Here is a 576,716-nt window from a genome sequence, read left to right as displayed (position 1 = left end):
AGATGAGAAAGTGACTTCTCTCTTAGTGGAAGATGCGGTTGAGAGTGTGAAGCTAAGAGGGGCGAAGCTGGAACTGAAAGCAGCAGGGCAAGTGGGATGGCTTTTCCTGTCTGCGCTCCGTACGGTATACAGGAAAACATTAACACAAGATGCAGAGATAAGAAAACTGCGGGATGAGGTTGCAGCCTTGCAGGAAAGGCAGTTACTTATGAAAGAAACTATAGAAAGTGCAGTGACTAGGGGTGATCAAATGGAGGCAAGGTGCACCGCATTAGCAGTACGAGTAGCAAAACAGAAGAGTAGGCCAAAGGCTAAAATACCCTCAGCTGTGCAAGTGAGGGCATTGGTACGCAAAGAAAACTGGGATCCTTATACTTGGGATGGAACAGTCTCGGATAATGATGATGACTGGAATTGGGAGGATGAGGTGGAAGTACGTGTAGCAGAACTAGGTGGAGTTGAAAGTGGAAAAGGATGTGTAGGTGAAATTGAAGGTGAAAGGGGAAGTGTAATGGAGGTTCGCCCACTCGTGCAGAATAAATCAAAGGGAGTGAATGGTGGGCAAATACAGAATTCACGTTTGGTAAGAGATTATACACAGATTGAATTGTTAGAGATAACTTGTATGTTTAGGCAAATGCCTGCAGAGCCCTTGTTTAAATGGTTGGTGAGATTGTGGGACACTGGAGCAGATGGTACATATTTGTCACCAACCGAACTTTTGAAAATGGGATCAGTAACTACACATGCTATGTTAGGGCAATGGTTACAAGGTGCACAGGGGCACCAAGCTTTCTCTCTAATGGGTTGGTTGATGGGAGGAGTGAAGCAATTGTACCCAACTGCTATAGATGTGGAGGAGGGATGGGGTCCTTGGCATGCGATTTCAGAGGCAAATAAACAACTGCGAGAAATGGGGATGCGGAATGCAGTGTACTCCCAACAGTTTTTAGGACCTGATGTTGAACCCGTGACAGCAGGGATCAGGGCATGGTTAATCAGAAATGCCCCTCCGCATATGAAAGGTGCCTTGTTGGCCCTTCTAGGACCCGCTCAGGGAAGACCAGTGGGGGATGTGGTATTATTAATGGCACAATTAGAAGGGCTTGATAGACAAAAATCAGCAAGAGCAGTGGGGCAGGACAATAAGTATAAGGGAGGAGAATCTACAATAAAAGTGACCAGACGACAAATGTGGATAGATTTGTTGAATGCTGGGGTGAAGAAAGATGAGATACATGGAAAGCCTACCCCTTATCTGCTTAATAAATGGAAAGCATTGCAGCGTAGACAGAAAGAGAAAGAGGCATTTGATGAGAACAGCCCTCAGCACCACCCATGGAAGAGTCTGAGAAGGAAAAAACAGAATCAGGGAAAAATAGGAAGGTGCCTGTCTCAACTCTATATCACGACTTGTCCAGCGATGGCTGGGAAATCCCAGACCCCTTATTATGAAGGTCAGGCCAAACACCGGGGGTCAGAGCAGTGCAAGAGGTAAGCCCCGGGGACAGGCGGCCATATGTACCTCTCATCATTTATTGGCACAAAGGAACACAACATGTTATGGCACTGCTCGATACAGGTGCGGAAGTAACTTTGATAAATGTAAACCCTAAGAGGCTGCCAGGGAAGGGTGTGATCATTAATGGTTACGGGGTGCAGAGACAGAGGCCAAACCTGTTAAGCTCAAATTGTCAATCGTAAAGGACCCCCATTCACAGCAGAAGTTTTAATAGCTGAAGTACCAGAATACATTATTGGTATGGATTTGTTACTAGGCAAAACTATTGATACGCAATGGGGAACATTTACTTTTGGTGTGAGAAGCGTACACATAAAGAAATCTAGGACAGTTCTGGTTGGGCATGCAAAGTGGAGTCCATTACATCTGCCTCCTCCAAAGGAGCCGGTGTGCATTAAACAGTACCGCATACCCTGAGGTCATAAAGAGATTTCAGAAACCATACAGGGGTTGCTAGATGCAGGTGTGTTAAGGCCGGCTGTGAGCCCATTTAACTCTCCTATATGGCCCGTGAAGAAACCAGATGATACCTATCGAATGACGGTTGACTATCGACAACTGAATAAAGTGGCTCCACCCTTGGCAGCCACCGTCCCAGACATCATCACACTGGTGGAACAGTTGAGTAAAGATGTGGGGGAATGGCATGCCGTGATTGATCTAGCAAACGCCTTCTTTTCAATTGATATTGATGAGGCCAGTCAAGACCAATTTGCAATAAGCTGGCAGGACAGACAATTCACATTCAGGAAGTTGCCCCAGGGTTACGTGCATAGCTCCACATTGTGTCATGGGCTAATAGCCGGAGATTAAGCCAACTTCTCGGCTGGAAACACCCGACTTGCACATTACATTGATGACATTATGATCACTGGGGACACTAAAGAGCAAGTCTCAGACACGCTGGAAAGATTAATTGAATAATTACAGCAGAGGGGATGGGCTATTAACCCAAAAAAGGTCCAAGGCCCGGCAAGAAGAGGTGAAATTCCTGGGCGCTATTTGGTCAGGACCAGTAAAAAGAATACCACAGAAAGTGATTGATACGGTACAGCAGCTAAAGATTTCTTCAACTAAGGCAGAAGCACAACGATTTATTGGTTTGATGGGATTCTGGAGACAACATATCCCTCACTTAGTATTAATATTGAGACCATTATATCAAGTTACACGAAAAAAGCACCCTTTCCAATGGGGACCTGAACAGCAAGAGGCTTTTGAGGGAGCAAAAGATGCATTACAGAATTATTTTGCGTTAGCTCCCATCACAGAAGGAGACCCGTTTGAGCTGGAAATGATAGTACAGGATAATGTAGTGATGTGGAGTTTATGGCAGAGGCAAAGAAAAAAGAGAGTGCCACAAGGATGTTGGTCAAAGAGATTAACTCCATCCATGAGCAATTATACCCCGTTAGAAAAAGAACTAGCAGGAGCGTATTGGGCGTTAGTAGAAACAGAGCGCATAACTGGTGACCGGCCAGTTACCTTAAGAACACGGGTCCCCTTACTAGGCTGGATAAGAGAAGGAGGGGTTGGCACTAAAGTAGGCAGGGCACAGGAGTCTACCATCGTAAAGTGGAAATGGTATCTGCAGCAGAGGGCAAAACCGGGGCCAGCAGGAGTATCGGAGTTACAAGAAGATATGCTGGGGGCAGTGGACTTACAAGCAATGGTCCCCTCGCCAGAGCCATCTGAGATGGAGCCCTCGCCATTTAAAACAGCCCCACCTTTTGAACAGCTCACAGAAGAACAGCAAAATGCATGGTTCACAGATGGTACCGCCTGGTACCATCAAGGAAAAAGACAATGGCAAACAGTTGCATTCCAGCCTGCTACAGAAACGCTGTCCCTGCAAGGAGGAAAAAATGGATCAAGTCAGCTTGCAGAACTGCAGGGGGTAGCAGCAGTGATCGAACAGGCCCCCATCGGAGAGAAAAAATTTGTGTACACTGTCAGCTGGGCCACCTACCAAGGACTAGTAAGCTTGGCCCCGACTTGGCGCAAGGATGGATGGAAAACCAAAGGCACCCCCATTTGGGGAGGCGAGCAGCTATGGGAAGAGATGTGGGAGAAAGGGCAAAAATGTCAAATCTATGTGGGACATGTAGATGCCCATTGCCCATCAGACACCTCACTTGCATCTCTATTTAACAACACCGCAGATCAGATGGCCAAAACACGAACAGTGATCATCAATGAGGAGGCTGAAGCTGCTCTAGCAAACTGGGCCCCTGCAACATCTGAACATCTAGGAGAGAATGGCACTTATGCATGGGCACAGCAACGACAGATTCCAGTTACTAGAGAACAGGTCCAACAAGCCGTAAAAGAGTGCCCCACATGCAACCAGATAAGACAAATGCCCCTGCAAAAGAAGCCTATCGGCCATATCAGAAGAGGAACCGCAGCTGCTACAGTGTGGCAATTGGACTATATCGGGCCGCTACCAAAGGAAGGAGGAAAAAGCTACGTATTGACCATGGTGGACACCTACTCTGGCCTTATGTTGGGTATGCCCTGTAAGTCTGCAGACCAAAAGTCCACTTTGCGAGGGCTAAACTACCTGATAAAACATTATGGGGTACCTGATGAAATCCAAACAGATAGGGGCACACACTTTTCAGGGAAAATAGTGCAGGATTGGGCGCAGGAACAGGGAATTCGGTGGATTTTACACCTTAGTTATTATCCACAAGCTGCAGGCATGATTGAGAGATATAACGGATTGTTGAAAGAACAGCTAAAAAAGTTATCAGCACATCAGACTCTAAAAGGATGGAGTAGTAATTTAGACAAAGCCTTGTTCGAATTGAACAATAGACCAGTTGGGCAGCAGACTCCTTTAATTCGGATGACAGGGCATGATAAAGAAATCACCCACACAATTATTGTCTGCAAAACAGACCCTCGAGCTCGATTACCTTTACAGGCTACTTCTGGCAGTACAGGACTGGACCTGTTTGCTCCAGAGAATGGAGAAATACCCGTAGGACAGGTGAAGACTGTTCCCCTAGGAATAGGAGTGAGAGTACCACCAGGAACATATGGTAGAATTGTCCCTCGATCCAGCCTAGCCATCAAGGGAGTGTCAGTGCTAGGGGGAGTCATAGACCCAGATTTTAGAGGGGAGGTTAAAGTAGTATTACTGAACCAAGGAGATGCTACTGTATCGTATCAAACACATGACAGACTTGCCCAATTGATTTGTGAACAAGCGTATACCCCCCACATTGAAGAAAGATCTGCCCCCCTGATAACACTCAGAGAGGTGAAGGAGGATTTGGAAGCACAGGAAGAAGAGTATGGGTGCATCATCTAGGGAAAAAGGCAGAGGCAGGAGAGATATTGAGTCAAGGGTTGGGGAGTACGTATATTGTACTTTTAAAGAATTCTAATGTACCTGTATTTGTACCTGCAGTGAGACTTGCCCCACGGTCGTAAATGATGACATCTGCATCGATGACTTGGTTCCTGTTTGCGGTCATGATTATAACCGGAAGAGGTGTTTGGGTCCGACCGAATGTAGCAGAGAATGTCATCACAGACCGTCATGTCACTTGTGCACCTCAAGCCGCTAATGTAACTGATGACCAGGGAAATGTTTCACTTTGCAACGTGAAGGTACCTGGAGGCAAGTGGATGGCTGCCAAAGCTGTAACCTGGAAGGTAACTGGACAGCAAATCCGACATGCCAACGGACTGAACGAGTTGCAGGGAATGCCCGCAACAGTACAGGCTTTGAATTATATGCTAAACATGATATGTAAATATTGTGATACCATTGTACCTTTTACACCAGTACAGACATATCCGTGTAGATCTTATGATTGTTCTAACAAACAAGATATTTTACCAGGACATATGGTGGTTGTTACAAAGACTAATAGAACTAAAGGAGTTCGATACTCCAAACCGCCAGCCTTTATGTTTTATGTAGCCGAAAGACGCATGGTCAGCAATTTAGGCAACGTTTCCATAGTTCGATATAGAATAGGATGTAAGCAAGCTTTGCATGAAAGCATAATTAACCATATTGTGTTACAGATAACTATTGCCAAGGGGAATGTTTCTAAGTATGATCCATTATGCACCTCATGGACACTACAGTTATGGCCCTTGCCGAAGTTACGCATCAGAAGAGATCTAGGATCCATGATAGCCGGGGCCACCGGAATTGGGGCAGGGGCCCTGAACGCTTTTGATATTGAAGCCATCAGGAATAAGCTATCTTCTACAGGATATAGTATAGGGGAGGCCATAAAAGTAATTTCACAATGGGGGCCCACCCACAAGAAGTATGGAAGATTCTGCGTGGGTTGTATCTTGATTGACAATGGCATAATTTCACTTATGAACAATTTGGAAAAAGCTTTCAAAGCACACAAACAGTGTCCAAAGGAATTCAGTGCATACTATGGCAAAGCATTGTTAATCAACAGTATGTAGACTTCAAAGCGGAATGGGGACAGCTTCAAGGTGAATATTGGAGACAACAATTGCATTTGCCTGAGGAAATATGGGTAAAGCCCATACAATTTTATTGTGAGGGAGAGATGTGTTATGCTCATTTTGATATAGCTAGAAGTCATCTTCCTCCTGAAATATGGTGCCCCTTTATATTGCTCCCTGTAGTAATAGGTGAAGAATGGTGGATACCTCACACTGACAAAAAATAGATTGATCAAACAAATCACACCGTAGATCCCACTAGATGTGCAGATTGGTCTAAGAGGTGGGTATGTACCCACACTGGACGGGTGCTAGATCCATGCCTTCACCCAATACCAGGAGAATGTGAATGGTTACCTTATCCTATTAATGGCACAGACTTATATCAGATAGGAACAGAGAGTATATGTTACGTTACTAATCATCCCTTACTTATTAACGGATTTGTACAAACCACCGGAGAGCAGGTAATGTGTATGTGCAATATTACCAGCATTATTGACATAAGTACTCACATCCTATACCGACCGACTAAGTTCACCACAACCACATTACAGACGCAAATGCAAGCACAGTTAGAATGGAACATCCCGCTTGTTGTGAAGCTACCTAGACTAGAGGCAATCAGGCGCTACGCACAAATCACATTTGCTAAATTCGACATGGCAGCTAAATATACCAAGGATACCGCCATACAGATGACCATAGACGCCAAACAGCTTATGCACACTGCTTCACGCATCAAGCAAGTAACTGAGCACCATTGGTATGACATCTTCTTAGGTTGGGCACCAGGAGCTAAGAAGACGCTAAATATAGTGTTACATCCGCAAATCTGGTTATTGATTGTCTGTGTCACGCTAATAATTATACTATGTAGACTATATGTACGCACAAACCAGCTTTATACTAAAATGCAGGCGCTTAGAATAATGCTAACAAGTACTCGTAGCAATCTAGCTAGCGAAGTGTTACAATAAATAATTCTTGTTTCGCAATCATCGCGCTCATCTAAGGGGTGGAGTGATCAGTATGGGGAAAGGTGCGGAAGACATTGTGACGCGAAGGATTAATTAGCTTGAACAGTGTAGATGAGCGTGATGCCTGCTTAAGCCAGAGCAACGTGGAAGAAATTCACGATGTTCACTTTCAAGCTTGTTTTCTTTTGACATTCCGTAGATAAACTTATTCGCAGCTGCATGTGTGAGAAACAGGCTGTGAAGGAGATTCAGTCTCAACCTTGAGAACGAGACCACAGTAAAAGATGGAATGAAAACAATGGCCAGGAAATGGCAAGGCAGCCAAGAGGCATGTACTGATAAATTAGCTAGAAAATACTGGAAGGGGATAGAATCCAAGCTTCAGGTTACTTAAACACTGAAAGGTGGGTGAGGGAATTGAAGCTCGCAGATGGAGTTGTGAAACTGTCATCTTCAGACCCAGAGCTGCCTCCCTGTTGTGCTGTTCCAAGACTGTGACGGTCGACGGGGAGAGAGGTCCAAGCGGGCAGTAGAGGGCTTCCCAGCATTTCGTGGACTAAGTTAAGTTCCACCCAGGGATGAAAGGCTTTTGTTTCTCTACTCTATTATTATGATTGATTATTATACTTGCACTGTGTTTATAATCTGAAAAATTCAGCTCGTTTATAGTTTCTTTTCTTACTGAACATCGTAGTGTGAGTCTACTACAGTAATTGAAATATGCATTTTAGTGTGCAGTAAATCAAAGCTTATCTGAAGTATTCAACTCGTTTATATTCTGCTCCCTGAACATCATAGTGTATCACATTTTGGTATACAGTTATTCCAAGTTTATATCTGTCAATGAACTCTTTGCTCAGATGTTTACATAGATGCTCTTTGTAGTGTACTTATATATAAATAGATGCTTTTTTTATTGCTATTCTTATTCTGTCAATGAACTCTTTGCTCATACGTATTTATAGTTGCTCTTTGTAGTGTACTTATATATGAATAGATGCTTTTCATTGCTATTCTTATTCCGCTATTGTTGATGTGCTAAATGCCTGCATTTACCTGAAATTCTAGTAAAGCTAAATTGTATTCATAATTGGCGTTTGGCCCTTCGTTGAGCATCCTTATTGACTTATACCGAACAGGTGTCAACCAGCCACCTGGATAAGACAAATTGGTAATCCCAATAATAACCTCTAGGAAGGGCAGGGTTATTTGATCCTCATACATTAGTAGACACAATTTAGGTCAAGCAATGCAAAGGGTTCCTTGAGCCCCACTACAAAGTGCCCAAATCGTTGTCTACCCTCCGAAAGATAGATGCCAGAGCCCAAAAAGGAGTGTTTAGAAGCACATTCAGAAATATAACTAAAGAGATCATCTTAAACACATTTGCATCTATTCAGAAAAGACAGAGGGAGAGTTCTCTAAAGATGGACATCATCTCTGAACTTATCTCTAAGAATATTTATAGTCTGTCCTATCCCAATACCCATGTACCTTAAAACCTTACATTTTTCCTAAAGGTTATATTTAGCATTTGCTAATAGAGGTGGAACTTTGATTGGGAATAATACCATTTATCCCAATTGAGATGAAATCTGCCATAGCGGCCAAAACTCCTTGTTTTCAAAGGTACATAATTAACAGGGGTGACATGACTGACAAGCATCAATCGGTTTTCATATCTTAGGAAAGAAAGCAATAGTCGTGTGTTTCATACCTCTTGACAGGCATCCTTTAGACTTTGCATGTTCATTTAGCTCCTGTAGCTTTTGGCTCAACACATTCCTTCTGCCACAGTAATTTTTTCCAATCTATCCTTTGATTGATGATCATTCCGCCCATGGATTTGTCTGGACCACTTTCTGGGTTCACTGTGTTTGCTGTTCTCTGCTGTATGGGTGCCAGTCCACAGCACTCCTTGTGCTGCTCACTTGTAACCCATTCCCAGGTAGCGGATAGTTCAGCGAAAAAGTAGTAGATTTCCCTCCTGCCACAATGGTCAATTTCACTGGGAAAAGTAACATTTACTTGTAGTTCAAGGAGTTTCTTCACTGCAACAAAGGAAGATACTTCTGTTGTACTGTCAGAGTATAATGGGGCAAGATCAACACGTGTGCACCATATGGACACCATATATACGAAATGGGCCGGCTTGCCTAGCTCACTGAAGCATCAACTCTAGATCCCTGTATTTCATCAGCTTTGTGATTATTGGTCGAGTGAAGGCATAAGGCAGATGAAGGAGACGGGTGCCCAGTGAGAGGTTTGTTAGCAAAAATGAAGACCATTGACACCACCATTTTACAAAGCTAGACTACCAGGAAGATGTCACCATTTGGCTCTTCTGTCTTTTCACGGAGTCCCACGAGAGGCTGTTTTTAAGTCAAAAAATGGGAATAGTTTTTCTACTTCATCTTTATTAAAATAAGTCATTCCCGTAGATAACTAAAGTCCTTTCTCATCGTCTATCCATAATTTTCACATTTGTGGTGATGCTGTTTCATGTATACACCATCTTTTCATTAACTCAAATCTCAGCCCTCATGTTAAGAATATCTGAGCAGCGTAGGCTCATGCCACACAAATAAAGTTTAAAGTCTCAGTCTACCCCAACAGCCCCGGTTTCATGAGGACAAATGTAGTCCTATCCACCATGCAACTCTCAGGACAAAAAATATTTTTTACTATTCACCTCAGTCCCTACTCAAGCATTTTATAACGATTTAGACAAGGTGTTGTCCTCTATTTTCTCTTACCACCAAACCTCTCATATAATTTGATGGTTTTAACATCCTCAATGTACGCAAGATCACATTTTTCTCTTAACATTCCTCTTTATAATTGAAAATGTCTTTCATGGAAAGGTACTCTCATCATGTTGAATCAGACTTGGAGGAGCAAAACATGCAGCAATGGGTATTTGTCAAAATAAATAGATTTGTGATGAGCGCTTACAGCCAGGAAGGAAAAGCATGGGAGGTCATGCAGAGGTTGACCATATTTATGTCCAAGTGTGAGGAGGTGGGACTAGGGCCCGTATTTATACTTTTTTAGCGCTGCATTGCTTTTGCATAAAAAAATGACGCAAATGCGGACTAAAAAAGTATAAATATGGGCCTAGGTGTCTTTACCTATGTCAATGAGTGTTAGAGATATGCTCTAATCATGGCACATTTAAGGCATTAGAGCGGAATTGCTTCTTGCTACCAGGATTAGGTTGGGATCACATAATACTGCCTACCAGTATTGGTTACAAATGACACTTTTTAGGTCTGGCTTGACAGCACAGCTGTCACCAGACATACCGTGATCAACCAAAAAATCAGGAGTACTACAGACAGGGTCTTTCACTCTGCCCACATGTTGGTAGCCAGGAGTAGATGTTTTGATTGGGCCGCAGTTGTGTGCGTCCACAGAAAAAAGTGCTTCCCCTCCACATGGCAAAACGTCATGCTACATGTATTGATACATAGCGCTGTCCTTTCTAGCCTACTGCGGCTCCACTTGTGCAAAGGTGCTTAATCCCAGAGGCCCACGTCCTGAGTGAGCACTTACGTTTTCCTTTCCACATTTGGGTGTGCATTTGTGCCACTCTGTATGCCTTCGCTCTTTAATCCATAATTTCCAGGGACTATCAGGATGCCCCCCTATTTTCCTAGTCCTGATGAGACACTAGTATCTTAGCCAGAGAGTCGAAAGGTCGTTGACAAAGCCTATTAAAAACAAACAAGGATGTTTTCTCACTGCAATATGGAACCTCTAGAGAAACGTTTGAGTTGCTATAACTCATACATTAGCCTTCTTTTAATTTTGATTGTTGTATCTGTTTGTCTTTGGGCATTGGGGACACATTGCACTGTAATGTATTTGTAATTGTGACCTCTCAAGTATATTGTTTAATACTTGCACATATAAACAGCTATTAATCTTAAGTAAGGTGGTATTGGTGTTGTGTGATTTAATTTACATGCTATAAAGCACGTAGGCTATTTAGTCCTTTTTATCCAAACATTATCATGCCGAATGATACCATTGAGTACCATTGTTGCCTTAAGACTTCTTATTGTGAAAAGCATGTGTTAAAGCCACTAGGGGCCTGATTCACAAAGGTAAACTTACATGTCAGGGCTGAGCACTCCACACATAAAAAGAAAGGACAGTCCTCTGTCCTAGAAGGGCAAAACACAGATTCTCATAGAGCAAATCTTCTATGTCCATGGTTTGTCACCTGGGATAACCAACACCAAAACCCTACTAAGGTAATCTGTGAGATTCAATGCAACATACTACCTACCTGTAGGTTTAGAGCAATAACAAACCATACTTAAATGACTACTGACTTTAATATATGCTTTTTATAATAAATACATCAGGCCTAGTGACTTTATCATAACATTTCATAATCAACAGATCAGGCCTACAGCCATGCCAGTATTTAAAGCAGTGCAATTTCAAAGTAGATCTATGTGTGCGAAGACTCAGCAGTCGGGGCAGAGAACTCTGCACATTTGGTGTAGGTGACCCACAAGGGGACAGAAGATATTAGGCACTCTTAGAAATATTATTTTGCTTTGCCAACTCTGATTCTGATTACATTTGGACTTTAATGACTGTATGCCTGATAGTTGTTATGTGGAAATCGTATGCTCAGTAGAGTAGTCTTGAGTTAGTTATGGTGACAAGCCAATTATAAGGCTATAGCTTTATTATTTTTATGAAAGGTTACGATAAAGGCAGTAGACCTGGCATACTGATTGTGAAAAGCATATATTAAAGTCAATAGGCATCTAAGGGGGGATTGTTATAACTCTGAATTAAAGCCTACAGATAGGTTTTGTGCTACATGGGATCTCACAGATTACCTTAGTAGGCAATGGCTTAGGTGTTGGTTACCCCCATTGACAAGCCATGGGTAAAGAAGATTTTCACTGTAAGAATCCTTGATAAGCCCTTTTAGAAGGGATAGTATTTTGCTTTGCCAGTTAATTTGGTATACATTTGCAAATGTATGCCTGTGCGCCTGATGGTTGCCTTGTGGGAAAGTTTATGCTCAGTACAGTAGGTCTGAGTTGCGTTGGCTATGGTGACAAGCCAATGATAACAGCTGTAGGCATGGATGGTGTGCAGGGAAATGTTATGCCAGATACAATATGTCTGGTCTGTTTATTTTGAAAGGTTTTTACAAAGGCAGTAGGCCGGATTTATATGTGATTATGTGCAAATCATTTAATCTCCCCATGCCTAAAAAACAAAAATCAATAAAAAAAAATCTGACTGTGTAACGCAATCTGGTGCTCATGTAAAGCACTCCTATATCATTGGGCCAAGTTCACGCTATATAAAACTGCAACAAAAAAAAAACTTAAGAAGGATGTGGTAAAGTCAATAGGCCTCTCTACCAGTGGATCGTTATCACATTGTGTTACAGGGTGTAGAAAGGTAATAGGTGCCACGTAATCTCATAGATCACCAAAATAGGCAAGGGCTTTGGTTTCGGTCATCTACACTGACAAACCATGGGAGTAAAATTTCACGGTGATAATTCTTGTTATGCCCTACTGAGTGGGGTTGTATATTTTTATCAACTGTAATGTTGTACATATTTGTAATTTTATAAATGCATGCTTGATAGTTGCTAGTTTTGTGTACTTAAGTGGCCTATATTATATATATCTTATGTTATGTTATGATATGTTATCTTATGGTATGACGGTTTGTATGGCACACTAATCACCCATGAGTGTACACAGGCACTAGCGCAGGTGTGTAGGCATGTAGTCCCAGTACAGTTATTCGAAGAGCCATGTCTTCAGCCTCTTGTAGAACCCAAGAAGTGAGGAGGAGCTTCTGATGTGTTGAGGGAGGTCATTCCATGTTTTGGTTGAGATGTAGGAGAATGAGTGACCTCCTGCTCTGCTTGTATGAATGCCGTGGATTTGTGTGAGCGAGTGTGAGGGAGAGCAGAGGTGTATAGTAGGCTGGGGAAAGGGTATGAGGCTGTTCAGGTATGCTGGTCCAGTGTTGTGTAAGGCTTTGTACATGTGTGTGAGAAGTTTGAATTGGCTGCACTGGTGAATGGGGAGCCAGTGAAGCTCCTTGAGGTGCAGTGCTATGTGGGTGTGGCATGGGAGATTGAGTACCAGTCTTGCACCAGCGATCTGGATGGTCTGAAGTCTGTTTGTTGCTTGGTGATTCCTGAATAGTTTGTGATACTGTAGTCGAGCCTGCCCATGATGAGTGCCTCCATGATGGTCCATCTGGTGCTTTGTGTTAGCCACTTAAGATCTTTCGTATCATGGGTAGATTGTGGAAGCATGAGGTGCTCAATGCCCTAACTTGTGCTATCATGTTGAGCTTGTTGTCTATGATGATCCCCAGGCTTCCTGCTTGGTTGGTGGGTGCTGGTCCTAGCTCCGCTGTCCACCAGGTGGAATCCCAAGGGAAGGTCTTATTTCTGAAGAGCAGTACTTCAGTCTTATCTGAATTTAGCTTCAAGCAGTTGGTTCTCATCCACTCTGCTACCATGGTCATGGATTTGGTGAAGTTGGTTCTGGTGTTGGTTATCTTGTTCATCGGGGAGAGGATGAGTTGGGTGTCATTGACTTAGGAGATGATGGTGATTTCTTGGGATTGGATGATGTTAGTGAGCCACTGTTTCTCCTCAGTCCAGCATGGTCCAAATGTCATTGGTGGCCACAATTAGTGCAATTGCAGTGCTGTAGTTCTTTCTGAATCCTGACTGTGTGTTGTCAAAGCAGTGGTGGATAGAGATGGGTTGAGAATTGTTCGCTGACAGCCTTCTCAATAACTTTGGCTGGGTAGGGGAGCAAGGAGATAGATCAGATAGCTCAGTTGGTTCAGCTCAGCTTATGGTTTCTTGAGGAAGGCGTTGACTTTTGCATGTTTCCAGTCATCTGGGAACACGGCAGATGTAATGGAGGTGTTGATGATGTGGGTGAGGGCGGTGCTGATTAGTGGTCTTCCCAGGTTGTAGACATGATGGGGGCATCAATCTTTTGGGGCCTCTGTGTGGATAGTCTGCATGATTGTCGCTTTGTCGTTTCTGTTGAGGTTTGTTCATTCGGTCAGTGGCTGTCTCGGTTGGTGATAGGTAGGTTGGTGATGAGTATGCTAGGGTCAGGTTGGTGTGTGAAGTTGCTGTAGATATTTGCAATATTGGTTTTCTAGAAGTGTGATAGGTCGTCACAGAGTTCTTTGGAGAGGATAATGTTGCAGATAGAGGCTGAGGGTGTGGTGAAGTTCTTGACAATGAAGAAGATCTCCTTGCAGCCATTGGAGCTTCCTTCCATGTGATGAGCTAGAGCTCTTTTTCTTGATGGCTGCTAGTGGGATCATCTGAGTGCAGCCTTGACGGTGATTCTATCTGTTATTTTGTGGAAAGTCATCTGTGTACCAGCTGGCCTGCTTGTTCGATCTTCTTTGTGTGTTAGGTTTAAATGGGTGCAATGGCATCCTCACAGTTCTTAATCCAGTTGTTAAAGTTCATGATGTTCTTGTTGAGGTTGACTGTGAGGTTGGGTTGATCCTTGCTGAGAGTGCTGGGCAAATCTTCTTCTGGGATTTTTCCCCAGCTGCGGCTTGTTAGGTGGGTGAAGTTGAGTGCATTGATCTGTGGTGTGTTGATTTGAAAGTTGATGATTGAGTGGCTGATCCGTGTGAACGGCAAGTGGAGTTGTATTTGATGCTTTGGCTGGTGGTGAAGATGGGGTCCAGTGTGTGTCCTGTGGTGTGAGTTGGGCATGAGACGAGCTGGGTAAGTCCGATGTTGCCCAAGCTTTTGAGGAGTGCCGTGGAACAGGGGTCAGTTCTCCCTTCTAGGTGGAAGTTGTGGTTACTGAGGAGTATTTAGGCTCTGGAATAGATGTTAAGTAGGGTGATGAAGTCGGTGATGAGGTTGGTGAAGGTGGCTTGTGGTCTGGGTGGCCGGTAGGTGAGGGTTCCATTCCATCAGAGTGAAGTTTTAGGAGATTTGCAGCTTAAAGTGCAGATGTCCCATGAATGGGGTGGCGATCTCCATGGATTTTGAACGTTTGAATGGATTTGTTGTAGTTGATTGTGAGTCCTCCTTCTGGCTTGTGGTGCGGTGCCGTAGTAAGATTTTTTAGCCTACTGGGATTGCAGTGGTGATGTTGAGTGCCGATGTGGAGCTGAGTCAGGTTTCACTGAGGAAGAGGACTGGTGCATTGCTGTTCAGCAGGTCACAGATTTCAGTCATGTTTTTGCTGAGTGACTGTGTGTTGAGTAGTATGCATTTGAGTGAGTAGTGTTGTGTGAATTTGCTGTGGCATGTGGTGTTGAGTGGGGGTGTTGATGGCATTCCTGATGCTTGCGTGGGGTGTGTCAGAGGGTAGCTGCAGGAGAACAGGCAATGGGTGCAGGTGAAAGCTTTTACCATAGTGTGTGGCACAGCAGCAGCAGGAGAAGAGGCATCCCAGGTTGAGAGATTGAAGGAGCACTGCAGAGTTCATTTGATGGATTCCTTGTAGATGATTGCGAGTCTTCCTCCATGCTTGTGGGTGCGGTCCTGTTGTGCTATCTGGTAGCCTACTGGGATTGCAGCGACGATGTCGTGTGCCAATGAGGAGCTGAGCAAGGTTTTAACGAGGAAGAAGAGGACCGGAGCATTGCTGTTCAGCAGGTCCCAGATTTCCGTTGCGTGTTTGCTGAGCAACCGTGTGGTGAGTAGCATGCATTTGAGTTAGTGTTGTTGAGTGAATTTTCTGTGGCATGTGGTGTTGAGTGGGGGCATTGATGGTGTTCCTGGTGTTTGCGTGGGGTGTCACCAAGCTGAACAAAAGTGTAAACAATTCTCACATGGCATTATGAGGCGCTCATTCAAGGAGCAGTGAATATTAACTTAGTGGCCTCTGCCACTCATTTATTATTGACTATTGTAAAGGCTTTATAATACTATGTTGCTGTCCCAGTGCCCATCTATGACAACCACATGTTTAATTTTAGTTGGGGGCTGTGATTGGAGCCCCAGGGCCTCTGTGGCCCCAGTCGGCTCCCCTTGCGGGAGCTTACCCTTTTATTAAATTTTTGGTGGGTGCCCACCTGTGGAAACCACAATGCAGGGGTCGTTGGGGGCCATGGGGAGCCCCAGGGTCCTCACAGCCCAGCTGGCTCCTCTGTCAGCACCATACAGGGTGCTGGCTGGAGCCAGCACTTTCTATTTGCTCCTGCCCGGGCAGGAGCAGCATTTTGTGTGTTACTGCTCCCACCAGGCAGGAGCAAAGTTGAGTTCCCTGCCCAGGATAGTGCGGGCAGAGTGTGACCACACTCTTTCGTGCAGGGAACAACAGTGTCTGGGGTGGGCATCCTGAGACACTACAGTATCCGTCCCCGAGGCTGATACCGGCACGGGTGGGGAGCGCACAGCCCCTTCCTCTTTTAAAACTAATTTGGTCCCAGGCAATGGGGTCCCTACGACCCAAAGAGTGTCTCAGGGAGGAGGGCTGCATGCCCTATTCCTGTTTATTTGCTATTCATCCCTGGAAGATGGATTCCCTGAGGCTTCACTGAGGCACATGCAGAGGAAGTCTACATGCCACCTTCCCGTTATTACTTTGGCTGCATTGGATGATGTCCCTGGAGCCTCGTAAAGGCTCAGAAAGGGAGGCCGTTTGCCCTCCTCACCTTTTATTGATATGTTGGACCCCATGAGAAAGGTTTTCTGGACACATAATTGAGGGTCAACATATACTATTATGTGGGGGGTTGTATACATGGGACCCCCTTCCCAAATGATAGTGTACAATGACGTCTGGTCTCTGGCCCACCCAGAGGGTCATATGTATTTTTTTTAAAATGGCATCTGCCATTTTGTTTTGTTTTTTGCCCTGTGAATCCTATGGAGTATCGCAAGATCATGGAAATAAAATAAATAATTTTGGCCCTCTAGGACTTCCCCTCCAAGGGTTAGGAGCAGGGGATCCCTACTGTGCCTATATATATATATATATATATATATATATATACACACACCCAAATATACATATATATATATATATATATATCTATATATATATATATATATATATATATATATTTCATACACAAGTCCCGGAATACAGGAGCTCCATGCAGCGGTCCTGGATGGGCTCCGAGAGGCCCTAATAAATCCTCCAACACTCCCTTCAAATATCAGGAGAACCAGGACACCTCCAAAATGAAAAATATTTCTTGAATTAATTTATTCCAGCATAAACATCCAACGCGTTTCGGCAACCGCCTTACTCATGGATAGATTTCTGCTAAAGTGCTCACCTTAAAAAAACAAATTAATCACAAACATAAATGACAGACAATTCTTAAATACAACAACCATAAAACACATAGCGCGGCGGCCATCTTAGAGTGTCCAAAAGAGTAAATTCACACAGTAGTTTGTACCCCACTCATACATACGGTTAATCCAGTTTGTTCTAATATTAATTTCACATTCTATCATACAATTCATCATGGTGTCATTACCCAACATATAAAATCTAATTGAAAGAGAAATACAATATTATAAAATTGGTTAATCCCAACATTGAGGTATACAAAATATAAATATTTTCAAAATTTAAAATTTCAAATTTTAAAATTTCCATATATTTCTTATAAACCTTAAATAGTCTCAAATATTATAAATATATTATCTATTAGTACCCAAAATTGGAATTGCTACCAATTAAATCCTATAACGCCCAAGTGGGCATACATAAATTAGGATAACACTGTATTTCTTATAAACCTTCAATATTTTGAATGTATTGAATGTATTTGTACCCATGTTAAAATTATTAACATTGAGACTCATACCACCCAAATGGGCATATATACTTCCAAAATAATTTCCTTAGAAAATATCTTGCTGTTCTAGATGTTATACAGCAGATCTAATTCATGTACTGGACCTTTTCAACCCACATAATTAAAGGTACACATTCTTCTACTGTGGTAATTAATAAAAAAACCAATAAATAGTCACTTAAACCAATTTTACAAAAAATATTTTACAAAGAAATGTTTTCTCATACATGTCACCATCACTCAAAGTGCTATTCTATAAAAAAAGGTCTGCCTTGCCCCTTCACCTCATGTTAAAGAATATATACAAAATATCTACCCTAGATGGATACTCAACTCTTCACTTGAATTCAGCCCGATAGGTTCCAGTGTCTCAAAGTCTATTATATATCTGGACTCTAAAATGCGCAGCAGCTTCTCTCTATCTCCACCCCTTTTGCTGATCTTAACTTGGTCAATAACTACAAACTTTAACAGATTCTCATTGCCAAGGTGTTGGTTATAGAAATGCCTAGCTACTGGATAATTCTTATCCACACACACATATATATATATATATATATATATATATATATATATATATATATATATATAAATATATATATATATATATATATACACACACACATATATTCAAGGACAGGGGACTAAGCAGGAGTGAGATGGCCCAGGTGAAAATAGTAATCTAGGCCAATCAGAATGCTCTATTATTTGAAGTTGAGCTTGCAGGAGACTCCCTCGAACCCAACCATCGAGATATACAAATATTTGTTTAACCTTAATTTCTTGAAAACCACAGAGCGGATCCACACCAAATCACAAAAAGTATGTTTTCTGGACCAATATTGTGCTTCCCGACAAATTTGGTGTAATTCCATCCAGCATTATTTGCTATATCACATTCCAAAAAATCAATGAAAAATGCATGGGGAAATTTGGTTTAGGGACCCCCTTTTTTTTCTCGGTCCCCGCTTCACGGATCACCTGGAAACTTTCCAGGAAGAAGATGAAGTGAAATAACTTTCTTTGGAAAGATAGGCCTCTGCTGCTTGTTTAGTTATTATTGCTAGCATATGGGTGCTGTATTTAGATGGAAGTTTGTTTTCTTTTTTTTCTATTTTGTATTATTTTAATTTATCTTACATATGTTGTTGAGGTTGTGTGTTTTATTGTGGTTGCCTCACAGGGTGAATATAGGTACGAGTCAGTGGATGGATGAACGGATATGAAAGGATGCTTGAGTGAGAGAGAACATGTATGATAACTTATTGAGTATGTAAACCCATCAATGACGCAAAAGTTAATTTCATTCATAAGCCTGGACAATTACCAAATTGCCTATGCTTGTTATTCTTGGACTTGCTTGTACTGGCATTAAAATTATGTCATTGATGACAACCTTGTCTTAAAGGCCCAGCACAGTGCAAAGTGACCCTGAATATGTCTATTACTGATCAGAATGGCTTGCCACAGCTTTTGAAGTTTCGTGGAATTTTTTTTACCTTCTTGGTGATCAGTTCTCTTCTTATTTTCTCTGGAGGGCTACGTTTTGCTATTTGGTCCTCATTTCCAGTCCATCTTCCATTTGGTTACACAAACAGTTTAGGCAGATGACACTCAAATCTATTTTCAAGTCTTGTCTGCCACTGATTTCTTAAACACATGGTTTTCTGTCTCTCTGTCTCCCTTCAAGTCTTGGTAAGCTACTTTGTTTTCTGATTAAATCCTGACAGACCAAGACATTTGTCTTTTCCTGATCTTCTTCACTGGGACAGCCATATTTAGGCTGTTTCGTTCGGCCATCTGCACTTGGGTTATTTTCAGTTACTTAACTTTTAATGTTCAAGTTTCATTTGTCACTGATACCTGTTTTTCAGTTATATAATCGCAAACTAATTCTGCCTCTTGTACCTTGTCCATTTTTATGCCTTCTCTATTGGCTTCTGTTTCTTATAATTTTCAGTTTGTTCTGTTTTGTCTTCGAATCTTTATATTCGCCGACTTTTTCTTAACTATCTGTCACGTTTATCCCCTTTACTCACTTGTCCGTTATATATGAATTGCCAATCTCACAGGAATAGCCTCATCACTGGTACTCTGGGTGTGAAATGTTAATTCTCCACCCACAGAGTTAACAAACCTGTGTGTCCTGTCAACTCCAAGTTTTCCGAGTTGAACCCTGAAAATTCCCTAAGGAATATGCAATTACTGGGGGGTCAGTAATTTCTGCTAACCTTCCCTGGTGTTGGGGTCCACATGGGTCATGTGGTCCACATGACCACATGGCTCCATTTCACTGGTACACCAACTTTCCACTGCTGGGCTTTGCTTTTACATATCATTGGTATCAGGAATGTTTGTCCCATTTGGCTTAATTTAGACAACCTATGACTACAATTTCCAGACTGCATTAACATGTAAGAGCAAAGTCCAGGAAAATCCAGGAGCGGCAAAGTGGTGCCCTGGTGACATGGAGCTATCTGGTCACCCTATTCATATTGCCCCTGTGTTCTATCAGACATTTCAGGTGCTTTTAGCTGGGTGAAACACAACAGATCCACAGTGTTTCTGTGGATCCCATTATTTCAAGGGGGTAAAGCAACTGCCTTTATTGGCCTCAGCAGAACTATCAGAGCAGGGCCACTCATAATGAGGGTCCCGGTCTTGTAGACAGTCCTCATTCTCTTTGTGTTTTGTCTAGATGTTATTCTTTTCAAGTGTTACATTTAGTACCATTCACTTTTCCTGGTTTTCTCTTTGAGAATCTTTATTCACTAGGGCTTGTCAGAATTCACTCTATTATAGTTTTCATTGATTGAAATTTTGCGATCTAGGCTCTTAGCATTTTGGATCTATTTGCTATACAAATCCAATATTTATTCAGACCTGCAAAATGGCTGAGAAGGATGAACTGGCCTCATCTTAACAAACAAAATGGTGACATTGGTTAAGGTTTAAATTTGGCAGATCACAATATAATGGCAGATCGCTCCATGCCATCACAGCACTGCTTTTCTAACCCTAAGCTTTCCTTTCACAAATCATTACTTTCATGTCCTTAGTGGAATTTGTTCAACTGAAATGAACATGGACTACAACTCCCAAAATGCAATTTTTCTGTATATATCGGAACAGGTCTGATCACTATTTCAGGAGCTGTATTAACAAACACATTATGTTATTCTCTCTGCCTAGTCTGTTTGCATTTGTTTTATACAGCGCTTCATACTCCTGATGAAGTGTGTTTTAGTGCCTGATTTAGATATCGGCGGACGGGTTACTCTATCACAACAGTGATGGATATCCCGTTCTCTGAAATGTAAATCCCATAGGACATAATGGGATTTATATTTCGGCAGACGGGCTACCTGTCACCGTTATGATGGAGTAACCTGTCCGCCAATATCTAAATCAGACCTTTAGTCTTGAGTATGTGTACATGCCAACAGTATAAAAGAGAAAAGTTGGAGATTTTAAAAATATAATGGGGGAATATATTTCTTCTATTGATTTTTATTGAAGCAGATGCAATTTCAGATTTCAGGCAGAAGACAACTGGTGGTCGAAGTGCATTAAAAAAAAAAGTATAGGAACTCTGATGCTGCATGCAGTGTGGGTGGGGTCAGTGAGTGTGGGGTGGGGTCAAAGGTGTGGCTAAAAAAACAAAATATTCTGTTTTTTTTTCTTTTACCGTCAGATAGCTACATATAAAATAATGCACAGCATAAATGAAAAATAAATAAAAAAGTTGTTGCTCAGTGGGAAATGCACTATAATACATTAAGAAACCTCCCTTAGTTAAAGCACTGCACAGGTCTCTATGTAACCAGAAAGCCACCAAATTAAATCCTGGTTAGTGGAGTGGAGAGTAGTGATTTGTGTATTTTGAGTGCCACGAGGTCACAGCCTGTAACAGGAAGCACTGCGAACATGTTAGTCATTATTTTAAGCTTGCATGACGCACAGTATAAGATAGACTGCTACAAAATTCGCTAAAAGGTTTAAGATAAAATAGTGCTTCCGAAACATTGATTTTAGTAATACCCAGACTGTACGTAAAGCAACTATTTATTACATTACTGTCCCTTCAACACCTCCAGGGGTAGTAAGAGCTATATAAATACAATTACAATTAAAAGCACTTCACAGCTCACTTGTTAACTCTTCACTACCACTGAAAAAGAATAAATCTTCGTCATCACAGAGCTTCCAGGGATTTGATCAATTGAAGTCAGGACTGGCTTCCAAGCATCCCTTACATTTGCAGTACCCTGTTGGTTTGGAGATTAATTCAAAACGCACATTTGCATTTCTTTCAGGTAAGCAGGCATCCTGGCAGGAAGGCTTGTTAAGCTGTCTGCCTGGCTTCAGTTTCACAGCACAGGAGACTCCGTGAATGATGTCATCTAAAGCATTTAAACTACCCGAATTAACTGTCCCGGGACTATTGTCTTTTTGCAAAAAGGGAAGGGTTTTTCATTAATCAAAAAAGTATGGGCACACAGTGCCCTCCCCCCATCCTGCACACTTCGACCTCTGGAAACAATCAAAATAAAGTAATTTTTGGCTTCAGAAATCGGGAGGGATTCGCACGCCTGAATTGGGTCTATTTGCAAGATTGAGTATGTTTTCTAATACTTTTTTATGCTCAGAGAAATTTCAACAAGCGATGCTTAACATAGCAACCGTCTGCACAGCATATTGTCGGTCTTGACAAGTACAGGCGATGACAAATGCCTGCGGACATGACGGACGAGGATACATTCACTTTAGAATAGAAAAAGTCTAGCAACCCTTACAGTCTAATATATATGTAAACTTTCGCGGCTGCAAGCATACCCTCTTGGAGCCCCGCCGCAGGGCGGAAGGCGGGGCCAAAGACGCAAATGTTCGACCTCGAGGAGGCTCGCGAGCTCGCTGGAGTCAGCACCCACGCCGCCTCCGCAGCGACGCCAGCAGCTGACTGCCAGACTGATGCAACCACCTTGCACAACCTGTTCCGTCAGGGGGACGAAGACAAAAGTGAGAAACAGGCAGAAATACCAAGAAACGAGAAGGAAACAGAAGAGCGAGCGAGCCGGGGCGCAGGCAGGAAATGGGGAGATAGGCCCTCAAACACAGAAAAAGAAAACACAAAGACAGAGATGAAAGGAGATACGGAATTCAAAAGGAAGGGGTCAGGGTTAGATACGTTAAACTAATACAATACTGTGAAGAGTATGAAAAGAATTTAGGAAAAATAAAAAATAGAGATTACTCGCTCTTATTTCAGTTGGCTAATAAATCTACTGCAGAGACACAGCGCATGCATATGAGATCTCTATTGAGCCTACTGTCACCAACAGTGTGGAAAAAGATAAGTAAACATGAGAGTTTGTCAGCATTTTGTAAACCCATTTAAATGTCTGCAATCTGTGCTTTAAAATCGCCCAAACTATCGGTTACGCTCATGTGTGGTCTCTACATTGTATAAGAAGCTTCCTGTCGATAAAAGGTCAAGAAAGTGGTTACAGAACAATTTGTTCTCTTTAGTCTGTCCTCTGACGCTGCCATCACATGCACTGGCCCCAGAGGTGCCCGAGGCCGGTTATACGAACCACACAATGGCCCATATTTATACTTTTTTACGCAAAACTGCATTAGTGCAGTTTTGAGTGAAAAAGTATAGCGCCGGCTAGCACCTTTCCAAGATGCCTACTGGGCGCCATATTTATGGAATGGCGCTAGCTGGCGCTAATGCCCTGTTAGCGTCCTTGTAAAGGACACTAACAGGGTGGGGGGGGGCGTAGGGGAAACCGGAGCCTGTGCACCGAATGATGCTGCTACACTGTTTAGAGGCAAAAAAATGTCTCTAAGCAGTGTAGCACCATTTTCTGGCGCACAACCCCCATGGACATGGCTCCTGCCTTAGTAAAGACTGGAGCCATGCCTACCACCCCAATGGCCATGCCTAGGGGACATATGAGCAAAAGAACGAGTGATTAAACCCATATCTGTGACTGGGGGTGAGTATTTGAAAAGTTTCAACACTCTGTCCATCATCCTTTTGTATTGCTAAAGTTGCCCTAAGTGGGAAGGGTATGCCCAGACATTGGACCCTTGCTCACTGTGCCACTGGATTCAAGCTAGCCTGGCTGATAAAGAGTGATACCCTGAAACCGGTTTTAGGAAGATTGTTTCCTGTTCATGGAGAACCTGGCCTAGCAGTTTGGGCTGGACTGTTCCCATGGGGAAAAAGGTCAAGACTGATTTGCATATGGCTGGGTCCAAAGTGGGCAAAACAACAATGGATAAAACCCAGATCTGTGACTGGGGTGAGTGTTTGAAAAGTTTCAACATTCAGTCCATCATTCTTTTGTATTGCTGGAGTACTATCAACCCCAGGGATACCACTCCAGCATACACATAATGAGGGTGAAAAAGTATGATGCAGCTCCTACCAGAATACAGACAGTTTAAAAAAGTAAACAGATCAGTGATAATTGCAACTATAACACACAAAAAGTATGAAAGAAAATGGAGAATACAGGCAGCCATAGAAAGAAACAGCTCAGGAAAAAAGAGAAATCATCCACAGCTGCTGCCAGAGCTTTTGGATACAGAAAACTGCGAGTAGCAAAAGTTCACAAAAAATGGGTAGACAGCCTGTGAGACACTGGTATAGCTAGCTAGAATAAGCAAGGCATAAAGCACATTCACTGAGCTTGCTCAACTCCCACATCAAGGTGTCTGCAGACAGAGGCAAGTCAGGAGGCCTTTGTGAAGTGGACTTGGGCTTCCAATAGGGTTACTGTACACTGGCCTAATTCAACCTGAGATATGTGGTATGAACAAATCAACACACACATTTGTAAATTAGTTAAAAGGGAGTTTCCGAAAGCTGAGACAGAAGAATTTATGAAAATGTGGCATTTCCAACAGCAAAGGCTGTAAAAATAACTAGAAAAAGGATATCACATGGGCTCCTTACTAGTGGCACTTGGACATCAATAGTCTACAATAAACAGATGATGGCAATAAAAAATGTCCTGGCTAGTGTAACAGAAAGTTTCAATTTTATTAAGGACACAGGGATGAATATTATGCTGTAACTCTCTTCACTTTATTTTTCTAGTACTCATCATTGAAACATATAAAATTTTCATTCCCAAGAACAATCAGGAAAAATCACAAACAAAGTCAAAACCAATCACAATAAAGTCCTCAGTCTACTGTCATGTCCCCTCTTTCTTTGTGCAACAGTCTCCCAGCCATATCTCCAGTTTACTCTTGATTGGATGATTCATTCCCTGAAAGAAAAATCCTCAACTACTAACAAAGTACTGCTGAAACGTACTTAAAGATATCACAATCCTATGTGACAAACATAGCATAGGAAGTCTTTTACAACTAGAAAAAAATACATATGACAACTGATTTTAAAAATCATTGCAGCATAATTACCTACCTGAAACAAAATAACAGTCCACCTGCTGATCTAATCATAACAGTTATCATCAGATTATCGGGTGGGATAATCCTCAATTCTGTGTTCTTATTAGAATTGAAACTTTCTGTTATGATATTTGGACATTTTTCATCCTATGTCAGGATCAGAAGTGAGGATTATGCTGTTCAAACCTTACTGACTACTTGTGTCACCACATCAGAGACTGGTTTGATGCAAAACTATCTAAAGGTTGAATCTGAAGGCCAGTCTGCTGCATTAAGGATAGCCTCTGTTAGGCATGGCACTCTTGTGGTGGTTTCCCCACCAAGACCTCCTGGTTTTGCAGACTTTGTTTTTGGTGGTTTTAGGATTCTGAACACTTTACCATTGCTAACCAGTGCTAACATGCTTGTGCTCTTTCCCTAAAACATGGTAACATTAGCTTATACCCCAAATAGCATATTTAATTTACTCATAAGTCCCTAGTAAAGGGCACTACATCTGCCTAGGGCCTGTAAATTAAATGCTACTAGCAGGCCTGCAGCACTGATTGTGCCACCCACTTAGGGAGCCCTTTAAACCTGTTGCAGGCCTGGCACTGGAGAGCCTGTGTGGGCAGTTTTAAGGATTAAATCATTTTATTGAGTTTTATAATGATGTAAAACAGCACCACCAACAACCAGTAAGAGATAGAGAAACCTGAAAAATAGGATAAACACAACTGCACCTATAGCTGGCCATTACAGTATAACCGTCTCATCAACACCCCCTATGGGCAAACCCTTTACATCTCTATGCAGTGGGCCTTGTTGCAGTTAAACTTGTGTCCAAGCTAGTCAGGCGCAGGATGCATAAATAACGTGAGCACGCCAGTTCCCTAAATTTGTCAGAGAGATAGGAAACACAGGGACCCCATGTTTTATCAAAAGTGGCCAGGGATCCAGTAGCCATAGCTGTCAGTTTCTCCATTCCCAGTATATCCCATAATTTGTGTAGCCAGTCTGTGTGAGTGGGGATCACCTTGGTACCCCAGCGTGCTAAAATAAGTTGTTTAGCTGCTCCAAAGGTCAATGTGATGGCTCTGCCTTTCGGGACTTAGAGGGGGTATGTCTGTGGGTTTAGAATCCCTTTTAGTATGTAAATAGGAAAGTGTGGTATTGTGGTGTCATAGACCTCATTAATAATGTTTAAAATGTTGTCCCCGAAAGAGGTTATTCGGGGGAAATGCCACAAAAGATGTGTTAGTGCACCCAGCTGTCCACACTGTCACCAACACCGATTCGTGTTGCCTCTCCGCCATCCGGTGACCCGTGCCGGTGTGAAGTACCAGTAGTGTGCTATTTTCAAAAATAATTCTTTAGTGTTCATATTGCGGGCTGCCACTCACCCATGGTGTAACACATCTCGGCATTCCCTATCTGTAAACGCCCACATTCGGCTTCCCATCTGTGCCTTGCGGGCTTCTGTGGCAAAGTCGGTGGTGTAATCAAAAAGCCAGAAATGTCAGATATAAGCCTCTTATCATTTGTGCGTGTTAGTAACCACTTCTCAAAGGAAAGGAGGGGCCTGCTCATGTGCAGTCTAATCACTGGAGAAAACACCAAGTGTTCGAGTGCCAGGTATTGCCAATAGACTGTTCGCGGGAGATCATAAGCCGACCGTAGTTGGGTAAATTCCATAATGCTATGGGCATCAAAAAGATCTCCAATTCTCTTACAATTGGAGTCCTGCCAGGTCTTGAATGAGGGCCCAACAAAAGCTGTGGGAAGTCAGGATTGCCGATAATCGGCGTTTGTGGTGATATGGGAATGGACAGGCTTTTACGTGTTTGTACCCTATCCCACGCGTCCACTGTGGATCACAGGACAGGGGATATATATAGACTCCCAGGGCGATGTGCCTGAGGGAGCCAGGGGATTTTTCAAGTATGTTGCCCTGGCACTGCCTGGTCAATAAAGCACCAGTGTTTTTCAGTGCGTTCCTGGGACCATTCCACTAGGTAGCACAGCCTGGCAATAACTAACCAAATGAGGGACTCCCAGTCCTCCCTCGGACTGCAGGAGGTAAGCCTGTGCAATTCTTGCCTTTTTCCCAGCCCAGATGAACTCCCAGATCAGCCTCTGTCTAGTGTCAAGTACCCCGGCCGGGGGTTGTAGTGGTAAGGTTTGCATAATGAACAACACTTTGGGTAGGAGCGTCATCTTTATGGCCGCCACTCAGCCCAGCCAAGAGAGCCCATAGCCCTTCCACTTGGCCAGGGTTCCACGTGCTTCACTCAGCAGGGAAGTGTAGTTACCTTGAGCTGTAGTGGCTGGGGTGGTGCAAATCTATAAGCCTTGATATTGCACTGCTTGCTTGGCCCATGTAAAGGGCAGGGCGGGCTTCAGTGCTTCCACGTCTGCCTCTGGTACTGTTAAATTGAGAATAGAACATTTAGACAAATGAACCCAGCCACATTTCCAAAGGCGCTCAGTTCTTCCAACACTACTAAGAGTGATACGCTTGGTTGCGACAGGTAGAGCAAAACATCATCTGCATATAGTGCTTTTTTGTGGTCTCAGCCTCCCATCGTGATGCCACTAATATTCTGATTTAGACGTATGAGCGCCGCAAATGATTCCATATAGAGGGCAAACAGTAAGGGCGACAGTGGGCAGCCCTGCCTGGTCCCCCTGGCAATAGGCAAGGCGGCTGATAGGCCACTATCAAGACTCACTCTGGCCTGAGGGAAAGTTTAGTTGCACTGCACCCATTTGCCAAATCTTGAGCCCAGACCATAGCGGGGTAGGACTGCAAACAGAAAGTCCCAAAGGCCTTCTCTGCATCGATAGACAGTAATAATGATGGTATGTGGACCCATTGTATCTTATCTAAAAGGTGACAAAGCCTTTTGGTGTTGTCGGCACAGGTTCTCTCCGGAATAAACCTGGTTTTGTCTGGATCTATCAACCCTTGCATTTTGGGGCCCAGCCTGTGTGCCAGGACACTAATGAAAAGTTTCTCATCCACATTCAGTAGCGTAATAGGCCAATAGGATGAGCAGATGGCTGCGTCCCATCTGGACTTTGGGATAACCATGATCGTTCCCAGTTGCATCGAGGGGGTAAGTGTTCCCATAGTCACAAAGCTATTAAAGAGCCGTGCCAACACGGGTGCTAGGAGGTCCCCAAACATTTTATAAAATTCTACTCGAAACCCATCATGCCCTGGAGCCTTTCCTGAAGAGAGGCGTTGTATAGCTAGTAGAACTTCAGTAGGGGTGATATCTTTATCCAGTGCCATAGCTGTCGATTGTGGGATTTGGGTAAGAGCATTGAATCCAAGTAACCCTTGATTGCTTCAGCATCCAGTCCCTCCCGTGTGTAGAGGAAGGCATAAAACTGCTCATATTCCTGCAAGATCAACCCATCATTATTAGCGGCAGCGCCATTCTGGGTCTGAATCACGTTCACCCGACATTGCATCGTCTGTGGATGTAGCCGATGGGCCAAAAGTCGTCCTGCATTATTTCCCCCACATAATACATTTGTTTGTTACGCATCAATGCATATTCCTCTATGTCCATGTCTAAGGCCTTCAGTTGTTTACACGTCACCCCAAGATGGCATCTTGCATCAATGGCATCTGTTCCCTGATGCCTCTCTTCGAATTCTTTTATCCTGGCTTCCAATTGCTGGCGCTTCTCCTTCCAAAGGGCATTAGAGCGTGCAGCAATGGCTATGAATTGGCTCCTCACCACTGCCTTCAGGGCTTCCCAGATCCCAACCACTGAGGTCTCCGGTATATCATTAAGGGCCAAATAGGATCTAATTGTGTCCCTTATTTCTGTGTATACCTTGACATAGGTGAGAAGTTTAGTGTTAAGTCGCCATAACCTAAGCCCCTGCTTCGGGCCGGTATTGTGAACTGCAGTGTAATCGGAGCATGATCAGAAACAGCCGCTACTCTATTCTTTGTCTGAGTAATCATTTGCAGGAGACCGGGGGGAGGGCCAGGAAGAGGTCCAGCCTTGCATTTGTCTGATGTGCAGCTGAGAAAAATGTATATTCTCTAAGTGTCGGGTTGTGAGCATGCCATACATCTGTTAACCCTCCCTTCTGCAGCCAATGTCGAAAACCTGTGGAATATGCTTCCATCTGCCCATATCCGTATGCTGATGAGTCCACAAGGGTATCAGGGACCACATTAAAGTCACCCCCTATAAGAATGTCTGTGTCCTTTGTAGTGAGCACCTCCCCAATGGCCTCTCTAAGAAACCCCTCCTGATGTTCATAAGGGCCATAAATACAGGCCACTGTTTAGACCCATGTATATCTATATGCAAGGAGGTGAGCCTTCCTTTCAGCTCTGCCTGGGCACCCAGCACATTCCCTGGGAAATGTGTAGCTAGTAAAATTGCCACCCCATCCGCTTCCCCAGCCTTGAAGAGTGGAACTGTCTATCGAACCAGCAAACCAGCGTGATCTCAACCGCTTCCAGTCAGTTGGCAGCAAGTGCGTTTCATGTATCAGACAAATGTTGCATTAAGCGAAAGTAGAGCTCGCCTCTTCACTGGAGTATTAAGGCCTCTCACAGTAAGACTGATTACTTTAATAGACATGCATGCGGGAAAATATAGCACAGGGCTGCCCTTGGGTCCCTAGCCTGCATCTAGTTAAGTATCAGCGGTGTTCATACTGGGATCAAAAAGTAAGGTGTGGCGAAATAGTCAATTTAACAACAAATAGTACAAACAGATAAAAACTGAATCAGTTCCCGCCGGGGAACTACACAAAGTCTGTTGGGGGGGTACATCCTACTGTACCAGGTCGTTCTCTGTCTTGCCGTCTTCCATGAAGCTCCGCCATCATTCTCGTCTCTTCTCCTACTCCACGTCACTATCAGCAGCTTATCTCCATCTAGGAATCCCATTCGGGATATTACCTTGTGTGGGGTCTAAGGGGGGAAGGGGAGCAGCCTTCCTCATAACCTTCAGCCCCCCCACGCTTGTCTGTTTTGCCACGCATTAAGGATCTGCTTCTGTCTCAGAGACACTCTTTGTGCTGTAACCTGCACAGCAGGTCATCCCTCTCCTTCTTGCTCTCCTTTCCGGATGGTTTATGGGTTCTTCCTTTGCGCTGTCGAGTTGTACGCCCACGACCTCCAGCGTCTGCACGTGGGGTCCGGACGGGATCGCCAGAAGGAGGGTGGCCCTGCCCCACATTCATGTCTGGGAGAGATTCCTCCGGAGTTCGGATAATGCATGTTTTATTTTGCCAGACAAATTGTAGCCGGAAGGGGTGATCCCATTTGTCACAAATTCCTTTCTCTTGGAGCATGGCAGTGATAGGTCACATGGCCAGAGGGCACTGCAGTGGTAGGGATGAAAGATCTTATTACAAATGTATGTTTTGTGGCCCTCAAAGTCTATAGCGTTCAGGTCACGGACCACTGCCAAGATTTGTTCTTTCTGTTTGTAGTAGCGAAGGCACATACGTATGTCCTGTGCCTGGCCTGGATTCTGGGACGGGCGACCTGTTCTGTGTGTGCGGTCCAATATTATCTCTTGATCTTTAAGTGTTGGTGCAATCTGCCAGAATAGGCGTATCACAAAGTCCTCCAATGACCCTGGCCTCGCCTTTGTTGGTACTCCCCTATACGTATGTTGGAGCGCCATGACCTATTCTCTAAGTCTTCCAGTCTGTATTGCAGTTCATGGTTGGTATCTTGGAGGGTAAGAATTTCTTGTCTGTGGTGGTCCTATTCTTCCGCTTGGGCGTTTCACCGTGTCCCCTCGCTGTTCCAGTTCCGCGACTTCCCTCTTAAGTTCCTTAGCCTTGGTGGCGATCTCCTGCCTAAGGCTAGTAAGGTCTTCTAGTAGCCCCCCAAACATGTGCTCCAGGAATGATTTTGTTATCGGGGTGGTATTTTCCTCCACCTGTTCGCCACTGCTTGACCCTCTGCCATCTGTTGCAGCTCCCTGCGGGTGTTCCTGTTTCTTTGCTGGGGTTTCGTGAAGAGCTCCTTTAGATTGCCCTCTTTCTTGCTCTGCCTCTGTGCCGCCATATCTCTCCTGTGAGGGGCAGCAGATCCTGTGCAGCTCCTACCAAGTACTCCACCAAAGATTCCCACTTGCTCTGTCAGCTCACAGATTTGCAGCCATTATCACAGACCACCCTGCGTTGTATTCAGGGTATTCACCCCCTCCTGCCCCTGCAGATTCTGATTGCCCAGCCCGCCAGGTGTGCACCCCCGGCGCATTCCCAGTCCCTCCAGGAATCGTGAAGTCACCAGTACTGCGCGACCTCACCGGTGTCTAGGCGCCCTCCTCGGGGGCTCACTCACCCCTCTTTCAGCCACCCCCCCCAGACAGGGATGACCTCTGGTCATAGGCCTGCTGCTCTTCGTCACCCCAGATGTTGTTTCTCTGCACAGTGTTCAGTCTGATCCCACCAGGTCTGGGCCGTGTTCTCTGTGATGGAGGGCGTCACGCTTCTCACAGTGAACCGATGCACAGTCCCCCGGTAGTCTCAGACTCAAGGCCCCTTCTAGGCCCTCTGTTTATAGTTCTCGCCCCCCCCTTGTGCCAGTGGAGGTGAGTGGGGGTGCACGGCAGCCCCCGCGCTATGCCACTCGAGCCCTCCTTTGCCAACCTCAAACGGGCCTACTGTGTCCTTCACCAGTGGCTCACCAGGCCGCCATTTCGTCTTGGGGCCGCTGATCGTCCGGTCTGCCGCACAGCCCACCTCCCGCTTCTCCGGCCCTCAGGGGGGTGCTTCCCTGCCCCTGGGATCCCGGAAGGAGCTTTGCTGGGACGGGTGGTGTTCCACGCGGTTCCAGCAGCTCCCGGCCTGCACCTGAGGGCGGAGCTCCGCAGCAGCACTCCTATCCCACCGCAATCTTGGCTCCGCCTGTGTGTGCAGTTTTAAACTGCCATGTTGACTTGACAAGGTAAACCTTTTGCCAGGCCCAAGCCTTCCTTTTTAATACATATAAAGTAGGCCCTATACAGCCTCAAAGGCAGAATGCAGTGTATTTAAAAAGTTGGACATGTACTTTTAAGTCTTACATGTCTTAGTAGTGAAAAACTCTTAAATTTGATTTTAACTGCTGCAAGGTCTATCTCCTCCATAGGGTAACAGTGGGAGTACCTAAATAAATTTTATAAGTGTAATTCACAATCTGGAAGAGATAGACTTTTTGAGTTTTGTGTCTCTAGAATCACAAATTAAAATCACAACTTATTGTGAAGTCGGATTTTGAATTGCAATTCTGATAATGCCAGTTGGTGCCATCTGCCTGGCTCTGATCACATGTTTTGGGTGGGGGACAGCTGGGCTTTGTGTATTCCCCCTAGACAGCCACACACAAAGGGAGCATAGGTGTGACTTGATGGGCAATCTGTGTCCTGATGGGCCATCCTGGGCAGGATGTGAGGGAGGAGCTGGACACAGCCTCACTTACATCTGAGTAGGATGTGCCTGGTTCACACACAAAGGACTGCATACCCCCCTGTAGTGAGTCTGGAGCCTGGGCAGGAAAGGGGGAGGACATCTGTCCACTTTAAAGGCATCTCTTTGAAGTCTCCCCACTTCAAAAGCACCACAGGGTATAAAAACTGGACCTCAGTCACTACCAACTCAGTACACTTCTGGACTTGTAGATACTCTGCCATGAAGAAGGACTGCTGTGTTGCTGTAGGCCTGCCACTCTGCTGGACTGCTGTTTTACTGGACTAAGGCTTTGCTGTGCTGACCTGTACCTGCTGCCCTCTTGCGTGGGAAAGAAAAGGAATGGACCTGCCTCTCTTCATCCCAGAACCCAGGCTGACCTCCTGATCTGAAATTTCAAGGACAGAAAAGACTTCCAACCACCGTGCTCCTGCACCTGAACTCTGCTCACTGTTGGTCAGCCATGCCAAGTGGTGCCACTCCAGTCCTAGACCCTTTGAAGTGGGCCTAAGGTTCTTCCTCCAGTGGGAACGAAGCATCCTCTGCTGTGGGAGCAGAACCAACACAACTGCACTTAGACGTGGAGAAAATTGGCGATTCACCTCTACTGTGTGGGTCGGAATCAGCGCAACCAGAACTGCATCGCCGCTGTACCTCACGTCTCAAAACCATTACATCGCCATCAGAACTGACACTGCGGCATTTTTCTCGGCACAGGATCCTAACATCCCTGTTGACAGTAGCCTCAACAACAATGACACTGCTCATCGCAGCACCTACGCTCATTGGAACTGACATTTTGCCTCAACTGCCCAGAGCATCCTCAACATCAATGCATTGGGAACGCATTGGGAACACACACTGCAGCCTTGCGCACCTCGGAAGCGGCCCACTGCCGCTGTTGCATGGAGAAAAGCGATGCATCCCCACTACTGGGTGGTTAGGAACTGACACATCGCTCTGCAACCATGATTCAAGGTACCTCAGTTCAGCTGGCCCAACTGGGACCCTGTTGCTGGCCCGCTGTCTATCGCAGTCAGCCTGAACTTTTGACTTTGTCCTGGTCCGGCACCACCAGATATCTCCGATTGGCGCTTCTTGCTTCTAAGCGCTATTTTACAGTTTAATCTTTAAAAAATCATAACTAAAGTTCTGCTTATTGAATTTTTGATGTTTTTGGTTCTGTTTTTATTATAATAAGTTAGATTTTTCTAACCTGGTTTGGGATCCTTTTTGTGTGGTTTTCACTGCTTTGCTGTTTGAAGTGTTGCACAACTACTTTACACAGTGCCTCTAGGTTAAGCCTGACTGCTCTGTACCAAGCTACCGCGAGGTTGAGCACAAGTTAATTTGGGGTTTGCTTATGCCTTACCCTGACTAAGAGTGTGGTTGCTGCTTGACCAACCAACAACTCAATTTCCAACATCCTTCAACTGTGCACCCAGTGTGAATGCCTTGGACGCCATGGCACCCCTTCCTGAATATACACCAATTATTTTTGTACCTATTCATTTATTCCAGCCTCCCATATCACCCAACAGACCCACTTGGCGATTGTGGGTGAAGACACCAGCTTATGGGGTTTACGAATGGTAATGAGTAGCTGCCTTTAGCCCAGCAAATTAATTTGCTCTGTCATTTTCTCATATGCTTTGACACATCTGACTACACACAAATTCGTTCCATCCTAAAACAAGGTGTGGGAAGCTGGCTCTGTATATACTATATCAAAATGAGATATAGGCGGTCATTCTGACCGCGGCGGGCGGTGGTCGCCGCCCGCCATGCGGTCACCGCCGAATGACCGCACCGCGGTCAACAGACCGCGGCGGACATTCTGGCTTTCCCGCTGGGCCGGCGGGCGACCGCCAAAAGGCCACCCGCCGGACCAGCGGGAAAGACCCAGCAACGATGAAGCCGGCTCCGAATGGAGCCGGCGGAGTTGCTGGGGTGCGACGGGTGCAGTGGCACTCGTCGCGATTTTCAGTGTCTGCAAAGCAGACACTGAAAATCATTATGGGGCCCTGTTAGGGGGCCCCTGCACTGCCCATGCCAGTGGCATGGGCAGTGCAGGGTCCCCCAGGGGCCCCATGACACCCGTTCCCGCCATCCTGTTCCTGGCGGTAAAAACCGCCAGGAACGGGATGGCGGGAAGGGGGTCGGAATCCCCATGGAGGCGCTGCAAGCAGCGCCGCCATGCAGGATTCCCTGGGCCAGGGGAAAACCGGCGGGAAACCGCTGGTTCCCCTTTTCTGACCGCGGCGGTGAATGGCCCAGGAAGCACTGCCAGCCTGTTGGCGGTGCTTCCGCGGTCCCCGGCCCTGGCGGTCATGGACAGCCAGGGTCGGAATGACCCCCATAGTGTGCACAGGGTTCCCAGAGGCTTAACAGAGGCCTAACAGAGGCTAAAGTAGATAATACTAATGCTCTCTTTTGTGGTAGTGTGGTCAAGCAGTTAGGCTTATCAGAGGGTAGTGCAAAGCATTTGCTGAACAGAAGTAGCACACACTTAATGACTTAACTCCAGTCCAATGGTTTTTATACATCAAAATTATATTTTCTTAATTTACTTTTAGAACCAAAAGATTCAAGTTGCAGGTAATGACTTTAATAGATTCGTATTTCACACAGGAATCGACAGTACTTTGCTTGAAATAGGTAAGTAATACAGTTTTTGAATTATTGGCAATAACCTGTTTTAAAAATGGACACAGTGCAATTTTCTGAAACAGTTCCTGGGGGAAGAAATATTAGATCGTTTTACAGGTAAGTACAACACTTACAGTTTCACTCTCTAGGTTTTAGGAAGTCCACTGGTTGGGGTTCAAGTTAACCCCAAAAACTCATCACCAGCAACACGGGGCCGGCTGGGTGCAGAGGTCAAAGATGAGCAAAGTTAACGTGGGCTCCTATGGAGACAGGGGGTACTTGGAATCAGGTCTGCCTGCAGGTAAGTACCCACGACTCGGAGGACAGACCATGGGGGATTGAAGGAGCACTGGAGGGCCCACAAGTAGGTACCAAACACACACCCTCAGCGGCACAGGGGCGGCTGGGTGCAGGGTGCAAACAGGACGTCAGGTTTCCAATGCTGGTCTACGAGGAGATCCCAGGGGTCACTCAGAGGCTGCAGATGAGGTCCGGGGGTTGGCATCTCGGGCACATAACCGGTCGGACAGGGAGGAGGGCCACCTGATGAACGTAGCTGCACCGGTGTCGATTTCTTCAAGGCCTGGGGGCTGCGGGTGCAGCGTGTCTTTAGGCATCGGATATCTTTGTCCAGAGCTTCGCGGTCAGGGGGGTCCTCGGGATGCCCTCTGCAGGTGTCGTCGTGGAGGGGTGGAGAGGTCAACCCAGGGTGGGCACTTGCTCGCAATCACCTGGGGACCCTCTCTTGCTGGGTGGGCCACCTGGACCCAGGCCATGGGCATCGGGTGCAGAGGAGTCAAGACGCACGCATCCAGAGTGAGTGGGAGTCCTTGGTTGTTGTTTTTTCTTAAGCAGAGGTCGCTGGTCCCGCTGGACGTGTCGCTGGTCTTTTGCAGGTTCTTTGAAGCAAGAGGCAGGCCAGTAGGGCTTGGGCCAAAGCAGTTGTTGTCTTCTTTCTTCTCTGCTGTGGGTTTCAGCTAAGCAGACCTTCTTCTTCTTATAGGTCACCAGGAATCTGGTGAGCTGGGTTCAGGGAGGCCCTTAAATCCTAGATTATGGGGTGTTTTAGGGGTCAGAGGTCAGTAGCCACTGGCTACTTTCCCTGAGGATGGCTACACTCTCCTTGTGCCCACTTCCTTTGGGGTGGGGGGCACATTCCTATCCCTATTGGTCCCTGTCCTCCAAACCAAGATGGAGGATTCTACAGGGAGGGGATCATCTCAGCTCTGGACACCTTAGGGAGGGTCCTGGCTGGGGTGGTCACTCCTCCCTGTTTTCCCTACTTTTTCCACTGGACTTGCCACCCAAACTGGGAATTTGTCTGGGGGGCAGGCATCTCCAGTAGCTGGAGTGCCCTGGGGCACTGTAATCCGAGGCCTGAGCCTTTGAGGCTCACTGCCAGGTGTTACAGTTCCTATATGAGAGAGGTGTGAAGCACCTACACCCAGGACAGGCTTTGTTTCTGACCACAGAGTGTACAAAAGCACTCACCCCTTGGGGTCAGAAACTTGTCTAAAAGTGGCAGGCTGTCACAGCCCAGTCAATCCTGCACTAGCAGTTTAGCTAACATACAGGGGGCATCTCTAAGATGCCCTCTGTGTGCATTTTCCAATAAATCCCACACTGGCATCAGTGTGGGTTTATAGTACTGAGAAGTTTGATACCAACCGTCCCAGTATTCAGTGATGCCATTATGGAGCTGTGGAGTTCTTTTTTCTTTTTTTTTAGTATATTTATTTATTGATTTTCACATATTTAGTTTCAGATAATACAATGCAGTAAAATGTTTTGTTGTTTCAGATTGTTGAAGTGTAAGTATGATCTTAATATATAGAAAAAAAAACAGAACAATAGCTGCTCATTTTGCCGTCGATTCCTTCACATCTAGTAGTTAAATTATTGCATATATCAACATATGTGTTATAAATTGTCAATTCCGCCAACTGTGTCAGCGACTTGCAGATTAATCGTTAACGCACATATGAGAAGTAAAGAAAAGGTGAAAAACAGGGAAAGAAAAAAGATTTACAAAGTTAACAACATTAACAATCACCATGCGAACATTTAGTTTTGCAGTTATCGTGAAGTGTCATGGGTACAGTGAGGGCCAGGACGTGTTGTGTGAAACGAGTGCTGAGGGTCAGGCTTAAGTGCACTTTCGTACTAGTGTCTTATCATGTGTTTGGGTTTGTAGTGACTGTGTGTATTTGTCGTTGGTGACCGTCTGGTTCATGGTGGATGCAGGTCGTTTTTAGCTTCCACCTTTAGTATTAATGACTCCCAGTACTCCGTTCCTGAGTTCACAATGCCCTGTGTTCGGAGCCATCTTAAGTGATGGGCTTCTGCTTTAGACCATACCAGAAGGTCCCTCAACCATTGCGATAAGGATGGAGGGGCTTGGGATTTCCATGCTATGGCTATCCTGCGTTTGAATAGTACCAGTGCTAAGTCTATGAATCTGTGGAGATGTTTGTCCCGTTTTGTTTTGGGTCTAATATTTAACAGGCAAGAAGACTGTGTCTCAGGTAGGGTATAGTCCGTTTTTTCCGTGATTGTTGCAATAATTATGTGCCAGACACTACGTAGGGTTGGGCAATCCGATACCATGTGATAAAATCGCGCTGGGGATGTAGCACATCTCGGGCAGGCTGGTACATGTGTGGGATACATACAGTGGAGCCTTTTTGGGTCTATGTATGCTTGGTGTATGTAGTTGAATTTAGTAAATCTGAATCTGGCATTACGGGAGACCTCCTTTACTGAGCGCAATGCTGAGTTCCACTCTGGTGTAGTCAGTGGTTGTGACAACGCGGTGTTCCATTTTTCATGTATTGTTTGTAGTGGGGCAATGATGGGTGCACGAAGTGCTGTGTATATAGTGGTAACGATGCGTTTAGTTGTCGTTGCCGATAAAATAGCATGTAAGGCGTGAGATGTTGGTGGTTCGATATTCCCCGGACCCCATATGTGACGCATACCTTGTATTAAAGTGTAATAGGTGATGAATTGCCCTGGAGCAATATCATATTCAGTTATCATATTTTGGAAAGATTTAAGTACACCGTCCAAGAAGAGGTGTTCTGTTCGTGTAATGCCCCTGTCTGCCCACAGTACTCTTGTTTGGGCTGGCATAGTCTGTGGTACACCAGGTATATACCATAGTGCTATCGCCAGGGAGTATGGTGGGGGTGAACGTTTGGGGTGTACGTATCGATGCCATGAAGCGTGTGCCGCTTTCATTAGTGGATTCAGTTTATGACCTCCCTTCTTAGTGTTGGTCAACCAAGTGTACAGTGCTGTATTGCCCAGTTGGGCTAGTACCTCGTGTGTTTCAGGGTGGAGCGGAGAGGACAAACATGTGGTTGCCCATTGTAGCTGTGCTGCTGCGTAATAGGATTCAAAGTGAGGGGCCCCAAGGCCTCCTTCGTGGAGCAGTCTCTAGACTACAGAAAGTGCCACTCTACGACGTTTTTCTCCCTATATTAAATCCAGTAATAGACTGTTCAACACTCTGAAGAAGGCCCGTGGTACTGCAATAGGCAGAGCTGAGAAATAATACAGCAACCGAGGTAGAATTAACATCTTAGATACCGCTACTCTGCCCATTGGGGATAAAGGTAGTGATTGCCAGAAAGTGAGAGATGTATGAGAGGATGTCAGTGCTCTAGTTAAGTTGCCATCCATGAGGTTGTTGGACGAGTGGTAGATATGTATTCCTAGGTTTTTGAAAGTGTCATATTGCCACTGCAGTTTTGTGTTATTTGCAAGAAGGCGTCTAGCGGGAGGATATAGTACTAGTGGAAACACGCATGATTTAGGCCAATTGACCTGAAGTCCTGATGTTGTCCCAAAAAGTGAGAGTAGGTGCTCCAGTTCAGGGAGCGTGGAGTGCACATCTCTGATATATATAAGGGCATCATCCGCATACAGGGACACCACATGGAATCTTTGAGAGTCCCATATTCCCCAGGCTTCAGCCTTGGTGCGTAGGTAACATGCTAGAGGTTCCATGGCCAAAGCAAATAGCAACGGAGATAATGGGCAGCCCTGATGTGTCCCTCGTTGTATGTTGAAGCAGTTCGATATTACCCTGCTTGTCTTCACTCTAGCTAATGGATCACCGTATAGTGTCTTAACCCAGCGCACTAGGCACGGCTCAAATCCCATTTTACCCAGGCAAGCAAATAAGAAGTCCCAACCTAATGTGTCAAAGGCCTTCTCTATATCCAAAGAGACCGCTACATAGTGAATGTCCTCCGCTGATGTGTTGTGTATTAAGTGTATAAGGCGTCTGATATTAATGTGTGTGGTGCGGCCTGGTATAAAACCTGATTGATCCTGGTGTACTAAGGAGTTCATTACAGGTAGCAGGCGGTTAGCAAGTATCTTACCTAATATTTTGCAATCTAGGTTGAGTAATGATAAGGGACGGTAGGATCTTACATCAGACGGATCACGCCCAGATTTGGGGAGCACTACAATAAGAGCCTCCCGCATTGAGAGCAATAGGGAGCCCTGTTGGAATGCCTCTTGATAGACCTCTAATAGTCGTGGAAAGAGGGTAGTGGGGTATGTAGCATAGTATTCGATGGGCAAGCCATCAGTGCCTGGAGTCTTGCCGTGCGCAATCTGTATGACCGCAGTTGCAATTTCGTCTAGTTGTATGGGTTCCTCTATAATATTGCGCTGTGTGTCTGATAATTTAGGAAGGGGCACCTCATCTAGGAAGCTGCATGCTCTCTCTGCGTTTAAATCCGCCGGCCGTTCATAGAGCCGTTGGTAGTAAGTGTGGAAAGCATCGTTTATTGCGAGCTGTGACGTGGCCATATGTCCATCTGGCAACAGGATGGACATTGCTGGTGTTTTATGGTTCACTTCTCGGAGGAGCCAAGCAAGCACCTTACCCGAACGATATCCCTGAGCATGTTGTAAGGCCATGCGTGTGCGGTAGTCATAATGGCTTAGAGTGGATTCTGCTTCGTGCCTACTTCGTCTAAGTTGGCGTAGTTGTGTAGAGGATCCGGAGGGTTCCGTGGCGTGAATTTCTTCTTGGTGCAGTTCACATTCAATCTTTATGAGATCACGTGTTAGTTGCTGTCGTATTCCCCAAGTTGTGGCCATACAATGACCCCGGATAACCACTTTATGTGACTCCCATTCTATTGCGCGGGAAGAGGCGGTGTTAGCGTTTGTTAGGAAATATTGTTGTATAGTGTCTAACAATGACTCGCGAAACGGAGGGTCTAATAAGGCCTCCGTTTGTAAATGCCAAGTGGGTATAGCGGGTCGTGGAGTGCCCCAATACAAAAGTGCTGTTAGTGAGTTGTGATCGGAGTGTGTTTTAGCCAGATATTCTGTGTGATTCAGAAGGGGGCTGTTGCTGGTGGTAATGAATAGTATATCTATCCTGGTGTGAAGGTCATGTACCGAGGAGTAATATGAATATTCACGTTCTTGTGGGTGACTCGAACGCCACACATCAACCAACCTCATGTGTGTGCTCCAGGTTCGAAGATGACGGGCGTTACGTAGACCGGGGGCAGCCGATATTGGGGGATGAGATCGATCTAGTTGAGGATCCATAATGCAGTTAAAATCTCTGCCCCAGATCGTCGGGGCAAGTGGATCATGGAATAAGGCAGGTGTGAGAGAATCTAGGAAGGGGATCTGGTTAGCGTTTGGGGCATAGACAGCTGCTAGGTTAATTGGTGTGCCATCTAGCTTACCCTCCAATATCACATATCTACCTTCCTTGTCTAGGATGTGAGGGCAAAGGGAATACCAGGAGCCAACCATATCAGAACGCCTTTGGCAAATGCTGACGTAACAGTGCCATATATTTGACCTCACCAGCGAGACCTTACCTTCGTTAATTCTACTTTCGTGAGATGCGTTTCCTGGAGCATTGCAATGTGTACACCATATCGCTTAAGATATGAGTGTATTTTATAACGTTTGGTGTATGTTGCCATGCCTCTCACATTCCAGGTCAAGATTCTTTATTGTGTGGGTTGGGTCGGTCGTTGTGTATGAGACATCATTCATAAAATTTTACGGAAGGTATTGCTGACAGTATATCACAGTTGCATCCTATGTTTTCAAGAATTTGATTCTGCATGGGTAGCTGAGGTGTCTTGGCCCTATGTTTCGAGCTACGGTGATTTTCAAGACTGCATGTCAATGAGCATGGGGAAACATGTAAAAAACCAGTAAGAAAAAACCCCAACGGCAAAAACATTCCCTCCCGGGCCGCAGCTATATAGTGTGCTGCCCAATATGTACTAACTATTAACAAGTAACAAGTTTCTCTGTAACTCTGTGAACAACGCATCCAGAGGTACATTGTGATGGGGTAGTGATAGTTTTCGGTGAGAGTATGCCCCGCTGCGGGGCCCTGAGCGATTAATGTGGTAAAGGAGGAGGGATCAGTTCAGAAAATATTCGCAGAGATGATCAAGATTTCTATGAGGAGGTATATAAGGAGTGGTGAAGTACAACGTTCAAATGACCTGTGTTGATTGTTAGATAATATCGTCTGCTGTGCGAGGCGTAATATGGGGGGTTATATTGCGGCCAGTCTCTGAGGCCTCGGAACCAGATTCCGATCCCGATGTTTGTAAGTGCTCCGGGCGAAGAGTATTAAAGGGGTTCTTGCAGCAAAGCGTGGCTGCCGCTACTGCACTATCGCGTTCGGCAGCCGCCTGTTCCCGATTGGGGCGGGAGTTAGCTGGTTTTCTGCAACGGCGTCTCGGTTTCGGGGTGATCCATATAGCTGCTTCTTTTGCTTCCTCAGTTGCCACCACCAGGCCCTTGGCATGGAGCCTAGTCCATACATCTTCGGGTGTTTGATAGATGTGTGTTGTTTCTTGGTCTATGATCTTGAGTTTTGCTGGGTAAAGAAGGGCATATTTAATCTGTAAGGCGCGAGGCGTTGTTTAACTGCCATGAATGACCCCCTTTTCCGTTGCACCTCCATTGTGTAATCCGGATATGCCGCTATTGTTGTGTTTTCGAAGTGCCAAGGACCCTTGGTGCTGAACAACTGTAGGATCAAGTCTCGATCGCAAAAATTCAGGAGGCGAGCTATGAGTGGGCGTGGAGGGGCACCTGCCTTTGGTGGTCGGCCCGGAACTCGGTGGGCCCTCTCAATGGAGAACAGAGGTGGAATATCGTGGATCTGAGCCATTTTTCCAAAAACGGTTCTGCATTAGGTAGTTCAGAGCGCTCCGGAAATCCAATAAAACGGATGTTCTTCCGTCTAGAGCGGCCTTCCGCATCTTCGGCTCTGCGGTGGAGGGCATTGAGTTCCTCTTGCATGGATCTCTATCGCATTTGTATAGATTGAAAGGTTGGTGGTACAGTCTGTGTGATTTCCTCCGCCTGGGTAACCCGCTCTGTTAGTTTACGATAATCTGCTCTCAGCAGGTTCACTTCTATTGAGACTGTGTCAATCTTGTTTTCCAGCGAGGTTTTGGTATCCAGTATTGCATGCAGGATTTTTTCAAACTTTGCAGAGTGACTTTGCAGTGTGTTTTCCAGTTGGCGGAACTGTTCAGTTTGAGATAGTGGTTCTGAGGAAGTTTTATCATATGTAGCCCCAGTGTCACTTATCGCCTTGTTGGGTCGCGGTTTCACCATGGTAGCAGTGAGAAGGGGGTGTATATCTGCCAGCTGTAACCGTGATTATTGGACCGCTGCGAATGATATTCTCTTTGCGGCACTGATAAATTTGTGGAGTTCTGAGTAGTAGTTTCGCAATTATACTCTGTAGAATATATTTTAATGAACACACAGCGATTCACTTGCAGGAGGGTGTCTAAGCGCTGAGTGCCGGGAGTCCCAGGCTGTAAGTGATGGCAGAGAGAGTTGTCAATGCGTTTTATAGGCAGGCCATAAAACTCCAATCATAGTACACATGAGGTAGTCCTGAGGTTACTTGCACTTTTCGCACAATGGTATTGCTGCCCGTTTTGTGGGTTACAATGTTCCTGGGCAGCAGTCCGGTCAGGTTCCCCTTACCAAGCACCGGGGTACAGTAGGCCTTCACTCGGCCTTGGGATGCACCGTCGGTGAGATAGCAAAAGGAGGTGTGAGCAACCCCTCTTTTTCGTGGTCTTATAAAGCGGGTTGCTCCGCTGTATGCGCGTATTCTTTGCTGCCGCCGCATTAATATGGTAAAGGAGGAGAGATCTACTTCGCAGTAGTAGTTTCGCAATTATACTCGGTAGAATATATTTCAGTGAACACACAGCGATTCACTTGCAGGAGGGTGTCTAAGTGCTAAGTGCCTGGAGTCCCAGGCTGTAAGTGATGGCAGAGAGAGTTGTCAATGCGTTTTATAGGCAGGCCATAAAGCTCCAATCATAGTACACATGAGGTAGTCCTGAGGTTACTTGCAGTTTTCGCACAATGGTATTGCTGCCCGTTTTGTGGGTTACAATGTTCCTGGCCAGCAGTCCGGTCAGGTTCCCCTTACCAAGCACCGGGGTACAGTAGGCCTTCACTCGGCCTTGGGATGCACCGTCGGTGAGATAGCAAAAGGAGGTGTGAGCAACCCCTCTTCTTCGCGGTCTTATAAAGCGGGTTGCTCCGCTGTATGCGCGTCTTCTTCGCTGCTGCCGCAGTGCACCTACCGCCACATCACCGAGCAATCTTGGAAGAGGTGTGCACTTTCTCCAGCGGCTCGCGGCAGCGAGCGCCTCCGACTCGTGCCTCTTCAGCGGGGCGCGCGCACACCGGTGCGCCCTCGATCCGCTCCCGTCCGACAACCCTGGCGAGGCAGGCGACCACAGCATCGCCGGGATCCCGCCCGCTGATCCGGAACACGGAGGCCGGCAGCTCCACCAGTCAGGTCGCCATTTTGTGGCTACCGGTCACGGACGGCGTGCGGAGGCTAGCGCGTCGTAGCCCACTCTCACTGACCGCATCCGTTTACACTGCTGCATTCGGGCACTGCCACAGGGGCTCGCTGCATGTAGAAAGCTCCTTTAAAGTTGGTTTTTGCAGGATGTTGTGCGGGCCCCGCGCAGAGCTCGTTTAGTAGCGTCCTATGCGGCCGCCATCTTGGCCACGCCCCCTGGAGCTGTGGAGTTCTTAATGACAAACTCTCAGACCATATACTCAGTATGGCTACGCTGCACTTACAATGTCTAAGAATGGACTTAGATACTGTAGGGCAGGGGTCTTCAAACTGAGGGGTGAGCCTCCTAGGGAGGCCTCAAGTGATCCCAGGGAGGTGCTCCAGGCTCTGGCCAAAAGAAAGATTATGCAGATAATAGTGCTTTCTTTTAAGCAGAAAAATGTTTATTACATTTGTAAAAAGGTAACAGAACTTAACTGTAATGTTTAAATAAGGCCAGACGTATTTAAACATTGCCAACTTAATAGAACGGTTATGAAAAATTATGAGGGGGGCCCGATGATTTATTTTTTCCCCCTGGCGGGACGTGGCATCAACAAGTTTGAATACCACTGCTGTAGGGGCATATTGCTTGTGCAGCTATGCCCTCATCTGTAGTGTAGTACACCCTGCCTTAGGGCTGTAAGGCCTGCTAGAGGGGTGACTTACCTATGCCATTGGAAGTGGTTTGTGGGCATGATACCCTGAGAGGGGGGTCATGTCGACTTTGTCTTTTTCTCCCCAGGAGCACACAGAAGCTGCAAGGCAGTGTACATGTGCTTGGTGGGAGGTCCCCTAGGGTGGCACAATACATGCTGCAGCCCTTAGGGATCTCCCCTGGCCACAGGTCCCTTAGTACCATGGGTACCTTTTACAAGGGACTTAACTGTGGGCCACGGTTGTGTCAATTGTGGAAACAAAGGTACAGTTTTAGGGAAAGACCACTGGGGCAGGGGCCTAGTTAGCAGGGTCCCAGCCCACTTTCAATCAGAGTTCGTATCAACACTAGGCAACAATGGCACTTTCCAACACAAGGTAACAACACAATCTTGGATTTACATTGCTTTCTTTCAGATATGTGAAAGCTTACCCCATCAGGAAGAAAATACTGTACCTCATATGTCTAGAGTTCTGACGTATGAAACACGCCAGCAGGAAACCAAACATAGAAGCATAGCTAATTTCTAATTCAGTCTGTGCCTGGAAAAGTATTTGCTGCTCTGCTATGACAGAAAAAGGATCCATCATATCCCACAGGGAAGAGTATATTGGTTCCGATGGGGGTGAAAGACAGATACCCCTCAACAACTTTCTAACAAGTGAATGTTCCACTATTGGGTGGCCCTCAATGGGAGTGTGTCCAGCCAAATGGCTGACCTGAACATGTTTACTGGTCTGTATAGCATGCTCTCACAAGCCGAAACAGCCAGGAAATTCAGGACATAGGCAACATCAGCCCGGAAGGGATCCAAATCCCTTTGCAGGCACCGACCCATGAATTTAGACCAGGATGATTTCTATCGCTTGATGAAACTATCAGCACATTCTCTGGAGAGCAAAGTTTAGCTAGTCATAAACGTTCTTGGACTTCTATTGTTTCCTGTAATCCGCCACACCAAAGGAGATCCAGAAACAGGGGTCCCCCAGGGAGACCACCTGAGGCTTCTCAATGGTTTGCAAATGAGCCCTCCGCACATACTCTGGAGAGCGGGGTTTCAGCTAGTCATAAACGTTCTCGGACTTCTATTATTTCCTGTAATCCGCCACATCAAAGGAGATCTAGAAACAGGGGTCCCCCAGGGAGACCACCTGAGGCTTCTCAATGGTTCGCAAATGAGCCATCAGCACATACTCTGGAGAGCAAGGTTTCAGCTAGTCAAAAAAAAATACTGAGACTTCTATTATTCCCTGTAATCTGCCACACCATGACAAGTAACATACTCTCCATGATCAGTCTGTGAGGCTTCTACAATGAATCGTAAAGGAGATCTGGGAACAGGGATACACGGATTGTAGAATCCCAAGAAAATCCATTAGAACTGGACACCAAACCTGAGATTTCAATAATGGATTCACCACCATCAAGTCTGCCTGCTGCCTCCGTACTTGAACGGAGAGACGTATTACATGGAGAATGGGGAAAACTGGTATCCTGTTTCCTTGGTTCAATCCTGAAGGAAACCACCTGTTGTCACCACTTGCCGGCCCGGCTTCCGACTGAAGTACCTGCTTTACAGGTGATCCAGACTTGATGTAAACAGATCTGTCATGAATGGGAACCGTTTGTGTGAAATTGGCTTAAACACTCTCTGATCCAATTTCCATAACCTTGAGTCCTACATGTGTTGTGAGTGCAAATTCTCCACCTCTGTGGATTTCCCTGGAAGATATTCTGCAGACATGGAAATCTGATTCTTGAGGCAGTAGTAACAGAAGTACTTGGGCAGATGTGTAGGAAGTTGGCTCTGTATGCACTATTTCAAAGTAATAAGTAGCATGCACAGAGTCCTAGGGTTCCCCTTAGAGGTAAGATAGTGGCAAAAAGAGATAATTCTAATGCTCTATTTTGTGGTAGTGTGGTGGAGCAGTAGGCTTATCAGAGGGTAGTGTTAAGCATTTGTTGTACACACACAGGCAATAAATGAGGGACACACACTCAGAGACAATTCCAGGCCAATAGGTTTTTGTATAGAAAAATATATTTTCTTAGTTTATTTTAAGAACCACAGGTTCAAGATTTACAAACAATACTTTAAATGAAAGGTACTTCACTTAGGAACTTTAGGAACTTTGAATTAGCAAAATAGCATACACAGTTATCACACAAATGGCATATAGCTATGTTAAAACTAGACACAGTGCAATTTTCAACAGTTCCTGGGGGAGGTAAGTGTTTGTTAGTTTTGCAGGTAAGTAAACCACCTAAGGGGTTCAAAGTTGGGTCCAAGGTAGCCCACCGTTGGGGGTTCAGGGCAACCCCAAAGCTACCACACCAGCAGCTCAAGGCCAGTCAGGTGCAGAGGTCAAAGTGGTGCCCAAAACGCATAGGCTTCGATGGAGAAGGGGGTGCCCCGGTTCCAGTCTGCCAGCAGGTAAGTATCCGTGTCTTCGGAGGGCAGACCAGGGGGGTTTTGTAGGGCACAGGGGGGGACACAAGTCAGCACAAAAAGTACCCCCTCAGCGGCACGGGGGTGGCCGGGTGCAGTGTGCAAACAAGCGTCGGGTTCGCAATAGGTTTCAATGGGAGACCAAGAGGTCTCTTCAGCGATGCAGGCAGGCAAGGGGGGGGCTCCTCGGGATAGCCACAACCTGGGCAAGGGAGAGGGCCACCTGGGGGTCGCTCCTGCACTGGAGGTCGGATCCTTCAGGTCCTGGGGGCTGCGGATGCAGAGTCTTTACCAGGTGTCGGGTCTTTGAAGCAGGCAGTCGCGGTCAGGGGGAGCCTCGGGATTCCCTCTGCAGGCGTCGCTGTGGAGGCTCAGGGGGGTCAACTCTGGCTACTCACAGTCTCGTAGTCGCCGGGGAGTCCTCCCTGTGGTGTTTGTTCTCCACAAGTTGAGCCGGGGGCGTCGGATGCAGAGTGCAAAGTCTCACGCTTCCGGCAGGAAACATGTATTGTTTCAAAGTTGCTTCTTTGTTGCAAAGTTGCAGTCTTTGTGGAACAGAGCCGCTGTCCTCAGGAGTTCTTGGTCCTTCTAGATGGAGGGCAGTCCTCTGAGGCTTCAGAGGTCGCTGGTCCCTGTGGAACGCGTCGCTGGAGCAGTGTCTTTAGAAGTGGGGAGACAGGCCGGTAGAGCTGGGGCCAAAGCAGTTGGTGTCTCTGTCTTCTCTGCAGGTTTTTCAGCTCAGCAGTCCTTCTTCGTCTTAGGTTGCAGGAATCTATCTTGCTGTGTTCTGGGGGCCACTAAATACTCGATTTAGCGGTGTGTTTAGGTCTGGGGGGTTAGTAGCCAATGGCTACTAGCCCTGAGGGTGGCTACACCCTCTTTGTGCCTCCTCCCTGAGGGGAGAGGGGCACATTCCTATCCCTATTGGGGGAATCCTCCATCTGAAAGATGAAGGATTTCTAAAAGTCAGAGTCACCTCAGCTCAGGACACCTTAGGGGCTGTCCTGACTGGCCAGTGACTCCTCCTTGTTTTTCTCATTATCTCCTCCGGCCTTGCCACCAAAAGTAGGGCCGGAGGGGGCGGGCAACTCCACTAGCTGGAGTGCCCTGGGGCGCTGTAACACAGGAGGTCTTACAGTGCCTGCAGGGGGAGGTGAGAAGCACCTCCACCCAGTACAGGCTTTGTTACTAGCCACAGAGTGACAGAAGGCACTCTCCCCATGTGGCCAGCAACATGTCTGGTGTGTGGCAGGCTGCTAAAACTAGTCAGCCCACACTGATAGTCGGGTAAGGTTTCAGGGGGCACCTCTAGGGTGCCCTCTGGGGTGTATGTTACAATAAAATGTACACTGGCATCAGTGTGCATTTATTGTGCTGAGAAGTTTGATACCAAACTTCACAGTTTTCAGTGTAGCCATTATGGTGCTGTGGAGTTCGTGCGTGACAGACTCCCAGACCATATACTCTTATGGCTACCCTGCACTTACAATGTCTAAGGTTTTGCTTAGACACGGTAGGGGCATAGTGCTCATGCACTTATGCCCTCACCTATGGTATAGTGCACCCTGCCTTAGGGCTGTAAGGCCTGCTAGAGAGGTGACTGATCTATACCTATAGGCAGTGTGAGGTTGGCATGGCACCCTGAAGGGAGTGCCATGTCGACTTAGTCTTTTTATCCTCACTAGCACACACAAGCTGGCAAGCAGTGTGTCTGTGCTGAGTGAGGGGTCCCCAGGGTGGCATAAGACATGCTGCAGCCCTTAGAGACCTTCCCTGGTACCAGGGCCCTTGGTACCAGAGGTACCAGTTACAAGGGACTTACCTGGATGCCAGGGTGTGCCAATTGTGGAAACAAAAGTACAGGTTAGGGAAAGAACACTGGTGCTGGGGCCTGGTTAGCAGGCCTCAGCACACTTTCAAATCATAACTTGGCATCAGCAAAGGCAAAAAGTCAGGGGGTAACCATGCCAAGGAGGCATTTCCTTACACTTGAGTCCTACATGTGTTGTGAGTGCAAATCCTCCACCTCGGTGGATTTCCCTGGAAGATATTCTGCAGACATGGAAATCTGATTCTTGAGGCAGTAGTAACAGAAGTACTTGGGCAGATGCTAGAGAACCCAGGACTTTGTCTCTACTAAGTGACTGATATAAGGAACTGTTGCAATGTTGTTCATCTTCAGAAGAACACAACATAATATCTTGTCTTTGGTCCAACACTGCACCGTGAAAGACCGTATACGCAGTTCCAAGCAATAGATATGGAAGTCTAGCTCTTGAGATGGCCGCTGTCCTTCTGTCGAGAACTCTCCACATCTGTCTCCTCCGCCGCTTCTTCTGGTGTCCAATTCTATGAGAGAAAACTACCAGCATAACTCTGCCTTAGCCTTGTCTGAAATAGGTACCTTCTTGAAGTACCTTAGACCCTTCCAAAGATGGAAGGTTTTAAGGCATTGCAGGGTCCGGTACTGGAGCGAACCTGAGAAGATGGCCTGTATAAATGATGAAAGGAGGCCCACCAGACGTGCGATCAGGCACAAAGACATGTTGGGCTTGATGAGTGTCTTGAGTAATTTGTGCTTGGTGTTGGTCATCTTTTGAGATGAGAGGTTTAAGGTTGCTGTATGAAATCTATCACAAACCCTAGAAACTTGATTCTCTGTACTAGAGACAGGATGATTTCCTTTTCATTGCTAACAAAATCCATGCTCTCTAGAAGGTCCATCCATCATCTGGAGCTGTTCTCATGGTTTCCTCAGACACGATTCCATTAATAGAATATCTTCCAGGGACACAATCAAGTGTATGCCCCTGGATCTGAGATGTTACATTCTGGCTGCGGGACCTTGGTGAAGTAAATGTCATAAATTTGAATGTCCGTAGGCCCCACCTGACCTTCAGGAATTTGCGATAGACCAGATAGATGGGAATCATGAGGTATGCATCTTTTACATCGAGACAGTCCAGCCAGTCATTGGGTCTCAGAATATCCGTTAAGAGGTATAGCCCCTCCAGTTTGAAGTGGCAGAACTCCAGCAACCATCAGCACTCCTGAAGACTGATAACAGGGCGCTGGCCCTATTCCTTCTTTTCCACAAGAAACACATTGCTTAGGAAGCCCCAGGGATGGGTCACTGTGGAAGCAATGGCACCCATGGCAAACAGGTCCACTGTATCCCCCTTGACCAAGGAAGCATTTTGCTTTGATATTATGGAAGGTGTTAGACCTGACAACCTTAGCGTGGTCATCCCCCAACTTTTTGCCTGCCTCCCTCCCTCCATTTTTCTGACTCTGTTTTTGCTAGTTTTAGGACTCTGTGCACTTTACCACTGCTGACCACTGATTAAGTGCATGTGCTCTCTCCCCTAAACATGGTAACATTGACTCCTACCCAATTAGCATATTTAATTTACTTGTAAGTACCTCCTAACGTGCACAAGAGGTGTCCAGGGCCTGTAAATTAAATGCTCGTATTGGGCCTCCAGGACTAATTGTGCCACCCACATAAGTAGCCCCTTAACCATGTCTCAGGCCTGTCATTGCAATGCCTGTGTGTGCAGTTTCACTGACACTTTGACTTGGCATTTAAAACGACTTGCCAAGCCTTAAATTCCCCTTTTTCTACATATAAACCACCCCTAAGGTAGGTCTTAGGTAATCCATAGGGCAGGGTGCTATGCAAGTAAAAGGCAGGACATGTACTTATATGTTTTACATGTCCTGGTAGTGAAAAACACATACATTTGTTTTCCACTACTGTGAGGCCTAATCCTCTTACAGGCCAACATTAGAACTGCCCTTGTGTACTTTTAAGTGGTAAATTCTGATCTTAAAGGGGGTAACCAGAATGGTAATAGATCATCCTGCTTACTCATGAACTTGGATTTAATATTACTATTTTAGAAATGCCACTTTTAGAAAGTTGGCATTTCTCTGCACTTACTGACATCTGTGCCTTACAGCCTGCCTCCAATCCACGTCAGGTCTGTGCTGGTTGACATCTCCCTGTGTGCATTCCACCCAGGCAACCATAAGCACTGGACACTCAGTCACATGTGCATTAATCTGCATACTGAATGGGTCTCTTTGGGCAAGAAGTGTGGAGGGGCTCTCTTTTACACTTCAAAGGTCAGTGGCCTGCCCTCACACAAAGGACTGATAATCTCCCACAGGGATCCTAGCAGACAGAACTGGGCTGAAAGGGGAACTTGTGCATTTCAAAACCACTCTTTGAAGTTTCCCCCACTTCAAAGGCATTGTTGGGTGTATATATACTGGGTCTCTGATCCCACCAAATCAGACACTTCTGGACCTACAACTGAACTCTGTCTAAGGGACTGCCTGGCTGCCCAAAAGACTCATCTGGACTGCTTGGATTGAGCATGCCTCCTGTTCTGAAGTCTCAGGGCCACAAAGACGTCACCAAAGAGAAGAAAATCCCAGTGCGTTGGAAAAATGACGCAATGCCTGCAGAAATCGATGCAGCGCCTGCCTCGCAGCTGAACAATCACCACATTGCCTACTGGATTGATACAGAACCCTCTCCTTCTCACCAGCATGCTAAGGATTTTCAACACATCGTCCCTAGGTGTCAAAATATACCCGCATCACTGTGAGGATTCAAAGCTGCGCTCCTGGAAATCGATGCATCACCTTTCAGCGTGGAAAGAAAGAACGCATTGTCTGTGCCGTGCCTGAAAATCCGAAGCAGCACCTTATTTTTCAACGCATCTCCTCCTCTGCGGCCCGTGCATCTTTATTTTTGATGCGTCCCAAGTACTGTAAAGTGATATCTTGGCTTGTGCATACTGGATTTTTGATGTTTTGATCTTATTTTATTTAGATAAATATTATTATAAATATTATATATTTTCCTAAACTGGTGTGGAGTACTTTTTGTAGTGTTTTCACTGTGTTACTGTATGTGTTATTACACAAATACTTTACACATTGCCTTTTAAGTTAAGCCTATCTATTCTGTGCCAAGCTACCAGAGGGTGAGCACAGGATAATTTGGATTGTGTTGTGACTTACCCTGCCTAGGATTGTGGTCCCTACTTGGACAATGGTGTATACCTCTGCCAACTAACCCAATTTATAACAGTGGGGTTGGGGCTGAAGGACCATAGAACTCAATGTAAAAAAACTTGTACCTGCTGTAGGACAAGGTTACTGCCTTCCAGCTGTGGAGAAGAATTGCCAACCTTCCTCCTGCTCATTACTGAGAAAGAGGAAGAACGCTCACCATTAATAATTCCTTGGTTCTTGCTGCCCCTGAAACTGCAGCTGGATCCTTAGTGGCATGGGACGCCTCTGGTGGGGTAGAAAACACCAAAACTGGTTTGGTCCTGTCATGGTCCAAATCTGTATCCTTAAAGTCTGGCAAGGGCTTTGTAATGGAAGCAACAAGTCGAGCAACCCTACCTCGACCAGCCTGAGAAAACCTTTGGGGTGAATATCCGCCTCATAGAAGCCTGCACCTTGTCTAATGAGGGGAAGCCCAACACAAAATTGGTTCGTGCCTTGGTAAAAGGATCCCCAATTACACCCCTTTAGGCGAACACATAATTAGCAAGGAAAGTAGCCATCCTGCTGTCGATTTATGTCTAAGTACCACCTTAGTGTCCAGGGACAGAAGGGAGAATTCTGCCCCAAGAGAGTTCAGATCTCTTTATCCAAGGGTTTCCTCGGCCGGTTTGGCACATATTTCGATACCTTTTTACCAGGGGCCCATTCCAAGGAAAAGGGTGGATAATATCTTCTGGGTATGGCATATCTGACCCAGGGATAGTAGAATTTGCATTGTGGCGTTTCGCCAATGTTAAAGTAGGGCTATCAGGGGTCTTTCATGCCTGAAGTGGCTGTCAGAATCCCTTTGTGTATCATCCCTGTTGAGGGGTTCCCAGGGGCATTGGTCAAACCCCTCAGGGCAAGAGGTACTTGTAATATGGGTCTGTCCCGGTACTAGGAGCAGATTTGCACTACTCCCCTGGGAGAGAGGTATGGACAGGAAGACCATGTTTAGCCTGTAAAAAGTGTTGATGTTCAGCCCTGGTTGGTAACTTCTTTTCTCCCCCACCTTTGGGGGGGTGCAGAAGCGCGTTGGGTGACCTTAGAGGGATTGGGCAGGTCTTCCCTCCATGCAAGGGGTTCAAATCACTTATGTGCCATCTCTATAAGTTTCTTCTTTAGGATGGCTATTGTGTCGGACACTGGTTTATGAATTGAAGCATCTGCCTCGCAAAAGCCTTCATCAAAAGGGGTGTAGGAGGTATTCTCCTCTAAGTAAATATTGACCTCTGTATCACAACGGGGTTTTAGAACTGAGAGGGGACCTAGTGACTGTTTTCTGTAGTCCTGATGGGCACAAGCTGTAGGGTCTACTGCCCTGGACACCAAATGCCCTACTCTGTGAAAGGACAAATAGAATTGCCTGGGTCAGTGTACCTGCATAATGCAAATCAATTGGTACCCGAGGGGCGTTCAGACATTAGGCGATGGTCTTTTAATTAGGTTAATTAGTTCAGATACTCAGAGGTCGACCTCGTTGCTCTGTCTCAACAGGAAAAGGTGTTGGAGATGAAGGTTGTGCTGAATGCGGGATAAAGAGTCTGACACGGAGAGTGCTTGATAGAGCGCAGGCCCCCTCTTGCAACCATTGAACCGGCCCGCATCACCAGCAATGTACAACTGAAACGCGACCGTGTGAGGACTGCGAAGAGCATTCAAGCACCACAGCATACAGGGAAGAAAGTGTGGTTAGCTGTAAAGCGTCAACCACAAAATATCACAAGAAAACAGATAATTCCCAGGAACAATCCTCAGTGAGAGAGCCCTGGGTCAGGGAGCACTTAGCTGGGGCTGCTGAAGCAGCGAAGAAAGAGGAGGTATGACAGTAGAAAGAGGACAGTCTTCATTGTGAGTAGTTATGACTTTGATATGTGTGTTTTCCCAAATGTTCATGGTAAAGAGAGTTTATTTTGTTTTAATGATGGGTGCTGGAAAAATAAAGTCAAGAGAGTTCAGTATAATCCTAGTCTCCGGTCCTGACATAGAGTACACAGATGACACCCTAGAATTAAATCATGCCCTGATGACACTTGGTTGAAGACTTACATTGTGCCCAAAAACTATCTCCATCTCAACCTAACTGTTGCCAAATTTCTCCTTATTGCTAATGTAGGAATCCAAGACTAATAGTTTTATTCAGACTTTGGTGGAAAGGAACTCCATCAACAATGTGGTGGATATTTGTCCGCCATATTACAAGTGCCCTTGACTATAATGCACTTGTAACACAATAGACCAGATATTTGCAATGTTTGTGCCACAGTAGAAGAAGTGTAAGAAAGGACCCCCAGGTATTTTTGTCCTATTGTATAAGTCTATATGTGTTCTGCTGATAAGTCTGGCTAGTTTATAAGTGTATTTGTAACTTATTGGGTCGGGCCCATTAACTGACACAACAGTAATGCTAAAAGATGACTGCAGAACACCACGATTACACAGATGTATGATTATTATATTAGGTTAAAGGACTAATTTATAGATCAATAAAGGTTGACAAGCTCAGAATGAATTTACATAATAGGTACGTGTGAGAAGGTAGCCTCTTTCTAGCCTTGTTACCCCCACTTTTGGCCTGTTTGTGAGTGTATGTCAGGGTGTTTGTCACTGTTTTCACTGTCTCACTGGGATCCTGATAGCCAGGCCTCAGTGCTCATAGTGAAAACACTATGGCCCTCATTCTGACCCTGGCGGTCTTTGACCGCCAGGGCGGAGGACCGCGGGAGCACCGCCGACAAGCCGGCGGTGCTTCATTGGGGATTCCGACCGCGGCGGTAAAGCCGCGGTCGGACCGGCACCACTGGCGGGGTCCCGCCAGTGTACCGCGGCCCCATTGAATCCTCCGCGGCGGCGCAGCTTGCTGCACCGCCGCGGGGATTCTGACCCCCCCTACCGCCATCCAGATCCCGGCGGTCGGACCGCCGAGATCCGGATGGCGGTAGGGGGGGTCGCGGGGCCCCTGGGGGCCCCTGCAGTGCCCATGCCACTGGCATGGGCATTGCAGGGGCCCCCGTAAGAGGGCCCCTACATGTATTTCACTGTCTGCTGCGCAGACAGTGAAATACGCGACGGGTGCAACTGCACCCGTCGCACAGCTTCCACTCCGCCGGCTCGATTCCGAGCCGGCTTCATTGTGGAAGCCTCTTTCCCGCTGGGCTGGCTGGCGGTCTGAACGAGACCGCCCGCCAGCCCAGCGGGAAAGTCAGAATTACCGCCGCGGTCTTTCGACCGCGGAACGGTAACCTGACGGCGGGACTTTGGCGGGCGGCCTCCGCCGCCCGCCAAGGTCAGAATGAGGGCCTATGTTTTCAGTATGTTTGTTATGTGTCACTGGGATCCTGCTGGTCAGGACCCCAGTGCTCATAGGTTTGTGGCCTATATGTATGTGTCACTGGGACCCTGTCACCCAGGGCCCCAGTGCTCATAGGTGTGCATGTATATGTTCCCTGTGTGGTGCCTAACTGTCTCACTGAGGCTCTGCTAACCAGAACCTCAGTGGTTATGCTCTCTCATTACTTTTAAATTGTCACTAACAGGCTAGTGACCAATTTTACCAATTCACATTGGCTTACTGGAACACCCTTATAATTCCCTAGTATATGGTACTGAGGTACCCAGGGTATTGGGGTTCCAGGAGATCCCTATGGGCTGCAGCATTTCTTTTGCCACCCATAGGGAGCTCTGACAATTCTTACACAGGCCTGCCACTGCAGCCTGAGTGAAATAACGTCCACGTTATTTCACAGCCATTTTACACTGCACTTAAGTAACTTATAAGTCACCTATATGTCTAACCTTTACCTGGTAAAGGTTAGGTGCAAAGTTACTTAGTGTGAGGGCACCCTGGCACTAGCCAAGGTGCCCCCACATTGTTCAGAGCCAATTCACTGAACTTTGTGAGTGCGGGGACACCATTACACGCGTGCACTACATATAGGTCACTACCTATATGTAGCTTCACCATGGTAACTCCGAATATGGCCATGTAACATGTCTATGATCATGGAATTGCCCCCTCTATGCCATCCTGGCATTGTTGGTACAATTCCATGATCCCAGTGGTCTGTAGCACAGACCCTGGTACTGCCAGACTGCCCTTCCTGGGGTTTCACTGCAGCTGCTGCTGCTGCCAACCCCTCAGACAGGCAGCTGCCCTCCTGGGGTCCAGCCAGGCCTGGCCCAGGATGGCAGAACAAAGAACTTCCTCTGAGAGAGGGTGTGACACCCTCTCCCTTTGGAAAATGGTGTGAAGGCAGGGGAGGAGTAGCCTCCCCCAGCCTCTGGAAATGCTTTGTTGGGCACAAATGTGCCCAATTCTGCATAAGCCAGTCTACACCGGTTCAGGGACCCCTTAGCCCCTGCTCTGGCGCGAAACTGGACAAAGGAAAGGGGAGTGACCACTCCCCTGACCTGCACCTCCCCTGGGAGGTGTCCAGAGCTCCTCCAGTGTGCTCCAGACCTCTGCCATCTTGGAAACAGAGGTGCTGCTGGCACACTGGACTGCTCTGAGTGGCCAGTGCCACCAGGTGACGTCAGAGACTCCTGCTGATAGGCTCCTTCAGGTGTTAGTAGCCTTTCCTCTCTCCTAGGTAGCCAAACCCTCTTTTCTGGCTATTTAGGGTCTCTGTCTCTGGGGAAACTTTAGATAACGAATGCATGAGCTCAGCCGAGTTCCTCTGCATCTCCCTCTTCACCTTCTGATAAGGAATCGACCGCTGACCGCGCTGGAAGCCTGCAAACCTGCAACATAGTAGCAAAGACGACTACTGCAACTCTGTAACGCTGATCCTGCCGCCTTCTCGACTGTTTTCCTGCTTGTGCATGCTGTGGGGGTAGTCTGCCTCCTCTCTGCACCAGAAGCTCCGAAGAAATCTCCCGTGGGTCGACGGAATCGTCCCCCTGCAACCGCAGGCACCAAAAAGCTGCATTACCGGTCCCTTGGGTCTCCTCTCAGCACGACGAGCGAGGTCCCTCGAATCCAGCGACACCGTCCAAGTGACCCCCACAGTCCAGTGACTCTTCAGCCCAAGTTTGGTGGAGGTAAGTCCTTGCCTCACCTCGCTGGGCTGCATTGCTGGGAACCGCGACTTTGCAAGCTACTCCGGCCCCTGTGCACTTCCGGCGGAAATCCTTCGTGCACAGCCAAGCCTGGGTCCACGGCACTCTAACCTGCATTGCACGACTTTCTAAGTTGGTCTCCGGCGACGTGGGACTCCTTTGTGCAACTTCGGCGAGCACTGTTTCACGCATCCTCGTAGTGCCTGTTTCTGGCACTTCTCCGGGTGCTACCTGCTTCAGTGAGGGCTCTTTGTCTTGCTCGACGTCCCCTCTCTCTGCAGGTCCAATTTGCGACCTCCTGGTCCCTCCTGGGCCCCAGCAGCGTCCAAAAACGCCAAACGCACGATTTGCGTGTAGCAAGGCTTGTTGGCGTCCATCCGGCGGGAAAACACTTCTGCACGACTCTCCAAGGCGTGGGGGATCCATCCTCCAAAGGGGAAGTCTCTAGCCCTTGTCGTTCCTGCAGTATTCACAGTTCTTCAGCCTAGTAAGAGCTTCTTTGCACCAACCACTGGCATTTCTTGGGCATCTGCCCATCTCCGAGTTGCTTGTGACTTTTGGACTTGGTCCCCTTGTTCCACAGGTACCCTCAGTCAGGAATCCATCGTTGTTGCATTGCTGATTTGTGTTTTCCTTGCATTTTCCCTCTAACACGACTATTTTGTCCTTAGGGGAACTTTGGTGCACTTTGCACTCACATTTCAGGGTCTTGGGGAGGGTTATTTTTCTAACTCTCACTATTTTCTAATAGTCCAAGCGACCCTCTACAAGGTCACATAGGTTTGGGGTCCATTCGTGGTTCGCATTCCACTTCTGGAGTATATGGTTTGTGTTGCCCCTATCCCTATGTTTCCCCATTGCATCCTATTGTAACTATACATTGTTTGCACTGTTTTCTAAGACTATACTGCATATTTTTGCTATTGTGTATATATATCTTGTGTATATTTCCTATCCTCTCACTGAGGGTACCCTCTAAGATACTTTGGCATATTGTCATAAAAATAAAGTACCTTTATTTTTAGTATAACTGGGTATTGTGTTTTCTTATGATATTGTGCATATGACACTAAGTGGTACTGTAGTAGCTTCACACGTCTCCTAGTTCAGCCTAAGCTGCTCTGCTAAGCTACCATTATCTATCAGCCTAAGCTGCTAGACACCCTATACACTAATAAGGGATAACTGGGCCTGGTGCAAGGTGCAAGTACCCCTTGGTACTCACTACAAGCCAGTCCAGCCTCCTACATTGGTTGTGCAGTGGTGGGATAAGTGCTTGAGACTACTTACCACTCTTGTCATTGTACTTTTCATAAGAGAAAAATATACAAAACAAGGTCAGTGTATATACACATAGCCAAAAAGTTTTGCATTTCCTCTTTTCACTCTTTTCTAAGTGCTGAAAAGTACTTCTAAACTTTCAAAAAGTTCTTAAAAGTTTTAAAAGTTTTTTCTGTCTTTCCAAAAAGTTCTGAAAACTTTTTTTTCTCTTTTTCTATCACTTTAACTCTCTCAAAAAAATGTCTGGCACAGGAAAAAATGTTGAACTGTCCAAACTTGCATATGATCACCTTAGCTGGAAAGGAGCAAGGAGTCTCTGCATAGAGAGAGGTTTGAGTGTAGGGAAGAATCCTTCTTTAGAACTGTTAATTCATATGCTTAGAGTACAGGATAAGGCCATAAGTGCCCAATCTGTAGAAAAAGTAGCTAATGGTTCTCAATCTGATCCAGGGACTCCCCCAGGAAAAGGTTCAGGAAAGAAACTTCTCAGCCTGCCCATTACTAGACAGTCTAGCATAGTTGGTACAGAGGTTGAATCACACCATACTAATGGTGTGCTCTCACATTATACTGGTAGCCAAGCTGTTAGGGTGCCCTCTGTAAGGGACAGGTCTCCTTCTGTTCATTCCCATCATACCTCTGTATCTAGAAATGTCCCTCCCACCCACCCTAATGACAGATTGTTAGAAAGGGAGCTCAATAGATTGAGAGTGGAACAAACCAGACTGAAGCTCAAGAAGCAACAGCTGGATTTGGATAGACAGTCTTTAGAATTAGAGAAGGAAAGACAGAAGTTGGGTTTAGATACCCATGGTGGCAGCAGCAGTATTCCCCATAGTCATCCTGCAAAAGAGCATGATTCCAGGAATCTGCACAAGATAGTTCCCCCTTATAAGGAGGGGGATGACATTAACAAGTGGTTTGCTGCACTTGAGAGGGCCTGTGTTGTACAGGATGTCCCTCAAAGGCAGTGGGCTGCTATCCTATGGCTATCATTTAGTGGAAAAGGTAGGGATAGGCTCCTTACTGTGAAAGAAAATGATGCCAATAATTTTACAGTTCTTAAGAATGCACTCCTGGATGGTTATGGCTTAACCACTGAACAGTACAGGATAAAGTTCAGAGAGACCAAAAAGGAGTCTTCACAAGACTGGGTTGATTTCATTGACCATTCAGTGAAGGCCTTGGAGGGGTGGTTACATGGCAGTAAAGTTACTGATTATGAAAGCCTGTATAACACAATCCTGAGAGAGCATATACTTAATAATTGTGTGTCTGATTTGTTGCACCAGTCCCTGGTAGACTCTGATCTGACCTCTCCCCAAGAATTGGGAAAGAAGGCAGACAAATGGGTCAGAACAAGGGTGAACAGAAAAGTTCATACAGGGGGTGACAAAGATGGCAATAAAAAGAAAGATGGTGAAAAATCTCAAGATAAGCATGGGGATAAGGGTAAAACCAAAGATCCCACTTCAAATCTTAAACACTCTTCAGAGGGTGGGGATAAAACAAATTCTTCCTCTTCTTCCCAACCTGCACACATTAAAAAGCCTTGGTGCTTTGTGTGTAAAAACAGAGGCCATAGGCCAGGGGATAAGTCCTGTCCAGGTAAACCCCCTGAGCCTACCACCACTAATACATCAAGCTCTAGTGCCCCTAGCAGTAGTGGTACTAGTGGTGGGACTGCTGGCAACAGTCAAGCAAAGGGTGTAGTTGGGTTCACTTATGGGTCCATAGTGGAAACTGATGTAATCAGTCCCAAGACAGTTTCTGTCACACCTAGTGGCATTGGCCTTGCCACACTGGCTGCTTGTCCCCTTACAATGGATAAGTACAGGCAGACAGTTTCAATAAATGGGGTTGAGGCCTTGGCCTACAGGGACACAGGTGCCAGTTTCACTTTGGTGACTGAAAACCTAGTGCACCCTGATCAACACATCATTGGACAACAGTATAAGATTATTGATGTCCATAACTCCACTAAGTTTCTTCCCTTAGCTATAATTCAGTTTAGTTGGGGTGGAGTTACTGGCCCTAAGCAGGTGGTGGTATCACCTAGCTTACCTGTAGACTGTCTCTTAGGTAATGACCTAGAGGCCTCAGGTTGGGCTGATGTAGAGTTGTATGCCCATGCAGCCATGCTGGGCATCCCTGAGGAATTGTTCCCTCTCATTTCAAGTGAAATGAAAAAGCAAAGGAGAGAAGGCCTGAAAACTCAGGATCCCTCTCCATCAACAGGTAAAAAGGGTATCACAGTATCCCCTAACCACCCTACCATTCAGGATACTATTCCTGTGGTGGGAGAAACCTCTCCTGGGGTGGCACCTGTTCCAAGGGAATCATCAGTTAGCAAAACTGTACTCCCTGAGGTGGAAGTACCTCTCTGTGGGATAACTAACATTGGTGAGAAAAAGAACACCATTTTAGTTAACATGGAGCATCCCTCCAACCCTCCCAGAGAAACTTTAGTGCAGAAACTCTGCACTGCCTCACAACATTTAGGACAGCATCCCTGCCCTAGTGTGGAGCTGATAGGACAGCATCCCTGCCCTGCTCCAACCCAAGAGAAACAGCATCCCTGTTCTCTCTTCCAGCCATATGGACAAAGTTTTTGCCCAGCTATGGCTTTTCTGAGACAGCATCCCTGTCTGGCATTTCCATCACTACAAATAGGTTCAGTGGACAATTCCCACTGCTCTAAACTAAAACTTACTGATAGAAACTCTGAAAATACATCTTCACATTGTTGCTTAGCTAAAAAACTTCAAACAGGGTGGTTTACATCCCCACAGGGAAGTAACCATATAGTGGATGATAAAGGGAGTAACCAGTCTATTGCAGAGCTACTCTCTACTTATCACCACTTAGACAATAAAGTCTCAACTGGCCAAGGTTAGCCTTATTGTCCTTCGTTTGGGGGGGGGTTGTGTGAGAAGGTAGCCTCTTTCTAGCCTTGTTACCCCCACTTTTGGCCTGTTTGTGAGTGTATGTCAGGGTGTTTGTCACTGTTTTCACTGTCTCACTGGGATCCTGATAGCCAGGCCTCAGTGCTCATAGTGAAAACACTATGTTTTCAGTATGTTTGTTATGTGTCACTGGGATCCTGCTGGTCAGGACCCCAGTGCTCATAGGTTTGTGGCCTATATGTATGTGTCACTGGGACCCTGTCACCCAGGGCCCCAGTGCTCATAGGTGTGCATGTATATGTTCCCTGTGTGGTGCCTAACTGTCTCACTGAGGCTCTGCTAACCAGAACCTCAGTGGTTATGCTCTCTCATTACTTTTAAATTGTCACTAACAGGCTAGTGACCAATTTTACCAATTCACATTGGCTTACTGGAACACCCTTATAATTCCCTACTATATGGTACTGAGGTACCCAGGGTATTGGGGTTCCAGGAGATCCCTATGGGCTGCAGCATTTCTTTTGCCACCCATAGGGAGCTCTGACAATTCTTACACAGGCCTGCCACTGTAGCCTGAGTGAAATAACGTCCACGTTATTTCACAGCCATTTTACACTGCACTTAAGTAACTTATAAGTCACCTATATGTCTAACCTTTACCTGGTAAAGGTTAGGTGCAAAGTTACTTAGTGTGAGGGCACCCTGGCACTAGCCAAGGTGCCCCCACATTGTTCAGAGCCAATTCACTGAACTTTGTGAGTGCGGGGACACCATTACACGCGTGCACTACATATAGGTCACTACCTATATGTAGCTTCACCATGGTAACTCCGAATATGGCCATGTAACATGTCTATGATCATGGAATTGCCCCCTCTATGCCATCCTGGCATTGTTGGTACAATTCCATGATCCCAGTGGTCTGTAGCACAGACCCTGGTACTGCCAGACTGCCCTTCCTGGGGTTTCACTGCAGCTGCTGCCAACCCCTCAGACAGGCAGCTGCCCTCCTGGGGTCCAGCCAGGCCTGGCCCAGGATGGCAGAACAAAGAACTTCCTCTGAGAGAGGGTGTGACACCCTCTCCCTTTGGAAAATGGTGTGAAGGCAGGGGAGGAGTAGCCTCCCCCAGCCTCTGGAAATGCTTTGTTGGGCACAGATGTGCCCAATTCTGCATAAGCCAGTCTACACCGGTTCAGGGACCCCTTAGCCCCTGCTCTGGCGCGAAACTGGACAAAGGAAAGGGGAGTGACCACTCCCCTGACCTGCACCTCCCCTGGGAGGTGTCCAGAGCTCCTCCAGTGTGCTCCAGACCTCTGCCATCTTGGAAACAGAGGTGCTGCTGGCACACTGGACTGCTCTGAGTGGCCAGTGCCACCAGGTGACGTCAGAGACTCCTGCTGATAGGCTCCTTCAGGTGTTAGTAGCCTTTCCTCTCTCCTAGGTAGCCAAACCCTCTTTTCTGGCTATTTAGGGTCTCTGTCTCTGGGGAAACTTTAGATAACGAATGCATGAGCTCAGCCGAGTTCCTCTGCATGTCCCTCTTCACCTTCTGATAAGGAATCGACCGCTGACCGCGCTGGAAGCCTGCAAACCTGCAACATAGTAGCAAAGACGACTACTGCAACTCTGTAACGCTGATCCTGCCGCCTTCTCGACTGTTTTCCTGCTTGTGCATGCTGTGGGGGTAGTCTGCCTCCTCTCTGCACCAGAAGCTCCGAAGAAATCTCCCGTGGGTCGACGGAATCGTCCCCCTGCAACCACAGGCACCAAAAAGCTGCATTACCGGTCCCTTGGGTCTCCTCTCAGCACGACGAGCGAGGTCCCTCGAATCCAGCGACACCGTCCAAGTGACCCCCACAGTCCAGTGACTCTTCAGCCCAAGTTTGGTGGAGGTAAGTCCTTGCCTCACCTCGCTGGGCTGCATTGCTGGGAACCGCGACTTTGCAAGCTACTCCGGCCCCTGTGCACTTCCGGCGGAAATCCTTCGTGCACAGCCAAGCCTGGGTCCACGGCACTCTAACCTGCATTGCACGACTTTCTAAGTTGGTCTCCGGCGACGTGGGACTCCTTTGTGCAACTTCGGCGAGCACCGTTTCACGCATCCTCGTAGTGCCTGTTTCTGGCACTTCTCCGGGTGCTACCTGCTTCAGTGAGGGCTCTTTGTCTTGCTCGACGTCCCCTCTCTCTGCAGGTCCAATTTGCGACCTCCTGGTCCCTCCTGGGCCCCAGCAGCGTCCAAAAACGCCAAACGCACGATTTGCGTGTAGCAAGGCTTGTTGGCGTCCATCCGGCGGGAAAACACTTCTGCACAACTCTCCAAGGCGTGGGGGATCCATCCTCCAAAGGGGAAGTCTCTAGCCCTTGTCGTTCCTGCAGTATTCACAGTTCTTCAGCCTAGTAAGAGCTTCTTTGCACCAACCGCTGGCATTTCTTGGGCATCTGCCCATCTCCGAGTTGCTTGTGACTTTTGGACTTGGTCCCCTTGTTCCACAGGTACCCTCAGTCAGGAATCCATCGTTGTTGCATTGCTGATTTGTGTTTTCCTTGCATTTTCCCTCTAACACGACTATTTTGTCCTTAGGGGAACTTTGGTGCACTTTGCACTCACTTTTCAGGGTCTTGGGGAGGGTTATTTTTCTAACTCTCACTATTTTCTAATAGTCCCAGCGACCCTCTACAAGGTCACATAGGTTTGGGGTCCATTCGTGGTTCGCATTCCACTTCTGGAGTATATGGTTTGTGTTGCCCCTATCCCTATGTTTCCCCATTGCATCCTATTGTAACTATACATTGTTTGCACTGTTTTCTAAGACTATACTGCATATTTTTGCTATTGTGTATATATATCTTGTGTATATTTCCTATCCTCTCACTGAGGGTACCCTCTAAGATACTTTGGCATATTGTCATAAAAATAAAGTACCTTTATTTTTAGTATAACTGGGTATTGTGTTTTCTTATGATATTGTGCATATGATACTAAGTGGTACTGTAGTAGCTTCACACGTCTCCTAGTTCAGCCTAAGCTGCTCTGCTAAGCTACCATTATCTATCAGCCTAAGCTGCTAGACACCCTATACACTAATAAGGGATAACTGGGCCTGGTGCAAGGTGCAAGTACCCCTTGGTACTCACTACAAGCCAGTCCAGCCTCCTACAGTACGTATTATGCGTTCTTTTGTTAGTCCAGTGTCCTGTTCACAATCAGGTACTTTAATGGAGTACTGCAGAGTTCGCAGCTAACACGTCTTCTTGCCCCTGTTGGAGTGCAGGCCTGGGGTTTTTCAAAACTATCCAGATGATATGTACAGGTGTGACTCATCTAGGTTGATCAGAATGTTGGATTATGATGGTAGAACCCATGATGTGACTGTCTAGTGAGGTTCCTCTGGCCAGCCAAAAATTGAATTAGGGAGTATTAATGTTTCTCTTATGGGACCTAACATGATGATGCAGTTGGCAGGGCTGGAGCAGGCGTCCGGTCTTGTGCTCATCCGCAGCTCCAGATAAGAAGGAGTTGGTCTGGGGTCTGTCAGTGGTGCAGTCTGGATTGGACGGAGTACACTGTCTGCCCAACTCTACATAGGCCCAAAATCTAAAGTTGGCAGGAAAAATAGTTCCTGGAGAATGTTACTCGCCAACATCAAATATCCGGGCTTCCATACGGGTTGCAACTTCAATTTAAAAACCTTACATCGCAAAGAAAAACCTGTCACCAACTTCCAATGCTCCAAAAGGTAAACCCCTGCAACCCAAAAACCTATTTCAGAACAGCCATATAAAAATTAACCCTTTCACTCCTCAACAGAAGCATCTTTATGCTTGCCGATATTCCTAAACCACAACTGCACCCTTGAAGGACATCCTCAATGCCACTGTCCTCCTCATAAAATGCTACCTGAAGTTCAACCAGATAACTCCCACTGGCTCTCTTTGTTGGGCCACATCCTCTTCAAAACCAGCTGTATCATCAACACGGAACTCATTCAAGGCTTTCCAGAGGACCTGATGGCCTAGATCAAGACTTCAGGATTTATTTGGGTTACTCTCATCAGCAGAGTGGGATTCAGGAAATACAGACAAGAGAAAACAAAATGCCAAGATTTTTCCTGCGATGTCCTGGACTGCTGGAGCACCACTCCTAGTAGTTTGTCTTCCTACATTTACTTTCTTTGACTGAAATTAGAGGATTTTTATAAATTGAACTGTGTAGCAATCGTGTTGTGCATAGCATCCGAAACGAAAGGATTCAGGCTTTTTTTTATCTAACACAACATTGAAAAAGCTATAGGTGAACTGTACAAACATTTCCAAATATACTTCGGTAGTTATGAAAGCATGTTTTTGTAAATCTGTGTGGTGGAAAAAAAGACTTTTATGGGATGAAAACAAATAAGAACACTTTACTTGGTGATGTGCAAATGTTAAATATTTTTGTTGAAACACAATTTAGAAACATTGTTTATGCGCTATATAGTTTTATCAGTAAAACTGAATGTTAGTTGGAAAGTTGTGGCCATTTCAATGGAAAACGTGCTATCTGTAAAGGACAGTGCGCTACAACATCATGCTTTTGTAATATATTTATTAAAAGTGAGTTTTTAATGAACTTAGAGATAATCCTGCCCCTGCCCTGACGACAATGCTATTAGTGAACTAAGAGGTAAGCCAGGGGACATATGTACGTATCTTATATATGGGCTTGATTCTTATACATGGAGCAAACGTTTAGTCTAGTAAATTAAAAAGTTGTTTTCGGACAGCAGAAATGGTGATCTTGCATATTTGAAGTTGCTCTCATATGTGATAATGAAGAAAAAGGGAGCTCCATTAAACAAAATATTTGCCTAGAATCACACACTTTGAGACCAATTTACAGGTCAAGTACATTACTGTTAGGTCAAGTAGATTATTTTTGTTACTAGACCTACAGGTCTAGTAACAGTTTTATGATTTTTCGAGGCCTGCTACATACATACATACATGAAAAAAATGTAAAAAATGGTAACAATATTCATTAATATCAGCCTACCATTCAGAGTAAAACCCCATTATTATTACAGTCAGGTGCATTTCATTAAAGTTTAAGTGCTGACTAAACAAGGGTCTGACATGTTTGAAAGCCTCCTTGTTGGTTTTCGGTGGTTGGGACAACAACGTTAGCTCGGTCACAAGTTAATTTGTTCAACTGCAAACAGGAATTTATCATTTCACTCTGTCTTGTGCCACAAACAGGAAAAAATATTCAAAAGATATAAAGCCACCGTTGCTGTCTGAGGGAAGATACACTGTGCCTGTGTGACCTGATGGAAGCCTTGCACAAACAAACTTGAAGCATGTGAAAATCTTCACACATGGAAATGTACGTCTGGACAGCAGATGTTGGAGTTGAAGTTACCAGTACTTCAGCTTTTCAGTTATTTTTTTGCTGTCCAGGTGCTTTTGTCAAACCGCAGGTTAAGCAAGAATGCAGTGGTGACATTCTTGGCTGTCTCTTTAGAACTGAAGGTTTGCATGGAAAAGTCAAAGGCTGTTCTTAGGTGGTCTGGCTGGCAGTTGGGGGATGAAGGCAAGCAGCATTGAAGGTGTGAAGCTTCATTCCCTAGTTCAGTATAGTCAGGCCATAGGCTGGGCAGATGGGAGGTCTCTTGAGACCTTATCAGGATCTTACTAAATCATTTTTACATACCAAGAGGAGAGGCATAGCATTCCAGAGGATACATCCTTGTAACTGGTGAGGTATCCCAAAGCCTCTAAGCCTAGAGCTGCAGATGGCCAGAAAGTTCACAGAGGCAAATTTCAGGTGGCCAGGGCCAATGGTGGAAGGGTTTGTGTGATATGCAAAGTGTCTTGGATTACAATCTCTCTTTGATAATATAACTTCTGGGTGAAAGTACAGACAGAATGACGTGGCTGTTGAGCTTTATGCCAAGTGTGAGATGAGTAGCATGGATCCAGAGCATGCTTGGGACCTTCTTGGGAAGTTCAATACACAAGCTTTGGCAATGTGTTAGAAATGGGGTCTCTAGTTGGCAGTAGTTTGCACTCTGTCCAAGTAAGGACCCTCACTCTAGTCAGGGTAAGGGAGTCACACAGCTAAGATGACCTCTCCTCACCCCCTTGGTGCTTGTCTCAAGCAGCCAGGCTTATCTCAAAGGCAATGTGTAAAGTATTTGTACATACATGTACAGTAACACAGTGAAAACACCACAGAAGTACTACATACCAGATTTGAAAAATAGCCAATATTTATCTGAGTAAAACAAGACCAAATCAACAAAAATTCAACATACACAAGCAGATATATGAATTTTCAAAGATTAAATCATAGTATAGCACTAAGAAACACAATAGCTCCGTCTTGACGTAGTTGCTTCCAACAGTCAGGCTCCACCCGCAATGGAGAACGGCTGGCCATGGAGTCATATAGACCATGGTTACAGTACCTTGGAAAACAATGAAGAAACATAGATGTTGTGCAGAGTTGAGGAGAAGCGACACTGAAGCCAGTGCAGCGTTGGTTCCTTACTGCCTCCGGGGAGGTGAGGCATTGGTTCCTCACTGCTAGGCAGGTGGAGGTGAGGCGTCAGTTCCTTACGGTTGCAGGGGAGGTGATGCGGCAGTGGCAGTGAGATGTCGGTAGCGTACAACAAGGTGGGGTAAATGAATCTAGCAGGTCAGGATGCATCGACTTCACGGTATTGCGATCACACCATGGGGCCACAGGTGCTGTGGTGTAGACGGAGTCAGATGCTACATACGCCGGTGACAGATCTCTGGACTCACGCTGTGGCAGGACTTCAGAGGCGCTGCAGCAGAATCGGGCCTGCAGTTGTAGATCACGGTCGTTGCACTCAGTGAGGACATTGGCTCAGGTGCAGGCAGTGACACAGGGTCAGAGAGTGGCGCCGTTTCCGAAGATGTTCTGGAAGTCGATGCACTAGTTTTTTCCTTGTTACACCAGAACTCACTCCCAAGGGCCCAGGAACTGGATTGGGCACCCCTTAGCAAGTCAGGACTCTCAGCAAGAGAGCTCAGGCTCTGACAGGTGAAGTCTTTGATGTCCCTGAGGCTTCTTAACAGGATGGAAGCTCAGTCCAAGCCCTTGGAGAACCTTTGGAAGCAGGATGTAGAAAGCCAAGTCCAGTCCTTTCACTCCCAGAACAGAAGCAGCAGGTCAGCACAACAAAGCAACAGGCAGAGTGACAGTCCCTCCTACAGCATCCAGCTCTTCTTCCTGGTAGAATTTCCTCAGTCCAGAAGAATTCTAACTACTTGCTGTCACAGGACCAGTACTTATATCCATTTCTGTCATTGAAGTAGGCAAACTTCAAAGCTAAGTCTTTGTAATGCACAAGACCCTACCTTTCTCTGCCTCAGACACACTGCAGGTGGTTGGAGAATGCTTTGTGTGAGAATAGGCACAGCCCTATTTAGGTGCAAGTGTCGGCTCCTCTCAGCACTCTTGCTCAGGAAGACCCATCAGCCTGGTGATGGGCCATCAGGGAATGCAGGGCACACCTCAGCCCCCTTTGTGTGACTGTCTAGAGTGAACGTAGAAACAATTCAACTGTCATAATGACCCAGACATGTATTCAGCCGACAGGCAGAGGCACAGAATGGTGAAGCAAGAAAAGGCATACTTTCTAAAAGTGGCATTCTCAAACTCACAGTTCATAAACCAACTTCACCAAAATATGTATTTTTAAATTGTGAGTTCAGAGACCCCAAAATCCAAATGTCCATCTGCTCCCAATGGGAAATTACACTTTAAAGATATTTCAGGGCAATCCCCATGTTATCCTGTGGGGGAGATAGGCCTTGCAATATTGAAAACTGAATTTAGCAGTATTTCACTATCAGGACATGCAAAACACACCATTACATGTCCTGCCTTTTAAATACCATGTACTCTGCCCATGGGGCTACCTTAGGGGTAACTTACAGGGAGCAAAACGGAAGGTGTGGGCCTGGCAAATGGGTGCTCATGTGAGGTCGAAATGGCAGTTTGAAACCTCACACACAGGTACTGCAATGGCAGGCCTGAGACATGTTTGCAGGGCTACTGATGTGGGTGGCACAATCAGTGCTACAGGTCCACTAGTGGCATTTGATTTACAGGCCCTGGGAACACCACGTACACTGTACTAGGGATTTACTAGTAAATCAAAAATGCCATTCAGAGAAACCAATCACCAATACATTTTAGACAGAGAGCATATGTACTTAAGTACTGGTCAGCAGTGGTAGAGTGCTCAGAGTCCTAAAGCCAACAAAAACAGGTCAGAAAAAATAGGAGGAAGAAGGCAAAAAGTTTGTGGATAACCCGGGAAAAAAGGCAAGGTCCAACACAAACCCCTTCCAGTCTAAAGGCTGGGTATACCAATCAATACCTTGATGGACCTCCCTGCTTAGGGCAATAGAATATGGACCTTGTCCCGCAACAACAGGAGCGTGTTCCAGTTCTACGCTTTTCTGAACTCAGGTGGATCCCTCTGTCCATAATCTCAGGGCCCACTAAACTGACCCATGGAGAATCCTTTTTCTCACCTGCAGACCCCATCTGTCCAGCACGTAACCTTACTTTGCTCACAGATGTATCCCAGTAGGCAGGCAGTACCACCATGACCAACGTAGTGCCATTACACCCTCGGGGTGTGACTCCTGTGCCCAACCCAAAGGCAACTCTGTCAACAAGGACAGCAACCCACAGTGGCCACTGTCAGCGGTCAGTGATGAGATCCAGGGCTCTCTAACCTCTGTGGGTTTCTCAGAGTGGGTGGCAGTAGCCACAGGTGACTGGCACCCTTTGTCCACTCTCCCTCCCACCAGTTCAGGGTGGCATCCTGAGACTGGTCCTCCAGCCCAGGGTCTGTGCCCTTAGGCTTAGCATGTGCCTGACAAGCCAGGACGTCTGGGGGGAGTACAACCCCTGCAAGGGAAACACATTCCTTTTGTGTTGTGTGAGAGTCTGCCTGGTGTAGGCCTCCTGCCCCCTGTCCATCTGACAGAGCATCAAGCCCTCCCAAGGCAAAAGTGCCGTCACCAGGGTCATTCCTGGGGTGCACTGACCTCAGAGCTGGCAAACCCTGACCCACTGGTCCTCCCTCTGGGGACTGTCTCCCCTTCTCACCCCTCAATGTGGACTTCACCCCCTTTCAGGAGTGGTGCTGCCAGACACAAAAACTGACGGGACGCTTACAACAGCCACCCCCCCCCCCCCCAAGTTCTCCTGACACTATGGGACTCCCATCAGTGGATGGTCTCCTCGTATGGATTAGGCCCCCCTGCCTGTGCCCCCCTCTGAGAGCAATCCAAGCACTGGGGCTGGAGATAGGGCACCCGTGGCCTCTGCCCACTCTACCCCTTCTCCTACTCTTGGAAAGGACTTGGGACCCATCTCCCCCCTACTACACTGGGACCTGTCTGGGGTACTGCAGCTCTTACCCTCACTCTGATGGGAAACCCTGGGCCACTCCCCTTAGGATTACTCCCCAATGCCTCTTCAGACTCTCTGACACTGAGGTCTGCCTCCAATGCAGGTTCCCTGGGGTTAGAGAACTCATACTCCACCAAGTGTTGGCATAGCTCCAGAAAATCGTGACGGAACATATTCTTTCCAACAATCAAATTGTACAGCCCCTCCTGTTTGTTCACCATACTACCCCTTAGCCAACCATCCAGTGCCTTGACCCTGTACCTTAATCATCCCCATCTGGTTAGACAGTGTCTGGCTGTCCCTGAAGCTCATCCTTCCCTCCTCTGGGGTGATTCCATAATCCCATGCTAGGGCCTCTTCCATGAGGGTACACCCCTCCCTGCCACTCCCTTCTAGAGCCAGTACACTGACCCTCCCACCACCAGGAATATGACTCCCTGTGCCAGTTCCCCAAACTCCCTCAGGGACTGTGCACACCTCCAGAGCTACCTCATATGCCTGGGCCCACTGGTATATGTCACCCCCCACTTTGGAAAACAAGTCTCTGGGTATGTGGATCTTTTCTTCAGTACTGGACATGGTGCTTTCGCTGCCACCATCTGAGCTGAACTCAGCCCTCCTGGCTTTCAAATCCAGCTCCTTTAGACTGAGGTCAGGAGCTGAAAGAACTTTCTTCTTATCAAGGGCCTGACAAATTTCCTTCAAAGCTTTTTCTCTCTCATGCTTCAACCTGAGCTTTACAAGCTCCAACTCGAGCTTCCTGGCTTTCCACCTATTCTCCAGCTCCTCTGGAGACAGGCCTGAAGAGGAAACACTGCTGCTAGCTTGGAAGGAGCTCTTCCACCATTCAGGCTGCTTCCAGCCAGCCCAGGTGCAGACTTTGTTCTTTCTCTTCCACAACATCATTCCCATCCTCTGTGTGCTCACCAGCCTCCATGGCTGCTAACCATGCCCTCAGCACTTTTTGTAGCTTCTCCTTTCCAGTGAGGCCTTTAACAAAACACTTGACCTTCCGGAAGAATGTTTTGAGCTGAGGCACCGTATAGGCTTCCAACCTCTCCTGCTCAAACACCAGATCTGCAGCTACAACTGATGGCTCACCAGACTGAGACATTATTGTGGCCAAAACTCAAGAGCTGCAAGAACAGAAAGAGAAAAACAGTATGCTGGTATGTAATGGTCTGCTATATGGACGTAGTGTACACCAATCACTATATGCAAGGTACAAATACAAGTCCTATCCTCACCGCTAATCACCAGTATTAGAAATTGGGTCTCTAGTTGGCAGTGGTTGGCACCCTGTCCAAGTAGGGACACTCACTCTAGTCAGGCTCTGGGAGTCAAACAGCTAAGACAGCCCCTGCTCCCCCATTGGAAGCTTGGCTCAAGCAGTCAGGCTTATCTCAGAGGAAATGTGTAAAGTATTTGTACACACACACACACAGTAACACAGTGAAACCACCACAAAAGTACTCCACGCCAGTTTAGAAAAAATAGCCAATATTTATCTGAATAAAACAACACCAAAACGACAAAAATCCAACATAAAAAACCAAAGATAAGATTTTTTTTTAAAGTACTTCTTAGTTTAGCACACTTTAGCACTGTTTAGCAGTGGTGAAGTGCCCAGAGTCCTAACGCCAACAGAAACAAGGTCTGAAAAAATAGGAGGAAGAAGGCAAAAAGTTTGTGGAAAGCCCAGTAAAAAGGACCAGGTCCAACACAATGGCTCAAGCAGGTAGTCAATAGGGATAAGGCCAGGCCAATAATTAGAGGAGAATTAATCATGTAGCAACTGCAGGTGGTATAAATCTCTGTTATTATATTTATTGAGGGATGGAGGACAAGTTATTGTAAATCAGGACATTGATGTGGCATATGTCCAGACCTGGAGCTGGGTTTAAGCCCAAGGTATCTGTTCAGGTGAATGGGAGAGGTGAGGGGTTCCCCAGAGCCACTGGGTTGACTGTCTTTCTTCAGGATAGACTCAACACCCTCCAGAACTGGTCACTCAAATCACCAATTGGATGACACTGGTAAGAGAAAAAGTCTTCTCCATAGCTCAGAATTGTGTGCTCTCCTGTCCTGAATTAACCTTAACAAGTCCTTGGATACTTTTGATTTTTGGACTCAGTGCACACGACAATCATGCATATATGCTGAGTGCCTGCATGGAAATTGTTTGAAACCCAATAAGCAGTTCTGTGATCTGGAAGAGCACACTATATTAATTCCTGCTTTTCTACTGTCAGCTCACCATTCTGTAGTAGACTGGTGGTGGTAACTCATTATATTGTCATTATAGGTATTTTCAGCTATTGCCTGGGCAGGGAAGGTTGTCTGAAGACTCCTCCTGCCTAGAACTACCTGTCAGTCCCCTGCAGGGTATCTTGTGCTATCTGAGTGGAGCATGGATGCCACACATTGGTTTACCCTAGGTGTGTAGCAAGGTGAGCAGGTGTGCTGTATCTCACTGTTGCAGCTCAGGAAATTATGATGGGTCCTCTGAGTATAGATGATGCATAGGACAAAGGTTAAAGGGAGCCTGCTAGACAACAATGAATTTTTTTTTTGCTCCTCTAAAGTATTCTAGTGGTCACTTGAAATGGACCAGAGTCTAGAGTGTGGAGGACAGCAGACGGATGGCCACTTTGAGGTATAGAGAGGGCCCGTTCCCTCTTTCTTCTCCATACTTACCCAAAGGTGTTACCCTCAACAGACTGAGGTAACTGAGTGAGAAAGCCTCTTCCTCTTATTATTTTTTCCTTTTCTCTGAGAATGAGGTTCCAGTTCCACCCCTTCTTCCTCCTAACACTAAAGGGAAAAGCCTGTGGCTCGACTCTTCTGAGCAGAATACAAATAAAGGCAAGAACCACCTGAAACCAGTCCTAAGACTGGGACTTTGGACTCCACAAAGTGAATCTACAAACTGAGCATAAATATTGGGCAAAAACCCTAAGTCAGTGTTCAATGTTTTCTTCTAATGCCAAAGGTTCCACATAGGTGGGGCATGTGAAACACTTCTGAGCTCCAGGGTTGTGGTTGCTGGCTGCTAACTCTCTGGCCAGGTTCTGTAGGAGGAGCCTGGAAACTCTCTTGCTACAGAGAGCTTCCTCTTAACCACTTTGAGGCCGTGCTTAATTTGTAAATAAAAAGGTGCCGGTGCCCAAAGCCCTCCTCTTAAACACGCAGCTGCTGCAATTAAGTGTGTGAACACGGAATACTGAGGCGGCGTAATCCTGAAGCCATTTCGGGCCCTTTCAATGCATTTAAAGCCACTCCCTGCCCATTCTGCTCACTCTTGCAGCTTTCTACTTTCTCCCTTTGTGACGCTTTTTCGTTTTTCCCTTCCTCCGTCTTTTCCACATGTGTCTTCTGCCTCAAGCATTTGCTGCGAACAAAAGAATAAGCCCCGGCCCTAAAAAATAAGTGCCGGTGCTCAGCACCAGAAACAACAAGCAAAAATTAAGCACTGGTTTGAGGGAGAGACCTCAATGACTACTGAGAGGTGTGCTGTAGGAACTCCTGCAAGAAGGAAAGGCTGTTTAGAAGTGGGGGACTGTGAGGAGTTGTGCAGGAAGAATTAATATTGGCACACTGTAGCCAATGGAAGGGTCTATTCTGCCAACCTGTCTGGTAAGGCTTTGGATCCTGGTCCCTCTGCAGTGTGCCCCAGAGAGAGCTAAGTTGCTCACAGGTCCTGTACTTGAATTGCTCTCTTAGGTTCCTCCAAAACTGGTCAATTGACCGTTGTAGAAGCGAACTTAGGCCCACATTTATACTTTTTTAGCGCCGCATTTGCGTCATTTTTTTTACGCAAAAGCGGCGCAAATTTACAAAATACAAGTGCATTTTGTAAGTTTGCGCCGCTTTTGCGTCAAAAAGCGGCGCAAATGCGGCGCTAAAAAAAGTATAAATACGGTCCTTAAATTGCAAATGTGACTCCAAAAGTAGACTTCAAGACAAAGCACCTGTGATGGCTTGGTAGTAAGAGAACATGTCGCAATGTTTAGTATCTTTTACCACAAGAAGAAGAAGTGCCTATGATGGCTTGGTCCTAATAAGAATCGCACTACATTTAGCACATTCAAATCAACGTTCTCTGCTGCAACCTCTGGATGGGCTTGTTACTTGCTTGGGTGGTGGGGTGGGTTTCACCTCTGTACCTGTGGAAGATACAACAGAGAATATATCAAACCCTTGAGCCAGATTGGATGCAGCCTCGGTTTACTTCTGCTCAAACTACTCCTCCTCCGACTCAGAGCTGCGGGTTTGCACCCAACTACATCAATGGAATGGAATGAGAAAGTAGGGCTGGGACAGGCTGAAGTTCTGCCGCTCCCCCGAAGAACTTGTGTGAGCATTGCCCAGTCCCTGCCACACTGCATTGTGGGAGACACTTGCACAACAAACATAAAAGTATTGTGCAAGCAAGGTTGTGTGGGCCACAATGGCACTAACAGACCACCTGCAGCTATTCTAGATATTCTAGAGATGACCATACCTCGCCACCTTTTGTGTAGCGTATTATGCCCTAAGGTAGCAAAAGGAAATTGTATCTCACAAGCTTTGAAGGCCAACTGAATGCTTTCTTGGCATGACCTTGCTGTGCCACACACACGTACCTGGTAGCACTTGTAATTGCATTTATATAGTGCTTACTACTACTGACAAGGCTTGAAGAGCTTTGTGGCGATTAGCACATTTCTCTGGGACCCAGAGTCAGAGGTAGTTTGGTAGTTAATTATTCGTATTTAGCTTCTTCTTCACTGCAGGTTAATTGGGTTATATTTGAGATCTCTAAACCGCAAACATTTACACCAGTTTTGTGACAGAGGTAGACTGATGGAGGTAAAAATAATAGCAGTAACGTGAGACATTAGGGTGGCGTGCCCATGTTAGCTGAATGAGGAGTAGGCTGACAGGCATTTGAAAAGAGCTACGAGAATGCACGGAATTGTCAAAGGCTTTTATTGAGTCAGCGAGTGACACAGAATGAGATTTGGGCCAGAAGAATTGGAGTGCTCGCCGATGGATGGTGGCAATCAGGATGGGTGTGGTAGGGATCGGGGTTATTTTTTATAGATGTATCCACATGTACACACATTTACACACAAACAGATACACACACACACACACACACACACACACGTATACATATCTCATTTACATATGCTGGTAAACATATATAGGTAATGCAGTACGGTAATATACATACATGTGACATTTCCAGACACATGCAATGTTTGTACGCCCGAACACAGATACATTTCTGTAAAGGGAGTTGTGTGTGCTCTTTCCATGAAATTGGTTCAGTGTAGGTCCCCATAGAAACTGTGTTTTTTAAAATCATTTTTGTTCTCTGCATTTCATGGATAGCATCTGGTCGTTAGTCATGCTTCAAGTACTTGGGCCCATATTTTTACTTTTTTAACGTCGCATTTGCTCCGCTTTTTGACGCAAAACGGCGCAAACTTGCAAAATACAATTGTATTTTGCAAGTTTGCGCCGTTTCTGCGTCAAAAAATGACGCAAATGCGGCGATAAAAAAGTATAAATATGGGCCTTGTTCTTTTCAAATAAAAGCACTGGTTGAACAAATATTTAGTATCTGTTCTTATCTGCCTGATGGAGTTATGAGCCTCTATCCCACACCACACCCCTGAGTGTCACGTGCTAAAGAAAAGTACTTAGTGCTTCGCTTTGGGTCCAACCATGAGATAAGACACAGGGCATCAGTGGCCAAAGGCTCGCACTGGTGTAATTTGACCCTAGCTACACCTGACTGATTATCCCTGAAGGTGTAAAAAAAAAGGTCCCACAGTTAGTGTTGACAACTGATACTGGTCAGCTCCTCCTGAACTCGCGACTACAGCCTTTCAGAACATTGCTTTTTCACAGCGGGTGCACTTCTGCAGGCATCGTTTTCAAGACCTACTCTACAAGTTTGACCGAATTGACTAGTGATAATCCAGATCACACAGTTTCCTTTCAAGTCAAACTGAGGTGGCCGCAGGGAGCTTTGCTGTGGAGGACTCCTCACCCTAGACTTCACTCTCCATGGGCCGAAGGCCTGTTGCTTTACTCTCCGGTGGGGGGTGCCTTCAATAGCACTGGCAAATACCGGGACATGCAGGTTTTATTGCAGAAAGCACAGCTATCAGCATGTTATTCCCCACTGCAGTAGGAGAACATGTTATAAATGCTATTACTTTGTAGAACCCAAGGCATCAGTATGTAAAAGATCAAATAAATAGCACATATTCGCCGAGGCATTCTTAATCAAAACCTAAATGTCTTTCCTGTTCTAAAAGAGGCTTAGAAATTGAATGGAATTAAACAAAACATATACCAATAATAGCTGGACAGACTGGGCGCAATCAAACAATTATAAAGTATGAAAAAAGTTGCTTTAAAAAAATAATGTAAAAAATTTATCATCTGGATGATCAAAAATATTTGTCCATCTGCGACAAAACTTTCAGACATAGGGGGTCGTTATCACCCTGGCGGGGAGTTTTGATGTAGCGGTATGAACGCCAACAGGCTGGCGGTACATACCGCCACATTATGAGATTGGCGGGTTGGCTGCAGCCAACCCATCACTTCTTCACTCATACCGCCATAACAGTATGAGCAGCCGGGCCGGAGATGTGTATCTCCAGCCCAGCATCCGGCATAGTACCTCTGGCAACATTATGAGCCTGCCTACTGCCATTGTTTTTGTGGCGTTAGCAACGCTATGAAACCATGGTGGTAGGCCCTACCAGTGACAGGGAATTCCTTCCTGTCACGGTAGGCGGCTCCCCAAACCCCCAACACTCACCTGACACGCTCCACCCCCCCATCCAAACACCCCCACCCCCTCCGATCCTCACAGACACACAACCCACCCCATCTGATCCTCACACCGCCCCACCTCCCATACACACACACACCTGCAGACACGTACCACGCATACACCCAATCACTCACACTGGCACACACGCATGCATACACACACGGGCATACAAGCATTCATACATGCATACATCCAGACATGCTCACACGCATTCTTACAACGATCACACTGCCATGCAGACACACACTCACTTCACCATTCTTATACGCATTCACTCACACGCATACAACCACGAAAACAGCACAACACACACAGACGCATTCACACACTCACTAACACATTCATGCATACAATCAGACACACACACACAACACCCCCCACCCTCTCACTCCCCCTTCCCTGTAGGAAGCCTGACTTACCTTCAGCGAGGAGGTCTTCCGGTAGGGAAGAGGTGCTGCTACCGCAAGCAGCACCCGCCAGCATAACACCGCCAGGCCGTATGAATTGTCATAATACGGCTGGCGGTGTTCTACTAGCATGGCGGTGCTGGTGGTAGCAGTGCCAGGTTAGCACCGTCCGCCAGTATGATCACTGCCGGATTTCCACCCTTCTTGTGGCGGAAGTCCGGCAGTGCTCATAGTATGGCGGACGGATGGTAGCCGCGGTAGCGATATTTTGGCTGTCGTCACCCGGTGGTAGGTGGCTTTTACCACCAATGACAAAATGAGGGCCATAGTGTCACCAAATTAAACACATAGGTATAAATAAACGTCACAAATCTACAGAAAGTTGCACTAAATGTTTTCTGTATTAGCCCTCACTGGCAGATTTCCATGCTCGGTGAAAATGGGGCTATACCCAAAGTATAGCCTTACTCCTAAATCTAGATTAAACAGGCTACTCACTCCTCACCAGGTGTTGGGCAGTTCAGTCAGGCACGTAGCTTAGTCAGTGAGATTTGGAGGTATGTGTATCTCAAATATTCCAGCTAAAAAATCAGTTGGCTGCAAGGTGGAGGGGGTGAGAAGACCAAGGTTTGGAATGGACTTTTTCCACGAGGAACATGGTCAGTACTGGTTTGCATTGTGTGGGCTTCTGTCTAGGGTAGCTAGTGAGCAAAAACGAGGGGGTACCCTGAGCGATTGCCACTGGTTAACCTATTTGCAAGCATTCATCCCATCACCTTTAGGGTGTCTGACTGCCGTAAGTATGCTTGGAAACCTGAGGCTGGAACAGCAGCTGAAGCCTACTTTTGAATGTCAAAAAGTAGTACATTTGTTCTAATTGAAGAAGCAGTTCTGTGGGTGGAGATTTACTATTTTTTGGTAAACCGGTCACCATATACTTTAAGTTTCTCCTTCAAAAAATGAACAAGTTAAAAGCTCTTAGTGAAATGAGAATAATGAGAAAACCCAACACAGACACAACAAACCCCACTCAGGGTCCCAGCTACCAAGCCAAGAATATATTTGAGGGGTGTCACACCCCAAACACCGCCCCTGAAGTTATGCCCTTCCTGTCCCACCAGGACCTGCTTGTTCTCCCGGGAACACATGACTACAGTCATGAACAATACAACAGCCTGGAAGTCCTGCCCTTCTTTTAAATGCAGTTTCATTGCAGGCACTTTTCTTTGTGCTGCTTTGCATGACATTGATGCAACTTTCCAGTGCAAAATAAGTTTTGGGCTTCAAGGTAATTCCATAAAACATTTTGTGCTGGTTTGTGTCACCTTTATGATTAAAACCCAGAGCAAAATATTTGTAAATCTGTACCTAAGAGTCATGCATGAGTCCGGACATGAACATGTTTGACATGTATATCATGCAACCAACTTTATATTGTAATCCAGTCTCTTCAAAATTCTAAGTGTATTTTTTGTAACATGTGGAATAGTTTAACTTTAATACATCCAATTATACCAGTACGTAGACAGACATTTATTAAAAGCAATAGTTTTTAAACATGGACTTAGAAACATTAATTGTTCTCCCCCCAACAATGCCATTAGTGCACTAAGAGACAAAACAGTAGTCATGTAAAACCTAAATGTGTCCTCGATTTTTATTATAGAGAAACATTGCAGTCTATTAAATCAAACATAAAAGATGCTCGTACAGCGCACATCCAGAAATCAAGGATTTAAAAGTGCTCTCATATGTGATAATAAAGAAGAAGTAGACTCTATGAACACACATTTTTGCCTAGAATCACACAGTTTGGACAAGCAAGGAACCCGGCATTGATTCCAGGTCACCTGGATTCACAATTTGAAATTCAGTCACTAGATGTATTTCTCTTTTACATCAAGGTAACTGTTTTGTCTTTTATTTTTGGTGCATGATGAAAAATACGGCCTAAACATAGCAGACCAGACTCAGATCCAACTACCAAGCCAAGAATGCATTTATTTGCGAGGTGTCAAACCCCTAACAATCCACGTGAAGGCATGCCACTGATTTCAGCCAAGGCTGGTAAGCGACTGCAGAGTTATGGGCATATCTGCCTGCACCCTTATTTGAGGAACTTCAGGCCTTCCTATAAACATCTGCAAAGCACCTAATAACGAGGACCTCGTTTTTGATGGCCATGGTGAATGCAACTAACATTGGAGTTCCTGTTGAAGTGAGTGACAGCCATTGTGACTTCTGCCATCTTAGAATGTGTCCGTACAGGATGCTGACATTCCCTCAACCTCCATAGACACCCAAGTTGTTTTTCTCTGTCATACATTTATCCACTGACACATATATCCAAATTTGGCACAGTGACAGGGTGTGATGTCCTGACCAGCACTGGCTATCCCTCTTCACAAGAGCTGCGATGATTCAGCATAGTCTGCCCAAGAACATGAGTCTGAACAAAATACCATTTCAGATGTGTGGACCATTTTGTGATTGGTTTCTCTATAGCTTTTCTTTGTGGAAGTCTGGGAAGATGCTGTTTGAATCACCTGCACAGTCTCTTAAACTATGAAGATGGCTGCCCTTGCGATTGGGCAATAGTTTTGTCTCCAGTGTCCACAGCTATGGAGATACATTGCCAACTCTGTGATATTACTGTAGTTGCCTTTTGACCACTGAATATGCTCTCTACCTGCAGCGTGGAAGGGATTAATCATCAGCTGAAAGACCTGTTTCGCTAAGACAGGATTGTTGCCACCTAAATTAGGCACTAAACCTGTGACTGCACTCGTCTATGGAGATCACAATGTCATCTGTGATCGGACATTGCAGCGCTGACTCGCTGAGGCGATCCCTAAATGTTCTGAACCTATTCTCAGCTAATAACTAATTAACCTGCAGTATGATGCAAATCCAAACGTTGTCCTTTATTTCTTCCACTTATAAGGGAAATTACATCTGGGGCAAACACAACTTGCCTATACAGAGACCTAGACATATTTCAGTATTGTATCTCTTAGCAAGCTGAAGTGGGTGGAGGAGCGTGGTGCCCCCAAAAAAGTAGTTCTATGTAATGATCTAAGTGTTAATGGTGTATTTTAAACAAAAAACACTGGTTATGCCGTACCATGGTAAAATCAAGTTAATCGTATGTTTTGGAGCACTACCCCATCTACTGCTAATGATGGATCCCATTGATGATGATATAAAGCAGGGGTCGCCAACCTTTTGTGTAATAAGAGCTTCTTATATTCAATGAAAATCATCCAGAGCTGCTAATATTATTATTGTCGTAATAGCGGCCCCAAGAGATATGATTATGTTAGTGGCCACCCTATGCCACATTGCCAGCAGCGATCACCTCAGTGCATCTGGCAGGATTGCTAGCAGAAATGTAAAAAGGCCTTACCCCTTTGCAATGCTTCCATTTTCTTACGATAATGGCATTACTCCTAGTCCTACTCCCTCGCCTTCCTTTTAACCAATGAGGCCTCCCGCCTCCCCTCTAGACCCTCCCTTCCCCTTTCAAAAACCCCCCCCACCCTTATCCCCTCCTGTACAAAAACCAAGCCCAAGCTGCAACTCGGACAGTCCGTACCGGGAGGGTGGGAGGGAACGGAAAAGGAAGGCGAGGGAGTAGGACTAGGAGTAATGCCATTATCGTAAGAAAATGGAAGCATTACCTCCCGTCCCTCTCTCGCCTTCCTTTTAACCAATGAGACATAGCAAGAAAACACACAGGAGACGGACATCGAGTTGCAAGACCTTTATTTAATATCCTGCACCAAGAACATCCCAAACATTATCTCATAGAGGATAAGACCCGGTGACCTAACACCGACTCCAAACTACCCAAGTCCGACAGCCTATAATGACGCACAAACGTCGAAGGAGAAGCCCAAGTGGCGGCCCTGCAAATTTCCACCACGGAAGTCCCCTGAAGCTCCGCCACCGTAGCCGCCATGCCTCTGGTAGATCTCCCCTGAATCCCTTGAGGAGGAACCACCTCTTTCAAGGAATAGGCCAACAGAATTAAAGATCGAACCCACCGACTCAAGGAAGCCGTGGAAGGTTTCTCACCTTTGCGAGCCGGACCAAAATTAACAAACAGTGAATCCCCTTTACGAAAAGGAGCCACCACCCGCAGATACTCCAACAAAACCCTGCGCACATCCAACGAATGCAAACGGACCTCCTCCCTTGAGGAGGGATTCGGACAAAATGAAGGAAGGATGACCTCCTGCCGGGAATGGAACGAAGAATTGACTTTTGGAATAAAGGAAGGTACCGGAACCAGAACCACCCGATCGTGAAAAATCTAACAAAAAGGAAAGGAACAAGCCAATGCCCCCAATTCCCCCAACCGACGAGCCGAAGTAATGGCTACCAAAAAGAATGTCTTCAAAGATAGATGGCGCAAATCACAGTCCCCCAAAGGTTCAAAAGGGGGCTCCGTCAATACATCCAAAACCAAGGACAGATCCCATGAAGGAAAAGAACGTACCGGGCGAGGAAATAAATTAACAAGCCCTTGAAAAAATCTCGGCATCAAGCGCCCTTCATCCTGAAGATTACGCCATGGTCCTCTGAATGCCTGAATAGCCGCCCACTGCACCCGAAGAGATGCCACTGACAACCCTAAATGAGCACCGTCCTGCAGGAACTGCATCACCTCAAAGATAGAAGCGCAGGTAGGATTTAACTCACGACTTAAGCACCATGACGAAAACACCTTCCACTGTCTACCATAAGAAAGCAAAGTGGAACGTCTCCTCGAAGCCAGCAATGTAGAACTCAAAGCTACCGGCACCCCCAGACCTGTCAATCCCCGTCGTTCAACTTCCAGGCCGTCAAGTGTAACCTTCTCAATGACCCCAATGGGAGGCAGGGAAACTCCAGGGGAGACGGACAAAGAGGCAGAGGCCACATCCTCCCGTCCGCCATCAGCCTCAACAAGGGGAACCAATTCGCCCTCGGCCAAAGTGGCGCAATTAGGACAACCCTGGACCCCAGATCCCTCACACGTAACAGAAACGCCCTGAGTAGTTGAAAAGGAGGGAACGCATACAAAAGGCCCTGCGGCCAAGGACATGACATCCCGTCCACCTCCCATGCTTGGGGACAACGAAACCGGGAGCAGAAGCGATCCACTTTCGCATTCCCTACTGACGCAAACACATCCAGCACTGGAAGACCCCAAAGCCGAACCAGATGCTGAAACAGAGACTTCCGGAGAGAGAAAAGTTGAGAGGAAGGAATCACTCTGCTCAGCAGATCCGCCCGAACATTCACCACCCCCCGAATGTACGTAGCCCTGAGAGAAGGAACCCACTCCTGAGCCCACACAAAAATCTCCTTGACTAGATTGAACAGAGCCCTTGACCTGGTCCCTCCTTGCCGATTGACATAAGCCTTGGCCATTAAGTTGTCTGTGCGAACCAGAACCGCCGAACCCCTCAGGGAATCCTGAAAATGGACCAGAGCCAGGAATACTGCCCGCAATTCGCGCCAATTCGACGACCGACTCGCCTCCCGAGGGGACCAAAACCCCTGAATCTGAGCCGACCCCATCCATGCCCCCCAACCGGAGAGGCTGGCATCCGTCGTCACCACCACGGGTCTCAGAGGCGATAAAGAAACCCCTATCCTCAGGTGGTCTGCATCCAACCACCATTGCAACTCTCTGTGAATCAATCCGGACCCTGGAACCCTGTCCTTCAGAGAACCGGACCCTGGTGTCCACCTTCTCAAGAACCATGTCATCAAGCACAGGAGATGGAAACGTGCCCAAGGAACCAGAAATATCACCGACGCCAAATGACCCTGCAGACGCAACCATAGAAGAGCTCGGGGAGCAGACCGCAACAATACCTTCTTTACCAAAGCCTGTAGGACACCCAACCGTTTTTCTGACACAGTCACCAACCCAAGAAGAGTCTGAAACCGAGCTCCCAGAAAAACCAGATCCTGGGACGGCACTAAGTCTGACTTCTCCCAATTGACTAAAAACCCGTGGTTTTGCAGGACCCCCAGAACATGGACCACCTGCTTCTGCAAAAGGTCTCGTGATTGGGCATGAATCAAAATGTCGTCTAGATAAGGATGCAGAAATACCCCTTCTGAATGAAGCAAAGCCACTAGAGGAGCCAGCACCTTTGTGAAAATTCGAGGAGAAGATTTTAGACCGAAAGGCAGAACGCAAAACTGATAATGGTCCTGACCCACAGCAAACCTCAGGAACTTTTGAGAGGATCTTGCCACCGGTACGTGTAGGTAAGCATCCTGCAGATCCAGTGACACCAGAAAGCCCCCGTGTCTGACAAATGGAAAAATAGTCTGAATGGACAGCATGCGGAAATGCACTGTCCTGATCCAGGTATTCACCTCCTTTAGATTGAGCACCGGCCGAAATCCCCCGGAAACTTTCTGCACAAGAAACAAGATTGAATAAGTGCCCTGACCCCGTTCGTCTAGCGGAACGTGGGAAATGGCCCCCTTGACCAGTAAGTCCCGCACTCCGTCCAATAATGCTCTTCTCCGTGACCCCTCTGAAGGCAGAGGTGTGGAACGTACCCCTGAATCTGGAGGAACCACCACAAAATCTATGACATAACCATTGGCCACAATGTCTAGTACCCAATGATCGTTTACACTGTCCTTCCAAGCTGAAAGAAAGTGAATCAGTCTTCCCCCAACCGGCCCTCTGCCAGGCCCACAGTGATTGTCAGGATCCCTTCTTGAAACCACCCCGGGTCGCAGGAGCAGACTTCTTAGGTGAAAAACAAATAATCACTGACTTGAACCCCAAAAAACTACCCTCTATATAGGCACCTGGTCCTCCCCCCAATCAGGGCTCCACCAATCCCTAAAGAGGTCACCTATTTCATCAGATACATAAAAACCACGGGCCGAACGCCCGTCCTACCTGAGAGCATCTCAGAATTGAAGTCCCTCGGTTCCCCGCGGCTCCACGGCGCTGAAACCCGGAAATCAACGTCCCACCCACAGAGGGCCGGCTGACCCCGTCAGCCGGCCTCCATGACACGCCTCTCGAGCAACCATGCTGCTCGTTCAAGACGCGACCCAGCCGAAGCACTCCTCGCGGAGCTCCGCGTCCCGAGGAGTGCCACCATCGACGACCTCCAGGCCCCGCCGTGCAGGTAAGAAAGGGAAAGAAAACCGTCTAGCGTGGGCTAGACAAAAGAACAGGAGGGGATAAGGGTGGGGGGGGGGTTTTGAAAGGGGAAGGGAGGGTCTAGAGGGGAGGCGGGAGGCCTCATTGGTTAAAAGGAAGGCGAGGGAGGGACGGGAGGTAATGTCTTTACATAGTTAATACATAATAGCCACAGTGCAATGCCGGCGGCACCAAAGCAATTATAATAATAGTAGCAAGTCTCAACAATGTCACATCATTTATCATTCAAGTATCAGCATTAAAAACTGTTTTGGAAATTCAACCATGTTTGTTCAAACATCAGTTTAAAAGTTGTGAAAATACACATTTCTTTTTTCTTAAATACACACATTCTGATTTTGGTGTAGATTTATGAATTAAAGTAAGCAAAAACTTCTACTGTAGTAGGCTGGGCTGCACACCGGAGAGCTACTTTAAGGTAGCTGGAGAGATACCAGTAGCTCACGAGCTACTCATAGGTGAAGCCTGATACAGAGGCATTGGTATGGAGGAAATTACTGGGAGTTCGCAAGTCAGTGCCAAAATATTTGCTGAGGTTGGAACTAGATCCAAAGCCGTGCCTGGGTAGAGCAGTGACAAGGCACTAGCTTGGGTCTCATTGCTAAACTAGTGCTGGCCCCAATACGCTTCACGCACTTCTGTTTACGCGCACTACTGTTTACAGGATAGATAAATCAGCTCAAAATGTTTAAAGCTTGCTTGTGAGCTTAGAGTCTAACCTTCTTTCTGTAGATGGGTTTCTTTCTGTCATCTTGGCTGAAGATGGAACTGTTCCTCTGGATGTTATCTATACTCCACTGAAAGCTAACATTAGCCAGATTTGCGGGCAGCTGATGCCATAACCTCCGCTAATAAATCATAATATGCCAAGTAAGATGATGTCTGTATGAACGGAGGGTCGCCTCGATACTTAGGTCGTGATGGGAATCAAGAAATTAGAATGTTTTTTATGCAATTCAGAGTTGGGCCGTTAATCCTTTCTGAATTACCGGATGATGGATCTCACTATACAGAGCTCTTAAAATGTACAGATTTTGCAACCAGGGGTGGTAAACACAGTACATATGGCATTCTGCGATGTACAGCATTCCAGTTTTTTAGACAGAAGATTGCTGCACCTTATTTGGACTAAGGAAAGTGGAGATCAGAACAAGAACCTACAAGTGTGTTAATGAATACAACTTACTCAGCTCGTGTTTATTTTTTAACGTTTTTTCTTTAAAATGAAACGTCAAATGTTTAAACGGGAAAATTTCATTGTGTAAAATGTATATATTGATACATTGCTTTGGTTTTATTAAAAGTGTATATGTTGTAATAAATATGCATAAACATATATTTTAAGGTCATTAGGTAAAACTATCTAATGACCTTGATTCTTTTTTAAATGTACAGCAATTGCAATATGATGATGTAAAATGCTGAAAGTCATTTCATCTTTTTGCATCAACAGCCTACAATAGAATTAAACAAGAAAACCAACCTTCCCAGCTGAGCGCAAACAATTTACATCAATACACACCAAAAAAAGTAAATGTTTCATTGTATATTCAGAAAAACGCAGAATCTTTGTTCAAGAAAAACATATTTCCAATAACAATAAGAAAAAATATCAAAAGTCTACCTTCAGCTGTATTTCAAAGTGAATGGAGAAAAATGCAAAACATTTTTCTCGTCTCTGTTTTACTCTCGTGTCAACTAAACATATTTTATTCAAACGAGCACAATGTACCTGTCAAAATGTCAAAAGTAAAAAAAAACAAATGTCAAACCTTTCATATATGTGTTCTGATCCCTTTCCTACTGTAAACACGAATGTGTGGCTCGTCGTGCTACTCGCACACAGAACTCATTCACTTATATATTCTTCCAATAAAACAGAGAAACTGAGGCACAGACACGCAAATTGATTTGTACAAGATCACACAATTTGGTCTTACGCGGAAGCCCGATTTTCAAAACAGGTCAGCAGATTTAAGAGCCCCTAGCGCCTCCTTGTGCCACACTAGCGTAATTTCTTTTACGCTAATGTGGCCCAGCGAAGCCAAATTGCTGCGCAAAATTTACAAAGTGGTGCAACGCATGCATTCCCCTGGTAGGGGGGATGAAAAAACAACGTAAAGAAATCTAAGAGAATTCTTTGAGTCATTTTTTTTGTACTTTTAATGCCTGCACAGAGCAGGAGTTAAAAGGAGGCTCTCATTGTTTTCAATGCGCCTCTGGGTGCTTTACAAGATTAGCGTCGACATTTTTGATGCTAATCCTGCAAAGCGCTGAGCTAGCGTCAAAAATTCTGACGCTAGTTTCCTAACTACCGCCAAGGTGCGCCGTTTATTAAGTACGGCGCACACATGATGGCGTTAGAGGGGCGCTAAGGACTAAAAGAAAAGTGGCGCTGGACTAGGTACAGCGCCACTTTTCATAAATATTCCCCTAAATTAGTTAACTCTTCTCTCCCCACCTCCTCACAATAATTCATGTGCTGAAGATAAATGGATTAAAAAACTATCCGCGGAAATCATTTTTCAGAGCTAAGTGAGCTGGTTGGCTCTCTCACTCCTACCACAATGATTGTTTGTAACTTTTTTTAATATATCCTAATTTTTGGTGTACTAATATCTCTTACTGGGCCACACGAACATCCATTTAAAACACATACACATCCTTGGTGAAGTACATAAATAATATTTCTAGGGCAGTACAGGAAATAACACCAAGATATTTAAATTGGTTCTTAAGCTCCCCCTACACTAATGTGCCCAACAAGGCCAAAATTGTCACGCCAGATTTAAAAAGTGGCGTAATGCATGCATTGCGCCACTTTGTAACTCTTTATGACACGTTATGCCTGCGCCAGGCATAATGTATGCAAGGGAGGTGTTTCCCTTTTAGGGGGGCCGAAAAAATGGCGCAAGGAAATCTGAAAGATTTCTATGCACCATTTTTGTCAGCATTTTTAAAGCCTGCTTAGAGCAGGCATTGAAAGGGGGCACACCATTATTTATAATGGGCCCCTATGCACTGTTCAGGGTTAGCTTCAACATTATGGCACTAACCCTGAAAAGTACATTAACAGCATCATAAATTCTGACGCTATTGCCCCCTACCCTGCGCCATGGTTCACCGTATTTTTAATACGATGCACACACGGTGGCGGTAGAGGGGCGTTAAGGGGCGCAAGAAAAGTAGTGCTGCACTGGGTGCAGAGCCACATTTCTTAAATCTGCCCCTCTGTTAGGTGTCCCATAGTTGCCTGATAAAATACGCTCAGTGACATGGATTGGTCTAGACACAGATCCCGTGGCATAGAGTGCCATGGAAACACAAGCTGCATATCACTGATGGGGCCCAACAAGGATGCACCATATGCTAGGGGGTACTTGTGTTCCTGTTCAGAGAGAACGCAACTTTTCAAATCGGCTGGGCTGATCCACTGGGGTGGGCCCGCAGTGTGTTTGCGTAAGGTGTGTTCTCAGACCAACACGTTTGATGAGCTCACTTTTCATTAAGTCGCTTCCATTGACGTCACTGAGGTCAAAGGTTGCGCCTTACAACTCAGCTCCCCCGCTCCCTCCGCCTCAGAGTCACAGTGCATAAAAGCCATCACAGCGCAGCGCTATACTTGTGGAGGGAAGCATTGTCCCTGTCAGATTCTCCACAGCTGTCTCTGCGGTGTCCCGGACGTGGACCTCTTACGCTGCATCCTCTTCACAGACACATCCAGCACAGCAGGTGGATTATCCAGTCAGGGCCTCACTCACACTGATGCAGCACGTCCTGTCACAGCTGACAGTGGCCCTTTACCCACCAAGAAGACTTGTTTTTTCTAAGCCGAGGGAAGGCAACTACCCCCTGTGCTAAAAGTACCTATCTGCCAGCCCAGGGTCGGTGCCGCGCTTTGTTTGCCACTTGTCTTGAAAAAAAATGTTCATGCTTTTCAAGCTTCCCCCGTCCTCAAACACTCTACAGGCTCTCCCGGGGAAGGGGTAAGAAGCAAATATATGTCAAGAATTACAAACAACTTTGTTCCCAAGGTGGTGCTTCAGACCCAAACACATCTACCCACCTTGAGCCGTCCGGGTCAAGCCACTATAGCTACTTGACTTTATGTGATTCACTTAAACCATGCATTAGCAAAGTGTCCGGATAAAGGGAGGGTGGCTTTGGGCCAAAGTAATCCACACACCAGCCCGACAGAACCCTTGCCACACTATAGGAGGACTGACACTCAGAAGACAGAGAGCAGAGGTCTTGGGATTGGCCACATAAGCCTTATAGGAAGGCCTCTGATGTAACAGCCAGAAGGGCACGGCTCTGAATCCCAGGCAGAGAAGCTTATGACATCAGGAAAGTATTATGACATCACTGGTGAAGCAGTGGTGCTGAGAGACCAGTGGAGCACAAGGGCTGCTGTAACATCCCAGCCACAGCCATGAAGCTCAAAATGACAGCATGAAACAGAGGAGAATAAAGATGATAATGTATTGTAGTCTCCCCGGAGGTGAGGGTTCTCCTTACAGGTAGTTCTGTTCTCCTGAATGCTAACGTTCTTCCAGGAATGAACGACACTTTCGAAGAAGTCGAACAAGCAGACACAGCCGAATGCCAGGCTTCGACCAGGCCACAAAGAACACCAAAGAGAGCACGTACACAAACAAGAGCCACCTCTTCCAGGAGAACAAGGAGAAAGAGAAGAGTCAACAGAGAAGGTAGGCAGAAGAGGGTCTCATCTGGACACTCCAGTAAGGGTGGAGCAGGCACTGCTGAGCAGGGACAGCAGGAGCCTGAGGAGGTGTGCCCGCTGCCTAGTCCTCCTGCCACGGAGCTCTCAGTAGGGCAGGAAACAAGGCCCGGAGAACCGCAGACTGCCCAAGTGACCTCAAGTCAGAGCAAGAGGGAGACAACTGCTGACAGCCCTGACACCTTTCACAACATGTCCAACACATGGAAAAAGAACTCCCAACCCAACGATTCCAGAGAAGCCCCACGAGAAAGATCAAGGAGTCCGCTGCGGGACTACGAATACAATGAGACCCAAGAAAGCCCTCGTACCTTTGATGGCAGGCCATCCACTAGAGACAGGCGAGTACCACCCCGATATGTGGATAGAGAGAATGAAACTGAATGCGATGAGGAAGAACAACATTATGACCAAACAACTAGGTACAATCAACAGCAGCAGGGACAAGAGGTTCAAAAGCTTAACAGAGGAAGTATGGGCGCACCTCAAAGCAATAGATTGAACACTTCAGACGAGGATAGCCTCAATAAAGGTACCTCCACGCTGCTGGATCTAATTCTAGACTTGGCAAAAAAACCTGAACTAGTCTACAAGGCCTTGGAAGGCCTGTCTGCTTACTCTGAAAAAGACAAGAAACACTCTCCTAGAAGAATTGATTACCAGTATGATACAGACCCACACACTCACCGGACTAAGAAAGTCCATCACACTCGGGCCCATACTGATCGGCTGAGCAGTGCTGGTCAGAGCGCAGGTAGCACGTTTCAGAGGTCTCCACCACCACTGTCTGTTCTTAGAAACTGGTCTAAGAAGATAACGCAATGCTGCAAGGAGTTGGAAGACATAATACAGTCCTTTTGTTCTGAGGAAAGGACTAGTGAAAGACGCAGTGGCCTTGACACAAAGCAGGGCACAGAGCTCGTGGCAGCTTTCCAGGACCCCCAGAGTTTCTTCAACTCTAGCCTTCAAACAGGTACACTGGATGCCTTGTTATACGGGTTCAGAGACCTGAGCAAACACTGCAAAGACCTTGAGGAGGGCCTGGAAATGCTCTATCATGCAGAAGTAAAATCACAAAATCGATATTCAGCTGCAAACCCAAAGGATGCCAGAGCACAACCCCTCCACCGTAAAAAGGAACAGAAAGGTTATATGCAAGACAGTAGGACTTGCAGTGAAGAAGATGTTAGAGGTTATCACAGCAGATCCCCCCGACCGCAGCAGTCACCGAAGTCAGTAAGACCATCCCCAGATATGGAAGAGATGTGTGTAGAAACGCTCTATGAGAAGAATGATCCAAATGAAGAAAGTATGTGCGAACAGGAACAGGACAGCCCACTGGGAGCCACACCAATGAGAGAAGAGAGGGGCGCACAACCTTTTATCAGTGCTGGATTAGGTGGAGCGGTGGGCCAGCAAAAACAGGAATCCCAAAATGTCATGGGCGTATGCCCAAAGGAATGCTATGAAGTAGAGATCACAAAGGCCTCAACCGATTTTTCAGCAAGAGGCACACACAGGGGCAAGAGAGTTGAGCGGAGACAGGAAGGGAGATTTGTTAATAGTGACCAGGGGGGTGCCTATTGCAAAGAAAAAAGACAAGCCACACCACTCAGAATGAGGAATCTACCCCAAGATCTAGAGGAAGCAGAAAAGGAACAAACAAAGGAAGCTTATTCCATGAACACAGGCACTGAACAAACTACTGAGAGTAAACAGCAGGGGGGCACTAGAGTCAAGTGCATCCCCAAAGTGAGTAAATGCAAAACTTTTACCACTCAGGGAGTAACAGGCAGCCGCCAACAAAAAGCACTGGTACCAAAAGAACACAGAGTTGTTTGCACCATACCCCCAAACCGTGAATTGGAAGATCCAAAGGAGCAGAAGCTGGATATCAATAGCACAGTAAAGGACACAGAAAAAGAAACAGTAAAAGACCAGCAAATTACAGTGGTGGAAAACAAACCACAGTTACTTTCTACGCCTGGAAATGGGGCAGCCGACAACACCCAACCAACACCTTCCTCTCCTCCGGAAGCCACACAAGGCGTGCCTGAAATCCCTTCAGAAAACAAAGAGAACATCTAATAGGCATTGTAAATAATAGTTCTTGAGTGATGACTTGAGGGTATGGTCAACAAAGTGAGACATCTAGAAGATGGGGCTTTCCTACCATCAGGAAACGACAAGACTGGAAAGAACACCAGAGTCCTTTAGAAGAACAGCTATTACCAGTGACAAAAACTTGTTGTCAAGTCTTCTGAATAGGTGAATTAATGAGGCCTAGCACTAACATCTGAAAGAATAAAGAGCATGAGAGCAGCTGAGGGTGTCTGTACTGCAATTCAATCACATTCATATAGAAGGTAATTTTGAACAACGGTACTGATGAGCTCCTGTGCCACAAAAGATTACTTGAGGGCTTACTGGTTGGGTGCAATGAGCAGTATGACGTATGTATCCCTGGGCCTTGATGGGGAATGTGAGTATACGCTCCTCGGTCTAAATGGGTAATGTGTCTGATGTAGCCTTGCCATATCAAGCATGCCACTGGACCTCACTGGCCAACACTCATTGTGTACCCTTGGTCCTCCGTGGCCACAATGAGTGTATATCCCTGGCACAATCCCTATCACTGATTCACAGATGGGAATCTGACTTCTGTATCACGGCTGACAAAAATATAATGTGATAACAAACCATGGGTCATATTTGACAATCCTATCAGTACACCAGTATGAAAATAAGGAATGTAACAGTTGAATCCTTAGGTCACTAAAATCAGCCTGAGAAGTGGACCCAGGAGTCATAATGAAGAACCTGAAAGACTGACCTCTGGGTCTCAGTGCAGAATATGCTAGATCCTTCCATGGGTCGCAGTGTGAATTGTATTGCCCTGTGGAACAATGAAAGCACTCAAATTTAGCACTAAGTAAAGGTTTATTCCGAGAGCACACACTGTGGTCGCCATGTGGTTGCACCGCAAACCTGCAACTGATACAGACGCATTTTGGTTAATAACCTGACAAGATAGGAGGTTTCTAAAAAACAACATGCACATGCCCACGTATCACCTAATCCAGTCCAACACAGCTTCCTCTTCTTTTTTGACCTCTCCCTACTATTAACATTAAGGAAGAAGTAACTGTGAACAAGGAGAAGTAACTGTGAACACGGGTAAAAAAAATACAACAACAAATGCTCTGAGCTAAAACAAATTAAAATATATTAGGGCAGTTCACACCTATACATAATCTTCAGTTTTTTTTGGGACTCCGTTTCCTCCTCAATGATTTTATTGATACCTCTTCATCCTAGACCATAATCCCATTCCCTTTATTCAGCACTGCATATTATATAGTTCTTGACCAATTAATTTTCAGAATCTCTCACATACCTGTTGAGTTTTGTTGAGCTTCTTGGTCAGAATTTTCACCTAGTTCTGCATTGACTTGAAAGAGGCAGATATAAGGAAAGTGAGAACGAAATTCAAGTCCCACTGTGTCATCAGGAGCTTTTGTGAAAACATATGTTGCCATTTTATTAAAGTCAAAGGCAAACAACTGCCTCCGCTCAATCACAACACGCCCAGGTGCAGGCCCATGTGCAAAAATCGCTGCCCAGCGGCCGCAACAGATGAACCTCCTGAGACAACAAACTTATCAGAGGACAGATGCTCAGGCCCAGAAATTCTGGGTACCATACGCTTCTTACCCAATCCAAAGCCATTAGGATGACTTTGGCCCGTTGTTCCTGATCTCCTTCAGAACTCTGGGCAGCAGACGTTGTGACAGGAAGCGTACAGGATTCTCGTGCTCCACTGCATGCAGATTGTGTCTGCAAGAAAGAGCCTTCTTAGAAACTTGCAAAAGTGTTGACACTACATTTTCTGCAGTGGTGAAGAGGTCGAGTCAGGGCTCTCCCCAGTGCTGGAAGACACACTTGCCACCTCCAGGTGGAACCATTTTCCTTGATTAGATAGGTGTCAGTGGCTGAACATGTCAACTCTTGTGTTTAAGGGCCTTCCAGGTGGTGTGCAACCATGGAAACCCCCTGATGGTTCAGCTAATTCAAGAGATGCAGAGCATCCTAACAAGAGACCCATGACTATGGTGTTTTCCATGTGAATCTTAACAAGCCTGCCCTCCATGGTCAGCAGGAAGGCCTTCATCACTACCTGAATCTCCTGCAGCTCCAGCAGATTTATGTGGAGGCGGAACTCTGCTGGAGACCAGATAGCCTCCCCAATGCAGTGGTGATGTATCCATCACCACCCCCAATTCTTGGTGGGATTGGAAAAGGAATCTGCTGCTGGCCCAACTTTGGTTGAACAGTCAAAACTACAGAGCTTTTGCGGTCTCCCCCAACACCTGGATAAAATCACAGAGACTCTTCTGGTGCTGAACACATTGAGACTCCAGATTCCACTGCTGAGCCCACATATGCCGTTTGGCATGATTAGCAACCAGGATGCAGGAGGCATGCAGGCCTAGATGCCTTAGAGCAATCCTCACTGAGATCCAGGACATAGGCTGAAATACTGGAATCATAGCCCAAGTGTCTGGGACTAGATGGTATCCAGTAAAGGCCTAAAGTGCACCGTATTCAGGATAGCTTAGATTAGAGGAAGCCTCTGCAAAGGAGTCAGGTGTGACTTCAGCAGCTTGATTAAGAATCTTAACGATGTCAAGCGTTTCGCCGTTGTCTGGCGGTGGTCTGCGACAGACTTTGGTGAACCCTCCTTCAACAGTCAGTCGTGGCGATAAAGGTCTGGTACCCCCAAACTCTGAAGGTAGACAGTGACTACTGCCATAACTGAGGTCATTGGTGAGCCTGAATGGGGAGCGAGACAGATAAATAGTGCTTGCGCCACACTTTGAACCTCAATTAGTGCCTATGGGCATGCAGAACAGGCCCGTAGGCCTCCTGAATATCCAACGCCACCATTCAGTCTGAGATCCAAAGCAGAAATAATTTGTGTCAATGTGAGCATCTTGAATTCTTCTTTGAACAGGAAGACTTAGAGAGGGCGAAGATTTAACATAAGCCTCTGTCCTTCTTCGGTACTAGGAAGTAGCCGGAAGTAGCAGGAATAACATCCAGCCCCTACTTCTGAGGCCAGCACCCTGTATAAAGCTCCTTTGGCCAAAACAGCCTGCACCTCCTGAAGCAAAATGGACAGATGATCCTCCAAGAGCTGCTCTGATGCAGATGGCAGGTGCAGTGGGTCGAAAAGAAAATGTGGGGTGTAGCGCCTTTGGACAATTTGGAGGACCCACCCGTTGGCTGTAATGCTCTGCCAGAGGGGTGAGGGATTGAGACGTGCACTGGCTCTGATGGCTTGGTCACTGTCTGTTGGGTCATTGAAAAGGTTCAGAGGCCTGTTGTGCATGTGGCTGGGCCTGACACTGTCAATATGCCAAGCTCCTGGCATATCCCCGAAAAGGGCGAAACTGTTGGGAGGATTGCTGGACTGGTACTGAAAGTCCCAAAGAGCATGCTGTGGCTCAAGTCTCTTTGAAACACTCCAGCACTGAGTCAGTTTTCTTGTAAAACAGGTGGGTGCCATCGAAGGGCATATACATTGAGGCTACCTAGACGTCCCAAGAAGCTTGTGAATCTCATCCATTCGTGTGCCAGAGCACCTCAATTGTCCCAATAGTGCTTCACAGACAGTGCATAGTGCCCAAGTCTGAGAGGATGACAAACTTGGTTGCATCCCCACTTTTCTGAATGGTTTGGGCCAATGAAGCCCATAAGTCTTTCTGGACTGCTCATAAGATCTCACTAACCATGGCCCAAAGCGTGTGGATGTAGCATCCAAGAAGGCAGCTGCCACTGATTTGCCAAACGTTTCCATGTGTTTGGATTGCCTGTCTGGCACAGATGGAGTCATCAGAAAGACGTTCGGGGGGACTGCTGGTGGATGCCTGCACCACCAAACAGTCAGGGGTTGGATGCTAAGTTAAAAAGTCAGGGTCACCGGAGTTGGTCTTTGAAAACATGTGCTCTGTTGAGTGACTAGGGGGGCCCAACCATGGATTTGCACAACTGCCAATAGCATTTCCGTGAGGGCCTTTTTGAAGGGCAGAAGAGGTTCGGTCTGTAACTGGCCAGGCTATAGGACTTCAGTGGAAACATTTGTTCTTACCTCCATAGTGAGGAGGAGCTCAAGGACCTCAGCAGTCCTTCCAATCACAGTGGCAAAGATGTACTTTCCTCCATAGCTGGTCTGGGCGGGTGGACACCAAGCCAGTATCTAGTGAGGTATCTAACCCACTGGCATCCTGTACATCCATGTACCAACTGTCATCAGCATAAGGGGGGGCACACTCTTCTCCATCCCCTCCATTGTCTCTCTTTACAGCTTGCTCTGGTTGGAGTCTGAGCAAAAAAGCTGGTGTAGGTGTATGGTCTGTGCAGGGCTGCAGAGGAATTCTGTCTGAGAGATTTAGTATTGGCTCCCCTATATCGGGATCTGGGCACATATTTGGTTGAGGTCAATAGGATTTTAGCTTGGAATCAGAGACTGCGATGGGTTGTGGCAGCTCTCTCAGTATGGATGGTTTCGGTGCCAGCACTGATGTCCGCAAGACATGTACAGAGTTCTGCATTGAATACAAAGTTAGCCATTGCAGACCTCAAAGCATTCTCAAGTGGCGGCACAGATGGCACTGCAGACCCCTGCAGACCCTTGGGCCCAAAGGCACGTCAGAGGATGTCAGAAACATCCCAAGGATGCACCACATGGCCTCTCAAAAGGCTTTGACCTGTTGCCTCATCACTGACAGACCCAGAAACTCGGGGTGCATCGCGACCAAAGACGCAATCAGCTTCTCAGTGAAACGATAGCCAAGACATGGATGATCGATGATGTCCTTGCACCTTCTCTGGAGAACGAGAGTTGTAAGAAGGGGCTGAGACCAGCTTGGACTTCCTATATTTCTTCTTAAGTCATCTGAAGATTTCAACCACAGAGATAATCTGCTGTGGGCATGATTTTGGGGGCAGAAGTGGGCCCCTACTCTTGACTTCGCCCTGGAGCAGGACCTGCATGGAGTCCTGCAGAGTTTTGCTACATGAAGCCTTGCTTCGCATTCATGAATGGCCTTTGGATTTATCTGAGTGCAGGCATTGCAGGCCTTGGAGTCATGTGCCAAACCCAATCAGCAGACACACATCTTGTGGGGGTATGTCACAGACATCTCTTTGCAGCAGTCGCTACAAGGCTTAAACCCTGCAGTCTTATGAGGTGACATGCTTCCTTGCACACTGGGAAATCTTGTGAAGGAAAATTATCACTTCAGCAGAGCTCTGGGTCTGAAGCCAAAGAAAGAACAGCATTGACGCCAGTGCACAAGGGTGGTGCTCATATGCAGAACTGTTCCTTCCGGAGTGGAAAGGCATCAGTGTGGAATAGCACAGCACCACCTACTAGCAGGCAGAGAAATGCGTCTTAAGTTTTCAGATCCAGTCTGGCATCTGGGATATTCACATGGGGAGGAAGCTGCAGTCAGAACCATTCATCAAAGATATATTTATTAGGTGCTATCCCTTCAGATGTAATATTATTATCTAAATATTCACATTCTCACCCATGGAATCCTCATTTGTCCAACAGGAGGTTTATTACCCTATCCACGATGGAGTCAAAAACACTGAGCCAAAATCTGTGTTCTTTATTAGTTTTTGCAAATACCAGGCTTTTATCCTGAAAGGTCACTACCACCTACATCTTCCCAAACAATGGGCCCATCAAATTTTGAAAAACAGAGGTCGCAGGAACCTAGACAAGGGCATATTTAAATATCTGAAGGCCCCGTCAGACGTGAAAAATGTTATTATGCTGCTTTCAGGAGAGTAGATGACAATCAACTATTGGTCAATAGTTTAAGGACCTTAAGTCCACACGCAAATGCAACAAGCTTGTGTTCTTACGAACCAAAACTATAGTGTAAATCCATTCAGACATCTCTAGTTTCTTAATGTCATTGTCCTTGCACATCTTTTGAAGTAACTCTGATAGTTCCTTTCTATCAGACATGGCTGACAGAAAGCCTATGCCTGGCTGGAGTGGCTTGCTGCTTAAAATCTATGTGATACAAATACTTGCATCCTCATAACTCCTTTAAAAAAATCCCTTTATATTATTCTACACCTGAATCAGATACACTCGCGCCATAAAGGAGACAGGCAGAACTCAGTTCAATTCTAATTCCCAATTTTCCTTGATGATGTCCACCCAGGCATTGCTGACCATGCTTCACTAAATATACTTTACCAAGTACTTGTCTGTCCTGAAAACACACCAGTGGTTAATTTGTGAAAAAAAAGTGCCGGTGCCCAAAGCCCTCCTCTTTAAAACGCAACATGCATTTAAATGTGTGAGCACGGAATACTGAGGCAGCGTAGTCGTAAAAATATCTTGGGCTTCTTTATTCCATTTACAGCCACTCCCTGCCCCTTCAGCTCAATCTTGCAGCTTTCTGCTTTCTCCTTTTGTGATGCTTTTCCGTCGTTTTCTTCCTCCACCTTTCCCATATGTGTCTTTTGCTTGCAGTAAATGCCTGATGCAGAAAACTAAGTGCCGGCCCTAAAACATAAGTGCCGGTGCCCCGCCCCGGAAACCGCTGGCTCAAATTAAGCAGTGAATATAACAGACACACAAACTCCTAATATCTGTATTACTCTTCCTCCAAATGCGAACACTTTTACACCACTAGGTTCAAGAATGTTGCTTTTCCAATGATTGAAAAAAATGATTAGAACCGACAATGAACAGCAAACCCAAATCTACCAAAACCTCAAAACTATTCCATCAATTGCGATTTTTCAAATAGGAGGAACAAATGGTTCTGACTCAAAATTACAGCCTCTTCACTCAATTACTTCTGACACGTTTTCTGAACGTTTCTTCAAAACACTCACCAACTGACAGCACAGAATTCTTATACTCGTGTTTAACTGGTTCCCCTTCCTGAACCATGTTGAAGTATTTGCCATTACTAAAACACACATTTGGAAAATTATCTATTTAGATCAATTTAAAACATTCTATCCCCATAGCTAGATATTTGGAAAAGGTATTGGCAAAGGCAAAAGGTCTCGCCTATGCAAGAGCTATTGGCGTTGCCAGTGTTTAGCCATGTTGTACACCAGCATGGCTGCTGTTCAGTGTGGCTAAAAGTTAGTGGCAAAGGCAAGAGGGGCGTGGAGTGTTGTAGAGTAGAATGGCGAAGATGTATTAAACTTTTGTAGAGGGAAATGGCGAAGAGTGGAGTAGAATGTTGGAGAGTGGATTGGCAGAGAATGTCGGGGCACAGTGTGGAGTCATGTATTTAGATCAATTTAAAACATTCTATCCCCATAGCTAGATATTTGGAAAAGGTGTTGGCAAAGGCAAAAGTTCTCGCCTATGCAAGTGCTATTGGCTTTGCCAGTGTGTTTAGCCATGTTGTACACCAGCATGGCTGCTGTTCAGTGTGGCTAAAAGTTAGTGGCAAAGGAAAGAGTGGCGTGGAGTGTTGTAAAGTAGAATGGCGCAGATGGATTAAACTTTTGTAGAGGGGAATGGCGAGGAGTGGAGTAGAATGTTGGAGAGTGGATTGGCAGAGAATGTCGGGACACAGTGTGGAGTCATGTAGAGTGGCACACGCTAAAGTGGCCTAGAGTGGAGTGGACAGTGTAGAGTGTATTGTTGCAGAGTGTTGGAGAGTATAGTAGCGTAGAGTTCAGTGGCATTGAGTACAGTGGCACTGAATTCAGAGGCATACAATGCAGCATTGTAGAATGCAGTGGATGACAATGTGGATGAGTAAATGGGTAGTTGACCAAAGGCAGTGGGTGAGTAGGTGAATGGAAATACATGGGTAGTGAGGCTCACTCACAAGGTGCAATTCCGTCTTGTATTTGTGCCACACCGCTGCTTTCAGTCACCAGCCACCACTGGTTAGGTAATTCAGAGGGCAGTGGTGCAGAGTACAGTTGAGTGGTATAGAGTGCAGTGGCAAAGAGTGGTGCACAGTTGAGTACCATAGAGTAGTGCAGAGTACAGTATATTGCAGCAGAGTGCAGTGGCGTAGAGTGAAGTAGTGTAGAGTAGAGTAGTGCAGAGTGGACTAGTGTAGAATGCCAGAGAGTTCAGTTGCAGAGAGTGCAGTGTTGCAGAATAGACTGTCAGAATGCAGCAGTGTAGAGTGGAGTTGAGTGATATAGAGAGCAGTGGTGTAGGTTACAGTGATGCAAAGTTGAGTGCAGTGGTGTAGAGCGCAGTGGCATAGAGTGCAGCTGTGTAGTGGGTACTGGTGTAGAGCGCAGTGGTTAAGAGTAGAGTGGCATAGAGTGGAGTGGCACAGAGTGGACTAAAGTGGCGTAGAGTGCAGTGGAAAAGAGTAGATTGTTTCAGAGTAGAATGAAGTGGAATAGAGTAGAGTGGTGCAGGATAGAGTACAGTTGCACAGAGTGGTATAGAGTGTAATGGCATAAAGTGGTGTAGAGTGCAGTGGCATAGAGTGCAGTAATGCAAAGTAGATGAGCGTGGCATACAGTGGATTGACGAAAAGTGCAGGGGCATACAGTTGAGTGTTACAGAGTAAAGTGCAGTGGCGTAGAGTCTATTGGCATAGAGTGCAGTGTTGCAGAGTGGCATAGAGTACAGAGGCGTAAAGTGGAGCTGTGCAGAGAAGCTTGGTGTAGCATAGACTGGAGTAGTGTAGAGTGCAGTGACAAAGAGCATAATGGTGTAGAATACACGCAGTTTGAAGTGGCATTGAGTGGTGTAAAGTTGAGTGGAGCAGAGTAAATTGCATTGGTGTGGAGTGGTACAGGGTACAGTGGAGTGGCGTAGTATGGAGTATTCATGGTTTGGTAGCATACTGCCATTAGAGACAACACTTTTTCAGTTGAAATGACCATTACATTTGCACAGACATACAGTTTTACTAATAAAACTATACAGTGCACAGACAGAAATGTTTGGAAATTGCATTGCCTAGTGTAATGATTTGTTTTGATTATATTAAAGTATTTGTTTCCAACACACTTCAAAAATAACAAACATGTGCTTAATTTGTTTTCCTAATTCTGATATATTCTGAAACACTTACACAGTTCAAATGTTGTTGTGTGCTAGAAAGACAACTCTTTTCTACCAGTATCTAGCAAGCTTGTCACATAAATACTCTCACTTTGAAGTCAGAGAAAGAAAAGTAAACAAGTGCCCTTAGAAGACAGCGCCTAACATTTGACCTTGGTCTTTGCATGCACAGCAAATGTAACGAGATACAAACGAGATTTACAGGTCAGTTTACAAAACGGGAGCACTCGGAAGGATACTGTGAATAAGGTTCAGTCAAGGGAAGGTATGAACTCAAGCTTGGCAGCCTAAAACAAATAAAGCCAGCAAATGGAAATCAAGAAAATGTTAGATACAAATGACAAAGCCAATGGCAAGCAATGGGCAGAATGTATTCCTAGCTCAGGTTTCTGAAAGTCCCCAAGATGTTGCTAGCAAACCAGACAAATGCACTGTCTGGTAGGCTGTGATCTAAAACGACCAGTGGTTCCAGGAACCACACGTATTAAATGCAAGTTTGCTTTCTGATACTGAAAACCTTTTAGCATTTCAACAGGCACAGCAGCTACTGTCATTACTGACCTTTTCCCTCATTTACGGTTTTGAAGGACTTAATAGATCATTTCACACTGTTTGCTTTGTCTGTCGTTTCAGGTGGCATGGGTTTCCATGTTCACAGTAGCTGCTTGTGAATGTTTGTATTCGAACATCCATCATTTGAGCTCTGATATGCTCTTTTCTTTAAATACCTTATTGGTTTTAAGTTTCACAGAAGCAAATTAAAACTGAGTGACCCATAGCATTGTGATACCATTCAGTAATACATATTTATTGCATACAGTGGCATTCCCCATTTCATGACTTTCAGGCAAGGGAGTCATCAGGCTGTAGTGTGTCACTTACCAGTCATATCCATGGTATGTTGCCATTTGGTAGGAGAGGCTGGGCATGATGCATGTATGTGTTTTCGTGTTTTCGTGTTTTTCCATGTGTCAGGTCATTGACTAAACAGTGTGCTGTGGGCTTTCCCTTACTTTCATACACTATTATTATCACACATACACTCACAGAAAGAAGGAACATTCATTCACACCATCACTACTATTTACAATCACAAACACACAAAGAATGAAAATTCTCAAACCTACATACGCTAAATAAAATAAGCAAATTGTCCGTATGCTGGTAATGACTAAGCACGATGGTGATGAGATGGATAAAATTCCTGCCATAGCCATTTGAAAGTTTGGTGCCGCTGTGAATGAAGTATGAGGAATTTCAAATTTTGATGCCCTTGCCCTATTTCTTTAGATCCAGAGTGGCGGTATGGGGTTGCATACATGCCAACATTTTAGAAGAAGAAAGTGGGAGATTAAAAAAAACTAATGAGGAGAATGTACTTCACCTATTGACATCTTTTGAAGCAGAGGCAATTTCAGGCAGGAGACAACCAATATAAAGCCATTTTATGCTTCAGTCTCCTGCCTGAATTGGGTCTGTAGGCATGTATGGGGTTGAGTCCAGCTTTGCTTTCTTATGCTTGCATTCAGTCTCTACTTCAAGCCACCTGAAGATCTCAAGCAGAAAATGGAGCAGTTGTGGGACGCCCCCCATAATCGTGGCCAGGACTAGGCCTGCATCTTGAATTAGGACCTGTGTGAAGCCCTGTCTTCATATGTTAGGTAATGTACAACTTTACCTTTCCGGTCCCAAATTGTCTTTGAATGCTTTAGAGTGCATTATCACAGAACTTTAAGTCGTAGTTGTAGCCCAGGCACCAAAGCCACACTACGTGCAGGTCTGTGACTGACATCTGCTTCATTTAGTTGCATCACAGCTTAAATCCTCTTGTTTTCGGTAGGGACATCATTCCTTAGTACACTGTCTAAGGGTTGTGTGGAGCTATTTGAAAACTGACAAATATTGGAGTGGAGCTCAGCATCCACACTGGAAATTATAGAAAGAGAGGCACTGATGTCAATTCGCAAGTTGGCACTTATATGCACATCTGCACTTCCCCTTCGGGGGACATATTGAGTCAGTACAGAGTCACACAAGGGTGCACTGCTGGAAAATTGTCCAGCTCCAGTCTGCAACCCGGGGAAATTCTAAGATGAGGAATCTGTGATAACAAGTAGGACTCATAAAATGACATAGGCCCTCATTATGACCTTGATCAGACCGCCGGGCGGCCGCCAATGCGGCCACACCCCCGCCGCGGCCAATTGGAGATCCCCACTGGGCCGCAACACAGGAGCCGGCTCCAAATGGAGCCGGCGATGTTGCGGCCGTGCGACGGGTGCAATTGCACCCGTCTTGCTTTTCACTGTCTGCTCACACACCCACTCAAACTCCCATACAGCCACTCACACACCCACTCACAAACCCACAAAACCACTTGCACACCTACTCAAAGAAACACACAGCCACTCATACACCCACTCCCACTCCAACTCCCACTCACACCTGCACACCCACACATCCACTCATACTCCCACTCATACACACCTACAGTCACTCACACACCAACTCACAGGCCCACAACACCACTCACATACACACTCACAGGCCCACACAGCCACTCACACAGACACTCACACATCCGTTCATACATTCACACACACACACCCACACAACCACTCACACACCCATACAACCACTCATGCACCCACTCCAGACCCACAGTGTGGGGTTGGCCACATGCGGGGGGTGTTGGCCGCAGTGCCTGGCCTGTGGCCACCAAACCCTGCTGATAAACCCTCACCACACACAGCCCATGAGCGTGCACAGCGTGGGTTTAGCTGCATGCAGGGGACTGGCCATGTGCAGCGGCCGTTGGAATAACGTGTGATAGTTAAATATTACTTTACATTACAAAAACCCTAGAAATTCACTGACAAAAAACAAAGGATACAGGGACATTTTAGATAGAAAATAGAATTTTAAAAAACCTTAGAAATTCACTAAAAAGCCAAAGGTTCACTAAAAAGCCAAAGGTTTCAGGGACGTTATAGTTAGGTTCAGATTTTACACACACAAAACCATAGAAATTCACCAGTTATAGTTATACTTATCTCAAGCAACTACTGTAACTCGTGCCCCACCATGCACTGCTAATTACCCCTCATATTACATCAGTCATGACGTCTTCTATGACATAATTAATAATATCACTGCAACATTTGCAATAAAATTACTGATGAGAAAACTGGGCATGACAAGGATGCAAGTAATAGTTACCTTAGGGCATGAATGATAGTTTCTCGAGAAAAGTATAACTATAACAGCTGAATTTCTATGCTTTTGTAGTATAGCCCAGGTATTACTGTCAAGCAAGTGGGCTTGGGTGACTCCCATCTGTTCTATGCAGACTCAAGTCCGATTGCTTATCAAACATCTGTTAGATCCCAGTAAGCCTGAAAATGAAAGGCCCATCTCGCAGTTACCATATTTTTCCAAGGTCACAGAAAATATGTTAATCAGCAGCTCTCTAGTTTTATCGAGTCTAGCAATTTACCCCACAGCATCCAGTCAGGCTTCTGCCCTCCCTATAGTACCAAGTCTGCACTATTACTTGCACCAGAATCCATTCCTCAAATCTAGGACATGGGAGACACTGCTGCACTGTTAATGTTAGATCTTAGAGCGGTTTTTGACACTGTATCCCACAACCTCTTCATCAAGTGTTTGTGGAGTTGCAGTGTTGGTTATAAAGCCCTCAATAGGTTGCATCCTTGCTGCATGATCACACCATTCAGGTGTTTCAAAAACCCTTCCAGATCTTCCCATTGGAGCAGGAAGTGCTGCAGGGCTCATCTTTGAGCCCAATGCTATTTTATCTATATATGCACCCCCTGCCAGAGGTTATTGAGCGTCACAGTTTTAACATCATTACGTACGCAGATGATACTCAGCTCATTATCAACCTGTCACAAAACTCTGTCAACGTGGCTACGGCATTGAGATCTGGTCTTGTGGAGTCTGCCAAGTGCATGAATTCCAACTAACTGTCTTAAGTTGAACGCAGGAAAAATTGATGTTTTTATCCTGGGCAAACAACTGTCCATCTTGGCCCAAGCACAACCCTGGGCTTGTGCTTGGGCCTTTACCCAAGCACAAGCCCAGGGTTAAAAACCTGGGCATTTGATTTGATGAATAGCTCAATTTTGATTGTCAAATCACAGCTCTGGCAGAGAAATGCTTTGGGGTCCTAAAGTCCCTTAATATTTTTTTGTTTCCTGCCAGAGTCTGCAAAGAAAACAGTATTTCAGCCACTGGTTATGTCCAGACTGGACTACTGTAATGTCTTTTACCTGGGAGTGTCTAAAACCCGGCTGAAAGGACTGTGCGAGTGCAGAACGCTGTTCCATCTCTTTGGCTGGATCTCCCCAAACAGGCCTCTATGGAGCCTGCACTCATCAAGCTGCACTGGTTGCCCCTGAAACAAAGAGTTTCCTTTAAAGCCTTGTGCATTTGCTACAAGCCTTTTACAAATAATGGTCCTTGCTACCTACGCTCTTTCATCAAACCTTATCTCCCAGCCATGAATCTCAGATCTTCCGGGGCACTGCTGACCAGCATTCCCAAAGTCAATACAGTGCTTCCTGGGGGTGCCTTATTTGGTTACCTAGCACCAAAATTGAGGAACTCCCTGCCCTACCAGGCTATTTAGCTTGGGCTGGGTTTACAATACATTGGAAGTCCTCTGGACCTTCAGGAGCTGGACTTCAGCGCTGAGACACTTAGTTGAAGTAGCCATGCGCTCTATACGTTGCAGTATTATTATCATTATTATTATTAATATTATTGTGTGTGTAAAATCCCAACCTAACTATAACGTCCCTGTAACCTCTGTTTTTTTAATTGACTCTATATATATATATATATACATATATATATATATATATATATATATATATATATATATATATAAATATATATATATATAAATATACATATATATATATATATATATATATATTCACTTAAAAAATCTAAGGTTATACGGATTGTATTGTTAGGCTTACATTTTAAACATACAAAACCACAGAAATTTATCAGCTATAGTTCGTGCTCTAGGGGAACTATATCTCGTGGCCCAGCCATGCACAGTTTTTTATCAAAAGTTTTACTGCAAATATTACATTGATACTATCAATGATGTTGTGAAAGATGGCATGAGTGCCATAATTTGTGGGGTAATTAGTAGTGTATGGCGAGGGTGCGAGATATAGTTACCCCCACTCAAAAAACAGTGTAGCTCCAGTGGATGGTGGTCTCCGGGACGTGGGGAGCACAGGCCCCCCTGCATTAATCACCCATGTGCCTCCCCCACATATTTAATATTAGCCCTGGGGAGGTGGTGGTCCCCAGGGCAGCGGGGGGCATGCGCCCCGCATATAACTCATAAGCCCTGGCTGTCCCCGGGGCGGCGGGAGGGGGCCAGGAGCGCCCCCCACTTTATTACACAAAAGCCCCTGGGACTTGGCCCATCGGGGGCATTATAGTAACGATGTGGGGGAGCCCATGCTTCATTTTTTAAACACTTTACAGTGGCTCTGTGGATCCACCGTGACTCCGTCCGTAAAATAGCCCTGAGGCGTCCCTTTGAGACCTCACCATCAGAGCTAAGGGGTCAGGGTGTTTGTAACTTGATCCCTTTTCTTTATTTTTTACTTTTTTTAATGACTTGGCTTCAGCTGAGTCCTAAGATGACTGACAACACTTCAACGACTTCTGTTGTTGAAGTGTTATCAGCCAATCAGATCTCTGCATGAGATTGGGAAGGGTCACAAGTCCTTCGCGTCCCTAAATGTACAAATTTGGATTTTCTTTAATTTCTCTAAAGCTACTGAACAGAATTACACTAAAACAAACAAATACCCTTTCAGGACCAGGTCCTACCTTCCTGTCAAATATGGTGTAATTCCATCCAGTAGTTTTTGTGCTATCGCTATGAAAAATGAGTGGGAAAATGTGTTTTGGGACGCCCCCTTTGTCTCAAAACCCATTAAACCCCCCACCCCACCATGGACGGATCGCCCAGAAACATTCCAGGCATCAGCTGACAGGACTGGCACATTTTTTTGGAAAGTTTTGTGAAGATTCGTCAAGCGTCCGCCAAAGAACATAGGCAAGTAACAAAATGCTTTTTATAATGAAACTAGGTCCTAACTATAACTACCCAGTGGCAACGGCTATGTATTGTGTTATCTACCACAAAAAGCGTTTACTGAAGGTAAGTAGCTTGTTCTTTTGAATAGCACATGTACCTGCAGATTCCACACCTTTTGAGTAGATTCACTAACCTGGAAGCATGGTGTACTAGATCAAGCAATCCTGGAGAACTGAGTGGGTGAAGAGGCCATCCCTTCTCACTTCGTAATCTAAACACTAGTGCTTCATAAAAGTGTGACGTGATGACCAAGTTGCTAACTTGCAAATATCTGCTTGAGGAACTTCCCTTGACAAGGCAGAATTTGAAAATTTGACTCAGGAAAAATGAGCTGGAATACCTTCAGGCAGGTCCTTGCTTGTCATGAAGTAGTATATCTTGATGCACATGGTGATCCACCTGGACAACCTCCTTCTGAGAACAGCCTTTCCTTTCATTTTTCCAATACACCCTACACGTAGCTGGTCATCCATCTTGAAGTTGTGAGCTCTGTCTATGTATAAGTTGATGGCTCCTTCTGGGACAAGGCAATAAAGTTGTTCTCTCTCTGTAGTAGGGTGAGGACAAGGATAGAAGGTGGGAAGACCCAAGTGGAAGGGAGTAACAGCTTTAGGCAGGAAGGTAGCCCTGGTTTATAAGGCAAGTTTATCAGGGTTATAAAGTAGTGAATGGCGGCTTCACATTCAAAACCAGTAGTTCTCTGACTTGAAAGCTAATAAATTCAGGATTTGTAAGGTGGGGCAAATCTCCTGTTAGGGTGTCAAGGCGCTCAATTTTAGGCACAGGCGATTAAGTGATTTGCCCGGAATCACAGGATGATGAGCCAGTGCCTGAACCTGATTCCCCTGCTCCAAAGACTGCAACTCAGGCAGGTATGCTACATCATCTCTCAAGCTGACATGATAGCAATTAGAAAAACAAGCATTTGCAATGCAGTTGGTCTCACATTTGCTCAACTTAGAGCTATTAGCGTTGTAAAGTCCTAACCGGACTTTTATTGCCACATAAAATGAAAATTAAAAGTAATACAGGTTTATATACGCGAACCGATTTAAAGTGCCATACCCATGAGCGTGAGGGAGCACACACAATGAAACAGAAGTTCTCTTGCAGCAAAACATATTGGAAAATGTGCAGTGAGATCGCACTGCAAAGGAAATAAAAATAAAAAGTAGTCCAGAAATCATGCTGAAAATATGGAGCCTCGTAGGTTTTCAGTAGTTAGCCGGTGCGCTCGAGGAGGGCTAAACACCAGAAAAGGCATGACGTATGCATGCCTTTCACAAATAAAATCAAGCGATTTTTAACCCCTTCGCTGCCACGCCTTTTCCCCCTCAGGTGCCAGGCCTTTTTTTGGCTATTTGGTGCAGTTCGCGCTTAGGCCCTCATAACGTTTTGTCCACATAAGCTACCCACGCCAGATTTGCGTCCTTTTTTTTCAACATCCTAGGGATTCCAGAGGTACCCAGAGTTTGTGGGTTCCCCTGAAGGAGACTAAGAAATTAGCCAAAATACAGCGAAATGTACATTTTTTAAAAAAAAAATGGGAAAAAAGGGCTGCAGAAGAAGGCTTGTGTTTTTTCCCTGAAAATGGCATCAACAAAGGGTTTGTGGTGCTAAAATTACCATCTTCCCAGCTTTCAGGACAGGGAGACTTGAATCAGAAAACCACATTTTTCAACACAATTTTGGCATGTTACTGGGACATACCCCATTTTTACTATTTCTTGTGCTTTTAGCCTACTTCCAGTTAGTGACAGAAATGGCTATGAAATCAATGCTGGATCCTAGACAGCTAAACATTTCTGAAAAGTAGCCAAAATTCTGAATTTACCCAGGGGTCATTTGTGTAGATCCTACAAGCTTTTCCTACAGAAAATAACAGCTGAAATAAAACAATATTGAAATTGAGGTGAACAAAACAGCCATTTAGCTCTACGTTTTACTTTGTAACTTTTTCCTGTGATGTCAGATTTTTTAAAGCAATATACCGTTACGGCTGCTGGACTCTTCTGGTTGCAGGGATATATAGGGTTTGTAGGTTCATCAAGAACCCTAGGTATCCAGAGCCAGTAAATGAGCTGCACCTTGCAATGGGTTTTCATTGTTTACCGGGTATACAGCAATTCATTTGGTGAAATGCCCCAAAACACAACGTGGACACATCACAGTTTCCCAAAGAAAACAGACCTGTTTTTTGCTAAGTGTCTAGCTGTGGATTTTGGCCTCTAGCTCACCTGGCACCTAGGGAAACCTACCAAGTCTGTGCATTTTTTAAAACAAGACACCTATGGGAATCAGAGATGGGGTGACATGTGGGGCTCGCACCAGGTTCTGTTACCCAGAATCCTTTGCAAACCTCAAAATTTGGCAAAAAAACTATTTTTCCTCACCTGTCGATGAAGTTCTGGAATTTGAGAGGAGCCACAAATTTCTGTCCACCCAGCGTTCCTCCAAGTCCCCCGATAAAAATGGTACCTCATTTGTGTGGGTAGGCCTAGTGCCCGTGAAAGGAAATGACCCAAAACACTATGTGGACACAGCAAAATTATCAAGTTCAAAACTACCTGTTTTTGCAGGGGGGTCGCAACTACCAAACCAAACATTTCTGATAACTAGACACCCGAGGGAACCCAGTGTTTTCTTACCCAGAATCCTCAGCAAATCTCAAATTTAGCTAAAAAAACACATTTTCCCCACATTTCCATGTGGGATCACCGCACCGGTACAAATTTCCTACCACCCACTGTTCCCCTCAGTCTCCCTGTAAAAATTATACCTCACTTGTGTAGGTGGGCCAAGTGCCTGTGACGGGGAGGAGACAAAAACATGTACAAATTGAGGGGGACCTAAATTTTTAAAGAAAAGGCAGTTTGAAAAAAAACATTTTTAGGCTGAGAAGTGGGGCAGAATTTTTAGCGGTATAGATGCAACAATGCTGGGTGGTAGGAATTTTGTGGATTCCTGCAGATTCTGGAAGGTTCCATCACAAAAATGTGGGGAAAATGTGTGATTTCCAGCAAAGTTGGAGGTTTGCAGGACATTGTAGGTAAGAAAACGGTGCGGGTGCATGTGAAGCACACCACCCTGGACCCACCCAGATGTTTAGTTTTCAGATGTGTCTAGGTCTTGTGGAGTTTTCTACATTTTAGCGTCCCAAAGTCCAAAAAGTGCAGCCCTCACCATTTGAAGTGGGATGAATCTGAGAGTTAGACAAGCTCTCATGGCCCAAATGCAAAACCAAAATCCAAAATAATCAAATGACCTCTTTCTTGACGTGGGATAAGATGTTTTAGTGTGCAGGGGAGAGCTGAAAGACTGTTATCCCCTTCAGTTGGGGTGGGGGCATAACCATGCCCATACTGGTTGGTAGCCACCACCCCACAATTTTTTTTTTTTTTTTAATTCCCTGACATGTAGTAGGCTTTCTGCACCTCCGGGGGAGTGGAAAGGGGGTAATTAGCCCATCTGCCCACCGGTGGGCAGAAGAACTTTGGCCACATTTATTTGGGTTGGGGGTATGGCCATACCCCACCCTCTTTTTTTGAAAAATAATCTTCCCTGGTGGGCTTTCTGCCCCCCTCGGGGGCAGATGGGCCTTCCACAAATAGGCCGATCTGCCCGCAAGGGGGGCAGATATGGCCAACAGTAATGTGCCCCCCTGGGGAGCGACCCTTGCCCAAGGGGCTGCCCCCCCCCAAAGAAAACACACACATACACACATGCCAATCCCTTATTGCCTAAGTGGTTTCTGCCCCCTTTGGGGGCAGATCGGTCTAATAAAAATAGGCCGTTCTGCCCCAAAGGGGGACAGAGAAGGCCTAAAGATAATATTGCCCCCAGGGGAGCACCCTTGCCTAAGGGGTCGCTCCCCACATATAAAAAAATAAAATTAAAAAAGATCCCTGGTGCCTAGAGGTTTCTACCCCCCCCCACACTCCCCCAGAGGAGCGACTCTTGCCTAAGGGATCTCTCCTCTCACGTGAAACTGACCCAAAAAATCCCTGGTGTCTAGTGGTTCCTGTCCCCCTTGGGGGCAGATTGGCCTAATAAAAATAGGCCGATCTGCCACTAAGGGGGGCAGAAATGGCCTAAAGATAATTTTGCCCCAGGGGGGCGATCCTTGCCTAAGGGGTCGCTCCTCACATATAAAAAACAAACAAAAAAATCCCTGGTAGCTGGAGGTTTCTGCCCCCCCACCTCTCTCTGTGGGCAGATCAGCCTAATTATAATAGGCCGATCTGCCCTCAAGGGGGGCAGAAATGGCCTAAAATAAATTTGCCCCCCCAGGCGAGCGACCCCTGCCTAAGGGGTCGCTCCCCTCACGTGAAACTGACAAAAAAATGAAGATCCCTGGTGTCTAGTGGCTTCAGTCCGCCTTGGGGGCAGATGGGCCTAATAACAATAGGCCAATCTGCCCCCAAGAGGGGCAGAAATGGCCTAAAATAAATTTGCCCCCAAGGGGACCAACCCTTGCCTAAGGTGTCCTCCCCTTGCGTGAAATTGACGCAAAAAATAAAAATCCCTGGTGTCTAGTGGTTTCTGCCCCAGTTGCGGGCAGACTGTCCTAATAAAAATAGGCCGTTCTGCTCCCATGGGGGGCAGAAATGGCCTAAAGATAATTTTGCCCCCAGGGGAGCAACCCTTGCCTAAGGGGGTCACTCCCCAAATATTAAAAAAAAAAAAAAGATCCCTGGTGCCTAGAGGTTTCTGCCCTCCCCGGGGGTATGGGAGAAAATGCATACAGGAGGGGAGAAGAACACTTGAGGTGATATGCTTTTCCCAGTGCTCCCTAAGCCGGATACTGGAGGGCACAGAATTTCGGGCAGTGAGCGTTCTCATGAGTGGCAAACATTTCTCCATGAGGAATTCCCTACAATTGGAAGATGTCCGAAAGAACCTTGGGTGAAGGCTGCACTCGTGGTTGGCAAGAAAGTTATGGGAGCTGGTGTAAGACCAATGTGGGGGGGGGGACCACTTGGAAAAGCATTGCATAGGGGGACTTCAAGGTGAGTATGGTAGGTCCCCTTGTAGTATCGAGGTTGCAAGGGACAGGGGACCCCTAGAACACAGCTGAATCTTTGGTGCAGTTCACAGGGCTGCTGGGTGCAGAGCGAATCGGTGAGCTAGGGGCTGCGCAAAGGTGCCCTTGGAAGCAGAAGGTAGGACGCTTGAGGGTCGCTTGCAGGTCAGAGGGGGGACTCTCCTGGGAGGGCCTAGTGTTTTCTACAGTCCTTCAACTGGGGCTTCTCCTTGGTTCTTTTTCAGTCCGGAGTGGACTGTTCTTCTGGTTGTCTGACGTTGAGTGACCGGTATCTGTGCTATTGCAAGGTTCGGCCATTGGAGGTCATAGTGCCACCAAACGTGGCACACTAGTAGGTTTCGTCCTTGCGGTCCATCAGGAAAAATTTGGTCTGGCTGCAGCACATGGTTCCTTGGTCTTAGCCAGTCACTGAACTGGACTTCACTGGTTCTTTGGTCTTTGTTGCAGAAGAGTGATGCCTTCAATTTGGAGGGAGATCTTTGGTGATTTTCAGAAGTGTGGAGGTGCTCTTGGGGTTTGTAGAGTCCGTCTGATGTCTGAGCAACCCCTCAGTGGTGATTGTCAAGTCCTGGGTGAAGCAGGCAGGATTTGGTGACTTCAGTTTTTGAGCCTTGGGTCTTTTTTGTTGCTGGTCTTCTTTTGTCCTTGGAATCTGAATCTCTGGTCTAACGGGTGCCCGCTAAATACTGCATTTAGTTCAGGGGAGTACCTAGTAATGACCAATGGGTCATCTACCTTAGGGTGTCTACACCCACTAAGTGACAACTTCCTGTGGGCAGAGGTCACGTCCCTACACCTGATTGGCTATTTTCCTTCAATGTGAGATGGTGGAAAATCAAATGGAAGGGTCACTTCACAGGCAACACCTAATGGGTGGTGCAAGCTGGGGCTGACCACTCCACATGTCCCTTGTGTGTTTTCCCGCCATTGCTCCTGCCAAAAGTGGGGGCTTGCAATGGGGGCGGCCATCTGCCTCTAGCAGCAGGCTAGAGGAGTCGAGTTTCAAGGGTGGTAGCCCTTTGAAGCTCACTAGCAGGGCAGTGCACGTTCCAGGGGGAGGAGGTGTAACACTTCCACCCAAGAAGGGCTTTGTTCCTGGACCCAGAGAGCAGAGGCTCTCACCAAGGGGTTCCATAATCTTGTCTGGTGGTGGCAGGCTGGTTGTGACCAGCCTGCAACCATGCTAGGGTTAGTTGGATTTGCAGGATCACCTCTAAGATGGCCTCTTGGTACATTTTGCAACATATCCAATAGTGGTACCAGTTTGGAATTATCATTCCGAGTTGCTTGATACTGAACAACCCAGGGTTCAGAGTGGCTATCATGTAGCTGGGAAACTCGTACTGACCAGTGTCCAGCACATGTAATTAAAATGGCTGCTCTTTTCACTTTCTATGTCCCAGGTTTGGCAAGGGCACAGTAGGGGCCTATGGCTCATGCATCTATCCCCAGGTCAGGGCACACAGGCTGTGTGCCATTTCAGGTTTGCATTTTGGGACTGCACCCAGACACTCAGACTGCAATGACAGTGCTGGGTGCACTTGGATGCATGGTCCCTTAGGGTGGCACAATCGGTGCTGCTGCCCTCAGGGGCCTAATCTTAGTACCCCATGCCCTGGGTACCTAGGTGCCATTTACTAGGGACTTGTAGTGGCAGATAAAAGTGTTGCCTATTGTATTGTTACCTCTGCAATTTTAAGGAAAAAACACTGGCACTGGGGACCTGGTTTGCAGGATCCCAGTGCACTCCAGTCCAAGTTATACCCAGAAACCAGGTAAAAAGGTTGGGGGTGCTACTGCAAGAGGGTGCCAGTTTCCCTCAGGCAGGAACAATTTTAGGGGAGGACCATTTAAGTAGGCTGGATGTTCTGTGAGAATCTAGTTCCAGAACCAAGCATGGTGTCAAAGGGATACAGACATGCCAGTAACTCTGGTCACTGATTTACCTGTGTTCAGGCCTGACTGGATGAACTGCTTGGCAGCAGCTTGCCCGTCTGCAATCAGTTCTGAAAAATGTCCTCTAAAATTGTCCGAGAGGGTAGGGGTAACTGCTTGTCAGAGTCTAACAAAGCATGCAAAGCAAGTGGCATTGACAGATTTTAAAGCTGTGCTGCCAGTTGGGAATATTTTCTTGGCGGAGTGCTCCATTTTCTTAGACTCCCTATCCACGGGGTGGATGTTAATGATCCTGTGCTCAGCTTCCTTCTACAGGAGTCCTGAACCACCAAACGTTTAGGAGATGGGTGGGCAAAAAAGAAGGTAGGATCGCCTGGTGCTGGTTACACCTTCTAGCGATAGAGCTAGAAACCTCTGTGGAAATAGTTGGTTTTCCCCAAGTCACCAAAATTGACTCAGTGAGGGCCTCATTAAATGGGAGAAAGGAGTCCAAAGCATGAATAGAGAAACAGAGGACCTCCATCAGAATGGTAGACTTAACTTCTGTAGATGGTGGTTGTAAGTCTAACATCTTCATCTTTCCTGACCACCTCATGGTAGGAGGTTACATCTGGGGGAGACATGCCTGTAGGTAAAATGGGCTCCCACTCTGATAAAGTATCGAGGCCACTTGCATCTATCAGACCTTCAAGATGTAGATCTAGACTTGGCTGGTCACCCTCATTACTCCCAAATCTTCTATCTTCACCAACACCTACTGCAAACACCCTAACACAACAACACTCATTCACCCGCCTCTCATCCATTGCACAATTTAGAGTCTTAAAACATGACCCATATGTTCCACCATCACCCCAACACTTTTCACCAGAAACACAAAGAAAATAAACAACATGCCACTCCTCACAACTTCGCATCGCCATGCCTCTTACACTACAAGGCTACCCTACAAAAAACACAGCTCACCAACTTACTCTCATCCGCCATCTCCACCACCTACACAGGCAGACCCAACAAAAACTCATCCAAATCTGCTGGATGAGGATTATGATACAAACAAACGACATTCAGCTATCCTCAAACAGTTTCAACACTAATAATACACTTGCTACAACTTCACAGAGGACTACTGACACCATCACCAAAACACAGTAGTTTAGACTGCCAACTAAAAAATGCTCAATCACTCTCTAAAAACAAGCATCACATCTGCGACCTACTCACTGACACATAACCTGACTTACTTTTCATAACTGAATCATGGTTTGGAGATGGCATGGTTCCAGTGTTGCATGAAGCCATTCCTCCAGGCTGTCAAACGATCACACAAAATTGCATTGGCAAAAGAGGAGGTGAACTAGCTATTATATATTTAAGTAACCAATAAATCTCACCAAGCGGACGACATTTCCATACATGTTTGTGAGGCCCTCATGACCAGATGCAACTCTACGCCAACTTCCTCCATTATCTTTCTCCTCCTTTATAGATCTTTGCAGACCACCACATAGCAATCTAACATCCCCAGACACGTTTTTAGACACAGTTTCAAACCTTATGACACTTTGTTACACTATACACCAATTTATGCATTCTTGGTTGCCTAAACATATGGTTTGATAAGCCCGATATGCCACAACCAAAAACTAAAATCACTGGAAACACTAAACCAACATCAGATTGTCCACAAACCCACACACAACACTGGACACAATTTATATATCATCTTTGCGAATCTAGAACTAGTCGCCTTTCAAAGGATTACTTCAGTCACAAGGTCACACCACTATCTGGTAGCTTTCCAACTCAAAACACCACAAATCAACCTATCAGCATCCACCTATCAACCGTGGAACAAAATCAATTTTTAACTTTTAGTAACACAACTAACTTCCAAAACAGGTCTAGACACAATAAATTCAGTTCAAAAACTTCAAAAAGCATTTACTATCCTAATACCACTAAGAACAACAAACCAGGACAAAGGAAAACAAGCATCTTGGAGGAATGCAGAACTAAAAAATATAAAACAACACATTGCAAAGCTGCAATGCACTTGGTTCAAAACAAATAGCAACCAATAGCAACAAACTTCACCTACACAAACTTAACAGAATATACGAGTCAGGACTCAAAAAAGCAAAAAAGGTACTATTCAGACAGAATTCAAAATGGTAAATGTGTAAATAAATAATGTTATAAAATTCTTACTGAATTTCATAAACCTAAGTGCACAGAAGGAGCTCAGCCCATGATTCAAGATTTTACTAACAAATGGGCAAATCATTACAGAACCAAAGCAGACATGTCGGACTCCTATTTAAAACAGAGGAAAACCACCAGCACTAACCTATTCCAACAATCCCCTCCAAGAGTAGCCTAGCTCAGCCTCTGCATTCCTTCAAACAACTATCACAAAGTGAATTTTTGGACGTGCCCAAATCAAGCAGGCCAGTCAGCTGTCCTTGTGACCCTTGTCCACTACTAATCTTCAGGAACATTCTTTTAACTACCTCTGCTGCCACACTAGTAAGAAACATTATCAATAATTCTTTAACTACAGTATTCTTTCCAAAAGACTTAAAAAGGGCATACATATGCCTATTGTTAAAAAAAACAAACCTGGGCCCGCATGACCCAAACAACTACAGACCCATTACAAATGGACCTTTTCCTGGGCACATTGATAGAAAGAGCAGCATTCGCTCAAATGTCACAATTCGTTGAAGATAACTCCATATTTTCTGACTTCTAAACAGGATTCCATCTATGAGGAGGCACAGAATCTGCCCTCATCGGGGATCACCTTAAAAACACTGTAGACCAGAACAGATTCACTGCACTACTTCTCTTGGACGTTTCAGCTGCCTTAGACATAGTTTAGTATGAAGCCGGCACAGAAGGGACTGCTCTCGACTAGATCACATTCTACCTTCTCAACAGGACAAACGTCATCCTCACTCCCCCATCTCATCCAAACCATACTTCCCAAAAGCAGTGGTCCCTCAAGTCTCTATCACCCCACCCCTTATTTTCAACATCTGCATAAAGTCATTACCAGCAATCATAAATGAATTACAGCTCACATGCTATAACTATGCAGATAATCCACAAATGCTTCTTAAACTGGAAAGCCCCAAAGACATTGGAAACTCAAATATTTTCAGTTGCATCAGAGCTGTTGATTAGTGGGTGACATGGAGCCACCTCAAATTGAATGCTTCCAAAACTGAAATAGTCACATGTGGTGATTGGAAACATTATGACCCACTCTGCACCTAGCCTTACGATATGGGGCAATCTCCTAATTTGTCTAAAAAAGTAAGAAACCTTGGAATTACCATAGGCTCCAAATTACCAATGAATGCCCAAGAGGACAAGTTAGCAAGATCAAGCTTCATTACTATGAAAACTTTGCAACGCATCTTCGCCCACCTAGAATCTCCACACAAGATCAAAGCTACTCTCTCTCTTGTACTGTCTAAACTTGATTATGCCAATGGCATCTACCACAGATCATCTTTATCTGCTGTGAAAAAATGACAACAAATTCAGAACTCTGCTGCCAGATTACTCCTACATGTAAACCATATGCCCACATATTCCCTGCCTTGAGGGCTCTACATTGGTTACCAGTTGACAGAAGATCCACCTTCAAACTGCTTTGTATCACCCATAAAGCAATACATGGAAAAGGACCACTTTTTATCAGGAATAAAATCACAAAATACATAGAACAAAGGAACCTCCGCACAAGACTGGCAACTCAACTCAAAACCCCAACAAACAAGAAAAAAACATGAGCGGTACACTTTTCTCTGCTCAAGCAGCCAAACTATGGAATTCATTAACTTCAAACATAAGAACCATGGATAACTATCTTATCTTCAGAAGACTACTCAAGTTATGACTCTTTCCTACATGACCAACACACTCAACCACAAATGTACGGCCTTTGCTGTGCATGTTTATATGTGTAATTTGATTGTATGTATGTATTTAGATATGTGCAGTTCTTTCTACAAATATAGATACTACTTCTTGTTTAAAAAAAGAAGTAGATCATCTAATGGTATCAAGGGTTTTTATATTTGTACACAGTACAAAGCATGCAAATTTAGCTATAATGTGAAGAAGTATTTTTCGCCCCAGACAAGCACATTGACAAATTTCTAAACTCCAACTCAGATTTTTGTGTCTATGGCCCTCACTATGACATTGGCATTAAATCCTGCTTACTACCACGCTGACGGCTGCCAAATTACCACTCCAGTGACATATTATGACACACACACACCAATCCGACAAAATGCAGCCACATACACAAGTCCGCCAGCCCAAAGGTCAGTGCAGAAGTGGTGGTCCCAAAACCCATACCGTTACGCCAACAAAACAACGTCCACCACATTATGACACACAAATCACCACGGTGGACATTCAACAGCGGTAAACCTTTGGCGGTTCATACCGCCACGCTCAGAATGGACACCCACATACAAAACAACACCACATTGGCCAATACTAAAGACACACACCTGACTCTCATACACACACCACACGAACACACCCACACCACTATAAAACAAACACCCACTTTACCCACAACCCCTTACAAACAACAATTGCCGCCAGGAGACTGAGAAGAAGAGCATAGAGACAGCTAGAAACACACCACTTACACCCATACACCCCTCACGCACGTCACATCACACACCCCACCACATTGCCCAACACACCCTTACCAACACACATCACACAACCCCCATGGCACCACAAAGGCACCCCCTTTTCACTGAGGAGGAGTTAAGGGTCATGGTGGAAGAAATTGTCAGGGTGGAGCCACAGCTGTTTGGAGCACAGGTACAGCAGATTTCCATTGCAAGGAAGATGGAGCTATTGCGGAGAATCGTGGACAGGGTCAACGCCGTGGGACAGCACCCAAGAACAAGGGACGACATCAGGAAGAGGTGGAACAATCTACTGGGGAAGGTACGTTCCATAGCAGCAAGACACCAGCTCGCCATACAGAGGACTGGCAGTGAACCCCCACCTCCTCCCCCACAGCTCACAGCATTGGAGGAGCAGATACTGGCAATACTGCATCCTGAGGGACTCGCTGGAGTTTCTGGAGGACTGGACACTGGTAAGTCAATATTTACTACCTATCACCCCCCCAATACCTTCATGCCATCCCACACCCACAGCCTCACTTCCATCACTGCACTACACCCCACACACTGCACCCACACATCTCACTAATCCCAATGCCAAGCTCTGCATGACATAGCAATGCATGGACACCCCTCCCAGCCCTGCATGGACAACCATCCCTAAAGCATGCACAGCATAAGGAAACTAACAATACCACAATACATCACCATACACCAGCAAAAGCTGGCAGGGTAACACCAACCATAGAGGGGAAGCTACGGAAGTACAAATGTCATACACTTGAAGCATAATACTTCATTTACATCCCCACAGGTACCCCAGCCAATGTCAGTGGAGAGGAGGTACCACCACTATCCAGTCCTCCAACAGAAGAGACCCCCAGCGATGACAGTAACTCTGGACTTCAGGATCTGGAGGACCTACCTGGCTCATCAGGGACCACTGGACAATCGGTCACCCAAGCCCACTCGCAGACCACCACAGAGTCTCCCCCATCAGGAACCAACACCACAGCACCCACCCAGCGTACCCACACCTCTGTCCCCAGGACACGTCAATCAGCAGTTTACCCACCTGTACAGGGACCCCAGGCCACACCTCGCCCACAAGACAATCAGGGACCTGGGGTCAGTGGCAGTGGGCACACCGTTCAGGGGACAGAGGCATAGGCCAACAAGGACACTGGGAGGACTGCTGTGCGACAGGGGGAGGACAGGACCAGGGAACCGACTCTCCAGGATCTCACTCTCCAAGATCCGGGGAGCATACCAACACTCCCAGGACATGATGAGCCAGATCCTTGACAACGTGCAGGAGAACAGGCGGCTGCAGGAGGGACAGTATCAGGGGATCAGGGAGGACTTGCAGGCCATTAACAGCACCCTGATCTTTGTAGTAGGGGTGCTAGCAGACATGGCAAACATCATGAGGGAGGCAACAGCACCCCTACTACTGCTGTGGACCCCTACCACTAGCCAGTCCATCGGCCAGCCCTCCATTTCCACTGCCGCTAGTGGGCAGGAGGCCCCGCCACAGGACCCACAGGCCACCAACATCCCTCCCCCGCATTTGTTCCCTGCGACCCAGACAGAAGCCAGAGACAATTTCCAAGACCACCACCAGGAAATGTGACTCTCCTGATTGTCCCCCTGGTGTCCCACTCTGTCACCTTGTCCACCTTGAACTGCCATTGCTCCCCTTCCAGACTGGACCAATACCCTGGACTTTCCTCCATCATAACCCCATTCCATTGGACCTTCCCCTCCATATTTTAGTACCACAACAAACACCCTTGGACAAACTTTGACTACTAGTGTTTCATGTATTGCAAATTTGTATTGATTGAAACAGCTACTTCAATTGCAAATGAACTGTACATAGTCAGAGCATAGAATGAATGACCTGTTGCTGGCTGTTGTGATCACATCAGGACATTGTTGTCATATCACCAACATCTGTAAAATGACAATCCATAGGTAACAGTAAGTAGGGGAAACAAGTGGGTAATGACAGCATGTCAGTGCCACACAGAATACAACAATAGTCATAGAAATGTGAAGTTGCACTCTCTCACCAGTGTGTCATTGGAAGTACTGACGAATTACTAAGGTTGTGTTGTCCACATTCCACATTCTCATCCTTTGCCTCCTCTTCCTCACTGTCCTCAGGGTCCACTGCTGCCACAGGGGCATCTCCAGTCTCCTCCTCCAGCAGAAAAGGTACATGGTGTCTGAGGGCTAGGTTGTACAACATGCAGCATGCCACTACTATCTGGCAGACCTTCTCCGTTGAGTAGCACAGGGATCCACCTGTCAGATGAAGGCACTCGAACATGGCCTTCAGGAAGTCGAAGGTTCTCTCAATTATCCTTCTGGTTTGCCCATGTGCCTCTTTATAACGTTCTTCTGCCATTGTCCTAGCATTCCTCACAGGACTCAGCAGCCACAATAGGTTTGGGTAACCAGAGTCATCTGCAAATATTGAGGGGCAACAGTTAGCCATACACTATCCTATTTGGTCAACAGCAGAGACATACACCAACATACAGTGGGGGGGGGACCAAGGCTCACCTATAAGCTACTCCCTGTGCCTCTGTAGTTGGGCCATCACATTTGGGATGATGCTATTCCTCAGGACAAAGGCATCATGCACTGACCCAGGATACTTAGTATTGACGTGGGAGATGTACTGGTCCACCAGGCACACCATCAGTACATTCATGGAGTGGAAACTCTTACGATTCCTGTCCACCTGTTCATTTTGCCAGGGGAGGAGGGGGGACAAACGCAATATGTATACCATCAATCACCACAATTATATTGGGGATATGTCCCATTGCATAATACCCGGTCTTCACAGTGGCCAAATCATCCACCTGGGGGAAAGCAATGTAGCTGCACATGTGTTTTATCTGGGCGGACAAGACTCTTGCCAGCACTATTGAGAACACTGGTTGTGACATTCCTGCTGCCAAGCCCACTGTCACTTGGAAAGAACTAGTTGCAAGGAAATGGACCACTGATACAACTTGCACAAGAGGGGGGATCCCAGTGGGATGACGGATAGCTGATATCAGGCCAGGCTCCAACTGGGCACACAGCTCTGTGACTGTTGCCCTGTCCAGTCTATAGGTGAGTATTATGTGCCTGTCCTCCAGTGTAGCTAAGTCCACCAGGGGTCGGTACACGGGGTTATGTCGCCATCTCCTATTCATCTGCAGCTGTAGGTATGTAAGGGACACAAGAGTGAGTAGCCTGTCTCAATTCGAACAACTATACCACAACAGCAATCCACACCATGCAATCATGTTTTGGGACAGTGCTTTTTATCCTGTGACGCAGCAATTATGGATAGACCTGTCCCCCCCCTGAAATGGCGACTGCCTGTCCTGTGTGGACGGACAGGTGGAAGTGAGGTAATTCCACCAACATTGTACGCCGTGGCGTTAGGCGGTCATGAACCTCTGTGCAATTCTTCATCGGATAATATTGGGCCCAATGGGGAACAGTGGCCAATGGGGATGTACGTCGGCGGTGATGGTATACACCGCTGCGGACGTGACTGCCATTTTATTTCTCAATCATCACTTGTTTCCTGACCTTCCACAGGAGAAGACCTACACTGTATGTGCTGCTGTGACCTGTGTCTGGAACCTACCATGGCCCGTGTGACCGGAGAAAGGGCCCCAGCCTTCAATTCTGAGGAGTTGGAGCGAGTGGTGGATGAGGTCCTACTCCTGTACAGACTGCTGTATGGCCCTCCAAACCAACAGGTGAGTACACTGTGGGCACGATGCATGTGGCGTGAATGCATGGAGTTGTGTGTGAAGGCATTGTGTAAGGGTGGGTGGGGTTTTCTTCTGTTGGCGGTGTACATGTTGTGAGCTGGCCTATGTGTTTTGCAATGTTGATGAGATTGGGTATGGTGGGCCATGTGTGTGACAGGCTGGACTGTTAATTTAATGGAGTTCTCCTGTATGTATTACCTCTGCAGGTCAGCGCCCATCAAAAGAAGGGATTATGGTGTGCCATCGCCAAGGAGGTGCAGACCCTGGGGGTCTATGGCAGGAGGAGCAACCACTGTAACAAATGGTGGGAGGGCCTGAAATGCTGGGTACAGAAGACCACGGAGGCCCAGCTGGGGATGGCCTCCCAACGAGGAAGGGGTGTCCGTCGGATCCTGACCCCCGATAGCCTGCATACTGATGGTGGCCTACCCTGAGCTGGATGGGCGCTTGAGAGCATCATAGCAGCCACAAGGGGGTGAGTACAGTGGGTATAGTTACAACTTAGGACTGGTGGGGTGGTATCCGGGTGGTGATTGTGTGTTAGTGGGTGCCCCTAAGGCCAGGCCAGACATAGCAGCTTAGGTCCTCTGAAGGGTAAGGGCTGCATGGAAAATACAGGTAACCTAGCTTGTTAGTATTCACTTCTAGGAGGGGCTGCGTGGGTCCCAGGTGTGCTCCTCCTCATGCCTTGGTGACTAGCCATATCACTGGTAGTGCATTGCATAGTGGGTAGGCCTGTTCCCTGTGTGTGAGGGTGCTGTGTACGCCAATGGTGGTGTTGGTGCAGTCATTGACCCAGTGTATCCTTTGTCTCTCTCGCCCCCTTTCTTGTTTTGTCATCCTTTCCTTATGTGCATTAGCATCATCTGGCGGAGGAGCAGAGGCACCGGCGACAGAGGGAGCTGCATCCCACAGGACCCTGGAGACAGAGTCCACCAACGCCGAGGGAACCAGTGGGATGGAGGGCAAGGGGAGCACAATGGCAGAGACTGGAGGGGACAACACAGACTCAGATACCTCCTCCGATGGGAGCTCCCTGGTGGTGGCGGACACCTCTGTGACCACCCCAGCTGCAGGTACAGCCACCACCACCGTACTAGCACCACCCTCCCAATAGCCCCTCAAGGAGTTGCCCGTGCCCGCTCACCCATGAGGGTGGGCATCTCCTTCGTCCCAGGCACCTCAGGCCCTGCCCCAGTGAGTCCTGCTGCCCTGAGTGAAGAGGCTATTGACCTCCTGAGATCCATCTCTGTAGGGTAGTCAACCATTGTGAATGCCATCCTGGGACTGGCACCCCTGATGCAGCAATACAATGCATTCCTGGATGGCATTCATGGTGGTTTGGCGGCCCAACAGAGATCGATTCAGGCTCTGGCCTCCTCTCTGATGGCAGCCATTGTCCCTGTGTCAACCGTCCCCCCACCAACTCCCACCTCCCAGTCCCATTCTCCTCAACCCCAACCCATCCCAAGCACACAAACAGACGAACATCCACATACGGCAACACCCAAGAGTGGCACAGGCAAACACAAGCACCGCACTTCATCCCACAGGCACTCACACAAACATCATACTGTTGCAGACACAACAACATCCACAGCCTCCACTGTCTCCCCCTCCTCCTCCTCCACCTCCCTCTCAATTACGTCCACACTCACACCTGCATGCACTACATCAACATCCACTACCAGCATCACCACACCAAGCAGAACACACACCTCACTGGCAGATACCTCCACAACATCAATATATACACGTCCCCTGTGTCCTCTCCCACTGTGTCTGTCCCCCACTCCTAAAGGACACAAATACAAGCACTCAGACACCCAACAGTCATCAACCTTACATCAGCATACAGCCCATGCACCTGCACCCAAATCTAGCAGACATACACCTCCGACAACCACTCCCTCATCCGCGACTCCCATTACTCCTCCCTCTTCCCCCCCAATGTCCCTAAAAGGCTTTTCCTTGCCCAACTTGGCCTCTTCCCTACCCCTCCCCCCGTCCTGCACGTATGGGCCTGGTACCAAGGACACATCCCAGCACCTCAGCCAAACAGTCCACGGGGACAGTGGTAGCATCACCTACTCATGGTGGTAAGGATACAAGACCTATGACACTGAAGGGGAAGGAGCCAGCACCACCAGGGATGAAAGGGAAGAGTCCTGCACCAGCTGTGAGGAAGGAGAAATGCCTGCACCAGCTGTGAAGAAGGGGAAGGAGCCTGCACCACCAGGCAGAGAGGGGAAGAGCCCATCCACCCCTGCCAGGAAGGGTAAGGGTTCCCCGACCCATGAACAGGAGGAGAATAGGCACTCTATGCCAGCGGAAGCTGTCAGGCTAACACCGCCACCACCATCAGCTGTCACTGGGCCCCCACCGCCAGCTGTGGATGTGCAGCCATCAATGAGTGCAGGGGCTGCCCAGGAGCCTCCCACAACCACCACCCCAATGCAGCCATTACTGAGTGCAGGGGCTGCCCAGGAGCCTCCCCCAACCACCACCACCATGCAGCCATCACTGTCGGCGAACGCCATGTAGGCCACCCTCCAGGGGCTACTGTGCGGGTTGCCCCCTCCAGAACCAGTGGGCAAGTCACATCACTCGAGAGACTGTGGCCTTGCACTCCCCAGGACAAAGCAATGGGCATGTTTCCCCCTCCAGAACCAGTGGGCAAGTCACCTACTCCAGAGACTGTGGCCTTGCACTACCCTGGACAAAGCAATGGGCATGTTGCCTCCTCCAGAACCAGTGAGCAAGACACCCACTCGAGAGACTGTGGCCTTGCACTCCCTAGGACAAAGCAATGGGCATGTTGCCCCCTCCAGAACCAGTAGGCGAGACACCCACTCAAGAGACTGTGGCCTTGCACTCCCCAGGACAAAGCAATGGGCATGTTGCCCCCTCCAGAACCAGTGGGCAAGACACCCACTCGAGAGACTGTGGCCTTGCATTCCCCAAGACAAAGCGATGGGAATGTTACCCTCTCCAGAATCAGTGGGCTTGTTCCCGCATCCGGCTGAGGTGCCCCCCAGCCCTGTGTGGTGCCTGCCTATTTGCAAACTGATGACCCCGCAGTATTCTATCCGGATGTGCTCAAGATTCGAGTTGGGCCTTAGACAGTGCCCTGTGGCCATGTGGGCCCTTTGAACTTTGGACTGGGCAGTGTCCTTTTTTTGTACATGTGTACATATCTGTTTCATTGCCAAATCGAATAAATAATTTTGATGTTGATCTGATTACAATCACTTTAGTCAATTCCTGTTGTTCTTGCATTATTCTGACGTTTTTCGGAGATAAATTGTTTTTCTTGTGCAGCTGATTGTGTGTATGGTGTGTGTGTGTCGGAGTGTGTTTTGCGTGTGTGTGTCAATCTCGTTTTCCTCCCTCCCTCACTTGTGTGCTAGGTGGCTGTAATCACCATCGTCGGCGTTGGTGTTCCATGTTGAGCATAACGTAGAAGATCATCAGGAAAACTTGCAGTTTGGGTTCCATGGCGGCGTGGTTCTTCCCTGTGAATCCAATAGTGAGTCCTTTCACTTCTGAGCTCTGTTTCCACCAGGGTTTTGTTGGCATTGGTACCACCCCGGAATAGGTGGCGGTTAGCTGTGTCAAAATATGGAGGGCGGTACTTTGTCTTCCGCCTGGCTGTTGGTGGCTACTGCCGTGGTGGCTGTTGTTTCCGCCCTGTCGGATGGTGTGGTACATTGGCTGTTTATGGGAAATATCACCGCCATGCTCATAATTTGGCGGTAAGTACCACCAGCCTGTTGACAGTATTACTGCCACTTTATCACCCACCGACAGGGTCGTAATGAGGGCCTATGTCTTAGTTTGCCCATGTGAGAAGATGTATGTGGGCAGCACTTTTTATCCTGTCAAGAAATGAGTGCTCAAGCATATGCTGGCTAATAAATATCTTGACAGGCAATAGCCTGTGACTTGTCATTTTGCCACTTTCTGTGGTGGCAATAATACCTTGTTAAGTTTTTATGCCCTGGACAGAGTGCCTGTTTCCCCGAGGGGTGGTGTAGGAAAGTACCATCTTGCCTGGCATTGTACCCCCATTATTTACTTATATGTATGTTTGTTTTTGCCTGTGTCACTGGGATCCTGCTAGCCAGGGCCCCAGTGCTCATAAGTGGTGCCCTGTATGTGTTCCCTGTGTGGCGCCTAACTGTATCACTGAGGCTCTGCTAACCAGAACCTCAGTGTTTATGCTCTCTCTGCTTTTAAAATTGTCACTGCAGGCTAGTGACTAATTTTACCAATTCTTATTGGCACACTGGAACACCCTTATAATCCCCTAGTATATGGTACCTAGGTACCAAGGGTATTGGGGATCCAGGAGATCCCTATGGGTTGCAAAATTTGTTTTTGCCACCCATAGGGAGCTTAGACAATTCTTACACACGACTGCCACTGCAGCCTGAGTGAAATAACGTCCACATTATTTCACAGCCGTTTTACACTACACTTAAGTAACTTATAAGTCACCAATATGTCTAACCCTCACTTAGTGAAGGTTAGGTGCAAAGTTACTAAGTGGGAGGGCACCCTGGTACTAGCCAAGGTGCCCCCACATTGTTCAGGGCAATTTCCCCAGACTTTCTGAGTGCGGGGACACCATTACACGCATGAACTACATGTAGGTCAATACCTATGTGTAGCTTCACAATGGTAACTCTGAACATGGCCATGTAACGTGTCTAAGATCATGGAACTGTCCCCCCAATACCAATCTGGTATTGGAGTGCCAATCCCATGCATTCCCAGGGCTCCAGTATGGACCCCGGGTACTGACAAACAAGCTCTCTGGGGTTTTCTCTGCAGCTACTGCTGCTGCCCCTGGGGCCTGGGCAGCCCTGTCCCAGGAAGGCAGAACAAACGATTGGAAATAAGTGTTAAGGGCCTGAGAGGAGTAGCCTCTCCTGGCCTCTGTAAATATTTTGAAGGGCATAGATGGTGCCCTCCTTGCTTATACCAGTCTACACCGGTTCAGGGATCCCCCAGCCCCTGCTCTGGCGTAAAACAGGACAAAGGAAAGGGGAGTGACCACTCCCCTGTACATCACCACCCCAGGGGTGGTGCCTAGAGCTCCTCAAGTGTGTCCCAGACCTTTGTGATCTTGAATGCATAGGTGTGAGGGCACAATGGAGACCTCTGAGTGGCCAGTGCCAGCAGGTGACGTCAGAGACCCCTCCTGATAGGCTCTTACCTGGTTAGGTAGCCAATCCTCCTTTGAGGGCTATTTAGGGTCTCTCCTGTGGGTTTCTCTTCAGATAACGAATGCAAGAGCTCACCAGAGTTTCTCTGCACTTCTTTCTTCGACTTCTGCCAAGGATCAACCGCTAACTGCTCCAGGACGCCTGCAAAACCGCAACAAAGTAGCAAGAAGACTACCAGCAACATTGTAGCGCCTAATCCTGACGCCTTTCTCGACTGTTTCCTGGTGGTGCATGCTCTGAGTGCTGTCTGCCACCCTGCACTGGAAGCCAAGAAGAAATCTCCCCTGGGTCGACGGAATCTTCCCCTGCTAACGCAGGCACCAAACTTCTGCATCACCGGTCCTCTGGGTCCCCTCTCATCTTGACGAGCATGGTCCCTGGAACACAGGAGCTGGATCCAAGTGACCCCCGACAGTCCAGTGGTCCTTCTGTCCAAATTTGGTGGAGGTAAGTCCTTGCCTCCCCACGCCAGACAGTAATCCTGTGTACTGCGTGATCTGCAGCTGCTAGGGCTTCTGTGCACTTTTGCAAGACTTCCTTCGAGCACTCAGTCCTGAATTGCCCAACTCGCTGAGTTGACCTCCGACTTCGTGGGACCCTCTTTTGTTGTGCTGAGGTGACCGCAGTGCTCAGATTTCTTGAACGCCTGTTCAAGTGCTTCTGCGGTGCTGCCTGCTTCTGCGTGGGCTCTCTCTATTGCTGAGTGCCCCCTCTGTCTCCTCCTCCAAGGGGCGACCTCCTGGTCCTTCCTGGGCCCTGGAAGCACCCAAAACCTTCAACCGCAACTCTTGCAGCTAGCAAGGCTTGTTTGTGGTATTTCTGCATGGAAACAACTGTGCATGCTCCAGCACGCAGTGGGACATCTTCTGACCAAAGGCGACGTTCCTGGCAACTTCTGTTGTTGCAGAATCTTCAGCTTTTTCCACCCGAAGGCAGCCCTTTTGCACCTTCATCGGGGGTTTAGTGGGCTCCTGCCCCCCCTGGACACTTGTGTGACTCTTGGACTCAGTCCCCTTCCTTTGCAGGTCCTCAGGTCCAGGAATCCGTCTTCAGTGCTTTGCAGTCAGTTGTTGTCTTTGCAGAATCCCCTATCTCGACTTTACTGTCTTTCTGGGGTAGTATGGTAACTTTACTCTTACTTTTCAGGGTCTTGGGGTGGGGTATCTTGGACACCCTTAGTGTTTTCTTACACTCCCAGGGACCCACTACACACTACACTAGGCCTGGGGTCCATTCGTGGTTCGCATTCCACTTTCGGAGTATATGGTTTGTGTTGCCCCTAGGCCTATTGTCTCCTATTGCATTCTATTGTGTTCTACATTGTTTGCACTAATTTTCTAAGTGTTTTACTTACCTGATTTTGGTTTGTGTGTATATTTTGTGTATTTTACTTAACTCCTAAGGGAGTATATCCTCTGAGATACTTTTGGCATATTGTCACTAAAATAAAGTCCCTTTATTTTTAGTAACTCTGAGTATTGTGTTTTCTTGTGATATAGTGCTATATGATATAAGTGGTATAGTAGGAGCTTAGCATGTCTCCTAGTTCAGCCTAAGCTGCTCTGCTATAGCTACCTCTATCAGCCTAAGCTGCTAGAACACTACTAATCTACTAATAAGGGATAACTGGACCTGGCACAAGGTGTAAGTACCACAAGGTACCCGCTATAAGCCAGGCCAGCCGCCTACAAGTGGCAATGACCTATTAAATTTGAGAAGATTGGAGTTTAAGTACATTTTCAAACTCAGTCCTAAGAATCTGTATGCTCTTAACACAGAGGAGGAACTACCAGTGTTTTTGGGAGACTGAACTGGTTAAGGTTGGAGGTTGTTGAAACTTCACTAGCAATGTTCTGAGTTTCTGGGGATTTTTTCCTTTTCATTTCTTCTTTTTATTTACCCGTTTCCCCTTTTATAGGGGTCTGTGCTTGGCTGTCTCACTAACATCTATAATGTCCCCCTCTGTGAGGAAGCAAATATATCTTTGTTATTTTGTTATGGTAAAGGCATTTACCATGGTGATATCATACCTGTTGTCTGCTTCATTGCCATGGTTTTTAACTGGTTTTAATTAATTTTCTTTCCTATTTTATGTATTTACACAGAGTGTGGGGCAACAAGGTAATTCTGTGACCCAGTTGGATGTATTCTACTTGTGTGTGGTTTTGGGGCCGAGTCCCCCCTTCTTGTCCCCTTTTGCGTTGATGAGTACTGATGAGATAAGAAAGTTTTCTGTTATTTTGAACAATAGTGTTTGTATTGTGAGAACTGTTGGGATAATTCATGTTCTTCTGATTATTTTTGTACATCCGATTTGTATTAGTTTATTCATAACAGTGAAATGTACTTCGTGCAATGCTATAATTTGTTTCGGCAGGCATTTACCTGGCACGTAGGCCTACTTGGACTTGACTGTGTTTGGGTGCAAGCTGTAGGCAATACACTACACAATGTTGTATTTGCCAAGGCATCGCTTCGCCCTGGAGCTTAATGAGGTGATTGTATTGCATGTGGATTTATTCAATTAATTTGTTACAAGAGTGCTGTGTTGCCCTTCTCACTACAATATTCTTATTTGACATTTGTGTTTTGTTTTATTTTTATTAAATTATTACGTTAATCCAATGTGATATTGTATAGCTACTGTTTGGTCACATCACCTTCATTACATTCTAAGATGACTGCCACGTTTGCATCATGACTCCTGTGGATATGAGCCCGATCCCTTTTCTAAGTTCAGAAGGATGTCTATTTCTATTTGTTTTTTTCTGTATTTCCCAAACCTGTGATCAATGCGTGTTCCACGCTGAAACAAGTTGGGTTTGTCCTAGTGTATGCACACTGGAATAAAGCATTATGCTTAGCATGTATATTGGTCACTGCATAGTTTTCATATAAGTTATCTGATTAGATGCTGATGGGTCGCTGTTTATTTTATCTATCACAATATGTAAATATGATCATAACAATTGTATCTATAAGTGCTTCACAAAAATAAAATAAATATATATACAAAATACACAAATAAAATAGCTTTTATATACAGCAACACCTGAAAGTCAGCATTTCTAACTATCTAGCCATAGGAACTTTATGCAATACAATTGAATAACCCTTTATTATTTCCCTTATGAATGTATACCCCTTACCCTGATGGATGAAAACCAGATCTGTGACTGGGGGTGAATGCTTGATTTGTTCTGCATTCCGTCCGTCATCTGTTGTTTTTGCATTTGTTGCCCCAAGTGGGAAGGGAATGCCCAGACGTGTGTCCTGTGCTTCCTATACACCAGATTCAAGCTAGCCTGCCTGATGAAGGGTAATACCCTGAAACCGGTCCCAGGATGCTTGTTTTTGGTTGAGGGAGGACCTGGTCTGGCAGTTCGGGCTGGACTGTTCCCATGGGGAAAAGGATCAAGACGGATTTGCATATGGCTGGGCCCAAACCGGAATGGCATGGCAAGCAAAAAAACTGATGGATTAAACTCAGATCTGTGACTGGGTGTGAATGTTTGATTTGTTCTGCATTCCATGCATCATCTGTTGTTTTTGCATTTGTCGCCCCAAGTGGGAAGGGTATGCCCAGACTTGGGTCCCATGCTTGCTATGCCAACAGATTCAGGCTAGCTTGGCTGATACCCTGAAAACGGTCCCAGGATGCTTGTTTCTGGTCCAGGGAAGACCTGGCTTGGTAGTTCGGGCTGGACTGTTCCCATGGGGAACAGGGTCAAGACTGATTTGCATATGGCTGGGTCCAAAATGGAACGCATGGCAAACAAAAAGACTGATTGATTAAACCCAGATCTGTGACTGGGGGTGAATGTTGGATTTGTTCTGCATTCCCTGCATCATCTGTTGTTTTTGCAATTGTTGCTCCAAGTGGGAAGGGTATGCCCAGACGTGGGTCCCGTGCTTGCTATGCCACCAGACTCAAGCTAGTTTGGCTGATGAAGGATGATACCCGGAAACTGGTCCCAGAATGCTTGTTTCAGGTCCAGGGAAGACCTGGCCTGGCAGTTCGGGCTGGACTGTTCCCATGGGGAGCAGGGTCATGACTGATTGCACTAGCATAGAGTAGAGTGGTGCAGAGTTGAAAAGAGATGCATATAGTCAAGTTGCATAGAGTGTCGCACCAGACGCCAGCACTGGCCCTGATGGTAGGTCATTGTTGTTTTGGTGAAACATGCTCACCTGTTTCATCGTTGACAACACACGCATCAACCAAATAGTATAAAGACTAAGGGCCTGATTACAACATTGGCGGAGAGGGTTAATCTGTCCCAAATTTGACGGATATCCCGCCTGCTGTGTTACGAATTCCATCGGATATAATAGACTCCTAATACCGAGGGCGGGATATCCGTCACATTTGGGACGGAGTAACTCGCTCCGCCAAAGTTGTAATCAGGCCCTATGTTTTCACATAGGCAGGATGTTTAAGCTGCAGTGTAAATAATATAGTGGCTTTCCAGGCTCCTGTTTGTAGTTTTCAGGAAAGCAGTGATCTGTGTTGTTTAGGTTTTATTGTGCGGTGCTACTGTACGTATTGCACATACTGAGGCTATTGCTGTAGTTGTGTAGGCTACACCTTTTGGCTTGCCAACGCATATTATTATTAAAAGGGTTTGGCACTTGGACCCATTGACTGTAAATAGAAAGATCATTGGACAATCACTAGAGGGTGCCATTAACCAAAAGCCAACAATGCTTTGATAGAAGAACCTTGATATGAACATTTTTTAGCACCATAACAGAGCGTGTGCACTTCTTCCCTGAAGGCCTGTTTTAGGGGTTATGTTCCAGCCTCATAAGCTAGAGCAAAGGAGGGGCACAAGCCGGCTCCATGTGGATAGTAATCTGCATTCCTATAAACCTCTCACTTTGAAGTCATGGAAAGAAAAGTAAACACCAAGCTCTCTCAGAAGACGGAGCATGACATTTGACCTTTGTGTTTGAATACACAGCAAATGTGACAATATAAGAAAAGGATTTAAAGGCTTGTTTACTGAAAGTGAGATCTAAACAAGGTTTGGGCAAGGAAAGAAATGAACTCAAGCTAGACAGCCTAAAACAAATAGAGTGCCCATATAGAAAGCAAGGAATCATGTGTTACAATCCACAGAGCCAATGGTAAGCAGTGGGTATAATGTATTCAAAGGGAAGCTTTCTGAATTTCTCCAAGATGTCTTCAGCAAACCAGTGCTGTCTGCTAGGCTTCAACCTAAAAAAAAAACATAATAGGAATTAGAATTATGAGGGTGGGATACCTATCAATAAATAACTTTATGCATGCTTCCCTATCCACAAGATAAAAAACAGGTGAGTTTGTTTCTCAGACCTCTACGTCATGCTAGGCAACATGTTTCAGCACCTTGACCCAAAATGCCACTTTCTTTAGGGCTGGTTTTGGACACCACATAAATGAAAGAATGTTATGATCCACCATGCCTGCAGCTTAGAATAAGAACTGTCTTTCTACCCTAACAATTAACATATTAATTCACTCTAAATGAGTACTGTATTATAGTGGTTCTTGCAACCGCACAAACTCAGTTATGATCATCCTGGTTATTGATGTCACAGGGTTAAAAAAGTTCTGAATGACTAGGCAGAAAGAGAACAAATTTAAGTGCTATCAAGTCTATAGTTGACTTACTCATCTGTACACTGAACAATAAACGTATTGCTTACTAAATCCACTTAAATTGTGCTATAAGTGTGTGTATATATGTATATTACCTAGTGGCAGTCACGCGAGGAGGATGGCCGTAAAAATATATTAACGTAGGGCCCTGGGAAATGGGGTCCCTGGGGCCAAATTCCGTTAGGGGACGGGGGCCATGTGGCCTTGTCACCACCAAAAAAAAGTTTAGAAGACCGGGTCCCAGAGATGGGGCCCCAAGGGCCAAAATCAACCGGAGGGCAATGCAGACCTGCAACCAACTCCTGCTGCTCACGGCCAGAGGCTGTTCTCAGCGTGAGGTTGGGTGGTTAGGGGGGTGGCTGCACTGACTGGCTGCAGGCCAGGCCCTACGGCCAATCCCACTGAGCACGGTTGGGTTGTTATAGGGGGTTGGCTGCAGACCCTGCGTCCAACCACCAGCACGCATGGCCAAAGGTCATGCGCGACACTGGTTGGATTAATGTATAGTAATAAAAATTACTTTACGTTAAACATACCATAGAAATTCACTGAAACACCCAAAGGTTACAGGGACGTTATAGATAGGAAACAGATTTAAAAAAAACATAGAAATTCACTTAAAAAAACAAAGGTTACAGGGACATTATAGTTAGGCTGACATTGTAATGTGTAAAACCATAGAAAATCACCTGTTATAGTTAGTGATATTTCAACTAACTATGGGCCAGATCTACAAAGCCCTTTTGAATTTCTTAACGGTCCGAATTGGTATTTTGGGCCATTAGGAAATGCAAGACGGTCGTTTCTTATGTACAAAGGCTTTAAAAAATCACAAATTGCATTTTCTACACTGTAGAAATTGCAATTTGTGATTTCCAGAATAGGAAATTGCAAATAGGGATTTCCTATTTGTGATTCCTATTCTGAAGTACAAACCATTTCCTAAATGTCACTTGGGCATTTAGGAGATACAATTGCCACTGACTTGAAATCGGTGGTAACCAGGTGCAATTTTAAAAAAGCACCCAAAGGTGCTTTTTTTATTGCAATAGAGCACACACATGTCCCTTAGGCATATGTGTACTCTACCAGTGCACCCCTATTTTTGGGGTGCACCAAGGGGGGTCTTTTGCATTTCTTAAATATCGATTTTGTGATAAATCTAACACACCCACAAACACACACACACACACACACATATATATATATATATATATATATAGTAATGATAATTGGGTGTTAGGAATTTTGCCCGGATCTTCAGTCTCAGATCACTGGTGCCCCCACACAACCGTGTGTACATCAATGTATATAAATCATTGTCTAATCTGAGTGTAGGAAAGTACCATCTTGCCTGGCATGTTACCCCCATTTTTCACTGTATATATGTTGTTTTAGTTGTATGTGTCACTGGGACCCTGGTAACCCAGGGCCCCAGTGCTCATAAGTGTGCCTGAATGTGTTACCTGTGTAGTGACTAACTGTCTCACTGAGGCTCTGCTAACCAGAACCTCAGTGGTTATGCTCTCTCATTTCTTTACAAATTGTCACTGACAGGCTAGTGACCATTTTTACCAATTTACATTGGCTTACTGGAACACCCTTATAATTCCCTAGTATATGGTACTGAGGTACCCAGGGTATTGGGGTTCCAGGAGATCCCTATGGGCTGCAGCATTTCTTTAGCCACCCATAGGGAGCTCTGACAATTCTTACACAGGCCTGCCACTGCAGCCTGAGTGAAATAACGTCCACCTTATTTCACAGCCATTTTACACGCACTTAAGTAACTTATAAGTCACCTATATGTCTAACCTTTACCTGGTAAAGGTTAGGTGCAAAGTTACTTAGTGTGAGGGCACCCTGGCACTAGCCAAGGTGCCCCCACATTGTTCAGAGCCAATTCCCTGAACTTTGTGAGTGCGGGGACACCATTACACGCGTGCACTACATATAGGTCACTACCTATATGTAGCTTCACAATGGTAACTCCGAATATGGCCATGTAACATGTCTATGATCATGGAATTGCCCCCTCTATGCCATCCTGGCATAGTTGGCACAATCCCATGATCCCAGTGGTCTGTAGCACAGACCCTGGTACTGCCAAACTGCCCTTCCTGGGGTTTCACTGCAGCTGCTGCTGCTGCCAACCCCTCAGACAGGCAGCTGCCCTCCTGGGGTCCAGCCAGGCCTGGCCCAGGATGGCAGAACAAAGAACTTCCTCTGAGAGAGGGTGTGACACCCTCTCCCTTTGGAAAATTGTGTGAAGGCAGGGGAGGAGTAGCCTCCCCCAGCCTCTGGAAATGCTTTGTTGGGCACAGAGGTGCCCAATTCTGCATAAGCCAGTCTACACCGGTTCAGGGGACCCCTTAGCCCTGCTCTGGCGCGAAACTGGACAAAGGAAAGGGGAGTGACCACTCCCCTGACCTGCACCTCCCCTGGGAGGTGTCCAGAGCTCCTCCAGTGTGCTCCAGACCTCTGCCATCTTGGAAACAGAGGTGCTGCTGGCACACTGGACTGCTCTGAGTGGCCAGTGCCACCAGGTGACGTCAGAGACTCCTTGTGATAGGCTCCTTCAGGTGTTGCTAGCCTATCCTCTCTCCTAGGTAGCCAAACCCTCTTTTCTGGCTATTTAGGGTCTCTGTCTCTGGGGAAACTTTAGATAACGAATGCAAGAGCTCATCCGAGTTCCTCTGCATCTCTCTCTTCACCTTCTGATAAGGAATTGACTGCTGACCGCGCTGGAAGCCTGCAAACCTGCAACATAGTAGCAAAGACGACTACTGCAACTCTGTAACGCTGATCCTGCCGCCTTCTCGACTGTTTTCCTGCTTGTGCATGCTGTGGGGGTAGTCTGCCTCCTCTCTGCACCAGAAGCTCCGAAGAAATCTCCCGTGGGTCGACGGAATCTTCCCCCTGCAACCGCAGGCACCAAAAAGCTGCATTACCGGTCCCTTGGGTCTCCTCTCAGCACTACGAGCGAGGTCCCTCGAATCCAGCAACTCTGTCCAAGTGACCCCCACAGTCCAGTGACTCTTCAGTCCAAGTTTGGTGGAGGTAAGTCCTTGCCTCACCTCGCTGGGCTGCATTGCTGGGAACCGCGACTTTGCAGCTACTCCGGCCCCTGTGCACTTCCGGCGGAAATCCTTTGTGCACAGCCAAGCCTGGGTCCACGGCACTCTAACCTGCATTGCACGACTTTCTAAGTTGGTCTCCGGCGACGTGGGACTCCTTTGTGCAACTTCAGCGAGCACCGTTTCACGCATCCTCGTAGTGCCTGTTTCTGGCACTTCTCTGGGTGCTATCTGCTTCAGTGAGGGCTCTTTGTCTTGCTCGACGTCCCCTCTCTCTTCAGGTCCAATTTGCGACCTCCTGGTCCCTCGTGGGCCCCAGCAGCATCCAAAAACGCCAAACGCACGATTTGCAACTAGCAAGGCTTGTTGGCGTCCTTTCAGTGGGAAAGCACTTCTGCACGACTCTCCAAGGCGAGAGGGATCCGTCCACCAAAGGGGAAGTCTCTAGCCCTTTTCGTTCCTGCAGAAACCTCAGCTTCTTCTGTCCAGTAGAAGCTTCTTTGCACCCGCAGCTGGCATTTCCTGGGCATCTGCCCATCTCCGACTTGCTTGTGACTTTTGGACTTGGTCCCCTTGTTCCAAAGGTACCCTAGATTGGAAATCGACAGTTGTTGCATTGCTGGTTTGTGTCTTTCCTGCATTATTCCTCTAACACGACTTCTTTGTCCTTAGGGGAACTTTAGTGCACTTTGCACTCACTTTTCAGGGTCTTGGGGAGGGTTATTTTTCTAACTCTCACTATTTTCTAATAGTCCCAGCGACCCTCTACAAGGTCACATAGGTTTGGGGTCCATTCGTGGTTCGCATTCCACTTTTGGAGTATATGGTTTGTGTTGCCCCTATCCCTATGTTTCCCCATTGCATCCTATTGTAACTATACATTGTTTGCACTGTTTTCTAAAACTATACTGCATATTTTTGCTATTGTGTATATATATCTTGTGCACTTCTCCAATATTTTTCTACATAATCATTTATTGTCCACACGATGTTATCACAGCCACAGACAACACATGTTTTGCAACAGCGTCGCTTCTTCAGGGCTCACAACTTCTGCATAATCTTAATATTATTCACCCAGTACAATCCATTATTCCTTACAATTCTCGAGAATGATATATTTTTCTTCACTCTCATTCTTAGCATAACCGTCTAGCACCATCAGCAGTGATCACCGCTTGATAAGGGAATTGATAATATGAGAAAAAGTGGTTAATGTCTACGGAACCATATCCTACCTGGGCCAGATCAGCAATGGGACTAGCCAGGGTATCCCACCCGCGCACAGGGTTGTTACACCTAGGTGGTAGCACATACACGCGGACAAATACTACCCGCCCCCTAAATTCCATGCAGCCACCAAAGTGCAAACTCACCCTTACGTTTAGGAGGGGTTGCAGCCAAACTTTCACAGGGGACTGACATTTATTGATTCAAAGAAGTGACCGCTGTCTTGGAAGCCTTTAGAGGGTTAAACCAGACATAGAAGAGCTCTTTGCAGGTAATAAGCTTGCAGGGGGATTCACAGTGAGATATGCTTTAGAACGCCTCTGCTTCAACACTAATCTCCAGGCTCATACTGACTTATTCAAGCAAATTACAAGTAGAGTTCCCAGTATGCCGACTATTCATACACACTCACCTTGCATGCTGACAACCAGGTCCAACCAGGTAGTCTCTAGATCCCACAGTGTTGCCTAAGGATCGCTGAATACCACCCCACTTAGGCGGTGTTCCTGCAACGCTAGGGTACCACCAGGGTAGTCAGGGCATTCCCTCTCCTAAAACAGGCACTTCCATGATCTGGCACAGCATTACAACCCTACACAACCTAATTCTCACTCACTATTCATACCATACAACATCCTTCTACAGAATGTCCTCCCAATAGCACAACATATCTTTCGTACAAGACAATCCTGAAAGCACTAAAATGAAGTTCAAAACACCCTACACACTATGGCTCTTGAGCAATGCATGTAAAGTCCATGTTTCTAGGGCTCATGAACTGTGATAGGTAACATAATAATCCCAATGACCACAGGGGATGCTACACCATATCAGGGAGGAAAGCATTACACTGCCGTTCTATAATTACAATGTCAGGAATGGAGACGGGAGGGATCAGCATATCATGGCAAATCAGTGCTTAATTTGTAAATAAAAATGTGCTGGTGCCCAAATCCCTCCTCTGAAACTTGCGGCCGCTGCATTTAATGTGCGAGCACGCAATACTGAGGCAGCGTAATCCTGAAGCCATCTCGGGCCTCTTCAATCCATTTAAAGCCACTCCCTGCCCCTTCGGCTCACTCCTGCAGCTTTCTGCTTTCTACCTTTGTGACGCTTTTTCGTTATTCTCTTCCTCGTTTTTCCCATATGTGTCTTTTGCTCGCAGCAAATGCTGTAGGCAGAAGAATAAGCTTCGGGCTTCAAAAATAAATGCCGGTGCTCAGCACCGGAAACAACAATCACAAGCACAAATTAAGTACTGTGGCAAATACAGTTCATAGCAAATGATGGGATCACGTCTGGAAGTCTAGCACACACTAGGAATACTGTAGAAATCACACTTTCGGCCACTGTTCCTTCTGTATACTCGTAGATCTTTGTTCAGTTGTCAGTTCCGGCCCAGCTACTAAAAGCACACCGGGCTGAGGAGCCTCGCAGGCTTGCTGCTGGTGAACCGATGGCAAGCCCGTCTGCGCCCATCCGCGTCCAGCCGGGGCCATAAACTCTGCCGTGTTCCCACCATGCAGCAAGTCTACACTGCACGTCATAGAGCCGCATAAAGCACCCGCCATTTGCAAAGAATGTAATCTTAATGTGGGGGCTTTTAAACTACACCATACGGACGCTAGACCAGCAAAAAACATGCATGATAGTCACAAGTTGTGTATGTATCTACTCAACTATAGCTATTAATCTTCTTAGAAGATAAGAACCTGAGGCTCTGTTTCTCACAGAGACCTGGCTTAGAGAGGATCCTATCTCAGACACAGTGATGTCCCTCTCTCAGGGCTACTCTCTCGCAAGGAGTGATAGAGAGGACAGAAGAGGCGGGGTGTAGCCATCATTTTAAAAGAAGAGCTGGAGGAGAGTTTCTCACTCATTGATATCCTGGCCAGAGAGGGCCTGCACATCTCAACTGAGCTCTCCACCACTTCTACCTTCTCAGGTATACTGATGTATTGGCCCCTGGGGCAGCCTCTCAATTTATTCAAGCACTGCCCGACATAGTCGCGGAATGTAGTCTCCAGAAAGCCAATTTGACACTGATAGGGGACCTAAACCTACACTTCGAGGATGACAGCTGTGACATTGCTAAAGTTCTAGCTCAAGATCTGGCCGCTATACAATTAACTCAACTAGTTAAGCGACTAGTCTCGAGCAGTGCCCGCTTCATGCTGGTACATTATAATTTCCTACACAGAACTTATTTGACCCCTAGAAAGCTGCTTCGCATGACACCACTGGCTTCCTACATTAGGTCAGGTACTGCAGGGCAGTGGGGCATACTGGACTCAAGTGGTGGTCGAATTAGTACAGGTTACATACCTAAAAATAGAGCACATGCCCCACTGATGTCTGCTGGGCAGCGTCAAAAGGCCAACTGATTGCAAAATATAATATAAATTTGTGCGGTTAGCATTGATGCTGGCCAGACGTAGGGTGGCAATTACATGGATGGGTCAGCGGGCCCCTGAGACTGAGCAATGGCACAGGGATATTGCGGAATGGTCACTAGCAGAGGAGGTTCATATAAGGCTCAGCAGGAGGGATGACAAAGTAGACAAGGAACTCATTATCTGGCGAGATCTATGTGACAGATTTTTAGACCCTGCGGCCACCACCGCAACAGAATAGTGACAGCTCAGATGACAATGTGGATGCAGACATGGACCCCGTGGAGACTGCAGCCCCCCTCCCCCTCCATTTCTAGAGAACAGAACATGCAATGTGTGTGGGATGTACCATGTGTCACCAATCATGCTCTTACAATAACTGCTGTGTTGTGTTTGATAACATTGAAAAATAAAAGTGTTAAAAAAAACTAGTTAAACTACCAACCCACTGACTAGGTCACCTACTCGACCCTATCTTTACTAACATCACAAACATGACCACAGATGATCTCACTTCCAGGACCACGACCAAAACTTCCCTCACTCCTAGACTTAGACAGTGTTGGTCAAAACTCGATGCTGTAGGGTGGGGAAGCTCCCTTGCCGATTCTGCCCCTACTATGGATGGGGATACCTGGGAAAGGTGCACCACATTTGAGAGATTTTGCAGTAGTCTGCTTGCTACATCTGGATACTTGGTGGAGACAGCACAACAAGGTCCAGTGCAAGTAAATCTGTGATTGGTGTTGTCATGCGGGACACATGGTCTAGGACTGCAGAAACAAGATTCTTGAGCAGTGGCTGCTTCACTTGGAACATGGAACATCACTTTCCGACCCCACTATTTCAGGCATGCCTACACTAACATGGACATGGGCTTGCTTCCTTTGTGTGGTGGTTAGGCAGAGACACCGCATGATTCGTGTCCACCCCCTTTGTAGGTCTCTCAGAAGTTCATGAGATGTATTAACTCTGGTTTATGCCTTTCCATTAATGGCATCCTCTTGCATAAGAGCATGTCAACCTCAAGCAAGGAGCGGTGCGGCCTTCCGGCAGTGGGCACACACTACCAGGATGCAGTTTTTTTTCATCCAATGATCCCACAATGTCTCCAGGAATGTGCATCGCATACCTTCGAGCACATCTGGATAGAGCTAAGAAGGTTTCACATGATGAAGTAAACAAGGAAGGACTTCCAAATCTTTGTGGTACCTCAATACCGCTGTCATATCATCTTATATAAATATTAGGCCACAAATATAATTGACAAAAATATTGCCCTATTGGAGTTAATTTGGACCCAGTGGGGCAATAGTTTCAGTAAACAATATTACGTACACTATAATAATAATGTCAGATACCATTTTTGTACACAATATTGTGGCGTACAAACTTGAGAAAATTAACAGTCAATTCTGGTTCTGGTTAGCCTACAGTAGGTGATTTTCCAGAAAGAAAACATAATAACGCCAGTGCCTTCCCTTAGTTTTCAATGACGAGAAAGAACCACCGGCCCGCTATCTAAAGCATTGTGATAGGCCATTACTGGGCTACCAGACATACGTTACATCCACTTTAGAGAGATCTAGGTCAAGAGGAGTAGTCCCACTAAGACCATCTGGAATAGCTTTAAGCTATTTCATACAGACAGTCTCACTCATATACGTACATTCATGGATAGGGACATCTTTAATTTCCTTGGCCATCCATGCCCTTGGAACTGAGCCAAGGAACTGAGCAAAAGAACCCTTCATAATATCATGAGAGGGTTGTGGTGCCTTCCCTGCTGTGGTGCTCCACATCGGATGTTTTCCTCCCCCGCACCTTTCAGCAGTTGAGTTCAAACTCGTTTGCCATGGTCTTGACCAGAGACAAGTAAGTGCAAACCTAGATATCTGCTGATCCCAGTGGGTTAGTTCCTGTCTAGAACAAATACACCCTCAAGCCCGAGGTACCCTACCTGCTCACAGGCTGCCTACTTCAACGCAGTGGTCTAGGCATACTGCCCGCAAGCTGCATTCCTCTTGCATTCTTCCCGCTCCATGTAGTCACCAAGGTTCCATTCCTCCTCTATTTAGGGTAGTAGGGTTATATCACGATCCAGGAATCTATGCCACATTTGTTCCAGAAACACCGGTGACCATAGCGCTGTAGACCCTGAAAGTCCCTGGAGCCTCAACCAGGCCCGGCCTCCTTTCAGAGGTGAGCGTCTCCTCACTGTAACACGCCCTTTGGTATGCTCCTCACTTTCCCAGCTCCAGCAGCACTTCCCCGACCCGAAATAATACCTGTACCCAAGCTTCAGGCAGGTACCTCTCTCACCTTGCCAATGCCACTCCTTATAAATATTTGCAGTTAGGCCCACACAGGCAGTGTCTAAAATTCTCTCTCTATTGCAAGTGGATTCTCAATTGTTAGCCACCCACTGAAAGAGCTTCCATAATGCTCATTTTCACGTGCGCCTGTGGGTGAAAATCGGTTAATTCATGTCAGTTGTTCGGGAGCTTTCTCTGTTGAGTTTGGACTAGAGTTAGAGACTGCTTCTATATCACTTGATTTTATCCCTGACAAGGAGGGGGCAGATGCATAAAGTCAAAGAAGCATGCATTGGTTTAAAATATCAGGATGCCTCTCACTATTAAACATAGGGAAGAATATGATGGAACAATAGTCACTAGATTTTATTTTAGCTTGGTTTCCTATCCTACAAATCTCCTTAGTGGACTTTATTATTTGATGTTTTGTTTCAGATTGTTTACTCTGTTTTTCTCCAATAAGCCTAACTATAGCATCAGTATTTTCAGGATTTTCATCTGTTGTCAGGGTTACAATTGAAAATTAGTTACTCTGGCGTTTTGCAACCGTCGACAATAAGCCATTTAAAAGTTCTTGTTTTTGTAATGTAGTTCTAAAGTTGATTGAGGGCGCAGAATGCCATTGTTGTAGATTTGGATTCTGTTTGACTGCTCCATTCAACCATGGGGGGCTTATTAGTGGGACTGTATCCCAAAAGTTGTCTGCTAATTGGAGTATTTTTTTTGAGGGCCATAAATTACACTAGATCCTTATATCAACAGATGATTGGCCGCTTTGTTATATTTGGTTTTTAATTGCCTTTGTTGACTCCATAATGCTGCTGTGAGATTTTGATGCATGTTTTTGCTATGATTCAGTGTTTTTGCGCACACTAATATGCTGTAGAATAGCAGTTTCATGTGAAGTACTCAATTTAGTGAGGGGGAAGATTGTATTTCTGAGATTTCCTTTTTTGTTGACTGCTTCTATTCCACATGGTGGATATTTTCTCTGGTGCAGTTCTTATTGTTCTTGACAAGAGAAATGATACCTGCTCCTTGGTCACATCTAAAAGTGTCCTGGAGGTTATTTTTTTACCGATGTCCAGACTTAATCACCGCTGGTGCAATTTTGGTCGGCTTATACGTTCTACTAGGAGTGGACAAACTTAAAGCTACATTGGCCTGCAATGCTTGATAGTGCGACTAGATATTAGTCAACGGAGAGACTGGGGTTTATTCTCTGGAAGTTTCATGTCGACAGATCTCTGCCCTATGTTCGTGAGCAGAGGAGGATACTTCTGGATCCTTTGTGCTACTTTTCTGTTTCAGGGGTTTATTCCGCGAGGTTCCCAACTGTCCAAAAGCATGCTCCATCATACCCTTTTCAGTATTTTACCAGGAACTTACTGTAGAGTGCAGGGCAATCGGTAGAGTCCCTAGCTTATCAATGATCTCACCACAAAAGCATTGGTTGGAGCACCTCAGTTGGGTGAATTCATATTTATTACAGGGTATCGAAGGAAATAGTGCTTTGATATACTCCTGTATTTGTAGGGCAACCTTGGGTAAAATTTCAATTTGACTGTCATTTTTTGTGATTGCAGATTGAGGGCATCAACTGTGATATTCAACAGTGCTTCCATGGAGTTAACAGTTTCTGCCAAAGGATCAGACTTGGTTCCATAGTCGAATATTGTTCCACTTGAGCCTTGAGATGATTTTAATCATGATGTCTCTATGAATCCAACAACTGAGCCAATCAGAAAGCATACTTGGTGATCTACGGATATATCCAGAGTCAACTGTTGTCGCTGCTTTTGAGTTTGTTTTACATTCATCAACTTCATTTTGTTTTAGTATCTGTAAGTAATCTAAGACCCTAGATGATCTTGGTGGAGACTTATTACTGTTAATTGGATTTTCTGTAGATTTGAACTTTAGTTGATAAACAAAATTATCCATACAATTTGCATCACAGTTTCCCCTATGACTGTTTCTTGGTTCCTTTAAGTCAGCAATCAGGCCTGTAGACTGATATGCAGTCACATATGTGTTCGGGGTTTGAATGGGATTGTTAGAAGTGTACTTGTCACTTAGAGGCCTCTGAACTTATTACCATTCAATATCCCCGAAATAGGGTGTACACTTCATTGCTTTATGGTCTACAGCTGTAGCTTCAATTAAAGTTGTGTCTGAAGGTTCAGTAAAATTGGTGTTATGCTCCAAGACTACTGACAAATCTGAACCTTGATCTGAAGCCTAGACTTGAGTCCATATTAGTATCTTTTTCAAGGTGGAGTTTTGCTTCATTATGATTTCCATGGAGTGTGGCCCATCTGATTTGGGTGTAATGGCAAGGTAGCACTCTCCATCCAGAGACGTAATTTCCATTTTCTGAAGTGCCTTGATGGTATTCGGTTATTAGCTTTTTTTGACAACTGAATCAGTATCTGCTGGCATCCTGCTGCCCAGTATATGCTGAGGAGACCTATGATAGGAAGTTGATAGGATTTCCTATACATCATTTAGGGACAGATTCCACTTTTCCGTTCCAGATTCTGGAAGCTGCTACTTGATAGCTCTAATGAAGAAATAAAGGAATCTCTGACAAGATGAAAAATATATATTCTGAGGGACAGTTGAACACTAGAAGTTTGGAGGTCCCTCTTCAGTGGTCTAGAAGTTTCTCGCCTCTGTGACCAGAAGAGTCAATCGGCGTTTCATAAGGACCTAATTATGCCGTCCTACCAATTTAGGGAAGTGCCTAAGTAGATGGTTACACCACACTATATTTAAACCAATATAGGTGAGTAATCCCAATCACATTCACTCAAATGCATCAAAATGTGTTGATCTGTTGGGAAAGTAAACAGCAAAGCAGATATATGTATATTAAAATTTATGTCAGTATTTTCAAGCGGACTGGCCTTTTGCCTATTGCCAGATGTTTGAACATATACATTTCACCACCAAGGAGACATGCGCATGAAAGTGTTGTTAGTAATCCATGCCATCCACTGTAGAAATATAGTAAAACAATGTGAACTACCAGTTTGGATCAAAATTAACATAGCAATTTCCAAAACCACCTTCTTACCTCCTTCAGCAAGTAATTATGGCCGCTTGGAATTCGGAATACCACAGCGCCTGTGGCAGCTTTACCTAGTGTGCATGAAACAAGGGATTACAATCAGAGAGGAGTGAAAATAGTGCAAATGCCCAGATTCTAGTACTCAGGTCTATTAAGAGTCATGGCAAGGTAGCATTTTACAAAAATGTGTAAGTAAATACATAACGTTTGTTTTTCTCCCACACTCTCCATATGTACAGTTGCCTTCAGCTGGGGCCATAGGTTGGGGCAGGGCTGTTAATTACTGGTTTTGAAAGGCTCTACTGTCAGTAATGTAGTGCCATTTGGCTCTATGTATCACTGATACACAAAATTATGTTAACTTTTCAGAACGTGGTCCTCCCTCGCACTACTACCCCTAGCTCCCTCCAACCATCCAAATACTCCTACCTACATGCTCCAAGCAACCGTGTCATCTTTATTAGATGGTGAGGACTGACTCACAATGACCAATATCACCGGTTAAGACGCATCCTGTTCACGCCACTCAGGGGGAGAAGGACATGCATAAGGATACTCTATGGCTCATGGCGGACAGTTCCTTCAGCCGTGACTTCTAGGAGGCTATCACTGCACTTCAGAAGACAACACTCAAACAATAGCGTGGGAGGGAATCACCTTACTCAGGAGAAATGACCACTAATGGTGTTACCTGCTGGTGTTGTGTAGCCATTTTAGCTATAGTTGTATGGATGTTATTTTAGCAAACTAGGCCTGCCACTGTGCACTTTACCCTAGATATGTTTTTATTCAGCTTTGTTATATTATTTTAACATTAGACACATTTGCAGTCTTGTTTTATTTTCTCTATCTAGCTGTTTTTCGCCTAGGTCAGCACTATGCTTTTAAACAAGACATTTATTTCACTCTGTGCTTTTCTCAAGGCTGCAGTAAGATAGATTTCCAGTACAAGTGGTACGCTTTGTCTCCAATGTTCACAGAAACATACACACTATTACATGGGGATCCTTTCTTGGAACATCAGCTGTTTTATTATAAAAACACTACTTTGACCCATGTACATTAAAGGGAGATTCCACCCAGATGCCCACGACTGTATGCTGATTGCTGAGTGCTTTGCTGCAGCTGCTTATGTAGACTAGAGGCCTCTGGCTCAGGTATGAGGGATGATGTCTTCCCAGGGGAAACCTGAATTGCAGAATTAGAGCTTAACATGCTGTGCTCTAACATAGCTTATGTAGGAACTATCCTTATAGTGACAATATGGTAGTGTTATCTTTGAGTTTTACTCTCCTTGTCACAATTTCAATCTTGTTGTGCTTCATCATAACATAACATATGTATTTGTAAAGGGCACATAACCCGTAGGCATCTAGGCGCTGAATAACAGATGTTTATTGTTACAAAACTCAATGGTACTCATCGTCCTAGTTATTACAATACATGCCTTATTATCTAAGATGCAGTTACTTCAATAAAACCTTATTGAACTATACACTGCCTCTGGTTGTCCTTGCATATGTGGGACTAATGTAACTGAGAGAAACGGATGAGATCTGAGTGACCACGAGTCCCCTGAGGAGTCATTTATGTCATGCGCCCGGTTGCCCCAACCATCCCTGCTCTTGGGTGGAGATGAGGCGCTGCTAGTTAGCCGGAACAAACCCGGATTAGACCGACAGGTGTCACATGGTGCGGGATTAGACTTTGTCCCCTGCAGTACAGGTGATTCTGCCGCCCAAATTCAGTAGTCTCATTAAAACAATGAGAACCTACGTGACCCTGGAGGAAATTACACTATTTAATGGGGAGAATCAGTCTTCACCTTCTGGAGGGTGTCACATCACTAAGGAGAGGTAACCACTCAAGCTTACACCTGCTGGGATAGTATACGATTATGCATAGGACCTGTCCTCTTAAAAGAATAGCACTACTTAAAGGCACAACCACCCAGGCATCACCTGTAGGAGCATCTGACCTCAGTCAGTGGTGATAACACACATTATTTAGGGCTGACCACCTCCTCAGCACTTATACAGCTATAATCGACATGCCGCTTCACAGCACAATATCTGCATATATCCTTGAGACACTCACATCACAAAGTCATCTCTGGCTGATCCCAACATACCAGCCACCAAGACGTCACTAATTAGGGGGAAAAAAAGAATAAAAAAAAACAGGAATCATGTCTTCTTCATCCATACACCCAGGACCTGGAACAACATGTCCATCAACATCAGAAGTGCCTTGCTCAATTTCCAATTGAAGACTGAACTACAGCTCACCTCAGAAAACTCCCTTACCCTTCCTGACGATGTTAAGACTCTTCCATTCTACTGTAGGCAGCCAGACCGGTACAGCGCTCCATTAAACGTGGCGAGGATCAAGTTATACAAATACCAGCTGTAAGAAATTGTGTTATTAGTTATGAAGAATGTGAGTCCTTCACAAGTAATTGGTCCACTATTATCTCCTTTCTGGGAAACAAGTACCCCATTGTATCACTTGACTTTCTCAGGGCAGCGAATCAGAGCTGTCCAAGTCCTACTCAGGGAAGGTGGTTTTGGCTAGTAATCTCCATTCTCATAAATGGCATGCAACAACGAAACTTAAGAAATCATTGTCCAGGCAATGCGTTTTCTTTTAAAAAGGAAAAGTAGGAGGCATGGTCAAGGCGGCGGTGGGGTAAGATGCACCCGCTGGCTCTCCATCATATTGAGAAGTGGAGATGCCCATTTACCCACTATGCCAGCTAGCAGGCAGGACCGGTGGGGTGCCTCAATCAGCCTGGTGGGACGTTTGGTGGTGCAGAGTGGGGTGGCCCGAATTAGCTGACTGTGCAGCGCAAGAGCACCCAGACGACAAGGTGGTGGCGCCCAGGGCAAAATTCAGGAGAGAGGATGCCAAAAACCACTGCCTAAGGTGGAGTGAGGGTGGCCGCAGGCACAGCTGCCATGTGTGACATTTTCATAATTTCAGTGGAATCATGAGTGAAATTTCAACGACTATGAGTGACACTTTCTTGCAGGCAAAGTCAAGCAATTAAGAAGAGGGAACTATATAAATATTGTACTATAACGAGAATACTATACCTCCTGATGTACACGATTGCTGCCTTGTGGCCTTTAATAAACACTACTTGGAGCTTACCTAGCAAAGTGAGAAACTGGAATAAGAAGGTTTTACTGCACTTCAGGGCTTGCGTGGCGATCTCATTGTTGTAATGCGTAGGGTGACCAGATTGCCAGAAAGAAAAACTTGGACAGCCATTGACGTAGAAATAGGACAATGGGGGTCATTATGACCCTGGCGGAAGGCGGAGAAGCGGCGGTAAGACCACCAACAGGCTGGCGGTCTTTTTTTTTTAATTATGACCATGGCGGTGTCATCCGCCGGTTCTCCGTTCCGCCCTCCAGGCTGGAGACCAGGGTCTTCAGTTCGGCGGCCTTCAATATACCGCCGGCGGTATTTGGGCCCGGCTGACCGCCATGCGGTTTGAAACAGCCATGAAATCCATGGCGGTAAGCACTATCAGTGCCAGGGAATCCCTTCCCTGGCACTGATAGGGGTCTCCCCCAACCCCCACCCCCACACTGACTCCCTCCCCTACACCCCCCGCCACTCCTGCCACCCCCCAAAGGTGGCAGGACCCCCCTCCCCACCCCGACCCGAAACATCACAGCACTCATGCACACACGACACGCACGCAGGCACCACCAACACACATACATGCCAACATCCACACACACAGTCAGACACGCACACCCACATTCAAACATACACGCACACAACCATACAGACATACCTACAGACATACACGCACTCATTCCCATATTCACAACACCCCTGCAAGCATACAGGCACTCACACATCCCCAATACATACACACACGCACACCCCCATGCACGCACACAACACACAACAACCCCCCACCCCCTTCCCCTCACTGACGATTGACTTACCTGGTCCGACGGTCCTCCGGGAGGGGACGGGAGCCATGGGGGCTGCTCCACCGACACCACACCGTCAACAGAACACCGCCACGCCGAATCACAGGATGTGATTCGCTGGGCGGTGTACTGTTGGCGTGGCGGTGGAGGTAGAGCAACCTCCACTTCCCCGCCCCCTGCCCGTATGGCTGTTGGCAGCTCTCCGTCCGAAAAAGGCCGGAGAGCTGCCAACGGTCATAATACGCCGAGCGGCAAACCGCCACCACTGGCAGTCTTCCGCACGGCGGTCCCTCGGCGGTCTTGGCAAAAGACCGCTGAGGTCAAAATAACCCCCTAAATGTTGACTCTGCACTGACCAGTGCCAACTTTTAGTCCTATTCCTATGTCAATGGTTATATATATATATATATATATATATATATATTCAAACCTCTGAAAAAAACACCGAAGCCTGATTCACCAAAAAAACACTGCTTTTATTTCAAGTGGCAGCATTTCATTTCTTTTTCCTGACGTGTTTCGGCTGTTCTAATCAGCCTTGATCACAGGTGAGCCTTATTAGTATGCAAATATTCTTAATTCAGCATGTGACTTCCATAGATATACAAGTCCCATAATGCATCTTATTTTAAACTTTTGATTCCTGTATTATTGCTCAATAGCGTTTCTTCTTTCAGTCACTTTTAGATGCATAATTGAGTACTTGACATTTCAATCGTCTGGTGCAGAATATAATACACTTCTTTCTCATAATATTTGCTCATTTGCCACCACAGTCATAATATTTCTTAAAGCCTCGGTATGGCTGAATCATCGACAGGAGACAAGTTCCCTTGCCGTCTCCCTTGCTCACCTCCGTGCCTCCAAATATCTGGTTCAATCCATTTCATGGCATCAGGCGAGCGGGTCATGCTCCCAAAATAAATCCATCCTTTCATTCTCCATCCACTGGGAGCCCCCAACCCTGCAGGGCGGCCTCAGTTTACGGGGGACAGAGCATCCCGCATATAATCAAACCTCCGAAAAAAACACCGAAGCCTGATTCACCAAAAAACCACTGCTTTTATTTCAAGTGGCAGCATTTCATTTCTTTTTCCTGACGCGTTTCGGCTGTTCTAGTCAGCCTTGATCACAGGTGAGCCTTATTAGTATGCAAATATTCTTAATTCAGCACGTGACTTCCATAGATATACAAGTCCCATAATGCATCTTATTTTAAACTTTTGATTCCTGTATTATTGCTCAATAGCATTTCTTCTTTCAGTCACTTTTAGATGCATAATTGAGTACTTGACATTTCAATCGTCTGGTGCAGAATATAATACACTTCTTTCTCATAATATTTGCTCATTTGCCACCACAGTCATATTATTTCTTAAAGCCTCGGTATGGCTGAATCATCGACAGGAGACAAGTTCCCTTGCCGTCTCCCTTGCTCACCTCCGTGCCTCCAAATATCTGGTTCAATCCATTTTATGGCATACAGGCGAGCGGGTTATGCTCCCAAAATAAATCCATCCTTTCATTCTCCATCCACTGGGAGCCCCTAACCCTGCAGGGCGGCCTCAGTTAACGGGGACAGAGCATCCCGTATATAATCAAACCTCCCAGTGGATGGAGAATGAAAGGATGTATATATATATATATATATATATATATATATATATATATATATATATATATATATATTGCACTTTGTATAATTTGTGGGAACTTTATAAACATTTCATACATCTGCATCTTATGTAATTAGGATAAATTCTAAGAGTCCAGCATGGTTATCCACTATTTATATTTTCTTATAATTAGTTAGAAATTCCCATTTCTGTGATAGTTAGAAAATGTAATCAGAAGGTAAAATGCGCTTGGGAAATTGTACATTTGTACTTATTAAGATTTTAGAAACTGTTGGTACTTTTGAGTTTCCTATTAAGTTTATAGAAAGTAGAAATGTAGAAATTATTGAATGCAGATAGAATTCGAGTGTGATTGGGTACTTTAACAGAATAGAGTATGGGAAACAGGAAACTCAGATTTTAAATCAGCTAATATGGTTGCCCTTTAAAATGAAAACATGTAAAACTAGTCGGAGAGTTTGGTGAATAGAGTGAGAATAGTAAGTTACAGTACTAGCAATACCTTGTAATATACTTTGTTGCATAATGAATTTAAAGTACTTTACTTCTCAAATTTAGACAATTTATAATAAGAATTACACATGAATATTATAAATCACCAAATCTTATCGTCACTCAAGAGAGACTGGTGGGCATCCACACAGAAAAATGGTTAGTGGTCTAGTAAACATTACATTTTAATTGGTACAGGGGTATGTTACTCGAGTTAAATACACTCTGGTAATGTGCAACTCTGTGGCCAGTAGAAGGCTTCAGGTCGAAACATGTAACCATTTGTCTTGAATAGCGCCTAGCACTTTATACTTTAGGCAATGAAATAAATGGAATCTTCATACTTCCGATTTGGTGGCACCGTCGTCATTTTTGCGAGTTGACCCAGGACCCAGGGAAGACTGGAAGGCAATCGTGGAATGACATTAAAGAATATATATATATATATATATATATATATATATATATATATATACACACAAACTTATGGAACACACTACAGCATCGCCAAGGAAGTCTTTAATATTCACGCTACAGAAACACACACCTCTGTAGCATGAAAATTAAAGACCTCCTCGACCATTGTAGGAAAGTACCATCTTGCCTGGCATGTTACCCCCATTTTCACTGTATGTATGTTTGTTTTTGCCCATATGTCACTGGGATCCTGCTAGGCAGGACCCCATTGCTCATAATGTATGCCCTGTATGTGTTCCCTGTGTGGTGCCTAACTGTATCACTGAGGCTCTGCTAACCGGAACCTCAGTGTTTATGCTCTCTCTGCTTTCTAAAATTGTCACTGCAGGCTAGTGACTAATTTTACCAATTCTCATTGGCACACTGGAACACCCATATAATTCCCTTGTATATGATACCTAGGTACCCAGGGTATTGGGGTTCCAGGAGATCCATATGGGCTGCAGCATTTCTTTTGCCACCCATAGGGAGCTCAGACAATTCTTACAGGGGTCTGCCACTGCAGCCTGAGTGAAATAACATCCACGTTATTTCAAAGCCATTTTTCACTGCACATAAGTAACTTATAAGTAACCTATATGTCTAACCCTCACTTGGTGAAGGTTAGGTGCCAAGATACTTAGTGTGTGGGCACCCTGGCACTAGCCAAGGTGCCCCCACATCGTTCGGGGCCAATTCCCTGAACTTTGTGAGTGCGGGGACACCATTACACGTGTGCACTACACATAGGTCATTACCTATGTGTAGCGTCACAATGGTAACTCCAAACATGGCCATGTAACATGTCTAAGATCATGGAATTGTCACCCCAATACCATTCTGGTATTGGGGGGCAATTCCATGATCCCCCGGGTCTCTAACACAGAGCCCGGGTACTGCCAAACTGCCTTTACAGGGTTTCCACTGCAGCTGCTGCCAACCCCTCAGACAGGTTTCTGCCCCCCTGGGGTCTGGGAAGCCCAGGCCCAGGAAGACAGAACACCCTCTCCCTTTGGAAATAGGTGTGAAGGGCTGGGGAGGAGTAGCCTTCCCCAGCCTCTGGAAATGCTCTGATGGGCACAGATGGTGCCCATCTCTGCATAAGCCAGTCTATACCGGTTAAGGGATCCCCCAGCCCTGCTCTGGAGCGAAACTGGACAAAGGAAAGGGGAGTGACCACTCCCCTGACCAGTACCTCCCAGGGGAGGTGCCCAGAGCTCCCCCATTGTGTACCAGACCTCTGCCATCTTGGATTCAGAGGTGTTGGGGCACAATGGACTGCTCTGAGTGGCCAGTGCCAGCAGGTGACATCAGAGACCCCTCCTGATAGGTGCTTACCTCTTTCAGTAGCCAAGCCTCCTTTCTTAGTAGCCAACCTCATTTTCTGGCTATTTAGGGACTCTCCTCTAGGCTATTCCTCAGATAACGAATGCAAGAGCTCACCAGAGTTCCTCTGCACTTCCCTCTTCGACTTCTGCCAAGGATCGACCGCTGACTGCTCCAGGACGCCAGCAACATTGTAGCGTCTCATCCTGTCGGCTTTCTCAACTGTTTCCTGGTGGTGCATGCTCTGAGGCCTGTCTGCCTTCACCCTGCACTGGAAGCCAAGAAGAAATCTCCTGTGGGTCGATGGAATCTTCCCCCTGCAAACGCAGGCACCAAACATCTGCATCACCGGTCCTCTCGGTCCCTTCTCATCCTGACGAGCGTGATCCCTGGAACACAGGAGCTGGGTCCAAGTGGCTCCCACAGCCCATTGGCCCTTCTGTCCAAATTTGGTGGAGGTAAGTCCTCGCCTCCCTACGCCAGACAGCAAACCTCTGTACTGCGTGATTTGCAGCTGCGTCGGCTTCTGTGCACTTCTCCAAGGATTCCTTTGTGCACAGCCTAGCCTGATTCCCAGCACTCCGTCCTGCATTGCCCAACTCACTGAGTTGGACTCCGACGTCGTGGGACCTTCCTTTTGTGACTCTGAGTTCACAGATCTTCTAAGTGCCTGTCCTGGTACTTCTGCTGCTGCTGCCTGCTTCTGCGGGGGCTCTCTGAGTTGCTGAGCACCCCCTCTGTCTCCTACTCCAAGGGGCGACATCCTGGTCCTTCCTGGGCCCCAGCAGCACCCAAAAACCTCAACCCCAACTCTTGCAGCTAGCAAGGTTTGTTTGCAGTGTTTCTGCCTGGAAACACTTCTGCAACCTCCAGCACGCCGTGGGACATCTTCCATCCAAAGGAGAAGTTCCTAGCCCTTTTCGTTGTTGCAGAATCTTTGGCTTCTTCCACCCAGAGGCAGCCCTTTTGCACCTTCATCCGGGGTTTAGTGGGCACCTGCCCCGCCTGGACACTTTCAAGACTCTTGGACTTGGTCACTTTCCTTTACAGGTCCTCAGGTCCAGGAATCTGTCTTCAGTGTTTTGCTGGTACTTGTGGTTCTTGCAGAATCCCCTATCACGACTATTGTGTCTTTCTGGGGTAGTAGGGTAACTTTACTCCTACTTTTCAGGGTCTTGGGGTGGGGTATTTTGGACACCCTTACTGTTTTCTCACAGTCCCAGCGACCCTCTACAACCTCCCATAGGTCTGGGGTCCATTCGTGGTTCGCATTCCACTTTTGGAGTATATGGTTTGTGTTGCCCCTGGACCTATGTCTACCTATTGCATCCTATTGTGATTCGACATTGTTTGCACTACTTTTCTTACTGTTACTTACCTGTTTTGGGTTTGTGTACATATAACTTGTGTATATTACTTACCTCCTAAGTGAGGGTATTCTCTGAGATACTTTTGGCATATTGTCACTAAAATAAAGTACCTTTATTTTTAGTAACTCTGAGTATTGTGTTTTCTTATGATATTGTGCTATATGAGATAAGTGGTATAGTAGGAGCTTTGCATGTCTCCTAGTTCAGCCTAAGCTGCTTTGCCATAGCTACATTCTATCAGCCTAAGCTGCTAGAAATACCTCTATTCTACTAATAAGGGATAACTGGACCTGGCACAGGGTGTAAGTACCACAAGGTACCCACTTATAAGCCAGACCAGCCTCCTATAACCATGATGCCATGTGTTGCAAGGAGGGCTTTGTGAATTTGGCCCCAGGTGATGGGCTCTGAAGGGATTCATTTATTACCCCCAATAAATCCTGCTGTGCTTCCTAAATTAAGTCAGGCAGCACAGCAGGAGAGTCTTTGAAGAAATATCTGTTGTTAGTGCCATGAGAGGGCCGGTTTGAACGTGAGCTTTCAGAGCACAGTGCTAAATGTGTGTGCTCACCCAACCATCTCTCAAAAACTGGACATTTATCTGTTTTTGTGTTCAAGTTTCAGGGCACCGGGACAGTCATCAAAAACCCGGGACTGTCTGCGCATTTCTGGGACGTCTGGCCACCCTAGTAATGCAGGAAAATGACCGGAAATGCATTATTTTAACACAAGATGTGTGAGACTTGGCAGGGATGCGTGAGTGCGCTGTGGCCCTGGAGCACCCAAGAGGGCCAGCACCAACGCCTGGAACAGATATGGGCGGCCCTGGAGTGACAGACATCACAACATGTCCCAACAGAACGACAGGGGGCTGGAGCGGGGAATGTCAGGAAGAGAAGAGGCCTGGCTCGGCCCGGACCAGTTGCTGAGCGGGGCAGGCTCCGGCACCGTAGACGTAGAATGTGAGGACATCAAAAAGAGCAAGGCCACATCTGCAAGTTCAGCAACAGGGAGGCAAAAGAGCCAGGCCGTGGCAGAAGGCTGCAGAGGCCTGGTGACACCTTACTGACACCAGAGCAAACAGAGAGGGAGATCAGAACCCCCACCCCCTGGCCCCAGCGGTGACCTTGGACCGAATCGGTGAGAGGGGCAAGCGTAGAGGTCTTGACCCAACTGAAGGCCCAGCATGGAGGCAGGGCTTGAGGTGGCTGAGAACAGGGGGCATACACCGGCCCAGGGACCAGAAAGTATGGAGGCCTCAAGGCAATAAACAAATTGGCTAAGTGCAGGTGAGGCAATATTAGGGCCAAGGCATGATGAGAAGCTATGCAAGCCCCACGGCACATGGGCATATGAATGTCAGGACCGGAGGCTTCGGATTATGCTTTTCTTTCTTTACTGCCGTAAAACACAGCAGCAAATCACAATGCAATAAAACTTTAAACTACATATCCCAAGAGACCCAGCCCTTAACCGTCCAATCACAAGGCATCACTGCCATATATATTCCTGAACCAACAATGTCCTTCCTCTTTCTCTGCTGCTGCAAGCCGAGATAAGTACTACGTCATTTGTGTAATTCTATTAACCGCGTAACGAGCCGTGTTTCACAGCTTATTAAAATTAGTGTTAATAATATGTTATCAGCATTGATACGCTGTTATTTTGTTTATTCAGCTTATTAGCTGAAACGCATCAGTGGAGTGGGAGTGGGCCGGGAGAGCATCTTCTCCTTTGAGGACATAGTTTCTATTTTGTCGCTCTCACATGCGATCGGCTAAACACGCGTTCGTGTTCACAGGCTCATTTTAGGTCCCCAGAACGCCAGACGAGGCGCAAAAACATTAGAGGCCGGCCTAGGGTTTATGCAGGTGCTCCCTCCACATCCAATATTGCAATTTGATAATTTTAAGGTGGTTTGGACTTCCTATCACCCCTGAATTTATACTACCTGCTTGGGGGTACCCCCCCCGAGCCCCTTCCTCTCCTCAATAAACAACATATCATGGCATACTACGCCGATTAGGAGGATCTTCAGATGGATCTGCATGAGAATCAAGATGAATACCAAACGGAAGGGCGTCTGGCGGAAGCACTGAGTTATCACATGCAGGATTCCGTGAATTGGGTATTTATCAAGGCTTTTAAGTCTTTTACTCAATCTTTGGTGAGATTTGGCAATCAAGAGCTTATTGGAAGCTCCAGTCAGAATGTTTCTCAATTACCATTTCAAGAATCAGAATCGCATTTGAGACTCTCGGCCAGGGGGTCCTCTTCTACTAATATACTGGCATAGATGGCTTCCTCAGTACTCAGGGGCCATGAGTATCAAGGTGTTGAACTCGAAGTCCCTCAGGGATTAAGGGGGTTATTCTAACTTTGGAGGAGGTGTTCATCCGTCCCAAAAGTGACGGAAAAGTGGCGGATTTACCACCAGCCGTATTACGAGTCCATTATATCCTATGGAACTCGTAATACGGCTGGTGGTATATCCGTCACTTTACCGTCACTTTTGGGACGGATTAACACTCCTCCAAAGTTAGAATAACCCCCTAAATCTGTTCCTGGCTCAGGTGAGACTTCTTTTGACACCTCCATTCATCCCACAGATTCTGACAAATCAGATGATGAGCCTCGCAAAAAATAACGCAAATCGCTCCTTTCCTCTACAGAGGTCCCAGAAACTGTGGGCGCAATTAACTTTTTGAGTCAGAAAATATCATTCATCCTAGTTCCACTGAGTGGGTTCCTTGTGCAGAAGTAGCCTTTTATCAAAAATAGGTCAAAGAGAAAAAAATAAAAAATAAAAATCTGTATGTGGCACGTAATGGTCTGTGATATGGTAGTAGTGTACACCAATCACTGTGGGTCAAGTGCAAATGCAAGTCCTATCCTCACCGCTGACAACCAATGTTAGAAATGGAGCTTCTAGCTGGCAGCCAGTTTGCACCCTGTCCAAGTAGGGGCCCTCACTCTAGTCAGGATAAGGGAGATACCTGCATGAGCAGTCAGGCTTATCTCAAAAGCAATGTGTAAAGCATTTGCACATAACACACAGTAACACAGTGAAAACACTACAAAAGGACACCACACCAGTTTTAGAAAAATAGGCAATATTTATCTACTTAAAACAAGACCAAATATGATAAAAATCCAACATATAGTAATAAAAATATGCATTCTGCAAGATTTACTTAAAAATACAGTTCCTTGAAGTCAATAGCTCCACCTGGGGCTATCATGGCGTCGTGATCAACAAAACCAACAGTTCAGGCTGGCTGCAGCGTCGCGGGCCAGCTACAGTGTCCGGAACACCCGCAAACAGTACCTTGGATTTGTAGGGCATCGTGATCCTCGCAATGAGTTCCGGAGAGCGGCATCGCTGACGACGCAGTGTCAGTTCCAGAGTTGGTGCAGGAGTCGTCGGGCCCTTGAAGTCACACGCGTTGCAGATCAACTCCATGCTGATAAAGTCAGGAGCGCTGGCATGGATGGCTTCAGGGCTGCGGTGCGAAGTGGGACGATGCGACGTGCGGTGCCCACAGGTCACAGTGCAGGCAGCGGATCCGTGACTGCATCCAGCAGCGTCAGTAAGACCACAGCTGCGGTGTGAAGAGGGGCGGTGCAAGGTGCGTTATCCACATGTCACAGTGCAGGCAGCAGCATCGTCGTTGTGGAAGCGATGACATCCGTAGGCCCAAGCCAGCGGTGCGGGACAGGACGGTGCTTCATGTCCCTCAGAAGCAGTGTCCACAGGCAACGGTGCAGGCAGGGATGCCTGGTAATGACACTGGAGTAGATGGTGCTGGCGTCGGTGGAACGGGGCTGCAGTGCAGGATGGGATGGTGCTTCGTGCTCCTCACGAGCGGTGTCCACAGGCCACAGTGCAGGCAGCGGCGCTGGCGTCAGCAGGAGCGTCGTCGTAGGGAATGCCCAGGCTGCGGTGTGAGCAGGCGATGCCGGAGTGCAGGGCCCACAGGTCGCGGTGCAAGAAACGGCTCAGTGAAGTCGTCTGATGACGGTGTCGATGAGACCAGGGTTGCAGTGCGAAGCAGGGCAATGTGACTCTGTGCGGTGTTGGCAGGTCACGGTGCGGCCAGCAGCTTTGTTGGTGGCAACGCAGTGGTTTCTCCTCTTGAACAGCACAAAACACACAGTTCTTAGTGCTGCAGGTCGAGGACACTGAAGTCTTTGGTGTCCCTGAGACTTTCAACAGGAGGCAAGCTCTACTCCAAGCCCTTGGAGAACTTTCTCAAGAAGGACACACAGCAAAGTTCACCCTTTGCACTCTTTTCAGGCAGAAGCAGCAACTGCAGGCCAGTCCAGCAAAGCAACACAGCAAAGAGACAGTACTCCTCCTTCAGCTCTTCTCCTGGGCAGAGGTTTCTCTTGATTCCAGAAAGGTTCTAAAAGTCTGGGGGTTTGGGTATTCTTCTTATACCCCTTTCTGCCTTTGAAGTTGGCAAACTTCAAAGCAAAGTCTCAAGTGTTTGCTAGATCCTTTCTTGTCCAGGTCAGGCCCCAGACAGACACCAGGGGGTCGGAGACTGCATTGTGTGAGGGCAGGCACAGTCTTTTCAGGTGTGAACGACCACTCCTCCCTCCCCTCTAGCTCAGATGGCTCATCAAGATATGCAGGCTACAACCCGCCCCCTTTTGTGTCACTGTCTAGAGAGGTGAAAAACAGCCCAACTGTCAAACTGACCCAGACAGACAATCCACAAACAGGCAGAGTCACAGAATGGTTTAAGTAAGAAAATGCCTACTTTCTAAAAGTGGCATCTTCAATTAACAATTTAAAAAACAACTCCACAAAAAAAAAAAAAAATTAATTGTGAGTTTAGAGACCCTAAACTCCATATTTTTATCTGATCTCAAAGGGAATCTGCACTTTAAGGTATTTAAGGCATCCCCCATGTTAACCTATGAGAGAGATAGGCCTTGCACAGTGAAAACTGAATTTGGCAGTATTTCACTGCTAGGACATATAAAACACACTAGTATATGTCCTACCTTAAACATATTCTGCACCCTGCCCCTGGGACTACCTAGGGCCTACCTTAGGGGTGTGTGACATGTAGTAAAAGGGAAGGTTTAGGCCTGGCAAGTGGGTACACTTGCCAAGTCGAATTGGCAGTTTAAAACTGCACACACAAACACTGCAGTGGCAGGTCTAAGCCATGGTTACAGGGCTACTAAAGTAGGGGGCACAACCAGTGCTGCAGGCCCACTAGTAGCATTTGATTAACAGGCCTGGGGCACCTCTAGTGCACTTTACTAGGGACTTACCAGTAAATCAAATATGCCAATTATGGATAAACCAATCAACAGTACAATTTCAATAGGGAGCACTTACACTTTAGCACTGATTAGCAGTGGTAAAGTGCGCAGAGACAATAAACCAGCTAAAACAGAGTCCAGTACACCATAAAACCAGAAGGTCAGAAGGCAAAAAGACAGGCCAGGTCTTTTTGCCTGAAAGCTGCCAGGTCTAACAAAGAGAAATTGCGCAAGAGCTTTGAACGCAATGTTCATACTACCCTGTGTCCACGACAGTCTCTTCTTGCTAAAGTGGCAGACATACCAGAATTGGACTCGAACATGGCAACTTTTCTGAGAAGATTCACTAAAGATCCTAAAAAAGGTCTTGACAACGCTTGATGGGTGTCAGTTATTAGACCTATCCGCCCCTGACAAAAATACTGGAACTTGCTGTTCACGTGAAAGAGAATAATTCACACTTAGCTCCTGAAGACATCCTCGAAAGGGCTCAACCGGCTATTTGTATGCTTGGAAATGCCAATTGTGCCATGTCTGCTGAGCGGTGTGAATCCTTCCTCATGCAGATTGATCCCAAATTGGCTGAGCTAGCATCTAAAGAGCCTGGTTCCTTGGCTAATGGCCTTTTATTTGGAGATAAGTTTGTTAAAGAACTTGGAAAGTATGTAGCCACCTTTTCAGCCTTACACAAGGCCCAGACATCAATTAAAAAAGTATTCAACAACACCCTTTTTCTCAGGGCCGGGCGTTATAGAGATCGAATGCCAGGCCAAGGCTTCCAGCAGACCCCTAGAGGTGCTTACAGAGCCAGAAGTTCTTCCCAAAACTTCTATCCACAAGACACAGAGGGAGACGAAGCAGGTCCTGCAGAGGACGCTATTGAGGAGGATCCAATGCAGCAGATGCCGATTTGACAGGTAAATTTGATTCCCGATTCCAAAGTCTCATTGGGGTTAAGGATTCAGTTATTTGTGGACAATTGGGCACTCATTACACAAGACCCTTGGGTACTGCAGACAGTTCAGGTTTTTCATCTAGAGTTTTATACCTTTCCGAAGCAGTCCCTTCCTCCAAACCTACGAGAACAAATTCATAACCGACTAAATCGAAGCTCTGGTTCGAAAAGGGGCTATAGTAGAGCCCATCCCTCGTCCCTAGGGTTTTATCAGTACAGTGTTCCTGGTACAGAAAAAAGGTGGAGGTTCTCGCCTTGTATTGAATCTAAAAACTTTCAATTCTTGGATAGTTTACCGCCATTTCAAGATGGAGGGAGTCCATTTACTCTGAGATCTGCTGCAAGAGAAAGATTGGATGAGACATCTTGTTGGAGGCTGGCCCTCTATGCAGTGTGCAAAACCAAGCACACTATGCAGAGGGTTCAGGCAACCACACATTGGTTTCCAGAGGTAAAAATGAATCCACCTAATGCTCCAATTTTTAAGGTCGTCAGCTAGGCTAATCAAGGAGATGTGCTAAGTATTTGCTGTACTCACAAATCCAATCATGCACCATACACACTCAATGAATAACTAAAGACCAGAATTTATAAAAATACTTCAGACTTTTATATACATTTTAAGACTAAGATCTTTAGAATACGTTATGTGCTTTTCGTGCTATGACTTTTTAAAGTTTTGGCAAAGTTAGTCTTTTCTGTGCGTAATTACGCACCATTGGAATCAATAGGCAGTCACTTTTAACAATGCATTAAAAATCGCACAGTCTCTTCTTTTGCAGGATGGTCACAGTAGTCAGGGGACACCTCGTTCCAGCTGGAGAGCCTCGGGCGAATCCCGGTTCGGGCAGGAGCAGTATTGGAACGTCTCTTGGCACAGGGTCACCTGGATGGGCCACTTGGAAAAGGAGGTGGTGTGCAGATTTAAAGTTGGTGCCTGGGGGTCAAGATTTAGGCTATTGGTTCAGATCAGATGCCAAAAAGCAGAAGTGATCATGGTGTCTCCCTGTTGGACTGCCCAACCTTGGTTCCCGGAAGCGACAATGTTGTTATGCGACCTTCTGGCTCCTGGCCATTCCTTCCCGAATCTACTAATGGACCGAATGGGTCGACCACATCCCATGATGGTACAGGGCCTTCTGTCTCTCATGGTATGGAGACTTTCAGGAGATATTGGCAAGTGCCTGAGTTTCAGAGGAAGTAATGTTCTTCCTCACACATCCTGGGCTCCCTCTATCCACCAACTATATGAATCAGCCTGGCGACGCTGGGTGGCTTGGTGCTGTGAACGAGATGTGGCTTCTTTGGAGAATAGAATTCAAGTAACTGGGAATTTTTTATCAGAGTTAGCCAGTCATGGTTTAGCTTACAGGACGGTGAATAATTATAGACCGGCCATCTCAGCAGGTCATCCTCATATTGATGGTAAACCAGTTGGTCAACACCCAATTGTATGTAGACTCTTACAGGGTATTAGTTTAATTCATCCTCCTCAGCCTAAATTTCCAGCGTTGTGGGACGTTATTGTGGTTTTGACATTTCTGAGAAATTGGCCGGCTAATGAAGATCTTTCCCGTAAACGATTATCGACAAAATTAACCACTTTATTATGTTTGATATCCTGCAGATGGTTATCAGATGTAAAGGTGCTGGATATTGCAGGTAGACTATTTATACCTCATGGAGTGTCTTTTACTATTTCTAAACGTACAAAAACTTCATCACTTTGCATTTCTTATTCTGCGTTTCCTCACAACCATAAAGTGTGTGTAGTTAAATGCTTAAATGCATACAAAGAGAGTATTTGTGAGTTTAGATGAGATTCGGCAGTTCAATAACTTATTTCTTTACAGAAACCTTTAAGCAGGGTCTCCTCTGCAACTCTTGCCCATTGGGTTAAATGGTTATTAACAGAAGCTGGTATAGATACCAGTCTTTTTGGTGGCCATTCTGTTCAAGGAGCTATGGCATCCAAGACCTTTTCAGTGAGTACTCACATGGAAGATATTATGGCCGCGGCAAATTGGTCTTCTGACTCTACTTTTAAAGAATTCTATCATAAGCCAATTGTGGATGTTGCAACAAGGGTAGTAGAACAACTTTAAACTAGTATCATTCGAAGCCTCCAGTCCTGACACAGAATAAAAAAAAATCTAGCTATTACGTCAAGAATTTTAGATTCTATTAAGGATACGGCGGCGAGGATTATCCCACCCAGGGTTATTCATATGTATTTCATAATTGGTTGTCTATGTTATTACATCAATACGTATGTTTTCAATTTAATTCCCACCCTTTTGATTTCTGATGGTGGTTTTCTTGGTATTATTCCAATTTTGTTCTCTATTCCTTAGGCAATGACAGCAAAGCTGCCAAAACACTATGCTCTGGAAACATTAAAAGTGAGGTTTGGTTCTATTCCCGGGGACATGGTTGGTCTACTGGAGGCTATTGAGGTTCCAGACTGTTGGACTTCGTTATCGTCAGCTCGGTTTATTTGCAAAGAAAGAGGAAGAACATTGTTGGTTCAAGAATATATATGGCAGTGACGCCTTGTGATTGGACAGTTAAGGCCAGGGGCTCTTGGCCTATGTAGTTTAAAATTTTATCGTATTGTGATTGGCTGCTGTGTTTTGTGTCAGTAAAGAAAGAGAAGCATAATCCTCCCCTCCGTGACCTTAATATAATCTAAAATTCTTGACGCGATAGCTAGATGATTTTTTTATTGAGGTGCAGATCGAGGGCCTGCGTGAAATAGTCCCCACCCGATACTTCACAGTAAGGAGGCTGACCACAGAGTCGACTCCAGTATGCCTCCTGCCTGCAGCAAAGGAGGTAAGCAAGGCTGGGGCAACGGGGAAAGGAAGGAAAGACCCACCATTTGAGACATACTCACCAAATCTCATAGTACAAAACAGGATGGAACCCCTCAAATGGCACCCTCATCCCAGGACTCCACATAGCCCACTGGAGGGACAAAACGATGCTAAAGAAGAGGAGATAGAATTCTTGAAACAGGAACTGCTCATCCTCTAAGAACATACAGAGGTCCTCTAAGCGCATGTGGAGGATGGAGCAAACTGCTCCCAGAGGCAAAACATTTGGATCAATGGGGCCCCTCAATAGGCAAAAGGAGACAACAATAAAGATATTATTCAAGCAGATACTATCTAGCCTGCAGGATGATAATGTTATCTCTGACTCTACCCACTGTGTACCTCTCAGCAACAGATGGGTGGTTCGGACCAATCAGATTTTACTATGCTTCTATTTTTCGCAAAAAGACGCTACCTGTAGGAAAGTACCATCTTGCCTGGCATGTTACCCCCATTTTCACTGTATGCATGTTTGTTTTTGCCCATGTGTCACTGGGATCCTGCAAGGCAGGACCCCAGTGCTCATAATGTATGCCCTGTATGTGTTCCCTGTGTGGTGCCTAACTGTATCACTGAGGCTCTGCTAACCAGAACCTGTGTTTATGCTCTCTCTGCTTTTCACAATTGTCACTGCAGGCTAGTGACTATCTTCACCAATTCTCATTGGCACATTGGAACACCCTTATAATTCCCTTGTATATGGTACGTAGGTACCCAGGGTATTGGGGTTCCAGGAGATTTCTTTTGCCATCCATAGGGAGCTCAGACAATTCTTACACAGGACTGCCAATGCAGCCTGAGCAAAATAACGTCCACGTTATTTCACAGCCATTTTTCACTGCACATAAGAAACTTATAAGTCACCTATATGTCTAACCCTCACTTGGTGAAGGTTAATTGCCAAGTTACTTAGTGTGTGGGCACCCTGGCACTAGCCAAGGTGCCCCCACATTGTTCAGGGCAAATTCCCCGGACTTTGTGAGTGCGGGGACACCATTACACGTGTGCACTACACATAGGTCACTACCTATGTGTAGCGTCACAATGGTAACTCCGAACACGGCCATGTCACATGTCTAGGATCATGGAATTGTCACCCCAATACCATCCTGGTATTGGGGGGACAATTCCATGCATCCCCAGGTCTCTAGCACAGAACCCGGGTACTGCCAAACTGCCTTTCTGGGGTCTCCACTGCAGCTTCTGCTGCTGTCAACCCCTCAGACAGGTTTCTGGGGTCTGGACAGCCCAGTCCCAGGAAGGCAGAACAAAGGATTTCCTCTGAGAGAGGGTGTTACACCCTCTCCCTTTGGAAATAGGTGTGAAGGGCTGGGGAGGAGTAGCCTCCCCCAGCCTCTGGAAATGCTTTGATGGGCACAGATGGTGCCCATCTCTGCATAAGCCAGTCTACACCAGTTCAGGGATCCCCCAGCCCTGCTCTGGGGCAAAACTGGACAAAGGAAAGGAGAGTGACCACTCCCCTGACCAGTACCTCCCAGTGGAGGTGCCCAGAGATCCTCCAGTCTGTCCCAGATCTCTGCCATCTTCGATTCAGAGGTGTTGGGGCACAATGGACTGCTCTGAGTGGCCAGTGCCAGCAGGTGATGTCAGAGACCCCTCCTGATAGGTGCTTACCTCTTTCAGTAGCCACGCCTCCTTTCTTAGTAGCCAAACCTCCTTTTCTGGCTATTTAGGATCTCTCCTCTAGGCTATTCCTCATATAATGAATGCAAGAGCTCACCAGAGTTCCTCTGCACTTCCCTATTCGACTTCTGCCAAGGATCGACCGCTGACTGCTCCAGGACGCCTGCAAAACCGCAACAAAGTAGCAAGATGACTACTAGCAACATTGTAGAGCCTCATCCTGCCGGCTTTCTCGACTGATTCCTAGTGGTGCATGCTCTGAGGGCTGTCTGCCTTCACCCTGCACTGGAAGCCAAGAAGAAATCTCCCGTTGGTCGACGGAATCTTCCCCCTGCCAACGCAGGCACCAAACTTCTGCATCACTGGTCCTCTGGGTCCCCTCTCATCCTGACAAGCATGGTCCCTGGAACACAGGAGCTGCGTCCAAGTGTCTCCCACAGTCCAGTGGCCCTTCTGTCCAAGTTTGGTGGAGGTAAGTCCTTGCCTCCCCACACCAGACAGCAAACCTGTGTACTGCGTTATTTGCAGCTGCTCCGGCTTCTGTGCACTTCTCCAAGGATTGCTATGTGCACAGCCTAGCCTGGGTCCCCAGCACTCCGTCCTGCATTGCCCAACTCGCTGAGTTGGACTCTGACATCGTGGGACCTTCCTTTGTGACTCTGAGTCAACCACTGTCCTCAGATCTTCTAAGTGCCTGTCCTGGTACTTCTGCGGGTGCTTCCTGCTTCTGTGGGGGCTCTCTGAGTTGCTGAGCGCCGCCTCTGTCTCCTCCAAGGGGCGACATCCTGGTCCTTCCTGGTCCCCAGCACCACCCAAAATCCTTGACCACGACTCTTGCAGCTAGCAAGGCTTGTTTGAGGTATTTCTGCATGGAAACAATTCTGCAACCTCCAGCACGCCGTGGGACATCTTCCATCCAAAGGAGAAGTTCCTAGCCCTTTTCATTGTTGCAGAATCTTTGGCTTCTTCCACCCGGAGGTAGCACTTTTGCACCTTCATCCGGGGTTTAGTGGGCTCCCGCCCCCCCCTGGACACTTTGGTGACTCTTGGACTTGGTCCCCTTCCTTTACAGGTCCTCAGGTCCAGGAATCCATCTTTAGTGTTTTGCTGGTGCTTGTGGTTCTTGCAGAATCCCCTATCACAACTATTCTGTCTTTCTGGGGTAGTAGGGTAACTTTACTTCTGCTTTTCAGGGTCTTGGGGTGGGATATTTTGAACACCCTTACTGTTTTCTTACAGTCCCAGCGACTCTGTACAACTTCCCATAGGTCTGGGGTCCATTTGTGATTCGCATTCCACTTTTGGAGTATATGGTTTGTGTTGCCCCCAGACCTATGTCTACCTATTGCATCCTATTGTGACTCTACATTGTTTGCACTACTTTTTTTACTGTTACTTACCTGTTTTGGGTTTGTGTACATATAATTTGTGTATATTACTTACCTCCTAAGTGAGGGTATCCTCTGAGATACTTTTGCCATATTGTCACTAAAATAAAGTACCTTTATTTTTAGTAACTCTGAGTATTGTGTTTTCTTATGTTATTGTGCTATATGAGATAAGTGGTATAGTAGGAGCTTTGCATGTCTCCTAGTTCAGCATAAGCTGCTTTGCCATAGCTACATTCTAACAGGCTAAGCTGCTAGTAACACCTCTATTCTACTCATAAGGGATAACTGGACCTGGCACAAGGTGTAAGTACCACAAGGTACCCACTATAAGCCAGGCCAGCCTGCTACATTGGTGGTGCAGCGGTGCGATAAGTACTTGTAACTGCTTTACCACTTTGTCATTTGGTGCCTTTCATAAGAAAATCTTATACCAAATAGTTCAGTATATGTACATTAACCCAAAACAGTTTACTTTTCTATTCTAAAACTTACTACTAAGTTTCTGAAAAGTTCTGAAAACTTTTAAAAGTTTTCTAAAAGTTTGAAAAAGTTTTTTTTCTGTACTTTCGAAAGCTCTAAAACTTTTTCTCTCTCTGTCTTAAACCTTTTTCTATCATGTCTACAGTAGAGGCTACTTCCAAGGTTGTTCAGGCAACTTATGAAAGTTTAAACTACAAGAGTTTGAGGGGTCTCTGCCTGGATAGAGGTTTAAGCGTCCAACAAAAGAGTTTCTCTTTAACCTGCTCTTACAGGATGACCAGAACCAGTCTGGCCCATCTCAGGAGAGGGTAGAAAAAGGGGAGGCTTCCCAGTCAGACTCAGAGGAGTTCCCTGAAGGTGCTGGGGAGGGTTCTTACAAAGTCCTGCCCACTAGCAAGCCAACTAGTGACACTGGTAGTGTTAGAGGGTCACACATTAGTAGGGCATCTTTCACTCCTAGAGGCCAGGTTACTAGGGTCCAGCCAGTTAGGGACAGGTCTCTCTCTGCCAATTCCCAAATCTCCTGTGTCCAAACATTCCCAAGCCTCCCACCCTGAGGATAACTTAATGGAAAGGGAACTCAGAAACCCGAGGATGGAAGAGACTAGACGGAAGCTTAAACAGCAACAGCTGGCCTTAGACAGGGAATCCCTAGACATAGAGAGGGAAAGACAGAGATTGGGGTTAGTTCAAATGGTGGCAGCAGCAGTATTTCTGATTGCAATCCTGTTAGAGAGCAAGATTCCAGGAATCTGCATAAGATAGTCCCCCCTTACAAGGAGGGGGATGACATTAACAAGTGGTTTGCTGCACTTGAGAGGGCCTGTATGGTACATTTGGTCCCTCAAAGGCAGTGGGCTGCTATCTTGTGGCTATCTTTCACTGGAAAGGGTAGGGATAGGCTCCTTACTGTCAGAGAAAGTGATGCCAATAACTACAAAGTTTTGAAGGATGCACTCTTGGATAGATTTGGCTTAACCACTGAACAATACAGGATTAAGTTCAGAGACACCAGAAAAGAGTCCTCTCAAGACTGGACAGATTTTGTTAACTGTTCAGTAAAGGCCTTGGAGGGTTGGTTACATGGCAGTAAAGTTTCTGACTATGAAAGCCTGTATAATCTTATCCTGAGAGAGCACATTCTTAACAATTGTGTGTCTGATTTGTTACACCAGTACCTGGTAGACTCTGATCTGACCTCTCCCCAAGAACTGGGAAAGAAGGCAGACAAATGGGTCAGAACAAGGGTGAACAGAAAAGTTCATACAGGGTGTGACAAGGATGGCAAGAAGAAGGATGGGAAGTCTTCTAACAAGGGTGGGGAAACATTCTGAGTCTTCATCAGGCCCACAAAAATCCTTTGGGGGTGGTGGGTCCAAAATCCAAATCCTCTTCAAACAATCAGAAAAAGCCTTGGTGTTATTTATGTAAAGTAAAGGGCCATTGGGCAAGTGATTCCACTTGTCCAAAGAAAAACACCAAACCTCCCACCACCCCAACCCCAACTACAACCTCTAGTGCCCCTAGTAATAGCAGTGGTGGTGGGAAGTCTACTACTAATAGCCAATCCAAGGATGTAGCTGGGCTCACTATTGGCAGTGTAGTTGGGGTTGGTCTTGTTAGGGAGACCACAGAGGCTGTTTTAGTCTCTGATGGTGGCATTGACTTTGCCACCTTGGTTGCTTGTCCCCTTAATATGGGTAAGTACAAGCAATTACCCCTAATCAATGGTGTTGAGGTTGAGGCCTTCAGGGACACAGGAGCCAGTTTAACTATGGTGATAGAAAAACTGGTCCACCCTGATCAACACCTACTTGGTCAGCAGTACCAAGTGACTGATGCTCATAACAACAAGAAAGTTGTGGTAGCCACTGAATTACCTGTAGATTGCTTACTGGGCAATGATTTGGAAACATCAGCTTGGGCAGAAGTGGAGTTGGAGGCTCATGCAGCAATGCTGGGCATTCCTGGGCATATTTTTGCTTTGACAAGGGCTCAGGCCAAGAAGCAAAAAGGACAGGGAAACTTGGATCCTGGAACAATGGACCAAGTGCACACAAAAACTTGGGGTAGAAAGGATAAATCCCTGCCCACTATCCCTCCCTCTACAGAAGATTCCCCTTTTGAGGAAGAGGAATCCTCTCCCTGTGCAGAACCTACACCAGAGGAGCTGGCAGCAGACACTGCTGAGCTTTTGGGTGCAGGGGGGTCTGCCAGGGAAGAGCTGAGTGTGGCACAGCAAACCTGCCCCACATTAGAGGGTGTCAAACAGCAGAATGGGGATGTCAGTGATAGCCATAGGGTGTACTGGGAAGATAACCTCTTGTACACAGAGTCAAGGGACCCTAAACCTGGAGCTTACAGGAGATTGGTCATTCCCTTGCAGTACAGAGAGTTTCTTCTTACCCTGGCACATGACATTCCTTTGGCTAGGCATTTGCACCAGACGAAAACTTGGGAAAGACTTGTCCCCTTGTTTCACTGGCCTCATATGTCAGAGGACACAAAAGAGTTTTGTCACTCTTGTGTGACCTGCCAAGCCAGTGGCAAGACTGGTGGCACTCCAAAGGCCCCTCTAATTCCACTTACAGTGGTTGGGGTGCCCTTTGAAAGGGTAGGGGTTGACATAGTTGGCCCCCTTGACCCTCCAATAGCTCGGGGTAATAGATTTATCTTGGTGGTAGTGGACCATGCCACAAGATACCCTGAAGCCATCCCCTTAAGGACCACTACAGCTCCTCTAGTGGCAAAGTCCCTCCTGGGTATCTTTTCCAGAGTGGGTTTTCCTAAGGAAGTGGTGTCAGACAGAGGTAGTAACTTCATGTCTGCATACCTAAAAGCAGTGTGGAAGGAGTGTGGTGTAACCTACAAGTTCACCACCCCTTACCACCCACACACAAATGGTCTGGTTGAGAGGTTTAATAAAACTGTCAAAGGTATGATAATGGGACTCCCTGAAAAACTCAGAAGGAGATGGGATGTCCTGTTACCTTGCCTCCTTTTTGCTTATTGGGAGGTACCCCAAAAAGGAGTGGGCTTCAGCCCCTTTGAACTCCTCTTTGGGCACCCTGTAAGAGGTCCACTTGCTCTTGTGAAGGAGGGTTGGGAACAACCGTTAAAAGCTCCTAAACAGGACATAGTAGACTATGTACTTGGCCTAAGATCCAGAATAGCTGAGTATATGAAAAACGCCAGTAAAAACCTTCAGGCCAGCCAGGAGCTGCAAAACAAATGGCATGACCAGAAGGCTGTCCTGACTCAGTACCACCGAGGGCAGAAGGTGTGGGTATTGGAGTCTATGGCCCCAAGAGCACTCCAGGACAAATGGAGTGGACCCCATCTAATTGTTGAAAAGAAGGGTGAGGTTACCTATTTGGTAGATCTAGGCACTGCCAGGAGTCCCCTTAGGGTGATTCATGTCAACCGCCTAAAATCCTACTATGACAGGGCTGATCTTACCCTGCTCATGGCAACAGATGAGGGACAGGAAGAAGAGAGTGACCCTCTCCCTGATCTCTTCTCCACCACTGAAGCTGATGGCTTAGTGGAGGGAGTAGTCTTAGCAGATTGTCTTACTGCAGAACAGAAAGACAACTGTATCAATCTCCTAAGTCAGTTTTCAGACCTCTTTTCACTTATACCAGGTACAACTTCCTGGTGTGAACATACAATTGATACTGGAGACAGCCTGCCTGTCAAAAGTAAGATTTATAGGCAGCCTGACCATGTCAGGGACTGCATTAAACAAGAGGTGCAGAAAATGTTGGACTTAGGGGTGATTGAGCCATCTGAAAGCCCCTGGGCGAGCCCAGTTGTGCTTGTACCAAAACCTCACACCAAAGATGAAAAGAGAGGGATGAGGTTCTGTGTAGATTATAGAGGGCTCAATCAAGTAACCAAGACAGATGCTCACCCTATACCCAGGGCAGATGAGCTTATAGATACACTGGCTTCTGCCAAGTATCTAAGCACTTTTGATCTAACTGCAGGGTATTGGCAGATTAGGTTATCAGAAGATGCTAAACCCAAGACTGCATTTTCCACCATTCGGAGGGCACTACCAATTCACAGTAATGACCTTTGGTTTGAAAACTGCACCTGCCACTTTTCAGAGGTTGGTGAACACAGTCCTGCAAGGGTTGGAAGCTTTCAGTGCAGCATATCTAGATGATCTTGCTGTCTTTAGCACAACCTGGGATGATCACCTAGTCCACCTATGGAAAGTTTTGGAGGCCCTGCAAAAGGCAGGCCTCACTATCAAGGCCTCAAAGTGCCAGATTGGGCAGGGGAAAGTGGTTTATCTGGGCCACCTGGTAGGTGGAGAACAGATTGCACCAAACTATCATGGATTGGGTGCTCCGCACAACTCAAACCCAGGTGAGAGCCTTTTTAGGACTCACAGGGTACTATAGGAGATTCATCAAGAATTATGGCTCCATTGCAGCCCCTCTTAATGATCTCACTAGCAAGAAGATGCCTAAGAAGGTACTGTGGACAGCTAGCTGTAAAAAAAGCTTTTGAGGAGCTAAAACAGGCCATTTGCTCTGCACCTGTCCTAAAAAGCCCTTGTTACTCCAAGAAATTTGTTGTACAAACTGATGCATCTGAATTAGGGGTTGGGGCAGTACTATCACAACTGAATTCTGAGGGCCAGGATCAACCAGTTGCTTTTATCAGCAGAAGGTTGACCTCTAGAGAAAAGCGTTGGTCTGCCATAGAGAGGGAGGCCTTTGCTGTGGTCTGGGCATTGAAAAAGTTGATACCATACCTGTTTGGTATTCACTTTATTGTTCAGACAGACCACAAACCTCTACTTTGGCTAAAACAAATGAAAGGTAAAAACCCTAAATTTTTTAGGTGATCCATATCCCTACCGGGAATGGACTATACAGTGGGACATAGACCTGGGAGTACCCATTCCAATGCAGATGGACTCTCCAGATATTTCCACTTAGACGATGAAGACTCATCTGGGCAAGGTTAGCCTTATTGTCCTTCATTTGGGGGGGGGGGTTGTGTAGGAAAGTACCATCTTGCCTGGCATGTTACTCCCATTTTCACTGTATGTATGCATCACCGGTCCACCGGAAACAGAGTTCCATGTGCTCCAGCTCTCAAGCAACAAGAAAAATGTCAAGATAACTAGTGTGATTAATGTTCCTGATAGAGAGAGAGAGAGATCAGAGTTTTGGCCAGTGGCAGTTTTGACTTGCCATAAATTAGCGCAGAGTGCTAATATGCCTGTTGCAAAGAACAGATCTGTATTTTATGTGAATAGCTGAGTGGATTAATAAAGATGGCCTTTACCAGCGTTTTAAAACAAATGAGATGTATGTGAAAGAGAGGCTATGGAGAGATGAGGGTCTTTTTTGCAGGACGATAATGAGGGAATCCAAGGACGAGGTCGTGAGGGGGGCGCCAAAATAAATTGTCGCACAGGGTGCCAACAGTGCTAAAGCCGGCTCTGATTAAGGGCATGGCGTCAGCACTAAGCCTCTATGTGGGAGATTACACCTTCACATTACCCTCGGCATATGGCTCGAAAGCAGGTCAAAAATGCTTCCTGCAATAAACCTGTGCACACCTCATGCAGATGCCAGAAATGGAGATAATTATAGTGGGAGACTTCAATTTGGTGATGCAGAACACACTCAACAGATCTCCTCAGAGGGACCAACAGGTGGGCGAATGGTCTTCGGTGGGTCATGGATCCCCAAGGTAAGTGGGGCTGACTGACATATGGTAACATCTCCATTCTGAGCAGCGCAACTACACTGATTTCTCTGCGGTCCAAGATCTACACCAGGCTGGACCACCTCCTGGGGACAGCCACAGTGCTGCCAACCGAGGCTGAGACAATGTCTGACCATGCTCCTGCTTGGGCTATTATGTGTATTCCATTACTGCAAACTAATAAAATAAGCAGACCGTTTTACAGGCCATCCTACACTTTATACAGGTGAACGACTGGGAGAAGGTGGATTTCTTCACTGTCAGGCAGGCATTCAAAGCCACTGTACTTTAGCATGTTTGCCACCTCCAACAACAAGGACCAGGCCATTAAGCAAAGGCAGTTGGAAGAACAAGTCCGCAGGCTGGGAGCGGAGGGGACACAGACAAAAGGCAATACCTAGGGCATGACAACACTAAAGGCGATACGAGTACCACTAAAAGCACTGGACACAGATAGAGCACAATATACCCCGTTTCACATTTGTGATATTACAAAGGTGGGACTAAAGCAGGCCGAATTTTGGCCTGCAAACTAGGAGCATGAGTTGCGCGCAGCTACATAACTTCTATTCGCTCTGACTCAGGGACTATACACACCTCAACACTCATCATCGAACAAGCATTGGCCACGTTTATAACACCTCTCTCTACACGATAGAGAAGCCTAGGGATACAGTGATAGAGGCATTCCTAGATCTTATCCTTCTGCCGCAGTTTCGGTCTCCCAATCTGGTGCACTGGGGAAACTCATAGAGATCTCCTGGGCCTGATGGTTTTTAAGCAGTGTTTTACAAAACATTTTGCAGCAAGTTGGCATCGGTCAGAACTCCTTTCAGAGGGCCACTGGGCACGCTGGGGCTACTAGGCCCAATTGTGGTGGCTAAGGCATTTTACTCCTGGTATCCTAGGGCCTGACTTACTAAGGATCCCGACCAACTGGGCCAAGTACTCCTTCTGCACTTGACTCTTAGTGGTATGGTGGTCGAGCAGTCAAGGCTCCCTCTGGGGTCATATAGATAGAGGGCAGTGAGCATGACTCATAACTTAAAGTGCAAACAGTACGAGCAATAAACTAATGTCCAGTCCAATACTCATTTTTATAGAAAAAATGAAGTATTCTTTTTCTAACTCTACACATGCAAATATATATACAACATTCAAAAGCAACAAGTCAGTCCCCCTTAAAGTCAGGGCTTTAGTAGTTATCTGCCAAAACCCTGTCCCTCCCGCTGTGTAACAAGTTTGAGGTAATTCCCCATTCACTGGTGGCCACATTCAGGGAATGCAAACTATTAGGCAATACTCAAGAGTTCTCCCTTTGACTCTTAAGAAACTAGTCAAAAGTGTCTAAGGTGTCAGATCACCATTAGCAGCAAGTCCCCTGGGCCCCCAAATGCCTGGTTCCTGTCTTACCCACTCTAGTGGTATAGCTGTTTTCAGCAGTGCAGCAAGTGCCCTCTCCTTGGGTGCTAGTGAGTTGGGATCCTGTATGCTGAAGTAGGGCTGCTAATGAGGCATCCAAGAGCACCCAGAGGCGAAGTCTGTCTCTGTCGAGCAGCGCTGGTGGTCTGTTACAGTACTCAGAGCTGCTCTAGCTCGGCAGACACAAAAGGTAAGTTGCTCTTCCCCCGTGCAGAGGGGGAAGCTGGTGAGATCCTCCGACTCCGGACTGGAACTCCAATGAGGTTTCACCATCCTCAGCAGTGTCTTGGTGAACTTCAGGGTCTTTGTCATATGCAGACTACGGCATGCTGGTTCGACCTGCTGATCACAGCAGTTGTCCTCCGGTCCAGGTGACAACCAGAAACTTAGGCCATGGTGATACTGACACCCCCTCCTGGCAGACGGGGTTGCTGCGGTAATCACGATCCAGGTGCAGGCTCTCCTGATCACACTCACTACGGCAGCCCCGCCTGACATACAGGGTTGCCGATTTCAGCAGTTACAAGTCCCACGTTCCTGGCAGAAAACCAATTCCCTGTTGACACCCTCTGTCATATAGGAGCACCGAAGTGCAGCAGTGCAGCCTAATTCTTTCCACCTAGCGCCTCTGATACTGCTCCGAACAGGACAGCCCTCTTCTGGCATACGGGGGTCTCGGAGCCAATACTGCTCATGGGTAATGGCCTGATCAGTGCACAGCATCACATCTCGCTCGGAGAATCCTTGCACAGGGTTCCCCAATAGGCTTCGATCCTTCCAACGCTCCCCTCTCCCTCATAAGGCACATTGGTCTTGGTAAGCAAGCAGAGGATAATGCTCCAGGCTCCAGGGCAGGTGACCAGGCATTGCACCACTTTGTAAATATGGTTCTGGGCAATGGCCTCCTTAACGCCACATTAGCGTAAAATAATGACACTAGTGTGGCAGAAGTAGGCTCAAGGGCCTTGTAAATCTGGGCCCAAATGTCCAGCACTAATATCTCCATGCATTGTACAGTTGCATGTACACATGCATTCAGCACTCACACTCATTCTGCACTCAGTGTTCAGTACTGAAGCTCTCTTATTTATCCAGGGTGTGCTTATTTTAACACACACACACACACCACCAACATACGTACTGCCATTATGCACGCTGCGTAACACTTTATTGTTCATGTATTGTAGCTCATGTAAGTAAACATACACCCAGCACATGCTATCCTTGTGCATGCACTGCACAGCACTACATATTTCATGTCATGTTTTCCTCATAGGCACACATACACTCAGCACATGCACCACTCTCACATGTACTACACAGTACCCATCTATCTCTGAACTGTACCCTTTCCAGACACACATACAACCACGGCCTATAGACAGCACACCACAATTACCTGATGTAAGTCAAGGGCCAGCTAAGCACACCGCAGCGGAAGTTTTAAAAAAGTGAGTGAGCCAGTAGGCCTCACTCCAGTGACACTGGGTAAAAAGTTCTTGTTCACTACAGCTGATCACTACACGGTATGCTGCCACCACCAAGCTTGTGCTGCTTAACTCCTGGTGAAGATAGTAGCCTTCTACCAACCACTATGAGGGTAGTGCTGAGGGTGCCCATGCCAGTCCAAGACAGCAGTCCTTGAGACAGGCCTCTGTCATGGATCCGGGTTTACCTTTTGACAAAAAAAATCAAAACTAGGGATCCAGACAACAGTACAGTTGGGCATTCGGGCCAGGGGTACATGTCTTTACCATGCAAAGGACTTTTCTGTCCCAACAGCTCCGGTCCTTCCAAAGGTATTCAACACAACTGGGATCAAGGGGAAAGCAGCTATCACAACGCAGGACACAGTTAGCAGTCCCTTGCCAAATAATCTAATATCTCTGCTCAACATAGATGCCATGCTATTGTCTGGGATACTGACACAGCACTTGTGGGGGAATACACAATACCTAGTGCACCTAGACCAATGAAGTTTTATCCCAGGCCGCATATTTGTGGACAATACCAAGAGGATCTTATACGTCTTTGACAAGGGGTGTGTGCGCACATGGGGGTGGTTCTTCTATCAGTAGAAGTCAAAACACCTTTGATAGGGTCCACTAGACATTTCTTAAAGCAGTCCTGAGTAGAATGGGCTGGATGACAAATTTATCTCCAGACTTCTCAGCGGATGCCAAAACTCCTGAGCCTGTCTGAACGTAAATGTCTCACTCATCCCACCAATACAGAAACAGAGGGGAACAAGGCAGGGTTGCCCTTTAGCTCCACTACTGTTTGCATTATATATTGAACTAATGGCTACAGCTGCATGGCAGAACAAAGAGATAGTGGGGGTAACCATGGGACACACACGTTAAGCTTATATGCAGATGATGTACTGCTGACACTGTTGAACCTCTTTACCTGCAAACCTGTTGAACCTCTTTACCTGCAATGCTCCTGGAACTGTGCAGCTTCGGGGAAGTTTATGAATTCAAAGTAAACCCACAGAAAACACAATTGCTAGGCATTGCCCTCCAAGTTGATGTCAGAAAGCAGCTGCAGTCTCGGCTCCCACTTTCCTGGCCCACGCATAGAGTACCTTACCTGGGACTATACATTACCCCCTACTGCAGGTGCCACCATGAAAGATAATTATGCCAGACTCATTTAACAGCTCAAGCTTGACTTTAAAGCTTGGCACAGCGCAGGCCTATTGTAGCTGGACTGAACTGCTGTGTTCAAGATGGCTTCCTTGCCATGATTGTTGTATCTGGCTCAATCTATGGAGCCCCCTCCTCCCCCGAAGGGCACACTGTACCAAATGCAGCAGCTTTTTAACAATTTTATCTGGGCCGGGAAGTGCCTGAGAATTGCACCCAAATATGAATACCAACCAATCGGAGATGATGAGATAGGCGTCCCTCAAATCACAAATTAGTACTGTGCTTTCCGAGTACGACAGAACGGCACAGCAGATACCAAGAAACACTGGCTTTTCACAGACCAGACTGTTGCAGGAAGCCTCAGTGGGTCCTGAAAAGACACTGCCCATGGGGCCTGAAATCCTCCCCGATTATGTGCACAACTGTAGCAGCCCGGGACCAGGGGACTGGTGAAGAGAGCATTGGTCTTGGTGCCCTCACCGCTCACGCCCATATTTGGTAACCCTGAGTTCACCCCAGACCTTGCGAGAGGCAGGCCACAAAATAATAGGGCACCTATGTGACTCAGGAGGGATCACATCTTTTGAAAAACTGAATCCCAGAAGGGGAACAATCCCACTATTGGCAGATCCGATATTGGATCTCCAACTCTGAGATCAGACAGACAGTTAGGCACCCACTATTGCCACTGGAAAGATGGGTCCTGACAAAATCAGGGGACAGGGCATACCCTTTTGGAACTCTACAGTTTCCTTATACATGAGATGACGTTGGGGAAAGCAGCAGGACATCTGTGATGGTAAATGGAATTGGGCAGATTTCTAAGGGACCGGGAATGGAAAGCCATTTTTCACCGCATTAAAACAACAGCACACAGCGCATCTCTTAAGGAGACACTTATTAAAATAGCGCTGCATTGGTGCTACACCCATTAATAGGTACACGCCTGGAATGCTAATAAAGTTTGTAGAACACGTGGGCAGTCGGGATCATTATTACATTTGCTTTGGTACTGCCCCAAGCTTCCTAAATACTGGGATGAGATACTGAACCATATAAATAGTATATTCAATATGAAAATCTTGCAATACCCTGCTTACATAATCCTTGGGGGTGGGTGACAGCCTTACTTAACTTCTACACTCAGCCAAGGGCAAGTTGATCACACTACTACTGGGTGCAGTCAAACAGGAAATACTGAGTACTTGGGCGAATAACACATACCCCAGACCAGCTGCAATCGCTATAAAAGATCTGGGAGCTGTTAGGCATGGAGAAAATTTCAATGGTGATCTAGCAAAGAGGAGATGCGTTTGCAGAACAATGATGACCCTGCTTAGACATTCTCACTTCTGAGTTCTGAGCGCTTACTTGCACCTGCTATCTCATGGTCCTCAGATTGACCCCAGTGAAGGGAAAAGGGACTTAATGGTGGTCAAGATGGAGACAATACCTAGTAATGAGAGAGAAGAAAGCCATATGCCGCCCAAATGCAACAAGTGGGTCAGGGGTGCTGAGTGGGATTGGGAAGGAATGGAGGGGTGAGGCAGTTTTGGTCTCCTATGTTGAGTCTCTATTGGTACGCATGCAGCGAAGTTCTTCTGTGGAGCCTATCCTTGCCCGCCATCCTCAGGGATGTAGAAGAGATATGTTGTACTCTTTTCATCTTTAAAAACCCAATTAGATAAAATTGACTCTAAAAAGGAAAATTACATTTACTACACACACAATCTACTAAATGCTGTGCCACACAAGTATAAATATATATATCAGGTATATGGAAAATACCTGTAGAGACACCTCTAATGTAGGCCAATTGGCCTTGTCAGAGTGTTACCACCTTATTAAATCAATTAGCACACGTTAGGATTCCCCTTTAAATCTAATGGAATGAATACCATATTAAATGCATCCACTGTTACCATAAGCCTTACAATGTTCATTAAAAAGCATTATCAATAACATACTTTATATAGAGCATTTAAAAAAGAATCACCAACATGTGTCTTTCTTTAACATACCTCAGACCACATAATATGAGCAACCACAGATGGTCCCTGTACTCTAGAGCCAAAGAATAAAAGTTTAGCTCTGTAAATGCTTATAATGAACAGTTTGGGGTCATATTCTGAAGGACCCCAAACCCTTAGAGCAAATTTATCAAACATTTATTGGGGGGCTGCTGCACCTCCTGCAGCTCCCCACAATACCTTGAAGAAACGGTGGGGTCCCAGTCTATTTTGAGGCATCACAAGCACAAGAAAAACATATAAATAAGCCTGTGCAGGATATTATGGGGCTCTCCTTGCTGGATTTTATGCACTTGAAACTAGAGGCTCTCTCCAATCATCAGTTTGCTTTGTGACTGCATGCTGCCTTCTTTTGAAGTTTTTCCTCTGGGTACCCCGGTCCCACCTGGGGCACCCAACAACTCAAGGGTTTCTTGAGAGCCCACCAGGGAAATTCAAGGCCCCTGCATCCTCACCAGCTCCCGGGACCTAGCAGAAGCCAGCATCTACTGTGTGCTGTTCCCACCCATGTTGTTACCAGAGCAAGATAGTATTCCTATGCTGTGTAGAATGCAAGTGGTAGGTTTTCGTGCAGGGTGCGTCCAGCCTCCCCAGAAATGTAGGGTGGGTAAGCAGGCCATCCTTCTCCTTTGTGGGTCTGGGGATGGGGTCTTGGGGCTTTCTGCGCTGCAGCTGACCCTGCAGGGCATCTCCTTGCATCAGGATCCAGGAGATGTGGTCCCCCGTGGCTAAAGTTTGGCTCTGAAAGGGGGCCCCATGCACACCCCCAGCCCAGGATAAATACATAAAGATGCACTCACCACTGGACCTTGGCTCACACTGGGGACATTTATAGAAATTGATGTAGTGCACATCGCATTCCATTTCTTTGTCTTTTGAGGGGTCAAAGGGCAAATTTTTCAAGGTGCATAAATCGGAGAGTGATTGTCTGATTTCATTGTTCTGTAACTTATATTGCTCAGATTTTGTTGTTCTGCAATTTATTTAGCCCCTCATGGCAAGTTATACCACCAAGAGCATTTTCAACAGGACCCCTGCCTTCTATAGAGGTACACTTTGCTGAGAGATGGACTAACTGGCTCACTGGCCTCAGTGCCATATTTATCTTCCTGTGATAAAATCAAGCACGGGGGACGGGGGCATTAAATAATGGCTCTAAGCTTTCTTAGCGCCATTCTTTAACGCCTGGGTCAGGGGTTAGGGTGCCTGTGGGCCTTTTTCTATGGTCCGAGACCATGGAAAGAGCCCACAGGTGCCCTTCCGTAGCACCATGGACACCTCCACCCACACCAGAGGGACAACAGATGAAGGGGGACCCCATCCCAGTTAAGTTTAGGTGAGTAGAGGTAAGTATTTTAATTTTTGTAGTGCCATAGGGGGGCCTAACTTGGGCCACCCTATATGGCACTGGGCCCAATGGCCATGCCCAGGGGACATACGTCCCCTGGGCATGGCCATTGGGGTGCTGGGCATGATTCCTGTCTTAACTAAGGCAGGAATCATGTCCATGGGGTTTTAAAATCAGAAAATGACACTAGTCTGGTTAGAGGGATTATTTATGCCTCTGTCCATACTAAGTCATCCTTTGACACTAAACCCCCTGTTCCCCCTACACCTCCCCCACCCGGCTAGCGTCCTTTCTTATGACGCTAGCTGGGCCTTACCGTTGGCTACCATCATACCATAAATATGACGCCCGGCCAGCGTCTTGGGATGGCGCTCACCGGTGAAATACTTTTTGACCCTAACTGCATTAGCGCAGTTTAGCGTCAAAAAGTATAAATCAGGGCCGAAGCAACTACATAGGCTAATATGGTGTAAGCCAACCCTTGCCCTGGGTCATGCAACTCTGCACCAACCACACTCCTCCTGGCAAGGATTCAGTGCCTTGGCACTGAAACCTGTCTCACAGGGTCACTAGCTGCTCTGCCTCTGGAGAATATACAACCCAGTGCCCTCACTCATCTGGTAAACCACATCCTAAAAATGCAGATCCAGGACCCTTGCAGGATTCCAGATCTCATCTAAAGCACTTACACAAAAGATGCCACCACAATCTTGCAGGGTGACTGTCTCCCCTACGGAACCAACAGCCCACTACAGACAGAGTGCTGGGGCGTGGCCAAGATGGCGGTGTGAACAGACGCGTTCGTCTGAGCTCAGCTGCCCGGGTCCCAGTAAAAGCTCTGTGGCCCTGTCGAGGGTGAGGCGGGCCGCCCTCCGAGGAGAACGGCGGCAGAGTTGGGCCTTGCGGCCTAGACCGTGCTTGCGGTCGGCGGACGCGGCGAGTGGCGGTTGAGCCGCGTGGGGCGGCTGGGTGCGTGGCGGCCGGACGGCACCCTGAAGCAACGCGGAGGCTGCCTGGGCCCGAGTCGGAGCAGCGGAGAGTGCTGAACCTCGCGACGGAGGTCCCGAAGCAGAGCAGGTGTGCGGCGGGTCACTGTGGTCCGCGGCGGCCATTTCTTTGCTGGGCCATTGCGGGCTGGGGGTCCTGAGCGCGACACAGCGCACCACTGCATATTTGCGCCCCTGCTCCAGGTTGGTGGAGCTTGGACAGGCGCTAGGGGGTCGAGCCACCCATTGGCGGTGCGGTCGGCCCGCGGTGGCCCAGCCCGAGTTCAGAAGGAGCTTGGGACCTGCAACTGGCCTATGAACTTTGGGCAGTGGTAGATACAGAAACTGGTGGCCAGAGCCTGAAGGGCATAAAGTGAAGGAAATGGCAACTCGACCCACAGCGGTCAGTACGAAGAGGCTCTAGACGCGACGGGCCTCAGAAAGGCACTCGGGGCTATGACGTCCTCCAAGCCAAAACGAGATCAGTCGGTGAGAGAAATGTTGACCAGATCCCACTTGGTACAAGGCAAGTCGGCTGAGGGCCCGGTGGTGGGGCGGTCTCCTGAGGTACGTAGGAAGATGGAGGAGGACCGGGAGGCCCGGGTCATGAAGGGTTTCCTTACCTCATTGTTTGACTCGCTGCGGAGTGACCTGCAGGAACTTCGTAGAGACATTTTCCAAGAGGTGAAAGAGCTACGAGTTGAGGTCACGTCTCTGGGCGAGTGGGTGGCCCAGGTTGAGGATGGCGAGATCTCACGTGGCGAGGAGTTAGCGGGCATGCAACAAGAGGTCATACGCCTACGTGACCAGCAGGAACTCCTCCAGTCTGCGTTTGAAGACTTGGAAAACAGGTCACAACGGCATAACATTCGCATCATGGGTGTGCCACTCGGAGCAGAGAAGGAGGACTCAGTGGTAGCGCTGTTTGACTCTGTGCTTGGCCTGGAGGGTGCCCGGAAGATTACGCTAGATAGGGTCCATCGTGCGGGCCGCAGCGGTGGACCCGGAGAGCGTCCGCCTGATATCCTGGCTTGTGTTCATAATTATGGGCTTAAAGAAAGCATCTTGCAGAAGGCCCGTAATCTTCCACAGATTCAGTTTCGAGGGCACACGCTCCAATTATTTCAAGACCTCTCGCTGCAGACTCTGCAGAGGCGACGTGAATTTAAGCCCATCACGGAGCACCTGTGGGCGCACTCAGTGTCTTACTCTTGGGGGCACCCTTTCTGCCTCATCTTTCGTTGGGAAGAACAGCTCCGCCAGGTGAAATCAGTGCCGGAAGCGAGAAAGATTCTTTGTTTCAAGGGAGACACCCAGGAAGAGGGCACATCAATGGTCATGGCTGATGGGGATCGACCGCAATGGCAGTGTAAGGAGAGGAAGAGGAAACAGCAGCGACCTACAACATCGGAGCAGGCCCAGGAGCGGCAATCTGTACTTAGTAGCATGGCCGCTGGAACACATGCTTAATGGATGGGGGGCTGGGATGGTGGCTCGGAGGTGGTCCGCAACAATTCAGGTCATGTGACTGTAGCGACGGGACATGGGCGGCGGAGTCGTTGGATGCTATACGACGAACTTGAGTGATTGTGCTGCCCCTGTTGAGACTTTGCCTCTTAGGAGATGAGTGATAGAGGACTTTATGATTATGAGCACCTGTTGTGCGTTATGGTTGTAAGTTGGTGTGCTTCCCCTGGAACTTGTATACAGGTTGTCTTGGCTGCTGGGCCCCCTGGTTTGGAGCGGCCTAGGGGCTGGTCTGGGCACGTGCTCCCCCGGCGGATCTTCCCCATGAGTGATTTTGATACTGGGTCATATGTCTCTTAAGTGTCTAAGCTTGAATGTCCGTGGTCTTAACAGTCCAGCTAAGAGATTAGCGATCCTGTAGACGCTTGAGCGCTCTGGTCGTCACATTTGCCTCTTACAGGAAATGCATCTACTGGCTAGGGACACATATCATATGCGCTCAAAGTGGTTTCCTAGACAGTTTTGGTCCTCGTCCTCCACAAAACATGCTGGGGTGGCGATATTGCTCTCAAAGACCTTCTCAGGGGAGGTGATAGCAAAGATACATGAGGTACAGGGCAGACTACTGGCCCATAGACTACAGGTGGGGGCTTTCTGCTTTACCATTGCTTCTTTGTATGCCCCCAATGCGCAGCAAGAATCCTTCCTGAAACAGGCGATTGCCCCAGTGCTTGCGACACCCGATAGTGCTGTTTTAGTGGGAGGTGATTTTAATTTGGTAATGGACAATGAGTTGGACAGATCTGGGCACCGCTTTGGGCAGACAGGTGCGTTGACGACGGCAGGGCGACAGTGGTTGGCCGAGTGTGGACTGGAGGATGTTTGGAGGAGAATACATCCTTCGCTTAGGGACTACTCCTTTTATTCGGCGGCTACCAAGACGTACGCACGGATTGACTTCTTTCTGGCCTCACGAGAATTCGCTTCTTGAGTTTGAGAGTCCACCATAGAGCCCAGGGCACTTACAGATCATGCGCCTATCACGGTGGAGGTTGGGGTGGATGTGGGTCGAGTGGGCAATTCGAGCTGGCGTTTAAGGGACGCGATCTTGCAGAATAGAGAAACGGAGGAGTCGCTGCGGCGTGTGATTACGGATTATCTTAGCCACAATGATGATGAGACAACCAGTTTAGAGACTCTGTGGGAGGGTCTGAAGGCAGTGGTGCGGGGGGAGGTAATGTCGCTTTCAGCAAGAGATAATAGGGCAAGGAGGGAGAAGAGGGCAGTGCTAGAACAAAAGGTGGCAGCATTGGAGCGATCCCATAAGTCCACGGGCGCACCGAGAATTTGGCGGGAACTGGAGAAAATGAGGCAGCAGTTGAGGCGGTTGGACTGGGACAGGGCGGAGTATGCGATAGCTCGGCTTAAGCATAAATATTACATTGGGAGTAAAAAGTGTGGCAGGCTTTTGGCGCATCGGTTGAGAGCAAAGCGCGTGGCAGCAGCGATAAAAATGGTTCGCTCACCTTCGGGGAGGGAGGCCCACACAGATGATCATATTGCGGAAGCGTTCGCCGAATATTATCGAGTGTTGTATACAGTTGATGCTCAGAGTGATGCGAATCCAGCCGCATTCCTTGCGGGGATAGCAATTACTCCGCTTGGTGAGAGGGAAGCGTCTTCCTTGGATCAGCCTATCAGAGTGAAGGAGGTTATCTCGGCAATATCAAGGCTAAAGGTGGGGAAGTCTCTCAGCCCTGATGGCTTTACGGGGCTCTTTTATAAGACTTTCTGCGCGGAGCTTGCACCGCTTTTGGCGCACCTTTTTAACTCCTTTCAGGAGTTGGAGGCTCTTTTGGCCAGTATGTCCGAAGGTACCATTGCGGTGATACAAAAGCAAGGGAAATACCCCGAGGAGTGTGCTTCGTACAGACCAATCTCGCTTTTGAACATAGATGTTAAGCTCTTTACTGGAATACTGGCCCACCGCCTTAATCCCTATATGCCAGGTCTTATAGATCCGGACCAGGCGGGCTTTATACCCCATCGTCAGTGTAGTGATAATATGAAGCGACTGCTACATTTGATAGATAAAACTAACAGATCTCGTAGGGAGACGCTGCTCCTCTCTATTGACGTGGAGAAGGCGTTTGATAGGGTCCATTGGCCTTACTTATTCCGGGTCTTGGAGTGTTATGGATTGGGCCCAGGCTTCAGGAGGTGGGTTCAGTGCATTTATCGCTCGCCTAGGGCTGCGGTCCGGGTTAATGGTACAATCTCTTTACCGTTCCCGATTGGACGGGGGACTCGGCAGCCACCTTCCACTTAACTCAGCTGAGTCACCACTCCCATGTGCTGAGTCCATACCTGGCAAACCAGGACTTTCTAGGGGCCTCTGGACCGCACCCTAAGGCTGGTACACCTAAAGTGCACTTGGCAGAAGCCTGCTAAGGCACAGTGTCTGCAGACTGTTCTTCTAACAGCTCAGAGCAACAACCCCTAACACAAGTGTCTAGTATCAACCCAGACTGATGCTCAGGGTCTTCTCCCTCTGGAAAGGCACTGTCCGACCTTGTGGCTGAGCCACTGCAGGTGTACCGCCTCCTACACCGCCTTATTCTCGTGGGCATTCACTCAAAACTGGTAAACCTAAAGTCCTTAGCAGACTGCCCTTCTCACAGCTCAGAGTGATAGTCCTAGACAAAAGTGTCTAGCACCAACACAGACTGATGCACATCGTTCCTTTTCTCTGGACTGGGCACCACTAACCACCTGGTTGGGCCACTGCGGGTACGCTCGCCTTCTGCACAGTCACCCTAAGGACCTCACCCACCAGCCAAACAAATTGTTGCAAAAACAAAACTTCAAGGGTTCTCTGAGGTGTAACTCAAGGCTGGTACACCTAATGGTCACCAGGCAGACGTCTGCTAAGGCAGAGGGTCTGCAGTGTGTCCTTCAGACAGCTCAAAGCGACAATCCCTAACAGTCATGCTTCCCTACCTCCAGAATGATGCTAAGGGTCCTCACATTCAGGAGCAGGCACCACATAGCCACATGGAACTCAACCACCACCTGCTCATCCTCTCTTATGGAGTCTCGGCCACCTATCCTGGGGTCTGACCACACAGGACCTATGTGATTGGGCACCAGGCTGGGCATCACCACAGCCATCACCTCAGACTATAGCAAAACAGTCTCTAGGATGACATCCTTCACTGTACTCGGACAGTCGCCTACCTTACTGTGACATCTCAGGGTTCACCACTAACCCATCTAGGGAGTCCACCACCCTCCTCATATCTCCTCAGGGTTAGCCACTAGACCACAAGTGGAAACTAGGGCACGCACTCCCCATCCTATGTTTTCTCATGGGCTGCCATTACATCTCCCACCTGGGGAACCCTCCATTTACTAGGCCACCCACCACTATTGGCCACCCGTGGACAGCTCCCTCTCCACAACAGATAACCAATAGGGACTGTGGGAGCCATGACTTTCTTGGGTCCCCTTACTGGGGGAAATTTTCTCAGGGTCCATCCCACCCTTCGGGGGAACCTCTATAGGTGCAACTAATTTCTGGGTACTCTCCCACCCAACACCTCCAATCATTTTTGGCTTGCGCCAATGAAGGGAAGAATTTCTGCAAAAAGAATTACTCAACGTGGGCTCCTTCGTGGAAATATGCATTGCCCATGACAAGCACAAGAATTTCCTGGAGGCCCTCCTCTCGTACAACCCAAGAAGCAGTGCCCACGCCTTCATTTCGGTCCATGGTGTGGGTACATGTTGCAGTCCCTAAACCTATAGAGAAGCACCCTCCTCACACAGGCCTAGTGTGTGTAGTTTTGGGGTTCAAAGGACACTATGACCTGGAACACTTTAATGGAAACACTATGTGAAAGCACACCCTGACATCACATCATTTCAAAATGTAAACCAGTCATAATAAACACAGTTAATACATGAACCATCAATGTCTTCACATGACATTCATGTGTGCGGGGGCTTTAAGTTCCCACAACTTGAATTCACACAACTAAACCTTTTAGAGTCTTGTGCTCTGATATTTGCGTATCAAAGCATAGGTGGTGTGTGGCAAAACTGAACTTATCAAATGGTATTGATGCGTAACAGGACTGAATACCATTGATCTCAGCGCTGAATACCAATGTAAAAAATTGGGTTATTAGATGCAAAGGATGTGAGTCCTTTACAAGTAACAGGTCCACAATTATCTTCCTGCTGGGAACCAAGGGCCACATGTACGAAATATAGGTTTGGAGACTCGCAAATTGCGAGTCGCAAAACCTGATGTACAACAGTGTCAATGACACTGTGTGCGATTCGCAAGGGGGTCGCAAATGACCTACCTCATGAATATTCATGAGGTAGGTTGCAATTTGCAACCCCTTGAGAATGGCCGCCCTCACAGGGATGGGGGCCTGCTGGAGACAGCAGACCACTACGTCTGTGACTGCTTTTAAATAAAGCAGTTTTTTTTTTTTTAAATGAAGCCCGTTTTCCTTAAAGGAATATGAGATGCATTTCAAAAGCAAAAAATGAAAAGTTTTCTTTTCATTTTTTCAGAACAGGCAGTGGTCAGTAGGACCACTGCCTGCTCTGAAAAAATTGTTTTCGCTGCCATTCACAATGGAGAAGGGGTCCCAGTTTGAAACTGGTGCTATCTGCGATTGTTTTGCGACCACATTCGCGGTCACAAAACAATCATACATGGGACTGCGACCCGCAATTAGGAAGGGAACACCCCTTCCTAATTGCGACTAGCAAACCCCTTTTGCGATCCGGTAAATAGTTTACCGAATCAGAAAAATGGGCCTGTACATCCCAAATTGCATTTTGCACGTTGCAAGCGGCCCGATTCGCCATTTGCAACACGCAAAATGCTTCGTACATGTGGCCCCAAGTACCCCATTGTAGCACTTGACTCTCTAGGGGTAGTGAAGCACAGCAGTCCATTTATCCCTACTTCGTGATAAGCCAGTTTTTCAAATGGTCATAAGGCACGATTAGCTACTTTCCTAATCGAGGGGTGGGAAATTAAGTGCCCTACTTGGCAGTCCCTAAATCTTTCCTCCTTGGGCAGTCTGTAGTCCAGCTTAATTTGTTCAAAGGATTGTAGTCCCTCCCAAAAATACAGGTCCCCTATCCATTTAAACCTTCCCCTTGCCATCTGGTCATTTTTTTTCCTTTACAGCTGGTGTGAAGTCAGGGTTACCCATAATCAGTGTCATGGATGATGGAACATTAACTAGGCAGCGCCACTTTTCTAGCACCCCTTAGTGTCCCTTCTAATGCCACCGAGCGTGTGCTGTATTTAAAATATGGTGCACCATGGCTGTAGTTAAGGAACTAGCGTCATTCATTTTTACGCTAGTTCGGTGCTTTGCAGGATTAGTGTTTAAAATGTTGACGCTAATCCTGCGAAGCCCATTGACGCCCATTGTAAACAATGGTGTGCCTCCTTTTAATGCCTGCTCTGAGCAGGTGTTAAAAGTGCTGAAAAAACATAACGCAAAGAAATATCTTAGATTTCTTTACATCATTTTTTCGGTACCCCTAACGGAGGAACACCCCCATGCATCATTATGCCTGGTGCGAGGAGGCGCTAATGGCTCTTAAATCTGCCACATAGTTGCTTGTGTGACTGGTGATGATTCAAACCCCCAGGGCTTATGATTTTTAGGAATCCAAATCCCTTTCTATATATGCACACCTGCAAAGGCTTGGTCTATGAAGCACCAATGCTTCTCGTTCTTGCTTCAATGCCACTCTACAATGTATTGGAGCTGCGCCACATGATACGAATGTGTTATATTTGCGATGCCCAAGCCCCCTTTCTCAGCCGGCCTATACATTTGCTGGTCAGATATTTGTGGTCTTTTCCCTGCCCATATAAAGTGATTGAGTAGTAGTACATGTCTTGATGTTCCTTTAGTGGGAAGGAGCAGTAATGTTAGTGCCACAAAATAAATCTCTGCAGTGCTGTCATCTTGGCCACTGCAATGTGACCTGTCCAAGACAAGCCTGTCCTGTGCCAGTCCTGAAAGTCGGACTTTAACCTACATAGTTTTCTTTCACCATTATAACCAGTTGGCCCAAGTATGTCAGGCTGTCTGCTGCCCATTGTAACACCAACTGCGCTTGTATCTGTGCTCTGACTGCCTGCGGGAGGCATAGGCCTAGCAATTGAGATTTGTCAACATTAATTTTGAAATCAGAGAAGGTTACAAAGCAGTGGTGTTTGTATAACATCTCTGCAAGAATTCGTGAAGCACAGCATAATGTTGTCTTCATACATTTATATTTTATGCTCAGTTCTTCCTATAATCGCCTTCAGAGATGGTTGTGTTCTTCCTATAGCTATGGCTAGGAGCTCAATATATAGTGCAAAAAGAAGCGGGGATGGGGACATCCCTGCCTGGTTCCCCTCTTTATTAGTATGGGAGATGTCTGGGACCCGTTAATTCTAATGTTTGCTTGAGTATCAAAATATTGGCCGAAAATCCCGGTGGTAAACTGTGGGCCAATTCCCATGTGGGTCGGTTTCAGTTTCAGGAACTGCCACTGTACCCAAAAGCTTTTTCTGTGTCAACAGCATCATTCTCTGTCGCCCTTCAACGCTGACCCACTTTATCTGTTATATGCAAGATCCCCTTGGTAATTTTGGCGCAACTGTATCCAGGTATGAAGCCGGCTTGATCCAGGTCTACCTAGGTCTGCACGTAGGCATCTAGGCACCTTGCTAAAATACCAGGGATGAGCTTAGAATCGATGTTAAGTAATGGAATGGGACGGTAGAATGAGCATAGTTGCAAATGCTTCCAGGTTTCAGAAGGATCGTGACAGAAACCTTTTGCATCGTCCGGGTTATTTTCCCTGTTTTCTCCACTTCGTTAAACAGCTGTGTGAACATATAAGCTAGCTCTTGGCAAAATGTCTTATCAAACAGGGCTGTGAAGTCATCGGGCCCTGAGAACTTCTGGGTTTAGGTCATGATATGCCAGTGATGACCTCTTCATTTGTCATAGGTTTCCCTAATGTCTTCAGAAATTGGATCCACCATACACTTGGTTGAATAAGTCATAGAATGCCTATCGTATCCCGTCTGTGAAATATTTTGTGCCTGCTCCTATACAGATTGACCTTGTGTGATTTTTAGCCTCATGAGCCCTGAACTTACAAGTTAGTAAGCTCCCAGCTCTATTCCCACTTTATACAGTACTTTTGTTTCGAGCTAACAGGCCCAAAAATATCTAATCTTGTGTATGTTTTATGCACAGCTGAATTAGTTTAGTCTTTTTCACCTGGGTGTAGGGGACATCATGTCAGCCCCACTTTGTGTAGCGATGCCCCTCCCTCTTTGGAGATGGCCCCCACCTGCCCTGCCCCTAGTGAAGATCTGTCTCTTTGCAAAATATATGTGATTGCCATTTTAATGAATTGTTCTTGGCCTGAATTTGCCGCATAACCCGGGCTACTGTGAACTTATCATCTCCCCTGTTGAAACTCAGGCCAAGACCTCTGCCATTTATGTCTGCTATGATGCCCCTGTGAAAGCGGAATTATTCACTAACGATTTTTATTTGTTATGGGTTAAGAATTTGCATAGAAAAGCTAACACAAAGAAAATAATGTGCGTTTTGGAAAATGTGCTCACTTGAGTGACTGCCATCAAATATGTAATGGTTTGATTAAATGGATATTATTATTAGTTGAAGTGCATGCATTTAGAAATTTTTGGTAGTATGTCACAATAATGATTATATGCTTATTTTACTACAGGCCTTAAGTTAGCGAGGTTTGGGCCTAGTCTGCACAGCCTCATATTAAGCTGCATTGACTAATAAAATAGTGGGAAATGTATGACCAGGGATTTGATGCTTCTATTGTTTGCACTGTGCTGACCAAACATTTTGCAGATGTCTTTAACTTTCTCATGAGAACTGTTTGCTAGAATGTCTTGTATTTGAAAAGTTTGATGTGTGAGACAGTGATGTTCCCAGGAACCAACAATGGATGCACTGACTGGAGTACGGATGGCAACAAGAAAGATACCTGACGAGTCTGACAATGGGAACAGGAGAAGAGGAGCCAATCATCGTCATGTGAAAGACAGTTTCGTTATATCATAGATTTGGGTTTTTATTTCTATTGGACTAACTGTAGACGTACGATTTTCTGACCAATGACAGGGTGGGAAGTTCTTTAGGAAATTCTAACATAGCTCGACGACACAGAGGAGAGACACTCTTCTTCCTATTTTGACTTTCCCCATGGTGGTTTTGTTTGAGGAGCTGAATAAGTTCCTAATGACTTTTGTATTTCTAACTTTGACTTTATGGTCTAAGATTCTAATGCTGAATGCTGATCCCTTAGATATTGTTCCCTAATTTGTTTAGATAGTTTAGAGTCCCTGTGTCTGGACCTTTCCCTTTCACTGCCTGTTGCTGAAGCTGACCGAACAGATGTCAAACTGACAAAGAGAGATTGCAGCTTGCAGACCCATATGAGGAAAGGTATAACAAAATGCTATTGTTTTTGCTGTTGATTTGCTCTTTGTTTCTAGGTACCAACCGTGATATTGTTAGAGCCATGGTTTAGATGTTTTTCCAAATTCACAATAACTAAATTGTTTTGCATGAAGCCCAAACATGCTATTCTAATCAGAATGTTAGATTAGGGAGCCCTGTGAAATGTTAACTTTACAATTAACAAATAATTGATGTTGTTCACCTGTTGAATCTAGATGCATAACATTTCTAATGCGCAGTTATTATTGCTGTTAATTTGTACTCTGACTCTTGAATGCTTGTTTGTTAATGCTCTAGTTAAATTGAAATTCTTTCGAATATTCGGTCAGCCAGTGTTATTCATGTAGGTTTATCATTTGGTTCTGAGATTAATTTACATGACATAAGTATTGTTAATGTAGGGAAATAAACTTTCTAATTTTACTTAAAGGTGTGGTTATTCGTGGCCAAATGGGTCATGGTGCGTAAAGATTATTGACTCCAGATGAAATGTTTGTTTATTGATTAAGTTGTAAAGGATTGATGTTTAAGAGTGAAGCGCTCAGTGGAATCACTCCAAGCGTAGTCAAAAGGTCCATCAAAACTCAAACGCGTCCCCTTATGAATTATACTATAAAAGTCCAAATAAGGTTAGATGCACTCACACCCCTACTCCCCCAAAGGATGCTGCCAGCCCAACCGCTACCCCAGCTTTTTTTCTTGGATTCAGGGGGGAATAATAATGTGGAGACCATTTGGAGCGCAACCCATACAAATCTTCTTGAGCAGCTGAGTTTCCAGTAATAAGCATATCTGGCACCCCGGGTATCTAAACGAAGACAAGAGTGCCCTCCTTTTAGCTGGAGCATTCAGCCCCTGTGCATGAGACAACATTTTAATATCTTCCATGGGGGGCCATATGTAAAAGAGAGCTGTGCTTGTGGTTCTGCGTGTGTGTTCCAGGTTCCAATGTCTGATATTTAGAGTGGACTCTTCCCCCCTTCCCCTGTTAGCAACTTTAACCCACAACATAAGAACCAACAACTGTTCGTGTCTGACAATTGATGTGGGCTCTCTAGGACCAACAGGCCAAAGTCTAGTGTGTCTATGCACTGTCAATGATTATCATCCATCTGCCAATACCTCCATTTGTTCTTCTCCTCCCCAAGTTTTGGCATCTTTTGTATTACTAATTAATTTATCCCCGTAGGTCCATTTATGACGTGTTATCTTCTTTTTGTTGCATCAGCGTCACCCCCTCATGAATCACAATGGTCTCTGGTGTCTTTCTGATCTAAAACCACTTGCCTCTCTGCCGTCATCACATCTGCCTCAGTTTGTTTTGTTTCTCCATGGACTGCTCTATCTGTTGGAACGCAGGTTGTTGGCCAGAGCAGCTGGATACTTGTCTTTTGCAGGCGCAGCCTGACGCAGTGCGTCCTCTACCGCAAGGATCCAATATGCGTCTCTAAAAGATTTCAGCTGATTGAAGGGGGGGAGGCTTCTGATGTAAATGTTACTTTGAAAGTGTGAGCCTGTCTGCACCTGATGCTGTTGCTTTTGAGGAACTCTGTGACTGGATGGAAGTTCCTCTACTTCTGCAGATTTATCAGTGAGAGGACTTGATACAATGCCAGCTTGTGTCCCTCAAACATAATTTGGCCCATGTCCCTGGCTGCATCCATGATGCTTTTTTTTCAGCTGTAGTAATACAGGCATCAGAATGCCGGGGCGTGAGAAGCTTGACTCAACCAGTGACTTTTACCCTACTCAGCTTGCTCTATTTTAGCGCAATTATTTCATTTTATGTTTCCAAGATGGCTGCATTGTTTTTAGTTAGGACAATATTTTAGCTTCCTGCTATCAGTGCCACTCTGCTAAGGCATCACTATCAGCGCCAGTAGATAGATAAGATGTAGGTTTTCACCTTAGGTACTTTCCCACTCTGGGCTTTCGAGGAATTGTTTATGTAATTGCTGCCGCCCCAAGTATGCCTTGTTATCTATTGTTTGGGAACAGACCTATATCAGGAGTCCGAGCAGATCTGTATAAATGCACCTCACATAGACAGATAGTCAAAGGGATTCCTCCCACAGCACTGAAAAGTTCTCTCTGAGACCATTATATAGTTCTTCCATAAACCAGTATGTCAGCAGAGACTCAGGCCCTCATTACAACATCAGAGGTAAATCTCGCTTACCGACGTGGAATTCCACCACAGCTATTATGACCCACAGCTCGGAATCCGCCAAAATCTAGACACCCACACAAGTCCGCCACACCAAAGGTCAGTGATAAACTGGCGATAACAAAACCTCCACCGTCACGCCAACAGGAATACGGCCACACTATCACGACCCACGAATCCACGCGGCGGTCTTTCAACCGCAGAATTCCATTGCCAGTACACACCGCCGCGCTCAAAATACACACACTCTTACAAAACACAACCACATTGGACAAATCGAAATACACACACCTGATACACATACACACAGCACTCCCACACACCCAATACAATATAAAACACACACCCACATTACCAACAAAAATTTACAACCAAACATTTTTGAGAAGCAGAGAAACAGCAAAGCAAAGACCACACCAGCATACAGAGGCACACAATTCCATCACTCATACACCTTCCACGCACAAAACACCTCACACCCCTAAACATGACCCCACACATCACAACACACACCACCTCACACATCACCCACACCACCCCATGGCACTGCAAAGACACCCCAGGTTTTCTGAGGAGGAGCTCAAGGTCATGGTGGAGGAAATCATCCGGGTAGAGCCACAGGTATTTGGATCACAGGTGGAGGACACCTCCATGGAGCTATGGCGCAGAATCGTGGACAGGGTCAATGCAGTGGGACAGCACCCAAGAACACAAGATGACATCAGGAAGAGGTGGAACGACCTACGGGGGAAGGTGCGTTCCGTGGTCTCAAGACACCACATTGCGGTTCAGATGACTGGCGGTGGACCCCCACCTCCTCCCCCACAACTAACAACATGGGAGAAGCAGGTCTTGGCTATACTGCATCCTGAGGGCATTGCAGGAGTAGCAGGAGGAATGAACTCTGGTAAGTCAAAGTTTTAACTACTTCATCCCCCACCCTACCTGCATGCAATCACATACCCCCACCCTCACCCTCACCTCCATCACTCCAACTCCTCACATATGACCCACTATCACAAACCACACATCCCAACACCAAGCCCTGCATACAACAACAACGCATGGACACCCATCACCAATGCATATCCACTACACATACCCACACAGACCCCTAAACAATTATCACACAAGGTCCTACACAAGAATGGAAGCACTGGGGTACAGGGTCACCCACCCATTGCACACCGTGGCACACACAGATGCAATAATCATGCCTTTACATCCCTGCAGGACCCCTACCCAATGTCACCGAACAGGAGGTTCCAGACATGTCCACTCACCCCACAGAAGAGGCCCACAGTGATGACAGCAGCTCTGTCCAACTGGATCTAGATGACCATCGCAGCCCATCTGGGACCTCGGGACAGTTGGTTCCCCTCACACAGTCACAGGCCACCACAGAGCCTTCCCCCTCAGGAAACACCAGCACAGCACCCACCCAGCGGGCCCATACCTCTGTCCCCAGAATACGTCAAGTAGCAGTGTGTCCTCCACTACAGGGAACCCAGGCTAACCCACCACCCCAAGAACAGCAGGGACCTGGGGGCAGTGGCAGTGGGCACACGGTTCAGGGGACAGAGGCCCAGGAAAACTGGGGAACTGGGAGGTCTGCTGTGCGACAGGGGGAGGACAGGCCCAGGGAACCCACTCTCCACGAGGCCCTCTCCAACATCATGGGAGCATACCATCATTCCCAGGAGACGATGGCAACGGTACTGGCCAAGTTTCAGGAGACCCAGTGGCTGCAGGAGGAACAGAATTTGGGGTTCAGGGAGGAACTCAAATCCATCAACACCACCCTGGGCACCATTGTAGGGGTGCTGAAGGACCTCGTGAACACCAGGAGGGACACTGTGGCACAACAAGGGGCCCCTGACACTAGCCTGGATGATGAACAGCCCACCACCTCCGCCGGCGCTAGTGGACAGGAGGCACCGCCACAGGACCACGACACCAGCACCCCACCCCCTGCAGATGGAGAACCACCCCACAAGCGGTCCCTGAGATCCAGGAAAAAGACAGAGAACAATGCCAAGACCACCGCCAAGAAATAAGACCACCCTGAATGTCATCCTACTGTCCCACTTTGTCACCCTGTCCATCCTTAAACTGCCATTGCTCCACTTCCTATGCCCCTTTGGACAATGCACCTGTGAGACAAATAGACTGGACTCTGCCATGGACATTCCTCCACCATCACCCCTGACCATTTTACAAACCCCTCCACTATTTTGCACTTAAATAAACACCCTTGAATCACAAAACAATCTGGAGTCAGTCTGTGTTTTCACTAATGTGTATTTGCAATAACTGAGGGAAATAGCAATGTCCATTGTATTGTCAATATACCTATGTCACACAGCTCTAGTCCATGAGGTAACATAGCAGAGGTCACACAGTGGGACCCACATCTGTGAAATCGAAAGGGAAAGTGACAATTCAGGGTCCATACACTTGGTGAAAGTGACAGACAGATGAGAGGTAGAATAATTTTATCAGATGTAGGAGGCAGTGATGTCTTCTTACCTGTGTCTCATTGGAAGCATTGCTGGATCAATGTGTTTCTGTTGTCTATGTCCTCTTCTTCTGCCTCCTCTTCTTCACTGTCCACAGGCTCCACAGCTGCCAAAAGACCTCCTTCTGGACCATCCTCCTGCAGAAAAGGCACCTGTTGTCGCAAAGCCAAGTTGTGCAGCATACAGCAGGCCACTATGATCTGGCACACCTTCTTTGGTGAGTAGTATAGGGAACCACCTGTCATATGGAGGCACCTAAACCTGGCCTTCAGGAGGCCGAAGGTTCTCTCTATAACCCTCCTAGTTCGCCCATGTGCCTCATTGTAGCGTTCCACTGCCCTTGTCCTGGGATTCCTCACTGGGGTCAGTAGCCATGACAGGTTGGGGTAGCCAGAGTCACCTGCAAATGGCGAGGGACAACTGTTAGACACCCATTCAACCTTAGGGACAACCCCAGACCCAGACAACCATTCACACTGTATAGGGTCCTTGTCCTCACCTATTAGCCACACACGGTGCCTCTGGAGTTGCCCCATCACATAAGGGATGCTGCTATTCCTCAGAATGTAAGCGTCATTCACTGAGCCAGGAAACTTGGCGTTCACATGGGAGATGTACTGGTCGGCCAAACACACCATCTCCACATTCATAGAATGGTAACTCTTCCGGTTTCTGTACACCTGTTCACTCCTGCGGGGGGTACCAAGACCACATGTGTCCCATCAATGGCACTTATGATGTTGGGGATATGTCCCAGGGCATAGAAGTCACCTTTCACTGTAGGCAAGTCCTCCACCTGAGGGAAAACGATGTAGCTGCACATGTATTTCAGCAGGGCAGACAACACTCTGGACAACACATTTGAGAACATAGGCTGGGAAATCCCTGATGCTATGGCCACTGTAGTATGAAAAGACCCACTTGCCAGGAAATGGAGTACTGACAGGACCTGCACTAGAGGGGGGATCCCTGTGGGATGGCGGATAGCTGACATCAGGTCTGGCTCCAACTGGGCACACAGTTCCTGGATTGTGGCACGATCAAGCGTGTAGGTGACTATTACATGTCGCTCTTCCATTGTTGACAGGTCCACCAGCGGTCTGTACACCCGAGGATGCCGCCATCTCCTCACCTGCCCCAGCGGACATGCTCTATGGATGAAAACAGCGATCAGTGGGTCAGCCAACACTGAGGTACAAAAAAAAACAACTTTATTGCACACATTTGTCAATCCGCTATGTGCCTGTCTTAGTGTGTATGCAAGGCCTAGATATGTGTGATGCATTTAAAATTAATGCCATGTGGCCCTCTGAAATGGAGGCTGCCTGACCTGTAATGTGGGACAAGGGGATATGAAGTAACTGCGCTGGTGTTGTACACCGTTGCGGTAGGCGGTCGAAGACCGCAGTGCAATCCTGCATTGGTTAACATTGGACCCTATGGGTCCCAGGAGCCAATGACGATGCACGCCAGCGGAGACGTTACGCACCGCCGCGGACAGGACTGCCATTTTCTCTCTGTTCACTTACTTGATACCTGATCTTCAACAGGAAAGGACCTACACTGCAAGTGCTGTTGTGATCTCAGTCTGGAAGCGACGATGGCTCAAGTGTCTGGGGAAAGGGCCCCTGCCTTCACCACGGAGGAGTTGGAGAAACTAGTGGATGAGGCCCTCCCCGGTACACACTACTCTACGGTCCTCCAGACAAACAGGTGAGTACACTGTGAGCATGCTGTATGGGCAATGCCTGTTTGGAGTGGTGTGGATGGGAGACGGGGAGGGGGGCTGAGTCCTGCATGATCCGACGGTGAGTGTATGTGCATCAGGGCAAGGGTGGGAATGTGGGCCAATGACTGTGACGGTCCAGACGGTTCAAGTTTTTCATATTCCCCTGTACTACCCCCTCTAGGTCAGCACCCACCAGAAGAAGGATATTTGGAGTGCCATCGCCAAGGACGTCCGGGCCCTGGGGGTCCACCATAGATAGATCACCCACTGCCATAAAAGATGGGAGGACATTCGGCGCTGGAGCAGGAAGACGGCGGAGGCCCAGCTGGGGTTGGCCTCCCAACGTGGGAGGGGTGCCCGTCGCACCATGACCCCCTTGATGTTCCGGATCCTGGCGGTGGCGTGTCCGGAGTTGGATGGGCACTTGAGGGCATCACAGCAGCCACAAGGGGGTGAGTAAAGTCACATCCATGTGTGCATTGGAGGTGTCTGGGTGGGGGAGGTGGGCTGTGGGTTCCCCTAGGCTAGGGCGAGCCTTGTAGGCAAGGACCCTTTGTGAGGCAGGTTAAGTGGCACCCCAACCACACCAGTAATAAGAGCCATCTACACATAGTCAGGCTCCTGTGACTTCCATGTGTGCAGCTATCGGGCATAGGCCATGTACCCCATGTCCCTGTGATGAATTAGAGAACTCTAAGTGCATGGCGTAGTGCAGAGGGCTGCTGTGTCTGTAGTGTCCGCCAACGGTAGCGGTATTGCATGTACTGAACATGTCTTCCTACTTTCTTTCCCCCCCTTTTTATTGTCTCCCTGTTCTTGTGTGCATTAGCATCATCAGGCGGAGGAGCTGTGCCACCGGAGCAGGAGGGAGCTGCATCCCACATGGCCCTGAAGGGCGACACTATGGAGTCAGAATTCACCATTGGGACAGAGGGCGAGGGAAGCTCCACGGCGGGGATTGGAGCAGAGACCAGCGACACTGGCTCCTCCTCTGATGGGAGCTCCATTGCGGTGGCGGGCCCCTCTGTGCCCCCCGCATCTACAGGTACAGCCACTACCCCCCCTATCAGCACCGCCCTCCCAGCAGCCCCTCAGCGTGTGCCCCGTGGCCGCTCACCGAGGAGGGTGGGCATCTCCTTCGCCCCAGGCACCTCAGGCCCTGCCCCAGTCAGCCCTGCTGCCCTCAGTGAGGAGGCCATTGACCTCCTGAGATCCCTCACTGTTGGGCAGTCTACCATTCTGAATGCCATCCAGGGTGTAGAGAGGCAGTTGCAACAGACAAATGCATACCTGGAGGGCATTCATTCTGGCCAGGCAGCCCAACAGAGAGCATTTCAGACTCTGGCCTCAGCACTGATGGCAGCCATTGTCCCTGTGTCCAACCTCCCCCCTCAAATTTCCTCCACCTAGACACAATCCCCAGTACCTCAGCCTATCCCAAGCACACCATCAGACCAGCATGCACACACCTCAACACACAAGCGTAGCTCTGGAAAACATAAGCACCACACATCCCACAGGCACTCACACAAGCATCATACCCATGCACACATACCAACATCCACTGCCTCCACTGTGCCCCCCTCCTCCACGTCTCCCTCCTCCCTCCCTGTCACGTCTCCACTCACACCTGCATGCACTACATCCTCAGCCACTACCTCCATCACCAGCACACCCATCACTACACACCGCTCACGTGCACTCACCACCCCACTACCATTCACACATCCTGTGTCCTCTACCAGTGTGTCTGTGAGCCCTCCTTCCAAACTACACAAACGCAGTCACACACCCACCCAACAGCCATCCACCTCACGACAGCCTCCAGCCCATGCACCTTTACCCAAAGTCAGCAAACTAACCCTCGTACAACCACTACCTCTTCCTCCACTCCCAAAGTGTGAGAAAGTCGCCTCTTTCTAGCCTTGTTACCCCCACTTTTGGCCTGTTTGTGAGTGTATGTCAGGGTGTTTTCACTGTCTCACTGGGATCCTGCTAGCCAGGGCCCAGTGCTCATAGTGAAAACCCTATGTTTTCAGTATGTTTGTTATGTGTCACTGGGACCCTGCTAGTCAGGACCCCAGTGCTCATAAGTTTGTGGCCTATATGTATGTGTTCCCTGTGTGGTGCCTAACTGTCTCACTGAGGCTCTGCTATCCAGAACCTCAGTGGTTATGCTCTCTCATTTCTTTCAAATTGTCACTAACAGGCTAGTGACCAATTTTACCAATTTACATTGGCTTACTGGAACACCCTTATAATTCCCTAGTATATGGTACTGAGGTACCCAGGGTATTGGGGTTCCAGGAGATCCCAATGGGTTGCAGCATTTCTTTTGCCACCCATAGGGAGCTCTGACAATTCTTACACAGGCCTGCCACTGCAGCCTGAGGGAAATAACGTCCACGTTATTTCACAGCCATTTTACACTGCACTTAAGTAACTTATAAGTCACCTATATGTCTAACCTTTACCTGGTAAAGGTTGGGTGCTAAGTTACTTAGTGTGTAGGCACCCTGGCCCTAGCCAAGGTGCCCCCACATTGTTCAGGGCCAATTCCCCGGACTTTGTGAGTGCGGGGACACCATTACACGCTTGCACTACATAGAGGTCACTACCTATATGTAGCTTCACAATGGTAACTCCGAATATGGCCATGTAACATGTATATGATCATGGAATTGCCCCCTCTATGCCAACCTGGCATAGTTGGCACAATCCCATGATCCCACAGGTCTGTAGCTCAGACCTGGGTACTGCCAAGCTGCCTTTCCTGGGGTTTCACTGCAGCTGCTGCTGTTGCCAGCCCCTCAGACAGGCTTCTGCCCTCCTGGGGTCCAGCCAGGCCTGGCCCAGGATGGCAGAACAAAGGACTTCCTCTGAGAGAGGGTGTTACACCCTCTCCCTTTGGAAAATGGTGTGAAGGCAGGGGAGGAGTAGCCTCCCCCAGCCTCTGGAAATGCTTTCATGGGCACACATGGTGCCCATTTCTGCATAAGCCAGTCTACACCGGTTCAGGGACCCCTTAGCCCTGCTCTGGTGCGAAACTGGACAAAGGAAAGGGGAGTGACCACTCCCCTGACCTGTACCTCCCCTGGGAGGTGCCCAGAGCTCCTCCAGTGTGCTCCAGACCTCTGCCATCTTGGAAACAGAGGTGCTGCTGGCACACTGGACTGCTCTGAGTGGCCAGTGCCATCAGGTGACGTCAGAGACTCCTTCTGATAGGCTCCTTCAGGTGTTGCTAGCCTATCCTCTCTCCTAGGTAGCCAAACCCTCTTTTCTGGCTATTTAGGGTCTCTATCTCTTGGGATTCCTTAGATAACGAATGCAAGAGCTCATCCGAGTTCCTCTGCATCTCTCTCTTCACCTTCTGCCAAGGAATCGACTGCTGACCGCGCTGGAAGCCTGCAAAACTGCAACATAGTAGCAAAGACGACTACTGCAACTCTGTAACGCTGATCCAGCCGCCTTCTCGACTGCTTTCCTGGTGGTGCATGCTGTGGGGGTAGCCTGCCTCCTCTCTGCACTAGAAGCTCCGAAGAAATCTCCCGTGGGTCGACGGAATCGTCCCCCTGCAACCGCAGGCACCAAAGAACTGCATCACCGGTCCCCTGGGTCTCCCCTCAGCACGACGAGCGAGGTCCCTTGAATCCAGCAACTCTGTCCAAGTGACTCCCACAGTCCAGTGACTCTTCAGTCCAAGTTTGGTGGAGGTAAGTCCTTGCCTCCCCACGCCACACTGCATTGCTGGGAACCGCGACTTTTGCAGCTACTCCGGCCTCCGTGCACTTCTGGCAGAAATCCTTTGTGCACAGTCCAGCCTGGGTCCACGACACTCTAACCTGCATTGCACGACCTCCTAAGTTGTTCTCCGGCGACGTGGGACTCCTTTGTGCCACGTCGGGTGAGCACCGTTTCACGTATCCTTGTAGTGCCTGTTTCTGGCACTTCTGCGGGTGCTGCCTGCTGCTGAGAGGGCTCCTTGTCTTGCTCGACGCCCCCTCTGTCCCCTGACGCAATTGGCGACATCCTGGTCCCTCCTGGACCACAGCAGCATCCAAAAACACTAACCGCACGATTTGCAGCTAGCAAGGCTTGTTGGCGGTCTTTCGGCGGGAAAACACTTCTGCACGACTCTCCACGGCGTGGGGATCCGTCCTCCAAAGGGGAAGTCTCTAGCCCTTGTCGTTTCTGCAGAAACCTAAGCTTCTGTTGTCCAGTAGCAACTTCTTTGCACCCACAGCTGGCATTTCCTGGGCATCTGCCCATCTCCGACTTGCTTGTGACTTTTGGACTTGGTCCCCTTGTTCCACAGGTACCCTCGACTGGAAATCCATCGTTGTTGCATTGCTGGTTTGTGTCTTTCCTGCAGAATTCCCCTATCACGACTTCTATGTCCTTTGGGGAACTTTAGTGCACTTTGCACTCACTTTACAGGGTCTTGGGGTGGGCTATTTTTCTAACCCTTACTATTTTCTAATAGTCCCAGCGACCCTCTACGAGGTCACATAGGTTTGGGGTCCATTCGTGATTCGCATTCCACTTTTGGAGTATATGGTTTGTGTTGCCCCTATCCCTATGTGTCCCCATTGCATCCTATTGTAACTATACATTGTTTGCACTGTTTTCTAATACTATTACTGCATATTTTGGTATTGTGTACATATATCTTGTGTATATTTGCTATCCTCATACTGAGGGTACTCACTGAGATACTTTTGGCATATTATCATAAAAATAAAGTACCTTTATTTTTAGTATATCTGTGTATTGTGTTTTCTTATGATATTGTGCATATGACACTAAGTGGTACTGTAGGAGCTTCACTCGTCTCCTAGTTCAGCTTAAGCTGCTCTGCTAAGCTACCATTATCTATCAGCCTATGCTGCTAGACACCCTATACACTAATAAGGGATAACTGGGCCTGGTGCAAGGTGCAAGTACCCCTAGGTACTCGCTACAAGCCAGTCCAGCCTCCTACATTGGTTGTGCAGCGGTGGGATAAGTGCTTTGAGACTACTTACCACTCTTGTCATTGTACTTTTCATAAGAGAAAGATATACAAAACAAGTTCAGTGTATGTACACCTAACCAAAAAGTTTTGCATTTCTTTTCTCACCTCTTTTCTAAAGTGCTGAAAAGTACCTCTAAACTTTCTAAAAGTTCTTAAAAAGTTTTACAAGTTTTTTTTCTGTCTTTCTAAAAGTTCTGAAAACTTTTTTCTCTTTTTCTATCACTTAAACTCTTTCTAAAAATGTCTGGCACAGGCCAAAATGTTGATCTGTCCAAACTTGCACATGACCACCTTAGCTGGAAAGGAGCAAGGAGTCTCTGTGTAGAAAGAGGTTTCAGTGTAGGGAAGAATCCTTCCTTGGAATTATTGCTTAACATGCTTAGAGAACAACATAAGGCCAAAAGGGCCCCATCTGTTGAAAAAGTAGCTAATGGTTCCCAATCTGATCCAGGGACACCCCTAGGAAAAGATTCAGGAAAGAAACTTCAGAGCCTGCCCATTACTAGACAGTCTAGCATAGTTGGTACTGATGTAGAGTCACACCATACAGATAGTGTTGTCTCACATCATAGCAAGAGCATTCATTCTCACCACAGTAGAAGTGATGTTTCTGTTAACCAAGCTGTTAGGGTGCCTTCTGTAAGGGACAGGTCACCGTCTGTCCATTCTCATCATACTTCTGTTTCAAGACATGTCCCTCCCACCCACCCTGATGACAGATTGTTAGAAAGGGAGCTCAATAGATTGAGAGTGGAACAAACCAGACTGAAGCTCAAGAAGCAACAGCTGGATTTGGATAGACAGACCTTAGAAGTAGAGAAGGAGAGACAGAAGTTGGGTTTAGAAACCCATGGTGGCAGCAGCAGTATTCCCCATAGTCATCCTGCAAAAGAGCATGATTCCAGGAATCTGCACATGATAGTTCCCCCTTATAAGGAGGGGGGTGACATTAACAAGTGGTTTGCTGCACTTGAAAGGGCCTGTGCTGTACAGGATGTCCCTCAAAGGCAGTGGGCTGCTATCCTATGGCTATCATTTAGTGGAAAAGGTAGGGATAGGCTCCTTACTGTGAAAGAAAGTGATGCCAATAATTTTACAGTTCTTAAGAATGCACTCCTGGATGGTTATGGCTTAACCACTGAACAATACAGGATAAAGTTCAGAGAGACCAAAAATGAGTCTTCACAAGACTGGGTTGATTTCATTGACCATTCAGTGAAGGCCTTGGAGGGGTGGTTACATGGCAGTAAAGTTACTGATTATGACAGCCTGTATAACTTGATCCTGAGAGAGCATATTCTTAATAATTGTGTGTCTGATTTGTTGCACCAGTACTTGGTGGACTCTGATCTGACCTCTCCCCAAGAATTGGGAAAGAAGGCAGACAAATGGGTCAGAACAAGGGTGAACAGAAAAGTTCATACATGGGGTGACAAAGAGAACAATAAGAAGAAAGATGGTGAAAAATCTCAAGATAAGCATGGGGATAAGGGTAAAACCGAAGATCCCACTTCAAATCTTAAACACTCTTCAGGGGGTGGGGATAAAACAAATTCTTCTTCTTCTCAACCTACACAATTTAAAAAGCCTTGGTGCTTTGTGTGTAAAAACAGAGGCCATAGGCCAGGGGATAAGTCCTGTCCAGGTAAACCCCCTGAGCCTACCACCACTAATACATCAAGCTCTAGTGCCCCTAGCAGTAGTGGTACTAGTGGTGGGACTGCTGGCAACAGTCAAGTTAAGGGTGTAGTTGGGTTCACTTATGGGTCCATAATAGAAACTGGGGTAGTTAGTCCCAAGACAGTTTCTGTCACACCTAGTGGCATTGGCCTTGCCACACTGGCTGCTTGTCCCCTTACAATGGATAAGTACAGGCAGACAGTTTCAATAAATGGTGTTGAGGCCTTGGCCAACAGGGACACAGGTGCCAGTATCACTTTGGTGACTGAAAACCTAGTGCATCCTGAACAACACATCACTGGACAACAGTACAAGATTATTGATGTCCATAACTCCACTAAGTTTCTTCCCTTAGCTATAATTCAGTTTAGTTGGGGTGGAGTTACTGGCCCTAAGCAGGTGGTGGTATCACCTAGCTTACCTGTAGACTGTCTCTTAGGTAATGACCTAGAGGCCTCAGGTTGGGCTGATGTAGAGTTGTATGCCCATGCAGCCATGCTAGGCATCCCTGAGGAATTGTTCCCTCTCATTTCTACTGAAATGAAAAAAGCAAAGGAGAGAAGGCCTGAAAACTCAGGATCCCTCTCCATCAACAGGTAAAAAGGGTATCACAGTATCCCCTAACCACCCTACCATTCAGGATACCATTCCTGTGGTGGGAGAAACCTCTCCTGGGGTGGCACCTGTTCCAAGGGAATCATCAGCTGGCAAAGCTGGACTCCCTGAGGTAGAAGTACCTCTCTGTGGGATAACTAACATTGGTGAGAAAAAGAGCACCATTTTAGTTAACATGGAGCATCCCTCCAACCCTCCCAGAGAAACTTTAGTGCAGAAACCCTGCACTGCCTCACAACACTTAGGACAGCATCTCTGCCCTAGTGTGGAGCTCATAGGACAGCATCCCTGCCCTGCTCCAACTCAAGAGAAACAGCATCCCTGTTCTCTCTTCCAGCCATATGGACAACGTTTTTGCCCAGCTATGGCTTTTCTGAGACAGCATCCCTGTCTGGCATTTCCATCACTACAAATAGGTTCAGTGGACAATTCCCACTGCTCTAAACTAAAACTTACTGATAGAAACTCTGAAAATACATCTTCACATTGTTGCTTAGCTAAAAAACTTCAAACAGGGTGGTTTACATCCCCACAGGGAAGTAACCATATAGTGGATGATAAAGGGAGTAACCAGTCTATTGCAGAGCTACTCTCTACTTATCACCACTTAGACAATAAAGTCTCAACTGGCCAAGGTTAGCCTTATTGTCCTTCGTTTGGGGGGGGGTTGTGTGAGAAAGTAGCCTCTTTCTAGCCTTGTTACCCCCATTTTTGGCCTGTTTGTGAGTGTATGTCAGGGTGTTTTCACTGTCTCACTGGGATCCTGCTAGCCAGGGCCCAGTGCTCATAGTGAAAACCCTATGTTTTCAGTATGTTTGTTATGTGTCACTGGGACCCTGCTAGTCAGGACCCCAGTGCTCATAAGTTTGTGGCCTATATGTATGTGTTCCATGTGTGGTGCCTAACTGTCTCACTGAGGCTCTGCTATCCAGAACCTCAGTGGTTATGCTCTCTCATTTCTTTCAAATTGTCACTAACAGGCTAGTGACCAATTTTACCAATTTACATTGGCTTACTGGAACACCCTTATAATTCCCTAGTATATGGTACTGAGGTACCCAGGGTATTGGGGTTCCAGGAGATCCCAATGGGCTGCAGCATTTCTTTTGTCACCCATAGGGAGCTCTGACAATTCTTACACAGGCCTGCCACTGCAGCCTGAGTGAAATAACGTCCACGTTATTTCACAGCCATTTTACACTGCACTTAAGTAACTTATAAGTCACCTATATGTCTAACCTTTACCTGGTAATGGTTGGGTGCTAAGTTACTTAGTGTGTGGGCACCCTGGCACTAGCCAAGGTGCCCCCACATTGTTCAGGGACAATTCCCCGGACTTTGTGAGTGCGGGGACACCATTACACGCTTGCACTACATATAGGTCACTACCTATATGTAGCTTCACAATGGTAACTCCGAATATGGCCATGTAACATGTCTATGATCATGGAATTGCCCCCTCTATGCCATCCTGGCATAGTTGGCACAATCCCATGATCCCACAGGTCTGTAGCTCAGACCTGGGTACTGCCAAACTGCCTTTCCTGGGGTTTCACTGCAGCTGCTGCTGCTGCCAGTCCCTCAGACAGGCTTCTGCCCTTCTGGGGTCCAGCCAGGCCTGGCCCAGGATGGCAGAACAAAGGACTTCCTCTGAGAGAGGGTGTTACACCCTCTCCCTTTGGAAAATGGTGTGAAGGCAGGGGAGGAGTAGCCTCCCCCAGCCTCTGGAAATGCTTTCATGGGCACACATGGTGCCCATTTCTGCATAAGCCAGTCTACACCGGTTCAGGGACCCCTTAGCCCTGCTCTGGCGCGAAACTGGACAAAGGAAAGGGGAGTGACCACTCCCCTGACCTGTACCTCCCCTGGGAGGTGCCCAGAGCTCCTCCAGTGTGCTCCAGACCTCTGCCATCTTGGAAACAGAGGTGCTGCTGGCACACTGGACTGCTCTGAGTGGCCAGTGCCATCAGGTGACGTCAGAGACTCCTTCTGATAGGCTCCTTCAGGTGTTGCTAGCCTATTCTCTCTCCTAGGCAGCCAAACCCTCTTTTCTAGCTATTTAGGGTCTCTGTCTCTTGGGATTCCTTAGATAACGAATGCAAGAGCTCATCCGAGTTCCTCTGCATCTCTCTCTTCACCTTCTGCCAAGGAATCGACTGCTGACCGCGCTGGAAGCCTGCAAAACTGCAACATAGTAGCAAAGACGACTACTGCAACTCTGTAACGCTGATCCAGCCGCCTTCTCGACTGCTTTCCTGGTGGTGCATGCTGTGGGGGTAGCCTGCCTCCTCTCTGCACTAGAAGTTCCGAAGAAATCTCCCGTGGGTCGACGGAATCGTCCCCCTGCAACCGCAGGCACCAAAGAACTGCATCACTGGTCCCCTGGGTCTCCTCTCAGCACGACGAGCGAGGTCCCTTGAATCCAGCAACTCTGTCCAAGTGACTCCCACAGTCCAGTGACTCTTCAGTCCAAATTTGGTGAAGGTAAGTCCTTGCCTCCCCACACCACACTGCATTGCTGGGAACCGCGACTTTTGCAGCTACTCCGGCCTCCGTGCACTTCCGGCGGAAATCCTTTGTGCACAGTCCAGCCTGGGTCCACGGCACTCTAACCTGCATTACACGACCTCCTAAGTTGTTCTCCGGCGACGTGGGACTCCTTTGTGCGACTTCGGGTGAGCACCGTTTCACGCATCCTCGTAGTGTCTGTTTCTGGCACTTCTGCGGGTGCTGCCTGCTGCTGAGAGGGCTCCTTGTTTTGCTCGACGCCCCCTCTGTCCCCTGACGCAATTGGCGACATCCTGGTCCCTCCTGGGCCACAGCAGCATCCAAAAACACTAACCGCACGATTTGCAGCTAGCAAGGCTTGTTGGTGGTCTTTCTGCACAACTCTCCACGGCGTGAGGGATCCGTCCTCCAAAGGGGAAGTCTCTAGCCCTTGTCGTTCTTGCAGAAACCTAAGCTTCTATTGTCCAGTAGCAGCTTCTTTGCACCCACAGCTGGCATTTCCTGGGCATCTGCCCATTTCCGACTTGCTTGTGACTTTTGGACTTGGTCCTCTTGTTCCACAGGTACCCTCGACTGGAAATCCATTGTTGTTGCATTGCTGGTTTGTGTCTTTCCTGCAGAATTCCCCTATCACGACTTCTATGTCCTTTGGGGAACTTTAGTGCACTTTGCACTCACTTTACAGGGTCTTGGGGTGGGCTATTTTTCTAACCCTTACTATTTTCTAATAGTCCCAGCGACCCTCTACGAGGTCACATAGGTTTGGGGTCCATTCGTGATTCGCATTCCACTTTTGGAGTATATGGTTTGTGTTGCCCCTATCCCTATGTGTCCCCATTGCATCCTATTGTAACTATACATTGTTTGCACTGTTTTCTAATACTATTACTGCATATTTTGGTATTGTGTACATATATCTTGTGTATATTTGCTATCCTCATACTGAGGGTACTCACTGAGATACTTTTGGCATATTGTCATAAAAATAAAGTACCTTTATTTTTAGTATATCTGTGTATTGTGTTTTCTTATGATATTGTGCATATGACTCTAAGTGGTACTGTAGGAGCTTCACTCGTCTCCTAGTTCAGCCTAAGCTGCTCTGCTAAGCTACCATTATCTATCAGCCTATGCTGCTAGACACCCTATACACTAATAAGGGATAACTGGGCCTGGTGCAAGGTGCAAGTACCCCTAGGTACTCACTACAAGCCAGTCCAGCCTCCTACACAAAGCCCCTCCATCTACCCGTCCCAGTGTGTCTAAAAAACTTTTCCTGTCAAATCTTGACCTCTTCCCTTCACCTCCCCCCCCTTCCGTCCCCTAGGGCCGCCTTTCCAGATCCCAAACCAGCACCTCAGCCACCACATCACTGGGCACAGTGGTGTCAGCAGTAACCGGCTTCTGGAGTGCGCCAAGCAGCAGGGCTGCCATTGTCCCAAGGAGCGAGCCCAAGGACATTCCCCCACCTCCTAAACAGAAGAAGTTGCCCACATCCCAGAGGGAGAAGGCCAAAACACCTGCCACCAAGGGCTCAGCCAGGAAAACAGTTGGGAGTGACAAGACAGCTGTGCCACCATCCAAGGTGGGGAAGGGCCTGAAGAAGAAAGGCAAGTCAACGTCGCCGCCAACCTGCACGGCGGACAATACCGCCACATGCACCGCCGCCACGGGCACCGCCGCCAGCACCCAACATACTGGGCCCTTCACCTGCACCGCAGACACTGTGCCCTTCAGCAGCAGCAAGCTCAGTGAGGCCGCCACCAGCACCGCTGCTCAGGACACCGCTGCCAGCAGCAAGCTCAGTGAGCCCGCCACAAGCACCGCCGCTCAGGACACCGCCGCCAGCACCGAGGTCAGTGAGCCCGCCACCAGCACTGCCGCTCAGGACAAAGTCGCCAGCACCGAGGTCAGTGAGCCCCCCACCAGCACCGCTGCCCAATGAGCGCTGCCAGCACCGCCAGCGGCCACGCCACTTCCTGAGCCAGTGGCACCACCGCAGACATGGCTGCCATCCCCAGTGGTCATTCGTACGAGGCTGGTGGTCAGTTCCAGGGGACTGGCCAGCTTGCATGTAGCACCACCGTCAGTGGAGTGTCACATCCACTACCTCTGTCCTTGACAGGATGAAGCACTCTGGGCACCAAGCCCCCTCCATAACCAGTGGTGTATCACATCCACTACCTCTGTCCTTGGCAGGATGAAGCACTCTGGGCACCAAGCCCCCTCCAGAACCAGTGGAGAAAGGCATCCACTACCTCTGTCCTTGGCTGGATGAAGCACTCTCAGCACAAAGCCCCCTCCAGAACCAGTGGAGACTATTATCCACTAGTGGCTTTGCACTCCCCTTGATGCAGCAGTGGGCAAACCACCCACTGGAAAGGCTTGTGAGACTGTGACTTTGCACTCCCCAGGATGCAGCAGTGGGCAAACCAACCATTGGAAAGACTTGTGAGACTGTGGCTTTGCACTCCCTAGGATAAAGCAGTGGGCAAACCACCCACTGGAAAGACTTGTGAGACTGTGGCTTTGCACTCCCCAGGATAAAGCAGTGGGCAAACCACCCACTGGAAAGACTTGTGAGACTGTGGCTTTGCACTCCCCAGGATGCAGCAGTGGGCAAACTACCCACTGGAAAGACTTGTGAGACTGTGGCTTTGCACTCCCCAGGATAAAGCAGTGGGCAAACCACCCACTGGAAAGACTTGTGAGACTGTGGCTTTGCACTCCCCAGGATACATCAATGGGCATGGAGCCCCCTCGTGGAGCTGGCGTCATGCACTCATCCGGGTGAGGTGCCCTCCCTTCCCTTCCCCCTGAGGTGCCTGTTTTATTTTCATCTGATGCCCCTGCAGTGTCCTCTCCATTTGGATCGGGTATCTTGTGTGGGCCTCCCCCATGCATTTTGGGCCATGGGGTCACGGACTATATGGTGCAGTACATGGACTTGAAATCTTGCTGTACATATTTGTTAATAGTGTATATATATATATTTTTGAGTAATGGATTTTTCTTGATTACAATCGTTCAAATCATTTCCTTTTGTCCTTGCTTTCTTCCACGGGGAATGAGGGGGGAAATGTAATGTTTCAGCATGTATTTGTGTGTATGGTGTTGTGGTTGAGGGTGGGGGTGGGGGTGTTGCTTGTGTGTGTCACTCTCTTTTCCCTCACCCCTCCCCTGTGTCGTAGGTGCAGTACTCAATGTGGTCGTCGCCACTGTCCGTTGTGCTCCTGGTAGAGGAGCAGGAAGACAATCGCAGGGAGTATTTGGAGTTCCGGCTCCATGGCGTCCTGGTTCCTTCTGGGGTGTGTAGAGGTGAACGTTTTCCTTTCCAAGTCCTGTTTCCGCCGTGTTTTTGTTCGCTTTGAATCCACCCCGGAAAAGGTGGCGGATTGGCCTCTGATAATAGTGTGGGTGGTACATTGTCTTCCGCCTGTCTGTTGGCGGTGACCGCCATACAGTTTGTTTCTACCGTTGTGGCGGACGGAGTGTTAAAGTGGCTGTCTATGTTGGCAGTTTCCGCCACGGTCGTGATTCCATTTTTTTTCCCGCCAGCCTGTTGGCGGTCTTACCACTGCTTTAACACCGACCGCCAGGGTTGTAATGAGGGCCTCAGTCTGTCCTGTTTAGAAGCTCGTTTGGGTCTCTCTGCTTGGCAAATTTGGTTAGGAGCTTGCTGGTAGGTCATGCCTGTAGGTTTTAGAAAGCATGTCTTTGATGTTTGATTCTTTCTTCTCCTTGGCAGTGGCCACTGTGCTCAACAGACTGCCCCAGGTTTCACTCATGGTGCCAAATGGGCTATATGGACCCAAGAAGAATCATGACCCCCCCAAGACTAATTTGCCATGTTGTTGTGCCAGGACACCAACGTTTGTTCTGTCCTCCCAGATGAGGGGTGCACAAATGCTACTCAGCGACACTGTAGGGAAATCGTTACTATCCGTCTTACTGCCCTCTGCGCAGCCCCATCGTGCACTTCTCATGTCGCTGCAGCCCAGATACTGGCTGTTTGGGCTGGACCTTCTTATGCATCTGATTGCACCTCTCTCTTCAAATGTGCTCTGAAGTCCTGTTTGTCCATATTTAAGGTCCTCTGGAGGTCTCTTCCCCCTCCTTAGTCTGCATTAAGTCCCCCTGCCAGGCATGTCTTGGCTATCAGGGAAGGCAGCTTCAGGGTCCTGACTGTCTCCCTGCCTGCCACGACACCTTTGGTTGAGCTGCTCAGGCTATTCCGTGTGCTCCTCGGACAGCCATCTCTCCACGCATAGGGACCAGTCCTGCCTTGTAGTGCCTGGTCCTTATCTTCCACCTGGTAGATCTTTCCCTGCTGCTTTGATGAGGCCTTTTCTGGTCCTCAGACCCGCACAGCAGCTGCCATGATGCCATTGTGTCAGCCTCCTACCATCGCAGTTTGCTTTGGATGCAAAGCTGGACTGGCCGTAGCAAGCATCAGGAGTTTTCTCGGTGGGCTGGAAGGGTGGGGGCCTGTTTTGAAGCGGTGGGGGCTGGTTTTGCAGCAGTGCTGCAATCTCGGCCTCCATCAACAGAAGCACAGTGCTTCACAATCATACCCCCAGCACCGCCCCCACTCCACCCCTCCCGGCCCAGGGGCTGGTCTGACAACATTTCCAGAGCTGCTTTGGGTTCCCAGTCTGGCCCTGTTTGGATGCATGGACTCTTGTTTCTTGGCCACTGTACCATGTTCCCGGATGCAGCAGAACTTCAGACTGGTGTGATGAAGACTCTGCTTGAGGTTTTAGGCTATGTTTCGGGAGACGGGATGGACTTAATCGCCATCTTGGCTCCCTCCCCTAAAAATTTACTTTAAACAAAGCATTTCATAAACAATCACCAACATGTATCAGAGTCTTTCTTTTACATGCCTCAGGCCACATAATGCAAGCATAGGACCAACAACAGTGGTCCCCCCACTCCAGTGCAAAAGAACAAATGTTCAGCTCTAGGAATGCCTAAAATGAATGGGAGCTTTCCTGGGGGTCATAATGTCATTGAGAAAATGTTGGTGGTGCTCTTGTCTAATTTGAGGCACCAAAAGCACAGAAAATTGTAAATAAACCCGTGTGAGGCATTTTGGGGGGTTCCTCTCTGGATTTTATGCCTTTGCAATGTGTTCTTCACTTTTTTTACGGTCATGTGCTACTTTCTTTTCTTTTTATATTTTTTCTTTTGGGTGCCTTAGCCCCACCCAGAGCACCCACTAATGCAATGGTTTGCTGGGGGCCTGCAGAGGGACCACCATGTCCCCTGTGTCCCTATCAGCTCCCTGTACTCAGCACAAACTGATATCTACCGCAGTTTGTTCCAGCCAGCGCTGTCCCCAGTATACAGGAGCAAAAGAGAATATTTATGTGCTATGTTGAGTGCGAGTGGGTGATTTTTGAGTGGGGTGCTTCTGACCATCCAGACATGGAAGGCAGATGAGCACCCCACATACTATCCATCTCTTTTGAGGTCCCGGGACCCTCTTCACCAAAGACTGCCCTGCAGGTTGTCTCTTTGTGTCAGGCCCCAGGGGATGTGGTCCTGAAGGTCAAAGTTTGGCTCATGGAGGTGGTCCCACGCGCACCTCGTCTCAGGATAAATAAATACATAAAATGTGTTGACCCTGTGCCCTGGCACATCTTGGAGGTTTTCGTTTTTAGAAATTGCAGCAGAGTCTGCAGAGCACTGATTGCCTAGCTTATATCCCTTCCCACCAAAACTTCAAAGGGAAGGCCTTCCTGTGTGACTACAGATGTGTGAACTTCCTTCTTTGTTCAGTGGGCCTGGCTGGCCCAGCCCAGGTGCAGTGTGGCAGCTAATTATTAGATGCTGACTTTCCAACCCTTCCTTCCCAGGAACAGAGCCAATCACTGACAATTACTCTGATTTTGTGGGGAGGCCATTGTTTCCTCAGCTGGGGAACAGAATAAGCAACGTGGCCCAGCAGGTGGGACAAAGGACTTGAATCTGATTATGAGCTGTGCCAGAAAAATATGACAATTCCTGATGTCTCATAGTATGTATATGTGCGTTATTGGGACCTGAATACTCAAATTTGACATATATGTTTACCCCAGTTTTACACTTTGCTTGACAGTGTAGGCCTAAGTGGAGCGAAACTGCACTTTAATGCATAATACAGTCAAAGCACTAAAGATTTTCCAGTAATCCCTACTGACCTATCTATGAAGGCCCACAAATATTATAAGACCTATCCCAGACCAGCGCAGATCCTTAGAGAATCCCTTCTGCGTCAGGCTGAGCAATTGTCCGGTTACACTTGATGGTAGCCTCACATAGGCACTCCAGGCACAAGTGTGAACATGTGTTCACATGTAACCAGCCCAGTACCCCTTACTCTAGCTGTGCCTCCGCAGCCTAATCTTCAAAGGGATACACTGGTGGTAAACACACCCAATTCATTTATTGTAAAATTCCAGTGAATGAGACTCAGGTGGTGAGACTCATCAACAGTAAAGGTAAAAAAAACCAAAAAGGTGGTCTGATGCAAAAAAATCCTGGTGGACTAAATGGGTACAACCTAATTGCAGCACTAATATATACACAGCCAGGTCTAATGTTATTCGCTGAAATGGCTAAACCTGCAGTTGTGCATAGTCAGTTTTCATTTACAACTGAACTGAAAATGTAAAGTAATCCATTCATGGCTTTAAGTGGGAAGGGTCCCTCCGTGTCTCAGAACAGGGGGAAATCAAAAAAAGACATTCATATGAGACCTTATCAGACTCTGGGGGTCATTCTGACCTTGGCGGTCTTTTCGCAAGACCGCCGAGTTACCGCCGCGGTGAAGACCGCCGACCGCGGCGGTATGCCGCTGTGCGCATTCTGACCGCTGGGAGCGTTCCGCTGGAAAACCGCCAGCAGCCACACTGGCGGTCGGCGGGAAAGTGGAGACTGGTCAACCTCCACCGCCACGCCAGCAGAAAACCGCCCACAGAATTACGACCCACATTTCTGTGTGGCGGTCTTCTGTTGGCGGTCTTCTGTTGGCGGTCACCTCCCCATGGCTCCTGTCACCTCCCGGAGGACCAACGCACAAGGTAAGTTGATCGTCCGTGAGGGGAGGGGGTGGGGGGGGTGTTGTGTGATGTGTGCGTGCATGGGGGTGTGCGTGTGAGTGTGTAGAGGGGGGGTGTGAGTGCGTGCATGCGGGCGGGGAGTGCTGCAGTGCCTATGGGCAATGTGTGTAGTTCGGCGGGTGCGCATGTCGGCATGTATGTGTGCGGGTATGTGTCCCCGTTGTGTATGTGTGTGTGTAGGGGGTGTGTATATGTGCATGTTGGGGGTGTGTGCATGTCGGGGTGCGTGTATGTGCATGTCGGGGTGGGGGTGGGGAGGGGGTTCGTACCACCTCTGGGGGGTGGCAGGGGGGTGGAGGGTGTGGGGGGAGGACTCGGGGGGCAGTTGAGGGTGGGGGAGACCCCTATCAGTGCCAGGGAAGGAATTCCCTGGCCCCGATAGTGCCTACCGCCATGGTTCGCATGGCGGTTCCCGACCGCCAGAAACCGCGGCGGTAAGCAGGGTCATGATACCGTTGGCGGTCTTGGGTCGACCGCCGGACCGGAGTGCGCAGACTCCAGCCCGTCGGTCATGACCGCCGTGGCTGTCGGAGTGGGGAAGTGGCGGTCGGTCGCGGCGGTGACCGCCGCGGTCAGAATGCCATTTTTTATACCGCCGGTCTGTTCGCGGTCCGACCGCCGCCTCTCCGCCGACCGCCAAGGTCAGAATGAGGGCCTCTATGTTCAAGTCCTTTGTCTTACTGGTGAAAACACTGCTCGATTTCTTAACAATAAATGTAAAAAATAATAAGGTAATGCATGTCAGTGATTCAATTCCTGTTTAGATTTCACATTTTACTAAAGCTTGCATTCCATATAAGTGTTAGCTATTACCGGTATGTTGTGGTCTGTACTGTATGTTCTTTCGTGCAGCATACTACTCTTGAATAGTGCATACTTTGAGCTGAATTGCCTCCAGATGTTTATAAGGGGCCACAATAGAGAGCTCTGGAGTTGAGGCTGAAGACAGTGCACGTTTTTCACTGTGCCTGTCAGTGGATCAACAAGTTGTTGAGAATACATGTTCATCCAATCTTTGGCCTCTCTGCTGAGTGAGATAGCAATGGTCACATATTTGTTATAATGTTGATTCTATGCAAATGTGTGTGGAGTATGCAAATAGTTGTCAAAATATTTATGAGGCCTAAGTAAAACAGGCGAGTTGTGTGTTTGAGAGGTGGTGAAGCAAAGAAGATCTGGAAAAAAACATTCAGGAGAGAGTGAACAGAGGGTTCTGAAGAGGAAAGAGATGAGGGGAAAGACATGGTGATTGATGAGATGTGGAGAGAAAAGGGGTTTACATGTCTAACATAGAAAAAGTTTTTAAAAATTATTTACAACAAAATCATTGTTGTCACTCATTTATCTTAAGCATCTAACAACCATTCCCAAAGCCAATACTTCTGGCTAGTTTTAGGTGTATGTCAGTTGTTGCATTATACACACAAATACTACTTAAATTGGAATGCCCCAAAGACATTGAAAACTCACAAATCTTCAGTTGCCTCAGAGCTGTTGATCAGTGGATGACCTGGAGCCATCTCAAACTAAGGCCCATATACTTTTTTAGCGCCGCATTTGCACCTCTTTTTGACGCAAAAACAGCGCAAACTTACAAAATGCAATTGTATTTTGCAGGTTTGCGCCATTTTTGCATAAAAAAGCGGCACAAATGCAGTGCTAAAAAAGTATGAATATGGGCCTAAATGCCTGCAAAATGGATATACTCATATGTAGTGACTGGAAAAATGATGACCCACTGTGCACCTGGCCTGGCGATTTCAGACCACCTCCTCAATTATCCGAGGAAGTTAAAAACCTTGGAATTACCATGGACTCCAAGTTAACAATGAATGCCTAAGTAGACAAATTAGCACAACAAGCTTCATCACCTTGAAGACTCTGCGACACATCTTCCCCCACCTCAGTTTTCCACACAAGGTGCAAGCTACTATCTCTCTTGTACTATCCAAACTGGATTAGGCCAGTGGCCTCTACCCTGGATCATCTCTATCTATTATGAAAAAACGACAACGTATTCAAAACTTCGCCGCCAGGCTACTATTACATGTAAAGCCACAAGCCCACATCTCCCCTGCCTTGAGAGCACTACACTGGTTACCAGCTGCCAGAAGATCCACCTTCAAGATGCTTTGAATCACCCACAAAGCTATACATGGAACAGGACCACTTTTTATCAGAAACAAAATAATCAAATACATTCAACAAAAAAACCTCTGCTCAAGATTGGCACCCCGGCTTAGAACACCACTATACAAAAAAAAAGACTATAGGTGGTACATCCTTCTCCGTTCAAGCGGCCAAACTATGGAATTCATTACCTCCAAATATAAGATCCACGGATAACTATCTTGTCTTCAGAAGACTACTCAAGAGTTGGCTCTTTCCCTCATAACCACCATATTCAAACAGCAATAGACTGCATATGCCTGTGTTGATAAATGTTTTTATTCTGAATATATTCTAGATATGTATAGTTCTTTAGGAAATATGTATCACTACTATATCATAACAATAAACACACAAACTCTTTAAACCAGTTTAACAAGTGTATATTTACTCATGATTAAATATGTATATGTATGTGAATATATATATATATATATATATATATATATATATATATATATATATATATATAGGTGTGTGTGTGTATGAATAAAAATAAATAAAATAAAATCTATAAATAAAACTCAAATTATAAATAAGTAAATTAAAGTTAAAAAATAATAATAATGAATAAATACATTAAATAAAATGAAAATGATTTAAAAAGTACATATATATATATATATATATAAATAGTACATAAATAAACATAATGTGCATGTACTTTCTTGTAAGCTTTACTTTGTCTACCCGTCACCATATTTCATGTCTCTATCAATCTATCCTCCATCCCCACTCTGACTCATCCCAAACCCATTCTACTACTTTCATCTACAAAATAACTCTGCCAAAGCTCTTCCCTCCGCTTCCACATCTAGCCCACCCAAACCTCACTTTACTACCATGACCTCCCAAACAACCCTACTAAATTCTCCCTCATTTATCTCACCTTTGACTCATACAAAACGCCTCCTGCTACTATGATCTCCCTAACCCTTTCCACAGACTCTTCCCTCCTCCATCTCTCCTTCACTCATCCCAAGCCTCATCCTATTACTAAAAACTCCCAATTAACACTTCTGGATTCTTCCCTCCTCTATTACTCCATTACTCTGATCAATCCAACTAATAAACTCACATATCCTCTGCTCAAATTAACTCATAAAAATACCAAAACTGAACTCATATTTCCCTATACTTATCCACCACTAATTCCTCTTGGGTTCCGGAGTAGCGTGCTACTCGGCGAAAAGCACCTTGACGCCTCGTCAGGGGTAGTAAGCGCTATATAAATACTATTACAATACAATACAATATATCTGGATGCCATAACAAAGCTCAGAAGAAATTAAATAGCATTTGTCAAGTGGCATACTATAGGTTTCACAGATATTTAGTCTAGATGCCAAGCCAAACACTTAATTACACAGATCACTCCCCTTTTAGAGACCACTCCACCACTTAAAGCCCTGAATCCGGTCTACTTACCCTACTCCACCCACCTATTCTACTCATAGCCGGTAATGCCCTAGCCACCCAAGGCAGGGGGTCCTACTTATGTGATATTTGGTATCTTGTATGAATTTAAAGGCGTCGACACCCCTAGAGGCATCAATCCTACAGAGGACGGTGACATCACAGTCAGATGGGTGGGATTATGAGTGCCAGGAGGAAGAGGGCGCTGGATTGTACAACATCACAGGGAAGGATTGTGACATCTCTTGTGAACCAGTGGGGCTCCGACCCACAGACAGATCACAGGGGCTTATAACATCTAAAGCAGGATCATGAGTCCTAAAATAAGAATAGGAAGCCAAGGAGGTTCCTGAAAGCAATGATTCAGCATGTACTCTGTGCGAATAGGGGGTCGCCATACATCTAGACCTGGGGCCGGAGAGCCAGTGTTATCACCAAGTGGCCACAAAGGCAGATACGCGAACACCAGCAGATGGGAAGAGGCCGGCTTCACGCTGCGTTCCGAAGGAGAGGAGAATCTTCCAACAACAGAGGAAGGCGCAGCGTAAACGCCAGACGCAGATCAAGGAGGAGCGTGGAATTTAACATGTCCAGAAATTCTACCTGCCCTGTGGACCAGAAAAAAGAGGACAGGTATCGAGGGTTTAACAGAATCTTCATGTCTCCTAGCTCGCACCAAAGAACTGTCGAGACCGATAATCAAAGCGGGAGGTCGACCTCTGCAAACATCCCTGGCACGTGCCCACGCCCACTCAGTCCAGGAGGACACAGTGGAACACACAGTCCTCCTGGGGCGCACGAAGACCAGGGGGGCACAGAAACATGTCCTGTTCATGGTGACCGCAAGAAGGGACATCGCAAAGACCCCCCCTGCACCTGCACAAATAAATCGTGCACACCGCAGGGCACCCCCCCATTCCGTTCTAGGAGTCCGTCACCAAACCGTGACGAGATGGAAACACAGCAAGAGAGGAAGGAAGGGGGAGCCTGTAGGAGGATCCCGCCCAATATCACGTCAAAGGCAGCCAGTGACGCACCGGCTTCTAATGAGGAACCAGTCTTCCCACTAAAAATGTCTCCCTCTCCACAGAATACTAAGGACAAAGATGATATTGTATGGGAAAGAGTCGGCCCCCTGCGTGGTCAGTATTCAGAAGATGAAGCCACAGACAAAACAGAAACCTGCTCTCTCTCGCGCGGGCTTTTCTCGTCCCAGGGACCACCGAAAAGCAAAGGCCCAAACTTGCAACTAAATGAGGTTACCAAGTTGCCAGCTCCAGCGTCGGTTCGGAAAGAGACAGAAAAGAGGGCTCCAAGAGACCAGGCAGGAGGCTCCTGTCCAAGGCAACCGCCACAGCAAGGAGCCACAAAAGACAGGTCCAGGAGCCCACATAGAGATTTAAGAACCTCAGAGAGAGAGGATGCCCAGCAGTGTGAGAGAGACATGCAACACAGGAGACCAAAGCATAAGCCCCAAACCAGTTCAGATGCACAGGAGATTCAAGAGAGATCTCAGACAGACTTGTGTAGAAGCCCTGAGAATATACATGCCTTGGCACTGGAAGTCTGTAAATACCTTTACAAGAGCCTACAAAAAGGCTGGGAGCAGGAAGACTGTGCGTGCAAAAGAGCGGACATGTGTCAGGAACAATGGGGGAACAAGTAAGTTGGACTGCTTAGAAAGCCTGAGGTTGTGATTTACTAAGGGTAGGATGAAGGATGCCTGCAGCAATCATAGATGTAGGGTGTTGAACGCAGAGTGGACTCCGGGCCGAGCAGCGATAGTGTTGGCAGGTGTGTAGCTGAAACCTGTGAAGCAGCAGTGGCCTATGGTTATAACGCTGGACAAAATTAAAAGCATTTGACAAAACCTGTGTAGAGTATTTTGGATGACATTTAAATAACTTGATGCCCTAAAACCACAAGCTGTCGTCATTTGCATTAAGGAAAGTCCAGATGGCGAATGTTAGCTGACTGGCTTTTCCTTAGCAGCAGACAAAGGGGAGAAATATGAATGTCAATAGACTCCAGATTGTTTTGATCTAAAAGCTTCTTGATTTTAGCAGGCCCTCACCTAAAATTACCTTTGTTTCAATGAATGTCTATAGGGAAAATACATTCCCTAGATTCTTTTCCGAAACCTCCTGCTTTCTAAATTCAAAATGTTGGAATGTATGAAGAAGGAAAGTGCGAACGTGCAGTGCACGCTCCAATACTTGGGAGATACCAGAAATTAAGACTATCCTTCAACTCATTAGAAGGGGTTAAATATGACATAGAAAGATTAACTCTAGAGACCAAGGGTCTGATTTAGAGTTCAGTGGCAATCCTGTATTCTATAGATGGGAAGTGCTAAATCTGTAGGAAAATTCATAGGCTTAATTTCTTTCACCATACTATTCACAGGGTAGAGAAAATTCAGCCAGCGGATCCTCTGCAAATTTAGCATTGCTGTGCAGTACTTGGAGGATTTGGTCTCAAAGGAGCTTGGCTCCTAATGAACACAATATATGTGATGCTACTGTTTTAGCCAAAATAATAAAAGCTGAGTATGCTTCTGTTCACCACATTTTCTCTTTTTTACCATGAATGTCATTACTCAATATTGACAGTGGTGATTGGAAGCAAATTCTAAAAATTCGGGAAGATGCCGCCTCACGTAAACTAGAAAGATAAAGGGCTTCTGGGATCTAAGAAAAAGTATTTGTCTCGCTTTTAAGTCGAGGAAAGGATAACACAAGATAAACTGATTCAGTCTTGTTCTGTCAGGGCACCAAAATATCAAGTGCTTCATCTCTCTCTTGCATGTGCCAGTTGCCAGTCTGGCTAACATTTGAACCATGAACTGAGTAGGGCTTGTCTGCCTTTGGAACCTTCAAGACCATGAGGGCGGCATGAGGATCAAACTTCAGATCAAAATTCTGGACTAATTTATCTTAGAGGGCATAGGTGAAATCTGGGCTTTTAAAGATGTTTATTTTCTGGCGTTTTGTGTGTGATGCTCTACTCGCCAAAAATGTATCCACTGCTGTGTCTTGCCTGTACCCTGACTCTCTTCCCTCCCTTCTTCACCCTTGTTCAGGCTTTCACCTTGTTGTTGTTACTTTCACAAAATGCTAATAAAAACAATTTTAAAAAACGTGCATATTTCCTGCTCAGGTTGACACCCTTGATTGCTTTTTTTGTCCATATAGTGTATTTGTACAGCAACAGACCTTTGAAAAGATACATGGCTACTGCTAAAGCCAATAACTTCAATCCATGCTTGTTTAGCAAAAAAGCAGACTTAGGTGAAGGTTCATCAAACATAACCTATGTGCTGAGTGCCGCACCCCAGGTAGATTACTTTTATTATCACCTCATCCAGGGTCGGATTGGCCATTTAGCCACTCTGACATTTCCCTAGTAAGCCCCAGATTGTGGGGCTGCATGTAGAGCAGGATGGGTTGCTGTGACACAATGCCCTTGTGGCTCCTTATTAGTTGCAGTCTTCTGCAACAGGGGTATTGTTTTCTTTTTAGAACAACAATTTGGTGGCAGTATATAGTTGCATTACATATAGTGGTTAATGCATGCAGTATTAGTGGTAGACACTGGAGGCACATAGGTCAACTACTGCATGGTGAAGGTTTTGATTCACAACGTGGGTGAGTGAATCTCAGCAGCTGGCTTTAGCTAAAATAATCTTTTTGCTCTGAACAACTGACTGCATACGTCTTCACTCCCACCATCCACCAAGTGGAAGTGCTACTGAAAAGAAATTGAATTTCTATAGAAGTCTTGCCTCCTTTGTCCTCACTTTACTATCTAGGTCACCTCCCTCCTGCATCTCACGTGAGACACTTCCACTGTTTGGGAAAACAACATCACTTCCATCTTGTAAACAGGAGCAGGATCAGGACCTCCAAAATGGAACCCACAGGCCTTCATCACTCTGCTTAGCTTATACACAGAATGCATATATGTTAGACATGTCAGTCTTAGGGTGGTCTTCTACCAAACTTTGAGCATTACTACTCTGTTGTGTGCTGATCCCGTTTTTTGTTGGGCTTAGGACTCTGCACTTCACCACTGCTGACCAGTGCTAAACTGAGTGCTCTATCCTTTAAACACAGTATCAATCAATCAATATTTTTAGAGTGTGCTACTCACCGTAAGGTCTCAAGGCACTGTGGGGTGTGTCCTTAGGGTTCAGTTGAAGAGCCAGGTCTTGAGGTCCTTCCTGAATTGAGGTAGCAATGGGGGCTGTCTGAGGTGGAGAGGTAAGGTGTTCCAAATATTTTCTGCAAGCTAGGTGAATGATCTCCCTCCACCCGAGGACTTTCTTTTGCAGGGTACGGTGGTGAGCAACTGCTGGGAGGAGCAGAGAGGTCTGGCAGGGGAGTAAAAAGTGATGCAGTGGTTGAGGTAGCTGGGTCCAAGGTTGTGGAGGGCCCTGTAAGCGTGTACGTGGAGCTTGAAGTTTATCCTCTTCTCGACATCTTGGTAAATGAACCAACTTTTACCATTATACAGCCCGGGGGAGCCGCGCAAATTGCAGCGGGAAAACAGCACCAGAGCTGGGAAGAGGGCTGCGCTGCTCACCGAGGTGAGGGGGCCGGGAAGCGGGAGCTCGAGAAGTCCACCGAGAGGCTCGAAGCAGCCGCCCCCGAGGCTGCCCGGCAGAGGAGCAGCGCCGTCGTCGCCCCCAGAAACACCGCGACCACCAAACTGCACATATTGCAGCTGCAGTGCCTCTTTCCATATCCTACTAATCCTGGTTCTGCGTCACACGCCCGGGCCGGCTGCGTCACACGCCCGGGCCCGCGGGAGAGCGCCGAGGGACGACCCCAGGGGCCCGGAGACAGCCCGGAGACAGCCTGGAGACAGCTGAGGGGAGACCGCGGGGGGCCCTGAGACAGGCTGAGGGACGACCCCGGGGGACACGGAGATCGGCGGGGGGGACGACCCCGGGGGCACTGAGGGCATTGAGAGCGGGTGAGGGGCGAGCCCGGGAGAGGCAGAGGCCCCTCAGGACCCAGAGACAGGCTGTGGGTCGACGCAGAAACCTCGGGGGACCCCCGGACTCCTCGGGGAGGCGACCCGACCCCCGGTAGGCCCCTCTGACGCCCTGTCGTCTCCCGGGCGGACTGAGACCCTTGGAGGAGAGCCGAGAGCGCCACCGGAGAGACCGCTGACCCGCAGACCCGCTGTGTGCAGGGGCAGCCGGTGACCTGCGCCCTCCACCGAGACTTCCACGGACCCCAAGGGCGCCATATTAGACCCCATATTAGACCCCATCACACACTCCATCACCTAGAGGGACCCGAGGAGCCAGTGACCCGAGCACCGGAGACCGACTGTGGCACCAGAGAGAGGTCCTGGAGACTGACCCCTCACCACAGACTGACCCAGGGTGCCAGAGACTGACCCCGGCCGCAGGGCACCAGAGAGAGGCCCTGGAGATTGACCCCTCACCGGAGACTGACCCCAGCCACAGGGCATCGGAGACTGACCCCGGCCACCAGAGACTGACCTCCAGGCACCACAATCTGACCTCGGGTACCAGAGAGAGACCACAGAGACTGACCCCGGGGACCAGAGAGAGAGATCGGGTACCAGAGATTGACCCCGAGCATCCGAGACATGACCCACATCAGAGACTGACCCCGGGCATCATACCCCGGGCACCATACCCCGGGCACAAGAGGCAGACCCCGGGCACCGGAGACAACCAGCCGCGCACCCCTGTAGGACACAGGGCTGCCGGTTCGGACCGCCGCCGCCGTTGTAGGCTGCCTGCTAAAACACGCTGGGAGGACTACAATACCCAGAATCCTCTGGGTTTCCTGTGCGCCAAGTGGCGCGAAAGTGCTGTTACGCCCCCCGGGCCCTTAAATTGCAACAAGGTACCACGCACCGCGGGGCGCGCGCGGGCGGCGCCGGGCAAAGGGCGGGCCCTCTGAGTCCTGAAGAGATTGGACTGGGCACGGGACTCTGCCTAAACTGTAAATTAGCTGTATTACATCTTGATTACGCGGTTTTGTGTTTTGTATAGCTGAATTATAGCTGGTGGTACTTACTGCAACCAACCTATGATGGCTAACTGTAATAACTCCGCCAAAAATCTAGGGGCTACTATGCTTGATAACTACCTGGTTAAGGTGGTTAAAAAGATTAATAGCGATCGCAGAGTCTCCCTAGGGAAAGGAGGTTCCCCCGTTCAGACATACCCTAGTTCCTCCCCACATATAGTGTCTACTTTTGAGGATCTGGGCGTCAACACTGACAAGGATATGATACTAACTGAGGCACAGATACATTCTAATCCCTTAGACTCAACGGATATAATTGGAGAGAGCCCATTTAGCCCCGTGGTTATGGCAGTGACTCCCCCCCAACCAGCAAGAGCAGTTAGGGCTTGCAGAAAGTCGTTGGGCAAAAGAGGAGTGGGGAAGGTCAGCAATTCTCGAAAGCCCCTCGAAGCAAAAACCCATACTATTAAAACAAAAGGATTAGACAGGGGATCTGATAAGCCAGTGGGTTGCTGTCATAACAGGCAGTATATAGAAAATATACTGGCAACAGTAGAGGATAAGTTAGCTAAAAAAATGGCTGAAATTTTTAGCACATTATTGCTGAAAATTGAAGTACTTACCCAAGAGGTTCATAGTCTGAGGGTACAAGCAACATCGACACCAGCAGATGTACTAACGGTACCTCTAGATTTACCATCTGGAAATTGTGTTGAGCAGGCAATACTCGCGGGCAGCAGTTTAAGACATAAAGCCCCATGTAACGAAACAAGTTTGGAGGCGGAGCCCACTATACCTAGGGAACCCGAAGTGATTCGAGGGTCCCTAGAGGGTAGGCCTCAACCAACTCGAGTCCATAAGGTAGCAAGAGAGCACAACAATTATTATAATGTTAGGATTGATCTCCCACCGGAGGCCGCTCCATTTGTATGTATATTGTCAGGAGTCCCAGAACTTAGTTCAGGTAAAAAAGAAGGTTACAATGATTTAAAAAACAAAGTAGCCTTCTGGCTTACTAAGAATAGACCCCTCCCCCCTACCATTGATGGTAAAATCTTAAATGTGAGAAGGGTGGGTTGGCTTGGCCACATGATTAAAGATATCCCAGGTGATCTGGTAATAGTTAATTTCAGGAGTATTAATGTGGTCCCATTTTTGAGAGGCTGGTGCCCGCAACTTGCAGATGGACCAATAGTCACGTGGGAACTACTAGATTTTTATCCTACGGTGTATCCCGAGGTGAAGGTGCCTTCCCAGATTAACAAAAATGTCATTAACCCTCCCAGGGGTTGGTTCGCACCAGAAAGCATTGAACCCTTGATTACTGCCGGGAGATATGGGCCGTTATCCTGCCTAGATGAGAATGATTGACTCATCGGTAGAGAAGAATTAGTTAATTTAACTTTATTGAAATCTCCCCACATAGAAGATATAAGTTGGAAGGCTATTCCCACAGATCAAAGTAATAATCCTGACACTACCCTTGTTGGTACATTGTCTGCATTACCCAATTTTAGTACGGACTCACCCTCTGCTTTAGCTGAGCCTGTTGATATGTTATCAAGTTATATATCCTGGAATATAGCCGGTCTGGAGTCCAGCCAGTGTATTCCTGATTGGAGGGACTTCATAGATCAGGGCGATATAATTGCATTCCAGGAAACTTGGGCTATCACACCGATATTTCGGGTGGGGTATCTGAACTTTAGCAAGCCAGCAATTAGAGGCCAGAAAGGGCGTCCTGTTGGAGGTCTTACAATTTGGGTCCGCCAAAATGCGGGTGTAAGAGTTGAAGAAGTGACAATTGATAGTCCAGACATAATTGCCTTAAAGATAAAATCCACCCAAGGTACAAACATCCTGTTGGTTAATATTTATGTCAGGGGCCTCCAGGGAGGAAGGGTTTCTCCGACCCTCCTCCTGTTGGATGACATTCTATCAGGAACAACGACCGATGGCCACAAGATTGTGATGGGGGATTTTAATACTTGTTTTGAGCCTTTGGGTATTGAGGACGGCCCGCTCACCGAGGATGAGGATCTATCCTGGGGTATTCCCCAACTCGAGATACCTCCGATTGCTAAGTGGTCGAGCTCAGCCACCTATATCAAGGGGCTATGCCTGGATATGGGTCTAAGAGCTGTTAACGGAAGGGTCAAGTCAGATAGGAAGGGCAGGCATACGTTCAACAACGGCAGACACAGTAGTCGTATCGACTATATTTTGGTCGATGTGAGGCAGTGGTTTGCAGTTGTTGATATGTTAGTTACGGAACGCCCAGAGAGCGATCATGACCCGCTGGTTTTGACCTTAAGGGATTCCAGCTTTCAGAGGTCTGAGGGCAGTGGTCCTAATATAATAGAAAAAGAGGTCATTGTGAGCAATGATACGCGCAGGGTACGCTGGCCCAAAATAGCTGTGGACGCTGGGGCCCGCAGGGTGATAAGAACCTTAGTGTCTAGTTCTGTGGAGCTTTTAAACAATTGTGGCTCACAGGACGAGATTAACAGCGAACTTATACGTACCAATTCTGACTTGTTTCAGGAACTTAAAAAGTTGTTCATCAAATTTATTCCTAAACAACCTAGGACCAAGAAATACTCATCCACTACCTGGTTTGATAAAGAGTGTAGCAAGACAAAAAGAGTTCTCTTTGAGGCTATTAAAAACAAAAATCATAGCCAGATTAGATCTTGTAGAAAACTCTATAATGAGGCAAAACGCAAAGCAAAACAAAAGTGGGATGAGGAACGCTGGCTTATGCTGTCAGAAGCCTGTGGTAAACGCAATATGCAACAGTTTTGGTACCTCATAAAATGGGGTATCTCGCAGGACGCCCACTGTAGTCCAGCATCTGTCTCTAATCATCAGTGGGTAAAAATTTTTGAGGATCAGTTTAAGTGTCATACAGTAGAAGTGACTATACCCTACTGTCTTGAGCCCGTCGAGTCGTTAATTTTCTCAGTGACTGAAGTCATTAATTGCCTGCAAAACATTCCCAAAGGGAGGGCCCCTGGCCCAGATGGTATTCCAGCTGACATTTTTTTGGAAGACCAGGACCTGTGGGTACCTTATATACTCCACCTGGTGAATGCAGTTGCAGCAGGTGCTAAAATTCCTGACTCATGGTATGGGGCAGAAATCCTTCCTATATACAAGAAAGGCGATCGCTCAGTACCCTCAAATTACCAGCCTATCAGCCTTATTGATGCGACCCAAAAAATCATAGCGCGCCTCATTTTAGGGAGGATACAGGAATGGATAACAGACTCAGATATTTTGACTCCGTTGCAGGCGGGTTTTAGACCTCATGTAAGCACCCTTGATCAAGCCTTTCGTTTTGCCCTTTTATATTGGAAAACAGTTTTTTTGGGTAAGGGCAAGTTGTATGCAGCTTTTGTGGATCTAAGATCTGCATTCGACTTGGTTCCTAGGGCTAAATTATGGGATTGCATACTGGAACAGGGAATGCCCAGGGCTCTAGTGCGACTTTTAATGAATCTTCATGCATACACTTATGCCCAAGTCCGCTGGGGTAAGCCTGGCGAGGTTACGGACAGGTTCCATGTTTTGAAAGGTGTTAGACAAGGATGTGTCCTGGCTCCCACTTTGTTTTCCCTGTTTATTAACAGGGTTACCAAATATTTTGCAGCACATCCCAGGGATGCTCCCCAGATAGCGGGAATGAAAGTACCATTGCTCATGTTCGCGGATGATACCTTGTTATTATCTAAGACAAGGCAAGGGCTTCAGCAGGCCCTACTCAGATTTGAGTTATTTTGTGACGAGCATGAGCTAGAAGTAAATGTTTCTAAAACAAAATTCATGGTACTAAGAGGTCGAACACAAACTGTGGCAAGGGTTAAAATGGGTGGTGCTATTCTTGAGCAAACTAATGTATTTACATATCTGGGTGTGCATTTTAGTGATAATTTTAGTTGGAAACCCCAGATTGATATTCAAGCACTTAAACATGTTCAATTGGGCGGTGCCCTTAAGGAATATAAAAGATCATTTACCCGCCCGATGTCCCCACTTATGGAAATCTATGGGTCAAAAATTCTTCCCTCAGTTTTGTATGGGGCAGAGCTTTGGGGTTATAGCAATCTGGACCGACTGATGCTGGCCCAAAACAGATTTACAAGAGGGGCGGTTGGCCTTCCGAGGTCATCCCCACGCATCCCGCTCCTTTATGACCTTGGGCTCCAACCGGTGGAAGATCAAGCCAGATTTCGGCCTTTGGCCTTCTGGCGGAGGTTGTGGTCTACCCCAGAGCTGTTATTATATGCGAAAGCATGTCTCGAGGTAAGGGACACCCTAGGATCCGATAAGATTGGTTGGTTTAAGGGTGTTAGAACCACCCTTTGTGCCATGGGTCTAGGTGCCCTTTGGCACAACCCAGACTCAGCTACTTTTCCTTCAAAAAAAGAGCTGAAACAACTATATTGGGAATGGGTGGTAGGCATAAGACACTCATCCCTTATAGGTAGTTCCCTTACAACAACATTTGTACACGTGAAAGATGTCTCTGCAATTGAAATGTATTGGGGTGTTATTACAAAACCTATGGACCGCAAATTATATCACCAAGTTAGAGTGGGCTCAATACCATTAAGGTGTTTAACCTCAACCTGGGGCATTGGAGGCCCAGATAAATGCCCATTGTGTACTGAAATGCGGGAAAATGTGAGCCATTTGTTCTTTGTCTGTCCATTATATGCTGCCCCAAGGAAGAAGTGGTTGGTACCCCTATGCAAAAGTCTGGGCACACAATCGGCCCAGACTGCTTGTAGGATCCTTAAAACTGATCTTTCACCTACTATAGCAATAGGGGTGGCCAAATTCCTGGGGTGGGCATGGATAATTCGTTCTGAACTACTAAAACAGTTACATGTTTTAGATAAGTAAAATATCTTGAACATTAGAACTGAGTTTTTTAAAGTAATGTACATTCTTTTTTAATATGTTAAAATATTTAACAAATGAAGCATTATTAGCTTTTATGAAATATTGTATTTATTGTTTTAATCGTTAGCACTGTTAATTTTATAAGTATTATGATGTGTAGCATGTCTTTTATGATGAAATATCGAATAAAGACTTCATTGACTTGAGTTGACTTGAACATTATAGAGATACAACCTTCTGAACTTGGCAAATCCACAATAAGCTCAATGGATATTATCTCTCAAGGCCTTGTTGAAAAAACAGAGATGTGAAGAGGAGACCTACACTCTTCTGGGTTTCTGTTTAACTCTGAGGACCATTTCACCCAAGCTTATATACTCAGACACATCTTGTCGGAGACTAGGCCCACCAGAATTTCCTCTTTAGTAGCTCCTCTGTTGTTTTCATTTCCCAGTGGCCAGAGAATAATGAATCATGACATAGTTGAAGTACTTATTCTCAAAAATTCTTAAACAATATAAACAACCTCTCATTGTAAAGGATTAGCGTTTCTTAAGAACTTATAAAAGGATGGTACTTGGGAAATTGGTGTTGATTTAGCTTCACAATGGATTTGCTCTAAGAAAGTAGTGGCCAGTGCTGCTGTTACAAATGCACTAGAAGGGTGAATCCTTTAGTTAGTTCCAAATTCCTTCAGCTCTGGATATTGTCTATAAAAGCAGTCAGCAACAGTATTCAGCTTTCCAGGTAAATATGTGATTGGAAAATCATATTGCTTACATAAAAAGCATGCATGCAGCCTGTTGAAGGACTATAATTCTAAATATATAACTCGCACAATAGCCATGCACTGCTAATTACCCCTGATATTACAGTACTCATGAAAACGTCTTTAATGTAATAAAAAATATAAATGAAGCATTAGCAGTCAAATTAATGAAGAAAAAACTGTGCATGGTGGGGGCACAAGTTATAGTTACCTTAGGGCACGAGTTATGGTTACTTGAAAAAAACTCTAACTATAGCTTCTGAATTTCTAAGGTTTTGTATAAGTAAATTCAGAACCTAACAATAACGTCCTTGCAACCTTTGTTTCTTTCAGTGAATATATATATATATATGTGTGTGTATCTATATATGTGTGTGTGTGTGTGTATATATACATATATATATATATATATATATATATATATATATATATATATATATATATGTATGTGTGTGTGTGATCAATATAAAAATACTTACAATAAACAAAACAATCAAGAGCCAGTTAATAAAAACATATTAAAAAAATATGACAAAGGTCACCATTTGGACCTTAAAAACAAAGCACTCATCCAAATCTTTCTGAAATGACAAACAGTGACGGTCCATGATAACATTGCTACATATAAAAAACAGCAAAACAATTAGTCAAATTTAGTTCCAGGAGCAATGGAAAAATATCTGGCCACCACAAAACAATTACAAAAAACATGAAGTGTGTCATAGTTTTAAAACATCTTTGGTACACTGACCTATAATAATAGAATTAAAAGAAACACAACCTCTAGGATTGGGTCGTGAAAAATGCATAACTTCTCTAAACCCAGACAACAGATGTCGCTCATGATCATTTGTATAAAATCAAGATAAAACTATAGCCATCTCTAATTAACAAATGTCATATAAGATCTAACAGATATCTTGCAGAGTTTATTTTTGTCTTTAATCAAAGACATCTAGGTTAAAAATCTTTTATCAGCTTTTTAACCATAATATGGACTGTTAAAAAGGTCAAGGAGACATTTTTCACATACTCAAGCCATGAGAATATCAATTGGATTCAAATTTAAGCATTGACAAATAATCTCCCAAGATAACGTAGCTACGATACTAGGCCATATAGATAGCGACAAGCTATTAGATGCCCTGTGTATTAGGTCTTCTAGACAACATAAGGCTAGCTGCTCATGGCAAATAAAAAGATTTCCTTTTACTTGAAGGGACTTCTCATTAACTGTTTCTCAGACATAAGCCCTATAGATGGCAACTTACATACATTCACTTATGTATATGATTTTAATTAATTTAAAAGGTTTGCTCCTCATTTTAAACGTAGAGACTACTCTAGTTGATTTAATAAGCGTAGTCTTCTGTCGGGTAAAGGGTTAGCTCATTTGAATGGGTTATCAAATCATATACCAGAATAAGAAAACCCTTGTTCTGACTGCACGGTCATTGACAGAGGGATTTTTAGACTTAGTTAGCGTAGGTCCCAATGTTAGTACAAAAGACATTGAGTGGTTGGTTTAAGGTCAAGTCTGTCCATAAAATAACATATCCATAAACCTTTTTAACAACAGGACCACATCATTGGCATACAAGAGAACTGGAATAAAATTGCAGTTTATCTAGTTGATCCTGATCTACATCCATAAGGTGGGCCTCTAAGCACTTGGTGTAGAGTAAAATAGATGAAGATGTAATATACACTTTTGCCACCTACGAGCCTAAACTAAAACTATCTGAGACTTCCCAATTAGGGACACAGCTCACTTTTACTGCAAGATTATTGTGCAGATTTTTTTTTCAGACAATCAGCAATTTATTGGTCCACTCCATAACCTCAAGAATATGCAAAGTATAGATCTATTCATCCTATCAAACACAGATGTGAGATCCATGAATGCCTAATGTAAAAAGAAAAAAAAACACCTAAAGCATGAACATAATTACATGGGAGCATATGTAAATTCAGATATTGTTTGACTGTCCCAAATCCTGCTCAAACCTCAAATTGGTAATTCAACAATGAACTCCTTTGCTACGGCCCATAGTTATCATGGCCCTGCCAAGTACCTTAACTGGTACACGAATAAGAGATCTATAGGATAATAATATCTAAATTACCCCAGCAATGTTTTTTTTAATGGAAATGATCCTCAGTAGTGCTTTAGATGAGCCGGTACTCACAGGTACAGAGTACCTGCACTTCCAGTGTTTTTTCTATGTGAGTACCAGAACTTCACCAGGACGGACTAGAGTACCGATACTCTTTAATGCCTGTCAGGTTTTTGGCAAAAAAGTCATGTCAACATGGATGGCATTTTTACCCAATAGTGCAAGCTTTCATGACCATTTTCCAGGGAGGGAGACATTGCATCAGTGGCAGCCAGCAGCTTTAGGAGGGAGGGGGCGGGCAGGAAGCACACACACACTCATTCTTTCACGCACATGCACGCACATCCATTAACAACACTCATAACATTCAAACATGCACGCACGCACCAAACATTCATTTTAAAAGATCACACACACACACTCGTTCTTTCACTCACACACGCATGCACGCACGTCCATTAACAGCACTCATAACATTCAAACATGCATGCACGCACCAAACATTCATTTTAAAAGATCACACACACTTACCTTCAGCCTCGGAGGTCCCATGTGGGTTGGGACTGCTGCCTTCCCTCATTGGCTGACCTTAGGTCAGCCAATGAGGGAAGGCAGCAGTCACAGCCTCGTCACAGAGTGGGATGGGGTCAGGTAGACTGCTGACCCCACCCCACTCTGTGATGAAGTGTCACTGATTGCCACACGCCCTGGGCGCTTCAGGGCTTAAACCTGAAGCGTCCAGATCGAAGTCAATGGGTGACGCTTTCCTCGTCACCCACGGGAGGGCCTTGAGGCACCTTTGGTGAGCTGAGGAGGTCATGCCCATAGGAGCTGTGACCTCCTCAGCCCAGCAAAGTCCAGCTCAGGCAGCCAGTAGTCTGCGCAAATCGCGCATGTCTGCCCCTGGCTGCCTGACCTGAACATGAAGAGACTCACTCTTCATGAGAGGCAAAAGGTGGGGGGGCGTGGCCCCTCCGCCCTAAAGGACGGGCTGCGCCTGCATTGCATTAAACGTGACGTCGCCTTGGACGTTGCAGTATGGCAGGAAGGAAAGGAATCCCTTCAAGGAAGCCGTTTGCAATGGCTTTTTCTGACATTTCCAGACAGGTACAGCAATGAGCACTAAAGAGGACCGTCTTTGTTCCCTGCACTCCCGCCCCAGCCAGATCAAGTATCCAGCCAGGAGGGCCATCACCAGGCTGCAGCGGAGCCTCCTTCCATCAAGCACCAGACAGGACTCAGTGAGCTAGGCCCAAATTACTGCTGTAACAAGAGGGTTACGAAAGGCCGGGCATGATACTTAAACAGTACTCTATTTAAATTAATCCCTATATATTTTTTACCTGGATTTTCTGTCTTTCTTTACTTTAGTAGCCAGATATAGTCAGTACGGTTCGAAAACACATTCTGAAGTGGTTTCTTCTTCTATTTGCTGTTTTAACTACTGGCTTTGAGTGGTGGTTCTAATTTGGCAGGGAAATTGACCATGCCAGTAAATAACAGGGCAGATGGCAAGCCTATTTTACTCTGCCCCAATCCTCCCAGCACATTTACGGATTCCTAGCCCTCAGGTGAGGCCAGGGGTTCCAGGTACTTTGGAATGGGTCCAATAGTGAACCCTATATTATTGCCCCGTGGAGGTGACTGCCACTTAATAGGAGGGCCAGTCTTTGCCCCGAACTGTAGGTAGAGGGTGGGATAAAGAGGAAAAATAAGGGACAGAGGGAAGGAAACAAAATGATTTGAGCCTTGAAAAGTGCATACTGTGAACAGGGTCGCCTCTGAGTGTCTGGGTGGGTTGAGTGTGTGCATTAGTGTTCATGAGGAGGCAGATTTAATAGCCATGGACTGGAGTGCGAGATTCTCATTGTGCCTGCAAGCAGGTCACAAAGGTGATCAGCCAACGTACATATCCAATCCTTGGCCTCTCAGCAGTATGTACAGAGCGATAGTTCAATATGTGCCCATTTATTTATGATTCTGTCCACATGTGAAGAAGGTATGCAGCTGATGAAATATTGACAAAGGGAAAAGAAAATGCTGTGCTGTGTTCACAGGTGAGATGAGGGAATGAACGTGTACATGCTTGTGGATGTGAGAGGGCACAGTGAAGGGGAGGTGAAGCAAGGAAGGAGAAGGGAAGTGTAAAAGGACAGTCACGAAGATAGATAATGTGAGAGATGGAGGATGTCAGAGATAAGTAAAATGGTGTTAAGGGGGCATGGAATTGATTGACATAATCCAAAGACCACTGTCCCTTCCAGACCCTGCTAATGTCTAATTCACAAGCTTATTCTCTCAGAATTGAAACATTGCAATTTTAATTATCCATAACAAAATCATTGGAACCCATTTGCACTGACGCAAAACACATTGACACTGCACGAAAAAACAGAAGAGGCCTAGCATTGTCCTGACTAGAAGTAGGCGTGGGCATGGGAACTATTTTTTAAGGACTAGCATTTATTTGTAATCATCAGACTTGGAGAGGAAGAGAAAGGAGAAATTGTGAAAGGGGATTAAGAAAGACAGAAAACGGTGATAAAGGAAGAAAGATGACAGAAAAAATCCTGCAGGAGTGAGATAAGGAGTCCTGAAGTGCAGGGTGGTGAAAAAAAAACGGAGTCTTGGCATTCTGCAGCAAAAGTAGGAGGCTCTTAAGACAAAAATACCAATTATACTTTGAATAAACCAGTGTCATTGGCAAAAAAGAGAAACCTCATTTATGAGACCTCAAGGAATTTAACAGTCTCTTACAGCATATCATGAATCCAGGTTTCTTTATCAAATTGCTCATAACTGAGCAAAGTGTCAACTTTCAAAGGTTTTTCATGTGCCACTCGTGCAAGGGCAATCTGCAATTATAAGAAGTATTAAAATATCCTTTTGTACATGCAAGGGCAACAAGAATATTCTACAGATAGCAGAAATGTCTATCATCTGGATCTCTTTAAATGTTTGCCCCTAGCTCTGCCTCCTTGCCACACCCCGTGATTCCACCCCCTCAGCTGCAACCTGATTTGGTGAGTACATGCACCTTTTCCCCCTCCATTTAAAGCAATGAGCACTGATCATCGAAGTGGGCCATGAAGAGGGCATTTCAGTGAGAACACCACTGCTTATTTATTAATACCAGAGTTTACAGAAAAATTAAGTTTTAAAATGATATAAAGCAATCTCATCAAGGACTGGAGTTTTGTTAGGTCTATTTTCCACTGCCAGTATCACTTTATCATAGCTAAAACTAAAACTTGATATCCCAAGAATTAGTCCTGCAGTATGCAAACACGTTAGATTGACATTGTCAATGAATGGCTTTAAAATGCTCCACGATCGGGGTGACATGCACCCCCAGAATTCCAGTTGAAATAGTGTCCATGACTCACCCTCCTAAAAGCTGCAGTGTTACCTAGTCTGCAAGCACCACTCAGCTCATCCTAAACATTTTATTGTAAGATACAATTCTTAACACTAATCAGTGTTTTTTATTTAGTTCTGCACACCTGCACAAGCAGCTGATCCCTGAATACTTGGCTCAAAGCAAATCTGAGTTTACAATATGCCTCACTGCAAACACTGTTAATTCACCTGGAAATCAAGCAATGAGATCTGGTAAATGGGGAAGCATAGAAGCCATTGTTAATGACAAATGCTGCTAAGTCGTCAGCAGCCCTTATATAAGTGCAGTTAGAAGGATCACGCAAGCCGATCATAAAATCCTTGAAAGCCAGGGAAACTCGCCTAAGCAACACTGCAGCATGATTGGCAGATTTCCAGTGCAATCGTCAGTGACATTAATTGTCATTTATGCACACAGCTTTGATATGTTGCAGCACTTAAAGGCAAGACAAGTATTTATGCTGGTGGTCAGTGGTTTGTGATCACTGTATGCATTGTGTACAACTTCAAAATTTGAGATATAGTTCATCAGTCAGAAGCACATATATAGTCAATGGTGCTGGCATATTTCAATTCAGGAGAAGCTCAAGCAGCCTCGAGCAGCGGGCATCCAAACTACTTAACATAGTACGGGGTCATCGTCTCATGAGAACCGGTCTCATCAATAGCCGTAACAGTATTAAAAAGAACATCCAATTGAACATTAAAAACCCCTACTAGCAAGATATGAAAGATGCATTCATACATGGTATTGTCAGTGACAGGATCCAATTGTGTATCACAATTTAAGCTACATTCAAAACACTAGCTGCATTAAAATTATCACTGTAGAAATTGAATACCAAAAGGGAGACCAACTTCCAAAAATACAGTTCTAACACTTGAATATGTAAATCATCTACATTCTCTCTGAGGGGGAGAGTACAACAGGCACTGTAAATGTAGCGTACCATTCAGCTTGGAGAGCATTTTGCCATCTATGTTTCCTGCAATACAATATTGTAAAATAATATTAATCCACTCATTATCAGAAACGTTTGAGAAAAGAGCAGGCACAATGCATGATAATATTTTTTAACGTCACCCACTTTAGGAACCTTAAAGTGTTACCCAAATAAAGTAAAAACTAATAGTATTAGGGTGAATGATTTGTGTAAACTTGGTAAAGTTCGAAGTATAATTTGTCTTAACTTGAACTCTTTGAAGTAGAGGACAGCTTGTACCATAGTAACAACTATTTTTACCTTCCAGTTCTCAAATATAAACCACTTTAAACTCAAATTGGAGAATCTTGTTAGTTACAAACTTGGTTTGAACTTGAGGACTTACTTAACTATTTCATTACAGGATTTAAAGTTGGTGGTAAGGATACCTGTTCTAGTTTATAGATAAGTGCTATATTTGTTTCAATTGTTTTTTATTGTTTTTTTCTCGTAAAACAAGCAAATTAATCAAAATAATTTCTGATGGATGCAGCCACCAGCGTTCATCTCCTATGCTCCCTCCCTAATTCCCACCCACCACGGAGGACCACCCAAAGGCATAGCAGGGAAGTTCATTGTTTATCAGTCTTTGAGAATCATAGAGGATTCAAATCACAGAATTAAAGGATTGATCGTTCTCAGTGCTTGCAAGGTTTGTGGGCCCATCCTGCCTCCTTTGTCCTTGTTCAAGTATAGGAGAACTGAGCTCCATAGTTTAGTGAAAAGTTGGGATGTCTCTGCAAGGTAATACAGTATTTTCTAACGCCCTAATAGATGCCAGAGCTTAAGTAACCTGAGTTCATACATTGGCTTAATAGGTTCCCCCAAAGAGAAACAATAGTGTGCTTATCTGCCAGAAAGAGATGGGATATCCTCTTACTCTCAGAGAAGTGGAATTGCCAGAAACCCGCTGATGGTCTACCAAACAGTGCTAGTTCAGGAAGCTTATCTGAGCCCTGATCCTTGATCTGAGAGATCCTATCCCAATAGTCGCTTAGGTGAAGGCACTTCCTCAAGATGTGCATTAGGCCACCTGTCCCTTCCACAACCTCGCCAACAAGCCACTGGAATGGTAGGGTAATTGATGTGGAGTCAGGCAGGGGTAAAGTGCCAGCGAAACAGTATTTTACATATAGGATAAATGTACCTTGGGCGTGCAGAGTAAAATTGTGAAGGAATATCTTGTGCCATTGCATGGTGTCAAGGGTTATGTTAAGGTCTTCTCCCATTGTAATCAAAAGGACGGTTTATTTTTAATTCATTGGGGAAATGAGTACGCCATAGATTTGAGCGACGTAGGGCCTAATTCACAAAGGTAAACATACACGCTTGTGTAGGTTTATACTTTTTTAGTATTAACAAATCTGCATTTTAATAGTAAGTAAGTTTATGAGTGTGGAGTCTCCACAGTTGGGGGGGGGGAAGAACTCCTCAAATAAAAAGATAGGACTGACCTATCTTTTTATGTGTAGAGTTTTCCACCCCAACTGCAGAGTAGCTGCACTTGTAAATCTATTATTAAAACACAGGTTTGTCAATACTAAAATAGCACAAACATACACAAACGTGTAAGTTTACCTTTGTGAATCAGGCCCTAGTTCTTTGGGTGCTGTGAGGTGAAGTGTTAGGGGAACTTTTCAAAAGGTGTCAGTGTTCTAGTGGCTCTCGATTTGATGCAGATCTGTGTGACCCAGTGAAGAATCTGAAGACAGTGAAAGCACTTTGGGGCATATTTACACAGAAGTGGTGCAGCGCAGCATTGCGCCTAGATTGGCAAAGCCACGTAACTTCTGAAACACAGGATGCGCCATATTTACACAAATACAGTGCACCACTGTGTTGCCCCTAGCGCAGGCGCTAAATTTAGCTGCCAGCGCCAACGCAGACATCTTTACACAAAAGTGCAAGAGTGTCTTTGTTGACAGGAATGTTTTTTTATGTGCAGGAAGGTCTCCCTTCCTGTACATAAACAATCCACAATGGTGATTTGTTACTTCTATGTGTGCTGCAGAATGCAGCACTCATAGAAGTAGCAAATCATCTGTTATGAGCCTTCCTGCACATAAAAAAACATTCATGGCATTTTGCTCATTCTATGTTTGCTGCAGAATGCAGCAGACATAGAAAAAGCAAAACGGAGGAGAAATAAAATACAAGTATTTCTCCTCATTGTACCATGCTCATTCCGCCCCTGGGGTGGGGTTTTTGGTGCTGCCACAGATTTATGAATTTTTGTCAATCTGGGGCAGCATCAAAAGTAATGGGTGTTTGTGGTGGAACGCCCACAGCAACACCCACTGCACTCCCCTCTGCCACAGTAAAACTATGTCGGAGGGGTCCATATTTACAAGGTGGTGTTAAGCCACAAAAAGTGTCTTAGCACAGCCTTGTAAATATGGCGCAGTGCACAGCACCACCAGCGCGTCAGAAAAGTGTTACTCCGGTGGAGCTAGGGCATGTAAATATGCATCTTTGTCTCGAGTATTCCATATTCATATTTAATATCCTCAAAGGATTTCAAGCTAGCCTTAACAAAAAAGTAACAGAGGTGAAGTCAATCATTCAACTCCTAAATCTGGAAGTAGCAGATGGGTACCTGGTGTGAAGTCTGTATTGTCGATCACAGGCATAAGAGAAGAGAGGAAAGTGGGGAGACACCCCTCACTTGCGAAGGAGCCCCAGCCCGCAAGCGTTGCTCTTGTACCTGGAGACAGCTATATGAGCTGACTACTCACACTTCTACGGACCCATGGTACTTTCCCCAATGGCGAGTGCCAGATTTTGGTCACTTAGCCCCTTTTTATTGGTCTCCCCCTTCAGCCACTCAATCATGAAGCTCAACTCCGAGGCTTGGTTGTAGCACAGAAGATGCAGGACCCCCATACCCTCTTCTCTGAGGTGTCTCATGTAGGTCTTAATTCCAAGTCTCAACAGCACTCCCTCCCAGGTGGGAAATGTCCTCCATGCCGATGGGAAAGGAATGACCTGAAAAATGTACAATATGTGCTGCTGTCATTTTGAGGGGCGGAATGATTGCTACCCAAGAGATGGAGTGATTTTTCCACGCTGCGAGTGAGGATTTTGCCTGCCGCAAATAGGAGCTCCAAGCTTGTCCTGCCACTTGCTAAAAGGTTTGGTGTCAATTGGGTTCCCAGTTATGATGGAGTTCATGGAGCAGCAAAAGTGTTGTGTTATTTAATTACTCAAACGGAGTTCCCACCCAACCAGGACTAAGCCCACAGATTTGGTCATGTTAATCTGGAGGTCTGCAACTGCCTGGAATTCCTCAAGAAGAGTGACAAGGGCCTGAAGTACGTTCTGTGAGGGTAAGGAGTACGTCATTGGCAAAGGCAGAAACCTTAAAGGTAATGCACCAAACGCCATGTATCTGGGGTGATCCCTGATTGTTTGAAACAGTGTTCTAAGAAGAGATCAAAAGAAGGGGAGATAAGGGTACCTCTGTGAATAAACTCTGGGGCCAACATTTGGCTATTGACCTTGACCTGTGCCCTAGGGCCATAAGAGCTCACCTGACTGGAGAGTCCTCAGCAGAATTTTCTCCCCATACTATCTGTATGGTCGATGAAATTTCCCTGGTGCCCTGGTGTATTTCCTCCGGAAATCATAGGATTTTCAAGTCCTATCCAACTCTATACTAGGTGCTAAGAAACTAAACTAAAGTGAAGCATGTTGCCCAGAGGACATATCTGCCTGATTTAGAGGTGGGTGATCTTGGAACCTCTTCCTGTTCATCCCATATATCCTACATTGGAGCATTTGTTTCCAATGCAGAATCCCATGAAAGCTTATCACAACCATCAGGATAACATGACAAAAATATATCTTCCATAGGATTTAAAATAACACGGAATCCTACAAATGAAGATGCATCGTCTCCTCCACAAATAGTGTTATCATCCACCTAAGAATCACAGTAATATTTGTTATATTTGAAATTGATATGCCTAAAAGAAAATACTGGTCTTAGACCCTGCAGACATTTTACAAACATTAGTCAGTGCAAATCCCACCAGGTTGCCTTTGCCTGGTTGGAATTTAGACCTAGAACCAGGCATGTGATCTCCCCATTCTGTATATATGGAGAAATGCACTGATTCCGCATGTTACTGTAGTATTAGACCCCAGTAGAGAGACAACTCACACCATTCCCTTTACATAGAAGTCCTACGGGAAACAGTAATACTCAGTCTCTATGTCATCACCATCATCCACAGATCATCAATCCCAAACCAATTTCTGGCTCAGGTAAACTTTGAGAAAAAACCTGCCATTGGACCATCAATGGAATCAGCACTGTACTTAACAGGGAACTTAGGGCCAGATGTACCAAACTTTTTGCACGTCTCAAACAGCGTATTTCGCTATTTACGGCATGCAAAAATCACATTGCAATGCCCAATCCCCGTTGTGCGAGTCGGTAACCCGGTTACCGACTTGCAAAACGGGACTGCGAGTTGCAATTAGGAAGGGGTGTTCCCCTTCCTAATTACGAGTCGCAGCGCAATGCTGTATTGCTTTGTGACCGCGAAAGCGGTCGCAAAGCAATCGCAGTTACCACCAGTGTCACACTGGTGGTAACCCATTTGCAAAAGGGAAGGGGTCCCCATGGGACCTCTTCCCCTTTGTGAATGGCATGGAAAACATTTTTTCAGACGAAAGCGTTTCATTTTTTCGTTTTGAAATGCATCTCGGTTTCCTTTAAGGAAAACGGGCTGCATTTAAAATAAAAAAAACTGCTTTATTGAAAAACAGTCACAGACATGGTGGTCTGCTGTCCCCAGCAGGCCACCATCCCTGTGAGTGCCGCCACTCGCAAGGGGGGTCGCAAACTGCAACCCACCTCATTAATACGAATGAGGTGGGCCTTTGTGACCCCCTTGCGAGTCGCAGATGGTGTCAGTGACACCATCCTACATTCTGGATTGTGACTCGCAAATTGCGAGTCAGTCTCACTCACAATTTGCGAGTCGCAATCCAGAATTTTGCTACATCTGGCCCCAAGAGTGCACCAATCGATGTGCATATCATAAATTTAGGCTCCACTAGTATCACACAAAACTTGAAACAATTAATACTGTTAATTAACAGCTGTTAGAAATGGGGTCTTTGGTTGACAGTCAGGTTACCCCCTGTTCAAGCAAGGACCCTCACTCTAGTTAGGATAAAAGAGGATCACCCTCAGCTAACCCCTGCTTACCCCCTTGGTAGCTTGGCAGAGCAGTAGGCTTAACCTCAGAGTGCTGGGCGTAAAGTATTTGTACCAACACACACAGTAACTTAATGAAAACACTACAAAATGACACAACACCAGTTTAGAAAAATAGGAAATATTTATCTAGACAAAACAAGACCAAAACGACAAAAATCCAACATACACAAGTCAAGTTATGATTTTTAAAAGGTTTAAAATAAAAAGAGTCTTTAGGTAGTTGTAACAACACACTAGCGCTGCTAGCGTGTAAATGTACCTGGTTTGCGTCAAAAATAACCCCGCACGGGCGGTGTGCGTCGAAAATAACCCGGCACGGGTATATGCGTCGAAAACAGCTCGGCGAGGCGCGTCGAAAAAGCCAGCCACGCGACGGTCCGAAGTCCCGCGGCGCTGGTTGCGATCTCTCAGCCTTCGTCAGCGATGCTGCGCGTCGTTTCTCCTGCTCCGGGCGTCGATTCTCCGGTCGCGTTTCCAGCGGCGTCGTTTCTCAGCTGCGGAGACGGCGTCGCGTCGTTTTCTCAGCCGCGATCGGATTCGCGTCGATCTTTTCTCCGCACGGTGCTCGGTGCGTGTATTTTTGTCCTTAGGCTGCCAGCCTCTCCTTTCAGGGTCCCAGGAACTGGAAGGGCACCACAGAGCAGAGTAGGGGTCTCTCCAGAGACTCCAGGTGCTGGCAGGAAGAAGTCTTTGCTATCCCTGAGACTTCAATAACAGGAGGCAAGCTCTACATCAAGCCCTTGGAGATTTCTTCTTCAAGATGGAAGGCACACAAAGTCCAGTCTTTGCCCTCTTACTCTGGCAGAAGCAGCACTGCAGGAAAGCTCCACAAAGCACAGTCACAGGCAGGGCAGCACTTGTTCCTCAGCGATCAGCTCTTCTCCAGGCAGAGGTTCCCCTTGATTCCAGAAGTGTTTCTAAAGTTTGTAAGTTTGGGTGCCCTTCTTATACCCATTTTAGTCTTTGAAGTCACCTTTCTTCAAAGGGGACTCACACCTTCTTGTGAAATCCTGCCTTGCCCAGGCAAGGCCTCAGACACACACCAGGGGGCTGGAGACAGCATTGTCAGAGGCAGGCACAGTCCTTTCAGATGAGAGTGACCACTCCACCCCTCCCTCCTAGCAGAGATGGCTAATCAGGAAATGCAGATCACACCCCAGCTCCCTTTGTGTCACTGTCTGGTGTGAGGTGAAAAACAACCCAACTGTCAAACTGACCCAGACAGGGAATCCACAAACAAGGCAGAGTCACAGAATGGTTTAAGCAAGAAAATGCTCACTTTCTAAAAGTGGCATTTTCAAACGCACAATCTCAAAATCAACTTTACTAAAAGATGCATTTTTAAATTGTGAGTTCAGGGATCCCAAACGCCACCTGTCCATCTCTTCTCTAGGGGAATCTACACTTTAATCATATTTAAAGGTAGCCCCCATATTATCCTATGAGAGAGAGACAGACCTTGCAACAGTGAAAACGAAATTGGCAGTATTTCACTGTCAGGACATATAAACCACATTACTATATGTCCTACCTTATCCATACACTGCACCCTGCCCTTGGGGCTACCTAGGGCATACCTTAGGGGTGCCTTACATGTAAGGAAAGGGAAGGTTTAGGCCTGGCAAGTGGGTACACTTGCCAAGTCGAATTTACAGTGTAAAAATACACATACAGACACTGCAGGGGCAGGTCTGAGACATGATTACAGAGCTACTTATGTGGGTGGCACAACCAGTGCTGCAGGCCCACTAGTAGCATTTGATTTACAGGCCCTGGCACCTCTAGTGCACCTTACTAGGGACTTACTAGTAAATCAAATATGCCAATCATGGATAAACCACTTACATACAATTTAAACAGGAGAGCATATGCACTTTAGCACTGGTTAGCAGTGGTAAAGTGCTCAGAGTTGAAAAGCCAACAGCAACATGTCAGAAAAAATTAGGAGGCAGGAGGCAAAAAGGACTGGGGATGACCCTGCATAAGCAAAAGTCCAACACGACCCCCTACCAGCCTAAAGCCAGGGGAGAACAATCAATACCTTGATGTACTTCCCTGATTGGGGCGATAGAACAGGGACCCAGGCCCACAACAGCAGGGGCATGTTCCAGTTCTACGCCTTCCTGACTCCAGTTGGATCCCTCTGTCCATACTCTCAGGGCCCACTAAGCTACCCCATGGGGAACCCTTCTCCACATCTACAGACACCATCTGTGCAACACCTAACTTTACTTTGCTCACAGATGTATTGCAATGGGCAGATAGTACCACCAGGGCCAACACAGTGGTGTTGCCCACTCCACCCCCGGGGTGTGACTCTCGTCCTCCCCCCCCCAGGGGCAACTCTGTCCACCAGGACAGCAAGCCACAGTGGCCCCAGACAACTGTCAGGGATGAGAGCCCGACCTCAGGCCTCTCTAACCACTGTGACTGTGGAGAGTGGGGGGTGGTAGCCCCAGGTGCCTGGCACCCTTTGACCACTCTCTCTTCCACCAGGTCAGGGATGACAACCTGACCCTGGTCCTCCCCTCTGGGGCTCTGTAACCTCCCTACAGAAGCGGCACCCCCAGAGTCAAAAACTGTCAGGGTGCTTGTAGAAGCAGTCCTGCACAATTCTTCCATCAGTGCAGGGATGTTAACCTGCAACTGATCCTCCAACCTGGGGTCTGTACCTTCAGGTTGGACCAGGGCCAGGGGTGAGGCTTCCCTCCCCCTGCCCTCTCTTCTGGGGTCCTGAACCACCCAACTAGGAGTGGCCCCCCCAGAAGACAACATGGTAGGGGCACTGTTAGCAGTAGCCCCTTCCTCCAGGTCAGGGGGGACACCCTTAACCTGGCCTCCCAATCCAGGGTCTGTACCCACAGACTGGATCACTGCCTGGCAAACCAGGACTTCCTGGGGGGCATACCTACCCCCTACCAGGTCAGAGTTTACCCTCTGAACCTGGTCATCCAACCCAGGGTCACCACCCTGCGGTTGAACCACTGCCTGGCACACCAGGACTTCCTTGGGAGCACGCTTACCCCCCATCAGGTCAGAGTTTACCCCCTGAACCTGATCATTCAACCCAGAGTCACCACCCTGCGGTTGAACCATTGCCTGGCACACCAGGACTTCCAGGGGGGCACACTTACCCCCCTCAAGGGACACACTGCCCCGAAGGGCCACACAAGAGTCTGGCTGGCGCAGGTCTCCTGACCTCTGCCCATCTGACAGAGTCTGGATTCCCCCCAACCCAGAAATGGTCTCACCAAGGTCATTCATGGGGGGCTCTGCTCTCAGAGCTGACCCCTGACCCTCCAGGTTCTCCACTGGGGTCCGCAACCCCCTCTCAACCCTCTGTCTGGACTTCTGCACCCCCTCACTAGGAGTGGTACTGCCAGACACCAGAACTGGTGGGACGCTGGCTACAGCGGCCCCCCCAAGTTCTCCTGACACTGTGGGGTCTCCCTCAACAGATGGCCCTATGGTACAGGCTAGGCTCCCCTCCTGGGGTTCCCGCAGGGAACCCTCCAGGACCTGGGACCGGATCTCGGGCACCTTGGGCCTCAACCCATCCCCATTCCCTCTCCTCTGAGACTGGACATGGGGTCCCTCACCCATCCCACTACACTGGGACCTACCTGGGACACTACAATCCTTCCCTTCCTCACCTGGTTGGGAACTACCTAGACCACTCCTCTCAGGAGCACCCCCAAATGCCTCTTCAGACTCTCTGGTACTCACCCAGAAGTCTGCCTCCATTGTAAGCTCCCTGGGGTCAGAGAACTCACACTCCACCTGGTGTTGGCATAGCTCTGGAAAATAAGGACTAGACATATGCTCTCCAGCAATTACATCACTCAGCCCCTCACATGAATTAACCAAAGTACCCTTCACCCAACCATCCAGGGACTCTGCTTTGAACAAGCACCCCACATTACCCTCCTGAGACTGGTGAGACAGTACCTGACTGTCCCTGACACTCAACCCACACTCTTCTGGGATGTCTTCACACTCCATAACCAGGACTTCTACCTGGGGGGAACCCCTCTCCCTGTCACTCTCAACTAGAGTCAGTAGAGTGTCCCTCCCACCAGTAGGAATATGACTCCCCATGCCAGTTCCCCAATCTACCTCAGAGACCCTGTGCATCACTGGAGCTACCTCATACCCCTGAACCTCCTGGCGTGTGTTAACTCCCTCCTTCAAGTAGGGCACCACCTCTCTGGGCATGTGCACTTCTGCAGCATCACTGGATATACAATTGTTGCTGCCACCATTCCAGCTGGACTCAGCCCTCATGACTTCCAGCTCTTTCAATTTAAGCTCGTAAGCATAAATCATTTTTTTAATCTCTAAGTTCCTCCTCCTTTCTTCCAGCTCCCAATCGAGCTTTTTCTGTTCCACCTCAAGGGTCAGCTTTCTCTGTTCCACCTCTAGACTGAGCCTTTTCAGCTTCAACTGGTACTCCCTCTCTGCCTGTCTGTCCTGTAACTCTCCAGGTGTCAGACTCTTGGAGGACACACTGCTACCTGCCCTGGAGATTCTCCCCTGAGACATAGCAGGCCCACCCACTACATCAGTGTGAGTGACTTGCAACTCCTCTTCCCCCTCTGGCTCCTCATCTGTGTGCCCCTCAGGTGCTTTGGCTGTCACCCAGGCCCTCAGCGCCTTTTGCAGCTCATCCTTCTTGGATGAGCTCTTAATGGGACAGCCAACATTACTACAAAACTGCTTCAACTGAGCCACTTTGTAGCTCTCCAATTTCTCCAAGTCAAAAGCAGCTTCAGCTAGGGCATCTCCAGACTGAGACATGATGAGAGGTTAAAAAAAAATATGCACAGTTCCAAAAACAGAAAAGCCAGTTCTCAAATGAAGTTTCAGAAAAGTCAATCACGGGATCAGCGAAAAAAAAGAAACTGAATGCAGAGAAAAACAGTCCAAGTAAAAAACAAAAATCACAAGACTAGTAGTATGTGGTCACGTAGTGGTCTGAGATCAAAACAGTAGTGTACACTTAATTACTGTATGTCAAGTACAAATACAAGTCCAAATCCCGACCGCTGGTCACCAATGTTAGAAATGGGGTCTTTGGTTGACAGTCAGGTTACCCCCTGTTCAAGCAAGGACCCTCACTCTAGTTAGGATAAAAGAGGATCACCCTCAGCTAACCCCTGCTTACCCCCTTGGTAGCTTGGCAGAGCAGTAGGCTTAACCTCAGAGTGCTGGGCGTAAAGTATTTGTACCAACACACACAGTAACTTAATGAAAACACTACAAAATGACACAACACCAGTTTAGAAAAATAGGAAATATTTATCTAGACAAAACAAGACCAAAACGACAAAAATCCAACATACACAAGTCAAGTTATGATTTTTAAAAGGTTTAAAATAAAAAGAGTCTTTAGGTAGTTGTAACAACACACTAGCGCTGCTAGCGTGTAAATGTACCTGGTTTGCGTCAAAAATAACCCCGCACGGGCGGTGTGCGTCGAAAATAACCCGGCACGGGTATATGCGTCGAAAACAGCTCGGCTCGGCGAGGCGCGTCGAAAAAGCCAGCCACGCGACGGTCCGAAGTCCCGCGGCGCTGGTTGCGATCTCTCAGCCTTCGTCAGCGATGCTGCGCGTCGTTTCTCCTGCTCCGGGCATCGATTCTCCGGTCGCGTTTCCAGCGGCGTCGTTTCTCAGCTGCGGAGACGGCGTCGCGTCGTTTTCTCAGCCGCGATCGGATTCGCGTCGATCTTTTCTCCGCACGGTGCTCGGTGCGTGTATTTTTGTCCTTAGGCTGCCAGCCTCTCCTTTCAGGGTCCCAGGAACTGGAAGGGCACCACAGAGCAGAGTAGGGGTCTCTCCAGAGACTCCAGGTGCTGGCAGGAAGAAGTCTTTGCTATCCCTGAGACTTCAATAACAGGAGGCAAGCTCTACATCAAGCCCTTGGAGATTTCTTCTTCAAGATGGAAGGCACACAAAGTCCAGTCTTTGCCCTCTTACTCTGGCAGAAGCAGCACTGCAGGAAAGCTCCACAAAGCACAGTCACAGGCAGGGCAGCACTTGTTCCTCAGCGATCAGCTCTTCTCCAGGCAGAGGTTCCCCTTGATTCCAGAAGTGTTTCTAAAGTTTGTAAGTTTGGGTGCCCTTCTTATACCCATTTTAGTCTTTGAAGTCACCTTTCTTCAAAGGGGACTCACACCTTCTTGTGAAATCCTGCCTTGCCCAGGCAAGGCCTCAGACACACACCAGGGGGCTGGAGACAGCATTGTCAGAGGCAGGCACAGTCCTTTCAGATGAGAGTGACCACTCCACCCCTCCCTCCTAGCAGAGATGGCTAATCAGGAAATGCAGATCACACCCCAGCTCCCTTTGTGTCACTGTCTGGTGTGAGGTGAAAAACAACCCAACTGTCAAACTGACCCAGACAGGGAATCCACAAACAAGGCAGAGTCACAGAATGGTTTAAGCAAGAAAATGCTCACTTTCTAAAAGTGGCATTTTCAAACGCACAATCTCAAAATCAACTTTACTAAAAGATGCATTTTTAAATTGTGAGTTCAGGGATCCCAAACGCCACCTGTCCATCTCTTCTCTAGGGGAATCTACACTTTAATCATATTTAAAGGTAGCCCCCATATTATCCTATGAGAGAGAGACAGACCTTGCAACAGTGAAAACGAAATTGGCAGTATTTCACTGTCAGGACATATAAACCACATTACTATATGTCCTACCTTATCCATACACTGCACCCTGCCCTTGGGGCTACCTAGGGCATACCTTAGGGGTGCCTTACATGTAAGGAAAGGGAAGGTTTAGGCCTGGCAAGTGGGTACACTTGCCAAGTCGAATTTACAGTGTAAAAATACACATACAGACACTGCAGGGGCAGGTCTGAGACATGATTACAGAGCTACTTATGTGGGTGGCACAACCAGTGCTGCAGGCCCACTAGTAGCATTTGATTTACAGGCCCTGGCACCTCTAGTGCACCTTACTAGGGACTTACTAGTAAATCAAATATGCCAATCATGGATAAACCACTTACATACAATTTAAACAGGAGAGCATATGCACTTTAGCACTGGTTAGCAGTGGTAAAGTGCTCAGAGTTGAAAAGCCAACAGCAACATGTCAGAAAAAATTAGGAGGCAGGAGGCAAAAAGGACTGGGGATGACCCTGCATAAGCAAAAGTCCAACAACAGCCCTCATAAACATATATATGTCCAGATTCTCCACACGATTAACTCTACGATCTATAAAAGGTGACTGACATTTCATTTGAAAACTAAACAAAAGGTCAACATGAACCGTCCACCATGCACACATTTTTGGACACATTGCACACGTTGTTAACTGGCCTGTATTTTAGAACAGAAAGCACCGATGTTCTCATCTCAAAAGATATCAATCCATTTCCTTAGGAAGTCACTGAAAATGTTTGCACTCACTATGCAATAGAAAGGAATAGTGTAAAATATGATCTGAGATTGCCAAAAGCTTTTCCCTGCAAAACCAAGAATGCTGTTAATTAAAAACAGCAAATAAATGCAAATCAAATAAGTATTAGGGGGAAAACCAAAATGACTGTATTCATTTCTGGTAACTGGACACAACAGTTCCTTTCTGAATGTCAATTTCAGTTTAACGCTTAATGTGATTCTGCCACACTGGTTACCCCTTCCCCGCAAAACTATCCTTTTCTAAATTTAACTGCATAAGGATCTCCATTAGGCTACCAGTAGTGACGAATGTGGATCCAGAATGTCCAGGCCCTCGCCAAATGTTCAGACTATGCATACCATGCAATGTCTCTTAAAGGAACTGAACAACATACTTAGGGGCTTATTTACAAGCCCTGTGGTGCAGTGTGGCACAGCAAGTGTCTAAGCCACCGGGTAAGGGCAGAAATGCGCCATATCTACAAGATACAGCGCATTTCAGTCCTCTCCCTCTGCGCTGGTGCACAATTGGCTGCTTATTGCCAACGCAGGCACCCTTGCATCATTGTGCAAGGATGCCTGAATTGTGGGGACGATTGTTTTTGTGCTGGAAGTGACACCTTCCTGCACAAAAACAATCAAGAGAGGGGTTTTCTCTTTCTATGTGTGCTGCAAAATGCAGCACACAAAGAAAGAGGAAAAAATGGGGAAAAATAATATTTCTCCCTGTTGCATCACTTCCATACCACCTTTGAGGTTGTGTAAGAATCTGATGCATTCCCAGACTTGTAAATCCGGGAATGCATCAGATTCCTTACAATTCCATGGGTGTTGCATGGGAAGTCCCACAGCAACACCCATCGAACGCCCCTTTCACACAGTTGTATGCATGAAAAGGGCCTATATTTACAAGGCCATGAAAAGCCACAAAAGGTGGCTTTGCGTGGCCTTGTAAATATGGAATGGCACACTGCACCACTGAAGCGTAATAAAAAGACACTCCGGTGGCACAGTGTACTGATGGGGCTTCGTAAATGAGGCCCTCAATGGTTATCTTGACACCTTGGTATGGATCCTGCCCTCTTGAACCTAGAGCTAATATTCCTGTGGTGAATATTCCAGCGGTCAAAGCATCCTACAGGTCTGCAGTACAAACAGAATTTAAAAGGTAAAGTAACTAAAAAGTAACTGCAAAAAGAAACAGAAAAGTAAACAGATAGACTACTGAAAAGTAAAATGTACAAAAACGTTGTAAGAAAATTGCAAAACAAAGCAGGGGTTCCGTTTGGAGTAAGAGATGGGGTTAGGATGTAGTTTATTGTTTGGTTTAGGTAATGTTTAGGTGTTAATGTTAGGGTGAGGGTAAGGAAAGGTGTTTGGGGTGATGAAAAGTAAAGTGCATAGCACAGGGTTAGGGTTTAGTTATGAGTTAGAGACTGCTTAAGGGACTGAGTTACATTTATATCACTTTAAAGGCAGGATGTGCGAGGACTAAAGAGGTAAGAGATGGTCTAAGGGAAGATATTATGGTTGGGTTGGTGTAAGGTTTAGTGTTAGAATTTGGGCCATGGCTATGATTGATGTAAAAGACTGGGTTATGGTTAGTTTAGATTTAAGAGTTGGGTCAGGTCTAAAGTATATGTGATGGTGAAACAAGTAAGTGTAGGAGAAGTGTGGCATCAGATGTGGTACTGAGGTCAGAGGGGTATCTCCTCACATAAAATGGCAGAGACAACACAATGTAAAGGAAAAAAAGTTAGGGTTAAAGAGGGAGTAAATGTGAGGGGTTTAAGGTCTGGGTTAATGTATGGGTATGTAAATATTGCAGAAGTATTGAGAAAAGTTCAACTTTTTTATCCGTACATTTTTGTATCTTTCATATACTGCTTTTTTACCTCTCACTTTTCACATCTATTTTTGCTAATCTACATTTCTGTATTCTAATTTGAAATAAATCAATTACACTGAGGAATCCCATGGCCCTGAGGCGAGTCTTTTAATGTAGTATCTAAAGATAAGATAAAGCTTGAGTATGGTATAGACTAGTAATATACCTCATGGGTGTGTATCCAGGATTTACAGACAAAAAGTAAATAGTCTTATTTAATAATTACCTGTTTAATAAAGTTCTTTGTGTTTGATCTATGCCATTTCTTAAAGCTACGAATAACAAGTGCTACTATTACCAAATAAACACTACCCTATTTACTGCCCACAAAATGCTGAGCTGGCCTAGCCACAATTCAGGCTTCTGTCCCAGACCTCAGTGGAAATGTCAAGGTTGAGAATTACCTTGCTGGCCTCTCTTTCCAGCTACATAGTCCAAGGATTGCACCAGCCAAATTACTTACATCAGGTCTGGCCAGCAAAAACCTGTGATCCAGTAGTGCTCAAGGAGGGGAGGCTTGCATGCCACAATGAGAATGGCAATGATTACACAAGGCATGGTAAAGGGGCCCATCTAGTGGCTGCTAGTCTCCAAACTCCTTTCTACAAGGTCAAAAAGATGACTCTCTAAGTTTATTACCCTACAAAGTTGCATAATTGACCATCCACTCTGCGCTCTGCAGCAGATGTGTGTAGGTGTGTATGTCCAACCCAGAAGAAAGAGCGATCTGCATGGGAGGAAAATATAATCACAGAGAAAAAGTCTCAATGACCCTGCCCTGAGTGTAACAGTTCCTCTAAATGGTGAATCCAAAATAATATGCTGAAAAGCAAATAAAGTAAACAGGATTTATAGACTTTAGAAAGACAAAACGTCGCTCCAAGGTTTTTGTGGCATATTATAAGTTGGCTTGAAATGGTGGATTTCGTACCCTATTTAGAGCTGGGTGGTAAAGCAAAATACTACAATATCTGCCGGACATTCCAAGTCCAGGTTGATAATTTGGTGACATTTCTTCCATGGTACGATCTGCATGATGGCAGAAATTCCACTGGTGGCTTCTCCTTTGCTTTTGGAACTTCCACCACAAACAGTATTTTCTGTTTGGGGAATAAGGTAATCAGCACACACCACTGACACCTTATTTGTGTGAAAAATGCTGCTTTATTGAAACAGGTGCACATCACATAAAATAAACCCTGGGCCTTAAGCCTTACAAAACTAAACCTCACTGTAGAAACAAATTACTTACATTAACCTACCTCCACCTCTACAAAGGTACCTCCTCTCAACAACTTAAACCTACAAAGCTCTACCCTCTTTTGGGTTAAACGTCCTCGCTTGAGGCTTTTAACCTCCTTTACAGTTTAACTGCAACTGTTAACCTGTAACAAGTTTAACTTGTTAATGAACCCTAAACGTCTTGATTTGTCCAGGCATGCGCTTGTCTACCCATTCCCTTTCTGCCTGTATTGTATATTCCAACCACAATAAACTTAGCTACCCCCCGCCAACATCTTGGACAACCGCCATCCAGGAAAAGGAGAACTGCCCTGCCTTCTTTTTTGCCCCCCATGAAACTATTCGCCGCCTTCTGCTGCAGGTTAAGAACCGTTGCTGTGAACTCACGATTCTACAATATGTTAAGCTCTGTGTCTTAAAAGGACAGATGCACACCACCCCCCGTAAAAAATCCAAAGCTTCATAGGTCAGGTCCCTGTGTTCAACTTTTCCTATATCACTCCACCTACAAAAAAGTCCTCATCTCCTTGTTAATCTTTCTCCTTGTCTTTTCTATTGCTTCCGGGCCTGGTACTGAACCTGAAAAAACATGACAACAGGTGTAAGTATTTGCTAGCTTAACAATGTCCGTTCTGCTCCCGCACATAGCGCTGAAAACAGTCTGTGGTCCACCTACCCAGGCTCATGATACTCTCTCTCTCCCTCACCCTCTTTTCCCTGCTTCCGTCACCATTTAAATGCAGAGGCATGTGTGCCATAACTCATAGTCTCAACACCCATTGGATTTAGAGCCTTGCGCAGAACCACTAAAAGCTGGTAAGCCATTACTGGCCTGCCCTTTTGATGTTTACAAACCATGTCCTCTCCTGCCAAACCATTTGACTTTAGCAAAAGCGCCCAACTCACTAGGCAAAATTCTGCTACAGAAGTACCGCCCTACCCTGTCCACTTTGATCCGTCTTAGACTCATGAAACCAGACTCCCAGCCCTTCCTTGCAAGGCTCCACCTCCCTCCAAACTAGGCCTTTTGTCCCCCTACCCTCTAGAAGCTCAGACACTCTAAATGCCCAAAAAACATCCATGTCAATAAAGTTGCAAATAAAATCTTTTTGTCCTTTCCTGAACACACCACAGGCAGGCATTGAATTATTGCACAAAATACCTCCCAGTTAGTGGCTTTCTTTTCAGTCAAGCTCGTCCCCTCTGTCTAGCCCATCCTTCTAGCATCCGATTTCCCAATTCCCCAGCAGTTGGGGTATATCCACATGGCAGCTTGACCATAAAGGCAATGCCCACCAGCTTACCTGCAATTGTAACTCTGGACTGTCCAATCTCAATTAACAACAGCAGAAACTGCACCACGTCCTCCGCCCGATCCCAGGCCTCCCCCGGACTATAGGCCTGTCTTGTCGAAACTACCAGAAATTCTACCACAAGCTGTAGCATCCTCTGTCACCTGCTGTCCACTGTTCGGGTGGCATTCTGCTCCTGACTGTGTCCATGGTCAACCCATGGAATTTTTCCTACTGTGAATGAGGCAAAACATCCACAATGTCATTGTTCACATCTGGCACGTGCCTCACTATGAACATAATGTCAAACTTCAGACATTTCAAGACAAAGAAGACAAAGATCCACAGTAACTTCAGTACCTGCACGTCCCTTGCTGACTGCCTGTTCACCACCAGCACTACTGTCATGTTGTCAATATGGAATAGTACCTTCCTGTGAGCAAATAGCTCCCCCCACAAGGACCCTGCTTCCGTTAATGGAAAAAATTCCAAAAAGGCGATACTCCTCCCCCTGCCCATCCATTCCTTTGGCCATTCTTCCGCACACCACCGTATTGTCCAAACCCAATTCCCCCTGCAGCGTCGGAGTACGTATGTGCGTCCCACTCAAACTCTGACCTTGCCAACAGGGGCACACAGCTAAATGATTCCAAAAAGAAATGCCACATTCGCAAATCTTCTTTTGTCCCTGCTGACAACTTTATGTAGTGATGTGGCAACAACAAGACAGTTAATGACATCACCAACCTCCTACAAAATGTCCCCCCAGCTCTCACCACCCTGCATGCAAAATGGTGGTGCCCCAAGAGTACCCACACCTCCTTCACCGTCATCTTAATCCTTGTCAGCATTAAATCCAATAGCAACTGCAGTTTCTTGTCCAACAGTAAATGGGACTTCATAGTCCCCGAGTCAATTTCAATGCCCAGGTAAGACAGCACCATACTGGGTCTGACTGTGTTTTCTGGTGCTAGTGGAACTCCCAAATCTTCCATAATCCCCTGAAAGCTAGTCAGGATGTTTTGGTAGCCATTTGTCCCAGTCCTCCCCACAAAAAAGAAATCATCAAGTAAATGGGTCACGTGTACATAACCTGTTGCCCACGTAAAGGCCCACTGGAGGAATGTGCTAAAATGCTCAAACAATGCTTATGAAATGGAACACCTCATCGGAAGCACCTTGTCCACGTACCTCTGTCCCTCAATTTGAATGCCTAACAACTGGAAGTCATCGGGGTGCACAGGGAGCAAGCAGAAAGCCGACTTTATGTCACTTTTCACTATCTACCCATATCTTCAGCAATGTCCATTGCCACATCCACTGACGAATAAGTAACGGAAGACTACTCCTCTGAGATAAACTTGTTAATGGAATTACCCTCTGGCTACGAGAGATGTTGTATAAGCCTGAATTGTCCTTTTTTGTCCTTTTTTGGCACCATTCCAATAAGTGATACAATCAATTCTGTCATTGGCCAGTCGTTAAAAGGCCCCGCCATCTTGCCCTCTGTGATCTCCTTCCACAATTTGTCTTGCACACTTGCCTCAGGGGAGCCAATGACTTTAGATTGCTCACCCACCTGCACGTTCTTGGCCCTAAATATCCCAAACGGAAAACCCAGGTAAACCCTTACTCCAATATATTTGTGTCATCTGTCTTGTCATAATGGGTCAACCAACCTTTTAGCCTGTCTAGCTTAATGGGAGTAAAAGGTCTTTCCTCCAGCCCCTTGCCCACCCTGTCTTCTACTAAAATCTGAGGATTGTCTGTGTTGTCAATGAGCAGACTATTCTTGTGACTGTGTCCACTGTCCTGTTGCTGCATTGGATTACCCCCCCCCACCCCGTAGCTGTTAACAAAGGCATGTTTGGAGCATTCATGTGTAAACTTACAATACTCTCTAGTGCATAATCCTTTATTAAAATCCCAGCACGCTCCCATCTGACCAGTGTGTCCTAGGTTTGTTGACCCCACCCCTCGCCAAGTGGGGCGAGCTTGAAAGGGCTGATAAACATTAAGCAGCCCAGTAACTGTGAATATAGTCTTGCCAAACTTGGCAGGGCCCATGGTGTAATGCCAAACATCCAAATCCACCTCCTCCATTGCACCTTGGGATCCACCGCCATTCATGCCCAAAACTCATTGTCGTATTGAGCCAAAGTATAGCCCCCATAGTTCATGTGAGCCTTCTGTATTGTGTCCATATACTTAAATAACGCCAGACACATTTCCAGGTATTTACCACAGTATACACTGGCATAAACAAGGAAAGCCAATGTCCAGGTCTCAATAGTCAAGGGTACCTTTGGGCGTTTAGCCAGCCAGTACTCCTCCTCCTTTGAGCCCTCCTTTGCCTTCAATTCCCTATACAATAGCTTCAACATCTCCACATATTCCCCATTCCAAATGTATTCTTTGGTTGCCGGCATACGATGTGCTCCCAGTGATGCCGACACTCCTTTTTAAGGCAACTTTTTGATTTTCAATTCTTTGCTTTCTCAGGGTTCCCTTTTTGTCATATACCTTATCCCCATCTGCAACCCCCTTCAGGCTTCTCCACTGTCTTGGTGTGTGAAACTTGCATTCCCCCCAGAGGACCCGGTCCTTTCTGCATGTGTATTACTCATACCTGGTTTCTTGTCTGTCTGCCCTGAATTCTTAGTGTCCACCCCCACTACAGTACCGTCCTCTGTGGCCACTCCTGTGTCAGTCACATAAGTTCCACTCTGTAATCTCATATTGCCTCCTTGCAACTCTGTCGCATCCACTCCCACAGACACAATCACTGCCTCTTTGTGCGCCACTACATGATCCTCACCTGGAGGCAAGTTCAGTGCTCGTGCTGGAGCCCGCCGCTTCGCCAGCTGGTCTTTGCTGACCATCACTGCCCGATCACCAAGGTGTTGCCTCCTTGCACTTTCCGTCAGTAATACATTAACCACAGATTGATGAGAATGCCCCCCTTCCCCTCAGCTTGCCAACCAATTCACCTTCCTCCAAGCTCTCGCCTCGATAATTCATAACTGTATCCTCATTCATATAAATTAATTCACTCCCTGTGGCAGACTAGACTGTGGAGGCAAGACTTCTATAGAAATTCAAGTAGGTCTTTCCTGTAGCACTTCCACTTGGTGGATGGTGGGAGTGAAGACGTATGCAGTCAGTTGTTCAGAGTAAAAAGATACTTTTAGCTAAAGCCAGCTGCTGAGATTCACTCACCCAAGTTGTGAATCAAAACCTTCACTATGCAGTAGTTGACCTATGTGCCTCCAGTGTCTACCACTAATACCGCATGCATTAACCACTATATGTAATGCATCTATATACTGCCACCAAATTTTAGTTCTAAAAAGAAAACAATACCCCACGTTTCAGAAGACTGCAACTAGTAAGGAGCCACAAGGGCATTGTGTCACAGCAACCCATCCTGCTCTACATGCAGCCCCACAGTCTGCAGTTTACTAGGGAAATGTCAGAGTGGCCAAATGGCCATCCTACCCTGGAAGAGGTGATCATAAAAGTAATCTACCTGGGGTGTGGCACTCAGCACATAGGTTATGTTTGATGAACCTTCGCCTAAGTCTCCTTTTTTGCTAAACGAGCATGGATTGAAGTTATTGGCATGAGCAGTAGCCATGTATCTTTTCAAAGGTCTGTTGTTGTACAAATACACTATATGAACAAGAAAAGCAATCAAGGGTGTCAACCTGAGCAGAAAATATGCATCTTTTTTAAATTGTTTTTATTGGCATTTCGTGAAAGTAACAACGTTACTCTTCCCATTTTGGAGCGGCCCCTGATTCCTACCTCATGTTTCTCTGTAATGGATCGGCGTGGCGGCGCACCCGCCAAACCTGCTGCCACTACAACCGCAGCTGCCTGCCACATCGGGTGGCCTCCGATTTCACCACCGTCCGTCAGGAGATCAAGTCGCCCGGCCTCCTTAAGGACGTTGCAGGACGTTCGGCACTCTCTCGCCTCTAGACATTATTTAATGACAATAGAAACTAAACACTTCAAAACACCATGAAACCCACAAGCTAAAAACTCAAAAAGCCCTCATCACTACAGCCAGCCAAGGTATTAATTGCTAACAATATGGTGGCTGGCACCCTAAAATGGCCTCAAACATATACATGGGAAGCTCAAATAGCCCAAACATAGCCCAACAAAAATGGAGCAATCACTGGACTGCTCCGTTCCTCTAATTAGCCCTGAGGCAGACCTTCTGTGGTCAGCTGCCCCCAAGACCTGATTCCACCAATCTTAAATAAGCTACCTCATCCAAAATTAAATCTAGTGCTTTTTTCTGAAAAACTTTGGACAAATACATGTGTAAGTACAATTTTCACAAAAGATGGTGTGTTCTTTGTTGTGAGGGTAAAACAGACTAGAGAAATTAATTAGATAACTCCCAAATACATTTCCAGCTCCAACGGAGGAATGTGATGACCTTACACACTTGGAAACTAACCGTTTTCAAATAATTGACAAATATACTGATCAATTCACCCTTGCACTTAAATAAGACATAGAAGCAAGTAATGTGCTTACAAGCATGTGGGCGTAGGATTGCATGCATGTCAATGTACACTTTATTTTGCTACTGTGAATTTTGAAAGGTTATTATTTTCTTATTATGAGAGAGGCCAGAAACTCCTTCAGATCTGTTTTCTGGTTAGTGAACTCTCACTGGTGACACCCATAGTTTATTACTCTGTTGAAAGCTAATAACTGAAAACATACCGTTTAACTTACAGGTGACTCTTGCATTGCCAAACTTTGTGTTCATTAATTCCTTCAAGGAGATTGTTCATTTTCAGAATTTACCTCACAAGCCCATCCTTCCATTGCTTCATTGAGCCCTACATCACAGCCTGCAGCGCTTAATTTGTGCTTGTTGTTTCCGGTGCGGAGCACCGGCACTTATTTCTGAGGGTCAGTGCTTAATTTTCTGTCTCAAGCATTTACTGCGAGCAAAAGACACGTGGGAAAGAGGGAGGAAGAGAAAAACGAAAAAGTGTCAGAAAGGGGAAAAGCAGGAAGCTGCAAGAGTGAGTTGAAGGGGAAGTGGCTGTAAATGGATTAAAGATGCCCGAGATGGCTTCAGGATTACGCTGCCTCAATATTCTGTGCTCGCACTGTTCATTGCAGCAGCCGCGTGTTTAAGAGGAGAGCTTTGAGCACCGGCACCTTATTATTTACAAATTATGCACTGACAGCCTGGAAGTAGCTATTTCCTTTTGGGTGAACCTCCACTTTATGGGACATCTACACCACACATCTGGGTGACTATCAACTTCAGAAAACCCAATATTTTTTTTCGGATGAAGCATCAATTTCCCCAAACCTTGATTCCTTCCTAGCAACGCTCACGCTTGAAGAACTGCTTCCAGTTTTTAACTTCGGGGTCAAAGTTTACCGCTGTCCCTGAAATGGGCCTAATGCTTTGAGCAGCTCTGTGCTAGGGGGCAATTAGTTTAAGTAGAATTGTTTGGAAGGCTCAACAATGAATATGAAGTGCAGCACCTGTTAGTAAGAACCTGTGATTGGTGCTCCGAGTTGCATGGAATGTGCCATCAACAACATGGGAAAATAACACTGCACACTCTGTAACCCGTTTTCTGGATAGTCTCTGAGGTATTCCTGACAAAGAGCGCTTCCGTTTGGCAAAACAGATTTGTACTCTTGACCTGCTTAAACTATGATGTGGATGACTGGGTGTAGGTGGTGGGCTGACTGAAGATCTCACTGAGGAGTAGTCATTAGAAACTGAGGAGCTAGTAAGAGGAGCTCACGCAGCTTGGGTAGCAGGCAGCAAGATTTTTACGTAAGCTCTAAGGGCCATATGTATGAACACATTTTCCCATAGACACAGAATGGGCAAAACTGCTTGCTACATCTGGCCCTAAGAGTCAGGAGCAGCTACAAATAATGGGGCAAAAAGCTGGCAGGACGAACTGAGAGGCTTCGTGCATGCGGAGAGCTGCCAGAAACACAGGAACCGCCTAAAAAAGCATACATATGAGACTCTTGAAACAGCGGCTAAAGAAGATTTTTGAGGAACAGACTGCAAAGGACATGAATCTCTAAAGGGAAGAAATGAAGGAAAAACAAATACCACTATTCAGGAAAACGATATGAGGCAGGCAGGAATGTGCATACACTCTGGCGGGACAGCACATCCAAGAACGACTGACTCTTATTAGTGTGTAAAAGGCCCCTTTAATGAGGCAGGTGCGCAATTATTATAGCCAAACATTGGCTCTAACTCCTTACATCCTAATATTATTCCGGCCTCACTATACATCTCAATAACTATTCAACCCACTTTCCCTCTCCCCTAAGTAGTTCTTTACAACCTCATCAGTCAAGCATACAGTCACCAGTTTGCCACTTAAATCTCTGCACCCAGACATCGTGCATCCAACATTTGCTGTTGACTTTATTCCATTCCTCAAATCTTTTGCCTTTCCCCACACCCCAAAATCTCAACTAGGTCTTAAACTGTCCAACGTTTCTGTTGCAATAACTTCTTAAACTTATCAACACCGCCCTGCACCTGCTCACCATCATTGATGACAATGTGGACCGAACTTAACTAAAAAAACATCATACCTCAACCTGCCTCATCAAAGACTAAACAAGAGGTGTGGGGGGATGACTTTCTTCCAAAAATGTCACTGTCCCTGTCAGCCAGTGTGTTCAGAATAAAACGGTACCCACTAACTGTTGCTGTTACAATATTAAACTTGACCTGCACCCACACCGCGCTCCCTAGCCTATCAGGGTCGCCCCAGGCCCGTGGACCCTACCACCTGCCCGTGACTCCTGGGGAGGTAGGGCATTCTGCCCCTCCATGCCACCTCCCCCAAAACCAGTATAGGCAGAACAGCGCATCCAAGAACGGCTGGCTCTTATTAGTGTGTAAAAGGCTCCCTTAATGAGGCAGGTGCACAATTATTATACCAAAATCTTGGCTCTAACACCTTACATCCTAATATTATCCCGGCCTCACTATGAATCTCAGTAACAATCAACCTACCTCCTCTAAGTAGCCCTTCAAAACCTAATCAATCAAACGTCCAATCTCCACTCTTGCCACTCAAATCTCTGTGCCCAGATCTCATGCATCCAAAATTTGCAGTTGACTTTATTCCGTATCTTTTGCACTTCCCCTCCCCAACCCTTAAAATCTCAACTAGGTCTAAAACTGTCCAATGTTTCTGTTCCAATAACTTCTCAAACTTATCAACAACTGCCACCAGAAAAACCCTGAGTTTTTCTGCCCCCCCCCACCCAAAAGCAGATTTACATCCCCACAGGTAAGTGCAACAACTCCGCTAAAACATTCCTGATCTGCAAGAGGTACAGCTGCACCCCAAAAATGAAAGAAGCACCCCATCATCCCTGGAAAACTCCACCATTTTGTAGCAGATGTCATCGTGCCCCAAGTAAAATAAATCTTCTGCCCTGCAGACCTTTTGCAATTCCCTATTACCCTTCCTGTGGGCTCTATAAATTGTCTCCGGTTGTACCGCTCCCGCCAGTTCTTTCTGGGCTTGAATTTGTTAAGAATCACTGTAGTGCCTATGCATGCTGCCTCGATCTCCAGCAAATCATTCTTTATTGTCTTTGCCGGAGCCCTGTACAAGACAATTTAGTTTGGGCAACAATTTGTGCCAACATATGCCACCTTTTCAAAACCATTTAAACTGAACCACAATGTTTGGCAATCCCAATTGTCGTCCTCCTTTTCGGGTGTCAGCATGCTTCCCTCTCACTTCACAAAGGAATGCCCACAAATCTAAACCTCAATATAGCCCTTCTCCGGGCCCACATTGCAACCGAGGAGAAAACAAACTCTTGTTACTGTGGACTCTGAAACAACCAGCCCAAACGCAAATAGCCCTGATAACAGTCTGAGCGCCAGCACCCTGGCCTCTGAATGTCCGACCCCGCCAACACCTCAATTCAGCCTCCATCGCCATCCCACTCCAAAATGAATGGGTCCCGAAATCCCATGCTCCGTAGCCTAAAAATCGGTGCACCTTTTGCAGATTCCCGAAAACCTGTGCAGCTGAAAAACGCAACCTGTCCTTGTGATAGAAAACTTCCCCGCAACCTACCCCCTGCACAATGTCATCCACCATGTGCAAGTGCAAATCCCTGGGTCTGGGTACACCCTCATCGTTACGCACATGCCACATGCCTGACTGGTCTGTTTGGGACCCAGGGATCCACAGCTGAACAGCAGCATCAGATGATGCTCCACCGGATTCTTGCCCGAGCCTTCGATCCCACCACCTCCATACCCCAAAAGGCTCTGAAAAATAACCAAACCATAATCACCGCAAAATGCAGCGCCTTCCTGTCGTTGCTACACACTTGTGGCAGCATTGCAATCACCCTCTTCAGTATGTCCAGCATCAGTGGGCGCCTCACTCTCAGTCCATTACGCTTCTTCCTGGTCCAGCCCTCCAGCATACTCCTTCCCATTTTCCCCTGCGAACGGCTTGTACCCCCCGCAGATTCCCAACTTACCTCCTATAGTGATAGCGAACAACTGCCTGTCAATTAATGACAATATGAAAGTTACCTCATCATTGCTCCGGGCCAGTCCACCGCCCTCGCCGCCATGCCCTAATACCCCAGACTGGAGAAACCCCTCCTACGCTACCCTGTACGCCATGCTGGTGGAAGCTGACAGAGAGCCCAGAATCAGCTGCCTCACACGTTTTCGTCGACTGACCACAGGTGAGCTGGCATCTCCGTTTTCACCTTATTGGCCTATGGTGCAAGCCCACGGAACCTCGTCCACTGAAAACGAGAAAGGGCATCAGCAATCTCATTGACTGCTCTAGCCTCATGAGGCGCTTTATTAGTGACATCCGCACGCAAGCATTCCAGAACAAAAACACACAATAAATGCCACACTTTTGGATCCCACGCTGACTGGCGATTAACAATGTTCACCACCGCCATGTTGTCGACGTTGAAAAGCACGTATATACGCCTGCCCTGCCTCTACTAAGCCTCAGGCCAGTACCCAGCACACCAACGACCCTGCCAGAAGAGACCATACCCTCCTGCTGCATCTGAGAATATTTGGATAGGCCACTCCATTTCTTCCCCTAGCCTGCTATGGGAACCCCATTACACTCAGTTAGGAAAAGTTGTCAGAGCAGCAAATCTTCCCTCACCCCTGCTGACAGGCAAAGACTGTAATGAGGGAGGCCCGCCCCCAAGAGAGCCCATGCAAGCCACCTGCAAAATGTCCCACCCGCCCGAACCACTCTACAAGTGAAATTCAAATGGCCCAACAAAACTTGAATGACCTTCACCTGTACCTTCCTCTTCTACAAACCTCTTTCCAAGAGCTCCAAACAATGCTGCTTCTTGTCCTCTAGCATCCTGATATCCATCCTGAATGAGTCCAACTCCACCCCCAAAAAGGTAATCACCTCCACTGGCCCGACTGTCTTTTTCCAGCGCCAGGGGAAGCCCCACATCATGCATCAGATCCTGAAACATTCCAGACTCTTCTAACAATCTTGTGTTTCTGTTGCCCCCACCATAATAAAGTCATTGAAATAGTGGGTCATGGTATACCTCCCCTCTACATGAACAAACACCTTCTGCAGAATGGAACAGAAAGCCTCAAACAATGAACAAAAAACTGAACAGCCCATCTGCAATGATTTGTCAACGGAGAACAGACCCCTAAACTGAATCCCCAGCTATTCATAATCTGTTGGGTGAACTGTCAAAAGCTGAAAAGCTGACATGTCACATTTTGCAATCAGAGCAACCCAGATGCAGGTCTTCACTAGGCGAACAGCCATATCTACTAAAGCATAGCGCACCTAACTACAAGCCTCAGGTATAAAATCATTAACTGACAGGCCCTAGGGCCAGGAAAGGTGGTGAAGCAATCTGAATTATCCCGGTTCTTTCTTAGGAACCACCCTGATCTGGGAAATTCTCAGGTTCTCCAAACGCCAATCTGAAAAAGATCCTTCCATTCTCCCTTCCTGTACCTACTTCATAAATTGGCCCACACCAACTCTCCCTGCCCCTTCACTGACTTTAGATTTTTTGCCCATTGCCTCACCTGCTGGCCTTCATAACACAACCGAAAACCAACATTAAAACCAGACCACAGCCTTTCCGCCTCTGACCCCGACAGCCAAAGCTGCTGCTGCAACCTGTCCAACTGGTGTACACGCCCTTGCCAAAATGGTTCTGTCCCCGCTCGTCCCCTGCAGCGCTCGCTGGGACCTGGCCACTGCCCCACCTTCTTGATTAAATCCACTGCTCTGTGGTCCACACTGCGTAAGCATGTGTTCACCCTTGCACTTCGAGTATTTATGCTGGAACTTACAGAATTCCCACAAACACTGGCCCCTGTTATAAAACCAGAACACTCCTGAGGTCCCTGCAGGTTCCTGCCTGGCTGCCCCCACCTCATGCAAGGTGGGGTGCTCCTGAAAGGGCTTATAAATAACCACCCTCTCACTCGCTGTATTAGTCGATGAGGCTGGCTATTCCGGTGTCATCATTTGGAGGAAAAGCTCACTACCGTCCTCATATACCGTCAGCATCCTCCGCACGGTGCGCCCTGAATTCCTTGTCATAGCGCACCCAAGCCATACCCCAAAAGTCACCTACACCTTGTGCACAACATCCATATGTTTGAAAAGTGCCATGCATCTCTCTGGATATTTCTTGCAATAAACGCTTGCATATATGAGGAAGGCTGCAGCCCATTTCTCAATATTAACTGGGACTTTCTGAGTGCGTGAGAGCTCCTACTTCTCCTATTTCGAACCTTCCTTAGCACTCAATTCCCGATGTAGTAGCTTGAACAGTTCGACATACTCCCCTTTCCATATGCGTTCCTTGGTTGTCACTATTAAAGGCACCTCCAAAGGCTTTGTGATCACCATGTAGGGCAGTTTATTCCATCTTACATCCTCACTTTCTTTCTTGTCCCCCTCCTGTTTGTCACCCCCAAAGTCCGCCTGCGACCGTGCCACCTAAGATGCCCCCCCTGACTACTTCCTGGCCCTTCCCATCACCCAGCTTTTATGCCTGTGCCTTGATCCTGAACATACTTGATAAACGCAAACTCTGCTCCTCACTACCCCGTGTGCCCCCCACTTCAGTGTAGACCCCAATCTCCACCCCACCCTAAACCCCACTCCCTGCGGAAACCCTCTTATCTGGCCTCAAATCCGGAACCCCTGCTAAAGCCGTCCATCCCTTCCATTGATGCTGTATCAGACTCCAAAACACCAATACTCCTCCAAACACTAGGTTCACCCCTCCCCTTTTCCCCACCAATCATTCTTGTGCTGCTCTTCAACAATCTTCCTCTCCCTTTTTCATCCTCACTGTAATCCAAATCCCATTTATCCACCTGAACAACTGCCACTCACATTCCTCACTGGTGCCTGGCACTTCTTCAGTACCTACTCCACCATCACCAAACTGTGTCTCATAAAGATCATGTGAAGGGTCAAAATCCTGCAGGGCAGACGTGGATCCTAAACTTTTCGAGCTATGACTTTGCACCTTGAGACCCTCATGGGTGAGTAGTTGCGCTTTGCAAAAAGCTGATTGATTAACTTTGGACCGGGGTTGCCAGGCTGCACCTGACCCTCCCAGCTGCATCACTGCCATCTCTGAAACACCTGGCTGCCTAAAATCTGTCCCAGACCTGCCAGGCTCTAAACTTAAAGGGGTGGGGATTGTGACAAAACACCCACGTCCCTGGACCCCCATCACCAAATGCATCCCCACCCAACCAAGCTAACAAACGCATCCTAGGCAAAAAATGCCTGTTCCCATCTCCCTCTCACCCCCGGGAGCCTGACCCCCCAAAAAAAATGCCATCCTGTCCCCATGTCCCAGTTGTGCTGCAACCCTGCCAGACAAATCACTACCCCAAACATCTTACTCCTCAAAGATGTACCCACCCGCAGCCTGCCCCCCACTTGCTTCCATGAAAACCTGCCTAGACTCAGCAATCTCAGAAATCACCTGAAAAACTAAAGGGGTACCCCCACTTTCCCCTCGCTCCCTCCCCCTGCAAACAGGCACCCCTTTGTTCACACTGGGCCCCCCCGTTACCCTTTCTCTGTCTCCCTGCCACAGTGGTCCCCCGGCACCTACTGGTGTGGTGCATGTCTGCGGCAGGCACCTGAAAATCTTCACCCGTGGCTCCCGCACTCAGCGAGGTAGGTGGTCCAGCAAGGGCCGTGCAGCCCTGCACTGCCCATGCCCCCTGCCACCATGTTTTAAAACTTCGGCAGCCCCCATGTGGCTTTCCGCATCACGCCCTGTGGCTGTACCAAGTCCCTGGGCTACCACAGGTGCCTGCTCTACTCAAGCCCCACCGCCAGAAACAGACCAGGGCTGCATGCTGCAACCCTGCACCCCTGCCCAGCCCCACGGTGAGGCATATTGGCCTGGGATGTTTGGCCTGCCGCACTGCTCAGGGGCCATTCCCGAGGTGTCTTGCCCCTCCCCTTGGTACCTTGCGCATAGGGGACACGCAAGCCAGAAACAGGAAAGGGAGTGAAGAGAAATACAGGACTAATGGCCTCACTCCTTCAGGGTTCAACTGTTTCAAGGGGCAGCACCACTCTGTTTAGATGTTAAGCAATGGGTAGATCTATACTGGCTGGAAGACAGGGGAGACAATAAGTTTGAACCCACAGGAAAAGTGTTCTACCTCTTTTACTTCTTTTTGGTCTATTATTACTTCTTTAATTAGCAAATCAAAAGTATCTAAAATACCAATCTTTTTCACATTGGCAAATAAAGGAGCATTTTTGTTTGTGGACACTTCTGATGATGCACACGTCATTGTCTATACACATTCATATAAAACACATAAAAAGTATTAAATAAATGATGTACAAAAGATCAAGGAGACAGTATATGTTACATAAATGGATACAATAAATGGATACAATATTTTTACCCAAAATTTTGAAATTATGGGGGTTATTCTAACTTTGGAGGAGTGTTAATCCGTCCCAAAAGTGCCGGTAAAGTGACGGATATACCACCAGCCGTATTACGAGTTCCATAGGATATAATGGACTCGTAATACGGCTGGTGGTAAATCCGTCACTTTTCCGTCACTTTTGGGACGGATTAACACCTCCTCCAAAGTTAGAATAACCCCCTGTGTTCCATAGCCTGTTCCGTTTGTCTCCTCAAGGTTTTCATTATCCATCTATGAATCAAAAATGATGCATCCGGAGAGACAACCACAGCAAAGAAGTTATAGGTCTAAAACAGGACAGAACAGCCAACACTTGTTTTTCAGTGTTTTCGGCACTGCTTCTTCAGGGTGTAAATATTGAGACACAAAGATAAGTATAGCCATCTTAGAAGATTGCTCATTTGATAATACACTGACTGAATCAGCAAGGAAGCCAAAGAGGAAGAATAATTCTTCTTCAGTTTCTAACAAACAACTTTTAGTGTACTTTAACGTGTTTCGTGGCGTCTTTCCACTGCTTCCCAAGGACTGTCAAAAGTAGGGTTGTTTGTATAGGGAACTGACAACCTGGTGGGTTCGAAATCACACAAGAGCCACTGATATTCTTATGTCTTTAATATTTCCAAGTGTTCCTTGTTTAGAACAGATAGATAGATAGATAGATAGATAGATAGATAGATAGATAGATAGATAGATAGATAGATATGCTTAAATGAATATATGTATATATTTTTATATATACTTTGTTATTTAGAAATATTTCAATATTTATGTTAATTGCATATCATTATATTTAATTAATATACTAGGTATATTCTAACTATATAATAGTTTCAATTAAACATTACCAAGTGTTATATTTTTATTTTTAAATTTAACTAATGTTAATGTTAATGTAATTCATTTTGTATTAACTAAATTATTAATTTACAATAAAGTTAATTATTTGTGTTGCCTTTATTTTAACCCCTTCGCTGCCAGGCCTTTTCCCCCTCCGGTGCCAAGCCTTTTTTGGCTGTTTGGGGCAGGTCGCGCTTAGGCCCTCATAACTTTTTGTCCACATAAGCTACCCATGCCAAATTTTCGTCCTTTTTTCCCAACATTCTAGGGATTCAAGAGGTACCCAGACTTTGCGGGTTCTCCTAAAGGAGACCAAGAAATTAGGCAAGATACAGCAAAAGTTCTGTTTAAAATTTGTTTTAAAAGGGCTGTAGAAAAAGGCTTGTAGTTTTTTACCTGAAAATGGCATCACCAAAGGGTTTATGGTGCTAAAATCCCCATCTTCCCAGCTTTCAGGAACAGGCAGACTTGAATCAGAAAACCCAATTTTTCAATGCAATTTTGGCATTTTACTGGGACATACCCCATTTTTACTATTTTTTGTGCTTTCAGCCTCCTTCCAGTTAGTGACAGAAATGGGTGTGAAACCAATGCTGGATCCCAGAAAGCTAAACATTTCTGAAAAGTAGACAAACTTCTGAATTCAGCAAGGGGTAATTTGTGTAGATACTACAAAGGATCCCTACAGAAAATAACAGCTGAAATAAAAAAATATTGAAATAAATTGAGGTGAAAAAACCTGCCATTTCTCCACATTTTACTCTGTAACTTTTTCCTGCGATGTCAGATCTTTGAAAGCAATATACCATTACATCGGCTGCACTCTTCTGGTTAGTGGGATATATAGGGCTTGTAGGTTCATCAAGAACCCTAGGTATCCAGAGCCAATAAATGAGCTGCATCTTGCAATGGATTTTCATTCTATACCGGGTATACAGCAATTCATTTGCCAAAATATAAAGAGTGAAAAATAGGTATCAAGAAAACCTTTGTATTTCCAAAATGGGCACAAGATAAGGTGTTGAGAAGCAGTGGTCATTTGCACATCTCGGATTTCCGGGGTGCCCATACTAGCATGTGAATTACAGGGCATTTCTCAAATAGATGCCTTTTTTACACACTATCTTACAATTGGAAGGAAAAAATGTAGAGAAATACAAGGGGTAATAACATTGTTCCCCCAAGTCTCACGATAAAAATGGTACCTCACTTGCGTGGGTAGGACTAATGCTTGCGACAGGAAACGCAACATGGACACATCACATTTTTACATTGAAATCTGACGTGTTTTTTGCAAAGTCCCTAGCTGTATATTTTGGCCTCTAGCTCAGCCGGCACCTAGAGAAACCTACTAAACCTGTGAATTTCTGAAAACTAGACATCTAGGGGAATCCAGGATGGGGTGACTTGTGGTGCTCTCACCAGGTTCTGTTACCCTGAACCCTTTGCAAACCTCAAAATCTGGCCAAAAAAACACTTTTTCCTCACATTTTGGTGACAGAAAGTTCTGGAATCTGAGAGGAACCATAAATTGCCTTCCACCCAGCGTTCCCCCAAGTCTCCTGATAAAAATGGTACCTCACTTTTGTGGGTAGGACTAGCGCCCGTGACAGGAAATGCCTCAAAACACAATGTGGACACATCACATTTTACCAAAGAAAACAGAGCTGTTTTTTGCAAAGTGCTAAGCTGTGGATTTTGGCCTCTAGCTCAGCCGGCACCTAGGGAAACCTACCAAACCTGTGCATTTTTTAAAACGAGACTCCTAGGGAAATCCAGGAACCCTTTGCAAACCTCAAAATTTGGCCCAAAAACACTTTTGCGTCACATTTTGGTGACAGAAAGTTCTGGAATCTAAAAGGAGCCACAAATGTCCTTCCATCCAGCATTCCCCCTAGCCTTCCGATAAAAATGGTACCACACTTGTTTAGGTAGGCTTAGCGCCTCTGATAGGAAATGCCCCAAAACACAACGTGGACACATCACATCTTCCCAAAGAAAACAGAGCTGTTTTTTGCTAAGTGCCAAGCTGTGGATTTTGGCCTCTAGCTCTGCCTGCACCTAGGGAAAGCTACCAAACCTGTGCAATGTAGAAAACTAGACACCTAGGAGAATCCAGGATGGGGTGACTTGTGGGACCTTCACCAGGTTCTGTTACCCAGAATCCTTTGCAAACTTCACAATTTGGCCAAAAAAACACTTTTTCCTCACATTTCAGTGACAGAACATTCTGGAATCTTAGAGGAACCACAGATTTCCACCTAGCATTCCCCCAACTCTCCTGATACAAATGGTACCTCACTTGTGTGGGTAGGCCTAGTGCTTGCGACTGGAAATGCCCCAAAACACAACATGGACACATCACATTTTCCCAAAGAAAACAGAGCTGCTTTTGCAGAGTGCCAAGCTGTGGATTTTGGCCTCTAGCTCAGCCAGCACCTAGGGAAACCTACCAAACCTGTGCATTTTTTTAAACTAGACACCTAGGGGAATCCAGGATGGGGTGACTGGTGGGGCTTTCACCAGTTTCTGTTACTCAAAATCCTTTGCAAACCTCAAAACTTGGCCAAAAAACACTTTTTCCTCACATTTCGGTGACAGAAAGTTCTGGGATGTGAGAGGAGCCACAAATTTCCTTCTACCCAGCATTCCCCCAAGTCTCCCTATAAAAGTAGTACCTCACTTGTGTGGGTAAGCCTAGTGTGCGCGCAAAAAGAAATGCCTCAAAACACTATCTGGACACATCAAAATTATCAAATACAAAACTACCTGTTTTTGCGGGGGGCACCTGCGTTTTTGGTCCTGGGCTGAGAAGCCATACAGGGAAACCTACCAAACCCAGACATTTCTAAAAACTGGACACCCGAGGGAGTCCAGTGAGGTGTGACTTGCGTGGATCCCCCAGTGTTTTCTTACCCATAATCCACAGCAAAGCTGAAAATGTAGCTAAAAAAAGTCACATTTTTTCAACATTTCTGCGTGGGATCACTGCACCAGGACAAATTTCCTACCACCCAACATTCCCCTGAGTCTCCCGGTAAAAATGATGCCTCACTTGTGTAGGTGAGCCAAGTGCCTGTGACAGGGAAGAGCCAAAAACATGTCGAAACTGAGGGGGAACCAAAAAAACATTTTTAGGCTGACAAGAATTTTTATCGGTATAGATGAGGCAATGCTGGGTGGTAGGAATTTTGTGGATTCCTGCAGATTTCCGGAAGGTTCCATCACAAAAATGGGGAAAAAATGGGTGATTGCCAGCAAAGTTGGAGGTTTGCAGGGCATTGTGGGTAAGAAAATGGTGCGGGATGCATGTGAAGCACACTACCCTGGAATCACCCAGATGTTTCTTTTTCAGATGTGTCTAGGTCTTGTGGATTTTTCTACATGGCAGCGTCCCAAAGTCCTAAAAGTGCAACCCTCACCATTCCAAGTGGGACGATTTTGAGAGTTAGCCAAGCTCTCATGGCCCAACTGTAAAACCAAAACCCAAAATAATCAAAGGTCCTCTTGCTTGCCATGGGATAAGATGTTTTAGTGTGCAGGGGAAAGCGGAAAGACTGTTACCCCCTTCAGTTGGGGTGGGGGCATAACCAGGCCCATACTGGTTGGTAGCCACCACCCCACTATTTTCTTTTTTTTTTTTTTTATTCCCTGGCATCTAGTAGACTTTCAGACCCCCGGGGTGTGGATCGGGGGTAATTGCCCTATCTGCCCACTGGTGGGCAGAATAACTTTGGCCCCATTTTTTTGTGGCGGGGGTATGGCCATACCCCCACCCTCTTATTTTGGAGAAAAAAAAATCTTCCCTTGTCTCTGGTGGGCTTTCTGCCCCCCTTGGGGGCAGATGGGCCTTCCAAAAATAGGCTGATCTGCCCCCAAGGGGGCAGAGATGGCCAACAGTAATGTGCCCCCATTGGGAGCGACCCTTGCCCAAGGGGCTGTCCCCCCAAACAAAACACACACACAGACACTAATCCCTGGTGCCTAAGTGGTTTCTGCCTCCCCGAGGGCAGATCGGCCTAATAGAAATAGGCTGATCTTCCCCCAAGGGGAGCAGAAATGGCCTAAAATAAATTTGTCCCCCCAGGGGAGCGACCCTTGCCTAAGGGGTCGCTCCCCATATATAAAAAAATAAGGTCAACAAAAAAATATATATATCCCTGGTGTCTAGGGGTTTCTGCCCCCCCTGGGGGCAGATCGGCCTAATTATAATTATAATTATAATAATAATAATAATAAAATCTTTTGCCCCCCTGGAGAGCGGCCCTTGCCCAAGGTGCCAGTCCCCTCATGTCAATAACGAAAAAAAAAAAATCCCTGGTGTCTAGTGGGCATTTCTGCTGCCCAATCGCATCGCAATCAGGCAGCAGAAATGCTGAGAAAGACATCAAAGGAAAGGAAAGGAAAGGCCATGCCTTTCCTTTGATGCCTTACTCAGGCCCTCCACGTGATAGGTGAGAAATGCAAAAGCATTCCAGCACGGTGGAGCAGGCCTCTGATGAGATTGCGCGCTGACCTCATCAGATGCCACGGGGTGGAAGGGGAAGCAATTCCCCTTCCATCCCTGCAGTGGGGGCGCTGAGCCGGTCTCCCAGGACGTAACGGTTACGTCCTTGGCTGCAAAGGTGTTAATTCTAATTTTAAATGTATAACATATATGTCATAATATACATTTAATTGTAAACTTTCATTTTTTAAAGAAATACATTTTTAAAACCCTAAAAAAACTCTTCATTACCCAAAACACTAACTATCACTGAACAACAAAATACCTTATACCCCATACCACTTCCTGAAGATGAACCCTAAAAACCTCTTACCACCCCAAAATATTACCTTTCCCTAATGCAGAAAAACTCCTCTAAAACTACCTAACACTGAACGGTAAAAAACCCTACCACATTTAAAAACAATAAAAAACCCTTTAGTCCCCCAAAATCCTACCTCTCTCTAAACCCTATAAAAATAACCCATATATTTACCCTAAAAATCCTTTACCACCCCAAGCACTACCCATACCTGAATCCTAAAAACCTCTTACCACCCTTAAAAAACCCCACTGAATCCTGCACCCTACAAATTCCAAACCATGATGATCTTTGCACACACATGCATCATCACACATTGGTACTTCTAGCCAATGACGTGGGTGCCATTAGTTTACTGAGTGATCTGAAATGACAGATGGCCCTCAAATGAAAAAAGTATATATTTTTTTTTTAATAGGGACTACAAGAGGCCTGTAGCGCAATGAAGAAGTGGGAGTAATTGGAAGGTCTTAAATCAACGGGGAGGGAAAGAGGCCCAGTGTAGGAAGCTGGCTTTCTATATGGCGCACTGAAAAGAAGTACCCGTGCAGAGAGTCCAGTGGATCCCCAGTTAGTTTGCAGAGGCAAAAGTAGAAAGGACTAATGCGATATTTTGTGGTAGTGTGGTCAAGCAGTTAGGCTTATCAGAGGGTAGTGCTAAGCATTTGTTGTACTCACTGTGGCAATAAATGGGACATACACTCAAAGAACAAATCTGAGACCAATTTAGAAAAATAATTCTCTTTACATATGTTTCAAACCCAAGAGCTTCGTAATCAGGTAAGTAGACTTTTAAGCATGAATACTTTGCAGTTTAAGAAATCAACATTTAGTGCAATTTTCAGAGTTCTCTCAATGTTATCCTATGGAGAAAAACAATGTTCAGCAAACACAGGGTTAACAACGACTTACGAGGTCGAGCTCAGGCAGCAAATGTAAGTACCGGGCACTGATCAGAAACACACCAACAAACCGGGCAGCACTGGGGTGGCCGGGTGCAGAGATGCAGTATGGCATGAGGTACCCAATGGTTCTCTATGGGAATTGGACCTCGTGGCAAACAGGCTGCAGGCTCTGGCTAGGAAGCTAGCCAGTGACAACAAGCAGGTAAGTAGTAGACTTGGTGTGCTCTGGGACGTAGGTACACCTTTGGTCCGTTTCTCCAGAATCCAGGGGCGAGGGATGCAGGGGGGTCCTTAGGCGTTGGGTTTTCTCATACAGGAGCACTCACGGTCAGTGGGTCCTGTGTGTTGAGGCTGCATCATTTGGGAATCCGGCAGGGGCGGACCCATTTTGGATTCAAGCTCCTAGGAGATGGGGGAAGTTGTTGGCACCAGTAACCCACCTCAGATGGGGTCAGGGGCGACTGGTGCAGTGGTTGCTGGAGGCGTCGGGTTTTCTCTCACCACAAGGCTGCAGGCAGAGGCTGCAGACGTCTCGGGTGAGTCCAAGATGTGTGAGACCACCCTTGACTTGGTTTCTGGGCAGCTGGGGAACCGCATTGGCACCATTGGTTGGCTTCACCTCGGGTCGTGAATGTCAGGTTCAGTGGTCACTTCAGGTGTCAGGTCTTAGGGGTTACAGCAGCTGTAGAGTACATTTTTTGAAGTTTTTGTTGCAGAGCAAGTCTGCAGCTCACAGGAGACTTGAGTCTTTATGGAAGGCAGGACGAGTCGACTTTTTGGGCAGAATCCTTTGAAGTCAGCAGGCAGTCTGGCGTTGTCAGCTGCTACTTCGTTTCATCTTCTGTCGGTCCAGCTCTTCTTTGTCCTTGTTTTCTTAGATCATCAGGTTCTGAGTTCTAGGGTTCAGGGGTGGCACCTAAATATTACACTTAGGGGCCTTACAGGGAGTGCCAGGGGGTAGCCAATGAACTGCCTAACTCTGAGTGACTACACCCTTCTTATGACCACTTCTGTTGGGAAGTGGGTATAAGGGTAACCCTAGTGGACTAATCCCTTCCAAGCAAGATGGAGGAATTTGAAAAGTGTTGTCCACTTCAGCTCGTCCACCTTAGGAGTAGGACTGGCATGAAGTGGGCACACCTCCTAATCTGCTTAATTTTTCTGCCTGTGCTGCCACCAAAAGTGGGGTCAGGACAGGGGTGGGGGGGTCCGTCATCACCATCTGGAGAGCCCTGGGTCACATTACAAAGGTGGCTAGGCCTTTGAATCTCCCTGCCCTGGAATGTCCATCCTGCCTGGGGTAAGTGGTAACACCTCCGTCCAGTGCAGGCTTTTGTCTCAGACCCTCGATAGAGCTGGCTCTCATCTGGGGGGCACGTGCATTTAAAATGGCTTCCCTGTTCACTTACTATGTCTCAGATTTGACGGAGACAAAGCAGGGGTATATCTACTCATGCATATATCCCCTTACATGTTCCCTGATGCACCCTGCCTTAGGGGGACCTACACCTTGCACATGCAGAGATAGGGTGCCTGGCACGTAGGGGTGTGTGACAGGTCATGTTTTCAATTTAGCCTGCACCAACCCCTGCAGTCTGCAATAGCCGCACTGTGTGGGTTTGGTGAGGGGTCCCTGGGGTGGTACAACTGGTACTGCAGCCCTCCGGGACCTTCCTTAGTACCCCAGGCCCTAGGTACCAGGGGTACCATTTACTAGGGACTTACTGTGGGTGCTAAAGAGTGTGCCAAGTGTTCATAACAACTGTGCAGTTTTATGGAAAGAGATCTGGCTCTTGGGACCTGGTTAGCAGGGACCCAGTATACTAACAGTGGAAGCCACATCAGAAACCAGGCAAAAATTGGGGGCTAACTATGCCAAAAAGGGTGCTTTCCTACAGGCAGAAGCAAAGGAGGTGCTTGAGGATGGTTTTAGTGAAGCTTTTAAAAATAATAAGAGCTCGGGAGGGTGTAAAAGGTATTAAAGAGCTTGGGGTAGGGGATGAGGAAGCAACAGTGAGTGGGTCAGATGCTAGCAGTGTTTGTGGGTGGATGAATCACATGATGAACAGAGGTGGAACACACTTGCACTCTGAATGAGCGCTGCAAAAAAAAAAGAAATCAGGGTTCCCTGAATGGGAGGAGTGGAAGGATACAAGTCAGCCAATCAGTAGGATGGTAAAGACAATGCTCCTGGAAAGGACCAAACACAAAAAAAGGAAAGCAATGGATAGACTTAAAGCCCACTGTAGGCTTTTGATATGGTCCACAAGTGGCTTTGGCCTACAGACAGTTAAAAGCTGACTGGTATGTGAGGCCTAAATACTAAACCCAAAAATATATAAATAAAAGATATAAACTTTCATTTCAATAAACATACAATTTAATTACATGTAAATTAAATTTTTCATAATTAAAGTAATTGACATTTAACATCAGCTACTATTTCTATAAGCTTATTTTTTTATTTCATGTATTTTAAATAATCATGAACTTAAATTAGAATATTTAGAATCGCACTTTTTCACACTTATAAATTCACCAAGTTTAGTTTAGAGCTCCTTAGCAACAAACATGTATTATTAATGTGTGTGCTTATATTTATGTATATACATATATATTTATACACACACACACATATTACATATATATACAAAAAAGAGGAATTCTTTGGCATTTTCATTATTTCAGGCCTTATAATTTCAAACATCTCTGGACATGTGTTTAAATTATACCCCAAGTGGGTAGCTGAAGCCAAACAAAAAAATATAAAACACAGTTTATCACCCCGGTGGGCAAATTTAAAGTAAGATACTCGAGTTTGCTGCCAATGTTCCAACATGCTGCTCTGAAAGTGACAATCCATAAAGTTTTTTGGGTACAAGTTTAACGGCCTGTCAAGCCGTGAAGGCAGCACCACTGCATGAAGGAGCAGGTTTATGTGTGACTTTATGGATTGTCACTTGCAGAGCAGCAGGTTGGAACATTGGCAACAAACCCGATTTTCTTACTTTGCATTTGCCCACTGGGTTTATGAACTGTGTTTTATTATTTTGTTTGGCTTCAGCAAACCACTTGGGATATAATTAAAAAATGTGCAGGACTACCTTTACCAGGATGCACTTTGCAGCTCAGTTGATTGAAATTAAATCTGCTGAGCAGCCAGGCAGTTGGCCTTTGAAAAAGGAAGGAAATGTTTGTTCTCTGCTGATGAAGGGATGAACCCAGAAACACATGTCCAGAGATGCTTGAAAATATAAGGTCTGAAATAATGAAAATGCCAAAGGCTTCTCTGTAAGTTCCTGGCTTTGTTGCATTCCGTAATTACCTGTTGTGAGTGCGCTTTCGTTGAGGACAAATACACACATTCAACTATAGACTACACATATGCACACATATAATGTTAAGATTAGATGATTCAAATCTTCAAAATAGTAACTTATTTAAGTGAACTAAAACCCTGTAGAGTAACAGTAGCAAAACTAGCCTGCGATATAATGACTCCAGATGTAGCTCCTACGATGTAATGAGTACTGATGTATGTCCTGTGATGTATTGGTAGCAGAGCATTTCAAGGCGTGGTTTGCCTTAAAGTTTGGAAACCCTGACACACATGGAAGTTTGATGACATTCCCAAACTACAATTCAACCCATTCTCACCCTGGAAATTCTCCAGGTACAGTTTTCCTTGCTAATTCCAACGGGAATTGGGGAATTCCAAAAAGTATTACATTAGCATCCAAATGTAGAAGCAGATTTGGGTGTGAAGATTCTCCCCTTTTTTCCCTTGACTATGGAACATTACCTTTAACCTTGGTCTGTCCAGGTGTTCAGTTGGGTACACAATTTTTGAGCTAATTTGTCTGCTTTATTTTTGTCAATATTGGAAGTATTTAGAAGCACGTAAATTCTGCTAGTAAGTGTGTGCTTAAAAAAAAGCTTACTTCGCTAGTACCTCGAGGTATGCAATGCCACCCAGTCATGAGACACAAGACCAGTCACCAAAATGCAATATGGTCGTACATATATAGCCTTTGGAGCAAGTATCCCTGTATTGAAGTTTCAGGTCTCCTACGTTAACAAATTGTTTGATCCTAGGCAACTCGAACTCTCCCTGTGTCTCTGTCCGCTAATCAGGCAGTACTGAGCACATGCATAACGGAAGAAAGAAATAATGAATGAATAGTCCCAATACATGCCTCCAGCATGGTTTTCATTAACACACTCATGGATGTCTAAAGGCAAGTGGCTCTGTTTGCATCTCAACAGTGGAACCAGCTCCAGAAAATGCACTGTTCAGGCCTCCTCCTACACTGATGCTTCTCCTCTTAGCCACATACAGGCACATATTTCACAGCTCAATGTGAGAATTGGTGTCCTGCAGTGTCTCTGTGCAGCTGTGCTTAATTTGTAAAAATAAAAATGAATAAATAAATAATAAGTGCCAGGGCCCTCTCCAGGGGCTTCTACAGCTTGCATTAACCATTGACCCTGCCAGCACTGCTGATGACAGTAACAATGCAACTATTGGCCATCACACTCCTACAAGTGTGACAAATCAGACTATTGAAGGCCACCCAAAGCTATAAGAATGGTTTGGATGGCAGGAATTAGTCCTTTGTCATGGATTAATTATACGGCTGTTGCTTCTCCTCGTGGCCGCACGGTCCCCACCTCATCTACCGTCATTTAGAGCGCCCCTTCTGCCCACCTTTTGTCTTTCGCCCTCTGTGTGCCTGCATCCCTGGAGACTTGCCCCTGCACCGATGACACCCGATCACCCCCCGAAGCTCCTTGACGGGCGCTGACAAGCAGGCCCGGAAACCTCACAAGGGTGTGCAGGAAACCATCATGGTGGGCACTGCAGGCTGAAACTTAGCGGCGACCCGCCCCGGACCAACATGACCGCTTCAGCTTCAAGCTCCCCCCCCCCCCCTATCCCCCCCCCCTTGTGCTACCTCCATCAGTGGTGGGGGCCTGTATATACCTGGGACCCTGGTGTGGACTCGCCAGGACATCACTGCCTCCCCCGGGACAGAAAGTGGAAGGTGCGCCCTGCACAGCCTGAACTGCGTACCATGGCCCTGAAGTAAATGCGTCACTCTCCTGGGGGCTCGCTGGTGCATCACGAGGGGGAGATGCAGAGGTGACACAGATCCCCCCTTTCTAACCAGCAGGAGCGCAGGTACGCGGCGCAACCAGATTGAGAGCTGCCTCCTGCCGAGTCCCGATTGACAAGGGCCCGCAAGGTATCCACAGTGGAGACCGCAAAAGGCCTCGTCTGGACAGCTGCCCCCCTTCACTCCTCAACAAGGGAACTCGCCAGTGACCCTCTCCTCCCCCCGAGGAGCTGCTGAGGACTGGGACCTACCTGCTCCCCCTAACTGCGCACAGCACACAGGCGCCCCTCCTGCAACAGGGACAGGAACAGCCCTCGCACTGACCTGAGCCCTAAATGTCTGGTCCTCAGACGCCAGTGAGCTGATGCGCCCAGGTGGAGACTAAAGTCAGGGCCTGAAACCCCGGACAGTGGGCCCTCCTGACCGGCCCACCATGCTTTTGGGGCCTGGCCAGCTGCACACCTGGACTGGTCAAAAGTACGCTACCCCACCTGCGTGCCTCACCCTATATTGGCACGTTGTCCTCAGGGTCCCCTCGTCATTTCGGCTGTCAGGTCCAAAAAGGATCGTTCACTCAAGCACATGCTAATAAAATCCGCAGGGCCCGTGGATGAATGCAAGCCCTCGACGCAAATCTCCGTCTCCCTCCAGATGAAAAGAACCGGGAGGGACCAGGTCTTTCATGGAGGCCCTTTAAACCTCCCTTCGCAATGACATACACATGGTGAAGAGGGACCTTTCTGCATACCTGAGAGAGGTGCAACGGAACCTGGAAGAAATCGTCGACAGGGTATCCGCCATGGAGGACTGCGAGACTGGATGCGAGGAGGAGGTGGAATGGCTGCACCAAGAAGTCCTGCGCCTGAGGTAACAGCACTTCGAACTTTAGGCCTTAATAGTCCAGTACAGCGACAGGCGATCTTGTCCTTATTGGAGCGCTCTAAAAGTGACATATGCCTCCTCCAAGAGACCCACCTTCTAGCCAAGGGCATTCCCTGCATGCATTCCCCCTGGTTCCCTAGGCAGTTGTGGTCCTCGGGTTCTTCAAAGAAAGGTGAGATGGCCATCCTATTCCCCTCCCAGTTTAGGGGTGACATCATCTCTAAACGTTTTGAGATAAAGGGGCGCTTCCTGGCCTATCGCCTCAGGTTAGCGACCTTCCACATCACATTAGCATGCATTTATGCTCCCAATGAACGACCAGAAACATTTATTCTCGATGTGCTTGTGCCCTTTCTCCAAACACCCGACGCAGCAATCCTGGTAGGCAGAGATCTAAAGCTAGTGGTGGACAACATTCTTGACTGCTCAGCCCAGGACTCAGACCACGTAGGGGCCCTGTCGCCGCAGGGAATGCGATGGTTCACAGACTGCGGCCTCGTGGATGTCTGGCGCATACTCCACCCCAGTACAAGGGATTACACACACTATTCTGCAGCACATAAAACGGACGCTGTTATCGATTACTTTCTAGTGACCCCCGCTTTTCAACAATTCACTAGCGATTCTATCGAGCTGAGATAATTCTCAGACCATTCCCCTCTTCGTCTCATCATGCACTTAGGCCACACACGAGCCACCACTTCCCAATGGGGCCTTAGTGACTCACTCCTTCAACACCCCAGCAAGGTGGCTGCCATCTGGAAGGCAATCACCGACTACTTGCAGGCTCATGACTCCGACCAGATTGCCTTGGCGTCCTTATGGGAGGCTCTGAAACTAGTGACCAGAGGAGAGCTCATTGCCCTCTCCGCTTCCGAGAACTGTCTCTAAGAAGGAGAAGCAGAGGGTGCTCCTACTTAAAGTCCTCGAACTTGAAACGATCCATAAACGCACTAGGGCCCCACATATATGCAGAGGGCTTGATCGTGCATGTGCACTTCTCTGTTAGACCTGGACAGAGCAGAGTACGCCCTCATTCGCCTAAGACACAAGTACTACTTGGGAGGGAACCATTGCGGTAACCTCCTGGCTCTTCGTCTGCGGGACAAGATACAATCTAGGTTCATCCACTCTATCCGCTCCACTCCCAACAAGGAAGTGCACTTGAACTCGCAGATAGCCAACGCTTTCCACCTCCTTTACAAATCTCTCTTTACTCGGAAACACCGGGTGCACCCACTGACTCCTCCGAATACCTTTCCTCATGCCTTCCTACCCCACTCCCATCACCCTGCGCGGACTCTCTCGATACCCCTTCCGCATCGAAGAGGTAATTTCGGCAATTGGCTGTCTTAAGCCCATGAGGTCCCCAGGCTCTGACAGCTTTTCTCCCGCTTTCTACAAGACATTTTACCATGAAGTAGCCCTAGTCTGACGCCTCTCTTTAACTCCTTCGCATCATCGGGCACTCTCACAGACTCCATGCTCGAGGCCTCCACATTGATTATCCCTAGGCCCCGCTAAGACCCTATGCTGTGCGGGTCTTACAGGCCAATCCCTTCTTAACGTGGATGACAAATTATTTACTGGTATCCCGACAACTGACTCAACCCATTAATGCCGGGCCTGATATCGCCTGATCAAGCTGGCCTTATACCGATGCATCAGTGCGGAGACATCACTAGATGTCTCTAACACCTGATGGATAACCTATCCAGATTTTAAAAAGAAACCTTTCTCCTTCCTTTCTATAGATGCACAGAAAGAAGGCTTTTAACAGAGTTCATTGGGCCTATATTCACCAGACCCTTGAGCTCTTTGGCTTCGGCCCTCAGATTTGTGGCTGCATCTGCAGCATCTATAGTTCTCCAAGGGCCACTGTGTGAGTCAATGGGCTCTCTTCTCTCCCCCTCCCCATCGGCAGGGGTATGCAGCAAGTTTGCACCCTATTACACTCCTTTTTGCTCTATATGTGGAGCGTCTGGCTCAATGCATTTGAACGCATCCCGACATCACAGGGATCACATTAGGAGGCGAACAATATTTAATCAGCCTCTATGCTAATGATGTGATATTGGCTATCTTGGACACCCTAAACTCCCTCCAAGCCCGGGTCTCCGAGCTCCATATGTTTGGCGCCTACTCTGTCTCTAACGTCAACATGCAAAAATCTCTCGTCCTAAATCTCTCTGCTTCGGCCAAAATGGAATCCGCCATACGGACCCAATTCCTGTTTGACTGGGTTTCTTCATACATATCCTATCTGGGGATCCAACACACTCCCCAAAACCATCTCGCTCAATTACAGCATCCTGGCTAAACAAGTAAAGGCGGACATAACCACCTGGGAGTGTCTGGTACTCTCCTGGTTCGGCAGGATTGCTGCCATCAAGATGACCACCCTGCCTCGCATCCTCTATCTATTCCAAGCCATACCACTGACCCCGCCTAAAAAGACCCCCCACGCCATGCAATCTGATATTTTTCATTTTATCTGGGGAGGGAGAAGACCACGCCTACATCAACACCTTCTCTACCACTCTACATGCGAGGGGGGCCTTGCCATGCCTTTCCTCCTGCATTATTATCAGCTTTTCAACTCCAGTTCTTTGTGAAATGGAGTAGACCAGTTACTGAGCAACACTGGTGTTTTATGGGCCAGGCAGTGGCTGATTCCTACATTTGGAAAGAGCCCTGACTTTTTAAGAGGCACAGGGCATGGGGAATCTATTCTTCCCTAGTAATGAACACCATCCTCTGAGTGTGGGATGCAGTGTAGATGGGGCCAGACCAGACAACCTTTCCCTCCCTAATTACACCAATCCTAGGCACCCCAGAGCTTACCCCAGGGCTAGATGCAGACTGGGTTAGGAGGTGGCGGGAGGGGGGATGCAAGTGCGTTGTTTGCCTGTTAGACCTCCAAGGGATAATCCCCTTTGACCAACTGAAGGAGGATTACGGATTTGAGACGACGGACCGGGTTTAGTAGCTCCAGGTCCGTCACTGAGTGATCCATCCCTCCATTCGACCCATGTGGAAAGGGCACTGATGCCCTTCAAGAAATGGCTAATTCAGAAGACGTCTGATAGACGCCTTATTACCGAGCTATACACTCTCCTTTCTAAAGCAAGGACCCCCACCGGCACACCAGGTCCGAAGCATTGGGAGGCGGAGTTAGGACGGGCCCTGTCCGATGAAGACTGGGCCGATATCTACCACAGAGCAGGGCACTCTGCTCACAACATCTCCAGCACTGAGATGGCAGATTAGATAATATCCTACTAGTACTTAACCACCACCAAGCCCAACGCATGGAATCCCGAGCGCTCCAAAGAATGCTGGTGAGGATGCGGAGGAACAGGCACCCTCCTTCACTTGCCATGACACTGGCCTAAGCTCTCTCGCTTTTGGACTCAAGTGCTGAATGACGCTGATGCGGCCTTTGCCATCTCCATCCCACGGTTCCCTGCCTACACAATCTTAGGGCTGCCCAACCCTCTGACATTCCCCTTATTTTCTCACTGAGGCAAACAAATGGCCCAGGTGCTGGGAGCAGCGCACCAGGTGATCATCACTCTCTGGGGCACCAACAGAAACCCCAATACACTACTTGGCTACACAAATTGTGGTATATACTAGGCATGGAGCACATGTCGCTTGCACTGGACCAGCGATTGGAGGACTACTACACAGACTGGGCCCCTTCATACACATCCTGTCGATTGAGTTCAATGAACTAACATGCCCTTCCTATCTTAAACTACTGCGACTGGTACCCACACCGGACCAGCAGTCATCATGCACTTCCGTGCACCTTTCCTGAGTGTCCATTTTCCTGCTGTGCCCCCTGTCAAACTGGCTTACTGGAGTCCCCAAAATACCCATGCTTCTCAGAGGATTTGGGGAGAGGGGGGTCTATTTGTTTTTCTTAAGTTCTGGGGTGTGTTCATTATAAACAGAAGTGTTCCATATAATCCCCTTGGCAATGCTGCAGGCCCCAGGGTTGTCGGCAGGCAGCTGTGTCTACCTTAAACATCTGTTTGTTATGGCGCTGCCAGCCCCCGGGGTTGTAGGTGACTAGCTGTGTATGTATATGATTTGCTGAGGACTTCATAAACATAATTGATCACTAAAATAGACAAACTGCGGCACCATGTGGTAGACAGTCTTGACAATTAAGTACTGGTGCCAAGCACCGGAAACCCCTGGCTCAAATTAAACACTGCTGTGCAGCAGGATATGAGTAAAGGATGCAGGGCAAAACAGCAAAATGCGGTCTCCCTAAGTGAGAATCCATAGTTGGGGGGGACACAAGTGGGGGCCAAGAAGGCAGCAAGGGGATACGCCCCTCTCCCTCCCTTGCCCCCACAACACTCCATCCCCTCAACAAAGTCGCCACAACTTAAACTACTGCCCATGTGCGTACAATAAAGTGTCAACCGGGTTCACTTGTCAGCATCCTGTATGGACTGTGACCCTAACTAAACCCGCCACGTTTGTTTTTTCAACTCAACTCACAGTGATCCGCTGATCAAAACATAATGTTTCCAAAACATATTTGAAACTCACCTCGAATCTTCGGATCTCAAAAGTTAGGGCAAAGAAACTGTTGGCTTTACTGTAGTGTGGTTTAAGAAGAAGGGGGGATTCATAAACATTTTAAAACGTATTCCAGTTAGAAATAAAAGAAAAGGCAGTCGTCAAATACCTGTGTGGAGACAGTGAAACAGTTTGAAGATTTATACAGGCGGAGAAGATAAATGTGTTTGAACCGTACACATTTTTACCCTGGGCTCCCAATGACAATGTAGCACTTACAGTTGATGACGCAGAAAAAGAAGGTCCGACATATATTCATACATATCGTGTAATCAAAACTTATAATGTAGTGTGATTTTAGTAAAGAAAATAATGTACAAGGGAAATTGTGCCCTCGGGGTAGTTCGCCATCATTGTAAACGAGCTTTATTAATCGTGAAGTATTGAAAATGTAGTAGTCCGTCATAATTGCAAATGTATGCCATGATTTCTTGTTTAAAAACTGTTTTGCTTAGCTTAAATTTAGTACAGGCTTTGGCCTAGTTGCCTGGTTTCAAATTCTAACTGCGTGGTTTTTCCTTGAACTAATGAAACATATATTCTTGCTTGAAGTTGTATTTTTCCAGTAGAGCTGACTGATACACTTATCTCCAAGGTTTCGTACTAGGCCGGTTTCATCCCCTTTGATACAAGGTCAGTCTCTGCAGGTGCGGACAATGGAGGTACAGATAGTAAAATAATTGGCAAACCATGTTACAACTTGTGTTCCAAGGCTCCAAGGACAGTGTATGCATAAATGAGCGCTAGTAAAAGACAATTTTCATTGGACAATTTGAAGCCAACCTATGAACCCTCCAATGGAAGACCCTGCAGAATTTGGAATGTTTCTTACTTAAACCCACCGGACAAAGAGAAGTCAGCCATTTTTCCTCAATGCCAGTTTGAAGCCTGATGCCAGACTCCATTTTGGACGACACCCTGATGCCCTTTTCTCTATCTGAGAGAAAGAGACTTTAAGAATTCTCACCCTAGAGACTTTAACTTCGATTTGCCCCCGTCTTGCCCATGCAGTAACTTTGCCCCATTCTCCTTGCCGCTGCAAGGAGGCTTGCCCTTAACTTTGCCCCTTTGAAACTTGCCCCATGCTGATCAACCGGTACCTGAAGGACGAAGACTTTTCTTGAATGCTGATTGTATTTGGTAAATATGAAAGGATAAATGTATTATGCATTGTGTTTTTCCTTTTAGGTACCAACTGCTATTTTGATAGGGTCCTAGCTAGAAGTTTTCCAAATTTGTGTTGACTAAATTAGTTTTGCATGAAGTCCCACATGCCAATGCTAATTAGAGGTTAGTCGAGGTACTCATTTGATGTATCATGCTAATTTGAAATCTTGTTATGCTGACCAATGTATGCAATTAGTCAAATACAGTTAGTCATATTGGTGATTTGCATTGCGATAACAGAGTGTATCATTATTCAGATTTTGCGTAGATTACGTTTCTTCCGCCGTTATGGACAGCTAGTAATCTTCATATACATATATCAATTGGTTTTGAGACATATATACATTGTGCTAGCTTTGTTAATATAGGGAAATAAATTCACTAACTTTTAATAAACTGGTGTGGTTATTCATGACTGAAAGGTCATGGTGCGCTGAAATACCAATTGTTATTGATTTCTGATGTGCTATATTGATCTATTAATTGAGTATTGATTACCGATTGCAATAGTTATTGATTATTGATCTGAGCGACTCGACTATTTTAGGATGAGGAGAGCCCGACTCGGTTAAAAGATTCACCGACCTCCAACGTGTCCAGGTACAGGTAATTTATAAGGGCTGGACGCGTTATCAGTAGATGGTAGCAGAGATTGATGGTTTAGCCCTTTGGGACCCCATCCGAACAATAGACAGAGTCAAGTTAGAATTTTCTTTGATAAAACAAGTTGGAGGGATGATGATGCCCTTAGTCCCCAATGACTTTCCCGGAATCTCGGAGCTTGCGAATGAGGAACATGGAGGTATGAGAATGGTCTCGGCGTTTCTAGTGACGGTATGAGTGAAGTTAGGGTTTTGCGCTTGCACAGCTTATTGCCGCAGACTAATTGAGAAGTTTGTGAGGATTTAAGAGGTTAAAAGATATTAGAGGAGTGTTACTCCAAAGGTAAGAGAGTAGGGAAGTCGTCGAACTTCACATGTGTGTAGCGCTTTGAGCAGAAAAATTGTCCATGTGGTTGTTGATGTTGAGACGGGCCCTGCGAGGTCAAGAGACTCCGGAGTATGTTGAAAAGTGTATGTGACACTTGTTTGATGTTGTGATCTGGTCAGGTTTAATAGGTTGATCGGGCGTGGTCAACAAGTCGGTATGGATGTTGCAGAGTGAAAGAAAACTTCGACTTTGAGATTTGACGAATTCTAAAGTGCACTAGAATAGTTCATTGATGAGTTGAGAGTAAAGTTTGCGGGTCAAATTTCGCTTGCGAAAGTGGGAAACCGAGAAAGATGGAATAACTGCTGAGGCTAGTGAAAAATCCCTAAGGTTTCTGAAGCGATTGTATTACCTTTCCTGTAGTAAACCGACAGATCTGTTTTATTCTTTTGGTTAAGTGCTCGCGTTATATTGCAGAAATTAGTTTATGAGTGAAGCCGAATGAAAAGAGGAAAAGCCGCAGGACTTTGTCAGCCGCAGTGTGTGAGTGTGACGTCACTAGGAGCCGCGCTGGGATAGGTCGGTTGGTGAGAAGGGTCGCGCACGGATTGGACGCAGTCCGTGCAGCGCAATTGGAAGGGGAAAGGCAAGCGAAGAGTATTCCGGGAATTAAAGTCGCTTATTGATTACATATTTTAGAAAAACAAAAGACGGAAAGATGAAATTTTTCAAAGCATTTAAGAGTGCCATGAGGGGAGATGTATATATTAAAGCAAATGTAGGAGAAGAAACACCGCCTGAGGGTACACCAGCTTACATTGTCATTGAAGAAAAGGGTGTAGCGCCATATCTTTGGTTAAAACAATGGTGCAAATTAACAGAGAAACATGGAAGTGTAGCGTTCCCTATCCACGGGTCGTTTAATCTAAGAGTTTTAGAAAATCTAAGACCAGCACAATTTGAGGCACTAGCAATTTGGGAGCTAATAGCTAGAAACCAACAACAAAAGAAGTTCGAGACTAGAATGAGAAAAGTAGAAAAGACACTAGCGGACGCTAGATGGGACAGCACACAAAAGGTTTGGAGATCAGATGTATTACAGGGGATTAAATTGTTTCCAGCGATTACTGATGAAGCGGAGACGGAAGGAAGGAAAGCCACCTATAAGACAAACAGGAGTCAGTCCAGGGATAGAGAGAACAATAGAAACTCGAAAAGGGGAGACGAGTCAGATGATGAGGAGTTCATTATACAATTGCTGAATGATCGCCCACCACCATATGTGGAAAGCGAAAAAGGCTCAAACATTAGTACTGCCCCTCCAGAACCAATACAGGGTAATGTAACACCAAATTTGAGAATATCTCAGAGGCCGAGCAGCTCCGACATGCCTTTCTCACCACTAATACCACAGATTCAGAGAATATACCCAGACGTGCCGACACTGAAACCTGCTGATAACTATCAGCCACAGGTTCAAAGGCACTGTTGTGATGAGCATAACATGGGAATGACTTCTGATTCAATGGCGCAGGGAGGACAAAACTATCAGAGACCGACATTGATTCAAGCTGAATCAACACAGTTCTCGATGCCCCAAAAGCAGACACAAGAAGTGCGAGTAATAGAAAGCCAGTTAGGTATGCCAGCAATGATGAACCACAATGTGGGGATTAACATGCCACAGAATTCGGGGAACAGACAGAATCCAGACGCGATATCTCTGCCTATCACTGTAGGTCCACCAGTACCACTGTACATACAGGCAAATTCAAGCACAAGCGACCAAGGGTTAATGATACAGAATGGGACAGGGAGAAGATGCATAGAAACCACTCCAGAGACAACTCCGATAACGGCACTGCCAAATGGATCTGGGTCCTTGTTGGAATTTAGTCCAATTCCAATTTGTGCTCCGTCAACCGTGGTAAGGTCACATCCACCACTATTAGTACCGTTAACCTCACAGACTGAAACATTACAGAAACCGTCAGTGGCAGTTGATGTAACTGCTACACTGATGGGACTGAACGCGCAACAGTTAACACAATGGTTCAACAGCCTGAACTCCCCACAGAGTGCATCTAGCGGGAAGGTGGAAGAATACCTGAATAAAATAAGGTTGGGTATGGAGGCAGATGAACTGGTTGAGGGAACAATGGGTTTGAACAGATTAGAATCATACACAGAGGAAGAACTAAGATACATGTGCCCTAGGATTACAAGAGAAGTAAGCAGCATACATAAGAAGTTACAAGAAATTGCAGACAGAAACGAGATCGATATAGGTAAGACTAAACACCTGAGCAGAAGTTACAGGTTAGACTTTGAGACAAAAGATTTTGAACACATGAGATCCGCAGGGATGAAAACACACCTTAAGGAGATACTGCAGAGTGCACAGGTCTGGAGATGTTTAGACAAGTGGGAAAGTAGATGGGTTAAGAAAAAGGATAAAAAGAAAGAAAATACTCTAGAGCGGAATGAGAAAAAACAACAAAATGACGATCTGATAACTATGTTACCAATGAGAGAGACAGCAGGGGGAAAACTTGTACATGTACCATGGCACAGGTGCGATATTCAATCCTTTACGGATGACTTTCCCAAATTGAGAGAGAAGCCGATTGAGTGGTACCAACAAACAGATAGATTTGTGAAACTCGCGAAATGTCTCTGGGAAGACTTGAATACTTTGTTTGAAATTGTGGTTCCGGCGGATTTGTGGGAAGATTGTAAAAGGGCTGTAGGTTGGCCGACGAGGGAACCAGAGAGAGACAGGGACACAGGTGCACCATCACCCACGGTAATGAGCTTGTACTACAAGGTGATCGAGCACTTGAAAACCAAGGTTGCGTCGAAAAATGTGGATTGGCAAAGGATTGACAGGACCGCCCAAGAGGTTAAAGAGTCTATACACGCGTATTATGAGAGGTTGTTGAAAGCGTTTAAAAATTACAGTGGCGCGGAAACGAGTGAGCCAAAGGACATACTCCATTTTGTGTTCAGGTTCGTGGAAGGGCTGAGACCCGAAATCAGCCAGATGATTAAATCGCATTTGATTTGTTGGCAGTCAAAGTCTATCGATGAAGTGTTGAATTATGCGAAATACTGCAGTGATGAGATTGAGACCAAACAGAAAAGATTGAAAGACAAGGTGATGGTGATGCAGCTTAGAGCAGCTCAGACAGGTTTACAAGGTTTGCAAGGTTTTCAACAACAGATGCCGCAGCAGCAGCAGCAGGGAAATGCTATGTTTCAGCCGCAGATGAGAGGCAGAGGCTGAGGAGGTTTTGTGAATAATGGTCCTGATTTGAATACCGTTATGATTCCAAATGGTATACAGGCAGTGAAGAAGGTGATGCCATGTCACATGTGCGGAATTGTCGGGCATTGGAAACGGGAGTGCCCAATGATGGTGCAGGAAGGTGTAGGTCAGCAAAACAATGATGCCAATGCATTCCAGACTATGAGAGGACCGAAACTGAGAGGTCCAAACCCAAATTTCCAAAACAATATAAACCAGCTGCAGGGTTTACAACCCATGCAACCGCAACAGGTGCAAATGCCCCGTGTGCAAATGACACAATTGCAGCCAATGCAACAGCAGTTTCCTATGGTACCTAATCAGCAAATGCAAATACCCTTAGCACCAATGAATCAGCAGCAAGCAATGCTTCCTCAACAGGTCACGGGTCAGGGAATGAGTCAAAATGACACAGTACACCAATTCCCACTACACAGCGAGAATGGAATAAACGATGTATGGGAGAGTGGAAGTTCAGATGAGGAGGGAAATTGTGTGCTTGCAGCATCCTTGGAAGTTGATCAAAAGGGTCCATATGTGGAGGGAAGAGTTATGGGTCATCGCGTTTCATTCTTGGTTGACACTGGAGCTACACGTTCCACTGTTAGGAGCATTGACGTGCCAAATTTGCCACTTTCAGGGAGAACAGTTCAAGTAGTGGGAGTAGCAAACAGGTACCTGACGAACCCAATCACAGATCCAGTACAAGTCAGAATTGGTAACTATCAAGGGACACATAATTTTGTGGTATGTGACTCAAGCCCGATATCACTGTTAGGGAGAGACCTATTGTGCAAATTGGGATGTTCGATTATGTGTTCGAACGATGGAATTAGAATTCAGACGAGCAGTGATGGGGAAGAAGAGGACAGTGTAGAAGGGGATGAGATGGAGACTGTCGATGAAGAGTATCCCCTGATTACCCTTTATCCAATGATCACTGAAGCAGATATTCCTGCTGAGTTACAGGAAACAGTCGGAAAAGAAGTGTGGGATATGACAGGAAAAGAGGTGGGATTGGTGAAAGGAGTGGAACCAGTGAAAGTGACTGTAAAACCCAATGTAACCTTTCCCCAGACCCCACAGTACCATATGGCACAAGACACCCTCATGAAAGTCGCACAACTCATTGATTAGTTTGTAAAACAGGGAGTACTGAAAGAAGTGTTAAGCAGTCCATGTAATTCACCAATTATGGGACTAATAAAGCCAAGTGGAAAGGTCCGAATTGTGCAGGACTTGAGGAAAATAAATGACATAATAATAAAATGTTGTCCTGTAGTACCAAATCCAGCTGTGATAATGTTTCAAGTCCCTTGTGATGCTGAGTGGTTCTCAGTCATCGACTTGTCACAAGCATTCTTTTCGGTGCCTCTTCATGAGGACAGCCAATTTCTCTTTTGTTTCAAATTCTTAGACAGAGTTTACAGTTGGTGTCGAATTCCTCAAGGGTTTTCGGAGTCACCGTAAATTTTCAATCAGATTCTAAAGAAAGATTTGGAAGCGTTGGAATTGCCATTCGAGTCAACCCTAGTACAGTACATTGACGACTTACTGATTGCATCCAAGACAGAAAGTGACTGCACAGCCAACACCATTGCCCTATTGAACCATTTGGGAAGGAATGGACACAAGGTGTCTCCTTCAAAATTACAATTCTGCCAGAAGAAAGTGAAATATTTGGGTCACCAAATAGAGAAAGGGTCACGAAGGATTATGAAGGAAAGGATAACGAGTGTACTCCAAATGAGTCCCCCAAAGACGAGGAGGGAGGTGAGGACGTTTTTGGGAATGGTGAGCTACTGTCGCCAATGGATTCCCAACTTCTCAACACTAGCAAAACCTTTACTGAAACTGACCCAGAAGGATGCATTGGATGAAATTGAGCTGAAAGGAGATGAGATGGATGCTTTTATTGAATTGAAAGAATGCATGTGCAGGGCTCCAGCTTTAGGTATGCCTGACTACACAAAGCCTTTCACATTGTTTTGTCATGAACGTAATGCATGTTCCCTGTCTGTCTTGACCCAAGCCCATGGTGGCGTAAACAGACCAGTAGCATATTTTTCAGCTACTTTGGATCCGGTCGCAGCAGCACTGCCAGGGTGCTTGCGCGCCGTAGCCGCAGTTAGTATCAGCCTCACTCAGAGTGAAGGAATAGTGATGGGACACCCTTTAACAGTCATGGTCCCTCACTCAGTCGAGATACTTTTGACGCGTTCCCGAACACAACACATGACTGGTGCTAGATTCACAAGGTATGAAACAATAATTCTGGGATCACCTAATGTGCAGCTGAAAAGGTGCACTACGTTGAACCCAGCAACCTTGTTTCCCAGTGAAAATGCCGAAATTGAGAACGCTGAAGACATCGGGCACGACTGTCTTCAGGTGACTGAATTTTGCACCAAACCAAGACCTGATATCAAAGATACCCGATTGGAAGAAAATTATCAAATTATTTTTGTTGATGGTTCATGTTTAAGAGATGCACTGGGTGTATTGAAAGCAGGGTACGCTGTATGTACGGTAACAGGTGTTTTGGAAGCATCTTGGCTTCAAGGAGTTTACTCTGCACAAGTAGCAGAATTGGTAGCTCTTACTAGAGCTTGCCAACTCTCTGCATTGATGAAAGTTACCATTTACACCGACAGTCAGTACGGATTTGGAATAGTGCATGATTTCGGACAATTGTGGTCACAGAGAGGCTTCATGACCTCTTCAGGATCACCAGTGAAAAATGGTGAAAGAATAAGAGAATTGTTACATGCCATCCAACTACCAGGAGAAGTAGCAGTGGTAAAATGCAGTGCACACTCGAAGGGACAAGATTATGTTTCTCTGGGAAATGGATATGCGGATCAAGTCGCAAGGTTTTGCGCATTGAACTGTATATTGCTTAGGGATGAATGGAATTTGATAAGTGAACCAGAACTCGAACCAAGCGAAATATTTGCTCTAAAGGTGGTAGATACGATGGACGAATTGAAATCCTTACAGAATGATGTCAGTGAGGATGAGAAACTCTCGTGGACCAAATCACAATGTGTAAAGAGACTAGATGAATTATGGGTTTCAAGTGAAGGGAAATTCGTTCTTCCAAACAGCCTTTTGACACAGATAGCCAGATTTTACCATGGACAAGCTCATCTTGGGAGGGATGCCATGATTAGGTTGTTTAAAACTGATTGGTTTAACCCCAAATTCCGTCAAGTTGCTGAAGCAGTTTGCCACCGTTGCGTCATTTGCCAACAGATGAACGCAGGGAAGGAAACCGTAGTAAATTTGAGCCACATTGGAAGAGCAGGGGGTCCATTCAGCAGGATGCAAATGGACTTCATTGAGATGCCTGTGCATGGAGGCTTGAAGTATGTGTTGGTGGTTGTGTGCATTTTTAGTCACTGGATTGAAGCATACCCTACACGCAGAAATGACAGTCTCACAGTTGCAAAACTACTCTTGAGAGAGTTAATACCACGTTTTGGATTCCTGATCTCTTTAGAATCAGATAGGGGAAGTCACTTCAATAATGAAGTAATAAAATTGCTTTGTGCAGCACTGAACATTGAGCAAAAGCTGCATTGTAGCTACCGCCCTGAAGCATCAGGTCTAGTGGAGCAAATGAATGGCACATTGAAATCAAGAATGGCGAAAATATGCGGATCAACAAACTTGAAATGGCCTGACGCATTGCCTTTGGTACTAATGTCAATGAGAAACACCCCTGACAGAAAGACTGGACTGTCCCCACACGAGATTCTCATGGGCAGAGCTATGAGACTTCCAGCAGTTCCTGCAAATGCATTTTTGAATATTACAGATGATATGGTGTTAGACTACTGCAAAGGTCTAGCTGATGTGGTTCGCTCTTTCTCTCACCAGGTGGAGGCAACCACCTTGCCACCGATCCAAGGTCCAGGACACGCCCTGAAAGCAGGTGACTGGGTCGTGATAAAGAAGCACGTGAGGAAATCGTGTTTGGAACCCCGTTGGAAAGGACCTTTTCAAGTGATTTTGACGACTACCACCGCTGTGAAGTGTGCAGGAGTTCCCAACTGGATCCACGCCAGTCACACAAAGAGGGTATTGTGTCCCACAGACGAGGAAGTTGAAGCGCTGAATTTACCAGTACCTGATAACAAAGTGCCAAGCGCTGAGACAGAGCGAAAAAGAACTAGAAGCGAACAGGCAGAAATAGAGGAGGGAGAAATATTCTCTGAGGACAAAGCAACTGATTCACTTTGGGAAGACCAAGGAGGAGCCTCAGAAAGCGACGAAGCAGCTGAAGGTAACAAAGAGCCTGAAGCAGCCGAAAGTGTCAAAGAGCCTGAAGAAAGTAACGGTGACAAAGGGCTTGAAACAGGTGAAGAAGCAGGAGAGCCTGATCAGAGGAGGGCTTTCCCAGAAGCAGACGATACAGAAAAAGAAAAGGAAAACCTGATTGACTCCCCAGAAGGAGGGGACAAGGCAGAACAGAACGGAACTGCTCAAACTCCTTCAGAAGAGATTGCAGGTCCATTAAGTGGACACAGTGCAAAAAGAAGACCAAGCATATCGCCAGTAAAATTAAGAACTAGAGAGTGAAAGAGAAAAGAAAGGAAGTGTCTGTCGTAGTACCAACACCAAGTGAAGAAAAGGACTTTGCCTAAGAGGAAAGTACCAGTGAGAAAGAATCAAAGAGAGATGCAAAATTGAAAAGAAAAAGGATACCGAGCAGGAGGTATTCCGGTCCGGAGTGGGCATACGTAGCCAATAACGATTGGTCAGACGAATTCGTATCCCTCAGTCTTGAGAACGAAGAGGCAGAACTTCATTTTGGAAATAAAAACTTTATGGACTCTGTTGATTGAAGACATTGATCACCTGATTGACTTTTCAACCGGCTAAGACATTGCTAACTTGATTGACTTTGAAACCGATTTTGAGACAACGCTGCTAACCGATAAGAGACTAAGGGCCTGATTCTAACTTTGGAGGACGGTGTTAAACCGTCCCAAAAGTGGCGGATATACCACCTACCGTATTACGAGTCCATTATATCCTATGGAACTCGTAATACAGTAGGTGGTATATCCGCCACTTTTGGGACGGTTTAACACCGTCCTCCAAAGTTAGAATCAGGCCCTAAGCTGCTAAAGAAAACTGTGTGAACATTGAACTCGTTCAGCTTTGTAAATACCTGCAAATCCACTTTGATAAAGTGTCTTCAACTTTCTGATTCTATACAGATCATGACTAGCTTCACTACACAGGGGCGTAAGATGAAGTGTTGTAAATACATGTGTATCGGTCTAATAACCGCATGCGTACTAATCATTGTAGCAATAGTTCTTGGAATGCATGGTAAAAATGAGAGTGGGACGAATGATGCTTCTACTTCTAAACCTATTATCGTTACTGAACTAACAGCTCTGAAGAGACTCGAGCAAGACGAGAGACACTTGCATGATAAGAAGGAACTTTCATCTAACGTTTTCTATCGCTTACTGAGTGAGTATGTTGAGACCATGGATGCGAAAGATTGTTATGTGTGTACACAAATACCTACCTCAGTAGTGGAAGGGGTAACGTATCACAGCATGCCTCTTACGTATGGAATTACATGTAGTATAATAGCTTCCAGATTTTATGGTCAAAAGGACATTCATTATTTCTACACTAATTATGATGTTACTTTTGCATATGTCCCCATAATAGGGCACCTAAGTAAAATAGCTAGAGATTATTATGCCAAATTAATGAGGGAATTCTTCGAACCGATGTCACCTTTTCACACAGCTCACGCACATAGAGACAACCTTACATGCTTGCTTTCACCAGTAGAAATAGAATTTTAGACCGCACTGATGATAGGAAGAATGAAATGAAGGAGAAATTAGAGAGGGAATTACACGAAAGAACATCTGTAGATAATTATGCTTTTGCTGCAATAAAGACACAAGGGAAAATAGCTTTAGATACATTGCACGTAGGGAGATTTTGTATATATAGAGTTGAATCATATTATGACAGTTTTTGTGGGAACGAGTGAATGCAAATATACGTATGCATTTAAACCTAAGTGGACGTTCATGCTGAATGGACAAGACCCAGTTATTCCTGGAATATATTATATTTGTGGACTCAACGCCTATTATCGTCTTCCTAAAGGATGGTATGGGAGGTGTTATTTGGGAATAGTGTTCCCAAAAGTTTACCAACTAGACGACTTAAAGAAATTTCCAAGGCTGTCTGAATCACATCATGTTCAGAAAAGGGAGACAGCTTCTGGTGTGGTAGGAGATATATTTGGAGCATTGATCCCTTCAGTAGGAGTCATATTGAATTCAATCAAAATACGAAAGTTGTCTACTATTGTGGATAACATGCTGACAAAGTTTTCTGGAGCTATAATCCTGATGGATGCTGAACTTGCTGCAGAAAGAGCTATGACTCTTCAAAATTGGCTTGCCTTAGACATTCTTTTAGCAAAGGATGGCGGCGTTTGCAAAATGCTTGGTACACGTCACTGTTGTACATATATACCAGACAGCAGTGGAAAAATTAGAATGATGCTTACAAATTTAACTAAAGAAAGTGTAGATTTAAAGGAATTGAAAGAACCCGGAGTTTGGGAGAAAGTTGGAAAAGGATTTGCTTCTGTGGGAAATTGGCTCAGCAACGTTTGGAACGGATTGTTACTAAAAATAGTAAAGGGAATAATAATAATATTAATTTGTCTATTAGGTTCTTGGGGAACATGGAAAGCTTTCAAAATGTTAAAAGCGAGGAACAAAAGAAAAAGAGAAGAGAAAATAGAGAACAAAATGGTGGAAATATATAGAGAAAAATCAAAAGGGACTAAAAGAAAAAGGGAATTGACTGAAGTGCCAAATTACTATACAGAATTTTAATGGAATAAAATTTGTGGGTAGATTTGATGTGATGACATAATTAGTCATCAGAGGAGGGATTGATGACGCAGAAAAAGAAGGTCCGACATATATTCATACATATCGTGTAATCAAACCTTATAATGTAGTGTGATTTTAGTAAAGAAAATAATGTACGAGGGAAATTGTGCCCTCGGGGTAGTTCGCCATCATTGTAAACGAGCTTTATTAATCGTGAAGTATTGAAAATGTAGTAATCCGTCATAATTGCAAATGTATGCCATGATTTCTTGTTTAAAAACTGTTTTGCTTAGCTTAAATTTAGTACAGGCTTTGGCCTAGTTGCCTGGTTTCAAATTCTAACTGCGTGGTTTTTCCTTGAACTAATAAAACATATATTCTTGCTTGAAGTTGTATTTTTCCAGTAGAGCTGACTGATACACTTATCTCCAAGGTTTTGTACTAGGCCGGTTTCATCCCCTTTGATACAAGGTCAGTCTCTGCAGGTGCGGACAATGGAGGTACAGATAGTAAAATAATTGGCAAACCATGTTACAACTTGTGTTCCAAGGCTCCAAGGACAGTGTATGCATAAATGAGCGCTAGTAAAAGACAATTTTCATTGGACAATTTGAAGCCAACCTATGAACCCTCCAATGGAAGACCCTGCAGAATTTGGAATGTTTCTTACTTAAACCCACCGGACAAAGAGATGTCAGCCATTTTTCCTCGATGCCAGTTTGAAGCCTGATACCAGACTCCATTTTGGACGACACCCTGATGCCCTTTTCTCTATCTGAGATAAAGAGACTTTAAGAATTCTCACCCTAGAGACTTTAACTTCGATTTGCCCCCGTCTTGCCCATGCAGTAACTTTGCCCCATTCTCCTTGCCGCTGCAAGGAAGCTTGCCCTTAACTTTGCCCCTTTGAAACTTGCCCCATGCTGATCAACCGGTACCTGAAGGACGAAGACTTTTCTTGAATGCTGATTGTATTTGGTAAATATGAAAGGATAAATGTATTATGCATTGTGTTTTTCCTTTTAGGTACCAACTGCTATTTTGATAGGGTCCTAGCTAGAAGTTTTCCAAATTTGTGTTGACTAAATTCGTTTTGCATGAAGTCCCACATGCCAATGCTAATTAGAGGTTAGTCGAGGTACTCATTCGATGTATCATGCTAATTTGAAATCTTGTTATGCTGACCAATGTATGCAATTAGTCAAATACAGTTAGTCATATTGGTGATTTGCATTGCGATAACAGAGTGTATCATTATTCAGATTTTGCGTAGATTACGTTTCTTCCGCCGTTATGGACAGCTAGTAATGTTCATATAAATATATCAATTGGTTTTGAGACATATATACATCGTGCTAGCTTTGTTAATATAGGGAAATAAATTCACTAACTTTTAATAAACTGGTGTGGTTATTCATGACTGAAAGGTCATGGTGCGCCGAAATACCAACTGTTATTGATTTCTGATGTGCTATATTGATCTATTAATTGAGTATTGATTACCGATTGCAATAGTTATTGATTATTGATCTGAGCGAATCGACTATTTTAGGATGAGGAGAGCCCGACTCGGTTAAAAGATTCACCGACCTCCAACGTGTCCAGGTACAGGTAATTTATAAGGGCTGGACGCGTTATCAGAGTGCATGCCAAAGCGTGCACGTTTGCAAAAAGAGAATTGGAACATACTGTGGGGCTAAATTGTTCACAAGCATTGACAAAGTCTATCGTTCTGACTTCTGTATTGTGAAAAAGATCTTTATGTACAGCAGCAGTGAAAACTCCCCTCAAACGGAAGATGTACAAAGTAAACAGCAGACATTCACAGTTTTTACACAGAACGGAAACAGGATGTGCATGCAGCACATATAAAGCAGACATGTTCCAAACAGGAGCCCAAGCTCCCCGGTGCACACAGAAGGATACAATATGGCAGCCATGCAAGGTTCTTTCATCAATATTTACAACAGCAGCCCAAGTGTACCAGGAAACTGGTCGGGGACCGGTCAGCAGAGCGGATCAGTTTGGAGCCCGCAAATAGCGCCTCTCAAGGTCGGGAGCGGCAAGCCGCGGGAGGCTGCAAGCCTGCGAAAACTGGACATGGCGATTGGTCGGCAACATTTGAAGCCACAAATGAGGAAACAGTACAGTAGAAGCCTGCGAGCTCGAAAAAGGGCGTTCAGGACCGCACCCCCACCAAGAACGACTTGGCATCAATGCTGGTGGTTGCTTAAGTGAAGTTACTTTGACACTGCCGGATTCAACGATTGCGGAAGGGTTAAATTGCTCATGGAGTGTCATGCCGGTCACATTGCACTGCATATGTGCTAGTTTCTTGCTGCATGATTCCTATGGTACTGTCCATATCATACCACAGCTGCACTTTCTTCACCCTAGGTCTAAGGGTGGTCCTGAATCGCGTAACACTAACATGTACTTGGTTCAAAGTCGCCCCATCCTTGGGGGGATACAGTACCAATGTGAGATCACAGAGCCAAGGAACTCCTCCGGTTGCTTCCCCATGACTGCACAAGGCAAATGGGAATTTAAGGATAGGATCAGGAGTGCAGAGCATGCTAACCAAGCAAATTAGCAAATGGATAAAGATAGCGGAAAGGACGGCTAGTCCTCAGTCTGAGAGAATGATGGGCACCTTCCACGTAACACAATTTCATGGCACAAGTGGAGGTGTGTATGGAGTCGCATACCAGGGACTGAAGGCCCCTTGGTCTCCACTCATGCTTGTGGCATTCAGGATTACACAGGATGTGCTAGAAAACATTAGTCAGGACAGTGCCTGGTCAGAGGTGGGCCCTGCGCGTCTGCAGAATCATAGGCTCCATCTAGTCACAAGTAATGACTTAAGGCACATGGCTCCTGGGTAGGGCTTGCATGCAGTTGTAGATGATGCTCAACATTGTTAGAAAGAGCAGAGATGCTTTGTGATCGCCAAATGCAGTGACCGTCCTTTTGGCTACACGCAAAGGCAGGTGGCCTACGAATTGGAAGAGGAGTAAAACATGTAAGGGCAGCCAGTAGGCCTACAGAAGGAAAGAGCTGCCATGGCAGTGGTCCTTGGGAGCCCAGACGGCTGGGACAACCAGGGGCGATGGAGACAACCGGGGGGATAGTTGCAAAAGCAGCCACGGCAGGTGCAGCCCAGGCATTGCTGGAAAGGGCCTTGGATGTCACACATCAGCAAGCAGTATATACTTAGCTGGTTCGAAAGGGTATGTTCCTAATAAATATGGTAGGACACTGGCATTACTCAGTTCCTGTAGGGAGCTGCAAACCGGAGAGCTGAATGTGGTCGGGAAATCACAGGCAGCATGACAGAACCAAAAAACACAGACGGACGGAAGCATGATAGCCTAAAAGAAGACCTGCTCAAACAATGCACCTTGTATGCCTTACGGCAGGGGCATGGGGAGTACGCAGAGGCCAGCTAAGAGTGAGCAGTGGCGGACACAGCACTTGCAACCCAGGCAGACAGATATTGGTAGCAAGGTGGAAGAATAGCTGCTAAACGCTGGGTATCTGACCAATGGGGCAGTCGTCGAAGAGGCTTGGCATAAACACTGGCTACTAGCAATATTGATAAACAAACCCAAAGGACAATCAGGAAGGACAAGAAACAAATAGCTCATACATGGATCGTCTTTTATGACCACTAGTTGTGATGTTTTTGTTAGGTGTCATGCAATGTATAATGTAATAAAACTGCGGCCGTTAATACCCAAACAACGTCTCCCCTCTTGTTTCTTGAGGAAGAAGGGAAGGGGGGACTAGTAAAAGGATATGGAGCGCATGGACAAGAGGACGGTCGGGAGGAGGTTGGTGGGCTCTCGCACTTCTGGGAGGGGTTATAAATCTGGTATACCATAGACAAGAGCAGGAGAGGCGTATATAATGGACTCATAGCACAAGTTCAGCACACATGAGCTATAGCCCTTTCCTCAGCAGTGGAAGCTTTCCTCACACAGCACAAGTATAAAACAGGAAAGGTGGCTATAGATTTTCTTGCTGCCCTGACTGAAAAGGCTCACGTGAACTGCCTCACCTTCCCCTTCCTGGTATAGGCACACATATACAGGCACAGATTGACTCCTTCAGGCAGATTCAATACCAGTTTCACCTACTGGAAATCATTTGCATCTTTCACACTTAAAGAACTCGTTAAGCTTACAACTTGCTCAAACAGAAAACATTCTAAAAGATATGGCAAGTAAACTTCAGTAACATCTTTAAAATATGTACTTTTTTTATACTGTTACAGAGTAAACAGATGCATTACCTGTATTTTTAGATTTTGCCCAACAGCAGTGCTATAGTGGCAATGCAAACCGTCTTGTTGAGGTTCTTGAAAAGGGCACCTTCGCCGGTTGCAGGAAAACAAACTTCCTTTATTGCTGTGGATTTGTAGGATACATTCAACATGCATAGCAAAGGTTAAAAAGGCATTGGTAAAGCCAATAGGTCTCACTTATGCAAGATCTATTGGCCTTGTCAGTGTGGTACGGTGCATTCTGTCACTGTATAGTATGATATGGCATAGTATGCTATTGTATGGTACGATAGCCTGCCATTGTATGGTATGGCCCATAATGGTATGGTATGATATAGTATGTAATTGTATAGTATAGTATGTGTGAAGGAATTTGTATATTATATGGTGTGGTTGAGTGACCTAGTACGCTTTCAAATCCCTTTAAGGATTAGTAGGTATCATTTTTCAAACCTTCAGCTCAACTTTGGGTAGCTGTGACTCTGAAAAGCAAGGCTTCTACAAAGAAGCAAGTGTAAAGCATTTAAACAGCACTAAAACAATTGAAGATATCAACAAGACACTCAAGAAATCCAAAACCTATTTACAAAAATAGAATGTATTGTTATGTATTTTTAGACACCACCATGAAAAAGATCCACTGGAAGTTTCCGGAAATATTGAATTTTTACGTTAGGGTAAATCCAACCAATTCACTTAACTGCGAACGAGCATTGGCATATTCAACAAATTTCAAGTGTTTTCATCAAAAAGTTACAATAATTGTACTGTGGTCCCTTATAGTCACTTTAGGTGACCAGCTCCTGTAGGGAGCCAGTCAGGGGGACCAGCAAGGTCCTCAGAATCAGTTACCATGACAGATTAAGCTGCCTCCACGTAGTTCCAGGCATTTTATCCCCTTTGCAATGGATTCCTATGGAGCTGGTTCTGATGCAAGGGATGAAGGATGCTCAAGGATTCTGTGGATGGAATGTGGTTGACAGGGATCTTCTGGTGGCTACTTCTTGGTCCAAGTAGGGGGTGAAGCAGTTCTGGTCACTGAGTTGACATCCCTCAAAGTCCTCTCGGTGTTGGTAGAAGACCAGTCGCCACTGGGCTACCAGTTGACCAGTATCTTGGTTGCAACCAAATCTTTGCCTGGCTGATAACTCTGCTTTTGGGTGACCAAGCTGAACTCTGACGGCTCTACCGGGCTCAGCGAACCTGTGTGCAACTTAGCATCAGGTCCTTGTCTCTGGTGCTGCACGGCAGCGGTCTGAAGAGTCTGGGCTACCAACTTGCCCCAGCAGGCTTCTTAGCTGTTGTTGCCCTTGACTGTGAACAGGAGGTTTGCCAGTGGTCCTTTGGTGATTCTTTGCTTTGGCTCGGCTCCAGGGAGGACTTATTCATGAGCAGGACACATCAGACACAGTCCCTCTTCTTTGCTAGCCACCATGTTCAGTAGGTGCAGTCCATGCCAGGGAAGCCTTTCTTTACCGGTTCCACTGTGCAGCGGGTCAATCCTTCGGTCCTACTTCCAGTGCAGTCGGCATCTGAGTTCTGGGTAATAGGGGTGCCCTATTTATGCCCAGAAAATGCCCTCAGGGTGGGATGTGGTTGGTAGCCAATGAGATACCGGGTTCCCTTCATCCTGATGACCACTTCCTGGAAAGTGTGGCATCTGACTATCCAACGATGCACCATTCTGCCTGTTCCCAACTTGGCAGAACCCCATCTTGAGGTCCAAATCTCTCTAACCCAACACAGAGGTGTGGCTTCCAAGGGAGCTATGCGCTCCTGAAAAAATGGTTTGTCAGCAGGTTTCACTCTCCATTCTGGGTGCCTGCTAGTCTGCTTAAACAATGCGGCTGCCCCTTTCCCAAGTGTTCCCGATTTGCCATTCAAGGCAGATTCAGTTTAGAAGCTTAGAAACTCACCTCTTGTGCCAATGCCCATGTGGCTTCCTGCAGGAGTGAGGTAACACCTCTCCCCAGTGCGGGCCCCTGTGTCCTTTTTCCTGGGAGTCATTACCAGTTACCCCAGGAGGGCAGAAAGCTGTCACGGGTTCAAGTTCCTTGTGTAACCATTTAGGACACAGGAGATGGAAGACAACCAAGTAGCAACTTTGGAAACATTGCATATAGTTACTTGTTACATTAGTTTCGACTTGAGAATCAGGTCAGGTTTAATGCAATTAGTTATTTGATAACTTAGAGTATTAACCTCGGTTGCACCATTCAGGAGTTAGCACAGCTGAGGGGTCAGCGTGTAAACCTGTACTCTCCGATGGGACAACCAAGTCTTACCACATAAAAACATCAGTTTTGCATTTCTACTGCCTGTCCATGTAACATACATGTTCTGCCCATTAAATATGTTGCACCCTGCCATAGGGCTCAGTAGGCCTGTCATAGGGATATTGCTTTGCCATTAATTTAAATGTCAAAGCCAAGCTAGTGTTTAAAACTGCTCTTCCAGTGTGGAATGGGACTGGGAGGCATGTTTTACCTCAGTCATTCCCAGGGTGGCACAACCAGTGCTGTAATACGTGGGATGACCCTCTAACTTACATGCCCTGCGTCCCCTGGTTACCATATACTGGGGACTTACATGTAAGCTAGCCTATGTCAATTGGTTATCGCCAATGTAATATACAAGGTTTAGAGTCAGGACACTGGCACTGAGTTCTGGGTAGCAGGCTTCAGTGCACTCTCGGTGTCAGGAAACCAACAGCATTAGTCCACAACGTGGGGCTGATCATACAAAAAGAGGTATTTCCTTACAGTATGCCATTGTATAGTGGGGTTTGATAAAGCCTGTCATTGTATGGTATGATATGATTTGGTATGGCATGACATTGTATAGCATGGTATGGCATGGCATAGTATAACCTGTCATTGTATGGCATGGTATGGCCTGACATTGCATAGTATGGCCAGTCATTATATGGTATGGTATGGCCTGTCATATGGTATGTGTAAGGAAAAAGGCTTTTTACAGGTTTCCCCCACTATTTGCACTGTTTGGACTATTAGACGCTGGTTTTATGACTCTGAGAGTGCACTGAGGCCTATGAATAAGACCTCAGTGCCAGTGTTTTGGCCCACTGCAATAAATATGTTGAATTGGGCGTCCCCAAATGGTCAGTGGTGACATACTTATAAGACCCGAGTAAATGGTACCCAGGGCATGTAAGGCAGAGTGTCTACCCAGGGCTGCAGCATTGATCGCGCCACACTCAGAGCGGCAAAGTACAAAATGGCTCTCAGCCTCCCAATGCAGACAGATAGAGCAGTGTTTGCTTGCACTGTTAGTGTGACTTTGCCACTAAAGCTAATGGCAAAGACACCCTATCCCTTAACACTACATATCTCTCCCCTAAGGAAAGGCTATAGAGCCCTAAGGCAGAGAGCTGTATTTTGTTAGGTAGGACTTATATTTTTTCATATGTCTTAGCCGCAACACTTCCAAATTTTTGTTTTACTATGGATAAAGTTAGCAGCCCCACTGGCTAATACAGGGTTATCGGTTGACACCCCAACCCAACTAACTCTTGAATGGGGCTACCTAACTGGGTACTGTAAGGTATCAAATTAATTGTAGAATAAAATGTAACTTGATGGGTAAGTCAAAATTAATATCACTTTTAAAGTTAATCAGCTTTTAGAAAGTTGCAACTCTGTGCCCCAGCTAGTACAGTGGCTCCACAAAAGCACTGGCACACAGAAGGCTTTCTGACCACCTGGGGAGACATGTTAATGACTTCCAGGCTTAGGAACAAAGGCAGTTGCCGCAGACGGATGAGTGACCTCCTCCCCTAGGATTGTCACTCATGCTGTTAGCCCAAAAGGCAACCTTCATAGGTGAAGCTGCCTATAAAGGACCGCTAAGCACAACACTCCTGAGCAGGCTGCCTTTAGTTCCTGCAGGCAAGTTGGAGACAGGGACAGAGCTGTGTAGTCTTTACATAGCCACACCTTTGGGGTGGGCTACCATGCTCCGTACAACCAAGGAAAGGTCGTTACATCTTGGAAGGGGCAAGTATGTTGCACACGGGGATAGCCCAATACCACCCAAAACAGGAATTTTGTCACCCAAGAGGAAAGGAACTATCAGCCATTGGCTAGTGACTGTGTTGTCCCTTCAGGCTCTTTCCTGGGGTAAATATGGCACCCCTGGTACTCTAGACTTCAGATCATGCTGGAATCGGAGAAAGGACCGAAGAAGGACTGCCCATCTGACCTTGGACCTGCACAAAGACAGGCTGCACCACCGGAAGACTGCACCTGTTGCACTTTGGGCTAGCAAAGTTTGGACTGTGCCTACGTCTCCTGGCTCAGGGGAAATTATTTTCCCTGTCACAACCTACAGGAGGGACTCCAAGGATACATCAGCTGGTTTCCTTTAATCAGCTTCAGGAACACAACAGCTGAGGTTGTCTAAACTGACAAGTTGGTAGCCACTGCAGAAGTTTTGCCATTACCAGTAACCGGACACACCACAGGACAAAACCAAGATAGCCAAAGTTTGCACCAGTGTCTACTGGACTCGTGGTGCTGTCTGTTTTTGGATTTGTCACCCAAGAGAGACCCTAGCCCCCACCAAAGATTTACAGTCTGACCTCTGTCTCGGTAACAGAAGGTCCACAGCAGCCACCCTTCTACCACAACAAAGAGGACTTTGTGAGACACCAGGTTGAGTGTCCAAAGTTACCCCACCCCACCTGTGAATCGAGGACTCAACAGGAACTTACCCCAATCAACCGCACAGCATCGGGAGCATCTTTTAAGCTTCTTTTTGCCTGCATTCCTCAGCATAAGGACTACTTCATTGACTCCTATGGCGGTCGTCTTGTGAAGTTTGGATCTTGCTTTAAAAATGCAAAAATGCTCTAGTGGCCAGGTAAATGTCCAATGTATGCTTACTGGCCTTCTAGTCTTCTGCCCTACCAGAATTGGTCACCCAAACCGGGTCGGAGTTGCCAAACTAACTCCAACAAACTTTCAAAAAATGTACAAAACTTTTTGTTGACTAATGCTTGTTTGCAGAAGATATAAAAATAAAATTATTAAATACTTTAAAAATGCATACCTCCAGAACCCTCCTGTGGATTTTGATGATCAAGGACTCTAAAATTAATAAAAATATGCACTGTTTTTATAAATTGTTGTTGTGCCTCTGTTGTTGGATGACTATCTTATTTTGTTGTTTGGTGCTATTAAATTCTTTATATATAATTCCTTTGCCAAGCCTTACTGCTCACAGCCATGGCTACCAGGGGTTGAGCTTAAGATTAAGTAAATGAGCCTGACTGGACCAAAGATGGTATTTGCGAGTGTACTGCATGATAAGGCCCCACAACCATATCATATAGTACATCCAAATCCTCACAGTATAGTATGGCTTGTCATTGTATAATATGGTATGGTCAGTCATTGTATAGTATGGTATGGCTTGTCATTGTATGCTATGGTATGGCCTGTTGCTGAATGTATGGTATGGTATGATATGTTATGGAATAACCTGTCATTATACGTTATGCGCATGGAATGGTGTTGCCTGTCATTGTTTAGTATATTATGGCCTGTCATTTTATAGTATGGTCTGTCATTGTATGGTATGTGTTATCATATAGTATGGTACGGTTTTGTATCAAGTGGCCTGTTATTGTATAGTATGGCCTGTCATTGTATAGTATGTTACAGCTTGTCATTGTATAATATGGTTTGTTGTGACCTGCCATTGTATGGTATGGCATGTCATTGTATAGTATGGTGTGGTATGGTATGGTATGGCCTATAGTTAAATAGTACGGTATGATATTGCCTGTCACAGTATATTATTAGATGACAGACCTGTCATTGAACAGTATGAAATGGCCTATTGTTGTATAGTGTTGGATGGTATGGTATGTTATGGTAAAGCCTGTCATTGTATGTTATGCAATGGTATGGTGTTGCCTGTCATTGTTTAGTATATTATGGAATGCCTGTCATTTTATACTGTGGTATGGTCTTTCATTGTATGGTATGGTATGGGTTATCATTATATAGTATGCTATGGTTTTGTATAGTGTGGCCTGTTATTGTATGGAATGGTATGTTACAGCCTGTCGTATAGAATGGTATGGATTGACCTGTCATTGTATGATATGGTCGGGTGTGGTATGGCATGTCATCATATGGCATTGTATGGTATGACCTGTCAGTAGTTCATCTGCCGGTGAAACATCTTTAATTGTATATTCACGTAAACCGTGCTTTAATCACGCTTCTATCATAGCAGTGTATACAGTTTATTTAGGTGCACATTTACAAAGAACATCAAGCGATGTAAAATGCTTATTTAAACGTGTGTTTTGCAATTAAATTACATGCACTCAGAATTAAAAGTAACGTTGCACCTGCCACTCAGAATAAAAATAAACGCAGTACGTTAAAAGTATTAAACTCTGATTGGCCCGTGCAACATTACTCGTTATTTAGAGTGCGCGTAGATTACTTTCAAAGCATGAACAAAGGCTTTACATCACTTGATTTTCTTTGTTAAGACGTACCCAAAGTCTTCAAATTTTAGTAAGCGCGTCTTGAAAGCCAATCACATCCATTTAGAATTAAAAGTATTGCACGTAGTTCCCAAAGAATACTCTGCCAACCGTCTGAGACACAAGGGTGCGCACATTCCTGTTCCGTGGGCCAGATGTATCAAACATTTTTGTGATCGCAAATGCCCAACGGGCCATTTGTGATCACAAAAATGCATTTTGGTATGTATCAAATCCAATTTGCTATTCGGTAAGTTATTACCAAATCACAAATTGGATTTGCGACTACATTCCGATTCGGCATTAGGAAGGGGCGTGTCAAGGGCGTCCCTTCCTAATACGGAATCACAGAGGTTTTGTGATCGTGAATGCGGTGGCAAAACAATTGCAGTTACCACCAATTTGAAATTGGTGGTAACACATTCTCAAAGGGGAGGGGGTCTGCAAGGGACCCCTTTCCCTTTGTGAATGTATGTGAAATTTTTTTTAAGAGCAGGCAGTGGTCCCACGGACCACTGCCTACTCTTAAAAAATGAAAAGAAATCTTTTCATTTTTCTTTTTTAAATGCATCCCGTTTTCCTTTAAGGAAACTTGTGTTCTTGATTCAGAATCAAACATGCCTGGTGAAAGGGGACTCATATAAATAGAGCACATGAACTGATGCATGGTAAGTTATTACCAAATCACAAATTGGATTTGCGACTACATTCCGATTCGGCATTAGGAAGGGGCGTGTCAAGGGTGTCCCTTCCTAATACGGAATCACAGAGGTTTTGTGATCGTGAATGCGGTGGCAAAACAATTGCAGTTACCACCAATTTGAAATTGGTGGTAACACATTCTCAAAGGGGAAGGGGTCTGCAAGGGATCCCTTTCCCTTTGTGAATGTATGTGAAAACTTTTTTTAAGAGCAGGCATTGGTCCCACGGACCACTGCCTACTCTTAAAAAATGAAAAGAAATCTTTTCATTTTTCTTTTTTAAATGCATCCCGTTTTCCTTTAAGGAAAACAAGACTTGTGTTCTTGATTCAGAATCAAACATGCCTGGTGAAAGGGGACTCATATAAATAGAGCACATGAACTGATGCATGGGAAGAGACTTTGGGGAATAAAAAATAGAAGACTGGCGCCAGAACACCCATCTTAAATTAGAAGTCCAACAGGTATAAAACAAATGAGGCAGCCATATTAGAAGGGAAATAAGATTGAAGGTTGTTAAAAGGGTGCGAGCAACCAAATCAAGAGGAGGTGAAGGAGACCATATTGGTTCACATGCTTATTAGAGAAATAGCCAGGTGGCGAAATTGGACAGAAAGAGCATTAAGGAAAACCTTTTGGTAGAAGGGAGAGAAAAAAGAGACAGAGGTTAGCAAAGGACCAGTTGAAATCCAGTCAGACAAACTCAACCATGGCTGAATGACATATGCATTACAGGAAGGACACCAGAGGTACTCAAATAGAATTATCTTGTTGTGCACTTGCCTGGATACAAAGTGGCTTAGTAATAGGTGGCCGTGAGCTAACAAAGTCCAGATACATTTACACAGAGGCACACATGTTGTATAGCCACATGTAAGTCCTTATACAAGTGATGTCCAGTCCTCTTGACTGTTCATTCCTGAGTTCATAGTGTCCATTCTTATTATCCACCTCAGTTTTTCTTTGTTCAATAGCCATTCCACACAACTGTGTCATTCAGAAACCCTACAGATGCGGATAACTGGCCATCTTATATCGTCCTCAGAGTATCCATGCTCCAAGAAGTGTGCAACTGATGGGACAGTGAGGACCTTGCATCTGAGTCAACTCCTATAATGGCAAGTCTGTATTTTGACTTTCGGAGTTGTTTGACCAATGTACAGTAAGCTGCAGGGACATAATAAGTTGTAAATGATATTATTGGAATTACAATTAGAAAGGGATTTAAGTAGTAGTGTAGTTGTGTACAAATGACTACGGGCACGGGTACAAAAATCTAGAGTTGTGGTTTCCTAATTGCGATTCTTACAGAATCACAATTAGGAAATTGAAGTTCCTAATGTAAGAAAATTTACGTCTTTCAAATAATGATTCCTAGTGCGTTGCAAATCGAATTATATCATGAATATTAATGAGCCAGGTTGCAGTTTGCGACCCATTAGAAATGATAGGCATCACAGGTTTGGTGGTTGCTGGGTTCAGCAAACTAACATGTATGTGATGGCTTTTTAATAAAGCAATCTTTTTTTTTTAATGCAGCTCGTTTTCCTTAAAGAAAAAAAGGAAAAAAATGTTGAAGTTTCATTTTTTTAGAGTAAGCAGTGATCCATGGGACTACTGCCAGCTCTTAAAATTATTTTTTTCCATTGGGAGCCCTTCCCATTTGCTAAATGGTTACCACCTCCTTCAATTAATTAGTAAAGTATTAATGTTTTGCAACTGTCATTCGGTAGCAAAATATTAATTAATTCCCTTCAGATTCTGTATTTGGAAGGGGCGCACAAACCACACCCCTTCCAAATGCTGAATTGCAAACACAAACTATGATCCAGTAATATGTTAAAGAATCGCAATTTGTGCTTTGAACATATGTAAAAGCATTTTTTGCTGTCAGAAACGGCCCAAAACAATTTCCTTATTTTCAATTAAAAACCGGCACACACTACACTGTCCACATTCATAATGACCCACTATTGGGGGAAGACCCCAGTGATCAGAAAGAGTGAGCAGCAGTGCTTAATATGTACATAAAAACGTGCCGGTGCCCAAGGCCTCCTCTTAAACACGCGGCTGCTCCAATTAAATGTGCGAACATGGAATACTGAGGCAGAGTAATCCTGAAGCCATCTCGATCCTCTTTAATCCATTTACAGTCACTCCCTGCCCCTTCAGCTCACTCTTGCAGCTTTCTGTTTTTTCCCTTTGTGACGCTTTTTTGTTTTTCTCTTCCTCGTTCTTTCCCATATGTGTCTTTTGCTCGCAGTAAATGCTTGAGGCACAGAAATATGTGCCAGGCCTTAAAAATAAGTGCTGGTTCTCTGCAAGGGAAACAACAAACACAAATTAAGCACTGGTGAGCAGTGGTTTAGGTGCTGGAAGCGCAGGATGGAGAAAGTGATCTTCTAAATCCTTGCCCCGTTTTTAGGCGAACCTAGGAGTCTCAAATGTAAGGTCCCTAGTTATTTACATGGGTCAGTGTTTTCTGATACTCGCTGAAATTAAATTTGAGCTAGGAGAAAAAGTTGTTACACATATCATAAGTTCAGATTTAGGTACACTGCGTGGTGCTAACAGGGTCGAATCGATCGTCTGATCAGGTGTCTGGAGCAGCCACTGTGTAATAACTTCTAGGTGAAAACCTTAATTGTGTGAAAGAAGTCTGACTTGTGTTTGCAATTGCTTCTTAACCTGAGAAATTGACTAGATGGTAGTGAATCTCTCAGAGCACATGGGTGGTAACTGTCATATGCCAATAGGAAACATCGCTTACAACGCGGTCAATGCAACGCTATGCATTGACCACGCTGCCATTACCACACATATGCCTTTACTACGCATGCGTTTAGCACACATGTGCGTGGTAACGGCAGAGAAAGCTGTCTAGGTGTCCAGGCGTAAAAGTAAGGAGAAGAAAGCAGAGGAGAGAGAGTAAGTGGGGCCCAGTTTTGGGGGTAGTTTGTAGGACAGGGCGGGGTAGGTTTTAGGGTTCAGGGCGGGGGTTGGGGTAGTTTTTAGGACAAGACGAGGTAGGTTTTAGGGTTAAGCGCGGAGGTGGGGGAGTTGGGGTCGTTTTTAGGACAGGACGGGGTAGGTATTAGGATTCAGGTTGGGCGTGGGGGTAGTTTTAAATACAGGGCACAGTAGGTTTCAAGGTTCAGGGTGAGGGTGGGGGGTCGAGGTAGCTTCTAGGACAGGGCAGGGTAGATTTTAGATTCAGGGCAGGGAAGGGGAGTTAGGGGAGTTTTTAGGACAGGGTGGGGTAAGTTTTAGAGTTCAGGGCAGTGGTGGGGGTTTGGGTAGTTTTTAGGACAGGACAGGGTAGATATTAGAGTCAAGGCTGGGGCAGGGGATCGCAGTAGTTTTTAGGGCAGGGAGAGATTTTAGGGTTCAGGAGCAGGGGGTCGGGGTAGTTATTAGGACAGAGTAGGGTAGGTTTTAGGGTTCAGGGTGGGAGGTCAAGGTAGTTTTTAGGACAGGGTGGGGTAGGTTTTATGGTAGAGGGCCAGGGGTCGGGTAGTTTTTAGGACAGGGTGTGGTAGGTTTTAGGGTTTAAGGCAGGGGTGGGGTGGTCGGGGTAGTTTTTAGGACAGGGCGGGGTAGGTGTTAGAGTTCAGGGTGGGTGCTGGGTGTCGGGCTAGTTTTGAGGACAGGGCAGGGTAGGTTTTAGGGTTCACGGCAGGAGGGGGTGTGGGGTCATTTTTAGGATAGGGTTGGGTAGGTTTAGGGTTAAGGGCAAGGGGTCAGGGTAGTTTTTAGGACAGGGTGGGGTAGGTTTTAAGGTTCAAGGCAGAGGTGGGGGCCGTGGTAGTTTTTGGGACAGGGTGGGATACGTTTTAGGGTATAGGGTAGGGGGTCAGGTAACTTTTAGGACAGGGAAAGGTAGGTTTTAGGGTTCGGGGCAGTGATCAAATCAAATCAAATCATTAGCATTTATAAAGCGCGCTACTCACCCGTGCGGGTCTCAAGGCGCTAGGGACAAAGGGGGTGGTTATCGCTGCTCGAACAGCCAGGTCTTTAGGAGTCTCCGGAAAGCGGAGTGGTCCTGGGTGGTCCTGAGGCTGGTGGGGAGGGAGTTCCAGGTCTTGGCCGCCAGGAAGGAGAAAGATCTCCCACCCGCCGTGGAGCGTCGGATGCGAGGGACGGCGGCGAGTGCGAGGCCAGAGGAGCGGAGGGGGCGGGTGGGGACGTAGAAGTTGAGCCGTCTGTTGAGGTATTCCGGTCCCTTGTCGTGGAGGGCTTTGTGTGCGTGGGTGAGAAGTCGGAAGGTGATCCTTTTGCTGACTGGGAGCCAATGCAGGTGTCTCAGATGTGCGGAGATGTGGCTGTTGCGGGGTACGTCGAGGATGAGGCGGGCTGAGGCGTTTTGAATGCGTTGCAGGCGATTTTGGAGTTTGGCGGTGGTCCCAGCGTAGAGGGTGTTGCCGTAGTCCAGGCGGCTCGTGACGAGGGCGTGGGTCACGGTTTTTCTGGTGTCGGCGGGGATCCAGCGGAAGATCTTGCGGAGCATGCGGAGGGTGAGGAAGCAGGCGGAGGACACGGCGTTGACTTGCTTGGTCATGGTGAGAAGGGGGTCCAAGATGAAGCCGAGGTTGCGGGCGTGGTCTGCGGGGGTCGGTGCGGTGCCGAGGGCCGTGGGCCACCAGGAGTCGTCCCAGGCGGACGGGGTGTTGCCGAGGATGAGGACTTCAGTTTTTTCAGAGTTCAGCTTTAGGCGGCTGAGCCTCATCCAATCTGCGACGTCCTTCATACCCTCTTGTAGGTTGGTCTTGGCGCTGGCGGGGTCCTTGGTGAGGGAGAGTATAAGTTGGGTGTCGTCGGCGTAGGAGGTGATGATGATGTCGTGCTTGCGTACGATGTTAGCGAGGGGGCTCATGTAGACATTGAAGAGTGTCGGGCTGAGTGATGAGCCTTGAGGTACGCCGCAGATGATCTCAGTGGGTTCTGAGCGAAACGAAGGGAGGTAGACTCTTTGGGAGCGGTTTACGAGGAAGGAGGCGATCCAGTCCAGGGCCTAGTCTTGGATCCCAGTGGAGCAGAGGCGGGTGATTAGGGTACGGTGACAGACGGTGTCAAAGGCAGCCGAGAGGTCGAGAAGAATGAGGGCGACTGTTTCACCGTTGTCCATCAGGGTTCTGATGTCGTCTGTGACTGAGATGAGGGCGGTTTCAGTGCTGTGGTTGGTTCGGAATCCGGTCTGTGAGGGGTCGAGCAGGTTGTTGTCTTCCAGGAAGGTGGTCAGCTGTTTGTTGACGGTCTTCTCTATTACTTTGGCTGGGAAAGGCAGAAGGGAGATGGGGCGGAAGTTTTTCAGGTCTCTCGGGTCAGCCGTAGGTTTCTTTAGTAGGGCGTTGACTTCGGCGTGTTTCCAGCATTCGGGGAAGGTAGCAGAAGAAAAAGAAGAGTTGATGACGGTCTGGAGGTGCGGGGCGATGATGTTGTCGGCTTTGTTAAAGATGAAGTGCGGGCAGGGGTCCGAAGGGGCGCCGGAGTGGATAGAGTTCATGATGGATTTGGTTTCTTCCGTGCTGATGTGGGTCCAGTTGTTGAGGGTGATGGTCGGGGATGTGGGTTCGGTGGTGTTAGGTTGGGTCTGGTGTCCGAAGCTGTCGTGGAGGTCGCTGATCTTGCGATGGAAGAAAGTGGCGAGGGATTCGCATAGATCCTGTGAGGGCGTGACGGCGTTGGCGTTGGCGCTGGGGTTGGAGAACTCCTTGACGATGCTGAAGAGTTCTCTGCTGTTGTGGCTGTTTTTGTCCAGTCTGTCGGTGAAAAAATTCCTTTTGGCAGTGCGGATCAGGTGGTGGTGTTTGCGGGTAGCGTTCTTGAGGGCGGTCATGTTGTCAGCGGTGCGGTCCTTGCGCCAGGCTTTCTCAAGTGCGCGACAAGTTTTCTTTGATTCTTTGAGGGTGTCAGAGAACCAGAGGGGTTTCTTGGTGTTGTTCTGTCGCTGCAAGCGTTTGAGGGGAGCAAGGTTGTGTGCGCAGTTGGAGATCCAGTTTGTGAGGTTGAGGGCTGCGACGTTGGGGTCGGTGGTGAGGGTGGGTTGGTTGGCGGCGAGTGCGGCGAAGAGTTGCTCTTCAGGGATCTTGTTCCACTGTCGGCGAGGGATGGGTTGAGTGCGGAGGTGGCGGGTCTCGCGTCGGAATGTGAAGTGGACGCAGCTGTGGTCGGTCCAATGAAGGGCGGAGGCGTTGCTGAAGAAGACGTGTTTGCTGGCGGAGAAGATAGGGTCGAGTGTGTGTCCGGCGATGTGGGTGGCAGTGTTCACCAGTTGTTTGAGGCCGAGGTTGGCGAGGTTGTCGAGCAGGGTGGTGGTGTTGGGGTCGTTGTTTTGTTCCAGATGGAAGTTGAGGTCGCCTAGGAGGATGTAGTCCGGTGAGGCGAGGGCGTGCGGGGAGATGAAGTCGGCGATGGTGTCGCTGAAAGGGGCGCGAGGTCCGGTAGGACGGTAGACGAGGGATCCTCTGAGGGTGGTCCTCGGGTCGGTGCGAATCTGAAAATGCAGGTGTTCAGCGGCAAGAGGGGAGTCTTCAGTGGAGGTGGTGACGCTGATGGAGTCTTTGAAGACGATGGCGATGCCTCCTCCTACTTGGTTGGTGCGGTCTTTCCTGGAGATCTTGTAGCCTTCGGGGATGGCGGTGGCGATGTCTGGAGCAGAGGAGGCGTTCATCCAGGTCTCCGTGATGAAGGCGACGTCCGGTGCTGTGGAGTCTAGGAGGTCCCAGAGTTCAACGGCGTGTTTGTGAACGGAGCGAGCGTTGACTAGGATGCACTTGAGGTGGTTGATGGCGCGTGGGCTTGTGGTCGTAGTTGTTGCGTGGTGGAAGATGCGTTTGCAGGAGTTGCAGGCGAAGGGTCCATGGGTGCGTTTGGGGTGAGCTTGGAAGCAGGTGTTGGAGTGTCCTGGGTTGAGGGCATGGAGGGTGGTGGGGTCATAGCGGATCATCGGGGCTTGGGAGCGCTGGGGACCAGGGGTCATGGCGCTGGGCGCGGGCCAGGCGCGGACGGGCGCAGACGGGCTTGCCTCTGGCGCGCCAGCGGCGCACCCGCTGCGCGGTCGCGCAGCGCCCGCCATATGAGGTAGGAGGGGGGGGAGGGGTCAGCTGGGGGCGAATGGGAGCTGGGGGGCGGGGGCGTGCAGGAGGTCGCGGCGGGAAAGCGGGAGGGAGGGGGGGACAGGTAGAGTGAGAAGAGCTGGGGGAGGGGGGTTTAAGGGTGGAGGGGGGAGAGTGTTAGGAGGTTTAGGAGATTAGGGAGAAAGATAGGTGTAGGATTGTGAAGATAGGGGAGGGGGGGTTGTAGAGGTGGGTGAGGGTGAGAGGTAGAGTGAGGGGATAGGAAGATAGGTAATAGAGGGGGTGGCGGGAGGGGGGGAGAGATAGAGAAATAGGTAGAGAGAAAAGGTAGATAGAGAAATCGATAGATAGGGAAAAAGATAGAGAGATAGGAAGATAGGAGGAGGTGGAGAGTGAGGGAGTTGGATAGTGGGATAGAGAGATGGAGAGATAGGTAGATAGGAGGAGTGAGGGAGGTAGAAAGTGAACGGGTTAGATAGGGGAGATAGAGGGGGGGATGCGAGTGGGGGAGGGGGATGAGGCAGGAGCAGGAGGGCAGGCGCGGGGAGAAGAGGACGGAGGAGGCAGAAGAGCCGAAGGCAGAAGACAAGAAGACAAGAAGAAAAGAAGAAAAGAAGAACAGAAGAAAAGAAGAACAGAAGAGCAGAAGACCGGAAGGACTGAAGACCGGAAGAGCAGAAGACCGGAAGAGCAGAAGACCGGAAGAGCAGAAGACACACAGAAGAACACAGAAGAACAGAGAGGAGTACAGAAGAACAGAGAAGAATACAGAAGAACACAGAGGAAGACAGAAGAATACAGAGGAAGACAGAAGAACAGAGAAGAATACAGAAGAACACAGAGGGAGACAGAAGAACACCGAGGAAGACAGAAAAACACCGAGGAAGACAGAAAAACACAGAGGAAGACAGAAGAAGACAGAGGAAGACAGAAGAAGACAGAGGAACACAGAAGAACACAGAAGAACACGGAGGGAGATACAAAAAACGAAGAAACAGGGTGCAGAATACCACAGCAGAAGATGAGGAAGAAGAGAAGAGGAGAGAAGACGGGGAGAAGAGGAGTACAGAAGAAGAATACAGACGAGGAGCGAGGAGGAAGAACAGAGAAGAAGGAAAGAGGAAAAGAAGCAGGAGCAGGAGAGAGGGTGAGTAGCGCGGGGCAGAACGAGGGACTGGGAGGTGGGGGGTACTTACTGTGGGGTGGGTCTCAGGAACTCAGGAACCTGGAGGAGCTGCAGCGGCAGGGGGAGCGACCTACCCTTGGGTCAAGGGTCGCTACCACTGTCGCGCAGCGGCCGCCATATGAGATAGGAGGGGGGGGAGGGGTCAGCTGGGGGCGAATGGGAGCTGGGGGGCGTGCAGGAGGTCGCGGCGGGAAAGCGCGAGGGAGGGGGGGGGACAGGTAGAGTGAGAAGAGCTGGGGGAGGGGGGTTTAAGGGTGGAGGGGGGAGAGTGTTAGGAGGTTTAGGAGATTAGGGAGAAAGATAGGTGTAGGGTTGTGAAGATAGGGGAGGGGGGGTTGTAGAGGTGGGTGAGGGTGAGAGGTAGAGTGAGGGGATAGGAAGATAGGTAATAGAGGGGGTGGCGGGAGGGGGGGAGAGATAGAGAAATAGGTAGAGAGAAAAGGTAGATAGAGAAATCGATAGATAGGGAAAAAGATAGAGAGATAGGAAGATAGGAAGATAGGAGGAGGTGGAGAGTGAGGGAGTTGGATAGTGGGATAGAGAGATGGAGAGATAGGTAGATAGGAGGAGTGAGGGAGGTAGAAAGTGAACGGGTTAGATAGGGGAGATAGAGGGGGGGATGCGAGTGGGGGAGGGGGATGAGGCAGGAGCAGGAGGGCAGGCGCGGGGAGAAGAGGACGGAGGAGGCAGAAGAGCCGAAGGCAGAAGACAAGAAGACAAGAAGAAAAGAAGAACAGAAGAAAAGAAGAACAGAAGAGCAGAAGACCGGAAGGACTGAAGACCGGAAGAGCAGAAGACCGGAAGAGCAGAAGACACACAGAAGAACACAGAAGAACACAGAAGAACAGAGAGGAGTACAGAAGAACAGAGAAGAATACAGAAGAAGACAGAGGAAGACAGAAGAAGACAGAGGAAGACAGAAGAACAGAGAAGAATACAGAAGAACACAGAGGGAGACAGAAGAACACCGAGGAAGACAGAAAAACACTGAGGAAGACAGAAAAACACAGAGGAAGACAGAAGAAGACAGAGGAAGACAGAAGAAGACAGAGGAACACAGAAGAACACAGAAGAACACGGAGGGAGATACAAAAAACGAAGAAACAGGGTGCAGAATACCACAGCAGAAGATGAGGAAGAAGAGAAGAGGAGAGAAGACGGGGAGAAGAGGAGTACAGAAGAAGAATACAGACGAGGAGCGAGGAGGTAGAACAGAGAAGAAGGAAAGAGGAAAAGAAGCAGGAGCAGGAGAGAGGGTGAGTAGCGCGGGGCAGAACGAGGGGCTGGGAGGTGGGGGGTACTTACTGTGGGGTGGGTCTCAGGAACTCAGGAACCTGGAGGAGCGGCAGGGGGAGCGACCTACCCTTGGGTCAAGGGTCGCTACCACTGTCGCGCAGCGGCCGCCATATGAGGTAGGAGGGGGGGGGAGGGGTCAGCTGGGGGCGAATGGGAGCTGGGGGGCGGGGGCGTCCAGGAGGTCGCGGCGGGAAAGCGCGAGGGAGGGGGGGGGACAGGTAGAGTGAGAAGAGCTGGGGGAGGAGGGTTTAAGGGTGGAGGGGGGAGAGTGTTAGGAGGTTTAGGAGATTAGGGAGAAAGATAGGTGTAGGGTTGTGAAGATAGGGGAGGGGGGGTTGTAGAGGTGGGTGAGGGTGAGAGGTAGAGTGAGGGGATAGGAAGATAGGTAATAGAGGGGGTGGCGGGAGGGGGGGAGAGATAGAGAAATAGGTAGAGAGAAAAGGTAGATAGAGAAATCGATAGATAGGGAAAAAGATAGAGAGATAGGAAGATAGGAGGAGGTGGAGAGTGAGGGAGTTGGATAGTGGGATAGAGAGATGGAGAGATAGGAGGAGTGAGGGAGGTAGAAAGTGAACGGGTTAGATAGGGGAGCTAGAGGGGGGGATGCGAGTGGGGGAGGGGGATGAGGCAGGAGCAGGAGGGCAGGCGCGGGGAGAAGAGGACGGAGGAGGCAGAAGAGCCGAAGGCAGAAGACAAGAAGAAAAGAAGAACAGAAGAAAAGAAGAACAGAAGAGCAGAAGACCGGAAGGACTGAAGACCGGAAGAGCAGAAGACCGGAAGAGCAGAAGAGCAGAAGACACACAGAAGAACACAGAAGAACAGAGAGGAGTACAGAAGAACAGAGAAGAATACAGAAGAAGACAGAGGAAGACAGAGGAAGACAGAAGAACAGAGAAGAATACAGAAGAACACAGAGGGAGACAGAAGAACACCGAGGAAGACAGAAAAACACCGAGGAAGACAGAAAAACACAGAGGAAGACAGAAGAAGACAGAGGAAGACAGAAGAAGACAGAGGAACACAGAAGAAGACAGAGGAACACAGAAGAACACGGAGGGAGATACAAAAAACGAAGAAACATGGTGCAGAATAACACAGCAGAAGATGAGGAAGAAGAGAAGAGGAGAGAAGACGGGGAGAAGAGGAGTACAGAAGAAGAATACAGACGAGGAGCGAGGAGGAAGAACAGAGAAGAAGGAAAGAGGAAAAGAAGCAGGAGCAGGAGAGAGGGTGAGTAGCGCGGGGCAGAACGAGGGGCTGGGAGGTGGGGGGTACTTACTGTGGGGTGGGTCTCAGGAACTCAGGAACCTGGAGGAGCTGCAGCGGCAGGGGGAGCGACCTACCCTTGGGTCAAGGGTCGCTACCACTGTCGCGCAGCGGCCGCCATATGAGGTAGGAGGGGGGGAGGGGTCAGCTGGGGGCGAATGGGAGCTGGGGGGCGGGGGCGTGCAGGAGGTCGCGGCGGGAAAGCGCGAGGGAGGGGGGGGGACAGGTAGAGTGAGAAGAGCTGGGGGAGGGGGGTTTAAGGGTGGAGGGGGGAGAGTGTTAGGAGGTTTAGGAGATTAGGGAGAAAGATAGGTGTAGGGTTGTGAAGATAGGGGAGGGGGGGTTGTAGAGGTGGGTGAGGGTGAGAGGTAGAGTGAGGGGATAGGAAGATAGGTAATAGAGGGGGTGGTGGGAGGGGGGGAGAGATAGAGAAATAGGTAGAGAGAAAAGGTAGATAGAGAAATCGATAGATAGGGAAAAAGATAGAGAGATAGGAAGATAGGAAGATAGGAGGAGGTGGAGAGTGAGGGAGTTGGATAGTGGGATAGAGAGATGGAGAGATAGGTAGATAGGAGGAGTGAGGGAGGTAGAAAGTGAACGGGTTAGATAGGGGAGATAGAGGGGGGGATGCGAGTGGGGGAGGGGGATGAGGCAGGAGCAGGAGGGCAGGCGCGGGGAGAAGAGGACGGAGGAGGCAGAAGAGCCGAAGGCAGAAGACAAGAAGAAAAGAAGAACAGAAGAAAAGAAGAACAGAAGAGCAGAAGACCGGAAGGACTGAAGACCGGAAGAGCAGAAGACCGGAAGAGCAGAAGACACACAGAAGAACACAGAAGAACACAGAAGAACAGAGAGGAGTACAGAAGAACAGAGAAGAATACAGAAGAAGACAGAGGAAGACAGAAGAAGACAGAGGAAGACAGAAGAACAGAGAAGAATACAGAAGAACACAGAGGGAGACAGAAGAACACCGAGGAAGACAGAAAAACACCGAGGAAGACAGAAAAACACAGAGGAAGACAGAAGAAGACAGAGGAAGACAGAAGAAGACAGAGGAACACAGAAGAACACAGAAGAACACGGAGGGAGATACAAAAAACGAAGAAACAGGGTGCAGAATACCACAGCAGAAGATGAGGAAGAAGAGAAGAGGAGAGAAGACGGGGAGAAGAGGAGTACAGAAGAAGAATACAGACGAGGAGCGAGGAGGAAGAACAGAGAAGAAGGAAAGAGGAAAAGAAGCAGGAGCAGGAGAGAGGGTGAGTAGCGCGGGGCAGAACGAGGGGCTGGGAGGTGGGGGGTACTTACTGTGGGGTGGGTCTCAGGAACTCAGGAACCTGGAGGAGCTGCAGCGGCAGGGGGAGCGACCTACCCTTGGGTCAGGGATGGGGAGGGACCGGGTAGTTTTTAGGACAGGGTGGGGTATGGTTTAGGGTTCAGAGCAGGGTTGGGGGCTCGAGGTTGTTTTTAGGACTGGGTGAGGTAGATTTTTGGGTTCAGGGCAAGGGCGGAGTTGGGGCAGTTTTTAGTGCAGGGGAGGGTAGGTTTTAGGGTTCAGGGTGGGGGCAGGGTGTCAGGGTAATTTTTAGGACAGAGCTGGTTTACTTTTCGGGCTCAGAGTGGGGGGTAGGGCTTAGGGGGTGGAAGGGGAAGTTTTAAGGGCTTGGGCGGGGTGGAGTATGGTATCAGGCGGAAAGGGTGCAGGGCAGGGGAAAATTTACCACACATGTTCTTTTATCAAACATGCTTTTACAACGAACAGGCGTGCGTGGCAAAGGCATGCGTGGTAATGACGCAGTTGTTGTTGAGACCGTTTTGTAAAGATATGAGTAATATAAGCATGCGTTGTTCCATCATACATCCTATGCCAATAGGGTACTTCTTGCAGTGGACTTTGTATGTAAAGTAGTGTACAGGTGACCATCCTCAACGTGACAACTAAGTGTTAAGAACACAATTTTAGATTGCTGGACATGCATGGTAAAGTTTTATACATTGCAGTTCTGATTCAACCATACTTAGAAAAATACTAGAATAATATAAGTGAGGATGAGTCACCCTCCCAGATCAGCAAGATATTGTCAATATATTGTTTCCATAGGACAATGTGCTCTCTAAAAGGGTTTGTATTGTTCAAGATGATTTCCTGTTCCAGATCGTCCATATATTAATAGGACCGTGAAATATGGAGCAAAGACTGCTGCCATAGAAGTGCTCCTAACCTTAAGTAAAAAGTTATCCATGAATTTGAAAAACTTGTGTCTAAATGCTAAATTGATCAAGGATATTATAAATGATGTAGGTACCTGGTGCAGTTTTTTTCTGTCATCAAGGACATTATGGGGGTCATTACAACCCTGGCGGACGGTGTTAAAGCTGCGGTAATACCGCAAACAGGCTGGCGGACAAAAAAAGGGAATTATGACCGTGGCGGAAACCGCCAACATAGACAGCCACTTTAACACACCGCCCGCCACGGCGGTCCAGACAAGCATCGCGGCGGTCACCGCCAACAGACAGGCGGAAGATAATGTACCGCCCACAGTATCACAACCCGCCAATCCGCCACCTTTTCCGGGGCGGATTCACCGTGGATAAAAACAAGGCGGAAACAGCTTTTGCAATGGGAAAACGCTCACCTAGTCACACTCCACGAGGAAGGAGGACACCATGGAGCCGGAATTACAAATACTCCCTGCCCTTGTCTTCCTGCTCATCTACGAACACCAGCAACGGCGGCGCCGAAGACAACGGTGAGTACTGCACCTATGACATTGGGGAGGGGGAGGCAAAAGTCACGGACACACACACGCAACACCCCCACCCCCACCCCCACCCTCGCACATTACAACACACACACCAATGCATTTCCAAACATCACAGTAACAACCCACAACCCCCCCGGAAGAATGCAAAGACAAAAGGAAATCAGTTCAAACATTGTAATGTATCAAAATACAGTTCCAAATATATACAGATATATATACACATTCAAAATTATATACATTACGAGAAGTAGTGCAGGTATGCACATATCAATGTCCGTGCACCACTGGTCCCAAAATTCATGGGCGAGGCCCACACTAGATACCTGTCCACAAACGGAGAGAACACTGCAGGGGCATCAGATAGAAATACAACAGGCACCTCAGGGGGAAGGGAAGGGGGGGGCACCTCAGCCGGATTACAGCACCACACCAGATCCACGACGGGGCTCCATGCCCATTGATGTATCCTGGGGAGTGCAAAGCCACAGTCTCTCAAGTCTCTACAGTGGGTGGTTTGCCCACTGTACCATCCTCGGGACTGCAAAGCCAGAGTCTCTCAAGTCTCTACAGTGGGTGGTTTGCCCACTGTACCATCCTGGGGAGTGCAAAGCCACAGTCTCCCAAGTCTCTACAGTGCGTGGTTTGCCCACTGTATCATCCTGGGGAGTGCAAAGCCACAGTCTCTCAAGTCTCTACAGTGGGTGGGTTGCCCACTGTACCATCCTGGGGAGTGCAAAGCCACAGTCTCTCAAGTCTCTACAGTGGGTGGGTTGCCCACTGTACCATCCTGGGGAGTGCAAAGCCACAGTCTCTCAAGTGGATAACAGTCTCCACTGGTTCTGGAGGGGGACTGGTGCCCAGAGTGCTTCATCCTGTTAAGGACAGACGGAGTGGATGCATGTCTCCACTGGTTCTGGAGGGGGAATGGTGCCCAGACTGCATCAGGCTCCCTGTGACGGTTCCTGTTCCGTCACTGTCCCAGCTGCACATGGGATAACGATGCTTGATGTGGCGGTGTTTTCCTTGTTCAGCTGTGCTTTGCCCTCTTTAGCAGTGCTTTGTTATGGCGGTCTCTGACCTGTTCAGCGGTGCTTTGCCCTGTTCAGCGGTGCTCTGCCCTGTTAAGCGGTCTTCACCATGGCGGTGTTTTCCTTGTGCAGCGGTGCTGTGCCATGGCGGTCTCTGACCTGTTCAGCAGTGCTTTGCCATGGCGGTCTCTGACCTGTTCAGCGGTGCTTTGCCCTGTTCAGCGGTGCTTTGCCATGGCGGTCTCTGACCAGTTCAGCGGTGCTTTGCCCTGTTCATCGGTCTTCACCATGGCGGTCTCTGACCTGTTCAGCTGTGCTTTGCCATGGCAGTCTCCGACCTGTTCAGCGGTGCTTTGCCCTGTTCAGCGGTGCTTTGCCATGGTGGTCTCTGACCTGTTCAGCGGTGCTTTGCCCTGTTCAGCGGTGCTTTGCCATGGCAGTGTTTTCCTTGTGCAGCGGTGCTTTGCCATGGCGGTCTCTGACCTGTGCATTGGTGTGTGGCATGACGGTCCCTCATTGCCCAGCGGGGCTGTGGCTGCCAGGGCCCTCCTGGGGACTGACTTTGGCGGTGGTCTCCTGACCAGTGACGATACTGCTGCCCTCCTGGGCACTGACTCTGGCGGTGGTCTCCTGACCAGTGACGATACTGCTGCCCTCCTGGGCACTGACTCTGGCGGTGGTCTCCTGACCAATGACGATACTGCTGCCCTCCTGGGCACTGACTCCGGCGGTGGTCTCCTGACCAGTGACGACGGTGCTGGCGGTGGTGTCCCGGCCGCCGGGGAGGATGGCGCCCTTCTCCGCCGTGCTGCTCTTACCAGACTGTGCAGACTTCTTCTGGCCCCTCACCACCTTTGGAGGAGTCACAGCTGACTCTGCAATCCCCCTGGGACCCTTGTGAGCAGTTTTGCCGCCAGGAGTCTTCACCCTGTCCCGTCGGCCACTTTCCAACTTGAGGTCCTTTACAGGGGGTGGACTGGCAGTGCTTTGGCTCCGTGTCACACTGGCTGCCCTGGTGGCCGGTGCACTCCACACACCTTGAACACGCACCACAGGTCCTGGAGTTTTTTTGGCTGAGGTGCTACTACGGGACTTATGAATTGGGGGGGTGGCGGTGGGGGAAAAGAGGTCAACGTTGCTGAGGAAGAGTTCCTGACGAAGACTGGGATGGGTAGCTGGAGGGGGTCTGGGAGTGGAGGAAGAGGAGGTGGTTGTAGGAGGTGTAACTTTAGGTGTTTGGGTGCAGGTGCAGGTACTGGAGGCTGTCGTGAGGTGGATGGATGTTGGGTGTGTGGGTGCCCGCGTTTGTGTACTTTGGGAGGGGGCATCACAGACACACTGGGAGTGGACACTAGGGACGTGTAAATGGTAGTGGGGTGGTGAGTGCAGGTGAGCGGGGTGTGGTGCTGGGTGTTCTGGTGCGAGTCCTAGTGCCTGTAGATGTAGTGCATGCAGGTGAGAGTGTAGACGACACTGGGAGGGAGGAGGGAGACGACGAGGAGGGGGACACAGTGGAGGCAGTGGATGTTGCTGTGTCTGTATGTGGGTGATGCTTGCATGAGTGCCTGTGGGTTGTGTGGTGCCTATGTTTGCCTGAGCTACTTGTGTGTGTTGAGGTGTATGCATGCTTGTTTGCTGGTGTGCTTGGGATAGGCTGGGGTACAGGGGATTGGGTCTGGGTGGAGGAAGTTGGAGGGGGGAGGCTAGACACAGGGACAATGGCTGCCATCAGTGCTGAGGCCAGAGATTGCAGGGTTCGATGATGGGCAGCCTGACCAGAATGAATGCCCTCCAAGAATGCATTAGTGTGTTGCAACTCCCTTTCTACACTCTGGATGGCATTCACAATGGTAGACTGTCCAACAGTGAGTGACCTGAGGAGGTCAATGGCCTCCTCACTGAGGGCAGGAGGGGTGACAGGGGCAGGGGCTGAGGTGCCTGGGGCGAAGGTGATGCCCACCCTCCTGGGTGAGCGGGCACGGGGCGAACGTTGAGGGGCTGCTGGGAGGGCGGTGCTGGTAGGGGAGGTGGCGGCTGTACCTGTAGAAGTGGGGGGCACAGATGGTGCCGCCACCACAAGGGAGCTCCCATCGGCGGACGAGTCCGTGTCGCTGGTTGGTGATCCGGTGACCGACGTGAAGCTCCCCTCGCCCTCCATCCCACTGGTGTGTTCTGAGTCCATGGTGTGGCCCTCCATGGCCATGTGGGATGCAGCTCCCTCGTGCTCCGGTGCCACTGTACCTCCGCCTGATGATGCTGATGCACAAAATAAAAGGGAGAGCACAAAAAGGGGTGGGGAAACAGAAGAAAGACAGGTTGAGTGCATGGCTTACCGCTACCGTTGGCGAACAAAACAGACACAGCAGCCCCCTGCACTACGCCGTGCTCTCGGCCACTAAAGATGCAATTCCTGGGATCTGGCCTACATGGCTATGGTGGACATCTGCACACATGGATGCCACAGGGGCATGTATACCTGTACTTGGCCCTCTACTGAGGTGGGGTGGAGTGGCACATGGCCTGCATTACAGAGGGGCCTAGCCTACGTAAGTCGCCCTGGCCTAGGGAAACCCACATCCCTCCTCCCCCACCCAGACCCCTCCACTGCGCGCGAAGTCCCCAGAATGAGAGTGTACTCACCCCCTTGTGTCTGCTGTGATGCCCTCAAGCGCCCATCCAACTCCGGGTAGGCCACCGCCAGGATCCTGAACATCAGGGGGGTCATGGTGCGACGGGCACCCCTCCCACATTGGGAGGCCATCCCCAGCTGAGCCTCCGTCGTCTTCTTGCTCCAGCGGCGAATGTCCTCCCATCTTTTCCGGCAGTGGGTGCCCCGTCTCTGATGGACCCCCAGGGTCCGGACGTCCTTGGCGATGGCATGCCAAATGTCCTTCTTCTGGTGGGCGCTGACCTACATGACATGCACAGGGGAAGAAGAAAAGTCATTACCAACTGCCCCGTCGATGTGAGTGGCCCCCATCCCTACCCTTGCCATGTGGCACATGCATTCACAGTCCTTCATGTTCCCTGAACTCTGCCCCCTTCCTTCTTACAACCAGCCCTCTCCACCCAGGCATAGCCCATACAACGTGCCCCCTTGGTACTTACCTGTTGGTCTGGAGGACCGTAGATTAGCGTGTACTGGGGGAGGACCCCGTCCACGAGCTTCTCCAACTCCTGAGCAGTGAAGGCAGGGGCCCTTTCCCCAGACGCAGCAGCCATTGTCTCTTCCAGACCGAGGTCACAGCAGCACTTGCAGTGTAGGTCCTCTCCTGTCGAAGATCAGGTATCGAGTGATTGAACAGATAGAAAATGGCAGTCACGTCCGCGGCGGTGACGTCCGCGGCGGTGCGTATCATCACCGCCGGCGCACTTCATCATTGGCTCCTAGGACCCATAGGGTCCAATGTTAACCAATGCAGCATTGCGCCGCGGTCTACGACCGCCTACCGCGACGGTGTACAACGCCAGCGCTGATACCTCACATCCCATTGTCCCAGTTTAGAGGTCAGGCAGCCGCCATTTCAGGGGCCCACATGGCTTCATTTACTACTGCGTCACACATACCTAAGCCTACACTCAACACACATACAGGAAGAGTTTTGTGTTTGGTGTCGTGTTCTGTGTATCTTTGGGTACATACCTGGAAATTTGTTGACTCTGTGGTCGCTGTTGTCCTTCCTAGGCACCGTCAGCTTGGACATTTGAGAAGATGGCGGAATCCTCCGGTGTACCGACCGCTGGTGGACCTGTTGACAATGGAGGAGCGACATTTAATCATCACCTACAGGTTTGACCGTGCCACTATCCAGGAACTATGTACCCAGTTGGAGCCAGACCTGATGTCACCAATCCGCCATCCCACTGGAATCCCCCCTGACGTGCAGGTGCTGTCAGTGCTCCATTTCCTTGCAAGTGGGTCTTTTCAGACAACAGTGGCCATGGCATCAGGGATGTCCCAGCCTATGTTTTCCAACGTGTTGTCCAGAGCGTTGTCTGCCCTGCTGAAACACATAAGGAGCTACATCGTTTTCCCTCAGGTGGAGGATTTGGCTACAGTTAAAGGTGACTTCTATGCCCTTGGACATATCCCCAACATCATAGGTGCTATTGATGGCACCCATGTAGCTCTGCCCCCCCACCCCCCCACAGGAGTGAACAGGTGTACAGGAACCGGAAGAGTTATCATTCGATGAATGTACAGATGGTATGTTTGGCAGACCAGTACATCTTCCAGGTAAATGCTATGTTCCCTGGCTCTGTGCATGACGCCTACATCCTGCGGAATAGCAGTATCCCGTATGTCATGGGTCAACTCCAGAGGCACCGTGTGTGGCTATTAGGGGACTCTGGTTACCCCAAACTGTCCTGGCTATTGACCCCAGTGAGGAATCCCAGGACCAGGGCAGAGGAACGCTACAATGAGGCCCATGGGCGGAATAGGAGGGTGATCGAACGCACCTTCGGCCTCCTAAAGGCCAGGTTCAGGTGCCTCCATATGACAGGTGGTTCCCTATTCTACTCACCGAAGAAGGTGTGCCAGATCATCATCGCCTGCTCGATGCTTCACAATCTTGCTTTGCGACGCCAGGTGCCTTTTCTGCAGGAGGATGGTCCAGATGGCGGTGTTGTGGCAGCTGTGGAGCCTGTGGATAGTGATGAGGAGGAAGCTGAGGAAGAAGACATAGACAACAGGGAGTCAGTCATACAGCAATATTTCCATTGACACACAGGTGAGAAGATTTCTATTTTACCATTACATTCACTTTCACACTTCTACCTCTATCATGTCTGTCATTCCATAGCACTATTTGGTCACTGAGTTGTACCTTTCCATTACGGTTTCACAGGTGTGGTTACCAACGTGTGTCATCTGCTTGCATCCTTCAAGGACTTGTGATGTGTGACATACGTATGTTGGCTTTACAATTGAAAACGCATTTTGACACTGTCATTGATAATACAAATTTACCAAATCACCGACTGACTCCAGATTGTTTTGTGGTTGGTTCAAGGGTGTTTATTTAAGTGCTCAAAAATGGAGGGGGGTTGTAAAATGGTGATGGGGTACGGTGGAGGAATGTCCATGGCAGAGTCCAGTCTATTGGTCACACAGGTGCACTGCCCATATGGGCATAGGAAGTGGAGCTGGGGCATTTTTAAGTATGGACAGGGTAACAAAGTGGGACAGTGGGAGGACAATCAGGGTGGTCTCATTTCCTGCCGGGGATCTTGCCATCTTGCTCTGTCCTGTTCCTGGATCTCAGGGACCGCTTGCGTGGTGGTTGTCCGTCTGCAGGGGGTGGGGTGCTGGTGTGGTGGTCCTGTGGCGGGGCGTCCTGTCCACTTGCGCCGGCGGAGGTGGTGGGCAGTTCATCGTCCATGCTAGTGTCAGGGGCCCCTTGGAGTGCCACGGTGTCCCTCATGGTCTTTTGTATGTCCTTCAGCACCCCTACGATGGTGCCCAGGGCGGAGCTGATGGTTCAGAGTTCCTCCCTGAACCCCAAATACTGCTCCTCCTGCAGGCGCTGGGTCTCCTGAAACTTGGACAGGACCGTCGCCATCGTCTCCTGGGAGTGGTGGTATGCTCCCATGATGGAGGAGAGGGCCTCATGGAGAGTGGGTTCCCTTGGCCTGTCCGCCCCCTGTCGCACAGCAGCCCTCCCAGTTCCCCTGTGTTCCTGTGCCTCCGTCCCCTGGACCGTGTGCCCACTACCACTGCCCCCAGGTCCCTGTTGTTGTTGGGGTGGTGGGTTATCCTGGGTTCCCTGTAGTGGTGGACACACAGCTGATTGACGTGTCCTGGGTACGGAGGTATGGGCCCGCTGGGTGGGTGCTGTGCTGGTGTAACCAGAGGGTGGAAGGTCAGTGTTGGGCTGTGCCTGTGCAAGGGGAACCGACTGTCCCGAGGCCCACATGGTCCGGGCTGGTCATCAGGATCCAGTAGGGCAGAGCTGCTGTCGTCATTGTGGGCCTCTTCTGTGGGTGGAGTGGAGATGTCTGGACCCTCTGGTGTGGTGACGTTCCTTAGTGGTCCTGCAGGGATATGAGAGCATGATTATTGCATGTGTGTGTGTAATGGTGTGTAATGGGTGGGTGTGCGTGTACCCCAGTGCAAGCATTCCTGTGTGTGGGTTTGTGTGATGATGGTTAGGGGGTTGTTCTGGGTATGTGCAGTGAGCATGCTTTGGTGAGGGGTGAGCATGCTTAGTTGTGTCATGCAGGGCTTGGTGTTGGGATGAGTGGTTTGTGTTATTAGTACATTAGTGAGGATTTGGGGTGATAGGGGAGGGGGTGAGGGTGGGGGTGTGTGATAGCATGCAGGTAGGGTGGGGGATATGATAGTTAAGATTTGACTTACCAGTGTCCATTCCTCCACCGACTCCTCCGAGGCCCTCTGGATGCATGATGGTCAAGACTTGCTCCTCCCATGTTGTTAGTTGTGGGGGTGGAGGTGGGGGTCCGCCGCCAGTCCGCTGTACCGCAATGTTCTGCCTGGAGACCACAGAACGCACCTTTCCCCGTAGGTCGTTCCACCTCTTCCTGATGTCCTACCGATTTCTTGGATGCTGTCCCACAGCGTTGACCCTGTCCACGATTCTGCACCATAGCTCCATCTTCCTGGCTATGGAGGTGTGCTGCACCTGTGAGCCAAATAGCTGTGGCTCTACCCGTAGGATTTCCTCCACCATGACCCTGAGCTCCTCCTCGGAAAACCGGGGGTGTCTTTGGAGTGACATGGGGTGGTGTGGGGTGGTGTAAGTGTTGATGTGTGTGGTGATGTGTAGTGGTGTGTGGTGTTTTGTGCGTGGAATGTTGTATGGGTGATGGTGTTGTGTGCCTCTGTGTGGTGGGGTTCTCAATTGCTGTGCTCTCTGTCTCTCTGGCCTTCGTTCGTGAATTATGGTCGTAGGGGTTTGTGGGTGATGTGGGTGTGTGTTTTATATTGTATTGGGTGTGTGGGAGTGGTGTTTGTATGTGTGTGTATTTGGAATTGTCCAATGTGGCGGTGTTTTGAAGATATGTGTGTATTTTGAGCGCGGCGGTGTGTACCGCCAATGGAATACCGCGTTTGAAAGACCGCTGCGTGGATTCGTGGGTTGTGATAATGTGGGCGTATTTCTGTTGGCGTGACGGTGGAGGAATTGTTTTCGCCAGCTTAACACTGACCTTTGGTGTGGCGGAGTTGTGTGGGTATCTGAATTTCGGCGGATTCCGAGATGTGTGTCATAATAGCTGTGGCGGAATTCCGCGGCCGCGGCGGTGTTTTGGCGGTCTTCTGCACGGCGGTAAGCAGCTTTTACCGCCAATGTTGTAATGACCACCTATGTATGATATAAATTCCCTCTCCTTGAGTAAAATTGGTATAGAAGGATTCTATGTTCAGACACAGAGAAATTCCATGGCCATGCAAGGCAATCCCACTGCCTTCATGCTTGCCTTTGCCCCCTTCACACTGCATGCTTCTCTCCCAGTTTCCCTGATTTAGAGGCACTAATGCTTGACCCATTTGTCCCTCCCATGGCCCTCTTGCATGACTCCTTTCCGAGGCCACCTGACGCACTTCCCTTCCATTTTGCTCCTCCTGGGAGAACTGATTGGGGAGCAGCAGCTGGCCATGTGGGGAAAGGAGATACCATCTATCACACCAGCAGGAGTCAGGATTGCAACCTGTGATGACAGTGAACGGTAAGAATGGTTGGGAAAGAATTACATATGTCTGTGTGTGAAAGTCTGTGAGTGTGTGCTTATTTGAAGTGTATACATACTGTGCCCTCAGTCCATCCTGCTAAAATAATAGTCTTACCTCACATGTGGTAATTCATGACAACTTACGGGCATCTATGGTATCATGCTTATTTCCCAACGTGGTGAAATGCTAGCCCTGTCATAATGGCGGTGGTTCTTGGCAGCTTGTGGGCATCCAAGGTATGATGCTGATTGCCACACCTGATGAAATGCTGGCTCTTACATAATGGTGGTATTTCTTGGCAGCTTGTGGGAATCCAAAGCATGATGCTCACCACAGGTAAAATGCTGGCCCTGCTACAATGGTGGTAATTCTTGGCATCTTCTGGGCATCCGTAATATCATTTCCACCCATGGTAAAATGCTGGCCCTGGCATAACGGAGGTTATTCCTGGCATATTGTGAGTTTTTGTCATATATTTGTGCCTTTTCCCGGCATAATGCTTGTCCTGGCAGAGTGGTGGCAATTCTTAGAAAAAATATGCTGATCCAAGGCATAGTGGTGCCCATCCATAGCAGTCTTGGCAGTGTGGTGGTAAATCTTGGCATATTGTAGGTGTAGGAGGCTGACCTGGCTTGTAGTGGGTACCAAGGGGTACTTACACTCTGTACCAGGTCCAGTTATCCCTTATTAGTGTAGAAGAGTTGTTTCTAGCAGCTTAGGCTGGTAGAAGGTAGCTATAGCAGAGCAGCTTAGGCTGAACTAGGAGACATGCAAAGCTCCTACTATACCACTGGTGTCATATGCACAATATCATAAGAAAACACAATACACAGATATACTAAAAATAAAGGTACTTTATTTTTATGACAATATGCCAAAAGTATCTCAGTGAGTACCCTCTGTATGAGGATAGCAAATATACACAAGATATATGTACACAATACCAAAAATATGCAGTAATAGCAAAAGGAAGTAATGCAAGCAATGTATAGTCACTATAGATTGCAATAGGAGCACATAGGTACAGGGGCAACACAAACCATATACTCCAAAAGTGGAATGCGAATAACGTATGGACCCCAAACCTATGTGAGCCTGTAGAGGGTCGCTGGGACTGTAAGAAAACAGTGAGGGTTAGAAAAATAGCCCACCCCAAGACCCTGAAAAGTAGGTGTAAAGTGCACCTATATTCCCCAGAGAGCACAGAAGTCGTGATAGGGGAATTCTGCAAGGAAGACCAACACCAGCAATGCAACAAAGGTGGATTTCCGGACGAGAGTACCTGTGGAACAAGGGTACCAAGTCCAAGAGTCGCGACAAAGTCGAGACTGGGCAGATGCCCAGGAAATGCCAGCTGAGGGTGCAAAGAAGCTGCCACCGGATGGTAGAAGCTGTGGATTCTGCAAGAACGAAGAGGACTAGGAACTTCCCCTTTGGAGGATGGATGTCCCATGTCGTGAATAAGCTTGCAGAGGTGTTCCCACTCAGACAGACCGCAAACAAGCCTTGCTAGCTGCAAGGGTCGCCTTAGGGTTTTTGGATGCTGCTGTGGCCCAGGAGGGACCAGGATGTCGAGACTTGCGTGAGGAGACAGAGGGGGCGCCCAGCAAGACAGGGAGCCCTCACAGGAGCAGGCAGCACCCGCAGAAGTGCCGGAACAGGCACTACGAAGAAGAGTGAACCGGAGCTCACCCGAAGTCACAAAAGAAGATCCCACTACGCCGGAGGACAACTCAGGAGGTTGTGCACTGCAGGTTAGAGTGTCGGGGACCCAGGCTTGGCTGTGCACAAAGGAATTCCTGGAAGAGTGCACAGGAGCCGGAGCAGCTGCAAATCACGCGGTACCCAGCAATGCAGTCTAGCGTGGGGAGGCAAGGACTTACCTCCACCAAACTTGGACTGAAGAGTCACTGGACTGTGGGAGTCACTTGGAAAGAGTTGCTGAGTTCCAGGGACCACGCTCCAGAGGACCGGTGATGCAGTCTTTTGTTGCCTGCGGTTGCAGGGGGAAGATTCCGTCGACCCACTGGAGATTTCTTCGGAGCTTCTAGTGCAGAGAGGAGGCAGACTACCCCCACAGCATGCACCACCAGGAAAACAGTTGAGAAGGTGGCAGGATCAGCGATACAAGGTTGCAGTAGTCGTCTTTGCTACTTTGTTGCGGTTTTGCAGACGTCCTGAGCAGTCAGCGGTCGATTCCTTAGCAGAAGGTGAAGAGAGAGATGCAGAGCAACTCTGATGAGTTCTTGCATTCGTTATCTAAAGAATTCCCCAAAGCAGGGACCCTAAATAGCCAGAAAAGGAGGTTTGGCTACCTAGGAAGGAGGATAGGCTAGCAACACAGGTAAGAGCCTATCAGAAGGAGTCTCTGACGTCACCTGCTGGCACTGGCCACTCAGAGCAGTCCAGTGTGCCAGCAGCACCTCTGTTTCCAAGATGGCAGAGGTCTGGAGCACACTGGAGGAGCTCTGGGCACCTCCACTGGGAGGTGCAGGGGAGTGGTCACTCCCCTTTCCTTTGTCCAGTTTCGTGCCAGAGCAGGGCTGGGGGAATCCCTGAACCGGTGTAGACTGGCTTATGCAGAGATGGGCACCATCTGTGCCCATCAAAGCATTTCCAGAGGCTGGGGGAGGCTACTCCTCCCCAGCCCTGACACCTTTTTCCAAAGGGAGAGGGTGTAACACCCTCTCTCTGAGGAAGTCCTTTGTTCTGCCTTCCTGGGCCAAGCCTGGCTGGACCCCAGGAGGGCAGAAACCTGTCTGAGGGGTTGGCAGCAGCAGCAGCTGCAGTGAAACCCCGGGAAAGGTAGTTTGGCAGTACCCGGGTCTGTGCTAGAGACTCGGGGGATCATGGAATTGTCTCCCCAATGCCAGAATGGCATTGGGGTGACAATTCCATGATCTTAGACATGTTACATGGCCATGTTCGGAGTTACCATTGTGACGCTATACATAGGTAGTGACCTATGTATAGTGCACGCGTGTAATGGTGTCCCCGCACTCACAAAGTCCCTGACCGATGTGGGGGCACCTTGGCTAGTGCCAGGGTGCCCACACACTAAGTAACTTAGCACCCAACCTTTAGACATATAGGTGACTTATAAGTTACTTAAGTGCAGTGGTAAATGGCTGTGAAATAACGTGGACGTTATTTCACTCAGGCTGCAGTGGAAGGCCTGTGTAAGAATGGTCAGAGCTCCCTATGGGTGGCAAAAGAAATGCTGCAGCCCATAGGGATCTCCTGGAACCCCAATACCCTGGGTACCTCAGTACCATATACTAGGGAATTAGAAGGGTGTTCCAGTATGCCAGTGTGAATTGGTGAAATTGGTCACTAGCCTGTTAGTGACAATTTGGAAAGCAAAGAGAGAGCATAACCACTGTGAGACAGTTAGTCATCACACAAGGAACACATACAGGGCACACTTTTGAGCACTGGGGCCCTGTCTGGCAGGGTCCCAGTGACACATACACTAAAACAACATATATACAGTGAAATATGGGGGTAACATGCCAGGCAAGATGGTACTTTCCTACACAACCCCCCCCAAACGAAGGACAATAAGACTAGCCATGACCTGATGAGTCTTTATTGTCTAACTGGAAATATCTGGAGAGTCCATCTGTATTGGAGTGGGTACTCCCAGGTCTATGTTCCACTGTATAGTCCATTCCCTGTAGAGATATGGACCACCTTAACAATTTAGGGTTTTCACCTTTCATTTGTTTTAGCCAAAGTAGAGGTTTGTGGTCTGTCTGAACAATGAAGTGAGTGCCAAACAGGTATGGCCTCAACTTCTTCTGTGCCCAGACCACAGCAAAGGCCTCCCTCTCTATGGCAGACCAACGCTTTTCTCTAGGGGTCAACCTCCTGCTCATAAAAGCAACAGGTTGATCCTGGCCCTCCGAATTGAGTTGTGATAAGACTGCCCCTACCCCTAATTCAGATGCATCAGTTTGAACAATGAATTTCTTGGAGTAACATGGGCTTTTTAGGACAGGTGCAGTGCACATGGCCTGTTTCAGCTCCTCAAAAGCTTTCTGACAGCTAGCTGTCCACAATACCTTTTTATGCATTTTCTCAGAAGTGAGGTCATTAAGAGGGGCTGCTATGGAGCCATAGTTCTTTATGAACCTCCTGTAATACCCAGTGAGGCATAAGAACGCTCTCACCTGGGTCTGAGTTGTAGGGGGAACCCAATCTATGATAGTTTGGATTTTCCCCTGAAGTGGTGCAATCTGTTCTCCACCTACAAGGTGTCCCAGATAAACCACTTTCCCCTGCCCTATCTGGCACTTTGAAGCCTTGATAGTGAGGCCTGCCTTTTGCAGGGCCTCCAAAACTTTCCACAGGTGGACCAGGTGATCATCCCAGGTGGAGCTAAAGACAGCTATATCATCTAGATATGCTGCACTAAAAGCCTCCAACCCTTGCAGGACTGTATTCACCAACCTCTGAAAAGTGGCAGGTGCATTTTTCAAACCAAAGGGCATTACTGTGAATTGGTAGTGCCCTCCAATAGTCGAAAATGCAGTTTTTGCTTTAGCATCCTCTGATAACTTGATCTGCCAATACCCTTCAGTCAAATCAAAGGTGCTTAGATACTTGGCAGACGCCAGTGTATCTATTAGCTCATCTGCCCTGGGTATAGGGTGAGCATCAGTTTTAGTTACCTGGTTGAGACCTCTGTAATCTACACAAAACCTCATCTCTTTTTTCCCATCTTTAGAGTGAGGCTTTGGTACAAGCACCACAGGAGAGGCCCATGGACTTTCAGAGTGCTCAACCACTCACAGTTCAAGCATTTTCTGAACCTCTTGTTTTATGCAGTCCCTGACATGGTCAGGCTGCCCATAGATCTTACTTTTGACAGGCATGCTGTCTCCAGTATCTATAGTGTGCTCACACCAAGAAGTGGTGCCTGGCACAGTAGAAAAGAGTTCAGAAGACTGACCCAGGAGATTTATGCAGTGGTCTTTCTGCTCAGCAGTAAGACAATCTGCTAAAACTACACCTTCCACTAGAGCATCTTGTTCTGTGGAAGAGAAGAGATCAGGGAGAGGGTCACTCTCTTCTTCCTGTCCTTCATCTGTTGCCATGAGCAGGGTGAGATCAGCCCTGTCATAGTAGGGTTTCAAGCGATTGACATGGAGCACCCTAAGGGGACTCCTGGCAGTGCCCAAGTCAACCAAGTAGGTGACTTCTCCCTTCTTTTCAACAATAATGTTGGGTCCACTCCATTTGTCTTGGAGTGCTCTTGGGGCCACAGGCTCCAAGACCCACACTTTCTGCCCTGGTTGGTACTGAATCAGAACAGCCTTCTGGTCATGCCATTGCTTTTGGAGCTCTTGGCTGGCCCGAAGGTTTTTACTGGCCTTTTTCATATACTCAGCCATTCTGGATCTTAGGCCAAGTACATAGTCCACTATGTCTTGCTTAGGAGCTTTTAAGGGTTGTTCCCAACCCTCCTTTACAAGTGTTAGAGGACCTCTTACAGGGTGCCCAAATAGGAGTTCAAAGGGGCTGAAGCCCACTCCTTTCTGGGGTACCTCCCTGTAAGCAAAAAGGAGGCAAGGTAACAGGACATCCCATCTCCTCCTGAGTTTTTCAGAGAGTCCCATTATCATTCCTTTGAGAGTTTTGTTAAATCTCTCAACCAGTCCATTTATTTGTGGATGACAAGGTGTGGTGAATTTGTATGTTACACCACATTCCTTCCACATGGCCTTTAAGTATGCCGACATAAAGTTGCTACCCCTGTCTGATACTACCTCTTTTGGGAAACCCACCCTGGAAAAGATTCCCAGGAGGGCTTTTGCCACTGCAGGAACTGTAGTGGTCCTTAGAGGAATTGCTTCAGGATATCTTGTGGCATGGTCCACTACCACTAAGATAAACCTATTGCCTGAAGCAGTAGGAGGGTCAAGGGGGCCAACTATGTCAACCCCTACCCTTTCAAAGGGAACCCCAACCACAGGCAGTGGAATAAGGGGAGCCTTTGGGGTGTCACCAGTCTTGCCACTGGCTTGACAGGTGACACAGGACTTACAAAAATCTTTTGTGTCCTCTGACATCCTAGGCCAATGAAACAGGGGGACAAGCCTTTCCCATGTTTTAATTTGCCCTAGATGTCCAGCCAAGGGAATGTCGTGGGCTAGAGTTAGGAGGAACTCTCTGTATTGCAGGGGAATGACCAATCTCTTGGCTGCTCCAGGTTTAGGGTCCCTTGCCTCTGTATACAAGAGGTTGTCCTCCCAGTAAACTCTATGTGAGTCAATGACATCCCCATTTTGCTGTTTGACAGCTTGCTGTCTTAGACCCTCTAGTGTGGGACAGGTCTGCTGTGCCACACTCAGCTCCTCCCTTGCAGGCCCCCCTCCACCCAAAAGCTCAGCAGTGTCTGCTTCCAGCTCCTCCGGTGAAGGTTCTGCACAGGGGTGAAATTCTTCTTCCTCAGAAGTTGAATCATCTGTAGAGGGAGGGATAGTAGGTAGGGATTTACCTTTACTAACCCTAGCTTTAGGGAGCACTTGGTCCATTGTTCCAGGATCCAAGTCACCCTGTCCTTTTTGCTTTTTGGCCTGAGCCCTTGTCAAAGCAAAAATATGCCCAGGAATGCCCAGCATTGCTGCATGAGCCTCCTACTCCACTTCTGCCCAAGCTGATGTCTCTAAATCGTTCCCTAGTAGACAGTCTACAGGTAAATCTGAGGCAACCACAACTTTCTTTGGACCAGTAACCCCCCCCCCCCCCAGTTGAGATTTACAATAGCCATGGGGTGGCTAAGAGTGTTGTTATGAGCATCAGTCACTTGGTACTGGTGACCAAGTAGGTGTTGTTCAGGGTGTACCAGTTTCTCTATTACCATGGTAACACTGGCACCTGTGTCCCTGTAGGCCTGAACCTCAACACCATTTATTAGGGGAAGTTGCTTGTACTTATCCATATTAAGGGGACAAGCAACCAAGGTGGTCAAATCAATGGCACCTTCAGAGACTAACACAGCCTCTGTGGTCTCCCTAACAAGACCAACCCCAACTAAACTACCAAAAGTGAGCCCAGCTACTCCCTTGGTTTGGCTATTAGTAGGTTTGCTCCCACCACCACTGCTATTACTAGGGGCACTAGGTGTAGCAGTAGGGGTTGTGGTAGTGGGAGGCTTGGTGCTTTTCTTTGGACAACTGGCATCAGTTGTCCAATCAATCAATCAATCAATCATAACATTTGTAAAGCGCACTATGTACCCGTCAGGGTTTCGAGGCGCTGGTGGGGGGGGGGGGGTGGTGAGCTGTTAGCGGTCGAAGAGCCAGGTCTTGAGGAGTCTCCTGAAGGCGAGGAGGTCCTGGGTTTGGCACAGTGAGGTGGGGAGAGAGTTCCAGGTCTTGGCGGCGAGGAAGGAGAAGGATCTGCCGCCGGCGGTCTTGCGCTGGATCCTGGGGACGATGGCGAGGGCGAGATTGGCAGAGCGGAGTTGACGAGTGGGGGCGTAAAAGTTGAGTCTGGAGTTGAGGTAGGTAGGTCCGGTGTTGTGTAGAGCCTTGTGAGCGTGGGTGAGGAGTTTAAAGATGATCCTCTTGTCCACGGGGAGCCAGTGGAGGTCCTTCAGGTGAGGGGAGATGTGACATCGGCGGGGTATGTCAAGGATCAGGCGGGCGGATGCATTTTGGATACGCTGGAGTCGTTTGATGTCTTTTGTTGGGATGCCTGTGTAGAGTGCGTTGCCGTAGTCAAGTCTGCTACTGACGAGGGCTTGGGTCACCGTCTTTCTGGTTCCTGTTGGGATCCACTTGAAAATTCTGCGGAGCATTCGAAGGGTGTTGAAGCAGGAAGAGGAGACGGCGCTGACCTGTTTGGACATGGTGAGGGCTGAGTCCAGGATAAAGCCGAGGTTTCTTGCGTGGCTGGCTGGGGTGGGTGGGGGTCCGAAATCGGTGGGCCACCAGGAGTCGTTCCAGGCCGAAGGGGTGCGCCCGAGAATGAGGACTTCCGTCTTGTCGGAGTTGAGCTTCAGGCGGCTGTCGTTCATCCACTCGGCGATGGCTTTCAGTCCCTCGTGGAGGTTGGTTTTGGCGGTGAGTGGGTCTTTGGTCAGGGAGAGGACGAGCTGGGTGTCGTCGGCATAGGAGATGATGCTGAGGTGATGTTGGCGGGCCAGATTGGCGAGGGGGGTCATGTAGACGTTGAACAACGTAGGGCTGAGGGAGGATCCTTGGGGGACGCCGCAGATGAGGTTGGTGGCTTTGGAGCGGAAAGAGGAGAGTCGGACTCTTTGGGTTCTGTCGGTGAGGAAGGATGAGATCCAGTTGAGGGCTTTATCCTGGATGCCGGCTCCATGGAGGTGGGTCAGTAGGGTGCGGTGGCAGACTGTGTCAAAAGCGGCTGATAGGTCGAGGAGGATGAGGGCCGAGGTTTCGCCGTTGTCCATTTGGGTTCTGATGTCATCTGTGGCGGCGAGGAGAGCAGTCTCGGTGCTGTGGTTTCGTCTGAAACCGGATTGAGAGGGGTCTAGGATGGAGTTGTCTTCGAGGAAGTGGGCGAGCTGTGTGTTGACGATCTTCTCGATGACTTTTGCTGGAAAAGGGATGAGAGAGATCGGTCGGAAGTTTTTGAGGTCGTTGGGGTCAGCCTTGGGTTTCTTGAGGAGGGGTTGGATTTCTGCGTGTTTCCAGCTGTCTGGGAAGGTGGCGGAGTCGAAGGAGAGGTTGATGATCTCGCGGAGTTTGGGGGCGATGATGGCGTTGGCTTTGTTGAATACGTGATGAGGGCATGGGTCCGTGGGGGAGCCTGAGTGGATGGTGTTCATGGTTGTTATTGTTTCGGTGTCGTCCACGTGGGTCCAGGCGGTGAGGCGGCAGGCGTCTGTGGAGATGTCAGGGCTGGGGTCTGGCGGCGGAGTGGCGTTGAAGCTGTCGTGGATGGTTGTGATTTTCTGGTGGAAGAAGGTGGAGAGGTCGTCGCAGAGTTTCTGGGAGGGCGGGATGTCGTTGGAGTTGGCGTTGGGGTTTGAGAGTTCCTTCACGATGCCGAAGAGTTCTTTGCAGTCGTGGGCGTTGTTGTTGATGCGTTCAGTGAAGTGGGCGCGCTTGGCGACTCGGATCCGTTGGTGGTGTTCACGGTTGGCGTTTTTGAGGGAGGCGAGGTTGTCGGGTGTGCGCTCTAAGATCCACTTCTTCTTGAGCTTCTGGCAGAGGCTTTTGGAGGCGGTCAGTTCGTCTGTGAACCAGGCTGGTTTTTTCTTTCCTTGGTTGGCGGTGGGTTTCTTGGGTGGGGCTAAGGTGTTGGCGCAGTCGAGGATCCATTGATGGAGGTTGATGGCGGCAGTGCTTGGGTCGGTTGAGCCGGGTGGAGGGTCTTTGACGAGGGTGCTGGTTAGTTGGTCTTGGGTGATTTTTCCCCAGCGGCGGTGAGGAGGTCGAGGGATGCGGTGGTGTTCGGTGATTTTCGTATAAGAGAAGTGGGCGCAGTGATGGTCGGTCCAGTGGAGTTCGGAGGTGTGGCTGAAAGAGATGTGGTTGCTAGAGGTGAAGAGGGGGTCAAGAGTGTGTCCGGCGATGTGGGTGGGAGTGTTGACCAGTTGACGGAGTCCGAGGTTGAGGAGGTTGGAGGTCAGAGATGCGGTGTTGACGTCGTTGTTATTTTCCAGGTGGTAGTTTAGATCTCCCAGGAGGATGTAGTCTGGGGACGCGAGGGCGTGGGTGCTCGCGAGGTCGGGACGGTGTCGCTGAAGGGGGCTCTTGGTCCTGGAGGGCGGTATATGAGGGTTCCTCTGAGGGTCGTGTTGGGGTCCGTGTGGATCTGGAAGTGGAGGTGTTCGGCTGTCTTGAGGGTGTCGTCCGTGTGGGTGTGGATTTTGAGTGTAGATTTGTGGGCGATGGCTATTCCGCCGCCGATTCCGTTGGTTCGATCTCTTCTGGTGATTTTGTATCCCTCCGGTATGGCGATTGCGATGTCTGGGGCCGAGGAGTCGTTCCACCAGGTTTCGGTCAGGAAGGCCACGTCAGGGGCGGTGGTGTCGAGTAAGTCCCAGAGTTCGATGGCGTGTTTTCGTGCGGAGCGTGTGTTGATGAGGATGCAGTTCAGGTGGTTGGTGTTGGGAGTTCTTGTTGTTGGCTTCGCCGTTCTGTCGCAGGAGAAGTTGCAGGTGCGGCAGGAGAAAGGTCCTTTTGTGTGCTTCGGGGTTGCAAGGAAGCACTCTGCGGAGGGGCCGGGGTTGCGTGCGCGAAGTTCGTTGGTTGAGTAGCGGACGCGGGTGATGCAGGGGGCGTGAGGACCAGGGGGGGTGGCGCTGGGCGCGGTCCAGGCGCGGACGGGCGCAGACGGGCTTGCCTCTGGCGCGCCAGACGCGCAGCGCCAGCCATTAAGCAGGGAGGGGGGAGGGAGGAGCAGCTGGGAGGCGGGAGGCGGGAGGGAGCGGCGAATGGGGGCGTGAGGGGGGCGGGGCCGCAGGGATGCAGCGGCAGGGATCGGAACGCTTGGGGGAGCGCACAAGGGGCAAAAAGCACAAAAAACGAGCAAAATTAAAGGCAATCACAATAGAAAAACACACAGTATGAAATACAGTAATGGCACAGTACACGATCGGGGAGACAGCAATCAGGGGGGCACAACGGGGGCAGAAGCGCCGGCGGCGAGGTGCTGAAAAATCAGAAAAACAATCAGAAAAACAACTTACAGGACGTCGGAAGCGGCACACGGGTCAAGTGGAGCTAGGCAGAGCCCACTAGACACCAGGGATGAGGCGCAGGAGGATGCCTGCGGGTGGAGGAGGGCCTCGAACACGCAAACAGCAGCGTGGTCGGGGGACAGAGGCAGGAGGCAGCAGGTTGGTGCTGCGGTCGTGGGGGGCGAGCTCAGGACCTGGAACAGGTCAGAGGTCGCTCACTCGCGACGCGTAGCGCCAGCCATTAAGAAGGGAGGGGGGAGGGAGGAGCAGCTGGGAGGCGGGAGGCGGGAGGGAGCGGCGAATGGGGGCGCGAGGGGGGCGGGGCCGCAGGGAGGCAGCGGCAGGGATCGGAACGCTTGGGGGAGCGCACAAGGGGCAAAAAGCACAAAAAACGAGCAAAATTAAAGGCAATCACAATAGAAAAACACACAGTATGAAATACAGTAATGGCACAGTACACGATCGGGGAGACAGCAATCAGGGGGGCACAACGGGGGCAGAAGCGCCGGTGGCGAGGAGCAGAAAATTCGGAAAAACAATCAGAAAAACAACTTACAGGACGTCGGAAGCGGCACACGGGTCAAGTGGAGCTAGGCAGAGCCCACTAGACACCAGGGATGAGGCGCAGGAGGATGCCTGCGGGTGGAGGAGGGCCTCAAACACGCAAACAGCAGCGTGGTCGGGGGACAGAGGCAGGAGGCAGCAGGTTGGTGCTGCGGTCGTGGGGGGCGAGCTCAGGACCTGGAACAGGTCAGAGGTCGCTCACTCGCGACGCGCAGCGCCAGCCATTAAGAAGGGAGGGGGGAGGGAGGAGCAGCTGGGAGGCGGGAGGCGGGAGGGAGCGGCGAATGGGGGTGTGAGGGGGGCGGGCCGCAGGGAGGCAGCGGCAGGGATCGGAACGCTTGGGGGAGCGCACAAGGGGCAAAAAGCACAAAAAACGAGCAAAATTAAAGGCAATCACAATAGAAAAACACACAGTATGAAATACAGTAATGGCACAGTACACGATCGGGGAGACAGCAATCAGGGGGGCACAACGGGGGCAGAAGCGCCGGTGGCGAGGCGCAGAAAAATCAGAAAAACAATCAGAAAAACAACTTACAGGACGTCGGAAGCGGCACACGGGTCAAGTGGAGCTAGGCAGAGCCCACTAGACACCAGGGATGAGGCGCAGGAGGATGCCTGCGGGTGGAGGAGGGCCTCGAACACGCAAACAGCAGTGTGGTCGGGGGACAGAGGCAGGAGGCAGCAGGTTGGTGCTGCGGTCGTGGGGGGCGAGCTCAGGACCTGGAACAGGTCAGAGGTCGCTCACTCGCGACGCGCAGCGCAGCGCAGCGCCAGCCATTAAGAATGGCCTTTTACTTTACATAAATAGCACCATGGTTTCTTTACCTGATTAGAAGAGGATTTGGACCCACCACCCCCATCAGAGTGTTTTTGTGGGCCTGATGAATACTCATTTTTAGATTTGTCCCCACCCTTGTCTGAAGACTTCCCATCCTTCTTCTTGCCATCCTTGTCACCCCCTGTGTGAACTTTTCTGTTCACACTTGTTCTGACCCATTTGTCTGCCTTCTTTCCCAATTCTTGGGGAGAGGTCAGATCTGAGTCCACTAGATATTGGTGTAACAAATCAGACACACAGTTATTCAGAATATGCTCTCTCAAGATTAGATTGTACAGGCTTCCATAGTCAGAAACTTTACTGCCATGTAACCACCCCTCCAAGGCCTTCACTGAATAGTCAACAAAGTCTACCCAGTCTTGTGAGGACTCTTTTCTGGTTTCACTGAACTTAATCCTGTATTGTTCAGTGGTTAAGCCAAATCCATCGAAGAGTGCATTCTTCAAAACTGTAAAATTATTGGCATCACTTTCCTTCACAGTAAGGAACCTATCCCTACCCTTTCCACTGAAAGATAGCCATAGGATAGCAGCCCACTGCCTTTGAGGGACCCCTTGTACAACACAGGCGCTCTCAAGTGCAGCAAACCACTTGTTAATGCCATCCCCCTCCTTGTAAGGGGGAACTATCTTATGCAGATTCCTAGAATCATGCTCTTTCACAGGATTACTATCTGTAATACTGCTGCTGCCACCATGGGGTCCTAACCCCAACCTCTGTCTTTCTTTTTCTAAGTCTAAAGATTCCCTGTCTAGAGCCAGCTGTTGCTGTTTAAGCTTCAGCCTGGACTCTTCCACTCTCAATCTATTGAGCTCCCTTTCTAACATTCTGTCATCAGGGTGGGTGGGTTGGGCATGCTTTGATACAGAAGAATGGTGTGAATGAACAGAGGGAGAATTGTCCCTAACAGTTGGCACTCTAACAACTTGACCTGCAGGAATGACATCCCTACTGTGATGAGAGCTCACATTAGTACCAGTTATGCTAGGTGGTCTGCTGAGGGGCAAGTTGGAAAGAATACCATATAACATTCTTGCTGGGGCTGCCCCAGAATCAGAGTGTGAACCATCTCCTAACTTCTCAACAGATGTGCCAGCTAAGGCCTTATCATTTTCAATGAGCATGTTAATCAACAATTCTCTAGAGGGATTCTTCCCTACCCCTAAACCTCTATCAATGCAGAGACTCCTTACACCTTTCCAGCTAAGGTGGTCATAAGCAGAGATGACCAGATCAAGAGTAGGACATGTACCAGACATGATAGAAAAAGGTTTAAGGGACAGAAAAAGAAAGAAAAAGTTTCAGAACTTTTTAAGGAAACTGAAAAAAAACCTTTTTCAACTTTTTAGAAACATTTTTGAAAGTTTAGAGGTACTTTTCAGCACTTAGCAATAGAGTAAGAGAAGAAAAGCAAAACTTTTTGGTTAGGTGTACATACACTGAACTTGTTTTGTATATTTTTCTCTTATGAAAAGTACAAAATGACAAAGTGGTAAGTAGTTGCAAGTACTTATCCCACCGCTGCACAACAATGTAGGAGGCTGGCCTGGCTTGTAGTGGGTACCAAGGGGTACTTACACTCTGTACCAGGTCCAGTTATCCCTTATTAGTGTAGAAGAGGTGTTTCTAGCAGCTTAGGCTGGTAGAAGGTAGCTATAGCAGAGCAGCTTAGGCTGAACTAGGAGACATGCAAAGCTCCTACTATACCACTGGTGTCATATGCACAATATCATAAGAAAACACAATACACAGATATACTAAAAATAAAGGTACTTTATTTTTATGACAATATGCCAAAAGTATCTCAGTGAGTACCCTCAGTATGAGGATAGCAAATATACACAAGATATATGTACACAATACCAAAAATATGCAGTAATAGCAAAAGGAAGTAATGCAAGCAATGTATAGTCACAATAGATTGCAATAGGAGCACATAGGTACAGGAGCAACACAAACCATATACTCCAAAAGTGGAATGCGAATAACGTATGGACCCCAAGCCTATGTGAGCTTGTAGAGGGTCGCTGGGACTGTAAGAAAACAGTGAGAGTTAGAAAAATAGCCCACCCCAAGACCCTGAAAAGTAGGTGTAAAGTGCACCTATATTCCCCAGAGAGCACAGAAGTCGTGATAGGGGAATTCTGCAAGGAAGACCAACACCAGCAATGAAACAAAGGTGGATTTCCGGATGAGAGTACCTGTGGAACAAGGGGACCAAGTCCAAGAGTCGCGACAAAGTCGAGATTGGGCAGATGCCCAGGAAATGCCAGCTGAGGGTGCAAAGAAGCTGCCACTGGATGGTAGAAGCTGTGGATTCTGCAAGAACGAAGAGGACTAGGAACTTCCCCTTTGAAGGATGGATGTCCCACGTCGTGAAGAAGCTTGCAGAGGTGTTCCCACGCAGAAAGACCGCAAACAAGCCTTGCTAGCTGCAAGGGTCGCGGTTAGGGTTTTTGGATGCTGCTGTGGCCCAGGAGGGACCAGGATGTCGCCACTTGCGTGAGGAGACAGAGGGGGCGCCCAGCAAGACAGGGAGCCCTCACAGGAGCAGACAGCACCCGCAGAAGTGCCAGAACAGGCACTACGAAGAAGAGTGAACCGGAGCTCACCCGAAGTCACAAAAGAAGATCCCACGATGCCGGAGGACAACTCAGGAGGTTGTGCACTGCAGGTTAGAATGTTGGGGACCCAGGCTTGGCTGTGCACAAAGGAAATCCTGGAAGAGTGCACAGGAGCCTGAGCAGCTGCAAATCACGCGGTACCCAGCAATGCAGTCTAGCGTGGGGAGGCAAGGACTTACCTCCACCAAACTTGGGCTGAAGAGTCACTGGACTGTGGGAGTCACTTGGACAGAGTTGCTGAGTTCCAGGGACCACGCTCGTCGTGCTGAGAGGGGACCCAGAGGACCGGTGATGCAGTCTTTTGTTGCCTGCGGTTGCAGGGGGAAGATTCCGTCGACCCACGGGAGATTTCTTCAGAGCTTCTAATGCAGAGAGGAGGCAGACTACCCCCACAGCATGCACCACCAGGAAAACAGTCGAGAAGGCGGCAGGATCAGCGATACAAGGTTGCAGTAGTCGTCTTTGCTACTTTGTTGCGGTTTTGCAGACGTCCTGAGCAGTCAGCGGTCGATTCCTTGGCAGAAGGTGAAGAGAGAGATGCAGAGGAACTCTGATGAGCTCTTGCATTCGTTATCTAAAGAATTCCCCAAAGCAGAGACCCTAAATAGCCAGAAAAGGAGGTTTGGCTACCTAGGAAGGAGGATAGGCTAGCAACACAGGTAAGAGCCTATCAGAAAGAGTCTTTGACGTCACCTGCTGGCACTGGCCACTCAGAGCAGTCCAGTGTGCCAGCAGCACCTCTGTTTCCAAGATGGCAGAGGTCTGGAGCACACTGGAGGAGCTCTGGGCACCTCCCCTGGGAGGTGCAGGTCAGGGGAGTGGTCACTCCCCTTTCCTTTGTCCAGTTTCGCGCCAGAGCAGGGCTGGGGGATCCCTGAACAGGTGTAGACTGGCTTATGCAGAGATGGGCACCATCTGTGCCCATCAAAGCATTTCCAGAGGCTGGGGGAGGCTACTCCTCCCCAGCCCTGACACCTTTTTCCAAAGGGAGAGGGTGTAACACCCTCTCTCTGAGGAAGTCCTTTGTTCTGCCTTCCTGGGCCAAGCCTGGCTTGACCCCAGGAGGGCAGAAACCTGTCTGAGGGTTTGGCAGCAGCAGCAGCGGCAGTGAAACCCCGGGAAAGGTAGTTTGGCAGAACCCGGGTCTGTGCTAGAGACTCGGGGGATCATGGAATTGTCTCCCCAATGCCAGAATGGCATTGGGGTGACAATTCCATGATCTTAGACATGTTACATGGCCATGTTCGGAGTTACCATTGTGACGCTATACATAGGTAGTGACCTATGTATAGTGCACGCGTGTAATGGTGTCCCCGCACTCACAAAGTCCGGGTAATTTGCCGTGACCGATGTGGGGGCACCTTGGCTAGTGCCAGGGTGCCCACACACTAAGTAACTTAGCACCCAACCTTTACTAGGTAAAGGTTAGACATATAGGTGACTTATAAGTTACTTAAGTGCAGTGGTAAATGGCTGTGAAATAACGTGGACGTTATTTCACTCAGGCTGCAGTGGCAGGCCTGTGTAAGAATGGTCAGAGCTCCCTATGGGTGGCAAAAGAAATGCTGCAGCCCATAGGGATCTCCTGGAACCCCAATACCCTGGGTACCTCAGTACCATATTCTAGGGAATTATAAGGGTGTTCCAGTATGCCAATGTGAATTGGTGAAATTGGTCACTAGCCTGTTAGTGACAATTTGGAAAGCAAAGAGAGAGCATAACCACTGAGGTTCTGGTTAGCAGAGCCTCAGTGAGACAGTTAGTCATAACACAGGTAACACATTCAGGCACACTTATGAGCACTGGGGCCCTGTCTGGCAGGGTCCCAGTGACACATACACTAAAACAACATATATACAGTGAAATATGGGGGTAATATGCCAGGCAAGATGGTACTTTCCTACAGTAGGCATCCACTACACAATGGTATCCAACCCCGGGATCCAATGGTGGCAATTCCTGGCATATTGTGGGATTCCATGGCAGGTGGTGCTTCTGAAAGTATGGTGCTAATTCTTATTATTTTGTGGTCATTCCTGGTCCCTACCTCTGCTATCCAACTGCTTCTGCATTGTGATAGTAATTTATAACTTATAATGGACAAGCAGGGCATGATAGTGCTGACCGTGGTATAATACCAGCCCATACTCAATGATGGTAACTCCAGCCATATTGTGGGCAGCATTGGGGTGATGGTTCCTGCTCACAAGTATAAATAACTGTGAATACATTAAAGTTGAAGGAGACCAAGAGAACAGGAGCCAGTTCTTGTGCACAACATCAATAACATGTATGCTAGTGCGCATGCCTACCTAACCTTCTGTGATAAAAACAAGACAAACACGTCTTTGCAAATGCCACAGTTACTGGACAAGGTGAAACCTGTCGTATTTGTAAATGCAATTGTCTGGTGTTTTTAGGGGAGATATTGGCACACTAAACCATTTTCTTTTTAAAACAAGCACTGGCAAAGCCAATAGGTCTCGCCTTTGGAATCTTTTTGCTTTGTCAATTCTTTTAGACAGTTTAGCATGGCTAAACAGGACAAAAAGGGAGTTGTGTCATTTTGTAGGCACCACGTTTGTGTGTGCCTACATAATGAAGCACAGACTTTTTTTAAAATTTCCGATCCAACTTGGGTCGGCAAAAAAAGAAGAAAAGAATGTAGAAGCATCTCGGGCAGGGGTTGAATCAACATGGAGGGCACAGGAGGGAGAAGCAACACAGAGGGCATGTGGGTCACAAACAGGCGAGGGGAGGCAATGTGGAGCTGGGAGGGAGTAAAAGCACATTGGTAAGAAAGCAGCGGGGATGGGAGAGCACACAAGGGCAAGCGCTTCACAGAGGGGGTGGGGAGAAGCACACTAGTGAGAGAGCAGCATGAAGAGGATAAGAGACGTACATTGGCAAGACGGCTGGAAAAAATATCCACTCTCATGCAGTACTTAAACAAAAAGAAAAAAGCAGAACCCGAAAAGGTAGCAGTGAAAGGACACAAAATGCATCCATGCTCCAGGGTCATGACAGCACAGGAAGAGGAAGCTAACACATAAGAAGCAAACAAATGAGAGTGAAAATGGAGCCAACCAATAGAAAACAAAGGGTGGGATCCAATCCTACTGTAAGCGGACCATGGGGCATATTTATACTCTGTTTGCACCGAATTAGCTTCATTAATTTCACTCTAATTCGGTGCAAAACTAACTCCATATTTATACTTTGGTGCTAGACCCGTCTAGCGCCAAATTTATGGAGTTAAAGTCATTTTTTGGAAGTGAAGACCTACCTTGCCTTAATGAGATGCAAGGTAGGCGTTCCCGTGCAAAAAATGACTCTATGGCATTAACGCCATATTTAGGGGCATATTTATACTCATATTACCCTATGGGACAGTTAGGCCTTGCAATAGTGAAAACCCAATTTAACAGTATTTCACTATCAGGACATGTAAAGCACACCAGCACCCGTCCTATGTTTTAAATACACTGCACCCTGCCCATGGGGCTGCCTTGAACCTACTTTAAGGGGGACTTACACATAATGAAATGGAAGGTTTGGGCCTAGCAAGTGGGTGCACTTGCCAGGTTGAAATGGCAGTTTAAAACTGCACACACAGACATTGCAGTGGCAGTTCTGAGATATGTATACATGGCTACTCATGTAGGTGGCACAATCAGTGCTCCAGGCCCATTTGTAGCATTTGAGTTACAGGCCCTGGGCACACATAGTGCACTTTACTAGGGACCTAGTGGTAAATCAGATATGCCAATCATGGATAAACCAATCACCAATACAATTTAGCCACGAAGCACTTGCACTTTAGCACTTGTCAGCAGTGGTAAAGTGCCCAGAATCCTAAAGCCAGCAAAAACGAAATGCAGCAACCATTCAAAATCAGGAGGTCAGAGGCAACATTTTTGGAGATAACCTTTTAAAAAGGGCCATTTCTAACAGTAAAAGACACACCATTTAGCTTTGTAATTCATAGCACAGCCAACCGAATACCAATACGCTACCTAGTGATATATGCTGATTGCTATTATAAATCCGCTTTCTACTCCCTGGTGTCAGCTTCCAGTCTTTACAGTTGTGGTACCTCAGCCTTCTGGCTATTGACATCGCATTAACTCAAAACGGGGAGTTCACAGCACAGTCTCAGGAATTGGAGATAATTGACTATACCCTTTCTCATGAGAAGAGAATAGACCACCCCTTTCCTTGAGAAGTACTTGGTAAAGCCACCTTCCTTGAGGACACAGAGGCATCGCTGGTGACCTTTAGTGGGAGAGCAACTAGCAGTCTCATCAGCAGTCCCCTCGGAGTAGATAATGCTGTATTTGAGGTGAAGGCTTTGAATTCCTGGCCTCACATCGAGATGGACACAATAAGTTCCCTGTGTTCTGACATACATTCAGAGCATTTGTACTCAGTGACAACATACTGAAGGCTGCTATTGAGAAATAGTTGCAACTCAATAGCTTCTTCAGCATGGTGCTCATTTTTACATATTCTTTAAAAATAAAAAAGAACAGTCACCTTAGCGATAAAGGAATCACATTGGCACCAGATGGTTTGCTAGGAAGAAAGGATCTGCTCTACTGCAAATATCTGTGTGCTCCAGATTATAGCACTGGCCCTAGCACAGGCTGCCACAGTGCAATTTCCCCCTCACTGCACAGATCTGTGTCAGCCTCCTTATTTCTGATAGCTTAAGAAGTGCGTGCATTTCCACTTGTGGCTAGGCTAAATACTGGGCCTACCTAATTGAAGACTGGCAAGGTGTTACAGCCATTGCTGACTTTCTTGTACACAGTGTTCCCACTGTGCCACAAGCCGAAGCCAGCACGGTGAGGACTAGGACATGAATTCTCACCAGCATCAAGTACCCGGAGCTGCAGCCATGGAAGAAGGATGCACCGGAGGCAAGGAACAGGAGTGAGCACAACAAAAAAAGAAGTGACCTGACCGACAGCAGAGACATCAATTTTTTTTTTATCTCAGCTATGCTCCACTTTAATCCCAGCAGAAATGAGTGGAGAGAAACAAGCCTGAGATAAAAAAAAAAACGTTGGCCCAGGAGGACAGGAAATGAAATGCTAGAATGCAGCTAAGTCCAGGAAGTAGAGCAGCTAATTTTTTAGGGTCGAGCTTGTCTCGCTTGAGACACTTTGTTGTGTACAGTAAAGGGCTTGGCGCCTGCCTGTCGTTTACCATTTGTTGGCTTGCGTGGCGCTCATCTTTACAGCCTCGTAATTCATCACTGCAGACCACGCATCATTTTCGTTCCTCTGTGTGAAGCAGGGACCAAACACTGATTCATTCATTTTATCAGTGTCCGTCCGCTGCTCCTGATGGGATTGAGGTACTATTTTGTTCTTTTTAACTTCTTGAGCCCTGCAAACAGAAGTCTTGTGACTGGCGAAAATATGCCCAGCAGGACAAACAAAACTGCAAAGTTTTATTTTTTATAGCTAACTTCCTTTTATTTTGCCAAGTCGTCTTTTCTCACTTTACAATCATGTTTTCATTTGTTTTTCTTCGTAGGTGCTGTTCTCAGACGATTATGATTATCTTGTTTTAAATATTGCAAAGCAACATTGTTTCTTTATTGTGTGTAATTTCTGAAATGATGCTATAACACGTAATCGTGCAGTACACCCCAATCCACCCCACTCCCATCCACCCTAATACAATCATCCCCAATCCACCTCACCCCAATCCACCTCACTCCCGACTAAACCACTCACCCCAATCCACTTCAACCCACCCCACCTCACTCCAATCCTCCCAACCCACCCCAGTCTAATATGCCCCATTGCAGTTTGCCCCACTCCAATCCAAAACAATCTACCCAGCTCCAAATTAATCTGCCCCCTCATTCCAAAACAATCTGCCCGCTCATTCCAAAACAATATGTGCCACTCCAATATGCACCACTCCAGTCCATAACAATATACCCCACTCCAATCCGAAACAATATGCCCCACTCCCATCTACCCCACTCCAGTCTGACCCACTTAAATCCAAAACAATATGCCCCACCCCAATCTAAAACAATCTGCCCCACTCCAGTCTGCCCCAATCTAAAACAATCGGCCCCACTGCAATCTAAAACTATCAGCTCTACTACAATCCAAAACACTCTGCCCCACTACAATCCGCCCCACTCCAATCCAAAACAATATTCCTCACTCTAGTCTGCCCCACTCCAATCCAAAACAATCTGTCCCACTCCAATCCGCCCCACTCCAATCCAAAACGATCTGCCCCACTTGTAGGAGGCTGGACTGGCTTGTAGTGAGTACCAAGGGGTACTTGCACCTTGCACCAGGCCCAGTTATCCCTTATTAGTGTATAGGGTGTCTAGCAGCTTAGGCTGATAGATAAGGGTAGCTTAGCAGAGCAGCTTAGGCTGAACTAGGAGACGTGTGAAGCTACCACAGTACCACTTAGTGTCATATGCACAATATCATAAGAAAACACAATACACAGTTATACTAAAAATAAAGGTACTTTATTTTTATGACAATATGCCAAAGTATCTTAGAGTGTACCCTCAGTGAGAGGATAGGAAATATACACAAGATATATATACACAATAGCAAAAATATGCAGTATAGTCTTAGAAAACAGTGCAAACAATGTATAGTTACAATAGGATGCAATGGGGAAACATAGGGATAGGGGCAACACAAACCATATACTCCAGAAGTGGAATGCGAACCACAAATGGACCCCAAACCTATGTGACCTTGTAGAGGGTCGCTGGGACTATTAGAAAATAGTGAGAGTTAGAAAAATAACCCTCCCCAAGACCCTGAAAAGTGAGTGCAAAGTGCACTAAAGTTCCCCTAAGGACAAAAGAGTCGAGTTAGAGGAATAATGCAGGAAAGACACACACCAGCAATGCAACAACTGTGGATTTCCAATCTAGGGTACCTGTGGAACAAGGGGACCAAGTCCAAAAGTCACAAGCAAGTCGTAGATGGGCAGATGCCCAGGAAATGCCAGCTGCGGGTGCAAAGAAGCTTCGACTGGACGGAAGAAGCTGAGGTTTCTGCAGGAACGAAAAGGGCTAGAGACTTCCCCTTTGGTGGACGGATCCCTCTCGCCTTGGAGAGTCGTGCAGAAGTGTTTTCCCGCCGGAAAGACGCCAACAAGTCTTGCTACACGCAAATCGTGCGTTTGGCGTTTTTGGACGCTGCTGGGGCCCAGGAGGGACCAGGAGGTCGCAAATTGGACCTGCAGAGAGAGGGGATGTCGAGCAAGACAAAGAGCCCTCACTGAAGCAGGTAGCACCCGGAGAAGTGCCAGAAACAGGCACTACGAGGATGCGTGAAACGGTGCTCGCCGAAGTTGCACAAAGGAGTCCCACGTCGCCGGAGACCAACTTAGAAAGTCGTGCAATGCAGGTTAGAGTGCCGTGGACCCAGGCTTGGCTGTGCACGAAGGATTTCCGCCGGAAGTGCACAGGGGCCGGAGTAGCTGCAAAGTCGCGGTTCCCAGCAATGCAGCCCAGCGAGGTGAGGCAAGGACTTACCTCCACCAAACTTGGGCTGAACAGTCACTGGACTGTGGGGGTCACTTGGACAGCGTCGCTGGATTCGAGGGACCTCGCTCGTCGTGCTGAGAGGAGACCCAAGGGACCGGTAATGCAGCTTTTTGGTGCCTGCGGTTGCAGGGGGAAGATTCCGTCGACCCACGGGAGATTTCTTCGGAGCTTCTGGTGCAGAGAGGAGGCAGACTACCCCCACAGCATGCACAAGCAGGAAAACAGTCGAGAAGGCGGCAGGATCAGCGTTACAGAGTTGCATTAGTCGTCTTTGCTACTATGTTGCAGGTTTGCAGGCTTCCAGCGCGGTCAGCGGTCGATTCCTTATCAGAAGGTGAAGAGGGAGATGCAGAGGAACTCGGCTGAGCTTATGCATTCGTTATCTAAAGTTTCCCCAGAGACAGAGACCCTAAATAGCCAGAAAAGAGGGTTTGGCTACCTAGGAGAGAGGAAAGGCTACTAACACCTGAAGGAGCCTATCAGCAGGAGTCTCTGACGTCACCTGGTGGCACTGGCCACTCAGAGCAGTCCAGTGTGCCAGCAGCACCTCTGTTTCCAAGATGGCAGAGGTCTGGAGCACACTGGAGGAGCTCTGGACACCTCCCAGGGGAGGTGCAGGTCAGGGGAGTGGTCACTCCCCTTTCCTTTGTCCAGTTTCGCGCCAGAGCAGGGGCTAAGGGGTCCCTGAACCGGTGTAGACTGGCTTATGCAGAATTGGGCACATCTGTGCCCAACAAAGCATTTCCAGAGGCTGGGGGAGGCTACTCCTCCCCTGCCTTCACACCATTTTCCAAAGGGAGAGGGTGTCACACCCTCTCTCAGAGGAAGTTCTTTGTTCTGCCATCCTGGGCCAGGCCTGGCTGGACCCCAGGAGGGCAGCTGCCTGTCTGAGGGGTTGGCAGCAGCAGCAGCTGCAGTGAAACCCCAGGAAGGGCAGTCTGGCAGTACCAGGGTCTGTGCTACAGACCACTGGGATCATGGGATTGTACCAACAATGCCAGGATGGCATAGAGGGGGCAATTCCATGATCATAGACATGTTACATGGCCATATTCGGAGTTACCATGGTGTAGCTACATATAGGTAGTGACCTATATGTAGTGCACGCGTGTAATGGTGTCCCCGCACTCACAAAGTTCAGTGAATTGGCTCTGAACAATGTGGGGGCACCTTGGCTAGTGCCAGGGTGCCCTCACACTAAGTAACTTTGCACCTAACCTTTACCAGGTAAAGGTTAGACATATAGGTGACTTATAAGTTACTTAAGTGCAGTGTAAAATGGCTGTGAAATAACGTGGACGTTATTTCACTCAGGCTGCAGTGGCAGGCCTGTGTAAGAATTGTCAGAGCTCCCTATGGGTGGCAAAAGAAATGCTGCAGCCCATAGGGATCTCCTGGAACCCCAATACCCTGGGTACCTCAGTACCATATACTAGGGAATTATAAGGGTGTTCCAGTAAGCCAATGTAAATTGGTAAAAATGGTCACTAGCCTGTCAGTGACAATTTGGAAAGAAATGAGAGAGCATAACCACTGAGGTTCTGATTAGCAGAGCCTCAGTGAGACAGTTAGTCACTACACAGGTAACACATTCAGGCACACTTATGAGCACTGGGGCCCTGGGTTACCAGGGTCCCAGTGACACATACAACTAAAACAACATATATACAGTGAAAAATGGGGGTAACATGCCAGGCAAGATGGTACTTTCCTACACAACCCCCCCCCAAATGAAGGACAATAAGACTAGCCATTACCTGATGAGTCTTCATTGTCTAAGTGGAAATATCTGGAGAGTCCATCTGCATTGGAGTGGCTACTCCCAGGTCTATGTTCCACTGTATAGTCCATTCCCTGTAGGGATATGGACCACCTCAATAATTTAGGATTTTCACCTTTCATTTGTTTTAGCCAAAGTAGAGGTTTGTGGTCTGTCTGAACAATGAAGTGAGTGCCAAACAGGTATGGCCTCAACTTCTTCAGAGCCCAGACCACAGCAAAGGCCTCCCTCTCAATGGCAGACCAACGCTTTTCTCTAGGGCTCAACCTCCTACTAATAAAAGCAACAGGTTGATCCTGGCCCTCAGAATTAAGTTGTGATAGGACTGCCCCTACTCCTAATTCAGATGCATCAGTTTGGACATAGAATTTTTTAGAGTAACAAGGGCTTTTCAGGACAGGTGCAGAGCACATGGCCTGCTTCAGCTCCTCAAAAGCTTTCTGACAGCTTGCTGTCCATAATACCTTTTTAGGCATTTTCTTGGATGTGAGGTCATTAAGAGGGGCTGCAATGGAGCCATAGTTCTTAATGAACCTCCTGTAATACCCAGTGAGGCCTAGGAAGGCTCTCACCTGAGTCTGAGTGGTAGGGGGAACCCAATCAATAATAGTTTGGATTTTCCCCTGAAGTGGTGCAATCTGTTCCCCACCAACAAGGTGTCCCAGATAAACCACCTTACCCTGCCCTATCTGGCACTTTGAAGCCTTGATAGTGAGGCCTGCCTTTTGCAGGGCCTCCAAAACTTTCCAAAGGTGGACCAGGCGATCATCCCAGCTGGAGCTAAAGACAGCTATATCATCCAAATATGCTGCACTGAAAGCTTCCAGCCCTTGCAGGACTGTGTTCACCAACCTCTGAAAAGTGGCAGGTGCATTTTTCAAACCAAAAGGCATTACAGTAAACTGGTAATGTCCTCCAATGGTAGAAAATGCAGTCTTAGGTTTAGCATCTTCTGACAATTTGATCTGCCAATACCCTGCAGTCAAATCAAAAGTGCTTAGATACTTGGCAGATGCCAGTGTATCTATAAGCTCATCTGCCCTGGGTATAGGGTGAGCATCAGTTTTGGTTACCAAGTTGAGACCTCTATAGTCTACACAAAACCTCATTTCCTTCTTTCCATCTTTAGAATTGGGTTTTGGTACCAGTACCACAGGAGAAGCCCATGGACTGTCAGAGTGCTCAACCACTCCTAGTTCCAACATTTTCTGAACTTCTTGCTTTATGCAGTCCCTGACATGGTCAGGCTACCTATAGATCTTACTTTTGACAGGTAAACTGTCTCCAGTATCTATAGTGTGCTCACACCAAGAAGTGGTGCCTGGCACAGTAGAGAAGAGTTCTGAAAATTGTCCTAGGAGATTTATGCAATTATCTTTCTGCTCAGCAGTAAGACAATCAGCCAAAACTACACCTTCCACAAGAGCATCTTGTTCTGTGGAAGAGAAGAGATCAGGTAGAGGATCACTGTCTTCTTCCTGTCCCTCATCTGTTGCCATGAGCAGGGTGAGATCAGCCCTGTCATAGTAGGGTTTCAGGCGGTTGACATGGAGCACCCTAAGGGGACTCCTGGCAGTGCCTAAGTCAACCAAGTAGGTGACTTCACCCTTCTTTTCAACAACTGTGTGGGGTCCACTCCATTTATCTTGAAGTGCTCTTGGGGCCACAGGCTCCAAGACCCACACTTTCTGCCCTGGTTGGTACTGAACCAAAACAGCCTTCTGATCATGCCATTGCTTCTGGAGCTCTTGGCTGGCCTGAAGGTTTTTACTGGCCTTTTTCATGTACTCAGCCATCCTTGATCTGAGGCCAAGTACATAATCCACAATATCTTGCTTAGGAGCTTTTAAAGGTTGTTCCCAACCCTCCTTTACAAGTGTGAGTGGACCCCTAACAAGGTGTCCAAAAAGAAGTTCAAAGGGGCTGAAGCCCACTCCTTTCTGGGGTACCTCCCTGTAGGCAAAAAGGAGGCATGGTAGAAGGATATCCCATCTCCTGCGGAGTTTTTCAGGGAGTCCCATAATCATGCCTTTGAGAGTTTTATTAAATCTCTCCACCAGTCCATTTGTTTGTGGATGATAGGGTGTTGTGAACTTGTAAGTTACACCACACTCCTTCCACATGGCCTTTAAGTATGCAGACATGAAATTGCTTCCTCTGTCTGATACTACTTCCTTTGGGAAGCCCACCCTGGAAAATATTCCCAGGAGGGCCTTTGCCACTGCAGGAGCTGTAGTGGTCCTTAAAGGAAAAGCTTCAGGATATCTTGTGGCATGGTCCACTACCACTAAGATAAACCTATTGCCTGAAGCAGTAGGAGGGTCAAGGGGGCCAACAATGTCAACCCCTACCCTTTCAAAGGGAACCCCAACCACAGGCAGTGGGATAAGGGGTGCCTTTGGAGTGCCACCTGTCTTGCCACTGGCTTGACAGGTTTCACAGGACTTACAAAATTCCTTTGTGTCCTCAGACATCCTAGGCCAATGAAACAATGGAACCAATCTGTCCCAAGTTTTCATTTGACCTAGGTGCCCAGCTAGGGGAATGTCATGTGCCAGTGTTAGGAGGAACTTTCTGTACTCCTGAGGAATCACTAATCTCCTGGCAGCTCCAGGTTTAGGATCCCTATGCTCAGTGTACAAGAGGTTGTCCTCCCAGTAAACTCTGTGAGAGTCACTGACATCCCCATTAGCCTGTTTGACAGCTTGCTGTCTGAGACCCTCTAATGTGGGACAGGTTTGCTGTGCCACACTCAGCTCCTCCCTGGCAGGCCCCCCTTCACCCAAAAGCTCAGCAGTGTCTGCTTCCAGCTCCTCTGGTGTAGGTTCTGCACAGGGAGGGAATTCTTCTTCCTCTGAAGTTGAATCCACTGTAGAGGGAGGGATAGTAGGAAGTGGTTTGCTTCTACTAGCCCTAGCTTTAGGGAGCACTTGGTCCATTGTTCCAGGATCCAAGCTTCCCTGTCCTTTTTGCTTTTTGGCCTGAGCCCTTGTCAAAGCAAAAATATGCCCTGGGATGCCCAGCATTGCTGCATGGGCCTCCAACTCCACATCTGACCAAGCTGATGTCTCCAAATCATTCCCTAATAGACAGTCTACAGGTAAATCTGAAGCTACCACAACTTTCTTTGGACCAGTTACCCCCCCCCAGTTGAGATTTACAACAGCCATGGGGTGGCTTTGTGTTATGTTGTGAGCATCGGTTACTTGGTACTGGTGTCCAAGTATGTGTTGTTCAGGGTGCACCAGTTTCTCAATCACCATTGTGACACTGGCACCTGTGTCCCTGTAGGCCTGGACCTCAACACCATTTATTAGGGTTAGTTGCTTGTACTTCTCCAAGTTATGGGGGCAAGCAACCAAAGTGGCTAAATCAATAGCCCCTTCAGAGACTAAAGTAGCCTCTGTGGTCTCCCTAATCAGACCAACCCCAACTAAATTACCAAAAGTGAGCCCAGCTACTCCCTTGGATTGGCTATTAGTGGGTTTGCTCCCACCACCACTGCTATTAGTAGGGACACTAGGTGTAGCAGTAGGGGTTGTAGTGGTAGGAGCTGTGGTGCCTTTCTTTGGACAACTGGGATCTGTTGTCCAATGGCCTTTTATTTTACATAAATAGCACCATGGTTTCTTTTCCTTGTTCTGATTAAAGGAGGATTTGGACCCACCACCCCCACCAGAGTGTTTTTGTGGGCCTGATGAAGACTCATTTTTAGATTTGTCCCCACCCTTGTCAGAAGACTTACCATCCTTCTTTTTGTTGCCATCTTTGTCACCCCCTGTATGAACTTTTCTGTTCACTCTTGTTCTGACCCATTTGTCTGCCTTCTTTCCCAATTCTTGGGGAGAGGTCAGATCAGAGTCCACCAAGTACTGGTGCAACAAATCAGACACACAATTATTAAGAATATGCTCTCTCAGGATTAAGTTATACAGGCTGTCATAATCAGTAACTTTACTGCCATGTAACCACCCCTCCAAGGCCTTCACTGCCTGGTCAATGAAATCAACCCAGTCTTGTGAAGACTCCTTTTTGGTCTCTCTGAACTTTATCCTGTACTGTTCAGTGGTTAAGCCATAACCATCCAGGAGTGCATTCTTAAGAACTTGGAAATTATTAGCATCATTTTCTTTTACAGTAAGGAGCCTATCCCTACCTTTTCCAGTAAATGATAGACATAGGATAGCAGCCCACTGCTTTTGAGGGACATCCTGTACAGCACAGGCCCTCTCAAGTGCAGCAAACCACTTGTTAATGTCATCCCCCTCCTTATAAGGGGGAACTATCTTGTGCAGATTCCTGGAATCATGCTCTTTTGCAGGATGACTATGGGGAATACTGCTGCTGCCACCATGGGTATCTAAACCCAACTTCTGTCTTTCCCTCTCTATTTCTAAAGACTGTCTATCCAAATCCAGCTGTTGCTTCTTGAGCTTCAGTCTGGTTTGTTCCACTCTCAATCTATTGAGCTCCCTTTCCAACAATCTGTCATCAGGGTGGGTGGGAGGGACATTTCTAGATACAGAGGTATGATGGGAATGAACAGAAGGAGACCTGTCCCTTACAGAGGGCACCCTAACAGCTTGGCTACCAGCATAATGTGAGAGCACACCATCAGTATGGTGTGATTCAACCTCTGTACCAACTATGCTAGACTGTCTAGTAATGGGCAGGCTGAGAAGTTTCTTTCCTGAACCTTTTCCTGGGGGAGTCCCTGGATCAGATTGAGAACCATTAGCTACTTTTTCTACAGATTGGGCACTTATGGCCTTATCCTGTACTCTAAGCATATTAATTAACAGTTCTAAGGAAGGATTCTTCCCTACACTCAAACCTCTCTCTATGCAGAGACTCCTTGCTCCTTTCCAGCTAAGGTGATCATATGCAAGTTTGGACAGTTCAACATTTTTTCCTGTGCCAGACATTTTTTAGAGAGAGTTAAAGTGATAGAAAAAGAGAAAAAAGTTTTCAGAACTTTTTGGAACGACAGAAAAAACTTTTTAAACTTTTAAGAACTTTTTGAAAGTTTAGAAGTACTTTTCAGCACTTAGAAAAGAGTGAAAAGAGGAAATGCAAAACTTTTTGGCTATGTGTATATACACTGACCTTGTTTTGTATATTTTTCTCTTATGAAAAGTACAATGACAAGAGTGGTAAGTAGTCTCAAGCACTTATCCCACCACTGCACAACCAATGTAGGAGGCTGGACTGGCTTGTAGTGAGTACCAAGGGGTACTTGCACCTTGCACCAGGCCCAGTTATCCCTTATTAGTGTATAGGGTGTCTAGCAGCTTAGGCTGATAGATAAGGGTAGCTTAGCAGAGCAGCTTAGGCTGAACTAGGAGACGTGTGAAGCTACCACAGTACCACTTAGTGTCATATGCACAATATCATAAGAAAACACAATACACAGTTATACTAAAAATAAAGATACTTTATTTTTATGACAATATGCCAAAGTATCTTAGAGTGTACCCTCAGTGAGAGGATAGGAAATATACACAAGATATATATACACAATAGCAAAAATATGCAGTATAGTCTTAGAAAACAGTGCAAACAATGTATAGTTACAATAGGATGCAATGGGGAAACATAGGGATAGGGGCAACACAAACCATATACTCCAGAAGTGGAATGCGAACCACGAATGGACCCCAAACCTATGTGACCTTGTAGAGGGTCGCTGGGACTATTAGAAAATAGTGAGAGTTAGAAAAATAACCCTCCCCAAGACCCTGAAAAGTGAGTGCAAAGTGCACTAAAGTTCCCCTAAGGACAAAAGAGTCGTGTTAGAGGAATAATGCAGGAAAGACACACACCAGCAATGCAACAACTGTGGATTTCCAATCTAGGGTACCTGTGGAACAAGGGGACCAAGTCCAAAAGTCACAAGCAAGTCGTAGATGGGCAGATGCCCAGGAAATGCCAGCTGCGGGTGCAAAGAAGCTTCGACTGGACGGAAGAAGCTGAGGTTTCTGCAGGAACGAAAAGGGCTAGAGACTTCCCCTTTGGTGGACGGATCCCTCTCGCCTTGGAAAGTCGTGCAGAAGTGTTTTCCCGCCGGAAACACGCCAACAAGCCTTGCTACACGCAAATCGTGCGTTTGGCGTTTTTGGACGCTGCTGGGGCCCAGGAGGGACCAGGAGGTCGCAAATTGGACCTGCAGAGAGAGGGGACGTCGAGCAAGACAAAGAGCCCTCACTGAAGCAGGTAGCACCCGGAGAAGTGCCAGAAACAGGCACTACGAGGATGCGTGAAACGGTGCTCGCCGAAGTTGCACAAAGGAGTCCCACGTCGCCGGAGACCAACTTAGAAAGTCGTGCAATGCAGGTTAGAGTGCCGTGGACCCAGGCTTGGCTGTGCACGAAGGATTTCCGCCGGAAGTGCACAGGGGCCGGAGTAGCTGCAAAGTCGCGGTTCCCAGAAATGCAGCCCAGCGAGGTGAGGCAAGGACTTACCTCCACCAAACTTGGGCTGAAGAGTCACTGGACTGTGGGGGTCACTTGGACAGCGTCGCTGGATTCGAGGGACCTCGCTCGTCGTGCTGAGAGGAGACCCAAGGGACCGGTAATGCAGCTTTTTGGTGCCTGCGGTTGCAGGGGGAAGATTCCGTCGACCCACGGGAGATTTCTTCGGAGCTTCTGGTGCAGAGAGGAGGCAGACTACCCCCACAGCATGCACAAGCAGGAAAACAGTCGAGAAGGCGGCAGGATCAGCGTTACAGAGTTGCAGTAGTCGTCTTTGCTACTATGTTGCAGGTTTGCAGGCTTCCAGCGCGGTCAGCGGTCGATTCCTTATCAGAAGGTGAAGAGGGAGATGCAGAGGAACTCGGCTGAGCTCATGCATTCGTTATCTAAAGTTTCCCCAGAGACAGAGACCCTAAATAGCCAGAAAAGAGGGTTTGGCTACCTAGGAGAGAGGAAAGGCTACTAACACCTGAAGGAGCCTATCAGCAGGAGTCTCTGACGTCACCTGGTGGCACTGGTCACTCAGAGCAGTCCAGTGTGCCAGCAGCACCTCTGTTTCCAAGATGGCAGAGGTCTGGAGCACACTGGAGGAGCTCTGGACACCTCCCAGGGGAGGTGCAGGTCAGGGGAGTGGTCACTCCCCTTTCCTTTGTCCAGTTTCGCGCCAGAGCAGGGGCTAAGGGGTCCCTGAACCGGTGTAGACTGGCTTATGCAGAATTGGGCACATCTGTGCCCAACAAAAAATTTCCAGAGGCTGGGGGAGGCTACTCCTCCCCTGCCTTCACACCATTTTCCAAAGGGAGAGGGTGTCACACCCTCTCTCAGAGGAAGTTCTTTGTTCTGCCATCCTGGGCCAGGCCTGGCTGGACCCCAGGAGGGCAGCTGCCTGTCTGAGGGGTTGGCAGCAGCAGCAGCTGCAGTGAAACCCCAGGAAGGGCAGTCTGGCAGTACCAGGGTCTGTGCTACAGACCACTGGGATCATGGGATTGTACCAACAATGCCAGGATGGCATAGAGGGGGCAATTCCATGATCATAGACATGTTACATGGCCATATTCGGAGTTACCATGGTGAAGCTACATATAGGTAGTGACCTATTTGTAGTGCACGCGTGTAATGGTGTCCCCGCACTCACAAAGTTCAGTGAATTGGCTCTGAACAATGTGGGGGCACCTTGGCTAGTGCCAGGGTGCCCTCACACTAAGTAACTTTGCACCTAACCTTTACCAGGTAAAGGTTAGACATATAGGTGACTTATAAGTTACTTAAGTGCAGTGTAAAATGGCTGTGAAATAACGTGGACGTTATTTCACTCAGGCTGCAGTGGCAGGCCTGTGTAAGAATTGTCAGAGCTCCCTATGGGTGGCAAAAGAAATGCTGCAGCCCATAGGGATCTCCTGGAACCCCAATACCCTGGGTACCTCAGTACCATATACTAGGGAATTATAAGGGTGTTCCAGTAAGCCAATGTAAATTGGTAAAAATGGTCACTAGCCTGTCAGTGACAATTTGGAAAGAAATGAGAGAGCATAACCACTGAGGTTCTGATTAGCAGAGCCTCAGTGAGACAGTTAGTCACTACACAGGTAACACATTCAGGCACACTTATGAGCACTGGGGCCCTGGGTTACCAGGGTCCCAGTGACACATACAACTAAAACAACATATATACAGTGAAAAATGGGGGTAACATGCCAGGCAAGATGGTACTTTCCTACACCACTCCAATCTATTTCCATCTGCCCACTGCAAGCTGTCCCACTCCAGTCTGCCCCACTTTAATCCAAAACAATCTGCCCCACTCCACACTTCCCCACTCCACCCTGCTCCACTCAACCCTGCCCTACCCCACACCAAAGCAACCCACTCCAATCAAAAACAATCTCCCCCACTCCAGTCCACCACAATCCACCCACTACAATCCAGTTCACCCCACTCCAATCCAATCCACCCCACACCAATCTATCCCACTCTACTCAATCCACCCCACTCTACCCCAGTCCAGTCCACCCCACTCTTCTCCAATCCAATACACCACAATCCACCCCACTACAATCCAGTTCACCTCACACCGATCCAGCTCACACTAATCCAATCCACCCCAATCTAGCCCAGTCCAATCCACCCCACCCCACTCCAATCCAATCCACCCCACACCAATCCACCCCTCTCCACTTCACTCAATCCACCTCACTCTACCCCAGTCGAATCCATCCCACTCCAATCCAAACCATTCATCCCAATCCACTCCAATCCTCCCAACCCATCCCAATTAAATCTGCCCCACCCCAGTTCGCTCCACTCCAATCCAAAACAATCCACCCAGTTCCAAAACAATCTGCCCACTCATCCCAAAACAATCTGCCCCACTCCAATACTTAAGAATATGCCTCACTCCAATCCAAAACAATATGCCCCACTCCCATCTACCCCACTCCAACCTGACCCACTCCAATCTGACCCACTCCAACCCAAAACAATCTTCCCCACTCCAATCCAAAACAATCTGCCCCACTGCAATCTACTGCACTCCAATCAAAATAAATGTGCCCCATCCCAATCCAAAACAATCTGCCCCAATCTAGTCAGCCCCACCCCAATCCAGGACAAGCTGCCCCACTCCAATCCGCCCCCAAAACAATATGCCCCACTTCAATTCACTCCAATCTGCCCCACTACAGTCTGCTCCACTTATATCCAAAATAATCTACTCCACTCCACCCTGCTCCACTCCACTCCCAAACAACCCAATCTAATCAAATACAATCTGTCCCACTCTAATTCACCCCACTCAATCCACCTCACGCCAATCCAATCCATCCCACTACATCCCAATTCACCCCACTCCAGGCCAGCACAGTGAGGACTAAGACATGAATTCTGACCAGCATCAAGTACCCGGAGCTTCAGCCATGGAAGAAGGATGCACCGGAGGCAAGGATCAGGAGTGAGCATAACAAAAAAATAAGTGACCTGACCGACAGCAGAGACGTCACATTTTTTTTCATCTCAGCCATGCTCCACTCTAATCCCAGCAGAAATTAGTTGGAGAGACGCAAGGCTGAGATAAAAAAAATAAAAACGTTGGCCCAGGAGGACAGGAAATGAAATGCTAGAATGCAGCTAAGTCCAGGAAGTAGAGCAGCAATTTTTTTAGGGTTGAGCTTGTGAGTGCATGCGCAAGTGCATGCGTCTCGCTTGAGACACTTTGTTGTGTACAGTAAAGGGCTTGGCGCCTGCCTGTAGTTTACCATTTGTTGGCTTGCATGGCACTCATCTTTACAGCCTCGTAATTCATCACTGCAGGCCACACATCATTTTCGTTCCTCTGTGTGAAGCAGGGACCAAACACTGATTGATTCAACTTTATCAGTGTCCGTCCGCTGCTCCAGGCGGGATTGAGGTACTATTTGGTTCTTTTAAACTTCTAGAGCCCTGCAAACAGAAGGCTTGTGACTGGCGAAAATATGCCCAGCAGAACAAACAAAACTGCAAAATTTTATTTTTTATAGCTAACTTCCTTTTTTTTTGCCAAATCGTCTTTTCGCACTTTACAATCATGTTTTCGTTTGTTTTTGTTCGTAGGTGCTGTTCTCAAACGATGATGATTATCTTGTACTAAATATTGCAAAGCAACATTTTTTCTTTATTGTTTGTAATTTCTGAAATGATGCTTTAACACATAATCGTGCAATCCACCCCAATCCACCCCACTCCCATCCACCCTAATACAATCCACCCCAATCCACCTCACCCCAATCCACCCCACTCCCGACTAAACCGCTCACCCCAATCCACTTCAACCCACCCCACCTCACTCCAATCCTCCAAAACCACCCCAGTCTAATATGCCCCATTGCAGTTTGCCACACTCCAATCCAAAACAATCTACCCAGCTCCAAAACAATCTGCCCTCCTCATTTCAAAACAATCTGCCCCGCTCATTCCAAAACAATATGTGCCACTCCAATATGCACCACTCCAGTCCATAACAATATACCCCACTTCAATCCAAAACAATATGCCCCACTCCCATCTACCCCACTCCAATCTGCCCCACTCCAGTCTGACCCACTTAAATCCAAAACAATATGCCCCACCCCAATCCAAAACAATCTGCCCCACTCCAGTCTGCCCCAATCTAAAACAATCGGCCCACTGCAATCTAAAACAATCAGCTCTACTACAATCCAAAACACTCTGCCATACTCCAATCCGCCCCACTCCAATCCAAAACAATATTCCTCACTCTAGTCTGCCCCACTCCAATCCAAAACAATCCGCCCCACTCCAATCCAAAACGATCTGGCCCACTCCAATCTATTTCAATCTGCCCACTCCAATCTGTCCCACTCCAGTCTGCCCCACTTTAATCCAAAACAATCTGCCCCACTCCACTCTTCCCCACTCCACCCCGCTCCACTCCACCCTGCCCTACCCCACACCAAAGCAACCCAGTCCAATCAAAAACAATCTCCCCCACTCCAATTCACCACAATCCACCCACTACAATCCAGTTCACCCCACTCCAAACCAAACCACCCGCACCAATCTATCGCACTCTACTCAATCCACCCCAGTCCACCCCACTCTTCTCCAATCCAATCCACCACAATCCACCCCACTACAATCCAGTTCACCTCACACCGATCCAGCTCACACCAATCCAATCCACCCTAATCCAGCCCAGTCCAATCCACCCCACTCCACTCCAATCCAATCCACCCCACTCCACTCAATCCACCTCACTCTATCCCAGTCCAATCCACCCCACTCCAATCCAAACCATTCACCCCAATCAACTCCAACCCACCCCACTCCAATCCTCCCAACCCATCCCAATTAAATCTGCCCCACCCCAGTTCGCTCCACTCCAATCCAAAACAATCCGCCCAGTTCCAAAACAATCTGCCCCACTCATCCCAAAACAATCTGCCCCACTCCAATCCTTAAGAATATGCCTCACTCCAATCCAAAACAATATGCCCCATTCCAATACAATATGCCCCACTCCGATCTACCCCACTCCAATATGACCCACTCCAATCCAAAACAATCTTCTCCACTCCAATCCAAAACAATCTGCCCCACTGCAATCTACTGCACTCTAATCAAAATAAATGTGCCCCACTTCAATCCAAAACATTCTGCCCCAATCTAGTCAGCCCCACCCCAATCCAGAACAAGCTGCCCCACTCCAATCCGCCCTACTCCAATCCAAAACAATCTGCCCCACTTCAATTCAGTTCAATCTGCCTTACTCCAATCTGCCCGCTCCAGTCTGCTCCACTTATATCCAAAACAATCTACCCCACTCCACCCTGCTCCACTCCACTCCCAAACAACCCACTCTAATCAAAAACAATCTGCCCCACTCTTAATTCGCCCTAATCAATCCACCTCACCCCAATCCAATCCATCCCACTCCATCCCAATTCACCCCACTCCAGTCCACCACAATCCACCCCACTACAATCCAATCCACCTCACACCTATCCAGTCCACCACAATCCAGCCCAGTCCAATCCACCCCACCTCACCCAACCCCAAACCAATCCATCCCACACCACTTAATCCACACCATTCTACCTAGGTTCAATACACCCCACTCTTCTCCAATCCAATCCATCCCACTACCTCGATCCACTCCAACTCATTCCACCCCACTCCACTCTACAACACGATCTGCCACTGAACCACTGAACTCTACTCCCCTCTAATCTACGTCACTCTACTCCCCCATTCTACTCTACGATACTCCAACAAATTCACTCAACGACACACTATTACTCCACTCCACTCTGACACTCCATGCCACTAACATTTAGCCATGCTGATCAGCAGCCAAGGCAAAACATATTGCCAAAACCAATAACTCTTTTATATGTAAGTCCTATTGGCTTTGACAGTGCTTGTTCTACACTGGGAATGACCTGGGCATACCCAGTGGTGCCATTAAAATGTTTTCAACCTATGATGACAGCAAATAAAAGAGGTGACAAGACTTTTACCGCTATTTGTATTATGGAGGACAAGGGAATGCATTAGATTAGCCTGTGTAATTTAAGGCAATTCACATATGCTAGCTGTTTGTAGACAACAGTAGTCATTTTATTTTATGATCTTTTATTTTGCAAACACATATGTAAGTATAATAAATCAACATGCATACCTAAGATTTTCAGTATTGTGGTGGAGCAAATGATAACATTTACAATTTACGACGACTAGAACAGTGGTTCCCAACCTTTTGACTTCTGTGGACCCCCACTCTATCATTACTGGAACCCAGGACCCCACTAAATCACTATTGAAATCATGGGACCCCCCACTGAGTCATTACTGAAAGCTGGGGACCTTATCTGTTAATAAGTTTTAATTTTCTGAGCAGCCGTGGACCCCGTGAGGGTGCTTCGCGGACCCCCAGGGGTCCCCGGACGACAGGTTAGGAACCACTGGACTAGAGACTTAGAAGTCCTGAAATTTGGTAACAGTACATTTCTGATGTCCATCTATGCCTCCTTAGGAAAGTTAACTAGTTGGATGTGCAGGGCAAGGCATTCACGCCCTCTCCATTACCTCCATATTGCAGAGGAAGTGAATGTTCTTTCTCCACATATGCAGAGAAAATCGTTCTAGCTCAAATTAAAGGACATGACGTAAGAACTTCCCTCTTGCCCCTTCGTTACTTTTTTTTTTGTTCCGTCTGCACACCGGACTGATGTTATACTGATTGAAAGTAAAAGCAGTCGGCACCATAATGTGCTTGGGGGCATGTCTCAGACCCTCATGAGCACTGATCAAAGAGGAAAGTTTACGTTTGAAAGGGGAGTCTCCCCTTTCCAACAGTACCTCTCCCTTCTGGATCCCTGCCAGGAGATTGCCATTAGAGGACGATCCCTATGCAGGGATCCACCCACTAGAAGAAGGTTGGGAAGTGGCCACCCAGGTATGGATGTCCTCCCCACACAGAAAAACCTAATTCAGGTTTTTGCCCCCAAGCTGCCCACCTAGAGGGGCAGAAAACCCACATATGCCAGGGATTTTTTAAATGTATTTATTATAAAGTGGTTCATGCAGCACACCTAGCATCCCATCCTTAACCATCCCAAATGTTTTTCTGCCTCCTTCGGGACAGATTGATGGGTTTACATCCAGTCTGACCTCCCCAGTGTGGGGTGGAAATCCCACTATGTTCCAGGGATTATATTTAAAAAAGGATGTAGTGGGGCATATTGGAGTCCGTACCACAGTCTCCCTCCCCAGAAAGGTAGAAGGCCCATTAACCACGAGGGAATGTATTTTATTTGTGAGTGGGGCAACCCACCTTAGCATCGGGCTGTGTTCCCACCCCATTATGGCCTTTCTGCTCCCCATGGACCAGATTAAGGGGTTTACCTCCAATCTGTCCTCCCTGAGGGCAGAATGCTCTCTAGACACAGGGGACTATATTTAATAAAAAATTATGGAGGTTGTTGTCCACACTGGTATTGGTCCTGACGCCACGCCTAAAGGCTGCAACAGTCTTTCAGTTTCTCTGAGGACAGACTTTGGGATTAGCCCCTAATGAGCCCCACAGGAGGGACAAATAAAGGTCACTAGCTTCCAATAAATGTGTTTTTTAAATGGCTCAACCTGGCATTGTGCAGGGCCCTCAACCCATAACAGCCTCACCCCAACAGTGTTTCTGCCGCCACAGGGGGGTAAATTAGGGAGTTTATCCCTAATCTTCCCTCGCGATGAGAGCAAAAGACCATTATTCCCAGGGAGTATGATTAAAAATAAAATTGGCTGGGGGTGGTTTTCCGGCATTTGGATATGCCCCTTAATAGCCTCAACAGTTTTTCTGGCCTCATCACAGGGAGTAGAAGGGAAGCATATGCCCAATCTGTCATCCCCTGGGAGTGGGGCAGAATTTATTTTAAAAAGACCATAGTTCCACCTCAAAGGGCTAACAGTCTTTCTGGCCCCAACAGCAGGCACAGTGGGGGTTTACTCCCTTTTTCTCAACCAATACGTCAAAACATCACCCAAAGAAATCTCAAGTTCCTTCTAATTGTCATGGTGAATGGCTGCAATGTACTGGCTCTGGGTCAACACACTGTAGGCATTTCTGAAACTTAGAGACCTGGAAAATCCTGTGAGGTGTCGTTTGCAGCAATCCCAGTAAAGTTTCTTAGACAGAACATCAGCATATGAGTCAAAAAGTATATTTTCCCATATTGATGTGATGCAAACCTCAGGCATTTGTGGGTAGTGGCCAAAGTCTTATCAACTACAGGACCTGGACACCCTCGAAGGTGACAAGTGGCACTTTACAGATCCACCTTACATTATATTTACATTACAACCTGCATTTCCATATTTCTGTAGAGTAAAACGCTACCTCCCATATGTGGCTGGACCTAATGCACATCATTGGAACAGACCACAACTATAATCATTTGAGGACCTTGTTCAATCCCCATTGACTTCATGTGGGCCATGGTATGACCAGTTCCTGTCATGGGCAATGAACCAAGCCACATATGCAGGGTAACATTGTTATTGGGAGAAGTGTGGGAGAATGGAGAGTGGAATTAATTTTATTGGTCCCTATAAATACTAGAACTTTCCACTCGCAGAACCGTTAGGAAGATCAGAGATTTTAAACCAAGGTTGACATTTGCAGGGTATTCTAGGTGAGAAAACCTAGTGAAATCCATGCAAATCAAACCACCCAAAACTCCTCTCTGTGTTTAGTTTTCAGAAATATCTTGAGTTTGGTATGCTTCCCTCAGTGATGGCAGGGCACCTGGCTAAAATACTGCAGCTAACCACATTACCTGAACAGGTCAATTTGCAAGGCAACATTTTGGTGTTCCCTTGTTGTGTTTTGAGACTTTTCACTTGTGGGTAATAGGCCCAGCCACACAGGTTGGGTAGAGTTCCTGTCAAGAGAAGAATAGGAATGCTGGATCGTAGGAAGTTTGTGGATCCCTGCAGATTCCAGAACTTTCTCTCAAAGAAATGTAAGGAAAAGCTGGCTTGAGGAGAGGGTGAATCACTGTGCTGGTGTCTTGTTCACCTTGGACAACCTCCAAAGGGAGGCAGACGGCTGTGTCCAGAGGCGTTTTAAGGCATGGGCAAAGTGGGCTCCTGCCCAGGGGCCCAGCCTTTCACAGGACCCCTGATAGAGTCAGTTCTGTTCTTCAGGGTTTTGCATTGATGATCTTGAATAATACTTAAACAGATTGTTTTAAATACAATTTTCCTGTAATTCTTTTAGTGTGTGTGATGTGTGAGAGTCTGTTACAGACATTTTGCAGAGACATGTTGTGTTTATGTTTCATGCAACATCCATAAAAGCAGTTACTTTTAGATCAAAACAGGGAACATCCCATATATCAAATGAGAGGTTGTGACAGAGATTATTTGCAATATTAGTAGTGAGCTGCTGCAGTGTTACAATATTGAAAACAAGTCAATATCCCTGAATATTAGATGTAATCACATTTAGAATTTCAAAATACGTTTGGCCTAGGACCACCTAAATATTTAAGATGTCCCTGGCTGTGTTGTTGGTGGCCTGATATTGTTGGGTCTGCCAGTAGCCTTCAACACTATGACTCATCACGTCTTTCTGGAGGTGTAAAAATCTGTTAGGTGCTTTGTAGCTTCAGTCTTGCTTTGTAGTGGTTCGTTTCCTTCATTGCGGAGAGGTGTTAAATTGTGATTCTTCCCCCTTTGTCCTCCGATCCACGAGAACTTAAATGAGGAATCCCTCAAGGCTCTATTCTAGCACCACCGCCGCCTCATAAATACATGCAGCGACTAACAGAAGTTTTCTTGTATATTGGGAGTACAGCCCATGCGTGTGCTGATCACACAAACATATTTTGGCTGACTAGAAGGAAAGAGACTTGAGAACGTAGATCAGTCTACAGTCCTGAACTCCTGCCTGGCCACGGTGAACAGGAGGATTTTCAGCTAACTTTCTCAAATGGAACCTTTCTAAAACAGAAGCGTTGCTGACTTCACCAGAAATTGCTAAATTGACTAGTCTCTCAAGGTCAAAATCAATAGGGGCTGAACCCACTCCAGCGAAGTCAGTTGCGGTCCCAGCGCTAGCCAGCACAAGTTCTCTTTATGCCTAAGTGCACTGTGGAGACCACCTCCATTTGTGAGCCTTCAGTTGCATACAGACATGAACATCTACCTGCCTGCCTCAGACATGTTGCAGATTTGAGTCTCAGGTTGTACAGCATGCTTCAGCTTGATTGTTGACAGTCCCCTAGAAATGGATTGTATTTCAGGCACGCTCAACTGCTTGCACTAGCAGCTGGTATGTAATAGAACAGAAGCTCTGATCATTAACCTCAAGACCCTGTATAAGCAGTCTCCAGGTTTGGGTGGAATGCCCCTCGGAAAGCCTCTTAGGTCTGCAGCAGTGGCACTGATGCAAATTCTGGCAATTTTAGGATGAGAGATCTAGCCTTTCTAGGGGCAGCCAAACCTTTGCAACTCTGTGCCTCTAACCTTATGAAGGCAAAAGTTCAGGAGCAGCCTGATTGTATCCGCCCCTGTAGAACTGAGGGCATAGGCTATGTTAATCCATGGTGAGAGTGCGCTATATAAATGTTGGGTGATATAACAATTATGTAACTCAGTGGTGCTCCTTTATCAATCTAATAAGGAGGAAAGTTTGAATTGGTTGTGCCAAGATTCAAAACAGCAACATTCAGTTTACCCCCATCTCTCCGCAGCAAGTCCTTAACTCTCTGAGCTATGTTAGCGGCTAGCTAAAACTACGAAACACACATGAACTCCCAAGTAACTAATTCCGAAGTCTTTCATTGACTTATACTCTTTTGGATGGACACTGCTTGGATTAAATTAAATAGCAAGTAGAGTTGGGAAACATCAACTACATGATGTCAAGAATGCAGCAATTATATGACTGACTGTACTCTAGCTAGCTCTTTCACCTTATAGAGTTACCAGACAGTTGCGTCATGGGCTAGAGCACTTCAAGGAGATATGGTCAAGCGGTAGTTGGGGGATCACATACAAAGTGGTGGGGGCATTTGGGGGAAAAAACGACTGTGTGTGGAAGTATTTTTAGGTCGCATCTGAGACAGCACTTGCACTGTCACTTGCAACTAATTTTGTGTGGGCTTAGAGTTGGCCCATTGCTAACCATGGGTTGGATTCATTCTTATTCTCATTTCCTTCTCTTTGGCCAGCTCATGCTTGCTTCAGTTTCTCTTCGGTGTTTGTCCCTCCCCTGGAGCATATCCCAAGTAATGGAGTCCTTCCACCATTCGCGCTTTCCTAGATACTTTTTTCTTTTAGTTGAAACATGCTTTTCAAGTGCAGGTTTTTTTGCTGGCCCTATTCCTCATATGCCTCTATATTCTGCCTCAGTTTGTACTGTTGCTTGGCCCCTCCCCTCCCTCTCCATGTTGTTGCTTGCCCCCTTCCACCCTTCTGTCCCTTTGGTGTTGTTGCTTGCACCCTCCCACCTTTGCATCCCTCCCTGTGTTGTTGCTTGCCCACTCTCACCTCTATCCGTCCTGTTGCTTTCCATCTCCTTTCTGCTGCTAGCCCCTTTCTACCATTTTCTTTCGCTTAGCTTGCCCCCTTCCACCCTCCCTCTCAGGATTGTTGGTTGCCCGACCTGCAATGTTGAGTTGGTATTCAGCACCCCTACCCTTTGATAACACCAGATGCAGGCTTCTGTGCAAAACATTAGGCCCCAGCACTTATTCATTTATAAATTAAGCACTGACAGAAGCCAATCCCTGAAAGGGGTTGTCCAAAAGCCCCTTTCTGTATATATATGTATCTGTATGCATGTATATTTTACGTTCATGTTGTTTGATAACAGTAGCTCTACCCAGACAACTAAGGATTGTCTGTAGGTGAATCCTAAAAAGATAGCCCTCTTTCTATCTCTGTCACGGTTTTACACCTTGTGACCCTCTGACACAGTCTTCTTTATTGTTAGTGGCTTGCCTGATAAACTGTAGACATTACTACTGCTTTTATGTTCTTATTTTCTAAGTTTATGTTGTCTAAAACAATTTATTTCATTTATGAGTTGTGGAAGCACTTTGTGACATCTTTCGGTTATTTCAGAGTGGTGACGGAGGAGGCTTAAAGACATCTTTCTGACAGAAGGGGAAATTGGAGTTTTATCATTTAGCATGAGTAAGCTTGTCTGATGTTCTTCTTGCAACTTTTATTCTATACACTGTTGAAAGCAAGCCTGAATAACTTCATTTTCAAAAAGTGGCTGAACCACTTGTGATTGAGATCAAATTGCATGCTACAGTTAAGAGTGATGCAAAGTTGGAGCTTTGTACACCCATGGCACATAGTTCACGCACTCAAAATATGGTTAACTGGGAGAAAAGAGAGCAATCATTATAAAGCCAGTACCAATAGGACCTCTGCCACATCTTCAACACAGGCTTTCACAAATCATGTTTCTATTCATTAATAAATGCTTTTTATCATCTTAAAGCTTATCCTCTCTGCTTTGCCAATGCTTGGAATAAATAGCAAAAAAGGATTCTTTTCTTTATGAAATGCATATAGGAGATACATATTGAATGTGACTAAAAGCGTGATGATTGAGAATGCTTTTCAGATGCAAAATAGTTCCTCATGTTGTCCTTTGAAAGTACTTCTCGCAATCCGCAAGGTTAAGATGTGCTCTGAGATCGCAGAACGGTTCTCTGCAATGAAAGATAGAACGGCTGCTATGGAGGTGGATTTTGGGGCCCTCAAGGGGCATACAGGTGCACATGAAACCCAGCTGACAGATGTCATGTGGAAGCTAGAGGACTTCGAGAATAGGCAGCGCTGCAACAACCTGAGATTTCTGGGGATTGCAGAGGGATCCTAGGGTAATGACACCTAGGCCTATATGTTATCCCTCCTCAAGGGGGCTTTCCCAGAGTTGTCCTCTTGGAATTGGGAACTAGAGGTCCAGAGGGTACCCTAATTTCTACTGATGCTCCGAGAAAAGAGGGTACCCACAACTCCAGACCAAGAACAATGTTAATGTACTTTGGCAATCACCAGCTCAGGCAAGCAATCATTGAAAAATCCTGACCCAATGTGAAGCGTACTTTTGACAGTCAAACTTTTTTCACGAGGCCTGACTTTAGTCAGGTTATGGTCGAAAGGAGGTGGTGGTTAAGACAGCTGCTAAGACCCTTTCAAGATGCCAGGAAGGAAGCCTTCCTGATTAACCCTGCCTGAATAAAAGTGATCATCAAGGATTAAACTAGATCTTTTACTTCAGAAAATAAGGCTAAACAATTCCTAAGAGAGAAGGGGTGGGCCAAATGATGGGCTCTTGCCCAGAGCTTTTATGGTTGATCGGATTGTTTTTTCCGAACTTATGCAGTTGTGTTTCAAAATCCATAGTGCCTGCTAGCGCCATTCTATAGTGCCAGCCGGGCGCCGTATTTATGGAATGGCACATGGTGGTGCAAAGGACAGGCTAGCTTCTACAGAAAAGACGCTAGCCGGGGGGAAAGGCGCTAGTGGGCCAGAAATTACAGTAGGCTGGTTAGCAGCAATAAATATGCCGCTAACCATCCTAGCATCATTTTCTAACACACTATCACTCAAACATGACTCCTGTCTTAGTAAAGATAGGAGTCATGCCCACCACCCCAGTGGCCAGCCCAGGGGACCAGTGGCCCCTGGTCAAGGCCATAACACCCAGTGCCAGGCAGGGGGCCCCATAGGTTATACTTACCTATACTTACCTAGGATGGGGTCCCCATGCTATGGCATCCCTCTGGTGTGGGTGGGGATGTTCCTGGGGCTTGGGGTGGGCATCTGTGGGCCCATTCCAATGTGTTTAGCCATGGAAATGGGTCCACAGGCACCCTAACACCTGGTCTGACCCAGGCGTTAAATAATGGTGCTAAGCAGGCTTAGCACCATTATTTTGGTCCTCCTACTCCGTGTGTGTCGTTTTTGCGCCAGAGTATAAATATGGCAGTAGGGGGTTAGCGTGATATTGTGGACAGGAAAGCCTACCTTGCATATAATTAGTGCAAGGTAGTTTGCCGCATCCACAATATGAAGCTAACCCCTATATTTTCACGCTAGACAGGTCTAGCGTCAAAATATAAATATAGAGTTAGCTATGCATCGTTTTAACATCAAAAGTTTTGACTCTAAGTCGGCGCAAGCAGAGTATAAATATGCCCCTTTGTTTCTAAGTTTCTCCTCCGTGAGCAGACAGCTCAAAAGTTTTTCCTCACTGTTTTCCTTTCATCCTATGTATCTCTCTTTTTCTCTTGGTATGGTGGAGACTCATCTGCTGTTTTCTGTTTCCAAGGTGCGAAAGGGATGTGGAGTTGTGTTCCACCACCTTTATAATTAGTAGGAAGATTGGTGGTGGTGGAGGGAGAGGGGCCGCAAGCAGGGCAGGAGCCATTGTTCGGGCCATTTTGGACCTGACTGCCTCAGGAGGCAGGCGAGTGGGCGGGGTTGGGGGTGGAAAGGGATGGGGGATTCGGGGTTCTGGGCTTGGGGGGATGTAGGGAATGGGTTTCGGGGTGGGAGTGACGGTGGGCAAGGCAGGGGGTGGCGGTGGCTGGGGTGATGGCGAGGGAGGGGGTTTGCACGAGAGGAGTTCAACAAACACTTGTGTCTGGGAGAAAGAAAGGGTGTTTTACGTCTTACTGATAGGGGGAGATCAGACGAGGACTGGTGGGATGTCTCATCACTTTTGGTATGGCATATCTATATATTGCAACATTTAACATCTATGGCCTAAATTATGGTAATAAAAAGGCGTAAGGTAGACTTGGACTCAAAGTTCCTGCAAGCTGATATTCTCTGCTTGCAGCAAACTCACATAGAGGTTTCCAGAAGAAATGTGTGTGATTCCTTTTGTTTTTCACTAGTGGTAGGAACAACTCAACGGGCTAGAACTCAGGGGGTGGCTATCTTGATGTGAGGTCAGCTCTCTGGTTTCAGGCATAATTTGGCAGTTAGCCATGGTAAGTGGGAGATCACAGAACTTGGAAACTCTGGAGGGTCTTGTACGATTTGTTCAGTTTATGGCTCAATACTGGATGATCCTTTATGTTTTGACTGACTAATAGGGTAGCTGGCACGGTGGCCAACTCCAATCATCATTGCATGACACCTTCATTTTGATACAGTGGGGGGGGGTCATCTGGAGGATAGGGTTAGGGTGTATAAGGGTCGTAAACCTAAAGGGATGTACAGGGCAGGTTGGTAGAGGATGGGGTTGGAATTAGGGAGGCTTTTCGCAAATATTGCTTGAAACTTTATAAAACCCAATTAGATGAGTCAAGCAACAGGGATAGATGGCAGTTCTTTAATGGGTTCTTGCTGAGTGGTTTATCACAGGAAAATAGAGGACTCTGGATTCCGTGTTGTTAGATGAGGAAATAGAGATTGCCCTAATAGATCTGGCTCCAGGAAAGCTACCCGAACGCAGATAAGATTCCTCTCGAGTTTTACAAAGCGTTTGCCCCCCTGTTCAGGAAAATCATGCTTGAGCTGTTTCTCTGGGTACAGGCTAAACATTCTTCACCAGAGTCCTGTTCACAGCTAACATTGCAATCTTTCTCAAAAAGGGTTTCAACAGCGATGCTAAACTGTACTCAAACATTCTTTCCTCCCGACTTAGTCAAGTTATTGGCAAACTAGTTTCCCCTCACCAATATGGTTTTATTCCTGGGCGTGGGACCACGGACCATATCCGCTGAGTAATTACGTTGTTCAATCTAGCAGGAGACATAGCGTTTCGTTGGACACTGAGAAGGCATTTGACACGGTATCTTGGAGTTTTCTATGGCCAACAATGAGAAAGCATGGATTCCGCCAGGGTTTCATCAATGCAGTAAAATCTCTATATTCCAAGCGTACAGCTAGGGTCCAGATTTTGGGTGGACAGTCTGGCCTGCTACAGATCCAAAGGGAAACCAGACAGGGATGTTCATGCTCTCCATTATTATTCGCCTTATACATTGATCCTTTGCTCAGTAAGTTGGAGGAAAATTGTCTTATAAAGCTGGTACACTCGTTGGGAGGGCATACAAAGGTTCTTGCTTATGCAGATTATGTTGCGGTGGTCACATCGGATCCTAGCTCGGCATCGAAAAAGATTGAGCAAGAAGCAACAGTCTTTGGCAGTGTCGCAAGATACTCACTTAACCAGGATAAAACCCAATTGGTGATTAATTAACATCTGCAATTTTGGGATCCTCAGGTGGCGGATGAGGCCACATAACTGAGCGCTGGTATTGCGGCGGATCTCGATAGTCTCCTAGAGACCAATTTAGCTCCGGTGTTAGAAAAAACAAAGCAGGATTTTCAGCTTATTAATAACCTGCACTTGTTAATTGTTGGCTGTAGTAACATAGTCAAAATTATCTTTCTGCCCAAGATCCTGTATTTATTTCGAGATATTCCCCTGGAAGTCGGCTAAGGCTGGTTTAAAGATCTTGGCAATTGGGTGGGGAGATTCCTTTGGGCATATGGTAAAGTTAGGAGATCTGTAAATTACCTATCACTGACCAGGGAGAGAGGTGGGTGGGCTATACTGAATTTTAAGTTGTACTACTGGGCAGCTGCCTTACAGTTTACGGTCCCTCTTGTAGGGAAGGGGGGAGAAAATCGGTGGTGCGGCAAGGAGGTTCCATCTATCTTTGAGCTATTGATAGATAAAGAGGTCCAGGGGTGCTTGTTGCAGCAGATTTCAACCCGGCTACTACAAGAAGGTTTGCTTTTAGACAGTGTTGGCAGCCCATAAGATCTGGACTGCTTTGCGTAAAAAGGTTGGGATGGGTCGGCTACATTTTTATGCTCCGCTGCTGCGATCTTAGGAATACCTACATGGTGGGTTGGGAAAAGGCACGGATCAGAAGACGGAGGATCTTTTTGTCAATGGTAGCATAGCCTCTTTTGAGGTGCTCTGGTCGAGCTGTGAACTGATCCACTGTCATTTTTTTAAATACCTACAAATTCGGGATTTTTTGTATGGGGGGCTGGTGGTTTTCCTAAGAAGAAGTTGGTGGGCTTACTAGAACAGGGGGCGAGATCTCAATCAGTCAGTTCTTTGAGGGCTTAAGTTCCCTTGCTGGTGACAATCTAGAGAAACAGCAGGGGAGGTGGAATGAAAGGTTAGGATCCACAGATTGTTCCTTTCTTGAGTCTTTGAAATTGTTGCGCATGGTTCTGTGCTTGGCTGCGTTACAAGCCCAACACTATAAACATGTTTTGATCTTTACTATGCCACCGCCAAAATCGCTAAGTGGGGAGGTCAGGTTGGCACTTGCTGTCCACAATATAGTGAAAGCGCAACTGATTTAAGGCATATGTTCTGTTCTTGCCCCCACGCTTTAGCCACTCATTAAGGGGGTCTCAAATTTTTTGGCAGTCTCTCTGGGTATCAATGTCACTTTGACTCCCCAACTGGTTCTTCTGGGAGTCCACAATGACTCGGTACCCAGGTCTTTTCAACTCTTTCTCTTTGTGGCAATGGCAGTGTTGAGACTTTATATTGCATCAGCATCCTTGGATAAGAACACACACACACACACACACACACACCACACACACCCCCCACCAGCAGTGGCTTTCAAGACTACTGACCCTATCCAGTTTAGAAAGGGCTGTATACTCTCACAAGGGCAAGAAATGGAGGTTGACAGAAAGGAGGATTTGGGCCAACATTTGGGACTGGGCGGACTCACAGCAAGCAGGAAAAAATAATAGGCTATAGTGCCAGAAGTGCCATGTATAATAAATAGTCCTATTTGTAGTTGGGTTTTGTGGGAAGGGTAGAAATGTAATTAGTACTATATCAGTTGTATTCATTTATAGGTCTTTGGTTTAGTTTTGTCCTGCTTTCCTTGTCTCCCTTGCGGTATTCACGGTGGGTGTTTATTTTTCTTCTTTGGTTGACTTTATATATTTTCTGCATTATTAACCTCCTGTGCAAATATATTTTTAAAACTTTTGCAATACAAATATTTTTAAAAAGTACTTGTTGGAAAGTGGAATAATAGACCAAATATTCAGTAGCTTAAGGAGAGAGAGTAATACTCATCTGCATGAATCAACGCCCACTCTGTATATTTTAAAGAATTTTTAACAATACACTTTGCAGATAGCAGCACTGTCAAGAAAGACCTAAAAACAAGGGGGATCACAGACTCCACTACCTCTCCTCATACAGGCCAGAGGCTTCTATACCCAGTAGGCCACACCGCCACCGCCACTGAAATGCCCACTTGGCTTCAGTACAGATAAGGGTGATCTGACTGGATCGCGTCTTGTCAAGGCCCTTTCTGTTCATGTTTCCCTTGAGCTCTCCCAGATTAATGCAAACCAACTTTGACTGTTCTTTTTACTGAAGCCCAAACCAGGTGAAATGTACCTCTTCTAATTTGATACAGACTCAGATCCTACCATCCCCTCCATTCCTGCCCAGGTCCACCTAGTTGAGTTTCCTCAAGTCACCGAAGGAGTCTGGTAAATGGGGGTGTTTAAGTTTAACCACAACAAGGCCTGGAAGGTAAGTGGCTTCAGCCGGGCTTTGTCTTTGATGACAAATGGAATTCAGTCACAAATACTACTAACTAACGGGGATCTTCAACTCTATTTCTCTGGGATGGCCTGGTCTTTGCACCACCACATGCCGCAGAATTCAGATCCATATGGCCCCAAACCCCAACATTGCCAATGACATCTAGTACAACAACCCTTGTCTACAAATTTACAGGACAGAAATTGACAGAAATAGGACAGAAAATAAAAACCCGAGCTACACCCTAATCTTTCTTTTCTTAGGAACAAGCTGACAGCGGTGCCAATCAGAGGCTTTGAACCACTGGAGACACCAAACGCTCTGGGTGGCAGATTCTGTACCACTGTTGTGTGCATGGAGTACAAGAACATAAGCATAAATGTTCAATGCACATTCCAGGATTTTTTTGTTGCTCAACGATTCATTTATGTCAGTCTGGTGTAACTTTATTCTAATCTTTTATTATTTCACCAAATAACTGTACAAGTATAATAAACAAGAGCAACACAGCATTGGCCACCCATCATCACACACTGGTTGCCATAATCCTGAACCAAACCCAAGTAGGATATTGTTTTATTCTGTGAAAAACGATAGACATTAGGGTAGCACATGAACGTGTGGTGCACTGCAACAGTAGCTAACACACATATAAATATGCCCATATATATCCAAACAAGGGAGCATATTTACAAGAAAGTGCGGATCGGTCCCAATGCGCCACTTTTCTTGCATTGCCCCTGTCCCACCTTACATTTTTGACGCTATTGTGGCGCTTTGCTGCACTAGCATCAAAGGCACAGGGAGACCCATTGGCTTAAATGGATGCGTCATTTTAACGCCTGCTCTGAGCAACAACAAAAAAGGCGCATTGAAATGTTGTAAATTTCATTGCACCATTTTTTTGGACCTCCCTGCGGGGGAACGCTGGCCCTTGCATACATTATCTCTGGCGCAGGCATAATGTGGCACAAGGGTTTACAATGTGGCACAATGCTTGCATTGCGCCACAGTGTAAGTACGGTGCGGGAGAAAGGCCCTTTTAGCTTAAAAAAAATTACAATAGAGCGGCGCAAGGTGGCGCTAGGGGCTTGTGAATATACTTCTAAGTGCTATCAAGTGGCTGTATGTACCCAGCTGTTCACATAACGGCTTTATTCCCGGGTGGTGGTGTCTAGCATAAGCTGGGCAGACGAAAAATGCGTGGGGTACAGATTTGTTCATCCTTTTACAAGCTGGGCATAACAGAGAATCGGCGGCTTTCCACTTACAGGAAAAATCATGAAGGGTAGGGTACCAATCCTGAACTGGAAATGTAATTTCCTGTCCAGTGGAACTGTGATAATGAACCAGTATTGTTCGTAAGCACTATTGCGTTTGAAGTCTAGGAATTCCCTTGTCAGCGTGGCGCTAGCAACCTTATAGACAAGGCTCTGCAACGCCCAGGCCCAGTAATGCTTTTTCAATTCCTCTTTAGAAAGAAATGAGGCACAAGACGGGGTAACACACATCAAGCATGACAATGAAATTAAAAGCTGTTGATGTTATAAAGCCACGGACTTTACAGAATCTCTCAGATTGAATAACACCATGTAGGTCTGAGGCGTACTGTGCAACCTCCGCAGTGGTCCACAACGTTCTCCGATAGAGTAGTGGGTGTAGTTTCACTTTACTTTCAATAGCAGGAAGATTAACAATACTCCTCAAGAACTTGCTTTCACTCCTCAATAGACCTGTGCAGTTATCAAAGCCCCAGAGCTCCGCTCCTACAGGGCGGATCCTACAGCTTTAGCCGCACATACTTGCAAAGCTGGATTCATAGGTTTAGCATCAGAGGCCCGGTGTTCCTAAAATATGGCACCTGATAGTTGTTGGTGTTTAATAATCGTTTTACCTAAGTGGTGCTTCCATGACATGATAGAGGACAATCTTGCTTCCAGTCAAAGGAGTCGACTTTCTCAAGAAACATGCCACCCAATACTAGCCTCCACCTAAATGATTTATGCTCATTAAAAGACATATATTTAGTTTTCGCTGATTTGATCTCAAGCTCCTGTTAGCCACAGAACTCCTCAAACTATTCTATTCAGCAGTAACTGCTGCGGGGGTTTTAGAGATCAACAGGATGTTGTTAGCAAAGAGAATTGCGGGGGGTCTTAACTCCGGCCAGTGTAGGGGCATCAACTGGATTATGAGTGAGGAAGTCAACTATATCATTTAGATATAACGAAAAAAGTGAGGGAGCAAGGTCACAGCCCTGATGGACACAGTTGTTAACTGGGATGCTATCAGTAAGCTGACCTTATGCTCCTCATTGGATTCTCACACAAATTCCTTCATGTAGTCGACTGAGCAAAGCCAAAAGCTCAGGAGGCATGGCCAAACACTAAGTACCTGCCAAAGCTTGGCATGAGGTGCCAGGTCAAAAGCTGATTTAAGATCGACAATGCCAACATACAAGCTGCCTCTGCTGATGAACAGTCTTCCAGTATAAGGAAAGAAACCGAAAGGCCTGGTCAACAACGCCTTTTGCGAAAGCCAGCTTGGAATGGTGTCAATATGCCCTCCTCTTATGTCCATAGAAGAACTTTGTTCAGCAGCATTCTACAGAAAATCTTTTGTGTACAGTCCATCAGAATAATAGATCTACAATTTGCCACAGAGCTGCGGTCACTCTTTTCATAAACCGGAATGACTGTGGCACCCTTCCAAGAGTCAGGAATCGGAGCACCCTTGGCAATGGAATTAGCGAGTGCTGTGATATATTTCGACAAATCTGATTTATTTGTAAGAAAAAGATCTGCTGGTATACCATCCGGTCTCGCAGCCCTACCTCTATTAGTCAAGAGAGGTGGAAACATCAGCTAGATCACAGAGCGGGCTCTCAGAGGGAAGAATGTCCTGCGATATAGAAGATGCTGTAGAAGTTGCTGAAGTACCACCAGAGTGCAAGTTGGAAAAACATTTTTACCAGTCTGACGGAGATATATGGTTAAAAATGAGGTACTGTTCCACTGATACCCCACGTGACCAAAACCCAGAACGTAGTGGAATCTTTAACCACACCTCTCATCCTCCTCACCAGTTGGTCCAATATTGTTCCAATCCAAGGGCTCAGAAGTGGTGTTAAAATCACCTGAAAGAATAATACGAGATTGCATCTGCGTCCTATCGAAATAGTCCTCAAGATTTTGAACGTTTTTTTAAACAGTGCCTCCCTTTGCGCCTTCAGTGTAGATATAAAAAATCTCTACCGTAGGTAACTTATCACTCTCAATACTAATGCCTAGCATATTAGGGGAGTCAAAGTGTAATTGGTGAATTTTATAATTCAGAGTAACTCTGAGCCATATCATTAATCCCCTAAATGGTCTCCCTATATGATTTGAAGTAGTTGGAAAGTGGAAATTTAAATATTCAGGTTTAAAGATAGGATCAATGCTCCAGGCTTCTTGTAGCAAGCAAATAACAAACTTTCCCTATAAACTCACTCCATTCTGGTAGCGTCATCTTCAACTTGAGACCAGCCACATTACAGGAAATGATTTTGATCAGCGAGCGATGGGGCACTTTTGGAACTGGAAAACAGAGGTTAACCTGGTTCTCAAGTGTTACACTAGGACTGGCTGGTTCAATTGGTAGTAGCAAGCAAGAGGTGTGAATAATGCTTGAGTTATTAATCGCAATTTGATTTAAATGTTGTCCTAACTGACTGAGAATGACAGGTGAAGAGTTCAACAAAGGAAAACATGGAGGGCTGGTAGGAAAAGATGGTCAATCCACCTCAGGAACAGGGGATCTGAAAGGCAAAGGACCAGTACTGGGCAAAAAATTAAAGCATCTTTTCGCTGAATGCGAATATTTTAACCGAGCTTGTGTAAAATGAAGTGAAGGAGAGCTCAGATCCAAGACCACCAAATCATCAACAAGATCCCCACTTCTGGGCAGTAGCTCCATATAATCGAAAGATTGGTTACTTAATTTTCGCTCGGAGGATGTTGTCATAAATGACTGATCACCATCATCTCGTGTGACGGATCCAGTGGGTTGCTTTATTTATTAATTAGGGAATCCTCATTTTCATACCCTGCCTGAGGCAAAATTTTAAGAACATTAACCCAAAAAATAGAGCTGGGATGAAGAGGACATCTGCCTCTAATATTCAAACCTACCAAATTGCTTACACTACATGCTCGATCATTTAAAAATAAATTCCCAGAAGAAGCAAGGCCCGAAAAAGAGACACCTTGTTTGAACTGTGGGGCTGCTGCTACCTGACTCACGCTTGTGCACAGCACAGTTAACCTGTGGCAGAGCCAGGTTTACAGAAAGCATCACAAGATCAGATGTATGTTCAGAGGGACCAGATACAGAGCTTATCATAGTGCTAGTATCCTTTTGCGATAAAGGTTGGTTCACAGTAGGACTTAGGCACATTATCATTCATTTGAAATTGTCCACCTCAGATCTTTAGACCTTAATTTGTAGGGAAAGGTCTGCAATATCATCAAGAGTGGGTGATGCAAAGTCAGCGGAGTGTATAAGGCCGTTAGAGAGTGCAATAATTAGTTGGGGCCCAGATAAATCCACTAAGGCAAAAAACGATGGGTACACAGTATGGTCACCACAGGAGCAGGTAGGGGAGGATATAAAGTATCGTCATGGTCTCGCACACTATCTGCAACTAGGGTGACCACTCGTCTGTAATTTTCATGGACTGTGCGTGATTTAGCCCTGCCATCCGTTGTCCTTGATGGATGGCTTAACGGATGGCACTTGTCCATAATTCTAGCCTTTCAGCAAACAAACAAAAGTTAATTTGACAATTTAGTTTCCCCAGGGGGAGGGAGTCTTTTGTGCTCTGATCCAGAGGGATTGGCAGACTGATAATAAACAGCCATTCTTGTCAGTGTGCCTGCTTCCAGAAAGAAATACAAATGTGCTCAACTTGTAAAATCTGCAAATGTAAAGGCTGCTTGGGAGCAGATCTAGGCATTAATTGATGCTGTCACTTGAAGCTTTCTGATGGCGAAGATATTGTATTTTTAAGAGGTATTGCAAGGGTGTTCCATGCTGAGCTGGGGAGTGCCTGCTTTTAATGGACTCTCATAAAACATGTACGCTCTAGGTATAATCTGTTTTTTATTGAAACCTACACTTTAGAAGCACTTTAACCTACATTTATGTGTGCATTTTGTGGCAGCCTATATCATACTGTGTGTAATGCGCATTTACAATAATTACCAGGGCCACTGGAATCATGAAGCAGGAGAAAGCCAAGGTATGTGGCAGAGTTGACTAAGGTATGGAGCAAAAAAAAAGGCAAATTGTGGCACATTGTCTGATAGTATTATTTCATTATTGTGTCATTTTTACTCTTGTAGGCACTGTCTGAGCATAGGTTGCACCTCAGTTTAACACCCAAACACAGCAATAGAAAGGTGAGAAGTCAACCTTTGCAAAGGACCTTTGATGCGCAACAACACATGTTGCTACAATTTTAGTACCTTTTGAACAGTTAGAGCTAGAAATAATTTTTGTGTATGTCAAAATCTGAAGATTATGCAGCAGATGATGGATTAAGTAGCAAATGCTGCAGACCCATAATTATGTAAAAAAAAACGCTGTGGCTGCAAAATCACATAATTCAGGTGCCCTGATAATGACTTACTAACTCGTAGTGCTTTGAGGTACTATGGGCCAGATGTAGCAAGCATTTTGCATGGTGCAAACTGCAAAAATCGCAGTTTGCGCCACGCAAAATGCCGTTTGCGATGCACATTCACAATTTGCGAGTCGGTACCTACTCGCAAATTGTGAATGCGACTCGCAAATAGGAAGGGGTGTTCCCTTCCTTATTGTGACTCGCATCGCTATGCTAAATTGCTTTGTGACCGCGAATGCGGTCGCAAAGCAATTTGCAGTTACCACCAGTGTCACACTGGTGTTAACCCATTCGCAAAAGGGAAGGGGTCTCTATGGGACCCCTTCCCCTTTGTGAATGTTGCCAAAAAGGGTTTTTCAGAGCAGGCAGTGGTCCAATGGACCACTGCCTACTCTGAAAAACCGAAACCAAATGGTTTCGTTATTTTTTTTATTTTGCAACTCGTTTTCCTTTAAGGAAAACGGGCTGCAAAATAAATTAAAAAACTGCTTTATTTAAAAAGCAGTCACAGACATGGAGGTCTGCTGACTTCAGCAGGCCACCATCCCTGTGAGTGCAGGGACTCGCTATGGGGTCGCAAAATGCGACCCACATCATTAATATTAATGAAGTGGGTCTTTGCGACCCCATAACAACTCGCAGAAGGTGTCTGAGACACCATTCTGCAAATGGTTTTGCGACTCGGAAATTGCGAGTCGAACCGAGTCGCAATTTCCGAGTCGCAAAATCTAATTTTGCTACATCTGGCCCTATGTAGCAATAAAAATGCACAAGTCATTTTCCCTGCTGCACCAAAGAGGATTCAATTCCATGGGCCTCTAATTGCACACATAGACATCTGGAATGATCGCATTAACCAAAGGAAGGTTTTATAACATAAAATAATGCACTTCCCACCAATTAGTTTAACTTCCATTTGTGTTGCACTTAATATGTGTGTTATTTTATATGTAATTACTCGATGGTGAAAGATTAACAACATGGTTTCAGAATATTTTGTTCTTTTTAGCCTCACCTTTGACTCCGCCTCTGCACTTACTAACTCTAACCCCACAGCAGTATCCAAACGTTTTTAATGCACCTAAACCGCTGCATTGAATAGCTATGTAACGTGTGAAAAAGCCAGTGTTATTATCATATGGGGTCCTGCCTTCCCTTACCTTCATTATGTACCTTTTTCTTTTTTAGATATTGTCGGATTCACCTGTGATCTGTATTTCTTTAACATAGTGTTCTATCCATCCTACAGAATTGTACAAAAACACTGTCTTCTGGTTTTAAAGGAGATTGAGAAAAAGCGAGTAACCTAGTCAGTGGCTTAAGTGCACTATGGGGGTCATTACGACCTCGGCGGTCGGCGATAATATGGCGGTAAGTACTGCCAACAGGCTGGCGGTACTTACCGCCATATTATGACATTGGCGGGTTGGCTGAAGCCAACCTGTCAATGTACCACTCCGACCGCCGCGGCGGTAACAGCCACCGGGCTGGAGATATTTATCTCCAGCCCGGCAGCCGTCACTGTTCTGCCCGTGGGATTATGACCCCGCCTACCGCCATGGTTTTTGTGGCTTCCTTAACTCCATGAAAACCATGGCGGTAGGCACTATCAATGACAGGTAATTCCTTAGCTCAGAGCAGGCATTAAAACGAGGCTTCCATTGCTTACAATGGACTTTTGGGTGCTTTGCAGGATTATCATAAAAGTTTTTTACATTAATCCTGCAAAGCACCGGACTAGCATAAAATTTTTTGACACTAGTCCCCTAACCACCACCATGGTGCTCCATATTTTAAATACAGTGCACACCTGGTGGCATTAGGGGAGTGCTAAGGGGTGCAAGAAAAGCGGCGCGGCACTGTGTACAGCACCATTTTTCTTAAATATGTCCCTGTGTTTTGCTGGTTCTTGCGCCAATTCAGATACCTTGAGTTTTTGCCCATTATTATAAAATCAAAAAGTAAAACAATAAAATAAAATCAACAACGATCCAAAGTTTTTGGAAGAAATTAAAGCATTAAACATTTGAAATAGTAAATGGCTTATGAAGCAAAATGTATAATTAGAAATTACAACCAACAGCCTCATGAGTCGAAACAAGAACACATAACCATGGTACAACAATGAGAAATAAACAAATAGATACAAAATGCTCGCTGGAGAATCTAAACTCGTAGGCCACCAATGTACTAACTCAGCAGGGAAAATCTAGGCCAGGATAGTTATTGGCAATAAAAGAGGCCACAAAATTACAACAGTGCCTTTAAAGGGTCCATAAAACCAAGTGGGCTGGCACAACCTCTTTCAGTCGCTGACGGGGACATATGGCCCCTCCCTTGGCCTGAGCGCAGCCCGCGCCGCTGGACTGTGATGCAGATAAATAGCGCTAGTTGGCAATAGGTGATGGTCCAGTAGGGGATTATGGGGTCTTGGGGGGAGTGAGGGCATGCCCGGTCTCCCCTGGGCAGGTCGGGCGTCGGTGGTAGAACCCACCACGCTGGGCTTTGATTGGGTGGTTTAGGCAGAAGGGTGGGTTTAGGGGAAGGCCTTATATAGGTGGGGCAGGGTGTGGGCGGCCTCTTTGGCTGTTTTGCCACACCCAAAATAGTTGTTGGTTTTGGTTCGAGTGGTAGGCCTTAGCTAGCTAGGTGTGCTATATTATTGGTTTGCAGTGTTTTTTTTGGGGGGAGTATGGATACTTCTGAAAAAGTTTTGCGGGCTTTGAGAATGCTTTAGGAGGAGGGTAGGGAGGACCTCCTCCAAGAGAGCGTACTTCAGCAGGCGTGGGTGGGTCTGAAAAGACCCAAGAGAGCCTCCTCGGAGGGCGTGGCTGCGGCGGTTATGGCTTATGAGTCCCCAACTCGCAAGTAAAAAAAATTCCGGCAAAAAAGCGTGGCCGGTAGAAAAGTTGCTGCGTCACCCGATGTTGTGGTGGCATTAGGAAGTTGTCAAGGCAATAGCTTACCTGGGCAGATTGCGGCGGGCAAGAGAAGCGGAACGAAGTTCGTACGCTGTTCTGGCGCATCGATCCGGCAGCGCGTTTGTGCCAGGGGGTGAGGTTTTAGTCAACGTGGTGCGGTGTCGAGTGCTGGCCGCTTGGGGGATTGTTTGACTGGCGCGCATGCGTGCGTGGTAACGCGCGTTTCTGCTGAAGGACAAATATAAGCTCCACTCCCCTCGGAAAGTAACAATAACCAAGGGGAGGGTGCTTTAGAGGAAAGGCAGTGTGGAGCAGCCTTCAAGATGGCTGCACCCATTACATTGCAGCAACAGGAGGTTATAGAGTTGTCGGATGGTGAGGATATTGACAGTTTAGGAGAAGGTGGTGTGATTTCAGGTGTGGTTGTTGTTAATGCCCCTGTTTTGAGGCAGGATGGGGGAAGGCTGCAATTGGTGCCTAGATTATTTAGCCCAATGCTGCATAAGGTTCAGGAATGGGATGTGAGCAATCAGTCTATTTATCAGTCAGGGCAGCATATGGAAGTAATGGACGAGGGTGGTATGAGTATGAGGGGTATGTTGTATGGAGAGGCTGATGTTAGTGGTAAGGCTGGTAGGGCGCAGGTGAGGGTGGATTTTTGTCAGCCATGGTTATTAGTTCAGGGACCTGGGTGTTGGTGGCTTTTATGCACTGGGCGGGCATAAGGAGCAGGTGGCACCAACAGGTTCTGGGCGGCCTGCTGGTAATCAGGCGTCATCTGTGGGTGTTAGTACACCCCCTGGACACCGAAAGGAAGAGAGGGTGAGACCCGGAGCGGATCGCCTGACTTCGGGGGATTCTATTTTACCCGGGACACAGAGCATGCAGCCTTTTGCGCAAGAGGGGCCTTCTACCAGCTGGGGAGCTGGTGGTTTGGATGGAAAGTGTCACCAGGGAAGACGACCTTCTGGATTATAAAGAAGGGAGTGGTTTTGAGGTGGCAGCGCCTTTGCGGAAGAATGTATTAGGGGGTGGTTGTGTGCAGGAATCTAACAAGGGAAGGAGTTATGGTGTTTTCCAGGCATCAACAAGGGTGGAGGTATGGGGCGATCGTCATGGTGGAAGGAGTTGGATTGATCTATCTGCGGGAAACTTACCTCAAGGTGAGGAGAGGGGGAAGTATACCTTTTGGGGGGGGTCACACTCTGGGGGGGGGGAGTATGGCTGCAAAGGTGGTAAAAGAGATTGGGGTTCAGGCTGGGAATGGGGATGATGTTTTGTTGAATACAGATTCAGTTTCGGAGGTAAGTGTCATGGATACGGTTTCAGGTAAGCCGGATGCGAGCCATGTGGAAAGAAATATCATGCAAGAGGCTAGAAAGGATGGTGAGCGTGCGGGGGGAAGTATTAAGAATAAGAAACGTCCGTAAATGGGGTTTTCGATGCCATTGGAGGCGCATCTCACTCAATCCCTGAAGGATAAAATTTACAGAGGAGAGTTTATTGGTGTTTTTAAGTTATTGCATAGGGAGGTTCAGGCCAAAGAGGGGTCAAAGGAAGAAGAGTGGGAATTAGCGCGTTGGCCCAGGGTACCCACTACAATTGAGAATTGGACCTCAGCTTTTTTGATATACGCAAGTGTTTACTGAGAGCGTTTTCCAGATTGAAGTGTTGCTTTGTTTAAATATATGGATATGGTGTGGAGGGCCCAGATGGATTATGGTGGTTTCGGATGGTTTAAGTATGATGAAGAGTTTCGTGCCCGGGTGGCGGTGTATCCCGATAAAGAATGGAGGGAAATAGATAATGAGTTATGGATGCAGTGGTTGCGCACGGGGAAGAATGCGCCCGTTATGCAAACTGCTAGTGCTTTGCCTTTGCAGTATAAGACCTTTCAGGGTCGTCCCACCCAACAGGGGGTGGGGAGTGCAGCAAGAGATCAACTACCGCAAAACGGGACATGCTGGTCCTTCAATAGTGGTATGTGTACAAGACAGCAGTGCAAATTCAGACATGATTGCTCCAACTGCGGGGGCAGGCATCCAGTGTTTCAATGCTTTGGAGGCATGCATTGGGGAGGACAAGGTCCATTTGGGAGAGGCAGTGACAGGGCAGGGGCCATATGCAACAGGTGGCAGGAAAAGGGCCCTACACCTATTAAATTTGAAGTTATGCGGTATTGGCTACAATTCTATCCTAAGGTGTCTGCAGCAAAAGCTCTGTTTTGGGGATTTTCTGAAGGTTTTAGGCTTTGTTATCAGGGACCAAGAGTTTGGAGATGGGCAAACAATTTGAGGTCCGCATTAGATCAACCGGAGGTGGTGAGGGCTAAGTTGCATAAGGAGCTGGAAATGGGAAGAATTGTAGGCCCATTTGATCATTGGCCTTTGCAGAATTTGACGATTTCCCCCTTGGGCGTGGTGCCTAAGAAGCAACAGGGTGAGTTCCGGTTGATACATCATTTATCTTGGCCGACGGGGGCATCTGTTAATGATTTTATTGCACCGGAGGATTCTATAGTGCACTATGCCTCGGTTGATGAAGCCAATTCATTGCTAAAGCATTGTGGAGTTGGGGCTGAAATGGCAAAATCTGACATTCAGTCAGCTTTTAGGCTCCTACCGGTGCACCCTGACGATTTTTCTTTGTTGGGCATGCAGTTTGATGGGGCTATTTTTGTGGACAGGATGTTGCCAATGGGTTGCTCGGTTTCATGTTCGTTCTTTGAACTATTTAGTTCCATTTTACAATGGTTCTTTCAGTCACAGACAGGTTACAAGTTTGTAACACACTATTTGGATGATTTTTTCTTGGTGGGTGCTGCTGGGTTGGGTGACTGTATGTCAGCCTTGTTGGACTTTCAGAAAGCCATGAAGGACATGGGTGTTCCCTTAGCTCCAGAGAAAACGTAAGGGCCCAAAACATGTTTAAATTCTTTGGGAACTGAGTAGGATTCACAAAGTATAGAGATTCGTTTACCTAGTGACAAGGTTCAGCTATTGATTGAGTTGCTGGAAGAGGCTGTTCAGAAACCGAAGTTGGAGTTGAGGCAAGTTCAAAGGTTACTTGGGCATTTAAACTTTGCATGTAAGGTGGTAACGTGTTGGAAGGGCTTTTTATAGGAGGTTGGGTTTTGCGGTTAGAGGTGCGGTTTTGCCTCATCACCATATCTGGCTTAAGGCCAGTGTTCAGGCTGATTTACGGATGTGGATTACTTTTCTACAGGATTTCAATGGTGTGACAGTGTTGGTGGAGGACGAGGACTGGTTTTGGCAAGTGCAGGTTTTTTCGGATGCTTCAGGTGCGCTTGGTTTTGGTGTGTTTTGGGATGGTCGTTGGGCTGCAGAGAGTTGGCCGGCAGCTTTGAAGGCGGCCAGGCATAGCATTGCATTTTTGGAATTCTTTCCATTAGTTGTGGCTCTGTCAATTTGGGGTCACACTTTAGCCAACAAGAACGTGGCTTTTAATGTTGATAACCAGACTGTTGTGAATCTTGTTAATTTGCAGAAAGCAAAGGATGAGAAAGTGTTGCATCTTTTGAGGTTATTCCTATTGAACTGTTTGAAGTTTAATATAATTTTCAAGGCTAAGTATGTTCCTGGCATTAATAACGATATTGGTGATGCGATATCTCATTTGCAGTGGCGGAGATTCCGTGGGCTTGCACCGGGAGCAGATGCAAAGAAGACACCAGTGCCTGGGGCATTGTGGGATTTGGGAATTTAAGGATGTTGGAGCTGATTGAACAGTCTACAGCTCAGTCGACAAGGAAACGTTATGAGCAGGCTTGGTCTGATTTCATTAAATCAGGGGCAGTAAAAAGGAAAGGGGTGTTTTGGGGTGTGTGCAAAGGCAGGGGGATGCAGTTTGCTTTATCATGCAACAGATTGAGTTGGGTCTGTCAACGGTGAGCATATCTGGTAAATTGTCCAGCATTTCCTTTTATGGTAAGTATTCCTGGGGATATGATCCCATGGAGGGTGAAATTTGTAGGCGGATTATTGCAGGTTGGGCTAGAAGAGGGGGTGTTAGGCGAGATCGGAGGCACCCAACTACATCACATTTGTTGAGGGAATTGATTTTGGTTTTGAAAGAAGTTTGTTTTTCTTCTTGGGAGGTGGTTCTCATATCTTTATGCATGTCATGGCTTTTTTATGGGGCTTTTCGAGTCTCGGAATTGTTGGGTGTGAGAGGTAAGGATGGTATTCTACGTTCAGATATTAGGGTAAGTAATGGCTTGATATATTTGTGGTTACGGACATCAAAAGTTGATCAGTTAGGTAGGGGCCGGGAGGTAGTGCTGCAGGGGGGGTGGGGGTGTGTGTGTTCCAGATGGTCCTTTTGTATTGTTGGTTGTCTTTTGTAAATTTTTTGCCAGAGTGTTCCAGGTTTGTATTCATTCATCAAGATGGTACTATGTTGAAGTCTTTTCAATTTCTTGCAGTCCTAAAAATGGCGATTAAAAAACTGGGGATGGATCCACAATTTTATGGTACCCATTCATTTCGGATTGGAGCGGCTACTGAAGCTAAACAAGTTGGGCATTCAGATAGAGAGATTATGGAGTTGGGGCGTTGTTAGTCCCAATGTTTTAAACATTATGTTCGAACTCATCAGTTTTGAGGTCTGTTGAATTTTATCTATGTTATTTAATTTATAGGTAATGGTTCTGTTTTTCTGCCTTTTACAGGTCGTGTGGCTGGCCCGAAAAGGAATTTGTGTTCCGTTTGGATTGTGGGGCATTCCTTCGTGCATTGGGCTGAGACGCAGACGGCCTCACGTCATTTTGGAAGGCAATTGGAAAGTTTACTGGATGGGGAAAAGTGGTATGAGGTGGGGGGAATTGTTATATTTTCTTTCCAAACGATTGGCTCAGGGGATTTGTCCAGATTTATTGGTGATTCATTTAGGTGAGAATGATTTAGTAGCTTTATCAGGGATTGGACTTCTGAAGGTAATGAAGCTGGATTTGTTGAGGATCAGGAAGAAATGGGCTGGTACACATATTGTTTGGACTGAGTTGGTTCCTAGGAGGGTTTGGAGGGGAGCAAATTCCATTAAGGATATAGAGAAGCAGTGTAGGAAGGTGAATAGGGAAATGCATAGTTTCTGTCATAGTGAAGGTTTTTCAGTTTTGCAACATGGTGAGATTGTTCATGGGGATGTAGCTCTTTTTCGGCAGGATGGAGTGCATCTATCTTTTTTAGGAAATGAGCATTATTTATTGGAGTTACGAATGAAGTTATCAGAGTTGTTGGGGGAGAATTTGTGGGATCGGGGTTACTTCAGATATTTTGGGTGGGGCAGGAAAATGTCTGGGCTGGCTTGGTTGGTGTGGCGGGGTCTTTACGGACATGCCTTGGGGGGGAAGGGTACGGATGCACAAGATGAGAGGTCAGGGAATTTGGACATGGAACAAAGGGAGGAAAAGGCAAGGGGAATTATAGAAGGTGGACAGCTGGGCAGATGGGTACTGGATTGGTCGAGTCAGGGTGGGCATGGAAAGGGGTTATTGATGAGGGGTAAGTTTTGTAGAGTGTGTGGGTGGGTTTTTAGGAATTTTATGTATTAGTGAGGTTTTATAGTTTTGTAGGGCAAATGCCAAGGCTTTATTGTTTCCAGACCTGTTCTATTAAAGCAGCCTTTTACCCCCATTTGGAGTGTTGTGCTTTGTGCGCCGTTTCGCCCGATGGGGGTTTGGGGGGAGCGAGGGCATTCCCGGTCTCCCCCAGGCAGATCGGGCATCTGTGGTAGAACACCACCACGCTGGGCTTTGATTGGGTGGTTTAGGCGGAAGGGTGGGTTTAGGGGAAGGCCTTATATAGGAGGGGCAGGGTGTGGGCGGCCTCTTTGGCCATTTTGCCACACCCTGGTTAGTCGTTGGTTTTGGTTCGAGCCCTCCCTCCCTCTTATTTCTTTCTTTTTCTTTATTGTTTTTTTGCTTTCTTTCTTTTTTCTTTCTTCTTTTTATTTTCCCTATTCTTTTTTCCTCTCTTTTTTATGTCATATTTATTTCCTTATTAGTTCATCTAGTTTATATTCAATTTAGGTCAGTCTTGAAAGCTTAAGGGGCTTTTTTCTTGGTTATTGCATGTCACTATGTTACTATCACTTTAAGAGGACAGGTCGTGGGGTTTTTGTTATGCACTTGTTTCGTTTTTGCCGCTGGTAGACAGGTCTGGTAGGCGGGGTCTTTACGGACATGCTTGGGGGGGGAAGGGTACGGATGCACAAGATGAGAGGTCAGGGAACTTGGACAGGGAACAAAGGGAGGAAAAAGCAAGGGGAATTACAATTTACAGAAGGTGGATAGCTGGGCATCTGGGTACTGGATTGGTCGGGTCAGGGTGGGCATGGAAATGGGTTATTGATGAGGGGTACGTTTTGTAGAGTGTGTGGGTGTGTTTTTAGGAATTGTATGTAATAGTGAGGTTTTATAGTTTTGTAAGCCAAATGCCAAGGCTTTATTGTTTCCAGACCTGTTCTATTAAAGCAGCTTTTTACCCCCGTTTGGAGTGTTGTGGTGTGTGCGCCGTTTCGCCCGATGGGACGTGTAGTCTCCAGCGGGTACGTTTCACGGTGGCTCTCCCCACAGTCAAATGCAGGTTATCCAAAGTGCCAGATGATGTGTCTCCCAGCGATGGGAACCTGGAACAAACTGACAAAGCACCCCAGCAGCAAGATGTAACAGGGTGACAGCGCAGTAAAATATTATTTTAGCACGTAGCTTTTTCTGTTATACAACCACGGCCATTCATTTGTGAGGTACTCAGCTCAGACGATGCTCAATCAAGCAGCCCCATCATACAAAGGTTTGTAGTAAAAGAAATGTGCATTTCTCGTCCGTTTTAAAATAGACCTACTCCCTAAAACTGATAGGAGGCCCACTTGACCTAACTTTCCCACCACATCATTCCCCGTGGCAATGTCTACTTTGGACTCCATTTTGGTTCCACCCGTTTTGAATTACTTTTAGGACCATCCAGTAACGTGATGATTAACAGTTCCACGTTCATATAAACACGTCAATTCTCTCTTTTTTAAAAAGATTCTCCTGCAAGCAAGGATTTTTTTACACTTATTGTAGGGTAATTTCATATACATAGGTGTCCATTCCATCCACCTTTCATATAGCAAGACTTTCAAGAAATATTCTAGTATTAATCGATTTTTTGAACACTGGAAGAAATTTCTTTGGACTTCCTTAGCACTCCCTTTTATATATGGATTTTCTTATTTGATATATGGTCTCTGACCAATAGGACCAATGGGAGGTAGATTGCTGAATTCATATACTTTAAGCACTAACACCTGTGCAGCTGCGTGTTGGCCCATATTGCTCTTCCAGTGTTTTTTTAATAACATATACCAAACACAGTCAATTGCTGCCACTCAATCTCCATGCATGTAGGTGTAGATTGTGCAGATTCTGATGGGGGATCCTGCCCAGTTGCTACAATAGAAAATAATCCACCCCCCCAAAATGGAAGGCTGATAGGACAAATGCTCATGCCCAGATGTTCTTGGTACTACACCCTCTGCAATCCAGAGCTACTAGGATTACTTGGGCCCAGTCATTCTTGATCTTTCTCAGAACTTGAGGCGGGAGAGAAAGAGAGAGGAAGGAGTACAGGAGCCCCACGTTTCATTCAAGCCTGAATAGATCTCCTAAGAAGTGTTTTTGCAGAAATTCCAACGTGCAAAACGTTTGACATTGCACGCTGTCGAAACTGGCAAAAATATTTAGCCAGGGTTCTCCCCACTGCTAGAAATGCCTTGTGGCACCTCAGAATATAGATGCCACTAATATTCTGCCAAACGCCATCTGCTCGTCCACTCCAGCATTTAGGGTCCCTACCAGGGGGTTCACAATCAGGGAATTGTGCAGAAGCTCCAACTAACTCCAGAGGAGCAGCGCCTCCTGGCACAGGACTCCACTCCACCGTTTGTTGCAATATCACATGGTAGTGGTGTTGTCACAGAGAACCTGCACAAGCCTCCCCTTGCTGGATGTCAGGAAGGCCATCATAGCCAGACAAATGGTCTGCAACTCCTCCATATTGATGTGGAGCCAAGGTTCTGTTGGAAACCAAACTCCTCCAATCTCCAACTCACTCAGGTGGCCTGGCCAGTGCAGCAGGAAAACATCAGTCCTCACCATTAGCTCTGAGTGGGGAATGGAGAGGAGTTTGCCACTGGACTAATTTAGTTGGGCAGTCACCACTGCAGATTGTGAGCCATCTCCTCCAATTTATGGATGACACAGTGCGCAGTATATAGGGAACAGTGTGCAGAAGACATTGTGACAAAAAAGGGTTAACCAACTTAGACAGTGATGAGGAGGGAAAATGCATGCATAAAACCCATGTTCCCGGCTGAGATAGCTGTTGCGTCTGGTAGGAGTCTGGTGGATCCAGGGTTCGCAAAAACACTGATAACACCACAAAAACCACTGACCCTGGAAAGGAGCGTTTTGTGAAAGCCGGCTTTAAGGGGCTTATTTACAAGCCCCTTGCACCACCGATGCATCACTTTTTATATGGGAAAAAGTGGCGCACCAGCGGCGCAAAGGCTTGCAAATAAGCTCCATAGTGTATACAAGGAGGGGTGCAGGTGCCTCTGGGAAGCTGACAGTCGTACAGATTTGCCATTGCCCACAGCCGCTGCCCCTGTTGCACCATTCCCAGACTAGCTGCTAAAGTTAAGTTATCCAGGGGTGAAGAGCAAGGTTCCCCTGCTTTAACTTGATTTTCAGAATTATTATTATGTTTTGATTTACTGCATTGTAATTGATTCAAGACTGTTTTGCTATTGTTGTGAATTATACTATACATACACATGTAACAATGTTTGCTACTGTTCAGCCTGCATTGGCAATATATTTGAATGTGCTGTTGTGTTTATTAAAGTTATACTGTATCAGATACATGTTTGTTGCCCCTTACTGAATGTCCTTATTGATGTGTACCTTATTAATATTCCTTGGGTTGGTCGCCAGCAACTGGTCCAACACACATTTGTCAGATTCTTTGGTGCTGGGCCCATTGGAACTTCAGATTCCACTGCAGAATGCACACATGCCACCTGCCATAGCTGACAAGAGGATGCAGGAGGCTAAGAAGCCAGGACGTCTCATAGCTGCTCTCACTGTGACCCAGGATCGAGGCTAAAAGGGAAGGCCTGGAACTGCACTGTGTCCAAGACAGCTCAAATGAATGGAAACCTCTGTGAAGGAGTCAGGTGTGACTCAGTCTTGTTAATCAATGTCAGGCAGGAGGTTCACCTTCGTGTACAGGTGAATTACACCTGACTGTGGCGAGCCCACCTTTAGCAATCAGTCATCCAGTTTGGGGAAGACTTGTATCCCTGATCTCCAAAGGTGGGCAGTGTCCACTACCATCACTCTTGTGAACACCTGAGGGGTGCTGGAAAGGCCAAAGAGGAGCGTGGCAGAAATGCTTCTGGCCTACATTGACCCACAGGTAACGTCTCTGGAACTGCAGGACGTGAATATAAAAATATGCATCATGCATATCTAAGGACACCTGAAAGTTGCCAGGGTTTAGTCCAGACAGGGTCCAGGCCAACTTGAGCATTTTTAATTTCTCCCTGTACAGGAAGGCATTCAGAGGTTGAAGGTACAAATATATCAGAGATCCACGTCCTTTTTCAGCATGAGAAAAAAATGAGAGTAACAACCCTCTTTTCTTTCGGAGTCGATAACCTCTTGATAGTACTCTTGCAGAGTAAGGCTTACAACTCCAGCAGGAAAAATGACGGATGTGCTTCTGACATTTTCCTGATGTTAGGGGAATGTTTGATGTGGCAAAAATAAAAGTAGGGCATAGCCATGCTGAACGCTTTATAAGACCAATCTGTCAGATATGATGGATGACCACCCTTGGAGGGATTGCTAAATCCTGCCCTGCACTGTATGGACATGCACCACTAAGGAAAACTAAAGGGGTGGGATGGCTGTTGGATCACAGGAGGGAGATAAGAAGGATTGATGCCCCTGCTGGCCTGCATGCTACCTGCTTGACCATGTCCATGGCCTTTGAAGGACTGGGATGACTGCTGTTCTGGTTGAGGATGCTATTCCTACATGCAAACCCTCTGGAATAGCCTCTGAACTTTTTAAACTGGTGTGGTATACTGCTTGGCAGGGTACAACAGGCCCAGCAAGCACACTTTGGTGCTACTTTCCTTAAAGCACTTCAAGGAAGAATCTGCATTTTCAGCGAAAAGGTGTGAGCCATTAAAAGGCATATCCATTAGAAAGGCTTGTACATTACCAGAAAATCCTTTGGAGCTTATCCACGTGTGTCGACAACCCACAACACTGGTGCCTACTGCCCTCCCCAGACAATCAGAAGTATCAATGGCAGTGGAGATAACATATTTGGCATCTTCTTGTCCATCTTGAACTGATGGAGCCAAAGAGGCCCTAAAGCCATCCTGGACTACGGGCAATATCTTGTTGTCCATCTCCCATAGGGCATGTGTGTAGGTAGTGACCTAATAAGCAGACATTATTAGTTGACAGCAGTTCTTACACTTGCCAAAAGCCTCAACCCTCTTTGATTCCTTGCCTCGAAGAGTCATGGGAAATGAATTGGGATTAATTTTCCTGGTTGAAGCCTGAACAACAGGGACCTCTAGATTAGGATGTTTAGTAAGAAAATGGGGATCCTCAGAAGCTGGTCTGTGGCATCTAAACACTTGTCTATTAACTGGTGTGAAGGAACAAGATTTTGACGAAGTGACCATCAAGGTATCAGTGTGGTCCTCGTTAAAAGGGAGAAAAGACTCAGATGTGGTTTGCCCAGGCTGCAAAAACTCTATAAAGATGTTTGTTTTGTCTCAACTGGGGGTAGCTGTAAATGTATGATCTCAGCTGCCTGCATGACTACAACTGCAAAATAGGCACTTTCTTCTGTTGGTGTTCCAAGTGTCCAAGTGGCGAAGTAAACACCGCCCAAGGGGAGGTGTCATCGCCACTGACTTCTTCTAAATCCATGGAAAAGTTATCATCCTAGGGTGTTCCTTGTTCAGGGTCAGACCCAAAAAGATAAGGGAGCTTCTGCTAACATTGCTGCCCTGGTAGACGCATTGGGTCAGAGTCAGGATATGTGATGACTGGTCGTGCTTTTGCAGTTTTGCAGCATGACATCGGTCAAGATCAAGCTGAAGTCAGGTTGGTGTCCTACATTACAATCAGCATTGGATTCTCTACCGGCACCGATGGCATTGGTATCGCGGATGATGTGGAAACATAAATTAGAAGCTTGTACTGGAATCAGTATTTGACCCTAAGCAGATCCCTATGGATCACATTGTGCAGAGCTAGTATCTGCTGGTGGTAACAAGACTCAGAGACCTGTTGGTTGCCTGGGGCCTGAAGGCGCACCAGAGGGGGCCTGAAGCATACCATACATCTGCAGCATGGCATCTAAAGGCTTCAATGTGGTGCACTGTTGCTGTTTGTCAAGGAGAAAGGTCGCCGGTCAATCTCCAAATATGAATGTGGAGATTACGAAGGCTTGAGTGCCAGGCGCGTCCCGTCCTTTAGGGCGGAGGGGCCACCCCCCCCACCTTTTGCCCCTCATGAAGAGTGTCTGTCAGGCTGAACAAAGGTCAGCCTGACAGACACTCTTTATGTTCAGGTCAGGCAGCCAGGAGCAGACATGCGCGATTTGCGCAGACTCCTGGCTGCCTGAGCTGAACTTTGCTGGGCTGAGTAGGTCACATCTCCTATGGGTGTGACCTCCTCGGCTCAGCAAAGGTGCCTCGAGGCCCTCCCCTGAGTGACGAGGAATGCGTCACCCATTGACTTCGACCTCAGCGCTTCAGGTTTAAGCCCTCCTGGGACCTCCGAGGATGAAGGTAAGTGTGTGTGTGATCTTTTAAAATGAATGTTTGGTGCATGCATGTTTGAATGTTATGAGTGTTGTTAATGGATGTGCATGCGTGCATGCCTGTGTGTGTGTGAAAGAATGAGTGTGATCTTTTAAAATGAATGTTTGGTGCCTGCATGCATGTTTGAATGTTATGAGTGTTGTTAATGGGTTAATGGATGTGCATGCATGCGTGTGTGTGAAAGAATGAGTGTGTGTGTGATCTTTTAAAATGAATGTTTGGTGCATGCGTGCATGTTTGAATGTTATGAGTGTTGTTAATGGATGTGCGTGCTTGCGTGCATGTGTGTGTGAAAAAATTAGTGTGTGTGTGCTTCCCGCCCGCCCCCCTCCCTCCTAAAGCTGCCGGCTGCCACTGTTGAGTGCAGATCCCTGTCCTGCTGTTGCAACAGCATATCCTCCTGGGGGGCAGTCTGATCAGAGGACAGATGCTGAAGCCCAGGAGTTCCAGATACCATAATCTCCTTGCCCAACCAAAAGCCATTAGGATTACCTAGGACCAGTCGGCTTACAGTACCAAGCTGATGGCCTTCAGCTCCAGGAGTTTGACAAAGAGCCAGGACTTCGCCGGGGACCTGAGGTTTCTGATCTTTTCCTCTCCCAGATGGCGATCCTCACCCAGAAATGATGCATCGGTCACCACGGTTGACTCTGGGTTGGAAAGGGAGAGGGGTCTGCTGCTCACTCAGTTTCTATTTAGTAACCACAACTGCAGATCTTTTGCAGTCTCCTTTGAAATCTGAACATGGTCAGAGAGGTCCCCTTAATGTTAGGTCCACTGAGACTTCAGATCCCACTTCACAGCCTGCATATGCTACCTAGACTACTTGAACAACAGGATGCAGTAGGTCATCGGTCCCAGGAACCTCAGAGTCAGCTTCACTGAAATCGAGGCTCAAGACTGAATGTCCGGGACTCTCTTTCCTGGGTGAAAGGCACAAAACCAAACCATGTCCAGAATGACTCTGATGAAGGGGAGTGTCTCAGGAGGAATCAGAGTGTCTCACCACTTTTCATAATGAACATCAAAGATGACATGAAGTTGTAATCTGGAGAGGGTTGACAACTGGCTGGGGTGAACCTGCCTCTAACAGCCAGTTGTCAATGTAGGGGCAAACTAGCCCAATGACTTCTAAAAGTGTCCTACCACCAGCGCCATCACTTTTGTGAACATCTGAGGCACTGGTGAGATCAAATGGGAGCACAGCAAATTGAATATCCTCCTGTTCCATCACAGGTAGGGGCTGCAGGGTGGGTATAAGGAATAGGCATCATGCAGGTCAAATCCCACAATCAAGTCTCCAGGGTCGAAGGCAGACGAGACCTGCATTTTGATTTTTCCTCCTTTCTTCATTCCGTGACGAAGGAGGTCAGAAGTTCTAGATCTAAAATAGGAGAAAGGCCTCTGTCCCTTTGGGCACCAGAAAGTAGTGGGAATAACAACCATGTCCTACTTCTGGTAGAGGCGCTCTCTCGATAGCCCCTTTGGCCAAAAGGGCTTGCACTTCCTGCCGGAAAATAAAGAGATGGTCCTTCATCAGTTGCTGAGGGACGGTGGAAGATGCATGGGCAAGAGAATGACAGGTATCACATATACCTGCCCAACAATTTGTGGAACCCACCTGTCTGATGTTATGGCCTGCCAACCTAGAAAGAATTGTCTGATCCTTCCTCCCGGTGGGGGGCTGTTCTCCACTAAGGGAACACTAAATGGGTTTGGCAGGTGGGGCTGCAGGGTGGGAGTAGTGGACTTTGCAGCTCGTTGATTTTGACCTCCGATCCATGGGCACCACTGCCTTAACCATGAAATGCCTGGGTGCCTAGTGGAGGTTGTATAGACTGTCAGTATAGTGTACCTCTGCTAAGGCTGCAAAAGGAGTCATAGTGCTGATGCAGCTGGTGAGGTGGGGAAGATAAGCCCAGGGAGAGTGATGTAGCCCAGCTCTCCTTGTGCAAAGTCTGCCTTGTCCCCAAACAGGTGAGTCTTGCCAAACAGCATATCCATGAGGGACATCAGGACATCGCCTGAAAAACCGGTGGTACGACATTGGTGCCAGTGGCCTCCTGATGGAATCAATGGTGTCTGAGCCGCAACGAATTGGCCCATTTGCGACCGTGGTATATTCCGTTTTCATTTCTCATTTCCCATTTCCCATTTTTTCAGCAGCACTGGATCATTGGAGCTCTGTCAATTACATTTGCACTTTACCCTGATGTCTTTAGTGGCATGCTCTGTTTTCCCGTGGACCACACAGTGGTACCTTCAGGGTCAGTTCATTTCACTGCACCACATTTGATGTGGTTCTCTGTTTGCCTGATATCACACACTTTTTGTAACTGCGTTGCTGGCACCATCACACATGTTTCTGTATGATTCTACAGTTCTGTTGTTGCTGATATATAACGCTGTGCTCCTCTCACATACTTTTGCCTTATTGTGGATGGCATGCAATTACTTTTCGCAGTTATACTACTGTCACCATTGTGATTTGCATGCCGACACTTCAACATCTCTTGCATGGCGTGACGATTGAATATAAGTCTTGTGGCTGAACATATGAAATCTAACTTATTCCTCCCTGTTCTCTCTTCTCTCTCCTTGTTCCCCTTTTCTTCCACAGCAGGCATTCAGTTACACTTATGGTAACTTCAGTTGTTTATCTCAGGCATAACTCTTATGTCCTGATGATGATCCTGGGATTTGATTGAGGGATCGAAACGTTGTTGCCTATAGTACCTTGACTCTACTTGTTGTAATTGTTCATTTGTTCATATGGGCGTGAGTACTTACAGCTTGTAACTTCATCATTGCATTTCATTTATGTCACAGAAGATATGTCTGAGTTCCTGAACTTTGATGACCTTTCAGGTTTTGTTTTCCCACTACAATGTTCTTACCTTGACATAATAAATATATAATATTATCCACTTGGATACTCAATATAGACTTCATTGTATTTCTATGGTGTATTATATTTTTGAATTTCTCCTAAGGGACCCTTGTTCCTTTAGAAATAATTATACCCCGGTCCCTTAATACCCGCGGGTCTCCCTTCTTTGTAGTAAAACTTCCTAAAAGTGGCATTTCCAAAATTGTAATTTAAAATTTGACTTTATTTTTCATTACAATTCCAAAGACACCAAACGTGAACTGATTACCTGCCCCCATTTGGAAATTTTAGCTGAATAAATGTAATGAGGTAACTCTAATATTATCCTGTGGGAGATGTATGCCTTGCAGAAGTGAAAAACAAATGTAAGAATTTTTTACTCCTACTAGTACATGTAAAACTTAAAATTACATGTCCTACTTTTCAAATACATTGTACCCTGCCTGGCGGGGCGTTTGGGGCCTACCCTAGGGATGACTTATATGTATTAAAAAGTTAGTGCTGGGGACCGGAAACTTTCTCCTCTCCGGTTCCGGGTTCAACAACCACCAGCACTCGGTGAGACACCATTTCCAATCTCACCCTCTGTGGTCGACTAAATCTTTGGACTTGGTGAAGAGTGTAGTAGTCAGAATCATTCAGTAACAAATTAATGACATTATATCATAAACGATATTGAACAGCATCAGCAATTTAACACTAAATCAAACTCCAAACCAAACAAAGTTTCAAAGCTTTATTACAATCCCAAAATCAATGTCACGTAAATGGTGCGCAAAACTAAATTATAAACATACATAAAAAACATAGGCTGACCAAAGCTTCTAAAAAGATTCAACCTACTAAACATCCGTACTGTGAGGCACTCCAAAAGAATTATATAGATTAGCAGCAACACAATATTAACATTAGTATTAGAATTCAAAGCAGATGATGGTGACATCAGTAAATCATAAAATTTCAACTTAACATTCAATTTTCACATTTAAGGTTTAAGAGTTGGGCCATTCCTAACACTACCATGAATTTGGACTTGCATATGTGTGAACGGGCTAACACATGCATGCAAAAGCAAAAATTTCAGAAAGACAAAAATAATTTGGAAAACATCTAACTAAGATAACATACTATACAATATGCTGGTGTAAGTTACTAACTGAAAAGGAAACAAGAAACCACATTTGGTTTTACCTGTCCTCATGGGACAGCAGACAGTAGCAGTTCATCAAGCAGAATGATCACTTTCCTCTGGTGTCAGTTGTCAGCAGCATCAGAACGGTGCAGAACAAGGGCTGCACACAGGACAGATCAGCAGTTCAGATTTAGTTGGCCTTGTTAGTACTAAACCACATAATAGAATAGGGCAGTTAAGACTATGATGAGGAAACTCATCAAGGGACTTAGAGAATAGGAAAGCAGATTAAACAATGTCCTGGACAGCTTCAAGACAAGCATAGGACTGAAGACTTTTTCAGGACGGACTGACATCAGTTCCAAAGGTTCTCACTAATTAGAAATATGCATGATCCATTATTGGTCCTTCAGGTGGGTGCACTTCGGACGTCAGATTCAGCATCCAATAGCAGGCGGTGGTGCCACCAAATTTAAAACTTTCAGAAATCTTCTAAGCCATACCCCATTGTTTATACGGTGACTTCATGTAATTACACCAAAATATTACATTTTCTAATATTTTGTTACTTACAGTTCTTTTCTCACGACACCCAATAAACAAAACCAATACTTTTTACCTTAGAACTACAGATTTCCTGTCCTGTTCGTCAGCTAGAACAAATAATATAACATTGTGGTATCTGAAACATGTCTCTTGCCTACAATACAATAGGCCATTCAACATTTACATTAGCAACCTAGGGAAAGAATTCAGGTCAGATGGGACAGAATAAATAAGCGATTTTCTATTAATGCTGCAAAATGCATCCTTTCAGGCCTAGTCAAGTTAAAAACCTTAATACTTTAATACATTTAATACATTAATAAACCTATTGCGCACCTTAGAATTCATATATGCAAAGCAAATTATTTAATTACAAACATTATTCAGAACATGTTAGAGCTAATTTAAATGTGCATTTATTTCCTGCACATGGGTAACTTATAATAATAAAATTCATTTAACGCGATATAAGTACAATTAATTCATATTTTCAGTAATACTTTTAATATGATTTCACATTAGTACTTAATTTAATACGAATGTAACACTTTCATGTTAAAACGTGGTGCACAATAATAATGGTGGCCACAAGGTTCACCATAATTCAAACGTGTACGTTTTAGAAATCATGTTATTTCCTCTGTTAGGTCTTTACATATAGATTAATTAATCACCATATGCTAACTTCTAAGCCACTAATTTATTAATAACATTTTGATCTCTCTCAGGCGGTTCAGGCCTGGCAATAAGGTTTATGTTACCAGGTCAAAAAGGCAGTTTAAAACTGCACAGAAGGGCTGCAATGGCAGATCTGAGACATGTTTGAAGGGCTACTTAAGTGTGTGGTACAGCAAGTGCTGGAGGCCTACTAGTAGCACGTAACTTACAGAACCTGGATACATATAGTACCACTTCACGATGGATTTATAAGTAAATTAAATATGCCGATTGGGGAGAAGCCTGGGTTACTATGTTTTAAGGAGTGAGCACATACACTTTAGCACTGGTTAGCAGTGCACAGAGTTCTAAGGCCAGCAAAAACAAGATTAGCAAACAATGGAGGAGGAAGGCAGAACATTTGGGGGGAACCACCCTAAGGCTTACATGTCTAACATAAGTGAAATAGTGCTGGAGTGCTCTGGGATTTGCACAATCACCCCACAGAGTTTTGGACTGATGCAGTTGGTTTTTCGGCAATGAGAGTGCAGCAAGTGCTGCCAAACAGGCCTCTGTGCCAATAATCTAACCCTTAAAATGTGCATATCTGACTGGTTCAAATCTAAGAAAAAAAGTGAAGAGGGCACCTCACAAAAAGAATATGGGGAGCGGACCAGGGGCATAATATACTCAGGGCCACGGGAAATATGTGATTCTGCGGCTGTGGTGATTTTCGCATAATTATAGATTTGATGCTTTTATCACATAATCCATCATCTGCTGCATAATCTGCAGATGTTTACAATAAAAAACGTTAGTAGCTCAAACAGTTCAAAAGTTAGACAAAATATGGCTACTTGGGCTCCTGCAGACCAGAAGGCTTTGCGCAAGGGTTAACTGGTGTCCTTTCAGTAGCTTATTGCTGTATTTGGGTGTTAGATTGGTACTAATAAGGTGATCTCTTTTTCCTAACACTGTTATCAAGTATAAAAATGACAAAATAGTAAAGTAAAACACAAAATGTAATGCATTATGCCACATACCTTGACTTTTCTTGCTGCATAATTTAGCTAATGCTGCCACCTAATTTGGTCCTGCTCTGCCGTATAATTCCAGGGGACCATAATATGCCATATAAAGCAAGAACAATTCCACCTACCACATCAAATTTCAAAGTTGCTCATAGGTCTACAATAATCCATACAACCATAAATTCAATGTCGAGCTCAAATTACATAAAAAATATCAACTTTTATTTATTCATACAAACAATTTTCCATTCTTATATTTATTTTTCTGAGTGAAACACATTATATAATAGTGAAACATCAAACATAATCCAATTATTGTATTTATAAACCTACCCAAGTACATCTCCTCAATGCCACATACACAAAAATATTAAAACCACACGCTACTCTCTCTCTTTCACCTGCTTTCTCTCAATCATTGTACATTCATTCTGCATGTGTACCCTACATCATACTCTATTAAAACCTAAAAAGAGAAAAAGGAGAACATTTCTGGGCCTAGCACTAAACAATACAATATGGCCCTCATTCTGACCCTGGCGGTCGGTGATAAAGCGGCGGCCAAGCCGCCAACAGGCCGGCGGTCTAAAATATGCAATTCTGACCCTGGCGGGAACCGCCAACACAGCCCGCCAACTTAACACTCCGACCGCCACGGCGGTACAAACAAACAGCGCGGCGGTTCCCGCCAACAGCCAGGCGGCAGACAATGTACCGCCCACCCTATTACAACCCACCAATCTGCCACCTTTTCCGGGGCGGGAGCACCGCCGATAAGAACACGGCGGAAACAGACTACGAACGGGAAAACGCTCACCTCTACGCACTCCACGCGAGATTCCGGCAGTATGGAACCAGAGTTGCAGGTCATCCCCGCACTCCTATTCCTGCTCATATACCAGGAGCACGCCCGGCGGCGCGGAAGACATCGGTGAGTACTGCACCTACGACACAGGGGAGGGAAAAGATTACCGGCACACACCCACCCACCCACACCCACTACAACACACACATCAATGCATTCCCACAGATCACTGTCACAACCCACAAACCACCCCCCTCCGAAATAATGCAAAGACCAAAAGAAGAGATCATAAACGGGCAGATATATTGAAATATGTACACCAGTAATCCCAATAAATAAATAAACTATGTACAAAATATATACAGCTACTAAATGTAGTCCAACCACTGTCCGTGGATCACAGGGGTCCTGTGCAAAGGGGCAAGGCCCAGTCCCACGACAAGAACTCCACGGAGAGAACACTGCAGGGGCATCAGAAAGAAAATAGGACAGGCACCTCAGGGGGAAGGGAAGGGGGGGCACCTCAGCCACTTGAGTACACGACGCCAGATCCACGAGGGGACTCCATGACCACTGGGCCATCCTGGGGAGAGCAAAGCCACAGTCCATACAGTCCATACAGTGGGTGGCCTGCCCACTGGGCCATCCTGGGGAGAGCAAAGCCACAGTCCAAACAGTCCATACAGTGGGTGGCCTGCCCACTGGGCCATCCTGGGGAGAGCAAAGCCACAGTCCAAACAGTCCATACAGTGGGTGGCCTGCCCACTGGGCCATCCTGGGGAGAGCAAAGCCACAGTCCATACAGTCCATACAGTGGGTGGCCTGCCCACTGGGCCATCCTGGGGAGAGCAAAGCCACAGTCCAAACAGTCCATACAGTGGGTGGCCTGCCCACTGGGCCATCCTGGGGAGAGCAAAGCCACAGTCCATACAGTCCATACAGTGGGTGGCCTGCCCACTGGGCCATCCTGGGGAGAGCAAAGCCACAGTCCAAACAGTCCATACAGTGGGTGGCCTGCCCACTGGGCCATCCTGATGAGAGCAAAGCCACAGTCCATACAGTCCATACAGTGGGTGGCCTGCCCACTGGGCCATCCTGGGGAGAGCAAAGCCACACTGGGCCATCCTGGGGAGAGCAAAGCCACAGTCCATACAGTCCATACATTGGGGGGCCTGCCCACTGGGCCATCCTGGGGAGAGCAAAGCCACAGTCCAAACAGTCCATACAGTGGGTGGCCTGCCCACTGGGCCATCCTGGGGAGAGCAAAGCCACAGTCCAAACAGTCCATACAGTGGGTGGCCTGCCCACTGGGCCATCCTGGGGAGAGCAAAGCCACAGTCCATACAGTCCATACAGTGGGTGGCCTGCCCACTGGGCCATCCTGGGGAGAGCAAAGCCACAGTCCATACAGTCCATACAGTGGGTGGCCTGCCCACTGGGCCATCCTGGGGAGAGCAAAGCCACAGTCCATACAGTCCATAACAGACCCCACTGCCACTGGAGGAGGCAAGTTGGCCAGAGGACATCCTGCAGCCCTGCCCGAGATAGATCCTGCCCTGCCACGTCTGCCAAAGGGCCAGCGGTTCTTGCCTTGAAGGGCCCAGTTCAGCGGTTCCTGAGACGGCGGGGCCCAGTTCAGCGGTTCTTGAGACGGCGGGGCCCAGCGGAGCGGTGCGTGAGACGGCGGGGCCCAGCGGAGCGGTTCTTGAGACGGCGGGGCCCAGCGGAGCGGTGCTTGAGACTGCGGGTCCCAGCGGAGCGGTGCGTGAGACGGCGGGGCCCTGCGGAGCGGTTCTTGAGACGGCGGGGCCCAGCGGAGCGGTGCTTGAGACTGCGGGGCCCAGTTCAGCGGTCCTTGCCCTGAAGGGCCCAGTTCAGCGGTTCTTGAGACGGCGGGGCCCAGTTCAGCGGTTCTTGAGACGGCGGGGCCCAGCGGAGCGGTGCGTGAGATGGCGGGGCCCAGCGGAGCGGTTCTTGAGACGGCGGGGCCCAGCGGAGCGGTGCTTGAGACTGCGGGGCCCAGTTCAGCGGTCCTTGCCCTGAAGGGCCCAGTTCAGCGGTTCTTGAGACTGCGGGGCCCAGTTCAGCGGTCCTTGCCCTGAAGGGCCCAGTTCAGCGGTTCTTGAGACGGCGGGGCCCAGTTCAGCGGTCCTTGCCCTGAAGGGCCCAGTTCAGCGGTTCTTGAGACGGCGGGGCCCAGTTCAGCGGTCCTTGCCCTGAAGGGCCCAGTTCAGCGGTTCTTGAGACGGCGGGGCCCAGTTCAGCGGTCCTTGCCCTGAAGGGCCCAGTTCAGCGGTTCTTGAGACGGCGGGGCCCAGTTCAGCGGTCCTTGCCCTGAAGGGCCCAGTTCAGCGGTTCTTGAGACGGCGGGGCCCAGTTCAGCGGTTCTTGAGACGGCGGGGCCCAGTTCAGCGGTCCTTGCCTTGAAGGGCCCAGTTCAGCGGTTCTTGAGACGGCGGGGCCCAGTTCAGCGGTCCTTGCCTTGAAGGGCCCAGTTCAGCGGTTCTTGAGACGGCGGCCGGTCTATGGCCAACTGCTAATTGCCTGGTGGTGCCCTCCTGGGCAGCGGGGATGGTGCTCCTTCACTGCCCACCTGGGCTGTGGGTGGTGGGGCCCTCCTGGCCAGCTGGGCTGGGTCCTCCCTGGGCAGCGGCTATGGGGGTGGTGGGCTCTCCCGGGGCAGCTGTGCCGGTTCCTCCCGGGGCAGCGGCTATGGGGGTTGTGGGCTCCTCCTGGGCAGCAGGCCTGCTGCCTGACCTCTCCGACTTGCTGCCCTTGCCCTCCTTAGTCGTGGGCCTGTGTCCCTTTCCTCCCTTTGGAGCTGTGGCTGGTGACTGTCTCTGGGTGGTGTCCGGGGGGGATGTAGAAGGCGGGCTCCTGCGGCGCCCCTTCCGCCTTCTGCTCCTCTTCCCAGGGGGTGGGCTGGCTGTCCCCTTGCTGCTGGGCGAAGATCCAGACATGCGGGCTGGCGGGCTCCAATACCCCTGCACCCTTGTCAAGGGGGCTGCAGGGCTGGTGGTGGCTGAGGTGCTCTTCTTACCCCGACGAGAAGGAGGGGGGGGCTCAGGGTCAGGAAAGAAGTTAGTAGTGGCGAGGAAGAGCTTCTTGGGACAATGGAGAGTGGTAGGTACAGTGGGAATGGGAGTGGAGGGAGAGGATGTGGTTGTAGGTGAGTCACGTTTGCTGTCTTTGGGTGCAGGTGCAGGAGGGATAGGCTGTCGTGAGGTGGATGGCTGTTGGGTGGGTGGGTGGCTGCGTTTGTGTGGTGTGGAAGAGGGGGTGACAGACACAGTGGGAGAGGACACAGGGGACGTGTAAATGGCAGTGGGGGTGGTGACTGCACGTGTGCGGACTGGAGTGGAGGGTGTGCTGCTGATGGAAACACTGGCTGATGGTGAGGTGAATGGAGGTGTGAGTGTAGACGTCACAGGGAGGGAGGAGGAAGACGAGGAGGTGGGGGTCACAGAGGTGGTAGTGACTGTTGGCATGTCTGCATCGGAATGTTGCGTGTGTGAATGTCTGCGTGATCTGTGGTGCTTATGTTTGGATGAGCTTCTCTTGGGTGTTGAGGTGTGTGCAGGCTGGTCTGATGGTGTGGGTGGGACAGGCAGAGGAACAGGAGACTGGGAGGAGGGAGTTAGTAGAGGCAGGCAGGAGACAGGGACAATGGCTGCCGTCAGTGCTGAGGCCAGAGCCTGGAACGATCGCTGATGGGCAGCCTGACCCGAATGAATGCCCTCCAGGTACGCATTGCTGCGATGAACCTCCCTCTCCACCCCCTGGATGGCATTCAAAAGGGTAGTCTGCCCAACAATGAGCGTTCGGAGGAGGTCAATGACCTCCTCACTGAGGGCAGCGGGGGTAACAGGGGCAGGGCCTGAGGTGCCTGGGGCGAAGGAGATGCCCGGCTTCCTGGCAGAGCGGGCACGGGGCGAACGCTGAGGGGCTGCTGGGAGGGCGGAGATGGTGCGCTGGGTGGCGGCTGTACCTGTAATGGCGGGGGGCACGGATGGTGCCACCCCCGCAAGGGAGCCCCCTTCCGAGGACGTGTCCGTGTCGCTGCAGGGTCCAGTCGTCCCCGTCGTGGAGCTCCCCTCGCCCTCCGTCTCACTGGTCCAGTCTGACTCTGTGGCATGGCCCTCCTGGGCCATGTGAGATGCAGCTCCCTCCTGCCCCGATGCCACTTCTCCTCCGCCTGATGATGCTGATGCACACAAGCACAGAAAGACAAACAAAAAGGGGGGGGGAGAGAGAAATAAAGGGATATTGAGTACATGGATCTCCGGTACAGTTAGCGGACATGACAGACACAGATGCCCCCTGCACTAAGTTGCGCACTTGGGGTCCGCTACGCATTCCGTGGAACATGCCCTACACGCCTAGAGTTGACAACTGCACCCATGGATGACACGGCCCAGGGATGGCTGTACTGACAAACTACTGAGGGTGGTGGCTGGGGACACAGGGGCTTACGGGGGTGCCCAGCCTACAGATATCGCCCTGGCCTAGGGGGACCCCCAGCCCTCCTCCCCCACCCAGACACCTCCACTGTGCGACAACAGAGTAGATAATGCTTGTACTCACCCCCTTGTGTCTGCTGTGCTGCCCTCACGCGCCCATCCAATTCAGGGTAGGCCACCGCCAGGATCCGGAACATCAGGGGGCTCAGTTGACGGCAGGCACCCCGCCTACGTTGGGAGGCCATCCCCAGCAGAGACTCGGCGGTCTTCTTGGTCCCGCGGCGGATGTCCTCCCACCTCTTGCGGCAGTGGGTGCCCCGTCGATGGTGGACCCCCAGGGTCCGGACTTCCTTGGCGATGGCACGCCAAATCCCGATCTTCTCATGGGCGCGGACCTATGTGACACGTACAGGGAGGGAGAAATACCACGTTCAAGTTTCTCAGCATTTTCCTTTCCAGTGGCCCAACGCCCCCCATCCCCGCCAGGCCCCCCGCCATGCCCCCGGCCAGGCCCAACATGCCCCCCATCCCCACCAGGCCCCCCGCCAGGCCCAACATGCCCCCCATCCCCGCCAGGCCCCCCGCCATGCCCCCCGCCAGGCCCAACATGCCCCCCATCCCCGCCAGGCCCCCCGCCAGGCCCAACATGCCCCCCATCCCCGCCAGGCCCCCCCGCCATGCCCCCCGCCAGGCCCAACATGCCCCCCATCCCCGCCAGGCCCCCCGCCATGCCCCCCGCCAGGCCCAACATGCCCCCCATCCCCGCCATGCCCCCCGCCAGGCCCAACATGCCCCCCATCCCCGCCAGGCCCCCCGCCATGCCCCCCGCCAGGCCCAACATGCCCCCCATCCCCGCCATGCCCCCCGCCAGGCCCAACATGCCCCCCATCCCCGCCAGGCCCCCCGCCAGGCCCCCCGCCAGGCCCAACATGCCCCCCATCCCCGCCAGGCCCCCCGCCAGGCCCAACATGCCCCCCATCCCCGCCAGGCCCCCGCCAGGCCCCCAAGCCAGCCAGTGGCCCCAAATCCATATTGAATTAAACTCACTTGTTGGTCTGGAGGACCGTAGAGTAGCGCATACTGGGGGAGGACCCCATCCACAAGTTTCTCCAACTCCTCTCCAGTGAAGGCAGGGGCCCTTTCCCCAGGCGCAGCAGCCATTGTCCCTTCCAGACCGAGGTCACAGCAACACTTGCAGTATAGGTCCTCTCCTGTGAAAGTTCAAGTCGCAAGTGGATAAGTAGATAGAAAATGGCGGTCACGTCCGCGGCGGTGCGTACCGCGGCGGTGCGTCCCGCCACCGCCGGCGCCCTTCGCCATTGGCTCCTGAAACCCATAGGCTTCAATGTTAACCAATGCGGCTTCGCGCCGCGGTCTTCGCCCGCCGCCCGCCGCGGTGTGCCACGCCAGCGCATTGACCTCACATCCCATTGTCACACTTCACAGGTCAGGCAGCCGCCATTTCCAGGGCCCACATGGCTCAATTTCAACTGCGTCACACAGGCCTAGGCCTTGCATAGCCACTCAGACACGCCATTCACTGCATAGAGAATCGTATACTGTGCTAGCTGTGAGTACGTACCTGTGGGTTGCTTGACTGTGTGCTCCATGTTGTCCTTCCTAGGCACCGTCCGCTGGGTTGGGCGAGGAGACGGATGAATCCTCCCGTGTACCGACCGCTGGTGGACCTGTCGACAATGGAAGAACGCCACATTATCCTGACCTACCGTCTTAACCGTGCCACTATCCATGAACTGTGTGCCCAGCTGGAGCCCGACCTGATGTCCCCCATCCGCCAACCCACAGGGATTCCCCCTCTGGTGCAGGTCATGTCAGTACTCCATTTCTTGGCAAGTGGGTCATTTCAGACAACCGTGGGAATTGCTTCTGGGATGTCTCAGCCCATGTTTTCGAAGGTGTTATCCAGAGTGTTGTCTGCCCTGATGAAATCCGTGAGGAGCTACATCATTTTCCCTGAGGTGGGCGAATTGGCTACAGTGAAGGGTGATTTCTACGCCCTTGGACATATTCCCAACGTAATTGGTGCCATTGATGGGACCCATGTGGCTTTGGTTCCCCCAAGAGACAGGGAGCAGGTGTACAGGAACAGAAAAAATTACCATTCAATGAACATCCAGGTGGTGTGTTTGGCTGACCAGTACATCTCGCATGTAAATGCCAAATTCCCAGGGTCAGTGCATGACGCCTACATCCTCAGGAATAGCAGCATCCCTTACGTGATGGAACAGCTACAGAGACACCGTGTATGGCTAGTGGGGGACTCTGGGTACCCCAACCTGTCGTGGCTACTGACCCCAGTAAGGAATCCCCGGACCAGGGCAGAGGAACGGTACAATGAGGCCCATGGGCGTACTAGGAGGGTGATCGAACGCACCTTTGGCCTCCTAAAGGCCAGGTTTCGGTGCCTGCATATGACAGGTGGATCCCTAATGTACTCACCTAAGAAGGTGTGTCACATCATCGTGGCCTGCTGCATGCTTCACAACCTGGCTTTGCGCCGCCAGGTGCCTTTCCTGCAGGAGGATGGTCGAGACGGTGGTGTTGTGGCAGCGGTGGAACCTGAGGAGAGTGACGAGGAGGAAGACGACGGGGCTGAAACAGACAACAGGGACAGAATCATTGAACAGTACTTCCAATAGGACACAGGTAACATTTCAAAGATAATTTAGTAAATGTTAACTACTCTCCTGCATCTCTGCTGCCTGTCTATTTGCCCCAGTGTATGACGACTGAGTTTTGGCTTTTCCCTCCCTATTTCAGATCTGGGGTCCCCACTACGAGTCCTGTGCTTCGTTTCCCCATGGACTACAGCTTTGTGGCAGCTGTTTGTTGACTTCACCATGTACAAGGACATATTTGCACTGTCATGTCAATTACAATCTATTGAAATCACAGCCAGACTCCAGATATTTTGGTGCAAAATAGGTGTTTATTGAAGTGCTCAAAATGGGATGGGTGGTTTCAAGTGGGTGGGGGCTATGGTGAAGGAATGTCCATGGCAGAGTCCAGAGTAACAGTCACACAGGTGCATTGTCCAGAGGCCTGTGGAGAGATGGAGCATGGGCAGTTCAAGGATGGACAGGGTGACAATGTGGGACAGTGGGATGACATCAGGTGGTATCCATTGCTGGCGGGGGTCTTGACATCCTACTCTGTCTTCTTGCGAGATCTCAGGGCCCTCTTGCGGGGTGGTTCTTCTCCTGCAGGAGGTGGGGGTCTGGTGGGCTGCTGCTGTGCGGGGGCCTCCTGTCCACTAGCGCCGGCGGAGGTGGTTGGCTGTTCTTGGTCCAGGCTAGTGGCAGGGGCCCTTGGGTGTTGTTGAGTGTCCGCCCTGTTGTTGACGAGGTCCTGCAGCAGCCCTACCATGGTAACCAGGGTGGTGTTGATGGCTCTGATGTCCTCCCTGTACCCCCGATAGTGTTCCTCCTGCAGTGCCTGGATCTCCTGGAACCGGGCCAGTACCGTCGCCATCGTCTCCTGGGAGCGGTTGTATGCTCCCATGATGGTGGTGAGGACCTCGTGGAGAGTGGGTTCCCTGGGCCTCTCCTCCCCCCCCTGTCGCACAGCTGCCCTCCGAGTTCCCCTGTTTCCCTGGGCCTCTGCCCCCTGGCCGGTGTGCCCACTACCACTGCCCCCAGGTCCCTGTTGTTGTTGGGGTGGTGGGTTATCCTGGGTGCCCTGTAGTGGTAGACACACCGCAGATTGACGCGCCCTGGAGACAGAGGCATGGGCCCGCTGGGTGGGAGCTGTGCTGGTGTTCCCAGAGGGGTTTGGGTCTGTAGTGGCCTGGGCCTGTGTGAGGGGAACCGACTGTCCAGAGGTCCCCGATGGTCCGGGCTGGTCATCGGTGTCCAGGTCGACAGAGCTGCTGTCATCGCTGACGGCCTCTTGGGTGGGGGGTGTGGAGAATTCTGGCCCCTCCGCCGCGGTGTGTTGACGGTCGGGTCCTGCAGGGGTATAGAGGTATGGTTATAGTTTCAATGTGTGACATATGGGTGTATCTGTGGGTTCTCGTGTCCCCAAGTGCTGGCATTCGTGTGTGGGGGCTTTGGTGAGGGTGGCTTGTGGGGGGGATGTGTATATGCATTGGGCATGCTTTGGTGATGGGTGTCCATGCTTAGTGGACGCATGCAGGCCTAGGTTTTGGGATGTGTGGGTTGTGATGGTGAGACATTGGCGGGGAATAGGTGTGCTGGGGGTGGGGGTGAGGATGGTGGTGGGGGTGAGGATGGTGGTGGGGGTGGGGGTGAGGGTGGGGTTCGAGGATGGGGGTGAGGGTGGGGTTCGAGGATGGGGGTGAGGTTTGGGGTATGATTTGGCATGCAGGTGGGGGGGAAGCAGTATTGAAGCTTCAACTTACCAGTATCCATTCCTCCGCCGACTCCTGCGAGGCCGTCAGGATGCAGGATGTTCAAGACTTCCTCCTCCCATGATGTGAATTGTGGGGGTTGAGGTGGGGGTCCTCCGCCAGTCTTCTGCACGGCGATGTTGTGCCTGGATACCATGGAACGCACCTTCCCCCGTAGGTCGTTCCATCGCTTCCTGATGTCTTCCCGATTTCTGGGGTGCTGTCCCACTGCGTTGACCCTGTCGACAATCCTCTGCCATAGCTCCGTCCTCCGGGCAATGCTGGTGTATTGTATCTGTGTGCCGAACAGCTGGGGCTCTACCCGAACGATTTCCTCCACCATGACCCTGAGTTCTTCGTCTGTGAAGCGGGGTTGTCTTTGGGGTGCCATGGGGTGGTGTGTATGATGTGTGGGGTGGAGTATGTGTATTTAAGTGAGTTGAGTGTGGTGGTGTGTGTTGTTTTGTGTGTGGATAGTGTGTGGGTGATGGTGTTGAGTGGCTGTGGCTGTTATTTTTTGGATGCTGGTGTCTCGCTCTTGCCTTCTTTACGAATTTTTTAGCGTAGGGGTTTGTGGGAGATGTGGGTGTGTGTTTTATATTGTATTGTGTGTGTGGGAGTGGTGTGTGTATGTGTATCAGGTGTGTGGGATTCAAATCGTCCAATGTGGCTGAGTTTTGTTCGTTTGTGTGTATTCTGACCGTGGCGGTGTGTCCCGCCAATGGAATACCGCGTTTGAATGACCGCCGCGTGGATTCGTGGGTCGTAATGGGATGGGCGTATTTCTGTTGGCGTGGCGGTGGAGGTTTGGTCACCTCCACCTTTCCGCCGACCGCTGGTCTGGCGGTCTGTTGTGGCGGTCGGATTTTTGGAGGTTTGCCTTCTGCGGGTCAGAATGACCGTGGCGGGTTTCCGCGACCGCGGCGGGATTATGGAGGATTTCTGACCGGCGGTAGGCGCCTTTTACCGCCGAGGTCAGAATGACCACCTATATTCTTAACAATAAATTATTAATAAATGCAATTCTATCACAGTTTGAATGATATTTCAACACATCTGCATACTGTCATCTTCAATATTTTTACAAATTAATTATTTTCCATTAATCAAAGCCATAATCAGTTTTGGTAGCTCTCGAACACTGTGCTGACGCACCTTTTGATGTAAGACTCCTCTTCAGTTATACACCTTCCTCCAGGAGCTATATATGTTCATGATTTCAAATGGTGTAGCTGGGACTACGAAGAGGCCAGGGAAACTCCTACAAAATTAGATAGACAATTATTTTACATAAACTCAGAAGGAGGGCTCAAAAGTTTAAAACATACTACAGGGAGTGCAGAATTATTAGGCAAATGAGTTTTTTGACCACATCATCCTCTTTTAATCATGTTGTCTTACTCCAAGCTGTATAGGCTCGAAAGCCTACTACCAATTAAGCATATTAGGTGATGTGCATCTCTGTAATGAGAAGGGGTGTGGTCTAATGACATCAACACCCTATATCAGGTGTGCATAATTATTAGGCAACTTCCTTTCCTTTGGCAAAATGGGTCAAAAGAAGGACTTGACAGGCTCAGAAAAGTCAAAAATAGTGAGATATCTTGCAGAGGGATGCAGCACTCTTAAAATTGCAAAGCTTCTGAAGCGTGATCATCGAACAATCAAGCGTTTCATTCAAAATAGTCAACAGGGTCGCAAGAAGCGTGTGGAAAAACCAAGGCGCAAAATAACTGCCCATGAACTGAGAAAAGTCAAGCATGCAGCTGCCACGATGCCACTTGCCACCAGTTTGGCCATATTTCAGAGCTGCAACATCACTGGAGTGCCCAAAAGCACAAGGTGTGCAATACTCAGAGACATGGCCAAGGTAAGAAAGGCTGAAAGACGACCACCACTGAACAAGACACACAAGCTGAAACGTCAAGACTGGGCCAAGAAATATCTCAAGACTGATTTTTCTAAGGTTTTATGGACTGATGAAATGAGAGTGAGTCTTGATGGGCCAGATGGATGGGCCCGTGGCTGGATTGGTAAAGGGCAGAGAGCTCCAGTCCGACTCAGACGCCAGCAAGGTGGAGGTGGAGTACTGGTTTGGGCTGGTATCATCAAAGATGAGCTTGTGGGGCCTTTTCGGGTTGAGGATGGAGTCAAGCTCAACTCCCAGTCCTACTGCCAGTTCCTGGAAGACACCTTCTTCAAGCAGTGGTACAGGAAGAAGTCTGCATCCTTCAAGAAAAACATGATTTTCATGCAGGACAATGCTCCATCACACGCGTCCAAGTACCCCACAGTGTGGCTGGCAAGAAAGGGTATAAAAGAAGGAAATCTAATGACATGGCCTCCTTGTTCACCTGATCTGAACCCCATTGAGAACCTGTGGTCCATCATCAAATGTGAGATTTACAAGGAGGGAAAACAGTACACCTCTCTGAACAGTGTCTGGGAGGCTGTGGTTGCTGCTGCACGCAATGTTGATGGTGAACAGATCAAAACACTGACAGAATCCATGGATGGCAGGCTTTTGAGTGCCCTTGCAAAGAAAGGTGGCTATATTGGTCACTGATTTGTTTTTGTTTTGTTTTTGAATGTCAGAAATGTATATTTGTGAATGTTGAGATGTTATATTGGTTTCACTGGTAATAATAAATAATTGAAATGGGTATATATTTGTTTTTTGTTAAGTTGCCTAATAATTATGCACACCTGATATAGGGTGTTGATGTCATTAGACCACACCCCTTCTCATTACAGAGATGCACATCACCTAATATGCTTAATTGGTAGTAGGCTTTCGAGCCTATACAGCTTGGAGTAAGACAACATGCATAAAGAGGATGATGTGGTCAAAATACTCATTTGCCTAATAATTCTGCACTCCCTGTATATCACTTACTCATTTCATATGTGTACTCGTCAAAAATAATTCCAAAAACTAATAGAGACCACCACTAAATACATCTGGGAAGACACCCCAGTGACAGCCTTCACAACCTAATAAAATCATAGATCATTCATCACAATCAAATAGCTAGTGTGGAGGTAAGCATGCTCGTGTTTCTAATGTTCTAAGGTGATACCTAATACCGTCCTCTGGTACCATCCCAATACCCTACTTGAATCAGTAATTGAGGCCAAAGAAAGATGCTTGGGAAGACAGACTCCACAGATATGTCGAGCCATTAATAAAGATAAGGATTACCCAATAAAAGGCTGAGACAGAAAAATATAAATTAATGAAATATCTTAAAACAAGAACCTGCTCAAACACCAATTCTGCCCCTTAAAAATAATTTCTCTAAGTAATTGTCCATACCTTAATCAATCACAAAATCTTGTCTCAAGAAACACAAAGGTCTTAAGTCCATGAATCTCAATACACCGAAAGGCATTCTGTTATATTTTGCTCAATATTAACATTTCACTCTGGTCACAAATCCCAAATAACATAGAAAGTGCCATCTCAATGAACAACTTTGTAATTAAAAAACTCTAACATTGAACATCAGCTCCTTCTATAAACTCATCACAGTTATGAAATGCTCATGGACCAACCATAACTAGTTGCAATATTCCAGATAGATAGATAGATAGATAGATAGATAGATAGATAGATAGATAGATAGATAGATAGATAGATAGATAAATAGATAGATAGATATATGGTTGCCAGAAGGTACGTATGGTTAAGTTAAGACCCAATTTCCATTGAAAAAGCTTTTTGTTTTGCTCATAACTTTGGTGCTGTTTGACAAATCTTCATGAACTTTTCAAAGCTAGTTTGCCAGTCACTTCAGCCACTATCTGTAAAGTTTTGGGGTGTTCCGTCAAGCAGGGCTTAGGAAAAGGGAGAGGAGGCACAAAATGCAGTTTCCCCATGCAATCTGCCATATGGATTTTTGACATATTACAGCCTTAACCACTGATCGGAATTACATCAAATTTGGCAGGAAGTTAGACCTTGGTACAGAACGATCTCTTTTTGTAATTTGGTGTACATCTATTCAGTAGTTTTGGAGTTATTGTAGTAAAAAGATTTATGTACATGTAGAGACGTGGATTCGCAGATTCACGTGCCAACAGCAATGCTGTGATTGGCTGGCCACAACCCAAGAGAAAAGTTGTGCCCACTATTTTGTTTATCTGAACTCAGTTCCCAGCAGGGAAAACAAAATTGAAAAGTGATATAAGTGTTCATGGTAGAGGTACCCTCAGCCCCTGGTACTGATGTAGGGGTCTGTGAGGGACATGGGCAAAAAACTGTCCCAAAAAGCTTTTTTCAGGTGTAAGGATCTGCTGATACACCTGGACCCTCACGGATTTGGGTGGATCCGCAGATCCAGACCCCAATCAAAAAAACACATAACCCATTCACAGACCCACACACCTACTCACACACTCACTCACATATTTACACCTCCACTTACACACCCACACAACCACTCAGACACTCACTCACACCCATACAGCCACCCACACACACAGACCCACAAAACCACTCACAGACCCACAAAACACTCACACACCCATTCATAAAACCACTTACACACCCACACAACCACTCACACACCCACTCACATACCCATACAGCCACTCACAGACCTACTCATAGACTCACAAAAACACCCAAAGACCAACACAACTCACACAGCCACTCACACATCCACTTACATGCCCACAAACCACTCCTACACCCACTCCCACACCCATACAGTCATTCGCAGACCCACAAAACCAGTACACACCCACACAGCCACTCACACACCTACTCACATAGCCACTCCCACTCACAGACCCACTTAGCCAGTCACACAAGCACTCGTATACCCACCACACTCACACACACCCACTTACACACCAACACGATCTCTCAAACACCCACTCAGACACATAAGTGACAGGGACATCATAGTTAGTAAATAGCACTTAAAAATGTAGAAATTCACTGAAAAAATAAAAGGTTACAGAGACATTATAGTACGGAAATTAAACTATAATTCATGCCCTAAGGTAACAATAACTCACACCTTTGCCATGCACTGCTAATTACCCCACATATTACACCACTCTTGACATATTTGATAATATCACTGCAACATTAGCACTGACAATATTGATGAGAAAACTGTGCATGGTGGGGATGTGAGTTATAGTTACCTCACGGCATAAGTTATAGTTAACTATAGTTGCTGAATTTATATGGTTTTCTGTGTGTGAAATTGGAACCTAACTCTAATGTCTCTGTAACCTTTGGTGTTTTCAGTGAAAATATATATATAATATATTATATATATATATATATATATATATATATATATACATTCCACGGGTATAACTCACTAACACTGTAAAATATCCATATACTCAATGGAAAAAACAAAGAGGTCACATCTACTGTCATCCCCTCCACATTGTTGATGAGCTGATGGTCTAAACTAATTTGTTTGTGTCTGCTGGGACTACATTTTCCACAACATATTACTATCTCACCTTAACCCCAACCTAATATATATATATAGTATGAAGCAAATTATACACTCTATTGTATTCTGGCCTTATTTCAACCCCATGCTTTGATCAATCTGCACACACCTCATATCAATAAACATGGTGGCCCTTATGGAGAGAGTAATATTTCACATCTAACTAGACCTCTAAAGACTGAGGCCTTTTTTAGTAAATGTCTTCTTATCAAGTAATTACCTCATTGAGGCCATCTCTAACCGTTCGAAATATGAATATCCACTAGACTTTCCTTGTCCTACAATATCCGATATCGTCTCTCCCTCTTACTGGATTCATTCTCTCCAGAATAATCAATTTCAAACTTTTTTCTGAATGTCCAAATTGTGTCCAGTATTGTACTGTTGTACTAAAAGAGCTGTGGTTTTATTTTTATGAATAGCTGACTTGTGTTTGCCACTAATCTGAAATTCACATCCTGTCTCACCCACATATCCTAAACCACACAGGCAAAGAATCAAGCAGATCATGTTCGAGGTACATCAGTTTGTCATTTCCTTAAGGGATATCTGTACTCCTTTATAGTTAATCCTTGAGAATTCTATAGCCAATTCATAGGCATGACGCTGACCATATTTGTGATTGCCCCTCCCTGGATTTTAGACTGTAATGGACTTTTGGCAGTACTTACTTTCAATCTCAATTCTCAATTTAACCAGCATGTTTCTCAAACTGCAGTTGCTCTGAAAGGCAAATACAGGTTTGGGTAATTTTAATTCATCATCATTAATATTGTGTATGTGGCATTGGGAATGTATAATTTGTATAATTCTCTGGTCTAATTGCTGCATGACACAAACTAAGCAGTCATTCAGATCTTGTTTTTTTCCTGAAACATTGCCTCCATGTTATAGAACTTGGCTCTCTTGAATGACACGAGGACCAATCGTTTAGGGTATCCCCGTCTTATCACTGAAAAATTCTAGGGTTCCTGAAGGAAAGTTTCACAAATTCCAGAGGCGAGCATTATGCTCTACATTTCTTTACTTCCATCCGCCAGCACTTCAAAGAACATCAGCAAACTCCCTTTCCCATCACACCCTGGAAAAGGTAACATAACACACTTTTTTCAATAAACAGTCTATCCTCTCCTCATAAGAGACGTCCCCTCTAGGCACTTCCTCTTGATTTCATGCAACAGGATTTAGTGTTGACTGTTCCCTCAATCTCCTTTTGTGGACTCAACCTGGGAGAAAAAAAGACAAAAACACACTGAAACAAATTTTCCAATATAATCTCTCTAGTAGTATCAACAGTCCGTTAATCAAGAGCATATGCCTATGGACACGACGTGTAAACCTTATACCACAAGAAAAACAAGCCAAGAAACATCAAAACTCATACTTATTCTTTATGCTGATAATGTGTAACATAGGATGTCTCAAACTGAGACAAACCAACATGGGGGGGGGGAATAGTGTCCCCAGAAACCATGGGTAGCAATAATCCCCGCCTCCATGGTTTTAATAGACTTAAAACTTTCCTACATGAATACTAGGACATTTTTCATTCTTTCAGAACCACAGACACAGATTATGCTCATTCACAGTTTATCCACTATAAGAATGCTATATCCATGACAGGTTTAAAATAAAACCACTTTAACAAGGGAGTCTGACAACCTATCAGACGCATTAAGGATGTCATTCAATCTGGCACCCAGCATGAAAGCCTTCAAAGCCAGGGCCCCTCGAACAGAGTGGACAACAAAACTGCCCACTTCCTGCATGAATTAGCAAACCCACCAGGTAATTGTTGGAGTGGAAACAGCTCTGAAAGTTTTCTTGAGAGAAATGAGAAGCTGCTGTTCCCCTGAGAGGTGGAATTCCTTGTTCATGGTCTCACAAGCTTTCAAGTAGCGCCCCACACATAATTTAGGGAACTTATCAAACACTGGAAAAGAAATCATCCTGCAGTTAGACTTCCTTCTACAGGAAATATGGTAGGTTACACCATCCAGAGTGAAGACCCTGCCCAAGATATCAAGAGCCCGGACATCCGAGACCCTGCAGCAGGAAACCAAGCAAAACAACCTAGCCAATTTTCCAAAGAGTTCTTTACTCTGCCAAGATTTGAAAAGTTTGAGTACCTGATTCACATCTGATAGTGCGGAATACCTAGGTTCCGGAGGTAATGCTAGGCGAATTCCCAAGATTTGAGCACCTCATTCACATCCCGTAGTGCGAAATAACTTGGTTCTGGAGGTAATGGTAGGCAAATTCCTCTCATAAGTTTGCATATCACAAAGTGTTCACCTACCTGATAACTTTGAATTGGAAACTGTCCCACTAAAATAGCAGACCTGGAGGTACTTACAGTCTTGTAGGCCATACCTTGTGAGGCCAGAGAGGCCCCAAAATTCAAGATTGAGACAATGCTGGACCCCAAGGGATCAATACCTTTTTGTATGCACCAAGGAACCAATCTAGGCCATGCTGATTTATATCTCTTGGTGGTACTATCCTCCCATTCCATGGCCAAGATAATTTCAGCTACCGCTGAAAGTCCTGGGACTCTCCATCTTTCCTGGTACTCCGCCACAACATGAGGGGCAACCGGCCTTGGAGAACCAATGGGTGAGGATTACCTGAAGGGTCCAGAATGAGATCCAGAGCATGGGGCAGAAAGATTGGAGAATCCCAAGAAAGTTCCAGAAGAACTGGAAACCACACTTGCGAACTCCAATAAGGAGTGATGAGGACAACTCTTGCTTTTTGCCTCCTTATCTGGATCAACAATCGCATTATCATTGCAAACAGGGGAAAAGCATACCTCTGTTCCCCAACCAATCCTGTAGGAAGGCATCGGTTGCCATCGCTTAAGGATCCAGTTTCCAGCTGAAATATTGGTCCACTTAGTGATCTAGATGGGACGCAGAGATCCACTGATAATGGACCCCCGCAGTTGCTGAGAAGATGGAACACCTGTAGATCCAATTGCACAGATTCACATCTGACCATTCCCTGGTCAGCCAGTCTGCCACTTCATTGATTGCTCCCAGGAAATACTCTGCCATAACCAAAATGTTGTGGGTGAGGGAGAAGGTCCAAAAGTCTTTGGTCAGATCAGCTAGGATTCGTGACCTGGGGCCCCCCAGGTGATTGATGTACCTGACTCACAGCACATTGTCCATCTTCAGAAGGACACAGCAGTTGACCTTTTCCTTGGTCCAACACTGGACTGCAAACAAGCCTGCCATAAATTCCAGGCAGTTTACGTGTAGTTGTTGTTCCGCTAGAGACCATTTTCGGTTGGTGAATGATTCTCCAAATTTTGCTCCACATGACTGATTTGCTGGAATGACTCAATGATGATATCCGGAGCTAAAGATGGCCCTGCCATTCCACGCATCCATGTGTGTCAGCCACCATTGCATCTCCTTCACGACTTCCTCCATCAAAGGAATGTGTTCTGAATATTGCAGACCACTGCGGAGATAAAATGTTCGAAGCCTCTGGAAGGCCATGAAATGCAATGGGCCCGGAAAGATAGCTTGAATGGAGGAGGAGAGTAGGCCTACCACCCGGGTAATCTGTCGAAGGGACGTTGTCAGCTTGGAGAGAGTGTGTCTCAACTACCAGTGGATCTTTGCTATCTTCCAGCAGGGTAGGCTCAAGGTCTTTTCCAAAGAGTTTATGACTAAACCCATAAAGGTCGTTTGTTTGGACGGGGTCAGAAGGAATTTCTTCCTGTTGATGATGAACCCTAGCTCATTCAGCAGGTGAATCGTCACCTGCAACTGTTCACGCAACCTGTCAGGACACTGATTCACAAGAAGCAGGTCGTCCAGGTAGATGATTAGGTGGAATCCCGGGGCCCGAAGAAATTCTATTGCTGGCTTGAGCATCTTGGTGAAACACCAAGGAGCCGATGAGAGTCCGAAAGGCAGTGTGGTGAATATGTAAACCTGCTCACGCCACTGGAACTGCAGGAATCTGCGGTGGGGCACAAATACAGGAATTGTGAGGTATGCTTCCTTAAGACTGAGGCGGACCATCCAATCCTCCAGTTGCAGTAGATCATGCAAAAGGTGGGTACTTTCCATTTTGAAATGGCGGTAAACCAACCACCTGTTGAATTCCTTGATTCTGATCACAGGACGTTGCCTCCCCCATATTTGTTCTCTACCAGGAAGAGTAGACGAGTTGATAGTGACTTTGAGCAACAAGATCATCACCTCCTGATCTACCAAAGTCTCCGAAAGACCAGCGGGCATGACTGGGATTGTTGTACTGGGGAGCCGTAAAACTTCTGTCAAAAAAGGTTTTTTTAAGGTATTCAAACGCACTTACATTCATTCCTGAGTCAGGATGTTGCGTGACCTGAGGAGGCGAAGAGTAGGGCCCCACTAGGGCGAGAATCATGCCTATTAGCGTCAATGGGAGTAGGGCAGGAGTAAGCAAGTTGGAAAAGCCGCCTCTCCAGTGCTGAATTGAGGCATCCACTGCCTCACAAAATTCACTGTCAATAGGGAGGACAGAGATGGACTCCTCTTCCATGTATTCTCCCTCCACTGTAAGGACCTCTGGTGTCCTAACCTGCTACCGCACTCTGCGGTCCCCAGGGGTTCATCCGCCATGAAAGGAGCACCTGATACACATTCCTGCGGCCTCGCAAAAATTAACAATCAAAAACAAAACAACGATGATATTCACAATAACACCATAAAATGCTCAGAAAGTTCACAATGAAAAGAAATGAAAGGACACTCATCTGATCCGTGTTGGAGCATGAAAGAAAGAGTGGAAGTGCCTACAGGGGCCGTACCTTATGAGGAGGGGAGAGAATGTTTATTGGTCACATTTTGTTATATTTCCTTCCCCAGGGTGTGATGTGAAAGGTAGCCTCGAAGGTAGGATGGAAATAAGGAAATGTAGAGCATAATTCTCGCCTCCAGTCCTGACATACAATTTTTCCCTTAGTGCCTCTAAATCTCTAACAAAATCCTGCATACTAGAGCAATTCCTTCTGAAGTGGAGGAACTGACTAAAAGGTGTTCCTTGCTTTTGGCATCGGAGATGAAACCGCTGGAAATGAAGCAGAGTATTGTGGGCAGTGGCTTCGTACAAGAGACCCCTCAAGCTTCTGCTGGTGATGCTGCATCCAAATTGCAAGAGATTCCACTGTACTCCTACGCATATTGGGAGAGAATTTCTAGTTAATATCACACAAATTAATCAAAGAGATGAACTCCAAAAGTTGTTTGTTTTTGCCTTGCCATGCAAAGAAGATGTTGTCTATAAAACGCAAATAAATGTTTTGTTTTAAAAAAAACAGAGCAATTGCGTTTTGTATAGCTTTCACTTCAAAGAGACCCATGTATATGTTAGCTTCCATTCTGACCCCTTTGACTTGCGTGTATACTTCATTATAAAATTCAAAGAAATTCTCTCCCTTTACAATTTCTAAACATTGCAGGATAAATGTAATGGGTCCATCCTGACATTGTCTTTTCAGTATGGTGCTGACTGCTTCAAAAGCCTCTTTTTACTGTACATTTGTATACAAAGCCTCAATATACATTGTGACCAATATGTCTCTGCCTTGATGAAACTCAACACCTTCAAACTCGGAAATGATATGTCCACTGTCCTTAACATAAGAGGCAAAACTACTAACCAAAGGTTTAAAAAATGTATCAACATATTTAGACTAAGGCTCAGTAGCTGCTCCAATGGTAGACATAATAGGATGCAAAGGGGGATCCTTAATATCCTTGTGTGTCTTTGGTACTCCATCCATGACAGGTATACAAGTATTAGGCTCATTCAAGTATTCAAACTCATTTTTACAGCTAATGCCAGATGCTAAGGCTTCTTTGCTAATTTTGTTTTATTTTACCAATTATTCTCTTTTGTGGATATTTTTTATTTTCTGATAATGTTCTGGTATGGCCAACATAGCCTTCGTTCTTTGTTTATATTGATCTGTATAAGAAAATGACAATGCCCCCACCTTTGTCAGAAGGTTAAACAGTGACCTGCTTATTCTGCTGACGTTTTGTAAGGGCCGAGCTTTATTAAAAAATAAGTCTATGTACAGGTTTCAGGATATACTTAATAGATTTCTGTATTTTGGACAAAACTGATTTTTTTAAAATGTCCACTTCTGTCCCTAACTTATCAGGGCTTGGAATAAATGTAGATTCTTGTCCATCTCCATGTTTGCAAAATTAAATATGGGGGTGTTGTCTAATTTCTCTAATACTGCTCTCACTGTTTTTGTAAGTAGTGGTGAGAAGTGTCTACTTTCTTGTATCTGCCTCTTATTTGACTCCAAAATCGTCCCCTGAAATTCCCCCTTCTGGATTCTAAAAAAGAGTTGTTAGTGTTCTGATCTCCATAATGTACACATCTATCACCATAGTGATCAAACTGATTATAACTGCCCCTCTCTCTGATTCAGATGTATCTGAAAACATAATTACTTTCCCATTACTCAAACCTTAATTTCCGGATCCTTTGGTTTGGTCATTGGAAATAGTATTATAATTATCTAAAAGATATGGATTGGCCCATTCTTGGGAGAAGAATTTTAAATCCTTCCTCAACTTGTGTGTCTTCTTCTTAAGAAGATAGTCGCTAGAGTCAAAATCTGGATTATTCTCTTCTATCTTCTTCTTTGCTTCATCAATCACATTGACTCTCTTAAATTTCTCTTCTAATTCCTCTATCTCTTTGTTTAGAATTACCACTACTTCTCCTGCTGTTTCAATTATAAGAATCATTCAATCGTGTGAACAGAAATTTCATCATTATATAATGAATTTGATTAAAAAGAATGCCTGAATGGTTCACCCACAATTGGCATAAGTTAACTTACTGCAAGTCCCTAGTATATGGTGTATCCAGGGCCTGTATGTCATATGGCCTGATTTAGATATTGACTGACAAGTAGCTCTGTCACAACGATAACGTATATCCCATCCGCCGAAATCTAAATGTCATTACGTCCTATGGGATTTAGATTTCGGCAGATGGGATATCCGTCACCATTGTGACAAAGTAACTAATCCGCCAATATCTAAACAGGCCCATAGTGTTCCTCATGGACTGCAGCAATCATTGCGCCACCACGAGTGAGACTAAGCAAAGCAAGACACCCAGCCTGCCATGCTGGCTGGCAGAGCAGTTTTTGAACTGCTGATTCAACTTTGCCATTTAAACTAATGACAAAGTCCAGCCATTTATTTTTAATAATATATACAGGTTACCCCCGAGGCAGGTCTATGGAGCCCTAAGGCAGGGTGTAGTATATTAAAAAGTAAGACGTGTGATTTTATGTCCTAGCTTTAAAACTCAAAATGTTAGTTTTTTCTGTAGCAAGGATGTTAGCCTTATTGCCGAGTGCAGGGTTACACTGTCAACTTAGCTGTGCTAACTTCTACATGGGACTGCTAAAGTTGATATTTGAAGGTATCAAAAGAATAGTTGCATTAAACCCGCCTTAAAGCCCAAATCAAATTTAATGTAACTTGTTCAGATATGGCAACTTTAGAAAGATGTCACTCTGTTGCCACAGGAGAGGTGTGACTAAACCCCGGGGAAGGAACAATAAGGGCCTGCTGTTGGGGGAGGTGTTACTGTTTCCTGGCAGGAAAGGCGAGAAAGGATGTAAGCCCAAAAGGCAATCTTCAAAGGGGAAGTAGTGTTTGAAGGGTAAATATTAGGCACATGTGATGGGGTTGCTCTTTTGTCAGGTAGACAGATTGGCGTCGGAGAGAGAGCGACAGGAAGCTGCTGCCAAACTGTTTTTTCGTTAGGTGTTTTGCCCTTAGGGTGCGCTACCAGTCTCCAGACACCAAGAGAAGGGTTCCGCTATCTTAGGAGTGGGAAAAGTAGTGCACTCTGGGATTGCTTGGTGTCGCACGTTGCAGTAAGTTATCAAGAGGCTAGGGTCCTGGCAGCCCATTGGGTAGTAGCCAGAGCATCCCCTGAGGGTATCTTCAGGGCATAAATATGGCACCCAGACCTCAGATCACATGTGAACTGGAGAGAGGACCTAAGAAGGACTGCCTTGCTGTTCTCTGGACCCGGAAAAGAGAGGCTGCTCCGAAAACTGGATAGCACAGCTGATCCTTGGGCTAGCAAAGAGAGGACTGTGCCTGTGGTGCCCTGATTGTCAGAAAGTCATTCCCAAACCCCAGACGGAAGAAGTGACTCCAAGAGTCACTTGACTGACATTCTGTTCCAGCTACTGGGCCACAAAAGCTGAAGAAACCTGCTTTGGCGAGTGGTAGCCCCAATGTCTTGACTGCTGAAGTGCAGCCTGTGACACCGAGCCTTGATACTCAAAAGTTGCATCTGAGTCTGCTGAGCCCAGGTAGAGTCACCAGAGTGCTGGTTGGTTGCACAAGATGGACACTAGCCTCATCCAAAGAAATTGCTGGTTTTGCTGTGACCGGAGACCAGTAGACCAGTGGCAACTTGTTTTTTAATAGACTTCACAAAGACTTCAAGGGACAATGACCCTTATGGGTGGCCAAACTTGCACAACTGTGACCATGGACCGAGGAGTAGCCCCAGGAAGAACCCCATCGTCACCACAGCATCTTCAGCGTCTTGTATCCCTTATATCAGGACCACTCCATTGAAGTCTATGGCAGTTGGTGGCCAAGGACTTGAACTGGATTGGAGACCGCTTTTGCCTTGAGGTAACTGTCCAAACAAGCCTTTCTGGCCCCCTTTACTTACTCCCTGACGGGGTTGGTCGCCCAAAGTGGGCTGGAGTACCTGAATATAACTTCTTCAAAAGTTTCCAAAGTCACCACTGACCATGGTTGTTGCCAGTGCTTATTGAATCATGGCTGATAAGCTGTGATTTACATATTGCTTAACTACTTACATCTCTGGAACACTCTGGTGACTTTTGTTCATTTTGGTGTCAACAAATTCTCAAAAGTAAGAGGTAGTTTTATAAATTGGTGTGCATTTATTCTGTGTCAAGTTTCTATATGGTTTGACTGGTATGGTACTTTTACATGGTTTGCATTTGTTCCTTTGATAAAGCCTGACTGCTCTAAGCCAAAGCTACCCAGGGTTGAGCTAAGGTTTTCTCAAACAAGCCTGACTGGACCCAAGACAGTTTGGTGAGTATATTACACAGTGAGGTCACCCAACCACACCATATAATGCATCACTTGATAGCAATCAAGGGACCTACATCTAGACATTCATATCACAGTTAAATTTGCACTCAGTGAAACAAAAAGGTAATGAGTGTATTGTTTGCAAAAGTCTCTCCAATGGCAATCACTCAAGTCAGATTCCAATTTTTTTTTTTTACCTACAATGCCAATGCCGACAATGCCAATTTAGACAGAGTCCGGGCACATGAAAGTCAGCCTTGGTCCAGCTCAAATAGAAACAGTCCTGTCTGAAAAGTCAGGCCAGTTCCCCCTTGAATGCAAGCAATGACAAGCTGGATTTGACCTAGTCAATACCAACCAGGCATCAAGACATACCAATCAGACGACAGAACCCACAAGTTGGAATTTGGCACCCACTATTCAGATGTGATAGTTCACCTGCTAAATCTTGCCACCACTTACCAGATCTCCTGGTCCATCAACAGGACTTCACAAGCCACCAGCCTGACCCCATTTGCACTTCAGAAGACACAATACAAATCCTGGAAGTCAAACACCCTATTTCTGCTCCCTTCAAAAGCACCTCAGCCCCCACAAATTTAATGCCAGGATTCATTAGCCAGACCTCAGTTCTCACCAGCCAGACCTTGTGGACCACTGTCCAGTAAGAACTTCCCACCTACCAGCCAGACAGCACCAACTATAAGCCAGCATTTAGGAGGCACCAGCAAGACAGTAGAATGAACCAGGAAGTCCTCAGGTCACAATAGCCAGACCTCATGACCCACTATCAGCCAAACCCTGACACAGTACATCACCAATCAGCCACGTATCATGAGAGGCGCCTTCCCACCAACTCACCAGGCACTACCCTCATTATTAAAGAACTCATCACCCATCAGCCACGCATCAGGTACATAAAACTACAAGCCACGTCTGAGGATGCACAGGCCAAATCTTTGGACTCACCAGGAAGACCACAGGATGAACCAGCCATTCATCTCGACATTCAAGTTAGACCTCAAGAGCCCCAGTCATATGTGAGAACCCTGCAGCCTTTCCTCCAACCCACATATTGCATATCTCAGGACACTCATCTCGGACCATTGGACCCACTACCAGGTATAAATCAGGCAATAGGTAAACATAAGAATCCACCAGTCCACACTAGTCAGGTCTCAGGTTTCACTAGTCACATATCAGCACCCATCAGCCAGGCTGCTTAAATGAACCCTAGGGCCCAGAAACAAAGACAACTGAATCATGCATGATGGTGGGTCATGCACAGTGCTGCTGTTTCTACTGCTACATGCTGCACATCAGAGAGGTACAATGGGGTTAATCGTCCATCATGGGCCAGAGGGCTCCAGTATCTGCAATACGCAGACCTCTGTCTCCGCTACCATACCTTTATATCAATGCTTTTTTTTCCAATGGTTCTCCTCCTTCTCTTCCTTTTCCTAGTTGGTCTTACAATAATATCCTCCTGGCCATTCCTATATTTCTAATAATTCTACTCCTGCCCTTTGTGTAAGTTGCCATCCAGGTGTTGGTCTTTCTGGTCCATGCATTTCCCCTTTCTGTTCTTGGTCTCCACCTCTTCATATTCCTGGCATTCTTCCTATCCTACAATTTTTTTGGGTCCTCCACCCAATCCTCCACCCGGTACTAGTCTCCTTGCGATCCTACTCCTCGACCTCTCTCACATTGATCAGGCCCTTCTGATCATAGTCCTCAAACATTTGGTCCTCCTGGGCCTTACCACTATCCCTCTGGTTCTCTGCCTAATGCTGTTGGTCCTGCTTTGTCTCTTCTTGGTTCTTCTACTGTCCTGGTCGCCAACACTCCAAACACCACCCCATTCCACCTGGAAGTCAACCACTCACAATATCTACATTAAAGAGGCGTGTCGAGGACAGGAAAAGAGGGCCTTGTTGAGACTAGTCTTGACACTGATATTTTGGCTTTGCTGGTGCTTTACCCCACACAGTCTAATCACTGGAACACCTTTCATGGTTGATATGTGCCTTTATTACGAGGCATGCGCAAGCCCTTTTCATGACTTCATCCTTGCTTTCCACTAGCAGCCTTCATCACCCCTTTCTCATAAAGCCCTCATTTTCCTACTTGTGAGCAGTCTCTTGCCTGTACTCATGAGCTGTATGGCACATTGTTGTCTCATGACCCTCTCAAGACCCTTCACAGACCAGTGTTAATGCCTTTATCCCTTCCTGTGTGGGACTTTGGCAACCGCACTTTTGCATCCCGGAGACCATCCTTTTGTGGCCCTCAAAAATGCTATTTTCGCACAGGGTCCCATGAGCACCATGTTGCCCAGGTAAACAGTTGTGTTGCAAGTGTGCTGCCCCTTTGTGCTTTTAACGCCCTTATATCCCTGAAGGGTATTTAAAAACCTTTTCTCCAAGGGGACATCACTTCAACCCTCCGTTTCGTTATTCTTGCTTGCGTGGGGCATACTTAATAAGCCATTCATCATGTTCCCTGTGTTCTGAGGGGTCTGAGAATCCCATTTGCCCTGAATGGATCTTGAGTCAATGCTCTTTCAATTCAGGCTATTTTTCTTTGAATTCTAGTAATTGAAGTACTATGTTTATAATGTTATTACAAGGACTGTAAATTCCAGAATGCAAAGAAAAACCTGGGCTCGATCAGATACTGAGCCATTAATCTGGGAATCTTGATTACTCCCAGACATCCGCAATCTAAGTTCTAGTGTCTCTTCCATACCCACTTCAAGCCTGGTCGTCCTTAGCACTTTCCATACTTGCCTACCGTGGGTTCTCTCACCACCCATAGCCCACGTTCCATTGTGCGTCACTCAGCCACCCTTCTTTTCTAAAGCTGTTTGAGCCACTGAAGGCTCGAGACAGATGCTTGACTGTGGTTTTCCTCAATGTCCTGTTAGAACCTCCAGCCCAAATCGAGTCCAGCTTTCATATGGCTTCTGCCTGCTGTGGACTCTCTAAGCACGAGTACCAAGAATTAAAGGCATAGCATTAACCTTTGATGTAAAAAGAGATACCCATCTAGTGCTTGAATTGCACATTGTGAAACTGGAAAACCTGGGTTCAATCCCAGTTTTCCTGCTTCACCAAATTGTGTGATCCTAGGCAAACAATTTACTTTGAAGTACTTCCTGTTTCGTCATTATAGCCTATGAGAGCACCCTGAAAAACGTGAGTTCAGCATGTGTGCTATGAAAAAACCTCTTGTGTTTGATTTAACAGATTATAATATTGCTCCTTGCATATTAAAGACTCAAGGCCACATACAAAGAGCACATGACACCTGCCTTACCTCTTAATTAATTAACAACACTGTTGCCAGGGCAGCATGCATAAATGTATCTAAGCCATGTTTAAGAACTTATGGCCATATTTATACTTTTTTAGCACCGCATTTGCATAATTTCTAGAGGCAAAAGTGGCACAAACATACAAAATATAATTGTATTTTGTAAGTTTGCACCACAAAACAACGCAAATGCGGCGCTAAAAAAAGTATAAATATGGGCCTTAGGGCCTCATTTACAACAAACTGGCGCATTGATCCTGATGCACTAGTTAGCTTTCGCCACCCTGCGCCCCCCTAACGACACCATGGTAGCACTGTGTTTACAATACAGCATACTATGGTGCTTGTTAGCACAGCTGTGTCAGAATTTCTGACACTGTTGTGGCGCTTTGAAGGAGTAGCATCAAAAATGTTGATGCTGGTCCAGGAATGCAAAGGGGACCCCACTGAAAACAGCACAGTGTTACTTTCTGCCCTGAGCAGGCATTTAAAAATACACTAGAATGATGCAGTGAAATCTTGTAAATTTCACTGCACCATTCTTGCAGGCGTCCTAGCAGGGGAATGCCTCCCTTGTTTACATTATACCTGGCACAGGTATAATGTGGCTCAAGGGTTTACAAACTGGAGCAATGGTTGCATTGATTTCACCCTTAAAATTACAGCTACGTACCTCGTCCCAGTCATTACAAAGTTACCTCACTTTGTAATGACAGTGACGAGGATATGAGATGAACTAAGGGTAACATGGAGCAATAAGAGCTCCAAAAGCACTTTTGAAAGGGAAAAAGGTGCCAGGGGCATCCAGCAGTTCTGTGTCTACATTGCAGCAGTACAGGCTGTTGAAGCTGCAGCCAATCGAACCCTACCTACCTCACTTATGTAAAGCCTGCCTGAGCTGTGTCCAATGGGAAGAGAGAAAGCGTGGGCAATCAGAGTCTACATCACTCTCAATTATCCACTTCAGTCTAATTTATTATTGTCATCCTAGAAGCACACATTCTCTTCTCATCACTAAATTCCAGCCCTAACTAAAGGAAACATGCACTGCGTTGCGACCGCCACCACAACTTTCAGGTTTACCCTTGTTTGGAATTGATCCATTCATCTTTGTCATCTGCGATCTAAACCTAAGTTTGCTGGAAGTACAACTTCCTGTTTTCCTGGGTATAACTTTGCAATACAGAGCATGATCGGAACGAGCAATTTTAATCCCCGTCAACATAAGTTGTCATGCACCATCATCATGTATTTGCTTCACACCAGACTGGTCCTCCAGCATCCACATAAACTTCTCTCACAATGTTTTCCTCTATGCACCCCACCTCCTGTGTTGACACACACTCAAAAAATGTCCCATTTTCCTATTCTTGCACTCTCTATTATTCACAGGGCATTTTTGAAACATATCCCTTGTTTGCAGCTTTCACACCTAATCTACCAACATTATAATGTCATGACAATGACTATAGCATGGTCAGCGTCCCAAATGTGGCCTAAGTTTCAGAGATCAGGTAGCTTTTTTGACCAATTTGTATAGAGATGTCCATGTCCTTTGTGACCCATGACATTAGTCGCATTACCCTTTGACTCTGGAACACAGGAATTGTTGACTTCAGTTTACACCAGAGTGAGGTACACATTGAGCTCTCTGTAATGATTCTTCTTTGCTCTTTATTCTTGATTACAAATCGCTTATGAGGCGGTTCACCAGTTTTAGTAACATCCTGTTAATGCACCCACTCATCTCCCGCTCCATGCACCGCCTCCGCCGGCCCTCCACTGCACCCCTTCTCATCCTGGACATGGCATGCTGTGGTCTTGGATAGCCATTGATCCCTTCATCATACTCCTGGTGTTTGACCCTCCCCCATGTATGCTGCCAGTCTCTTCCGTCCTGGGAGACATTGAGGAGGCCTCTCTCATCCACTTCCAAATCTCGTTGAGGACTCCTAGACCGGTCTCTTGCACATTCCTGTGGTGACAGACATCTTTGTTGAAAAGTCTCCTGCCCGTAGTTAAAAGAGCACGTGGCTTGGTCTGATTGAGCTCTCTCTTCTGCCCCTCCCTGAAGATGCCTGGCCCTCAGCACATCCTGGTATGGACAATCCGTTAAATGCATACTTTGTGTTCCCCCTTCCTTATGACCACTTGCAATCTCCCACCCTTTCTCCTTGCAGTCTTGGTGTGGGCTTCTTGACCTGTCTCGACCAGCTTCCCAGGTTGATGGAGGTCTATGCTGGGGGCAGCTGTCTGTGCCATAAAGGAGGGTGCTTGACAGCTCTGTCTCAGCTCTTTCCTGCTGCTTGTCCTTTTGCGGTTGATGTCTAGCCATTCCGGGGTGGTTCGCTCTGTCCTCATCACTCTGTTTCAGGCACTTCTCGCATCTACTGTCATTAGCGCTTGCCTGCTGCCCAGAGGTTTCTTCTTCCTCCTGACAGAGTTTGAGACATCTCTTCATTACTTCACTGTCTTTGTGTGGGCTACACGACTTATCGCTTCCAGTTCTCTTTGGTGACCTAGAGGATCCCTCTCTTTTGCAACTCGCTTTTTTGGGGGTACCCCGATCCTTTTCATGTTGCTCGTCTCTTTCCCTGTGGCTGGTTTGGAGGCACCTGTCTTCCACTTCACAGTTTCTGCGTGGACTCCGTGACCTGCCTCTTCCAGCACCCTTTGGTGACACAGAGCTCTGACGGGAGGTGCACTTTCCCCTGTAGCTGGGGCTTCTCGAGCGACTTCTACTTCTTGATTGTCTGTCTCTAGATTCATGGCCACGTTTGGGGCAACTCTCCTTATTTTTAGAGCCCATGCTTGGGGTCCTAGACCTCCCCCTTACAGAAACCTTTGGAGAGGGAGTCCTGTGCTGAAGGTAGCCCTCTCTGTCACAGTAGGAGCTTCCGAGGCGGCCTCTAGCTCTTGGTGGTTTTCTGTCTTTTTCCTCTCTATCATAATTGAGGCACACCTCCTCCACTCGATACTCCAAGTGTGGGCTCCGTGACCTGTCTCGATTGCTGTTTCCAACCTTGCATCTGGAGCTTCCAGACCGGTTTCTAGAACTTGCCAGTTGCTTTTCTCTTTCCTCATGACTTTGTATAGGGCACAATTCTTCTCTTTCACTGCTCAGATGTGGGCTTTTAGACCTGTCTCTAATAACTTGACCTGAAGACAGAGGTCTCGGCATTAAGCATACACCTCCAATGCAAATGGGGCTTCCAGAGTCGTCTTCAGACCTCAGGTTTTGCTCATCTCCTTCCGTATCACATATTATGGGACACTCTTCCTCCCCTTTACTGCTCATATGGGGGCTTTTAGACCTGCCTCTCAGAGCATCCTTTACAGACGGGGGTCTTTGCATGGGGCATACCTCAACATTGCAACTTGGGCTTCTGGAGTGATCTCTAGACCTTGGTTGTTTTTGGTCCCTTTCATCACATTCGTTGATGCTGTGTGGAGTCCTAGATCTTTTTCTGATTGCTTCGTTCAGGGACACAGGCTTTTGCTGGGAACATGTCTCTCTACTGTGACACACGGTAAGGGGATAACATATATTGTTGGCATGTTGGCTAGCTCTTTCCTCACAACAATATTTCGGAATCCAGTTCTCACCTTCACTGTGTAGATTGCTACATCTGTCACTCGGATCTTCTTCTGGCTGCAGAGGACTCTGGGCGCATTCCTCTCTAGTATAACACATGGTTTTGGGATCACTTATGTCAGTTGCTTGCTGCCAGTCTCTTTCTTGATTATCACTACGTGGGCTTCCTGATCTGTCTCTTACAGTATTCTTTGTGCATGATAGTTTCGGCTGGAGGCACTGGCTGGAGGTGTGGGGCTGTTCTCTATCAACCAGACATGCTTCCTGGTCTTTGTGCCCCCTGGGTGGACTTTTGGATGGAGTTCTTGCGATTGCTCTAGGAGAGTGAGTCTGGGACTGATGGAGGCCACTTCTGCTTCGACACTGCTCCCCTCTGGAAGTGCCAGGGAGGGCGAAACTAGTCTGGCTCTCTCTTTGAGGCAGATTTTGCACTTGAGGCTGCACATTCTTACTGGTGCTGCTCCCTGCCAGACATGCCCGTAGGCAAGAAGTTCTTGAAAATCTTTGAGCTTCTCGTGTGACCGAGTGCTGCCTGCTGCTGGTCCTTCCTCTGTCACATGAGCTCCTCCTGGAAGGAGCCCATGATGGGGCAGGACAAGCTTCCCTTCTTGGTGGCCTGCTTGACAGACTGCAAGTAGCCTGACTCCCCACCAGATGTTGTCTGCGACTCTGGACAATGAACTCTGCAGTGGAGAAGGTAATTCCAACTTTCAGGGCAACCTGTCTAGGGGTGAAGCCGGCCCAGGCCTTTGTGGGATTGGGGTGGGGTTCTCGAAACATCTTTATTCTCCTGGAGCAACCGCTGCCACTAAACACCTCATGCTCTTCACTGTGGACATAGCTGGTCTTGTGTCCTGCCTCTGCTGTGACATCACAAGCCTGCCCTATCACATGATGTCACAAACTCAAGCAGCACTTATTATGATGTATGGATCTCCACACTCCACAGCCTTGTAGAGAAGATGGCACAAGCCCAAGCCCCATGGTCACTCGGTTCCCATCCTCACTAGCTTTTCCTGTAGAGTAGTTCCCATCTAAAAAACTGTGCTATGCCTATAGCCCCATATTTATCCCCCGTGCTAAAATGATGCATGGGTGTGAGGAGGTAAGTCTTAGGAAAGACAGGAGTCATGCCCACCACCCCAATGGCCAGCACAGGGGACCAGTGTCCCCTGGGCAGGGCCATTGCACCCTGTGCCTTGCAGGGGGCCCCGAGTTGGGCCCCCGATGGCACTTTAATTTAAAAATAAAATTACTTTCCTATACTTACTGGGATGGGGTTCCCCATCCTCCGGTGTCCCTCTGGTGTGGGTGGGGGTGTTCCTGGGGATTAAGGAGGGCACCTGTGGACCCATTCCATGGTGTTTAACCGTGGAAATGGGCACACAGGTCCCGTAACGCCTGGTCTGTGCCAGGCGTTAAATAATGGCGCAAAGCAAGCTTTGCACCATTATTTAGACCCTCCTCCCACGCGTGCGTCATTTTAGTACGGGGGGATAAACATGGGGCTATGGGTTAGCACCATTTTTTAGATGGGAACGCCTCCTTGCATCCTATTGACGCAAGGTAGGTTTACACATCTAAAAAATGGTGCAAACTCCATTATTTTGACGTTAGACAGGTCTAACGTCAAAATATTAATATGGAGTTAGTTTTGGGGCGAATTCGTGTTGAAAAAAATAACGCTAACTCGCGTTAAAAAAAATGACACAAAAAAATGACACAAATGGGGTATAAATATGCCCCCGAGTTTGCACAGTTTTGCGGCAAAAAGTATAAATCTGGGCCTAAAATTATTGCTATAGTTGGAGGTGACAGACTATTTAGAGCATCATATAATCTAGAATTATGTCACCAATAAATTACATTTAATGAGGAAACTCAAGCCTGTCTGAATGATCAGATTCCTGCGTCTGCCCATTATTTGGGTAACTATATCAGGTTACTTTGCCTTATTCCAGGCGTCCAGCAACTAGCATGATATTTCATTTGTACAGACTCACTGAAAGAAGTATTGTACAGAATCACCAGTACCCAGGCAGGAGATGCACTTACACATCACAAAAAAACACACTGCCAACTATAATCACAAAGGCCTTTATTGGGACAATAGAAGAACGCTTTTTTCGTCCAGTGGCATTAACAGCTCCCCCAGATGACAATACTCACTCACATTCCATTCCACGACCTATACAATGTTCCAGACTCATGTCTTCCTAAAATCCTATCGCAAACTGATACAAAACCTCTCTTTTTGTTCAATTTTTTGTTTTTTGTTTTAGTTCTACATCAAAAAAGTGCAGCTTGAAGTATCTCCCTAACCTCAAATGCCCTTGATTACCAGGTGAGAAATTTGCATTTGAACAGTAATGGTTACAGTAAAAAAAAGTCTGTATATCAGTTTAGTAGACTAAAGAGGAAACAAATGTGAATAAGATCAATAAAAAACATGTCTATGTACTATGTCTAAGCATGGCTAAAGAAATTCTTATTCCACCAAATAAACTTAGGCCCTGTTTTAAGGGGGCCTAGCGCCTCCTTGCGCCACATCAGTGTAATTGTTTTTACGCTATTGTGGCCGAATGAGGCCAAATTCGCCCGCCATATTTACAAAGTGGCACAGTGCATGCATTGCGCCACTTTGTAATCCCTTGTGCCACATTATGCCTGTCCCATGCATAATGTATGCAAGAGGGGGCGTTCCCCCCTAATCTAAGAGATTTCTTTCCATCATTTTTTTGGCATTTTTAACGCCTTCTCAGAGCAGATGTTAAAAGGGGGCCTTTCAACGTTACAATGGGCTCCTATGTACTGTTCAGGGTTAGCGCCAAACTTTTGGCCCTAACCCTGAACAGTACATCAATAGCGTCAGAAATTCTGACGCTCCTGCCCCCTCCTGTGCGCCATGGTGTGCCGTATTTTAAATATGGCGCACACATGGTGGCGGTAGGGGTGGCGCTACGGGGCACAAGGAAAGTGGCGCTGCACTGGGTGCAAACCTCTTTTCTTAAATATGCCCCATAGAATCTTAAAGTCGGATTCTCACAGCTTATTTGCATCTTCTGTTGCTAAATTTCTGGGGCTTATGTGGTCCATAAGAAGAGAGGCAACTCTTTCATAGCTGGAGAGAGTGCATTTTGAACCTTTACTTTGTCTGACTAATGGCTTATTTATTTAACCACTGAAATTAATTAAGCCCTGTATCTATTTTATCTGAAAGATTTCATGGATGACCTGATGAACCATTGCTATATTAGGGTTTATTTTTGTTACATGTATACCTAGAGTGTTGTTGTTTTGACATTTTTGGATTATTTGTGATTGCTGCTATTTGTATTTTAATATATATATTGCTCAACATGTATACTGACTCTTTCTGATGGGTTATACATGAATACTGTGATGCTTCATTGTTGGTTCGCCTTTTATGAATTGTTTTTAATCGTATACTTTTATGGCATGACTGCCGAAATAAAGTTATCTGAAATCTGATCTAATTTTACTTTATAGCTCCATGCCCAGCACAGTACCCCGTGAAAAAAACATGGATAGTGCTTATGCCCTGCAAGTTGTAGATTTGTTTATGGTGTTAAGGGGCAGTGAATATACTATATTAAAGCACGGACTTCTGGGGACCCCTATCATTACTGGAACCCAGGGACCCCCGCTGAATCCCATTATTGGAATCCGGGGACCCCCCACTAAGTCCTTACTGAAAGCTGCAAACATAATCTATTAATATTATGTAATTTTCTAAGCAGTCGCGAACCCCCTGAAGAAGCTTTGTGGGCCCCCAGGGGTCCCCAGACTACAAGTTGGGAACTACAGGTTTATAGAATTTGATTATTAATTAACAGAGTAAAGACAGTTATATTTAATGAAATGTAGTGTTCTTTTAATGCTGGGAATTCTACTTGGATGTCCTACTCAGTGAAAGCATAAAACCTTGCAGTAAGGAATGTATTATTTGTACAAAGATTAAATGTGACAGAAATGTGATTATACTAGTCTTGCCTTTATTGAATGTTCATGTGGAATAATTTAATGTTTTTGGTGAGAGGATAAAATGCAGATGTGCTAACATATAATCAAAAGGCTGTTAGAAAATGAGTTCTAATATTCTATGTACAGTATATTTGCAGTGGCGGCCAGCTCGTATTTACAATTTTGGGGGGGGGTGGGGGGGGGGGGGGAGCATCCAATAATTTTTTTTTTTTAACAAATAAAGGCACCTACATGTAGATCTTCTCTCTTCGTGTCACGTTGTCTCTCCCAGCTCTGACGCGCAACGTCACAGGAACCAGTAAACTGCACAAGCCAATCCTGATGCTGGTCTCATGCTTGTAACCAGCATGAAACCAGCGTCAGGACTGGTAGGAGTGGGCTCTCTCAGCGCTAAAGACAGCGGGGTTAGAGATGTTTAAAGTGCGCATGTCTGGCTGGCAGTCGCAAGAGGGCCGGACAAAGGGACATGCGCACTTTAAACACGTGCACAGCTCCCTGCTGCCACTCGGCAGCAATTGCCACGCCCGTCCTGATACTCGGTTAAGAAGTGGGCGCTAAAAAATAAAATGTAATAAAACAAAGTTTATTACCATTTTATTTTTCTGTTATGGGGGACATATTTTTGGCAGGGCGGAGGGGCCGCCATTGTATATTTGTTGTTTTTACCTACTGTATACCACAATGTAAAACCTTTATCTGTTTTTTTTACAGTTTTGTTTTATTTAAAATAAAACGTAATTATATCAATGTGTATGCTCTGATAAAGGTTGGGTGAAACAAGAAACGCCACATCAAAGGTCTTGGTAATATTTTTATGATCTGTTTGGATGGTTTTGAATCCTTGATCACATTTGTATGAATTATTGAGAAAGGATGTTAGGAAATGGGGTGTATTTTATGGTGTGGTTGTGCAACCTCACTGTGTATTACATTCACCAACCCGTTACGGACCAGTAGGTTTTGCTTGTTAAACCCTCTAACTCAACCCTGGGTAGCTGCGGCACTGAGCAGCAAGGCTTACACAAAGGAACAAGTGTAAAGCATATACAAATCACCACAACAATTGCAGAAGAAATCGAGACATTCACAGAAGTTACCGCAAATTTATAAAACTAGACTGTATTTTTGTGTATTTTTAGGCACCCCCAACAAACAAAAAAATGCCGGATAGTTCCAAAGATACAGCAATTACAAAGTATAGTAAATATGCACATTTTAATTTAACAGTGAACAAGCATTGGCAAATTCAATTAATGTGACACTTAGAAACTTTTTCAAGAAAAAACTATCAATGTGGTTACGTGGAGTTACTTTAGACGACCAACTCCGGAAGGGAGCCAGTCAAGGGAAACAGCAAGGTCCTCGGGAACTGTTACCTTGGAGGAAGGAGCAGTCTTTAGGACATTCTTGGCACTTTTATCCCTTTAATATAGGTTCCTATGGAAGTGGTCCTCATGCAATAGCATGCTGAAGATGCTCAAAGATGCTGTGGATGTGATGTAGTCGACGAGGGGCTTCATGAAGCTACTCCTCAGGCCCTCATGCATTTGTATCTGTGCAATCTGAGTTCTTTCAACAGCACTCAGAAATGCTTTTATTACAGACTGGTTTTCTCAATACTCTGACTCTTCTTTCCAGATATTACATCATTTAGGCCCATATTTCTACTTTTTTAGCGCCGCATTTGCGTAGTTTTTTGACGCAAAATCAGTGCAAACTTCCAAAATAATGCATTTTGGAAGTTTGCGCCGATTTTGCGTCAAAAAACGACACAAATGCGGCACTAAAAAAGTATAAATACGGGCCTTAGTGTGTTCACAGCCAGGAGACAAGCAGCTTGTCCACTAGGTCAGTGTTGGTTATAGTGTCAAGCCAATAGTAAAAGCTATAGAGCTTATCAGTTCACTGGGGAAACATTAGTTCAAAGTCCTTAGGGGTGATGTGTTTATTATGAAAAGTTATGATAAAGAAAGTAGGCCTAACTTCCTTATTGTGACAAGCATGTGATAAAGGTGGTGTGCTTTTAAGGGGCATACTGTTATTACACTGCGCTAAAGCCTGTAGGCAGGTAGTTTGTTAGAAAGAATCTTGCATATGGTGCCCTAGTGGGCAAGGGTTTTTTGTGCTGGCAACCCACCTGGACAAATCATCTGGACAGACGATTTGCACTATGGTAATCCTTATTGGGCTGTATTTGGAGGGGTCTATATTGTTTTGATAACTATAACGTTCCACACATTTCTAATTTAATTATGGTATAACTGATTGCCTTGTGGGAAGGGAAATGCTCAAAACATTAGATCTGATTTAGCTATGTGACAAGCCAATGATAACAATTATAGGTCTGATTATGTATCATGAAAAGTTACACTAAAGGCAGGAGGCCAGACAATTGATTGTGAACACCATATGTTAAAACAAATAGACATTTAAAGGTTGATCAATATTACTCAATATAAAAGCCTACAGATAAGTATTTTATTACATGGAATCTCACAGATAACCTTAGGAGGCAAGGATTTTGGATAGCCCCTCTGACAAAGTATGGGCATAGAAGATTTGCCCCGTTAAGATCTTTGTTGATTCTCTTAGGAGAGCTGCTTTGTCAGTAGTCATTTTGTATATGTTTGTAATTTTATTACTGTGTGCCTGATGGTTGCCTTGCAAGAACGCTTACCTTAATAAAGGAGGCTTGACATGATTATAGTGAAAATCCAATGCTAAAAGCTATAGCCTTATGTGGTTTACTAGGACACGGAATTTCTGATGCCATAAGTTTGATCTATTTATTATGAAAAGTTCACAGAGGCACTAGACCTTTAAGGGTGGACTACATTTACAAATATCCATATATATAAATATATTTTAATACAAAGACACTGAGGATCTTTGGATACACACTCTTCTGTCATTGGTCTATCTGAGTGTCTTTTCCACTCTGCCTCTATCCATGACAGCCCACTGCATGGAGTAACTGTTCAGTCCACATCAAGCATTCATGTTCTTGCCCTTTGAATGAAGGCATTTTTAATCACATATTCACAGCCACCTGAAAATGAGTACACATCAGTGTTGGGCTGGTTGGCCAGAACTTTATTTTTCAGTTTTCGCCTTTTATACTTCCTCTTTCATTTCTTTGCTTCTCGACTTTGACTTATTTGCCGATCATTTAATTTGCAGTGCACAACATTCCACACAGCTACTTCCTCTAAACTAGGGAACAATTTGGAATATTGTTGTCCATAATGTATCATTATTTTACTATTTGACGATGGCAAACTTGTTGGAGATAAACATGGTAGTCATTCAGGAAATGAGTCGGATGTAGGAGCGGCCTAATCCCATTCAAAACAAACTCAGTATATAGGCACCTGTAAAATGAAAGGCTGGATGTTAATGGTCTGCTGTCTTTATTGAAACATCCAACAGAGGCTCAGCAATATAATACACAAGGTATGATTCAGAAAGTACCTGATTCACTGAGAATGCTTTATTTTCAAAACTGTGAAACTGCCTGTTCCGGAAGACTCTCCTGTATCCGTGTTTCTCACACAACGTGGCAGCCTTCTTGGAAGTGGATGGCCACTCCTGTTAACCTTGTCAATTCCGTCATAGTTAGAAAAGCAATGCCAAAGTCAATAGCAACAACCAACCAGCATTGGCAAACAAGACAGATAAACTTTACCAGTGTTGGTTATCTGGTGGAGTGTTCTTTGACTTTACTTCCAAATATTTCTTTACTAGGGTTAGAAAATGTTCTTTTTGCACTATCCATATGTACATATTTCTTTTAGACACAGCTGCATCTAATGTTTTGACTGCATATGCCACACAAATTGACCTGGCATCCTTATATGCTTTGTCTCTTGCATGTAAACCTTTATGATTCTTACATCCAAAATGCATAGCGCTTTATAGTCTGCATTAGTTGGACTGTCAAATAACAATGCTTACTATAATTTGGAACGGTACGCAATCTTAGGTATGAATTTTGGATGTGTTCTCATAATGACCTTTTGTTTTGTATAGTTACTTACCTGTACCTGTAGGAATCATAGCTAATCGAACACTCTAGTAAGTTTGTAAGGTATCTGCAGGGTCCTTTGCATGTAGATGAAATTCCTTCTTCGTGTGTATCCTCCTGTGCAGACATCCTAATGGTACTGCCCTGGGCTATTTGCATAAGGCGTGAGAACCATGGCTGATGTAGTCACCTTGGGGCCACAAGGGTGAGTGTCCTGCTTGAAGCCTGAACTTCCCAATAACTAGAAGAATTCCATGTATTAGTGCAAAAACAAACACAAACATGCTGCAGAACCTTTTCAACAGTGCTTGCCCCTCTCATAAAATGGTAATGCTTTGAAGTGAAGTTTGAACAATTTTTGTTTCCTTCTGCGGTGACTAAATCTTTGTAGGGTGTGTCCCGAGTCCAGATCACCATTTTCACCAATGCTTGTTGTAGCTTTCACTCATGTGAGGTGCTTGTTTATCTGCTTAAGTGGTCTGCATGTACGTGGTCTATTACTTGTGAGCACTAACAGTGACAAAGTCTTGTCTGTATCTTAAACAGTAACTGGCAATGGTAAGAAAAAAATTGAACCATTGTAACGTCTTGTGTGGGATCAGCATTTGAAAGAGCTTGTACTTTTGCAGGATCAGGTGTCATACCCTTGCTGATGGGGGTACTCATCAGCAAAGGTATAGCCAAACAAATTTAGTTTGGTCTTGTTGAACTCACACTTGTCAGCATTCAAAGTCAAACCTGCATCACTGAGTAAACGACATACTTGTGTGAAAGCTGTATGGTGCTTCTTCTTCTGTGTAGCTCAGAAAACTAATAGGTCATTGCTGTAATTGAATACTTTCTTAACAGACTGTATGATACTTCAAATGACATTTTAGAAACGTTCTGCAGCCGATGACACACCAAAACTTTGGGTCAGATGTATGATGGTCTGCTTTTACGACTCGGAGATTGCGATTTTTAGGGAGTCGCAATTTGCAAGGCACAAAAGCTGATGTACAACAATGTCACAGACACTGTTTGCGATTCGTAAATGGGAATTTGGGAATGACCAGCACTCACCGGGATGGTGGCCTGCTGGGGTCAGCACATCACCATATCTGTGAATGCTTTTTAAATAAAGCAGTTTTTTTTAATGCAGCCCATTTTCCTTGAAGGAAAATGAATGCATTACAGAAACGAAAATGAAAAGGTTTCTTTTCATTTTTTCAGAGTAGGCAGCGGACCCTGGGACCACAACCTGCTCTGAAAAAATGGTGGCACCCCCATTCACAAAGGGGAAGGGGTCCCTTGGCGACCCCTTCCCATTTGTGAATGGGTTACCACAAATTTCAAATTGGTGGTAACTGCGATTGTTTTGCGACTGCGTTCCCGGTCACAAAACAATCATTCATCCCCCTGCGACTTACTATGAGGAAGGGATGCCCGTGGCTTGCGCCTTCCTAACAGCGAGTCGCAAACCCTATTTTACGAGTCTGTATTAGGTTACCGACTCTCAAAATAAGGTTGGTACATGGTACAAGGCCATTTAGCAGTTGCAAACAGAAAATGTTGCAGTTTGCGACCGCTAAATAGCTTTTCACATTTGGCCCTTAGTCTTTTGAACTGAAATAAACCAACATGTGTAGAAAAAAGTTGCAATGTACCTGCAGCGTTTTTCAAGTCCCAACTGATGATAACCTTTATTTAAATGAAGGAGAGAAAAGACCTTGGCACCAATTCAATTGCATTATCATGTCAGCAATGTGTGGAAGTTGATGTCGCTCTCGTTCAGTTGCTTTGTTTGCCTGATGCATGTTAACACATATGCGCACAGCTCCTTCACTGTCCTTTTTGGGCACTACTACTGTGGGAGAAACCCATGGTGTTGGATCAGTGGAACGGTTGATAATGTCATGTTTAAGTAACAATTCACGTTTATTTTTCAAAAGCTTCTTGTCAATGAAAAACAATTTGTCTTTGTCTCTGAGCAACAGGACGGACATCCTCAATAATATGCAGTTTTACTTTTATAGTCTGCAGCTTTCCTAAACCATGAAACAACTATTTTGTGATGAGCATTTGTGTTGTAATGCACAGAAATCATTCCCATATCAGCAGCCTTGTTGAAACTGAGTAAACAGATACTTGACACTATACCTGGAAGCACATGCATCAGTACTTATACTTTTGTTTTCTTATGTTTCACTGTAGTTACAAATGAAACTTGACTCTTTATGGGTGTCAGTGCAGCTCACATGTTTACTTTGGTCTCTGATGGCGTAAGTCATGGTACTGGAGATAGCTCATTGTATTTCTCTTCATTCGTTATATTTATTGATGTACCGCTGTCAATAATGAAAGGTATTGAACACCCATTAATTTTCAATGTAATCTTTGGACAGTGTTTGTATGGTTTTGCTACTTTAGCATTTCAAATTTTCTTTGACTTACATTTTCCTTAACACAAGACCAGTCCGATGTGTGCATATTTCTCAGAGGTAAAAAATGACATGGCACAATCACTTTGTTCACTTTCACTTATTATTGAGATGGAAGAACTGTTTGACGATGATTTAGATAACAATTGACTTTGTTTATAGTATCTATTTACCTCAACTGATGTTGCCACTTGGCCTTTTGGGCGTGTGTCAAAGATTGCTTCTGGAACATTCTGGTGGTCATTTTGTCTTCCAGCCATGACACTTTTTCCTTCGGTTTACGCATCGTCAGAAAATGGTTTTCTTTCCCACAGCCTTTGCATATCTGTCCAATGTTGGGACACTTTCCTTTGTGTGGAAACAAAAATCCACATCTAAAACAAAACTTCTTTTTACATGTGGACATCACCCTATGTCCTTCAGTCTTTTGGTTCAGATTACTTTTCACACTGATGACTGATTCACTCTGGGCACCTCTGGCCTCCATGTCAGCAGCTCGTATCTCAACTTGGCTCTGGCAATCATCAACACTCGCTCCAGACTAAGAGTTTCTCTCAGCATTTGTCGTCTGAATGAGTGGGACAAGCATGCATCAATAACTCCAAGTAACTCTAAGACACATGGCTTCTTCATAATTAAATTAACTGAACTTATAGTGTTTGATTAGTATATTGAGTCTTTCCACAAATTCATTAATTGTATCACAAAATCTTCAACGTTCTTGACTGAAAGCGTATCGTTCATAATCAATGTTCGGTAATGGACTGAACTTGAGATTCAACACATTTTTAATCTGACAGTATGTTATGTCCTTGTCAGTTCTTAGCATTTTCTTCATGACTTCTTTCAGACCATCAGCAGCAAGATTTCTGAAATATTTAATAATCTTCCTGTTATCAGTTTCTTCAAGTGCATCAATGAAAACTTTGAATGTCTCAATCCAAGTAGTCCATCTATTGACAATATTTAGCTTTTTGGTGGTATTGAAAGGTGGAGGTGGTTTCAGGAAGGCAGCAGCATTGTAACTGGTCACAGGATTGGCTGACGCTGTGACTCCAGCTCTCTATGGCCCCTCTTGCTGGAAATCAGGACCTGTTCAACTCATGCCCCTACCTTTTCCCTGTGATGGGATGGTCTATTGGTCGTCCTTGATGGGCTTCATCGGCAGAACTGCCTTTTGCCAAATTTATTGCCGCTGCAAGTATGGACACATCTGTAGGCACAACCACAGGCACTTCTCTTGAAGCCACCCCCAGCCGTAGGATGATGACTGCTTAATTGGTTTAGGCACGCAGATGACCCCTTTCAGGTACTTATTAGATCTACTTTTTGGTTTCTCTTTACAAACCTGGTTGATCTCTGTCTTGCAGCGCTTCTGTTCACAACTGTCTTTGGCGAGTTATAATTGTCTTTGACTGACCTTTGTAAACCTGGTTGTAGCTGCCTTCAATATTAACGTTCCCCATAACTTTATTTGGCGTGGCAGTGCTGTACCTTTTAGTATGGTCTTGTTCATAGCTTCTTGACCAAGGATGTGAAGACTTATCAGCAAAACGTTCTTTGTGTTCCACTGCTTCACATCGGCTGGCGTTGTACTTTGACTCCATATATGCCAACTGTTGACTTAGCACTTCGACGAAAGCACACATGGCACACATAAGCACAAGCTTTGAGCACGGCAAGCTCTCCAGGAGAGCACGTTCTTCTTCGGGTTACTTATCCCTTATCTTGATGCCAGTTGTAGCATCTTTCCCAGCCTGGGTACCCGCCAATGACTACCCCACACAGAGAGCTGTAAATTGCACATCTTTATTCCTCTCAGTGTACTGGTGAACTCCCACATTCTTAACTAAGCTTTCACTACATTCTGTTCTAGTGATTACATCACACTGATACTCCAGAAGCCAGAAATGTTCAGTCTTAAAACATGCAACACACTACAGCTTCTACCTGTGTTTTCTCTCTGGTGGAGGTCTACTCTTCTACAGGCCTCTCAACTCCCAATGGCTTCCTCAGATTTATTTTTAGGTTTCAATCACTTAAAGATTTGAATATCAACAAAGTAAACAGATGTCTTTCAAGCGGATATCCATGTTCATACACGTTCCCCCACCAATTTATTCAGTACAGCCCACTCACCTCTACGAATGTATGTGTCAGCAAGTCTATTACAGAAGAGTAGGGAACACTCAAAATGTTCATTGCACTACATTGACCTGGCAGGCTTCTCCATAAGAATCAAGATAAAACACAACACCTTAACACCCCAACTATCATCAGTTTAAACTATATCTGTGCATGGCTTCTAGTTAGCACAGAGGTGGTCAGGTGCCATTGAAAAATCAATTTGGTACCATCTTGTAGTCCCTGAGTGTGTGACTACCCCCTTTTTGTATCAACATTCCATTCCATTGTTCTTTCAAGAAAGACTAATCTAACTGGTCTTCCCTTTTACTGTTTGCTGTGCATTGACTTTGTAGCAGAATTGTTTACTGCGGGGTTGGGTTTGAAATGAGGTTTGATATACAAATGTTTTAGCATTCTTTGTCCCCCTTGGGATTTTCTATTCACAAGGATATCTACGCATTAGTGCTTTGTGAATGTGTGGACTGATGACTTTGTGGCTGCCATACATACATTCCTTAATGAGACATTTTCTAAGACAGCTATGGTTGCTCTTTTCTTGCTTGTTGAGTGTTCTCTGGGCTTTGTTTCCAGTTGTATGCATGCCTTCTTGTGACACATTTGTATACTCTGGGCTATTTCTCTTAGAACAGTGTCCTTAGTAACTGGCACCCCTTTGTTTTTGTCTGTGAAGAATACAAATAACTGCTTTCTTTTCCAGACTGTTTTTATTCCTTTGAGGTAGTAAATTATTGCTCTATGTACATTCAGCATATGAAGGGCTTTTTTAGCTCAAGTATTTGGTTCATGGAAGAAACTTGGTAGTTGGATCGCTTTGCTTATGTGGAACTGTGATACTACCTATGGTAGGAAGCGTGGGTTGGTTCTCAAGAATACCTTGTCCTTGTGTTTTTGCAGGTACGGCTCCTGGGAGATAAGTACTTGCAGCTCACTTACCATGTGTAGTGATGTCATGGCAACTGGGAAAGCCTTTTTAAGTGTGATAAAATTTAGTGATGTCCTGAGAAGTGGTTCAAAGGGGTCTTTAATCAGTTATGTTAACACCACGCTTAAGTTACACATGGGTGTTGGTGTGCACCTTGGTGGAGCTATTCTCTTAGCCCCTTGTAAGAGCATTTGACCACTTGTGTAGTGAGGAAACCTCTGAAGAGCCACTATTGCTGCAAATGCTCCTTTAAGGATGTGTAGGACATGATTGAACTGTAGGTGTGCAAGATATCCGAAAACTGTGGTGTCTTATGTCCTGATTTTTTGGCACCACCTTGTGTACCCCTCCCATCTGGCCATATAACATTTCCTCAGCTAGCCTTCTTGCTTCTCTTAGGACCGTCACTGCTCTCTCTGGAAGACCCTGCTACCAATCTCAAGGTGTTGGGTTCTAGGTGGAGAACCTTTCACCTCCTTTCCTCCAACTCCCCCCCCCCCCCAACATAAAGGGGAGTAGGTTGTGTAACACTGGCTGATGTTGTTCTGTGGCAGCTCTAAAAAAACATGTTTATCTTGCCAATTGAGGGGTGATTGGGATTAGTGTCACCTGTGACAGCTTGCACTTGTTGGTCATTAGTGACAGTGCATTACCCAGCAAATAGCGGTGTGGGTGCCTGGAGATGAAACTTTAGCATTTTGAGTTCTGTTGTGTTGCGAACAAGTTCACCTATGGTCTCTCCCACCTCTGGAACACTGATTTATTTCCCACTTGTAGGAGATGGTTGCTTATTCTTCAGATTGTGTCCACTGCCACTTTGTCCACCCATGGTAGGTGTACTGTTGTTAAGGTCATCTTTCTTCGAATGGACCACTTCTACAACTCCTGCACCAGTTTTGATATGGAGAAGAACCTTGTGACCCCACCCCCTCCCTCAAACACTGTTGTGCTGTTCATCCAAATTTGTATAGAACTTCCCCATAAGTGTGCCCTTTTTAGGGCCAGGAATGTTTATGTGCTTTGTCACTTCCGCCAAATTTCAGACGGCTCTGATGGTGAGCCTCCCAATGTGTACTCCCCATCCCGTGTGCAAGGTGTCTGTGGAGATGGTCACCGTCTGAGATGGTAATATGAAAGGTCTTCCCCATTGTTATATTCTCTTCATTATATTTCCTCTTGTACTTTCTGTGTGACAACCACTAGATCCTCCCAAGTTGCTGCTGCCTGTAACAATTGGTTCTGGATCCATTCGTGGATTGGTCCCATGTGTAGCTTTGCATATGGAATAAGTGACATGCAGGAAGCCATCATGCCTACCATTTTCTCCACTCTGTGTTAACAGTGAATTTGCTGCATTATCGCTTTGACTCTCTTGTAGGGGAATGCTCTTTGCGCTGTATTAATTCTTGCTCCTAGAAAGATCTTTTACCTTTCTGGGATGATGATTTGTCTGTGTTTATAGAGAAACCTAGTTTTTGGTAGGTTTCCATTACTGTTTTGATGCTGTTTGAACACTTGGGAAAGGAACTTGCTTGTACCAGCCAGTTGTCTAGGTATATTTTGTGAACACTCTATGTGCTGATTTTATTCCAAAGGGTAATACCCTGTACTGGTAGTGTGTCTTGCCTATTACGATGCACAGGAACTTCTTGTGTCTGTGGTTCATTGTAATGTGTATGTAGGAGTCTTTTCGGTTTATAGTTGCCATGTATTCCGCTTCATTGAGTTGTAGTTCTTGCAACACTGTCATCTTGAATTTTGTGCCTTTATGAATTTTATTTAAGGAGTGGAGATCTAGTATTGGTCAAATTGACTTGTCTGGTTTTGGAATCTGGAAATATGTTGAGTAGTTTCCTTGACTGATCTCCTTTGTGGGTACTCTTCTATTGCCTGTTTCAGTAACAGCTCTTTTACCTCCTACGGAAGGTATGATTCTTCCTCTTTCACATGTAGACTTTGTTATGGACCCTGTTATTTTTTTGGGGGGTGAGGTGGGGGTGATTCTATGCAATATCCATATTGGATGATATTAAAGATCCATTTGTCTGATGTGACTTCTCTCCACTCCTGGAGAAAAGTCCCTGTTTTTTTCCCCCCTACAGATGTTGTATTGAGGCGGCTCTGCTTTTGAGAGTCACTTGTATGCACTTGGTCTGTTTTCTCCTACCTCTCGCTCGGCTGCAAAAGGACTGTCTTTGTGTTGTCTAATACTGCCACTCTGTGTTGTCCCCTGTGGCTGGCTTGCCTGTTGGAAGGGTTGGTGCATTGATGGGTTGAAAGTTCCCTCTTCCTGTCAGTCTTCTTGGGGGACAATTTCCCTCTGATGGCCTCTGAACTGTAAGGCTCCCATGGACCTTGCGGCGTCATTATCTGTTTCAGCTGCTGCAGTGTGTCATCCACTGCACTGACAAAGAGTTGTTCCCTGTTGACTGGTGTATTGATTGTTGCCCTGGACTTTATTTTTAAAGCCTGACACTCACAGCCAGCCATGCCTTCACAATGTTGTTCCCGACACAAGCAGCCTGCTCGCTTTGTCTGCAGCATCTAGTGCTGGTTTTAAGCATGTGTTAGATATGTTCTACTCCTTTTCTACGAGGGAGATTACTCCTGTCTGGTACTGATGTGGCATGTGCTTTAGCAACTCACCCGATTCTTCCCAGTGCTGGTGAGTGTCCCTGTTGAGTAAGGCATTGGAGTTTGCAATGCGCAATTGTGTCTCAGCTTCCCTTTCGAACTTTCACCCCACCATCTCCATTCTTTTGCTTTCTTTATCAGGGGTGGCCCTGAGGATGCTGGCACATTGGCTCTCTCGCTCACAATAATGTAGTCTACTCATGTTGCCTCAAATATAAGCAGGGTCCTTTGTATAGTGCTTATATTTCTTTTCCACTCTTACTGACTTGAAGGATGCCGGTTCCTTGAAAGCCTCTCTTCCCTGGTTCAGTGCGCCTGGAAGCATTGGTAGATACTGCCATTTGCTTTGCAAGGGTACGAGGGGTTTGAGTAGAAAGACTTTTATATTTTTTTTACTTCTAGCTGGAATCTATACTGTTTTTCTGCTCTCTTTACTAACACGTTGTACATGGCAATATTGTCCAGAGGCAAGTACCTTGACAGATTCATGTCTCCTTCCTCTTCTGGTGAGTTGGCATTGAGATTTAGCCTTTGATTCTCTCCTTCTTCGGCCTTGTGGAATAAGCTCCAAGACTCTGGGTCCTCCCTCTTGTGGAACAACTTGTCTTCTTGGGGCTCTGGTGTTAGTGGTGGTTTCAAGACCACCGTCTCCCTTTCCTCCTAGTTCTTTTCTGGCAAAGGTTTCAATGGAGTATGAAATTTCCAGAAGGAAGTATTGAAATCCTTTATCTTTTGAAGGATTGCTGCTATCCCTCCATCAAGCGTTTTTTTTTCTTCTGCCCAATGTTGAGCATTCACTACTTGGCACTGAGTCCTCTCGGAGGCCTCTTTTTGGTGTTGGTGTTTCGGATGCCAGTTTCTCCAGCATTTCTCATCCTCGGTCATCTTTCGACGCTGTTGGTCTTTTTTTAGGGGGAGGGCGAAGAATGAGCCTCCTGCAGTGTGCTTTGTATGGGACAAGACAAGATTGGCTCTTTTGAGGCTGACTTGCCTTCAGTCAACTGGTGTTTTGGCACTGAGGCAGTCTTTTGGATTTTTGAGTCCCAGGGTATCTGCTTGCTTCGCCCTTAGTTTTTCTGTGTTACCTGTCCATGCGTCTTATGTTCTCGGTGAGCATCAGTGACATCTTTTGGGGTCTGAGCCCTCTCCTTCAGCTCCTTTGGTGAGGTTATCTTCTCCCACACTCGACAGGCTGTGGTCTCTTAAAAACAAGTTGACCATCTGCACTTACATGGCTTATTGCCTGTCTCTGTTTCTTCCTGGCTCTCAGGGTATTTGGTTTGAACTCGCCACACACTTCGTAGCCCTCTTCATTGTGGTACCTTGGTAGACAGTGGTTAGAAACCTGGTTACATTTCTTCTGTGCAAACTTGTGGTAGCACTCCTGGCAGAAGCATGAAGGGCTATATCCTACAGTGCAATGTGCTTCCCGGCCTTGCATCCTCTGACCTTCTCCCTGTCGGTCACCCACATTCCCCAACTACTGCTTTGTGTTTCTCAGTGGAAACCTCTGTGGATAAGTTATCTTCCTCTTCTTTGTGCTACAGTGGTGATTATTGTAGGAGGCTGGACTGGCTTGTAGTGAGTACCAAGGGGTACTTGCACCTTGCACCAGGCCCAGTTATGCCTTATTAGTGTATAGGGTGTCTAGCAGCTTAGGCTGATAGATAATGGTAGCTTAGCAGAGCAGCTTAGGCTGAACTAGGAGACGTGTGAAGCTACTACAGTACCACTTAGTGCCATATGCACAATATCATAAGAAAACACAATACACAGTTATACTAAAAATAAAGGTACTTTATTTTTATGACAATATGCCAAAGTATCTTAGAGTGTACCCTCAGTGAGAGGATAGGAAATATACACAAGATATATATACACAATAGCAAAAATATGCAGTATAGTCTTAGAAAACAGTGCAAACAATGTATAGTTACAATAGGATGCAATGGGGAAACATAGGGATAGGGGCAACACAAACCATATACTCCAAAAGTGGAATGCGAACCACGAATGGACCCCAAACCTATGTGACCTTGTAGAGGGTCGCTGGGACTATTAGAAAATAGTGAGAGTTAGAAAAATAACCCTCCCCAAGACCCTGAAAAGTGAGTGCAAAGTGCACTAAAGTTCCCCTAAGGACAAAGAAGTCGTGTTAGAGGAATAATGCAGGAAAGACACAAACCAACAATGCAACAACTGTGGATTTCCAATCTAGGGTACCTGTGGAACAAGGGGACCAAGTCCAAAAGTCACAAGCAAGTCGGAGATGGGCAGATGCCCAGGAAATGCCAGCTGCGGGTGCAAAGAAGCTTCTACTGGACAGAAGAAGCTGAGGTTTCTGCAGGAACGAAAAGGGCTAGAGACTTCCCCTTTGGTGGACGGATCCCTCTCGCCGTGGAGAGTCGTGCAGAAGTGTTTTCCCGCCGAAAGAACGCCAACAAGCCTTGCTAGCTGCAAATCGTGCAGTTAGCGTTTTTGGACGCTGCTGAGGCCCAGGAGGGACCAGGAGGTCGCAAATTGGACCAGCAGAGAGAGGGGACGTCGAGCAAGACAAGGAGCCCTCTCTGAAGCCGGTAGCACCCGGAGAAGTGCCAGGAACAGGCACTACGAGGATGCGTGAAACGGTGCTCGCCGAAGTTGCACAAAGGAGTCCCACGTCGCCGGAGACCAACTTAGAAAGTCGTGCAATGCAGGTTAGAGTGCCGTGGACCCAGGCTTGGCTGTGCACAAAGGATTTCCGCCGGAAGTGCACAGGGGGCGGAGTAGCTGCAAAAGTTGCGGTTCCCAGCAATGCAGCCCAGCGAGGTGAGGCAAGGACTTACCTCCACCAAACTTGGACTGAAGAGTCACTGGACTGTGGGGGTCACTTGGACAGAGTCGCTGGATTCGAGGGACCTCGCTCGTCGTGCTGAGAGGAGACCCAAGGGACCGGTAATGCAGCTTTTTGGTGCCTGCGGTTGCAGGGGGAAGATTCCGTCGACCCACGGGAGATTTCTTTGGAGCTTCTGGTGCAGAGAGGAGGCAGACTACCCCCACAGCATGCACAAGCAGGAAAACAGTCGAGAAGGCGGCAGGATCAGCGTTACAGAGTTGCAGTAGTCGTCTTTGCTACTATGTTGCAGGTTTGCAGGCTTCCAGCGCGGTCAGCAGTCGATTCCTTGGCAGAAGGTGAAGAGAGAGATGCAGAGGAACTCGGATGAGCTCTTGCATTCGTTATCTAAAGTTTCCCCAGAGACAGAGACCCTAAATAGCCAGAAAAGAGGGTTTGGCTACCTAGGAGAGAGGATAGGCTACTAACACCTGAAGGAGCCTATCAGAAGGAGTCTCTGACGTAACCTGGTGGCACAGGCCACTCAGAGCAGTCCAGTGTGCCAGCAGCACCTCTGTTTCCAAGATGGCAGAGGTCTGGAGCACACTGGAGGAGCTCTGGACACCTCCCAGGGGAGGTGCAGGTCAGGGGAGTGGTCACTCCCCTTTCCTTTGTCCAGTTTCACGCCAGAGCAGGGCTAAGGGGTCCCCTGAACCGGTGTAGACTGGCTTATGCAGAATTGGGCACATCTGTGCCCAACAAAGCATTTCCAGAGGCTGGGGGAGGCTACTCCTCCCCTGCCTTCACACCATTTTCCAAAGGGAGAGGGTGTCACACCCTCTCTCAGAGGAAGTTCTTTGTTCTGCCATCCTGGGCCAGGCCTGGCTGGACCCCAGGAGGGCAGATGCCTGTCTGAGGGGTTGGCAGCAGCAGCAGCTGCAGTAAAACCCCAGGAAGGGCAGTTTGGCAGTACCAGGGTCTGTGCTACAGACCACTGGGATCATGGGATTGAGCCAACTATGCCATGGTTGGCATAGAGGGGGCAATTCCATGATCATAGACATGTTACATGGCCATATTCGGAGTTACCATTGTGAAGCTACATATAGGTAGTGACCTATATGTAGTGCACGCGTGTAATGGTGTCCCCGCACTCACAAAGTTCAGGGAATTGGCTCTGAACAATGTGGGGGCACCTTGGCTAGTGCCAGGGTGCCCTCACACTAAGTAACTTTGCACCTAACCTTTACCAGGTAAAGGTTAGACATATAGGTGACTTATAGGTTACTTAAGTGTAGTGTAAAATGGCTGTGAAATAACGTGGACGTTATTTCACTCAGGCTGCAGTGGCAGGCCTGTGTAAGATTTGTCAGAGCTCCCTATGGGTGGCAAAAGAAATGCTGCAGCCCATAGGGATCTCCTGGAACCCCAATACCCTGGGTACCTCAGTACCATATACTAGGGAATTATAAGGGTGTTCCAGTAAGCCAATGTAAATTGGTAAACTTGGTCACTAGCCTGTTAGTGACAATTTGAATGAAATGAGAGAGCATAACCACTGAGGTTCTGGTTAGCAGAGCCTCAGTGAGACAGGCACCACACAGGGAACACATACATATAGGCCACAACCTTATGAGCACTGGGGTCCTGACTAGCAGGGTCCCAGTGACACATAACAAATATACTGAAAACATAGGGTTTTCACTATGAGCACTGGGCCCTGGCTAGCAGGATCCCAGTGAGACAGTGAAAACACCCTGACATACACTCACAAACAGGCCAAAAGTGGGGGTAACAAGGCTAGAAAGAGGCTACTTTCTCACACAACCCCCCCCCCCAAACGGAGGACAATAAGGCTAACCTTGGCCAGTTGAGACTTTATTGTCTAAGTGGTGATAAGTAGAGAGTAGCTCTGCAATAGACTGGTTACTCCCTTTATCATCCACTATATGGTTACTTCCTTGTGGGGATGTAAACCACCCTGTTTGAAGTTTTTTAGCTAAGCAACAATGTGAAGATGTATCTTCAGAGTTTCTATCAGTAAGTTTTAGTTTAGAGCAGTGGGAATTGTCCACTGAACCTATTTGTAGTGATGGAAATGCCAGACAGGGATGCTGTCTCAGAAAAGCCATAGCTGGGCAAAAACTTTGTCCATATGGCTAGAAGAGAGAACAGGGATGCTGTTTCTCTTGGGTTGGAGCAGGGCAGGGCTGCTGTCCTATCAGCTCCACACTAGGGCAGGGATGCTGTCCTAAGTGTTGTGAGGCAGTGCAGGGTTTCTGCACTAAAGTTTCTCTGGGAGGGTTGGAGGGATGCTCCATGTTAACTAAAATGGTGCTCTTTTTCTCACCAATGTTAGTTATCCCACAGAGAGGTACGTCCACCTCAGGGAGTCCAGTTTTGCCAACTGATGATTCCCTTGGAACAGGTGCCACCCCAGGAGAGGTTTCTCCCACCACAGGAATGGTATCCTGAATGGTAGGGTGGTTAGGGGATACTGTGATACCATTTTTACCTGTTGATGGAGAGGGATCCTGAGTTTTCAGGCCTTCTCTCCTTTGCTTTTTCATTTCAGTAGAAATGAGAGGGAACAATTCCTCTGGGATGCCCAGCATGGCTGCATGGGCATAAAACTCTACATCAGCCCAACCTGAGGCCTCTAGGTCATTACCTAAGAGACAGTCTACAGGTAAGCTAGGTGATACCACCACCTGCTTAGGGCCAGTAACTCCACCCCAACTAAACTGAATTATAGCTAAGGGAAGAAACTTAGTGGAGTTATGGACATCAATAATCTTATACTGTTGTCCAATGATGTGTTGATCAGGGTGCACTAGGTTTTCAGTCGCCAAAGTGATACTGGCACCTGTGTCCCTGTAGGCCAAGGCCTCAACACCATTTATTGAAACTGTCTGCTTGTACTTATCCATTGTAAGGGGACAAGCAGCCAGTGTGGCAAGGCCAATGCCACTAGGTGTGACAGAAACTGTCTTGGGACTGACTACCCCAGTTTCTATGATGGACCCATAAGTGAACCCAACTACACCCTTTGCTTGACTGTTGCCAGCAGTCCCACCACTAGTACCACTACTGCTAGGGGCACTAGAGCTTGATGTATTAGTGGTGGTAGGCTCAGGGGGTTTACCTGGACAGGACTTATCCCCTGGCCTATGGCCTCTGTTTTTACACACAAAGCACCAAGGCTTTTTAATGTGTGTGGGTTGAGAAGAAGAGGAAGAATTTGTTTTATCCCCACCCTCTGAAGAGTGTTTAAGATTTGAAGTGGGATCTTTGGTTTTACCCTTATCCCCATGCTTATCTTGACATTTTTCACCATCTTTCTTCTTATTGCCATCTTTGTCACCCCCTGTATGAACTTTTCTGTTCACCCTTGTTCTGACCCATTTGTCTGCCTTCTTTCCCAATTCTTGGGGAGAGGTCAGATCAGAGTCTACCAGGTACTGGTGCAACAAATCAGACACACAATTATTAAGAATATGCTCTCTCAGGATCAAGTTATACAGGCTGTCATAATCAGTAACTTTACTGCCATGTAACCACTCCTCCAAGGCCTTCACTGAATGGTCAATGAAATCAACCCAGTCTTGTGAAGACTCCTTTTTGGTCTCTCTGAACTTTATCCTGTACTGTTCAGTGGTTAAGCCATAACCATCCAGGACTGCATTCTTAAGAACTTGGAAATTATTAGCATCATTTTCTTTCACAGTAAGGAGCCTATCCCTACCTTTTCCACTAAATGATAGCCATAGAATAGCAGCCCACTGCCTTTGAGGGACATCCTGAACAACACAGGCCCTCTCAAGTGCAGCAAACCACTTGTTAATGTCATCCCCCTCCTTGTAAGGGGGAACTATCTTGTGCAGATTCCTGGAATCATGCTCTTTTGCAGGATGACTATGGGGAATACTGCTGCTGCCACCATGGGTTTCTAAACCCAGTTTCTGTCTCTCCTTCTCTACCCCTAAAGTCTGTCTATCCAAATCCAGCCGTTGCTTCTTGAGCTTCAGTCTGGTTTGTTCCACTCTCAATCTATTGAGCTCCCTTTCTAACAATCTGTCATCAGGGTGGGTGGGAGGGACATGCCTTGAAACAGAAGTATGGTGAGAATGGACAGAAGGAGACCTGTCCCTTACAGAAGCCACCCTAACAGCTTGGCTAACAGAAACATCACTACCAGTATGGTGAGAATAAATGCTTTTGCTATGATGTGAGACAACACTATTTATATGGTGTGGCTCATCATCATTACCAACTATGCTAGACTGTCTAGTAATGGGCAGGCTAGGAAGTTTCTTGCCTGAATCTTTTCCTGGGGGAGTCCCTGGATCAGATTGAGAACCATTAGCTACTTTTTCACCAGATTGGGCACTTATGGCCTTATCTTGTACTCTAAGCATGTTAATTAACAGTTCTAAGGAAGGATTCTTCCCTACACTCAAACCTCTCTCTATGCAGAGATTCCTTGCTCCTTTCCAGCTAAGGTGATCATATGCAAGTTTGGACAGATCAACATTTTGGCCTGTGCCAGACATTTTTAGAGAGAGTTAAAGTGATAGTAAAAGATAAAAGGTTTGTCAGAGCTTTTAGAAAGACAGAGAAAAAAACTTTTTCAACTTTTTAGAACTTTTTAGAAAGTTAGAAGTACTTTTCAGCACTTAGAAAAGAGTGAAAAGAGGAAATGCAAAACTTTTTGGCTATGTGTATATACACTGACCTTGTTTTGTATATTTTTCTCTTATGAAAAGTACAATGACCAGAGTGGTAAGTAGTCTCAAAGCACTTATCCCACCGCTGCACAACCAATGTAGGAGGCTGGACTGGCTTGTAGTGAGTACCAAGGGGTACTTGCACCTTGCACCAGGCCCAGTTATCCCTTATTAGTGTATAGGGTGTCTAGCAGCTTAGGCTGATAGATAATGGTAGCTTAGCAGAGCAGCTTAGGCTGAACTAGGAGACATGTGAAGCTACTACAGTACCACTTAGTGCCATATGCACAATATCATAAGAAAACACAATACACAGTTATACTAAAAAATAAAGGTACTTTATTTTTATGACAATATGCCAAAGTATCTTAGAGTGTACCCTCAGTGAGAGGATAGGAAATATACACAAGATATATATACACAATAGCAAAAATATGCAGTATAGTCTTAGAAAACAGTGCAAACAATGTATAGTTACAATAGGATGCAATGGGGAAACATAGGGATAGGGGCAACACAAACCATATACTCCAAAAGTGGAATGCGAACCACGAATGGACCCCAAACCTATGTGACCTTGTAGAGGGTCGCTGGGACTATTAGAAAATAGTGAGAGTTAGAAAAATAACCCTCCCCAAGACCCTGAAAAGTGAGTGCAAAGTGCACTAAAGTTCCCCTAAGGACAAAGAAGTCGTGTTAGAGGAATAATGCAGGAAAGACACAAACCAACAATGCAACAACTGTGGATTTCCAATCTAGGGTACCTGTGGAACAAGGGGACCAAGTCCAAAAGTCACAAGCAAGTCGGAGATGGGCAGATGCCCAGGAAATGCCAGCTGCGGGTGCAAAGAAGCTTCTACTGGACAGAAGAAGCTGAGGTTTCTGCAGGAACGAAAAGGGCTAGAGACTTCCCCTTTGGTGGACGGATCCCTCTCGCCGTGGAGAGTCGTGCAGAAGTGTTTTCCCGCCGAAAGAACGCCAACAAGCCTTGCTAGCTGCAAATCGTGCGGTTAGCGTTTTTGGACGCTGCCGAGGCCCAGGAGGGACCAGGAGGTCGCAAATTGGACCAGCAGAGAGAGGGGACGTCGAGCAAGACAAGGAGCCCTCTCTGAAGCCGGTAGCACCCGGAGAAGTGCCAGGAACAGGCACTACGAGGATGCGTGAAACGGTGCTCGCCGAAGTTGCACAAAGGAGTCCCACGTCGCCGGAGACCAACTTAGAAAGTCGTGCAATGCAGGTTAGAGTGCCGTGGACCCAGGCTTGGCTGTGCACAAAGGATTTCCGCCGGAAGTGCACAGGGGCCGGAGTAGCTGCAAAAGTCGCGGTTCCCAGCAAAGCAGCCCAGCGAGGTGAGGCAAGGACTTACCTCCATCAAACTTGGACTGAAGAGTCACTGGACTGTGGGGGTCACTTGGACAGAGTCGCTGGATTCGAGGGACCTCGCTCGTCGTGCTGAGAGGAGACCCAAGGGACCGGTAATGCAGCTTTTTGGTGCCTGCGGTTGCAGGGGGAAGATTCCGTCGACCCACGGGAGATTTCTTCTGAGCTTCTGGTGCAGAGAGGAGGCAGACTACCCCCACAGCATGCACAAGCAGGAAAACAGTCGAGAAGGCGGCAGGATCAGCGTTACAGAGTTGCAGTAGTCGTCTTTGCTACTATGTTGCAGGTTTGCAGGCTTCCAGCGCTGTCAGCAGTCGATTCCTTGGCAGAAGGTGAAGAGAGAGATGCAGAGGAACTCGGATGAGCTCTTGCATTCGTTATCTAAAGTTTCCCCAGAGACAGAGACCCTAAATAGCCAGAAAAGAGGGTTTGGCTACCTAGGAGAGAGGATAGGCTACTAACACCTGAAGGAGCCTATCAGAAGGAGTCTCTGACGTCACCTGGTGGCACTGGCCACTCAGAGCAGTCCAGTGTGCCAGCAGCACCTCTGTTTCCAAGATGGCAGAGGTCTGGAGCACACTGGAGGAGCTCTGGACACCTCCCAGGGGAGGTGCAGGTCAGGGGAGTGGTCACTCCCCTTTCCTTTGTCCAGTTTCGCGCCAGAGCAGGGCTAAGGGGTCCCCTGAACCGGTGTAGACTGGCTTATGCAGAATTGGGCACATCTGTGCCCAACAAAGCATTTCCAGAGGCTGGGGGAGGCTACTCCTCCCCTGCCTTCACACCATTTTCCAAAGGGAGAGGGTGTCACACCCTCTCTCAGAGGAAGTTCTTTGTTCTGCCATCCTGGGCCAGGCCTGGCTGGACCCCAGGAGGGCAGATGCCTGTCTGAGGGGTTGGCAGCAGCAGCAGCTGCAGTGAAACCCCAGGAAGGGCAGTTTGGCAGTACCAGGGTCTGTGCTACAGACCACTGGGATCATGGGATTGTGCCAACTATGCCAGGATGGCATAGAGGGGGCAATTCCATGATCATAGACATGTTACATGGCCATATTCGGAGTTACCATTGTGAAGCTACATATAGGTAGTGACCTATATGTAGTGCACGCGTGTAATGGTGTCCCCGCACTCACAAAGTTCAGGGAATTGGCTCTGAACAATGTGGGGGCACCTTGGCTAGTGCCAGGGTGCCCTCACACTAAGTAACTTTGCACCTAACCTTTACCAGGTAAAGGTTAGACATATAGGTGACTTATAGGTTACTTAAGTGTAGTGTAAAATGGCTGTGAAATAACGTGGACGTTATTTCACTCAGGCTGCAGTGGCAGGCCTGTGTAAGATTTGTCAGAGCTCCCTATGGGTGGCAAAAGAAATGCTGCAGCCCATAGGGATCTCCTGGAACCCCAATACCCTGGGTACCTCAGTACCATATACTAGGGAATTATAAGGGTGTTCCAGTAAGCCAATGTAAATTGGTAAACTTGGTCACTAGCCTGTTAGTGACAATTTGAATGAAATGAGAGAGCATAACCACTGAGGTTCTGGTTAGCAGAGCATCAGTGAGACAGTTAGGCACCACACAGGGAACACATACATATAGGCCACAACCTTATGAGCACTGGGGTCCTGACTAGCAGGGTCCCAGTGACACATAACAAATATACTGAAAACATAGGGTTTTCACTATGAGCACTGGGCCCTGGCTAGCAGGATCCCAGTGAGACAGTGAAAACACCCTGACATACACTCACAAACAGGCCAAAAGTGGGGGTAACAAGGCTAGAAAGAGGCTACTTTCTCACAATTATAGGCTGATGCTTCTGCCACTCTTCCCTCCTTTCCCTCACTGCACAGCATGTGAATCCAGAAAAGTAATGCTGCAAAAATGCCCTTTCCTACTCCTTCATTTAGTTTCAATTCATGTAAGGTGTTTGTCTATCTGCTTCAGTGTTGACCTCCCCTGATAAGTGCATCACTCCCAGTGCTAATCTCTTCTCTAACACCCATTTCCTTTGGCTTGGATAGCATATGAGACGTTGTTCCTCCATGTGTTGGAGTAGAACATTGTTATTGTGTTGTCTGTTTGTATTAAGACTGCACTTCGCTTCAGATGTTTTAGAATACTTTCACAGCTACAAAACCAGTCTGGAGTTCCAATAGATTTATGTGCAGTACCACCTCCATGGGGTTCCAGAGTGCCCTGATGCTCAGGTTTAGTATGTGTGCTCCACATCTCCTGTGAGATGAGTCAGTTGTAACTGTCATTGAGGGAGGTTGGTGGTTTGAAAGGTTTTCCCACTGTGATGCTGCTTGAATCCCACCATGATATTTCCTTCTGTACCTGTCCTGCGAAAACAACTTGATCATCCCAACTCTCTGTTGGATGTGAACACTGTTTGTGTAGCAGCTACTGTAGTGCTCGTGTGTTACCTCACATAGGGTATTAAGGGAATTCAGGAGACCATCATGTCCAGCATTTTCTCCACTTACTTCACTATCGGACATTGATCCTTCTAGTAAAGAGTTTATTCTAATATTACAGTGACATTTGGTACAAAAAGGATAGTGATGGAAAATGTTACTTACCCAGTAGACATCTGTTCGTGGCATGTAGTGCTGTAGATTCACATGCTTTGCATAAGGCCGCCATCTAGTGTTGGGCTCGTTGTTTTTCTACTAAGAAGGTTTTCAAGTCAGAAGATCGAGTGACTACTCCTCTCGGAAATACTGCGCATTGGCATAGTGTCTTTGTTAGATTATTTTCCCGCAGGCGGGTGATGTAAAGATTGTGTACTTGTGTACATAGATATAAGATGTCCATGCAATGTATAAACATATTTACAATATATAATACTGCAACAACTACAGGCCCACGGGGAGGGCGCATTTGAATCTACAGCACTACACGCCATTAACAGATGTCTAATGGGTAAGTAACATTTGCCATTTGATGGCATGTGTAGCTGTAGATACACATGCTTTGCATAGACTGTAAAGCAGTCCCCTCCAAATAAGTGGTGGTCAGCCTTTAGGAGCTGGAGTAGCTTGGAATAATGTCCCAAGTACTGCCTGTCCAAAATTTGTTTGTTGGTGAGCTAAAACATCTACACAGTAGTGTTTAGTAAATGTGTGTGGTGTAGACCACGTAGCAGCTTTATATATGTCTGTTATTGGTATGTTCCCTAACAATGCCATTAAAGGTCCTTTTTAGGTCTAGCATAGCAGGACGCATGCGCTGCTTTTCCGACGTGTTAGTATGTATCTGGGCTTTTAGCCACGCCCATCACTATCACTTGTTTGTGGGCTTGCCTTTCAAAAATCCTTTGTTTCTATTGGTAAATGCTTCACATTTGTCCCTCCTTGGGGTGGTTTTGTTAGCGCTCCTGTTACATGGATAATTGCACATTTGCCGATACCTTTGACTGCAAGTGAACTTATTTTTCCTTTTGTGTCTCTCTTCGTACAAACAGTGGCGCTTTGAATTGGTGCGCTTATGTCAACTGTTTTACTTTTTATTTCCAGTCTGTGTGGCAAGAAAGTTCCAGTTAGAAATATACAACACTAATAGCTCTAACTCGAGCAAACGCTTGTCATTATCGTTTTCGTGCTGTAATACAAACCAGCAAACATCTGATAAAAATCTGTTTAACTACTGCTGCCAGCCCCACATACCACTGCTTACAGTCGCTCTTCAGCTTTCCCCATTTACTTGTTTGTTCGACTCTTATGGCTCGATGGCACCGAGTGTAACAAGCGAGAACAAACTTTGCTTTAATCTGTTACTTAAAAATGTACATTTCACTTTGTAGGAAAAAAATAAATATAAAAATGCAACTCATTTTTTTTCCTCAATGCAGATCAGTGTGTAAAATGTGATTTCTTTAGATCTTGTATAGTTGCCACTATTTTTTGTAAATCTTCATGTTCAAGTATGAGTCACCATTCACAATGGCGTTATTCATAGGAAATAGAGATGTTTGACTTGCTTCAACAAGATGTAATTTTGTATCCAATTATGAGTCGGTGTGGAGTTATCATCCCAGCTCACACTTATTTTAATTCTGCTATTTTAAGTACTGAGCTTCAAAACAAGATTATCATGTAAATAACCATTATTTTGTGCCCTGTTTTATGGCACTGGAGTGTCTACCGTTGCAGCTAGTGTTACTAGTGATGAGATAGGGAGACAATGTATGCAATTTACGTGTAAGATGGGCGGAGGTATTAGGATTTATATTTTGACATGTTTTCGTTTTTATTGGGCACCATGTCTATTCATGTTCAGCAGTAAGTATGTTAATAAACTATGTTCCTACATTTACAATTAGCCTGACAACTTAATCTGAGGGGCATTATAAAAAAACACAAAATAATAATATAAAAAATATAGTAAATAACAGCACTATTTTCCGTTTTTGCTGCAGCCAGAGGAAGAAGTCAAATGGAAGTGCTTTAGTTATATGCCGGGCCACTGGAATTATGTGGCAGGGAGGAACACGTTATGCGACATGGTTGATCAATTTATGTGGCAAGAAAAGTCCAGTTATGCATTTACAACACCAATAGCTCTAACACAAGCAAATGTGAGACCTATTGCATTGCAAATGCTTGTTCCCGAGCGGCATGAGCAGTAGGAGCTACAGGTAACTGTCTTTTAGCTTTAAGATAACAAGTCTGAATACATTTCACTTCCCAACTGGCTAATCCGTTTTTTGAGATAGAATTACCCTTGTGAGATTCTGAAAATGCTACTAAAATCTTTTGTTCTATCAATATAGTACATGAGAGCTCTTAATAGCAAAGGTGTGTAGGGCTATTTCTGCAACTGAATCCGGCTGCCCAAAGAAGACTGGCAAATCCAGTGACTGATTGATATGAAAAGGTGAAATTAAATTTGGTAGGAATTTTGGATTTGTCCTAAAAACTAATTTGTCTTTATGAATCTGAAAGAATGGTTCTTCTAAAGTGAAAGCTTGAATTTCACTATCTCTTCTTAAAGTTATTGCTACTAAAAAGGTAGCCTTCCATGATAAGAACTGTAGGGTACAAGCATGCATGGGTTCAAATGGTGTGCCCATAAGTCTTGTGAGTATAATGCTTCAATTTCATGCAGGAGCTATAGGGACTCTAGGTGTGATTACTCTCTTAAGTCCCGCCATAAAAGTTGTAATAACAGGAATTCTAAATAGAGAAATATGCACCTGTTTTGACGATAAGCTGTTATAGCTGCTAAATGAAGCCTAATAGAGGAATATGCTAGATTTGCTTTCTGTAAGTGTAACAAATAGCATACAATATTTTGTACTGAAGCGTTAAGTGGGTCAATATTGTGAGAGGCTCTACTGCAGTGGCCCCATATGCAGTCTTGCATTTGGAACTATAGCTATACATGCAGCCATAATTCCTAATAATTTCATCACTAACATCACTGTGAAAGTGTGGTTGTATTGTAGTTGAGACATTAAGTGTTGAAGTGCTTGAATCCTTGCTGGGTTTCGGTATGGTAATCCTGACTGAGTGTTGAGAATTGCTCCCAAATATGGCTGTATTTTAATGGTTGTAGGTGGGATTTGAGGTAATTGATGGTGAATCCCAAACTGCGTAGGAGATCAATTGTATACTGAGTGTGTTGTTGACAGACTTGGCTTGTACTGACCTTTATTAGCCAGTCATCTAGATATGGGAAGCCATGTATGTGTTACCTTCTGAGGAATGCTGGTAAACACCCTTAGTGCTGTTATTACTCCAAATGGTAGTACTGTTTATGTCTCTGGCTGCGGTATCAGCCGCTTCTGTAGCGCATCTAATAGCGCTATTGGAAATTGCCTGTAATTTTGTAACTTTTGAAACTAACCGCTTTTGATGCCCTTGTGGAAGGAATTAGTAGAGTATTTTGTCCACTGTGAATCAGAGGAATTGTCTGTGTAATCAGTTCACTGCTATGTGCAGGTATGCATATTTGAGTTCTGAGGATGCCATGTAGCCTAATTTCCCTATACAGGGTCTGCCTCCAACAGTACTGATATATTGGACTTTTGTGCTTTGATTAACAGCTGAATGCCTGGAGATCTAAGAATCCCTTACAATCCTGTCTGGGGCTGCAGCTTGAAGAAGTAGCTTGATTAATTCCTAGGGTGGTTTTCCTTTTTTTTATACCAATTCTACTGCCTCTTTGATTAAGAAGTCTATGACTTTGTGTAAGTGAAGTTGCTGTTCATTGTTGATAATCTTTTTTTGTAGACCTATTGTGGACAGTGTATTTATTAATTCTATGCAATAACCATGATTGATGATGCTTAGTATCCAGTTGCTAAAGGTGATCTTTCCTGTTGGAAATTTCAAAATGTTCTTCCCACATGTGACTTGTATAGGAAGCTGATCTCTGTGAAATCCCTTGGTGGTTGATGGTCCCTCTCTTGAGGTTGCACCCCTTTCTTAAGAGGCATGCTGTGAGGGAGAACTGACTGTCCTTGTAATATAGCCATTATGGCAGTGACCCGTTGTGTGGATGTGGCATGCGTAGTAGATGGCTGCATTCCTCCCCTTGCATGTTTTATTTTTTTTTATTTTTGTGTCCTCTGCACCATAACTCCTCGAAAAGGCCCTTTATACTGCAAGGCTGCCACAACCTTTGTGGTGGTATCATTTTAATGAAATAAAAAATAAAAAACAATGTTTTTTAATGCAGGCCATGCTTCATTCACAGTCTCCCTAAAAGACAAGTTACTTACCCCCGGTAACACCTTATCTGGTAGAGACAATACCTAGTTGCAGATTTCTTACCTTAATATTTCCACCAGGCATCATGTCTGGATTTAGTGATTTTTCTCAAGCAGTACCCCTGCGTGCTGTAAGGTGGCATTGATTGGCTCGGTGTCTGTCATCCACACCAGTATGAAAATGCAGGTCCTATATAGGCACCACCCAGTCATGCTGACATCATTTTTTCTCGACTTCCCACACCAGAAGCACAGAGCCATGAAGAACACTGACCACTGGTGCATCAAAACTAAGACCCTGAAAGAAGCCCCAGTCTCTAGAAATCAGTTTGCGGGGAGGATGGGTGGATCAGTAAGGCATCTGGAACTAGATATTGTCTCTACCAGATAAGGCATTACCAAAGGTAAGTAACTTGTCCATCTGATGGAGACATCTAGTTGCAGATTCCGTACCTTAAAATAGATACCTAAGCAATACCATCCCTGAAGGTGTGTCTGGGAACCAAGATCATACTAGAAAGTCCTGCAGGTTCAGGCAAAGTACCTGTCCCTATGGACCTAACTATCCAGGCAGCAGTGCTTGGTAAACGTGTGCAGAAACACCCAGGTGGTCACCCAGCCAATGTACAGGACTGGGACTGTGTGTGCTAATGCAGTCATCACAGCTGTAGCTCTGGCAGAATGAGCATGTAAACCTTCAGGTGGTTGCTTCTTGGACTGTTCATAGCTGATTCTAATGCAGAGTACGACCCACTGGGAGATGGCCCGCTTCTGGACTGTCCATCTTCAGTCAGTCAATTTTTCTTTATTTGATTAATTGAAATCATAAAAGACAGGAATAATAGTGACAAAATACAAAAATGCAAGAAAAATCAAATCTTCTAAAAACTTAAAATGAGTGCAATAAAACGACAGGCTAACCCACACCATTCAATGATTATATATAAAACATAGTTACTTTACACAGTGTTAAAAAAAAAAAAACAACACCATGCAGTCATTGGAGGAGAGAGAGAGAAAAAACCATCCTCGCCTATACATTATCGTCAATATGTCTACAAGCTCACTTCTTGCACGGATCATTTCCTTCTGGCTCTCTCTGCACCCATTTAAAAAAACTACAACTAGAAATATTAAAACAGGCTAACATTGAACAGCATCTGGAGATATAAAAGAGCAGGTTGAGCTTGTAAGAAACCCACCCCTTTCAGCAGGGGTAAAATGAAACAATGTCTTAATAAGCAATAATGGTCACAGAACAAGACAAAGTGCATGGTATGCTGGGTTGAAAGCTATTACAGCTACCTAGGGCCCATGTTAGCAACTGTGTTCCAACCTGGTGGATCAGCCAATAGCCAGTGCAAAAGGTTAAGCCTAAATCTTGTTAAAAGTAAAGTTTTGAGAGCTCATGACAGCCTGTAGGTAGGGCTGTTTTAGGATAGCTTTTAATAAGACTCCCACACAAACTGAGGGCTTACATAACTCACGTAATTCTCTCTCAGTCTGGGCCATCAATAAAATAAAATAAAGTTTATTTACCTAGACTAAATCTTTTGGGCAACCTTTTCCAGGGAGGCATACAATTCTGGTCGTCCCCAGCTTGGTCACAGTGTCTCTGATATACTTACATGACTGAATGCTGTGCCTTTTCTCCAAGGAGAGTCAGTCTTTAATGACAGATAACATTTGAATTCTGGATTAATCCAGAATCTGAACCACCTTAAAAGTGGGCCTAAGGCCAAAAAATATGAAATGTACTCATGCACTATAAAGGATGCTGTTGATTGGGGTACTGATATCAGCCTTTTCAGGAATTTATTCTCCATGACCTGCATGCCTAACTGGAGCGTTTGCCCCCATAGATCACAGCCACAGCTGGCAAGGAAAATGCATTTAGAGTGATACACACATACACTTTCAAAAGAGCCTTTATAGCACCTAACCTACTGGCAAAATATAGACCAGAGGGGTGACCCTAGCCATGGTGTGTGTTTCTTATAACCCTCCTTAGCTGGGGCTTTGTGGCAAAAATAAATAAATTCATATAAATAAATTTAAAAAAAGGGGGCGGGGGGGGGGGGGGAGACCCTCCCCTCCCTGTAAGAAAAGGCATTAACCATGGTGCTTTCTACTCGGTAGTTAGTACTTTGGTCTATATAATTCATGAAACTTACAAAATCATCAAGGAGGCTTTGTAACCCTATTAATATATACAGGGTAAATAGAAACAGGGCTAATATACAGCCTTGTCTAACACCTCTGTTTAGGGCAAAAGGTGAAGAGGGACTACCGGTCGCATTATAGCATACCATGACTGAAAGGTCGAGGTGTAAGTCATGTCAAAATATTTGACGATATCCCGATCCATGTTGTGGAGGAGGGGGCAGAATTTCATCCTGTTAACTCTGTCAAATGCAGATCTTAGGTCCATAAAGGCAAGGAATAACATGCCTTCTTGACAGGCGTGTATTTTTCAATTATCAAATATAAGTTGAGATTGATCAAGAGTGCCCTTATAGGTCCTGTAGGTTTGAGATGACATTATTCTGATCAGCCTAGGTAGTTAGCCTGGCTAGAATCACCCTCCCCAAAAATGTGACCACAGAATCTATTAGGGAAATAGCCATATAACATTTTGGATCTGCTCTTATCCACTTCCTGAAGGCAGAAATAGTTATGGGTCTTGACCACGAGCCTGGCAAGCCTGCTTTACAGGAAGCATTTGGGACGCGTGTTAGAATTTTAGCTCATTTAACAGGGTCTGTGTTAAATATGTTCACTGGAGCGTTTGCCCCCATAGATCACAGCCACAGCTGGCAAGGAAAATGCATTTAGAGTGATACACACATACACTTTCAAAAGAGCCTTTATAGCACCTAACCTACTGGCAAAATATAGACCAGAGGGGTGACCCTAGCCATGGTGTGTGTTTCTTATAACCCTTCTTAGCTGGGGCTTTGTGGCAAAAATAAATAAATTCATATAAATAAATTTAAAAAAAGGGGGCGGGGGGGGGGGGAGAGAGACCCTCCCCTCCCTGTAAGAAAAGGCATTAACCATGGTGCTTTCTACTCGGTAGTTAGTACTTTGGTCTATATAATTCATGAAACTTACAAAATCATCAAGGAGGCTTTGTAACCCTATTAATATATACAGGGTAAATAGAAACAGGGCTAATATACAGCCTTGTCTAACACCTCTGTTTAGGGCAAAAGGTGAAGAGGGACTACTGGTCGCATTATAGCATACCATGACTGAAAGGTCGAGGTGTAAGTCATGTAAAAATATTTGACGATATCCCGATCCATGTTGTGGAGGAGGGGGCAGAATTTCATCCTGTTAACTCTGTCAAATGCAGATCTTAGGTCCATAAAGGCAAGGAATAACATGCCTTCTTGACAGGCGTGTATTTTTCAATTATCAAATATAAGTTGAGATTGATCAAGGGTGCCCTTATAGGTCCTGTAGGTTTGAGATGACATTATTCTGATCAGCCTAGGTAGTTAGCCTGGCTAGAATCACCCTCCCCAAAAATGTGACCACAGAATCTATTAGGGAAATAGCCATATAACATTTTGGATCTGCTCTTATCCACTTCCTGAAGGCAGAAATAGTTATGGGTCTTGACCACGAGCCTGGCAAGCCTGCTTTACAGGAAGCATTTGGGACGCGTGTTAGAATTTTAGCCCATTTAACAGGGTCTGTGTTAAATATGTTCACTGGAATACCATCAGAGCCCAGAGCTTTGTTCTTTGACATAGTTAATATAGCTTTCATAAATTCCTCCTCCAAAATTACCAGATCATACACCCTTTGGGGCTTGGCCTGCCCATTGGCCAGGAGACACACCAGTCTCGCTCTTGTAAATACCACTGAAGTGGACACCCAGGACTCAGGGGGTTATGACAGTCCACCACGTTGTTGACACCATTAAAAAAAGGGTGGTTGACTAGTTCCCAAAAACTGGAGCTATTCCTTAATACCTCAATCTGGAGCAACTGGGACCATGCTTCCTTTCTAATTCATTCATTCATTCATTCATTTCTTTCTTTCTAACTAGAATAGCATGTTTATAGCTCTTTCTGCATGAGGGGACTTTAACCCTATACTTTGGATTTTGTTTTTCTCCCCAGGCTAGGAGAAGGTTACAGTGCACCCTTGAGAAAATTCTGGTCAAACCATCTCTCCCCATCCAGCTTGGGCTCATCTACGGTTCATTTCTGATTAGACTGTTATATACCCACAGATATGCTCACAACAAGAGCGGAGGGTCTGAACATCGCTGAAGACAAAGACCAATACCCTGGCCATAATTAATGTTAAAATCAGTTAGGAAGGAGTCAACAGGGAGCTTGGACTCTTATTTGCGGGCTTGATCATAGGGAACAATGGCACAGTTTCTAGGACCTATATCAGGTGACACCTCTTCATTCAATCTCCATTGAAAACTCAGAAATAAAAGAATGTGGTCACTTAGCTGATTCCATGAGACCTTATATTCCACGACACATTGACTGAGAGAGGTCGAGGGACAAATATAGTCTATTGTTGCGTTGGAACCACGTCCAGTAAAAGCAGGGATACCTATAATCTTTTTTATAAGCCTCCATACAAATCAAGTTAGAATCTGCGATAATGTTACCTAGCATACATCCCTGAATTGTGCCCTCAAACTGGCCTTAATTAAGATATTCTAGGAGATACATATCAGATGTATGGAGGGTGGTATAGAAATAATGGATGTTAACATTACTGGCCAATAATACCCCATAAGGCCTATTGAGTTTATCAGAATAAGAATCTAAAACGGCTCATAAAGCCAGCAAGTGTTCACCACGATTAGACTGGACAAAAGAGTTATACAAATTCATAACAAGGTTGGTAAGTAAAACGTTTTTTTTTTTTTTTTTTTACTTCCAACAGAACTGCCAACGGGAAACTAGATCCGGTTTCCACCTATGTGACCTTACACTTAATGTTTAGTGAGACCAAAGTCAGTAAGCCCCCACCCCCACCAACCCCCACCCTGCGCTTGTGATGGCAAAGTAGAAGAAAAAAAAGAGAAAAAAAATGACGTATCCATCTAAAAAATAAAAAAATAAAAAGGAATCACTCTTATCCTAGGTTTCATGCAGGACCACAACATGCTGTTCTGATAAGACTGGTCCAGGCCTTATTGCCCCTTTTGTTGGACATCCCCGCTATGTTCCATGACGTAAATTTTAAATGGATGCCTCGCTTATCTACTGGGTCTATATCTGCAAAGGCCTTGGGACTTCCCCTAATTAAGGAGCTAGGCACATTGTTATCCAATCTGATGTTCAATTGTTCCTCAGCAATCAAGAGGTCATTGAAGGCTCCCACTGCTGAAGTAAGAAACAATGATGGACTCACATTTGCGTGGGGTCCTTCAAGTGGAGAGCGCCAATGGTCGCTGTTAGATTTTCATTTGCCCATTGTGATGCAATATTTGCAGACGTTCGGGTGGGAGCCCAGGCTCCTCTGAGCTCTGACAGGCGTAGGCAGGCCTGCCCTTGTCCCAGGCTTTGCCCAGGCACATATCACACAGCAGGACTACTGAGGACGCTACATAGTGCGTTACAGGAGGCGTACCCCCTTTGTTGCAGGGTCTGAGTACTGGAGCTTCCTGGTGCGGTACCATATGGACAACTGAGTCCCCGGACGTCTCTGGTGTCTGTGGGGGGCCAAGAACCCCTTTGCAGTCAAGTATGGTATCCCGGGGACCAGGACTGCTGAGGGCACTATATAGCGCATTACAGTAAGCCCCACTCCCTTCACTGCAGCATCTCAACAAAAGGAGCTTCCTGGCGCAGTGGCAGATGGACAACCGAGTCCCCTGAGGTCACTGGAATCTGTGGGGGCCAAGTACCCCTTTGCAGTCAAGTATGGTATCCCAGGGAGGACGACTGCTGAGGGCACTATAACACATTACAGTAAGCCCCACCCCTTCTTAGCAGCATCTCTGCAATGGAGCTTCCTGGTGCAGTGACAGATGGACAACTGAGTCCCCTGAGGTCGTTGGAATCTGTAGGGGGACAAGAATCCCTCTGCAGTAAAGTATGGTATCCCTGACCTTTCTTCACACCTACAAAATGAACAGAGATGATCATCCACCCGGAAATCTTACACGATCAAGGTAGAACACCAAGGCTCTTTTTGGGTCCAGGCGGTGGAGTCTCTCCTCTTCTTTAGAAGGATGAGGGGTTGCTTAAAAATTAGGCAAGGTGATGGATTGCCCAACATGAAAGGGCATAACCACTTTCGGCAGAAATTAAGAAATTAGGCCCTACTGAGAAGCACCACTTTGTCAGGATAGAAGGCAAGGTATAGGCAGCTTAGATGACAATGCCTGTAGCTCACTCATCCAGCCGGCGTAAGTAATGGCCACAAGAAAGGCTGTTTTCAAGGTGAAACCAGAGAGGAGAATTGTGGAGAGGCTCAAAAAGCGCGCCCACAAGGAATGTTAGCACCAAATTCAGATCCTATTGGGGCATAATGAATGGGGATAGAGGAAACATACGAGTAAGACCCTTGAGGAACCTAGTAACAATAGGAGACTTAAACAAAGAAGGTTGATCAGGCAACCTCAAAAATGAAGACATAGCACATAAATAACCTTAGAGTGCCCATAGCAGAGCTGTGCTTGGCCAGAGAAAGGATAAACCATTGGACCTCAGAGTGAGGGGACGAAAGGAAGGGGGGGGGGGGAGGGGGGAGTAGGAATCAGTAGACTCGTTTGTGCACCATGCCACAAATGTATCCAACAACAGGCATATATCATTTTGGAGGAGGGACCCCTGGCTGCCAAAATGATACTACAAGCCTCGGGCTGAAGGTCAGAAGCTGTCAACTGTCGCCACTCAATCTCCATGCAAGAAGGCGGAGGCTGGACAGGTTTGGATGGAGAACCTCACCTGCTGTGCTGGTGACCTAACCAAGGCTCTCCCCACTGCTGAACGAGACCTTGCACTACCTCCACATGGATATCCATTTATGATCGACTAAGCATTATCGGCTGAGTGTCTGCTCAGGCATTCAGAGCCCACCAGATGCTGAACCACCAGGGAAATGCGCTGTTCCAGCCACATCCAGAGGAAGGGAGCCTGCTGACAAAGGGTCCACGACTCCACCCTGTCCTGCTTGTTGCAATACCACATGGCAGTGGTGTTGTCCATGAACAACTGCACTACCTTTCCCTTGAGAGGGAAGAAATGCTTTCAGTGATAGTCTGATTGCACGGAGCTCCAACAGGTTGATGGGGAGTCGGACTACGCCATAGACCAGATGCCTCTGATCTCAGCGTCTTCCAGATGGCCACTCCAGCCCAGGAGTGATAAATTTGTCCCAACTGTCAGATCTGTCTGGGGAAGGGAGAGGGATCTGCCTCTGACCCAATCGTGGTTCGTTAACTACCACTGCAGATCTAGCGCAGTTCCCTCCAAGATCTGGACCATGTCTGAGAGATTGCCCTGATACTGCACTCACTGAAACTTCAAGTCCACTGCAGAGTCCACATATGCCATCTAGCATGTGTCACCAGCAGGATGCAAGGGGCCATGAGGCCCGACAGCCTTAGAGTAATTCTGACCAAAATCCAGGCTAGAAACATCAGTATCATAACCTGAATATCCTCGATTCACCACTTGGGAGGATAAGCAAACTGCAATGTGGCCAGAATAGCTCCAATGAAAGGGAGCATCTGAGAGGGAGTCAGGTGTGACTTTGACACATTTATAGTGAACCCCAGCGAATGCAGAGTGTGGGAGACGGACGAGCCTACCTTCAACAGCCAGTCGTCAAGGTAGGGGGAAGACTAACATCCCTGAACTGAACAGATGAGCTGCGACCAACACCATTGGTGAACACAGAGGGGCGCTGGTAAAGCCTAAGGGGAGCACAGTGAACTGAAAGTGTTTGTGGCCCACCGTGAACCGCAAGGGAGGGGGTATGGGGGTTCCATGGGTGCCCCTCAGAGCCGAAACCAAAGCCACCAGCGCAGGACCCAAGGGGCCTCTTCTGACTCCACAGGACCCAAAGGCATGTCAGTGTCAGACTGCCTAAAAATGAGGAGCACGGCCTCAAAAATGAGTTGGGCAGGACTCGCTCCAGCTTCCGGAAACTCAGAGAGGTGTGGAGTCAGCCCAGACTAAGGCTCTGCAGAGGGAGGCTTAGAACAACAATTCTCCTGCATCTCATCAGCCGGCAGATGAGGTGAAGTCGAAGGTTTTGCTTTCTTTGACTTGTTCTTGTGCTTATGCTTACTCAATCGTCTCGAGGACTTGGAGTGGGACGGTGACAATGGAGGACTCCGCGACCGCTCCAGGGACCTTCCTCTCAACTGGGACCTCGAATTGCAGAGCCAAACGTTGTGCCGACATCCGCTTCAGGGACCACTCCCTCAAAGCCTTCAGATGCATAGCCAGACACTGAGCACGACTTTGGGTCATGGTCATGCTCTAAAAACAAAATGCACACAAGGTGTTGATTCATCACAGACATCGCCTGAGGACAGGATCCAAAGGGCTTGAAACCGGGTCTTTCTAGATGACATCCCTCAAAGCACCAGGAGTTATCAACTCAAAAAAACTTCGACAGTCAAAAAAGGCCTGAGCGGTAGTTCTGTTCAGATCAGCGCTGGCTGGCACGGAAAGAAAAGAACAGACGTCAGCGTGCTGGGGTGGAGCCTATATAGGACCAGTGTTGTCCTATCCGGTGCGGATGACAGACACAAAGCAGACTGACACCACCCAATGGCGCGTAGGGGTACTGGTCAAGAAAAACCTCCAGATCCAGACTGATGTCTGGGGGAAATTCCAAGGTAAGGAATCGGCAACTCAATATCTCTACCAGATAAATCTGTGAAGGGCATATTGATAACGGAAGCTTCAACATCCTGTTTAAAACCAGACACCCTTAGCCAGGAATGTCTGTGTAGAGTTGTGGCTGTCCACAAGTGCCTGCTGGCTGTGTCAGCAATGTCCAACGTGGATGTCAGACAGGTGCTAGAAATTGTTGTGCAGGTGTTGAACAAGTTCCTGTTTGTCCTATTCTGGTGGCCACATTAGTTGAGAGCACTGCAATGTGCTGTGCAGCACTGTGCTGCTGTGGACCTCTCTGATTTCCTGCCCACCATGTCCACGCGCTCGCTCTCCAGTGTTGGGCCAGTTGAAGTGAGCTGTGGCTATGATGAGTCTGCTGCCATGTTTCCCTGATCTAAGGGGGAGAATCTGTACTTCTTCTCTACCCTTGAAGTGTTGGCCTTCACCACTGCTGGATTTTTAAAAGCCTCCTTTCCCTGGTCCACCACGCTGAGTTCCACTGAGAGGAACAGATTCCTCTTCTGGTCAGGTAGTAATGTCTCTGCTTGCTCCTCCTCCAGTTGAAGACCATAGGTGTCTGCGGTTCTCTTTACTACTACACTGAGTGAAGTCATTGTGGGGGTGAGAAAGCCTTGGGTGAGTAAAAGTCTACCCCCTCTTCTGGCGAGTCAGAATATAGATCATGCCATTCTTCCGTCAACTCTGCCATTTGTGATGGATCCTGTTTGATTATGTATTATTGTTCTTCAAAGTGGAAGAACTTCTCCTCAACCTTCTGTGGGTCTTTTTCTTTTTTTTTCTTTCTGCAAGTAGGCAAGCCCTCGCTGGGCAGGAGGGCATCCATTTTGGCTTTGTCGCAACATCTTTACCTCAACTCAAGAGCTTTTTGTTATGTGTTCACCACTTCATTACCTTTCTTTAGTATCAGGCAGTTCTTCCCAGAAGGAGGCCTAGTCTCTCCCACACACACTATCCTTTCAAGGTCGAGGTTGTTTCAGAGTGTTTGCCTCCAACGGTATTCTTGGTCTTGGATTTAAGGGCCTCTTTCTGCTTCAGCCTGCCTTTTGATGTCAATGCCAACTTGGTGTGTGTCTCAAGTCTGAAATTTTCAGCCTGGTTGGCATGAACCTCTCCGGAGTTAACTTGCGCTTCATCTCAATGTCTTTCAACACTTTCTTGTGCCTCTTTACAGGTTGTAATTGGACTACTCCTTCAGGGATATGATCTTCCCTGTGCCTTGGTGTCCCCTTGCACTTTCTCTGACCCATGAAGTTGTAGCAGGTGTTAATCTTCTTACTGCTTCAGTGATTGTTGGCGTTTCTCAGTATCCCCTTCTTTGACATTCGTCTTGAGAATTGTTCTCCTCAATGCGGTCTTCAGTGATTTTCAAAGAAAAGAGTCTGTCAGTGCACTGTCTTCCTCCTCAACTCTGCTGCTCTCTCTCAAGCGTCCCCACCAAAAAGCAAAAGAAAGAATCTGAAGATGGTGACTAGATCGAAGGGTTTGCAAGGAGGGACACAGCAACAGCACCAAAGGTTCGATAACTCCATGACACCCACTCAAAAAAAACAAAAAAGATGATTAGGATTCTGGACCCAGCCACTACATGGAGGAATAATGCATAGCATGTGAATCCAGAAAAGAATCACAAAGTAAAACGACTTTGAGGTCACAATCCGAACTGTCTTCCAGGTCCACCCCACTCCCGAGACTCCTCCAAGGCAGCTATCTCTTCCTTCTAAGAAAACCCAATTTTCTCCATAGATGGGAGAGTTTGTTCTGATTTTTGAGTTCTGTGTGTATGTACCGACATGTCTGCTGTAGCCCAATGTGCCAACAATATTGCATGTTGATGAGTTTTGGTGTCATAAAACAAACATGCTTAACAGTCCTCTGACTTACTGTCTCTTAGTAGGCAGAACATGCATAGCATACTGATCTTCATAGAAAGAGTCAACGTTCAGGCGCAGTTCGAACAGAATCTGAAAAGTGTGCTCAAGCTACTAGATGGCATTATGGACAGGATTTATACTATAAACCATTCTCCACCTACGTAGAACTCCCCGTCAAAAACCTGAGTCCTCAATCCAGCGCTGATCTCAGTTATTAGACGCCATCTTGATGTCTTTTTTGTCCTCAAGTTCTCAAATGCGCTTCCGGCACCTCTGAACCCATCACCAGACAAAATATTCTAAAATGGAGGTCTCATTAGGGTTATTGTGGGCACTGGTCAAGGTCATATTGAGTCACACTGACTAAGCCTCGCTCACAGAGTAATAAAGGATACAACCACAACATGGCAGGATAACACATAACGAAATGGTTTCTTACCTGTAGGTTTCGCTTTGCAACTTGAATAATTTTAGGGATTCACACGCTGTGCGTTATTCCGACATCCAGTGGTTAGGACTGGAATTCTCCAATGTAGCAGTCCTTTTTTTCTCATTTTTTGTTGTTGGGCGTTAACGACTTCAACCATTTGGTGCTTGGACATACTCCTGTGACGTAATATGCCCTCCCCGGAAGCCTTCCTGTTGGTTGCCATCTTCTGTTTTTTTATTTTTTCCCCTTTTTCATTATATATAAAATCTTCTAGGGAGGTGGGTGGGCCACTTGTAACTCTAGAAAATTCTTCAAGCTGCAAAACACCACCTACAGTTACGAAACTATTTTGTTTTGCAGCATGAATCTTTTCTGAATTCACATGCTGTCCATTGATTTTGTAACAGTATTTAATCTTGAGGTGGTAGGAATAAAGATGAGCTTAAATTTGTAAATAAATGTTTCAACACTCTGTCCGACTTGAGCTTCTTTATTCAGTTGAATGTCTGTGCAATAGTGTATTGTGAATGTATGCATAGATGACCAGGAAGCTGCTGTACAAATACTGTGTAGAGGTATGTTTGCTAGAACAGCTATTGTTGCTCCTTTCTTGCGTTTTGAATGTGCTCTCAGATTGTAATTCAATGGTGCTCTTCACTTGAGTGACGCAAGTGAATTCTCCGAGAGATCCATTTTGCAATTGTTTCTTTTGTAACTGGATTACCCTTGTTATTTTGTGCAAAGGATACAAATAGTTGTCTTGTTTTCCTTATTGTTTTTGTACTTTCTATGTACATGATTGCTCTTCTGGTATTCAGAGTATGTAGCGCTCTTTCTGTTCGTTTTTTGGGTTCTTGGAATGACTGGTTTACGTGAAAATAAGAAACTACTTTTGGTACAATGTGAGGATCTGTCCTCGTGACGAGCCAGTCCTTGTGAAATACAGATGAGATTCATGAATGAGTGCTTATAAATCGCTCTCTGCGCAGAGATGTCATTGCCACCAGAAAAGTAGTTTTCAGCACAAGCATTAAAAAGAAAAATGCCTTGTGAAGAGGCTCAAAGGGTTTCCCCATTAGCTGTGATGGTACTAGGTTTAAGTTCCATGTTGGTGCAAGCACCCATCCGGGTGCAGCTATTCATTTTGCTCCCCCCAAAAATCTTTTAATTACTGAAGTAAAGAGACTTCTTCCTTTATGTCCGCTTGTATAGGCCACAATACCTGCTAAATGTACTTTTAAGGAAATATATTAGCTTGCAGTCTAGATGATGTGTAAGATTTTTTAGGACTTTGATTTCTTTTGTATTTTTATGTGTTAGGATCCATCTTTTGCAGCACAATGTATCTTTTCCATTTGGCCATATAACATTGTCTTGTAGTTGACCTTCTTGCTTCCCCGAGGGCCACCATTGTCTTCTCTGGCAGATGCAGATGGACAAATTCTGCCTTCAGGAGCCATGCTGCTAAACTAAATGTTTATGGTTCAGGATGGAGAATTTGCCCCTATTTCATTGCCAGGACTTCACAACCTACTGTCAATTTCTAGATGTTTTCTTTTGCCATTTCTATAAATTTGGAGCACCAAGTCTGTCCCACCCACTAAGGGGAAATAAGAATTTGTGTAATTTTGTCCTGTTTGCATTTGTTGATTACCCCTACATTGTCATAGTATTGTCTGTTTGTATTGATAATGATTTCCCCATAGCTCTTTCCAAAAGGCTTTTAAGGCTTGTAAAACTCTTTAGTCCCAGACCATTGATACCTCTTATATTGAGTTCTCATATGTGCTCTCCAATTCATATGCAAGGCATATGTGGTAATGGCCACTGTAGTAGTTGGTTGTATAAATGGTCTTCCTGAGATTAACTGGGTCTTGTTCCGCCACGCCATCTCCTCCTGAACTATTTGGGTGACAACCACTAGATCCTCCCAACTCCCTACTGCTTGAGACCATTGGTTTTGTAGCCCCTCCTGAAATGGTCTCACATGTAGTCTTGCATATGGAATGGGCGGGATGCATGAGGCTATCTTCCATAGAATTTTCATCACCGTCAATGACTTACCCTTCTGGTAAAGGCGAGTTCCTTGAAGTATTAACCCTCTTTCGAATGGATATGCTTTTGCCTCTCTTGGGCAGATTCTTGCCCATAGAAAGACCTTTTCTTGCTCTGGCTTGGTTGAGGACTACTGAAAATTCTAGACGGAACATTGTTATTACTTTTTGAACATCTGATTTACATTTGCTTAATGACTTTGTTCTTACCAGCCAATCGTGTAGGTAAGGGTAGACCTAAATTTCTTATCTTCTTAGGTGTGCTGCTACAGCCGCTAAGCATTCTGTAAAAACTCTTGATGCATGCTGAATTTATTCCAAAAGCTAGTCCTTTTGAATTGGTAATGAGTCTTGTTGACTGCAAATTTAATGAATCTTTTGTACTTGTGATTTATTGGAATGTGCAAATAAGTATCCTTGAGCTATTGTTGCCATATAACCCCCTTTTTGAATCTGTGGAATAACCGCCTGCAACATCATCTTGAATTTTTGTGTTTTTAAGAACTTGTTTATAAATCTTAAGTCCAGAATGGGATCTAGAGTTCCATCTGGCTTTGGTATATGCAAATGTGTTAAGTAATTTCCCTCATCGATTTACTTTATGGGCACCTTTTCTATTGCTTCCTTCTCCATTAACAACTCTACTTCCTTGAGTAAAAGTGATGCTTCTTCCTTTGAGAGCACTTTTTTCCTTGTTCCTCTTGCTGGGGGTGTTCTGATTATTTCTATGCAATATCCCTATTTTATGATTCAATTGTTTGTTATCTTCCTCCACTCCTGAAGGAAGTTTTTTTTATTCTACCTCACACAGATGTTGAGCATAAGATGTTTTACTTAAGAGCAGAGCAACTTAATGGCGGGTGCTGTTCCTCCTCCATGAGGCTGCGCTCTTCTCCGTGTATGTCCCAAAAAGGACTATCACCTGTGCATCTGAAATTGACAGTGTTAAAGTGTTGGCTGGGACTGCCTTGTTTCTTGAAACTTCTGATGTGAGGATGTATTGGAGAAACTCCTTCTTCCTGTCGGTCATCTGACTGGAATAGTCCCTCTTCGTAGATGACCTTTGAATTGCAGAGCTCCCACAGATTTAGGGCATCTTTGTCCTTTTTTAGCTGCTGTAAGGTTTCATCTACAGCACTTCCAAAAAGATGTTCACCACTGAATGGAGCGTTAATGATATTAACCTGGCGTTATACCCACTATCATCTGACGGCTAGCTGTATCTGCAGCATTAAGAGCTGATTTGAGGCAAGTGTCAGCTATATTTTTTTCCTTCCTCAACCCTTTTTCGGTACTGCTTGGGTAGGTGTTTCATCACCTCTCCCACTCCATCCCACTGTTGGTAGGCGTACCTATTTAGCATAGCGTTGGAGTTTGCGATTCTCCATTGGTTTGATGCCCCTCTTTCGAAATTTGCTTCCAACCAAATCCATCCTCTTACTTTATCTGGAGATGGACCAAACGTTCCTTGCAGTGGTGGCTATTACTGCATCTGCTGGATCTGTTCATTTTACATAGAGGATCTTTGGAGTAATGTCTATACTTTTTCTCAACCCGAGGTGTTACTGCCCTGCAATTTGCAGGCTCTTTGAATGCCTCTCTCCCCTAATCCAAAATGCTTTGAAGCATTGGTAGAAACTGATTTTCAGTTTGAGAGATCAGTATTGTCTCGAGTAGGAAGCTGGGCTAAGCCTTTCCTCTTCTAATTGTACCCCATTTTTCTCAGCTGCCTTTTTTTTATTTTTTTTTATTATAAATAAGCAGACGATGCATCCCAATATCATTGAAGGGTGATGGACTTGAAGGGTAGGTTTCAGTTCCCTCTTCAGGGGAATCAATCTCAATGTCTTGCCATTGACTCTCTGAATTCATATCCTCCACTGCTAAATTCTTAGATTCCTCCTCTTCAAAAGGATAACTTCTACAACAGTTCTTCATGTGGCTCAGGTGTTGGAGTTTCCAGGTCCTAAGCTTCCCCCTTGCAACTGTCATCATGCCTCGAAGGGATGTGTGAAATACAAAATTCCCCAAAGGGATTAATCGAAGTCCCTCTTTTTTTTTTGCAGAATTGTTGCCATTTCTGCCTCTAGCCACTTCTTTTTTCTTTCAATTTCTGCAGCACTTTCTTCGTCATTGAGCGCCAATGTCTATTTATGACATCATAATTGCCCCATTGGTGACGTTTTCTTCCTCGTTGCTCGACAACCCTAAATCCTTCAGGGATCGAGTTGGTTTTTGTCCCTCCATGGTGTAATAAGCCAGCCTCTGCTTATCTCTCGCTCTGTCTCTTCAGCTTAACGTCCGCACACGCCTCACTGTTGTGACTGAGCAGTACAGTAGACAGGTTACACTCCCGATGTTGATTTTTGTGGGCAAAATTGGAACGCTGTGTTCTCCATATCAGTCGGAACAGGGAACCCCCTGTCTGGGCATTCTCCATGAGGATTTTGATGCAACAATTCAACACTCCTCCTCTAGTACCTCTTATTGGTGGATTCTTCTGTCTTCTTTGACAAAAAAAACTTTTTCAAACTTCTCTAGTTTGCAGTTTGGCGAGCCTCTGGTGATGCTTCCAGTCCCAACAGGGGAAAAAAAAGAATCTGAAGATGGTAACCAACACCAGGCTTCCAGGGACCTCACAGGAGGATGGTCCAGGTACCAAATGGTGGAGGTTGCCCGCACCCCCAAAAAACATAAAATAAATAAAAAATAAGGACCACTACATTGGAGAATTCTGGTCCCAACCACTAGATGGTGGAATAGTGTATCGCATGTGAATCCAGAAAAGGCTAAAAGGCTCACACTGCAAAACCTGCAAATCTAGAAGAGATTTACACGGCAAAATCAGTGAACTGTGTTTACTACTCCTCTTCCCTCATCTTAGTGGAACCGCACACTGTAACCTAGAACTCCTCACCCATTTCTTTACCTTTCTAGTGTCCACTGACTGTGGTTGGTAGCATACATTAATTTTTTCAGCTTAAAAAAAAAAAGCATGGAAGATGCGATTCTGTGAAGGTAAATGCAGATGGAAAAAGACAGCTGAACGGGTGGAAGAGGGGAATTGAGGGTAGATAAGACACATGACAACACTGTCAGACAGGTGTTTGACGATTTGAAAACAAATTTGTATGTGTCGTGGGCAATGCATACAGGCTTACTAGATTTAAGTATTGTGATCATTTCATCTGGGAACACGGTAAGGAAATGAAGGTGGCGGAATAGCCCTCTGCCACTTCCCTTCCAAAGGAAGGAGGAGGTTCTGAAACATGGTGCTCCCTTTACCTCAATTAACATTTTCTTTATATTCGCATCAAAGAAACTTCGCAACTGGTGTGTGATAGCATCAACAGCAATTAATGTTAAAGTGTAAAAACAATCAAACATATGCTACAGTAGCTCTCATTCATGCACTTGGCATATGTATACTTTCACACACTGATTACATCATTAGAAATATCAGTGAAATCTACAAATTAGTCGTAAAAGGGTACCAGAATAGTCTAGTCAGTCTCTGGAAAATGAAATGTAAAGCTGTGCTACAGGACACATCTGATTATCTACTATCCTATGTCCAGCAATCTGAGAAGGTCATCTGCAGGATCACTGCAACTAATCTGACATTCTTTGAAAGCCATGGCCTGATTCATCCAAGGTTCCCAGATATATACTTCAACTTGTCATTGTGTTGTATGGTCAGTGGTGTTCTTCCCAATCTTTCTTTGATCCATTTTCACATCTCATACAGCTAGAGCGCCACACTGTGCCCCAATATGGCTTAGAGGCTTTTAGCAGAGTAAGATTCTAATATTTAGATCTTTAAATTGGAACACTTGGCAGTATTCACCTGTGAGACCAGAATGAGAAATAGTGTGAGGTGCAGAAAGTAGGGACTTTAAGGTTAGGTTGAAGAATTTTGGATGACAACTTGATATAAATGAGTCCTCGTAGTAGCTACGTCAAGGCCAAGTGCTCGCATGTAGGTTTTAAAGTTTGTATGTTAGATATAACAAGCAGATAAAATGCTTTAAGCTTAGAATAGTACGTTCTAGTATGTAATCCCATATCAAGCTACTAATTCTTTGGTTTGCAGCCAGTATACAAATATTTGACCTTACACAAACACAGAGGCGGGGCAACGCCAAAGATAGTTAACATTTGCATTTATTATGTGTTCCCTTACATTATAAAATTGAACACAGACCATGCAGAAGACACGCAGAATTGGAGAGAGGGGGCAACTCGTGGGTGGTTGTGCGTTTAATTTCCTAAGTCTGTAACATGTCCCCTTATGATGCTTCTTTGCTGTAAAAGTAACAAGGCTCCACAGGAGGGTGCACTCCACACATGGCAAATGTTCCTCATCCGCTTTTCTGAGAATAGAATAAATCTTACCGAGTGCCACCCAATTAAAGCTGTAATCCCTGAAAGGCATGATCCTACCCTGCTCTGCAGCTGCAGGCAGTATGTGCATAGACAGCGTTCCAGACTCCCAGCAGAGGCAGTGATGCACACAGAACCTAGCCCCACTGTGTGCACATTCTGGGACTCACACCAGATTGTGGCTCACTCCACAGGAAGCTGTGTAAATACAGCTTTGACCTAATCCATTTTCAGCTACATCTAAGCAAGCTGAGTGTACTAAAGCTCCAGCCCAAATTATACAAGACAGTCAGTGTGCACAATACCAAGGCCCAAAATCACAAGCAATGTGTAAACAAGATGACCCAATCCCCTAATGTCAGTGTATACACACAGCTCCATTCTCTGTCCTCAAGATTACCATTTGAAGAGCTCATGTGATACTTACCAAAAGCTCAGTTGCACACAGAACTCCAGCATCACCTCACAAAGCTCAGGTCCTTTCCCCACATAGAGATTTGTGCACATTTAGCTTAGGTCTTTCTCCACAAACAGCTTAGTGTACACAAAGTTCCAGTCTTTCTCCACAAGATATTTCAAGTACATACACTGCTCCAGGCTTTCTATGCATATATCTAGGTCTACAGAGAGCAGGTGTTACTCCACAAGAGTTGTCCATGTATAGGGAGTTCCAAACAGCCTCCCTAAAGCACTGTAAATGAATGGCAGCATCCTGCCCTTGCAGTCCCCGTACCAGCACTGGGGACATGGCATGTATGATCCAGCAAAGGGCTTTATTGTGGCAAGAATTGATACAGGTGGACTCCCCAGAGCAGTTTCTGCAACTCAGAAGGGGGCAGTGACTGATATCAGAGAACTCGCTCTCCATCAGGCGGTACTACTGGGGGCTTCCTGTAGGCTGGGTAGAGGCAGGGCATCAGTGTTTCCCTGAATCAGGAACGGCTGCGGTCTTCGTGGCTTCCAGTGATCATTTTGCTATAGAGTTTCTGCTGCTCCTCCTTGAAAACCTCCTTCACTTTTTCCCTCTTCAGACCTCCATCCCTAAAAGAGAAGCAGGAATGGGTTAGAGGCTTGAACCAAGGTTCCACTTAATATGGGCCATAAAGATAACCTCCCAACCCCAATAGTATTCCTACTGAGACGCCTCCTGAAGTGCAGCTTCAGGATTTCTACTTGCATGCAAACCCAGGCTTCCTCAGAACACGCAATCCCCAAATAATAGTAGCATTATCCTTTACTCCGTGGTTGCTGTAAAGAGCATGTGAATTGAGCTATTAAACTGTTCTGCAATACCCCTTGCTAATTCAATGCTGGAACACACAAAACTCCGGCAGTGAACCTCAATCCTGATCTGCAGTACATGTGTGCTGAACAGGGCTCCCCCACCTATCTCCCAAAGTGCAGTTCCATCATGACACATTGAACCTACATTTCACCAGTGCTAGGAATATCACATCCCACAAAGGATTTTGAGAATAGGGTCCATGGAATTAGGTTAGATCTGTACATTTCTATTGGCCGCTGGGGCAAAAATCTATGGCTCTTCACAGCCGATTAAACTGTCCTCTCAAACATTTTGTGGACCCAGGTGTGTTATATTTAGAAGGAACAGTTACATATCTTTAACAGTGGTTCACCCTCTTGGGAATCTATGTTGTATGTATAAACACTGAAACATCTTACAAAGAGAAAACATTTAAGAAACATGTTTATCAAAAAGGCATGCTTTTATGTTTTTACTTCGAAACTCGCACAGTTAAACATTAAAAAGAAAACTCAGAGAGGCTACACATTTTTTTCCCTCCAGGGATGAAAACAGGTTACCTTCTGTAACACTCTTTCCAGTGGATACCCTAACAGCATATTCCTTACATTTAGTATAGCTCCAGAAACCACGGCGAGTCTGGCGGTCTCAAAACCGCCAGACTCGTAATGAGGACCTATGTCTGAGTCTAGGAAAGTGCCTCTTTTTGTCATGGTTACTTTCCATTTTTTGTCTGGTATCTGAAGTGATTTCAACTGAAAGTGCGCTGGGTTCCTGCTAGCCAGGTCCCCAGTGCCAGATCTCTTACCCTAAATTGTAAATTTGTTTCTCTCAAATGGCACTATCTTTAGAACCATCTAAGTCCCTAGTAAATGGCACACCTGGTACCTAGCACCTGGGGTATTAAAGAGGGTCCCTGAGGGCTGCAGCACGAATTGTGCCACCTGAAGGGACTCCTCACCAAGCAACAAGCCAGGCTGCATGTCTTGGTGCAGACAAAAGTGAAAATAGACGTGTCAAACATCCTTGTCTGCCATGTCCCCTAACACTGCATGCAAAATATGTAAATCAACCCTACAGGAGGCCTGACAGCCCTAAAGCAAGGTGCATTATATTAAACATGAGGACATATCAGCAAGAGCAGATATGCTACTGCTGTGTCTAGGGCCCAATAAGCACCTGGACAGGTGGGAAATATTGTATGCAAAAGATGGGTGTCTACCCTTCAGGTCAGTTCCATTCCTAAGAGGAGCTGCATGATGTGGACACAATATTTCAGAATCTGCCATCTTGGTGTTGGCAGATTTAGGAACTCTGGGACAGGGTTATGTATACTTCCCACAAGAAGTGGTCATATAGGGGGTGTAGGGACTCCAAGGGTAAGTAGCCCATTTGCTACTACTCCTCACTCTCCGAAATGCCCCTAAATTCAATATTATGGGGAGTCCCTGTAATCAGATAATGACTACCTAAAAAGCCAAAGGACCCTGAAAAGAGCTGTGAAAGCAGAAGAGGAGAAAAGAAGCAGCTGACCTGGTACCAACCCCGCCAGCCTGTCTGTATCCCTTGTCGAAACCTGCACCTAAGTCGACTTGTCCAGCAGCTGTCTCCAGAAACCCGGGAGGACTGTCTGCCTTTGAAAAAGACTCAAGACCTCCTGTAAACAGCAGACCTATTCTCCAGTAAACTCCAAAGAAATTATTTTGAAGCCTCTGGAACTGCCAAAACCAGACAAGAAAACAAGATACTTACCTGTAACTACAGTTATCCAGTATTGGTATCTTTCATAAATTCACATGCTTGAATCATCCCCGTCGTCGAAGTGGGAGTCCCACGGTACATAAAATAGCAATAATTAACAAATAATTTCATTTTTGCCATAGGCTATAATGGAGCCAGCAATTGCTCACACAGCCTATCCATGTCCTTTTGTGAAAGGACCCAAACCTGCCTGCTGTCCAATCAGGCACCAGCACCCTCTAGAACCTTCTCCAGAGAAGCTCCCTTCCTCAGATTTTCCAGCATGAGAGTGAAAAATTATAACCTGAGAGGAAATGCGAGCATCAAAGGGGAGGAGGGTGGGTCGCATGTGAATTTATGAAAGATACCAATACTGGATAACTGTAGTTACAGGTAACTTGTTTTCTTATCCAGTATTGGATCTTTCATAAATTCACATGCTTGAATCTGAATAGACAGCAGTATGGTTGATAAACATTGTATCCAACGTGGATGGAGGGTGCGAGCATGAAGACCTTCTATCTCCAATATAAATAGTTAACTCCTACATTTCTCATCGTGAGCTTCGAAGGAATATAGATATTTTTAAGTACATGTACACATATACTGAAATTCATGCTGTAAATGCCGATATAAATATATATATGGAAAATGTCACTTACCCAGTGTACATCTGTTCGTGGCATTAGTCGCTGCAGATTCACATGCTGTGCACATCCCGCCATCTGGTGTTGGGCTCGGAGTGTTACAAGTTGTTTTTCTTCGAAGAAGTCTTTTTTCGAGTCACGAGACCGAGGGACTCCTCCCATTTCGACTCCATTGCGCATGGGCGTCGACTCCATCTTAGATTGTTTTCCCCGCAGAGGGTGAGGTAGGAGTTGTGTATGCTAGTAATAGTGCCCATGCAATGGAGTGAATACGTATGTACATAATAAAGTTTAAAGTAATATATTTATAAATTTACAAATGTTCAAGATCAACTTCTAAACGGCTACAGGCTCCCGGGGAGGCGGGTGGGCGCATGTGAATCTGCAGCGACTAATGCCACGAACAGATGTACACTGGGTAAGTGACATTTTCCGTTCGATGGCATGTGTAGCTGCAGATACACATGCTGTGCATAGACTAGTAAGCAGTTATCTCCCCAAAAGCGGTGGTTCAGCCTGTAGGAGTTGAAGTTGTTTGAAATAATGTTCGTAGTACAGCTTGACCTACTGTGGCTTGTTGTGCCGTTAACACATCTACACAGTAGTGTTTGGTAAATGTATGAGGCGTAGACCATGTTGCTGCCTTACATATTTCGTTCATTGGAATATTTCCTAGAAAGGCCATGGTAGCACCTTTCTTTCTGGTTGAGTGTGCCTTTGGTGTAATAGGCAGCTCTCTCTTTGCTTTAAGATAGCAGGTTTGAATACACTTAACTATCCATCTAGCAATGCCTTGTTTAGAAATTGGATTCCCTGTATGAGGTTTTTGGAAAGCAATAAATAGTTGTTTTGTTTTTCGAATTAGTTTTGTTCTGTCAATGTAGTACATTAGTGCTCTTTTGATGTCTAATGTATGCGCAGTGCTCTTTCAGCTACAGAATCTGGCTGTGGGAAGAACACTGGTAATTCTACCGTTTGATTCAAGTGGAACGGTGAGATCACTTTTGGTAAAAATTTTGAATTTGTCTGTAGAACTACTTTATGCTTGTGTATTTGAATAAATGGTTCTTGTATGGTAAATGCTTGATTTTCCCTCACTCTTCTTAGAGATGTGATGGCAATCAAAAATGCAACTTTCCATGTTAAATATTGCATTTCACAAGAGTGCATGGGCTCAAAAAGTGGACCCATGAGTCGTGTTAAGACAATGTTGAGGTTCCATGAAGGAACTGGTGGTGTTCGTGGTGGTATAATTCTCTTTAGGCCTTCCATAAATGCTTTTATGACTGGTATCCTAAATAATGAAGTTGAGTGTGTAATTTGCAGGTAGGCTGAAATTGCGGTCAGATGTATCTTTATTGAAGAGAAAGCTAGCTTTGACTTTTGCAATTGTAGTAAGTATCCTACTATATCTTTGGCAGATGAGTGTAATGGTTGAATTTGATTATTATGGCAGCAATAAACAAATCTTTTCCACTTATTTGCATAGCAGTGTCTAGTGGTAGGTTTCCTAGCTTGTCTTATGACCTCCATACATTCTTGTGTGAGGTCTAAGTGTCCGAATTCTAGGATTTCAGGAGCCAAATTGCTAGATTCAGCGATGCTGGATTTGGATGTCTGATCTGTTGTTTGTGTTGTGTTAACAGATCTGGTCTGTTTGGTAGTTTGACATGAGGTACTACTGAGAGGTCTAGTAGTGTTGTGTACCAAGGTTGTCTTGCCCATGTCGGTGCTATTAGTATGAGTTTGAGTTTGTTTTGACTCAATTTGTTTACTAGATATGGAAGGAGTGGGAGAGGGGGAAAAGCGTAAGCAAATATCTCTGACCAGCTCATCCATAACGCATTGCCCTGAGACTGATCTTGTGGGTACCTGGATGCGAAGTTTTGGCATTTTGAGTTTTCTTTTGTTGCAAATAGAACTATTTGTGGTGTTCCCCACATTTGGAAGTAAGTGTTAAGTATTGGGGGTGAATCTCCCATTCGTGGATCTGTTGGTGATCCCGAGAGAGATTGTCTGCTAACTGGTTCTGAATTCCTGGAATAAATTGTGCTATTAGGCGAATGTGGTTGTGAATCGCCCAATGCCATATTTTCTGTGTTAGGAGACACAACTGTGTCGAGTGTGTGCCTCCCTGTTTGTTTAGGTAATACATTGTTGTCATGTTGTCTGTTTTGACAAGAATGTGTTTGTGTCTTATTATGGGTTGAAATGCTTTGAGCGCTAGAAATACCGCTAACAGTTCTAAGTGATTTATGTGAAATTGTTTTTGCTGTATGTCCCATTGTCCTTGGATGCTGTGTTGATTGAGGTGTGCTCCCCACCCTATCATGGAAGCATCTGTTATTAAGTATTGTGGCACTGGGTCTTGGAAAGGGCGCCCTTGGTTTAAATTTATACTGTTCCACCATTGAAGCGAGATGCATGTTTGGCGGTCTATCAACACCAGATCTAGAAGCTGACCCTGTGCTTGTGACCATTGTGATGCTAGGCACTGTTGTAAGGGCCGCATGTGCAACCTTGCGTTTGGGACAATGGCTATGCATGAAGCCATCATGCTTAGTAGTTTCATCACCAGTTTGACTTGTATCTTTTGATTTGGATACATGGTCTGTATCACATTGTGAAATGTGTGAACTCTTTGTGGACTTGTAGTGGCAATCCCTTTTGCTGTGTTGATTGTTGCTCCTAAGTATTGCTGTGTTTGACACGGCAGAAGGTGCGACACTGTGTAATTGATTGAGAAACCTAGTTTGTGGAGGATTTCTATGACATATTTTGTGTGTTGTGAACACCGTCTTAGCGTGTTGGTTTTGATTAACCAATCGTCTAGGTACGGGAACACATGTATTTGCTGCCTTCTGATATGTGCAGCTACTACTGCTAGGCAGTTTGTAAAAACTCTTGGTGCAGTTGTTATTCCGAATGGCAACACTTTGAATTGGTAATGTATCCCTTGGAATACAAACCTTAGGTACTTTCTGTGTGAAGGATGTATTGGTATATGGAAATATGCATCCTTTAGGTCTAGTGTTGTCATGTAGTCTTGTTGTTTGAGCAGTGGGATTACGTCTTGTAATGTAACCATGTGAAAGTGATCTGATTTGATGTAGGCATTTAATGTTCTGAGATCTAGTATAGGTCTCAGACTCTTGTCTTTTTGTGTATCAGAAAGTACAGGGAGTAAACTCCTGTGTTTATTTGTTGTTTTGGTACTAACTCTATTGCTTCTTTTTGTAGCAATGCCTGAACTTCTAGTCCTAGAAGATCTATATGTTGTTTTGACATATTGTGTGTTTTCGGTGGGACGTTTGGAGGGAATTTGAGAAATTCTATGCATTAACCATGCTGGATAATTGCTAAGACCCAAGTGTCTGTTGTTATTTCCTCCCAATGTTTGTAAAACTTGGTTAGTCTCCCCCCCACAGGTGTTATGTGTTGGGGATTTGTGACATTGAAGTCACTGCTTGTTTGGAGGAGTTTTGGGACTTTGGAACTTTCCTCTATTCCTTTGAAATTGTCCCCCTCTATATTGTCCCCGAAAACTTCCCCGCTGATACTGGCTCTGGTAAGTGGGCTTTGTTTGTGAGGTTGTGGCTTCTGTGGTTTGCCCTCAAAATTGTGTCTTTCGAAATGTGCCTCTGCTCTGTGGGGAGTAGAGTGCGCCCATGGCTTTGGCCGTGTCAGTGTCTAAGTTTTTCGATCGCAGTGTCCACCTCCAGCCCAAACAACTGCTGTCCGTTGAATGGCATATTCAGCACAGCTTGCTGTATCTCTGGTTTAAATCCTGATGTACGCAGCCATGCATGTCTCCTTATTGTTACAGCTGTGTTGACAGTTCTAGCAGCTGTGTCTGCAGCATCCATTGCTGACCGTATCTGATTATTGGAGATACCCTGTCCTTCTACTACTTGCTGTGCTCTTTTTTGGAACTCCTTGGGTAAATGTTCAATAAGGTGTTGCATCTCATCCCAATGGGCCCTATCATATCTGGCTAGCAAAGCTTGCGAATTTGCAATACGCCACTGGTTTGCTGCCTGTGCCGCCACCCTTTTGCCTGCAGCATCGAATTTTCGACTTTCTTTATCTGGAGGTGGTGCATCTCCTGAAGTATGAGAGTTGGCTCTTTTGCGCGCTGCTCCCACTACAACAGAGTCTGGTGTTAGCTGTTGTGTAATGTACACTGGGTCTGTTGGTGGCGGTTTATATTTTTTATCTACTCTTGGAGTAATGGCTCTCCCTTTAACAGGCTCCTCAAACACTTGTTTGGAGTGTTTTAGCATTCCGGGTAGCATAGGAAGACTCTGATATTGGCTGTGTGTGGACAACAGTGTATTAAAAAGAAAGTCGTCTTCAATGGGCTCTGAATGAAGGCTGACATTATGAAATGCAGCTGCTCTTGACACCACCTGTGCGTAGCCTGTACTATCCTCTGGTGGCGATGGTTTAACTGGATAGCATTCTGGACTATTATCTGACACTGGTGCGTCATAAAGGTCCCATGCGTCAGGGTCATCTTGACTCATTCCTGTATGAGTTGGGGATTGCATCATTGGTGGAGTGGCTACCGGTGATGGTTTCGGAGAGTGATGTGGGGATGGTGGCGGTGTTACTTGTTTAGCCACCTTTGCGTGTGGCTGTTTTTCTTTGTCTTGGAAGGCAAGCTTGCGTTTCATTTTGACTGGAGGAAGAGTGCTGATCTTCCCTGTATCTTTTTGAATAAAGAGCCGTCTTTGTGTGTGATCTGGCTCTATTGCCTGTAATTCCTGTCCAAATCTATGTGTCTTCATTTGTGTGGACAGTCCTTGTTCCTCAGTGTAGGAACTTGTTTTCGGTTCCGAGGCCGGATATTTCGGTACCGAAACCTTTTCTGCTGCTTTTTTCGGCTCCGACGAAACCTTTTTTACTTTCGGCGTCGTGCTCTCTCAGTGCCGACCCATTTCGGTGCCGAATCTTCTCTGAGCCACTATCTCGGGCCCGAGATTGCTGTGTGCCGGTATCTCGACCGGAGTCGGATGACTTCGACACCAGCTCGCCCTTTTTCAGTGCCGATGAACGGTCACCTACTTTTCGGGTTAAGCCATGGCCTGTTGGCAGTGGCGTCCCCTGGGCTTTAGCGCTTTTCTCGTGAGTTCTTGGTTTCGACGTCTTACTCACGGTTTTCGGCGTTTCTTGTGGATCGATCTCCTCAGAGTCCGACTCCTGGGTGGAGAAGGTTTCTTCCTCCTCCCCGAAACGCTCTTGTCCTGTCGGCGCCGACGCCATTTGCAGTCTTCTTGCTCTTCGGTCCCTGAGTGTCTTCCTGGACCGAAACTCTCGACAGGCCTCACAAGTATCCTCCTTGTGTTCTGGTGACAAACACAAGTTATAGACCAGATGTTGATCTGTATATGGATACTTGTTATGGCATTTTGGACAGAAGCGGAATGGGGTCCGTTCCATCAGCCTTGAAGAGACACGTGGCTGGGCCGACCAGGCCCCGACGGGGATGGAAGAAAACCCCGAAGGGCCACCGGAGCTCTTCTTAATTCGGTGTCGATCTGTTGTAACTAACCCGATACCGAACGCAAACAATACCGACGATTTTTACGAGATTCTAACTAACTTTCCGACCCAAAACACGGAGCGAAAAGGAACACGTCCGAACCCGATGGCGGAAAAAAAACAATCTAAGATGGAGTCGACGCCCATGCGCAATGGAGTCGAAATGGGAGGAGTCCCTCGGTCTCGTGACTCGAAAAAAGACTTCTTCGAAGAAAAACAACTTGTAACACTCCGAGCCCAACACCAGATGGCGGGATGTGCACAGCATGTGTATCTGCAGCTACTCGTGCCATCGAACATATATATATAAATGAATACATACACATTACATATGCATATGGAAGCATAATAGAAAACATGGTTATTTGCATTTCAAACCATTTGTCTATAACTAGGAAAGGTCTCACCTTAATGAAAGAGATGGCGTAGAACAGCTTGTCCTACTAGAGAGTCGGTTCTTTGTGATGACTCCAAATAGTGCTGCGTAAAGGAGTGCGTAGTTTTCCATGTCGCAGCCTGGCATATTTTATCAAGGGCAATACCTTGAAACAAAGCAGCCGATGTGGAGACTGCTCTTGTTGAGTGGGCTCTCGGGCGCCTAGTCAACGGTCTTCCTGCCTTGGTGTGACAAAACTGGATTGTCGAAGAAATCCATCGGGCTGTAGTGGCCTTGGTTACTCCTGTTCCCTGTCGTCCAAGGGAATAAGATACTAGGAGTTGGTCTGATTTTCTGATGTGTTTGGTACTTTGAAGATAAAATTTTAGGCATCGTTTGATGTCCAAAGAGTGGAGAGTATTCTCTGCGATCGTAATAGGGTTTGGAAAAAAAGTTCGTAGAATAACAGGTTCATTGAGGTGGAACGAAGATGGAACCTTGGGGATGTATTTGGGATTGGTTCGGAGCATAACGAAGTCTTCAGAGAAAACTAAGAAGGGTTCCTTAGTAGTGAACACCTGTATATCACTGACTCGCCTGGTAGAGGTGAGAGCGAGCAAGGTTGCCACTTTCCAAGTGATGTACTTGAGCTCCGCCCTATTAATGGGCTCAAAAGGAGCTTTCATGAACTGGGAAAGGACAATATTAAGATGCCACTCTGGCGGAGGTAATCGCACCGGAGGAAAAGTGCGGAAAAGCACTTTCATAAACTGTTTGGCGACTCTGGATGAGCCGATAGATGGCATGTCAGCCGATCGCCTGTAAGAGGCTATAGCTGCTAGGTGAATCTTGACTGATGCATGGGAAAGACCAGCTTTGGAGAGAGAGAGAGCAGGTAAGAAATAATTTGCTCAGGGTTAATTTGAAATGGGTGAAAATATTCTGAGCACCAAACACAGAATCTCTTCCACTTGAGTTTGTATGTCTTGTTCGTGCTCTCTGCTCGTGCCTTAGATAATATAAGTCTACATTCATGATCAATGTTCATATCGTGAAACTCTCTGTACTCAGAAGCCAAGCATGCAATTGTAGTGAAGTTGGGTCGGGATGTAGGATGAGACCCTGATTCTTCGTTAGAAGATTGTGGTTGCAAGGCAGGCGGACTGGATTGGCTACTGACCGGAGTAGGAGCTCCGTGTACCAGTACTGCCTGGGCCACTTGGGGGCTATAAGAATGATCCTGCAGCATTCGGCCTTCATTTTCCTGAGGAGCCTGGGAATCAGTTGAATGGGGAGAAAAGCATATGCAAAGATCCCGGACCATCTCATCAAAAGAGCATTTCCCCACAACCCCGGGAGTGGGTATCGACTGGCATAAAACTGGCATTTGGCGTTCAGATTGGTGGCAAACAAGTCTAGGATCGGCCGACCCCATCGTTGGAAAATGCCCTCGAGTAGGTTCTGGTTGAGTTCCCACTCGTGGCAGTTGTCGTCCGTCCTGCGGAGAGAGTCCGCTAGAGCGTTGTTGACCCCAGCCAGGTGCTCCGCCCTGAGGCAGACGTTGTTCAGTGTGAGCCAGTTCCAAAGAGACTGAGCTTCTCTTGAGAGGGAGAGGGATCTTGTTCCTCCCCGCTTGTTGATGTAAAACATACTTGTTGTGTTGTCCGTTCTGACTAACACTGATGATCCTGCGATGCGTGGCAGAAAAGCTTTGAGCGTGAGATGAATCGCTTTCAGCTCTAACAGATTTATGTGCATCTGTTTTTGGAGCTCGGACCATCTGCCTTGAATGCGCATGTCCTGTAAGTGGCCTCCCCATCCTTCCAAGGAGGGGTCCGTGGTGATGACAAAGTCGGTTATTGGTGCTAGAAAAGTAAGACCTTGGGAGAGGTGGTTGGTGTGAGACCACCATTCTAACGCCTGCCAAATTTTGGGTGTGATAGTTATTAAGTCGTCGAAGGATCCTTGCGACTGGGTCCATTGAAGTTGCAGTTCTTCTTGCAGCGGCCTCATCTTGAGTCTTGCTAGCCGTACTAGGACTATGGCTGAGGAAATCATGCCCAGGAGCGATTTGAACAGTCATACTGAAACAAACTCTTTTGCGTAGATTCTGACAGCTAAGTGGGTCAGCTTCTGCTGCCTTGCTAGAGTGAGATATGCCTTGTTTTGGATAGTGTCTAATTCTGCTCCTAGGAAAACTCTCCTGCATGAGGGAAGCACGACTGACTTCTGTAGGTTCACTGTTAGACCCAAACTGTGGAATAGTTTTAGGCAGGCGTTTGTCGCTTTGGAAGCTAGTAGAGATGACGAAGCTTTTATGAGCCAGTCGTCCAGGTATGGGAACACCTGGAAACCCTTGCTTCTGAGGAAGGCTGCGACCGGGGCAAGGCATTTCGTGAAGATTCTTGGAGCTGATCTGAGACCAAATGGTAGGACTCTGAACTGATAATTGACACCGGCTACTGTAAAGCGGAGATATTTGCGATGTTTTTGGTGTATTGGTATGTGGAAGTAGGCGTTCTGGAGATCTAGAGTTGTCATAAAATCTCCAGGATTCAGGAGGTGCAAGATATCGGACAGTGTGATCATCCGGAAAGATTGCTTCCGAAGGAACTTGTTGAGTTTCCTGAGGTCTAGTATAGGACGCCACTCCCCTGACTACTTCCTTATGAGGAAAAAACGAGAGTAGAATCCGAGACCCCGTTGTTGCACAGGAACTGCCTCTATAGCTCCTTTGGCAAGAAGGTTGAATACTTCCCCTTGAAGCAGAGGAAGATGGAGAGATCTGCCTGATGTTGGTGGATGAAGCGGTGGCTTTTGTGTGAATTCCAGGGTATGACCTCTTGTCACTATATCCAGCACCCATCTGTCTGATGTTATTTTCTTCCACTCTTGGATGAAGTTGGAAATATTTGCTCCTATTTGCTGATGTTGTGGGCATTGGGGGAGCATAGCCGGTGCCTGTAGAAGATCATTGTTTTCTGGGTTGATCCCTGGATTGCGAACCCTGTCTTCGTTTACCTCCTTGTCTGGTATAGGAAGCAGTCGATGATTGCCTGTACTGTTGGTGGTATGAAGGCCTGTACTGGGATTGCTGGTATTGCCTGTGGAAGGAACCTTGAAATGAGGTGAAACCTCTTCCTCTAGCACCCCGATAGGACTGTTTCCGATACTGCAGGGTACCCAGGGACTTGGCAGTGTCAGTGTCGGTCTTGATGGCTTGGAGCGCGTCATCTACATGTTTGCCAAATAGAGATTCGCCATCATAGGGCATGTCTATGATTCGGGACTGCACTTCTGGCCTAAAAGATGTGGCCTTGAGCCAACCTTGCAGTCGTAAGACCGCGGCACCCGCTAGTTGACAAAAACCAGTAGAGGCTATGTCAAGAGCGCAGTCGATAATTTCTTCTGACGTACGCTCGCCCTCTTGGAGGATCTTCCGTGCCTCTGCTTGTTTACTTTCAGGGATGAGGTCCAGGAAAGGTTGCATGTCGGACCACATTTGGCGGTCATATCGACCTAGAATTGCCAAAGAATTTGCTGCCCTGACAGTGATTGCCGACATGGAGGAGAATCTTTTGCCTATATTGTCCAATCTCCGTCCTTCCTTGTCTGGAGGAGTAGAGATAGGCGTCAATGGATTTTTGGAGCGCCTTTGAGCAGCCTGTGAGATCACTGGGTCAGGCTTTGGATGGCCAGTAAGGCATGCCGGAGAATCTTGGGTTGCCTTGTATTTCTTGTCCAGTTTTTGCAGAACTGGAGGAACCGTAGCCGGGTTTCGCATAATCTTTGTACCTTCGCTCCATATGAAATCAATAATCGGAATGGACCGTACCGACTTCCGTGATTGCTCCTTAAAATCATGTAGGAAACATTCCGACTGGGAGACAGATGTTGGAAGGTGGAAACATACAGCGGCTCTGTCCATAAGATTATGGAAACCACCTATGTCCTCGGGTGGAGAATCAGAGGGGCGAGGAGGTGGTGGAGAAGGAGTGGGGGCCAAGTAATCATACCATTCCTCTGTAGGATGTTGTGGAAATTTCTCCTTCCTCTTCTTCCTCTTCCCCTGAAGTGGAACCTTCGTCTCTAGGGGGTGCAGCTAACACCGAGTGGGATGTCAATCTTGGAGTAGCTGGAGGAGGAGGGACATTGACTGGTGTCACCAGAGAAACTGGCGCTGGTGGCTGATGTTCTGCTGCCAGTGGGAACCTTCTCCTATAATCCTGTAGCATAGATTGTAAATCCTGGATTAAGGAGGAAGGCATCTGTACAGAATCTCTATGTTGAGGCTCTCGTGGTTGGTAATATTGTTCCTGATGAGTAGTATGGTTGGTATTGGTCATACTCATCCTCGTCATCCTCATCTTGGTACTTGACATGGAGCTGCGAGTGGCTGTGTGCATCTCCGAATGGACCTTAGTCAGATTCCACCAAGTCAAGAAGAGGACTGGGTACTAAAGTAGACACTTTGTTTGGAGATGTGTCTATTGGATAAATGTCCGGTGTGGGTAGAGATGTGATCCTGACCATGGCTCGGAGATCTGGAGACCTGGAAGAGGCAGGAGTGGCCTCTATCTGTCTAATAGGCACCAGTGCTGTTGATGGCGTGAAAGTTGATGTAGCCGTGGACGGTACAGATTTTTCCATCTATGATGGTCTCGTCGACGATGGTTTCGCCAACGATGGTCTCGTCGACTAGGACTTCTTTGATGGTGTCTCCGTCGATGGCGAAACCGCCGATGACAATGGCGTCGCTGACGTCATAGTTGACGGGGCAGTCGTCGACGGTGTTATAAACGACGATGTTTTTGTCGTCGATGGTATACTCGTCGACAGGGGCTTGATTGAGGGGATAGGATCCCTTACCGTCGATGTTAAATTAGTCGACGGTCTCGTCGACGATGTAGTGGAAACGGTAGTTGTTGGTACCGTCGTCACGGTCGTCGACGGTGTTGTCGTCTATCTGATTTTTAGAGCCACTTTTCCAGAAGTAGAAGGCTCTGAAGAAGGAGAGAGACGGTAGGACTCCTCCTTCTGAAGAGGAGAGGAAGGCTCAGAGGAGACTGAAGTCTGTAAGCCCTTCCCATGATGTGATTTCTGCCTCTTCCTGGATTTTTTTGTGTGGCCCAGGTCCTCAGATTTGGACCTTTTGTGTGTCCTCTCTGACCCACTCTCCTCATCTGAAGTACAGGATTTAGCCTGTAACCATGTCAGGAGACTGCCCTCAAGGTCTCTGATGGTCTTTGTGGAGAAGGTGCGACATATCTTGCAGTCCTTAACCTGGTGTTGTGGGTAGAAACAATACAAGCAGTCTTTATGTGGGTCATCCACATGGAGCCTTTTCTTTCCACAGGTCTTGCAAGGGAGGAAAAGGCCTTTTCTAGAAGAATCTGACATATTTTCAACTCTTTTGAGAGAAAAAGTTCTGAAGTAGAAGAAAAAAACTGAGCAGAGCTCAGGGAGACTCCCTTCACATGATGTGCGGTAGAAAATCTGAGGAAGGAAGCTTCTCTGGAGAAGGTTCTAGAGGGTGCTGGTGCCTGATTGGACAGCAGGCAGGTTTGGGTCCTTTCACAAAAGGACATGGAGAGGCTATGTGAGCAATTGCTGGCTCCATTTTAGCCTATGGGAAAAAAATAATTATTTGTTAATTATTGCTATTTTATGTACCGTGGGACTCCCACTTCGACGACGGGGATGATTCAAGCATGTGAATTTATGAAAGATCCAATACTGGATAACTGAAGTCACCACTGCAACCGCCATCTCTGACCAGAGTTGAAGTTGACCACCACTGTTTACAAGATTCCCAAGCCCTTCAGAGTCCAAGCCCATCGTGGTTTCATCCCTACTGGACAACCCGATGATGCCTGCAGCCCGCCTCTACTGCGACTGCTCCTGCAAGGACATCCTGAACACCTGAAGACACTTCTGCACCTGTTGCCCCTGAGCCGTGGAGAAGAGTACCAAAGGAACTTCATGAGGCCTGAGCCCTGCTGTTCGTTCGACCTGCTTGGCTTCCTAGCCAGAGCCTGCAGCCTCTTTTCACAGTGACCCATCTCCATTGAAACGCACTGGGCACCTGACACTATTTTGCCCCCGTGTTGGTGGTGGTGTACTGTTGATGCTGCTTTGGACCTTGCTCAATACTCATCTTAGCTCCTGGAGATTGGTCTTGTAAGCCACTGTACTCTGTTTGCAGAACTTGTTCTTCCTCCAATAGGAGGACATTGCAGACCTCAGAATTTACACTGTGTCCAGTTTTGAAAGTGAAAAGACTTTATACTTAAAAACATACTTACCTGATTGAGTTTTCTCTAATGCGTAAACATATATAAAGATCCTTGCTATTTTTATAAATTGATGTGCATCTCCTTTTTGAGTCGTATGTCTCATTTACTGACCATTGTGTGCATTTGTGGATGTCCTGCACTCCTCTGTGTTAAGCCTAAGGCTGCTCAAGCACACTACCTCCCAAAAGAGGACTTTGAGATTACACAGTAAGCCATGGTCTACTCATTGGGGAACCCCTGGATTCTTTACACGGTGTATCTAGTCACTGACATACCCCATAACGAGCCTGCTTACTACACTGAGGAAGTGTACAAACCACTGGCCTCCTGCAACTCCATGTATAAATGGTCAAAGTGGGGGAAAGGAATGCACCACCTCTTCTCATCTCCAAAAAACAGCTGACTATGATCAGAGTCTGAACCAGAAAGTTGTTGGAGCACAGGGTGCAGGTTCGTAGCAAAGGCATGGTTGTGTTAGAACCTACTTGGAATTAGTTCACTGATACGACTTTGGGGACACACCTCAGTCAGGGTCAAGACGACTTTGGCTCAGAGTCAAAGTACAACTGGGGCGGAATCCTCCCCTGGTGCCGTCTGAGCAGGAGTCTATGTAAAAGAGATCAAAGTGAATTTTGGATCTGGAGTGAAAGTGTGCTTTGGTGTCAGCTTGGAACCAGGGACAGAACCTGAGAGGCAGAACCCGAGGGGCAGACCACGCTGAAGGAAGACCAGCGAGCAGTGAGTAGACTGGAGGCTTGTATGAATCGTCGGTGCCTGCAAGTATGCCAAAGGGGGCCAGAAGGGTGCCAAAGATGTGCAATATGGCCTCTTTAGGTAGATGGACTTTTTAGTTAGACTTCAATTTGTTGCATTATCCAAGTGGTCCCGGAAACTTGGATGCAGAATAAATTCGTCAGTAGGAGACCGAAAACCACATCGAGAGGCACCCTGACATCTTTAAGACTTCTCAGGCAGAGAGTGGTGGAACTAGGACTAATCCCGTTTAGCCTTCTTGTGCTTCCACTTTTACTAACCGGAAGACTTGGACCATGAAGACATAGCGTAGGAAAGACCCCAAGAGCAGGAACTGGTCCAAGCCCGTAACTTCAAACAGGATTCCCATGTCTTCTTTGGGCGTTCAGGGACATAAAGCTTTGCTTCATGATCCCAAATCACCTTTGGGTTCTTAAAGGCTCTTTCCTCCCAGGACTCAGTTGTGCCCTGAATGCAGACACTAGAAGCACCCCCCAGAGGTGGGGTTGAGGAGGTGGGGGTGAAGGGAGGGGGTGGGGGGGTTGTTGGTTCACAGACATCTGTTTGCAATAGTCCCTACAAAGCCTCAACCCTGTAGTTTTCAGAGGGGAGAGAATTCCCTCACACACAAGTAAAAACAATATTTTGAGTAAATGTGTTGTCAACTGACGAGGAAATAGTTGGCAACCAGCCCTGAATCTGTGCATGAATGTGCAGAAAACACAGATGTCGACATGCAGGAGTGGCACTTCTATGCGGCGCCATCGTCCATTCTAGGGAAGAACAAAGTCAATGCCAAGACGCACAGCACCATCTACTTGCACGCATGAGCTATACTGTTAAAAATCCAGTCTGGCCCCAGGGTATATTCTAAAGGAAAGGATCTGCAGATAGAAGTATCCACCAAAAATCTACTAGCAATTATAGGTTCCTTACAGCACCATATGAAATTGTTGATTACAAACTGGAATAGTCAAGTAAATTAGAGGGCTATTATGAGTGGTATGGCCTGAAACTTGTTGTGGGAGAACTGACATTTGCACTGTGGCTACTTTGCCTCTCCAGGAGAAATGACTCATGAGCCATCTCTGCCTTGCTTCAGTTAATTCAATAGTGGGGGTAATTAAGCACAAACATTTGGGTGGTGGAAGGAGCTGTTGTACTGAGGTAAAGTCATTACTTTGCCGGGTCAGGTAACTGGCAAAAGTATTCAGTTTTCTTTTTCTGTCAGTGAGTGCATTGAGTAACATTGCCCCGGATTTGGTGTCGCTTATTTTGATGTTGGACACTGTCTGATAGCTAGTTAATTTTTGCAGCAATGCTGAGTATGGAGGATGGGGTGTGGGAATCAGTAGTTTTTTGCCTCTGCAGACCTGAACGCTATCAGCAGGATCTCTGAATTCTGCCTCCGCAGTCACAGACCTAGTCCTTTCGAGGTAAGGTTTGCTATGACCTCTACTGCAACCCTCAAGCCTCAAAAGGAGAGATTATTGGGGAAACTGCTGTATGGGTAGTGCAAGGCCTTCTTTCTTTGAAGCACTCTACTTCAGAGTCTGTCTTGTCTCCAAAGAGACAGGCACCATCAAATGGCATGTATGACGAAAAGGGACTGTTGGACATTGCTGGAGAACCTGTTGATTGTATCCATGCGTGGTATGGAAGTCAATACTGTCCAGACCCTATCTAATGATTTACTTTGCCACGTCTTGATCACCCTGATCTATCTGTCTGGTAGAGATTGGATCAAAGGTAGTATGGGACTGGGGGCTAGAAGATGCTCACCTTGTCCCACAGTGCATGTGTAGAAAATCCATCTTTCCTGTACGATCACCATGGATTTTTTTATTTTTGCTAGGCAGTAGTAATGTGCCTGTGCTCCCCCTTCAAACATGGTCAAATTGGTGTACATATTTAACTCACCTGTAAGTCCCTAGTATATGGCACAAAACGTAACCAGGGCATGTAAGTTAAATGCCATTAGTGGACTGCAGCACCTATTGAATCATTTGCTACTCTATGTAAAACATGGCTTTATGCCGACCACTGTAGCCAGACTATAGCAGTGTAAAATGAAAATGTTACTTGCCCTGTAAGCATCTCTTTGTGGCATCAAGTGCTGTAGATTCACATCCTTTGCATAATTCTGCCATCTAGTGTTGGGTCCGGATGTGTGAAAGTTTTCTTCAAATACGTTTGAGTCATGAAGTGGAGTGGCTACTCCTCTTGGTGATAATGTGCATGGACATTGACTCCACTGTTAGATTGTTTCCCATAGGCAGGTGAGAATGGAGTGTAAAATAAGTGTAAGGAAAGTTGTCCATGTGTATGTAAAGTAAACTGCAACAGTCACAGGTGTCCAGGGAGGAGGGTGGGCGCATATGAATCTACAGCACTACATGTCATGAACAGATGCTTACAGGGCAAGTAACATTTTTTGTTCGAGGCATGTGTGGCTGTAGATTTACATGCTTGGCAGACTGTAAGGCAGTCCTCCTCAGAAGCAAAGACTAGCATTTGGGTGCTGCAGTTGACTGAAAAAGTGTATGTAGCAATGCCTGACCTACATTAGCTTGCTAGTGTGCTAAACCATCCACACAATAATGTTTAGTGAAAGTGTGTGGTGTAGACCAAGTAGCCGCTTTGCATTTATCCACTATTGGAATGTTTCCTAGGAGAGCCATGGATGCTTCTTTCTTCCTAACAGTGTGTAGCATAGCACATGTGGATACACCTAACTACCAATCTAGCAATACATGATTTTGATATAGGATTTCCGTTATGAGGTGGTGAAAAAACAAATAGTTGCTAGAGTTTCTAAAGGTTTTAGCTCTATCAATGTAGAACATAAAGGCTCTTTTGACACTAATGTGTGGGAAGCCATTACTGCAACTGATTAAGATGAAATTTACACACAACATTTGGTAAGAATTTAGGTTTGGTGCAGAGAACGACCCTATCTTTGTGCAGCTAGAAGAAAGGTTCTTCCAAAGTTAATGCCTGGAGCCCACTAATATGTCTCAGGGAGGTGATAGCAATTAAAAATACCACCTTTCAAGTAAGATATTGCAGGGGGCTCGAATGGAGGGCCCATGAGTCGTGTAAGAACAATATAAAGATTCCACAAAGGTTCAGGAGGAAGGCTTTAATGACTGGTATTTTGGATAAAGAAATGTGTTGCCTATACTGTAGATAAGCAGCTAGTACGGCGAGATGTAGCCTTATGGAGGTGAATGCTAGCCCAGATAGTTGCAAATGAAGCAGGTAACAGACAATGTTCTGTACAGTAGCACTGAAAACATTTAACCAACAAACCTATTCCATTCTGCTGTGTAGCATGCTCGCGTGGCAGGCCTGCATGCTTCTTCAGAATTACCAAACATTCTGGCAGTAGGTTGAGGTACCCAAATTCTATGGCCTAGGGAGCCAAAACACCAGGTTGAGAGCCTTGGGATCTGGGCACCCGATTTCTCCATGATTCTGAGTGAGAAGATCCAGCCTGTTGGGGAGCCTCTCGTAGGGTACTACAGAGAGGTCCAGTAGTGTTGTAAATCAGTGCAGTCGGGCCCACGAGAAAGCCACCAGTATTAGTGTGAGAGCTGTTTGTCTGAACTTTCGAACCAGAAATGGAAGAAGGAGAGAAAAGTGTAGGCTAATCTCCCTGACCAATTCATCCATAGTACATCGCCCTTCGATAGTGGGGGTGGAAACCTGGGTGCTTTGCGTTACCTGCATTTGCGAAGAGGTCTATTTGAAGGACCCCCCCAGCTGTGAAAGCATGGAACTTGGGGGTGGAGATCAAACTAATGGACACAGTGCTGCATCCTGCTGAGGTCTGCAAAATCGCTGTGTTTCTGGAATATTCCGATAACAGGTGAATGTTGTAAGTAGAGTCCATTTCCAAATTGTCTGAGATAGGAGGCATAATTGTGGAGAAGAAAATAAGTTACTCACCTGTAACTGCAGTTCTCCAGTGCAAGGAAGCATCCCTTTCTGTAGGACAACACTGAATAAATCTTATGTGAACTGTTTGATGATTCTGCAAGAGTAGAAAGAGAAAATGTGATGAACAGCTATATTTTGATATTGCTCTAAGCTGTACCTTAACTGACACATGTACCAACTGTGACTGAGCTAGTGAGAGGAGATAGGATAGGTATTTGCCAGATTACACTATCAGAGAATGCAGGTTTGATTTTCTGGCCCCACAGGCAGAAACGTTTCCATTAACGTTTACGTGTCTTTATCGTGGCTTCCTCCTTGACTTGGAGAATACACCTGCAGCCCAGGGGAATATTGAGATCTTTGAATTGATGGAATTTAAGGAGCTGTGCGCATAAGAGGAGCGAAGTCAGGTCAGGATGAAGGGCTTGACTTTAGTTTATCGTCAAAGGTTTACAGAATGTTGGTAGGTGAATGTGGTTGTAGTCCGATAGAGGGAGAAGCTCAGCGAACCAATGTTGCGCTAGCAACCTGAAGGCTATCAGGACAAGACAACACTGCTTTGCTTTCTTCTTGGTGAGAATCTTTGGTATTAAATGTACTGGGGAAAAAAAGATAAGTATAGATCCTGGACCACCTGTCGAAAGACATTCTTTCAAGATAATGGATGTGGATACCAACTTGCATAGAACTGGCATTTGCAGGTTTTGTTTGTTACAAAGGGATGTAAAGCCGGGTTGTCACAGAAGAAGATCATCACATTTAGAACCGAATTATCAAATTCCCCTGCTTGGAGGCTGTTTCCAGTTTTGTTTAGCATGTCTTATGAGATTTCTAGTCCGGGAATGTGTTCGGCGCCGAGGAGTTATCCTGTGTGTCATTAGCCAACTCCAGATTTCTTTGTCTTCCTTGGACAACGCTAAAGATCTTGTGCCTCTTTGTTTATTCACGTACTGCATGCTGGTAGTACTCTCCTTGCGAACTAACACCGAAGACTCTGCTACATTGGCAGGAAAGTTTGGAGACTGAACAGATGGCTTTGAGATCTAGGTAAGTGATATGTATGCTCTTCTGGAGCTGAGACCACTTTCCTCGAATTAGAGGTTCTGTAGATGACTGCCCCAGCTTTCCAGTCAAGCATTTGTAATCTGAGGCTACCAAACTAAAGCATCCATCATACTTATGTGAAAATTCACCAGGCCCTCAAATGATTTGTTTGATTGAATCTATTGTTCTTGTAGCTGCTCCTGTAAGGCATTCATTTTCAAGCGTACAAGAGGGATCCTATAGATCGCGGAGGGGTTGATGCCCAAAAGCTAAACAACCAGTATCTTATATGATGGAGAAGTTGATTATCTGATAATTCACAAGGATACTTCGCTTGTGAAGCAACTTTAGGCAAGCCGCTGTGGCCTTGAAATGCCGTTGGTGCTTTTACCAAGGAGCAGTCGAAGTTGAGGAAAACCTTCCTGAAAAAGCTGATCTGATGCCAAATGGAAAAACTCTGATAATTTGGTGCAAATGCAAAAGGTATACATCCTGTGCCGAAGGAGACCACACAAAAGGATTGTTTCCAGAAATACTTGTTAATTTCTGGAGGTGTATGATGGATGTACACTCCTCTGTTTTCTGGTTTATGAGGCAAAACGAAGAATAGAAGCCTATTCCTTGCTGAGAATGTGGGCCTTTCTCTATAGAACCTTGGGACCGTAAAGCTTGCCGTTCCTTCCGAAGGAGATGATGAGGTTTTGGTGGAGTAGTGGTCAGAATCTGGGTGAATTGTAATATATCTGTATGCAACGAGATCCAGGGCTTATTTGTCCGATGCTACTTTCTGCCATAGATGACAACATTTTTGGAACTTTTCTTCTCACTGGATGGTGTAATCAGCACCAGAACATTGTCACTGTAGGTAAGCTAGCCTAAGGGCTACTGAGAGGGTTGCTAAGTCAGATACTTATCAAAGGATAAATGTCTTTCTTGGGTCCCTCTAAAGATTGTTTCTTTCAAAGTTGTAATGCCCCAAAAGATCGTGCATGGTCAAGAGTCAGCCCTGACTGCTTGCATGGAGTCGTCAACAGGCTTGGCAAACAGAGCGTCCGCATGGTACTATAAAATAATAGATATATATGACTCTGCCAGTTGTGGGAATCCTATTGAAGCTTTATCTACAGCACAATCTATGCTGACATCTCAGCATCCTACAGCAGCTTTTTTTTTTTTTTTTTTTTTTTTAATTGAAATCTTCGGCTAACATTTTATTTATGTGGCCATGTCTGACTACATCTGGTGGCTATACCTGCGAACTGTCAGCCCGTGGTCTGGACCTAGATGAGAACATGTACTAGCTGTTTAGGCAGGAATATGAATGACAGGGTTTTTTAGGATTATAATTCCTCCTGGATATATCAGCAATTGGAATAGGTTTTACAGCTTTCCTATTTAAAATCATAAAAAATAAAAAATAAACTATTTTCTTGTTTGCTGCAGGAAGCTGGAAGTGTTTGGTCACTCGCTCAAAAAGTGTACAGAAACCACCAAAATTAATCTGGTGGGGGAATCCACCATTTGCGGGTGTAATATGCTGTTAAGCTCTAGTAGTAGAACTACATGGGCTCTGCAGTTGGAGGTGGAGTGGTGTAATTGCTCCATACATTGCCCTTCAATATATGGACTGTTGAAGACACGCTCATATTGGTACTTTAATGCTTGACATTAAATTATCCTGGATTATGTGTGTCTTGTTCTTGTTGACAATTACATGTTTTTGTCTTAATTTATATTGTGATCGAGTTTGACGAGGTAGAGGTAAACGACTAGGTTGACGAAGACCATGTTTGTTGTTGACAAGGCCTTCGCTGCAGACAAGGCTGTTGTTGAGGATGCGGTCATCGACAAGGCCGTTGTCGGCAAAGCATACAGAGATGAGGCCACCGTAGACTAGGTCATTGTAGACAAGGCAGTTGTAGTAGACAACCTTCAGAACAGACTGTCGCAGACGAACATCATAGGTGAGGCTGTCATAGAAGACCGTCACAGATGAGGCTGTCATAGAAGACCGTCACAGATGAGGCCGTCATAGAAGACCGTCACAGATGAGGCCGTCATAGAAGACCGTCACAGATGAGGCCGTCATAGAAGACCGTCACAGATGAGGCCGTCATAGAAGACCGTCACAGATGAGGCCGTCATAGAAGACAGTCACAGATGAGGCCGTCATAGAAGACAGTCACAGATGAGGCCGTCATAGAAGACCGTCACAGAGGAGGCCGTCATAGAAGACCGTCACAGAGGAGGCCGTCATAGAAGACCGTCACAGAGGAGGCAGTCATAGAAGACCGTCACAGAGGAGGCCGTCATAGAAGACCGTCACAGAGGAGGCCGCCTGAGACAACCGTCACAGAGGAGGCCGCCTGAGACAACCGTCACAGAGGAGGCCGCCTGAGACAACCGTCACAGAGGAGGCCGCCTGAGACAACCGTCACAGAGGAGGCCGCCTGAGACAACCGTCACAGAGGAGGCCGCCTGAGACAACCGTCACAGAGGAGGCCGCCTGAGACAACCGTCACAGAGGAGGCCGCCTGAGACAACCGTCACAGAGGAGGCCGCCTGAGACAACCGTCACAGAGGAGGCCGCCCGAGACAACCGTCACAGATGAGGCCGCCCGAGACAACCGTCACAGATGAGGCCGCCCGAGACAACCGTCACAGATGAGGCCGCCCGAGACAACCGTCACAGATGAGGCCGCCCGAGACAACCGTCACAGATGAGGCCGCCCGAGACAACCGTCACAGATGAGGCCGCCCGAGACAACCGTCACAGATGAGGCCGCCCGAGACAACCGTCACAGATGAGGCCGCCCGAGACAACCGTCACAGATGAGGCCGCCTGAGACAACCGTCACAGATGAGGCCGCCTGAGACAACCGTCACAGATGAGGCCGCCTGAGACAACCGTCACAGATGAGGCCGCCTGAGACAACCGTCACAGATGAGGCCGCCTGAGACAACCGTCACAGATGAGGCCGTCGTCGACGACCACCACCACCACCACTCTAGGCGACTGAGGTCGACGACCACCACCACCACTCTAGGCGACTGTCGTCGACGACCACCACCACCACTCTAGGCGACTGTCGTCGACGACCACCACCACCACTCTAGGCGACTGTCGTCGACGACCACCACCACCACTCTAGGTGGCTGTCGTCGACGACCACCACCACCACTCTAGGCGACTGTCGTCGACGACCACCACCACCACTCTAGGCGACTGACGTCGACGACCACCACCACCACCACTCTAGGCGACTGACGTCGACGACCACCACCACCACTCTAGGCGACTGACGTCGACGACCACCACCACCACTCTAGGCGACTGACGTCGACGACGACCACCACCACCACTCTAGGCGACCGTCGTCGACGACCACCACCACTCTAGGCGACCGTCGTCGACGACCACCACCACTCTAGGCGACCGTCGTCGACGACCACCACCACTCTAGGCGACCGTCGTCGACGACGACCACCACCACTCTAGGCGACCGTCGTCGACGACCACCACCACCACTCTAGGCGACCGTCGTCGACGACCACCACCACTGTAGGCGACCGTCGTCGACGACCACCACCACTGTAGGCGACCGTCGTCGAGGACGGTCATAGATGAGGCCGTCGTAGATTACCATCGTAGACAAGGCCCTTCGTAGACACGGCCCTCCGTAGACGCGGCTATCATAGACGACGTAATAATAGTCTACATGGTCATCAACTAAGTCATCGTAATTCTAGTGAATGATGATTTTACTGATTTTTTTTTTTAGACAACCCACTGTATGGTTATGAGTATCTCTCTGATGTATTTTCAGAGTTGAAGATGGATTTGAGGGTCTTTTTAAATTTTTTCCCCGCTCTGTGAGAAGTGCCTTATGAAAACTCATGGTAAGTCTTTCTATGGCTTTTCTGCACACCTTCTGGGGAGCCTGGCGCAACGTCTCCCTCTGACCTCTCCTGTGAGGTGAAGGAATCCTCACTGTCCTCATATTAGTGACAGATTTAAGATTCTGTAATCCCAAAAATAGCTTCATCGCTCAGAACGTGAGAGTTTTTGAGGAAAAGGTTTGACATATTTATGTAGTCTTTTACTTTGTTTTCTGCTACTCTGACATATTAGTGACAGGGTTAGAGAAATGAAAAAGGAAATATAATCTTGGATGATCCAAAAAGAAGTAAAAGCTGAAGAACTGAGCAGAGCTCAGGGAGACTCCCTTCACACGAAGTGCAGTAGAATATCTGCGGGACTCAGCCTCTATTGGAAGTGTTCTAGTGGGTGCTGTTGCCTGATTGGTTATAGTTCAAGTTTGGTCCCCGTTTTTTTTTTGTTTTTTTTTTTTAAACAAAAGGACATGGATAGGCTATTAAACTGACATTTTCACTGCCATAATAGCCTATGATATATATACTGCTTTATTATGTTACCGTGGGATCCCCACTTCGACGAAGGAGAAGGATTCAAGCATGCAAATCTATGAAAGATCCCCCCCCCTTTAATTTGGTAGATTATACATAGCTGTCACATTGTCTATCAGACTAGGACATCCTTGCTTATCAGGTGAGGTAGAAATGCTTTCAATGCTAGGTGAACAGCTTAAAGCTCTGGGTAGTTGAAGTGGTGACTCGGGTGCTTGGTATTCCAGAGACCTTGTACTGTGAGATCCTGCAAGTGCACTGTGACAGTGAGGTGGGTTACAGGTTCGAGGAAAGGCCTCCCTCATACTAGGTTGTTGGTGTTCCACCACTGCTGAAAGTGATGAGTGCAGTGGTCCATCAACACTAGAGCTTCTAATCGACCCTATGTAGGTAATTGTCCCTTTTTGACATGATCACCCCCACTTTGTGCCTGGTGATTAATGCAAATTTGACTGAAAGTGCACTGGGTTCCTGCTAACCAGATCCTCAGTGTAAGATCACTCTCTCTAAAACTATACAATTGTTCTCCAATCTGCAATACCTTTGTTACCTGTAGGAAGCTGGCCTGGTGGGTACCCAAGGTATTTACACCTTATACCAGGTCCAGGTATCCCCTCTTAGTGAAGTGTAGGCAGTGTCTAGAAGCCAGGCTCTCTAGAGGTAGCTGTGGATGAGCAGCCAAGGCTCACTAGGAGACATGCAAAGCTCATGCAATACCACTGTAGTCACACAGCACTTACACACATGAAAGAAAACACTCAGTTGTACAAAGATAAAGGTACTTTGTTTTTGGCACAGATTATCACAAACTACTAGACCCAACCTTAGCAGGTTAGCAATACACTAAATATATGCACTAGCAATCAGAAATAGGCATCGAAAAAGGTTAGAAAACAGTGAAAACAGTAGTAACCAATTGTGACCCTAGGGGGAGCACAAACCATTTACTAAAAAAAAATGGAATGCGAACATAGTACCCACCTCCCCAACCCAGGTAAGTAAAATGTGTAGAGGGGAGCTGGGGGTATTAGAAAACCACAAAGGGAAGTACCACAGTACCACCTAGCAACCAGGAATGCAGGAGTAAACACCGATTTTCCCCCAAAAGGAGGAAAAGAAGAAAAAGAAGACACCCAGAGAAGACTACAAGAAAACCAGCAGTGGATTCCTGAAGAAAGAAGACCTGTGGAGAGGGGGACCAAGTCCAAGAGTCACAGTGTAGTCCAGGAGGAGTAGGAGGTACTACCCACCCATATGTGGATGCAGGAGTTGGTCGGCAGTACTGAAGAACAGGTCAGCACTGCAAACCAGGAGCTGGTGAAGCATTCCAAAGGAATGAAGAAGATGTTCCCACGCCGGAAGGAAGATTGCAGACTGGTGTCGGAGCAAGATTTCCACCAACAAGCCTTGGCAAAGGCAAACTCGCGGTTAATGGAAAAGAGCTGCTGCCGGGGAGTCACAGGGGACCCTCGGTATCGCAGAGAGTCCACAGGAGCAGACGCAGCACCTACAGGCGTCCCCACAGAACGGGGTCACAGAAGAAGCCCACGCAGCACTACAAAAGTGGATCCCACGTCTCAGGAGATCCACACAGGACGCTGGGGTTTGCAGGAAGGAGTGCTGGGGACTGGAGCTGCACGTTGCCTGAAGATCCCTTGGAGGAGATGCAAACAAGCCTTGGCAGCTGCAAGAGATGCGGCGCATGGGGTACTGACCTGCGTGGGAAGGCTAAGGCTTACCTCCACCAATGTTGGACAGCTGGCAGAGAGGACCAAGAGGACCACTCCGGACCACCACCTGTGATGCAGGATCCACGCAGCTCAGCAGGAGAGAGGATCCACACAGCCAGTCATTGCTTGTTGGAGGTGCCTGCAGTTGCAGGGAAGTGACTACTTCACTTCCAGGGAGATTCCTTCTTGTGTAGGATGGAGAGTTGCAGTCTTCTGAGGATGCACGGCGAGGAAACTGTTGCAAAGCTGGCAGGAACTCTGGATGCAATGTTGCAGAAGAGTTCTTCCTCGTGGATCTGCAGCCTGTAGGTTCCTGGAGGATCCTGTCGCAGTTCGAGGCCAGACGTTTAAGTAAAGGTTGCAGAGGAGTCCTGCTGGAATCTTGAAACCAAATCTGAGGACCCACCCAAGAGAGAGACCCTAAATAGCCCTGAAAGGGGGATAGGCGCTTACCTGGTTAGGTGACCAATCAGGAGGAGGCTCTGACATCACCTGCCTGGCCATTCAGATGCTCCCAGATTTCCCTGACAAACATAGAATCAAGATGGCAGAACCCACTGAACCTTTTGGAGGAGCTCTGGGCACCACCCCTGGGGTGGTGATGGACAGGGGAGTGTCAACTCTCCTTTCCCTTGTCCAGTTTCGCACCAGAGCATGGACTGGGGGCTCCATGAACCGGTGTGGACTGGTTTATGCCCGGAGGGCTCTACATGTGCCCTTCAAAGCAAACCAGTGGCTTGGGAAGGCTACCCTTCCCAAGCCAGTCGCACCTATTTCCAAAGGGAGATGGTGTTACCTCCCTCTCGCAAAAGAACTCCTTTGTTCTGCCATCCTGGGCTTCATCAGATCAAGCAGCAAAAGAGCAGAAACCTGTCTGAGGGGTGGCAGCAGCTGGGCGGCCCGAGAAACCCTGTAAGACCAATGGTAGCAATACTGGGGATCCTATAAGGAGCTCTGAGTGCAAGGAATCCTTATTCCAATACTTGCAATAGTATTGGAGTATGAGTCCGACATGTTTGATACTAAACATGCCCAGGTTCGGAGTTACCATTATGTAGCTGGACAAAGGTAGTAACCAGGTATTTCCAGTACATATATTAAATGGAGTCCACGCACTCATGAAGTCCAGTAAGATGGTGCTGGAGTTCCTGGGGGCACCTCTGCTAGTGCAGGGGTGTCCTCACACAGGTACCTGCACCCTCCCCTTGCAACCTGTGTGCCATGCCCTTTAACATCATGCAATACATGTAAGTCACCCCTACAGCAGGTCTTTCAGCCCTAAGGCAGAGAGCAATATATTACGTGCCAACATATCCACAAGAGCAGATAAGCCCCCGCTGTTTGTCGATTTAGACATAGTACGTGATCAGGAGAAGCTATTTTAAATGCATGTGCTGGACACTGGTCAGTACAAGCTCCCCAGGTACATGATGGCTTCACTGAAACTAGGAATGTTTGGTATCAAGAACCTCATAATAATAAACCCTCACTGATTTCAGCGATTGATTTATTACTACATGCACCTTGGGGGCACCTTAGAGGTGCCCCCTGAAAACCTACCAGCTGGTTGTGTACTGGCTGACTAGTTTTAGCTAGCCTGTTACCAACAGACATGTTTCTGTCCCCCAGGGGTGAAAGCCTTCGCTGTCAGGAACAAAGCCTGCTCTGGCAGGGGAGCAAACACACTCCTCCCAACATGATGACTTGCAAATCTGAAGTCCAAGGCAGGGACCAGGAGACAAAGACATGACACCTCTGCACCCATCCGCCCTGGATCGAGAAGAGAACCAAAGATGTCCCTACATCTCCCGAGCCCAAATGTTGGCTTAGTCAGACTAGACACCAAGTCCAGGCCTGCAGCCACTTCCTGCAGGCCCCCATCCACTGGGACCGCTCTGGTGACAGGAACCAGATGCCTAAGGACATCCCGGCATCCAGCCACAGACGAAGAGCCCTGAAGGTGTCCTCACGTCCCGAGCATCTCAACATTTGAACCTTCAAGATTACCTGGGAGATATTTGGAGGGAGCAGAAGATGGTGTCCTTTGATGTTCTCAGTCAGGAATAGGATATTGCAGATACCAAACGCTTTCAGTATCTGCAACTGGGACATGCCCTGTGCAGACATGGGGGGTGGGGGGCAGGAATAAATTACCAGGTCAGCCGTGCGGGAGAATCACCTTCTTTCGGGTCCGCTTGAGACCATGGCGATTTCCATGATCTATAAAAAACGGATGAAAAACTCTCCAGACCTGTTGGCTACCCTGCGTACAGCTTGGGAGGGAAAAGTGGAAGAATTAGACAAGGATGACTGGGTGAAGCGAAACATAGCCAGAGTGGTTGCAATCTGATCTAGTTTTCAAATGATCAAATTACAGATACTACATAGGGCCTATTTGTAGGAGGCTGGACTGGCTTGTAGTGAGTACCAAGGGGTACTTGCACCTTGCACCAGGCCCAGTTATCCCTTATTAGTGTATAGGGTGTCTAGCAGCTTAGGCTGATAGATAATGGTAGCTTAGCAGAGCAGCTTAGGCTGAACTAGGAGACGTGTGAAGCTACTACAGTACCACTTAGTGTCATATGCACAATATCATAAGAAAACACAATACACAGTTATACTAAAAATAAAGGTACTTTATTTTTATGACAATATGCCAAAGTATCTTAGAGTGTACCCTCAGTGAGAGGATAGGAAATATACACAAGATATATATACACAATAGCAAAAATATGCAGTATAGTCTTAGAAAACAGTGCAAACAATGTATAGTTACAATAGGATGCAATGGGGAAACATAGGGATAGGGGCAACACAAACCATATACTCCAGAAGTGGAATGCGAACCACGAATGGACCCCAAACCTATGTGACCTTGTAGAGGGTCGCTGGGACTATTAGAAAATAGTGAGAGTTAGAAAAATAACCCTCCCCAAGACCCTGAAAAGTGAGTGCAAAGTGCACTAAAGTTCCCCTAAGGACAAAATAGTCGTGTTAGAGGGAAAATGCAAGGAAAACACAAATCAGCAATGCAACAACGATGGATTCCTGACTGAGGGTACCTGTGGAACAAGGGGACCAAGTCCAAAAGTCACAAGCAGCTCGGAGATGGGCAGATGCCCAAGAAATGCCAGCGGTTGGTGCAAAGAAGCTCTTACTAGGCTGAAGAACTGTGAATACTGCAGGAACGACAAGGGCTAGAGACTTCCCCTTTGGAGGATGGATCCCCCACGCCTTGGAGAGTCGTGCAGAAGTGTTTTCCCGCCGGATGGACGCCAACAAGCCTTGCTACACGCAAATTGTGCGTTTGGCGTTTTTGGACGCTGCTGGGGCCCAGGAGGGACCAGAAGGTCGCAAATTGGACCTGCAGAGAGAGGGGACGTCGAGCAAGACAAAGAGCCCTCACTGAAGCAGGTAGCACCCGGAGAAGTGCCAGAAACAGGCACTACGAGGATGCGTGAAACGGTGCTCGCCAAAGTTGCACAAAGGAGTCCCACGTCGCCGGAGACCAACTTAGAAAGTCGTGCAATGCAGGTTAGAGTGCCGTGGACCCAGGCTTGGCTGTGCACGAAGGATTTCCGCCAGAAGTGCACAGGGGCCGGAGAAGCTTGCAAAGTCGCGGTTCCCAGCAATGCAGCCCAGCGAGGTGAGGCAAGGACTTACCTCCACCAAACTTGGGCTGAAGAGTCACTGGACTGTGGGGGTCACTTGGACGGTGTCGCTGGATTCGAGGGACCTCGCTCGTCGTGCTGAGAGGAGACCCAAGGGACCGGTAATGCAGCTTTTTGGTGCCTGCGGTTGCAGGGGGAAGATTCCGTCGACCCACGGGAGATTTCTTCGGAGCTTCTGGTGCAGAGAGGAGGCAGACTACCCCCACAGCATGCACAAGCAGGAAAACAGTCGAGAAGGCGGCAGGATCAGCGTTACAGAGTTGCAGTAGTCGTCTTTGCTACTATGTTGCAGGTTTGCAGGCTTCCAGCGTGGTCAGCGGTCGATTCCTTATCAGAAGGTGAAGAGGGAGATGCAGAGGAACTCGGCTGAGCTCATGCATTCGTTATCTAAAGTTTCCCCAGAGACAGAGACCCTAAATAGCCAGAAAAGAGGGTTTGGCTACCTAGGAGAGAGGAAAGGCTACTAACACCTGAAGGAGCCTATCACAAGGAGTCTCTGACGTCACCTGGTGGCACTGGCCACTCAGAGCAGTCCAGTGTGCCAGCAGCACCTCTGTTTCCAAGATGGCAGAGGTCTGGAGCACACTGGAGGAGCTCTGGACACCTCCCAGGGGAGGTGCAGGTCAGGGGAGTGGTCACTCCCCTTTCCTTTGTCCAGTTTCGCGCCAGAGCAGGGGCTAAGGGGTCCCTGAACCGGTGTAGACTGGCTTATGCAGAATTGGGCACATCTGTGCCCAACAAAGCATTTCCAGAGGCTGGGGGAGGCTACTCCTCCCCTGCCTTCACACCATTTTCCAAAGGGAGAGGGTGTCACACCCTCTCTCAGAGGAAGTTCTTTGTTCTGCCATCCTGGGCCAGGCCTGGCTGGACCCCAGGAGGGCAGCTGCCTGTCTGAGGGGTTGGCAGCAGCTGCAGAGAAACCCCAGGAAGGGCAGTCTGGCAGTACCAGGGTCTGTGCTACAGACCACTGGGATCATGGAATTGTACCAACAATGCCAGGATGGCATAGAGGGGGCAATTCCATGATCATAAACATGTTACATGGCCATATTCGGAGTTACCATGGTGAAGCTACATATAGGTAGTGACCTATATGTAGTGCACGCGTGTAATGGTGTCCCCGCACTCACAAAGTTCAGTGAATTGGCTCTGAACAATGTGGGGGCACCTTGGCTAGGGCCAGGGTGCCCTCACACTAAGTAACTTTGCACCTAACCTTTACCAGGTAAAGGTTAGACATATAGGTGACTTATAAGTTACTTAAGTGCAGTGTAAAATGGCTGTGAAATAACGTGGACGTTATTTCACTCAGGCTGCAGTGGCAGGCCTGTGTAAGAATTGTCAGAGCTCCCTATGGGTGGCAAAAGAAATGCTGCAGCCCATAGGGATCTCCTGGAACCCCAATACCCTGGGTACCTCAGTACCATATACTAGGGAATTATAAGGGTGTTCCAGTAAGCCAATGTAAATTGGTAAAAATGGTCACTAGCCTGTCAGTGACAATTTGGAAAGAAATGAGAGAGCATAACCACTGAGGTTCTGATTAGCAGAGCCTCAGTGAGACAGTTAGTCACTACACAGGTAACACATTCAGGCACACTTATGAGCACTGGGGCCCTGGGTTACCAGGGTCCCAGTGACACATACAACTAAAACAACATATATACAGTGAAAGATGGGGGTAACATGCCAGGCAAGATGGTACTTTCCTACACAATTACTGTACAGTACTCTTGCACAAGATAGGTCAGGGGGACTCTTTGCTTTGTCTGAGGCAGTGTGGGCATGAGGGAACTTTCCACCATACACTGTGATCCTATACTGAGATACAGGGCTTTTAGCAGGGAAGGGGGATACTTGTGCTTATGACCAAGGTGCTCAGACAGGAGGCCCCCCAGACCACTGCAGCAATAGTGGCCAAATGCAATGGAGCGCATTCCTGGGGTGTGGCCGACTTCAATGGGGCATCCAAAGCTGAATTGCACCCGGCCACCCAAGTGCCATCTGAGGTGACCTGTTGGTGTGGCCTAGGCCCCGTCCCATATTCACTTTAAGTCTGGAAGATTGGTCCTGTAAGTCACTACTGAGTTTACCATATATATTTATTTCCTCCATAGGTTAACATTGCAGCTTCAGAAAATTGCAGTCAACTTTTCAAAACTGTAAGAATGTCTTCTGCAAAACGTTCTTTCCGGATTGTATTGATTATGGTGCCTAAACACATGAAGATACTTACACACCAATTTGCAAAAATAGTATCACCTTCTTGAGTCGTGTGTCTCATTTATTGACATTAGGCCTATGGTAAATGTCTAACACTCCTCTCTGTCAAGCCTAAGGCTGCTTGACCATACTACCGCCTAGGAGGGCACTTTGGGATTGCTATAGCAAGCCCCTGTCAACTAGTAAGGAAACCCCTGGACTCTTTGTACAGTATACCTAATTTTGACATACAATATAAAGAGCCAGCTTACTACACCCCGTGACTGACCACTGTTGAGCTAGGCACTACTGTAAAAGATGCATGTGTAGTCTTGCATGGGATACTACGGCTATGCAGGAGACCATCATAAATAGGAGATGCACGAGTGTCCTCTTTGAGAGTTTTATTTTATCTGAAATTGGGGTAACAACACTTGGAAACTGGATTCTTGCAGGACTGGGATAGGGTAGTTCTATTTGTGTATTTAGAATGGCTCCTATGTAGGGTATGGCATGGTTACCCCCATTTTCTGCCTGTTGTCAGTATGTCTGACTGTGTTTGACTGTGTCTACTGGGTTCCTGCTAACCACTAGGACCCAAGTAATTTTACTCTCTCCTCTAAATTGTACCTTTTTCTTCCCACAATTGGCATACTGGATTACCCCGTGTACGTCGGTACCCAGGGCACTGGAGTTCCAGGGGATCCCAATGGGCTGCAGCAGTTATTCTGCCACCCATAGGGAGCCCATGCAAAGGATTCTGCAGACCTGCCACTGCAAGTCTGCATGATTCGTGCACCCGGATTCACTACTGGTCATTGCACTAGATCACTAAGTCACCCCTATGGTAGGCCCTCTCAGCCCAGAGGATAGGGTGTAGGTACCTGTGTGAGAGGGCACCCCTGCACTAGCAGAGGTGTCCCCATGAACTCCAGCCCCATTTTACTGAACTTTGAGAGTGCGGGGACGCCATTTTATATATGTACTGGACATAGGTCACTACCTATGTCCAAATACATAATGGTAACTGAACCTGGGCATATTTGGTATCAAACATGTCAGAATCATACCACAATATTGTTGTAAGTATTGGAAGTATGATTCCATGCATTCTGGGGGCTCCTTAGAGGACCCTCAGCATTGCTAGCACCAGTCTTACAGGGTTTTCCAGGGAGCCCAGCTGCTGCCACTCCTCAGACAGGTTTCTGCCCTCCTGCTGCTTGATCTGATTAAGCCCAGGAAGGCAGAACAAAGTATTTCCTTTGGGGGAGAGAGGTAACACCCTCTCCCTTTGGAAATAGGTGTGACTGGCTTGGGAAAGGTAGCATCCCCAAGCCACTGGTTTGCTTTGAAGGACACATTTGGTGCCCTCTGTGCATGAACCAGTCTACACCGGTTCAGGGACCCTCAGTCCCTGCTCTGGCACGAAACTGGACAATGGAAAGGGGAGTGACCACTCCCCTGTCCATCAACACCCCCAGGGGTGGCACCCAGAGCTCCTCTAGAGGGTTCCTGGGTTCTGCCATCTTGATTCCAAGGTTGGCAGGGAACTCTGGGAGCATCTGAGAGGCCAGGCCAGGCAGTTGATGTCAGAACCCCCCTCCTGATAGGCGATTACCTGGTTAGGTAAAATCTGTGACCAGGATGAACCTTGTTAGTGTATCTGACTTCCGCTCCATCACAGTCTGCATCAATTTGCTTCTACGTCCCAGTCTGCCGCAACCATTAAGTATCATTGGCACTTTATGCTTCTTGGCCTTATTTCTACTTAAATCTTTAAACATTCATATCTCCGATTTCCCTTATTGGATTTAAGTCATTTTGGTGTAATTTCATTTATTTTATTCTACTTTTCTAATTGGAATCAGGATTTTTATTATTTTGCATTTCAAAATGTATTATTGTTTTAGTACTGCATAAATACTTCACACAGACCTATGCTACATATAAGCATGCAAGTGGTTACCATGCATGTGTTTGTTATGTGTGTCTCCACTGGATTGTTCACAAACACCAGCAACATTTGAAAATATGCAGAGAAGTCTTCTGATTAGCAGAATTTTGCTAATGTTTGCCAATATTACAGAAATCATTAAGGGTCTGGCTCCCCTGAAATTATATCAGAGGGTAGTCAACTTATTTAACTCGTATTTAGTTTGTCATTACACTAAACAGCCTCTCCTTTCAGAACTAAAACTGAATTGGCCTGCAAACCCCCTCCTTGTTGCCATAAAAAAGGAAATGAGACAACTCTGTACTATGTGCTGAATAACGGAATGGTTATTTGCCAGTAGTAGTTTTGTGGATTAAATAGTTTTCTGGATTCACATGCTGTGGATCTATTCCGCCACTGAGTGGCAGGGTCCTGAATCATGTCTTTTCTGTCTTCTTTTTTCTTATCTTTTCAGTGTCATCCACCGCCATTTCATGGTAAGTTCATCCCGTGTGACAGCAGACATGCGTGCTGGAAGTTCTTGTGTGTGGCCACCATCTTCAGATTTTTTTTTGCCCCTTGACGACTTTGGTAGTTGGAAACGTACTCCTTCTTGAAGTGGTGTTCACCTCGCCTGTTTATTAAACCACATTTCCGGAAAGGCGAGTGGGTTGCATGTGAATCCAGAAAACTCTTCAAACTACTCCTATTGCCAAGTAACCATTTTGTTTTGCAGCATGAATTATTTTCTGGATTCACATGCTGTGATTACACAGTGTTATTTGTTTGCTTGGGGTGGACAGATTGGAATGTGCTTGAGCTAGCAAACAGTTGTTGTAGTACTTTCTGTCCCACCTATGCTTCCTGGTTTATCTGGATGTCCACACAACAGTGTTTTGTGAGGGTGTGTGTGAATTACTGTTGCAGCCATAAAGATTTCACTGATGGGCATGTTGGCCAGAAATGTCAGGGTTGCACCTTTCATTCTCGTTGAGTGCACTGTGGCCCTTGTAGGCCAAATTGTACCTGCTTTTGTGTAACAGTTTTGTACTGTCCACCTTATAATGGTCCATTTCGTTACTGATGTATCTTTGCTTGCCCTGGCAAAGGATATGAAGAGTAGGTTCCCTTTTCTTATTGTCTTTTGTAGGTAATACAATAGTGCTCTTCTGCGCATCCAGGGTGTGTAGTGCTCTTTAGGCCTGGTTATTGGTTCTTGGAAGAATGCTCCGACTGACGCAGAATTGCAATTCTAGCTTTGGTAGAAACTGTGCACCACATTGTCCTTGTGGATTTAAAGGACAGTTCTCGGATGGTGACTGCTTGTAGCTTGCTCACCCTGCAGAGCGATGTGATCACTACTAGAAAGGCAGTTTTGATGGTTTAGGAACCTCAGTTCTGCCTTGTGCATAGTCTCAAACAGTTCTGCCATTAGTACTATGTTCAAGTTCCACATTGGTGTTGGTGCCAATCTCGGTGGAAATACGTTCTGATTCTTCCAGGAATCTTTTTACCACCGGTACTATGAAGGAGTGTTAGTTCTCTCATCAGACATAACATTTGAAAATAAAACCACAACACTGAAGAGTCCTGGGCCCATAAGCCACATGTCTCATCACAGGATTACTCCCCTCCAAACAGGTTACCAACACATATTGCAGACAGTACTATTCCAGTAATCCCCCTCCCAGTCTTTCAGGTTATGCTTTATTACTTCATTTTATATCAGATTTGTCTTCCATAGAATGACAGGAAGCTTTAGTTCTTTGAAGGGAGAGGTCTCGATATTGACACTGCGCTGCCCATATTCTGCCTTTTTTTTTTTTTTGGACAGCCTCGAGCTTTGTAAATGGGGATTTGCAAGGTGATGCAACGGTCGAGCCCAGCTTTCCATCTCTCCAGGTATGGAGGATCCAGGTCTGTCCAAGCCCTGGCTATGTCTCTTTTTGCTACCACTAAGTCCCAACCACAACAAAGCAGCAAGGTATCTATCAGTCTATTTCAGTCTTGACATGAAGGAGTACGAGCTTAGGATCTCACAATACTTTCTATCCTAACATGTTCCATACAGGACAACACTCCCTCTCAAAACTGAGCTAACTTTACACATGTCCAGACTGTGTAGAGAAAGTCCCTAGTGTCTCTCTCGCACCATACACAGGTCAGTGAGGTGACTGCCCCCGTTTTCCGAACTTGCTGCATTTATAGAAAACCCTGTCAAGGTATTTTCACTGTTTGAGTTATAATTTTGATGCTATGGCTGTTTCATGGAGGGGTAAGCGCAATCCTCTCTCCAGTCACTGTAAGTTGTCCTATATCCCCCACATAGGACTCCCGGAAGCTGTCAAATGAGTCTCTGGAGTTAATCAATGACCAGTACACTTGAGAGATTTTGCGATCTATTGGTTTGTCAAGGAGGATCCTGGCCTCTAAAGGCCTGTAGTCTGGTGTGACCGTGAGCCCCGTTATGTAAGGCGCACATGCATGTCTTAATTGTAAGTATCTAAAAAACTGCTTATAATCAAGATTATATTTCATCCGTAAATCCATAAAGAATGTTATAATTTGGCCTGATAATCCATCCCCTAGTTTGGTGATAACCATGTAGTCCCAAGGGTTTAAGCCCTGCAAGGTGGAGTCTAGCTGTAACAGGGTCCCATGCCACAACGGAGTCTCCTTTCAAAGGCATCTCACCCTCTCGAGTGCTCAGGGAGTGTTTCTCCTGACCAGAATGGCCACTTTTGTGGCTGGCAGGAGAGTACAAGGGAGGGTCCCACCATACAGCAAGTGCAGCAGAGGAGTATCTTGCAATGCCTATTTCTTGGTTGCAAAAAGCAGGGTACATTAGGTTGTCAAATCAACACCTGTTCACAATTACAAGATATGCTGCTCTGTAGTGTGAAAGCATGTTTGGGGTCCCAATGCCCCCATCATATGTGGACTAGAGAGCTACTCTCTGGATTCGGTGGTTGCACAGGAACTTCAGAAGGAGCGAGTAATTTCTTAAAGGAGGAGAGTGGCGCAATGGGAATGGGTAATTCTGCATTTGTTAAAGTAAAAAGAACAAATGGACGGAATGTGGAATGAATCAAATATTCACCCCTAGTCATAGATCTGGTTTAATCCATCAGTTTTTATTTTTGCTTGCCATGCCAATCCCGTTTGGACTCAGCCATATGCAAATCAGTCTTGACGCTGATCTTGACCCTGTTCCCTGCTAAAGTAGGCTGGACGGGACGACCATTTTATAATTTGAGGATTGCTCCAGGATGGATAAGGAAAATGTTACTTACCCAGTAGCCATCTGTTCGTGGCATGCAGTGCTGTAGAGTCACATGCTTTGCTTAAGTCAGCCACTTAGTTTTGGGCTCGGAGTGTTACAAGTTGCTTTTCTTTGAAGAATCTTTAAGTCACGAGATCAAGTGATTCTTCCTCTCAGTGATACTGCACATAGGCATAGAATCCTTTGTTAGATTGTTTTCCCCGCAGGCAGGTGAGGTAAAGAACACATATATAAAAAATTAAAAAAGATGTCCATGCAATGTATATGGAAAATGACGCTTACCTAGTGTACATCTGTTCGTGGTATGTAGTGCTGCAGATTCACATGCTTTGCATAAGTTCGCCATCTGGTGTTGGGCTTGGAGTGTTACAAGTTGTTTTTCTTCAAAGATGATTTTTCAAGTCACGAGATAGAGTGACTCCTTCTCTCTGTGATAGTGTGCATGGGCACAGAGTCCTTTGTTAGATTGTTTTACCGCAGGAGGGTGAAGTAAGGAGTGAAGAATTGTATATTTACATGTATAGTAAGTAAAGATGTCCATGGAAGCAGGGCGCAAGTGAATCTGCAGCACTACACGCCACAAACAGATGTACATTAGGTAAGTGACATTTTCCGTTCAATAGTATGTGTAGCTGCAGATACACATGCTTTGCATAAACTGAAAAGCAGTCCTATCCTAAAATAAGTGGTGGCTAGCCTGTAGGAGTTAAAGTAGTTTCAAATAGTGTTTTAAGCACTGCTTGACCAATATTTGCCTGTTGGCGAGACAATAGTGTTTTGTAAATGTGTGTGGCGTAGACCAAATGGCAGTTTTGCATACGTCTGCCATTGGTATATGTCCTAAAAATGCCATTGAAGCTCCTTTCTTTCTACTAGAATGTGCTTTAGGAGTTACTAATAGTTGCATTTTAGCTTTGAGATAGCAAGTTTGAATAAACTTTACTATCCATCTGGCCAATCCTTGTTTTGAAATAGGATTACCTTTATAAGGCTGTTGAAAAGCCACAGAAAGTTGTCTAGGTTTCCTGAAATCTTTTGCTCTGTCTATATAGTACATGAGAGCTTGTTTGACATCAAGAGTGTGCAGAGCTCTTTCAGCAACTGAATGCGGCTTTGGAAAGAAGACTGGCAATTCCACTGACTGATATGAAATGGTCAAACCGCTCTGGGCAGAAATTCTGGATTTGTCCTGAGTACTATTTTGTGTTTGTGAATTTGAAAGAAAGGTTCTTCTAAAGTGAAAGCTTGTATTTCACTAAATCTTCTTAAGGAAGTAATTGGTACCAAGAAAGCAACTTTCCATGATAGAAAATTGAAGAGCGCACAAATGCATGGGTTCAAATGGTAGACCCATAAGCCTTGCGAGCATAATGTTGCCAGGCCGGCGCTTTAGGTGGAATAACCCTTTTAAGGCCCTCCATAAAAGCCTTTCTGACAGGAATTGTAAACAATGAAGTATGCTGTCTGTTTTGGAGGTAGGCTGATATTGCTGTTAAATGAATTTTAATAGATGAATATGCAAGATTTGCTTTTTTTAAGTAAAGCAAATAACATACAATATATTGTACCTATGCTTAGAGTGGATTAATGTTTTTGGGTTGGCAGTAACATACAAAATGTTTCCATTTAGCTGCAATGCACTCTAGTTGTAGGTTTACATGCCTCCTTTAGAATGTCCATACATTCTGATGGAAGTTGTAGATATTCAAACTCTATGAGCTCAGGAGCCAGACCGCAAGGTTGAACATACTGGGATTGGGATGCCTGATTTGACCCTTGTTTTGAGTCAATAGGTCTGGTCTGTTTGGGAGCTTGTGATGTGGTACTACAGACAGATCCAATGGTGTTGTGTACCAGTTTTGACGTGCCCACTATGAGTATCATAGTGAGGGAAGTGTGACAAATCTTGTTGACCAGAAATGGAATTGGTGGGAAAGGGGGAAAAGCGTAAGCAAATATCCCTGACCAACTGATCCATAGAGCATTGGACTGAGGGTTTCTGCAGATAATACATAGTTGTCATGTTGTCTGTACGGACTAATACCACTTTGAGAGATGTGTCAGAAATGCTTTGAGTGCTAGGAAGACTGCTAGCAACTCCAAATAGCTGATGTTGTAAGTTAGTTGAATGGGATACAATTTCCCTTGTATTGTAAGGTTGGTGAGGAGAGCTTCCCAACCCATCTGTGATGCATCTGTCGTGAGAGTAATCTGAGGCACAGGGTCCTAAAAAGGCGGCCCTTTTGAAAGGTTAGTGGAATTCCACCATTGCAGAGAGCAATGAGTATGACAGTCAAACACTAGATCCTGAAGATGACCACGTGACAGACTACTGAGGAGAGAGACAGGTACTGCTGCAGTGGATGCATTTGTAGTCTTGCATGGGGAATCGAAGGAAGTGCCAGAGGACATCCTCCCCAATAGTTGCATTACTAGTTTTACTGTGTAAGTATGATTCTCTTGTAATTGAGCCAGGAGATTTTGAAAAGCCTGAATCCTTACTAGGTTTGGATATGCCAATGCTGAACGAGTATTCCGAATTGCTCCCAGATAAGGCTGAATCTGAAGGGTGAAGATGAGATTTGAGATCGTTTATTGTAAATCTCAAAGTGTGTAGAAGATTTATGGTGTGCTTAGTATGCTGCTGGCATTTTTGGATGGCATTGGCTTTTATGAGCCAATTGGCTAATTATGGGAAAACGTGGATGTGTTGCATCTACAGCTAAGCATTTTGTAAATACCCTTGGGGCGGTTGTTACCCCAAATGGTAGTACTTTGAATTAATGTTTTCTTGCAATGATAAATCACAGATATTTGCAGTGTGCCGGATGTATGGGAATGTGTAAATAAGTATCTTTCAGATCGAATGCTGTCATGTAACTCTCTTGCTGTAATAGAGGAATAACGTCTTGCTGTGTGACCATATGGAAATGCTCTGAAAGTATGTGTAGGTTGAGAGGCCTGAGATCGAGAATTGGTTTTAAGGAACCATCTTTCTTTGGTATGAAGAAGTATAGTGAATATACTCCTAACCCCTATTGGGATAGGGAAACCGGTTCTATCGCCCCTTTGAGAAGAAGGGACTGTACCTCCTCTTTTGAGAGAATGAGATGGTCATGTGAGAACTTGTGAAAACAAGGAGGCATATTAGGTTGAGTGGAAATGAGTTCTAGACAATAACCATGTTGAATAATTGATAGAGCCCATTGGTCTGTGGTGATAATGGACCATTGGGGTTAAAAAATTGCCAATCTTCCTCCTGCTGGAGACGTATGTGCTGTGGGAATTTGTAAAAAGTCACTGTTTTGTATTAGAGGGAGATCCTCTAGAGGTGGATGCTTTACCCCTCCCTCTATTATTTGCACCTCTATAGGATCCACTAACTGAACGCCTGATGTAAAAGTGGGCTCCTTGCTTATTTTGTTAAGTGGAAGGTTCAGTGGTTGATGTTTTAAAACCACCCTAAATTGTGGCCTATGAAAAGCACCCCTGGAGATTGTAGGTTATAAGCCCCCCACCCCCATGGCTTTAGCTGTTTCAGAGACCTTCTTTAATTTGTCGATAATGGCATCTATCTCTGGGCCAAATAAATGCTCCTTGTGAAAAGGCATGTTCAAGACTGCCTGTTGAATTTCTGGCTTAAATCCTGAATACCTCTTATGAGAACACTAGTGTTTACCCCACGTGCTGCTGTGTCAGCTGCATCAAAAGCACATATGATGGTTACTGGAGATGCCCTATCCTTCTGAACTTATCTCCTGTTTTGGCATTTCTGTTGAAGGTATTGTGATAAATCTTCCATTTTGTCCCAATGGGCCCTGTTACACCTCGCCAGGAGTGCTTGAGAATTTGCAATTCTCCAATGGTTAGCAGCTTGAGCAGCCACTCTTTTGCCCGCTGCATCCAGTTTTTTACTCTCCTTATCTGGAGGAAGAGCATCCCCTATTGACTGAGTTATCACGTTTTCGTGCCGCACGTACTACTATGGAGTCTGGTGGTACTTTTTTTTTTTTTTTTATAAAAAAGTTGGATCTGAAGGTGCAGCTTTATTTGTCGTCTACCCTTGGTATAATGATTCTTGCTCTAACAGGTTCTTTGAATATGTCAATGGCATGTCTCAGAATGCCTGGTAGCATGGGTAGAAGCCGGGTTTGGGGGGGGGGAGGTTTGAGAGAGAGTGACAAAGAAGAAACCCTCTTCGATTGGGTCCGTATGCATCTGCTCATTATGATATGCTGCTGCCCTTGCAGTGATTTGATTGCATGCAGTTGCATCCTCAGGGGGAGGAAGGCCTCGCTGGATAAAGGTCAGGGTTATTAGGGAGTATGGGTTGTGGATTGTATAGATGCCATTGAGCCACATCTTGTGGAGCATCACCCAAGTCATCTCTATGAGGTGATGATGCTTGAGGAGTCTCTTGTGGGTGAATAAAGGATGTGGGTGATTATGGTGGACTGGAGGGAATTACAGGAGAGTGAGGTGGAGAAGGTGGATGTTGTTCTGGAGCCTTGTCTTTTTCTTTAGAGACATTTAGAGGAAGGCGGAGTGTCCAATGTTTCTTGGAACACAAGTCTCCTTTTGGCTGGAATAGGACGAGAAGCCATGATTCTTCCTGTTCCCTTCTATATGGGAATTTTGCGCTGTCAAGCATCCATCACTTCTAAAATAGGCTCATGAAGAAATCTCCTCAGAAGCAACTGTAGACTGTTTGCCAACTATACTTTTTGGTTCTGAAATCTTTGGTAATTAATGCTTTTTTCCAAATGGAAAGTGTCCGCTCTGAAAAAGATGGTAATGTAATGTTTCTTCAGCTTCGAAAGTGGTTGGCTCAATCCCAAAACAGAATGGGAGGTGGTTGCCTGTTTAGTCCGTGCAGAAGGCATTTTGGTCTTCATGAATTTCAGTGCCGAACCAGAGGGTGGGGCATCCGAATGCCGTTTTCGGATCCTACCATGGCTCAAGGGCAGTGGAGGACAGATTACCAATTTAGAAGTCTTTTTTTTTTTTTTTTTTTTTAAAAGAGTCTTTGCGTTGTGAGATGGTGCTGGTGTATTCACGTACTGCACCGCTGGAATGGACTGACTCGCGATATCCGAATCTTGGTCCAACTCGGAGTCTCGGATCGACAGGGCTGCTTGATGTCAGACTTCTTGCTGCACGTGCTCTTCTCCGAGGAGGTCAGGGTATCGTCTGTTGTCTTGGACACCATCTCTAACCAACGTCTCTTCGGTCCCAGAGTGTCTTTTTCGATCGAAAAGACTTACAGGCATTGCAGGTCTCCTCCTTATGTTCAGTGGACAGGTATAAATTACATACCAAGCGTCGATCCGTGTATGGAAACTTGGAGTGATATTGAGGACAGAATCTAAACAGAGTATGTTCCATTAGCCTATCATTCTCAGACTACTGTTGTCGAAGAAGGCCCAAGAAGGGTGTGGACGCCCTGAAGGGTATTAAACCGACCCAGACTATGAAGATCGGATCGATTTGTAAAAGTTGGGAATATGCAATCGAAAACTATATTGTTGTTGATAGAAAGATGGAAATTAAAGTTTGAAAAATACCAAACCAAGAACCACTGGAGGGAAAGGAAACACTTCAGAACCAGACGGCAGAGAGAAAACAATCTAACAAATAACTTGTTGCCCATGTGCACTATCATGGAGAAGAAGATCACTCGATCAGGTGAATCAAAGATTTTTCAAAGAAAAACAACTTGTAACACTCTGAGCCCAACACTAGATTGCAGGCTTATGCAAAGCATGTGTACCTACAGCTACACATGCCATTAAACATCGTGTTACCCAGTAGTCTAGATCAAAGTTAAGTCCTTTGGCCAGCGAAAAGCAGGCAGAGGTTTAAGCAAACGAGAATAATACACAGTTTGCCTTGTTGATAATGGGTCTCAGGTAAGCTGCCAAAAAAACAGATACCGAGGACTCTGGGTCCAAACTCCTCAAGATCACCCAGAAAAATCACGACATGGTTGGTATACAACACTATCCTATCAGACACCGCAGGAGCCTATTACAGGCCCCTGAACAAGGAGTTTATTCACAGCCATCAAGCCAGGAGTTTGATCGCAATAGCGAACAATAAAAACACAAGTCTCATCTCCTGTTGTATCGGAACGGGTCAATCAGTGCGCCTTCCAATAACACTCTAGCACTCAGGTCGCTGTATTATAACTGGACCCAACTGAAAACCTGGGTCCAAAGTTCAGATTGCTTAATAGACGGAACAGACGTTCCCACCAGACAAAGGACTTACGGAAATCCACTATCAAGAGAGCATGGGTGCCTTGTATCTTATCCACAAACGCATTACAGACGTTGAATGTTGTGCCATGTGGCCTGGCGGGGCATGAAACCAGAATGGTACAGGTGAACCAGCTTGGTGATCAGTGGCAGCAGGCTAATCACCAGGTCCTTGGCCCAGAGTTTCACTTCAATGTTCAAAAGGGAGATGGGGCGGTAAGAGAAAATGGTCAGACAAGTGACTATGTTTAGGTATGACCACAATGTCAGCTAGGCGCAAGTCCAGATCCGCCAATTCTACATCAGCCAGAGAAACACCATCTCTATGCCTTCAAAAAGACTTCATGTAATGGGCCCAGTAGTTGGCTTCTATATAACTTGAGGAACTCTGCTGGATAGCCGATGCGGGATGTCTCTCTCAAGTGTCTGTCAGGAAGCATGTATGCAGGTCTGTCACAAAGGAGTGTTGAGTCTACTTCTGGGTGTGGCCCATATAGGTCCGCGTGGTAGGAAGCAAAGCATTAATCAATGGCAGCTTCACCAGTGTATCTGGTGCCCAACAATGCAGATATACGCAATGGACTTGCAGCGAGTTGTGCTGGTACAAAATCAATGTAACATCTTACTCACCTTGTCTCTACAGTAATGAAACACTGAGCAGCAAGCCACACCATCCGTGCCTTATCAAGAGCATTGGCAGAACGGCAGCCTCCTTATGTAAGGAATCTTTAGGTACGGAGGAACATCAGGACACCTCTTACTCGGTCTCAGGCTCTAAAATGCAGGTCGGTCTCGGTGCTCAGCTGAAATGTGGCCAATAACCTTGACCTTAAGCGCCTCCCAGAAGGTCTCTGGGGACGCAACTAAACTTTTGTTTATTTCTAGGTAGACAGTTTGGATATGTTTCTTGGTCGGTGGCTCCATGCTACCAGGAACTTTTAGGTACCAACCTAATCAGGATGGGCACAGGCCAAGTCACAGCTGCATCTACTGGACACTGGTTGGACAGGCCCCTGGCATGGATATGGACATCCACAATTCTATGGGACTCCAGTTGTATGAGGTGATTGACCTCCACTCCTAGAGGAATCCTCCTATACCCCCGGCCTAACTGTTTTTAGGCAGTGTTGTGGACACAAATAGTCACTTGATTGCGTACCCCAGTCTTGGCGGGTGGCCTCTCCCTCTCAGGTTCCCACAAAAGAGAGGCCCTCAATGGGTGTTGCCACTGAGTTTGTGAGGGCTGGTGTCCAACTTCCTGGCTGAAGCCCTGCTGTTGGTGTTTCTGAGACTAGTGGGAATCCTTTTCTGCCTGGTCTCCTGGTGGGCATTCTTCCTCTCCTGAAGGATCTGCATAACTGCAATCCTCCTACTACCGTCACATTTTTGTGGTCCTTTTGGTGCTGCAGTGGCTCGTCCACAGCTCAAAGGTTTATGGCTCTTGCCGTGGCTGGCTCTTGAAATGCTCCTTACCTTGGGTCTAGGATGCTGAGGGGCATAGGCCTATATATGTTTGCCTTTTGTGATGGGATCAGTGTTTAAAGGAGGAGGCACAAGTCCACCCTCTGTTCCTCGAGCTGGACTGCCACCCTCTAGATGAGTCCATTGTACATGGACAGATCATCCTGTGGTGAGGGTCTCGAGGCGTAGTTGTCGACACCCTCTTCGGGGGATTCAGTGTCAGGAGCCAGACAAATGTTGTGGAGCTACCCCCAGAATTAGAGCATGGCGGATTCATCTTCGTTATAGTCAAAGAATTCCTCTTGCTCCTTCTCCTATAGCTCCAGCGTAGAGGAGGCCTAAAAGTCAAGTTGCTAAGCCTCGGTCTCTCAGTTCCTGGGGTTTCGCTTGGATGTGAAAACCCTTTAAAGGAGTTGAAGTCCTTTTGCAAGAGAGACTATTTTGGCTTTGTGCTGGTATTTTTCTCCCCGCTCGATTTCAGTCATCAAAGATGCCTTTCTTTTTTAAAGCAACAGCTCTTTGGTGCCTGGCTCCATGCCCTTGTCCTTCTGTCATCAAGTGTTTTGATGCGGAGGTAGCATTTGAGGGCCTAAAGTTTGCACCTTTTGGGGCATGTTTAGCTTCTGCTGCTTCTTTTCAGCATCCCTCGCCACCCTTCTTGCGTCTTCTACCCTTTCGGCGTCAATGAATTTCTCATCAGCATCTGAATCTCCTCCCTGTGCCGGTTCAGCCTCTTCAGGTGTTTTTATCCTCTTCCTCGATGGAGGCCCAGATCCTTCAAGGGCTCTTGTGTTCTCTGGGTATCGAGCATGGCATGTTGCACTAGACATTACTTTGTGTTTGCTGGACATATTTGGCGCAAGCTTCTCCGGAGCTCCACCATCATGCTTCCAGACCAAATGGCGTAAAATAATCAGAAGATGGTAACTACGCATAGGAACTTCCAGGGGGCATGCCTGACGTTACACAGGGGATGGGCCTACCACCAAAGATAAGACGATTCGAGACCCAACTACTACATGGTGGAATAGATGCTCAGTATGTAAATCCAGATAAAGATTCATGCTATAAAACTGTACTTACCCAGACCCCTTTCGTCACTGTTGAAGAAAATTTAAATTAAAAAAAAAAACACACTAAATCCCATTAAAACCTTTGATTTATCATCATCATTGTACACATAGGACATACCGAGAAAATCTTAAGGAGGTTAATTTTTTTACACCTCAAATGCCTGGAAAGACAAAAAATGGTACTCAAACCGATTAATACAGTTTTTGCTGGGATGGCAGAGGACTAGGAGACTAAATTAAATATCATCCTGGTTTGGATGGCTTTACCCAAACTGACAGCCCACTAGGTAGAATGATTTCATACATCTGGATGCGACTGACACAGCCACCCAAATAAAGATGGTTCTGTACTCACCACAAAAGGTCCACAAGGCCTCCCTGCCGTGCAATGGCTGACTTCACCCTGTTAGCAAAATGGACGGCATCCTCACCTTCCTGTGAATGGAGAAACAGTGAAGTAGACTGAGTGATATTGTTAGAACTCCTGACAAGTGTCCTATTCTTGCAATAAGTGGAAGGAGGCTTCTTTATCCTCGTCACATATCAGTGGATCATGGAGGCCTGTACCTCTCCCTTTATCATTTCCCCACATCCTCTCCCCAGCAGAGTGGATGGCTTATCCCTTTGATAGTACCAGACTCTCCTGACCATCCCACAGTGGCTTGGAGGTCCTGTTACACTCCATTTCAGAGAATAGTGAAGAATGAAAATGTCACTTACCCAGTGTACATCTGTTCGTGGCATCAGTCGCTGAGATTCACATGGTATGCATGAGCTCGCCATCTGGTGTTGGGTCGGAGTGTTACAAGTTGTTTTTCTTCGAAGAAGTGTTTTCGAGTCACGGGACCGAGTGACTCCACCTTCTGTGCTCATTGCGCATGGGCGTCGACTCCATCTTCGATTGTTTTCCCCGCAGAGGGTGAGGTAGGAGTTGTACTATAGTAATAGTGCCCGCGCAATGAAAAATGTAAGTATGTACCTATTAAAGGATTAAGTAATATATATACAAATGTACAAAATTGAAGGTAACTTCTGAACTGCTACAGGCTTCCGGGGAGGTGGGTGGGTCCATGTGAATCTCAGCGACTGATGCCACGAACAGATGTACACTGGGTAAGTGACATTTTCAGTTCGATGGCATCTGTCGCTGTAGATACACATGGTATGCATAGACTAGTAAGCAGTTAGTTCCCCATAAGCGGTGGTTTAGCCTGTAGGAGTAGAAGTTGTCTGAAATAGAGTTCTTAATACAGCTTGACCTACTGTAGCTTGTTGTGCGGATAGCACATCTATACAGTAGTGTTTGGTGAATGTGTGAGGCGTAGACCAAGTGGCTGCCTTACATATTTCTTGCATTGGGATGTTTCCTAAAAAGGCCATTGAAGCACCTTTTTTCCTTGTTGAATGTGCCCTGGGAGTAATGGGCAGTTGTCTTTTTGCTTTAAGGTAGCAGATTTGGATGCATTTAACTATCCATCTGGCTATACCTTGTTTTGATATTGGGTTACCTGCATGAGGTTTTTGGAATGCAATAAATAGCTGTTTAGTTTTTCTGATGTTTTTCGTTCTGTCAATGTAGTACATTAATGCTCTTTTGACATCTAATGTATGTAGTGCTCTTTCAGCCACAGAATCTGGCTGTGGGAAGAATACTGGTAATTCTACCGTTTGATTTAGATGGAATGGAGAAATAACTTTTGGTAAAAAATTTGGATTAGGTCGTAGGACGACCTTATTTTTATGTATTTGTATAAAAGGCTCTTGTGTTGTGAACGCTTGAATTTCACTTACTCTTCTTAGAGATGTAATGGCGATGAGAAAGGCAACTTTCCAGGTGAGGAATTGTATTCCGCAAGAGTGCATGGGTTCGAAGGGTGGGCCCATGAGTCTTGTTAGAACCACGTTTAGGTTCCATGAAGGAACAGGTGGTGTTCTTGGTGGTATAATTCTTTTAAGCCCTTCTATGAATGCTTTGATAACTGGTATCCTATACAAGGAAGTTGAATATGTAGTTTGCAGGTATGCAGATATTGCTGCAAGGTGTATTTTAATAGAAGAGAAGGCTAGCTTTGCTTTTTGTAAATGGAGCAAGTAATTTACTATATGTTTTGGAGTTGCCTCTAGTGGTTGTATCTGATTATGATGGCAGTACCAAACAAATCTTTTCCACTTACTTGCGTAGCAGTGTCTAGTGGATGGCCTTCTGGCCTGCTTTATGACTTCCATACACTCTTGGCTAAGTTGTAAGTGTCCGAATTCTAGGATTTCAGGAGCCAGATTGCTAGATTCAGCGATGCTGGGTCCGGGTGTCTGATCTGTTGGTTGTGTTGCGTTAACAGATCTGGTTTGTTGGGCAGTTTGATGTGTGGTACTACAGACAGATCTAGCAGTGTTGTGTACCAGGGTTGTCTTGCCCACGTTGGTGCTATTAAAATGAGTTTGAGTTTGTTTTGACTCAATTTGTTTACTAGGTAAGGAAGGAGAGGGAGAGGAGGAAAAGCGTAAGCAAATATTCCTGACCAGTTCATCCATAGGGCATTGCCTTGGGATTGCTTGTGTGGGTATCTGGACGCGAAGTTTTGGCATTTTGCGTTCTCTTTTGTTGCAAATAAGTCTATTTGTGGTGTTCCCCAGAGTGTGAAGTAGGTGTTCAGAATTTGTGGGTGGATTTCCCATTCGTGAACTTGCTGGTGATCTCGAGAGAGATTGTCTGCCAGCTGATTCTGGATCCCCGGAATAAACTGTGCTATTAGACCAATTTGATGGTGGATAGCCCACTTCCATATTTTTTGAGCTAACAAGCTTAACTGCGTTGAATGTGTTCCTCCTTGTTTGTTTAGATAATACATCGTTGTCATGTTGTCTGTTTTGACAAGGATGTATTTGTGGGTTATGATTGGTTGGAAAGCTTTTAGTGCTTGAAAAACTGCTAATAATTCTAGATGATTTATATGCAGTTTTGTTTGATGTATGTTCCATTGTCCTCTTATGTTGTGTTGATTGAGATGTGCTCCCCACCCTGTCATGGAAGCATCTGTTGTTATTACGTACTGTGGCACTGGGTCTTGGAAAGGCCGCCCTATGTTTAAATTTATACTGTTCCACCATAGAAGCGATAGGTAAGTTTGGCGGTCTAGCAACACCAGATCTAGAAGGTGACCCTGTGCTTGAGACCACTGTGAGGCTAGGCACTGTTGCAAGGGCCTCATGTGCAGTCTTGCGTTTGGGACAATGGCTATGCATGAGGACATCATGCCTAGGAGCTGTAGTATTGTTCTTGCCTGTATTGTTTGGTTTGGAGACATGTGTTGAATGACCCTGTTGAAATTGTGGATCCTTTGTGGAGTTGGCGTTGCTACTCCTTTTGTTGTGTCTATTATGGCTCCTAGATATTGCTGTACTTTGCTTGGCAGAATGTTTGATTTTGCAAAGTTGACGGTGAACCCTAAATTGTAGAGGGTTTGTATGACTTGATTTGTGTGGTTTGAGCATTGTGTGAGCGAACTGGTTTTGATTAGCCAGTCGTCTAGATACGGGAACACATGTATTTGCTGCCTTCTGATGTGTGCAGCGACTACTGCTAGGCACTTTGTGAATACTCTTGGAGCGGTTGTTAAACCAAAAGGCAATACTTTGAATTGGTAATGTATTCCTTTGAATACAAACCTTAGATATTTCCTGTGTGATTGATGGATTGGTATATGGAAATATGCGTCCTTGAGGTCTAGGGTTGTCATGTAGTCGTGTTTTTTGAGCAATGGTAACACTTCTTGTAGTGTGACCATGTGAAAGTGGTCTGATTTGATGAATGTGTTTACTACCCTGAGGTCTAGAATTGGTCTCAGTGTTTCGTCCTTTTTTGGTATCAAGAAGTACAGTGAATAAACTCCTGTGTTTATTTGTGTGCTTGGTACTAATTCTATTGCATTTTTTTGCAGTAATGCTTGAACTTCTATCTCTAGAAGTTGTGAATGGTATTTTGATAAATGTTGTGATTTTGGTGGTATGTCTGGAGGGAATTGCATGAATTCTATGCAATAACCATGTTGGATAATTGCTAGGACCCATGTATCTGTAGTTATTTTGTCCCATGCTTCGTAATATTGATGTATCCTCCCCCCCACTGGTGTTGTGTGGGAGGGGTGAGTGACGTGTGAGTCACTGCTTGTTGGTAGTGTTTTTGGGGCTTTGAAATCTTCCTCTATTCCTAGGAAATTGCCCCCCTCTATACTGGCCCCGAAAACCTCCCCTGTACTGTCCCTGGTAGGTGGGCGGTGCGGACTGTGAGGTGCTAGCTTGTGTGGCCTGACCCCGAAACCCTCCTCTAAAAGGTGTTTTGCGGAAGGTGTTATAAGATCCTCTGCTCTGCGGGGAGTAGAGTGCGCCCATGGCCTTGGCAGTGTCAGTGTCCTTCTTGAGCTTTTCTATAGCTGTGTCGACCTCCGGACCGAACAGAAGTTTCTCGTTTACTGGCATGTTAAGCACTGCCTGCTGAATTTCTGGCTTGAATCCAGACGTTCTGAGCCATGCGTGCCTACGGATGGTAACCGACGTATTAATGGTTCTTGCGGCCGTGTCTGCTGCATCCATGGAGGAGCGTATTTGATTGTTGGAAATGTTTTGACCCTCCTCAACAACCTGTTTTGCTCTTTTTTGCAGATCTTTTGGGAGATGTTCAATGAGATGCTGCATCTCATCCCAGTGGGCTCTGTCGTATCGCGCTAACAGCGCTTGTGAATTTGCGATGCGCCACTGGTTTGCTGCTTGGACAGCAACCCTCTTCCCGGCTGCATCGAACTTCCTACTTTTTTTATCTGGGGGAGGTGCATCCCCAGAAGTGTGTGAGTTTGCCCGTTTTCTGGCAGCCCCTACCACCACAGAGTCTGGTGGCAGCTGAGAGGTGATGAAGACAGGGTCCGTAGGAGGCGCCTTATACTTTTTGTCCACCCTAGGCGTCACTGCCCTACTTTTAACTGGCTCCTTGAAAATGTCCTTTGCATGGCGTAGCATGCCTGGGAGCATCGGCAGGCTTTGGTAGGAGCTGTGGGTTGAGGAGAGGGTGTTAAATAAAAAATCATCCTCTACTTGTTCCGAGTGTAGTTCCACATTATGGAATAGAGCTGCTCTAGCCACCACTTGTGAGTAGGCTGTGCTGTCTTCCGGTGGTGATGGCCTAGTTGGGTATGTGTCTGGGCTGTTATCAGACACTGGTGCGTCGTACAAGTCCCACGCATCCTGATCTTGGTCGTCGTGGCTCATGGCGGTGTGAGCTGGCGAATGTGATGGGGTGTAAGTTGGCGAAGCCGGAGTTACAGGTGGAGGCGAGGGAGGAGGTGTTACCTTTTGTGTTGTTTCTTGCTGAGGAGTAAACTGAAGCGTTCTCTTTCGTTTGACAGGTGGAAGGGTACTGATCTTCCCAGTCCCCTGCTGAATAAAGATACGCTTTTGCGTGTGATCCACGTCAGTGGATTGCAGTTCTTGTTCAAATCTATGTTTCTTCAGTTGAGAAGACATAGAATGCTCTTCGGTATAGGAGCCAGAAACAGGGTCTGATGTCGCTTTTTTCGGCTCCGAAAGCCCTGTCGATTGTTTTTTCGGCTCCGAGGTAACCTTCCTCTTTTTCGGTGCCGAAAATTCTTGGCCTCTATGGTCTTCGGCGCCACTGTCTCGGCGTCGATCGGTGTCGACACCGAACTCTCGGTGTCGATGCTTCTGTTTAGCACTCTCTCGGTCCCGAGGAGGCTGCGTGCCGGTGTCTCGACCGAAGTCGGACGATCTCGACACTGAATGGGCCTTTTTCGGTGCCGATTGTTGGTCACCGAGAATTTGGGTGGAGCCATGGCCGGTTGGCAGTGGCGTCCCCTGGGCCTTCTTTCCTTTTTTAAGGTTTGATCTCGACGTCTTACTCACAGTTCTTGTAGAGTGTAGCTCGTCGGAGTCTGAATCCTGGATGGAAAAGGATTCCTCCTGTTCTTCTTCTGTCTCGAACTGTCGACGCTCTTTTGGCGTGGACGCCATCTGCAGTCTTCTCGCTCGACGGTCGCGCAGAGTTTTTCGGGACCGGAACGCCCGACAGGCCTGGCAGGATTCTTCACTGTGCTCGGGTGACAGGCACAGATTACAGACCGAGTGCAGGTCCGTATAAGGATATTTGTTGTGGCATTCGGGGCAGAATCGAAACGGGGTCCGATCCATCGGCGTTGTCCTCCACGCGGTCGGGCCGACTAGGCCCCGACGGGGTGCCGAAATCTACCCCGAAGGGCACCGAAGCGCTTCGATGTTCAACGCGTCGTCGTATGTGTCTATCTCTAACCGGATCGCAACGATACCGTCGAAAATCTTCCGTCTTCAGCTATCTTTCCGTTCCGAAACTCGGAGCGACATGAACACGTCCGAACCCGATGGCGGAAAGAAAACAATCGAAGATGGAGTCGACGCCCATGCGCAATGAGCACAGAAGGTGGAGTCACTCGGTCCCGTGACTCGAAAACACTTCTTCGAAGAAAAACAACTTGTAACACTCCGACCCAACACCAGATGGCGAGCTCATGCATACCATGTGTATCTACAGCGACAGATGCCATCGAACCTTTATTTTCTGTCACTAAGTCTGGCCTATCTCATATATAGCCCTTCTTGCTAGCTGGGAATTTGACTTGGTGTCTCTCTCTGCGTACAACAAATGACAAAATATTTCTTCTCCCCATCAGTGGATATTCAAATCGTGTATTTTCACAGGTCCAGAGGCTCACCCTCTACCTAAGCAGTCCATACAAGTACTTCTCCTCAATACAGAATATAGGATTTTATGCCACCTGGCCTTTGATTATCATGTAGTCCTAAACTCCTGGAGGCCCTTGTACTCAAAACTGGCAGGTTATGGCACCTACCTCTCTATTCATGGGGGGAAGATACCACACACTGCACACAATGGCCCAGCTTGTCATCATCCTGAGCAGGTAGTTCACCATCCCATATTTGCTGCTGTTCCAGAAAGCATCTCCAAATCGCGGGTCATACTGTGGAAGTAACAGTGAATATCCATCAAGAAAAATGTGTTGATCTACAAAGGGAAGGTAGGACTGGAGCCAACAACTCCAAGAAAGCAAACCATACACTCACCGGATGCATGCCTCCACTCCCATCCACCCCTGTAAAGTACTAGAAAAGTCCAGACAGTAACTGCCTTCAATCCAGTCCCATGCATGTGAAGATGACAAGTGCACCTCCCACAACAATCTATTGTCTAGTTATCGGACTATATGCAAACAGTATAGGGCCCTCTTTCAGTCCTATGTGTGTACCAGTAATGTGCAACTCTCCGCCAACGCTAGTTGTGTGAAGGTAATGTGCATCTGTACTTCAGTGCTGGGTGAGAGCAGGCAATCTGAGCCTTCTTCAGTGTTAATTTACTGCAGGTAAAGTAAGCTTCTTCTCCAGTACTATGGGTGTGCATGCAACATGTTGCTCTAGTCTTTAGTGCTTGACAGTACATGGAAGATGTTCCCTTCACAGGTTTTCAGAAATGTGCACCTGAAGTGTACCTCTTCAGTGCTGTGATGTTGGTTAACATTTGCTGCTGCCCCACAGACTGGGGGTGTGGGTAATGTTTGTCCCGTCAAGCATCGGGTACATGTAAGCAATGCGTGCTTCTCCACCAGCGTTAACTATGTGCAGGCAACAAATGCTTCTTCAGTGGCATGTGCGGGTAATGTGCACCTATACTCAATGCATGTACAAGTGTGTCTAGTAAAGAATGAATTATGTACAAGTAATGTGTTACTTTCCTCTATCTTCTGAGGCCTTACCTTGATGGCAACAGGGTAAACGTAAAGAATGAATTATGTACAAGTAATGTGTTACTTTCCTCTATCTTCTGAGGCCTTACCTTGATGGCAACAGGGTAAACTGTGGCTCCTATTTCAAAACTTCCCTTCTTGAACATCATCACTGACGTGTTGTTGATGCAGGTACCTTGGGAAAGTACAAAACACAAATTAGAACAATTTACCTCAACTCCTTTTAATGTAAATTCTACAGATAACGGGCACCACCCTCATATTGGTGCGTGAGGTGTCCTAAGTTGTGACAAACCAAGGGCACTCCAACTCCCTCAACGGAATGACTGTGACAACAGGTTCAGCTGAAAGTACTCACATCCCTTCTATGCTTTTAAGATTTGATCCTGTAAGTATTGTAGGAATCTGTGAACCATCTCTATACAACCGTTGCTATAGGTTATAAAGAAAAGTTACCTGCAGTTGACAGGGGAGGTGAAAGAGGTGACCAGCTGGGGCAAGATGGTTTAAGGGAGGATGTGAATGGAGCAGATGGGTGGGGTTTTAGTGTGGCCTCGGTAGGGAGGTGATATGAGAAAAGGGGACCAGAAGAAGGTGGGACTGAGGAAGAGGCTGGCCTGCCAGAGAGGAAAGGTGACTTAAAGATTGACAGGGGAGAGTAACCTGCAATTTAAGGGTCATGAAGACTATGAGCCCACTATGGTAAGGCGAGGTGAGGGATGAGGGTATTCTGCAATGACAGTGGATGACCTACAGAGAGGAATGGTGGGGGTAGGTGAAAAGGCAGCCAGAAGAGGGGAGAAAGGCGGGTGATTTAGATTGATGTAAGGGACTTCTATGTGAAGGGTGGGAGAGGAGGGGAAACAAGATCATGTTTTACCCACAAAGAGGAGCGGAGGGACAAACTGGCCAGCGAGGAAGATGGTGAACGAGGGAACCACCTATGAAAGGTTTTCCGTGGCATTAGAAAGATGAAGTGACCTTTTGTGTGAAGGGTTAGCAGTGGGTGTTGACAGAGAATATGACCAGCTGACTAAAGAGACGTGCAGATAAAGGATGATGCAAGAGAGCATGACTCTTTCCACAGAAGTTAGATGTGGGAGAAAGTCTATTGCTGAGGTAGGTGGGGGTCAGGGGAAGAGCAACCAGAGGGAGTGGAAAGGTGAGGGATAACACGTTAACCGGATGTAAGTGCAAAAGACCTCCAGTGGAGGAAAAGGGGTTTCATGGAGGGGGACTGTTTGAAGGAAAGGGTGACAAGTAGAGGTTAGAAAGAGGGGCTCCTAAGCGATGAAGCAGGCGATAGACATTTGCAGACAGGTTGATGAGCTAAAGATGTTGGCTAGTGTAAGAAGAAGAGGTTGACTTGTGAAAAGCATGGAGATGAGGGAAAAAGTCACCTGCATGGTGAAGTGTAATGATGGAGACCAATGACTGACAGATGTGCGGGGTGGGGTCAGTATAAGAGAAAGCAAGGAGCAAAGAGAAGATGATCTGCAGGGTGATGCAATTACATGGTCACAGAGGCACACAGTGCAGGTAGACCAGAGCCTGGCACTGTTAATCATTGGAATGGTTATGAATGAACCTTGGCTGACGGCACTACAGGCACAAAGGGATTGCTCGATACTCCGTGCTAGCATGGCCCTTTGGCTGGCAATGCTCAGGAAGCAGCGCTCCCTGGAACTGCAGAAATCTAGGAGCTACCCCGGCTAAAGCACCATGGCAGAGCCAGACAGCTGGCAGTGCCAGATCAGAAATGATTTGTACTCTGTGGCGTGCTTACTCTGGGACCTATAAATGCAGCTGCCAGGAGGAAACATCTCGTCCAACTTCTTCGCCCCTCCGAGCTGGACCACTACTGAGAAGCTAAGATACCCTGTCTACCGGGATGCACCAAATACACCAGTTTGCAAAGACCATATCAGATGCCAAAGTAAGTAAATGTTCGAAGTCTCATCTCTCCATGGCCAGCACAGTCAGCCTTTATGGTGTTAGACATTGACGAACACAGCCAGAAATTGTGCTACTTCACACAGCAATGCCTGTTTGATAGTAATGTTATCCTTCCTTCTCAGCTGAACATACAACGGACTAGGGTGAGACCCCTGGGGAGTATCTGGATTTAGTCTATCCAAGTAAACACAGTGGTCAGATGTGGTGCAATCTAAATATGTTTAGAGGAGGCACCATGTTTTTTCCCCCCTTAAGCTTAGTTGACACTGTGTCCATGGGATCAAACCGGTTTTACTCTAATGACATTTTACCCATACATTTCCAAAGCTTGTTCAGACTCGGGCCTTTGGGATTGTAACGAGGTCTAATTGTGGAATATACAGCCAGACAGGCTTGGGCAGCTTAACTCCCCACTTGGTGTCTTGGCTTATCTTTAGCAGTAGGTCAAGGGTATACATGGAAAGAAGTCAACACTCCAGCATTTTAAAACTAGCTCTACATCACATTCTCTCTCTGTGGTATCAGTTGCTCTTGTCAAAGAAACTGTTATTTGTGGCCCAGAACCCAAAGATACAGACAGTTGGTGGAAGCTCGTACTATGGTGATGTCAGGAAGTCACAAATGACCACTGGCCTACTCAAGGCAGCAGACAAGGTTCAGGACATTCATGGTCTTTTGTCTGCTTTACTTGCAAATGTCAGGCCTTGCTTACACTTTCATCAGACTTCATTTAGCAGCAGTTGCCGCTAACCTTCAGAACAGAGAACATGCTTCACTATTCAAAGTTCCAGTCATAAAAGCCTTCATGGGAGGCTTTAAAAGAGTTATTCCACCCAGGGTACCACCTGCGCCCTTGTCAAATCTCAATGCTGTTCGCTCAAGTTATGGGCTCTCCTTTTGAACCACTTCACTTGTGCCCTTTGCAGTTCCTTTCCTGGAAAGCAGCCTTCTGAGTGACCATCACCTCTCTTGGAGCCTGCAGCTCACTCACATGTCTAACCTTGGAGGAACCTTTTTTCCAGATTCACCACAATATTGTAGTCATTAGGAGAAACCGCAAATTACTCCCTGTGGTGATCCCTACCTTCAACTTCAATCAAAGTACACCTCAATCAAACCACTGAACTCGCTATTATACCCACATCCACATTCATTGGCAGGGAGAGCTCTTCACACACTAGATGCCAAGAGCCCTCATGTATTACATTCCCATAACAAAACCCTTTTGTAAAACAGAGCAGCTCTTTGTCTCTTACTCAAAACCACACAAGGATTGTGTCCCCTCCGAAGCGGGAATCGCATGGTGAGTGGTCAAATGTATAGAGATGTTATGCAAAAGCCAAGAGACCTTTGCCAGTGCCGCCCAGACCCCACTCAACCTTCAAGAAAGGGACAGTCTGGAATTTTTTAGGTAGTATTCCTATCGCTGAAATCTGCAATGCAAATACCTGATCAATTTCACACAGTTTCACCAAGCTCTACTGAGTGGATATTCTAGTATGCCAATGTAAAGAAATGGCTCCCTGTTGCAGTTACCCCCCACTTTTTGCCTGATACTGATGCTGACTTGACTGAGAAGTGTGCTGGGACCCTGCTAACCAGGCCCCAGCACCAGTGTTCCTTCACCTAAAATGTACCATTGTATCCACAATTGGCACACCCTGGCATTCAGATAAGTCCCTTGTAACTGGTACTTCTAGTACCAAGGGCCCTGATGCCAAGAAAGGTCTCTAAGGGCTGCAGCATGTCTTATGCCACCCTAGAGACCCCTCACTCAGCACAGACACACTGCTTACAAGCCTGTGTGTGCTGGTGAGAACAAAATGAGTAAGTCGACATGGCACTCCCCTCAGGGTGCCATGCCAGCCTCTCACTGCCTATGCAGTATAGGTAAGACACCCCTCTAGCAGGCCTTACAGCCCTAAGGCAGGGTGCACTATACCATAGGTGAGGGTACCAGTGCATGAGCACTGTGCCCCTACAGTGTCTAAGCAAAACCTTAGACATTGTAAGTGCAGGGTAGCCATAAGAGTATATGGTCTGGGAGTCTGTTTTACACGAACTCCACAGCACCATAATGGCTACACTGAAAACTGGGAAGTTTGGTATCAAACTTCTCAGCACAATAAATGCACACTGATGCCAGTGTACATTTTATTGCAAAATACACCCCAGAGGGCACCTTAGAGGTGCCCCCTGAAACTTAACCAACTAGCTGTGTAGGCTGACTGGTTCCAGCAGCCTGCCACACTAGAGACATGTTGCTGGCCCCATGGGGAGAGTGCCTTTGTCACTCTGAGGCCAGTAACAAAGCCTGCACTGGGTGGAGATGCTAACACCTCCCCCAGGCAGGAGCTGTGACACCTGGCGGTGAGCCTCAAAGGCTCACCCCTTTGTCACAGCCCAGCAGGGCACTCCAGCTTAGTGGAGTTGCCCGCCCCCTCCGGCCACGGCCCCCACTTTTGGCGGCAAGGCTGGAGGGAACAAAGAAAGCAACAAGGAGGAGTCACTGGCCAGTCAGGACAGCCCCTAAGGTGTCCTGAGCTGAAGTGACTCTAACTTTTAGAAATCCTCCATCTTGCAGATGGAGGATTCCCCCAATAGGGTTAGGATTGTGACCCCCTCCCCTTGGGAGGAGGCACAAAGAGGGTGTACCCACCCTCAGGGCTAGTAGCCATTGGCTACTAACCCCCCAGACCTAAACACGCCCTTAAATTTAGTATTTAAGGGCTACCCTGAACCCTAGAAGATTAGATTCCTGCAACAAGAAGAAGGACTGCCCAGCTGAAAACCCCTGCAGCGGAAGACCAGAAGACGACAACTGCCTTGGCTCCAGAAACTCACCGGCCTGTCTCCTGCCTTCCAAAGATCCTGCTCCAGCGACGCCTTCCGAAGGGACCAGCGACCTCGACATCCTCTGAGGACTGCCCCTGCTTCGAAAAGACAAGAAACTCCCGAGGACAGCGGACCTGCTCCAAGAAAAGCTGCAACTTTGTTTCCAGCAGCTTTAAAGAACCCTGCAAGCTCCCCGCAAGAAGCGTGAGACTTGCAACACTGCACCCGGCGACCCCGACTCGGCTGGTGGCGATCCAACACCTCAGGAGGGACCCCAGGACTACTCTGATACTGTGAGTACCAAAACCTGTCCCCCCTGAGCCCCCACAGCGCCGCCTGCAGAGGGAATCCCGAGGCTTCCCCTGACCGCGACTCTTTGAACCTAAAGTCCCGACGCCTGGGAGAGACCCTGCACCCGCAGCCCCCAGGACCTGAAGGACCGGACTTTCACTGGAGAAGTGACCCCCAGGAGTCCCTCTCCCTTGCCCAAGTGGAGGTTTCCCCGAGGAATCCCCCCCTTGCCTGCCTGCAGTGCTGAAGAGATCCCGAGATCTCTCATAGACTAACATTGCGAACCCGACGCCTGTTCCTACACTGCACCCGGCCGCCCCCGCGCTGCTGAGGGTGAAATTTCTGTGTGGACTTGTGTCCCCCCCGGTGCCCTACAAAACCCCCCTGGTCTGCCATCCGAAGACGCGGGTACTTACCTGCAAGCAGACCGGAACCAGGGCACCCCCTTCTCTCCATTCTAGCCTATGTGTTTTGGGCACCACTTTGAACTCTGCACCTGACCGGCCCTGAGCTGCTGGTGTGGTGACTTTGGGGTTGCTCTGAACCCCCAACGGTGGGCTACCTTGGACCAAGAACTGAACCCTGTAAGTGTCTTACTTACCTGGTAAAACTAACAAAAACTTACCTCCCCCAGGAACTGTGAAAATTGCACTAAGTGTCCACTTTTGAAACAGCTATTTGACAATAACTTGAAAAGTATACATGCAATTTTGATGATTTGAAGTTCCTAAAGTACTTACCTGCAATACCTTTCGAACAAGATATTACATGTTAAATTTGAACCTGTGGTTCTTAAAATAAACTAAGAAAAGATATTTTTCTATATAAAAACCTATTGGCTGGATTTGTCTCTGAGTGTGTGTACCTCATTTATTGTCTATGTGTATGTACAACAAGTGCTTAACACTACTCCTTGGATAAGCCTACTGCTCGACCACACTACCACAAAATAGAGCATTAGTATTATCTATTTTTACCACTATTTTACCTCTAAGGGGAACCCTTGGACTCTGTGCATGCTATTCCTTACTTTGAAATAGCACATACAGAGCCAACTTCCTACATTGGTGGATCAGCGGTGGGGTACAAGACTTTGCATTTGCTGGACTACTCAGCCAATACCTGATCACACGACAAATTCCAAAATTGTCATTAGAAATTGATTTTTGCAATTTGAAAAGTTTTCTAAATTCTTAAAAGACCTGCTAGGGCCTTGTGTTAGATCCTGTTTAGCATTTCTTTTAGAGTTTAAAAGTTTGTAAAAGTTTGAATTAGATTCTAGAACCAGTTGTAGATTCTTAAAAAGTATTCCAACTTTTAGAAGCAAAATGTCTAGCACAGATGTGACTGTGGTGGAACTCGACACCACACCTTACCTCCATCTTAAGATGAGGGAGCTAAGGTCACTCTGTAAAATAAAGAAAATAACAATGGGCCCCAAACCTACCAAAATACAGCTCCAGGAGCTTTTGGCAGAGTTTGAAAAGGCCAACCCCTCTGAGGGTGGCAACTCAGAGGAAGAGGATAGTGACTTGGAGGACAATTCCCCCCTACCAGTCCTATCTAGGGAGAACAGGGTCCCTCAAACCCTGACTCCAAAAATAATAGTCAGAGATGCTGGTTCCCTCACAGGAGAGACCAACACCTCTGAAATCACTGAGGATAGCCCCAGTGAAGAGGACATCCAGTTAGCCAGGATGGCCAAAAGATTGGCTTTGGAAAGACAGATCCTAGCCATAGAGAGGGAAAGAAAAGAGATGGGCCTAGGTCCCATCGATGGTGGCAGCAACTTAAATAGGGTCAGAGATTCTCCTGACATCCTAAAAATCCCCAAAGGGATTGTAACAAAATATGAAGATGGTGATGACATCACCAAATGGTTCACAGCTTTTGAGAGGGCTTGTGTAACCAGAAAAGTAAACAGATCTCACTGGGGTGCTCTCCTTTGGGAAATGTTCACTGGAAAGTGTAGGGATAGACTCCTCACACTCTCTGGAAAAGATGCAGAATCTTATGACCTCATGAAGGGTACCCTGATTGAGGGCTTTGGATTCTCCACTGAGGAGTATAGAATTAGATTCAGGGGGGCTCAAAAATCCTCGAGTCAGACCTGGGTTGATTTTGTAGACTACTCAGTAAAAACACTAGATGGTTGGTTAACTGGAAATGAAGTGTGTAACTATGTTGGGCTTTATAATTTGTTTATGAAAGAACACATTTTAAGTAACTGCTTCAATGAAAAGTTGCATCAGTATCTGGTAGACCTAGGTCCAATTTCTCCCCAAGAATTGGGAAAGAAGGCAGACCACTGGGTCAAGACTAGGGTAACCAAAACTTCCACTGGGGGTGACCAAAAGAAAGGGGTTACAAAAACTCCCCAGGAGAAAGTGGGTGACACTAGAAACAAAGAAAAAGAGTCCTCTGTAGGCCCCCAAAAACCAGAACAGGTGGGTGGGCCCCAAGACACAACCCAAAACAAAGGTGGGTACCAGGGTAAGAACTGGGATGCCACTAAGGCATGGTGCCACAACTGTAAACAGTCTGGGCACCACACCAAGGACACTTCTTGTCCCAAAAACAAACCTCAGAACAAAATTCCAGGGGTAACCAGTATAGCCATGGGAGATGACTCTTCAGATGAGGAGGTCTTCATAGCCTTCAACTGGAAACAGGGCCCAACAGGTGAGTTGGAGATTCCAGAGGGAAGTAGACACTTCCACCACCTACTGGTGAATGGAATCCCAACCACTGCCCTGAGAGACACTTGTGCCAGTCACACTATTGTGCATGACAGGCTGGTGCTCTCAAACCAGTACATCCCAGGTGAGACTGCCAGGGTAAGAGTTAGCCTAGACAGGGTCACTAAGAGGCCTGTGGCTTTAGTACCCATAGAAGTGGGTGGCACTCTTAGCTGGAGAAGGGTAGTAGTCAGTACAGACCTCCCCCTTGATTGTCTCCTTGGAAATGACTACCCAGAGGTTAGTCAGAGCTCAAGAGAGGAACTGGTCCAGTGCCAGTCCTCTCCCAAGGTTTCTGGAAGTCCTGCCTCTGCAGTAAATGCAAGCAGGCCCCAGAAGAAGAAGAAAAGAAAACAGAGTAGGAAGGGTGGACAACCTTTAGCCAAGGTTACAGCAAGCCAGGGAGATTCTGCTCCAGTAGGGGAGAACTCCAAAAATGGCCCTGATAAAGTCCAACCTGACCCACAAGAAGTCCTGGCTAGTCAGGCAACTGTTAAACCTGAGTGGGTGGCTCCTCAGCTAACAGAAGAAAGAGTGGAAGAAGGGTGTTCACTACAAGATGTGGTAACCCCCCACTCCAATACAGCAGACAGGCAACCTGAACCCAAAGAAGCCTGTAACTTAGCCCCTTCCCTTTTAGGTGAAGAGCTAAAGGTGTGGTTCTGGGCACTGACAGCTGTCAGTGGCCTCTGCTGGGTGTTAGCCTTTATGGCTGCACTATCCTTGGCATGGTGGTCTGACCCCATGCCAAATAACAAGTTAGGCCCCCTGACCCTGTTGGTCATGGTGGGGTTACTCCAGCTCTGGGTAACCTCTTTGGGTAAGCTAGGGGTGACCTTGGCTAAGATAAGATTAGCAGAGGTGGATACCTCTGACCTCAAAATAGAGAGAATGGGTGAAGACATAAAAAGCACAGACAAGAGGCAGTTCAGACTAGGTCCTATCACTGTGGAAGTGGGTCAGTTCCCCAGAGGGAATGACCTGAACAGGAGGATGTAAGGCAGAGTAGGCCCTGCAACAAACCAGCCATTTCCTCTACTCTTCCTCGCCTGACAGACTAGGAAGACTCTTCCAGCGTTGGCTGAGTCTCCTGGCCTGTGGGCTGGGGGGGGCTTGTGTAAAGAAATGGCTCCCTGTTGCAGTTACCCCCCACTTTTTGCCTGATACTGATGCTGACTTGACTGAGAAGTGTGCTGGGACCCTGCTAACCAGGCCCCAGCACCAGTGTTCCTTCACCTAAAATGTACCATTGTATCCACAATTGGCACACCCTGGCATTCAGATAAGTCCCTTGTAACTGGTACTTCTAGTACCAAGGGCCCTGATGCCAAGAAAGGTCTCTAAGGGCTGCAGCATGTCTTATGCCACCCTAGAGACCCCTCACTCAGCACAGACACACTGCTTACAAGCCTGTGTGTGCTGGTGAGAACAAAATGAGTAAGTCGACATGGCACTCCCCTCAGGGTGCCATGCCAGCCTCTCACTGCCTATGCAGTATAGGTAAGACACCCCTCTAGCAGGCCTTACAGCCCTAAGGCAGGGTGCACTATACCATAGGTGAGGGTACCAGTGCATGAGCACTGTGCCCCTACAGTGTCTAAGCAAAACCTTAGACATTGTAAGTGCAGGGTAGCCATAAGAGTATATGGTCTGGGAGTCTGTTTTACACGAACTCCACAGCACCATAATGGCTACACTGAAAACTGGGAAGTTTGGTATCAAACTTCTCAGCACAATAAATGCACACTGATGCCAGTGTACATTTTATTGCAAAATACACCCCAGAGGGCACCTTAGAGGTGCCCCCTGAAACTTAACCAACTAGCTGTGTAGGCTGACTGGTTCCAGCAGCCTGCCACACTAGAGACATGTTGCTGGCCCCATGGGGAGAGTGCCTTTGTCACTCTGAGGCCAGTAACAAAGCCTGCACTGGGTGGAGATGCTAACACCTCCCCCAGGCAGGAGCTGTGACACCTGGCGGTGAGCCTCAAAGGCTCACCCCTTTGTCACAGCCCAGCAGGGCACTCCAGCTTAGTGGAGTTGCCCGCCCCCTCCGGCCACGGCCCCCACTTTTGGCGGCAAGGCTGGAGGGAACAAAGAAAGCAACAAGGAGGAGTCACTGGCCAGTCAGGACAGCCCCTAAGGTGTCCTGAGCTGAAGTGACTCTAACTTTTAGAAATCCTCCATCTTGCAGATGGAGGATTCCCCCAATAGGGTTAGGATTGTGACCCCCTCCCCTTGGGAGGAGGCACAAAGAGGGTGTACCCACCCTCAGGGCTAGTAGCCATTGGCTACTAACCCCCCAGACCTAAACACGCCCTTAAATTTAGTATTTAAGGGCTACCCTGAACCCTAGAAGATTAGATTCCTGCAACAAGAAGAAGGACTGCCCAGCTGAAAACCCCTGCAGCGGAAGACCAGAAGACGACAACTGCCTTGGCTCCAGAAACTCACCGGCCTGTCTCCTGCCTTCCAAAGATCCTGCTCCAGCGACGCCTTCCGAAGGGACCAGCGACCTCGACATCCTCTGAGGACTGCCCCTGCTTCGAAAAGACAAGAAACTCCCGAGGACAGCGGACCTGCTCCAAGAAAAGCTGCAACTTTGTTTCCAGCAGCTTTAAAGAACCCTGCAAGCTCCCCGCAAGAAGCGTGAGACTTGCAACACTGCACCCGGCGACCCCGACTCGGCTGGTGGCGATCCAACACCTCAGGAGGGACCCCAGGACTACTCTGATACTGTGAGTACCAAAACCTGTCCCCCCTGAGCCCCCACAGCGCCGCCTGCAGAGGGAATCCCGAGGCTTCCCCTGACCGCGACTCTTTGAACCTAAAGTCCCGACGCCTGGGAGAGACCCTGCACCCGCAGCCCCCAGGACCTGAAGGACCGGACTTTCACTGGAGAAGTGACCCCCAGGAGTCCCTCTCCCTTGCCCAAGTGGAGGTTTCCCCGAGGAATCCCCCCCTTGCCTGCCTGCAGCGCTGAAGAGATCCCGAGATCTCTCATAGACTAACATTGCGAACCCGACGCCTGTTCCTACACTGCACCCGGCCGCCCCCGCGCTGCTGAGGGTGAAATTTCTGTGTGGACTTGTGTCCCCCCCGGTGCCCTACAAAACCCCCCTGGTCTGCCATCCGAAGACGCGGGTACTTACCTGCAAGCAGACCGGAACCAGGGCACCCCCTTCTCTCCATTCTAGCCTATGTGTTTTGGGCACCACTTTGAACTCTGCACCTGACCGGCCCTGAGCTGCTGGTGTGGTGACTTTGGGGTTGCTCTGAACCCCCAACGGTGGGCTACCTTGGACCAAGAACTGAACCCTGTAAGTGTCTTACTTACCTGGTAAAACTAACAAAAACTTACCTCCCCCAGGAACTGTGAAAATTGCACTAAGTGTCCACTTTTGAAACAGCTATTTGACAATAACTTGAAAAGTATACATGCAATTTTGATGATTTGAAGTTCCTAAAGTACTTACCTGCAATACCTTTCGAACAAGATATTACATGTTAAATTTGAACCTGTGGTTCTTAAAATAAACTAAGAAAAGATATTTTTCTATATAAAAACCTATTGGCTGGATTTGTCTCTGAGTGTGTGTACCTCATTTATTGTCTATGTGTATGTACAACAAGTGCTTAACACTACTCCTTGGATAAGCCTACTGCTCGACCACACTACCACAAAATAGAGCATTAGTATTATCTATTTTTACCACTATTTTACCTCTAAGGGGAACCCTTGGACTCTGTGCATGCTATTCCTTACTTTGAAATAGCACATACAGAGCCAACTTCCTACAGCCAACAAGCTAATACTGGCCAGGCTGTACTCTATACACTTTTCCAGTCCTCTGCAACACCCTCCGGTAAACCACTGCTTTACAGTCTATGCACAGCATGTGTATCTGCAGCTTCATATGCACAAATGCAAAATGTTACCCTGTAAAGCATCTGTCCATGGCATGTAGTGCTGTAGATTCACATGCACGCACATCCTTTCCAGAAGCCTAAGAATCTTTTCATACATCTTTCTTTCTTCATTCCTTTGCATGGTGGTCGTCTTCTTTATTGCCATGCTCCATTTTCATCCTCACCTGCCATCCAGCAAAAACAATCTAACAACGAAGACAACAGAGAATAAGTGGAATCACTATACCTTGCGACTCCGTCTTCTTCGAGGAAAAGTAAGTTGCACACATCAAAGCCCAACTCTAGATGGCAGGACTATGCACAGCATGTGAATCTACAGCACTACATACCATGAACAGATGCTTACAGCGTAAGTAACTTTTTTTTACTGTCACTTTCAGAGTCCACAGTTTTGAGTTATTGAACAGCTCCTGTCATTTAGGCCAAGTGTATGTAGTCAACTCTATTCACTCTGAGACTCTAAAATACTTCTAACCCACAACAAAACAAAGCACTCGAATGCACCTCCTTTCACAGACTGTGGACAATGGAAAATGCTTTTCTATATCTACCTCTTACCTTCAGGAAAGATAAGGATGGGCAGCTTGCTTTGGTCTTGAGCGTGATCAGTCAACCTGCAGAGGGTGAAGGGAGGAACACAACTGGATAAGACCAGATATATGTCACCGAAAAACAATCGTCAACAACTTGCCAAAGCTACGTCAGTGAGATCACCAGAGCCACTACGTGTTTACAGCTAGGTCACCGACCTGCTGACCACGAGAACTGAATAAGGACAACGAAAGTCTAATAGTTCACACGCCCATCAACCATTGATTAATTTTAAAGGCCCCACAAACGTCATTGTTAGTTTTATAAGTGTTGCTCATAAGTGAGTGCTGGAGAAACTTGGAAGTTAACAAGAGAGAGAGATTATCAGAGTAGTGATCTGACAGAAGGCAGCGAGGTAAAAAAAACTTGGTTGCTGTCTAACAACAGGACAGGTGCAGAGCAAGCACCTCGCTGTCGCTTGAGCTGTTGGTCTGAGAAGCCCAGGAACATTTTCCGGTATGCCAGCATAATATCATGTATCTTGGAGTTAAAATTCTTATGCAAAATTTCCTAAATTACCGAGGATGCCATGTCCGTTTAAAAATGTTAGCACGGGCGCAAAAGAACAACCTAAAATGATCAGAGCATGCCGACTACTGTTCTCAGCACTGTTTTGGCGCTGCTTTTTTGTATTCAATATATGCTTGTGGTGTGAATTTTATGCTAATTTACAGCACTAAATGCCAAGTTTTTACATAAAAGGAAACCACAAATATTTCACACATCCTAGGAGGTACAGGTTGCACAGTCATGTAAATATCGTCTCAAAAGGACTGACATTTAGTCGGCTTGGTTACCTTTTGGCCACGAGATGGCGATCTTTCACTTCGGAACGTTCAAACCATACATGGGGACACGACTTCACCATAGCCCGCTGGATCACCCCCATCAGCCCACCATGAATCTGACCCACCTAAGGGCGGAAGGATAAGCAACCTCAGGCACAGAAGTAAAAAATAACACAATCTATATTGCAGGAGCGCTTATCATAAAATGCCGGCGACACCTTAACCCCCGGAAAGAAACGCCAAGTCTGTATCTTGGGATGTATATTTTTTAAGCCTATTGAAGATGGCGAATGTGTGCGCGTAACTTCATTAGAAAGCATTAAGGCCACAGTAACAGCTGGGAGGAAAGTGCATACTGTTAGATTTCTCTGCCTGAATGACTCGAGTGTAAGGTAACAGGAGTGGTCTGAATCGCTTGTCCTGAATACCAAAAATCCAGGGCAGGAAGCTCTTACCATAGCGTAGTACCCGTCACTCGCCAGGACAATGACATCGATAGGAGATGTGTGATTTGCCACGCAGATCCCACCATTTTTTGGCCGGTTTTCACTGAAATTCAAGAGCAGCACATGAGAAGTCTAGCGACAGACAATGACGAATATAGCGATGCGTGTAACATTCCTTCCTCAGCCGCCTCCGCTGCCACCTCACAAGCCATGCTTAGCAGACACGGGGCATTCTGATGGCGTCTTAATTATATGTCAAGCATAAGGATAAAACAATGAAGTACAGTAACTGCACCCGTCACCACCTCGTGCATAAGGATAGGCCCATTAAGTAGAACAGCTGCACCTGTCACCACCTCGTGCACAAGGATAGGCCCATTAAGTAGAACAGCTCCTCCCATCACCACCTCGTGCATAAGTATAGGCCCATTAAGTAAAACAGCTCCACCCATCACCACCTCGTGCATAAGGATAGGTCCATGAAGTACAACTACACCCGTCACCACCTCGTGCATAAGGATAGGTCTATTAAGTACAACAGCTGCACCCATCACCACCTTGTGCAGAAGGATATGCCCATGATGTACAGCACCTGCACCAGTCACCACCTTGTGCATAAGGATAGGCCCAGGAAGTACAGCACCTGCACAAGTCACCACCTTGTGCATAAGGATAGGTCCATGAAGTACAACAGCTGCACCCATCACCACCTCGTGCATAAGGATATGCCCATGAAGCACAACACCTGCACCCATCACCACCTCTTGCATAAGGATAGGCCCATTAAGTACAACAGCTGCACCCATCACCACCTTGTGCAGAAGTATAGGACCATGAAGCACAACAGCTGCACCGGTCACCACCTCATGCATAAGGATAGGCCCATTAAGTACAGTAGCTGCACCCATCACCACCTCGTGCATAAGGATATGCCCATGATGTACAGCACCTGCACCAGTCACCACCTTGTGCATAAGGATAGGTCCATGAAGTACAACAGCTGCACCCATCACCACCTCGTGCATAAGGATATGCCCATGAAGTACAACTACACCCGTCACCACCTCGTGCATAAGGATAGGCCCAGGAAGTACAGCACCTGCACCCGTCACCACCTTGAGGTGATGGCTTATGGCATAGCCGCTGCAGGGGTCAAAAACAGAGTAGGCAGACCAGAGATACAAGGGTCAAACAAGCCGCCGTCTGAGAGTCCTATGCTGGTTTGACAGCCCCACTGTGAAGCAAAACTATCACATTTGTCTGAAGAACGTTTATTTAACTTCGCACATGTTCTGTTTGGCCGTGTGGGAAAGAGATCCCAAAACTATATTCTTAGTAGCATTTGCTCAAGTTGTACTCTGTGGAAGCTGTTCACAATGGCAAGGTAACTAAGCGAAACTCAGGAATGGCTGGCTGCTTGCGCTTCGGATTGTACATTAGACTTTCTGCTGCAGGGCCATCATTACTGGGAAGTTATTTGTAAGGATAAATTACATGGATTACATTAGATTAGAATTATTACATCAAATTTATCAGAATAGATAACACGGATTAGGATAAATTGGGAAAATGTAATTTATCCTGTATGCAGCTGTTTGCAGTTTGTAGAGCTTTAGACTGATGCTCTGCATACTCCTGCCTTCTATTGTTGGGCTCAGACGTTGCAAGTTTTTATTCGAAGAAGTCTTTTTGAGTCATGAAATACCCTTTGACGACTACTTTAGCTGGCTATGCATAAGGGCACAACTCTATTGTTAGGCTGTTTAAACACAGCAGGTGGGGGTTAGCATGGTGTGGTAACCATGCGAGAACACGGTGACCGCGAGAATGGTGCAGGAGAAAGGAAATATCAATAATGCAGAGATCCGCAATAAGACACTGACTCCAGGGAGGAGGTGGGCGCATGTGAATCTACAGTACTACAAGCTACAAATAGATGTTTACAGGGTGACATTTTCTGTTCATACTACTTGTGGTGGTAGATACACATGCGCTGCATAGTCTATAAAGTAGTACTCCCCAAAACGGTGGCTAGTCAGCAGATATTCCAAATGTCTGGAATGAGTCCTTTAGTTTGTTTGACCAACTATCAGCTATGGGATTGTAAAAAATCCACGCAGCCAGTAGGATGAAGTAATTAGCAGGTTTATTCAGTAAGTAGTGCACGGCCAAACAGGGCAGGCAGCCTAGTCCAACTGCCGTTTACAGAACCCTTCTACATTCTCCATGTTCCACCCTAGTTACAGTTGTCAATGCACCTGACATTTTAAGTAAGAACCCAACACATCTCTTCTCTTACAAACATTTTACCAAATAAGAAACGTGCGCACTTAACTCATGACAAAAAAAAAATACAAAAACAATCAAACTTTTCTAAATAGTGCACCAAAATGATATAAACACAGATATGGCACCTAATGGATAATCTTTCATTCACCCAGAACACATTTTGAAATAATCTTTATGCCAAACAGGAGATCTTCTTTGCCCCTCTGACCTCAAGGATGTCTTCATTTCCTCCAATGACGCATTGTTGTCTGAGACCCTGAGGACATTTGTTAACTTAGTTTGCTTGGACATTTTTTCTTTGTTCCACCACCTCCCATCTTCCAGTTGAACCACATTTTCTTTGACAATCATTATTTTCATTGGTGCAGAAAACTTAGTATGCCCTTTAGAGATTATACCTTGCAATTTCACCTTCACCCACATTGAACTTCATTTGATGTCTTCCTTTGGTTCTTTCTTGACTCACATACTTACTTTAAGCTTTAAAACAACTCTGTTTAACTTGTTCAAGCTTTTCCTTTGACACTTCAAATCACACTTCCAAGGTCTAGCTAATTTACTGGTCGCCATCCAACCTATCACTAAAGCGAAAGGTGACACGTTTGTAGTGGCACTGGGAGTAGTGCGCAAAGCCCACAAGTTCCTGAGTTCCTTTTTCCAATCCAAACCATTCGCCCCAGACAACTGAAAGTTATCCTTTATTTGCCTGTTACAACATTCAACCAAACTATTGCTGCGGGGATGATACAAGCATGTGGTGACATGTTTCACACCCTAATGTGACAAGAATGCTTGAAATTCCCTTGATACAAACTGCATTCTGATGCAGATGGTAGCCAGTGGGTTACTCTGTTTCCTCCTTCCTGATGACTACTTCCTGGAATGTGCAGCATCTGGCTATCTCGGGATCCACTATTCTACCTACTCTCAAAAAGGCAGAACCTCTCTCTCAGTACCCATAGCTCCCTAGCCCAACCCAGAGATGTGGCTACCAAGGGGGCTTCATGCCCCTGGAAAACCGGTTTGACAACAGGTTTCCCCTCACCTTCCGGGGTGCCAGCTAGTCTGTCTAAACAATGGGGCTGCCCCTCTCCCAAGTGTTTCCCATTTGTCCTTTTGAGGTGGCTTCAGCTTTGAAGCGCGCCTTTGGAGCTAACACCACTCTGGCTTCATGCAGGAGGGAGGTAACACCTATCTCCAGTGCGGGCCTGTGTTGCCTCTGTTCCTAGGAGTCATTAGCACATCTCAGCAGGAGGGCAGAAAGCAGTTACGGTTTCAAGCTCCATGTGCAACCGTTGAGGGCATGGTTAATTAAAGGCAACTGGCCCGAGTAACATATACCAGGAACTTACAGGTAAGTTAGCCTATGCCAACTGGGTACAGCCAACATATACACATTTTGGGGTCAGAGCACTGGCACAGAAGTCTGGTTAGCAGGCCTGTGTGCACACTAAGTCGAAAAACCAGCAGCATCAGTCAAAAATTTTAAAGGTGACCATACAAAAATAAGTATTTCCTTACAGGGCCAAACGGGCGACATGCCCTTCCTGACAAACCTGGCTGTTGAGGCAGTAGTGCTGAGTGAACGCATGCAATGATACCCACATTGCAGCCTCACATATCTAGAACACGCAGTCTGTGTCAACACAATGGGTAGCAGCCTTGGCTCTGATGGAATCAAACCTTAAACCTTTGGCAAGCTGCCTCTTAGCCAATGACTAGTAGATCTTAATATAGCACTATCTATTTTAATAATGTCCTTTTTTTGCAACACCTTGCTTTTCTTTGCCCCAGAGAACCCCACAAAGGGCTGCTCACTCACCTGATGGGTTTTTGGTGTGATCAATGTAATAACTCAATGCTCTTTTGTTGTTCAGCCAATGGAGTCTTTCTTCTCCTTCGAGGGGTGAGGTGGAGCAAAGAACATCAGAAAAGCTGTGGACTGTCCAACGTGAAAGGGAGTCGTCAGATGGGCCACATTAGTTTCCCAGTACCATCTTGTCTGGAAAACAGGTTGTGTAGGGCAGCTCGACTGAAACAGACTAAAGATCGCTCATGCAACAATATACTCAAAGGTTGAAAGGATCAACAAATGACCTTTGACAGTGCCAACTGCAAGTCCTTGCTAGGAAAAAGAAACAATGAATCCGACAGTATGGCCTGTGTTAGGGGTGTCACACCAGGCTAAACGTGTCCCAGTGCCCCGAAAAAAAACAGACTTTGTAAAAGGATACTTAGGAGCAAGGATGACATCCACTACTGCAGGCGGGAGATTTAAAGCACTCACCTGCTGCAGTTTAATCTTTACACATGGAGGTGTGGACCCATGTGCCTGCCCTGATGCTGCAACAGAAGAACCTCCTGAAGCAGAAGCCTAACAGGAGGACAAATGCTCATGCTCAGACGTTCCAGGTACCACCCACTCCTGGCCCAAATCCACGCCATTAACATGACCTAGGCAAGCTCGTTCCTGATCTTCAGAACTTATGGCAAGTGAAGCAGAGGCTGAAAGGGATACAAGAGTCCTGTGCCTCACTCTAGATGTAAGGAGTTTCCAAGGGAGAGCCATTGTGGGGACTCCAGAGTGCAAAAGTGCAGACATTGCATGTTCTCAGTAGTGGCAAAAAGGTCAAGTCAGGTTTCTCCACTTTGCTAGAAGCCCCCCCCCCCACTCCCCCCCCCCCCCCCCAGGTGTAACGCTGTGAGCCGCTACACAAAGCCAACTAAGTTCATCCACTCTAGTGTTTAAAGGTACCCTCAGGTAGTGCACAACTAGGGGAAATGCCCCGATTCAGCTAGTTTCAAAGGCGCAGGGACTATCTGTATTACTACTTTCAGAGATGCTTTCTGTGTGAACCTCAACCAGCCTCCCTTTGGTGAATGGTAGAAAGGCTTTAAATGCCAAGCGTATAGCCCTCAACTCAAACAGGCTGATGTGGAGTTGGGTCTCCGCCGAAGACCTAAGTCCTCCATCCTCCAGGCCTACCAGATGACCTTCCCCACCCAGCAGTGATGCATCTCTTGTTACAGCCAGCTCTAGGTGGTGAGGGGGGAGGGATTGTCATTGGTTCAATTGCATATCTTTTGCAGTCTCCTCCCAAAGCCGGATGGAATCCGACAGGTTCAACTGATTCTTGGCTCAATGCGACTTCATATCCCACTGCAGAGCCGGCATAGGACATCGGACATAGTCAACGTGCAGGATGTCAGAAGCCAATAGGCCAAGAAGTCTCAGACCACCCTCTGTGAGAACCAGGACCAAGGTAGTAACATCTCAATCATAGCCCAAATGCCCTGGACTTGATAGAGAGAAGCCCCAAAAATGCACTATATACAGAATGGCTTAGATGAGCTGGAGCACCTGTGAAGAGGTCAATTGTGACTAGCACGTTGATAGTGAACCGCAATGATGTCAGAAGATTCACCATTGTTTGAAGGTGGTCCATGGCTGACAGCAGCAAGCCCACCTTTACCAGCCATTCATCAAGGCAGGGGAAGATTGGCAATTCAGTGTCTTTTGTGGTTCACACTGACAAAGATTGCCACCCCTCTCAACAAACAACCCAGTTTCCTACAGCCATGAATACTAAAAGGGTTTGAAGCTTTTAAAAAAAAAAAAAAAAAAAAAATGAGGGGTCAAGGAGAGAACACGAGTGACCGGTCCAGAACCCTAGAAGCATACAAACTGAAACACCCTAAGCTGTCAATGCTTTTGGTAAAGGAAGTCTAGTGGGAACAATGTTGAGGTTCCACACAGGAGCGAGTGGCACTCATGGTGGAATAATCTTTGAGACCTTCCATGAAGGCTTTGGTAACAAGCACCCTGAAAAGTAAAGTGAAGTGATATTCTCTTTCGGAGATGAGCAGTGACATCAGCCAAGTGGGGTCTGACAGAAGTATAACCCAGACTGACTTCTACAAGTGAAGCAGGTACAAAATGTCTTGGACTGTTGCTTTGAGAGGAACAATGTGTTTAGGGCAAGAGTAATACACAAACAGTTTCCATTTGGTCGCACAGAAGGCTATGGTTGTGGGCCTGCATGCTTCTTTAATAATGGTCATGCATTTTGTAGACAGATTGAGGTGCCCAAATACTAGGACTTCAGAAGCCAAAAATCACAAGATTGAGCATTTTGAGAATGGGATGCTTGAGTGCCTTGATTTTGGGAGAGAAGATCTGGCCAACTGGGCAGCTTCTCGTGAGGCACTACAGAGAAGGGTGGTGAACCCAGGTCGTGGCTACTAAAATGAGAGTAAGGGATGTTTGCCAAAGCTTCAGAACCATGGATGGAAAAAGTGGGAGAGGCAAAAAAGCATAGGCAAAAATTCCTAACCAGTTCATCCACAGTGCTTTGACCACGGACTGTGGCTATGGTAGCCTTAGTCAAAGTCTGGGCAATTTGCACTTTCAGAGGTGAACAGGTCTATGTAGGGAAGCCCCCAACTGTGGAAGTATGGGAGTAGGACTTGGGGTGGAGTCCTCAATTGTGGCCTTGTTGATGCATCCTGCTCAGAAGGTCTACAAAGTTGTTGTTCACCCCCAGGTATGTATTGTATGAGGGGATTCAGTGATGCATTACCAAATGCTATGAGCTGGAGCAGACAACTGCAGGGAGTGTGTGCCGCTCACTCTCTGCAAGTAAAACATGGCAGTTGTGTTGTCCGTGCTGACAAGAATTACCCTGTGCTGAACAAGAGCAATAAACGCCTTGAGGGCTGGCAGGATTGCTAAGAACTCCAGGTGGTTGATGTGGAGATCCCGTTGATCAGGTGTCCACACACTTTGTACAGTCAGTTCTTGCAAGCGAACGCTCCAACTGCTGAGTGTGGCATCCATGGTGATGGTAATTTGCGGAACCAGGTCTAAAAAAGGAGCCATCCCTGCAACAGTCTTCTAGCATTCCACCGATGTAAAGACTGATGTAAAGACTGATGTAAAGACTGATGTAAAGACTGATGTAAAGACTGATGTAAAGACTGATGTAAAGACTGATGTAAAGACTGATGTAAAGACTGATGAACGCAGCCCAGGATCAACATTAGATCCTCCCATTGACCCTCCCCCCACCTGTGACCACTGTGCTGCTTGGCACTCCTGCAATGGACACATATGTAACCTGGCATGTGGGACTACGGCAAAGCAAGAGGCCATCATAATACTCAATGACTGGGGTGTACTTTCTCTACTGGCGAGTAGAGTATGGCCCAGAGGAAGGACTGTACTTACAGGGGCTGGAGGTGGGATCTGGTTGCACTGATGGTGAAGCTAGGCTGTGCAAGAGATGTATGGTGGCTTGGGTGTGCGCTAGGCATGGCAATCTTGACCAGCCTATCATCCAGGTAAGGAAAGACATGAATGCTGCTCCTTCTGAGGTGAGCGGCTACAACTGCAAGGCACTTTTTAAACACCCTGGAAGCTGTGGTTAACTCTAAAGGGCAGCACTTTGAATTGATAATACTGACCATTTACCACAAGATGTAGGAACCTTTGATGCGCAGGGTGGGTGGGTATATAAAAGTAGGTGTCCTTCAGGTCGAGGGCAGTCATGAAGTCGCCTTGCTGTAGTAGAAGAATTACATCCTAGAGTGTCACCATGTGGAAGTGCTTTGACACGATGTACATGGAGGGGCCGAAGGCCAAAGATGGGCTTTCGAGGCCCTTCCATGCTTGGGAATCAGGAAGTATAAGGAGTATACACCCTTGCTGCAGTGTTGGGGCGGCACAGGCTCTATGGCCCTTTTACTGAGTAGTGCATGCATCTCTTCTTAGAGCAGGCACTGATGTTCCAGAAAGGAATGTTTGGTGTGTTTGTGTCAGCACTAGACAGTGCCCCTCTGTTAGATCTATAACCCCGCTGGGCAGAGATGATCTTTGCCCACCAGAGCAGAAATACCTGCAGTCTTCTCCCGACAGGTGTTAGATGGTCGTGAGGGGAGCGGATACGGAAGTCACTGCTTGGCAGGTGTGGACACTGGGGGCTGCTCCTTTTCCACAGCCCCAGTTGCCGTTGTAACCTCCCCTTTAATAAACCCGAGAGGATGTTTCTTGCTGCTGCTGTCAGGGGAAGGATGTGGGTTTTCATGGGTGGAGGTTTTGGCCCCTTAGAATATTGTGTGCTGCAAACGTGCTGCGGGCATATGGTGTCCACTGGGTTTTCATGCCTTTGGCTGTCTCTGTGCCTGCCTTAATTTTCTCCACCTATGCAACTTGGATTCCAAAGAGGTGTTTGTCATCAAAAGGGATGTTGAGGAGATGTTGTACTTCCTGTCTGATACCAGACACGCATAGCCAGGCGTGCATGTGGAGAAGAACACTAGTATTGACACTTCGAGCAGCTGTGTCTACAAAGCACATTTGATGTGCTGAAATTCCCTTCCACCACCAACTCCTTATTCAGTTTCTTATATTGGTCTGGGAGGTGCTGGATCAGGTCCTCCAACTCATCTCAGTGTGCCTGGTGGTAAAGACAGCCATCCCACCGAATTGGCAATCCTCCAATGTGTGGCAGACTGGGCTATAACATGCTTGCCAGCATCATCAATGTTTTGCTCTCAGTCAGTACGGGGAGCATCTCCTGTGCCCTGTGAATCAGCATGCTTCTATGCTGTATGTAAATCAGAAAGTTAGGCGGTAGGTGGCCCCTGAAGTAAGGTGCAGCAAAGGCAGATGCTTTATATTTCTTGCACACCCTCAGCGTGATATGATGTGCTGTCACTGCTTCCTTGGAAAATGTCATGGAAGGCCTAAGCATACCTTCAAGAATAGGCGGATACTGCATCGACCTATGTGAGGGTCTCCATAAGAAAGTCCTCCTCCATAGGCTGCTTGTGCACCTCCACCTTGTGAAAGGTAGCTCCCAGCAGAGAAATGTATGTGTTGTCTGGGGGTGAAGGCTTGACCGGATCCGTGTCAGCTAGGGCTAGACGCCAGTTACCACAGGAAGACATTATAAGTGTGTGTCATTTGGTGGGTCATAAGGACCGTAGGGAGACCTTGGTTACCCCCAATGTTACCCCACTCCCTTAAAGCAGTAATTGAGAGGTGGGCCTAGTGGATAGTGGTACAGGAGGCGGAGGAGTAGTAGGTGGAGTAGGCCATGGGAGAGGTGGCTTAGGGTGCCAGTGCTTCTTGGGAGTCTGCTCTAGAGGAGTTTAAGGCCTCTTCGTAAGTTAATCTCCTCCTAGGGAGGAATAGGGTCCATAGGTTTGTTTGGAGACTTGACTAGGATCTGACCAGTGCCAGGATGGATGTGAATATGCCACTGCCTGGTGTCGATCTCCTCATGGCGGTGGATGACGTTTTTTTCAGAGCCAGAGATTTTTGATGCCCTTGGGGCACTGCGCTGTGTTTCGGATCTGAGGCCTTTGGCTCCAAGGCAGATCTCGAGGATGTTGTTAAGGCCAGAGCCAATGCAGTGGTCAAGGTGGACGGGAGAGGTCTGGAGCAAGACTTCAATGCCAAAGGGTGGGCAAGCATACGGTCCAATCCCTCTACTCAATGCCAACCATGGCCTCACGACAGTGGAAGACCAGAGAACTCATGAGTGGCCTGGGAGCTCTGTGCTCATGCCTCCCTCGGTGTGTAAGGGATGTCGAGGAGCAGTCTGTGGGAGGGTAGTACTCACTGCAATAATGTTTGTTGGGCACTGCAATGGCTTGCCCCTCTTCGATGGCAGAACTCTCGGCAGACAATGGCTGCCCTATCTCAGCTCCATAGGCTTCCGGCCTCTCGGACCATGAAGAGGTCAGGTGCGTCATCTTGTTGACAGCGTGCAGTTGAAGCAGAGGCAATGTAACGGTCTTAGCAGTTCCAGAAGATTTGTTTTGTTTCCAAAGGAAGACACTGCTCAGGAGACCTTCTGGTGGCCAGGGGACAAGCGGGCATTACAGGATTAGTGGAGGTAGTCCTCAAATAATCTTAGTGACACCTGGGCTGCTGTTCTCAGGTGTCGAGGAGGCGCACACACACACACACACACACACACACACACACACCCCTCTCCCCCCCCCCCACCTTACAAGGAACAGATCAGAGCCAGCCCAGCGAGAGCATCACAACACGTTAAACTGGAGCTCAAATCGGTCAGCAGAGGAAAAGGCCGATGCCCATGAGCATTACCAGCAATATTGCTGGAGTCACTATACCACACTGCGTGACTCCTTTGAAGTAAAACAATTTGCACACGTCCAAGCACAACACTAGATGGCAGAAGTATGCACAGCATTTGTATCTATAGCTACACATCCCACAAACAATAAGTGATCAATAAAAACAATGAGAAGTGCTTTGTGATCACAACAGAAAGAAAAAATAAGCAAATGACTGGAGATAACAGTATCCTTCACAGTCTGAAAAACGTCAAATACCGTAAGCAGCATTAAGTTAAATTCCGAAGCACTTGGATACCTCTCCTATTTCCACTTCTAATGGGTTGCTTTTTGTGGTGTACACTGAGGAATATACAGTTTTGAGTTAGCCTTAAATTTTCTTTCTGTATAAAATTCTAACTTCACAAGAATACAATCCCATTCAAGGCACCTATATGCGAAATAAAAAGAAGACCATAGGATACCACTGCAAGCGCTGAGAGTGAACAAATGGAGGTTTTGTCAGGAGTGGCAAAGCTACAGAATAAGAGAGATAAGAGCTTAGTTATGAACCAGAAGCAGTAACTCCAGAAGGTATCATATCATCTCTATAGGTAGGAGAGAACTAAAAGGGTATGGTGAAGGAGTAGAGGCAGTTTCTTACCTGTTGTGGTATGTGATGATGGCGGTCAGTGCTCGGACACAGATTCGATAGCACATTAAGTGAACATGTCTACTCAAGAATTCTTTGAATCTGAAATGAGAGGAATTGTTATATTACTACACTGGTGGGGGGGTGGGAGGAGGTGAGATACTGGAGGAGGAGTGATGTGAGAAGTGGAGGGAGGGCAAAAAGGGATAGAAAAACAAGAGGGGTGTGCTCATCTCAAAACGAGGGAAAGAGTGGGACAACCCCTACGTCATACAAAAGACATTAGAGAGCATATTGCAAGGTCGTAAGCGATTGAAGGAAATGGGAAAATAGAAAAATATAAAGGGCCTTATGTACAAAGTATGCATTTGTTAAGTGTGGTCTTAATTTGCGCACCAACTTTTACAGAGTGCATTTTGCAAACTGGGTTATATGCTAATGGGTTGAATTGTAAAATACCGAACCATAGTGGGTTGCAATTTGATCTACCTCATGAATATGTAAACAACTACTCACAATGGCATCCTGCTCACAAGCATAGTGGCCTGTTGGAGTGAGACTACCATATATGTGATAGCTTTTAAATAAAGCAATCTTTTTTTTTTTTTTTTTCAAACTGGAATGTTAAAAAAAAAAAAAAAAGTTGCACAAAGTTTTTTTGTGAGTAAGCAGAGGTCCATGGACCACTGCCTAATCCTAAAATATGTTTTTATGTTTTGTCAATATTGACCCGTTCCTGTTTGTGAATGAGTTACTACCTCATTTGAGGTGTTATCCACTTATCCACCTATCAATGGCTGGTGACTCCTACGTGTGGTTGCAAATCATCAATACATATCTTAAGGAATTGCAAACAGGAAGGGACTGCCTTAAACCTTACAAAAAAGACCCTTCGAATTTGTGATTCGGCACTCACTCTGAAACCTATTTTGCAATTCGTAACGAGTTACTGAACCACGATTTTGTATATGACCAGATGCAATTTTGCAGTCACAAAGGCTTCGCAAAATGGCTCTGTACACAAGGCCCTCAATCACTAGCCTACCCCCAAATCTCCACAGAAAAATAAACTCACCTTCCACTGGGCAAATACCCAACTACAGTGGTCCCCATCACTAGGAGGCTGATCCCCGTTATGGCCAGAGCGATCCTGTATGGAAAAAAAAAATGGCATCAGACAAACAGCTCACAGAAGTTATGCAAAGTGTTAGAAACCCCATAAACTGCTGCAACAGTTTTAAGCATGCAAGCAGGGTAGATTGTGTATTATGTAAGAGTAATACGTGTTGAAAGAAAGGCAATTAGGGGGTAGGGGTAACTGAGTTCTGGCTCAAACTCAATAAACCACTGAAATTCACCTACTAAAGCACACAACACACACCTTAACTAGTGTCACCACCATTTATAAAGCACCAATATGTAAATGGCACTGAAGAACAGGTAACCAACATGGCGGGTTGAGCTAACTACGTGTCATGAGCATTGGCAACCATAACTGCTGAGTGTCCTTGTGTTAATGACGTACTTTATTTCCAACCCGCTGTGCATGTTTGGCCTTGAACTGCTGGTGTTTTGCTTCTGGGGGAATCACAACTGGCATTACAATTGCAATTCTAGTGCCTAACAACTAGTTTCTTTGGGTTGGTTTGGTGCCTTAGGTGCCCCAAAACGGCATGAAAATGTTTTCTTCCCCACAGCATGAAACTCCCACTTTAAGAAAAAAGAAATGGAAGTTTCACAATGGGCAAAATAAAAATGTAGCCTTTTTCCAGCCAATTACAGTTGATCAAAAATTCAAATGTGATTGATAGGATTCATTATTTTGTGACTTGTGATTTCAAATAACAGATATACAAGACTACTTACTCTTTCAAGCCCACTTGGAAACTTTTAACAATTCTTAGACCTTAAAACACTGCTGAAAGGATTTACACCAAACCAATGAAAGCACACTTTCAGTAAAGTTCTACTCTCATTATACATTGGGTGTAAATCTGTTCAGCAGTTTTTGCTGTCGGCACAAGCAAAAAAAAATCAGTAGGAGCTAAAAGGGAAAACACTTCTTTTTTCACCTGTGTCAACTATAATATATGTATAGGGTTAGCTAAAATAATACTCTACAAAACATTTAGGTATTTTCTAGAAAGTAAAAGATTAAAAAATGAAAAATAAATTGATATAAAAAAGGTACAGACTCCCAGCAGTCGAAATAATTGTAATCCAAAATTTAGGTTGAAATAGTAACATACAACTGCCCGTGCATGTTGAGTTTACATAACAAATACAATAACTGAAACACAAAATAATAGCAGGTGACTGACATTAACAAATTGCTGATGGTGATACATTTCCGAACATTCACTGCAAGTCAGTCTTTTCATTTGATAGTCAGTTACAATGTGTCACTTTTCATGTTTCTGAGCCAAGATCAAGGACGCCTTCCAAAATAGTCTATCAGGCACGTCTTTATATCCAAAGGCCAGGAGCAGTGATCCCCAGACAGACAATTTGGGCAATTTCTTAGAGAGAAAGGTAAATCCTTAATTCTCAAACCCAATACCAAGATCCCAAAAAATATGTTGGTGAAAGGGAGACTTGCGGGAATCAACAAATGAATAAAAGACGGCCACAGCCAAGATGTGGCACATGCTAAATGTCCTTGTGTACAAATACTACCATGAGACTCACCTAATCTAGCGTGGATGAGGCACTTCCCAATGGGAGTCATCAAGTGGAAAAGCCCCTTTACCTTCTCAGCATATAAAAGGAGCATGCTGTCTCTTTAAATCACAATATGTCCAACAATGACTACAGGCTATGTATAACTAAACCTCAAGGACAAATTTAAACAAATAATAGCTGTTTCGACCGCCCTTTAACAGCAATATTGCTTACCGAGGCCATTCAATACTAATAAATAAGAGAGAATGAATACAATATCTTCACTGTGTGAAACTGAAAAGTGATTCCAACCAAGGTCCCTGCACGTGGCACCATGCTTCCAATACAACTTAAAACCTCCATATGCCATTTTTGCCACATAATTTTGTAACAGCACAGACAGGCACAATGGATATCTAAAAATCTCGAAAACTTTTAGAGGCTCTCAAGCAAGCACCCTAACAAGCGCCATAGGGCCAGCAGGCTATTAGGGTACCCCAAATATCACAGGAGTAGCACAAAGTGTACCCCACCTTCCACTCAAAAAGGGATCAACAGCCAGAAAATCTCCACATAGGTAACATGAAGCCACAATCCACCACTAACTTAGGAAGCCAGCAGAGAGCAGAGGCAGCAAGCAACCAGAGCTTCCCCTTCCATAAAGGGATTAGAGGAGCAGCATGGGGGCAGATTTCTACACCTGCCCCACAATTATCACAAAATAAGCAGAAATTCAGTCCACCAAAGATGGCAGAGCGCACTATACGTCACAGGGGCCCAACACAGACATCACCCAGCAAGAAAAAACACTCTTTTCAATGGGAAGCAGCAAGAACCCCACGCTCAAAGATGTAGGGTTGCCCTACCACTCACCGCAGAGGCAGCAAGAAGCCATAGCGGATCAGCACCCCTAGCCCCCAAAGCACTGTGAGACGCATGCTGATGTGCTGGAAGTTGCAGTTGGTTCTGCTGAGCAGGTTCCAGGTTTCCAGCTCCTCTGCAGAGAAACGCTTGGTCACCTCATCGTCCATGATGGTCTCCATTCCCTTCCGACAGAAGTAGAAGATATCAGACAGTTCAAACTCTGGCACATCCAGGGATTTACCACTTCCACTGCGCCGGATCTCCTTGATCTCATCTTCCAGGGACGTGAGCTCCTTAGCGATAATTCCTGGCCAGGCAAAGAACCATAGGTTAGGCAAGTGAACGTGTATCCCACTTACATGATCCCTCACAAGACAATTGTTACCAGTGCAGCAACACAATACCCATCACAAGCAGAACCACACGTCCCACACACACACGCACACCACCAAAATATACAAAAGCACAGCAACATATGTACGAGGAGGGGCATGCTGGAATGCAAAAACGAAAAGGAAACTACTAGTTGTCTGTCAAGAATCAAAGTCCTTTTACTTCTAGACTTGTAAACATCCAAACAGCCTGTAAAGGGTAAGATAAGAATTGTGTTTCTCTACTCAACAACAAACCAGCCATGAAAAAGGCCTTCATTTTGCACACACTTGAAATATTATGCAAATTTGAAAGTTTGCACCGAGAACTGATTAAATTGTTTTGTACTAATGTAAAATATTATACACCGAATCCAACAGTAGCCTTGAGAATTTGTTAAGAAAGATGAAGATGCTATGCAGCTGAAAATTAATCCCACTTAAGTCATCTGTAACACAAAGGAATATCAACAGGATTTAGTTATCTATGTTTAGTCCCTTTCAACGCCAAACAAATGCATGAACATCAGCTGTAATTTAACAGAGACTAGATGTACAACAGGTTAAAAGACATACACAGAACACTTAATAGGGCAGCACAGTGAACACTAGAAATAACTAGAGCACTGCTAAAGCCAAAAGCAATAAGCTATCAATACAATAATGTCTGCTTCGACACTGGGCAAATAACAGGCTAACTACTCTGAGGAGGTTACTATGATGATAAACTTCAAAAAAGAAAAAGGAGCAAGAGTGTGATACTAGCTGCTAAATGGCCAGCAAAAAAGCATGGGTTGCAGAAGTGATACAGAGCATCTGAAAGCAACTGGTATGTGGCAGATATGGGTGCAGATCTTATAACTGTCCCTCAGTTCCTTTGTGGACTTTGTCTTTCGTGCTAGGGTCCTGCACATATACTCACTAAAGCATTGTCACCATTATGTCTATTGCTTCTTGATGGGAAAACATTTTGAATACAGACCACTTTCATCCAACAATAAACTGCTGCCCTGAAGGCCTATTGTGCAGCATCCCCACCCCCCCATTAAGCTAACATTTGATGGTGGTGTAGTAACACACTAGTCGTGTTATTGATATATTTGTGGTTTTATATAGCATGGACATGACCCAATGGTGACAGAGCTTTAGAGAGTAGCAAATGGCACATGGTAAAAAGAGACTGCAATGGTCCAACAAAGGAGTGGTGCTTCAATGATGAAATTGTTGCAAGCAAGTGAGAGGCGGAAGAAAACAGACGTAGAACTACACAACGTTTTGGATGAACAGTAGCCTTCTTAAGCTCAGTCTATACTTTGATGACAGGCAGGAACATAAGGTGTGAATGTATTTTCAAACACGTTCAAGCTATTTCGTGCAACACAAATTTAATGCCAACCTAGTGAGTTTGGCAGCACAAATTCAATCACAGCCTCAATATTTATTGCCTAAAGTAAACTTATTTACTTTAGCATACCACAGGGCGTTGAATGACTTCGCATATCTGACATACCTTGAGCCATTAGCAAGATTCTCCTCTTCCCAGACTAATCCCTTTCCACATTAAAGTTGCAGGGCGAGTTGTAAAAGCTGTGCGGTCAAGCCCTGCCCATTTTTGCCAGACTGACCCTCCGTTTTTTCCTCCGGTGAACTTGGAGTGCTCCATTTTTTCTGTACTGCTGATCAACAGGAACAGTGCTCCGATAATTGGATGAAACGCAATCCTACACTCATTCAAAGTGATTCACTAAGGTCCCCTTCAAGCCAGATATTCAGTGTCTGGTAGACAAAGCAGCATATAGACCATGGAACTAGACCTTTTACCTCTATTCCTGCGGGGAGACTGCCTAATAGCTCTCCACAGTTGAAGGTTCATCTACTTCCCCTAACTGGGCTACCTTCCCATGCTTTCATTAGGAGGACGTGTGCAAACTATTATTATTATTTATTTTTTTTACACACTTAGAAGTGAATGGTGGGGTCTTATAGACCCACTGTAATGCTGCACAAGGTGCTGGCTTTCCTTTAGGGCAGTTTTTGACCGTCCACGGTGGACTCTAGCCTACAGGGAGCTCTTCCTGAATCACACTCTCAAAAACATTTCTACCTTGTAAATGTAGAGGAGGGCCGGAAAGGCTTTTATTCCACCAGGCGTTTCCCCGGTAGGCGTAAGACCTTGGGGGCTGGTCTTGAAAGCCCATGGTTTCCCGTGGAGGATCTGTCACTTTTCTGACCCAAGCTTAACTGCAGCTGGAACAAGGAGGTTTCAGGAGAGAGTCAGAGAGAGAAAGTGAGTGGGGGTTGGAGGAATTGTTTAAACTTTGAAAAAGGCAGGCAGACAGGCAGCTTTCCCACCATTACTACCCAAAGAAACTAAATACTTGCCCCACAGTACAAGTGCATTCATTTTTACAGCTGAGGACTTCACACACCGCGAAGGAGCAAACAAATTGCCAGGAATCCAACCTTTTCGTTTGGTAATCTCAATGCAGTATGGAAATAAAACTAGAAAGACAGAGAATCCCAGTAGCTGCTAGACATGCAAACTACATGCCCACAGCTTAATGGCCATTTCTTTTTTAAATTTAAACATATGCAGGGTAGGGGGCTTTAAGCACAACCCTGAACCACAGGCCAATCAATCACCCCACCTAGCGGTAGGCCAGTTCCTAGAATCCCACTAACTGCTACATATGCAACCTACACATCCTCAGCATCAGGGGCAAATCTCTCTTGGCAAATCAGAGGAGTATTTATGGGTCAATTCAACTTGCAACTTAAAGATCCAGACAGCTCTAAAAAGTATACACTTCATGCCCAACCCGATCACCTTTTTAAATGCTAATTTCCAAACTATGACTCAACAACAAGCGCCTATTTTTTTTAATTTATATACATGAAATGTTTACTTCTGATGTAAACAAAGACAAGACAAATGTACAGGCCTCTACCAGATTTGTGCCCATTTAAAGACACCGCTGCAGAGGTTTCATTCGATGTCCTTTTGCATTTGCTAATATCGAAAATATAGCAGAAAAAATTACTGTAAAAAGTAGTTGCCATTTGGAAATTCCGTTTATAAAGAGGCTTGACAGGGCAGGTGTTTCACGGAAAAGAAGTTCAAACAAGACCAAATCTGAAAAGCTGACCGTCAGAAAGTGTGAGGATAACTACTTACATGCAACACTGGTTACAGTTTCACACCCATTTATTAATCATGTCAGCATAACCCTGCATTCTAGTGAATGTTTTGGAAAAACAAAGTAGCTTAATGGGTGGGCACTGATTCCTACTTTGTGCAAATTATCCAGACTTACTGAACATGTAATTTTCCCACGGCGAATTTAGATTGTAAAGATTACCTTGCCCCAGCAAACAATCACAATCTGCAACTTTCTGCCAAGCGGTTCCTAGTCAAACCACACCTTCAGTCACACCAGTCCTGGATTTTTAAGCCCACAGCACTTAACCTGCTGAGATATTGGAAATGTAGAACGCAACGTGCTGTTGGCTAAAAATCATATGACGAGGAAACCCTTGGCAGCTATCTGAAACTTTCAGCCAGCCCTGGGATTTGCAGCCTCCTGGCACGCCAGCACTACCTGACAGAGCAAACAAGGCAGACAAACACAGGAGTGCACAATTCACCATGCATTATGCAGTTAAAGGCACGTAAGCTCTGACACATACATTGCCTGACTGATTAGCTGGCAGAATGGTCCGTCAAATACCACTGTAGCACCAGTATTTTTTGCAGCCGTCTCCTTCATTATGTAAGGACCCGAAAAGGACCATTACTTATAGACAGACCCCTGTTCAGCTTCAAGAGAACTCCTTGTGGACATCCTGGTTACATGCAACAGGCTAGTCCCAAGGGTTTACTGATGCAAGCTAAAGCAGTCCTTTAAACCCCTTCGAATGTCCAAGATAAGCACTCTATCTAAAGTCGTTTCGGAGTGACAGGATGAAGATCACAGACAATTTTGCTAAACAATATGACAATGGGTAAAAAGACTTGTATTCAAATATTACCTCTGCCAGCAGACTAGTCAGCGCACTGCTTGATAAATAATTGTGCATTTGTGCTTTCGACATTTTGACAGTGAAGACTCTGCTTAGAATTTTTTATTATTTAACTTATTTTGTAATCTACAACAGAGGACGAGACAGGGTTGTCAGTTTTACCCCCATTCCTTTTGCCCTTGCGCCTCTCGCCTTTTGGATCGGAGTGAACACTCGTGCAGGGTGGGAGATGGGCTGGAACAAGCATAACTCCTTATGCTCAGATGATATCCTCCTATACGTCTCACAACCAGATCTGACTACAATGTAAACTGTGAAATATCCCTCATCTATTGATTAACACAGTGCCGGTGGAACTAGCCCCAGACAACCCAGATTGCTTGCTCATCAGTAGGGTTTAAATACCTTGTGATCTATAGTACAAAGGGACCAGACAGCTTCCAGGCAGGGAATCTGTAACTGGGGCTGTATTACAGAAAGTGGCCAGGGTGTGCAACAGGCATGTGCACCCACTTTCTGAGCCCAGGGCACTTTGGTTTCACAGAAGGGACCTCAGATGCTTGTGCAGCTCATTCTGTAATACAGATAGCTCTGGCGCACATGTAGCAAAGGCACTATCTCAAGAGAGTGTTCTCTCGTAAGCATGGCAGACTGGCACATGCAAATGAGCAATCACTTTGCCTCTGAGCCTGCACCGTATTATGGCTGCAGGCAAAAAGGAACAGGTGGTGTCAGGAGGCGCACTGAAAGTGATCACAAAAACCTAGCGCAGTCAGTGTGCCCCCTGATGGTAGCCCTCTGGCACCAGGAAAGAGGGTCCCATGGACCCCCAGACGTCCCCGTGCAGGTGGAAGCAATCACTCGCTGCACCTGCCTGCAAGGGGATCTCTCTCCCCTTTTAAACCCTCCGCTGCCAGGCCTTATCACCCTCAGGTGCCGAGCCTTTTTTTGGCTATTTGGGGTAGTTTGCGCTTAGCCCTCATAACTTTGTCCACATAAGCTATGCACGCCAAATTTGCGTCCTTTTTTTTCCCCTAACATCCCAGGGACTCTAAAGGTACCCAGAGTTTGTGGGTTCCCCTGGAGGAGACCAAGACATTTGCCAAAATACAGCTGCAGAAGAAAGCATGTGTTTTTTTCCCCTGAAAACGGCATCAAAGGGTTTGCAGTGCTAAAAATCACCATCTTCCCAGCTTTCAGGAACAGGCAAACTTGAATCAGAAAAACACATCCTTCAATACAATGTTAGCATTTTACTGGGACATACCCCATTTTTACTATTTTTTTGTGCTTTCAGCCTCCTTCCAGTTAGTGACAGAAATAGGTGTGAAACCAATGCTGGATCCCAGACAGCTAAAAACTTCTGAAAAGTAGACACAATTCTGATTTCATCAAGGGGTCGTTTGTGTAGATCCTTCAAGTTTTTCCTACAGAAAGTAACAGCTAAAATAAATATTGAAATTGAAGTGAAAAGAGCCATTTCTGTTCACATTTTCTTCTATAACTTTTTCCAGCTATGGCAGATTATTTAAAGCAGTATACCGTTACGTCTGCTGGACTCTTCTGGTTGCAGGGATATATAGGGCTTGTAGGTTCATCAAGAACACTAGGTACCGGGAGCCAATAAAGGAGCTGCACCTTTCAGTGGCTTTTCATTGTATACCGGGTATACAACAATTCATTTGTTGAAATATAAAGAGAGTGAAAAATAGGTATCAAGGAAACCTTTGTATTTCCAAACTGAGCACAAGATAAGGTGTTGAGAAGCAGTGGTTATTTGCATATATTTGAATTCGGGGGTCCCCATACTAGCATGTGAATTACATTAATTTCTCAAATAGACTTCTTTTTTTACACACGGTCTTCAATTTAGAAGGAAAAAATGTAGAGAAACACAAGGGACAGTAACACTTGTTCTTCTATTCTGTGTTCCCCCAAGTATCCGGATAAAAATGGTACCTCACTTGTGTGGATAGATCTAGTGCCCGCAACAGGAAACGCAACATGGACACATCACATTTTTACATTGAAAT

At 46.5% G+C, this 576,716-nt stretch overlaps 2 protein-coding genes and 1 long non-coding RNA gene across 4 annotated transcripts in view; 1 reads left to right on the top strand and 2 right to left on the bottom strand.

Annotated features, from left to right (window-relative positions):
• Positions 1-133,078: 133,078 nt before the first annotated feature.
• On the bottom strand, positions 133,079-388,220 carry LOC138265902 (uncharacterized). The gene is made up of 3 exons (XR_011199439.1): positions 388,049-388,220; positions 145,833-145,897; positions 133,079-133,315 (listed from the first exon to the last, which is right to left on the bottom strand). It is a non-coding gene; the product is annotated as an uncharacterized lncRNA (long non-coding RNA).
• Positions 388,221-388,387: 167 nt separating this feature from the next.
• Positions 388,388-394,456, top strand: LOC138266648 (uncharacterized). The gene is made up of 2 exons (XM_069215457.1): positions 388,388-389,166; positions 392,694-394,456. Exons 1-2 carry the CDS (start codon positions 389,071-389,073, stop codon positions 393,573-393,575), a joined length of 978 nt encoding a protein of 325 aa, XP_069071558.1. The 5' UTR covers positions 388,388-389,070; the 3' UTR covers positions 393,576-394,456.
• A 92,027-nt stretch (positions 394,457-486,483) lies between these two features.
• The window catches only part of GPAT4 (glycerol-3-phosphate acyltransferase 4), a 166,585-nt gene continuing 76,352 nt past the window's right edge, over positions 486,484-576,716 (bottom strand). For both annotated transcript variants that reach the window (XM_069214077.1, XM_069214076.1), the window contains 10 exons: positions 570,302-570,599; positions 567,843-567,917; positions 566,780-566,869; positions 555,748-555,841; positions 555,302-555,417; positions 554,472-554,527; positions 542,253-542,338; positions 541,255-541,383; positions 534,720-534,799; positions 486,484-487,761 (listed from right to left, as the gene is read on the bottom strand). In XM_069214077.1, the coding sequence (XP_069070178.1) occupies positions 487,653-487,761; positions 534,720-534,799; positions 541,255-541,383; positions 542,253-542,338; positions 554,472-554,527; positions 555,302-555,417; positions 555,748-555,841; positions 566,780-566,869; positions 567,843-567,917; positions 570,302-570,599 (1,133 nt within the window). In that variant the 3' untranslated portion in view covers positions 486,484-487,652. The remainder of the gene's footprint in view (positions 487,762-534,719; positions 534,800-541,254; positions 541,384-542,252; positions 542,339-554,471; positions 554,528-555,301; positions 555,418-555,747; positions 555,842-566,779; positions 566,870-567,842; positions 567,918-570,301; positions 570,600-576,716) is intronic.

Source organism: Pleurodeles waltl, chromosome 11 (assembly GCF_031143425.1).
Source record: "Pleurodeles waltl isolate 20211129_DDA chromosome 11, aPleWal1.hap1.20221129, whole genome shotgun sequence".
Taxonomy (NCBI): Eukaryota; Metazoa; Chordata; class Amphibia; order Caudata; family Salamandridae; genus Pleurodeles; species Pleurodeles waltl.
Note: the sequence above shows the minus strand (reverse complement) of the source record. Positions and strands in the feature narration are given on the sequence as shown.

Bases quoted from the DNA above. Each gene is read 5' to 3' on its own strand.
- LOC138266648 (XM_069215457.1), top strand. From the start codon at position 389,071: ATGGTGTTTTCCAGGCATCAACAAGGGTGGAGGTATGGGGCGATCGTC. The intron at 389,167-392,693 runs GTGAGGAGAGGG...TGCCTTTTACAG, and splicing joins TGCGGGAAACTTACCTCAAG to GTCGTGTGGCTGGCCCGAAA.